The 576,716-nt window shown below is 44.8% G+C and overlaps 3 protein-coding genes, 1 long non-coding RNA gene and 1 pseudogene across 7 annotated transcripts; 4 read left to right on the top strand and 1 right to left on the bottom strand.

The window, feature by feature from the left end:
- The first annotated feature begins 32,609 nt into the window (after positions 1–32,609).
- Positions 32,610–51,466, top strand: ZC4H2 (zinc finger C4H2-type containing). The gene is made up of 5 exons (XM_040088996.2): positions 32,610–32,836; positions 44,808–44,979; positions 46,210–46,382; positions 47,466–47,628; positions 49,022–51,466. The coding sequence occupies exons 1-5, from the start codon at positions 32,784–32,786 to the stop codon at positions 49,133–49,135; spliced, it is 675 nt and encodes a 224-aa protein (XP_039944930.1). The 5' UTR covers positions 32,610–32,783; the 3' UTR covers positions 49,136–51,466.
- An 84,343-nt stretch (positions 51,467–135,809) lies between these two features.
- Positions 135,810–482,402, bottom strand: LOC120764905 (zinc finger SWIM domain-containing protein 6-like). 3 transcript variants are annotated; one of them, XM_040089033.2, is made up of 14 exons: positions 481,860–482,402; positions 285,905–286,261; positions 261,457–261,605; positions 260,777–260,927; positions 215,145–215,324; positions 210,098–210,274; positions 209,659–209,805; positions 207,307–207,453; positions 204,867–205,127; positions 201,555–201,690; positions 193,306–193,463; positions 192,225–192,388; positions 142,980–143,061; positions 135,810–138,378 (listed from the first exon to the last, which is right to left on the bottom strand). In XM_040089033.2, the coding sequence occupies exons 1-14, from the start codon at positions 482,371–482,373 to the stop codon at positions 137,516–137,518; spliced, it is 3,486 nt and encodes a 1,161-aa protein (XP_039944967.1). In that variant the 5' UTR covers positions 482,374–482,402; the 3' UTR covers positions 135,810–137,515. The 3 variants fall into 3 exon arrangements, with proteins under 3 accessions (XP_039944967.1, XP_039944970.1, XP_039944969.1); XM_040089036.2 differs by lacking the exon at positions 481,860–482,402 and adding an exon at positions 330,547–330,704; XM_040089035.2 differs by lacking the exon at positions 215,145–215,324.
- LOC131378744 (MLV-related proviral Env polyprotein-like) lies at positions 443,839–450,388 on the top strand. Its single transcript, XM_058423913.1, has 2 exons — positions 443,839–444,052; positions 447,613–450,388. The coding sequence occupies exon 2, from the start codon at positions 448,067–448,069 to the stop codon at positions 450,281–450,283; it is 2,217 nt and encodes a 738-aa protein (XP_058279896.1). The 5' UTR covers positions 443,839–444,052; positions 447,613–448,066; the 3' UTR covers positions 450,284–450,388.
- Positions 482,403–482,564: 162 nt separating the features above from the next.
- Positions 482,565–492,858, top strand: LOC120764985 (uncharacterized). Of its 2 annotated transcripts, XR_005704338.2 has the most exons (4): positions 482,565–482,703; positions 482,849–482,967; positions 483,342–483,396; positions 492,308–492,858. It is a non-coding gene; the product is annotated as an uncharacterized LOC120764985 (long non-coding RNA). The 2 variants fall into 2 exon arrangements; XR_005704337.2 differs by having other exon boundaries at positions 482,585–482,967.
- Positions 492,859–535,221: 42,363 nt separating this feature from the next.
- On the top strand, positions 535,222–536,278 carry LOC120764941 (choline/ethanolaminephosphotransferase 1-like; annotated as a pseudogene).
- Positions 536,279–576,716: the final 40,438 nt, after the last annotated feature.

The following is a 576,716-nucleotide window of genomic DNA, read 5'->3' as shown; positions in this document are numbered from 1 at the left end:
ACCAATTTGTCCTTTAATTTTTTAAAGCTTTGCTCTCCCTCTGGTGTCCATACCACGACATTAGGACTGTCTTGGGTTAAAAGGTCATATAAAGGTCTGGCCACAACAGAAAAATCTTCAATCCATACTCTACAGTACCCCACTGTAATAAACTCGATAAGCCAAATTCAGTGAATCCAAATTTAGAATTTTATTGTGAGACTCAAACACAGTCTCCGGTAGCCACAATTAAAAGGGACAGCGTCGAATCCCGGAACTTCGTCACTGGGTGAACACGGTAACCGGCTCTGCCAGCCTGTTACCCCCTCCGTTCACAAATTGGGTCCCCATACTGCGGATTTTTATACAGTCTCTCGCTGAGGGCCAACTGAGACCGTGAGACTCGTGCCTCATGGTAGCTTCATTAGATATTCATGTCCGTGTCCGGGGTCCGTTGAATAGCCGAACAATGTCCTGATTGCTGCGTCCGGAGAAGTTTTGGAAATGGTAACATCGGGCCAGAACAGATAAGATAGTGATCTGATACAATCAGGAGATCGTCAGGGCCCATATCTCCCTTTTCCGTTCCTTTATGCTGTCTTTGCAACGATTCCCGGCAGAGATTCCCCATGCCCCACCGTGCAGCTTTCGTCTCAGTTAACCCTGTATGCACCTTTTAGTTTATTGATCTTAAACCCAATTTAAAGTAGATTAATGCTATATGATACATTATTACATTCTGCCGCGAACGAATTACATATTTTATTGCTTAACACAAATTAACTTTAGGACATATATCACAATCCCTCCCCTTCTATATACCTTATTTAATTCGTGTTCTGGTTATTGCCTTTTTTCTCATTCTGATAAAAAAGCCTCTTAACTAACCATCCCCCAAAAAAGTGTTTTCATTATTTCTAATAGTTTCTATTCTGCGGGTTCACCCCAATATGTTCTTTCTTTTCTTCCTCCTTGTATTTGAGCTTCAAAGTTTGCCAGCACTTCCGCTGCTCTGCTCTTTTTCTCATTCAATTTCATGATTTTTGGTATTGTATTATTTCTGCTAAGACCCCCTGATGCCAATTCCGGATCTGTTGGCAATGATGCTATTTGCATCCCTTGAACTACTGTGTGAATTAGTCGGATGAAGCAAGGAATTTGACATGGTAAAAAGATAACCCCAGCCACTGAACATAAGATGAAAAACCCCACTTTCTTCCACCAGGCTCCTGTCCCAAACAATTGATCCCACCAGGAGGCCTGGAGGATTGAGTTCCATTTTTGGACAGGTACATGAGCTACCTTCTTTATTTCAGCTGCTAGTCCCTTAATAGTCTCCCCGTAATCGTTTATTTCAATGCAACACTCAGATTCATTGAATTTTACACACACACCTCCCTCTTCTGCTAACAGGTAGTCCAGAGTGATCCTATTCTGGTACACAAAAGCCCTCATCTACGAGTGCTGCTGTGCCAGCAGCTCCAAAGCATCTGAGGTGTGATTTGAGACAATTTCTACTACGGCCTGCAGTCTGATTAATCTGTTGAGTAAATAGACTGGAGTTCTGTAACCCCAACTCCCATCCTGAGCCCATGTTGCGGGACCATAGTATTCTATTATTCGTTCTGCGGGCCATTCTTCACTACCCCATTTCTGATTTCCCCTGGCATTCGGGAGTTCCCTTTTTGCTTCCCTTATTTTTCTGCTAAGGGTTTCATATAATGGAGCTCCTAACAAGTTACTATCTGATCGGGGTAGTGTGAAGAATGAAGGTCTGATCATTCCCAGAGTACAGGATCCTTTCCATTTGTGAGGTAGCTCACTATAGGCTTTTTTCCCACAGACCCAGTATATTCCATTTGGGGCTTTCCACTTATTTTCTATGCTTTCTGGCCATTCCCAGAATCCCTTTAAATTAGCTAGTGACTGGTAGGGGTTTGCCCCTGTCAAGCTATTCCAACACAGTTCAATCTCGCTTACCCATTTACATCCTTCCTCTTTTTCTCTGCTCCAGAATCCAGCTGGTGGCTCTGGTTGCCAGATCTTTGTTCTATTATTCGAGTTAACAGCCAAAGTGGATAAACAAGGGGTATATCCCACGATCTCAGTGTATGTATTTCCTTCTCTGCTAATGCAGGTGGTTCCTATTATTCGTTTATCTAAGGTCCACCCCTCTGGTCGTGACATTGTTTTTATTATTTGGTTATCCCATCTCAAAAGTTGTTCTGGTGCTAGGCTCTCTCCCTTCCAGGGCCATCTCTCAGCTGATTTTAATCCCCCACAAATCCAGCAATTCGACAGCCCCAATTCAGTGGCAATTTCTTGCACTAGGTCTACAAAAAGGTTTTTGCTAGAGGCTGGCAGGCTCCAATCACTAGACTGTTTCTCTAATTGTTCGTACTGTTCACTAAGTGACCTCATCCTTTCCTGCTCCATCTTTTTCCTTTTTGCCTCTAGCTCCTGCCTTTTTAATTCCTGAGCAACTCTCTGTATCTTGCTTTCTGGGTCCATCCCCTCCTCATTGTGAGAGAAACAGAAGGTTCTCTCTAACTTCAGACAGACCCTTTCATCGTTTTCACTTAACATATCGAGAATGATGGGCCCGCTATTTAAAGCAGCTGTCTGGAGTTTTGTATTTTGCCCCACCCAATAAGTTTTTCCGTTCAGGGTGCACATTCCTAAATTATTCTGCTTGTAGCACAGCTTGTTTACCCACAAATAGGCTACAAAGGTGGACTCTTTCTTACCCCCAACCCACACAGTTTTGTTACATTGTTCACATATAGGAATTACAGGTATACTACCCAGCTCCCTCCTCTTCCTAGACATTGCCACTGGGTTGTGGTATATCGTATTTTCTTTTAATTCACATATTTTAAAACAACTTTCGTTGTGAGAACAAATTCCCCTTTTTTGGATTTTTGGACAGTCAAAATGTGCCTTGAAAATTCCTTTTTGGCTCCTGGTGGGCTCTTGCTGAGTCTCCTTTAGGCATTCTTTTTCCTGCCCCATTTGCCCCTCAGGGTTGGGGAGGCTATTCGTGGGGTACATGGCTAGACTCAGGATCACCAGGATTGCCCATAGGTGTACCCCTCTGCCTTCACCTCTGCCCACCGGGTTGCCACCGGCGGCGAGGTAAACCATCTTCTTGGCAGCAAGGATATTCTTCAGGGTCTCCATGGTTAGTCCTTTGAGCATATCGCCTTTTGTACTGTTCCCACCTGGCCAATTTTATTTGGTCCGCTATGCAAGGTACCTTTACTGTCCTTCTACACTCAATTACCAGGGGTTCAGCCCTTTTATTTAGATTACCTCTTAACCCGTTTATGAATAAATGGAACCACTCTGGGGAGTCTAATTCTAATATACCTGCTTCAGTGGCAACGTATAGAAAGCAGTCTGTGAGCTCCCTTTCCTCCTCTTTACAATTCTCACACAGGCTCCAAGGTTTGGTTCCCCTGTAACAATGAGCTACCCAAATCTGTTTACAATGAACACACTTAAAATGAGCAAAAGGATAGCAGGGACACCCTGCTTGGATACAACTTATCAAGCAGTCACTGGTCATCGGGTCTGTCGATGAATCCTCAGCTTCAAATCCCCTGGTGCAGAGGTAACTTTCCACTGCGGAGGGTTGTCTCTTGGCTCGATTCTTTTTACCCGAGAAGAATGTGTCCAACCTTTTTCTGCGGTTCTTACTGCGGTGTCAGTGGTCAGGAGGACGAGGAAGGGTCCTTCCCAATGAGGAGTCAGCGGTGCTTCTTTCCATGTCTTGACTAACACCTTATCACCCGGTTGGATCTTGTGGATTGCAAATCCCAGGGGAGTGCTCTGTGACACCAGACCACATTTTCGAAGCTCCTGTAAATTTTTATTAATTGAAACAAGACTGTATTTGGCAATCCTCAATTCGAGGATGTCCCACTGGCATTCCGTGTTCATATGGCATTCCATATAGCATCTCAAAAGGAGATAGCCCAGATCCTGAGTGTGGTTGGATCCTGATGTTCAGAAGGGCTAAGGGGAGGCATTTCACCCATGACATCCTGGTTTCCAGCATAAGTTTCGATATTTGTGCCTTCAATGTTTGGTTCATCCGTTCCACCTGTCCTGAGCTTTGGGGGTGCCATGGTGTATGGTACTCCCATCAAATTCCTAGGGCATCCGCTAAGTGCTTTATGATTTTGGAAGTGAAGTGTGTCCCCTGGTCCGAATCTATGGAGTCTGGAATCCCATATCTAGGTGCTATTTACTCCAATAATTTTTTTGCTACTACTTGGGCAGTTGCCCGGGGACCTGGGAATGCTTCTACCCAGTGGGTTAATTGATCCACTAATACCAACAGGTACCTATGCCTCCCCACTTTAGGTAACTCAGTGAAATCCACCTGGATCCTCCCAAAGGGGCGGTAGGCTAAAGGACGTCCTCCCGGTGAGGCTTGCCTGATTCTAGATTTATTTATCTTTTGGCATATAATACATCCCTGGACTTCTTGTTTTGCTAATTCGTAGATACCTTTGCATCTAAAGAATTTCAGAAATTGCTCAGCTAGGGCCTGAGTTCCCCAGTGGGTCTGTAGGTGTAACCTTATCAGTATTTTCCTGGCATAGGCCTTGGGTATTAGTTCTCGCCCATCAGGTAGTTTCCACTTCCCATCGTCTAGTGTTCCCCCTATCTTCCTGAATTCCTCCATCTCCTTTTCAGTGGGGCAAGGGGGAAACTCTTGGGGCTCACTTCTGGGGTCTTCCGGGGCATTAAGGGTAAGAAGTGCAGCCCTTCTTGCTTCCTGATCTGCTAAGTTGTTTCCCCTAGTTCTGAACTGTATTCCCACTTGATGCCCTTTTACATATACTACAGCAATAGCCTTTGGTTCCCTGATAGCTTCTAGGATTTGTCGTATTAAATTTTCATGCACTAGATTTTTTCCTCGAGTGTTTATTAATCCCCTTTCTTCCCAAATTTTTCCAAAAGTGTGTACCACTCCAAAAGCATATTTTGAATCTGTGTAAATGGTCCCAGTTTTTCCCTTTAGTCCTTTTAGAGCTTGTAGGACTGCATATAGTTCACATGCTTGGGCTGACCAGGATGCACTTAGAGGGCCTGATTCGATTACCTCCCCTGTTTTCCCATCTATGATGGCATAACCTGATTTTCTTTTTCCTTCTACCACTTGGGCGGATCCATCCACAAACCATTTCTCCCCCTCCTCCAGTTCCTCATCTTCTAGATCTGCCCTTACCTTTGTTTGGAGTTCTATTAAGTCTGAGCAATTATGTATGGGCCCTTCTAATGCTTCCCCAAAAAGGAATTCAGCTGGATTTTTGGCTTTTGTTGTTTTCAACTCCAATTCAGGTGCATGTATGAGTATGGCCTCGTATTTTAAAAGTCTAGCATCTGTAAGCCACTTATCTGCTTTTTGCTGCAAGATAGTCCTTACATTATGGGGGGTATAGACTATTAAAGGGGCCCCAAAGGTAATCTTTTTAGCTTCTTCTACCAGTAGGGCTACAGCCACAATTGCCTGTAAGCATGTGGGCCATCCCCTGCTCACTGGATCTAGCAATTACGAGATATAACCCACAGGTTTTTTGTCCCCTGCCCAATCTTGTGTTAGAACCCCATGGGCTGTGTGGTTGCTAACATCAATGAATAACTAGAACTGTTTGTTTACATCGGGGAGGCTCAGGACAGGGGCTGCTATTAGGGCTTCCTTTAGCTGCTTCAGCTCCCTCTCATCATGCTCAGTCCACTTTACTTTTTCTGTGGTTAGCTTTTCATATAAGAACTTTACCTTTTCACTGTATCCTTCTATCCATTGCCGGCAGTACCCCAGGAGCCCCAGTAGCTGTCTCACTTGTCTTTTGTTCCTCGGGGGAGGCAGCTCTATTATGCCAGCTACCCTCTTGGGGTCTAATTTCCTTTTCCCCTTTTTAATCCAATGTCCTAAGTACTTCACCTCAGGCTCTGTGAATTGGAGTTTTGACTTGGATACCTTGAGTCCCTTTTCTCCTAAGAAGTTTAATAATGATATAGTGCAATCTCTGACCTCTTTCTCTTTTGGTCCAGCAATCAACAGATCATCTACATATTGCAGGATTTTTGTTCCTTCCCCAGGGGAAAACTTACTCAATAGTTGTTCTAAGGCTTGCCCGAACAAATTAGGGGAATCTACGAATCCTTGGGGAAGAGAAGCCCATCTTAGCTGTTGTTTTCTATTAGTGTCTGGGTCCTCCCATTGGAAAGCAAAATAGTCTCGACTCCCTTCTGCTAATGGGCATGTCCAGAAGGCATCTTTTAGATCTATTACACTATAGCATACATCCCCTGGGGAGACCCGGTTCAAGAGGGTGTATGGGTTGGCCACTACAGGGAACCGGGTCTTAGTTCTCTCATTAACTGCTCTTAGGTCTTGCACTAAACGATAACTTCCATCCGTTTTTCTGATTGCTAAAATAGGAGTGTTATGCCTAGACATACATGGTTCCAAAATTCCCTTTTTTATTAGATCATCTATTATAGGTTTTAGTCCCTGCCTCCCTTCCAGGGAGATAGGGTATTGTTTTACCCTTATAGGGTCCTCAGGTTTCTCAATTTCAATTGAAATTGGTTCCATGTCCAGTTTCCCCGCTTCCCTTCCCATATGCCATACCTCTTGATTAATTTTTTTCTCATCCTCTGCGGTCAGCTTATATAAGCTGACCATTAATTTTGAATCCCTGACTATTAAGCTAATGCCTAATGCAACCGTTAGATCCCGGCCCAATAAATTATAATCTGCTTCCTCAACTAATAGCATGTCCTGTAGAAATAGCTTCCTCCTGCTGCTGAGGACTCCAGGACGGTGTAGATAAATGTAGACGAGAGATCTCTGAAGTTAGGTTTTAGAAGATGAGGTTTATTGTAAGGGATGTGGAGGCCTTGCTCTGAGCTGCCAGGCTGCAGCTCGTGGCAAGGCCTAGGAAGGTGGGGGAAGGGAGAAGTAGGGAGAGGAAATTCCAAGAGAGGAAAGTCCTCAGGGAAGGGTGCAAGCAAAAAGAGAGCGTCCAGCCCCCCTGGGACCCCTTATCAGGGGTCTTCAAGGTGGGCTGGAACAAGCCTTGGGCCAATGGGGTTACAGATACCTGATACTTCAGGGGAGGGTTACAGGTGTGGGATGAACCATACATTGAGGGGTGAGACAGAACATTCCATTGGACCTCTGGGTCTGGCTGCAGGTAACTTTCAGATGGTCACATAACTGTTTTCCCAGAGATCCAGTATCTAATACATCTCAAACATCAAAACTTACTTTCAACTCTATCTCACTTACAGGTTTCTCATTCTCAGAATAGAGGCAATCATATTTATAGGGTTTTTTGGCTTCTTCCTCCCCAACAATGTCCCCTAAACAAGTTTTATTCTCGGATTCTATTTCTACATTTTTTACTACGGGGACCTTAAAGGGTTCCCCCTTTGCTCCTATAACCATCATAGAATCCCTGCTGATTTGACACCCCGGGGGCAATTGTTTAAATGTACTTTTCTCGGCCCCAGAATCCACTAGGAACTCCATCTCCTTTCCCTCGGGTCCTATTTTAAGTTTTACCACGGGCTCTTTAGATGTTATGGACCCCAAAATAAAAAGCCCTTGATGCCCCTAATCTTCCTGGAATATTTTCTCATCCCTTATTCTTTTCTTGCAGTCCCTTTTTAAGTGGCCTTTCTTCTTACAATAAAATCATTCGGGTCCCTCATTCTGATTACCATGGGTCCTTTTTTGGGGAAAAACTGGCTTTTTCAGAGGGGCCCTTTTTAGTGTTCTCCCCAAATCTTGGGGATGTTCCTGCTTCTGGGCTTCCCTTACAGCTGCCACTAATACCTTCGCCTGTATTTTCTATTTTTCCTCATCCCTCCTCATATATACCTTTTGAGCTTCCCTTAGTAGCTCCTGTAGCCCCTTTTCCTGCCAATTTTCAATTTTTTCCAATTTCCTCCGTATGTCTTCCCATGACTTTGCTACAAATTGTGTTTTTAATAAAACTTCTCCCACGGGAGAATCGGGATCAGTTCCAGAATACACTTGCAGGCTCTTTCTCAATCTCTCTAACCATTCAGTAAGGGTTTCCTCCTTCCCTTGGCATTCACAGAATACCTTGCTTAGGTTCTGTCCCCTGGGTACCGCCTCCCTGATGCCTTCAATTACTATATTTCTCATATCAATCATACTTCTTCTACCCTCCTCTGTTTGAGCATTCCACCGGGGATCCTGGCTTGGCCATTTCTGATCCCCGGGGGTGCTTTGGGGGTTCCTGCGTTCCCACTCCCTCATCCCGGCTTGTCTTATCATTTCCCTTTCTTCCGTATTAAATAATGACCTCAAAATTGCAGTAAGGTCCTCATATGAATAGATACTAGTTCCCAGAAATTCATCCAGTCTTTCTGACACCCCCAACGGATCATCCATAAGCTTTCCCATTTCCCTTTTAAAGGCTCTCACATTGCTAATATTGATCGCTACGTTTACATATCCGATGATTCCTGGGGCCGTGGGCACCTCCCTCAGGGGGAAGAGGTTACCTCTTTCCCCTTCATTCTCACTTTCCGCTTAATTCAACCTTTTTAACTGTCTCCTAGTTCGCCTAGCAGGGGGAGTGTTCTGCGGAGCCGGGACAGCGGGGTTGAGAAACGGGGCCAAGTCCAATTCGGGTGTTGGGAAATCAAGGAGCGGGGTCTGGGGTTTGGAAAGCAGTGTGCCCTGCCAGGACAATTGAGGAGCTGGCGTGGGTTCTAGCGGGGGAGGGAGTCCTGACGGCGGGGGCATAGCAACCGCCTGTGAGAGCTGTAGCTCCGGTGGCGGAGCTGACGCAATCGGCGGAGGGGAGGGGGCCCCTTGCCCAGGGGGAAGCCCGGACCCTGGGAGGTTCTGAGGAATTCCTGGGTTTGGTGGAGGTGGAGGCAAGAGGTATGGTGGGGGAAGATTATCTAAAGGTTCCCAGTTATCACCCGAGGTTCCTGCGGGACCTTTAAGTTTTACCGGTAAAAGTTTGGTATCGGTTCTTTCCCAAACGTGAGCATACTCATATTCTTCTTTGTTCTTTCCCCTCCTCATGTAATTCACTAAAGCAGTACAGATCCACCCCTCAAAGGTCCCGAACACGGGCCAGGTTACGTGGTCTTGTACTTCAACCCCCCCCCCATGCCTCTATGCAATAATATATCATTTTCTCTTTAGACTTTTTCTTCTGTATAGGACACTCCTCCCAATGTTCTAACATCCATCCCAAAGGACTTTTAAGTGGGATTTCGGGAATCTCCTTAGTGGTTCCCTTCTTGGATTTCCCTGTGACCCTCTCCTGGGGTTTAATTTTCCTTTGTCCCATGATATAGAGTCACCTGCTACTGGCCCTTAAGGGTGATCGATCCCTCCCGGGGTTTTCCCTGGTGATTTTTGAGCTCTCTTTTCCCTGTTTTTTTTCTCTCCTGGACCCTTCCCTGGTCCTAGGCTGAAAGGTTTACCAATCCCCGGAACTCTTGAGGACGTACCCTTCCCTTCCAGCCTTCCTGTGACTGACCCCCAAAACTCCCCGAGTTTATGGGCTTTACGTGTGAGGTGCGTTTTACTCCCGAAACTTTCGCTTCCCCCGCGACTGACCACACCCCTCACAGGGAAGTGGAACTGCAATCTTGGGGTCCCCTCTCACTTCATGATAAAATCACGTCTCACTCACATGCTCGGTCACCCTCACTCAACCACGCAATACATACGATCCTTTTCCTGCGTGGATTCTTCATGCATGTAGATTTTTACGAGTTGTTTCTTCGCCGCGGCTTTGGAAGCCCTGTATCTTGGACCTCCCCGAGTTCCCCGAGAGCTCTGACCTCGCCTAAACCCCTTTTAAGTGTGGCTTCTGCTTAAGTTCATCGTGTGGTTTGATCGGTTCCACAAGGTCTCCCGGCTCTGCCAGGCTGCTGAATTCAGCAGGGTGCCTCCTGGCCAGAGACAGGGGTCCGAGGGTCCCACTATCAGACCATCACGTTGGGGTCACCAACTTGTAATAAACTCGATAAGCCAAATTCAGTGAATCCAAATTTAGAATTTTATTGTGAGACTCAAACACAGTCTCCGGTAGCCACAATTAAAAGGGACAGCGTCGAATCCCGGAACTTCGTCACTGGGTGAACACGGTAACCGGCTCTGCCAGCCTGTTACCCCCTCCGTTCACAAATTGGGTCCCCATACTGCGGATTTTTATACAGTCTCTCGCTGAGGGCCGACTGAGACCGTGAGACTCGTGCCTCATGGTAGCTTCATTAGATATTCATGTCCGTGTCCGGGGTCCGTTGAATAGCCGAACAATGTCCTGATTGCTGCGTCCGGAGAAGTTTTGGAAATGGTAACATCGGGCCAGAACAGATAAGATAGTGATCTGATACAATCAGGAGATCGTCAGGGCCCATATCTCCCTTTTCCGTTCCTTTATGCTGTCTTTGCAACGATTCCCGGCAGAGATTCCCCATGCCCCACCGTGCAGCTTTCGTCTCAGTTAACCCTGTATGCACCTTTTAGTTTATTGATCTTAAACCCAATTTAAAGTAGATTAATGCTATATGATACATTATTACATTCTGCCGCGAACGAATTACATATTTTATTGCTTAACACAAATTAACTTTAGGACATATATCACACCCACCAACCCTAAAAACTGCTGTAACTCCTTTTTTGTCTTGGGTAATGGTACTTGTAAAATCCCTTGTATTCTTTCCAGATCAATACACCACAACCCCCCCAATCAAAATATGTCCCAAATATTTGACGTTTTTTCTACCAACTGCGCCTTTTTTCAGGCACTCTAAGTCCTTTCTTAGCAAGAAAATTAAGCAGCTGTACAGTAGCCTCCTCAACCACCTTTTCCTGTTCCCCTGATAAAAGCAAGTCATCAACATATTGCAACAACCTAACTCCTGAGGGTGGAGTAAATTCTCTTAATATTTTCTGCAACGCTTGCCCAAACAGAACCGGCGACTCAGTGTAACCTGGAGGTAAAACTGCCCATGTCAATTGTTGTTTTACCATTTTCCCTCCTTCCTCATGTTTCCACTCAAAGGCAAAATACTGTTTACTATCTTCTGTAATTGGACACCCCCAGAAAGCACCCTTTAAGTCCAGTACTGAATAATACTGGTGTGAAGAAGGGATCTGATTCAGGATTGTATAGGGATCCGGAACTGTGGGATGCCTTGCTTTGACAATTTCATTTATTATTCTTAAATCCTGCACCATTCTGTAGGTTCCATCTGGTTTCTTAACTGGCAGGATAGGGGTGTTATAGGGAGAAATACATGGCTCCGAAAGACCTGCTTTTAGCAGGGACTCAATGACAGGCTGTAACCCCTTCTTTCCCTCTCTTGAAAGAGGGTATTACTTTTTAGACACCGCTTGTCCTGGTTGTTTCAAAGTAATTTGGAGAGGCTCTATGTCTAGTTTTCCGCATTTTCCTGGGGCTGCCCACACTTCCGGATTTATTTCAGCATAAGCCTTCTCAGACATTTTGCATAAAGATATCACAGTGTTGGACTCTGTGTCATTTTTTACAATACTAATTTGCATTCTCACTTTAGCCATCAAATCCCTTCCCAGTAAATTACAATCACAATTAGAAACAAACAGGAATTCATGTATTTTAAACCTGTCCCCCACATCTATTAATAGCGGTTGAATAAAATACACTGGCTCATCCTTTCCACTCACTCCTTGAATGACTGATGATCTTTTTGTTAAATCCCCCCCCCCCCCCCCCCCAGGTATAAAATTTAAAGTGGATCAAGATGTTGGGGAGGAGGAAGCCAAAAAACCCTATAAATATGATTGCCTATATTCTGAGAATGAGAAACCTGTAGGTGAGATGGAATTGAAAGTAAGTTTTGATGTTTGAGATGTATTAGATACTGGATGTCTGGGAAAAGAGTTATGTGACCATCTGAAGGTTACCTGCAGCCAGACCCAGAGGTCAAATGGAATGTCCTGTCTCACCCCTCAATGTATGGTTCATCCCACACCTGTACCCCTCCTCTGAAGTATCAGGTATCTGTAACCTCATTGGCCCAAGGCTTGTTCCAGCCCACCTTGAAGACCCCTGATAAGGGGTCCCAGGGGGGCTGGACGCTCTCTTTGCTTGCACCCTTCCCCGAGGACTTTCCTCTCTTGGAATCTCCTCTCCCTACTTCTCCCTTCCCCCACTTTCCTAGGCCTTGCCACGAGCTGCAGCCTGGCAGCTCAGAGCAAGGCCCCCACATCCCTTACAATAAACCTCATCTTCTAAAACCTAACTTCAGAGATCTCTCGTCTACATTTATCTACACCGTCCTGGAGTCCTCAGCAGCAGGAGGAAGCAATTTCTACATCAAGAGGCCCCTGTATCTACCAGAAAACACACCTCCTCTCGATCTGGACCCACCTTAAAAGTTATCAAGGGCTCCTGAGTGGTGGGTCCTTGATATAATGGGAGCCCCTGACACCCCTAACAATCCATTTCCATTATCCTCTGGACTTCCTCCTCCTGAGGGTCCAGCTGTTTCTGTGGACACTCCCTTTTCCAATGCCCTTCTGCCCGGCAGATAGCACACTGGTTCCTTCCCAACCGCTGTTTGGATCGGCTCTCCCCTGCTGAGGAGGGAATGCCTCTGCCACTTCCCTGTGGCTGACCCCGTCCCCTCTGTCCTGGGGGACCCCTTGGACCCTGCGGTTTATTTTTCCGTGGCTGCAAAACTCTGCCATCATCTTTGCCTTAGCCTTTACCTTTTCCTCATCCTTCCTTACATATATCTGCTGTGTTTTTTCTAACTAGTTCCTCTAGAGGCTTGTTCTGCCACTCTTCATCTTTCTGTACTCCTTTCCGTATGTCAGGCCAGGACTTTGTAACAAATTGTACCGTCAACAGTGTGTCAAAGGCTGGTCCCTCTGGATCCATCCCCCCGTGTTTCTGCAAGGCCTCTCTAATCCTCTCTAACCAATGAGAGGGTCTTTCATGTTTCTCCTGTTCTAAGGACATAGCCTTAGCTATGTTGTTAGTTCTGGGAACTGCTGATTTAATTGCCTTAATCAAATAAACATGGTAATCGCAGAGGCGAGCCAAACTGGTCTCCTCATTTGGGTTGCACTGGGGATCCACCTGGGGGATGGCATCATCCACTGTAGGTACATTAGGTCCAGCCCCCCCTGCTGCTTGTGGATGTTCATCCTCCCACAGCTGCCGAGCTTTCTGCAGAATCATTAGTTTCTCTGATGACCCAAATAAAATCCCCAGGAGAAAATCCCAATCCTTCCATGTATAATCCGCATTTCCTAAATATTCTTCTATCTTTTCCCCCACCCCTATGGGATCATCTAAATATGAGGGTAATTCTTTTTTCAACCCCCTTATATCCTGGGTAGTAAGTGGTACAATTACAAACCCAAACCCTCCCCCCTGACCCCCCAAAGGAACTTGGCGGAGTGGCATCTGATGTACCCCTGTGTCTTGGGTCCGGGGGGCTTCTGATGTGCTCAATTGATTTCCTCTTCTAGTTCTACATGGGGGTATGATAGGCTGCTCCCTTCCCCCTACACCATTATTATTCTCAGGTGGGGCCGTAGGAACAACATTACCCTGATCCCTTTGCCCTGGGAGTTGAGGATACAGGGGACCTGCAGCTGGTCCTGGTTCAGCTGGCAACATTGCAGGACAAGACAGGGGAAGGTACTGAAGAACATCCCAATTCTCACCAGTTCCCCTTCTTCCCTTTTTTTTCCTCTTCTCCCTTTTTCTTTAACACATAGATTTCTTTTGTTGCTTGTCTAAACCATATTAATCCACATTCCCTTTCAATCCATCCTTTCCAATTCTCCTCTAAATACTTCAACAAAATTCTACACAAACGAATCCTATCTGTTCCATAAGGTGGCCACATAAACCTCTTTGGCAACTTATACTCCGGCCACACAAAATAACAATATTTTACCATCATCTCCATAGTTACCTCTGTGTGAATGCATAGTCTGTCCCAAGACCTCAGCATTCTCCCCAAGGGACTCTCCAGGGGTATTATGGGATCGTCATCCCTTTTGCCGGGACCCCTTCCCGGCTTTACCCTTGCAACGCTCCATGGGTGCTGTGTTTCACCTGTGCTACCCTCCATGGGTGCCCTCTCAGGTTTGCTCCCCGAAGATCCCATTTTACTCACCGGTGAGATTTTCAGTGGTCCTTCCCTGAGGACTCTTCACGGACCCCCCTGGTCCGTCACTCGTCTGTCTCCTGGACAGTCTCGGGAACCCAATCGATCACCCGGTGCCGGCCGCCACCAAGGGGAGCTGATCACCGAAACTGGGTGAGGCGCGCCTTCAGCTCTGCTCGCTGCCCGCCGCCCCAGACGGTGGAAATATTCCGGACAAGAGCCCCCAAATTGTTAGGAAAATTAATCCACGAACACCAGAGGTTTATGTCCAAAAAGGAGACAGAGGAGTCCTTTTACTTTATTCGAATAAAGGGAGAGGCCATGGGGCATTTCCCCTGGGGTCTCTCAGTTTTTTGGAGGACGCAGCCTCCTTTTTATCCTAATTTCCCGGCCACATTTCCCTCTCTCTTTCCCCATTGGCTGAGGTACTTGAGAGGTACAGACTTCCCAAAGTGCCTAAGATTCCCCTTTTAATGTATAACCCCCCAAATTGTTAATTTTTATGGGATTTATGGGTTTTCCCTATTGTTGCTTTCATCTTTTGTGATATGTAATATAAAGTTAATTCGCATTCAGTCTGAATTAAACTTTGTAAAATATAAAATGTACTTGGGATTTGAGAAACGGAATGTGAGGGGGACACAAAGGATTGAGAAACCAGTGGTTTCTGCCAGGAAACCATCAGAACACTCATTTACTCAGTGAATAGAAGGAGTAACCAGATGAGACATGTCCCCCCTGGAGATGAACCTGCTAACGATGCAGCAATCAACACCAGATGGGTATCTTATCTGCTCCAGCTGAATTCTACATCTCTAAACCCCACTCCGTAGAAAGCAATCAAGACGTTGTTCCACCCCAGGAAATCTATTCATCTGACCGGAGACATGGACATGAATATCTGATGAAGCAGAGGGGATACTATGAGTGAAGCAACTCCTCATCCTTAGCGAAAGATTGTATAAAAACCAGCAGCTTGGGGCACACTTTGTGAACAGGGTAGATTCAGAGCGATAGGGTCCGTTTCTGTGTTCACCCAGTGCCGAAACCCGAGGTTTGATGCTGTTCCTTTTAATTGTGGCTGTTAGAGACTGAGTTTAAGTCTTGAAATAAAACTCTATATTTTGATTCACGAAATTGGGCTTGATCATTTATTACATCTTTCAATAATCAATTTCATTTTCAAACAAACTTATGGTTTGTTTGTGAAGGCAAGTATCTTCTTTTCCATTCATCAATCAGTAGAATCCTTCCCATTGTTTCTCTTATCTCTCAGCGCTAGTTTTATCTACTAGCAGACTCAGGGCTTGTTTGTAAAGACAAATCTCATTCCTCTCAGTGGTCTCAAATTGGGTCAGTGGTCTCAAAGGATGAAGTCAGGAGAGTCTTCATCAGGTCTCTGTGGCCCTCTGGCATGATCCAAGGTCCCCTGCTTTGTGATTGATTGATATGAAGTCCAGGTGCTGGCCATTGTTCTTAGTGGTTTCAATCTGTTCTTATGACGGTTCACTTACTCCACTTTTTCTATAAACAAGCTCATAATATAACAGTTAGCTCTAGCTTGGACATCTAATAATCATTAACCTACCATTTACTAATCTAACTTACATCTTGATCGTTACCCTGGTTTTTCTGAGTTTTTTATAGCCTTTTGAATTTTCATAAATGGAGTCAGATTTTTAGTTACTGCACGATATTAAGAGCAGTTTTCTAACTTTTCCCACAGATGTAACATAAACAAATCCTTTGTTTTTCATTCTCTGTCCTTTGTTTGCATATTTCTAACCTGAAAACAATTGTAACTGACAGTTGGTTTAGCCACTTGGCTGAAAGGTGAAAAACCCCAGAAGCCAATCTTCTGCTAGACCCACAAATGTATAAAAAGTAAGAAATAAAACAAAGAGGCTCTCTCTCGGCCTGGACTCAGCTTTTGAGCCGGATCGGAGGAACCTCTGGTCTGCGAAACCTCTTGTCTGCGTGTGGCTGCTTTGTGTGTCTCGGTGACACTTGATCAATATAAATTGCTTCTAACCCTTAGCTAAAATCTTAACTCTTTAAAATCATGATTCACTCAGGGCTAGCATATAGTTGATTCCTATCAGTTTCAGTGTTGCTGTACCTTCAGCTTCCCAAAGCATTCTGAAACCAATACCAGCTTTCCCTTAACATATGAAATAACCAGTGCAACTGGGGTGACCCACTCATAGGAAAAAATCTGGCAAATGTGAAGAGCATATTTGGAAAGCTTAAAACTCCAACAGGATACAGAAAGAATCTATTTCCATTTAAGAAACTCAGTAATTTAAAGCAAATTTCATAACTTAGTGTTGGGGGTTAAATTGCTTCCTTTTTTACTTATGGATTTTTTTTCCCATAAGTTGCTATGAGACTAACTGCTGGGTACTTGTGGGTGCTTGACCAAAACAAAGAGTTGGCCAAAATTCAGGAGAGGAGTGTAGCATTGGGCTACACTTCTTTTGTCTCTGGGAGTTTATCTCGGCGAAGGGGGGTGGGGGCAGCTGCTCTCTCTCACTCACGGCAAAAGGAGGAAGGTCGAGGTGTGGCTTTACTGCAGGGAGGATTCACTGCCACCACCGAGGTCCAGTCCTACTTAGGGATCTACCACCATCTGATTTTTATACAGTCTTTCGCTGAGAGTGGACGGCGACCGTAGCGCTCTTGCTTCGTGGTAGCTTCATTAGGTATTCATGTTCAGGTCCCAGGTCGGTTGAATAGGTTCTCGGAGTAGAACAATGCCATGATTGCCGGGTCCGGAAAAGGTTTGGAAATGTTAAATCGGGCCAGAACAGATAAGATATCAATCTCCTCTTAATCACTTGGTCGTTAACAGGCCCAGCTCTGGGGGAGACACGGCCAATCTCCCCATTTTTCCCATTCTTTTAGTTTTGTTGGTTGTCCTGAGGCTTTTCCCGGCAGGGACCCTCCTTGTCTTTCAATCCTCGTGTCCTCTTCTTACAGTTTAGCTTTTATTTTCTTTAACCCTAAACACACTTTAGGTTCTACAGATCTTAAATCTGACCAAACTCAGATTAACTTTATATTACATATCACCATATTTAACGTGAATTAATTACATATCACAATACTTAACATGAATTAACTTTAGGTCACATATCACAATCCCTCCCCTTCTATATAAACACATGTAATTCGTGTTCCTGTTATTGCCTTTTTTTTCTTTGACAAAAAAGCCTCTTAACAAGAATTTTACCAAACACAAAAAGACCTCTTGTACTTTAAACATCATCTTTATAGTCATCCCACTCTTCTTCGGGTTCATCTCAATATGTCTTACACTCTTCTCCTTCCTGTACTCGGGCCTCGAATCTTGCCAGAACTTTTGCTGCCTTGCTTCTTTCTTCATTTAATTTCATGATTTTTGATACTTTACTGTTCTTGCTAAAGCCCCCTGAGGCTATTTCGGGATCTGTGGGTAATGCTGCGATTTGCATTCCTTGTACTACCGTGTGTATGAGACGAATGAAACACGGTATCAGGCATGGTAGGAAGATAACTCCTGCTACTGAACATAGAATGAAGAACCCCACTTTCTTCCACCAAGCCCCAGTCCCAAACAATTGATTCCACCAGGAGGCTTGGAGGATCGAGTTCCATTTCTGAACTGGTACATGTGCCACCTTCTTTATTTCAGCTGCTAGGCCTCTGATGGTTTCTCCGTAGTCATTTATCTCTATGCAACATTCTGATTTGTTGAATTTCCTGCATACTCCTCCCTCTTCTGCTAACAGGTAGTCTAAAGCAATTCTATTTTGATACACGAAAGCCCTCATTTGTGAGTGCTGCTGGGCTAATAGCTCTAAGGCATCTGAGGTGTGGTTTGAGACTATTTCCACTACGGCCTGCAATCTGATCAACCTGTTTAGTAAGTAGACCGGGGTTCTGTAACCCCAACTACCATCCTGGGCCCAAGTTGCAGGACAGTAATACTCTATTATTCGTTCCGCCGGCCATTCCTTGCTTCCCCATTTCTGGTTTCCCCCTGCATTTGGGAGTTCTCTTTTTATCTCCCTTTTTTGCCTGTTTAGGGTTTCATATAACGGAGCACCTAGTAGATTGCTTTCTGATTGGGGTAGCATGAAAAAGGAGGATCTGGTCATCCCCAGAGTGCAGGATCCTTTCCACCTGCGGGGTAGCTCACTATAGGCTTTTTTCCTACATATCCAATAGATTCCACTTGGGGCTTTCCATTTAATTTCTGTGCTTTCCGGCATTTCCCAAAACTCTTTTAAGTTCCCTAACGATTGGTAAGGGTTGGCCCCAGCTAGTTCATTCCAACATAGCTCAATTTCATTAATCCAGTCACATTCTTTTTCTTTCTTTCTGCTCTAGTATCTTGCAGGTGGCTCAGGCTGCCAGACTTTAGTCTTATTATTAGAATTGACAGCCAGAGTGGATATACAAGGGGTATATCCCACTATCTCAGTATACTTATTCCCTTCTCTACTAATGCATATGGTCCCTATTATTCTTTGGTCCAAGGTCCACCCCTCAGGTCATGACATGGTTTTTATTATTTGATTGTCCCATTTTAGAAATTGTTCTGGAGCCAAACTCTCACCTTTCCAGGGCTATTTCTCAGCTGATTTCAGTCCCCCGCAAATCCAACAGTTTGACAGTCCCAATTCAGTGGCAATTTCCTGCATAAATTCTATAAAGAGGTTCTTACTGGAGGCTGGCAAACCCTAATCACTATATTGTCTTTCTAATTGCTCGTATTGTTCGCTGAGTGACCTCATCCTTTCTTGCTCCATCCTCTTTCTTTTTGCTTCCACCTCCTGTCTCTTTAATTCTTGGACCACTTTCTGTATTTTGCTCTCTGGGTCCATCCCCTCCTCATTTTTGAAGAAGCAGAAGGTTCCTTCTAACTTCAAGCAAACTCTTTCATCATTTTTGTTTAACAGATCTAGGATGATGGGCCCGTTGCCTAGGGAAGCTGTCTTAAGTTTTTCATTCTGCCCTACCCAATAGGTTTTTCCGTTCATCATACACATCCCCAATTTATTCTGGTCATAACATTGTTCACCTGGAAGTATGCCACAAAGGTGGATTCCTTCTTACCCTTAACCCACACTGTTTTATTACACTTCTCACATATGGGGATTATGGGCATGCTACTTATATTCCGCCTTTTTCTAGACATTGCCACTGGGTCATGGTATATGGTCTTTTATTTTAATTCACATATTCTAAACCAACTTCCGCTGTGGTTACAAAGCCCTCTTTGTTGAATTCCTGGGCAATTAAAATGTACTCGGAAAGCTACATTCTGGCCCCAGGTAGGCTCTTGCTGAGTCTCTTTCAGGCACTTTCTTTCCTGCCCCATTTGTCCTTTAGGGTTGGGGAGGCCATTCGTGCGGCACACGACTAGGCTCAGGATCACTAGGATTACCCATAGATGTACCCCTCTGCCTTTGCCTCCGCCCACCGGGTTGCCACCAGCGGTGAGGTAATCCATCTTCTCGGCAGCAAGGGTATTTTTCCGGGCCTCCATAGTCTGTCCAGTTAGCATATCGCCTTTTATAAGTGCCTCACCTGGCCAATTTTATTTGGTCTGCTATACAGGGTACTTTTACTGCCCTCCTACACTCAATTGCCAAAGGTTCGGCTTTTGTATTTAGTTTCCCCCTCAACCCATTTGTGTATAAATGGAACTACCCTGGGGAATCTAATTCCGATATACCTCCCTCAGTGGCAACAAATAGAAAAAGGTCTGTGAGCTGCCTTTCCTCCTCTAAACAAGTTTCACACAGGCTCTAAGGTCTGATCCTTCTGAAACAATGGGCTACCCAAATCTCTTTACAATAACCACACTTAAAATGAACAAAAGGATAACAGGTACACCCGACTTGAAGACAACTTATCGAATACCGGTTGGTCATTGAGTCTGTCGGTGGATTTTCAGCTTCAGGTCTCCCGGTGAGGAGGTTATTCTTCACTCCGGAGTGTTGTCTCGCAGCTCGACCTTTTTTACTCAGGAAGAGTGTGTCCAGCCTTTTTCCGCGGTTCTGACTGCAGTGTCCGTGGTCAAGAGGATGAGGAAAGGTCCCTCCCAGTGAGGAGTTAGCGGTGCTTCTCTCCACGTCTTGATTAACACCTTGTCTCCCGGTTGGATCTTATGGATGGCAAATCCTAAGGGTGTACTCTGTAATATTAGTCCACGCTTTTGAAGTTCCTGTAAATTTTTATTAATTGATACAATATAAGATTGTATCTGACAATCCTCAACTCGAGGGTGTCCCACTGGCATTCCATGTTCATATGGCATTCCATAAAGCATCTCAAAAGGGGACAACCCTGATCCGGAGTGGGGTTGAGTCCTGATGTTTAAAAGTGCAAGGGGGAGGCACTTCACTCATGACATTTTGGTCTCAAGCATAATTTTTGATAATTGAGCTTTTAATGTTTGATTCATCCTTTCTACCTGTCCCGAACTCTGGGGGTGCCAGGGTGTATGGTATTCCCACCGGATTCCTAAGGCATTTGCCAAATGTTTTATGATTTTGGAGGTGAAGTGCGTCCCCTGATCTGAATCTATGGAGTCTGGGATTCCATATCTTGGTATTATTTCCTCCAGTAGTTTCTTAGCAACCACTTGGGCTGTGGCCCGAGGACTAGGGAATGCTTCTACCCAGTGAGTTAATTGATCCACTATCACTAGCAGGTATCTATGCCTCCCAATTTTTGGTAACTCAGTAAAATCCACCTGGATCCTCCCGAATGGGCGATATGCTAAAGGACGTCCCCCTGGGGATACCTGCCTGGTCCTAGATCTATTTATCCTTTGACATGTCATACATCCCTGGACCTCCTGTTTTGCTGGTTCATAGATTCCTTTGCACCTAAAGAACTTCAAAAATTGTTCAGCCAGAGCTTGGGTTCCCCAGTGGGTCTGCAAATGTAGCCTTTTTAAGATTTTTCTAGCATAGTCCTTTGGTATCAATTCTCTGCCATCTGGTAATTTCCACTTCCTGTCTTCTAGTATCCCTCCTATCTTTTTGAATTCCTCTATCTCTTTTTCAGAAGGACAGGGAGGAAATTCCTGGGTTTCACCCTCTCAGGTTTCTGGAGCATTTAGGGTAAGGAGCGCTGCCCTTTTTGCCTCCTGATCTGCTAGATTGTTTCCTCTTGTTCTGAACTGCATTCCCATTTGATGCCCTTTTACATATACTACTGTGATAGCTTTTGGTTCTCTTATAGCCTCCAAAATTTGTTTTATTAAATTTTCATGTACTAGACTTTTCCCCCGGGTATTTATTAATCCTCTTTCTTCCCAAATTTTTCCAAATGTGTGTACCACTCCAAAAGCATATTTTGAATCTGTGTAAATGGTCCCTGCTTTTCCTTTTAGTCCTCTTAGAGCCTGCAGGACTGCATATAGTTCACACACTTGTGCTGACCAGGATGCGCTCAAGGGGCCAGATTCTTCTACTTTTCCTGTTTTTCCATCTATGACAGCATAACCTGACTTCCTTTTCCTTTCCAAAACTCAGGCTGATCTATCCACAAACCATTTTTCCCTTTCCTCCAGTTCCTCTTCCTCTAAATCTGCCCTAATCTTTGTTTGGAGTTCTATCATATCAGAGCAGTTGTGGGTGGGCCCTTCTGATGCTTCTCCAAAGAGGAATTCAGCTGGGTTTTTGGCTGTGGTTGTTCTTAGTTCTAATTCAGGTGCGTGGATGAGTATGGCCTCGTATTTTAAAAGTCTAGCATCTGTAAGCCACTTATCTGCCTTTTGCTGCAAGATAGCCCTTACACTATGGGGAGTATATACTACTAACGGAGCCCCAAAGGTTATTTTCTTAGCTTCTTCCACTAGCAGGGCTACTGCCACAATTGCCTGTAGGCATGTGGGCCATCCCCTGCTTACTGGATCTAGCAATTTAGAGATATAACCTACAGGTTTTTTGTCCCCTGCCCAATCTTGGGTTAGGACCCCATGGGCTGTGTGGTTGCTCACATCTATGAACAACTGGAACTTCTTTTTCACATCTGGGAGGCTTAGGACAGGGGCTGCGATTAAAGCTTCCTTTACATACTTAAACTCTCTTTCGTTTTGCTCAGTCCACTTCAGCTTATCTGTGGTTAATTTCTCATACAAGAACTTCACCTTCTCGCTATAGCCCTCTATCCACTGTCGGCAATATCCGAGGAGCCCCAGCAGCTGTCTCACTTGTCTCTTGTTTCTCGGGGTAGGTAATTCTATTATGCCGGCTACCCTCTCTGGGTCTAATCTTTTTTTTCCTTTTGTAATCCAATGTCCTACATACTTTACCTCAGGCGCTGCAAACTGTAGTTTAGACTTTGAGACTTTCAGTCCCTTCTCTCCTAAAAAGTTTAGCAACGATATGGTGCAGGCTTTCACATTCCCCTCCTCTTGTCCCGCAATTAGCAGGTCATCTACGTATTGCAGGATCTTGGTCCCCTCCCTTGGGGAAAATTGGCTCAGTAGTTGTTCTAGGGCTTGTCCAAACAAATTAGGTGAGTCGACAAACCCCTGGGGAAGGGATGCCCATCTTAGCTGCTGTTTTCTATTTGTGTCTGGGTCCTCCCACTGAAAAGCGAAGTAGTCTCGACTTCCTTCTACTAATGGGCAAGTCCAAAAAGCATCCTTTAGGTCTATTATGCTTTACCATATATCCTCTGGGGAAACCCAGTTCAAAAGAGTGTATGGGTTTGCTACCACGGGGAACCGTGTCTTTGTTCTCTCATTAACCGCTCTTAAGTCCTGAACTAATCGATAGCGCCCATCCGTTTTCCTTATTGCTAGGATAGGCATGTTATGTTGGGACATGCAGGGTTCTAGGATCCCCTTAGCTATTAAATCTTCTATTATAGGCTTTAATCCTCGCCTCCCTTCCAGGGAGATAGGGTATTGTTTCACCCTTATGGGGTCCTCTGGTCTTTCGATTTCGATCGAAATAGGTTCCATTTCCAGTCTCCCTGCCTCCCTTCCAGTGTGCCACACCTTGGGGTTAATTTCCCTCTCATCCTCGAGGGTCAATTTATATAAACTCACTATCAATTTGGAATTTTTCACTATTAAATTAATGCCTAATGCAACCATCAGATCTCAGCCTAATAGGTTATAATCGGCTTCTTCAACTAATAGCATATCTCCTAAGCAAATCTTATTTTCAGATTCAATTTCTACATCTTTGACTACGGGAACTTTAAAGGGTTCCCCTTTGGCCCCTATGACCACGATAGAATCCTTACTTATTTTACACCCTGGGGGCAATTGTTTAAATGTACTTTTTTCGGCCCCAGAGTCCACCAGGAAGTCCATCTCTTTCCTCTCGGGTCCTATTTTAGGTTTTACCACAGGCTCTTTAGATGTTATGGACCCTAAAATAAAAAGCCCTCGACATCCCTAGTCTTCTTGAAACATTTTCTCATCCCTCATTCTTTTTTTGCAATCCCTTTTCTGGTGACCCTTCTTTTTACAATAGAAACATTCGGGTCCTTCCCCTTGGTTGTTAGGGGTCCTCCTCTGAGGGGATGCTGGCTTTTTCGGTGGGGCCCTTTTCATTGTCTTTCCTAAATTTTGAGGACGGTCCTGTTTTTGGGCTTCTCTTACTGCTGCTACCAATACCTTTGCCTGCATTTTCTGTTTCTCTTTATCTCTTCTCATATATACTTTCTGGGCTTCCCTCAACAATTCCTGCAAACCCTTTTCCTACCAACCCTCGATTTTTTCTAGTTTCCTCTGTATATCGTCCCATGATTTTGCCACAAATTGGGCAATTAATAATACTTCCCCCACAAGGGAATCAGGGTCCGTCCCGGAGTATACCTGAAGGCTTCTTCTCAGTCTTTCTAACCATTCAGTGGGGGTTTCATCCTTCCCTTGACATTCCCCAAATACTTTACTCAGGTTTTGTCCCCTAGGCACCACTTCCCCGATGCCTTGGATTATTATGTTCCTCATATCAATCATACTTCTCCTACCTTCTTCTTTCTGAGTGTTCCACCGGGGATCCTGGCTTGGCCATTTTTGGTCCCCTGGGGTGCTTTGGGGGTTTCGACGTTCCCACTCCCTTATTCCTGCTTGCCTTATCATTTCCCTTTCCTTGGTGTTAAACAGTGACCTTAATATTGCAGTAAGGTCCTCATACGAGTATATGCTAGTGCCTAAAAACTCGTCCAATCTTTCTGATACCCCTAAGGGATCATCCATAAGTTTACCCATTTCCTTTTTGAAAGCCCTAACATCGCCTGTGTTAATCAGTACGTTTACGTATCCGATAATTCCTGGAGCAGTGGGCACTTCCCATAATAGGAAAAGGTTATTTCTTTCGCCCTCATTTTCACTTTCCACTTCATTTAACCTTTTTAGCTGTCTCCTGGTTCTCCTGGCGGGTGGGGTATACCTGGCTTCTTGTGGGTTCTGAGGAGCCTGTGCAGCGGGGCTGAGGAAGGAGGCCAATTCTAATTCAGGTGATGAGGGATCGAGAAGTGGGGCTTGGGGCATGGGAGGCTGGGCACCCTGCCAGAAAGGCTGGGGAACCGGCGTGGGTTCCAGTGGGGGAGGGAGCCCAGAGGGCAGGGGCTGAACCACTGTTTGCGGGAGCTGCAGTCCCGGAGGAGGTGCTGAAGCCATCAGTGGTGGTGCGGGGACCCCCTGCAAAGGTGGGAGCCCGGACCCTGGGGGTTCTGGAGGGGCAACCGGGTTCTGTGCAGGTTTGTGGGGGTGTCATGAGGTATGGCGGGGGAAGATTATCTAAAGGTTCCCATTTATTACTCGAGGTTCCAGCAGGATTATTAAGTCTCACTGGAAAAAGTTTAGTATCTGTTCTTTCCCAAATTCTAGCATATTCATACTCTTCCTTATTCTTTTTTACTTTCACGTAGCTGACCAAAGCATTACAAATCCACCTCTCAAATGTTCCGAAGACGGGCCATATTACATGATCCTGTACTTCAACCCCTCCCCAAATCTCCACACAATAATGTATCATTTTCTCCTTGGATTTCTTTCTCCGTGCAGGGCATTCCTCCCAATGTTCTAATATCCATACCAAAGGACTTTCAAACGGAATCTCTGGAAAGTCCCTTGCTATTCCCTTTGCAGATTTCTCCGCAGATTTCTCCTGGGCTTTACTCTTCTTTTGCCCCATTCTATGGTATCACCGGCTACTAACCCTAAGGGTGATCGGCCCCTCCTAGGTTTTCCCCTGGTGACGAGCTCTCCCTTTTCCCTGTTTTTTTCTCCCGGACCCTTTCCTGGTCCTAGGCTGAAAGGTTTACCAGTCCCGGAACTCCTGAGGATGTACCCTTCCCTTTCAGCCTTCCTGTGACCGACCCCCGAACTCCCCGAGTTTTGGGTTTTACGTGTGAGGTGCGTCTGTTACTCCCGTAACTTTCGCTTCCTCCGCGACCGACCACACCCCTCACGGGGAAGTGGAACTGCGATCTTGGGGTCCCACTTGCTTCGTGATAAAATCACATCTCACTCACACGCTCAGTCACTCCCACTCAACCACGCAATACTTACGATCCTTTTCTTGTGTGGATTCTTCGTGCACGTAGAGTTTTACGAGTTGTATCTTCGCCACGGCTGTGGAAGCCCTGTATCTTGGACCTCCCCAAGTTCCCCGAGAGCTCTGATCTCGCCTATTCTCCTTTTAAGCGTGGCTTTTTGGCTTAAGTTCGTCGTGTGGTTTGTTTGGTTCCACAGGGTCCTCCAGCTCTGCCAGGCTGCTGAAATCAGCGGGGCGCCTCCTGGCCAGAGACAGGGATCCGAGGGTCCCGAAATCAGACCATCACGTCGGGGTCACCAGATTGTAATGAATTAACAAGCCCAATTCCGTAAATCAAAATTTAGAATTTTATTTCGAGACTTAAATTCAGTCTCTAACAGCCACAATTAAAAGGAACAGCGTCGAACCCCGAGGTTTCGGCACTGGGTGAGCGCAGAAACAGACTCTATCGCTCCGTATCCACTCTGTTCACAAAGTGTGCCCAGAGCCGCTGATTTTTATACAGTCTTTCGCTGAGAGTGGACGGCGACCGTAGCGCTCTTGCTTCGTGGTAGCTTCATTAGGTATTCATGTTCAGGTCCCAGGTCGGTTGAATAGGTTCTCGGAGTAGAATAATGCCATGATTGCTGGGTCCGGAGAAGGTTTGGAAATGTTAAATCGGGCCGGAACAGATAAGATATCAATCTCCTCTTAATCACTTGGTCGTTAACAGGCCCAGCTCTGGGGGAGACATGGCCAATCTCCCCATTTTTCCCATTCTTTTAGTTTTGTTGGTTGTCCTGAGGCTTTTCCCGGCAGGGACCCTCCTTGTCTTTCAATCCTCGTGTCCTCTTCTTACAGTTTAGCTTTTATTTTCTTTAACCCTAAACACACTTTAGGTTCTACAGATCTTAAATCTGACCAAACTCAGATTAACTTTATATTACATATCACCATATTTAACGTGAATTAATTACATATCACAATACTTAACACAAATTAACTTTAGGTCACATATCACAGCTTTCAAGGTTTCCTGGTTCTGTTTTGCTGTTAATGCTGTAGTTGTTGTTTTGTTTGCCTGGTTATACATACTAGTGTTATAAATAAAGTAGCCAAATTAATAGTTAAAACAGATTTTATTACATAACCAAAATCGGTCTCGGAAAGCCACAATCAAAAGAAACAGCGTCGAGCCTGGGTTCGGCACTGGGTGACCACAGATTCGGACTCTATCACTCCAAAATTCCCTCTGTTCACAAAGTCTGCCTCTGCCAGGCCAGTTTTATACAGTTTTTTGACTAAGGCAGAGTTTTTTCTATTCTTTTCTGTCGCTCTTGCTTACTTCACATATTCATGCAGTCTCTTTTCTTTGCTGTTGGCTTGACAAAACAGTTTCTGGGAAGAGATGAATGCTTATCTCGGTTTATGGGAACTTATTGAGATGCAGATTGTCCTTATCATAGATGCATATTGGGTACTCATTGTCGGGGTGTCGCCTGACTCATCCCTGGTAAAGGCCCATCTCCTTCGAAGCCACTCTTTTCTATTGCAAATCAGGTCCTTCCTTTTGGGCTGCCCGACTTCACAATTGCAAATCAGTCTCTTTCCCTGCTGTTGCTTTTTCAATTTTTTTTGAATCTTTATTTGACAAGCATTAATTATTTTATATCATATATTACACTAGTAAAGAACTGTTATTCCTACACCCATAGCTTTGACTGAGCACCCCTTAATTTCAAAATGATAGTAATTCGGAGGGACGGGGTTTACATTCTCCATTCCAAGGGAGGCTCTGGCCTTACCTGGCAGGCACCTGTGATAGGCGGAAAGACTAAAACCAAAAGACAAAGTGAGTTATAAGGTAGGTATGTAGTTTATTTGGCTGGAAGCTCCTTTTTATCCTCTAAAATGTTACATATACATGGGGGTTTGCAATACATCTATGCATATTCATTTCATATGCTAATTCACTTATCAGTCTCTTGCACTTGTGTACTTGTCTCTGGTGGTTGTCTTGGGGTCACAGAGGATGAAGTGGTCTTCATCAAAGTTGACCTTTTCACCCCATCTCCTTGCACATGCTTACTGATCCTTTGGTCACAGTCCAAACCATGAGGCCGGTCTAATCTGATTCCAGGGGTCCAAGGAGCCTTGTTATCTCATTAGCCTTGTAGGTTTAGCGTACTTTGTCCTGTTTTTGGTGAACATCATCCTTCCCTTATCACACATCCTTGCATTCTTTCATATTGCTGCGCATACACCCTATCTCCCATGTACATCCTGTCTTCTCTTTACAGGCAGTTAGCACAGTAAAATGCAGCAAATATTAAGCAATATACATCATCTAAATATCTATTTCTATTCAATAACCCTCTAATTCCTAACCCCGTGTCTTACCTGTCTTTCGAACTAAGACACTTGGGATGCACCACTTTGACTCATCCATTTTCTGATACTTAGGTTTTACAAAATTGCTTCACATTCTGCTTATGGTGGTGACTTGTACCTAATCCAGCAGTATATTAACCCAAGTTCAGTTCTGTTGTGTGTTTTACTGAGGACACTTCTCCACTATTTCTTTAAATGCTATTTATTTCATAAACCACATTACACTTCAAAAAAAAATGCAGTTAGAATAATAATATTTAATAGTTCAGTTATAAGGGCTCTACATTGCATCACTACATCCGGGCTTGTAGAATTAATTGCTGTAGCTGGAATGATTATGTAGGGAGAAAAAAAAAAAAATTCTTCCAGTTGGAATTGTTCTGAACTAGATTTGTTGTCATAATGCTAAAGTGTGTGGACTGATGTTAGACTGTTAAATGGAAGCAGCTGGGGATTTTTGCACAAAAATTCAGTCATGTGCTCAATGAAGTAGGGGAGTATTTTAGCCTTGATTTCATTCTGCATAATACTGCAACTTGTTTTGAAATCTATTTGCCTGTTAGCTTTTAGATCAAATAACAAGGCTGAATTTTTCAGGATCAGTTGAAGTATTTTTTCAGTGTCAGTTTAATCTTAAGTCCCTTAGCTTTCTTTGAAAAATCTAGTCCACATGCTAGAAAAACTGATCGCTATTTGGATCCCACATATCAAAGTTTATAAATAGCACCAAAATAAATAATACATATCACTGCGGTGATTTCAGATCATATAAAGAACTGTCAGACCCACTTTGTCTAGGAGAAAAATTGAAACACAGGCATTAAAACACTTGACCAAAGCCGTGAAGCACAAGTCGAATGCTACCAAGTTGTATGTGCTGGGATTTGCAAGTGTCAAACTTGACCATTTTGAATTGCTTTGAAATGTGGAGATGTAATATTTTATCTCCTTTTTTTAAATGTGGAGAGAAAAATAACTGCTAAGGCTTGTGGGTGGGTTTACTTCCTAAGAACTTCCAACTGATTTAGAAGAGTTTGTGAAGTGGTTTTCTTAGTGTCATTCAAAGCAGAATAAAGGAACAAGTTGAACTTGCATTTTCATTTTCTGCCGTCAACCTTTTAGCTTAACCTGTAAAACCAGGAATCAAAAAGTAGGATAAACAGTGCAAAAGTAGGCTGGGATTCTCATCGCTCCTGTTCAAGGGCATTTTCCTTCTCTCCCTCTTGTCCTCACCCTGCCTGCTCTCACTCCCTCACTGTCTTAGCAACATGATTCACTGGCTGACTGTAGCTAACTTGTCTTCTACCCTGTTATAGATACATATTATAAACTTGGTTTTTCACAAATATTAAATGCTATATGTATATTATGGGAAGGTTTTTGTGATATGTAACCTAAAGTTAATTCGTGTTCGGTCTTGTGATATGTAATATAAACTTAGTTCGCGTTCAGTCTGAATTAAGCTCTGTAAAATATAAAATGTATTTCGGGTTTAAAAGTTAAACTGTGAGAGGGGGACACGAGGGTTGAGAGACAGGGAGGGTCTCTGCCAGGAAGCCATCAGAACAACCATTCACTCAGTGAATAGAAGAGATGATAAGATAAACCGTGTCTCCCCTGGAGATGGACCTGCTAATGACACAGCAATCAACACCAGATAGGTATCTTATCTGTTCCAGCCAAGTTTAACATTTCTAAACACCACTCCGGAGTAAGCAATCACGACATTGTTCTACCTCAAGAACCTATTCAACCGACCGGAGACATGGACATGAATACCTGATGAAGCAACAGAGGGACAAGAGTAATACGGTAGCCCTCCACTCTCAGCAAAAGACTGTATAAAAGCCAGCAGCTCAAGACACACTTTGTGAACAGGGCAGATTCAGAGTGATAGGGTCCGTTTCTGTGTTCACCCAGTGCCAAAACCCGGGGTTTGATGCTGTTCCTTTTAATTGTGGCTGTTAGACTCTGAATTTAAGTCTCGAAATAAAATTCTATATTTTAATTTACGAAATTGGGCTTGACCATTTATTGCAGTTTTGCTGTAATTTTTACTTCTGCTATTAATGAAACTTAGAAATAAGTAGTGTGATGAATGTATATATTTCTTAGGCTATAACATGATATTAAAGACTGTTTTTGTAACATCTAAACTTGCTAAACCAGAAGGATGGAGAAAATCCCCCGCATTCCTGAATTATCTTATGAAGATTACTGACCAAAACTTCAGGAAAGGAATTTATTGAACCTGTTATCAGTATCTGTAATAAATCGCCAAGCCAAATTCAGTAAATCAAAATTTAGAATTTTATTTTGAGACTTAAACACAGTCTCCGGTAGCCACAATTAAAAGGGACAGCGTCGAATCCTGGGGTTTCGGCACTGGGTGAACGCGTTAACAGACTGTCAGCCTGTCACCCCCTCTGTTCACAAATTGGGTCCAATACTGCTGGTTTTTATACAGTCTTCCGCTGAGAGTGGACCGAGACTGTAAGACTCCCCCTCCGTGGTAGCTTCATTAGATATTCATGTTCAGGTCCGGGGTCCGTTGAATGGATTCTCAAGGTGGAACAATGCCGTGATTGCCGTGTCCGGAGGAGGTTTGGAAATGTTAAATCGGGCCGGAACAGATAAGATAGTGATCTGATCTAATCATTCGATCGTTAGCGCGCCCATCTCCCACTTTCCGCTAGTGGTGCCTTTCTGTAGGTTCGTCCGGAAGCGATTCCTGGCAGAAATTCCTTCTTTCTCTCGACCCTCATGTCCCTCCATGCTGTTTTAGTCTTAGTTAACCCTAAACATACCTTTAGGTTTACCGATCTCAACTTAGACTGAAAGCAGGTCAATTTTACATTGCATATTATTACATTTCATCATAGAGTAATTACACTTCACAACACGAATTAACTTTAGGTCATATATCACAGTATCTTATCCAGATGAAGATGACCAAAAACTCCAGGAGAGGAATTTATTGAACCTGTGCTATCAGACAGAATGGAGCCACTTGCAGATGGATCTACCAAATAAAATGGTTGGGGGGGGAGTTGAAATTGAACAGAGAAATTCACACTCAAGAGTGAGAGGAATGACAAGATTTGTCTTTACAAACAAGCCCTGGGTCTGCTGGTAGATAAAACTAGCACTGAGAGATAAGTGAAACAATGGGAAGGATTCTATTGATTGATGAATGGAAAAGAAGATATTTGCCTTTACAAACAAACCATAGTTTGTTTGGTTTTTTTTTTTGTAAATGAAATTGAATATTGAAAGATGAAAGCAACAATGGGGAAAAACCCATAAATCCCATAAAAATTAAAAATTAGGGAGGGTTATACATTAAAAGGGGAATCTTAGGCATTTTGAGAAGTCTGTACCTCTCAAGTACCTCAGCCAATGGGGAAAGAGAGAGGGAAATATGGCTGGGAAATTAGGATAGAAAGGAGGCTGCGTCCTCCGAAAAACTCAGAGACCCCAGGGGAAATGCCCCATGGCCTCTCCCTTTATTCGAATTAAGTAAAAGGACTCCTCTGTCTCCTTTTTGGATATAAACCTCTGGTGTTCATGGATTAATTTTCCTAACAAAAGGAATGTTTGAATCATGCATGTGAATTTATAAATATGCAATAGGCTGGTACTTTTAAGAAGTGAGCCTTTTGAACCTTTTTGTAAGCAGGTATGCTCTTGGCTGAATACCAAGTCACCCAGCCGTATAATATTTTGCTTTATTTCTGTCTTCTAATTGTCTTTTTATTAAACTTTTTAAATTTCATCAAGAAAGTGACGCTCGTTTTTCACATACCCCCCTCAAACCAATTAGTTCACCTATTTAAATCATGCATCGAAGAAGCCTGCTCCCTTTGAGCACACAGCTCACTTAAGGCTCAATCCTACAATCTTAAATTTTTAAGGCAGCGAGAGTTTGCAATTGACTCAAATTACATGAGGACAGGACCTTTTATATTCTAATTTCTTTACAAAAGCTGTATCATGGTGAAGAGGCTGCTGGTGCTATCACTGTTTTCCTTCATCTGCCTTTTTCTGTGAAGAACACAACAATATAGGGAAAAGTCCTTAAATAATGGAGAAAGTAAATAAAACATCTTCTATTTACAGAACATCTATTCACAACTGCTTATTCATTATCTGTTTCAGAAAATTGCAAAAATTTGATTTGGTGAGCAATTAGAACATTCAGTAGAAAACTCAGAGCATCCGGGAGAAAACAGCATTGTAGTAGTAATGACTACAGCATGCCTTTTTGTCAAAGCTTTTAATCAAAATCATGAAGCCATCAACAGTCTTTTAGTGCATATTTTAATGAAATGCTAAATATTGCACAGATCTCAGAAGGAAGCCTTCTGCTCTTTTTGCACTACTAACAACCTTTGGCATAATGAGGTGTGACTGATTTAAAATGTAGTTGCAGGAAGAAGGGCAGGCGAGCTTTGCTCTGCCTTGTGGGTGTTGTAGTCGTTTCGCAGCCTCTCTGCCTGGGCAGTAATAGGAACCTGGACTCTAAGTCCCACAGCTCCCACTAGAGTCTGCCGCACAGGCTCAGAGCCCATATACGAGGAGGGGGTGACTACATTGTGTTTATTGTATGTGTTTTTTTTTGTTTTGGTTTGGTTTCAATTTTTTTTGTTGTTGTGTTTGGGTTTTTTTTCCCCGGCATTTTGCACGTTTCACGGGAGGTGTAAATCGGGAGTAAAAAGCATGGCAGATGAACAAGAAATAATGTGCAAACTCGAGAGCATCAAGGAGATCAGGTATGTCTGCTTTGTGCCCCATCGGTTACATGAAGCAGCTTTTTCCTCGGGAGAGCGGAGGAGTTGCATGGATCTGAAAGTAGCTAATGTGCTACTGAGGGAAAGAAAACTACGGCTGGGTTTACGATGAGAGCTCAAAATGCATTTTTCTAAGCAGGGAGGGAGCATCTGCTGCTGGCAATCGCTGGAATGCGTAGTGGAGGGCGGTAATGGTCGTGCATTTCCAGAGCACCAGCCCTGAGTGATAACACGAGAAGGCGGAGTGCGCGGGTGGGAAGGACTGAGCAGTCCTAGCGCAGCTGGGGGGAGTGGTGTCGGGCCGCGGGTGTCGTAGGGTTTTGTTTGCTTTGTTTTTTTCTTTTAAAGGTACTTTGAATTAGTATTTCATATTCATGAGGCTCTGAGTCTGTTATTTTGCCCCACTCACTCCTGGGCAGGAGCCTTGTCGGACTGAGAAGGAAGGGGGGATGGTAAGGAAAGCAGAGTCACAAATCCGAAGGCGGACGTACCCTCGGGCAGGACAGGGCTGGGCAGCGCTGCAGACACTGGCAGAGCCCCACCAGGGTGCAGGACAGCCATCCATCCATCCATCCATCCATCCATCCATCCATCCATCCATCCATCCAGTCCCTGCGGAGGGCGGCGTTATAGGGCCCGCCGGGCAGCAGTGGATCCGTGCGGGTGACCAGAGGGGAGCGGCTGAGCCTTAGCGGCTTCTCTGCCCTGCCCTTCCCTTCGGCCGAAGGCGGGGAGCGACCGAGGGAACTCCTTGGAGATCTCCCACCCTGCTGCTTCTGGCGCCGCCCGGGGCGCCTGGGGATGGGGACACACCGGACCGGGGCTGCCGTCCCCTCCTGCCACAAGGCCGGAGCTGTCTCGGGCTGCGGTGCACGCAGTGCAAAACACCAGGAATTTGTATAAAGCGTCCTTTATAGGGTGAGTTGCAGGATGCTTTGGAAGAGCCATAAAAAGCCAGGCAGGGTACAGCACGTGCCCGCATCGGGAACGTTTTTCATAACTTTAGGTAGGGCATTTCCACCCCTTGGTTTAGGGCACCGATTTTCAGGATTAGGCCTGAGCTGCCTGTTTAGTTGGAAGCGGTGCAGCCAAAAGCCAAAACACGTTAGAGAGGACGGTGATTTTGAATGCAGCTGGGAGGTGGAAGGCATGCTGACTGGGAAACCCCAGAGCGATGAGAAGTGTTTTGGGACATGACAGCCAGAGACGGGCTATCAGAGAGGAGAGAGGGCTGGTGAGGAATCACAGTTCCCAGAGGATTACAGAGTCTTCTGGCTGGTTACAGCATCTCTAAGAAGCACATTTAACCATGGAGCAAGGGAATTAGGCAACAGTGTGAGAAATCAGATTGTGATTCGTGCCAATCAAATAGCACCCACCTATGCATGTGTGTTTGTGAGCAATGTGGACAGAGACTATGGGATTATTATTATAAAAAAAAAGAGTTTTAAAAATTACCTAAGTAAAGCATGAAAGTGGGGTTTAACAAAGCAACTATAAAACAGTAGGCTTTTAGCAAACAGTTTGTTTTAACAATAAAATTATAATTGTTTGCAAGTAATTAATATAAGCTTTAAACTACCTTGTAATATAAGTTTTAAACTATTCTTTATATAAGTTATAAATTGGGGTTTTTTGAGTATGGAAAAATTTGTAATCACTTAACAAGGGGAGGTAAAACAAATATGAGCTGAAAAGGCTTCTACAAAGACATTTTTAACATGCTGACTTTGGGTTTTGTAATACCTGAGGAAAGGACCCTACAAAAGACATTTATTGAGACATGCTAGGAAATTTGCAAAATGTATGCTGTGACTTATTAAAGAAATATAGGTATTGATCTAGTATCAATACCCCACTGTGACAGACAAAAACTCTCCAACAGTTTAAAGTCAGAAAGTGTATGTTTATTACGGCCGGGCAGCACAGCGGGATAGTTCCCTAATTTGCACTGCCAAATTCACAGGTAATTACAAAGCCTTTTATTTACAAAAGTGTTGAATACCCAAAATACAAATGCATATTCATACCCCTGTCACCTCCCATTCCTCGCTTGGTATGCTAATTGGCAAAAAGGCTATTAAGCATGCGTACTTTGTCTCCTAAAATGAGTCGGGGGTCTATTCTGGGGAGGGGTCACCCAAAATGAGGAAGTAAGATGAGTCTTCCTCATCCTGACCTTTCTACCTTTTCAATGCATTCGTGACAAATGAATCCTTGGTAGAACTTACAGTTTCCTGTGTTCAATGGGTCCTTTAAGCAGGAAATCTGCAGCTATCTTATGTCCTATTTACTACATTTTGTTTTTCATTACAAGCACAGCTACATAAAGCTGACAAGCAATGATTTACTAAATCCGGGATATCTTATCTAAGATCCGGCTTCTGTTAACTGTGAACAAAGCTTGCCTATCTGCTTCAGCTATTTCAGTAACTATTATCTTAACTTTCCTAAAATCCCTAATTCTTCAAATTTAATGTCTCATTCCCCACTTCTTCTTTGAAATGAGTAAATTCTTTTACTCAGTATACAGTCTTCCTCATCTAATAAAGCTGTGCAGCTAGTGTCTCTCAAGACCAAGCCATACGCCTTTGACAGTGATGTTAAAGCTGCCACTTGTCGCAGCATCTTCTAATTCTAAACAAGTATTACCACAGATAACACTAAACTTATGCTGACCAAAATAAGCGACACAACTATAGGGTGGATTAAGGCATTCAGTATACTGGTTGCTGTTGGTGACCACTTAAAAGGCACATCCCCCTAATGAGACAAGTGCTCCTCAAGCCTTTAAAAAACCCTTTTGATGGTCTCTGTGTCATGGTGTATCGTAATTAATGTCTTTTCCCCCTCTGTCTCTAATTTCTCTTAAGATTTCTCTCAATTTGTGATGTTTCAACAATTGAGCAACTAAAGTCAGATTCATTCCTATGGGCACAGGCAGTATCTTATTGATGTGATATTACAGGTTCCCGATAGGAAAAATCACATCCCTTAATTCTAACAAAATTGCAAACACACAAATTGAATTGAGTCTCATAAACAATTTGGTTGTCTATCTTTATGATGGGGCATGCTGTCCAAAGACAGACACAACCTTATCCTATATACACAAGTGAAGTTGTCTGTTTGCCTGGATGCATTTACTACAATAGTTACAACTTTCCACATAATGTCCATAATAACTATTAGTCTATTTATTTGTTGTTCCGAGTGAGCTTCAGCTTCAGTTCGTTATCGCCTGGTGTGACCTTCAAAATTCTCTTTGGGGCTTTCTTCACTTGGGAGTGATGGATCCAGGCCTTCTGTTCTTTGATCTTGATTGCAGTGAAGGTAGTGAGGAGCACCTGGAATGGTCCTTCCCACTGTGGTTCCAAGTTTTTTTCTGCAAAAGACTTGACATACACCTAATCCCCAGGTTGCACATCATGTACTGGCCCATCTAGTTCTCTGTTTTGAGTTCCAGCTGCATATTTGCAACAGCGCTTTGGTCACCTCTCAGGCCTCAGCTGTCCTGGCAGGAAAGGCTTCTGGCCATCCTGAAAAGGTATCAGTTAACACCAATAGGTAACGATACCCTCCCTTCCTGGGCAGTTCAGTAAAATCAATTTGCCATTGTTGCCCAGGTCCACAACCTTTCCCAATTTGTCCCACTTTAGGCTTTGGGGTATTTTTAGGGTTAGTTCGGAGGCAAAGACTACACTGACGAGTTACTTGTATCACTGTGCCCTGCAATTTCCTGGCCATGATTCTTTCTTTCAAATGGTTATACAGGGCATCTATTCCCCAGTGTGTTTTCTCATGTTCCCTCTGTACTAATGACCACAACAAATAGGAGGGTACTACAAGTTTCCCTTCTTCTGTTACAGCCCATCCTTCTTGGTTATAACTTGCTTTTTCTACTTTGATAAGTTTCTTATCTCTCTTATTGTACATTGCGTTACCTTCAATAGAAATTTTTTCATCTGGAATCAATGCTGCCTCAACAGCCTTATCAGGTACCTCAACTTTTGCTGCATCTTTTGCCTCTCTGTCCATCAGCATATTCCTTTTTTCCAATTCAGAGCTCACTTTTTTTTTTTTTTTGGTGTGCCTTTATGTGCATTATGGCTACTCTCTCAGGTAGCTGTACGGCATCTAATAGCCTCAGTATCTCTTGTGCATGTTTAATACTCTTGCCTTGTGAATTCAGCAGTCCTCCTTCCTTCCAGATGGCTCCATGAGCATGAACCACTCTGAATGCATACCTTGAGTCCATGTAGATGTTAATAGTCCAGACTCTATTACCTCCTTGCTTGTGGTAACTGCATACCCAGTATGTCTTCTTCCACTGATGACATAGCTGCTTCCATCAGTAAACCAGGTCTCAGCATTCCCAAGCGGGGTGCCCTTCAGATCCGGGTGGCTGGAGTAGGTGGCTTCAATGATCTCCAGGCACTCATGGATCACTGGTTCTCCCATACTCCCTCTGAGGAAGGAAGCTGGATTCACAATGTTAGTTACCACAATTTCAACATCATCTTGTTCAGAAATCTCTGTGGGGAGAGCCAATGTCCCCCTTTTGTCTCAAGGACTGCAGACATTGTGTGAGATACTAGCACAGTCATCTTCTGGCCTAGGGTGAATTTGTGTGCTACTGCTCTGAGGCACCCAGGCCATCCTGTGGCTGCTGTGTCCAGCTGTTTGGAAAGATAGGCCACTGCCCTCCAGTATGGGCCTAAGTTCTGTGCTAATATTCCCAAGGCAATCCCTTGCTTCTTGTGGGAAAACAGGAAAAATGGTTTACTCACGTCTGGAAGTCCCAGGGCTGGAGCTGACATAAGGGCCTTCTTTAGTGGGTTGAAGGCTCAAGTTGCTTCTTTTGTCCACTGAAGATCTCTGCTCCCTTCTGTGATCAAGGCATACAGAGGTTTAACAAGCAACCCATAGTTATAAATCCACAGTCTGCACCACCCTGTCATGCCTAAAAGGTTCTTAATTCTTTCACTGTCGGAGGTTTTGGGGTCTGGCATATTGCTTCCTTGTGATCTTGCCCCAAAGTCCTTTGTCCAGCACTCACTTTTGTAACCCAGGTAAATGACTGTTTGCCTCACCATTTGAGCTTTCTTCTGGGATACTCGATACCCTTGAAGGCCTAGAAAGTTTAGGAGGCTTACCATCCAGTCCATGCATGTCTCCTGGGTCTGGGTGGCTATTAAGAGATCATCCACATACTGGAGTAACTGTCCTTCACCTGGTGGAGGTTCCCAGGACTCTAAATCCTTGGCAAGCTGTTCCCCAAATATAGTGGGGGAGTTCTTGTACCCCTGCGGTAATACACACCATGTGAGCTGAGTTTTTCTTCCAGTCTTAGGGCTTTCCCACTCGAATGCAAAAATTTTCTGGCTGGCTTCATGGAGAGAGAGGCAAAAGAAAGCATCCTTTAGATCTAGAACAGTAAACCAAGTTAGTTCAGGTGTTAAACGGGTTAACAAGGTGTAGGGATTGGCAACCACTGGATACAAGTCTTCAGTTACCTTGTTAACAGCCCTTAAATCTTGTACTAATCAGTATGACCCATCAGGTTTCTTTACTGGCAGAATAGGAGTATTAAAATCAGATTGACACTCTCTCAGTAGTCCTAGCTGCAGAAAGTTCTCAATAATTGGGCTAACCCCTTCTATATCTTCTTTCTTTAGGGGGTATTGTTTAACCTTTACTGGCTGTCCTCCTTCTTTAAGCCTGATTTGCACTGGTAGTGCATTCTTTGCTCTTCCTGGTATATTGGAGGCCCCTACCCCTGGAAATACTTGATCCATTATTTTCCTAAAATTTTCCTTTTCACTTGCCACTTCAATTTCTTTGGTTATTAGCATTAAGCTTAACAGTTCTACAGATTGTTGATCCTTTACCTCCAAACTAATTTCCCTTTTTTTTGAATATAATTCTTGCTTCCAGCTGCTCTAGCAAATCTCTGCCCAAAAGTGCAGCTGGAGCATTAGGCATGTATAAAAATCGATGGATGCCCCACTGCTTTCCCAATTTATACTTCAATGGTTTGCAAAAATAAGCTCTTTCAGATTGGCCAGTTGCCCCCTTTACCATAACATAGTCATTGGTTACAGGTATTAGGGCCTTATTCAACACTGAAAATGTTGCCCTTGTGTCTATCAAAAATTTCACGTCTTTTTTTTTGTTCCCCAGTTTGACTATAACCAGAAGGTCTCCTAGGGTAGGGCCCTCTGGTCCCCCTGAGTCCTTCTTTACATGAGCAACTAATTTTTTCTTTTTCTGATCACTTTTTCATTATGTTTATCACTCTTTCTTAATTCTGGGCACTGTTTTTTTCTAGTGACCAAATTTCTTGCAAAATGCACATTGATCTTTTCCTAGTCGGGATGGTCCTTGCTTTGGTGGACTTTGCCCATGTTTTCTCTTTTCTCCTTTTTTACTACTGCTACTAATTTCTTCATCCCTTGTTTATATCCTTCTTTCTGGTTACTAAAAACTTTTTATGCTCTATTTAGTAAAGTTTCTAAATTCCGGCTGTTTGGACCCCGAATCTTTTGGAGTTTCCGCCTGATGTCTCCTGTGGATTGTCCTAAAAATAAATTTATTAATTGCTGTTTTCCTTCATCAGATCCAGGGTGGTGTGTCGGCGCATTGCGTCTCGCAGGTGATCTAGAAATTCAGGTGTTTGAGAGGGGCCCTGTTTGATAGCATATAAGGCTGACCAGTTTATGGTTTTGGGGATTGCTCTTTCTAGCCCTTTTACTATCAATTCTTGGTATCTCTTTAACTGTCCTAACCCCTCATCATCATTAGGATCCCAACCTGGGTCTTGAAGGGGAAATACATCTTGAACATCCTCCTGTGTTGTCCCACAATCATCCCCAGCCAGATCCCCAGCCACTTTCAAAACTAATTGCTTCTCAGTTTCTGTTAAAGCATCAAGTAGCAGTTGCAGATCTGCTCAATCAGGTGAATGCTGCTTAATCATATCTCAGCACCAAAAATTTCTCGGCTATTTCTGCCAGCTCTGGGCGTAAGTTCTGGGCTCTCTGCTTTCTGCACACAATCAAAGCCTTTCCTCAGAGAGACCCAACTCCAAACACCAACTGTTTTAGGCTCGCAAAGAAAATAGCCAGGGGTCCCTCACGACCCCAAACACACTCCACCAGAAGTTTCAACAAGGTCTCGCCGAAAAATCCTACGGATTTCGGCCGAGACACCACACACAAATCCCTCCGTGAGAAGGAGGTGGGGGGGGGGGGGGTAACCCTGATCCCACGCTGCCTCTCCACTCTTCTGTGGTTAGGGACTACACCACCAGGACTTTAAAATATTAGCACACACTAGCAACTGCAAGCCTCACAAACAAGCCATAACTTTTTTTTTTTTTTTTTTTTTTTTTTTTTTTTTTTTTTCTTTAACTAAAACACTCACTCGCCAAAAAAAACTTCTTAGGGTTTTACAGGGAGTTTAGAGACGCGGCCCGAGGCTGCAGAGCATGGACCCCTGCGGTTACCAGGGTAACAAATCACACACACACCCCCACACACACACACACACACACACACACCCACACACCCACGATTGCTGGGGCTGGCTCAGGTTTCAAACCTCCTTAGCCGCTTGCTCCTTTTAGCTCAAAAAATAAACAATTTAAACTTACACAAATGCTTTTTTCACCTAACAAAACGTCAGCAAAATCTTGTTGCCAAAGCACACGCTGTCTTAAGCTCACACACAGTCTAATTCCCCCTCCAGCACACAATCTGGCTACAATACACACACTTTAAATCCTTCCGCTCTCTCAAACAGAGGGATCCCTCCGCTGCTCAGGCGGGGAATTCAAAAGGCTTTTACAACTTCAAGCTTGCAAAACTCCTAAAAACACTTACACAGGTTACTAACACACTCTAAAATCACACAAATCAAAACGCTTACAATACAAACTCTCACAGACCACGATACATACGGTGCACCAATAATTCTTCCACACCTGAACACACAAACACACAAAACCGCGAGACCACAAAACACGGATCCGTTCACACACACACCCGGCGCGCGCGGGGCCGCAATATGGATTTTCCGCGACCCACAACGGGACCCTTCGCGTCCCAAAAACGGGCTAGCCACTTGGATTATGGATTCTCAAGGTACCTTTAAACCACAAACTGTAACCGGAGCCACCACTGCTCCTAATACACAACAACAAAACCAGTTATTTCACTGCCGCCGCTGCCCCCTCATGGGACACGGGTTACCAAGGCATCTTTAAACTGCAAGATGACACAACAAAGACAGGTTGCCGCTGTCCCCACTACGGGACACGGACTACCAAACCACTGATACCAAGCTCCGCAGAGCTGTCACAACTTTTACAAACAAACCCAAGAGGCGTATGTTGTGCACGAGACGTCTCTCAGTGTCTTACCAACCACCTATAGCAAGGTACCTCTTTTCACATATAAACATACCTTTTGTCCGTAGTTCCAGCAGGTTTTGGTCTTTCCCCAGGTAGTCAGCGGGACCGCAGGAGCCCCCTTCCCAGAAAATTCCGGGTGGGCACCCAGAGGGGTCCTGGACCCCGCTGGCCCCATGGCCAGAGAGAGCAGTCTCCTACCTGGCTAGTCAAAATGACTTATTAAAGAAATATAGGTATTGATCTAGTATCGATGCCCAACTGTGACGGACAAAAACTCTCCAACAGTTTAAAGTCAGAAAGTGTATGTTTATTACGGCCGGGCAGCACAGCGGGATAGTTCCCTAATTTGCACTGCCAAATTCACAGGTAATTACAAAGCCTTTTATTTACAAAAGTGTTGAATACCCAAAATACAAATGCATATTCATACCCCTGTCACCTCCCATTCCTCGCTTGGTATGCTAATTGGCAAAAAGGCTATTAAGCATGCGTACTTTGTCTCCTAAAATGAGTCGGGGGTCTATTCTGGGGAGGGGTCACCCAAAATGAGGAAGTAAGATGAGTCTTCCTCATCCTGACCTTTCTACCTTTTCAATGCATTCGTGACAAATGAATCCTTGGTAGAACTTACAGTTTCCTGTGTTCAATGGGTCCTTTAAGCAGGAAATCTGCAGCTATCTTATGTCCTATTTACTACATTTCGTTTTTCATTACAAGCACAGCTACATAAACATAAAGTTGACAAGCAATGATTTACTAAATCCGGGATATCTTATCTAAGATCCGGCTTCTGTTAACTGTGAACAAAGCTTGCCTATCTACTTCAGCTGTTTCAGCAACTTCTTATCTTAACTTTCCTAAAATCCCTAATTCTTCAAATTTAATGTCTCAGCTGACTAACAAAATATATATGCTTGTTTAAGCAAACTGTATAGCCAAAAATAATGTTAATGGGAAAAAAAAAAAGTAAACAAAAAAGAATAGGAGGCTGGAGAGACATCAGAAGACCATCTCAGACCACCTCCCCAACAGATCTTTGAAAACCACAACTGCTGATTATGAAAAAAAAAAGCAAATAATAATAATAAAAAAAATTTTGGGAAGTGAAGTGCCTAAAATGGTATAAAAGACTACTGCTTGAGAACTGAATTTGTACATGTTGGTGGAGCGCAGACTCCCCACATACCCCAGTGCTGGCTTGCCCACTTTTTGCTGAACACAAAATTAATAAATTGCTTAATTTGAAAATGGAATAAAGGAGTAAGTCGCCTCATTTATAACAAGAGTATGGGCCTCAGCCTTCTTCACACAATACCACAAAGGTGAACAAAGGTCAAGCAAAAATATTTCTTTGTCTAGTATCCCCAAACTATTTGTAGAAAGAGATGTGACAGTGTAAGAACAATGATTTTCTACTCAACTGGTACACAGGCTCTGTTTCAGAAAACAAATTGAAGTATGGCTTACTACAGTGTGTGGTCCAATTACTGTAACACTTAATTTAAATGATTTTTTTTCAGTGAGAGTGGTAGCCTGTATTTGGAAATTTACAGTGCATTCAGTTTTCTGATCACATATTCAGAGGTGATATATAAACTGCACTTGATGGATTTTTGCTATTATTTTGTGGCATAAGGTAGAGCTAAGGTGATGTTTAGCTTTAGTGTACAATGAAGTATTGTCTTGGTTTTGAAAAGACAGGTGTCTGCTAAGGAGAGGCAGGCCTCTCTAGGAAATGAGGAATTTGAATCCTTCCCTCCGTGTTATTATAATTTGGAAGATTAAAAAATAAAACTTTTCAGTCAGAGCTATGGGGAAAAGGAATAACAGTCTTTTACTAGTAAATATAACAGGACATACAAAAAACAACAGCAATTATAACAATAGTAGAACAGAACTAGGAACCCCGAGGACAAACGGTGGAAGCTCCGGCGCTGATGGCTGGAAGCCGGGCGCGGTGGACTGTCCTCCGCAGGCAGGGGGTGTCCTCGGCAGGCAGAGGTGGCAGTGCTGGAGAAGCCGCAGCGGCGGGACCCGGTCTCACCCAAAATCTAGCAGGATAGCGAAGAAACTCCGAATTCCTGGATACTCCAACAGATGGTAGAATTCCCAGGACCAGACTCCTTCGTTACCCGTGGACTGCAGCAGCCAGCCGTGGCCCGCAGCAGCCAGCCGTGGCCCGATCCGTGCTCCCCCCCGGAAGAAGAAAAGAAAAGCCGCGAGATCCCCCCACCCTCCGCTCTCTCCGGGAGCTTTTTTTCCCTCCCCCAAAACTAAGTTATCAGTCCTTTTGTCTACGTTAAGCACTCAGCACTTAGTCTCTTAGCAACTTGGGAGGGGGGAAAAAATTCTCCAGGAGACTTAAACCCCAACAAGTATCAAAATTTGCTTGAATGTATTTTAAATAAAAAAATATCAGTGTCAAAAATCCAGTCCTACTTGCAACACTGATGTCCATTTTGAGTCACCTTTAACAAAATCTGATCAAATAAACCTATTTATTCATTCCCAAATCTTTTAAAAGAAGCTTGCATTCTATGAAGAATTTCCTTCAAAATAAACATGAGATTTCCCTATGTTTACAGATTCACCATTGATAGATTTAGCAGACTACTTTAATCTGCACTGTATGTATTCTACAGACGGGGGGAAAGAAGTCTTCATGAACAAAATCAAAGAACTTGCCCATTTGTGTAGTTGATCTCTATCATGTATTAAAGGCAGCTTAGCTGGGTTTTGAAGGGATGTGGGAATCTGATTTTGAATCTGGAATCTGATATCCATATCTGTATCTATAGATAAATACATATAATTTGTAGTCAAGGGAATACTGCTTTCAGTAAATCCACTGTATGCCCACAATCCAAACATATATGCACATGATGATTTATATGCATTAAATACTTCCACAGAAATAACCCAGTCATAAAATTAAGTAAATACCTAAAGACTCAGTGTTCTGACTGGGAGGAGATAAAAGAGAATGAGAGTGAATTTACTGATGAGAGATGCAGACACATGTCATAAATACAAGAGAGGAAACAGGAATTTTTTAACTGTTCTGTTTTAAATCTCCTTCATTCATATTATCCCTGCTGAGACCGCCTGCTTCTGAATGCATATTATAGAAGTTATGATATTGTTTTTATCTCTTGCAGCTTTATAAACTCCTGAAGTGAGAGAGGGGAGAACCCAGGTCATATTACTAGCTATGACATTTGGAATATGTAACCATAATTAATTGTCCAAGTGACTGATCCTGCTTTCTGCCATGCTCTGTTAAAACCTGGCAACATTCTATTGATTTCATAATTCAGTACAAGAATTCTCTTACCACTGAAAAGCTCAGCAGAAGAGCTGGCATTAGAATTCAGTATTCTCCTTGTACCTCACCTTCTCTCAGACACATTTAGTCTCATTCTTGTCTATTGCTGCTATTGCCTTCTTTCATCTATCTAATCCCATATAAACTGACACCTCACAAAAATAAGTTTCAGTGACTTACTGTTGTCTCTCTTTTTAATTATCACTGGGATTCAGGAATAAGACTTTGCAGATGGAAAAAATAAAGGCACGACTGAAAGCAGAATTTGAAGCCCTGGAGTCTGAGGAGAGGCACCTGAAAGAATATAAACAGGAAATGGACCTGCTGCTGCAAGAGAAGATGGCCCACGTGGAGGAGCTGCGACTGATCCACGCTGACATTAATGTGGTATGTGACAGCCCAGCTCAGACAGTCTGACTAAGACACAGCTGGATATGAATCATTCCACAGGTTGTGGAATTGTGCACAAGTGAACCGTCACTGGTTCAATAATGTGGACTTTACAACACTATCCTAGGATCCTACAGAGAGTGAAAAGTAAATTTACCTCAGGATAATTGTTTTTTTTTTTCCCTTTGTAGGGCAGGATATGTTGTTATAATAAGCTGTTGCATCGACAGGATAGATAGATAACCAAGCCTATTGTGGCTATGACTTTTCCAGTAGCCAGTGATACCACTCCAGCTGTCCCATAGAAAACAGTTCTTCCTGTTAGTCTTTTCTCATTTGGCACCAAGAAACAGAAACTTTGGCAGCTAGGTGAGACTAAGAGATTTTGAGAAAATACATAGTGTTTGTTAAGTTCACAGTAAGAGCTGACCTTCATCACAGAGTGGAATCACCAAACATCAAGAAGCACCAGCCTGAAGGGAATTAATTCAAATAAGGAAAAAAAAACCAATTTATAAACAGCTAAGATTAGCCAGTTAGAGGGGCTAAATAGGGAATATATTTTTAAATACATTTTTTATGTCATATTAGGGCACTTACATGGGGTTTTTAGCTCTGAAGGTATCTCTGTGTTGCACCAGAAGAAAAAAGCTCCAGCAAGTAAAAATGTACAAGCTATTACTGAATGTGAAGACTGCATTTATTTATGACTTCAAATGTCTGCTATCCAGCTGCATAACCTCAGCCTCTGTTTCATCCTCCTCTCTTTTCCCGGTCAGATTGTCTTTCTCTGCTGCTTTTCCCACTTGCTGCAGTAAGAGAAGCAGAAACCTTTCCTTCACTTATTTGTTAACTTCTGCCAGTCAGTGTTCTGAACTCAGAAACACATAAAATTAGTTTATGCTACTTTAAGCTCTTTTTTAATGTCTCTTGAGAGTTTTCCATAGCTCCTCACATGCCAACTTTATTTGTAGCCTGTCTCTCTTTTCTATTGTTCAGAAGGTCCTATAGGTTGAGTGCACCTTTTTAAAATGAAAATGCATCTCATATGTCACTTTCTGTTGCTTCTTCTTTTTTCATCCTCCCAATACCTTATCTTTGCTTTACTATTGCATTGTCTCAAATCTCTTCTGACTTGAGTGAGAAAAATCTCTTCTTTCTGATACAATCTGTTGCTCAGTCAGAGAGGAACAGTTCTTTAAAAACATGCCCAAACTCCTGTTTCAGATGGAGAACACTATCAAGCAGTCTGAGAACGATCTTAACAAGCTCTTGGAATCTACTCGCCGGCTCCATGAGGAGTACAAGCCCCTAAAGGAGCATGTAGATGCCCTGAGAATGACTCTGGGGTTGCAGAGGCTGCCAGACCTATGTGAAGAGGAAGAGAAACTGTCCCTTGAGTAAGTCTCCAAAGCAAATATTATCTGGCTTTATACTTTCTTTTAATTCTACTGGTCATTTTCTCATTTTAATTTTGTTGGTAGGTGGAAAAAAACAAACCCAAGAAGTAAGCATGAAAAACAAAAGTTAACAAAAAAGAGATGTGGAGTACATGTATTTGATAACATTCAGTCTGAATTTGTTCCAAGTTAAATTTAGGTTATTCCAAGCTGCAAACTCTACATACCACATGTAAACATTCAAGGGTGGTTGGCTTTCTAGGTTTTATACTTTTTCTAGGTTTTTCTTTTTCTCTGAAAATTACTTGTTTAGCAAGCAATTGTAGGAGGCAATACATGAGAGGGATACAAACCAAGTATTCTTCAGCTGGATTGTGCTGCTGCTAGTCAGAGTTTTACTTTTTGCTGCCTGCACATGGCAGTGGCTTTTAGCCAAATACCTGTGACTGTCAACAAGTTTCCATTAGATGTGGAATAGATTTGGATAATAAATCAGAGTCTCATTTTTACATATAACCTAAGCAGGGGAGAGTGACAGAATTAGCTACTATTCAAAGAACAGTGTCTTTTGTTTAACAGATCAGTTTTAAATGGAAGGGATGTTTTAATAAACATATATTTCTCTTATTGCCCAGCACAATTAGCACAGTTTTCACAGGCACATAGTTTTCAAGATTTCCTTTATATTTCTATAGAAATGTTGTTTTACATTCCAAACACCTTGACACTACAAATAATGTATTAATCTGTTTATTAATCTGTTGTGTACAAAAATTATTAATTTTAACAGAATAAAATAGAAAAACTGTTTGACAGAGGTGCATCTGAAACTGTTGTCTATTTTTCATCTTACTTGATTTATATCCAGTCTGGAATCTGGCTGAAGTGTAGAAATGCAGAAGAAAACACCACATATTCTATTTATGAACTAGTCAATGTGTAGGCAATTTGGCAGTTTGACTCTAATGGAGGAACATGATAGGGAAATGTGATCCACTGTATTTTAACACCAAATATCCTTTACAGACTAATGAAATACTCCAGAAGGTAGCTGCATTTTTTGTTTGTCATTCTTTTGTCTAGCTACTTTGAAAAACAAAAAGCAGAATGGCAGACAGAACCACAGGAGCCTCCCATCCCAGAGTCTTTGGCTGCAGCTGCAGCAGCTGCCCAACAGCTGCAAGTGGCCAGGAAGCAAGATACCAGACAGACAGCAACTTTCAGACAGCAGCCACCTCCAATGAAGGTCAGGAGATGGAATGTGCTGGGTTTTCTCTTTTGTTATTGGAATGCATTATGTTTAGAAAGTGATCAATATTTGTGAAAAGGAAAAATGTGTCCTGATTCTGATTTTCCTTGCAGTGGTTTAAAACAAGAGCAAGCACTAGACTAAAGTAGTAGCACCAGTCATCAAGGGTTAAGGATAAGAAGCTTTTAGGACTTAAGAGTCACCCTCAGCAGAGATGTAGGCAATTCCCACTCCTCTTGTGTTTCACGTGGGAGCAAGGCATGTAAGAAAGAGAAAAAAATCTTGGCAAAAGAAAAAGTAGTGGCTCTTAGTTAATGCCATATGGAGTCATATTAAAAGCAATGCACATATGTTATGAGGGAAATTACTGATGGTATAAATTACCAGGGAAGGTGATTATAGCATCGCATAGCTACAAAGTTCATTGTGTCCAGGGAGGTTACAGCTGCTGGCATGGGAACACACGGGACGAGTCTCTGTTTAGTTAAGCTTGAGAATCCATTTATTTCCCCCAGGGCCGGGGAGGGGGATGAAGATGAAAAGCCCCAGCAAAGGCGGGGTCATGGGGTTTTATAGGGCATACCAGGGGTGGAGTTTTAGGGTTTGGGTCAAGGGAGGGGTTAACACAAAAGGGAGTTACATCAGGTTCCCACCTCCTCAGAACAGAAGCGCTCCACAGGTGATTGCTTCTGCACTTGGGATCTTCAAGAGTAACATGTGGATTAGTGTGACATAACCACAGGCACTTAAGTGGCAGTTTTACTCAGCTCCTTATGTAGTGAGAAGAGTTAAGTAGTTGCATAGGGGCATTCATACCCCCCAGGTTCCAAAGAGTCACTAAGAAGGCAAACTGATGTAGGTACACCCCAAAGTAATACACTTACTATCTGTAGTTAGGCAATTGAAAAGCCTTTCTGCAAGTAATAAGCTTCAGTCAAACAAATTAAAGGGCTTAGTCTGGAGCAAAAGGGCAGAGTTCTGTACCTTGTGTTAAATATGTGGAATTCATCCAATCATCTGCTCCTGCCTTCAATTCTATGACATTGCAGTTGGCCATCACTGTAACTTCTCTGACTCAGTGAGCTATTAGATAGGTAAACACCTTTAAAACATCACTGTAACATTTAACACAAAATAGAATTTAAAGTTACTGATACATTTATGAACCACATGTCTGTGGAAATGTAATTTTAATTCAATGAGATGCTCCTGTTTTTCAGTTGGCCTGAAATTACAATCCACATACCTAGATTGTACAGAATGTAGCATCAGTTTGCCTTTGAAGGCAAGGAGACTTTTGTCTGTACTGTAACTTAGAGTGTGATACTCAATAATCCATGTACCAATGCCACTTTGATGTTTGTAACAAGAGGCTGCAATTGCATTTCAGGCATGTTTGTCATGTCACCAACAAATCCATCGGAATGCACCCATATGTCCACTCTGCAAAGCAAAGAGCAGATCTCGGAATCCCAAAAAGCCGAAGAGGAAACAGGATGAATGAAATCCAGAAGGTTGACAAGCTATGTGACCTGTCCCAGTACTCTTCCAGTAGAACAGCAAATTTGCCCAGACTTTATTGAATTGCAGTCTCAAGTGTGACCATCTCATTGTTTTCTATTTAAATGCAATGTAAGCACAATGTTCCTGCTCTAAGTTCCTTCCAGTCTTTAGGATTTGGTTTTAGGAAAGTAAATATTACTGGTGCTACAGTTTAACATTTCAATTGTTCCATCTTTTGTACTCCTAAACAAACTGGAATTCTTTGTGCAAGTATCCTAAACGTCAGGCTATTTCTATTGACATGTGATTACCTATCGACGATTGAGAGAGAGATGGGAAGACTGACTGGTAGTCAGAATTTGTTCTTTACTGTGAGCTACAAATGTTTATATATCATTCTAGGAAGGGTAGTAATTTTTACTACAATTATTAGGTTAAACATCACACAAACAAACATACATTTTACATCTTTTGCTTGCAGAGATTGATTCAATCTTCTTTTCCTGTTGCCAGTCTTGATCCAATCTTCCTGTAATCTTCAAAGCTCTGTTCTTGCCAAGGCATCTTGGTTATCAAACTGGCTATGCTAATTAAATCCACATCCTATGTCCACAATTACCACAAATGCTTTTATGTTCTCTTTTTTAAAAAAGCTGTTACTAAAAGATTAATCTGTTTTCTCCTGATAACAGGAGACTATTTGAAGTGCTGAAAGAGCAGACTGTCTGTTTCACTGAAGAACAATTTGTTTTTCCAATCTCGTAAGACTGGGTAGATTTGGGTATCCAGTGGAACTCTTTTTAAACAGGAAACGTTCAGGGAAAATGAGATTTGTTATACAGAAAATCAATGCATTAAGGACACATATGAGTTTTGATTCCTGAAGCTGATTGTACCATTCCCTCAAACTTGACTTAAAACTTGGAAAGGTGCTGGCTGTGTATGAATTTCTAAAAGTGATGTAATTTGCCATGCTTTAACATCTTAACAGGTTATTATTTTTGGCAGTCAAAAGACTGATTGACTTAAGAACAAGGATGAAATGAGCCGTATTAGTGGTCCTCCTAGGCTCTATGGCTGACCAGCACACTGTGGCTCTCTAGGAAACATGCATGATATATCCCAGATCTCTATGTGCACAGACTGCACATCAGCCATTCTGCATGTCTTCTGTTCCTGGTTTCTACAGCCAAAATCTGGCAGACATATCCTCCACTGGAGCATAGGAAAGTTCAGGAACATGCATGAGGAACAGTGTCAACTAAAAATTATATATTTCACCAGAACCAACGAGCTTTGGTGTCATTGTCCTCCTGTTGGAATTCTGGAAACTGAGAATTTCAGGCTTTCTGTGCTAAAAGACACTGACCCTCAAGCAAGCACTACATTTGACCTGAGGCTGTGGAAGAGGCTTCTGAAGTTGAGTGATGGCACTGGGGTTGTGGGTGTGTAGTTTGAATGGTATTGTGTGATCTCATAGGGTGAAAAACTTAGAATTTAAGGTTTTAGTATATAGTAATATATATGGGGCAATATGGAGGATTTAAGGCATTGTCTATGTCCTTCTTCTTCACCTTTTTCACCTTCTTCTTGGTTTCAGGTGGTTTTTTATAACTGGGTGAAAAAGGTCTGCATTGTAGACTTTGGGTGGTCAGTTATTGGATTAAAAGTAAAAATAATATAGGTGTCATCTCGTTATTGGGCAATTAGTGCTTAAAAGACCTTGGAAGGAGCTAGAGACGGCTCCATTTTCTACCTTGTTAGTTAGAGCGCACGACTCGTGAGGCTGTACTACAGATAAGAATTAAACACTGAGTCCGCACATAAAACTGCTACTCCCGTGTATTAATCCCGGCTCTAGCACAAAGAAAAGAAGATAACAACCTGTCCTGGTTTGGAGACAAATTTGGGGGAAAACCCCTGTATAGGATCCCTCTGGGAAGCAAACCCAAGTGGCCCCTCCCTCCAACCAGTCCGAAAAAAAAAACCTCTTTGGAGAAAAGTGGAAAAAGCTATTTTACTAAACAAATAAAGTGCATACAAGTATAAAGAATGAATAATATGAAACAATAAAACCTCTCCTTCTGAAGTGAGATGGCAAATTGACAAAGTCCTTGCCGTGGGTGTAGCTCGGCTCTCTCTCTCAGTCTCTCATCAGTCCCAGTCCCTCTGGCGCTGCTGGAAAATGCCGAGGTCCAGGCCCCAGTGGGCTGCAGGTGCAGCCCCCAGTGCTCCCCTGGGTTTTCAGTCCAGAGCAGGTTTAAACAGTTCCAAGAAAAAGGAAAAAAACCAGTCCAGGGAACTTCTCTGCCCTAGCTAGCTGAAACTAACTAAAAGCAAAAAAAATCTCTGTCCTGAAGTCTCTCCAAGCCTCTGCCGAACACACCGTCTAGAGCAGAAGAATGTGGAGGAGTCAGGCAGTTTTCTCAAAACAAACTCCGCGCTTCTCCTTGCTCTTAGAACCAGTCTTAAAGGCACAGGACTCAATATACAGCACAAACAGAACAGACGATTGGGGATACAAGCATCATAAAGTTACCCTAGGACATTCCAGCCCTTATCCCCATATCGTCAATTTACTAAAACTAATGTATACTCCAGCTCTACACACACATACATCTATATAAAAACAATATGCAATATACAGCTACATACAGTGGCAGTACCATTCAGCACACAGCAATAATTACACACGGTTCTCACCCAACAATCAAATCTCCTTGGGGTACACATCGTGTGGTTCCATCTTTCTGCATTACCCACCATGTGCAGCCTGGTCCCTGAGCAAAGACAATCCCACGGATGGGATCCTCTGTACTTGAAGCAGAATTGATCCAAACTGTCTTCCCTAACAAACCTCGTACATGTACTACTGGGACTTTCTCTCCATCTACTGTATGTAGGGGCTCAGATTGGGCAGGGCCTGCTTGGTTGGTGGAACCTCGGGTGTTAACTAACCAGGTGGCCTTTGCTAGATGGTGCTCCCAATTTTTGAATGATCCCCCACCCAGTGCTTTCAGGGTGGTTTTTAGCAGTCCATTGTATCTTTCTACTTTCCCTGAAGCTGGTGCATGATAGGGGATATGGTACACCCACTCAATGCCATGTTCCCTAGCCCAGTTGTTGATGAGGCTGTTCTTGAAATGAGTTCCATTGTCTGACTCAGTCCTCTCAGGGGTACCATGCCTCCAAAGAACTTGTTTTTCAAGGCCTAGAATGGTGTTATGGGCCGTAGCGTGAGGTACAGGGTAGGTCTCCAGCCATCCTGTGGTGGCCTCTACCATTGTGAGCACGTAGCACTTGCCTTGGCGGGTTTGGGGAAGGGTGATGTAGTCAATCTGCCAGGCTTCCCCATACTTATACTTGGACCATCGCCCGCCATACCATAGGGGCTTCACCCGCTTGGCCTGCTTGATGGCAGCACACGTCTCACAGTCATGGATAACCTGAGAAATACTGTCCATAGTTAGATCCACCCCTCGGTCTTGTGCCCACTTATAGGTGGCATCTCTGCCCTGATGGCCTGAGGCATCATGGGCCCAGTGAGCTAGGAACAACTCTCCCTTGTGTTGCCAATCTAAGTCAATCTTTGACACCTCTATCTTTGCAGCCTGATCTACCTGCTCATTGTTTCGGTGTTCCTCATTAGCCCGACTCTTGGGGACATGGGCATCTACATGACGGACTTTGACAGGTAGCTTCTCTACCCGAGTGGCAATGTCTTTCCACTCATCAACAGCCCAGATTGGTTTTCCCCTACGCTGCCAATTGGCCTTTTTCCACTTCTCCAGCCATCCCCACAGAGCATTGGCTACCATCCACGAATCAGTGTAGAGGTAGAGCTTTGGCCACTTCTCTCTTTCAGCAATGTCCAGGGCCAATTGAACAGCTTTGAGTTCAGCAAGCTGGCTTGACCCACCTTCTCCTTCAGTGGCTTGTGCAACCTGTCATGTGGGGCTCCATACGGCTGCTTTCCACTTTCGTTTCATCCCAATGATGCGGCAGGAACCGTCAGTGAAAAGAGCATAGCCTGTTTCTTCTGCTGGCAGTTGGTTGTATGGTGGAGCTTCTTCGGCACATGTCACTTGTTCCTGCTCCTCTTCATCCATGAGACCAAAGTTTTCACCTTCCGGCCAGTTTGTAATTATTTCCAAAATCCCAGGGCGATTTGGGTTTCCAATGCGGGTGCGCTGAGTGATGAGGGCAATCCATTTGCTCCATGTGGCATTGGTGGCATGGTGGGTAGAGGGAACTTCTGCTTTGAACATCCATCCCAGCACTGGTAGTCGAGGTGCCAGCAGGAGTTGTGTTTCAGTGCCTACTACTTCTGAGGCAGCTTGAACTCCTTCATTGGCGGCCAAGATTTCCTTCTCTGTTGGAGTGTAGTTGGCTTCGGATCCTCTGTAGCTTCGGCTCCAGAATCCCAGTGGTCAGCCCCAAGTCTCCCCAGGCACCTTCTGCCAAAGGCTCCAGGACAGGCCATTGTTCCCGGCTGCTGAGTAGAGCACGTTCTTCACATCTGGTCCCGTCCTGACTGGGCCAAGGGCTACTGCATGAGCGATCTCTTGCTTGATCTGGGTAAAGGCTTGTTGCTGTTCAGGGCCCCAGTGGAAATTGTTCTTCTTGTGGGTGACCAGGTAGAGAGGGCTCACAATCTGGCTGTACTCAGGAATGTGCATCCTCCAGAAACCTATGGCGCCTTGGAAAGCTTGTATTTCCCTTTTGTTGGTTGGTGGACACATTGCTGTGATCTTGTTGATGACTTCAGTGGGAATCTGACGCCTTCCATCATGCCACTTTACTCCTAGAAACTGGATCTCTCGAGCAGGTCCCTTAACTTTGCTCTTCTTGATAGCAAAGCCAGCCTTCAGGAGAATCTGGATGATCTTCTCTCCCTTCTCAAACACTTCCATTGCTGTGTTTCCCCACACAATGATGTCATCAATGTGCTGTAGATGTTCCGGAGCCTCACTCTTTTCCAGTGCAGCCTGGATCAGTCCATGGCAGATGGTGGGGCTGTGTTTCCACCCCGGAGCAGAAGAATGTGGAGGAGTCAGGCAGTTTTCTCAAAACAAACTCCGCGCTTCTCCTTGCTCTTAGAACCAGTCTTAAAGGCACAGGACTCAATATACAGCACAAACAGAACAGACGATTGGGGATACAAGCATCATAAAGTTACCCTAGGACACAACCCCACATCCTCCCTCAACCAAAACTTTCTAATATTTTGTCTTTTAATAGGTAATTTTCAAATAAACTTTACTTCAGACCGGTTTGTTTTCTTGTTCCCTGTGTGCCAAAAGAACCCTGACTAAAGCATCTGGAGTAGATCACTCCCTGTATGTCTTCCCTTTGTTTCATGTAATGCAACAACAGTTCTTGCAATGGGGAGGATGGCAGTGATCCACTTACAGAACTGGGACTTGAAATTTACTCATCTCTAATCCCAGTTTTGTGACCACCTTTGTTGCCTAAATTGATCTCAAGTGTTATATATTCTTTTCACTAACTCCAGGATGCAGGAACTGCTTGTTCACATTCTTCTCTCTTTAGCCCAGGTTTCTCTCTACTATTATGTTAGAGTGGTTTTATTGAGAATTTGGCTTGTTAGATAGGAAGAAGAGGGAAGCTCCAAGTCTCTGCTCCAAGAACTTTGCCAAATACTAGCAACTGTAATAAATCCACATGATGCAATTTTGCTGGCCAAATCACATGTCACCATTAATTTCCTAAGTCTGCCACAAAGTACACGAGTGATTTACTGAATATAGTCCTAAAACTTAAGCCAGGTTCAGGAGATATTCCCCCATTTTAATGTTACATAGTCAAATTAACATCTGTCAACAGCAGACAGAATGTGGACCACCTGCCCCTGAAATTATGTGAAGAGCAGATTCTGCTAGCTGAATTACAGGGATTTGGTCTCTGAGATAGCAATAATGGAAGAAAGTCTGACTCCATGCTTCAAATGGCAATAGTGCATTATGCATGCTTTGTACCACAAATACTGGAATCTGCTGTTTTAAATGTCTCAGTGGTCACATGCTGTGTGCCCTGTTCAGAGCAATTTCTGTGGAGTTAAAGGGAAAATGCACAGAGTTAAAAGACAGTATGTGGACTTCCCCGAAGTGCATACTAGAAAGCAGCATACTTTGATGGTAGTTGTACATAAATTTAAGAAGTAGTGACAATGGAGTGGGCGAATGGTCTACAATGAAGTAGTGTGAACAGAAGAATTGATTTGTAGAGACTTCAACTTACAGTTCTGAAATAGGTAGGGTTAGTCATAGTTGTTCTCACTTCACTGTTACTTTGCCAGGTTCTTTCTTTCTTGGGAGATCCCTGAACTGAAGTATACTTAAGGATGCATCATTTACTAATTTAGTACAACAGTTTTCTATTTTTACTTTTTTAAACTAGTCTTGTGTTCTTGTCTTTTACAAGGTTAGGGTTTTTTTTGTTTTGTTTTGTTTTGTTTTTTTTTTTTTTAAAGTGAATGACGTACTGTGTTTACATCAATTGCACTAGTATTTGCAAATTTTCACATTCTTTATGAAGTTCTGCCATATAAATAGCATGCATTGCTGAGAGTGAGTGTAACTGGAGATAAGTCACCAGGGTGCCCTGGCTGCCAAAAGGACCAACCACAACCTGGGGTACATCAAGCACAGCATTGCCAGCTGATTGTCTCACTCTACACTGCACTGGTGAGGCCTTGAGCACTGGGGGCAGTTTGGGATGCCACAATGCAAGAAGGACATCAGACTATTACAGTGTTCTAGAGGAGTTGTGTGACCAAGATTGCAAAAGGTCTCAAGGACAAGACCTCTGAGGAGCAGCTGAGGACACTTGGCTTGTTCAGTTTGGAGAAAAGAGGGCTGAGGGGTGTCCTCATCACAGCCTACAACTTCCTTGAGAGGGAAGCAGAGGAGGAGGTGCTGATCACCCTCTGATGAGCAGCAACAGGATATGAGGAAATAGAATGAAGCTGCATTGAGGGAAGTTGAGATTGGACACCAGGAAAAGGTTCTCTGAGAAAGTAGTCTGTCACTGGTCCAGTGACCCAGGGAAGTGGCCAAGGCACCAAGCCTGTCAGGGTTTGAGGAGCACCCAGATGACATTCTTAGCCATACAGTTTAATGTTAGGTAATCCTGTGAGGAGCAAGGAGTTGGACTTGATGATCCTTATGGGTCCCTTCATACTTGAGATATTCTATGATTCATGACATTTCAAGGAGATAAAATATGTATTATATACTAGGGGATGTCATGGGTTGGCACAGGTTTTTAGTTATGGAGGAATGTCGAGTATTTTTTCCCAGTCAGGACCTTGGAATTGCTTTAGAAAGGACAGGGACCTATCGGGAGGCTAGTTTGGGATATTGGCATCTATTTTGACCACTGAGAATGTCAAATACGACTTTGGGAAGTACCCATATAAACCCTGATTCCCTGCAGGTCACTCTCTGGCTTCCGGGCTGGTCACCAGGTAACATCGTGGGCAGCAGAGGAGGGCTTGGCTCAGGCCCCACTGCCCAGCCAGGCCTCCAGGAGCCGCTGCCCGCACAGGGAACGGCTCAGGCCGGCTAAGCCCCCTTTCCCCCGGCTGCCAGCAGGGGAGAGAGGAGGCTGTAGCTCGGCAGTCCTGGCCACGTGCCCGGGGCCATGGTGTAACGAGTTAATGCTTTGTTCATTGAACTTGCAAACACAGGATGACTCATGATTTTTAAGAGAGCCTTTAAACTTGCAAACACAGCATGACTCATGATTTTTTAGACACATATGCTATTGCTTAACAAGGCTTTTGAGCTCCAGGAAGGGGAAATGTGGCTGTTTTCGGAAGATAGAAGACGGTCTCCTAGCAACAAGATAACATTGATATGATAACAGAAGAAAAGGACTGCATAAAACGGAACTGGAAGACCGTAACCGCGCGGCAGTCGGTGGAGTGCAGACTCTCCCTGTCGCCCAGCGCTGCATTTGCTTATGCCCCGCTTGCTGTAATTAATAAAATTCTAATTGGGACTAAATCTTGAGTCATGCAATTTATAACAATTTGGTGCCGTGACTCGGATGAGAATGTTCCGGTAGAATAGGAATACTGGGGAGGCGCCCCACCTCCAGGTGGCCCCAGGATCTCTGTAACCTACCCCGCTCTCACCGACGAACCTAAAACTCGGGACATAAGCAAAGGAGACCGGTCGACCCTATAAACTTTGTGCACAAAGGTCCAGACGAAGATGCAGGACGCGTAAGTATTGCGTGGAATTACACGTGGGGAGCTGTTTGGTCGGGGTCGGGTATCCTGGAGTGTGCTGAGTGTGCTGTGTGAGAGGGGAGCCGGCAGCCGGACACCCCAAGTGAGTGTGGACCCTCAGTAGTGCGGTTCCCATTGCCCGCGAGGGCGTGGGCCACGAACAAGGGGAAGCGATTGATTGCACACGTGTGATAGAAGGCATTCCAGAAGATGGGACAGGGGAAGAGCAAACCCCCTCCACCCATGAAACTCCCACCTGTGCCTAAAGACAGTCCGTTAGGATTCATGCTAGCTGAATGGAAGCAGTATCCTGGGACTAGAAATAAGGATAAGGCCAAAATGATACACTATTGTGTAGAAGTATGGGGTGGGAAAGAAATATCTGGAAATGTTTTTTGGCCTGTATTTGGATCATCAGAAGATTGGGTTAGGCAGAAACTCAACTTATGGGTAAACACTAAGACCCCCTTTAGTCAGGAGGAGAGTGACTATGCAAGTATATGGGTTGAGACCCCGGGAGTGTTCTTATTCAACCTAAAAGAAAAACCTGACTCTCGTGAAGATAAGAAAAGAGGGAAATGAGAGGAAGAAGTTCCCTTAGTTCCACCACCGTATGTACCACCACAAGCCCCTCCACTCCCGGATAATGAAAATGCACAGGAACAGGCTGAGGCTCCACCTAGAGGTCCGATGACTAGACAAAGGGCGAGGCAACAGAATTTATACCCTTTAAGGGAAATGCCCATGGGGGGACCTCAGGCTGGGATAGGGTTTATCTCTGTCCCACTAAGCTCAGGGGACGTACGGGACTTCAAAAAGGAAATGGGGAACTTGTTAGAAGACCCACTAGGAGTATCAGAAAGAGTGGACCAATTCCTAGGTCCCAACATTTATACTTGGGACGAATTACAATCCATATTGGGCATCCTTTTCACATCTGAAGAGAAAAACATGATTAGACGTGCAGGAATGCGCATTTGGGATGCCCAGCATGCACAAGAGCCACAAGCAGACCTTAAATGGCCATTACAAAATCCCAACTAGAATCATCAGAACCCAGAACACCGGGGACACATGCAGGATTTAAGAACAATAATCATCCAGGGCATCCGTGAGGCAGTTCCAAGAGGGCAGAATATTAACAAAGCATTTAACGAAAGGCAAAAGAAGGAAGAAACCCCAACTGAGTGGCTAGAAAGATTAAGGAAGAATTTGCAATTATATTCGGGGATAGACCCTGAAGCCCCAGTGGGGCAAGTCCTGCTCAAAACACAGTTTGTTGCAAAATCATGGGAGGATATTAGGAAGAAATTAGAAAAGTTGGACAATTGGCAGGAGAGGGGATTGGACGAGTTATTGAGGGAAGCTCAGAAGGTATATGTGCGGAGAGAGGAAGAAAGCCACAAAAGACAAGTAAGAATGATGGTCACTGCAGTACGGGAAAGCAGAAGACAAGAAACACCCCGAAGGGACAGGTTAGACAGGCCTTCTCATCAGAAGTGGGAAGAAGTGTCGCCGAAGAATAGAGAGACACAAGCTTGTTTTTATTGTGGAGGAAAAGGACATCTAAGAAAGGATTGCAGAAAGAGAATGAAGGATGAGAGAATGTTTAAGGAAGACTAGGGAAGTCAGGGGCTCTATTTGCTGGGGACCAGGACACACCAGGAGCCCTTGATAAAAATAAAAATAGGTCCCCAGCGCCAGGAATTCGAGTTCCTGGTAGACACAGGGGCTGAAAGATCAACCATTCAAAAACTGCCCCTTGGGTGCACCTTTGCCCGAGAAACTGCCCTGGTAGTTGGGGCAAAGGGGAAGCCTTTTGAAGTAAAATCAGTAAAGGATGTAGTAATTGAAACAGACAAAAAGATTAAATTGGGTAACTTCTTAATAGTGCCAGAGGCAGAATATAATCTATTAGGAAGAGACTTAATAATAGAATTGGGGATTAATTTAGAAATAGTAGATAAGGAGTTAAAGATTAAGCTATGCCCCCTTAGAGTGGAGGATGAGCAGAGAATAAACCCTGAAGTATGGTATACACCTGAAAGTGTGGGACAAATGGATATACCACCTTTTACAGTTACCCTTAAAAATCCAGATATCCCTGTTAGGATAAGGCAATATCCCATATCCTTAGAGGGACGAATGGGACTTAAACCTGAAATTGATAGACTAGTTAGCAAAGGACTACTGGAATCTTGCATGTCACCATTCAACACACCAATACTCCCCATCAAGAAGCCAGATGGAACTTATAGGCTAGTCCATGACTTAAGGGAAATTAACAAAAGGACTGTAGCTCGCTTCCCAGTAGTAGCTAATCCATATACCTTATTAAGTAACTTGGGGCCTAATAATTGTTGGTATAGTGTAATAGACTTAAAAGATGCCTTTTGGGCCTGCCCCCTTGCAGAAAGTAGCCGGGATTATTTTGCCTTTGAATGGGAAGATCCAGAGACCCATAGGAGACAGCAATTGAGGTGGACCGTATTACCTCAAGGGTTTATGGAATCCCCTAACTTATTTGGACAAGCACTAGAACAAATCCTCCAAGATTACAAGACCAGGCCAGGAGTAACTTTGGTACAGTATGTAGATGATTTACTACTAGCAGGGGAAAGAGAGGACGACGTTCAAAAAGAGAGCATAAAGCTACTAAACTTTTTGGGACTTAAAGGCTTAAAGGTATCAAAGGCCAAGTTGCAATTTGTGGAAGAAGAAGTTAAATATTTAGGCCACTACCTTAGTAAGGGTGAAAAAAGAATTGACCCCGAGAGAGTGAAAGGTATATTAGCCTTGCCACCCCCAAAGAACAAGAGGCAAATTAGGCAGCTTTTGGGACTAGTAGGATATTGCAGACAATAGATTGAAAACTATAGTAGCAAGGTTAAATTCTTATATCAAAAACTTAGTCAAGAGGGTTTAATGAAATGGACCCAGGAAGATGAGGAAAGTTTAAAAAGAATACAACAGGACTTAATCCAAGCCCCCGTACTCAGTCTACCTGACTTAAAAAGACCCTTTTATTTATTCATAAACACAGATAATGGAACAGCCTACGGGGTATTGACTCAGGATTGGGCAGGGAAGAAGAAACCTGTGGGGTACCTATCCAAACTGTTAGATCCAGTTAGTAAAGGATGGCCTACTTGCTTACAAGCAGTTGTAGCCTGTGCGCTCCTGACGGAAGAGGCACACAAAATAACATTTAACAGCGAATTAAAGGTGTTATCTCCTCATAATATTAGGGGAATTTTACAACAAAAAGCAGATAAGTGGATTACAGACTCCAGACTTTTAAAATATGAAGGCATCCTCCTAGACTCCCCTAAACTGACCCTAGAAGTGACGGGCTTGCAAAATCCGGCCCAGTTTTTATATGGGGAGCCAGATGAAAAGGAATTAGCTCATAACTGCATGACAACTATTGAAGAGCAAACTAAAATAAGACCAGACTTAGAGGAGGAAGAATTAGAAACAGGGGAAAGGCTATTTGTAGATGGATCATCACGGGTTATAGAAGGAAAAAGAGTGTCAGGCTATGCAATTATAGGGGGACCGGAACTAGAGGTTATAGAATCAGGCCCCCTGAATAAAACTTGGTCTGCACAAGCCTGTGAATTGTATGCTGTATTAAGAGCATTAGAAAGATTAAAAGATAAAGAAGGGACAATTTATACAGACTCTAAATATGCATTTGGGGTAGTGCACACCTTTGGGAAAATATGGGAAGAAAGGGGATTAATGAACTCCCAGGGAAAGGATTTAATACATCAGGAATTAATCAAAAGGGTATTAATAGCATTGAGAAAACCTAAGAAAATTGCGGTGGTACATTTGAGAGGACATCAGAGAGGAATAGATTTTAGAAGTAGAGGAAACAATGCAGCAGATCAGGAAGCCAAGAAAGCCGCTCTAATGATAATACGACAAAAAGAAAAAGGGGGGTCCGGGACAGAGTCATTGGATGAGGAGAAAGCAGAATACAGATTTACTAAAACAGAAGAGCAGAAGTTATCTCAAATGGGAATATGTAAAGACCAGGATGGAAAATGGAAACTCTCTGATGGATGAGAAGTATTGCCAAAAGCAATAGCGCTGGAAATTTTGCATAGAATACACGAGAAAACTCACTGGGGAACCCAAGCTATAGTAGATCAATTTGGAATTAAATATATGTGTATTGGAATTCATAACCTGGCCAAACAAGTAGTAGCGGGATGCACAACGTGTTTGCAAGTGAACAAGGCCAGCTTTAGAAAACAACCTCTGGGAGGACGACCATTAGCCCAAAGGCCGTTTGCAAACATACAAGTAGATTTTACAGAATTACCCAAGGTCGGGAGAGTGAAGTATTTATTAGTTATAATAGATCACTTAACTCATTATGTGGAGGCATTTCCCACCACCAGAGCTACCACGCAAGCTGTGGTAAAAGTGCTGCTAGAAAATATAATCCCCAGGTATGGGGCACCTGAAACAATAGACTCCGACAGAGGCCCCCATTTTGTGTCCAAAATCCTTAATGAAACAATGGAGTCCCTGGGAATTAAGTGGGAACACCATACTCCATGGCACCCTCAGAGTTCAGGACGGGTGGAAAGGATGAATGGGGAAATTAAAAAACAGTTAACTAAATTAATGATTGAAACCAAACTATCATGGACAAAATGTTTACCGCTTGCGTTGCTGAATATAAAAACCCAGCCAAGAACAGACATAGGTCTATCTCCTTTCGAAATGTTGTACGGGATGCCTTATCATGTAGAGAAGCCTTTAACCCATCCCAGTGTAAGAGACCAAGACATCAATCAATACATCACTGCCTTAATGACATATCGAGAAGAAATGTGGAAGAAGGGTCTTATAGTACAACGACCCCCATTAGACATTGCACTGCATCAAATAAAACCAGGGGACTGGGTATTAATCAAAACATGGAAAGACACTACCCTAGCGCCCCGATGGGAAGGACCTTACCTTGTATTACTCACAACAGAAACAGCAATAAGAACAGCTGAGAAGGGATGGACTCACGCTAGCAGGATCAAGGGCCCTGTAAGAGAACCAACTACCGAGTGGAAAGTTGTCAGCTCACCAGGAAGCCTGAAATTAAGACTGAAGAGATAAGTAAAAGACTGAATGAACAGATTTACAATTGAATATTTACCCAATCCATATTTAGTAAGGATGATGTTAAAATAAGATAAAGCGAACTGTAACTGTTACCCATTTGTATGTTATAACTGTAAAGTGTGCGGAGAAGGGTGGTGGACTCACTGCTATAGGGGAAGACCCCTAAAGGGGTTCGCACCCCTTGCTGGAAATTACAAAGAAATATTACTGATTGGCTACTAAACCTAAAAGTATCTCTTGGAGAATTAACTGTAGAATCCAGCGAATGGTGGGAAATATTTGCCAAAGGAGCAAATCCAGACTCATATTATCTAAACATGCCCAGCCCATTCGTAGCAGAAATAGTTGAAGGGCGTTGTCGAAAGGAGCTACAGGAGCTCAGGTGCAACTCTCCACAAGTTAAAAGAGCGAACTGGTATTCTCATGTTGTCCGAAGTCGTAGAGCAGGGCAATCCCTCCTGAAGAATTCCCCTGCTGCCGAGAAGATGATACCCCTCGTGGCTCGACGCACCCAAGTCGACGAGCGAGGCAGAGGGAGAAAAACTGGTGGAGGAAAGAGCCTTGCTTATGGGACAACAAGGCGATGTTCGCTGAACTGCCAAAAGAATGGGACTGATAGCATTACTGAATTATGGCATTGTCACCACCAGAGAGAGCTTTCAGAAAAGAAAGAATACAAAATAGCCAGTGAGACCAAGCACCCGAATCTGCACACCATAATATGGATGCTATCATTATTAATATGTTGTACTACCGCAGAGCACGATAACCCCCATCAACCCTTTAAGTGGTCCTTGATCCGATGGGAAGACCATAAAGTATTGTCCTCCATGATTACCCCAGGGAATCCCTCTTTTCAGTGTGAATTGAAAGATCTTTTTCCAGTTTGACCACCTGTATTCCTTGGGGCCTTTTATTTTTGTCCTGCCTCAAATCCGGGAAAACCATATTGTAACTATCCTGGGCATTATTATTGTGCATACTGGGGATGCGAAACAGTATCCTATGGATTCCCCCCCGGAGGAGGAAAAGATCAATTCATATCCGTAAAATGGTATCCCTATGGATGTAAAGAACCCCAAATATGGCAAGACGGAGGGCTAGGACAGCGGGGGAATTGTAAAGGAATTTGGATAAATGTTACTAAAGGAGAAGATCAAGCTTGGGTAACAGGAAAACTGTGGGGGGCACGATTATGGGAACCTAGTACAGACAGAGGGGGACACTTTTTTATCAAAAAGGAACTAGCACCACAAGACTCAGAACTTATTGGGCCAAATTCTGTGCTGCAGAAAGAACAGGAATTAGAACAACAATATAAGGGCCAAAGAGACGAGATAAAGAATAGTAACGTAGCCCCGACTGTTAAAGGAGTTGTAAAAACAGGACTAGAGTATAGTGCATTGTGGAAAATAATGCAAGCTAGTTACCAATTATTAAATATAACACATCCGAATTTGACCCGAGAATGCTGGCTATGTTATAGCATTAGGCCTCCCTTTTATGAAGGTATAGGTAGTACACAAAAAGTACGACGTATCAATGGAACCAATCCAGCGCAATGCCTTTGGAAACAGAATAAAACCGAAACACAAGGGGTAACCTTATCCCAAGTAACGGGTAAAGGGAGGTGTATAGGAAAAATACCACCAGAAAAAGAATACTTATGTGGAGTAATTATGACACAAAGAGAAGAGGATAAACCTGCAGGATGGCTCCTCCCTGCAGCGAATACAAAGTGGGTATGCAACAATATAGGCGTCACCCCCTGTTTATCATTAAAGGTTTTTAATTATGCTCGAGATTACTGTATCCAGGTAACCATTGTCCCCAGAATAATTTACCACTCAACTGATTATATTTACCAGCAACATACTACTGCAGAGCATCATCTAGTAAAAAGGGAACCCTTTACGGCCCTGACCATTGCAACCCTGCTGACTATAGGAGGAATAGGAGCAGGGACAGGAGTAGCCTCCTTGATAAATCAGCAAAAAGAAATGAAGACATTGCGAATGTCAGTAGATGAGGATTTAGGAAGAATTGAGCAAGCCATCGATGGGTTAGTAAAGTCAGTAAGATCTTTATCTGAAGTAGTGTTACAAAATTGCAGGGGTCTAGATCTTTTGTTCTTGCAACAAGGTGGCCTGTGTGTAGCCCTAAAAGAAGAATGTTGCGCATATGCTGACCACACGGGAGTAGTAATAGATACCATGACAGAATTAAGAAACCGACTAGAGCAAAGGAAGCGAGAAAGAGAGGCAAACCAAAACTGGTATGAATCTTGGTTTGATTATTCCCCTTGGCTGACTACCCTGCTATCCACGATTGCGGGACCACTGATTTTATTGACACTTGGATTAACCTTTGGACCACGTATTTTTAATAAATTGATAACAATTGTGAAGGGACGCTTAGAAGCAGCACATTTAATGCTTATTAGAGCAAAATATGAATCGCTACCTAAAGACTCAGAAGATGAGAAATTAGAATGGGCCAGACAAGAATTAAAAAGATTCAATGAACAAATTTAGGCTGAAAGAAAAAGGGGGGATTGTAACGAGTTAATGCTTTATTCATTGAACTTGCAAACACAGGATGACTCATGATTTTTAAGAGAGCCTTTAAACTTGCAAACACAGGATGACTCATGACTTTTTAAACTTGCAAACACAGGATGACTCGTCATTTTTAAGAGAACCTTTAAACTTGCAAACACAGCATGACTCATGATTTTTTAGACACATATGCTATTGCTTAACAAGGCTTTTTGAGCTCCAGGAAGGGGAACTGTGGCTGTTTTCAGAAGATAGAAGACGGTGTCCTAGCAACAAGATAACATCGATATGATAACAGAAGAAAAGGACTGCATAAAACGGAACTGGAAGACCGTAACCGCGTGGCAGTCGGCGGAGTGCAGACTCTCCCTGTCGCCCAGCGCTGCATTTGCTTATGCCCCGCTCGCTGTAATTAATAAAATTCTAATTGGGACTAAATCTTGAGTCGTGCAATTTATAACAATGGCAGAGGGGGCCAAGCCATGGCCCGGCTTAATAGCCACTGGCAGCAGAGAAAGAGAAAGCCTTCAGCTTTATAACAACTCCGAGCTGAGCCACCCTGAATAAGATCGAGGGGTGGAAAGGAGGACATCCACCAGCCTCCCCCATCAGCACGCCTGCAGCCCGGGGCAGACAATCACATGGCCACTGCAGACCTGGGCAGATTTAACCCTTTCCAGCCAACATGAAGCTTCCAAGGCCTAACTCTTCCCTGAGAGAAGAAAGAGACAGAGTGTACGTAGAAAAGACACCGCATGAAGTCAGTGGATCAGAAGTGAAAGAACTGATAATATTATTGGACAGAGGGATTGAAGAAGTCGACATTTTTAACTGGACTTCTCTGGGGTAAACTATGGAGAAATGGACTGTTCCTTGTAACATCTTAATGTTGTTTGGGGGAATGCTGGTTCTAATCAAAATTGGGGACTGATATGATTGAGATTTAAGTGAGAATCTCAAAGCCCTCGCTCCTGGGTTAAAAGGAGGTCTCAGCCTTTGAGACAAAGATGATTTTAGATAGAAAGTGATTTGAAGCCCTTGGCTCCTGGGGTAAAAGGAGATCTTTATTTCTTTTGAGATAGAAACAATTTTAGAGATAGAAGAAGAGAATCCTTGTTTTGTACTGGAAGAAGCATTCTTAAACAGTACCCCAAATTCACTGAGAGGCCCATGAGTAGCCAGGGGAAAGGCTGCTAATGAGTGGGACTGCACAATCTGCAAAAATTCCGGGCAGTTGCAGATTTGTGACATTGGGAGCCACTAGACTGTTGTAGTCTTGTGGCAAATGTCTCCATGGGACTCTAGAGAGACTCTTCTCCCAAAGTGATGAAAGATTATGTTTAAATGGTAAAACTGACTGAAAATTACAGGTTGTGTCTCTCTATGTTGTTTTGTAGAAAAGTTAACAGTTTGCAGGGGGAGAGAAGAGTGTTTTGAAATTTCATTCTGTTTTGGTTTAATTTTTATTTTTTCCCTACTTTTCTTTTCCCTTCTTTTAGTGTGTGTTAATAAAACTATTTGTTTATTTTTTTTTAAGCTTGAGCCTGCTTTGCTTTCTCTCCTAATCTTTCTCCCACACAAAAATCAAGTAAACACTAGGACCACTACACTAAATTTGGCAACCAGAATTTAGCGAACGTGAAACCATTACATTAAATTAAAACCATTACAGGGGACCATAGGTTTGGGGCAGGGAGGGAAGCAGTATCTCTCATAGGGAAAGAGTATTCTTTTCTCTCACAGAATAATCACAGAAGTTTAACTGAAGAACACTTCTTGTGACAGCCCCAGGCTCTTTTCTCCCAGGCAACTCTCTCAAGAGACTGGAGGAATAATTATGAAATAATGATTTCTTGGTGTTAAGACAGATAAGGAAGCTGTCTGAAGTACAGTTCTTAACACAAGTCTACTGCATTTTTGCTTCATGGAGCAACAATGGCTTCTTCCTTTGTATCTAAAGTCTTTGTGGATACTTCTTCACTTCACTTAAATTTATTCTTATTTGGGTGAAATTCTCTGAATAGCCACAATGAGATCCTCCTCAAAGCTTAGGAGACTTTTATATTACTGTCATTGTAGAGATGGCCATGGCACTCAAGAGTGCTTCTTTAAAAACTCCAGACTCAATGCCTCAACTCTTCTTCCCTCTTCCTTCTGCAGTTCCAGCTCACTCCTTCCTGTCCCTAGCACAACCACCTATCCCTTCCCCCTCACAGCACAGCTAGCAGACTCCAACTGACTCCTCTCCCAGCTAATTCACTCTTTTATCACACCCATAGCTGTGAGGGCAAGGCTGTTCCTACTCTCTGATAATTAACACAGCTACAATGTATGGGGGGAAAGATTGCCTTTAGCACTATCTCTATCTGTCTTCCCACATTATTGAAGTCTGGTTTAACCCTGTCTTTGTCATTCTGTTTTTAAAAGGATATCCAAGTGACAACAAAATAACTGGATTCTCTTGGTATAGATGGTTTCCAGGGTCTTTTCCTGTTTCATCACTCGCCTCAAAGGATAGTCCTATTGTTCTGCAACCATACAGAAAAAAAACCCAAATAAAATTCCAAGCCTTTCACACTGCCATCAACCCTAAGCTCATAAGTAAAAGGATGTAAACACTGTACTGTATCTAAATGCTTTGCTATAGAAATTTTCATACCCAAGCTGGGGTGGATCAATTGTCCAAACTTTAGTGCCACGGACGCCATTAACTACAGAGAAAATGTAATGCAAATTTAATACTTGCACTTCTTGAATTCAACCTTAGCCTTATAAACAGGACCCTGACTGAACCTGACAGTGGCTTCAATCTACATAATCTAAATTTGAAAGAATAGACATTGATGTGTTATTTTAATTAGCATACTATTCAAGAAATTGACTTCACTAGCACTTTAAATAAATAAAAAAATGCTTTATTCATTTATTTTACAGTTTTCTAATTCCTCCAGCATATGTTTTCATTTTAGTATTTAGGTATTCTAGCAACATCTGGTGTTTTCACTGGCTTCTGTTTTAAGTATTTTACTCCTGTGCCTAATAGGAGTAACACTGTGAGATCTGTTTAATTTGTCTGTACAGTCCTTTTTAATAAATGTTTGTTTCATGTCATGCTTTTCTCCTGCAGAGTATTTTCACATCTGTTATTTGCTTATGCTACTAAGAAGCCCAGGTGGTAAAACTCAGCTCTCTGATTATACAGGATACACTTAGCCACAGTTCTATTATACCTTTATAGAAACTGTCCTAGGGTGACTTTATGATGCTTGTATCCCCAATTGTCTTTTCTGTTTGTGCTGTATATTGTGTTCTGTACATTTAAGACTGGTTTTGAGAGTGAAGCGGGGAAAGAAGACCCACCGAGTTTGTTTTGAGAAAAACTGCCTGACTCCTACACATTCCTTCTCTGGGACTGTGGTTCGTCTGAGGCACGGATAGCAGCAGGACAGAGATCTTTTTGCTTTTAGTTAGTTTTAGCTAGCTAGGGAAGAGAAGTTCCCTGGACTGTTTTTTGTTTTGTTTTTTTTCCTTTTTCTTGGGACTGTTTAAACCTGCTCCAGACTGAAAAACCCAGAGGAGCACCAAGAGCTCACACCTGGGTCCCACCATGGCCTGGACCTCCAGAGGGACTGATAAAAGACTGAATGAGCTGAGCTAACCCACAGCAAGGACTTTCTGAATTTACCATCTCATTTCAGAACAATGAAAGGTTTTATTGTTTCATATTATTCATTCTTTATACTTGTGGGCACTTTGTATGTTAAATAAATAGTTTTTTCCACTTTTCTCTGAGGAAGTTCTTTCCTGGACCAGTTGGGGGTAGGGGCCATTTGGGTTTGCTCCCCAGAGGGACCCTATTCAGGGGTTTTCTCCCAAATTTGCCCTAAACCAGGACAAAACTTTATGTAAATAAATATGGGGCAAGAAAGATCCCTTCTAATGAGCTTTAGAAAATAGAAAGGAAAAGGAGATAGCACGACAGGTTTTAACCTAGCCAGATTTCTCAATTTTGCATTCTGAAGTTAAATTTGAAAGTGGCAAGAGACACATTTCCTTCTCCAACTTAAGGTACAGGATAGCTGTTTTTTCAGAAGCCCTGCTTTGCCATTAGGAGATTATATCTACCAGTGCTTGGTAGAAGTTACTTGTCTCATCAGACCTGGAGACTGAGGAGTTTATGGAAGTACTCCCTAACCCAAGTCTGTCAGGAAAGCCCATATATGCTGCATACTGCTAGTAAAGGAGGTAACCTAGTGCATGGTAATGAAAACATTTCTGAGAAACAGCATAATCCATTGGCATAGCTGGATTCAGAATGTCCATCCCAGACCTTACAGAGCCTGGAACCTGAGTTTGGTTAAATATAAGAGGCTTTTTTTTTTTACATAGGTACTGTCTTCAAACACACATAAACCACAAAATCAAACAAGTACCCCAATCTTCCTTTGTAACATAACTAATTCAAGACAAAATAAATAATTCTGATATCTGTTCATTTTGTTTAGCAATATGAATTGCTCAGACTTTGAAACAACCTGCCCTAATTTCTGTTCATCCTGCTGCTTTTTTCAGTTCCTTAATCCTAATCTCAGCTGTAACATTACTTGTAACAGTAGTCACAAAGCTAATATACATTCATACCTTCCTAAGAACTAACCCTGAAATATTCCCTGTAACTAACATCAGCTTCCATCACATTTTCCTGAGCTTAGCAAGATTCTGCAGTAAAATGAGCTTCAAACCCCTGGATCTTCCTAAATCTAATATTAAAGTGTAGCATTAAAAATCATTGACTATATTTCAAGGAAAAAAAAACCCCAAAACAAAGCGCCAAGTTGGCTGAAAATCCTGCCTCCAGCAATCGCCTGAGAAAAGACAAGGCTCCAGCCCTGGTAGGCTGATCAGGTTGTCATACTAAGAAGAAGAATCAGTATTGCTGGTGGAAAGCCTGCACGTCATGCTCAGCCCTGCTAAGGCACTGGCTGCTCCTTTCTTTTTCATTTCCTGTAGCAGAAGAAGCTTCAAAGGTCTCCTGCGACAGCCACTGGCTTTGATCCAAGGTAAAACACCTTGGAGGTGGGAATCTCGGATACCAAAGCAGGTGCTGCATCGCTATAGTTAGTCAAAGGAGAATCTCCAGGGCACTTTAAACTTCTCTCCATTTTTCTTCTTCACTGAACAAACCATTCAACCTCAACAACATGCTTACAGCACAGTTTATGCACACATGCGTATCATCACACAGTGCTCACAGCTATTTATACCAGGCCACTCACCACAGGATTTCAAACCACTCAGGGCTCACCACTGCTGACTTGAGACAGAAACCTTCACATATGAAAGCCGAAGTTGTGGCAAAGAAACCAGTGGAAACTCTATTAGCAATGCTATGGCCTGCTGATTAGCAGTCATACTGAAAGCCATTAACTCCCAGAAAACAAGAGACCTAGAGGTTTCTGCTTGCTGAATGTGAGTTGGAGAGTACCAAGACTGAAGGGTTTGCCTTGAAAAGCTCATAGAGCATGTGCTCTATGGTGTTCAGGTGGTTGGTGGCCGCTGTGCCTGATTCACTGTGCAGGGGTATGGAAGATAATTACCCTCTGGAGGGCTCTTCTAGATATGATATAAATTATCACCCAGCATTACCACAAAATGTATCTGAAGGATTCCTACATGCTATACTATGTCTCATTTATTTCAGAAATATTTGAATGTTTTGCTAGTTTGGCCCTTAAATTTCTAGAAGGAAAAAAATCTGTGTCCTTGCCAAAGATGTAAATAAATATAGATCTAGAAGACACCAGACTGGACAGAGTGGATTTCATGGGGGGCTACAATCCTTCATGTTGCTGCCCACAGCCTCAATTTACTCATCATGAGGAACTTACCTATTATTTTACACTCACAGTGCTTCAAGAACTGAGCCAGTGCTCATTACTGACAGCTACACTGGGGGCCTAATTGCAGAGCACATCCCTGATTGCTTTGGAGGATCTGGATAACTGGCTCTGCAAGCAGAGTGCCACTGCCAGACATTTAGCATCTGCATGATTTGTGTCTCTGACTTCCAAAACTCCAGATACTACAGAAAGGACTCACACAGATAGATGGCCTCACATCCATCACCTTCTCAGTCCATGCAGGGACCTCTTGTTACCTGCCTGTTAAAAACTGATAATTTTACAATAGTAATTTTGATTCATTAAATTTCTTTTTCTTAAGTGGAGAACATGTCCCTTTTCTCTGGTGTAAAGCCTAATTTTTTTGCATAGCAATTTGAAATGTCTTCTGCTAGGAAAGCTAGAAAATGCTTTCTTAGATTTCAATCTTGAAGACTTCACATCACTGACATTAAATAAAAACATGAAGCCAAAGGAACCATGGAATAGTTAACTTTTGAGGGAGACACAATCAGAAAATTCTCAAGGAGAAACATCTGGCCTTTCTCTTCCTGGTCCATGCCACCAGTGTCCTAGGTTGCAATGAAAAATGTGCCCAAAGTATGTATTCTATCACCATCTACATGAGCTGTTGAAACTAGGTTAGGCAGTATTTCCCTTGCCCCCTCCCTCCAGACTATCTTCTGTTAATAGCCCATCAATGCCCTGCTGCATGACTCATAGATACATCCCTCTGGGATCTATCTCTTTAATGGGCAATCAAGGACCCATTGCAAGACTCATAGAATGATATCAGCCCATTGTGAGATGCTCCGCCCAGGGGGAGGAGCCAAGCATTCCCACCTGGATATAACCTGGGATTTGGGACAGCACAGGCAGCCTTACCTACTGGATTTCCAGAGAACAAGAGCTACCAGACCTTTCTAGGGGATCACTGCTTCAACAAGACCACTTCATCTGGACTGCTACCACCACCACAGGGTATCAGGTTGTATTCTGACTCTGTCAGTGATCTTTTGTACTATTGCATTTGCTTTATTTTATTTTACCTTTTTTTTCCTCTCCTATTAAATTGGTTTTTTCTGACTTGGAGTCTCTCGCTGGTTTTGCCTTCAAGCCAGCACACACCAGTCAGAGCTTTTTATGAAGAGTAACCCTAATGGGAAACCTGCTTGTGACACATGCAAGTGATTTGTTAGGGCTGTCCCTGCAATGCAATCCACAGTGTCAAGAATAAATGGCACTGCTGTGATTCTGTAGTAACAACTTCACAAAACAACCCACCAGGCAGGGAAACTGGCCACAGATGGGCTGATGCTTGCGTTTTAAGGCTCTCAGCTCCAAATCTGGCCAGTTATCACTCCTTCTGGAGTCTGAGGTCCTCAGTAGCACAGCTCTTGTTGAGCTAGTGTTTATGAAGAGCTGCCTAGTGGGTCCAAAAGTGATTTATGGGTGGAATTCAGAAAATATAAAAGTGCAAAAAGAGAGTTTTGTGTGTTTCATGTGTAAAATGAGCAGAAGTCTGATCAGAATCTGACCCTGCATCTCTCACTGTGTGTGCATGGATGTGTAGGAGCAGGGTGGCAGAGGAAATATGTGAGAGAAGCCATAAAAGCTCCCAGATAATGCTTCCAAAGTATTTCTAAGCTATTGCACAAGGAACAATATACAGAGACTTAAATTCAGACACAAAGGATCTATTTACATGGCTAGAAGAATCCTCATGTGGAATACACTTCCAAAGAACCTTCTCTAGGCAAAACAAACAAACAAACACTGGACTCATTTATCTCCTTGCCCTCTTTCTGTGCTGGAATACAGGAGTTTCACAGTGTTACAGTCCCAAACCGTGGCGGGGGCCTCCCCCTCTCCCTGCAGAATCCCACTTCAGTTCATTCAGCTGGGCAGGAGCAGAGGGAGCTTCATGGGAAGACAAGGTAGGATCTATGGTGAAGCAGCCTGTGAGACCAGCGGCTTTCCAAGCCATGTAAGGAGCCCATGGGAATTGCCAAGGCAGCAAACTCCAAGCCAAAGCAGGAAGGAACACTGCAGAGTTCAGTAACAACCACACTGCTAAAGCTCTTCTTCAAATATATTTTCTTACAGAAAGAAACACTGCTGTTTGCCTAAACATTATTTCAGTATGCAATTGGTCTTGTAAAACTGATTAAGTAATCCAAGAGCTGAAAATTTTTCTTGATGCTGCTGAATAGGACCTATAGACTTTACTCCATATTGAACTTTGCTGTGTCTCTCTCTCTCCCAGAGCCCTGGCTCTGTTTTTGCCTCTGCTAGCTTGAGAGAGAAACCATGGCTGGGAGGATTTTTTCCTCAGGGCTTTAAAGATCCCAGAGGCTACAAACCTTTTCCTTTAGAGAGAGCAGGTGTCCGTCGATGGCAAAAGGAAAGAGTCTGCGCTTGGTCCAGGGGGAAATCACGGCTTTATTCTGGGGTCCTGCCCCCACAGGGTCCAGAGCTCAGTCCAATCTCTGTCCCCATCCCAAGAGCCCAGAGAGATTTTCCCACGTGATCCCCTGGCTTTTATCCAGGGGGAAGGGGCTAGAGGCAGGGACAAGCCCCTACCCAATCAGGGATAAGGTGGGAGTGGAACAGAGTTGGGTTACATTCCAGTGTGGGAGAATGGGAGGGGAGAAGGAGCAGGGACAAATCTTGTGATGCATTTTCCATGTGAACAGGGGTTACAGAAGAAACCATTACAAAACCCAATATAAAATGAAATACAATATAAACCCAAATAATGCACAACAACAGAACTTGGTAAGACTGAATTAACTGAAGAGTGGAGAGGCAAATTCAGCAGCAGAATTAATAGGTTGTTACTCCCAGGTGAGAAATGGAACCACAGCTTCTTAGCACAGTGACTGCAGAAACTACTTCCCTGTGCCATACTCACATATAGGCCTTTATGGTGCAGCCCCAACAGCATCCATCCAAGACCATCTTTGATCCTGGGGAGAGAGGAAAGCAAACTGGAGGAAGTCATCCTAAAACACTTGTTAGTGCCCACTCCCTCTACAAGCTGCTTGGAACAGCAGCTAGAAGTCATTGGGATAAAGGATGGATTTTCAGGTAGGTAAATGCCAAAATACTGCAGAATGTTAAAATTTGGCTTAAATTAGCTCCAGCTATCAAGTGCATTCATAAAATCAATATTAGATTTTTGGTGGATTTTTGCTGCTCCTGCTGAAAAGCCATTTCTTTGTCCTCTCTTCCTTTGTGAGCAGGACAGTGTAACCATCATTTCCAGGGTTCTCCTTGGCTCGAGTTTACTTTCCTTTGGAATGGGAACAGCTGGCCAAAGGCAGCACATTGCCTGTACCAAACCTCTGCAGGGAATCCAGACAATGTAACGAGGCTGTTAAACCCAGGCCTGCCAGTAAATGTAGGGAGAGCAGGTGGTAGTCTGAAGCAAAAAGTCTACATACAGTCTGGGAAAGGGGAACTATTCCAGACAAATCTTGCTCTTACTGCAGGCAGAGCCACTCTTCAAACCCCAAGCAAACATCTTATATCAACTTAGGGAAGCAAATACTTCAGACCAAGTTTCTTTCTGTCCTTGTGCTGAGAACCTTCTCAGTCATCACTACAACCCGCTCTTTATTCTTGCTTTGTCCAAAGGCAGTGAGGCAGTTACCAGGGTCTCTCCTGTTCTCTGCCAGGGACCTCTGCACAGAATAAAATTTGCATGACTGGCTTTTCTTCTATTTTGTCCAAGGAGACTTCCTGGACAACTGATCTTTCAAAAGCAGCGGCCTTCAAACTGTTACAAAGAAAAATGTCTAAGCACTGCTAAGTTACTTAGAAATATTTTCATGCTCAAACAACTGAAAAATTATTCTGTATTCTCATATTTCCCATAAGTGCTCACTTCTAGGCAGGAATCAGACAGATTTTTAGATCATTACATAGATTTGAGAAGTCATTTAAGAGTCTTCAAAAAATGTCCTCTCAGTCAGATGCATAGCACTGCTAACAAAATACTGTAACTCAGATCAGTGATTTATCTCAACACCACTTGGAATAATAAAATATTCATAAAAAGCCATACTGAAATATATTATCTCATCAGCACATGGTGATAAGATTAAATTGTTTGGCGTTAGAAGTGATAAGGATTACCATATCAGTGTTAAGCTTGTTGAAATCATATCACCTAGTACCATTGATGGTAATCACATCGAAATTCTGAATAATTTCAAATGATTCAGTAATAATTACCAGACTGTGCTGTAGGCAAAGGGAGATGCTGGAATCTGCGTAGCCAGTGATGAATTTGTTCAATGATTCAATGCGATGGGATTTGTACCTTAAGAAAATTGACTGAGCTGATTCCCCTTAGTCTTTCCTTTGGGGAATGTACTGCTCCCAGTCAGCTGAGGACAGGAGGGAAACAAGTATGGAAATTATTTTAAAAGTTATCCAGCTGCTCTACAGTTCCTGTAGCAAATTCAGGACCAGGTTTGGGCTCTTTGGGGTAGGGAGCAGCCTACTGTGGTCTGTGTTTACCCATTATTCCTGCAGGTTCCCAGACCATGTGACAACACAAATAAATAGCCAGTGATGACATGCATTGAGAACCTGATCACAGAGCATCTCAGTTGGGTTGAACAGATGCAGGTTTGACACACACTGTTAGGCAGCCACTTTCACAAGAAGTGGCCTAAGAGCTTAACTTTTATAATTTACTATTATTTGTTTATTGTCTTCAGTGTGCTCAACCTCCCTGACACACCCATACACAATACAGCAACTGCCAACCTCAGAGAGAGCTTATGCTTAATGGAAAGCCACAGAATAAATAAGTAGATACATAAACACTGAAAAGACAAGAGGTGGTGGGAACAGACTTACTTATCCCTATTTTGACCCCTGAAAGAACTAAAATTTGTATGGGAATATGTTTCCTAAGACAAGACAGAGGTGGAATCCCATGAAGTGAGAACTGGTGGGCAGGCACAGGATGGCAGATAGGAAAAGAGTGGATCTGTTTCCATGTTACATGTGCATGTTCTTTCTCAATTCCCTTCTGTGTAAGTTGGTCTCCTGCCCTTACTAAACTATTATACAGAAAGGATGATCTGAGACAGAATTGGTGTCAGGCACTGAAGCATCAAACCCTTTCTGCCAGCCAACCAAGCAGCCACATGACCACCATGTCTTCCCTTGAACTCATTTATCTTTTGTCAGTGCTTAGAACACTGCCTAATTTTAGAAAGCAGTTCTGCAACCCTTGCAGTGAATAATACTTGTTCTGGTCAATAGTCCCAAAACGCACAAGTAGGAGTGCCAGAATGACAGAAACACAGAGCTGAGACAGAGCTCAAGAGGTCATGGGATCCCTCTGATCAGACCTGTCTTTCTGGGCTGACACTCACCCAGACACAGAATCCCCATGCTGCAGCTTTACTTCTCCCCAGCAATCTATCCCACTATTATTTCCCTACCCCTACCTGACAATATTTTCATTGAAATCAAATAATCTTCCCTGATTAAAATCATGTCAGTCATCTTTTATTACCTGTTTCAAAGAAAGCAGATTATCACCCTTCATTTACCTCTTCATTAGACTGAAAAAAAATTCCAATTCTTTAACTTTCTGCATTCATGCTCTCATTATTTCTTCTGACTTGCTCTAGATGTTCCCCAGGTGGCTTGTACCTTCTCAGGCAGCATCTTCTCAGGCTGATCCCCAGCACTGCTGAGCAGAGGGGGGCTGTGTGTCCCAGAACCCACCCTCTGTCCCTGCTCTCAGGCACTTCTTTTTTCACACCAGGCCACTGTTGACTCATGCTCAGCTTGTGACATCTTCTCTTAGATATTATAACCTAAAAATGTGTATTCTTTTTAATCTGTTAAAAACTGTTTTTTGGGAGATGCTTTATCCTTCTCTCAGCCTTCTGGGGGAGAGGGGGGCAGATGACTTCTGATAATGGCCCAGCCATTAAAACCAGGTGGGGCAGTGTTTCTTATATCTTTCACCACCCTTCCATCCTCCAGGGGGACATCTTCTGATAATGGGCCATTAGGGCCCACCAATGACATGACACATTCCATTATCCCATTGTGAAATGCTCCACCCAGTAGAGGAGGAGCCAGCTGTTCCTAGCTAGATAAAAACTGGGACTGAAAACCACAAAGTATCCAGTTTTTTCCACTGGATTCCCAGAGGAAGACCAAACCCATCTCGTCACCACTGGACTTTCTACGGGACCATCTCTACTCCACAGAAGCACATCTGTTATTCCAGGAGGACTTATTTGGACTGCTTCCAACACCCTGACCACCAGGATGCCAGGTCATATCCCTGACTCTGTCAGGGTTTTTTCCCAGTATTTTTTGTTTGCTTCCTTGCTTGTATTGCTTGTATTTTTGCTCTACTACATTCGTATTTTCCTTTTTTTTTTTTTTTTTTAATATTCCTAGTAAAGAACTGTTAGTACTATTCCCATATCTTTGCCTGAGCGCCCCTAATTGCAAAATTATAATAATTTGGGGGGAAGGGGGTTTACATTCTCCATTCCAAGGGAGGGTCTAGCTTTCCTTAGCAGACAACTGTCTTTCAAAACCAAGACAGAATTTGGTGCCCAATGTGCGGCACGAGGGCATTAAGAGAAAAAGGAATAACAGTTCTTAAGTGTCTACATTTTTGTGTACTGGATACCATGTGGTCTGGCTTACCCTGGTTCGGGTGGCATGTGGGTGTGGCGGTATTTCTCCCATTTGTGGGCCCTTATCTAAACATGGGCCCTATTACTAATGCTACTGTGGCTGTCATCCAGTTTGCTATATAGGTTAACAAGGTGAGATATTAGTGGATTTTTAATTTCCTCTGGAAGGCAGGCACAGGGATTCAGGGCTATCATACACTAACTGTGTGGTTTTGGGGCTACTTTAACAATGGTACCTATTGTGAAGAAATGACACTGGGGGAAATTTTTTCCCAGCCCTTCACCCAGCTCTTTGGGTCTCCCCCACCAGTTTTTGAAGGGTTCAAATCTCTGAATGTGAATGATATCATACAGTAGCTGGTGTTGCTGGTATGCCTGTTCTGTTTAGCATTTAGAGATAAGGGGAGATTGACCTGGATAACCACCCTAATACCTACCCCAGAGAATAAGGATACTGCCCCACAGCCTGACCCTGCCCCACAGCCTGCCTCAGAAATAAACCACCCAGATTGGGTGAAGGAGATATGTGAGGTGGGCCAGACGCTGAGGGAGTACATTTCCCCTGTAGTAGCCTCACTAGCCCCAGCTGGTGGGAAACCCTCCCCCTGCCCTGACAAAGGAGAGTCTGATGGAGCAGCAATGGAACCCACAGATGTTACAACCGCCCAGGTTCCAGCTGAACCACAGGGACAATCACAGCCAGCAGCAGTTGCCCCGTGGAAACAAAGAAATCTAAGGTGAAATCAGCATGTCCAGGTAATAAGGATAAGAAAAGAAGGCCTTCACAACCCGTGGGGGAGCCACAGATTATCACCAAGTCCCTGTCGTATGAAAGTCTGTGTAATCTGCAAAAAAGATATTGTACGACAGGGACGTGAGGCTTATACAACCTGGTTACTTCGGGTCTGTGACCTTATAGGTACAGGTGGGCAACTAGATAGTAGTGAGGCAAGGAATTTGGGACCCTTGACCCAGGACTCAGGTGTGAATCAGGTATTCGTAAGGGAGCCAGGGCCCCTTTCCCCTTTGGAGCGGCTTTTAATGAGTGTAAGGGAGAGGTTTGTCCACAGAGGCAGAATGCAAGAGCACCATCATAGAATGCGCTGGAAGACCCTTGAGGAAGGGATCCAAAAGCTGAGGGAAGTGGCAGTATTGGAGGTACTCTTTGGGAGGGGTGGACAGCATGATAATGACCCTGACAAAGTCAGGTGCACAGGGCAAATGTTGTGTAATCTGGCAACTCTAGGACCATCTCGATACGCCACGTTCATTGCAACAATTAATGCTGAGGACAACTGAGAGACAGTGGGTTCTGTAGCCAAAAAACTCAGAAATTATGAGAGTATGATCAATGGCCCAATGCAGGCTCATGTCTCTGCCGTAAAGAACTCAAAGAAGAAATGAGGGAGATGAGGGAAGAAATGAGGAGGAACAGTTCCCACGTGGCACTAGTGCGAGTTACAGGCCCCAAAGTCAGAGTTCAACGTCCCCCAGCTAGAGAGAGAGGGTACACCCCACGAGGTGACCCGTGGTTCTTTTGGCGTGACCATGGGGAGGACATGGGAAGGTAGAATGGAAAACCCACTTCTGTCCTGGCAGCACGGGTGCATGAGCTCAAAGAGAAAAACACTAACTGAGGGGGTTCCACTAAGATGAAAGTAGCCTCAGCCTCCCATCACCAAGCTCCCAGGTATTATAGAAGTGAGGAGGCTCTGACAGACCCCCTTAAAGGATCCCCTACTATGTATTCCCAGGTAGGGAATAATGACCAGTGCTAGAGGGGTCCTGCCTCTAGCCAGGAAAAGGCACGGGAAAACCAAGTCTTTTGGACTTTGTAGATCCGATAGCCTGGCACATCAGAGCCACAGGAATAAAAAGCTTTGGTTGATACTGGTGCACAGTGTACCCTGATACCATCGGGACATGTGGGGACAGAACCTATTTCCATTGCCAGGGTGACGGGGCGATCACAGCAATTGACTCTGTTGGAAGCCAAGGTGAGCCTGACAGGGGAGGAGTGGCAGAAACATCCAATTGTGACCGGCCCAGATGCCCTGTGTATTCTGGGCATAGACTTCCTCCGGAACAGCTATTACAGAGACCCTAAGGGACTCAGGTGGGGTTTTGGAATAGCTGCTGTGGAGGCAGAAGGCATTAAGAAATTGAATACCTTGCTTGGACTGTCAGAGAACCCATCTGTAGTAGGACTCCTGAAGGCAGAAGAGTAACAAGTACCAGTTGCCACTTCGACAGTGCACCACCGGCAGTATCGGACAAATTGAGATGCCATGATCCCCATCCAAAAGATGATCTGTGAGCTGGAGACCCAAGGGGTGGTCAGCAAAACCCACTCACCCTTCAACAGCCCCATCTGGCCTGTGCACAAGTCTGACGAAGAATTGAGATTGACTGTAGACTACCGTGCCTTGAATGAAGGGACTCCACCATTGAGCGCTGCTGTACCGGACATGCTGGAACTCCAGTACAAGCTGGATGTTGGAGTCCAGGGCATTCCTTTAGTTGCCCTGGAGGGTCAGGGACCTGGGCAGGGGGGTCTGGGACCCCAGCCCAGAGCCCAGGGCTCAGAGAGACACTGGATTTGATTTCAGTCCATGGGAGAGGCTTCTTGCACTGCAGGAAGCATTGCAGGCCACAAGAGTGTGAAAAATAGTAGTTTGGAATATCACAGGGTGAAAAAACAGTGGGTTTGGGATTCTTGGCATTGAAGTGAATGGGGCAAGATGGAGAATTTAGGGCGTTGTCCCTTTCTTCTTCCTTCTTGTTCCCTCACTCCATTTCTGCAGTGACGTTAGCACAAAGTAGTTAGTGAGGATTGGGTCAGAGTAAAGATGACCTTTTTAGTAATAGTGATAGACATTGGTAATAAATAGTAAATAAAGAATACGTAGCAATTAGTATAAAAGATAAGGACAGCCCAGAGACAGGAGGAGTCACCAGATGTCCGAGCCACGGCAAACATCTTTTGGACACTGAGAAAATTGTAGGATAAGAACTAATAAACGAAGCATGTAACCTTGAAGACTCCGTCTTTTCCTGCGTTTGGCACAGAGCTTTGCAGAGGGCCAGAACTCTAAAACCACCTGAATGCCGAGGAATTTAAGCTCCTGAAAAGGAGCCCCCGACAGCTGGAGTCCAAGGCAGCAAAATGGTATGCCACAATTGACATTGCCAATGCATTTTTCTCCATTCCTCTGGCTGCAGAATGCAGGCCTCAGTTTGCTTTCACCTGGAGGGGCGTGCAGTACACCTGGAACCGATTGCCCCAGGGGTGGAAACACAGCCCCACCATCTGCCATGGACTGATCCAGGCTGCACTGGAAAAGGGTGAGGCTCTGGAACATCTACAGAACATCGATGACATCATTGTGTGGGGGAACACGGCAATGGAAGTGTTTGAGAAAAGATCATCCAAATTCTCCAGGAAGCCAGTTTTGCCATCAAGAAGAGCAAAGTCAAGGGACCTGCCCGAGAGATCCAGTTTCTAGGAGTAAAATGGCAAGATGGAAGGTGTCAGATTCCCACTGAAGTCATCAACAAGATCACAGCAATGTCTCCACCAACCAACAAAAAGGAAACACAAGCTTTCCTAGGCGCCATAGATTTCTGGAGAATGCTCATTCCTGAGTACAGTCAGATTATGAGCCCTCTCTACCTGGTTACCCGCAAGAAGAACGATTTCCACTGGGGCCCTGAACAGCGACAAGCCTTTGCCCAGATCAAGCAGGAGATCGCTCATGCGGTAGCCCTTGGCCCAGTCAAGACGAAATCAGAGGTGAAGAATGTGCTCTACTCAGCAGCCAGAAACAATGGTTTGTCCTGAAGCCTTTGGCAGAAGGTGCCTGGGGAGGCTCGGGGCTGACCACTGGGATTCTGGAGCCAAAGTTACGGAGGGTCCGAAGCCAACTACACTCCAACAGAGAAGGAAATCTTGGCCGCCTATGAAGGAGTTCAAGCCATCTCGGAGGTGATTGGCACAAAAGCACAACTCCTGCTGGCACCCTGACTACCATTGCTGGGGTCGATGTTTAAAGAAAAGTTTCCCTCTACCCATCACACCTCTGATGCCACATGGAGCAAATAGATTGCTGTCATCACTGAGCACGCCTGTACTGGAAACCTGAATCGCCCTGAGATTTTAGAAGTAATTACCAACTGGTCAGAAGGTGAAAACTTTAGTCTCATGGATGAAGAGGAGCAGGAGCGCGTAACATGTGCTGAAGAAGCTCCACCATATAACCAACTGCCAGCAGAAGAAACACGCTACAGTCTTTTCACTGAGAGTTCCTGTTGCATCGTAAGAATGAACCGGAAGTAGAAAGCAGCCGTATGGAGACCCACATGACAAGGAGAAGGTGGATCGAGCCAACTTGCTGAATTCAAAGCTGTTGAACTGGCCCTAGACATTGCTGAAAAAGAGAAGTGGCCAAAGCTCTACCTCTACACTGATTCGTGGATGGTGGCCAATGCTCTGTGGGGGTGGCTGGAAAGGTGGAAAAAGGTCAACTGGCAGCGTAGGGGAAAACCCGTCTAGGCTGCCGATGTGTCACGATCTACTCGTACAAGCAGGGGTCATGATGGTTCATTTACTGATCTCAGTGCAAAAACACAACACAGAGGGGATTTCAGTATTAAAACAAATGCACCTTTTATTGATTGACCATAGCAAATGCGATAGGAGGATTAAGAGTGAGAGAAAGAGATAGAGAAAGAGAGAGATGAAAGAGGGGATATAGCTACCAAATATGGAAACGGAGTCCTCGCGGTCCGGTCGATGGGTCCGCCTGTCACATCAGGGAGAGTCTCTCAAAATCTCTGGTTAACTCAGGGATTTTTATTATAGTCCTCAATCATGGCGGGAACAGGTAAGTCTATTGAAGCCATCGAGGGGGAACAGGTAGTCCATGCTCTCAGAAGTAAGTGAGAGCCACTGTCTTCTTGGTCCAATGACCACACCTGCGGGCAAAAAATCTCACTTTGATTAAGTCAGCCCCCACCTGCGGTAGTGGCACGCAAAGCGATAACACAGAGACAAGAGGTCTGCAGTGCAGATTTGCTCCCCAAGCAGAGACGAGCCTGTTTATTTCTTTCATTTTTATACATTTGTGGGTCTGGTTGTGGACTGGCTTCTGGGGATACTACCCCTTCACCCCACTGGCCAGACTAGCTGTCAACCAACATTATTTTCAGGCTAGAAATATGTAAACAAAGGACAGGTGTCTTGGTTTGAAAAGACAGGTGTCTGCTAAGGAAAGGCAGGCCTCTCTAGGAAATGAGGAATTTAAATCCTTCCCTCTGTGTTATTATAATTTGGAAGATTACAAAAACTTTTCAGTCAGAGCTATGGGGAAAAGGAATAACAGTCCTTTACTAGTAAATATAACAGGACAGACAAAAAAAACAACAGCAATTATAATAATAGTAAAACAGGACTAAGAACCCTGAGGGCAAATGGTGGAAGCTCCGGCGCTGATGGCTGGAACCCGGGCACGGTGGACTGTCCTCCGCAGGCAGGGGGTGTCCTGGCAGGCAAAGTTGGCAGTGCCGGAGAACCCGCAGCGGCGGGACCCGGGCTGACTTAAAATCCAGCAGGACAGCGAAGAAACTCTGAATTCCTGGGCACTCTAACAGATGGTAGAATTCCCAGGACCAGACTCTTCTGTTAACCGTGGACTCCAGGCAGCCAGCAGTCGCCTGATCCGTGCTCCCCTGGAAGACTGAGAGCCGTGACCACCACCCTCAGCTCTCTCCGGAGCTTTCTCCCTCCCCCAAAACTAAGTGATCAGCTTCTTTTGTCCAGGTTAAGCACTGTATAACTATCAGTATTTAGTCTCCTAGCAACTTGGGGGGGGGGGGGGAAATTCTACAGGAAACTTAACCCTCAACAACAGGGAATGAAAACAAAAGGTTTGTTTACATTCCCATGCATAAGAAAAGTGAAACACCACTCCTAATATTGTGCAGAAACTAAAGAAACTGACTACATCTTATGAACAAGTAGAAGGCTTTAAAAAAAACTCAGAAAAAACAGGGTGACATCTCACCCTTTTAACTTTACAAAAAAGAAATCAGAAAAAGAAAAATTAACTAATTAACAAAAGGAATATATACAAATTCAATCACTGTCTGTGGAGGAATTGTCAGAGTGATCACTCGCTTCATCAGCATCTGAGTCATCACTTGAGGATTCATCCACTTGGCAACCTTCAAGTTGATCACGGCTTCCACCTCACTTGTTGGCCGTATTCTGCCTCTGCGGTCGCAGGTCAGGACAGACACACTTTGAAGGTAGCCAGCGTGTCCCAGTATCTGTGGACACACACGCATACCCACGCCCCATAGCGATAAGGTCATAGGGTCCTTCCCATTGCTTGGTGACTAAATTTCTGACCCGAACCTTCGCTCAAGGCTGATGTGTGTCATACAAAGCCTGCAATGAGAGGTGATGGTTCAAAATGACAGGATTGAGTTCTGCAGCACCGTAAGGTGATTGATGGTGTACAAAGCCTTTGCCAACCGACTGTGCGGGGTTTCACCCTGCATTCCCCGTTTTTGTTTATGAAGAACACACCTGAGTGTACCCTGAGCGCGTTCTACAATCGCCTGTCCCGTCGGAGAATGAGGGATGCCAAAGTTATGTGACACACCCCATGACTGTAGGAACTGCCGCACCTGCTGCGAGGCATAAGCAGGACCATTGTCGGTTTTCACAGCAGAAGGTATGCCAAGAACAGCAAAGGCCTGCCTCCAGTAGGCAATGACATCACGGGCTTTCTCTCCAGTGTGAGCCGAAACCCATATCGCAGAGGAGTACGTGTCCACCGTGACATGCACATACTTGAGCCGGCCAGACTCGGTGACCTGGGTGACAGCGGTCTGCCAAAGCTCCAAGGCTTTAAGGACCCTGGGGTTAACCCCCGCCGGCAATGGCGCACCAAGGGCGTGACAGTCGTCACACGACTTGACAATCTCACGAGCCTCAGTGGCCGTCAGTTGGAACTGCTTCTGCAGCGTATGCGCATTTTGGTGGAAAAACCCATGCGATGCCTTGGCCTGCACGAGCACATCAGGCTGAGGGGCTACCCACGCTGGGTTAGCCAACTTGTCAGCCCTTGCATTACCTTCTGCTACAAACCCTGGCAAGTTAGTGTGACACCGTACATGCAGAACCTAGTATGGATGAACCCTGGCCTGAATTGCATACCACAGGGTCTTCAGTAAATCAAACAAGGCAGGGTTACTGACCTCCTTCAAAACTGAATAACCCAATCACTGTGCGATGTCTGCAACATAGGCGGAGTCCGTGATCAAATTGAAAGGTTCCTGGGAAAATGTCTCAAATGCCATGACAGCAGCCCTTAGTTCAACCAGTTGGGCTGACCCATCCTCACGGCCTTCCAAAACCTGCCACTTAGATCCATCCTGCCAGGTAACAATGGCTTTTCCTGTTTTGCCCGAACCATCAGTGAAGGCAGTGGGTCCTTGCACTGGCTCTTGGCTATTTTTGGGTCATAGAGAAAATTGAGTATTTTTTGCCACTTGCAATAGCTTGTGGCTAGGCAGATGATAAGTGATCTGCCCTAGAAAACCCTCGAGAGCACTTTGCAGCGAAACATTGTTCGCATAGCTCCAATCAAATTCCTCCCTCTGAACCGGGAGTATGATCTTTGAGGGATCTGCACCCATCAATTGCAAACAGCGTTGCCGGCACTTGATTATCAAGCGCGCAATCAATTCAAACAATGCAGTCGCCATCTTATGCGGCTGATGAGGCAGGAAGACCCATTCCAAGACGTGCAGAGGATCAGTCCAATCATCATTCCATTGGCAGATGATACCTGTAGGATGTAAATCAGGAGTGGTGATGAACACAGTGACATCAATGGAAGGTTCAGTGTGGTACACCTGGCGAGCCAAAGCAGCTTGCTGAACCTCCTCCAGCACTTTTCGTGCCTCAGGGGTCAATTCATGAGGTGACTTTAAATCAGTGTCCCCTTTCAACAATTCAAACAAGGGAGACAGTTGTGCCGTGGGCAGTCCCAAGTAAGGACGTAACCAAGTGATGACACCTACCAGCTTCTGAGCATCATTCAGTGCCTTCACCGATTGCACAAATTGCACCTCCTGGTGACGGATTGTCCATTCCAGAATTTTGACCCCCAAATATTTCCAGGGAGGTTGTTGTACCTTTTCTGGAGCCACCTGCAGTCCACGTGAATGCAGAGCATCCAACAACTGAGGCTGTATCCTCAGCAGCTCATCCTGGGTGGGTGCAGCCACCAAAATGTTGTCCATATAATGATAGACGTGAGCATTAGGAAACTGCTTGCGAACTCCAGACAAGGCACGGGCCACATACCATTGGCATAACACTGGGGAATTTTGCATGCCCTGAGGCAAAAATTTCTATTGATATCACTGCGCAGGCTCGGCATTATTTATTGTTAGTACCGTGAAGGCAAATTTTGGTCTGTCATCGGGGTGCAGAGGGATCGTAAAAAACCAATCCTTCAGATCCACAATGAGGACTGGCCAGTCTGCGAGAAGCATGGTAGGCGATGGCATGCCCGTCTGCAATGTCCCCATGCCTTCCATCACGGCATTGATCTTTCAGAGGTCTTGTAGCAACCTCCATTTCCCAGACTTCTTTTTGATACAAAAGACAGGAGTGTTCCAGGGACTGGTAGGTGGCTCCAGATGCCCCTGGTCTGACTGTTCCTGTACAAGTTCACGAAGGGCAACTAGTTTGTCATGAGGGAGGGGCCACTGGTTCTCCCAGATGGGTCTGTCCACCAGCCACCGTAAAGGAGGTGTGGGACACTCTGCGCCCTTCATCACAGTGGCCCCAATCAAAAATCCGTTCCCAATCGCACCCCCCATGCGGCCAAAACATCCCTCCCCAGAGGTTCCAAGCAATCTCAGTAACATGAGGCCAAATTATGGCCATCTGTCCCTCCGGGTTCATGATAACCATGGCATTCTGGGTCACGTAGCATTGATTTGTTCCTCCTAAGCCCACGATTGATGTCTATGCCAGGCTCAAAGGCCACTGCGGGGGCCAAGCAGCCAGGGTGAGAATGCTCACGTTGGTCCCGGTATCTAGGAGGCTGCGAAGGCAAATCTCCAATGGTGTGGCACCAGCCATGCACACTGTACACAGCGTCTCAGGACGGTCTTTAGTCAGGACAGCAGTCCAGTGCACTTGAGGCGGCCCAGTAGAGCCGAAGCCACCGTCACCTCACGACCAGTCCTCAGTCCTGGAAACAGAAGACTTAAAAGGAACAAGTTGAGCAATTCGTGTGCCTTTTGGGATAGTCAGAGGGGGGGTGGGTGTGGAGACCATTGCGTGAATCTGCCCTGAAAAATCCGCATCAATCAGTCCCAGGTGCACCATGATACCCTGAATGGTGGCACTGGACCTCCCCATCAGGAAGGCGCTCATGCCATCACCCAAGGGACCAAAGGCATCCAGGGGAACCTTGTGTATTTTGTCCAAATCAATCACGACACTCAGCTGTGCAGACATCAACACCTGCTGAACCGCGGGTGCTGGCTGCAAGCCTGCTGAGCAGATCTCCATTGGCTGGGGCTAAGGCAGAGACATTTGTGTCGGCACGCGTCTCGCCTTCGCGCTCCGTGTTGCGTTTCCCGAACTGACCAACGAATGACCATTCATGTGCACCGTTGCCTTACACGCGTCCGCAACATGATTCAGCCTTCCACATCGTGCACAATGAAACGACAGCCATAGTCTTCTGTGCCTTTCTGCCCTGTTTCTTCCTGTCCCAAGCACCCCCTTGCTGCTGTTGCACACCCTGGGGAACAATCCAGGCGGGCTGCACAGCAGCAGTGACAGCTGGCTGCATGGCTGTACACATGTCTGGTTGGACTGCCGTAGCCACCGTTGGTTGGACAACCATAGCCACAGCTGGCTGTACAGCTGTAGCTATGGCAACCATCTGTTGGTTGGAAGGGGTTACCCTTGCACAGGCCTCTACCATCTGCGACATGGGCGGATCCCCAGGAAGCGCCTCAGTGATCCCCTTGCAAACAGCATTGCAGTTGCTTCGGGCAAGGGACTGAAGCATGAGCTTCCTTGCCGCAGGATCACTCACCTGCTTCTCAACCGCAGTAGTCAGCCGTCCTGCAAAGCACAGGAAGGGCTCATCAACTCCCTGGACGACCGTTACAAAGGACTCCTGTGGAGTAGCCAGCTGTATGATCTGAACCAGGGCTGCCACGCCTGTCTGCTGTTACCTCTGCTGAGGCGTAGCGACCTGGTTCAGGAACGACACGGCAGCCACACCCAGGCTGCTTGGACCACCAGCTCACAGACACCAGTGTGGTGGACGGCTAATGGCGTTTATTAACTGGTTACATGGAGTTATAAAACCTCTGTTTGCTACATCACTTCTGTCTGCTTACGTTACAAGTTAGGTATTGCTTACCTTATCAAGGACACTAACCAACTAAGAATTGAGGGAGGGGTTCTGTCTGCCCGTACAACGCGATATCTTCCGACCGCCTGTCCCTAATCTCCCACATTTCCCCCCCCTCCCATGACTAAGTAAAAAAGTATAAAAGTATAAATGTTATAAAAGTATAAATGTCATAAAAATGCAAAAGCTGTTAAAGTTAGTATAATAGGATACAAAAGTGGTATAAAATGTTAGTAACAAGCGCACTTCACGGTAATTGCATGCGTTCGACAAATAGGATGTCGACTTTGTCTAACCGGCTTCTAACAAACGACACTAACTTGTTCAAAATGCAAGGCCCAAAAATCAATGTCAGGAGTATCATGGTGAGAGGGCCTATTAATGTGGGAACAAGGGTGGCTAGCCATGGGGACTGATTGAACCATGACTCGAACCATCCTTGTTGGGCCTCTCTCTCTCTCTTTCTCTGGGCCAGTCTTCCTCTCAGTTCGGCCATGGAGTCTCGCACGACTCTGGTATGGTCTGCATAAAAACAGCATTCTTCTCTCAAGGCGGCACACAGGCCTCCTTGCTGCATGAGCAAGAGGTCCAGTCCTCGCTTGTTCTGCAGGACGACTTCCGAAAGCGAGGAGATAGATCTTTCCAGAGAGGAGATGGATTTTTCAATTCTCAGTAAGTCTTCGTCAATTGTCATTTGCAGCTGAGAAAGTCTTTGATGTTGGGTCACGAGAGCTGAAACACCTGTGGCTGTGCCAGTGGCTCCTAGGCCAAGGAGCATTGCAATGGTTATACCTGTCATTACTTCTCTTTTGCGGAGCAGGATGGTTTCTTCTAAAAAGCGATACATTTCTTCTTCTTGGTGATATAGGACTGTAGGAACAATCAGAACTTGGACACAAAAGTCAGCAAGGTTATTGAGTTTGCTAAGGTACACACAGGGGGTTATTCCGATTTGTTGACAGACCCACATTCCTGATAGGAACGGAACTGCCCACTTATCAGTCTTTTGACTAGGTTGGATGAACTCAGTACAGATATTTCCCATCTGCTTTGCTACGGTTACACTGCCAAAGCATTTGCCTCGGCCTGTGACTTGACTCAGGGTAATTTCTCTCCGGGGGGTGTCCCACTTACAGTTGTGTGGATTGTTTGCTGCAGAATATTCGAAAGGAGCATCAAGAGCGACACCCTCATAAAAAGGAGGTTCTGCATTATAACATAACCAGCATGATTTTGTAAAGTTCAGATTGGATTGGTTCAATGACAAAAAGGTAGCATTTAACACACTGAGAAACAGATTGTAAGGATCTGACTTAGGTTTTTGGTAGATAGCTAAAGGACTGAATGAGGAGGAGGTGCCAGATGTGGCTTCCCTCTTGTGTCTGCGTGCTGCGAGATTCTGATAGGGTTTGAATGACTGGGGCACTGAAGGTGGGAGTCTGATAATTTGCACGTTTGCCCAATTTAAATGCCTGGCTGCATTTAAAGCATGCCATTTTTATCTTCTTCCAGTCTGTGAGGGGGGTTCGTTCTGACTTCCCCTCAGCCCAAGTAGAAACATTGTTGTTACTGATTTTATATACTGTTACTTCTTTGTCAGAGCCGGAGTCAGAGCCAGCAGCAGAGGACTGGCTGTCCCAGTCCCAGCTAGAGTCCGGTTCAGAGCCGGAAGTCGACTGACTGGCTGCTTCCGGGCTCTGGACCCTTTTGGTCGGGCTCCGACCCCACCCCTTTCCCTCAGGGCTGGGCCGTCCTTTCCCTCTTGGCCCCCGCCCCTTTCCCTCAGGTCTGAGCCACTCCTTCCCTCTTAGCCCCCGCCCCTTTCCCTCAGGGCTGGGCCACTCTTTCTCCCTTGGCCCCCGCCCCTTTCTCTCGGGGCTGAGCCGCCCCCTGCACCTGCGCTCCCCCCGCCTCCTGCTGTGGGAGCTTCTTGCCTTAGAAAAACGTACTTTTTGGCAAAGATTAGCTTCAGCTCTCTCTTTGCGCTCTCCTCCCTTTTTCTGCTCGCGCGCCCCCGCGTTAGCAAACGAGCTCTCTTTGTTTTCAGCGCTATCAGTGAGCGACCTTGAGCTTGGAGGCTTTGAAGCGAGCTCTTGATTTTCTGAGCCTGAGCCTATGCATTCGGCTGAACTGACTTCATCAACACTCTGAGCATTATCACTAACATTCAGACTACATTCTTTTACACTCTGAAAATTCTCAACAACAGTTCCCTCTGAGAAAGTTTGCGTCGCTGCTGCAATACCTAATTGGGGGGAAACCTTTCAACAATTTCGGGTAGCTCTCCAGGTGTCCTGTTCCTGCAAAGCCTTCTGTAAAGATTTTACGACCCTTCCCCATGCTTTAAGATTTTTCCCCGAGCCGGAAGACATTGTGTCTTCGGCAAGAGCCTTAGTACATTGATCCCAAACATCTGGGTGGAGGATATCCACCGGTCTATCAATAATACTAAGTTGCAAAAGCCTCGTCACTGCGAGGGTAAAATCTTTTGCTTTACAATCAATTCCCCACTGCTTATGAATCTGAGAAACGACCTTCACGAGAGCTTCCATCCTCTGCGTGGGTCCGGAGGCGTCCCTCCCGCCGAGCTGGACCCGCCGCTCGGCCGTCGTTCACCCGTCCAGGCGACTCCCATTCTCCCGGGCAACTCCCGGGGTTTTGGCACCACTTGTTACCTCCGCTGAGGCGTAGCGACCTGGTTCAGGAACGACATGGCAGCCACACCCAGGCTGCTCGGACCACCAGCTCACAGACACCAGTGTGGTGGACGGCTAATGGCGTTTATTAACTGGTTACATGGAGTTATAAAACCTCTGTTTGCTACATCACTTCCGTCTGCTTACGTTACAAGTTAGGTATTGCTTACCTTATCAAGGACACTAACCAACTAAGAATTGAGGGAGGGGTTCTGTCTGCCCGTACAACGCGATATCTTCCAACCGCCTGTCCCTAATCTCCCACAGTCTGCTGGCACTGCTCCTGGACCAAGGGCTCAAAACCAACCTGCCTGTCGGCCCTGGCATAACTGCCTGTTCCCAGTAGCATATCAGTATTAATCGTACGTCTAGGATCGCCTGGACCTAGCGTCGTATTCCGTTCCACAGCTCTGATTGCCAGCTGAGTCCATTTATACTCAAAGAAGTCATATTCAACTGGTGGAAAAAGGGTCCGAGCCAAGCTCCGAATGTCAAAGGGCGTCAAAAGGCTGGCATTAAAATAATGGAGGATTTGCATCACCTCAGCCAACCCCAGACCATACTTCCGGCCTGCCAAGCCAAGGGTTGATAGGTGTTATGAGTAGCACCCTGAAGGACAGGGAAGGCCTGAAGACCCTCAGATGAAGCAGCAGCACCTGCCATAGCCTGCCCTGTGGGCCCCACAGGGTCAGAGGCAGGCACTCGGCTGGGGACCGGCTGAACACCAGACACTGCAGGTCCAGCAACAGCATCAGCACAATCGCTCAGTCCTTCAGCCTTAGCTTTCAGCTCCCCCCAGAATCGCCCGCAGTCTCTCGGGCGTACGGTCACCTGACGGGGGGGCGTGTCCACCAGGCTGTGGAGGAAGAGCCAACAGCGCGGGGCCCTTTACTCCTGTCAAGGACCGGCCGCATCCCGGCAGTGTCCCCATTCGCGTTGAATGTAAACACCCCGGTGCCCGCAGCCGCCGTAGCGCTCGTAGCGAGAAGCGGAGGCGGAGCCGGGCCAGCCGCTGCTGCCGGGGCTGCCCCAACCGCAGTGGGGCTGGAGCCCGCCAGCAGCACCGCGGCACCAGCTGCCGGAGACTGGTCAAAGGGCTCCGCGGCAGGCACACATTCCGATGCAGCTGGGTAGCCCGGGCTGCATTCAGGCGGAGATGGCGGCAGCAGCTCGGCTGCCACCGGGGTTGCGCCGGCTCCCGCCTGCAACCCATCAGAGCTGGCCGCACCGGAGTCTCTCCCCACCCCGCGAGCACCACCCCCCGCCGTGGCCCACGGGGCAGGCGCAGGGAGAGGAGTGTCCGGGACCACCCTAAGAAGAGTCCCAGTGGGGGGGGTGGAGGCCCACAGCAGGCACCGTCACCCCCGAGCGGAGCAGAGCTGTCCGCCCACGGGGGCAGGGTCCAGCGAAAAACAGGCGGCGCGGTCGCAGAAGCGGCCAACGCACCCCCCCTCCGGGCCTGGCCTAGATGGCAGGGCGGAGTGCACCGCTCCAACCGGCCCCATCGGATAGGTGATGGACACCACACAGTGACCAAATCCCACTCAAACAGTGGGGGCCGCGCCCTCTGGTCGCCCTCCTCCACCAACGCCAGAATGGCATGGAGGGAAGGTGGCCCCGCCCTGTTCCGGCAGCGCCGCGGCGCGGGGGCCGGGGGACCGGCCCCTCGCTGCACGAGCAGCGCCGACGGGCTCGGGATGCGCTCCCTCCCCCGGAGACCAGCGCCGGAGCCTGACAGGGAAAGATCCCCCTACACTGCGACCGGGGAGGGAGGGGGAGAGTCTGTCTCACAAGGGAGCTGAAGTTCGGGCTCAGACAATACTTCCGGGTCTGATATAATGACCCCACCCTCCTCCAGCCCCCTGTCCATCTTCGAAACGGGGGAGGCAGCCCGCGAGGTCTGCGAGCTGCAGGGGGGTCGACCTCAACACAGCCCCCCCAAATAATTTCCTCTGTACCAACAAGCGTGCAACCTCCACATCATACTCTGTTTCGAGGGCATCCATCAGACATTCCCTCAGGAGGAACCACACCTCCTGACTGAGCACATCATCTGGCGTGGGAAAGAATCCACGCCCTCTGCCCCACGCGAACAGACGCTGAGACCCCTCCTGAGAGACCTGAGCGTGTTTCCGCTCCAAGAGGTCCCCCCAAAGCTCCAGCACAAGAGCGTCCTGCACAGCAGGCACACAACGGGGAAAGAGGGGAAGGAAAACCTCACCAGACTGTTATCTCACACAGACGGGTCACCAATTGTGGTAGCGGCACGCAAAACGATAACACAGAGACAAGAGGTCTGCAGTGCAGAGTTGCTCCCCAAGGAGAGAGAGAGCCTGTTTATTTCTTTCATTTTTATACATTTGTGGGTCTGGTTGTGGATTACTACCCCTTCACCCCACTGGCCAGACCTGGTGTCAACCAGCATTATTTTCAGGCTAGAAATATGTAAACAAAGGACAGGGAATGAAAACAAAAGGTTTGTTTATGTTCCCATGTGTGAGAAAAGCAATACACTGCTCCTAATATTGTGCAGAAACTACAGAAACTGACTGCATCTTATGAACAAGTAGAAGGCTTTAAAAAAACTAAGAAAAACCAGGGTGATATACCTCACACCATATTGAGTTTGTCCCTCCCAATGGCTTTTTTGGGGCAAACCTCAGGGTGTTTGTTCCTCGTGTTGTCTTTTTCAGGGAACGGGTCAGGTGCTGAAATTGCCTGAGCTATTATCTGCCCCTTAGGCAGAAACGAGGGTGGGGGGACACAGCGCAGCCAGAGAACTAGTTGTTCAAGGGTTTGATGAGACAAGACCCGGAAGGATCTCGATCTCTCTCGGTGTGTACTTGGTGTGCCCAAGGATGACATACTTACTGCCAACGTGTTGCCAAGGGCCTGGCACCTGCAGATCCATTGAACCTAAATGCCAGTCTGTGTCACTTAGGTGCAAGGACTCTCAGTTTTAACCTGAAAGGCTTTTGGAGACATTCAGTGGTTAGATTGGGTCTGCTCATGTCATGATCTGAAAGGGTCGTATCTGGTGACTTCTGCTGAACAGCAGAACTGGTTAAGGAAGGATTAGTTGGGTTAACATTTGCATTTTCTAGTTTTTTCTCCCCCCTCCTCAGACTTGCCCCTTTTATGTTGGTACGCTGGGCAAGCCGGCGCTCATCCTTTAGTTTTTTGAAAGATTCCCTTTGGGCCCCTGAGACCCCCCGCCCCCATTGTCCTGAAAGTCCACAAATTGTCTCTTTAAAGGGCATTGAGATGCCCAATGTCCAGCCTGATCGCATAGGAGACACATTGTTCTTCTCTTGGGCGGTGGTCGTGGCACAGGCACAGGAGGCACGGTGTCTACAGCAGTGGCTCTTTGCGGTGGCTTGATTGCATCTCTGGAACTGTGGCTTTGGTGAGCTGTTATGAAGGGAACCTTCCTGGCACACACCTGGAGCACGTCATCTAAGGTTGGCGCCGGTTCCATGGGCAGGCTGAGGATGGCTGCCTTGCACTGTCTGTTTGCATTGGCCAGAGCCATTTCCTCCAGGACCTGTTCCTGGGCTTCTTCCTTTTTAACCTGTAACTTGATAGCTCTGGTTAATTGCTCCACAAATTTTATGAAAAGTTCTGATGGAAGCTGCTTTATTTTACTGTATGGTTAGAAAGGCCCATCGGGCTGGATTGAAAAGAATGCGTTGGAAGCAGCATCTTTAATGTGCTCCAAAACAGCTAAAGGAATTTCCTGAGCCTGCTTGAGTGCTGAGACCCATTCACCATCACCACATAGATGTTCTAATCGAATTGGCAAGTTGTTATTATCAACAGCCATTTCAGGATTTTGCCAAAGCTCAGGAAGTAAATCTCTTAACTCTTTTCTCCATGTAGATTCCCAAAGTCTAAATTCTGTGGACAAAAGGAGGGACGAGAAAAGCTGCCAGATGTCAAAAGGAACTATAGGATTCCCTGCTAAATTTGCTTTTAAAAGGTTGCGAAAGTATTCACTTTTGCATCCAAAATCTATATGAGCTTTGCCTAAATCCTGAATCGCTTGCTGGGGGAAGGGGTCCCAATCACCATGGACAACACCCCCTCTTTTTGACCGTTGATATGTGACAGGAGTGACAGAAAAGCCGGGATCGGTCCCTGCTTCCAGGTTGCCAGCTCCTCCTCCCCCCCTCCGGTGCATGGGAACTGGGATTGTGGGTGGGGAAACTGTGGGAACCAGGAGCAGGGAGGGGCTGGAGGCTTGACTCACAAGGGGCAGAGTTGGAGGGTGGAGGTTTGAGGGTCAGGGGCGGAGTCAGAGGAGAGGGCGGTGCTGGGGAGGGCACTGAAGGGAAGGAGGGGTTTGGGGAAAGGAAGGGGTTGCTCAGGTTATGAAAGGGATTGTGGGAAGAAGGAGGGTGAGACAAAGAGAGACGCTCCTCAGGTTTTGGGAGCACGTGGCTTCTGCCATTTTGGGGAACAAGGGAAAAAAATGCAGCATGGTCACGTCCATCTTTTAACTTCCTCACAGAACTGAAACTAGCTTGGGGATCACTAAGATGGGGATTTTGGGCACCCGAACTGTTTGCAAAAGTAAACCGAACACGGGCTTTACAAACTGGGAAAGAAGGGAGGTTTGGAGAAAGTTTAGGGGTTTCTCAAGCAATCTGGCCAGGATTCCCTGAGCAGGGGAACTCAGGAATTCGGGGAAAGCCAGTGGAGCTGCAGCTTCCCTGCCCTGTCTGGTGGGCTGCTTTCCTCATGTGAAAAGTGCATATTATATGGCTCTACGCAAGATATTTACTATATGTGTTATGTTGTGCTAATTGTTAATGTGGTATTAATATTTTGATAGTATGGTAAATGTAGTTTTGTAGTTAAAATGTAGTTTTTATGTACCAACCACGGGAAAATGTAAATCTTTCAAAGAAGAAAGAATTTACTACTTTCTTATCAGAAGAGACCAGCTCCTCCTGCTTCTCTCAGCCTGGTGGACGCCATAGAGATTAAAGGAAAAAAGTGATACTAACCAGAGACAATTCTTAGTTAGAATGGAATTTATGCATTATGTATGAATTGTATGAATATTCAACAGGCTATTGCTTTTAAGAGATAATTCTTTGTTAACAGGGGTCCTTCTTCAGAGCTTGTGGCTCGGGAGAGGCACCCAGACGTCTGTAACTTTGTTTTTATTGTCTTGTATTGTCCTAACTCTAAAACTGTTCAATTTTTTTACTCTAATTCTATTTTTATAACCATCTTATTTACTATTAAACTTTTAAAATTTTAAAACAAGTGATTGGCGTTTATCACACTCAGAATACCCAAGCTTGGGGAAGGGATTTTGGGGTTGGGAGAGGGAGAAACTCAGGGAACTGGGGAAAATTCACTAGGAACTGGCTGTTTTTTCACTTCATTTCGCTTTTGCAATGCAAGCCAAATTTGCAAGTTCCAGAGAGCAAAATTTGCAGTTTCTGCGTCCTTAGGAGTGCCTGATTCAGCCAATATATTTGCAACAGCCACCCAAAATTCTGGGAAGCTTATTTCTTCTGAGGACACATGGGGAAATTGAAAAAACAACCAGTGAATAAATTTTTTCAACTGTTTCTTTGAACAATGGATCCCACCATCATCCAAGGCACTAAAAATTTGGTACAAGATCATTTTCTGTCACACAAACAGCCTAGCACCCATTTTTTGGCTCAGATTTTAAGTTTCTGCGTCCCTTTTGACTGCAACTGGGAAACCAAAAGGAAAAAAAAAACAAAAGAAAACCTCGCTGGAGAGAAAGAAAAAAAAAAAACCCGGGAGGAGAAACTGTTACTTTTTCCACCCCGGGGCTGCGCAGCCTAAACCGAATTGCTTTTAAAAGCACCCTCAAGGTTTGCCCTGAAGGTGAGAACCTTCCCCCAAAGGAAAAAAACCCTTCCCGAGGTTTGAAACCTCTGTGTCATGGGTTAGTACAGTTTGGTTTTTTAGTTATAGAAGAATGCAGAATAATGCTCCAGGTCAGGACCTGGGAATTGCTTTAGAAAAGACAGGGACCTATTAGAGGGTTAGTTGGAATATTGGCATCTATTCTAACCACTGAAAATTGTTAGCTACGACTTTGGGAAGTACCATATAAAACCCCATGATTTCCTGTAGGTGGGTCTTTTTTCTTCTTTCCTTTGGCCAGAAAGAGATAGGTAACTTCGAGCCGGGCCTGCTGCTCCCCCCTTTTTTAGGGGGAGTTGGCCTGAGGCCTGGCTGGATTCTATTGGCTCCCAGGTTGGGGGGGGGGAAGGAGAGGTTGCTGTTTTTTAACAGCTACTTTCTTCGGACTTCTCTGGAGCAGGAAGAGATCTCTGCCGGGCCTCTGATAAGAGCTATGGGCACCATTTAGGCTGAGGCAACCCCGATTTACACCGAAGGGTGGGCTGAGAAGGCATTTATGATCCTGCCTGGTTTTTTTGTGATTCCGGACTGCCCAGGTGCTCCGATCTCTGATGTTTCTGTGAGTTCTTCCTCCCTCACCAGTGCGGCCTTGAACATCTAATACCACAAGCTACAGAGGGAGAGACAAAGACTCCGAGCAGATTTAACTCTTTCTTAGCAACATGAAGCTTCTAGAGCTTAGCCCTTCTCTGAGAGAGTAAGAAAGGACAGAGTGAACATAAAGAACAACAGCATGATGTCAGTAGAGCAAGAATGAAAAGACTATTGGGACAGAGGGTTGAAGAGCTGGTTGTTCCCTTCTTACTTGAGCCATGGAAATGAACTCTATATTTAGATCATTCCTTTAAATCATGGGAAAGATATGCATTTGGGGAGATGATTGTTTAGATTTGTGTGTGGATTTGAGCAAAGGTGTTTGTGATAGACTAAGTAATATTAATCCTATAAGATGCTTGAACAGAGATAAAGATGAGAAGCCCCCTGTGCCAGTGAAGAAGTGAGAAGATATCTCTGTACCTTGAGGTGAAGAATCCTTTGCTTTAGAGTTATTCATCTTTAAAAAGTGACACCCCAGTATGCAAAAGTCTAAGACCCATGACCCATAAGCAGCCTAGGAAACTGCTCCTGGGAGGGTCACAAAGGCAGGTTTCTCCGGGCGGTTGTTTTTGTGACAGTTTAAAACCCACAGGAGAACTGTTTTAAGTTGTCAGTGGGATCCATGACTCTAAGAGAAACTCTTCCCCTAAAGAATTGATGAAAGACTATTGTCAGATAGTGAAACTGACTGAAAATTACAAGTTTTGTCTCTTTATGTTGTTTTGTAAGAAAGTGAACAGTTTGTAAGGGGAGGGAAGAGTGTTTTTGAAGTTTCATTCTGTTTTAGTTTTTTTCCAACTTTCTTTTTCCTATTCTTTTAGTGTATGTTAATAAACTATTTGTTCATTTTTAAGGTTGAGCCTGCTTTGTTTTTCTCCTAGTCTCTCTCCCACAGAAAGAGTAAGTACTAAGACCAGAATTTAGTGAACGTGAAACCACTACACTCTGAAAGATTTTTTCCTAAGTTTCCCGAGTTGGGTATACTTGCCAAAATGCAGCCTGGAGACGAAAAAACTTCCCAGTCGCTCCCCTTTGCCTTAAACTGACCCTTTTGGTGCAAAAAGAGCTTCTAGTTTCGGTTCCCAGGGTCGGCTGTCCACGAACACGTGATTGCCTTCTCTGGGATCAGCCTGTCATTCAGGGGGCTTCTTCGGAGCAGTCGAATGGGTTTTTTAAGTCCAAAGGGAAACCACAGCCTCTCTCTGTGGAGTCCGGTGTTTTGGGGACTCCACACTGAACGCCAAGCCTGACAGGTCTGTCTCTCTGCGAGGATGGGCCACATTTTTGGACTCACGTGCCTGCATGAGGTTCCTTGGACATGTGCCCCCCGCATGGTTCTTCGAGCCTTCTCCTGGGAGCCCCTTGTGGCTTCGGGCACTGTGGTGGTGTGAAAATTGTTTTTATTAAGTTATTAAGTTATTTTTGTAATATTTTTAAGTTATTTTTATAATGGTTACTGTATACCCCTGTGTTCTGCATTGGTTGTTTTGTCTACTGTAAAACCAGATGTTTTCTGTCATTCATCCCTTCCCTGCACCTGTCGCTGTCAATCCCCCCCTCTCTCCTCGTGGTCGCCCTGTCTGTCACTTGGAGACCCTTCCCTGGCTTCTAGAAAACTCCGGGAGGGGTGTCGAGTGATAGGCTGGGGCCCGGGAGACCCCCTCCCATCATTTTGTGGTTGGTCCCCAGTTCTATGGTTCACACCCCCGGTTAACCCCCCGATTCCTGTGACTGGCTGACCGGTTGTCGCCACCCCCGTTTCCACCCCCCCCCCCTTAAAAACTGCCGCGCGCCTGGCCTCAGGGTCTCTCCTGGGCAGCAGGTGCAGCATGCAGAGCCCCGCGCTTCCTCTGCCTCAATAAACCTATGTTACATCCTGCTCGGGAGAGTCCGCCTTTCATTAGCTGCCGGGGTTGCTTACGTCATCTACGCGCCCGTCGCTGACGGTGGGATCCAAGTTCCCACAGGGAGGAAGCGGCGCGCTTAGCCTGTCGCTCCGACCTTACCACGTTGCCACTGTGAGACTCTGAGCTAGCCTGTGGTCATGCGGGTCAGCGCGAATTGGACACTGTGACAGGGCACCACGCTTGTGCATCACCTGCGGTGTCTCTCTCTCTCTCTCGGAGCCCCCCTGGCTCCCTTTTTGCCTTGGCTAGCTTGAGAGACAAACCACAGCTGGAAGGAATTTTCCCTTCAGGGCCCTAAAGATCCCAGAGTGGCTGTGAACCTTTTCCTTTAGAGAGAGCAAGTACCTGCTGATGGCAAAAGAAAGGGTCTGCACTTTAACCGGGGGGAATCAGGGCTTTATTCAGTCTTTCTCCTGTAGTCCTGCCCCTGCCTGGGTCAGGAGCCTGGTCCCTGTCCCCAGCCAAGAGGATTTTTTCCACATGCTTTCCTGGCTTTTATCCAGGGGGAAGGGGCTAGAGGCAGGGACAAGCCACTACGCAATCAGGGATAAGGTGGGAGTGAAACAGAGTTGGATTACATTCCAGTGTGGGAGAATGGGCGGGGAAAAGGAGCAGGGACAAACTTCGGGATGATACAATTTCCAGGGGAACAGGGGAGTACAGAAGAAACCATTACAAAACTCAATATAAAAATGAAATACAATATAAACCCAAATAATATACAACAAAAGAGGTGGATGATCTACCTATAAGCAAGGCATGGTAACCAGGTAGCAAAGGTCCATAAATTCCTGTGGGGAGATAAAAAACTGAGCAATCAATGTTACTGTCTTATTGGTTGAAATGTCCAATCCTGCACTTCCTGGGGTGACTGCGCGTAGGTTGGCGAGGGTTCAGTGGGTGGGGGCTGGGCCGGCTGGAAGCTGAAAGTTGCTCCTGGTTGCTGTACCAGCTGCTGCACTGGCTGTGGGATTTGTGTCTTCGCTCATTGCCATCCCGCACTGGGAGATGAGTTTCCCTGTAAAGGCTGGCCATTTTTGTGAAATTTAGAGTGACAAAAATTAGCAAAGTGAGGACCTTTCTGGCAGCAAGGGCATATACCCAGGGCTTTGGATTTTTTTTAATGTGCTCAGGTTCCCCACAGTCAAAGCAAACCAACTGCTTTCCAGGTACTAGTTTCAAAGCAGCAAAAGTGTCAGCTATGCCTTGACCCACGGCTTGATAGGTTATTGCTGCAGTGTGTTGCAATGTCCCCAGATGATTGCAGGCTTCTATCATTTGAAGCAACGTGGGGTCGGGGGCGGCGGGGGGGGGGGGGGGGCAGGATTTTTAAGAGGTGCTTACAATCATCATTAGCATTTTCTATAGCCAGTTTGAGGAGTACAACTTCCCTTGCTTGATCATTATCATTTTGTGTCTCCAGTGTTTGTTTTAATCTGTCCACAAACTGCATGTAGGGTTCCTGGGGAGCCTGCTTAATATTTATGAAGGACTGTTGCAGGGTTTGGGGTTTTGGCATCATGTACTTTAAGAAATGCAAAATGAGCTGCCTCCGTGATCCCTTCCAGGGCTTCTCTCAGTAAGGCAGCTTGCCCATTAGGATCGGTATGCACCCACTCCCCCGCTAGGTGGTTCAATAGTTAAGGCAACCAGGGCTTGGTTTGCATGCCCAGCATATGTTACAATTAAATTCTCCAGTCATTTTTTCCATTGTGCCATGAATATTGTATATTGTGTCAGGGTGAGCAAAAGATTTGGCAAAGATTTAACATCATGAGGAGTCATGAGGTGAGTGGTGAAAGTTGCTCTTAATAAATTAGTGAAGTTAGGGGCCCCTAGACCATATTCTGCTGTAGTATGGTGCAGTTCCTTTATTTCTGAGTGGCCTAAGGTCTCCTATTGTGGATTCCCCCCCTCGGGCCGAGTTGCACGGGGGCTACAAAAATTTCTGCTGCAGTATCAAAGTCTGTGACCTTAAGGGCTTTCTTTTTTATCCATAACCAATTACTATGTGTATGAGAAAGGAATAAGTACAGATCTTTTGAGGGGCCAGGGTCAAAAGACCCTCTGTCACTGCTAGTGTCAGTGTCTGCATAAGCGATAAGCGTTCAGCGGCTCTGGGGTCGCTGGTGGGATATCGGTAGGGCTGTAGGTGGCAATGGGGCTTGTCCTAGGGTAACTTTATGATGCTTGTATCCCCAATCGTCTGTTCTGTTTGTGTTGTATATTGAGTTCTGTGCCTTTAAGACTGGCTCTAAGAGCAAGGAGAAGCGCGGAGTTTGTTTTGAGAAAACTGCCTGACTCCTCCACATTCTTCTGCAGACAGCGTGTTCGGCGGAGGCTTGGAGAGACTGCAAGACCGAGATTTTTTTTTTTTTGCTTTTAGTTAGTTTCAGCTAGCTAGGGCAGAGAAGTTCCCTGGTCTGTTTTTTTTCCTTTTTCTTGGGACTGTTTAAACATGCGCTGGACTGAAAACCCAGGGGAGCACCGGGGCTTGCAACTGCGGCCCACTGGGGCCTGGACCTCGGCATTTTCCAGCAGCGCCGGAGGGACTGGCACTGATGAGAGACTGAGAGAGAGCCGAGCTAAATCCACAGCAAGAACTTTCTCAATTTGCCATCTCACTTCAGAAGAAGAGGTTTTATTGTTTCATATTATTCATTCTTTATACTTGTATGCACTTTGTTTGTTTTTTTACCGGACCGGTTGGGGGGAGGGGCCACTTGGGTTTGCTTCCTGGAGGGATCCTATTCAGGGGTTTTCTCCCAAATTTGTCCCTAAACCAGGACAATACTTTTTATTGGCACCCACTGCAGGGCTCGAGAGAGTGGAAAAAACTTGTATTGGTTATTAACTGCATTTTTGGTTGTCTTTTGTGTGGGGATAAAACAATCAGTAAGCCATGTTGCTTCTTGAATTCCTAATGTCTCTTAGAATGGAGTAATTTCTGTGTTTCTGTTCCCTAGGCTTTTTTTGAGGTTTTAATACCTTTCTGGTCCCTAGGCTTGTTTTCTTATCCAGAAATAGCTCCAATATTGTCCCTAACATACAGCTTTTACACTAGGGATGCACAAATTAGAATAGCTATTTTGTTGGGCTCGGTGATTATGGTTTACAGGAAGCTTATAAAGGTACTGGAGTTTGTTCTGGGTATGTTTGGTTTATGGTTTTTTCATCCTACCCTGCGTCCTAGTTCCAGCAGCATGTTTTGGGGATTTATCAACAATTGCACCCAGTTTGTTTGAGGAGGAGTAGGGGATGAGGCATTTCAGCCTCTCCTTTCCTTCTTTTCTTTTGAGTCGGTTACATCACTTTTGGGGAATGTTCAGGGTCTCCTGAATGTTAAAGGCCCCACCTCCCTGGTATTTCACCTGGTGACCTTCCTCTATATGGTTTGTAGCTTTTCCAGAATGAGGCACACACTGCTAAACACTGTAGGGCAGCAGATAGAGGCAAGGGAGCAGGGAGATAAATCAGTCACTCAGGCTGCAGCCAACCCCACAGCTACTCAGGCTGCAGATAAACCAGACAGTGAGGCTAAGACACCAGCAGTTGCTGCAGTAAAGAAGGGAAAGAAGCACATGGACAAAACCGATCGACCAGTAGACGATGATTCAGGTGAAGGATCCTCAATGCCTCCTGACACCCAATCAGGAGCCGAACCAACTGACACACAATCAGAAGCTGAAGCAACTGGCACAAGATCGGGAGTCCAACCAACTAGCACAGGATCAGAAGCCCAACCAACTGCTACAAGATCAGGAGATATATTGAGTCCTTTCCCCTGAAGGACCTTCGTGGCCTAAGAAAGGATTACACTCAACGACCTGATGAATCTATAATTAGTTGGTCAGTCCATCTTTGGGATGCTGCAGGCGAGGCTACAATGCTGGATGGCAATGAAGCAAGGCATTTAGGATCCTTGTCACATGATCCAGTTATCAACCAAGAAATTATGAGGGAGGCTCACTCTTGCAGTCTCTGGGAACGGGTCCTGGGAATTGTGGCACAAAGATATCTGTGTGCCGACGATCTCTATATGCAGCAAACTCACTGGAAAACCATTGAACAAGGGATTCAGCACTTGAGAGAAATGGCAGTGGCAGAGATTGTCTTCTCAGATGACCTAAACGCTAGGAACCCCGACTTGGTACCATGTACACCTGTGATGTGGCGAAAACTTGTACGACTTGGGCCACAAGAATACTCCTCTGCTTTAGCAATAATGAAGCGGGATGACACAGAGGAGACTGTGCTTGATATGGCGAAGAAGCTCCGAGCATATGCAGATGCCGTGCATGGTCCAACACATGTAAGAATCTCAGCTCTGGAAACACATATGAGGAAATTAGGAGACAAGATAGAGGAGAATCACAAAAAACTCAGGGAGGACATTCTCCAAATCTCTGCAGTACAGGTCAGAGGTTCTGGCACCACACGCAAATGTTCCCCAGATAGAGATGGAAAAGGCATCCCATGGGCTAAGCTGTGGGTGCTCCTGTGTGAATGTGGAGAAAACATGAAAAGATGGGATGGAGAATCTACTGATGCTATGGCACAACGGCTGCATGAATTGTTGGATGGCAAGACTATGAGAGGAAGTTCTACCAAGAAGGAACCAGCTCCGGTTACCCAGGGAAATAAGGATAATCAGGCTTAGAGGGGCCCTGCCTCTAGCCAGGTAGAGGCTAGGGAAAACCGTGTTTTTTGGACTGTGTGGATTCGTTGGCCCGGCACATCAGAACCACAAACATATGAGGCCTTGGTTGACACTGGTGCACAGTGCACATTACTCCCATCAAGACATGTGGGGGAAGAATCGGTTTCCATTGCTGGCATGACAGGGGGTTCACAAGATTTTACTTTGGTGGAGGTTGATGTGAGCCTGACTGGAAATGAGTGGAAGAGACACCCTATTGTGACTGGCCCAGAGGCTCCATGCATTTTGGGCATAGACTTCCTCCGAAATGGGTATTTCAAAGACCCAAAGGGATTTAGGTGGGCATTCGGGATAGCAGCTGTAGAGACAGGGGGTGTTAAGGAGTTCAATATCTTGCCTGGACTATCAAAGAACCCATCTGCTGTAGGTCTTCTGAAGGTGGAAGAGCAACAAGTGCCAATTGCCACTTCAACAGTGCATCGCTGACAGTACAGAACAACTCGAGATGCCATGATTCCCATCCAAAAGATGATCTGTGAGCTGGAGACCCAAGGGGTGGTCAGCAAAACCCATTCACCCTTCAGCAGCCCCATCTGGCCTGTGTGCAAGTCTGATGGAGAATGGAGATTGACTGTGGACTACCGTGCCTTAAACGAAGTGACTCCACCATTGAGTGCTGCTGTGCCAGACATGCTGGGACTCCAGTATGAGCTGGAGTCCAAGGCAGCAAAGTGGTACGCCACTATTGACATTGCTAACACATTTTTCTCCATTCCTCTGTCAGTAGAATGCAGGCCACAGTTTGCCTTCACATGGAGAGGAGTGCAGTACACTTGGAACCAATTACTCCAGGGGTGGAAACACAGCCCCACCATCTGCCATGAACGGATCCAGGCTGCACTGGAAAAGGGTGAGGCTCCGGAACATCTACAGTACATCGATGACATCATTGTGTGGGGGAACACGGCAATGGAAGTGTTTGAGAAAGGAGAGAAGATCATCCACATTCTCCTGAAGGCTGGCTTTGCTATCAAGAAGAGCAAAGTTAAGGGACCTGCTCGAGAGATCCAGTTTCTAGGAGTAAAGTGGCAAGATGGAAGGTGTCAGATTCCCACTGAAGTCATCAACAAGATCACAGCAATGTCTCCACCAACCAACAAAAAGGAAACACAAGCTTTCCTAGGCGCCATAGATTTCTGGAGAATGCTCATTCCTGAGTACAGTCAGATTATGAGCCCTCTCTACCTGGTCGCCCGCAAGAAGAACAATTTCCACTGGGGCCCTGAACAGCAACAAGCCTTTACCCAGATCAAGCAGGAGATCGCTCATGCGGTAGCCCTTGGCCCAGTCAGGACGGGACCAGATGTGAAGAACGTGCTCTACTCTGCAGCCGGGAACAATGGTCTGTCCTGGAGCCTTTGGCAGAAAGTGCCTGGTGGGACTCGAGGCCGACCACTGGGATTCTGGAGTCGAAGCTACCAAGGGTCTGAAGCCAACTACACTCCAACAGAGAAGGAAATCTTGGCCACCTATGAAGGAGTCGAAGCCTCCTCAGAGGTAATAGGCTCTGAAAAACAACTCCTGCTGGCACCTCGACTACCAGTGCTGGGATGGATGTTCAAAGCAGAAGTTCCCTCTACCCACCACGCCACCAATGCCACATGGAGCAAATGGATTGCCCTCATTACACAGTGTGCCTGTATTGGAAACCCAAATTGCCCTGGGATTTTGGAAATAATTACAAACTGGCCAGAAGGTGAAAACTTTGGTCTCACGGATGAAAAGGAACAAGAGCAAGTGACACTTGCTGAAGAAGCTCCATCGTACAACCAATTTCCAGCAGAAGAAACAGGCTATGCTCTTTTCACTGATGGTTCCTGCTGCATCATTGGGATGAAACGAAAGTGGAAAGCAGCCGTATGGAGCCCCACATGACAGGTTGCACAAGCCACTGAAGGAGAAGGTGGGTCAAGCCAACTGGCTGAGCTCAAAGCTGTTCAATTGGCCCTGGACATTGCTGAAAGAGGCAAGTGGCCAAAGCTCTACCTCTACACTGATTCGTGAATGGTAGCCAATGCTCTGTGGCGATGGCTGGAGAAGTGGAAAAAGGCCAATTGGCAGGGTAGGGGAAAACCAATCTGGGCTGCTGATGAGTGGAAAGACATTGTCACTCGGGTGGAGAGGCTACCTGTGAAAGTCCATCATGTAGATGCCCATGTCCCCAAGAGTTGGGCTACTGAGGAGCACAGAAACAATGAGGAGGTAGATCAGGCTGCAAAGATAGAGGTGTCAAAGAGACTTAGACTGGCAACACAAGGGAGAGTTGTTCCTAGCTCGATGGGCCCATGATGCCTCAGGTCATCAGGGAAGAGATGCCACTTATAAGTGGGCATGAGACCGAGGGGTGGATCTAACCATGGACAGTATTTCTCAGGTTATCCATGACTGTGAGATGTGTGCAGCAGTCAAGCAGGCCAAGTGGGTGAAGACCCTATGGTATGGCAGGCAATGGTCCAAGTATAAGTATGGGGAAGCCTGGCAGATTGATTATATTACACTGCCCCAGACACGCCAAGGTAAGCACTATGTACTCACAATGGTAGAGGCCACCACAGAATGGCTGGAGACCTACCCTGTACTGTTGGAGTCCAGGGCATTCCTTTGGTTGCCCTGGAGGGTCAGGGACCTGGGCAGGGGGGTCTGGGACCCCAGCCCAGAGCCCAGAGCTCAGAGAGACACTGGATTTGATTTCAGTCCATGGGAGAGGCTTCTTGCACTGCAGGAAGCATTGCAGGCCACAAGAGTGTAAAAATAGTAGTTTAGTATATCACAGGGTGAAAAAACAGTGAGTTTGGGATTCTTGGCATTGAAGTGAATGGGGCAAGATGGAGAATTTAGGGCGTTGTCTCTTTCTTCTTCCTTCTTGTTCCCTCACTCCATTTCTGCAGTGACGTTGGCACAAAGTAGTTAGTGAGGATTGGGTCAGAGTAAAGATGACCTTTTTAGTAATAGTGATAGACATTGGTAAGAAATAGTAAATAAAGAATACGTGGCAATTAGTATAAAAGATAAGGACAACCCAGAGACGGGGGGAGTCACCAGATGTCCGAGCCGCGGCAAACATCTTTTGGACACTGAGAAAATTGTAAGATAAGAACTAATAAACGAAGCATGTAACCTTGAAGACTCCGTCTTTTCCTGCGTTTGGCACAGAGCTTTGCAGAGGGCCAGAACTCTAAGACCACCTGAATGCCGGGGAATTTAAGCTCCTAAAAAGGAGCCCCCGACACTGTACCTCACGCTATGGCCCGTAACACCATTCTAGGCCTTGAAAAGTAAGTTCTTTGGAGGTATGGTACCCCTGAGAGGACTGAGTCAGACAATGGAACTCATTTCAAGAACAGCCTCATCAACAACTGGGCTATGGAACATGGCATTGAGTGGGTGTACCATATCCCCTATCATGCACCAGCTTCAGGGAAAGTGGAAAGATACAATGGACTGCTAAAAACCACCCTGAAAGCACTGGGTGGGGGATCATTCAAAAACTGGGAGCAGCATCTAGCAAAGGCCACCTGGTTAGTTAACACCCGAGGTTCCACCAACAGAGCAGGCCCTACCCAATCCGAGGCCCTACATACAGTAGATGGAGAGAAAGTCCCAGTAGTACATGTAAGAGGTTTGTTTGGGAAGACAGTTTGGATCAATTCTGATTCAAGCACAGACAAACCCATCCGTGGGATTGTCTTTGCTCAGGGACCAGGCTGCATATGGTGGGTAATGCAGAAAGATGGAACCACACGATGTGTACCCCAGGGAGATCTGACTGTTGGGTGAGAACCGTGTGTAACTATCACTGTGTGCTGAATGGTACTGCCACTGTATGTAGCTGTATATTGCATATTGTTTTTATATAGATATATGTGTGTGTAGAGCTAGAGTATATGTTAGTTCCCTGGGCTGTTTTTTTTTTTTTTTTTCTTTTTCGTGGAACTGTTTAAACCTGCTCTGGACTGAAAACCCAGGGGATCACTGGGGGCTTGCACCTGCGGCCCACTGGGGCCTGGACCTCGGCATTTTCCAGCAGCGCCGGAGGGACTGGCACTGATGAGAGACTGAGAGAGAGCCGAGCTAAATCCACAGCAAGAACTTTCTCAATTTGCCATCTCACTCCAGAGCGAGAGGTTTTATTGTTTCATATTATTCATTCTTTATACTTGTATGCACTTTGTTTGTTAAGTAAAATAGTTTTTTCCACTTTTCTCCTAAGAGGTTTTTTTTACTGGACCGGTTGGAGGGAGGGGCCACTTGGGTTTGCTTCCTGGTGGGATCCTATTTGGGGATTTTCTCCCAAATTTGTCCCTAAACCAGGACCTTGCCCTTACATCTTGTATTAATCAACAACTCTTACCATCTGCTTTCTTAACAGCTAAAAGTGGGGTGTTGAATTTGGACTCACATTGCACTAATAAACCATGTTGCAGGAATTTTTCAATTACAGGTGCCAATCCCTTACGGTTTTCTAATTTCAAAGGGTATTGGTTTTGCCTCACCTGTTGTGGCTCCTGGTTTCAGTGCAGTAGTCACTGGTTCTGCTCATTTGTATCTTCTTGGGATATCACTGGCCCATACTACTGGATTTGCCACATTTTCAACTTCAGCATGGATTTCACCAAAGTTTCTTAAGGCTGAGGTTAAAGAATGTGGGGGGGCTGTCACCCCAGGGGAACAGGTTGTGGTCCCACCCCTGTTCCTTCAAGAAATAGCACCTTGAGAGCATGAAAGTACCCACTGGGGAACAGAAAGTCTTTTAAAAGGACTGAGGAAGGTAGCAATAGGAAGGGGAATGACTGCTATTGTACAATCTATAACAACTCTGACACGAGCAAAAGGTTATGTTAGCGATAACAAAAACAGATCTCCTGGGAGATTGTTGGCAAATGGATTTTGCCGAGATGCTACTTAAAGAGTAATACAGGTATGTATTTTTATTGGTTGACACCTTCAGTAGATGGCCTGAGGCTTACCCCTGTTGCACCAACACAGCAAAGAAGGTAGTGAAAGCTTTGCTCAATCATCTAATTCCAAGGTTTGGGGTTCCTTTGGGGATGTCATCAGATAGCGGACCACATTTTGTGTCAACAGTTGTTGGGGAATTTTGCAGGATTCTGGGAACTACTTGGGACCTGCACTCACCATACAGGCCCCAACCAGGTGGCAAAGTTGAATGTATGAATGAAACCCTTAAAACCTAGATTAGTAAGATCTGTCAAGAAACATCCATGACATGTTCAGGCCTTGCCTATAGCCTGACTGAGAATCTGCATACATCCAAGGCAGAGACAAGTCCCTATGAAATATTATATAGCAGGCCATATCAGGTTCCACATATCCCGGGAGAAATTCATATGAAGGGTAGAAATGATTTACAGAAGTACTTAGTGGCTTTAAGTTCCACTTTGCAGAAACTCCAGAGATTCATCATGTTATTCAGGCCAATAGGACTGGCCGCACCTGCTGATCCATTCCAGCCTTGAGACTGGGTCTATGTTAAATGGTGGAACAGTGACCCCTTGCAAGCCAAGTGGAAGGGACCATTCCAAGTTTTGCTGACTACCCTTACTGCGGTCAAGGTTGCTGGCAAGTGACTGGATCCACTACTCCAGAGTTAAGAAGGCTTCTGCTCCTGAAACCATCAGGAAAACAGACTGATGCACATCAGGATGATGTGGTTTAAACTGTTCTTTTCATGTCTGCTATCTGCACAATTGGTAACCATGACTCAGGGTTGGTCCCACAATTTGCATGGGACCTTCATTCAAAATGTATCCAAAGCTCTTAATAAGAACAGTTGTTGGATTTGTACTCAATTGCCATCTATAGATGGGAGTAGTAACTGGCCAGTGACTGGCATTTTAATGAAAGTGAAGTGTAACAAAAGGTGGGAACAAATCAGTAAGACCCTTCAGCCTCCTATACCCCTGAACAGTCTAATCGGTGATGGGAATGATACAGTTCCCTGCGTAATTGTAAATGCCATAGGAAAGGCCATTCTTCCTTCATATTGCCATATGACCAAATTCATGGAAAGAATAAGCCCAAGAACTGTGAGAAAGTTGTAATTGACATCATGGAGACTAGCTCTACCATATGGGACAGGGTATTATTGGATACGTGACAATAAGTCCAGGAAAAAACTGGCCGTAGATAAAGATCAGGCCTGTGCCCTTGGGGCTTTAATTCCAAACATAACAATATTTGAGCATATTGAACATCCAAATGGGAGGATGAAAAGATCTCTTAATCCCCTCGTTGAACGTCTCACACTTTTTAATGGTATAATCAGAGCTCTCATTCCCTCTTTCAGAAGAGTCCAGCTGGAGAGGGCAGTTGCAAACATCTCAGCCATTATCAAACATATTGAACAGCATACTGCAGATGCAATTTCGGCCTTACAGGAGGAAGTCCATGGTCTGTCTCTCTCGAGTGTTTCTTTCGAGATTCTGGTGGTTTTAAAGTCCTTCGCCTTCTGAAAAGCCCTGAGCCAGATGCAAGAATGAAATGGAGTCTTCAAGTTCTGATTTCTCAAGTTTTCGTGTTTTGTTTATTATTTCTTATCTTACAATTCTTTCTGTGCCCAGCCAAAGTCTGTGCAGCTGCTCGGGCACCAGGCGACTCCCCCTCGATCTGGGAGGTCATTGCCTCTTATACTAATTATTACGTGTTCTTTATTTACAGTTACTTGCCAATACCTACTACCTATACTAAACAGGTCATCTCTACTCTGACCCAATCTCCTTAAATCATTTTGTGCCACCGTCACTGCAGAAAATGGAGTGAATGAAGAAGAAAGAAGAAGCATGGGGCAATGCCCAAAGTCCTCCATCTTGCTCCCATCCACTTCCATACTAAAGAACCCAAAATTATGATTTCACCCTGAGATAAGCTAAACTACAATCTTCCACACTCTTGTGGTCTGTAATTCATCTCTCAGTGTTGGAAGCCTTTCCCATGGACTGGGATCAAAGCCAGTGTCTTCCTGGGCTCTGTGCCAGGGTCTCAGAATATTGAACCTATGAGTACAAGTCAGTTTCTTGGGAAATTTCATAATACAGAAGTAATATAATATCTTTTAGGATTTCACTCAGCTCACCAAAAGAATGAAGATTCAATAGCAGCCTATGATATGGAAGAATCATGCTCAGTTCCCTTCACTACTGAACAGCAATCTTGGATTTTGAAAGTTTTCATTTAAAGGAGTGTTGAAAAGCACTATAACATTTTGCAATGATAGCAGAGGTGTTCAGCTGCATAGCTCAAATATAGAGCTCTGAAAAGAAGATAAAGTATATGAGACATATTTTGACTAGGCTTCCTTATGCTTCAAAATTAATTCAAATCTGCAGTTTTAGAAATATTTGTTCAGTTTTTGCTAAGAGAGTCCTTAGACCGATTTTCCATGAAATGTATTTCCTGTGCTCTTCCTATCTCCACAAAACAGAAGCAGTACATATCTAGACATGTTTGTTAGAAACACAGGACAATCATCTGTTGGTCCATAAGAGTTTTTAACAGGGTGTTGATGCATCTCTCTCTCCCTCTCAGAACCCCAGCTCTGTGTTTGCCTCAGCTAGCTTGAGAGAGAAACCACAGCTGGAGGGATTTTTTTTCCTCAGGGCCTTAAAGATCCCAGAGAGGCTGGAACCTTTTCCTTTAGAGAGAGCAGGCATCTGTCGATGGCAAAAGGAAAGAGGCTGCCCTTGGTCCGGGGGGAAATCACGGCTTTATTCTGGGGTCCTGCCCCCACAGGGTCCAGAGCTCAGTCCAGTCCCCGTCCCTGTCCCTGTCCCAAGAGCCCAGACAGACTTTTCCACGTGGTCCCCTGGCTTTTATCCAGGGGGAAGGGGCTAGAGGCAGGGACAAGCCCCTACCCAATCAGGGATAAGGTGGGAGTGGAACAGAGTTGGATCACATTCCAGTGTGGGAGAATGGGTGGGGAAAAGGAGCAGGGACAAACTTCAGGATGATATAATTTCCAGGGGAACATGGGAAGTACAGAAGAAACCATTATAAAACCCAATATAAAAATGAAATACAATATAAACCCAAATAATGCACAACAACATCTCCCCCTTTCTTATCAAACTGAGAAGGAGGAAGGCTCAGTCCATGGGAGATGCTCAGAGTTCAGATCTTGAGAACCTTTAAGCTGAAAAATAAAAAATGACATCTAGTGCAAACAAACTGTTCAGAAAAAACACTGTTGAGGAAAAAGGATAATTAGGAGAGGATTCGGTGCTTTCTCCTTCTCCAGGCAGCACTGGCCGCTTGTGGGGCCTCTGCAGGTGGCTTTGTACTTCTAGGGATGAAAGGTTTCACCCATTTGGCTGGCACCCACTTGAGACCTAAGGGAGTGGACTCGCAGGCGTACCCACGATCCCAGGTGACCAGATCATGAGGACTTTTTGTTTCTCTGGTTGCTGGATCCTTTACTATTACATCCGGTGACTTCTGTTGAAAAGCAGAACTGGTTAAAGCATGATTAGTTAATTTAACATTTGCATTTTTTAGTTTTTTCTCCCCCCTCCTCGGACTTGCCCCATTTATGTCAGCACGCTGGGCAAGCCGGGGCTCATCTTTTAGTTTTTTGAAAGATTCCCTTTGGGCCCCTGAGACCCCCCGCCCCCATCATCCTGAAAGTCCAAAAATTGTCTCTTTAAAGGGCATTGAGATGCCCAATGTCCAGCCTGATCACATAGGAGACACATTGTTCTTCTCTTGGGTGGTGGCCATGGCACAGGCACAGGAGGCACGGTGTCTACAGCAGTGGCTCTTTGCGGTGGCTTGATTGCATCTCTGGAACTGTGGCTTTGGTGAGCTGTTATGAAGTGAACCTTCCTGCCACACACCTGGAGCGTGTCATCTAAGGTTGGAGCCAGTTCCATGGGCAGGCTGAGGATTGGATGCCTTGCACTGTTCGTTTGCATTGGCCAGTGCTATTTCCTCCAGGACCTGTTCCTGGGCTTCTTCCTTTTTAACCTGTAACTCGATAGCTCTGGTTAATTGCTCCACAAATTTTATGAAAAGTTCTGATGGAAGCTGCTTTATTTTACTGTAAGGTTGGAAAGGCCCAGCGGGCTGGATTGAAAAGAATGCTTTGGAAGCAGCATCTTTAATGTGCTCCAAAACAGCTAAAGGAATTTCCTGAGCCTGCTTGAGTGCTGAGACCCATTCACCATCACCACATAGATGTTCTAATTGAATTGGCAAGTTGTTATTATCAACAGCCATTTCAGGATTTTGCCAAAGCTCGGGAAGTAAATCTCTTAACTCTTTTCCATGTAGATTCCCAAAGTCTAAATTCTGTGGACAAAAGGAGGGACGAGAAAAGCTGCCAGATGTCAAAAGGAACTATAGGATTCCCTGCTAAATTTGCTTTTAAAAGGTTGCGAAAGTATTCACTTTTGCATCCAAAATCTATATGAGCTTTGCCTAAATCCTGAATCGCTTGCTGGGGGAAGGGGTCCCAATCACCATGGACAACACCCCCTCTTTTTGACCGTTGATATGTGACAGGAGTGGCAGAAAAGCTGGGATCGGTTCCTGCTTCCAGGTTCCTGGCTCCTCCCCCCCCAGGCCATGGGAACTGGGATTGTGGGAGGGGAAACTGTGGGAACCAGGAGCAGGGAGGGGCTGGAGGCTTGACTCACAAGAGGCAGAGTTGGAGGGTGGAGGTTTGAGGGTAGGGGGTGGAGTTGAAGGAGAGGGCGGTGCCGGGGGCAGCCCCAAAGGGAAGGAGGGGTCTGGGGAGAGGAAGAGGTTATGAAAGGGATTGTGGGAAGAAGGAGGGACAGACAAAGAAAGAGGCTCCTCTTGGCTTCTGCCATTTTGAGGAACAAAGGACTCTCCACCATCTTGTGACCGCCCCACAAAACTGAAACTAGCTTAGGGATCACTAAAATGGGGGGTTTAAGCACCCAAAATGTTTGCAAAAGTAAACTGAACACAGGATTTAAAAACTGGGGAAGAAGGGAGATTTGGGGAAAGTTTAGGGGTTTCTCGAGGAATCTGGCCATGACTTATTAAAGAAATATGGGTATTGATCTAGTATCGATACCCAACTGTGACGGACAAAAACTCTCTAACAGTTTAAAGTTAGAAAGTGTATGTTTATTACAGCCGGGCAGCACGCGGGATAGTTCCCTAATTTGCACTGCGAAATTCACAGGTAATTACAATGTCTTTTATTTACAAAAGTGTTGAATATCCAAAATACAAATGCATATTCATACCCCTGTCACCTCCCATTCCTCGCTTCATATGCTAATTGGCAAAAAGGCTATTAAGCATGCGTATTTTGTTTCTTAAAATGAGTCGGGGGTCTATTTTGGGGAGGGGTCACCCAAAATGAGCAAGTAAGATGAGTCTTCCTCGTCCTGACCTTTCTACCTTTTCAATGCATTCGTGACAAATGATTCCTTGGTAGAACTTACAGTTTCCTGTGTTCAATGGGTCCTTTAAGCAGGAAATCTGCAGCTATCTTATGTCCTATTTACCACATTTTGTTTTTCATTACAAGGACAACTACATAAACATAAACCTGACAAGAAATGAGTTACAAGATCAGGGGTAGCTTATCTAAGATCCGGCTTCTGTTAACTGCGAACAAAGATTACCTATCTACTTCAGCTAATTCAGCAACTTATTATCTTACCTTTCCTAAAAAATCCTTAGTTCCTCAAAATTAACGTCTCATTCCCCACTTCTTCTTTGAAATGAGTAAATTCTTTTACTCAGTATACAGAGTCTTCCTCATCTATCCAAGCTGTACAGCTAGTGTCTCTCAAGACCAAGCCATACGCCTTTGACAGTGATGTTAAAGCTGCCACTCGTCGTAGCATCCTCCAATTCCAAACAAGTATTACAATGGATAACACTAAACTTATGCTGACCAAAATAAGCAACACAACTATAGGGTGGATTAAGGTATTCAATATTCCGGTTGCTGTTGGTGACCACCCAAAAAGCACATCCCACCAATGATGAGACAAATGTTCCTCAAGCCTTTTAAAAACCCCTTTGATGGTCTCTGTGTCATGGTGTATAGTAATTAATGTCTTTTTCCCTTCATCTCTAATTTCTTTTAAGATTTCTCTCAATTCATGATGCTTCAGTAATTGAGCAACTAAAGTCAAATTCATTCCTATGGGCACAGGCAGTATCTTCTGCACAGTGGCTAGGTTGGCCTTGATATATTGATGTGATATTACAGGTACTCGATAGGAAAAATCACATCCCTTAATTCTAACAAAATTGCAAACACACAAATTGAATTGAGTCTCATTCACAATTTGGTTGTCTGTCTTTATGATGGGGCATGCTGTCCTAAGACAGACACAACCTTGTCCTATATACACAAGTGAAGTTGTCTGTTTGCCTGGATGTGTTTCAAAGTGACAAATACTTTGGTCTGTGTCTAAATAAGTGTCTTTGTCACCCTCTAATGTCCCTTCACATATGTATCCTAATTGTCTCCTCACAGTACAGGGCTCTAGATTAATAGTTTGCCACTTTCCTTTAATTTCTCGTGCCCACATTCTATGTTCAGAAGGGTACAATACAGTTCCCTCATGGTTTAATCCTAAGGGGACTATTGGGTGTATTACGTCCACTGAGGCATCGTGTATAGTTAAAACAAAGGCTGTCACTACACTAGTCACAGGGTTATAGGTGAAACTGACCAACACCCACCAGGACTGAAGTTCCCTCTCCATATCAGAGGCATTATCCCAGACAATTTTGCACATTTCAGCAGGGAATATTCCTTCTCCACCTTCCCTGATAACCGCGGCAGCCACTGATTGCATCCACAGTTGTGCCTGAGTACACCCTAGGGCCAATGAGATGTTTTCACTAGCTGTGCCTAGTGCATTAATTATTACTTCATGATCTCGCTCCTCTGTGTCTTCCCATTCTGGTAATATCTTGGTCAATTTCCAGTGATTGTTACCTAGTGCTAGTAGAGAGGATTGCAAAGGTTGTTGTGGTTTGACTAAATAGCTCCCTATTGTGGTTAATTTATTCAGTAACACTTCTGAATCTATTGTGTTCAGCACTCCCAGTCCTGTTCCTAGCAATCCAGTGAGATCCCTCTTGTTCCTAAAATTGGGAGGCATACTTTTTTGAAGCCAAGTAGTCCAGTCCATAAAGGAGTTCCTGGGAAATGGGGCACATTCTGGCCGAACGTGTGAAGCATTTACCTGTACTCCCATTTCTACTCGTTTTAAAGACCACTTTGGGTTAACTATCAGCTTCTGAACTCCTGTCTTCTTAATAGCATATGGCCCAATTTTGGTAACTACAGGAGTTATTTGTTCCTCCACTTCTGGAATAGCTGGCATCTTGGTGATCACAGCCTTTCTTGCCAGCGGTGGAGTAATTTTGGTCTGGTTCTTATGGTACTCAGTACATACCTGAGTGATGTTAAAGTCAATGTCATACCCTCTTAACGCACACCCTTCTATTTTGAGCCTAAACTCTAGACATGTACTCAAGCATTTATCACAGCATTCAGGAATAACCCTGATGAGTTTCATGGGTGGATGGTAAGCCTCGTGGGACCCATCCTGTACGAATGCATACTTACATCCCCAAACATTTCTTCCCTCCCACAAGCTTGCATTTGTGACTTTTACTATCTTGTTTAAAGCCTTACGAGAGTAAGGATCATAGGCTCTTCCTTGGCACTGGTATATCCCAGTCACATTATACCTTGGTGGTATTGCATTGACTCATGTTATGGATAAGGTAATTACTACAATAGTTACAACTTTCCACATAATGTCCAAAATAACTCTTAGTCCATTTATTCGTTGTTCCGAGTGAGCTTCAGCTTCAGTTCGTTATCGCCTGGTGTGGCTTTCCAAATTCCTTCTGGGGCTTTCTTCATTTGGGAGTGATGGATCCAGGCCTTCTGTTCTTTGATCTTGATTGCAGTGAAGGTAGTGAGGAGCACCTGGAATGGTCCTTCCCACTGTGGTTCTAAGGTTTTTTCTGCAAAAGACTTAACATACACATAATCCCCAGGTTGTACATCATGTACTGTCCCATCTAGTTCTCTGTTTTGAGTTCCAGCCACATACTTCTCAATTTCTCTAAGTTGTTTATTTAGGGCCACCATATATCCATGTAGGGTTTCTTCCCCTACTTGAATGGATGCTGTTCCCTCTTGAACTGCATATGGCCTTCCATACAATATTTCAAAAGGGCTTAGTTTCTCTTTTGCCCTTGGTTTTGTCCGAATTCGCAACAAGGCCAATGGGAGAGCCTGAGGCCAGGGCAAATTTGCTTCTTGCCCCAATCTCACAATTTGTTGTTTAATCAAATGGTTCATCTTTTCCACCTGGCCACTAGATTGAGGGTGGTATGGGGTGTGCAATTCCCAGTCTATTCCCAGGTGGTGACTTATTTGCTGCACAATTTTCGAAATAAAGTGTGATCCCCTATCTGAGGATATGGTGGCTGGAACTCCAAATCGTGGTATTATTTCTTGCAAGAGCGCTTTGGTCACCTCTCGGGCCTTAGCTGTCCTGGCAGGAAAGGCTTCTGGCCATCCTGAAAAGGTATCAGTTAACACCAATAGGTAACGATACCCTCCCTTCCTGGGCAGTTCTGTAAAATCAATTTGCCATTGTTGCCCAGGTCCACAACCTTTCCCAATTTGTCCCACTTTAGGCTTTGGGGTATTTTTAGGGTTAGTTCAGAGGCAAAGACTACACTGACGAGTTACTTGTATCACTGTGCCCTGCAATTTCCTGGCCATGATTCTTTCTTTCAAATGGTTATACAGGGCATCTATTCCCCAGTGTGTTTTCTCATGTTCCCTCTGTACTAATGACCACAACAAATAGGAGGGTACTACAAGTTTCCCTTCTTCTGTTACAGCCCATCCCTCCTGATTATAACTTGCCTTTTCTACCTTGATAAGTTTCTTATCTTTCTTATTGTACACTGGCTTACCTTCAATAGAAACTTTTCCATCTGGAATCAATGCTGCCTCAACAGCCTTATCAGGTACCTCACCTTTTGCTGCTTCTTTTGCCTCTCTGTCCGCCAGCATATTCCCTTCTTCCAATTCAGAGCTCACTTTTTGGTGTGCCTTTATGTGCATTATGGCTACTTTCTCAGGTAGTTGTATGACATCTAATAGCCTCAGTATCTCTTGTGCATGTTTAATACTCTTGCCTTGTGAATTCAGCAGTCCTCTTTCCTTCCAGATGGCTCCGTGAGCATGAACCACTCCGAATGCATACCTTGAGTCCGTGTAGATGTTGATCTCTTTTCCTTTTGCCAGCTCTAGGGCTCGGATTAAGGCAATTATTTCAGCCTTCTGTGCAGATGTATTAGTTGGTAATGGTCCAGACTCTATTACCTTTTTGCTTGTGGTAACTGCATACCCAGCATGCCTTCTTCCACTGACAACATAGCTGCTTCCATCAGTAAACCAGGTCTCAGCATCCTCAAGCGGGGTCTTTCAGATCTGGGCGGCTCGAGTAGGTGGCTTCTCCCATACTCCCGCTGAGGAAGGAAGCTGGGTTCACAATGTTAGTTACCACAATTTCAACATCATCTTGTTCTACCAGTATGGCTTGGTACTTCAGAAATCTCTGTGGGGAGAGCCAGTGTCCCCCTTTTGCCTCAAGGACTGCAGACATCGTGTGAGATACTAGCACAGTCATCTTTTGGCCCAGGGTGAATTTGTGTGCCTCTTGGATGTTTATTACTACTGCAGCAACTGCTCTGAGGCGCCCTGGCCATCCTTTAGCTGCTGTGTCCAGTTGCTTGGAAAGATAGGCCACTGCCCTCCGGTACGGGCCTAAGTTCTGTGCTAATATTCCCAAGGCAATCCCCTGCTTCTCATGAGAAAACAGGAAAAATGGTTTACTCACGTTTGGAAGTCCCAGGGCTGGAAGTGACATAAGGGCTTTCTTTAGTTGCTCGAAGGCTCGGGTTGCATCTTTCGTCCACTGAAGATCTCTGCTCCCTTCTGTGATCAAGGCATACAGAGGTTTAACAAGCAACCCATAGTTATAAATCCACAGTCTGCACCACCCTGTCATGCCTAAAAAGGTTCTTAGTTCTTTCACTGTCTGAGGTTTTGAGGTCTGGCATATTGCTTCCTTGCGATCCTGCCCCAGAGTCCTTTGTCCAGCACTTACTTTGTAACCCAGGTAAATAACTGCCTCACCATTTGGGCTTTCTTTTGGGATACTCCATACCCTTGCAGACCCAGAAAGTTTAGGAGGCTTACTGTCCAGTCCACGCATGTCTCCTGGGTCCGGGTGGCTATTAAGAGATCATCCACATACTGGAGTAACGTCCTTCCCCTGGTGGAGGTTCCCAGGACTCTAAATCCTTGGCAAGCTGTTCCCCAAATATAGTGGGGGAGTTCTTGTACCCCTGCGGTAATACACACCATGTGAGCTGAGTTTTTCTTCCAGTCTTAGGGCTTTCCCACTCGAATGCAAAAATTTTCTGGCTGGCTTCATGGAGAGGGAGGCAAAAGAAAGCATCCTTTAGATCTAGAACAGTAAACCAAGTTAGTTCAGGTGTTAAACGGGTTAACAAGGTATAGGGATTGGCAACCACTGGATACAAGTCTTCAGTTACCTTGTTAACAGCCCTTAAATCTTGTACTAATCAGTATGACCCATCAGGTTTCTTTACTGGCAGAATAGGAGTATTAAAATCAGATTGACACTCTCTCAGTAGTCCTAGCTGCAGAAAGTTCTCAATAATTGGGCTAACCTCTGCTATATCTTCTTTCTTTAGGGGGTATTGTTTAACCCTTACTGGCTGTCCTCCTTCTTTAAGCCTGATTTGCACTGGTAGTGCATTCTTTGCTCTTCCTGGTATATTGGAGGCCCACACTCCTGGAAATACTTGGTCCATTATTTTCCTAAAATTTTCCTTTTCACTTGCCACTTCAATTTCTTTGGTTATTAGCATTAAGCTTAACAGTTCTACATATTGTTGATCCTTTACCTCCAAACTAATTTCTCCATTTTTGAATAATATTCTTGCTTCCAGCTGCTCTAGCAAATCTCTGCCCAAAAGTGCAGCTGGAGCATTAGGCATGTATAAAAATCGATGGATGCCCCACTGCTTTCCCAATTTATACTTCAATGGTTTGCAAAAATAAGCTCTTTCAGATTGGCCAGTTGCCCCCTTTACCATAACATAGTCATTGGTTACAGGTATTAGGGCCTTATTCAACACTGAAAATGTTGCCCCTGTGTCTATCAAAATTTCACTTCTTTTTCTTTGTTCCCCAGTTTAACTATAACCAGAGGGTCCCCTAGGGTAGGGCCCTCCGGTCCCCTTCAGTCCTCTTTTACATGAGCAACTACATTTTCCTTTTTCTGATTACCTTTTCTATGTTCATTACTCTTTCTTAATTCTGGGCACTGGTTTTTCCAGTGACCAAATTTCTTGCAAAATGCACATTGATCTTTTCCTAGTCAGGGTGATCCTTGATTTGGTGGACCTTGCCCATGTTTTCCTTTTTCTCCTTCTTTTACTACTGCTGCTAGTTTCTTCATCCCTTGTTTATACCCTTCTTCCCAGTTACTAGAAACTCTCCAGGCCTCATCGAATAAAGTTTCTAAATTCCGGCTGTTTGGACCCCGGATCTTCTGGAGTTTCCGCCTGATATCTCCTGTGGATTGTCCTAAAAATAAATTTATTAATTGCTGCATTCCTTCATCAGATCCAGGATCCAGGGTGGTGTGTCGGTGCATTGCGTCTTGTAGGTGATCTAGAAATTCAGAAGGTGTTTGAGAGGGGCCCTGTTTGATAGCATATAAGGCTGACCAGTTTATGGTTTTGGGGATTGCCCTTTCTAGCCCTTTTACTATTAGTTTTTGGTATCTCTTTAACCATCCTAACTCCTCATCATCATTAGGATCCCAACCTTGGTCTTGAAGGGGAAATACATCTTTAACATCCTCCTGTGTTGTCCTACAATCATCTTCAGCCAGATCCCCAGCTACTTTCAAAACTAATTGCTTCTCAGTTTCTGTTAAGGCATCAAGTAGCAGTTGCAGATCTGCCCAATCAGGTGAATGCTGCTTAATCATAAACTTCATTTTCTTAGCAACCCCTATTGGATCACTTCGATAGCCCTTAGCAATCCTTTCCCAAATTTCTAAATCAATTGAGGAAAAGGGAACTTTAATCAGTTTTGTTTCCCCATCAGAGGTTATTGCTTGTCTTAGAGGTGCTTGTACGACCTCTCTGGTTTGTTTTCGGGTCCTTGATGCTATAGGTCCTCGTGAGGGAATCTTAGGACCTGGTGGGAGGGGTTCAGGTTCATCCCACTCACTGTCACTGCTAGGCAGTGGTGGATCCCGGGATTTAGGAGTGGGTGGAGAAACCCCTACCTCAGTTGCTGTCCTCCCAAAGGAAGATGAAGCTAAAGATGAAGTGGGGGGGGTTGGAGTCAATGATGGTTCTGAATTTGCATCCCCCACCACCCTCCTCCTTTCCTGCCTCCTAGGGGGTGGCTTAAGTATGTCTTCTGTCTCTTGTTCCAAAGCCTCTGCTTGGTATACTTTGTCAGGATGGGTGCACCTCTGATTTATCGAGCAGGTACTACAACACCGTTTGGGCTTCCCTTTAGTAGCTTTATTATCCTTTTCAAGAGCCAATACTAAAGGATCAGATGGTGACCTCATTCCACAATCCCTTTGCCACTCGGAATGATTCCTGAGAGTGAAAATCATATCAGCATAAGCTACTTCTTGCCACTTTTGTTCACGCCGAAGGAAAAGCATCAATTGTAATAATGTCTCATAGTCCAGTGTACCGTTTACTGGCCACTTCACACCTTCATCAAGTTTATATAATGGCCACCATTGTGTACAAAGCTTAGCAAGCTCCCTCTTAGTTTCGGTACCACCACAGCCCACCAGTTCTTTCCAGTGTGTTAAGATACACCCTAAAGGGCTTCCTCTGGGAATCTCTTTGCTCTCATTTGCCCCCATGTTTAGAATCCCTTTTGGTCCAAGATGTTACAAAACACAAAGTAGACTACTTCAATTGCGCTTCTCAGCACCAAAAATTTCTCGGCTATTTCTGCTAGCTCTGGGCATAAGTTCTGGGTTCTCTGCTTTCTGCACACAATCAAAGCCTTTCCTCAGAGAGACCCAACTCCAAACACCAACCGTTTTAGGTTCACAAAGAAAATAGCCAGGGGTCCCGCACGACCCCAAACACACTTCATCAGAAGTTTCAACAAGGACTCGCCGAAAAATCCTACCGATTTCGGCCGGGACACCACACACAAATCCCTCCGTGAGGAGGAGGTGGGGGGGGGGGGGGGTAACCCTGATCCCACGCTGCCTCTCCACTCCTCTGTGGTAAGGGACTGCATCACCAGGACTTTAAAATATTACCACACACTCTAGCAACTGCAAGCCTCACAAACAAGCAAAAACGTGGGGTTTTTTCTTTAACTAAAACACTCACTCGCCAAAAGAACTTCTTAGGGTTTTACAGGGAGTTTAGAGACGCAGCCCGAGGCTGCAGAGGCTGGATTCCCCTGCGGTTACCAGGGAAACAAACCACCCCCCCACGATTGCCGGGGCTGGCTCAGGTTTCAAACCTCCTTACGCCGCTTGCTCCTTTTAATTCAAAAATAAACAATTTAAACTTACACAAATGCTTTTTTCACCTAACAAAACGTCAGCAAAATCTTGTTGCCAAAAGCACACGCTGTTCAAGCTCACACACAGTCTAATTCCCCCTCCAGCACACAATCTGGCTACAATACAAACTCTTTAAATCCTTCCGCTTTTGCAAACAGAGGGATCCCTCCGCTGCTCAGGCGGGGAATTCAAAAGGCTTTTACAACTTCAAGCTTGCAAAACTCCTAAAAACACTTACACAGGTTACTAACACACTCCAAAATCACACAAATCAAAACGCTTACACAAACTCCCACAGACCACGATACATACGGTGCACCAATAATTCTTCCACACCTGAAGACACAAACACACAAAACTACGAGACCACAGAACACGGATCCGTTCACACACACACATCCAGTGCACTCGGGGCCCCAATCAGGATTTTCCGCGACCCACAACGGGACCCTTCGCGTCCCAGAACGGGCTCGCCACACGGATTACGGATTGTCAAGGTACCTTTGAACCACAAACTGTAACCGGAGCCACCGCTGCTCCTAATACACAACAACAACACCGGTTATTTTACTGCCGCCGCTGCCCCCTCACGGGACACGGACTACCAAGGCACCTTTAAACTGGAAGATGACATAACAAAAACACCGGTTGCCGCTGTCCCCACTACGGGACAGGGACTACCAAACCACTGATACCAAGCTCCGCAGAGCTGTCACAACTTTTACAAACAAACCCAAGAGGCATATGTTGTGCACGAGACGTCTCTCAGTGTCTTACCAACCGCCTATACCAAGGTACCTCTTTTCAAATATAAACATACAATTTGTCCGTAGTTCCAGCAGGTTCTGGTCTTTCCCCGGGTGGTCAGCAGGACCGCAGGAGCCCTCTTCCCAGAAAATTCCGGGTGGGCGCCCAGAGGGGTCCTGGACCCCGCTGGCCCCATGGCCAGAGAGAGCAGTCTCCTGGCTGGCTCACCAAAATGACTTATTAAAGAAATATGGGTATTGAACTAGTATCGATACCCAACTGTGACGGACAAAAACTCTCTAACAGTTTAGAGTTAGAAAGTGTATGTTTATTACGGCCGGGCAGCACGCGGGATAGTTCCCTAATTCGCACTGCGAAATTCACAGGTAATTACAAAGTCTTTTATTTACAAAAGTGTTGAATATCCAAAATACAAATGCATATTCATACCCCTGTCACCTCCCATTCCTCGCTTCATGTGCTAATTGGCAAAAAGGCTATTAAGCATGCGTATTTTGTTTCTTAAAATGAGTCGGGGGTCTATTCTGGGGAGGGGTCACCCAAAATGAGCAAGTAAGATGAGTCTTCCTCGTCCTGACCTTTCTACCTTTTCAATGCATTCATGACAAATGATTCCTTGGTAGAACTTACAGTTTCCTGTGTTCAATGGGTCCTTTAAGCAGGAAATCTGCAGCTATCTTATGTCCTATTTACCACATTTTGTTTTTCATTACAAGGACAACTACATAAACATAAACCTGACAAGAAATGAGTTACAAGATCTGGGGTAGCTTATCTAAGATCCGGCTTCTGTTAACTGTGGTGGTGTGAGAATTGTTTTTATTAAGTTATTAAGTTATTTTTGTAAGATTTTTTATTTTTATAATGGTTGAGTCCACTGTATACCCCTGTATTCTGCATTAGTTTTCCCCTTATGAGTTAGGACGTTTTCTGTCATTCATTCCTTCCCTGCACCTGTCGCTGTCAATCCCCCCCCCTCTCTCCTCGTGGTCGCCCTGTCTGTCACTCGGAGACCCTTCCCTGGCTTCTAGAAAACTCCGGGAGGGGTGTCGAGTGATAGGCTGGGGCCCGGGAGACCCCCTCCCATCATTTTGTGGTTAGTCCCCAGTTCTATGGTTCACACCCCCGGTTAACCCCCCAATTCCTGTGACTGGCTGACCGGTTGTCGCCACCCCCGTTTCCACCCCCCCTTAAAAACTGCCGTGCACCTGCCCTCAGGGTCTCTCCTGGGCAGCAGATGCAGAGTGCAGAGCCCCGCGCTCCCCCTGCCTCAATAAACCTACGTTACATCCTGCTCGGGAGAGTCCGCCTTTCACTTAGCTGCCGGGGTCGCTTACGTCATCTACGTGCCCACCGCTGGCGGTGGGATCCAAGTTCCCACAGGAAGGAAGCGGCGCGCTTTGCCTGCCGCTCCGACCATACCACGTTGCTGCAGTGAGACATTGAGCTAGCCTGTGGCTGCGCTGGTCAGCGCGATTTCTGGACACTGCAACAGCAGTCTGGCGCCCAACGTGGGGCCACAGGGTGGACCCCGCGGCACGGATTTGGCGGTGTCGAACAGCCAAAGAAATCCTTGGACGCCCCGCTACCCCTGCTGGAGCGGCTCTCACCACGCTCCCGGGGGAGAAGTGGTCAACCCGGAGCACCCACCGGGTCCACTTCAGGCAGCTGATACCAACAACCCCAGGTTTCGTCTCGTTCCAGAAGGGGGTAAGTTGCTCTTCGTGAGGGCACTTTCTTTTTGGGAAGGGTGCTTCGGGAAGAAGACCCTGTTTCGGAAAGGGATTCCCCAGAGCAGGAGATTCCAAGCCGCGCGGCTCGGGGGGGTGGTGGTTTGCCTCATTCTCCTGTGGAAACTCTCCTCGGAACTCTTTTAGTTTCTCTTTCGTTTTTTAAATTTTAAGTTAAAAGCAGTAGTCGGGCGGGCGGCGATTCCCGAGAGTTTTAGGACACTGCATTTTAATTTCATCGCGGCTCCCCGGGACTGGTTTTGGGAAAAAATTACCCGGTTTTAGGAGGTTTAACCCGCAGTTCGTTTTAAGTTTCATTTTGATTTTGCCTGGGTGTTAGTCGGTGAGCAGCAGAAACTAATTGTGAGAGACATGGGTGGTAACCTCTCAGCTGCTCAGAAAGGATTGTATTATAGTTTAAATTCCCTGGTTGAGCTCGCCAATCTAAAGGTTTCTAAAGGCGAGCTGAAAAAGTTGGTCAGGTGGCTATTTCTGCATTTTCCTCAAACGTCTCCGGAGCAAGTCTACAGCCTTAAATTTTGGAGGGCTGTAAATAATAAAATACATAATCTGGCTCTCTCTGGAGACAAAAAAGCGTCAGAATTTTTTAATCTGGCCACGCAGCTTTCAGCTGCATCAGTAAAAATACAGAAAGGGGTGCAGAAACAGCCAGCACAGAGACAACCTTCCCCCTGTTCTCCCCAATCCCAATCCCTCTCATCATGTCCCCAGAAGGGAACCCTGAAGGGAGCAGCAGGACCTCTGCCTGCTGGCTCAGGCTCCCCCAGGATTCCCCGATCCCCCCGCCCGGGCAGTCCTAGCCAGACTGCTCAGGGCTTCTCAGGCAGCCCTGGCCGGGCTGCTCGAGAATTCCACCCTTCCCCATTTTTCCCAGTTAACAGACCCCGAGTTCGATTTAGTTTAGCTGAGGATTCCACACCACAAAATGGTGTCCCCAGCCCTTATCCCCAAGATGGAGGAGACCGCATGGCACAGTCCTCCCCATCCCCCTATCCTCCTTCCTTCAATCCCTTTCTTCCCGCCCTTGATAAGCCCAACCCCTTCCTCTCCTCGGCCCCTCCTATCCCCCAAAAGACTCTGCCCATGCCTCCTCCCTCTTCAAGGACTCCACCCTCAGCTCCTCCCAGTTACTCCTCCCACAGGAACGCCCACATGACATCATCGAGTTCCCAAACCACGCCCCCTGCCGGAAGACCTGCCTCCTGGGCTTCCGGTTCCCACACTCCCCCTCCTGGTTCCCACACTCCCCCTTCCGGTTCCCACAGTCTGGGCCCGGAGGGGGTGGGGCCAGGGCCTGAGCCTGCAGAAATGCATCAGCCTTCCCCTATTCCCTCAGTGTCCCCAGTTGCCTACAAGGGCTCCCGAGGAGGGCACAATGTTCGAGCAGTCCACCACCCATTTTCTCAGGCCACCATCAGAGACCTCTGCAAGGCACATTGGGATTATGGGCGGGACAGCCCCTATTTTAGGGGCCTGCTCCGTTCTGATCTCAAAGCTGCTGTTGTCATCCCAGCTGACCTTAGGCAGCTGTTCTCCTGCCTCCTGGACTCCACTGAATTCAAGCTATGGGAGGCAGCATGGAGACAGCTGCTTAGGGAGGCCTTGCCGAGTCTCCTCACAGATCCAGAGACTGCAATTGATGAAAATGGGAATGCCCTCACCCTGGAACACCTCATGGGTGAGGGAAGGTGGATGGATCCGACAGACCAGGCGTCGGGCATCCCAATCAAAGCCCTCCAGACCATCAGGGAGCATGCGGTCACAGCCTTTTTCAGCATGGTGCCAGATGGCCCAGTCATTCCATATTATAAGATCGTGCAGGGGACCAAAGAGGCTTTTACTAAGTTTGTGGAGCGGCTCACCCGAGCAATTGAAGTACAGGTTGTTGAAGTGGCGGTAAGGGAGGGGATCCTTAGGGAGATGGCTTTCGCTAACGCTAATGGCTTGTGCAGGAATGCAATTCTTAGTCTCCCCTTGGACCCTCCTCCGACCCTTCAAGACATGCTTCGGGTGTGCCAACTCAAGGTCCCCTACATGCAAGGTAATGACTGGGACGCTAAATCAACAACACCAAGGGTAGCTGCAATATCTGGCACCCAGCAACAACATATTCGCAGGCCGTATGCTCCCCAAAGAAACAAGTGCATCATCTGTCAGGAGTCGGGACACTGGGCCAATAATTGCCCACTGAGGGACGACATTGAACTCTTGAAAAAGAAAAAAGGGGGAGGCGGGGGAAGTGGGAGAATGGGAGGGACGGGAGATAACTCCCGTCAGTTAAACTGAGGGAGGAGCGCAGGTCCGCCCGGCGCGGTGACACAAATAGGGCGGACCAGGCAGTGGGGGAGGGGAAAGGAGGACAGAGCGCCGATGAAACACTGCCAAATACAGACATTTCCACTGGACGTGACTTACCGGACGAGACAATTCAAACTGACCATGACCTGTCCAAACATATTCTAATAACATCTTCAAATGAGGAACCTTTCAGGTTGGAGCTCACCAAAGCCTTGCACCTAAAGAGGGTGGATTGGACCTTCCTGTCGGTAAACCTAAAGGAACAAAGCACCTGGCCAGTCCAAGGGAAGGAACTTGTCATCATTGGGGATTGTAAGTACACCCCGCAAGAGATCGAGATTCTCCCGGGGATTTTAGTCAACAACCCTGAGAATCTCGTTCTCTGGCTGCGATGCACCCATCCACCGACCTTTCTCCCAAAAGGTCAAGTAATTGCACAGATCATCACTACCCGGGGACAAAGGAACACATCAATGGTCCCGGTGGCTTGCCCTGTGCAAGCCATCACTGAAGAAAGGCCCCGGGTAGAATGCGAGTTCACGGTGGGCGGGGAGACACTTAACATCACAGCTCTTTTGGACACTGGGGCAGATGTGACAATCGTGCCAGCCCAGGATTGGCCATCACATTGGGCTTTGCAGGACGTGGCTGGACACGTCCAGGGTGTTAGAGGGCTTCAATTGGCAAGACAGTCAAAGAGCGTGGTACAAATTAAGGGGCCAAAAGGGCAATTGGCAAATATTCACCCTTTTGTTTTAGATTATAAGGAACCCTTGCTTGGAAGGGATCTCATGGCTCAATGGGGGGTCAAGATTGACATACCTGACCCCTCAGTGGACATTTCCACAGCGACCATTGAAGAGCGTCCCACCAAAAAACTAAATTGGCTCACTGATAATCCAGTTTGGGTGGAGCAATGGCCGCTTTCTAAACAGAAATTAAAAGCACTCGAGGAGCTCGTGGAGGAGAAGTTAAGAAAAGGACACATAGTAGAAACTGATAGCCCTTGGAATTCTCCGGTTTTTGTGATCCAGAAACCGGGGAAAGACAAGTGGCGCCTCCTCCAGGACCTCCATCAAATTAACAATGTGATTGAGGACATGGGATCTCTCCAACCGGGAATGCCTTCCCCAACTATGCTCCCCGAAAATTGGAAATTGGCTATCATTGACATCAAGGATTGCTTTTTCCAAATTCCTCTTCACCTGGATGATGCCCCACATTTTGCATTCTCGGTCCCCACCATCAACCGAGAAGCCCCAAGGAAGCGCTATCACTGGCGGGTACTCCCTCAGGGGATGAAAAACAGCCCAGTCATCTGCCAGTGGGATGTTGCCTCCTTGTTGTCCCCTGTCCGCACAGCCGCGGAACAGGCCATCATCCATCATTATATGGATGATGTCCTGGTGTGCGCCCCGACTGACGATGTGCTCACACATGCGCTTGACCTGACAATCAATGCATTGATTGCTGCAGGGTTTGAGCTGCAGGAGGAGAAAGTTCAGAGGATGCCACCCTGGAAGTACCTCGGGCTGGAAATCGGCAAGCGGACCATTGTTCCGCAGAAATTGGCCATCAAAACAAAGGTAAGTTCCCTCGCGGATGTCCACCAGCTGTGTGGGGCTTTGAATTGGGTAAGGCCCTGGCTAGGTTTGACCACCAAAGACTTAGCCCCCCTTTTCAATTTATTGAAAGGGGGAGAGGAGCTCAGTTCTCCTAGGGCCCTTACCCCAGAAGCGAAAAAGGCTCTGGAAAGGATACAGGACGCTATGTCCTCAAGGCAAGCTCATCGATTTGACCCCGAGCTGCCTTTCAAATTTATCATACTGGGAAAGTTGCCGCACCTCCACGGGATGATCTTTCAGTGGAAAGACATCCCGAAAAAGGACCGAGACGGGAAAGATCCACTCTCCATCATAGAGTGGGTCTTCCTGAGCCATCAGAGGTCCAAAAGGATGACCCGGCCGCAGGAGTTGGTGGCTGAGCTGATCCGGAAAGCAAGGTTCCGGATCAGAGAATTGGCCGGTTGTGACTTTGTGTGTATTCACATCCCAATCGGGTTAAGATCGGGCCAAATTTCGAAGTCAATGTTGGAGCACCTGCTTCAAGAGAATGAAGCTTTACAGTTCGCTCTGGATTCCTTTACTGGGCAAATTTCAATTCATCGGCCTGCCCACAAAATCTTTAATCAGGATGTCAAATTTGTATTATCATTAAAAGAGGTTTGCAGCAGAAGGCCACTCAAAGCCTTAACCGTTTTCACCGACGCGTCCGGAAGGTCCCACAAGTCAGTTTTGACTTGGAAGGACCCTCAAACTCAGCAGTGGGAGGCTGATGTAGCTGAGGTGGAAGGATCACCTCAAGTTGCTGAGTTGGCCGCAGTCGTTAGGGCCTTTGAGAGGTTTCCCGAACCTTTCAATTTGGTTACAGACTCCGCATATGTAGCGGGGGTGGTGTCCAGAGCGGAACAGGCCATCCTTCAAGAGGTGTCCAACATTGCATTGTATGATTTGCTCTCGAAATTAGTTAAGTTAGTCTCCCACCGAGAGCAACCTTTCTTTGTGATGCACACTAGGTCACACACCGAATTGCCGGGGTTCATCGCGGAGGGGAACAGGAAGGCAGATGCCCTCGCTGCCCCTACCGAGATGGCCCCCCTGCCGAACATCTTTGAGCAGGCAAAACTCAGTCATCAGCTTTTCCATCAGAATGCGCCTGGCCTTGTTCGCCGTTTCCACCTAACACGGGAACAGGCCAAGGCAATTGTGGCCGCGTGTCCGTCCTGCTCCCAGCATGCAGTGCCAACCTTGCATGCGGGGGTTAACCCCCGGGGGCTGAGAAGCTGTGAGGTGTGGCAAACCGATGTCACCCATTTCCCACAATTCGGCCGCCAAAAGTATGTACATGTGTCTGTAGACACATTTTCCGGGGCTGTATTTGCTTCTGCCCACACAGGGGAGAAGGCAGGGGATGCCATCAAACACCTTATCCACGCCTTCTCCTTCTTGGGCGTCCCAAAGGAACTCAAAACAGACAACGGCCCGGCGTACAAGTCCAGGGAGCTCTGCAGCTTCCTGCAGCAATGGGGGGTGGAGCACAAGACCGGCATCCCCCACTCCCCCACAGGTCAAGCCATGGTTGAGAGGACCCATGGTACCATCAAAAGAGTTCTACATCAACAGCAGAGGGTCCTCAAAGTAGAAACACCAGCAGTCAGACTGGCCAGGGCACTCTTCACTATCAACTTTTTGAACTGTTCCTTTGAAGGTCTCAATCCACCAATCATAAGGCACTTCGGGGCAAGCTCCTTGTTCTCCATCCGAGAAAGGCCCCCGGTCATGGTCAGGGATCCTGAGTCCGGAAGGACGGAAGGGCCACATGACCTGGTCACGTGGGGACGTGGATACGCTTGCGTGTCCACCCCCACGGGAACAAGGTGGATTCCATCCAAGTGGGTGAGGCCCTACGTCCCTAAGGGCTCAGGATCCAAAACAGTCATCAGTCCGCAGGTGGCAGACGCAGCGTGGAGGCGGAAGAGGAAACAGGGGCAACATCCTTGGGTGGAGTTTCCTTTCCCCTACTGTTCATACCCTGAATAACTTTGTGTTTAGTGTTTTTTAGTTTTAACATAGCAACCACCCAGACCGGATTCCCCGCTCCAAGGAAATTCCACCTAACCCTCGGAGCCCTGATATCGCTCAGCCTGAGTCTCTCAGTCGTCGGATGGCTGGTCCCGCAACCAAAAGTAAATGTGTGGGCCACCCTGGCGAACTTGTCATCGAAAGCCGAGGACGTCCACACTGCCATCCGACAGATGCGAGAGATGGTGACAGACGACTGGCTGAGCGGACTCTTTACTAACTGGGGAATCTCCAGCTGGGCTTCATCCATCATAAAGACTGTGTTGCTGTGTTTGTTTATTTTGTTATTAATTATGCTTGCATTCGGTTTACTTAAAAAGATGTTGTATAATTTAATTTCTGCCACCACACACTCCCCCTCAGTCAACCATATCATCGCGCCGACTGAGGAGAGCCCTGAGGAGGAAGGACTGGAGTTGGAGGAGGTGCTGGAAGAGGCCCCGGAAGATGAGGGAGAAGATCCGGATGAAGAAGAACATGGACTGGGGTACCCAACGCAGCATCACTGACCTCCCTCCTCCGTTCCAGTCCCACTCCTCTTGAAAAAAAAAAAACAACAAAAAAGGGGGAGATGTGGTGGTGTGAGAATTGTTTTTATTAAGTTATTAAGTTATTTTTGTAAGATTTTTAAGTTATTTTTATAATGGTTGAGTCCACTGTATACCCCTGTATTCTGCATTAGTTTTCCCCTTATGAGTTAGGACGTTTTCTGTCATTCATTCCTTCCCTGCACCTGTCGCTGTCAATCCCCCCTTCTCTCCTCGTGGTCGCCCTGTCTGTCACTCGGAGACCCTTTCCTGGCTTCTAGAAAACTCCGGGAGGGGTGTCGAGTGATAGGCTGGGGCCCGGGAGACCCCCTCCCATCATTTTGTGGTTAGTCCCCAGTTCTATGGTTCACACCCCCGGTTAACCCCCCAATTCCTGTGACTGGCTGACCGGTTGTCGCCACCCCCGTTTCCACCCCCCCTTAAAAACTGCCGCGCACCTGCCCTCAGGGTCTCTCCTGGGCAGCAGGTGCAGAGTGCAGAGCCCCGCGCTCCCCCTGCCTCAATAAACCTACGTTACATCCTGCTCGGGAGAGTCCGCCTTTCACTTAGCTGCCGGGGTCGCTTACGTCATCTACGTGCCCGTCACTGGCGGTGGGATCCAAGTTCCCACAGGAAGGAAGCGGTGTGCTTTGCCTGCCGCTCCGACCATACCACGTTGCCGCAGTGAGACACTGAGCTAGCCTGTGGCTTCGCTGGTCAGCACGATTTCTGGACACTGCGACAGTTAACTGCGAACAAAGATTACCTATCTACTTCAGCTAATTCAGCAACTTATTATCTTAACTTTCCTAAAAATCCTTAGTTCCTCAAAATTAACGTCTCAGCCAGGATTACTCGAGCAGGGACGTCACCCTGGTTTTTCTGAGTTTTTTAAAGCCTTCTGATTGTTCATAAGATGGAGTCAGTCTCTTTAGCTTCTGTACAATATTAGGAGCAGTCTTCGCTTTTTTTCTCACACATGTAACATAAACAAATCCTTTGTTTTCATTCCCTGTCCTTTGTTTACATATTTCTAACCTGAAAACAACTGTAACTGACAGTTGGTCTGGCCACTTGGCTGGGAGGTGATAACCCCAGAAGCCTATCCACAACCAGACCCACAAATGTATAAAAAGTAAGAAATAAACAGGCAGAGATGCTCTCGGCCTTGGCTCGGCCTTGGGCTCTCTCACTGAGGAACATCTCTGCCCTGCAAATCTCTGGTCTTCGTGTGATTCCTTTGCGTGTCTCGATCACACAGGGAGACTCAGGAATTTGGGGAAAGCCAGGGGAGCTGCAGCTTCCCTGCCCTGTCTGGTGGGCTGCTTTCCTCAGAATACCCGAGCTTGGGGAAGGGATTTTGGAGTCAGGAAAGGGAGAAACTTAGGAAAGTGGGGAAAATCCACAAAGAACTGGGGTTTTTTTCCCTTTCATTTCGCTTTTGCAATGCAAACCGAATTTGCAAGCTCCAAAGAGTAAAATTTGCAGTTTCTGTGTCCTTAGGAGTGCCTGATTCAGACAATTTATTTGCAACAGACTCCCAAAATTCTGGGAAGCTTATTTGTTCTAATGATACATGTGGAAAATGAGAAAAAACCCAGCAAATAATTTTTTTCAACTGTTTCATTGAACAATGGGTCCCACCATCATCCAAGTCACTAAAAATTTGGTAAAAGACTCTTTTTTTAGACACAGACAGCCTAGCACCCATTTTTGGCTCAGATTTTAAGTTTCTGTGTCCCCTTTAACTGCAACTGTGAAACCAAAAGGAAAAAAAAAAAAAGCAAACAAAAAAAAGCTCGCTGGAGAGAAAAAAAGCCGGGAGGAGAAACTGTTACTTTTTCCACCCAGGGGCTGCGCAGCCGAAACTGAATTGCTTTTAAAAGTACCCTGAAGGTTTGCCCTGAAGGCGAGAACCTTCCCCCAAAGGAAAAACTCCTCCCTGAGGTTTAAAGCCTCTGAAAGATTTTTCCCTAAGATTCCCGAGTTGGGAATACTTACCAAAATGCAGCCTGGAGACTAAAAACTTCCCAGTCGCTCCCCTTTGCCTGAAACTGACCCTTTTGGTGCAAAAAGAGCTTCTAGTTTTGGTTCCCAGGTTCGGATGTCCACAAACACATGGTTGCCTTCTCTGGGAGCAGCCTGCCATTGGGGGAGCTTCTTCGCAGCACTCCAATGGGTTTTTTAAGTCCAAAGTAAAACCGCAGCCTCTCTCTGTGGAGTCCGGTGTTTCGGAGACTCCACAGCAAACGCCAAGCCTGACAGGTCTGTCTCTCTACGTGGATGGGCCACGTTTTTGGACTCACGTGCCTGCATGAGGTTCCTTGGTCACATGCTCCACACGTGGTTCTTCGAGCCTTCTGGGAGCCCCTTGTGGCTTCGGGCACCACACTTGGGCACCACTTGCGGTGTCTCTCTCTCTCCCAGAGCCCCAGCTCCCTTTTTGCCTCAGCTAGCTTGAGAGAGAAACCACAGCTGGAGGGATTTTCCCTTCAGGGACTTAAACATCTCAGAGAGGCTGGAACCTTTTCCTTTAGGGAGAGCAGGCCCCTGTAGATGGCAAAAGGAAAGAGGCTGCCATTGGTCCAGAGGGAAATCACGGCTTTATTCAGTCTGTGGTCCTGCCCCCGCAGGATCAGGAGCCCAGTCCAGTCCCCGTCCCAAGAGCCCAGAGCGATTTTTCCATGTGGTCCCCTGGCTTTTATCCAGGGGGAAGGGGCTAAAGGCAGGGACAAGCCCCTACCCAATCAGGGACAAGGTGGGAGTGGAATGTTGTTGGATTGCATTCCATTGTGGGAGGATGGGCGGGGAAAAGGAGCAGGGACAAACTTCAGGATGATACATTTTCCATGGGAACAGGGTGGTACAGAAGAAACCATTATAAAACCCAATATAAAAATGAAATACAATATAAACCCAAATAATGCACAACAACATGGTGTGAACTGCACTGCAGAGCACCACTGAGGATATAAAGAGATTTCATTCAGTCGTGAAAACAAATCAAATAAACTTTGATCAGTTCTGGAAGAAGAATAAGCCATTGTGCTTGTCAAAAGCTGGTGGCAACTATCAAGATCTCGTTTCATTGTAAAGCCTTTGTCTTCAAATAGGCTTCAGTTTTTCAATCTATATAATCCACAATATCCATAATGCTGAATTATTTGTAAGAGGTAAAAAAGCCCCAACACCCACACAAATCCTTTTACAGAATGGAGCATCCTTCTCATTGCTTATTGTCTGTAGCAGAGAATTATTCTAAGACAAAGTAATGAAGCAAACATCATGGAAATTCAATACTTGGAAGGCATAGGAGTTACAGAAACTGCAGAATGTTAGTACTACCAGGTCAGGACAATTCAGCTGTTAGCAAGGCTTGGTAAAGACTCATATATTTACATGACAAGTTGTACAAAGATTCAGGTATTTTCTTCATTAATCTTCCAGTGACACAAGTCTCACTGTCAGAATTCATGGGTACATTGGCATCTCTGATAGTTGCTTGATGCATGCTAATTCTGTTTTCAGCTGAAGATACAAAAAAACCCCAAAGTAAAGGTGTTCAGACCATGTAGTCAAATATGGCATCATATAACATACCTAAGATGATAAAGATCTTGGTAAAGCAGAACACTCTTCAACTTTCAACCATTCTGTATTGCATGATTCACTGAGGACTGGAAAACTTGCACACATCTTACAGAGCAATGACTCCAAAAATGCAGAAATGTTGTCTGTTAGTTGGTGAGCAAGAACTCCATTCTTGGTGGAGTGAGATGCACAGTTCAGAATACACAAAATGCTTTATAAAATCCAAACAGCATGAACTGTCCTCATATATATCTGCATCACATCTCAACTCTCATGGTCACCCATATAATCCACTGAGTGGAAACATGCTCCCACACACTCTTCCATCCTACCAGGGTAATATATCAAGGCTTATAGTTCATTGTATAGACCACATATCTTCAACTGCAGGCAGCATTTGGTCCCTCTGACACACCTAGTCTTCCTCCATGAGCAAAGGAACTGTCGTAATTGTGAACACTACTGTTCCTCAGCAGATTTTTGAGGAACAAAACATTTCTTTCTTGGTCGTATTGCTTATCACCATAATGCACCAAAGTTGCAAGCTGGCTTTTAAGATCTATGAACTATCCATACATAAATTAACTCCAGAAACAGACACCATAAAGGAGGCAGAATCAACTTTCAAAAAACTAATTTTAATCAAAACAAAAAAAAAAATTGTTATCAGTAACAAGTTTATAAAACAGTGATTTAGTTACATAAATAACTTGACATCATTGTATCAAATCTTAATTTCAACTTCATAAGCATGTTTACATGGGTAATGAAGTACAGAAGTACAACCTTTTAACCTATTATAATAAATAAAATGGAGAGCATGAAATAGTTTTTCTAAACAAAAATACCTACAAACATACCTCTAGCATGTTCTCTAATGAAGGGAACAAGAGACACTGGACAACTTTTGCACCAAAACAAAAGCTGTTTTAAAACGCACAAGGATACAGAATCATCAGCTAAAGCAAAGACACGATACTGCAATCAAAGTTGGTATTTAATAATATAATGAATGGTTTGGTAGTTAGATTTCCAGTTTGGTTAATTTAAAGCATTAAGACAAGGCAAGATAGAAGGCTGCTTTTGTTTGAGTAATTCTAGAGAAAATAAAATATATTAGAAAAATGAACAGAAAAGTAGAACAGTCATACCTACACAACTTTGTCCTGCACAAAGTCAAAATACCTATGCAGAATATATATAATATATATATATATTTGTGCACAAAGGTTAGCTTATTATTAGCTCACTGCAAAGATGTAATGTATCAAGTCAATCATTTTGCATTTTGTGTCAAAAAATGATATTTCTTTACATTTCCTAGGCTAGGAGGCACAAACCCCAATTCTGGCATACTGTATTCTTAATGCTAAGGCTTGCTGCTCTGGTTGTATATTTTTTTTGTTGTCCCTCTTTACTATAGTGCCTGTTATAAGCATGTGTTTATGTGTATACATATATATGCATGCATACATACATATATATATACATACATACATATATATAAAAACTTCCCCAGTAGGTATCATTCCAACCATGCAATCCAAAAGATGGTGCTGAAGAGATGCCCAGCATATAGTTCACCACGTGAGCCAACCCTGAAGCAAGGCGCACTTTAGTCCTTCAGATAGTTTTTCTTTAAAACCAAGCTACTGCAGCTTCAAGTATTTTGTATTACATAGAGTTGATTTTTTTTATAAATTAATGTTAGATTTTTCAATATTCAGACATCTAATATAATATATATACAGTACAATAAATGCTCTCATACTTTAAAAAATTTATTTTGATAAATCCCTGAGAATGTATGTTGACAGTCGCTAAGTTTCCACATGCACAAGCATTGTGTGCCATGCTTCTGGATGAACAGCACTGCAAAGCCACATGGTCAGCCTTTTAACTACTAGTATTTAATTTGTCGATTTGTTTAAATATGTTGAAATATAATGATGAGTTAAAAAGGAGTAAAGCTGAATCCATTTGAGGTACTTATCACAGGATGGAGGTGTTTTGTTTGCTTTTTTAAGCCATTGCAATATATGTTTTGTTTTTGAGGCTGCGAACATATACAGAAAGAACAGGAGAGTGATGTGGGCTTTTGCCACTTGACAACATATACTCAGTGTAAACCAAACCTTTTTTTAACCTCTCTCACACAAAACAGAAAAAAGGAAAAAAATTTAAACACACAAACTTTCACATGACAGTTTAGTTTTCAAACTCAGTATATCTATACACATATAATACCAGTGTGGCTTTGTTTCAAAAGGATACAAAGACAGGCTCAAGTAAAAACAAACCACCTCCTCCCTTCACTCATTTTCATCAACCAAACCGCTCACGAACCAACATCATCAGTTTCTTTTTGCCTTTGTATATTTGTTTTAGGTTATCAATAAACTGTGTAAACTGTATATGTCCATCATGAGCCATTAAGAAGGTCTCTCGGGCCTTGCTGAGGAACTCTATAAACTCACTATAGTGTCGTGGGCTGATGTGAGTGAGACGTGAATGAGTTGTATTAATGTAAGCTCCGATCGTGGCATCCAAGAGTTGTCTTAAAGGGGCTTTGTCCAATGACATGAGCTTACCAGAATTCCTCCTTCCATGGAGTCCCACCATGCCAGGAGTGGTCAAAGTACACCTGCGCAAAATATCTGACAATACTGTTGCACACTTGACGCTTTTGACCACCAGAGGTATTACAGCTGCTAGCTCATTTTTCCCAAGAGAGTGGCTGAGTGCACATGCCCAGAGAACATCATTAATGGCAGGGTGTGTGTCCTGATTGTAACTCAGGTTGAGATGCGTTATGGCCAAAGTGGCCAGCTTATAGGCCCGCATAGGGTAACCACGGTGTTCCATGTATCGTGCTATAGTAAAAAGCTGTGAGTAGCTCATGCTGGTTGTAGCAGCATCTAGAACAATTTGGTAAGCGGTCTCAAAAGAAATGTGATCCTTTTCACATAGGGTCAGAGCAGAGAGGGCACAGTTTTGAGGATCCTTCATGGCACACTGTAGAGCAAGTGTTCTAGCACTGCTGGCCAGTTTCTCCTGCTGATGACAGTCCAGATGCAGACGGACAATGGTGCTGTTGGACATCACTGTTGTAGCAACAATACTAGTGGCTTCTGTTGGAGTGAAAAGTGTAAACCAGTTTTGCACTATACTATCCAACGCATAAACACCTGGGGAGAGAAAGAAAGGATTAAGCACAACTGACAAAACCTAGCAGATATAGATTTCAGCAAAAGATTTTATTCAAAGAGGTTGCCAGTACACTGAAGGAGACAAGCTTCAGCAAGAAAAGCTAAACCAGATAATATGTGAGCAAAAGGACATTAAAACAAAGGCTAACTGTACACTCTGTAGCAATGACTAAAATGCAGATAACAAAAAAAGTCTGCAAGATAAGCTTTTATATCACAGTGAGACAACTGAGCTGTTTTACTTGTTATCTAAGACAATTGGGATAACAAGTTCTGGCTCATTTGTTTTTATTGTATCACTCAAAAGCAGCCCTCACACCAAACACTCAAAAGGCAATTTTAACTTCTTTTCTTAATGTGCATCTCACAGTACAGCCCATGCACAAAAGAATATGAAAGCATGCCAAATGTCTCATTTAATAGAACACCATGATATTTAATACTAAGCACAGTTTTAAAAGAAGTAAAATAAAAAATCCTAACCTCTACCCTCTCCCAACAGGCTTTTCAGATACATCTTGTATTGAATTGATATGCGCTTGAACATAAAGATTTTTATTAGGGAAATACTATGAGCAATATTGTAGAAAGGCTTGGGTTACATTAGTGTTTGGTTTGCTTTCCAGTGCAGACAAGAGGCCTGCACAATGCCATAGCCACTAATAAATAAGCCTTACACTCTAAGCTTGGATTTACAAAGGGGCTTAAAAAAATGAAACCAAGAAAACAAACAACAATGAGAACACCATCATGAGATCTTGTCTGCCACACAGTGGGATGCAAACTCAGCATTTCAGTCACCTGTTTTCAAGTTCATCTTCCCCACAGCTGACAAGACTGCTCGCACCACTCTTTTTGAGCCTCACCCTTCAGAGCAAGAAACGTTGTAGCATACTGTAACAACCAATAACCACTACCATTTTCTCTGCTTCAGCCTCAAACCCAAACCCAGCATGGAGTGAAGAAGGGGAAATCTGGGTTATGGATGTCCCTACCTTGAAGGGGAAAGAAGTTACACTGCATTAATCAAGTATTGTCTCACTTGGCCTTTGCCTATTCTACTAACTGATTCACCAGTCTGGGTAGAGCAGTGGCCGCTCAGTAAAGAAAAATTGAAGGTGCTTCAGGAGCTAGTGGATGAACAGCTAGCTAAAGGCCACATTGTGGAAACCACGTCTCCGTGGAATTCCCCAGTCTTTGTTATAAAAAAGGCAAACAAAGGCAAGTGGCGGCTCCTCCACGATCTCTGTGAAATTAATAATGTCATTGAGGACGTGGGTTCTCTCCAGCCAGGGATGCCATCCCCAGCAATGCTCCCCCTAAATTGGAATTTGGTAATTATTGATATCAAAGACTGGTTATTCCAGATTCCTCTGCACCCTGACGATGCCCCAAGTTTCGCCTTCTTGGTCCCTACCCTCAACCGAGAAGCTCCGAGGAAAAGATACCACTGGAAATTCCTTCCCCAGGGGGCAAGGAATTCACTACTTATTCGTCAGCGGTACCTCTCTTCCTTGCTGTCCTAAGTGCGCGCAGCTGAGGGAGAAGCCATCATCCTGCACTACATGGATGATGTGCTCGTGTGTGCCCCCAATGATGACTTACTGTCCCACATGCTTGACCTGACAATCAATTCTTTGGTTGCTGCAGGGTTCGAGCTTCAGGAGGAAAAGATTCAAAGGATGCCACCTTGGAAGTACCTGGGTCTGGAGATTGGTAAGCAGACCATTGAGCCGCAAAAATTGGTTGTCAAAAATAACATCAGGACCTTAGCAGATGTCCAGCAGTTGTGTGGGTCCTTAAATTGGGTAAGACCTTGGCTAGGTCTGACCACTGAAGACCTAGACCCCCTCTTATATCTGTTGAAAGGGGGAGAGAAGCTAAGTTCTCCTAGGACCCTCTCCCAAGAGGCAAGAGCAGCCCTAGAAAAGGTACAGGACTGTATGGCCACCAGACAGGCCAACAGGTGCAAATCAGACTTGCCATTTAAATTCATCATTTTAGGCAAATTGCCACACTTACAAGGGATGATTTTTTCAGTGGGAAAGAGTGGAAAAATCAAAAAAGGACAAAGACTGTAAGGACCCCCTCTTAATCATAGAGTGGGTTTTCCTCAGTCACCACCGGTCCAAAAGAATGACCAGGCCACAGGAACTGGTAGCAGAATTGATTCGGAAAGCCAGGACACGGATCAAGGAGTTGGCAGGATGTGATTTTGAGTGCATTCACATCCCAGTTGAGGTAAACTCGGGCCAAATCACAAAAGCAATTTTGGGGTACCTGCTTCATGACAATGAAGCTCTGCAGCTTGCTCTGGATAGTTACACAGGTCAAATTTCAATTCATCGGCCTGCTCACAAATCATTCAGAGAACAAATTCAGTTCAAATTGTCATTAAAAAGTGTTGAGAGCAGGAGGCCTTTAAAGGCTCTAACCATTTTTACAGATGCATCCGGAGCATCCCACAAGTCAGTAATAACTTGGAAGAATCCTCAAACTCAGCAGTGGGAGAAAGATATTGTCAAGGTGGAAGGATCACCTCAGGTAGCTGAGTTGGTTGCAGTTGTTAGAGCTTTTGAAAGGTTTCCTGAACCATTCAATTTGGTCACAGATTCGGCCTATGTAGCAGGTGTAGTATCCAAAGCTGAGCAAGCTGTACTGAGTGAGGTCTCCAACACTTCACTTTTCAACTTGCTCTCAAAACTAGTAAATCTAGTCTCCCATCGAGAGCAACAATTTTATGTGATGCACATCAGATCACACACCGACTTACCAGGGTTCATAGCCAAGGGCAACAGAAGGCCTGATGCTCCTGCTGCACCTGTGGAGATGGCCCCACTCCCAAACATCTTTGAACAAGCCAAAATCAGCCATCAGCTTTTTCACCAGAATGCATCAGGCCTAGTCCGCCAGTTCCACCTAACTCAGGAGCAGGCTCATGCGATTGTGGCAACATGCCCCTCATGTCAACAACACATACTCCCAGCCCTGAGTGCAGGAGCAAACCCCAGGGGATTGAACAGCTGTGAGGTATGGCAGACAGATGTGACACACATCATGTCCTTTGGTAGGCAAAGGTATGTCCACGTATCTGTGGACACCTCTTCTGGAGCTGTCTGGGCCTCTGCCCACACAGGGGAGAAGTCTAGTGATGCCATGAAACACCTAATACAGGCTTTCTCCTTCTTGGGCATCCCCAAATCAATAAAAACTGATAATGGACCCATGTACACATCCAAGGAGTTCAGAAGCTTCCTGCAGCAATGGGGAGTAGAGCACAAAACAGGCATCCCCTACTCCCCGACAGATCAGGCCATCGTGGAAAGGACCCACCAAAATCTCAAAAGGGTCCTCAGCCAACAACATCAGTCTCTAAAAATAGAAACACCCCAAATCCGGTTATCCAAAGCCTTGTTCACTCTGAACTTTTTAAATTGCACGTTTGAAAATCTTAACCCACCGATTGTGCACCATTTCAGAGAGAACTGCCAACTGCAGCTGAAAGCAAAGCCACCGGTAATAGTAAAGGATCCAGCAACCAGGGAAACAGAGGGTCCTCATGATCTGATCACCTGGGGTCGTGGGTATGCCTATGTGTCCACTCCCTCAGGTCCCAAGTGGGTGCCAGCCAAGTGGGTGAAACCTTTCATCCCTAAAAGTGCAAAGCCACCTGCAGAGGCCCCACAAGCGGCCAGTGCTGCCTGGAGAAGGAGAAAGTGCCAAACCCTCTCCTTCTAATTATCCTTTTTTCCTTAACAGTGTTTTTCTGAACAGTTTGTTTGCACTAGATGTCATTTTTTATTTTTCAGCTTTAAAGGTACTCAAGATCCAAACTCTGAGCATCTCCCACGGAGTGAGCCTTCCTCCTTCTCAATTTGATAAGAAAGGGGGAGATTTTGATGTGCATTATTTGGGTTTATATTGTATTTCATTTTTATATTGGGTTTTGTAATGGTTTCTTCTGTACTCCCCTGTTCCCCTGGAAATTGTATCATCCCAAAGTTTGTCCCTGCTCCTTTTCCCTGCCCATTCTCCCACACTGGAATGTAATCCAACTCTGTTCCACTCCCACCTTATCCCTGATTGTGTAGTGGCTTGTCCCCGCCTCTAGCCCCTTCCCCCTGGATAAAAGCCAGGAAAAGCCCGTGGATCGCTCTCTTGGCTCGGGGACAGGGACCAGGCTCTTGACCCAGGCAGGGGCAGGACCACAGGAGAAAGACTGAACAAATCCCTGATTCCCATCGGTTCAGGTGCAGACCCTTCCTTTTGCCATCAGCAGGCACCTGCTCACTCTAAAGGAAAAGGTTCATAGCCACTCTGGGTTCTTTAGGGCCCTGAGGAAAATTCCTTCCAACTGTGGTTTGTCTCTCAAGCTAGCTGAGGCAAAAATGGGACTGGGGCTCCGAGAGAGCGAGAAAGAGCCACAATTGACATAATTACAGTTTTCTAAAAAGGGGATTTTAAAGAGGAACAGAAGGTAGGACATATTTGCAGAGCCTGAGTGTTGACAAGCAAGATCAAGCCCTCTAAGATTAGCTGACAAAAAGGCAGGAGCCCTTGAGAAGCATCTCAGAACATACCTATTTCTGTTGCACATGTTACCAACCACCTCACCATTTCCCGTCTTCGCCAATTCAATGTTGACAGTGTCATCCGCATCACCTATTAAAACAACACAAAGTACTAATTCATCCTATTGTAAAACCAAGACAATATACCAACAATCAGGGATTTAAGTTACTCAGATACACTGAGGTTCAAAATGGCAGCCTGTTGCCTTCTCTGCTCTGTTACCTCTTTTTAGCTGATATGTTAAAAGACTTGATAAATACTAATCAGCTATCTTAGAAGAGCATACAGAGAGTAATTCCAACTGCAGGTCCTTGGGGAGAAGAAAAAAAACAAACCCCCACCACCCCATAAAAAAGCCTTCTTGCCCCCAACCAACGACAAAGCCCAATTATTCAATTATTCAAATTAAACTATCCTGTGTCTGTCACTGTGAAACACAAAGAAATCACACGAAGACAAGAGATTTCTGCAGAGGTTCTTCTGATCCAGCTTCCAGCTGAAAGGGCGGAGAGAAGAGACCCCTTTGTTTATTCTTTTACTTTTATACATTTGTGGGTCTAGCAGAAGATTGGCTTTTTGGGGTTTCCACCCCTCAGCCTCAGTGGCCAGACGAATTGTCAGTTACAATTGTTTTCAGGTTAGAAATATGCAAACAAAGGACAAAGAATGAAAAACAAAGGATTTGTTTATATTACTTCTGTGGGAAAGGTAGAAAAACTGCTCTAATATTCTACAGTAACTAAAAGATCTGACTCCATTTATGAAAATCAAAAGGCTAATAAAGAAACTCAGAAAAACCAGGGTAACACTGTGTCTCCTCCCTCTATGTATATAAATCTTTAAAGAGGAAACATGTCAACTCCTGTTGGGCAATCCAACCAATCAGTTTTTTCCCCATCTGCATTTTTTGGTCATTGACTTCAACAATACAGATAGGAGTCAGTGTACTGTGATTTGACTGGCTGTCTATGCTGCCAAGATACATATATACACAGTTCCAGATATATCCCAGTATTCTGGGGCACAAGTTATATTCTCCTCTAAACTTCCAGTTGAAGGTAGCAGCACTGGAAGAAGCAGACAGGTCCAGTCTATTAATATGTGGCTGCGCAGCTGTTGTCACCACCATAATTTGGGGGGTTTTGACAATGGAATGGGCTATGCAGCACTGGACATGCTGACATCAGACAGAACTCACCTTTCTCAGCGAAGGAGGAGAGTTTTTGCTCAGGAACTAGTGGGGCTCATTGGCAGGGCTTTAAACTAGATGTGAGAGGGAAGGGGAACTACATCAGGTTTGTACCTGTGAAGCTTTGGGATGAAAGACCAAGGTTAGAGGGATGGAATGCAAGTGAGGGTCCTCTGGTGGTGACTGAAATGTGCTGGCCACACTGGAGCACACTTGCAGTCTTATGGAGATGAGCCAGGAACTCCTGAAGTAACAGAAGCCAACAGGGAAACACCAGGGAAATATCTCAAAGGAATTAAGGAATGTTGTTCTAGGAAGGATACATGGCAAACAGCCCAGCTGAGGTGCCTTTACACCAATGCATGCAGCATGGGCCACAAACAGGAATTGGAAGCCACTGTGCTGCTAGAAAGTTATGACCTCGTTGCCATTACTGAAACTTGGTGAGATGAATTCCATGACTGGAGTGTGACTATCAATGGCTACAGGCCGTTCAGAAAAGACAGGGGAGGAAGGAGAGGCAGAGGGGTTTCTCTCTGAATCAAGAGGCGGATTTGTGAAGTGTGGGAACAGTGCCAGACACCCGGCATCCTAACCAGGATTAGAACAAGAGAATATTAACCCTAAAGGCTCTGCTAATTTTTGTATTTGCTGAGCATGCTGTGAAAAAATTACTTCAGTGGAAGACCATCATATGAGTGTGTAACTTACTGTGATTGAAAACAATCACATGCATGGAATGCTTGAGATGTGTTTTGTGTGTTACAAAATTAGCAGAGGGGACAAGGACCAATCAGAAGGCAGTTGTTTATCTATAACAAAATTAAAATAAAAGGGAGCTTGAATAGGAAAGAAACAGACAAGAAGAAGAGAAAAGCAACACCTAAAGCAAAGCTCAAAGCTATAACTGCATCAGTGTGTTTTATCATCACTGCTATCTTGATATTGACATTTTGATTTTTTATATTTAGATTATTTCTTACATTTAGATTTTTCTTTGCATTTGATGTCATCACCTACAGTGAAGAGCTGTCTCTGAAGAACAGCCATGAGCAGGTCAAAAGCCTTTGGGTAAGGACCAGAGATCAAGGCAAAAAAGGGAACCTTGGGGTTGGTGTCTAGTACAGGCCACCTGATCAAGGGGAGCCCATTAACAAAGCCTTCTTGCTCCAGCTACAGGAGACATTGCATTTGCAAGCTCTCATCCTGCTTCGTGACTTCAACCACCCCAACGTCAGCTGGGAAAGTAGCACAAGAAGCTGTAGGCAATCCAGAAGACTCCTGGAATGTATGGATGACAACTTCTTGAACCAGGTAATAGCCCTACCAGAGGGGATGTGTTACTGGATCTGTTGGTCACCAACACAAGTGAGTTAATCAGGGTGTTGGGGGTTAGGTTTGTTCCTTTTTTTTTCTTATAGAATTTTTCCCCATAAGTTGCTAAGAGACTAAGTACTGGTGCTTAGATGGTGCTTGACCAACACAAAGGAGGTGGCCGAAAGTCGGGAGGGGGAAGATCACGTGAGTTTTGGGGGAGGAAAAAGGACAGGGCTGGGGGAGCTGAGGGTTCTTCCTGCTCTCAACATTGGAGAGGACGGTCAGGCTGCTGTTTGCTAGAGGAGGAGTCCACTGTCAACAGAAAGTCCGGTCCTGGGAAATCTACCATCATCTGCTTTGTGTGCCCAGGAATTCTGAACCCCTTTGCCTGCCCTGCTGGAGCTGGGCCAGCCCTGTCCAGCCGTCGCTGCTTCTTCAGCACTGCTCACTTTGCTGGGACACCTCCCTGCCTGCCAGGACATTCCTCCCTGCCTGCCAGAGATATCCTGCTGTCCCAGACACCAGCCCGGGAGTTTCCACCGTTCCAGCTTAGTGCTCTTGGAGTCCCAAGAGATCAGACTGCCTCGGGCTTTGTGAAACAAAGCCTCTCGAGGTTCTTGGTTCTGTTTATTATTAATGCTGTAGTTGTTGGTTTTTTGCCTTGTTATACATACTAGTAAAGAGCTGTTATTCTTTTCCCCATAGCCCTGCCTGAAAAGCCTCTTTAATCTTCTAAATTATAATAACTTGGAGGGAGGGGATTGGAATTCCTCATTCCTAGAGAGGCCCCGCCCCTCCCTAGCAGATACCTGTCTTTCAAACCAAGACACAGGGACATCAAGATTGGAGACAGCCTGGGCTGCAGTGATCACACATTGGTGGAGTTTGCAATCCTGAGGGATATGGGTCAGGTAAGGAGTAAAATCAGGCCCCTGAACTTTAGGAAAGCAAACTTCCAGCTCTTAAGGGAGATAGTCAGTGGGATCCCCTGGAAGACTGCCCTCAGGGACAAGGGAATGGAACAGAACTGGCAGAACTTTAAGGAAATCTTCCATAAAGCACAAGAGCTAACAATCCACAGGATCAAGAAATCAGGCAAAGAAGACAGGAGACTGGTATGTCTGACCTGCTGGTCGAAGTAAAGGGAAAGAAGCAAATGAACAGGCAGTGGAAACTAGGACAGGTATCCTGGGAAGAGTATAGGGATGAACTTCAGTTGTGTAGGGATGGGGTGAGGAAGGTAAAGGTAAAACTGGAACTGAACCTGGGTAGGGATGCAAAAAAAAAACCAGGAAGGGCTTCTAAAGATCTGTGACCCAGTGTCCTAGGTTACAATGTAAGAGGTGCCCAAAGTATGTATTCTATCACCATCTACATGAGCTGTTGAAACTAGGTTGGGCAGTGTTTCCCTTGCCCCCTCCCTCCAGACTATCTTCTGTTAATGGCCCATCAATGCCTTCCTGCATGACTCATAGATAACTCCCTCCAGGAGCTATCTCTGTTTAATGGACAATCAAGGACCCATTACAAAACTGATAAAATTATATCAGCCCATTGTGAGATGCTCTGCCCAGGGGGAGGAGCCAAGCATTCCCACCTGGATATAATCTGGGATTTGGGACAGCACAGGCAGCCTTACCCACTGGATTTCCAGAGGACAAGACCTACCAGACCTTTCTAGGGGATCACTGCTTCAACAAGACCACTTCATCTGGACTGCTACCACCATGGTTTCAGGTTGTATTCTGACTCTGTCAGTGATCTTTTGTACCATTGCATGTTTTATTTTATTTTACCTTTTTTTTCTCTCCTATTAAATTGTTTTTTCTGACTTGGAGTCTCTCCCTGGTTTTGCCTTCAAGCCAGCACACCCAGAAAAGGAAGGTCAAAGGAGGTGTACTTCCCTCAATAAACAGTGCTGGAAAACTGGTAACAACAGATGAAGAGGAGGAGGCTGAGGTACTCAAAAACATTTTGCCTCAGTCTTCAATACCTCTCAAGTGGATGGACAGCAGGAAAGGGACTGGGGGAGCAAAGTCCCTCCCACTGTAAGTAAAGATCAGGTTTGCGACCACCTGAGGAATCTGAATGTGCAAAAGTACATGGGACCCAATGAAATTCATCCCAGAGTCTAGAGAAATTTGGCTGATGTAGTTGCCAAGCCACTCTCCATGATATTTGAAAAGTTGTGACAGTCAGGTGAAGTCCCAGGTGACTGGAAAAAGGGAAATATTGCACCCATCTTTAAAAAGGGTAGAAAGGAGGACCCTGGGAACTACTGCCCTGTCAGCCTCATCTCTGTGCCTGGGAAGATCCAGGAACAGATCCTCCTAGAAGCTGTGCTAAAGCACATGGAGGACAGAGAGGTGATTCAAGACAGCCAGCACAGCTTCACCAAGGATAAGTCCTGCCTGACCAACCCAGTGGCCTTCTATGATGGAGTGTCTATATCTGTGGATGTAGTGGTTTCAAGTTCGCCTATTTTTGTTTTCCAAAAATAGTGTAGTGGTTTGAGTGTCTCCTAGAATTATTTATTCTTTTTCTGCTGTGAGATAGGATTAGGAGAGAAGCAAAGCAGGCTCAAAACTTAAAAAGGTATAAAGACAGGTTTATTAACAAAATTACAAGAGAAAGAAAAAATTAATAAGAATCAAAATGAAACCTTCAAAACACTTCCCCTCCCCCACAACATTCTTTTCCCTTCTCACGGACAGTGTATAGAGACAAAATTTAGAACCCTTGGTCAGTTTACTACTTATAAAATAGTCTTTCATCAGTTCATTTAGAGAAAGAAGTCTCTTTTGGTCTGCTATGGAAACTTCCCACAAGACAGACAGTCTTCTTGTAGCTTTTAATTTTCACAAAAGCAGGTGCTCGTGAATCTGCAGTTGTGACATCCTTCCCATATTATGCAGCCTTCCCACAGCTGCATTATGGGCCATGATACTCATGGGGTACTATTTTAAAGATGAACATTTTAAAAGCAAAGGGTTTTTTTTATCTTTAGGAACTAAGATCTTTTCTCTTTCTGGGGGCAAATTTTTGTCTCTCTTTCTCTGTTCAAGCTTCTCATAAGATTACAGCTACTTCAATATTTACTTAGTTCACTACAAATACCTTTGCTCAGATTTATAATTTGAATACTCTAATCTCCCCTATGCATATTTTCTATGATTTAAAGGGATATTCTAGCATATTACAGTCTATTACTATGGCTTACAAAAGAATTTCAGTTTAAAACTAAGGCATCTTTTCATTCTCTTCCATCTAGGCTTCAACTCTTCCTTCACTGATTGTGATGTCTTCATATTATCTCTCTACATGTCTCTACTCTGTCCCTTTTCTCTCCTGAGACATTAATTTTGGAGAATTAAGGATTTTTAGGAAAGTTAAGATAATAAGTTGCTGAAATAGCTGAAGTAGATAGGTAAGCTTTGTTCACAGTTAACAGAAGCCAGATCTTAGATAAGATATCCCGGATTTAGTAACTCATTGCTTGTCAGCTTTATGTAGCTGTGCTTGTAATGAAAACCAAAATGTGGTAAATAGGACATAAGATAGCTGCAGATTTCCTGCTTAAAGGACCCATTGAACACAGGAAACTATAAGTTCTACCAAGGATTCATTTGTCATGAATGCATTAAAAAGGTAGAAAGGTCAGGACGAGGAAGACTCATCTTACTTCCTCATTTTGGGTGACCCCTCCCCAGAATAGACCCCCGACTCATTTTAGGAGACAAAGTACGCATGCTTAATAGCCTTTTTGCCAATTAGCATATGAAGCGAGGAATGGGAGGTGACAGGGGTATGAATATGTATTTGTATTTTGGATATTCAACACTTTTGTAAATAAAAGGCTTTGTAATTACCTGTGAATTTCGCAGTGCGAATTAGGGAAATATCCCGCGTGCTGCCCGGCCGTAATAAACATACACTTTCCAACTTTAAACTGTTGGAGAGTTTTTGTTCATCACAGTTGGGTATCGATACTAGATCAATACCCTTATTTCTTTAATAAGTCATTCCCTCAAAGAAAATTTGATATTTTGCAAGTTTCATCTGCGTAAAAAAAGAGTTAAATCTCTCCCAGGTCTGCAGAAGGTGTAATAGTTCTTCTGGGGTGTGACCAAAAGTAGTAAATTCAGGCCATACTGGGTCTGAGCCAGCATCTGTTGCGCAGCTGAGCCCCTCCCTCTGCAAAGGGTCTTGGTAGCAGTGACTAGAGTGTGCTAGGGGGAGAGACAGCTAAGATCTCACAGCAGCATGCCCACAGCTGGGGCTTCCCCACCCTTCCTCCACCTGGAAGCTGCTGGGGGAGAGAGGGGGAAAGGGGGCCCAGCCCAGCCCTGCCAGGCCTCCCAGGGCTGCCATAGAAGAGCCAATTTAGTGGCAAGATATTAACAGCTGCTGAGCCTGATCTGGCCGGGATGGGGCTTTCTTTCCTCCCCTCCCCCTGCCTGGCAGCCACCAGGCCTGGCCCTGCCAGAGCTACAATAGCGGCAGGGCCCGTCCAGACCACACCAAGCCCAGGGGCCATGCGGCAGAGCAGGGCTAGCCCCACCGGCCCCTGTTTCCTCTTGCCAAACCAAAAAGAAAGAGAGCTTCCCGAGATTTTCCCCGATTTTTAACCTGTGTTTTCACAGAAGCGGGTCACCTTTCTAGTGGCTTCACCAAATATCAAAATTCAAACCTAGTCACTAACTAGTTTTGCTATAGCTCTTCCCAGAAAAATCACTTCTGTGCAAAACTAGCACAGTGGACAATGGAAGGGCTGCAGATGTCATTTATCTGGACTTCTGTAAAGCCTTTGACACAATCCCCCACATTGTGGGGAGACAGATAGAGATAGTGCTAAAGGCAATCTTGTCCCCCATACATTACAGTTGTGTTAATTATCAAAGAATGGGAACAGCCTTGCCCTCACAGCTATGGGTGTGATAAAAGAGTGAATTAGGTGGGATAAGAGTCAGTTGGAGTCTGCTGGCTGTGCTGTGAGAAGGAAGGGACAGGAGGTTGTGTGAGGGACAGAAAGGGTACAACATTGTACAGGGAAAGACAGGGTAAGGTGGCCATACTAGGGACAGGAAGCAGCGAGCTGGAAATGCAGAAGGAAGATAGAAGAAGGAGAGAGAGCCAGAGCTGTGTGGAGCTACTCATGGGAGTGCAACATAGAAAAGGTATGAAAGACTTTTAGGTAACATGGGACTGATACTTGGAGCCCTCTGAAGTTTTTAAAGGAGCACTCTTGAGTGCTGTGGCCATCTCAATGATGACACCACATCATCTTTCTCTCAAGTTGGGGAGAGATGGATTTGATGGGTGGACTGTTTGATAGATAAAAAAGTAATTGGACAGTCTTATCCAGAGGGTAGTGGTCAACGGTTCAGAGTCCCAATGGACATCAATGACAACTGGTGTTCCTCCGGGGATCTGTATTGTGACCAGTGTTAATTAATATCTTCTATATTGACATAGACAAAGGGATCAAATGCACCCTGAGAAATTTGCAGATGACACCAAGCTGAATGGTGCAGTTGACACACCTGAGGGGTGGGATCCAATGATTTATATCTCTGGCCAAGGCGTATCTGCAGAGAAGTTCTCTCATAAAGCCAGCAGAATCATTGAAAAAGGACTATAAACTTATTGCTGTGCCCATATTTTATATCTCTTGTAGTCATTGCCTGGGCAATCACCAACTGTATTAAGTTTAAAAAAGACAACTGCCAGATTCTGCACCAGAGACTAGGTAACCCTGGATCTATGGATAGACTGGGGAACAAGAGGCCGGAGACCAGCACTGTGGAAAGGGACCTGGGGATCCCGGTTGATGGCAACTTGAATGAGTCAGCAGTATGTCCTGTCAGTCAGGAGGTCCAACTGGAATGTTGCAGGAAAACAGGAAGATTGAATGTTATAGTGGGTTGATGCTGACCAAACACCAGATACCCACCAAGGCCACTCACTCACTCCCCCCCTCAGCTGGACAGGGGAGAGAAAGTTTAACAAAGGGTTCATGGGTTGAGATAAGGACTGGGAGAAATCACTCATCAAATACCATCATGGGCAAAACAGGCTCAACCTAGAGATATGCATTGAATTTATTACACTAACAAAATCAGAGCAGGATAATGAGAAGTAAAATAAAACCTTAAAAACACCTTCCCTACACCCCTCCTTCCTTCCAGCTCTGCCTCCTACCCTAGCAGCACAAGGAGACAGGGAATGGTGGTTATGGTCAGTTCATCACCTGTGGCTTCTGCTGCTCAGGGAGAGTTGTTCCCCTGCTCCACTGTGGGGTCCCTCCCATGGGAGACAGTTCTCCTCAAACTTCTCTGATGTGAGTCCATCTCACGAGCAACAGTTCTCTGCAAACTGCTGCAGTGAGTCCATCCCATAGACAGCAGTCATCCCCAAACTGCTACAGCATGGGTCATTCTTCCACAGGGTGCAGTTCTCCAAGGTCAGGCTGCTCCAGCATGGGAGCAGGGCCCCTGTCTCCATGGGTCGCCCTCGGGGTCGCAGCCTCCTCTCAGGCATCTACCTGCTCTGGTATGGGGGTCCTCCGTGGGCTGTGGATGGATCTCTGCATCCCCATGTACCTCCATGGGCTGCTGGGGAACAGCCTGCTTCACCATGTTCTTCACCACGGGCTGCAGAGGAATCCCAGCTCCAATGCCTGGAGCACCTCCTCTGCCTCCTTCTTCACTGACCTTGGTGTCTGCAGAGTTGTTCTGCTCTCATGTTCTCACCCCCCTCTTCTCTGACTGAAATTGCAACTGCACCACATTTTTTTTGTTTTTCTTTTTTCTTAAATCTGTTATCACAGAGGTGTTACCACCCTTTCTAATTGTCCTAACCTTGACCAGTGGCACATCCATCTTTGGAGCAAAGAGGGACTGGCTCTGCTGGACATAAAAGAAGCTTCTAGCAGCTTCTCACAAAAGCCACCCCTGTAGCCCTCCCTTCCTCCCAGTACCAAAACCAGGCCATGCAAAACCAATACACTGGACTTCCTGTATCAATGCACACACAAATTGAAGGCTAACACTCTTCCAATGTCCAAGAAGAATTTTCAGCTTTCCCGTGTGTCCTAGGTTACAATGTAAAATGTGCCCAAAGTATGTATTCTATCACCATCTACATGAAATGTTGTTGTGCACCACTGTTTCCCGTGCCCCCTCCCTCCAGACTATCTTCTGTTAATGGCCCATCAATACCGTCCTGCATGACTCATAGATAACTCTCCCCAGGAGCTATCTCTGTTTAATAGGCAATCAAGGACCCATTGCAAAACTGATAAAATGATATCAGTCCATTGTGAGATGCTCCGCCCAGGGGGAGGAGCCAAGCATTCCCACCTGGATATAATCGGGGCCTTGGGACAGCAGAGGCAGCCTTACCCACTGGACTCCCAGAGGACAAGAGCTACCAGACCTTTCTGCAAGAACACTGCTTCAACAAGACCACTTCATCTGGACTGCCACCACCACGGTTTCAGGTTGTATTCTGACTCTGTCAGTGATCTTTTGTACCATTGCATGTGTTTTATTTTATTTTACTTTTTTTTCCTCTCCTATTAAATTGTTTTTTTCTGACTTGGAGTCTCTCGCTGGTTTTGCCTTCAAGCCAGCACATATATTTTGGCGCCCAACGTGGGGCAGGAGGTACTGAGAAAAGTCAGAATTACAATTTTGTAGTGAGGAAAAAAGAAACAGCTGTCCGCTATGATGCTCAACATGCTTTCATATATCTTATACCTAGCTCTCTACATTTTCCCACACATGGGGCAGTATTTGCCGGTCTTAATGCTCATGTGTAGACCAGGGTATGGTACCAGAATTGCTGTATTGGTCTATTATGTTTATTGTATGATAACCTCTGAGGCAATGAGCATCATTCGGAATATATACTCTATTTTGTGTTCTTGTCCTGGTCCAGAATGCTACATCTGGGCTCTCAATAATCGCACCCAGCCCCTGTGGGGAGGGGTAAAGAATGATTTTTTCCAGTCTTTTAGGTATGGCACAGCAGTTTTCAAAAGTATTGAGTTCTCTCTAGGTGCCAAGGACAGCATAATATTGTTGTTAGTTCTGCTTTGCCTTCTCTGCACGGCCTGCACCATGTTTAGAAATCAAACACTACATGGGGTGGTGCAGCGTCTCCTTGAGGAGGAGGGAAAAAGAAACAAATGCAAAACAACGGCATCCGTGTCTACACAAACTGTCGTAGAGGAAACAGGAACCGCATCTATGCAGACTGTCACAGAAGAGAAAAGAACCAAAAACAAGGCAACAGTTTCTGCATCTACTCAGACCATCACAGAAGAGAAAGGAACCAAAAACAAAGCAACAGTTTCTGCATCTACTCAGACCATCACAGAGGAGAAAGGAACCAAAAACAAAGCAACACTGTCAGTGTCTACACAAGCTGTCACAGAGGAGAAAGAAACCAAAAGTGCCATCAGCATCTCCACACAAACTGTCACCGAAGCAGAACAAGCTAAACCAGTGGCAGTTGCCCCTGTTCAGAAGAAGAAATCAAAGAGCAAATCAGTCCGCATAATGACTGATGAGGATGTGGCAGGACCTTCGCACCCAGCAGAAGAGACAGAGCCAGAGATCATCACCCGCTCTCTATCCCTGGGTGAACTGCGTGACCTGCGGAGGGAATTCACCCGCCAGACAAACGAGTCCATCCTAACCTGGCTGCTCCGCATCTGGGACGCTGCAGCCAATGACACCATTCTGGATGGAAGTGAGGCCAGGCAACTGGGATCGCTGTCTCGGGATGTGGTCATTGACCAGGGGATCGGGAGAACCCAACAAACTCTCAGCCTCTGGCGGCGACTGCTAACAAGTGTGAGGGACAGATACCTTTGTAAAGAAGACCTCCAGGTGCACCAAGGAAAATGGAGCACAATGGAACAAGGTACCCGATGCCTGAGGGAATTGGCTGTGCTGGAGATCATTTTCTCAGAAGACGAGAGATTTCCTAAAAGCCCAGATGATGTCCAGTGCACATCGCAGATGTGGTTGAGATTTGCACGGCTTGGACCCGAGATGTACTCCCGTTACCTGGCAACGCTGCAATGGAGGGAAGGTGAGGACAAGGTGGGCGTCTTGGTCAATAAACTAAGAATTTACGAGGATACTGTCACCGCCCCATTTCGTACCCATGTCTCATCCGTGGAAACAAGGCTGGCTGAGCAAGTCCGGAGCTTGATTGAAGAGGGCCATCAGAAACTAAAAAAGGAACTTAAGGAAGAAATTTACCACATCTCGCCAGAACCAACAAGAGTCTCTGCCATTAGGAGCAGGTACCCACCAGCCAGGGAGAGAGCATACACTCCACGGGGTAACCTCTGGTCTTTTCTTCGGGAACATGGAGAAGACATGAGGAATTGGGATGGAAAACCCACCTCCTCCTTAGCAGCCCGGGTACGTGAACTAAAGAGAGAGACACCTACCACGAAGAGCTCATCTAGAGCCAACATTGCTCCAGTCTCAAAGGCACAGAACCCCAGACAGTATAAGAAGAATGATATGACTGATCCACTTGAAGGGACCTCAGGAACATATTTACAGGAAGAAAGCAACGTGTACCATGACCAGGAATAGGGGGGCCCTGCCTCTAGCCAGGTAGAGGAAAGGGACAATCGGATCTATTGGACTGTGTGGATCCGATGGCCTGGCACATCTGACCCACAAAAATATACGGCTTTAGTTGACACTGGTGCCCAATGTACCCTGATGCCATCAAGGTATGTAGGAACAGAATCCATTTCTATTTCTGGAGTGACAGGAGGGTCCCAGCAGCTGACTGTATTGGAGGCCGAAGTGAGTTTAACCGGGAATGGATGGCAAAAACACCCCATCGTGACTGGCCCAGAGGCCCCATGCATCCTTGGCATAGACTACCTCAGAAATGGATACTTCAAAGATCCAAAAGGATATCGCTGGGCTTTTGGGATAGCTGCTGTAGAGACAGAAGACATCAGACAACTGAGTACCTTGCCTGGTCTCTCAGATGACTCCTGTGCTGTGGGACTACTAAGAGTTGAAGAACAACAGGTACCAATCGCCATAACAACAGTACACCGACGGCAATACCGCACTGACAGAGACTCTGTGATTCCTATCCATGAGATGATTCGGAAACTGGAGAGCCAAGGGGTGGTCAGCAAGGCTCGTTCACCTTTCAACAGCCCTATATGGCCAGTGCGTAAGTCCAGTGGAGAATGGAGACTGACTGTGGATTACCGTGCTCTGAATGAAGTCACCCCACCACTAAGTGCTGCTGTGCCAGACATGTTGGAGCTTCAGTACGAGCTAGAGTCCAAGGCAGCAAAGTAGTATGCGACCATTGATATTGCCAATGCCTTCTTCTCCATTCCTTTGGCAGCAGAGTGCAGGGCCCAGTTTGCCTTCACCTGGAAGGGCGTACAGTACACCTGGAACCGACTACCCCAGGGGTGGAAACACAGCCCCACCATCTGCCATGGACTGATCCAGACTGCACTGGAAAAAGGTGAGGCTCCTGAACATTTACAGTACATTAATGACATCATTGTATGGGGGAACACAGCAGGGGAAGTCTTTGAGAAAGGAGAAAAGATCATCCAGATTCTGCTGAAAGCTGGTTTTGCCATTAAGCGAAGTAAAGTGAAGGGACCGGCCCAAGAAATCCAGTTCCTGGGAGTAAAGTGGCAAGATGGACGGCGGCAGATTCCCACTGAGGTCATCAATAAGATCATCGCCATGTCCCCACCGACCAGCAAGAAGGAGACACAAGCTTTCCTAGGCGCCATAGGTTTCTGGAGGATGCACATTCCTGAGTACAGCCAGATTGTGAGCCCTCTCTACCTGGTCACCCGCAAGAAGAACGATTTCCACTGGGGCCCTGAACAGCAGCAAGCCTTTGCCCAGATCAAGCAGGAGATCGCTCATGCGGTAGCCCTTGGCCCAGTGAGGACGGGACCAGAGGTGAAGAACGTGCTCTACTCAGCAGCCGGGAACAATGGCCTGTCTTGGAGTCTTTGGCAGAAGGTGCCTGGGGAGACTCGGGGCCGACCACTGGGATTCTGGAGCCGAAGCTACAGAGGATCTGAAGCCAACTACACTCCCACAGAGAAGGAAATCTTAGCCGCCTATGAAGGACTTCAAGCTGCCTCAGAAGTAATTGGCACTGAAACGCAGCTGCTTTTGGCACCTCGACTACCAGTGCTGGGATGGATGTTCAAGGGAAAGGTTCCTTCCACGCATCATGCCACTGACACCACATGGAGCAAATGGATTGCCCTCATCACACAGCGCGCCCGTATTGGAAACCCGAATCGCCCTGGGATTCTAGAAATTATAACTAACTGGCCTGAAGGTGAGACTTTTGGACTATCTTTTGAAGAAGAGGAAGAACAAGTGACACGTGCCGAGGAAGCCCCACCGTATAACGAGCTACCGGAAACTGAAAGACAATATGCCCTTTTCACTGACGGTTCCTGTCGAATTGTAGGCGCTAACCGGAAATGGAAGGCTGCAGTATGGAGCCCCACACGACGAGTTGCACAAGCTACTGAAGGACAAGGTGGATCAAGTCAAATTGCAGAACTTAAAGCCATCCAGCTAGCTTTAGATATTGCCGAACGAGAGAAGTGGCCAAGACTCTATCTCTACACCGACTCGTGGATGGTAGCTAATGCTCTGTGGGGATGGCTGAACCGCTGGAAAAAGGCCAATTGGCAGCGCAGAGGGAAACCCATCTGGGCTGCTGAGATTTGGCAAGACATCGCCGCCCGAGTAGAGAAGCTGACCGTTAAGGTTCGACACGTGGACGCACATGTGTCCAAGAGTCAGGCTAATGAAGAACATCACAACAACGAGCAGGTGGACAAAGCCGCCAAGGTGAAAGTATCACAGGTGGATCTAGACTGGCAACACAAGGGAGAAGTATTCTTAGCCCGTTGGGCCCATGATGCGTCTGGTCATCAGGGGAGAGATGCAACATACCGATGGGCCCGTGACCGAGGGGTGGACCTTACTATGGACAACATCTCACAGGTCATCCACAACTGTGAGACCTGCGCTGCAATCAAACAGGCCAAGCGGGTAAAGCCTCTGTGGTACGGTGGACGATGGTTGAAGTACAGGTATGGGGAGGCCTGGCAGATTGACTACATCACCCTTCCCCAAACCCGCCAAGGCAAGCGCTATGTGCTAACTATGGTGGAAGCCACCACTGGATGGTTAGAGACCTACCCTGTACCTCATGCTACTGCTCGGAATACTATCTTAGGCCTTGAAAAGCAGGTCTTGTGGAGACATGGCACTCCTGAGAGAATCGAGTCAGACAATGGGACCCATTTCAAGAACGGCCTTATAAACACCTGGGCTAGAGAACATGGCATTGAATGGATATATCACATCCCTTATCATGCTCCAGCTGCCGGGAAAGTTGAACGGTGCAATGGGTTACTTAAGACTACCCTGAAGGCGCTCGGTGGAGGGACTTTCAAAAATTGAGAACTGAACTTAGCAAAGGCCACCTGGATGGTCAACACTCGAGGGTCAATCAATCGAGCTGGTCCTGCCCAGTCTGAACCCTTGCACACAGTGGATGGAGATAAAGTCCCTGTGGTACACATGAAAGGCATCTTAGGAAAAACTGTTTGGATTAATCCCACATCAAGCAAAGGCAGACCCATCCGTGGGATTGTTTTTGCTCAAGGACCTGGTTCCACTTGGTGGGTAATGCAGAAAGATGAGGAAACCCGTTGTGTACCACAGGGAGACCTAATTTTAAGTGAGAACTGAGTGTAGGGTTTCATTCTGTATATGTGTATATTTATCTATCTAGCTGTAAGAATGTATTAATTTAGGTATAATGTAGATGGTCATAGAATAAGGGGTGGATTATGTCCTAGGTTACAATGTAAAATGTGCCCAAAGTATGTATTCTATCACCATCTACATGAAATGTTGTTGTGCACCACTGTTTCCCGTGCCCCCTCCCTCCAGACTATCTTCTGTTAATGGCCCATCAATACCGTCCTGCATGACTCATAGATAACTCTCCCCAGGAGCTATCTCTGTTTAATAGGCAATCAAGGACCCATTGCAAAACTGATAAAATGATATCAGTCCATTGTGAGATGCTCCGCCCAGGGAGAGGAGCCAAGCATTCCCACCTAGATATAATCAGGGCCTTGGGACAGCAGAGGCAGCCTTACCCACTGGACTCCCAGAGGACAAGAGCTACCAGACCTTTCTGCAAGAACACTGCTTCAACAAGACCACTTCATCTGGACTGCCACCACCACGGTTTCAGGTTGTATTCTGACTCTGTCAGTGATCTTTTGTACCATTGCATGTGTTTTATTTTATTTTACTTTTTTTTCCTCTCCTATTAAATTGTTTTTTCTGACTTGGAGTCTCTCGCTGGTTTTGCCTTCAAGCCAGCACACCGTGTGAGACAGTGGACTGTTAATGGCTCTAACAATCTGCAGGATGCTTTGTTGATGAGCAAAGTAACCAATAGTTGCAAAGGGCACGCCTACCACCTCAGGCAACAAGCTGGGTGTTGAACAAGATAAGGGAAGAGGCTGATAGGAGGCAAATCCTGCCAGGTGGAATAGTGCTTTTTATCATGCCAATGTCCTTACACAAGTGGCTCAGGTGTGAAAATTCCCTTCCAGAGAAGCACTGGGACATTCACACATAGACCTGAAGGTATTCATCCCTTCTGATGGCCCATAATTGACTCAATTATGCTGACCTGAGAGGCAGCTGTAATGTCTTAGAAGGTGTCATAAACCATCAAAGACTCCCAAAGTTCCCAGTGATCCACAGCATTACAACATTTAGTGTGAAACTCCCTGCTGAGCCTGAGCATGTATTATCCCACTGAACTCTGAACTTCGAACTTTGTTTTTCTTGGGCTTTCCCCATCCCTGATGGATCAAGACTGCAACCATCACTTCAACCAATGGACATTGCAATTGCAACAACCAGATCTCACCACTGGACTCATGGGTGGTGACTTTATACCTTTCTACTCTTATCCTTTCTTTCTCTTTCTTTTCCTTAATATATTTCCTTATGTGTTATGCTTTTATGTTGCTATATTGCAATAGATAATTGTGAGAGAATAGATTATGGGACATTAGGAATGGGGCTGCAGCTGAGCCTCATCCCTAATGGGGTGCAGCTGTGTAAGACAGGTGACCAGCATTGAAGGAAAAGAGGCATGGAATGCTGATGTGTATTGACCAATCACAAAAGAGTAAAAGGGCACACAGGTGTTATGCATGTGAGAATAAAGGTATAAAAAGTTGTACTGGGGAATAATAAAGTGCTGATGCTTGCTACCATTTTCAGCATCAGTTGTGTGTCCTCTGTCAGATAATAACCAAGTTACTACAGACCTGCTTTCCATTGCACCCAAATTGTTCTAAAATAAACCCTACATATATATTTACAAACACCAACCATTCAGTGTCATTTCACTCTAATCCACCCCAAGGGATCTATTAGCAAGAACCTGGGTTATCCTTGCCTTTTGAAGTCTATCATAACACGTGTCATAACACCTCGAAGTAGACTGACTTCAAGAGAAAAGAGAGGGTGTGGAAAGATGGCTGGGGGTAAAATTAGAGGAAACTGAGAAGTTATATTCACATCCTAACAGAAGTTATAATGGTACAGAAATTATAAGGTAAAATGCAGCTGCTTCTCCCTGGATGGAATGTGGTTGGCATGCTGGAAACCTATTCCATGATGATTCCCCACTCATGGGTTAGTACAGTTTAGTTTTTAGTCATAGAGGAATGTGGAATGATTTTCCACGTCAGGACTTAGGAATTGCTTTAGAAAGGACAGGGACCTATCAGAAGGTTGGTTAGAATATTGACATCTAGTTTGACCACTAAAAATGTCAGTTGCAACTTTGGGAGTATCCATATAAAAACCTTTGATTTCCTGCAGTTCACCCTTTTTTCCCTTTGGCCAGAGAGAGAGACAGGTAACATCGAGTTGGGCCTGCTTCCCCCCCTTTGGGGGCCTAGCCTAACCAGATTCCATCGGCTCCTTGGCGGGGGGGGAGGGCAACAACTACTTTCTCCAAACTTCCCCGGAGCAGGGAAGGATCTCTGCCAGGCCCCTGATAAGAGCTATGGGCCCCATTTAGGCTGAGGCCGCCCTGATTTACACTGAGGGGTGGGCCAAAAAGGCATTTATGATCCTGCCTGTTTTTTTTATTCCAGACTGCCTGGGTGCTCTGATCTCTGATCTTTCTGCATGAGTTCTTCCTCCCCTCACCAGCATGGCCTTGAAAAATCTTAACGCCATGAGCTGCCACGAAAGAGGAAAAATACTCTGGGCAGATTTAACCCTTTCCTGGTAACATGAAGCCTCCAAAACCTAACCCTTCCCTGAGAGAGAAAAGGGACAGAGTAAGCATAAAGAAAAACAGCATGAAGTCAGTGGAATGAGAGTGAAAAGACTATTGGGACAGAGGGTTGAAGAGTTGGTTGTTCCATTCTTATTTGAGCCATGGAAATGAACTCTATATTTAGATTATCCCTTTAAATCATGAGGAAGATATGCATTTGGGGAGATGATTGTTTAGATTTGTGTGTGGATTTGAGCAAAGGTGTTTGTGATGGACTAAGTGATATTAATCCTATGAGATGCTTGAACAGAGATAGAGATGAGAAGCCCTCTGCGCCAGTGAAGAAGTGAGAAGATATCTCTGTACCTTGAGATGAAAAATCCTTTACTTTGGAGTTATTCATCTTTAAAAGGTGACACCCCAGTATGCAAAAGTCTAAGACCCATGACCCATGAGCACCTTGGGAAACTGCTAATGGGAGGGGTCACAAAAGCAGGTTTCCCCGGGGAAGCTGTTTTTGTGACAGTTAAAAAACCCACAAGAGAACTGTTCTAGGTTGTCAGTGGGATCCATCACTCTAAGAGAGACTCCTCTCCTAAAGATTGTTGAAAGACTATTTTCAGATGATGAAACTGACTGAAAATTACAAGTTTTGTCTCTTTATGTTGTTTTGTAGGAAAGTTAACAATTTTTAGGGGGAGGGAAGAGTGTTTTTAGAGTTTCATTCTGTTTTGTTTTAGTTTTTTTCCCAACTTTCTTATTCTGTTCTTTTAGTGTGTGTTAATAAAACTATTTGTTCATTTTTAAGGTTTAGCCTGCTTTGCTTTTCTCCTAGTCTCTCTCCCACAGAAACAAAAGTGGACACTAAGGCCACTACACTAAATTTAGCAACCAGAATTTAGCGAACGTGAAACCACTACATTAATTGGTGTTTCTACCTGGTTATCAAAATTAAAACCATTACATTCATCCCCACCGTCTGCGGCCACAGCACCTGCTAAGGGGGATGGAATGGAGGGTGGAGCAGAGTGAAGATACCATGGCCACTCTCTGTAGAAATCCTTGCAGGGAGGGGAACTCAATAGTACTTTGCAGCTGTTAAAACCCATAGCACCTGTCACCCAAGGGAGAGAGATGTCTTGCTGTTGAGCCAACAACTGTGGTGAAATCATTCTTCTTGGATGAACTTGGTTCCTTATAGCCTAATTGTGATATTAACACACACTTCCATTCTAAAGTTATCTCCCTCCAAGTTATGACCGCCTCCCACCAGGCATGCACTCTAGATTTTATTGACTATATCTTTAAGACTGAAGCGAGACAATTTTACAACAATTAGTAACAAAGGTATACATGACTAGAGTCACTCAAGCTCTAGCTAAACATAATGAAATAGTATAAAAGTAAGTTGAGAATGGGAGAAAAGTTAGGGAAGACTCCATCATAACTACTGGAATCAATTGATGGGCTGAAACTGTCTTCTCTTCCATAGGGTCACCTATTGGGTAAGAACCATATGCTATATGCACTGAATATTTTATTGAGGATTAGACCTTGTCTCTGTATTGCTTTGAATACATTTTTGTAGTCAGATACTATCACCAACACTCCTCAAATCTTAACCTGTCACAATTTTATATTAATAAAGTGTTATTCTATAAACTGTTAGTGTGACTCCTTCACAGGCATTAGTAGTCGCCAGCAGCGGGTAACATAGTCGAATAAAGTGGAAGACCTGCTGAGGGGTCTCCCTTATGATGTGTTGAGGGTTAAGTTCCCTGTAGAATTTTTCCCCCCCCAAGTTGCTAGGAGACTAAATGCCGAGTGCTTAACCTGGACAAAAAGAAGCTGATCACTTAGTTTGGGGGAGGGAAAAAAAGCTCCTGGAGAGAGCTGGGGGTGGGGGGGTCGCGCAGGGCTCGGCTTTCGTTTTCGGGGAAGCACGGATCAGAGATGGCTGGCTGCCTGGAGTCCACGGGTAGCGGAGAAGTCTGGCCCTGGGAATTCTACCATCTGTTGGAGCACCCAGGAATTCGGAGTTTCTTCGCTGTCCTGCTGGATTTTGGGTGAGCCCGGGTCCCGCCGCTGCGGCTTCTCCGGCACTGCCAACCCTGCCTGCGGAGGACACCCCCTGCCTGCGGAGGACAGTCCACCGCGCCCGGCTTCCAGCCATCAGCGCCGGAGCTTCCACCGTTTGCCCTCGGGGTTCTTGGTTCTGTTCTACTATTGTTATAATTGCTGTTGTTTTTTTTGTCTGTCCTGTTATATTTACTAGTAAAGGACTGTTATTCCTTTTTCCCCATAGCTCTGACTGAAAAGTTTTTGTAATCTTCCAAATTATAATAACACGGAGGGAAGGATTTGAATTCCTCATTTCCTGGAGAGGCCTGCCTCTCCTTAGCAGACACCTGTCTTTTCAAACCGAGACATGATGTTAGCATGTGTCCCTGAATAAGCAATTCAATCCAGTGGGACTCTTCAGTGAAGGATTCCCCTAATGGAACTCTGACAGACTAGTCCAGCACAAGGGTCTTGACTTTCCAGGGGTGCTGACAGACAAATCAAACACTAAGGGTGGAGGAAATCTCCCCTTTTCACATGACACAGGGTTATGGACTGAATTTTGCTATTGGTGAAGGAGGAAAGAATAAAAATAAATAAATAAATAAATAAATAAAAATGTGTTAATGACTACTTCTACATAGAATCATAGAATATCCTGAGTTGGAAGGGACCCACAAGAATCACTGAGTCCCACTCCTGGCCCTGCACAGGACAACCCCAAGAATCCCATCATGTGCCCGAGAGTGTTGTCCATTTGTTGTCCAAATGTTTCTTGAACTGTGACAGGCTTGGTGCTGTGACCACTTCCCTGGGGAGCCTGTTCCAGTGCCCAGCCACCCTCTGAGTGAAGAACTTTTCTCTAATATCCAACCTAACCCTCCCCTGACAGAGTGTCATGCCATTCCCTCAGGTTCTGTCACTGGTCACCACAGAGATCAGTGTCCACCCCTCCTCTTCCCCTCATGAGGAAGTTGTAGACTGCCATGAGGTCTCCCCTCAATCTCCTCCGGGCTGAACAAGCCAAGGAACCTCAGACACTCCTCGTATGACTTCCCCTCTTGACCCTTCACCCTTTTTATAGTCCTCCTTTGGATTCTTTCTAATAGCTTTACATCCTTCTTATATTGTGGCACCCAAAACTGCACACAGGACTTGATGTGAGGCTGCATCAGCACAGAGTAAAAGCAAGACAATCACCTCCCTTGACCATCTGGCAATGCTGCGCCTGATGTACCCCAGGTCACAGTTGGCCCTCCTGACTGCCAGGGCACACTGCTGACTCATATTCAACTTGCCATCGCCCAGGACCCCCAGGTCCTGGTCTCATATGAGTAGACACTGCAGAAGCTGGGCCTGTTTGGTCTAGAAAGAGAAGACTGAGAGGGGATGTCATCAATACATACAAATATCTCAAAGGTGGGTGTCAAGTGGATGATGACAGACTCATTTCAGTGGTGCCCAGTGACAGGTTAAGGAGCAGTGGACATAAACTAAAACATAAGATGTTCCACCTCAACATGAGGAAGAACTTCTTTCCATTGAGGGTGGCAGAGCATTGGAACAGGCTGCCCAGGGAAGGCGTGGAGTCTCCTTCTCCGGAGACATTCCAAACCCATCTTTATACATTCCTTTGTAACCTGTTCTAGGTGACCCTGCTTGGTAGGGGAATTGAACTAGATAATCTCAAAAGGTCCCTTCCAACCCCAACTGTTCTTTAATTCTGATTGTGTCCCTTGCCGCAGCTCTGCTTTCCAGCCTCTCGCCCAGATTGTTCACACATCCAGGGTTGCCCCATCCCAGGTGCAGAATCTGGCACTTGTCTTTGTTAAACTTCATATGGTTGATGATTGTCCAGCCCTCTAATCTGTCCAGGTCTCTCTACAGGGTCTCTCTATAGGGAGTCAGCAATTTCTCTCAGTTTAGTATCCTCGGCAAACTTACTTAGTATCCCTTTGAGTCTTGCTTCCAAGTAGTTTATGGAGATATTTGATATGCTAAGGCCTGAACAGCAGGCTATGTTGGTTTTGCAAGGCCTGGTTTTTGGTAGGGGAGTAAGGGGGACAAACGGAGGTGCCTTCTGTGAGAAGCTGCTAGAAGTTTCCACCATGTCTGGAAGAGCCAATCACTGATGGCTCTGAAGATGGGCATGCTGCTGGCCAAGCCTGGGCCAATGAGACATGATGGTAATGCCTCTGTGATAACATAATTAAGAAGAAAATCAAAATAAAATGGGGGTGCAATTTGAATTCCAGGTAGAGAAGAGGAGGAGGTGAGGACATGTGAGGGAAACAACATGGAGACACCAAGGTCAGTGAAGAAGGAGAGGGAGGAAGCGCTCCAGGCACCAGAGCTGAGATTACTCTGCAGGCCATGGTGCAGACCATGACGAAGCAGGCTGTCCCCCTGCAGCCCATGGAGGTCCATGGATGATGCAGAGATCCACTCACAGCCCGTGGGAGAGGTGCTCATGCCAGAGAGGATGGATGCCTGGAAGAGGCTGTGATCCAGTGGGAGACCTGGTGGAGAGAGGGGGACCCTGTTTCCAAGCTGGAACAGCCTGTCCTTGGAGGACTGCACCCCATGGAAGAGTGACCCAGGCCGCAGCAGTTTTGGGAGGATTGTTTGCCCATGAGAGGGACTCATGTTGCAGCAGTTTTGGGAGGACTGGTGCTTGTGAGATTGGTACCACATTGGAGAAGTTCACTGAGAAGTGTCTCCTGTGGGAAGGGACCCCACAGCATAGCAGGGGAAGGACTTGTTTCCCTGAGCAGTGGAAGAACATCTCAGGTGATGAACTGACCAAAACTCCCATGCCCTGTCTCTATGCACTGTTGGTGAGAAGGAGGGAGGGGTTGGAGGAAAAAAGGTGTTTTTAAGGGCCTATTTTATGTCTCATTATCCTCCTCTGATTTTGTTAGTAATAAATTCACTTTGTACTTCTAAGCCAAGCCCGTTATGCCCTTGGAGTGTTTTCTCCCAGTCATTTCTCTCAACTCATGAACCCTTCATTAAATTTTTCTCTCCTCTGCCCAGCTGTGGCAGGGGAGGGTGAGCGAGCAACTTTCATGGGTGTCTGGCATTTGGCCAGTGTCAAACCATGACACAGGCCTAGACCTGAGTTGACTTACAAGATGAATCTTGAGCATGATGCTATTAATACCATCAAGGTTTTTTAGTTAAAAATAGATTATTAAAACGTTTATATTAGTTGTTCTTAATGCCAAAGCAGCTGGTGTAGAGATGTTTGTATAACCCTGTGTAGGATATATAAAGAAATGCTTTCAACAGATATCCCTAAAGACTTGTGAGTAGAATATTTTAGGGTTTAGTCTCTGGCCAAGCCCTGGCCCCAGCTGGTTGGGAAGTGGGCCATCAGAACCAGATGTTTTCTGCACAAAAAGGTAAACAAGTCATTTGGACTTGTCAATTTGGGCCTATAAAAGCTGGACTCCTTTTTTGGGTGAACTGGAGACCTCACCTATGGGTGGACGCACTGCATAGGATTTTCCCAATTGCCCGAAAGGGTTCTCCAGGTCCTCACTGCAAAATGGGGCTCCCCAGCAACTGCAAACTCTGGATGATGGTAAAGTATTTAGGCAATTGGTAATGTATCTTTCTCAATCACTATTCTCTCATATAGTAAAGATGAGATGCATTACCTTGCTTATTTTTACTTGTTGCTAAAGCCAAGTGAGTAATAAGTTTATTGTTTTACTAAATGGATCCTTCTACCTTTGTTTTGCCTCAATATAATAGTAAAATAAGATCATTCTTCCTATTGGTGTCTGTGTCCATTCGATTGCCCCCGGTGATTGGCAAAACAATGCTGAAGAGCACTAGCCCTAAGATGGATCCCTGCGGAACCCCACCAGCAATCTGCTGCCAGCCTGATGTCACCCCATTCACTATAACCCTTTGCGCCTGACGCATGAGCCAGTTGCTCACCCTTTGCATGGTGTGTTTATACAGCTGTGTGCTAGATGTTTTGTCCAGAAGGATCTTGGGAGACAGTATCAAAAGTTCTGCTGAAGTCCCAAAAGACTACAGCAACAGGATCCCCTTGATCACTAAATGGGTAACCTTGTTTTAAAAGATAATTAAGTTTGTCAAGCAGGACTTCCCCCTCATGAAACCACACTCACTGCGATCAATGATGGCATTGTCCTTCAGGTGTTTTTCAATGCTTTCCAGAATAATCTTCTCCATAATTTTACTACACACTGAAATGAGACTGGTGATGCTTTAAGCTTTAGCTTTCATATTTTCAGATTCTGTGCTGCCTAGGGATGTAGCTCTGAGCCTCATATTAAGTGCCAGTAAGCTCTCTTCACAGAGTAGGTTGACAAAACAAATCCTTTTCCTGCTGGAGACTAAGGACAACTTGCAGTCCAAAAGCACAAACAACGGTGGACTGAAGGGAGGAACAAGAAGGATGGGACCTCACAACCTGAAACTGTAATTGGATAGTTGAACCCCAGTATGCAAATAGACCAAAACTTATAAAAATGTAAGATCTTGTGACCGGGATGCCATCTTTCTTTGGTGGCCACCCTGGATGCAGCCTTGGTTAGGCTCCTGTCTTGCCCCATGTGGATCCTGGAGGCTTTTCAATAAATATCTTATTTTCTAGCTCTGTCCAGTCTCTGTTTCAGGTCAGCCTTCCTAAGACATCAGCTTCTGGCGACCCAGATAGGACAGTGAGGCATCTGAAAAACACCCCGGACCAGAGGAACATCCAGTGCCTGCTGGCACTCTGAGAGGGGAGCAGCCCCAGCTGTGGCCCAGGGGGTATCAGAACCCAAGAATCCAAAGCTCCATGGACCTGACAGAGGCACGTAAGTAATTGAATAAAAAGATATCCTGTTTAGCACCTGAGTTAGGCCTTAGTGAAAGGGCCTGAGGGAGTGAGTCCCTGCCCTGGGGTTACATTGCAGGGCTGTTGGCATGAAACCAGCAGTGGTGCAGGGAGTGAGTCCCTGCCCTGTGGCTCTGAAGGGTTGGATTTCAAATCCCGTCCTTGCTCACTTTTCCTCTCTCCCCCTAATTACTTTCTTACTCATAACTGTTGAGGTATGGGGTGTGTATTTTCTTGTGAATATTGTAATGATAACATGCCCTGGGATAGTCCCCGACTCTAGTTTTGAGAAATTTGACCAGTTTAACTGGGGGGGATTCCATGTTTGTTAAGTCTAAGCTTACTAAACTCTCAAAACAAAACTGGCCGACTTACGAACTACATAACAGCCAGATGTGGCCTGAATTCGGGAGTCTTGATAAGGAGTTAATATCAAGTTTAATCACCTGCATACGCAAAGACTGATATTTAGATGAGTTAGTATATGCCAGGCTATTTATGGTGTTGGCCAGAGCCAGAGAAAAAGGAGCATATACTGGTCTTAAAGAAAAAAATAGGGGAAAAGTAAGGAAAATTATAAGCTGACGGAGTAGTGAATATAAGAAGGAGGAGGAGGAGGAGGAGTTTGACCTTAAAGCCCCTGGTCTAAAGGGAGGCCCAAGCCTGGGTGTGGGTGGGGCCCCTCCACCCCCAGTCCCGCCAGTGCCACCCGGGATGGTGTTATTAGTCCCTCTGGCTCCCCTCCTGCCAGTGCCGCCCCTGATAATGCCCCAGGCTCCCCCACCCCTGGCTCTACCCCCACCCCTGTTGCAGCCCTCAGTTAAACCGCCCCCCCCTCCGTTATCCCCGGCCAGGTCACTCCCACTGCCATCTGAGAAAGGGGAGGGGGGGGGGGGGGGGGCATGTCCCTGGCAGGCTCCCAGCTGGTGAAGGAGGAGGGGACAGCTAGCATGTGCAGCCCATGGGACTGCCCCTAGAGGAGTAGCCAAGGGTGCTTGCTGCAACCACCTTGCCTAACACTGTTGAACAAGCCAAACTGAGTCATGCATTTTTTCACCAAAATGCACAGGCAATCAAACAAGATTTTCACATTACCCTAGAACAAGCACAAAATATTGTACGGGCTTGCCCAAACTGTCAGCAGGTTCAACCTCTCCCCTCTTCAGGAGCCACCAACCCAAGGGGTTTGGAAAGTTTACAGAAATGGCAAACAGATGTTACTAAGTACCCCTCTTTTGGGAAACTTAAAAATATCCATGTCTCTATTGATACATTTTCAAATGCAGTTTTTGCTTCTGTACATGCAGGAGAAACAGCTAAGCATGTTTGCCAACATTTTTCACAAGCTTTCTCCTATTTAGGTGTCCCCCAAGAAATTAAAACTGATAATGGTCCTTCATATACCTCACAAGAATTAGCTGCATTCCTAAATGACTGGGGTGTTCGCCATACATTTGGCATTCCTTACTCTCCCACGAGTCAAGGAATGATAGAAAGAACACATCAAACTCTAAAACGCATTTTAGATCAACAGAAAGGGGGAGAAGACCAGGCTGCACCTCAAAAGAGGTTGAATAAAGCCCTGTATGTTTATAATTTTCTGAACAGCTCTGCAGAAGAGCCAGACCCCCCCATTTACAGACATTTCTTAAACAATAAGAAAGCAAAACTGAAGGAGCACCCCCCAGTTTTAATTAAAAACTTAGATTCAGGACAAATTGATGGACCGTACAATCTTATAACATGGGGGAAGGGGTTTGCGTGTGTCTCCACAGAAAAAGGACTCCAGTGGATTCCAGCAAAGAACGTGAAACCGTATCACGCATCAAAGCCCGCTGAGACCTCCACATCAGCCAGTACTGCTGCAAACCAAGAAGCAAGCACCCAGACCTGAGCTGCGCAGAATCATCAGGAGAAGATGATCCGCCAAAAGCAGCCCAAGAAAAGACTGAAGTTTTATCATTTGCGCGCGTGCATGTTACTTTTGTTCTTTTGTTTTAGTTCTTGTAGTCAAGCTTTACCTGTAAGTCAACCAAAGACAAATGTCTGGGTTGCTTTAGCCAAGTCTGCAGGCTCTGACACCATCTGTCTATCCGACACAAGCCCTGACAAACCTTTTTCGACCTGTTTAGTTGGAGTGCCTCTTCCAGAAGGTTTTGACAATGTTACTTTTGACAAATACTGGCCATATGATGATCATCACATATCCCCAACTCCCAGCCAAAACCACCAAACTTATATTGATAATTCTAAAGTTGATAAATCTGACCTCCAAGAGCTAGAAATCCTAGGCTCACTAACTATGAGCACCTGTTACTTCTTTCATTTCCGAGGAGAAAATGGCCCTCATTTAAACGTTACCCCTTATCACCCAGTTTATAGCAACATGACTTCTTGGTGCAATCAAACTAAGCTTCTCGTGTATGATGAGCCCCACGCAGATCGCTTTAACAAACTTCCTATTCGATTTCCTAAAGGGCTTTGGCTCATCTGTGGAGACAGGGCCTGGCAAGGTATACCTTCAAAAATAGATGGTGGTCCTTGCGCCATGGGACAACTTACAATAATTGCTCCCAGTGTCAAAAAAGTAGTCAAAAAGAAAAGCAGGAGGATTAGATCCTCCTGGGGACATGAATATGAGAGCAACTGTGATAGTAATTTCCATCCTTGGAACTCAGGGGAGTCAATTGCTGCTAGCATTTTCCTGCCTCAGCTGAGCTCCTCAATTGCCCTAAAACAACTAAACAAGTTAGGATGCTGGCTCAGCAAAGAAGTAAATGCCACCTCTACTATGATCAGTGACTTGCTAACAGATGAAGAAGCAATCAGACATGCCACTTTACAAAACAAAGCTGCCATTGACTACCTTCTTCTAGCACATGGACATGGTTGTGAGGATTTTGAAGGTTTGTGCTGCATGAATTTATCCGATCACTCTGTTTCCATTCACAAACAATTGCAAGAATTGAGAGGTTTAGCTGGCCAAATTACAATAGATGACCCATCTTGGCTAGACAATTTTTTTGATGGTATGAGCTTTGCACCTTGGCTAAAGGAACTTTGTAAGATAGGTCTGATTGTTTTAATAGTAGTAATTGTAGTTTTAGTAGCGGTTCCCTGCATACTTCAGTGTGTGCAAAAAGTAATGAGTAAGACAGTATCTAGCGTTTTAGTTGTTAATAAGAACGGGGGAGATGTTGGGAAGGATGAAGCCAGAAAGCCCTATAAATATGATTGCGTAGATTCTGAGAATGTGAAACCTGTAACTGAGATAGAATTGAAAGTAAGTTTTGATGTTTGAGATGTCCTAGCTGCTGGATGCCTAGGAAAACAACCCCCAATGTATGATTTATCCCACACTTGTAACACCCCCCTGAAGTATCAAGTATCTGTAACCCCATTGGCACAACCCTGTTACAGCCCACCTCGAGACCCCTTATCAGGGGGCTGCGAGAGTGGGCCTTCCTTCTTCTGTTTCTTCTGTTTCTTCTGTCTCTTCTGTCTCTTCTCTCCTCTTATCTCTTTGTTTACCTCTTGCATCTTGCTCTTGGAATTTCCTTATCTCTCACTACCCCCACCTTCCAAGGCCATGCTTCAGCTGCGCCTGGCGGCTCTGAGCAAGGCCTCCCATCTTATACAATAAACCCCTTCTTCTAAAACCCAACTTCAGAGATCTCTCGTCTACATTCATCTACACCGTCCTGGAGTCCTCAGCAGCAAGAGGCATATTTTCTACAGGTGGGATGTGCTTTTTGGGTGGTCACCAACAGCAACCGGAATATTGAATACCTTAATCCACCCTATAGTTGTGTTGCTTATTTTGGTCAGCATAAGTTTAGTGTTATCCATTGTAATACTTGTTTGGAATTGGAGGATGCTACGACGAGTAGCAGCTTTAACATCACTGTCAAAGGCATATGGCTTGGTCTTGAGAGGCACTAGCTGTACAGCTTGGATAGATGAGGAAGACTCTGTATACTGAGTAAAAGAATTTACTCATTTCAAAGAAGAAGTGGGGAATGAGACATTAATTTTGAGGAACTAAGGATTTTTAGGAAAGTTAAGATAATAAGTTGCTGAATTAGCTGAAGTAGATAGGTAATCTTTGTTCGCAGTTAACAGAAGCCAGATCTTAGATAAGCTACCCCGGATCTTGTAACTCATTTCTTGTCAGGTTTATGTTTATGTAGTTGTCCTTGTAATGAAAAACAAAATGTGGTAAATAGGACATAAGATAGCTGCAGATTTCCTGCTTAAAGGACCCATTGAACACAGGAAACTGTAAGTTCTACCAAGGAATCATTTGTCATGAATGCATTGAAAAGGTAGAAAGGTCAGGACGAGGAAGACTCATCTTACTTCCTCATTTTGGGTGACCCCTCCCCAAAATAGACCCCCGACTCATTTTAAGAAACAAAGTACGCATGCTTAATAGCCTTTTTGCCAATTAGCATATGAAGCGAGGAATGGGAGGTGACAGGGGTATGAATATGCATTTGTATTTTGGGTATATAACACTTTTGTAAATAAAAGGCTTTGTAATTACCTGTGAATTTCGCAGTGCGAATTAGGGAACTATCCCACGTGCTTCCTGGCCGTAATAAACATACACGTTCTAACTTTAAACTGTTAGAGAGTTTTTGTTCGTCACAGTTGGGTATCTGTGATATATGTCCTAAAGTTAATTCGTGTTAAAAGATATAAAATGTAATACCATCCCTATAAGTATAAGTTTTGTTTTAATCCAATATGCTATGAGTTAACTCAGAAGAAAGTAGCTCAGTAAAGGTACAGGAATTTCTCTTGCCTGAAAAGACAGGGGAGGGACACGAGACAAAACATGATTAGAATTACCAGAAAGGGAGACACAAACATGCCTCTGCTGGGAATCATTAAAAAGGAATGTAATATATGTCCTAAAGTTAATTTGTGTTAATAGAATATAAAATGTAATACAAACTATATAAGTATAAGTTCTGTATAAACTAGCATGTCGCAAGTTAAGTTTTGTTTAAAGTAGCATTTTGTGAGTTAACTCAGGGGAAGGTGGCTTAATAAAATACAAGAATTTCTCTAGCCTGAAAAGGCATGGGAGGGACACGAAGAAAGCTTGATTGGAATTACCAGAAAGGAGGACAGAAAACTGTCACTGCCAGGAATCGTTGAAAAGAAACAAAAGGCAACGGAAAACGGGGATGATAGCCCGGAGGACCCGATGATTGTATCAGATCCGTATCTAGATGGTCTCCGTCTAGAATTAACATCTCCACACCACACCTGGACCCAACCATTAACAGCATTGTCCTCCTCTGGTGATCCATTCAGACTCTTAGAACTGAAACCTGCATGTTTAATGAAGATGCCTCGGAGGGAGGACCATCGACATCCCGAGCCTCTCTCCGCGATCCAGTGTATAAAAAGAGACTGCTGCAAACCAAAAATGTGAACTTGGGGGGTAACAAACTGACAGAGTGTGTTACCATTGTTCACCCGGCGCCGACCCCGGGCTCGACGCTGTCCTTTTAATTGTGGCTGTCCGAGACTGTTATTCTGTCTCACAATAAAAATTCCAAATTTTGATTTATCTAATTTGGTCCATTTTATTTATAACAGTATCGATACTAGATCAATACCCATATTTCTTTAATAAGTCATATGGGCCCTCTTTTTATGTAAACGGGGGATAAAATATGATGAACAAGCTCTGCAAACCTTACTGTTGTGGTGCAAGAGCCATGGACTAGACGCAACCGCAGAAGCCTCTTTTAACATTCAAACATGGGAGCGGGCTGGTGAATTGATATTTGAGTCGCCTTCCGGAGGCGATAAAACCTCTAAAAATATCATGACGACCTAGTGGCGGGTGTTGGACACATTAAAACTGATAAAAGTCGAGCAGAATGCAAAAGCCGCAGCACACACGCCGCAGGGCTGCCCTCCGAAATATCCCAAAATGGCGGACCGCGGAGGGGAAGCGGTTACGGGAATAGGTGTCACATCGAGTTTGCAAGCGGGAAAGATGGACGGGAAACGAGAAAGGGAGCGGCTTTCATCTGAGCTCCCTATCCCCTCCCAGCTCTGCGCGTGGCCCTGCCACACGCAGAGTCACCAGCGCTTGGGGCTGCAGGATGCTGCGCCAAAGCTTTTGTGTCCTGGAGGACTGTGTACAAGGTGCTCATGGTGCATGCGACCCCTGCAAATCAAACAAAGGACGCTTGTGCCACGCGGCAGCCATGCCAACCCCTCCTACACTGCCAGTGAATGACCGTAAGTCTGTCGGGGCTGTGGGAGGAGAGCCAGAAGATGGTCCCTGGTCTCCCAATCCGTTTAATCCTGGAGGGGACCCTGAACTAATCACAAAGGAGCTCATGCTGTACCGAGCCATGCACAGCATCAGCTGGAGCAGTGTCGCAGTGAGTGGCTGGAGCCGGGAGAGCCCTTTCCGATAGCATGTTTCCTCTCCGCTTGTCCTCTGTGAGAGTGGAGTGGCAGTGACAGAGGTAGTGGGGGGTGTGAATGCAAAGCCGCAGGGACGCAGCGCCATAGCAGTAGCAGCGGCAGTAAACATGTGGTACCGAGCACATGGCAAAGCCACGCCACGCCGCCGAGCACGTGGCACAGCCGGGGGACGGGGGCGAGCGGTGAGCCACCTTCCTAGCGGGTCCGACAAGACACCACCCCCACCCCCCCCCCCCCCACCCCACCCCCCCGCAGCTCTCTGCATGTGGACAGTGAGGAAGCAACCTAGGAAGCCCGGCGGCACCGGCACGGGCAGGGCAGCACCGGCAGGAGCAGCGCCGCGTCCCTGCTCACTACACACCGCAGGCTTTGCCCGGTGAGGCACGGCCACTATCTTGTGCACCGGCGGAGCCCTGCAAGCTGCCTTAGCCCGGCCCCTGACCCATGCCGCTCCTGCTGCAGCCAGGGCTCCTGTCTGCTGCAGACCCTCGTGAGCTGACACTGTGCTGGACCCTTACTATAAGATTGCCTTTTTTACCATACCACCTTGTGACCCTCTGCATTGCTCTGATTGCTTTTTCTGATAGATGCTCCTGTAATAATTCTAAATTTTAAACTATCCTTTCAAATGGAAATAACCTGATATATTTTTTCAAGGTAGCCTTTTAATTAAACTGAGTTGCAGAAATTTTGTCCCACTTGAAGAAATTGGAAGAACAACTCCCACCTTGCTGCTTCCCCGATGCGGAAAAGGTTACCACTGGAATAAAATACCATAACCCTCTCATCCTGCAGCAACTTCTGATTTAGGGCTTCTTATCTTCTGAAACCACTTAGGAGTTAATATAATTGTAATGTCCCAAGCCTAGATTTATATACCTTATGTGACAGAAAATTAGCAAATTTAAGTATTGTTAAGTAATTTTTTACTTTTGTTAAAAACTAACTTTATATTTTCACTAAATGACTGTTTATCCTTTAGTTATATTAATAAAAGTTTGCTTCTAGGTATTTTAGGGAAACCCTCTCAGTCAAGGCTTGAGGCTCTGGCCAAGCCCTAGCCCTGGCTGACTGGGGATTATATTGTCAGACCCAGGTGTTTCTGCACTGGAAGTGTAATCAAGTCATTTTGACTTGCTAATTTGATCTTACAAAAGCTGGTCCCCCTTTTTGAAGTAAGCTTGGAAACCTTGTCTGGAAAAGGTTCTCCAAGTCCTTGCTGTAAAATGGGGCTCACCAGCGATGGCAGACTCTAGTTAATGGTAAAGTATTTAGGCAATTATAAGTATTACCTTGCTGATTTTTACTCAGTAGTGCTTGTTGTTTTATTAGATGTATTGTTTTACTGTTCATGGTAAGAAAAGTGCATGTTATGTTAAACAGTCTCCTGAATTTAATAGGTTGAAATATGTTCATGTTATAGTTGTTAAAACAAAAAAGAGCGAGTGCGGGGATGGTATATATCCCCCACAAAAGCCTAATGTTGGGAGTTATAGATGCAGACTACATGGGAAAAATATGTGCCATGGTATCAACACCTACTCCTCCTGTGACCATCCCAGCTAAAAGTTACATTGCTCAACTTATACCTTTTAAGTCTTGTGTCCCTAAAACAGATTCAAAGCTGCAAGGAGACCAAGGCTTTGGATCAATGGGAGAACCACAAGTATACTGAACTCAGATCGTGTCTAATCGAAGACCCAACTATGACACCTGCTACCTAGGACATTTTGATCATAGATTTGGAAGACTGTTTCTTTACCATTCCTTTACACCCTGATGATATTCCAAAGTTTGCATTTGCAGTGTCCTCTATCGGTCGTGCAGAACCAGTCAAGCGGTGTCCGTGGAAAGTGCTGCCAGAAGATGTGAAAAATAGCCCAACAATTTGTCAATGGTATGTTGCACAGGCACTATCAATAGTGAGAAAACAATTCCCAGGAGCATGCTGTTATCATTATATGGATGGCACCTTGATAGCAACCCCAACCAAAGAAGGCCTTGTGCAGATTCGGCCGAGTATGATGCTGTAAGAGTTGGTCTGAAGTTCCCCTCATTTGCCTCACGATCGTCGCGAGGACCCCACTGCAGTTCTGGCCTGCTCCAGGTGGATGCTTGCCAATCGTCTGCAGGTGCATTTTCCTGTGTCACCACGCCACGGTACACTGGCTTTGAGCAGTGTAATGGCAGTTCTGTACCTGAAGTTTGCACCTGCTTCATGGTCCCTGCTTCACGACAATAGCCTATGAATTTCCCCACCTCTTGGCCAAGTGGACTTTCTGGGGTAACTTTGGTGGTTCCCCACTGAAAATCCCCCATCTGCTTCGCAACCACCATGACAGACGGAGACCGAAGCTCCCCTCCCAAGGACTGAGATTGAGACCTTTATACAAAGCCCCTCTCAAGGACTGAGACATGAGACCCCTACAACCCTAGTACGGGGGAGTGTGGGCTGACTTAACTGAAGCGAGATGTTTGCCTGCAGGTGTGATTGTTGAATCAAGAAGACAATGGCTCTCACTTACTGCTGAGAACATGGACTACCTGTTCCCCCTCAGTGGCTTCAGTCGACTTATTCTTATGACCTGTTCCCCCCGAGATGAAGGAATATAATAAAAACCCCTGAGATAACCAGAGATTTTGAGAGACTCCCTGATGTGACAGGCGGATCCATCGACCGAACCACAAGGACTTCGTCTCCACATTTGGTAGCTATATCCCCTCTTTCGTCTCTCTCTTTCTCTGTCTCTCACTCTTAATCCCTCTATCGCATTTGCTGTGGTCAATCAATAAAAGGAACATTTCTTTTGATTAATACTGAAATCCCCTCTGTGTTGTGTTTTGCACTCTGAGATCAGTAAACAAACCATCACGACCTCCGCTTGTACGAATGGATCATGACAGATGCGAGCACTGCAAGAGTTTGGGTTGCAAATTGCACCAGAAAAGGTGCAACAGCAACCCCCATGGAAATACCTGGGAGTTAATATATTAGATCAAACAATACAACCACAAACATTTCAATTTTCAATCTAAGTTCAAACCTTAAACGATGCACAAAAACTTTTGGGTAATATCAACTGGGTAAGACCTTATTAGGGTTAACCACCCCACAATTATCACCCTTGTTTAATATCCTCAAAGGTGACCCTGAATTAACCTCTCCAAGGAAATTAACTCTAGAGGCAAAAACCACACTTGAAACAGTAGAGCGGGCCATAACAAACAGACAAGTTTATCGGATATATCCTGAAGTTTGTAATACAGTGCTTGTTGTTATTGTTGATTTACACCCTACAGGTATCATTGGCCAGTGGAACACTCCGTGGTCTGACCCACTACACATTGTGGAATGGATCTTTTTGCCCTATCAACCTAAAAAGACAGCACCTACTATTTTTGAATTGATTGCACAATTGATTATCAAATGCTGTCAAAGGTGTTTGCAGCTGCATGCTTAAGATCCCTCAAAAATTATTACTAGAATATTTTGAACGGTGCATTGCAAATAGTACAGCATTACAAAGTGCTTTATAAAATTTTACAGGGCAAATTACCTATCACTTACCCAGCTACAAACTGTTGCAATTAAGTGAGACCACTGTGTTACCTCTGAAACCACTAAACCATTGCACACCCCTGAAAGGTCTCATGGTTTTTACTGATGGGTCTGGGAAAACAGGAAAAGCTGTGGTGACCTGTAAAGATGACAATGGATGGCAAACACTAGAGGGTCGCAATAGTGGATCACTTCAGCTACTTGAATTAGCCATGGCTTTTCAACATTTTCCTTATGTTCCTTTAAATATTGTAACTGATTCTGCTTATGTTGCAGACATCACACAATGATTGGACCAAGCACTGTTAAAAGAAATTGATAATGCTGCACTATTTGAATTGCTAAAAACTTTGTGGCATATAATCCAAGCCAGAACATATCCCTATTATATATTGCATATTCAGAATCATACAAATTTGGCAGGCTTTATAATGGAAGTTAATGCTCGAGCTGATTGGCTAGCTAGCCCTGCCTGGACAGCGCCACAACCAGATATGTTAGCACAAGCAAGAGCATCACATGCCTTTTTCCACAAAGGTGTTTGAGCCCTACAATGACAATTTTTAATAACAAATACAGTGGCATGCAATATTGTTAATACTTGTGCTGACTGTCAAGGCCACACTGCACCACTGCAAGAGGGGGTTAATTTCATGGGTTGGCACAGTTTGGTTTTTAGTTAGGGAGGAATGTGGAGTGTTTTCCCTGTCAGGACCTTGGAATTGTTTTAGAAAGGACAGGGACCTATCAGAAGTCTAGTTTGGGATATTGGCATCTGTTTTGACCACTGAGAATGTTAAATGCAACTTTGGGAAGTACCCATATAAACCCTGATTTTGTGCAGGTCAGCTCCTTTTTTTCCTCCTGGTCAGCTAAACAGGTAACATCGAGTTGGGCTTGCTGTTCCCCCGCCCTTTGGGGGTGGAAGCTGGCCCCGAGGCCTGGCTGGGCTCCATTGGCTCCTGGCGGGGGAGGAGAGGCTGCAGCTTAACATCAACTACTTTTTTCAACTTCCCCAGAGCCCCGGAGCATGGAGGGATCTCTGCCGGGCCCCTGATAACAGCTATGGACCCATTTTGGCCGAGGCCGCCCTGATTGTCACAGAGGGGTGGGCCTGGCTCCTCCCCCCCCCCCTCCTCCCCCCCCCTCCTCCCCTCCTCCGGTGATTCCAGACAGAGAAAGAAAAGAGTGGAGAGAGGAAACCTGGGCTGATCTGAAGTGTAGCAGGGGGAGAGACTGCTGCCGGCAGAGGTCACATGTCCATTGCAGGCCTGGGCATATTTAACCCTTTCCTGCAACATGAAGCTTCCAAGGCCTAACCCTTCCCTGAGAGAGAAAAGAAAGAGACAGCGTGGATGTAGAAATGACACCGCATGAAGTCAGTGGAACAAGAGTGAAAGAACTGATAAAGATTATTAGAAGAGGGATTGAGGATGTGGACATTTTTAACCAGACTTCTCTGGGGTAAACTATAGAGAAATGGACTGTTTCTTGTAACATCTTAATGTTGTTTGGGGGAATGCTGGTTCTAATCAAATTAGGGATTGATATAATTGAGATTTAAGTGAGAATCTCAAAGCCCCTCACTCCTGGGGTAAAAGGAGGTCTCAGCCTTTCAGACAAAGATGATTTTAAAGACAAAGTGATTTGAAGCCCTCAGCTCCTGGGGTAAAAGGAGGTCTCTATGTTTTTTGACATAGGGACAATTTTAGAGATAGAAGAAGAGAATCCTTGTTTTGTACTAGAAGAAGCATTCCTAAACAGTACCCCAAATACACTGAGAGGCCCATGAGTAGCCAGGGGAAAGGCTGCTAATGGGTGGGACTGTGCAATCTGCAAAAATTCCGGGCGGTTGCAGATTTCTGACATTTGGAGCCACTAGACTGTTGTAGTCTGGTGGCAAGTGTTTCCATGGTACTCTAGAGAGGCTCCTCTTCCAAAGTGATGAAAGATTATGTTTAAATGGTGAAACTGACCATCACAGCTTGTGTCTCTCTATGTTGTTTTGTAGGAAAGTTAACAGTTAGTAGGGGGAGGGAAGAGTGTTTTAAAGTTTCATTTTGTTTTGTTTTTTTTAAACTTTTCCCTTCTTTTAGTGTGTGTTAATAAAACTATTTGTTCATTTTTAAGCTTAGGCCTGCTTTGCTTTTCTCCTGATCTTTCCCCCACAAAAAGAGAATAAACCCTAAGACCACTACACTAAATTTGGCAACCAGAATTTAGTGAACGTGAAACCACTACAGTTAATCCCCATGGTCTTCGAGCCTTACAAGTTTGGCAGACAGATGTCACGCACATCTTGGAATTTGGTTGCCTAAAATGCATGTTTCAATTGACACCTTCTCATCTGCTATATGGACCTCAATTCACACTGGAGAAAGAAGCCGTGATGTCATCGAACATTGACCATTAGCCTTTGCTGCCCTAGGCATTCCCCATGCTATAAAAACTGACAATGGCCCTGCATGCATCTCACAGAACACTCGACAATTTCTACAACACTGGGGTATGTCACACCACACTGGCATTCCTCATTCCCCTACAAGACAAGCCATTGTTAAGCATGCCCATGGCACTTTAAAGTGTGTCCTTGAAAAACAAAAAGGGAGACTGTGTGGTGAAACCCCAGAGAGTAGGATGGCCAAAGTTCTGTACACTTTAAATCATGTAACAATACTGACAAATTCCCAAAATGCTGTGATTTTAAACCATTTTTTATCATTACAGTCCTCTAGTGACATCCAGATGCCCAAACCTAAGGTACTGGTACTGGTATGGGACCTCATTACTAACAAATGGGAAGGTCCTTGGGACCTTGTCACTTGGAGGTGTGGGTATGTCTATATTTCCACAGATGCTGGCATTCGATGGGTACCTGCTCAGTGTGTGCATCCTCTGCTCTGGATCACAAGCAGCAGTGCCTCCCTGATGGCCCCACAGCAGACGCCATAGAACAGTAACCAGAAGAACCTTTTTGCCCCTGCTGTATGGAAATATGGAACCTTTGGAATGACAATTTACTTATGACTTCACTTAAACCTCAAGAGTCAAACAATTTAAAGACATTACTAGCAGAAGGACATGTAACTTTTAATTATACACCCAGACATGACCTGTAAGACCAAACTGAAACAAGAAAGCAAAATGTTTCCTCTGATAGCTTCTGAATTGAATTGTTTGTAACAAAAAGGTAAATTAAACTTCCTCAAGTTTGAGTGATTCAGTTATAGATATAAATAGCCTGCAGCATGCCACCCGGTGAAATTCTGCTGTTATTGATCTTTTTTCATTAGCTTCTGGACATGGTTGTAGAAAATTTGATGATGTGTGTTGTGTGAGAGACTTTAGATCAATGGCTGGAAAGGTTAGGCTTGTCAAGTCAGGTGAAGAAGCTCATTTGAACTGAACCTTTGTGTTTTCATAATTGTTTCACTCATTGTATTGTGTTTGTCATCCTGTCTACGAAGGGCCCTGCAGAGGATGACAAAGACTGCCTTTGTAGTTGAAAAACAAAAAGGGGGAACTGTGACAGCTAACAAATGACCTGAAAGCCTCACAGCCACAAGTAACCCTGACCTTAACTTGATCAGTCCATACCTATGATAGAAAGGAAACATCTTTGGGAGAGAGGGCATTGAGAGGAAGAGGGACTTAGCTGCAGACAACGGACGCCAGCCAATCCCTGACGAGCATGTACGCAGGCAGCGATTGGTCAGTGAACTGGGTAGCACCAAGATTCTAGACAGTCAGGGTCAACCGTATAAAAGCAAGTGATGAACAAGAAAGTATTGCTATTGCCACATGAACCTCAGCGTCATGTCGTGTCCATCTCAACTTTGACACTTAGCCCTGTACCAAGCCATGAAAGTTTTAGCCCCATAGCAGGGTAGACAAGGGGCTCCACGTGGGTTGCACAAGCCCCTTGCAGCAGGCAGTCAGAGCCAAGGGACCAGTAACTCCTGAAGTGCCACTTTTGGTGTTGGATTTACAAGCTTGGAAGGAGTTGTCAGGGACTTACTGGGAGGATCCATAAAAGGTTTCTAAGGTTGTGGAAACAACCATTAGGACACAAGATCCTTATTGGAATTATTTGCAGGAGATACTGGCTGCTTTAATAACTCATGAGGAAAAAGGCCTGGTGACCACTAAGGCTAGGGAAGAAGCAGAAAGAATTCATGCTCAGGGTGTGCATCAGGGGGTCAACAGAGGATCATCTACCCTCTGTGGCTCCAAAGTGGGATCCAAATAATCAAGTCCGGCAAGATTTGTTAATCAAATACCAGCATTTGGGTTTTTTTGGAATGAAACATGCTATCCCAAAAAACTAAAAACTTGTCTAAATTATACCAGACTGTACAATGAAAAGAGGAGCCCCTTACTGATTTTTTTAATAGACTCATGGAAACTGATCAAAAATATACTGATTTGGACCTTGAGAAAAAAGAGGATGCTGCACAATTAGCACATATATTTATCGGACAATCAAATGCTGATATTAAATGGAAATGGCAAAACCTACAGGCAAAGAGTCCAGAACCCCTAGCAAACTGTCGCAAGTGGCTTGGAGTGTGTATACCAGTAAACAGGAAGTAGAAAGGAAAAGAGAAAAGTAAAGACTATAAATGTTTGGCATTGGCAATAGCTGAAAGAATAGAGGGGGAAACTGACTGGGGACAAAGACCAGGACAAAATCCTTGAAGGCCAGGGTGAAATCTTTGAATGAGGCTACATAAGAACCGATGTGCAATTTGTAAACAAATGAGGCACTGGAAAATAGAGGGTCCAAGGAATAGAAACAGGAATCAGGGAAACTGTCAAGTGCCAAGAGAAGCCATGGAGATGGTAAATAGGAGTGAGGACTGAAAGGGATGGGGGGAGGATTTGAAATATTCCCCAACAGATCCCCTGGTTACAATAAAGTTGGGGAATGAGGAAATAGAATGTCTTGTAGATACTGGAACTACTTGCTCTGTTTTAAATACTTGACAAGGACAATTAAGCAAACACATTGTCTCAGTTGTTGGTGCAATAGGGCAAAAGGAAAATTGGCCTTTCTTTCAACCATTAAAATTTGGAATTAGTAAATGAATGTTAGCCCATCAATTTCTTTATATACCTGAATGTCCTGTACCAGTACTAGAAAGAGATGTATTGAATGAATTAAATGCATAAATTTCATTTGAAAAAGAAAAAAATCCAAGTTCCTATTCCTGAAGAAAAGGTCTTGGAGAATCCTGAATCCTGAATCTGAAACAGAAATACCAAGGAAGTGGGCAACACAGTCATCCCATTGGTATGGGCCACCTGAATTCCAAGAGAGCTAGAAATGCAAAACCGGTAAAGATCCTTTTGAAGCCAAATGCCAGACTTGTAAGACAATACCCTTTGAAACTGCAAACTAGGAAAGGACTGGAATCATTAATAGAAGCATTTCTTGAACACAAACTGCTTGTGGAATGCCAGTCCCATTTTAACACTCCTATTTTGTCAGTAAAGAAAGCACACTCAAGTGAATATTGGCTGGTACAAGATCTTGGGGCTATCCATCAGATAGTCCAGGATGTGCACCTGGTGGTAGCTAATCCCTATACTTTATTGACAGCATTGAAGATTTCAGATCAATGGTTCACAGTGTTAGACATAAAGGATGCCTTCTTTTGCATCCATTTAGTAAGTGAAAGCCAAGAGCTGTTTGTCTTTGAGTGGAAAAGTCCAAGGACTGGGAGAAAGACTCAATTGATGTGAACTGTGTTACTGCAAGGATTCAAAAATAGTCCAATTATTTTTGGTAACCAGCTAGCTAAGGAATTGAAGGATGGCAGAAAGAACATGAGGGTGTAACATTGCTGCAGTATGTGGACGGCATCTTAATAGCTTCCTTGACTGAAAGTGAATATATGGCACTGTCCATTAGTCTGTTAAATTTCTTAGGACAATCTGAATACAAAGTTTCTAAGAAAAAGGCTCAAATTGTAAAACAAGAGGTATTGTATTTGGGATTTACTATTTCACAAGGACAAAAAAGTCTGGGCCAGGAAAGAAAAAAGATCTATCAAACTCCTGAGTCCCTTTCTAAAAGAGAACTGAGAGCATTTCTGGGAATGCTCCCAGGTGGAGTCGCCTATGGATACTCAACTTTGAGTTGATTGCTAAACCTCTATATGAGGCAGTTAATGAAAAGGATGAAGTCCTCATCTGGACTCCTGAATGCAGGAAAGCCTTTCAGGAATTGAAACATGCTTTAATGACTGCCCCTGCATTGGGACTACCAGTCTTAGAAAAACCTTTTGAACTGTTTGTGCATGAAAGTTCTCATTTGGCATTGGGGGTATTGACACAATGGCTGGGATCCTGGAAGAGACCTGTTGCATACTTTTCTTAATAACTTGATGTCAGCAAAGGATGGCCATCCTGTTTTAGGTCAGTAGTGACAACAGTCCTCCTAATCCAGGAAGCAAAAAAATTAACCATGGGACAGCAGTTAACTGGTTTTGTGCCCCATAGTTACAGCAGCATTGGAACAAAAAGGAGGACACTGGTTATCACCAAACAGGATGTTAAAATATCAGTCAGTGTTGCATACAGGTAAAGTCTTATAAAATAAGGGCCTTGTTACCCTTGTAAAATCATGGCTCAGGCCTTCTACTTAGGCTAAGTAGAAGGGAACTATGGGAGAGTGACTTAGCTGGAATAAGGGTAGAGACGTGAGAGACGTGCTGCGTGACTGCTGTATGTCCACATTGTGGTGTATGGTGGTTGGTTGACTTGGGCTTGTTGTGCCTTAAAACTATGTAAACTGATAATCAGCTAAATGCTTAAAAAGGCCTGGTTTTTGCAATAAAGGGGCTCTCCTTTGCACCTGCCTGGGGACTCTGTGTCGCTTTGTTTCGTACAAGTCAGTATTGTTAAAATAAGATGATGTGTAGTTAGAAGTAACTAACCTTCCGAATCTAGCAGTGTTCTTAGAAGTTGACCTGGAAAAAGGGGAACCAACACATGATTGCTTGCAGACCATTGAATTGGTGTACTCCGGTTGTGATGACATACAGAACACTCCCTTGGAAAAAGGGGATTGGGAACTCGTTGTGAATGGGAGCAGCTTTGTGAAAAATGGAATCCAAAAAGCAGGATATGCAGTGGTAATTCAGCATGAGGTAATAGAAGCCAAAGCCCAAACCCCTAACACATTGGCTCAGAAAGCAGAACTGATTGAACTGATTAGAGTAATGGAGCTCGCACAGGATAAGATGCTAAATATTTGGACTGACTTGAAATTTGCTTTTGGAATGGTGCATGCCCATGTAGCCATTTGGAAAGAGAGGGCTGTTAACCTTTCAGAGAACCCTAGTGAAACATGGACAAATAATACAGAGATTGTTAGAGGGAGTGCAGTAACCTTGAAAGGCGGCAATAATGCATTGCAAAGCTCATCAATTTGGAGAGACCCCAGTAAATACTGGAAATTGTCTGGCTGATAAAGTGGCCAAGGAGGCTGCTGATGGGAAGACCCTATTAGCCTTACCTGAGAAATATCAGCATTTGGACAAGGAGGTTGTTGGTTATCAGGCTGAAGAAGAGAAATTGGCAAATTTGTTAAATGCTGAAGAGTCCTGAAGGACAGTGGATAACATCCAGCAAACAGGAAATAATTCCCCAACATCTTATAAGGAAAATCACAGAGGAACAACATAAGGTAACTCATTGGGGAACAGAGTCTATGGTGGAAGCAGGGAAGCCTCAGGTGTTGAGCATACGAATCATGAAAAGCACTGTTAAAAAGTGCCAGACCTGTTTAAAGAACAATACACCTCGAATTAGATGGCCTACACCTAGGACTGCTAAGCAAGGAAATTGTCCAGGAGATTATTGGCAAATAGACTTTGCAGAGCTTCCACATCAAAACGGGTGCAGGTATTTATTGGCACTGGTAGATACCTTTTCAGGGTGGCCAGAAGCTTTCCCTTGTCACACCAACAAAGACAGGGAGGTGGTAAAGGTTTTGTTGAAGGAAATTATCCCAGGGTTTGGAATGCCAGTGGGAATGTCACCAGACAGAGGTTGACAGAGGTTTGCACTTCATTGCTAATAGTGCAAATCCCCAGCTAAAACATTAGGGGTGAAATGGAACTTACACACCCCATGAAGACCTCAGTCAAGCAGGAAAGTAGAAAGGATGAATCAGAGTATAAAAAGACAAATTAGCAAGATTTGACGGGAATCATATCTAAAAAGGCCAGACACCCTTCCCTTGGCCTTACTGAGGGTATGAATTAGAACTACATCCAAGGAAAAGGTGAATCTATAGGAAATACTGTACAGGCGACCATATGAGGTTAGAGAAAGCAAAGGGAATATCCAAATCAGTGGGGATCAGAGTCTAACAGAATACATTATATCCTGTGGGAAGGTGTTGTTTTCTCTCTACAGATACGCTGTGCTGGCAGCACCCAAGATGTTGGACATCGCAGCCCATCCTTACCAACCTGGAGACTGGGTGTACCTCAAAACCTGAAGAACCTCTCCAGCAAAAGTGGAAGGAAACATATCAAGTGCTGCTAATTGCTGTGAAGATGCAAGGAGTAGATTTGTGGATCTACTACAGCCAAATAAAGCCATCACCAGCACCAGAAAGGACTGCTGAAGCCACAGTACCCACATACCTCAAGTTAACCAGACATAAATTTTGTTGATTGTAGTTTTGTGGACTGGAATAACAAGGGTTAATGCCGATGGTCTTCAGCCCATGTTACCTCAGTGAGAGGAAGACAGAAACATCTGGGCATTATTGGCAAGGAAAGTGATTAATCCATCCTCCTGCATAAGTGCAGGGGATTCAGTAGGATCAATGTGTAACTCCTGCTTGGTGGGATTTTCAACTCCTTTAGAAGTACTGAAAAATATCACCATTTACAAAACTTTAAAACAGAAGTTTTACAAAACTCTCACCAAAAACTAGGAAATAAACTCTCCAACCAATTTGTTTGGTTAGAAAACTGACATTACTTTATTAACAGCACTGTATGCATGGGGATTTCTCCTCAAAGCATGCATAAGCAGCAACCTAACAGAGCTGGTTATATAATGAAACAAATACATATTCATCACATTTCTATTACATATTCATTACATTTCCTGAATACATGCATATATGTTAGTTATTTTTGTGAACTTATTTGGCTATGAGTAGGGGTCTTTGGAGAGTCTTTGGTGGTCATCTGGGAACATCCTATTCCTCAAAATCCCTTTAGTGGTCCTGGATCTTTCTGATGAATCTTCTTTTCTTGAGAGTATCTCAAATATGTGGTCAGGTTATGATGCACTTCTCTTATCCTTCTTTGCTCTGGCACTCTATTTCTGTTCTCAAAACTAAGACATCTGCTAGTACATATTAATCACTAATATAAGTAAACAAGGAAGCATTAGCTAGCACAAGACTATTAGTCACAAATGTAAGGAGTTAACACAAGGCCACATAATCTCTGGCATTTGTACTAAGCACTGCATGGTACCAAACTAAGCATTAACCATGGATAGAGGGATCATACACGATTGTGCTTGTAGAGGGTTGACAAGGCTCGGTGCCAGGTGCCCACTAAGTCACTCTATCACTCCCTTTTCCAATGGGAGAGGGGAGAGAATAAGATGGAGAACAACCATCAGGGTGAGATAACGCAGTTTTATTACAGTGAAAGAAAGAAAGAGGCAAGATTCTGTGCATGCATAAACTAAAGGAAAAAAAGTCAATCTCTCCCATTAGCAGCAATGTTTGGACACTTCCTGGGAAGCAGGGCTTCAGCACACATAATGGTTTCTTTGGAAGTCAAACATTGAGGAATCACAAATGCCCCCCTTTCCTCCTCTCTCCCTTAGCTTTATATAGCTGAGCTGATGTCATATGTTATGGAATGTCCCTTTTGCTAATTTGGGTCAGATGACCTGGTTGTGCTGAAACATGATTTTAAAGAGTTAAGATTTTAGCTAAGGGTTAGAAGCAATTTATATTGATCAAAATGTAAGTTAGATTAGTAAATGGTAGGTTAATGATTATTAGATGCCCAAGCTAGAGTTAACTGTTATATTATGAGCTTGTTTATAGAAAAAGTGGAGTAAGTGAACTGTCATAAGAACAGATTCAAGCCACTAAGAACAATGGCCTGCACCTGGACTTGGTATCAATCAATCACGAAGCAGGGGACCTTGGATCATTCCAGAGGGTCACAGAGACCTGATGAAGACTCTCCTGACTTCATCCTTTGAGACCACTGACTCAATTTGAGACCACCGACCCATTTCAAGAGAAGAATTGCGCACGCATGAAGGACTAATAGCCTCATTTTAATACAGAGCGGGGATGGGAGGTGCTGGGGTTATGCATATGTATTGTATGTAAGATCTTGGAAAATAAATAGAGAGCAAAGAGCCTTGTTCGGGGCGGCCACGCCTTTTGGAGATGACTCCCGTGCCACCCGCCGTTGAATAAACATACCACTTTCTAGCTTCAATTAGTTAGAGGGTTTTTGTCTGTGACTATATCGGTTTTCAATGACTCAGTGCCCCCTCCCAGGATCTTGCCCACTCCCATCCCTTTGATGGGAGAAGGAATGTCAGAGGGACAGCGCTGCTCAGCAGTAGCCAAAACACTGGTCTGTTATCAACACCCATCCAGCTACCAATGCAAAGCACAGCACTGTAAGGGCTGTGAACTTTACCTCAGTCAGACACAATATTGTGCTATAGCTAAAAGAATTTTCCAACATCTTCCCCCACTGCTGCATAGACTCCTTAAAGAAATATAACTTGTTCAGCAGCAATAGCAACCAAAGTGAATAATATTTTTGTTCTCAAACTTGAAAAGAAAGTTACTGACCTGAATTGAGGCCAGGATGGAAAATTACTATGATCAAAGGCCACTGTCTTGTGGGCTTATAAACAGCAGTCTAAAGTGAGAGCCTTTGAGCTTTCCCAGACTGCAGTGGGCTGCAACTAGCAACCTCCCACTGAGTGGAGCCTTTCTGAGTCAGCAAACTCAAATTTGTTATACTCAGAGGCTTGCCAAATGATGACAGTGGATCCTGGGCTGATACTCCCACTCTTCAAGGCTCAATCCTTTGCCTGCTGAGAAGATGCAAAGGCATCTGAAGTGAGTATTTCACTGAATTAGATGGGAATTTTTCACAGGTATCTTGTACAGACTCTTTATGTCTGTGTGCATGAGAGTGTGAATATGCTATAGCAAATGTACCAGGAATGTTGCTCTCCTAGATTCTCAAGTACATTAGATTTGTAAGTTAGGTCTGTGAGTTACTGTTGTGATATAGTAAATTCTATATGAATCCTTTGCTAAATTATTTGACTTAAGTAATTGGTTAAGTTAAATGATGTTAAGTGCTGCTAAGTTTAAGTTAAATTAAGTGCTGTTGGGCCTTTAGACCATATTCCTTTTTATCTTTACCCTCTCCTATCCTTTTGTCTACCCTTCCCCCCCAGCCTCCACATAGATCGCTTCGGGTTTATTTTTGGTTTTGATTGGTTGGTTTTGGTTTTTTGTTTGATTTTTTCTCTGTGTGTTTTATCCATCTAGTAAGTAGTAGAGTGAACCTTGCCACAGACTTTGTCATGCTGTTGTTTTTATATGAAACTTGTTTTTGTTGATACCTTTGCCAGTGGTTGTTTAAGTGGCCTTAAAACACTCATTCACAACAGCTCTGTACACTCCCTCACCTCCATTACACAGTCAGTCACCTCCCCCCCACCTTTCCTGCCCTGCCTATCCCTCCTAAGGAGCCTGTAACCTCCCAACATGGCAATGAACACCTTTTTGTAGGTAAAACACCTTCTCTTTTTGTATACTTTTGCTATCAATATTGCTGTTTTTATTGTATATGTCTAATTCCATCATGTTGTGCCTTCAGTAAATTGTTATCTCAAACAATAGTCTCTGCTTTTGTCCCTCCCTTACTGGGTGGGGTGAGGGAAGGGGAGTGGCTTATTTTAAATTTAACTTCTGGCTGGTGTTAAAACCAGCACACTTGCCAAATAAGCATCAAGTGATCATCTGCACTAACTTGCTCAGCAGTTCTGCCAGCAGTACCTGTCTGCATGTGTGTGGTAATACTGACATTGATGTAGCATGCAGCAGGAAAATGGAGAAACGGGAGCCTCTCCTGTACCTACAGATTTCAGTGTCTGCGCCAGTAAGGTTCTGAAGGACAGAATATACCTGAGATGCTCCATGTCCATTTGGCCACATTTTCCACAGCTAGTTTAAATGCTTTCCCTCTGCTGAGTCACAACACATGCTGCCATTAGAAATAGGGAGAAAGAACCCAGAAGTTCAAATATTACTCCCAAATCTAGACTAATATGAGGCTTTTCTGTCACGGGAATCTCAGTGACAGAGTTTTGAAATTGTTGTTACTACCTCCTCAGCCCAACAATGACAAGTTGGCCTGGTGAGGACACTGCTGTTCAGTTTGTTATGTGAGGGGAGAAATAGAGTTTTATAGGGCAGATGTCATAAGCAGTCAGTTACTAGATAGCAAACATAGACAATCTAACTGCCATTAGGTCAGAAGGCAGCAGAGGGGAAAGCATCTGTAGGCCACTGAAGACATTGCTGACACTGTAAGACTTCTACAGGAAAAATGTTACTGTAGAAATCTACACAGCTGTGAGTTACTACCAGAAAACTGATATGCATCTTCCTTCTGGAAAGCAAACTACCTTTAAGATTTTTAAAACACCTTAGTAAGCTTGAGACTGACAGTGGACATGTTCTACACCAGTTTATTCCAAACATTGGATTTACGAGAAAGTACAGGTTCATATTTCTTTCACTAGATCTTACTGAAGACATTCTGATTACACCATCACCACACAGGGGTATCCATGAACACAGTGATATCAAAAGTGTGCTGCTACCACTGAATGATACTTGGTAAATGCTTGAGGTGACCTTCAAGTCAATCATAAGGATCTTTCTCAAATAAACAAACATTTAAGCCAGAAACATGATGTGAAGGGGAAAAAAAGAGAGCAGATTTCCACAGCTATGTTCAGAATAGGAAAGGCTAACAAAGCAACCAGTCTCAGCTTTCTGACCTTAGCTTCTGAAAATCTAGAATAGTCAAATAGTAGCTTTCTTTGGCATGAGAAGCAACCAGGATAATATCCTTTCCCCAGAAGTCTTATCTGTTTACTCAAGCAGAATAATAAATGGTTTTCTGATCTTTGAATTTTTTGAGTTTTTGTTTTTTCTTGTTTCTAAGAACTCCCTGAAGAGGGATGAAGAGATTCATTTTTGTTGAAATGAACTGTGCAAACCCCAAGATTCATCAGTGTAAGGCAATATTACTCCAGATACCTAATATGTGAAGTCTCTCATAAGAACCCAAAAACTGATCTGAGGTTCTTGCACACATCAAGCTGAGACTGATACAGATGACCATCTCACAGCTTGTGGAGTGCAGGATTTGATGAAAGAAATGACAGGGCTGCTGTTGGTACAGTCTGCCTTGAAACAGGTCATTATGATTGACCTTGGCTTCCTCTAGTAATTCATCAAGCACCAAGTGCCATTTGAGGTAAAGGAAGGGAAAATGGGAGGAATGACAAGAATCATCTCAAGGTCATGGAAAAGATCTGCAAAAGCAAGTCCAGAGGAGGGCCATATAGATGATTAGAGGGATGAAACACCTCTCCTATCAGGAAATGCTGAGAGAGTTGGGGCTGTTGAGCCTAGAGAAGAAAAGGCTCTGGGGAGACCTCATGGCTGCCTTTCAGTACTTAAAGTGGGCCTATAAGAAGGATGGGGACAGACTTTTTAGTAGGGCCTGTAACAATAGGATAAGGGCTGATGGTTTTAACCTGAAAGTGAGTAGATTCAGACTAGATACCAGGAAGAAATTTTTTAAAATGAAGGTGGCAAAACACTGGCAGAGGTTGCCCAGAGAGGTGGTGATGCCCCGTCCCCAGAAATATCCAAGGTAAGGTTGGATAGGGCTCTGAGCAACCTGATCTAGTTGAAGATGTCCCTGCTCATTGGACTAGATGACCTTTAAAGGTCCCTTGCAACCCAAGCTATTCTATGATACTATTATTTCTGGCAAGCAGAATAATTTTGCTCTCAAGCCATCCCTACATATATTCCCAAACCCATTGCACTGGTCCTTTCTTACCCCTGAACAGAGGAATGCCCTGCAGCCAGCTGCTCCAAGCTCTTTCTTCCACTCAAATGGCACAAAGGGACTGCACAGATCCTTGCTCTGTATTTTCCAGTTAACTGTGCTTTACATCAGAAAACAGAATCAAAAAATTCCAGACAAAGCCCAAAGAGGGTCTTTGAGAGGCTCCTCAGTGACTTAAAGAGCTGCACACAGGGTCAAATTCCTGTCTTCTACTGTAGTAATAATGAATGAAGGAAATACCTGAAGGCCCAACTCCAGAGAAACTTTCAGAAGAGTGATGTCTGGCAAGCTGTCCATGAGTGTTGCTATTTTAAATGCATCCTGGGCAAGTTTGAAGATGTGTGATGAGGAGTGGATATTTTTCTGAATGGATTCTAACACTGTTTCCAGCCTCTGAACATCACCTGCAAGGTGTAAACAGAATCACCAAAACAGAACAAGCTTCCAAAACATACAGAAATGCATTATAATTGACCTTGCCTTTGCTACGAAATAGTATGTTTCAGTTATGCACATTTTGATTTTATAAACCTTCCATAATGAAATTACATGAACAAAAGACACAAGACCAAAAATTCCTCTAGTGCCTGATGGTGTTAGTGTAGTGCATGGCCAAAAGTCATCCCAATTTGTGAATTTTAGAAGTGATTTGTCTACTCCTAGTTTTCACAGTCTATATTGTGTCAGAAGAACAAAAAGCTGTCTCAACAGCCTCAAATTAAGCCCATTTGGCTACTGTCACCCTGGTTTTTCTGAGTTTTTTAAAAGCCTTCTGATTGCTTGTAAGATGGAGTCAGTCTCTTTAGCTTCTGCACAATATTAGGAGCAGTTTTCGCTTTTTCTAACACATGCTAACATAAACAAACCTTTTGTTTTTCATTCCCTGTCCTTTGTTTACATATTTCTAACCTGAAAACAATTGTAACTGACAGCTGGTCTGGCCATTCAGCTGGGAGGTGATAACCCCAGAAGCCAATCCACAACCAGACCCACAAATGTATAAAAAGTAAGAAATAAACAGGCAGGAGGCTCTCGGCCTTGGCTCAGCCTTGGGCTCTCTCGGAGGAACATCTCTGCCCTGCAAATCTCTGGTCTTTGTGTGATTGCTTTGCATGCCACGATCACAGGCTACTATCTAGCTAGTTTAACCACTTTTCTAGAAAATTAAGTGACAGGTTTAAGTCAGTTCAGTTTGTTTTTCCCATTTCAAGCTCCTGTCAGACTGCAATTTGAATTCCTAAACACAAGTTTTATAATCTGTTTATTTCATGAAATATTAAAAGCGTACACTTAGTCGAGTACATAATTGACAGCAATGTACCTTTGGCTGCTGTCAGCATGGTAGATGCCAGCTCACACTGCTGGGACTCGATGTGGCTTAGGGTGAACCAGCGGGGATACCGGTTTGGAACAACTGATACGATGTGGTGTGGATGGGACGTATCTCCCAAAGGAGCCATAGATTCCAATACTAGCAACCTGGAATAAGAAAGAAATACTCTTTCATCAAATCATTATTATATTAGGTTACTCATAAGCAAAACTAAAGCTGCAAGAACACTTGACCTTGTTTATTAAATGTGCAGTTTTGGGTATAAAGATATTGGAAAACCACTTATTTTCTTGGGGAATCTTAAAAGTCCATTTGCCAAACTTGCCTACATCAGTGAGCATCTGTAAGAATTCACAGGACAATTAAGCCATTGTGCTGATTTTGGCTGAGGTAGGGTGAATTTTCTTCATGGTGGCTAGTATGGGGCTATGTTTTGGATTTGTGGCCTTTGCTGCTTTTCGCACTGCCAAACTGGCGAGGAGGCTGAGGGTACATGGGAGGTTGGGAAGACACAAACGACTGGGACAGGTGACTCAAACTGACCAAAGGGATATTTCTGACTGTGTGGCCTCATGCTCATTATATAAAGTGAGGGGAAGAAGGAGGAAGGGGAGGACATGTTTGGAGTGATGGCATTTGTCTTCCCAAGTCACAGTTGTGCATGATGGGCCCTGCTTTCCTGGAGATGGCTGAACAGCTGACTACCCATAGAAAACAGTGAATCAATCTCTTGCTTTGCTTTGCTTGTGTTCATGTGTTTTGTTTTACCTGTTACACTGTCTTTATCTTAACCCAGGAATTATTTTGCTTTTACCCTTTGGATTCTCTCCCTGATCCTGCTGATGGGGGAATGAGCAAGCGACTGTGTGGGGCTTGGTGGCTGGCTGGGGTTAAACCATGACAGACATTCACTAGAGAAGGGAGCAAATACTTTCTGCATCATCCATAGAGTTGAAGCTTTTTTCCCCCTGCCTTGTTTCAGTCTTTGAACCACAGTCCTCAGGAGGGAAAGTGGAGTAGTTCTCCATCATACTGAGAACATGTATTTTCCAATATTTGGAATATATTTTCTTCACTTGCATATGCTCAAAGTAAGGGAGAAGGATATTCAACAAGTCATAAGGTTTTTGACCTTGCAATAAATTCAGACATACCAAAAAAGACATTTTGCTGTTCAAGTATGAAGTAATTTAAAAAGTCCTTAAACTGTAGTCTACCAATAATAATGTGCATGTTAATATGAAAAAGATATTTCCCTTTTGTTTTGTATCAAGAGTCAAAAATCTTCCCTAGTACTACTGAGACACCTCTATATAGCTTTATATATGTAAAAATAAAATACATATAAATTCCCCAGCTGATTTTTTCCAAGCATAGAGGGGGGGGACAAAAAATTGCATTATTAAATTGTTTCAACAAACAGGAAAAATCCTAACTAACATAATGCAAAAAGGATTATTAGGTTATGAGTAACAACAAATAGACAAAGATCATGAAAGTAAAATCTACCACTGAATTTCATTGCCCGCTTCTATGTTCCTTTGCTATGAAAAGAAATGCTGTTGTGAGTTGATGGCTTTCATGCAATTTTGGCAAGATTAAGGAACATTATAACAAGCACAAGAAGATTTAGCATTCTTCACTTTTCTGCCCTTTGAAACACCAATTTAGCTAGGTTTTAGCAAAGCTACTTTGTGATTAAACACCACCATTAAAGGCTGACTCACAAAGCCTGGGTTGAAATTCAGACTTAACAGGGAATCAGCCAAACAAAGCCAAACATTGAGAGTTCACATTTCAAGTGAACAGTCAGCTAGGTCACTGCAGATCCACATTCTCCAAAGCTGTACTCCATATGTTTCAGAGCTGCAAGCAGAGAACTGTAGACAAAAGTGACCATCAAGGATAGCACACCCTGTCCTTGCAGCCCTGAGGTGCATGCATGAAAGGCCTTACAGTCTCAGATTCTATTGATTTCACACTGAGTGTTCCACACACTAAAAGATTAAAAAAAAAAAAAAAAAAAAGGAAATAGCAACAGATGATGTTGAATGATGAGAGGCAAAATACTCCAGAGTTGCCATCATGGGTCAATGACCTGTGTAGACTGACACTAAATACTTATGTCTGGAGAGCAACTAGCTGTTGTCTTGGGAAGTTAGCTTCTTTCATAAATGTTCAAGTGAAGAACGCCTCTAAAAGCATGAGCAACCATGCAGATTTCTATGTGGAAACATTTTAGCCATGCCATAAAGGAAGAAATGGTTAAATTTCCCTCTTCTGATCCATTCCACCTCACAAACATGAGACATACATTTGTATTGGGTTTGCACAGCCAGGTTTTGGTAGTTGGGGGGTGTTGAGGGTTAAGTCTCCTGTAGAATTTCCCCCCCCCCCCAAGTTGCTAGGAGACTAAATGCTGAGTACTTAACCTGGACAAAAGAACTGATAACTTAGTTTTGGGGGAGGGAAAAAAGCTCCCGGAGAGAGCTGAGGGTGGGGGGATCTCACGGCTCTTTTTCTTCCGGGGGGAGCACCGATCGGGCCACGGCTGGCTGCTGGAGTCCACGGGTAACGGAGGGGTCTGGCCCTGGGAATTCTACCATCTGTTGGAGCACCCAGCAATTTGGAGTTTTCTTCGCTGTCCTGCTGGATTTTGGGTGAGCCTGGGTCCTGCGGCTGCGGCTTCTCCGGCACTGCCACCTCTGCCTGCCGAGGACACCCCCTGCCTGCTGAGGACAGTCCACCGCGCCCGGCTTCCAGCCATCAGCGCCAGAGCTTCCACCGTTTGCCCTCGGGGTTCTTGGTTCTGTTCTACTATTGTTATAATTGCTGTTGGTTTTTTTGTCTGTCCTGTTATATTTACTAGTAAAAGACTGTTATTCCTTTTCCCCATAGCTCTGACTGAAAAGTTTTATTTTTAATTTTCCAAATTATAATAACACGGAGGGAAGGATTCAAATTCCTCATTTCCTAGAGAGGCCTGCCTCTCCATAGCAAACACCTGTCTTTTCAAAACCAAGACAGGGGGCTACAGAGGTGGCTTCTGTGACAAGCTGCTAGAAGCTTCCATAATGTCTGGCAAAGCCAATCCCTGGTTGTTCCAAAGATGGACATTCCACTGACCAAGGTTGAGTCATTTAGAAATGGTGGTAACATATTTAAGGAAGAAAACCAGAAATTGTTGTGTATTTGTAATTTCAGCCAGAGAAGAGGGAGATGAGAACATGTGAGAACAACTCCACAGACACCAAGGTCAGTGAAGAAGGAGGCAGAGGAGGTGCTCCAGGCATTGGAGCTGGGATTCCTCTGCAGCCCGTGGTGAAGAACATGGTGAAGCAGGCTGTTCCCCAGCAGCCCATGGAGGTACATGGGGATGCAGAGATCCATCCACAGCCCACGGAGGACCCCCATACCAGAGCAGGTAGATGCCTGAGAGGAGGCTGCGACCCCGAGGGCGACCCATGGAGACAGGGGCCCTGCTCCCATGCTGGAGCAGCCTGACCTTGGAGAACTGCACCCTGTGGAAGAATGACCCATGCTGTAGCAGTTTGGGGATGACTGCTGTCTATGGGATGGACTCACTGCAGCAGTTTGCAGAGAACTGTTGCTCGTGAGATGGACTCACATCAGAGAAGTTTGAGGAGAACTGTCTCCCATGGGAGGGACCCCACAGTGGAGCAGGGGAACAACTCTCCCTGAGCAGCAGAAGCCACAGGTGATGAACTGACCATAACCACCATTCCCTGTCTCCTTGTGCTGCTGGGGTAGGAGACAGAGCTGGAAGGAAGGAGGGGTGTGGGGAAGGTGTTTTTAGTTTTATTTTACTTCTCATTATCCTGCTCTGATTTTGTTAGTGTAATAAATTCAATGCATATCTCTAGGTTGAGCCTGTTTTGCCCATGATGGTATTTGATGAGTGATTTCTCCCAGTCCTTATCTCAACCCATGAACCCTTTGTTAAACTTTCTCTCCCCTGTCCAGCTGTGGAAGGGAGTGAGTGAGTGGCCTTGATGGGTTCCTGGTGTTTGGTCAGCATCAACCCACTACAACTTCAATCTTCCTGTTTTCTTTCTTCCTTCCCCTCCCCCAAAACAACATTTAGGTTTAGTTAGTTATTAATTTGGTTTGTATCAGGAGTGCTTTGTATACTGAAGTATCACTTTGGTATGAATGGAAAAAGTAAACAAAGTTCTTTAAAAGAATTTTTGAGAAGTTTCAAGGAACACAGACAGACATGGAATAGAAAGTGTCTGCATCTTCTGTCGCTGCAGTTCAAGATAGCAGTCCACATTTCTTAAGAGGGCCAAATATATTAAAAAAAATTAAAAATGCATCAGTAAATAATATTAAAAATCTGAATTCCCATCTGCCTTAAAAGTGATGCCAAGAGAGCAATAGAGAACAGCCCTGATTATGCTGATGTCTCCTGTGATGTTACCACATAGAAACTAACAGACAGCTCTTTCTTATACTGGTCTTTGAGAAGCAACTTCTTTGGCTGAGATGGCACCTTCATGCCAAAAGATGGCTGAAGCTCCCCATAATCAACTAGAGATTTGGATTTTTCAGTGCCTTGCTTGTTTTTCCAGCTGAGAAAGGAAATTTCCAGAAAAGAAGTTATCAGTTATGATTTGTTTCTGGGGAAAACCCAAATACTTCTTAAAGAGGAATGGCATGCTTCCATAACATTCGCTGAAGCATTCAGTGCACTGTGCAAAGCTACTCATAGATGTCTATTCTAGCCTTTCAATGTGGTCTCGGTAGTTTAGTTTAAGGAGGAAAACTCCCCACAATATCTGAGAAACACTTTAAGGTAGTGACTGAAACTGAATACAAGGACACAAGTGTACTTTACAAAATTGATCTTTTTAAAATTCTAATTCTAAAACTTCTAATTCAAAAATTCTAATTGTAAGCAGCAAGTATGCAAAGTTGCTTCTCATATTTCTTACATTCCTTCCCTAACACCCACTATTAGACACTCTTGGAGGCAAAAAAACCCAAACAGGCTAAGCAGACCTTTGGCCTGACTTGATGGTAGCTATGTTTTGTTCTTATGCATGCCCTCCCATTTAGTCCTTTGAACCTGGGACTATTTTCTCCTCATTTGGCTTTCTAGAGTGTGCTAGTTTGATAGGTTGGCAGCAGGTTGATAATATAGAGATGTTTTCATTATTGCTGAGAAGGGCTTACACAGATGCAAGGCCTTTGCTGCTTTTCGTACTGCCACACTGGGGAGGGGCTGGGGGTGCATGGGAAGTTAAGAGGAGACTCAGCCGGGACAGGTGATTCAAACTGACCAAAGGGATATTTCAGACCATATGATATCATGATCAGTATATAAAGTAGGGGGAAGCAACTAAGCAGCAGATGATTCTAAGACTGTTGGTGAGGTGCCTCTTTCCTCATTTCCTTGCCACTAGCATCATATATACGCAACCACATCAGTAAAAGAACACACACATGTGCTAAAGCTGTTGTTCAATACAAAACCACAAGTCCCAGTAGTGAAATTCTAGAAGGATTTGTAACATAGAATGCTGTTTTATAATTGTATATGTGATATATGTCCTAAAGTTAATTCGTGTTAAGCAATATGATATGTAATTGATTCACTGTAAAATGGAATAATATACCATGTAAAATTGATCTACTTTAAGTTTGGTTTAAGATCAGTAAACCTAAAGGTGTGTATAGGGTTAACTGAGACTAAAACTGCACGGAGGGACACAAGGAATTCCTGCCGGGAACCGCTTTGGAAGACACAAAAGGACGGAAAAGGGAGATGGGTGCCCTGACTACCGAATGATTAAATCAGATCGATATCTTATCTGTTCCGGCCCGATGTTAACATTTCCAAACCTTCTCCGGACACGGCAATCATGACATTGTTCTGCTTTGAGAATCCATTCAACGGACCCGGACATGATCATGAATATCTAATAAAACTACCACGAAGCAAGAGTCTTACGGTCTCGGCTCGCTCTCAGCGGAAGACTGTATAAAAACCAGCGGTATTGGACCCAATTTGTGAACAGAGGGGGTAACAGGCTGACAGAGTCGGTTACCGTGTTCACCCAGTGCCAAAATCCCGGGATTCAACGCTGTCCCTTTTAATTGTGGCTACCAGAGACTGTGTTTAAGTCTCAAAATAAAATTCTAAATTTTGATTTACTGAATTTGGCTTGGCGATTTATTACATATATAAACACTAATTGTACATTTATAAATTATACTGTAGTTAGTACAGACATCGATTGCTTTTACAGATGACAGAACCAAAGTGTTGTGGTTTAACGGATTGGTTTTTAGTTGGGGAGGGGAGTCCACAGAGTGCAGGGGTGGTTCCCTGTGGGGACCTGGCAGAACCAATCAACTGGCTAGTTTTGAAGAACCAATCAGCTGGCTATTTTTTGAAGATTGACACCCAGTTAAACCACTTAGAAGAGTTGAACACTCCTCTCTGGAAAAACACATTTAAAAACAAACAAAGCCTGGGAAAAACTCTCTTGCTTCCGGCCTTTGAACAGGTAACTGGCCAGGCTGGTGCCATGCAGCCAGCACGGCCGGGCCAGGCCAGGCCAAACTTTGCTGTGGCACTGACCCCTTCCTGGTAAGCCCGCCTGGCCCCATCCCGGCAGGGCGGCTGGGGCCCCTTCCCAGCAGGGTCAGGCCCCTTCCAGGCTGAGTCTGCCAGTCCATGTTACCAGGGGGCCATCCCAATGCCAGTAGCAACCATGCAGCTGAGACCAGCACCAGGAGTGGCCCCGTGGTCAGCCCTGGGGGCGGCCCTGAGGCCAGGAGTGGGCAGGGCCAGGAGTGGCTGCTGCCATCCTAGACCAGGAGTGGCCACGGGGACGGGACTGCGCGGCCGAAATCGGCACGACTGGGACAGCATGGCTGCCTAGGCATGGCTCGCAATGAACTTTGTTTAGCCACTTTTAGCCAGCCATGCTGTGGACAGAAGGACAAAAACGGCAGCAGCAGCTTTTCTTGTTTTCAGCACTCCGCATGAAGAAAAGCGCTGAGTAGAGCCAGTATGGCTCACACAGTGTCAGTGGAGACCACGTGACCAGCAGCGAGGCATGGCGAGCAATCTCCCAATGTAGAGCCTAGATGAGATCAACCTTTCAGCAGTGCAGAACTCTTTGAAAACTGTTTCAGTTGATAAAGCTTGAGAACAAATGAACCTACAAACACCAATTCTCTCCTGAATCAGGAAAAGGAAAGGGTGAAGACACGTAGAGAAAACAACATGGGACACTGAGGTCAGTGAAGGAGTCAACTTCTAGATGGGAGGGGATTGAGGAGATGCCTTAGTCTTGGGCTGGAATTCTTTTGTAAGGCTATGGTGAAGATATATTTGATATATTGGACTTTGGGTTTTTTTCCTGTAATTCATGGAATGCATTGGGGGGATGTAGCATCCTAACTACAGCCATGAGCAGAAACATCAGTGTTGAAATAAGCAGATGTTGCAGTAGCTTTGATCCAATGAGAAGTTTGAACAGAGAGAAATGAGAGAGATGAGAAACCTTGCCTCAGGAATAGAAGAAGAATACCTTTGTTTCCCAGAGATGGACGAAGAGAACTTTTGCATTTATGTTAGAACAGCTCATCCTTAAAATAGTACCCCATAAGTTGACATGGCCCATGAAAGTAGCTGTGGGAAAGCTGCAAGGCATGGGAGGGACTTTACACTGCAAACAGATTTTCCTTTCCCAGGCAGCTGATTCGCTATGACACCGAAGCCTCAAGAGAACTGTTTCTTCTGGAGAAGTTTCCATAGCATGGCAAGAGAGATTCCTCTCCCTAAGAGAACTGAAGAAAGACTATTCTAGAGGTGGTAAACTGACTGAAAGTCCCAGGTTTTGTCTCTTTATGTTGCCAGTGGGAAAGAAAAGAGGGTGTGGGGGGAGATGTGTTCTGAAGGTTTTATTCTGATTTCTTATTATTTTTATTTTAATTCTGTTAACAAAGTTTTCTTAATACCCTTTAAAGTTTTGAGTCTGTTTTGCCTTCCTCCTTCTAATGCTTATCTCACAGCAGGAAATGAGTAAATAATTCTAGTGGGTGCACTGGTGTTTGGCCAGCACTAAACCCAATACACAAAGTAATTTCTCCTTAAACAGAACAATGCTTTTAGAAAAAAAGGCTAGGTCTTGACTACCAAGCTTTTTCCCATTTTTCAAAATGCTACTGGTGTTCTTTCTAGATGACTTGTGAATACATACCGCATGGCTCTCAGTGCACTTTTGTATGCCAATTCAGCATCATGAGGTAGGAGACAGGTGAAAAGATACTTGGCAAATGTGTGCATTGGAACACTCTCTCGATGGATGACTTCACCTAAACCACTATATGGTCCAGCTGTGGGAAAGAAAAAGAGATTATCAGTCTTTATAGACTGTTAAAACTCAACTTCTGGACCTTTAGAACCCATTCATTACACCTTGAGTTAGAGTTGGTATTCAGAGACAGCTTGCTGTACAAAAGGTAAAGGTCTATTGATATGTCTGTAAAATACATTGCAAGTATATTAAATACCATCTATTCTTTGAGACAACAAGATACATTGCAAATGATATAGTACTAAGCACACTGCCAATGCACATACAAATGACAAAATGGTCCCAGGGCTCCATGGGGCTCCTTCAGTAAATCTATGGTATGCAAAAGTAGAAGGTGATAATCCTAGCTTTGCCTCTGTGTAGTTATATTGTGTACATTAATTCCTATGTACCCTCTGTTGGTGTATAACTCTGTTATCACAAATCCACAGAAAAAAAAAGTGGCTACAGTGGAAAACCAGGTATCTTTAATTGAACTTACATGACTAATCAGTCCAGCAGCACCTGATCCTTATTAATGTCTCACTTGACATTAGTAATTTGAATAACCCTTTGGTTTAAACTTGGTCTCCAGAGAAGACTAGGTCAGATCTTGCATCAAAGCTGCTTTTGCTAGTCTATTATAGCCACACAATCTTAAAAGTCATATTTGTTGTGGGGAAACTATTCCCATTGTTGGGGCAATAGATTTTGCTCACACTCAGTGCAGTACTTCATAGCAGTAGTGTTAAGACTGACAACAGAAATGACAATTTTAAAAAATTGCATGAAACTGCTTGCTGAGTTCTGAGTATTCATAGTGCATAGGAATTCCATTTTTGCATTTTTTTCTGCAGCCTTAAGACTGTTATTCTTATTAATAGGAATATTGTGTCAAGCAGTTTTTTTACTTCAGTGGCTACAGGTTCAGATGTTAAACATCACAAGATACAGAATAAGAATCTTACATTAGGTATTATTGGACAATTATTGCACAAATAGCAGCCAGCAGTCCTAGAGATTCTAACCCACCACACTTGGATGGATGAATGACTCTGTGAGCACACTTCTTCATTGTAGTCACATGAGTCATAGTTTCCAGCAGTAGTTCAAACTAACATGACTGACCCTTCACTGAAGCAGATGAATACTCACAAAATTTATTCAACCACTTCTGCTGCATGGGATGATGAACTCGACAAGTGAGAGATGTTAACAACTTAGACCAGCACAGCTGTTTCAGCAGTGTTTTTTACTGGTGCCTTAGCACAAAATGCAAAGATAAAAATCACTAGGCATGAAAAAAATCTGAGCTCCATAGGTGGGCATTTCTGAAGGCTGGAACTGATCACAGTGGAAACATCAATGATGATTAAGTAGGTGACAGTGTGTCTCAATCATTTTAAATTGAAAGCCATTCAAAACTAGCTGGCACTGCTTGTATGAAAGAAGCCTTTTCATGTCTGTTTGCCAGTTGGTGGTCCATTCAGAAACTCAGTTAGAAGACAAAGAATAAATGGCAAAGCATTTATATGAAAATGGATTCTGCCATTAACTTAGCAGTCAAAAAAAAAAAAATAGAACAGTTCTTGCAACAGTCTTATGTTCTGCTTTCCCATGCATTCAAATGGTAGCTACACACAGCATGCATTAATCTGCATTAACTCGCATTAACAGCATAGAAATCAACCTAATACTGGATTAAACTTTCTTTACTATATCTACAAAACCTCAACTATAAAGCCACAATTGATATGATCAGAATCTTAAATCACTGCATACTTTTTCCTCCATGAGATCTGGCAGTTTCTGCATAACTTAAACTGAAGTTATTGCAGAAAAGCCAGATTTCTCAACACACAGTAACGCAAGACCATTGTTGCATGCTGCTCACCACAGTAATTTTGTAGGTAGCTATTTTAGCAGGTTTCCTGCTATGATCACTTGTTTACTACTCTAAGAAAAAAGTATATCACTGATCACAGTTGTAAAATAGAAGTATCAGAGAATACTTGAGATAAATCCTGCCTTTTCCTCATACAGCATCCTGACCAGTAAACAGATGCAACGGTGATTTTATAATCCATATGATCCCTCTATGGTGGTGAATAGCTGGATCCAGCAAGAAGCTATTCTTGTCCAAAGGCCATAAAGCAGCAACTCTCCTTATGGTGCAGCTTCTCTACAGTTTCAAATGGTACCACCAGTAGGTAGGTACCAAAGTCTTTAAGGATCTGGGCAGTAATAGTGACTCAAAGCTGAGAACCCTAAAAAACATACTGCATCTCCTCTATTAAAGAAATAGTTTTAAAAGACAAATGTCTTACAGAAAGAAGGCAAAACCTGACTGCTGTGTAACAATCTTCACAACTTACCTAGAGCAGTATCAATCTCCCCACCATCCCTTGAGAAAGCACTCAAAACTTGGACCATGCCTTTAGATGGTTCCTTTAAAGTTTTTCCTCCAGTTAAAAACCCCCAAAAACTAGAATAGCAATCTTAGAACCTACAAGACTACTCTTTGAAAATAAGGCTTAAGTGTTATATGTCAAGCCTTTTTAAAAGCTTAGGCAAAAACATGCACTTTTTGTACAGATTTTATTGCAATACACAACTGCAATTCCCAAACACAAGTTATTTTTCTTAATCAAAATTTAGTCACAAGACCAGGCCATAAGCCTTAGTATTTGTCCATATACTTAAATTTTCAGGTATGATACAAACTTCAGCAGCAACTCATATTCCTAATTTCTACAAAGGAAATGTTATATTTCTGTCCCAGCAAATTTAAGTTAATTTTCTGAGCTCTTCACTGGGGAATAGAGGTAAAAATCTTCATACATTTAGAAAGCTGCCAGTCCTTTTTCAGGATACAAATGACATTTTGAAATTTACTACCCAAGAACTGTTGATGATAACTGATGTCTATATTATTCAATTGTGAGCCTGGATTGCATAATTAGGATACTGAACAAATCTAAAGAAGAAAATGCAATAAAAATTAAAGGCTTATAGGTTAGTAGATGCCTTATCTCTACAGTCATGTGTTAGCTGATGTTTGATTTTTGTAAGAGATTGGAAATAAAATTTTGCTGGAGTTCTGCATCAAAAAACATCTTAAGAGTATATAAGGCAGTTTCCACTGTAATACTAACTCCGTGGGCCTGTGTAAGTGAAGACAGTTTTAAAAAGCAGTTAGCATCTACGTTGAGCTACCTTCTAATAGGAAGACTGCTTGTTTTCGAAAAATCTTCACCAGAGTATCATCCAATTCAACTTCCTGTAGCTTAGAAATGAGTTGCTCCTCATTTCGACAAACCTTCTCTTGTGCATACAAGCCATCTGGCATTATTCGTTGCTGTCCCAGCCCTATCAATGCTACTTCCACAGCCAGCGTTAAATAAGATTCCCCTTCTTCTAAAAACTTGTGTGCAGGCAGGTGCTGGTACTCCAGAGATTTGCATTGCCCCATGTTCTCTGTAAAGGGTGACACAAAGAACAACACATCAGGAAATCATTAAAATCCATAATCTGCCTATAATGCCACATTTTCAAATGCTTCCTCTGTCAGTATTAATTTTTTTAAAATATTTTAATTATGAGTGCAATCTCAATATCCAATCATCCAATATAAACTGCCTGATGCAATTTCACATCACAAAAATACACAAAACAATTAGGTTTTTAAAAATCCACTCTAGTAAAAATAAAAGTTTTCATTTTAAACTGCATGATTTGGAGAAAGGCAGTTTCTCCAGCTTTGTGTTAATAAGGCCAACACTGGATGATCTATTTCAATTTTTCCCCCCACCTCTTTCTGTATCTCCTTAAAGCTTTGTTGTTGTATAAGTGGAAAGGGAAGGTGATTATATACCTGCATAGATTTCAGTTGAAGCTATTAGGATTATGCAAATACAGTAGGCCTGGGAACTCCACAATTTTAAAGCATTGTTTGCTAAAGCTCTCTTCATGCTTTTTTATTTGTTAGTTGAATTTATGATAAACATGCATACTGTTTCTGACTTTTATTAATACTAGAAATGCTACTTTTAGTAAAGATTACTTGTAAATTCCACACAGACCAAACCATAATTGCTTTAAGGAGTACTACTGAATGATTTGGCACTTCACTGATACATCATATGACAAAATGCTATATCAACCTCTAGCAGTTTACAGTCAGTTTGGGGACAAAAAGTTGTAATGTACAGATGTAAGGAGATGGACAGCTGCAGCAAATGAGATGGCAAAATGCATTTAGTAGATTGTATATATGAGTGTAGGGGGAATTTACATTTCAACACACACAACTTTTATTTCATGGTGTTGTTTTGGATTCTTTTTTCTAATTGCAAAGAATCTGATTTCTTTTAATTAAAGTTCTTCCAGAATTGGTGGATATAGGATTAGAAGTTTATTGAAGAAAATCTAATTGAATAAAATAAGTTTTAAGGAAAAGCCCCAAGGAGATTTGGGATGTACATATAAAGGATCTATAGGTAGAGGAATGACTCAAGTTTCTGGCCACACATAAGGTGATAAGAAACTACCACAGAGGTGGAAAGAGACTAAGGAACAAATCAGTTGAGCTCCCGAAAAGCAAATACTGAAGTTAGAATGGGCATATACATCCTGTCCGAAATCATGTATCAATACTACAATGCTATTTTTTAATTCATAACCTTTATAAACTATGTACTTTATAGACCATGTGAGTTATAAATTTTAAGTGCTTTGTCATCACTTTGAAGTATTATGTACACTTGTAACTAAGAAGTCAAATAATATCCTGGACCGCATAAGAGGATCAGAGGTGATGATCCTTCCCCTCTTCTCAGTACTGGTGAGCCCACACTTGGAGTGCCATGTTCAGTACTGGGCTCCCCATGGATGTACTGGAGCAGATCCAATAAGGGGCCACAAAGATGATTAAAGGACTGGAGCATCTCCCATATGAGATACTGAGACAGCTGGGATTGTTTATCCTGGAAAAGAAAAGGCTGAGGAGGATCTTACCAAAATATACAAATATCTATTGGGAGAATGTAAAGAAAACAGAGCCAGACTCTTCTCAGTGGGATCCTGTGACAGGACAAGAGGCAATGGGCACAAACTGAAATACAGGAAATTCCATCTGAGTATAAGAAAACACTTTTTTACTGTGAGGATGGTTAAACACTAAGACATTGCCCAGAAAGCTTGTATGGTGTTCATTCTCGTGACTATTCAAAACTCAGCTGGACACAGTCCTGGGCAACTTGCTATAGGTGACCCTGCTCTGATCAGAGTAGGTGGACTAGATGATCTCCAGAGAAGCCTTCCAACCTCAACAATTCTGTGATTTCCTGTAATTTCTCCAAAAGAGGATAGAGCAATGTATGTAAAGAGGGTTGCTGCTATAAACTCTTATTCAGTTTTATTTCAAGTGTAAAATACTGAATTGCCTTCAAGAATGAGTTACTGGTAATTTTTGAAGGCTTCTTATAACAGTTTTACTTTAAACATTTTCTCTACCTTGTGTTTTCTTAGGGAATGCAAATGTGAGTTCTTATACTGTAAAGACACTGGCTTTGAAGTTAATTGGGAAAGGTAAGGTAGAAAAATGTCTCTGGTTACTGAAGACTTAGAGAAGACTGCTCCCTTTGCATGGCCTTACCCGTGAAGTCTGAGAATCCATGGAAGCTCTCATCATCCACCCTGCAAGCTTCAATCAGGCTACTGAAGAGGGTGCCAATTGGATCCAAAGGATGTCCCACCCAACCTTCAAGATTTGTTATTGAGGTTACTCCTATTTGAAGAAGTTCTGTGACAGAAAAGATGAAGGGAGAAGGGAGGGAAAGAGAGTGTGTATTATCTCCTCAAAACATATATAGAAGTAAAATGGATTAAAATGCTCTTCTGCTTAGAAAGAAAAAATATCTCTCAGTGTGAATTCATTGCCCTTTGTAAGTATGTTAAAAGAGGAAAAAAAGAAAATGGACAAAGGTCAAACATTTTGAGCATTAGCAAAGTACATTATGGGTCAAAAATTTCAATTGCAGTATCTTTTGAAATCTCTAACTTGATACCAGTAACTTCTGAAATGTCTGCTGAAAAATTATAGTAAAGACTTCTTTGGTAAAATATTCACCAGTTTCCTTACTCAAAAGATGCAGTACCATTTTCACATTTTAAGTGAAGCTGATGGCACTGAAATAAAATATTCTGAAATGTTCAGTTTTAATAAATAAAATATGAACTTATTGCATCTGAATATTTGTTGAAGTAATAAACTCACAATGACAGTTCCTAATAAAAAAAAAGGAAGAAAAAAAAATGATAATGTGTTTAAATGAGGTATAAAATTTAAAAATTGTCCTTTAAGTGCATTTTTTGTAATTTTAAAGTTTCAGTCAACAAATACCTTCATGGATACTTTGTTTTGTAGCCCTCATCCATCAATCAGTTACAACATGAAAAAAATTGTTTAGCACAATGAATTGAAGGAAGTGCCGCTGTGGTAAAAGATGCTAGAGATGACTCAAATCCCTTTTTTAACTAAGAAACTTATGTCAGTAGTTCCCCTTCAACTCCCCACCTTTTTCTCCTAGACTCATACACAACTGAACTATGAGAGATCAGGTGTTTTATGGGTGACCATTTAAAAATTGTATACAAGCCATTCATATAGAGATTTAACTTTAAATCATGCAGCTGATTCCATGAATGTCAGATCAGTCATATGAATGAAAGCTAAGTAGAAGCATGTGGTAGTTGCTGAACTGAAACTGTAGCTGCAGAATTATTCTCCTTGTAAAGAAGACAAGTATATTTTGACCTATTAAAACAAAATTGTTTAAATTTCAAACATAAGAGTGAAAAAACTGAAACAAAACAGTGAGTAACAACACAGAAATTACAGACTTTATGTTAAGGAAAGATATATTACATGATAAAAAGACTAAGAAAAAAATCTCCTAATTAATAATGCAAAGTGCTTTTAAGTTTTGTTGAAATCTAGGATCCACAATAGTGCTCAAAATTTCTTCCTTGGGTGTTGTGAAATGAAGGCACATAGGAACTGCCAAATTTTTTTTTTTTTTTTTTTTTTTTTTTTTTTTTTTTTTTCAATCAGGTATCTACCTTGTCTTCAATTTCTAAATGAACATTTCTGGGAAAACACCTGCACATACAGTTAAAAAATTTACACATGTGACTTCACACTGGTATTTTTGCCTACAATGCATGAGGATGCACATAGTTAAAAGTAGCAACAAAAATCTAAAATAAAATTTGAATTAAAAGTTTTCTTGTAGTAGCTGAGAATGTTATTCTAATTTTTCCGTATGCATTTTTAACTACAGTCACCTTTTTCTTCTTCCACTACCTCTCCAAACCTATGACAAAGTTCAGTGAAGGATTATTTTTGGAAGAATGTTCCTTCAGAAAATAGGGGTAGTGTTTAGAGGAACACCACAGAACATTTTATAAAGCCAGTGTTTCAAAAATTTGATTTCCAATGATGTGAATCCACTAAAGTTTTAAGCATCATCAGAGACTTTTGGAAGAAAATGCCAAACTGGATAAATTTCTGTAGTGCAGACTTTGCCTTGTCAAATTTAGGCTTCCACCTCAGAAATACATAGGTCTGCTAAATTACACATCAGAAGAGAAAAATTATTTTAAATACCTGACATTCCAAATGCAAATCTCTGTTTAAAAGCCTATAAATTACACAGGATGAATATTTACACTGTGTAATCAAAACCTCTGATTGGAATAAAGGCCCCATCATGTTAGACATTTTGCAGAAGGCAGAACAGAGCCCTTGCTCTGCATAGCTCACAATCTAGCTTAAAAAAACCCCTTCAACATCCAGAATGTGACACTACCACTATGACTGTTTGGACTGAAGAATTAGTCACCTCTTTTGCTTTAGTTTCAAAAGCAGTTTTCTCATGCAAAGTTCCAGTCTGGTGTTATTGTCACCTTGTCATGTCCTTTGCCCTTCTCTCTTCCCCGCATTTACCTTTCTTCTGAGCCTGGAACATTTCCAGCTGCTTCTGCTGCTGCCTTCTTAGTGTATTAACAATAGCTATTGCTAGCCTCAGTGCTTCTTGTGGGTATCCATGAGATCGTAATGCATCCACTCTTGCACAGGCTGTAGGAACATGTTCTAAAATGGAGACAATAATTGAAGAATAGCAATGCTTCCATGTCTGAAATAGCCTGTTTTGTTAAGTTAATCAAAAGGGCTTTTTTGTTTCCTTCAATTTGTTTTTAAAACTTTGCAAGAGAGAGTTAAAGGACTATTTCTGAGCCAGCATTTCAAGGGAGCCTCTGTTCTTTTTGCCAGGCTTTTCATTTAGCTCCCTCCCTCCCCCAAAAAAAGAAAAAAGAAAAAAAATAATGCTATAGAAACTGAACAAAGCAAGTCATGGAAACATCTTTCCAGTTTAGCCACTTACCATGCCAGAGGGGCCACCCTCGAGAGTCAAAGAGTGAGTTTTCAGTGTGTTCATGGTAACAGTAGTTGGTGTATAGGTCACTGCTGATAATGTGCTGTAAGTGGCTGTCCTGCCAGTGCAGTTCGCATGCCTCTATGGCTCTAGTGAACACCGTCCGATGTGGCCTGTTTGATGAATCTGTCATTTTCAGAAATTCAGAAAGCTGCATCAGCTTTTATTCATTCATATGTGAAACAGTCATTCACAGTATTCTTGTCTTCTGCCTATTCACCAACCTTTAACTGATGGCAGTCTACCTTCACCCACTCTGCAAGGAGCAGACCACAGACAACATTTTACATCCTGTTACCCAACAGCTCAGGCAAAGTGTGTGCCATTCCCTTTGCATTCAGAGAGATATACAAACCATCATGGCTAATGCTAAATAGGACATTGCAAAGGGAACAGCTAGACATGAAGGACATTAAACACGCACAGAATCCCCCTAAAAACAGACTAGAAAGTATATGGCACACAGCTTCTCAAGCATCCCCAGTTTCTCTCCTTCTCAGACTTGGAGCCACTAGGATGAGTGACAGATAAACATCACATAAAATATTTTTAGTTGTTCTCTTTGAGAACTGATTAACTTTGAGCACTTGTATAAATTTTTGTCATAAACAAATACAAATACTGCAAAGGAAGCAAGGTACTGAGGCCATGGTACTGACAATCCTTTACTGGATATCTTCCTATGGCAAAAGTGCTCTGTCGACATGGCACTGTGCCTATGAATGTCAAAATGTCATGTCAGAAATTGCTACTAGCATGCCCAGGTTGGTCTGAACATCACGAGATCCAGAAAGCCAAACACCTCTGTAGGAAGTTAGATGTTGCATGAACTTCTGTCCGCAGCTAGCTGCAAGATTTAAACATGAACCAAGTCTATTTCCTTCAGAGGTAAACTTCCAAGAGAAAGAAACAAGGAAAAATCCATCTAAGTCTAATTCTACCACCTTTCACAAGCATTTAATTTTAACTTTTATTAAATATGTATCAAAATATTGAGAGGTTTGATGATTATGAGGTTTTTTTTCCCCAGGTAAATAACCTGCATCTTCCTCAGTTATTAGCAAAGTAGCAATCTTTGCTTGAAGATGACTGGAGAAGGCTTCTGTCAAGTTTGATAATTGTTGTAATGCATTAATTGGGTTTATATTTCATTGGATTTGTAATGTTTTTTCTATGTATCATGTGATCTGTCCTTGCCCAGCAGTGCCCATCCCCCCACACTGAAATGTAACCTCTGTTCCCCTCCTGCTTCTCCCTTATTGGGTCCTGCCTCTGGGCCCTGCCCCCTGGGGGAAAAAGCCATGGCAGGGGAGGGGCCAGGTCTCTCTGGCATTGGTGAGTCATCAGGAAAGGTCTCCAGCAAGCAGAGCAGGACTTGAGAATAAAAGCTGTAATACCCAATCCAGTGCCAGAGAGCAGATTCTTTTACTTTTGCCATCGGCGGCCATCTAATCTCATGGGGTAAACTACAACTGGCACCTTAACATGGGGCTTTAAGCCACAAAAGGTTCCCAAAAAGCTGGAAGAACCACTCGGGGAGCACGTGGCCAAGGAATCTCACGCAGGTACGTGAGTCACGAAATGTAGCCCACCCATGCAGAGACAGACCTGTCAGGCTTGGTGTTCGCTGTGGAGTCTCCGAAACACAGGACTCTACAGGCCAGGGCTGCAGTTTTCTCCCTTGGACTCAAAAACCCCATCGGAGCGCTGCAAAGAAGCCCCCCGAATGGCAAGTTGTTCCAGGGAAGGTGACCACATGTTCGTAAAAATATGACCCTGGGATCAGAGACTGGAAGCTCTTTTTGCACCAAAAAGGGTCAGTCTCAGGCAAAAGGAGTGATTGGGAAAGAAAGGAAAGGAACGCTGGATTTTTGGTGAGTACCACTTTCAGTTTTCTAAGGGAAAATCTTTTTCAGGGGCAATGTTCCTCAAGGAAAAGGGGTTTTTTTGCTTTTTCAGGGAAGGTTTTGCTTTCAGAGGAAACCTTCAAAGTGCTTTAATAGCATGCTTCTTTTGGCAGCCTTGGGGGGGTGGAAAAGGAAACTGTTTCCCCTTTTGGCTTTTTTTTTCTCTCCAGCGAGTTTTTTTTTCTTTTCAGTTTCTCAGTCACAATAAAGAGGACACAGAAACTCAAAATCTGAGCCAAAAATGGGTGCAAGGCTGTCTGTGCCTCACAAAAGAGTCTATTATTACATTTTATATACCTTGAATAATGACGAGACCCATTATTCAAAGAAACAGCTGAAAAAATTAACTCTGTGGTTGTTTTCTCAGTTTCCACACTTATCATTAGAGCAAATAAGCTCCCCAGAATTTTGGGAGGCTATAACAAAAAAAATAGTTGAATCTGGCTCCTCTAATAATAAAGAAGATGCAAATTTTGTTTTTTATAGCTTAAAAATTAGGTTTGCATTGCAAAAGCAAAATAAAAAAGAAAAAAAAGCCAGTTCTTTGTGAATTTTCCCCAGTTTGTACTTTTGCAGGCAGTCTGAGTGCTCAAACCTCCCATCTTAGTAGTCCCCAGGTGGTGGGGTCACAAGATGGAGGGGATTCCTTTGTCCAAAATGGACGAAGCCATGTGCTCTCGAGCCATGAAGAGTCTCTCCCTTTGTTTGTCCCTCCTTCCCGCAATTCCTTCTTCTCCCCAGACCCCTCCTTCCCTTCAGTGCCGCCCCTGGCACCGCCCTCTACTCTGACTCTGCCCCCTACCCTCAAACCTCCGCCCTCCGACTCCTCCCCATGTAACTCAAGCCTCCAGCCCCTCCCTGCCCCTGGTTCCCACGGTTTCCCCGCCCACAGTCCCAGTTCCCATGCCCCGGAGGGGGGGAGCCAGGAACCCAGAAGCAGGAAGCGATCCCGGCTTTTCTGCCACCCCTTTCACATATCAACAGTCAAAAAGACGGGATGCTGTCCACAGTAATTGGGACCCCTTCCCCCAACAAGCGATTCATGGTTTATGCAAAGCTCAGGCCAAATTCAAATATGAAAGAGAATACTTTTGCAACCATTTAAAAACAAATTTAGCAAGAAATACTACCGTTCCCTTTGACCTCCAAAAAGATTTGCTTTCGGAGCTTTGGCAAAATCCTGAAACAGCTGTTGGTAATAAGAATCTGCCAATTCATTTAGCAACCCAGCCCAATAAGTCTTTCCAACCTTATAGTACAATAGAGCAGCTTCCATCAGAACCTTTAGTAACATTTGTGGAGCAATTAACCCGAGCTATCGAGTTACAGGTTAAGAATAAGGGAGCCCAGGAACATGTCCTGGAGGAGATGGCTCTGGCCGAGGCAGACGAACAGTGCAAGGCAGCTATCCTCAGCCTGTCTATAGAACCAGCTCCAACTTTACATGACATGCTCCAGGTGTGTGCCAGGAAGATTCCCTTCATAAAAGCTCATCAAAACCACAATTCCAGAGTCAAGCCACCACAAAAAGCTGCTGCTGCAGACACCGTGCTGCCTGTACCTGTGCCACGGCCACCGCCCAAGAGAAGAACAACGTGTCTCCTGTGTGATCAGGCTGTACATTGGGCATCTCAATGCCCTTTAAAGAAGCAATTTTTTGACTTTCGGGACAATGGGGGCGGGAGGTCTCAAAGGTCCAAAGGAAATTTTTCAAAGAAACTAGAAAATGTAAATGTTAAACTAAATAATCCTGCTTTAACCAGTTCTGCCTTTCAGCAAAAGTCACCGGATATGATAGTAAAGGATCCAGCGACCAGAGAAACAAAAAGTCCTCATGATCTGGTCACCTGGGGTCGTGGGTACACCTATGTGTCCACTCCCCCAGGTCTCAAGTGGGTGCCAGATGAGTGGGTGAAACCTTTCATCCCTAAAACTGCAAAACCCCCTGCAGAGGCCCCACAAGTGGCCAGTGCTGCCTGGAGGAGGAGAAAGCGCCAAACCTTCTCCTTCTAATTATCATTATTCCGTGACAGTGTCTTTCTAAACAGTTTGCACTAAAGGTCATTTTTCTTTTGCAACTTTAAAGGTACTCAAAGTCCGAACTCTGAGCATCTCCCACGAACCGAGCCTTCCTCCTTCTTAATTTAATAAGAAAAGGGGAAATGTTGTAATGCATTAATTGGGTTTATATTTCATTGGATTTGTAATGTTTTTTCTATGTATCATGTGATCTGTCCTTGCCCAGCAGTGCCCATCCCCCACACTGAAATGTAACCTCTGTTCCCCTCCTGCTTCTCCCTTATTGGGTCCTGCCTCTGGGCCCTGCCTCTGGGCCCTGCCCCCTGGGGGAAAAAGCCATGGTGGGGGAGGGGCCAGGTCTCTCTGGCATTGACGAGTCATCAGGAAAGGTCTCCAGCAAGCAGAGCAGGACTTGAGAATAAAAGCTGTAATACCCAACCCGGTGCCAGAGAGCAGATTCTTTTACTTTTGCCATCGGCGGCCATCTAATCTCATGGGGAAAACTACAGATTATCACATTTTAGATTAGAAAGCATGATATTGAGTAAGAGACACCTGCTCCAAGAAGGCAGTGTTGCCTCTGCACCCTCCCACACCTGTCAACGCCGACTGTGCAACACATAGCACATCCCACAAATAGCTGTTTCAGTTTCTCACATACTCAGTTTAATGCAGTCACAACAGATCTCCCTTTAAGTAAGTATCGAAGGCTTTGTGACCGCAAAAAATAAAACCCCCAACACCAGAAGGGATATAAGATTATAGTCAAGCAAAGAAACAACAGGCTTTTTCATGACATACTTCAGGGACATTTAATTTTTATGCAACAAGTATTTAGAAGGACAGAGTGAAAAGTTAGAAGACCTAACTTGCTTTAAAAACATTGTAGCCCCAGCACAAAAGAAAACCCTATTTATCCTTTTTGTGAAGACAGTATCAATGAAAATAAATTTGGCTGGTCAGTCCTCAACAAGAACGTTACTTGTCCTGGGAAAGACTGCTGAAAGGCTCAGGTGTATAAGATAGAGGCTATATTATGTGTTGCAGTCAGTGCATATATTTAGGCTCACCTTGGTTAGCATTTGCACCCGGAGGCAAAGCATTGGTTAAATTGGGCAGCTCATTTCCATGGTTTCCATCTTCCCAGGGACAAACATCTACGCCATTCCATTTTTTCAGCTGTGTTAGCCAACTGACCTTCTGCTCCAACTTGCAGTGGGGATTTAAGACTATACACATCCACAGAGCACCTGATTTTAAAGAAAATTGCTAAATTAGGTTTTTTATTAAAAATTAAGCAGCCAATGGCTAATTGCAAACTTTTATTCTATAACACTTTTCCTCCCCTCTAAGGCTACACTGCTTGTTTCCCAGCTATGCCTGACACCAGGCAGACTGAATTCGTGATGCAGAATCTTGGAGATGGTGTGGCCCATCCAAAGCAGTTTAAAGACTGTATCAAGCCAATCTTCTCAATTAAAATGCATTAAATGGGTCTTTTTTATTAGGAAATCCATCGTTCACAATGTATGGTCCATCAGACAAAAGCAAACAAAAATTCACATAAAGTTACAGCGGGAAATTACCCATTTTGCTTCTAATTTTTGTACAAAAACTGTTTCTTTCAGCTTCATATTACTGGAACCAAATAAGTGTATTAGTAAGACATGCATTTGTAATGGTTTCATGTTCACCTGTTTCTGTTTGCCAAATTTAGTGCACTGGTCTGAGTGTTTACTCTTTTCCCTCTGTGAGATAGGATCAGGAGAAAAGCAAAGCAGGCCCAAACTTGAAAGGTATAAAGATGGATTTGTTAACACACACTAAAAGAAGAAAATGAGAATCAAAATGAAACTTTCAAAACACTCCTCCTCCTCCCCTCAAGTGTTCACTTTCCCGCAAACAACGTAAAGAGACAGAACTCTTTGTCAGTTACCACCCATAAAATACTCTTTCATCAGTTCATTTGGAGAGAGAAGTCTCTTTAGTTTGCCATGGAATTTCCCACTGACAACATAGAACAGTTCTCTTGAAGGTCTTAACTGTCACAAAAACAGCCACCCAGGAACCTGCTTTTGTGAAGTCCCTCCCATAGACAGCTTTCCCTAGCTGCATATGATTCATGGACATAACTGGGGTGTTGTCATGAGTTAGTATAGTTTGGTTTTTTAGTTATAAAAGAATGTAGAATAATTCTCCAGGTCAGGACCTGGGAATTGCTTTGGAAGAGACAGAGACCTATCAAAGAGTTAGTTGGAATATTGGCATCTATTCTGACTACTGAAATTGTTAGCTGCGACTTTGGGAAGTACCATATAAAACCCGGTGAATTTCCTGTAGGTGGGTCCTTTTTCTTCTTCCTTTGGCCAGAAAGAGACAGGTAACATCGAGCTAGGCCTGCTGCTCCCCCCTTTTGGGGGGGAAGCTGGCCTGAGGCCTGGCCGGATTCCATTGGCTCCCGGGTGAAGGGGGGGAAAGGAGAGGTTGCTGTTTTACAACAGCTACTTTCTTCAGACTTCTCTGGAGCAGGGAGAAATCTCTACTGGGCCCCTGATAAGAGCTATAGGCACCATTTGGGCTGAAGCCACCCCGATTTACACCGAGGGGTGGGCTGAGAAGGCACTTATGATCCTGCCTGTTTTGTTTTTTTTTTTTTGTGATTCCGGACTGCCTGAGTGCTCCAATCTCTGATGTTTCTGTGAGTTCTTCCTCCCTCACCAGTGCGGCCTTGAAACATCTAACACCACGAGCTACAGAGAGAGAGACAAAGACTCCGAGCAGATTTAACTCTTTCTTAGCAACATGAAGCTTCCAGAGCTTAGCCCTTCTCTGAGAGAGTAAGAAAGGACAGAGTGAACATAAAGAACAACAAGATGAAGTCAGTAAAGCAAGAGTGAAAAGACTATTGGGACAGAGGGTTGAAGAGTTGGTTGTTCCCTTCTTACTTGAGCCATGGAAATGAACTCTATAGTTAGATCATTCCTTCAAATCATGGAAAAGATATGCATTTGGGGAGATGATTGTTTTAATTTGTGTGTAGATTTAAGCAAAGGTGTTTGTGATGAACTAAGTAATATCCTATAAGATGCTTGAACAGAGATAAAGATGAGAAGCCCTCTGTGCCAGTGAAGAAGTGAGAAGATATCTCTGTGCCTTGAGATGAAGAATCCTTTGCTTTGGAGTTATTCATCTTTAAAAGGTGACACCCCAGTATGCAAAAGTCTAAGACCCATGACTCATAAGCAGCTTGGGAAACTGCTCCTGGGAGGGTCACAAAAGCAGGTTTTCTCCGGGCGGTTGTTTTTGTGACAGTTTAAAACCCACAAGAGAACTGTTCTAAGTTGCCAGTGGGATCCATGACTTTAAAAGATACTCTTCCCGTAATGAATTGATGAAAGACTATTGTCAGATAGTGAAACTGACTGAAAATTACAAGTTTTGTCTCTTTATGTTGTTTTGTAAGAAAGTGAACAGTTTGCAAGGGGAGAGGAGAGTGGTTTTGAAGTTTCATTCCGGTTTAGGGTTTTTTTCCAACTTTCTTTTTTTCCTATTCTTTTAGTGTATGTTAATAAACGATTTGTTAATTTTAAGGTTAAGCCTGCTTTGTTTTTCTCCTAGTCTCTCTCCCACAGAAAGAGTAGGTACCAAGACCAAAATTTAGTGAACGTGAAACCACTACATTAATTAGTGTTTCTGCCCAGTTTGAAATTAAAACTATGACAGGTGTCATTTTAAAATGGACAGTTCAAATGCAAAGGATTTTCTTCATCTCTTTGAACAGAGATCTCTTTTCGCTTCTTCACTCGCGCAGAGGGCTTCTTATCTCATCTCTCTCTGTTCAAACATCTTATGGGATCACAGGATCACAGCTACTAATTCAATATTCACTTAGTCCATCACAAATACCTTTGCCTATCCACAATCTGAACAATCATTTTCCCCAATCCATATTTCCATGATTTAAAAAGATATTCCAGCATATTACAGTCTGTTACCATGGCTCACAAAAGACTTTCAGCCAAGGCATCTTCTCATCTCTTCCATCTAAGGGGTAACTCTTCTTTCACTGACTTTGATATCTTCATATTGTCCCTTTACATGTCCCAAGTCTGTTTTTTTCCTCTCACTCAGACAGGATTCGATGTTTTGTAAGTTTCATCTGTGCAAGGAAAGGGTTACCATCTCACCCAGGTCTCCCTCTCTCTTGGGCTGTGGCTCACAGTGTTAGATTTCAAAGCCGTGCTGATGGGGGGAGGGGGGGGAACTCATGCCGAAAGATTGAAGTGGCCTGGCTGGTGGATGCCTCCTGCCCACCCCTTGGTGACAATCAGGGTGGGCCCAGCATAGCCCAAGCCCGGAGCTGCTATCAGGGGCCCAGCAGACATCTCCCCTGGCCTGGCCGGTGGCAGAGCAAGCTTTAAAGTTGGCTAGATGTTAGTAGCCGTGGCTTTCCCCTCCCCCGCTGGCAGCTGCTACCAGGGCTCGGCCAGGCCCGCCTGGCTGCCGCATGGCTGGTGTTACCTGCTGGCAAGCTGGAAGGAAGAGAGATTTTCCTGGAGTTCTTCTGATTTTTAAGCCTGGGTGTTCCCAGAGGCGTGTCATCTTTCTAATTGGTCAATCAAGCTGTCAACTTCAAAGCCAGTCACTAATTGGTTTTTGCTATAACTTTCTTGAAAAAAATCCCTTCTGTGCTAAACTAGCACAGCATTTTTTAAACATATTCTTCCACACATGAAACCCAGCAGAAGTAGAGATCCAGTAAACACTAGATTTGTGCAGTGTAATAGCAATAAGACATTTTTGCTGCTCCTACTTCAGTTATTTGGTTTCACAAGAAAATTTGTCTTACATTTTTTGTATTCAGAGCTCAAAGGGAAAGCTAATTTGCACTGGCATTTCACATGTACCATCACTTTAGAACCTGCTTCCTGATACTATAGAGCAGGGCAGGCAGAAATATATCGGGGTCTTTAGCAACAATTTTCAAATGGAAATATTTTTCTCTAAATCAGCTGCTTCTTCATCAGGGGGAACTTTGACACAAGCATGAAGACATCTGAAAGTATTGTTCATTTACTCATTAAGAAAATGCCTTGTACACTACAAGAGAATTCACAGAATCACAGAATTTTCTGAATTGGAAGGGACTCACTAGGAACATCAAAGTTCAACTCCTGGCCCTGCACAGGATGGCCCCAAGAATAAAATTAAAAGAATATGTTTAATATATGTAATCATATGACTTCCATTAGACACACTGTTCAACATACTTCACTCCCCAGTCAAATTATAGAATAGAATCATAAAATGGTTTGGGTTGGAAAGGACCTTTAAAGGTCATCTAGTCCAACCTTCCAGCAATGAGTAGGGACATCTTCAAACTAGATCAGGTTGCTCAGAGCCCCATCCAACCTTACCTTGAATATTTCCAGGGATGGGACATCTACCACCTCTCTGGGCAACCTATGCCAGTGTTTTATCACCCTCATTGTAAAAAACCTCCTTATATCTACCCTCTTTCAATTTAAAATCATTACCACTTGTCATATTATTAAAGGCCCTACTAAAAAGTTTGTCCCCATCTTTCTTGTAAGCCCCCTTTAAGTACTGGAAGGCTGCTACAAGGTCTCCTCGAAGCCCTCTCTTCTCCAGGCTGAACAGCCCCAACTCTCAGTCTGTCTTCATAGATGTGCTCCAGCCCTCTGATCATCTTTGTGACTCTCCTCTAGACCTGCTCTAACAGGTCGATGTCCTTCCTGTACTGGGGACTCTGACAGGACCTTTCACCCCTGATACAGCAAAAGCTTATCTCCTTGTAACATATGGCTAGGTTAGGCCAGAATGATGTGTCGTGATGAATTATCTCAGCTGAGAACCTCCTTAGCCAGAAATACACATCCTGGCTTGAATGGTGAAAAAGGAAAATCTAAAATTAGTGACTGCAAAGCACAAGCATTTTTACAACTATAAAAGACCACTGATTTTCATGAAATCAGAAATCTCTTATACACTCTGACTGTGTAGAGTTCTCGATGATAAGATGACGGAATTGACTTACTTCCCTGGGACTGAGAGAAATTGGGAGATTCCCTGCACACCACGATCATTCGTTGGTAAGCAACATTGATTCCTAATCTATACTATTTCTTCGCTAGCTGTAACATAAGGTACCTTTATTATTATTATTGTGCACTGTATTTTTATCTACTAGTAGTTCTTTGTGCTATCCTGTGTAGTAAGTAATCTGTTTAAGTCTTATGTCTGTTTTCCTTGGCCTGTTCAAATAAATAATTCATGTTGTAATAGGCCTGATCAGTCATTATTAGGAACTTGCGACCAAGAGTGGGTTTTGGGGTGTTGGCCACCTCAATAAAGCTACTGCCTACTACCAGAAACCTGGAAAGGCAGGGATTTGTCTAAACTCCCCTCTCCATTCGTAACAGAGACCCCAGAGTTGGAGGCAGCACTGCAGGTGAGGTTTCACCAGAGCAGAGTAGAGGGGGAGAATCACCTCCCTTGCCCTGCTGCCCACACCGGTTTGGATGCAGCCCAGGATATGACTGGCATTCTGGGCTGCAAGCGCACATTGCTGGCTCATGTCCAGCCTCTCATCCACCAGCACCCCCAAGTCCTTCTCTGCAGGGCTGCTCTCAATCCTTTCATCCCTCAGCCTATATTGATACCAGGGGTTTCCCCGACCCAGGTGCAGAACCTCACGCTTGGCCTTGTTGAACCTCATGAGGTTCTTGTGGGCCCACTTCATGAGCTTGTCCAAGTCATTCTGAATGGCATTACAACTGGTTCTTCTTATTAAGCATCAATGTATTCAGTACTGCCCTAGACAAAGGACTATATTTCTTGCAACATAAAAAACAAAACAGAAGATGAGGCGCATTGGAAAGCCTTGTAGAATAGTTATCTCAGGCTTATTTATTTTATAAATGAATGATTACTTTAGGGCACTGAGGAGTCACTGTACCTCTCAGCATCTAAAAAAAAAATTAAAAGCCAATTTAATACTTTGTAACCAGATTCCCAGTGATTTCAGACTGAAACAAAAGCAAAGTAGAATATCTTAACCACATGCAGCAAGTATTTCAATCGTCCAGCAAGGTGGAGTGCACACTACTGATTACAGTGTGCCCCTAAAAAATAAGTGGCTTTTTTCTGAATCTCAGAAACACCACTAGAAGCAAAGGAATTCTCTTGCCTTCTTCAGAGGCTTCACTATGCATGTGGTACATCTAAGAGGCAGAAAAGGGAAAAGACACTCCAAAAAAACAAAATCCCTTAAAAACTTCTTTGGTTTAAAGAGGAAGCCTCAGAAATCCATGCTATTTTTATGCAAATTAACACAATGACAAGCATATTTCTAATAAACCCCACACAAACCACTTAAGGAAGGAGCCTGGAGGATATTCTTCCTATTTCACTCTGATGCTGCTCTATAGAAGCCATCACCACCAGCCTGAAAGCTTACAGTGCGCTTAAAGGATTCTCTGTTTTCTGCCTAATGGCTCCTATATGGGGAAACTACTGATCATACTTACCATACTTGTCATGGGTTAACACAGTTTTGTTTCTAGTTATGGAGAAATGTAGAATGTATTTCTGGGTCAGGATCTGGGAATTGCTTTAGAAAGGACAGGGATCTATCAGAAGGTTAGTTAGAATACTGGCATCTAGTTTGATCACTAAAAATGTCAGTTGTGACTTTGGGAGTATACATATAAAAACCCCCTGAATTCCTGCAGGTCAGCCTCTTTTCCTTTGGCCATAGAAAGAAAGGTAACATTGTGCGGTAGCCGGGGGTCGGCCGGGCCCCTCCGCCCTGGCCGGGCGGCCTGGGCTGGGCTGACCCGGGCCCAGACGAGCAGCCCTGGCCGGGCTATGCCGCAAGGCTCCATCTGCTGCCAGAGAGGGGGGGCTGGGCAGGCCCGCCAGCCAGGCCCCTGATAAGAGCTATGGGCCCCGTTTAGGCCAAGGCCAAGGCCGCCCCGATTTACACAGAGAGGTGGGTCAAAAAGGCATTCATGATCCAGCCTGTTTTTTTGTTTTTTTTGTTTTTTTTTTTTTGATTCCGGACTGCCCAGTGAGAGGAATGACAAGATTTGTCTTTACAAACAAGCCCTGGGTCTGCTGGTAGATAAAACTAGCACTGAGAGATAAGAGAAACAATGGGAAGGACTCTATTGATTGATGAATGGAAAAGAAGATACTTGCCTTTACAAACAAACCATAGGTTTGTTTGTAAATGAAATTGAATATTGAAAGATGAAAGCAACAATGGGGAAAACCCCATAAATCCCATAAAAATTAAAAATTAAGGGGGGTTATACATTAAAAAGGGAATCTTAGGCATTTTGGGAAGTCTGTACCTCTCAAGTACCTCAGCCAATGGGGAAAGAGAGAGGGAAATGCGGCAGGGAAATTAGGATAAAACGGAGGATGCGTCCTCTGAAAAACTGAGAGACTCCAGGGGAAATGCCCCATGGCCTCTCCCTTTATTCGAATAAAGTAAAAGGACTCCTCTGTCTCCTTTTTTGAACATAAACCTCTGGTGTTCGTGGATTAATTTTCCTAACAATTTGGGGGCTCTTGTCCGGGATATTTCCACCGTCTGGGGCAGTGGGCAGCGAGCGGAGCTGAAGGCATGCCTCACCCAGTTTCAGTGATCAGCTCCCCTTGGTGGCGGCCAGCACTGGGCGATCGATTGGGTTCCCGAGACTGTCCAGGAGACAGACGAGTGGCGGACCAGGGGGGTCCGTGAAGAGTCCGCAGGGAAGGACCACTGAAAATCTCACCGGTGAGTAAAATGGGATCTTCGGGGAGCAAACCTGGGAGGGCGCCCATGGAGGGCAGCACAGGTAAACCTGAGACGGCACCCATGGAGGGTAGCACAGGTGAAACACAGCACCCATGGAGGGTTGCAAGGGTAAAGCCGGGAAGGGGTCCCGGCAAAAGGGATGACGATCCCATAATACCCCTGGAGAGTCCCTTGGGGAGAATGCTGAGGTCTTGGGACAGACTATGCATTCACACAGAGGTAACTATGGAGATGATGGTAAAATATTGTTATTTTGTGTGGCCGGAGTATAAGTTGCCAAAGAGGTTTATGTGGCCACCTTATGGAACAGATAGGATTCGTTTGTGTAGAATTTTGTTGAAGTATTTAGAGGAGAATTGGAAAGGATGGATTGAAAGGGAATGTGGATTAATATGGTTTAGACAAGCAACAAAAGAAATCTATGTGTTAAAGAAAAAGGGAGAAGAGGAAAAAAAAGGGAAGAAGGGGAACTGGTGAGAATTGGGATGTTCTTCAGTACCTTCCCCTGTCTTGTCCTCCAGTGTTGCCAGCTGAACCAGGACCAGCTGCAGGTCCCCTGTATCCTCAACTCCCAGGGCAAAGGGATCAGGGGAATGTTGTTCCTACGGCCCCACCTGAGAATAATAATGGTGTAGGGGGAAGGGAGCAGCCTATCATACCCCCATGTAGAACTAAAGAGGAAATCAATTGAGCACATCAGAAGCCCCCCGGACCCAAGACACAGGGGTACATCAGATGCCACTCCGCCAAGTTCCTTTGGGGGGTCAGGGGGGAGGGTTTGGGTTTGTAATTGTACCACTTACTACCCAGGATATAAGGGGGTTGAAAAAAGAATTACCCTCATATTTAGATGATCCCATAGGGGTGGGGGAAAAGATAGAAGAATATTTAGGAAATGCGGATTATACATGGAAGGATTGGGATTTTCTCCTGGGGATTTTATTTGGGTCATCAGAGAAACTAATGATTCTGCAGAAAGCTCGGCAGCTGTGGGAGGATGAACATCCACAAGCAGCAGGGGGGGCTGGACCTAATGTACCTACAGTGGATGATGCCATCCCCCAGGTGGATCCCCAGTGCAACCCAAATGAGGAGACCAGTTTGGCTCGCCTCTGCGATTACCATGTTTATTTGATTAAGGCAATTAAATCAGCAGTTCCCAGAACTAACAACATAGCTAAGGCTATGTCCTTAGAACAGGAGAAACATGAAAGACCCTCTCATTGGTTAGAGAGGATTAGAGAGGCCTTGCAGAAACACGGGGGGATGGATCCAGAGGGACCAGCCTTTGACACACTGTTGACGGTACAATTTGTTACAAAGTCCTGGCCTGACATACGGAAAGGAGTACAGAAAGATGAAGAGTAGCAGAACAAGCCTCTAGAAGAACGAGTTAGAAAAACACAGCAGATATATGTAAGGAAGGATGAGGAAAAGGTAAAGGCTAAGGCAAAGATGATGGCAGAGTTTTGCAGCCACGGAAAAATAAACCGCAGGGTCCAAGGGGTCCCCCAGGACAGAGCGGACGGGGTCAGCCACAGGGAAGTGGCAGAGGCATTCCCTCCTCAGCAGGGGAGAGCCGATCCAAACAGCGGTTGGGAAGGAACCAGTGTGCTATCTGCCGGGCAGAAGGGCATTGGAAAAGGGAGTGTCCACAGAAACAGCTGGACCCTCAGGAGGAGGAAGTCCAGAGGATAATGGAAATGGATTGTTAGGGGTGTCAGGGGCTCCCATTATATCAAGGACCCACCACTCAGGAGCCCTTGATAACTTTTAAGGTGGGTCCAGATCGAGAGGAGGTGTGTTTTCTGGTAGATACAGGGGCCTCTTGATGTAGAAATTGCTTCCTCCTGCTGCTGAGGACTCCAGGACGGTGTAGATAAATGTAGACGAGAGATCTCTGAAGTTAGGTTTTAGAAGATGAGGTTTATTGTAAGGGATGTGGGGGCCTTGCTCTGAGCTGCCAGGCTGCAGCTCGTGGCAAGGCCTAGGAAAGTGGGGGAAGGGAGAAGTAGGGAGAGGAGATTCCAAGAGAGGAAAGTCCTCAGGGAAGGGTGCAAGCAAAGAGAGCGTCCAGCCCCCCTGGGACCCCTTATCAGGGGTCTTCAAGGTGGGCTGGAACAAGCCTTGGGCCAATGAGGTTACAGATACCTGATACTTCAGAGGAGGGGTACAGGTGTGGGATGAACCATACATTGAGGGGTGAGACAGGACATTCCATTTGACCTCTGGGTCTGGCTGCAGGTAACCTTCAGATGGTCACATAACTCTTTTCCCAGACATCCAGTATCTAATACATCTCAAACATCAAAACTTACTTTCAATTCCATCTCACCTACAGGTTTCTCATTCTCAGAATATAGGCAATCATATTTATAGGGTTTTTTGGCTTCCTCCTCCCCAACATCTTGATCCACTTTAAATTTTATACCTGGGGGGGGGGGGGGGATTTATCAAAAAGATCATCAGTCATTCAAGGAGTGAGTGGAAAGGATGAGCCAGTGTATTTTATTCAACCGCTATTAATAGATGTGGGGGACAGGTTTAAAATACATGAATTCCTGTTTGTTTCTAATTGTGATTGTAATTTACTGGGAAGGGATTTGATGGCTAAAGTGAGAATGCAAATTAGTATTGTAAAAAATGACACAGAGTCCAACACTGTGATATCTTTATGCAAAATGTCTGAGAAGGCTTATGCTGAAATAAATCCGGAAGTGTGGGCAGCCCCAGGAAAATGCGGAAAACTAGACATAGAGCCTCTCCAAATTACTTTGAAACAACCAGGACAAGCGGTGTCTAAAAAGTAATACCCTCTTTCAAGAGAGGGAAAGAAGGGGTTACAGCCTGTCATTGAGTCCCTGCTAAAAGCAGGTCTTTCGGAGCCATGTATTTCTCCCTATAACACCCCTATCCTGCCAGTTAAGAAACCAGATGGAACCTACAGAATGGTGCAGGATTTAAGAATAATAAATGAAATTGTCAAAGCAAGGCATCCCACAGTTCCGGATCCCTATACAATCCTGAATCAGATCCCTTCTTCACACCAGTATTATTCAGTACTGGACTTAAAGGGTGCTTTCTGGGGGTGTCCAATTACAGAAGATAGTAAACAGTATTTTGCCTTTGAGTGGAAACATGAGGAAGGAGGGAAAATGGTAAAACAACAATTGACATGGGCAGTTTTACCTCCAGGTTACACTGAGTCGCCGGTTCTGTTTGGGCAAGCGTTGCAGAAAATATTAAGAGAATTTACTCCACCCTCAGGAGTTAGGTTGTTGCAATATGTTGATGACTTGCTTTTATCAGGGGAACAGGAAAAGGTGGTTGAGGAGGCTACTGTACAGCTGCTTAATTTTCTTGCTAAGAAAGGACTTAGAGTGCCTGAAAAAAGGCGCAGTTGGTAGAAAAAACGTCAAATATTTGGGACATATTTTGATTGGGGGGGTTGTGGTGTATTGATCTGGAAAGAATACAAGGGATTTTACAAGTACCATTACCCAAGACAAAAAAGGAGTTACAGCAGTTTTTAGGGTTGGTGGGTGTGATATATGTCCTAAAGTTAATTTGTGTTAAGCAATAAAATATGTAATTCGTTCGCGGCAGAATGTAATAATGTATCATATAGCATTAATCTACTTTAAATTGGGTTTAAGATCAATAAACTAAAAGGTGCATACAGGGTTAACTGAGACGAAAGCTGCACGGTGGGGCATGGGGAATCTCTGCCGGGAATCGTTGCAAAGACAGCATAAAGGAACGGAAAAGGGAGATATGGGCCCTGACGATCTCCTGATTGTATCAGATCACTATCTTATCTGTTCTGGCCCGATGTTACCATTTCCAAAACTTCTCCGGACGCAGCAATCAGGACATTGTTCGGCTATTCAACGGACCCCGGACACGGACATGAATATCTAATGAAGCTACCATGAGGCACGAGTCTCACGGTCTCAGTCGGCCCTCAGCGAGAGACTGTAAAAAAATCCGCAGTATGGGGACCCAATTTGTGAACGGAGGGGGTAACAGGCTGGCAGAGCCGGTTACCGTGTTCACCCAGTGACGAAGTTCCGGGATTCGACGCTGTCCCTTTTAATTGTGGCTACCGGAGACTGTGTTTGAGTCTCACAATAAAATTCTAAATTTGGATTCACTGAATTTGGCTTATCGAGTTTATTACAAGTTGGTGACCCCAACGTGATGGTCTGATAGTGGGACCCTCGGACCCCTGTCTCTGGCCAGGAGGCACCCTGCTGAATTCAGCAGCCTGGCAGAGCCGGGAGACCTTGTGGAACCGATCAAACCACACGATGAACTTAAGCAGAAGCCACACTTAAAAGGGGTTTAGGCGAGGTCAGAGCTCTCGGGGAACTCGGGGAGGTCCAAGATACAGGGCTTCCAAAGCCGCGGCGAAGAAACAACTCGTAAAAATCTACATGCATGAAGAATCCACGCAGGAAAAGGATCGTATGTATTGCGTGGTTGAGTGAGGGTGACCGAGCATGTGAGTGAGACGTGATTTTATCATGAAGTGAGAGGGGACCCCAAGATTGCAGTTCCACTTCCCTGTGAGGGGTGTGGTCGGTCGCGGGGGAAGCGAAAGTTTCGGGAGTAAAACGCACCTCACACGTAAAGCCCATAAACTCGGGGAGTTTTGGGGGTCAGTCACAGGAAGGCTGGAAGGGAAGGGTACGTCCTCAAGAGTTTCGGGGATTGGTAAACCTTTCAGCCTAGGACCAGGGAAGGGTCCAGGAGAGAAAAAAAACAGGGAAAAGAGAGCTCAAAAATCACCAGGGAAAACCCCGGGAGGGATCGATCACCCTTAAGGGCCAGTAGCAGGTGACTCTATATCATGGGACAAAGGAAAATTAAACCCCAGGAGAGGGTCACAGGGAAATCCAAGAAGGGAACCACTAAGGAGATTCCCGAAATCCCACTTAAAAGTCCTTTGGGATGGATGTTAGAACATTGGGAGGAGTGTCCTATACAGAAGAAAAAGTCTAAAGAGAAAATGATATATTATTGCATAGAGGCATGGGGGGGGGGTTGAAGTACAAGACCACGTAACCTAGCCCGTGTTCGGGACCTTTGAGGGGTGGATCTGTACTGCTTTAGTGAATTACATGAGGAGGGGAAAGAACAAAGAAGAATATGAGTATGCTCACGTTTGGGAAAGAACCGATACCAAACTTTTACCGGTAAAACTTAAAGGTCCCGCAGGAACCTCGGGTGATAACTGGGAACCTTTAGATAATCTTCCCCCACCATACCTCTTGCCTCCGCCTCCACCAAACCCAGGAATTCCTCAGAACCTCCCAGGGTCCGGGCTTCCCCCTGGGCAAGGGGCCCCCTCCCCTCCGCCGATTGCGTCAGCTCCGCCACCGGAGCTACAGCTCTCACAGGCGGTTGCTATGCCCCCGCCGTCAGGACTCCCTCCCCCGCTAGAACCCACGCCAGCTCCTCAATTGTCCTGGCAGGGCACACTGCTTTCCAAACCCCAGACCCCGCTCCTTGATTTCCCAACACCCGAATTGGACTTGGCCCCGTTTCTCAACCCCGCTGTCCCGGCTCCGCAGAACACTCCCCCTGCTAGGCGAACTAGGAGACAGTTAAAAAGGTTGAATTAAGCGGAAAGTGAGAATGAAGGGGAAAGAGGTAACCTCTTCCCCCTGAGGGAGGTGCCCACGGCCCCAGGAATCATCGGATATGTAAACGTAGCGATCAATATTAGCAATGTGAGAGCCTTTAAAAGGGAAATGGGAAAGCTTATGGATGATCCGTTGGGGGTGTCAGAAAGACTGGATGAATTTCTGGGAACTAGTATCTATTCATATGAGGACCTTACTGCAATTTTGAGGTCATTATTTAATACGGAAGAAAGGGAAATGATAAGACAAGCCGGGATGAGGGAGTGGGAACGCAGGAACCCCCAAAGCACCCCCGGGGATCAGAAATGGCCAAGCCAGGATCCCCGGTGGAATGCTCAAACAGAGGAGGGTAGAAGAAGTATGATTGATATGAGAAATATAGTAATTGAAGGCATCAGGGAGGCGGTACCCAGGGGACAGAACCTAAGCAAGGTATTCTGTGAATGCCAAGGGAAGGAGGAAACCCTTACTGAATGGTTAGAGAGATTGAGAAAGAGCCTGCAAGTGTATTCTGGAACTGATCCCGATTCTCCCGTGGGAGAAGTTTTATTAAAAACACAATTTGTAGCAAAGTCATGGGAAGACATACGGAGGAAATTGGAAAAAATTGAAAATTGGCAGGAAAAGGGGCTACAGGAGCTACTAAGGGAAGCTCAAAAGGTATATATGAGGAGGGATGAGGAAAAATAGAAAATACAGGCGAAGGTATTAGTGGCAGCTGTAAGGGAAGCCCAGAAGCAGGAACATCCCCAAGATTTGGGGAGAACACTAAAAAGGGCCCCTCTGAAAAAGCCAGTTTTTCCCCAAAAAAGGACCCATGGTAATCAGAATGAGGGACCCGAATGATTTTATTGTAAGAAGAAAGGCCACTTAAAAAGGGACTGCAAGAAAAGAATAAGGGATGAGAAAATATTCCAGGAAGATTAGGGGCATCAAGGGCTTTTTATTTTGGGGTTCATAACATCTAAAGAGCCCGTGGTAAAACTTAAAATAGGACCCGAGGGAAAGGAGATGGAGTTCCTAGTGGATTCTGGGGCCGAGAAAAGTACATTTAAACAATTGCCCCCGGGGTGTCAAATCAGCAGGGATTCTATGATGGTTATAGGAGCAAAGGGGGAACCCTTTAAGGTCCCCGTAGTAAAAAATGTAGAAATAGAATCCGAGAATAAAACTTGTTTAGGGGACATTGTTGGGGAGGAAGAAGCCAAAAAACCCTATAAATATGATTGCCTCTATTCTGAGAATGAGAAACCTGTAAGTGAGATAGAATTGAAAGTAAGTTTTGATGTTTGAGATGTATTAGATACTGGATCTCTGGGAAAACAGTTATGTGACCATCTGAAAGTTACCTGCAGCCAGACCCAGAGGTCCAATGGAATGTTCTGTCTCACCCCTCAATGTATGGTTCATCCCACACCTGTAACCCTCCCCTGAAGTATCAGGTATCTGTAACCCCATTGGCCCAAGGCTTGTTCCAGCCCACCTTGAAGACCCCTGATAAGGGGTCCCAGGGGGGCTGGACGCTCTCTTTTTGCTTGCACCCTTCCCTGAGGACTTTCCTCTCTTGGAATTTCCTCTCCCTACTTCTCCCTTCCCCCACCTTCCTAGGCCTTGCCACGAGCTGCAGCCTGGCAGCTCAGAGCAAGGCCTCCACATCCCTTACAATAAACCTCATCTTCTAAAACCTAACTTCAGAGATCTCTCGTCTACATTTATCTACACCGTCCTGGAGTCCTCAGCAGCAGGAGGAAGCTATTTCTACAGGACATGCTATTAGTTGAGGAAGCAGATTATAATTTATTGGGCCAGGATCTAACGGTTGCATTAGGCATTAGCTTAATAGTCAGGGATTCAAAATTAATGGTCAGCTTATATAAGCTGACCGCAGAGGATGAGAAAAAAATTAATCAAGAGGTATGGCATATGGGAAGGGAAGCGGGGAAACTGGACATGGAACCAATTTCAATTGAAATTGAGAAACCTGAGGACCCTATAAGGGTAAAACAATACCCTATCTCCCTGGAAGGGAGGCAGGGACTAAAACCTATAATAGATGATCTAATAAAAAAGGGAATTTTGGAACCATGTATGTCTAGGCATAACACTCCTATTTTAGCAATCAGAAAAACGGATGGAAGTTATCGTTTAGTGCAAGACCTAAGAGCAGTTAATGAGAGAACTAAGACCCGGTTCCCTGTAGTGGCCAACCCATACACCCTCTTGAACCGGGTCTCCCCAGGGGATGTATGCTATAGTGTAATAGATCTAAAAGATGCCTTCTGGACATGCCCATTAGCAGAAGGGAGTCGAGACTATTTTGCTTTCCAATGGGAGGACCCAGACACTAATAGAAAACAACAGCTAAGATGGGCTTCTCTTCCCCAAGGATTCGTAGATTCCCCTAATTTGTTCGGGCAAGCCTTAGAACAACTATTGAGTAAGTTTTCCCCTGGGGAAGGAACAAAAATCCTGCAATATGTAGATGATCTGTTGATTGCTGGACCAAAAGAGAAAGAGGTCAGAGATTGCACTATATCATTATTAAACTTCTTAGGAGAAAAGGGACTCAAGGTATCCAAGTCAAAACTCCAATTCACAGAGCCTGAGGTGAAGTACTTAGGACATTGGATTAAAAAGGGGAAAAGGAAATTAGACCCCAAGAGGGTAGCTGGCATAATAGAGCTGCCTCCCCCGAGGAACAAAAGACAAGTGAGACAGCTACTGGGGCTCCTGGGGTACTGCCGGCAATGGATAGAAGGATACAGTGAAAAGGTAAAGTTCTTATATGAAAAGCTAACCACAGAAAAAGTAAAGTGGACTGAGCATGATGAGAGGGAGCTGAAGCAGCTAAAGGAAGCCCTAATAGCAGCCCCTGTCCTGAGCCTCCCCGATGTAAACAAACAGTTCTAGTTATTCATTGATGTTAGCAACCACACAGCCCATGGGGTTCTAACACAAGATTGGGCAGGGGACAAAAAACCTGTGGGTTATATCTCGTAATTGCTAGATCCAGTGAGCAGGGGATGGCCCACATGCTTACAGGCAATTGTGGCTGTAGCCCTACTGGTAGAAGAAGCTAAAAAGATTACCTTTGGGGCCCCTTTAATAGTCTATACCCCCCATAATGTAAGGACTATCTTGCAGCAAAAAGCAGATAAGTGGCTTACAGATGCTAGACTTTTAAAATACGAGGCCATACTCATACATGCACCTGAATTGGAGTTGAAAACAACAAAAGCCAAAAATCCAGCTGAATTCCTTTTTGGGGAAGCATTAGAAGGGCCCATACATAATTGCTCAGACTTAATAGAACTCCAAACAAAGGTAAGGGCAGATCTAGAAGATGAGGAACTGGAGGAGGGGGAGAAATGGTTTGTGGATGGATCCGCCCAAGTGGTAGAAGGAAAAAGAAAATCAGGTTATGCCATCATAGATGGGAAAACAGGGGAGGTAATCGAATCAGGCCCTCTAAGTGCATCCTGGTCAGCCCAAGCATGTGAACTATATGCAGTCCTACAAGCTCTAAAAGGACTAAAGGGAAAAACTGGGACCATTTACACAGATTCAAAATATGCTTTTGGAGTGGTACACACTTTTGGAAAAATTTGGGAAGAAAGGGGATTAATAAACACTCGAGGAAAAAATCTAGTGCATGAAAATTTAATACGACAAATCCTAGAAGCTATCAGGGAACCAAAGGCTATTGCTGTAGTATATGTAAAAGGGCATCAAGTGGGAATACAGTTCAGAACTAGGGGAAACAACTTAGCAGATCAGGAAGCAAGAAGGGCTGCACTTCTTACCCTTAATGCCCCGGAAGACCCCAGAAGTGAGCCCCAAGAGTTTCCCCCTTGCCCCACTGAAAAGGAGATGGAGGAATTCAGGAAGATAGGGGGAACACTAGACGATGGGAAGTGGAAACTACCTGATGGGCGAGAACTAATACCCAAGGCCTATGCCAGGAAAATACTGATAAGGTTACACCTACAGACCCACTGGGGAACTCAGGCCCTAGCTGAGCAATTTCTGAAATTCTTTAGATGCAAAGGTATCTACGAATTAGCAAAACAAGAAGTCCAGGGATGTATTATATGCCAAAAGATAAATAAATCTAGAATCAGGCAAGCCTCACCGGGAGGACGTCCTTTAGCCTACCGCCCCTTTGGGAGGATCCAGGTGGATTTCACTGAGTTACCTAAAGTGGGGAGGCATAGGTACCTGTTGGTATTAGTGGATCAATTAACCCACTGGGTAGAAGCATTCCCAGGTCCCCGGGCAACTGCCCAAGTAGTAGCAAAAAAATTATTGGAGTAAATAGCACCTAGATATGGGATTCCAGACTCCATAGATTCGGACCAGGGGACACACTTCACTTCCAAAATCATAAAGCACTTAGCGGATGCCCTAGGAATTTGATGGGAGTACCATACACCATGGCACCCCCAAAGCTCAGGACAGGTGGAACGGATGAACCAAACATTGAAGGCACAAATATCGAAACTTATGCTGGAAACCAGGATGTCATGGGTGAAATGCCTCCCCTTAGCCCTTCTGAACATCAGGATCCAACCACACTCAGGATCTGGGCTATCCCCTTTTGAGATGCTATATGGAATGCCATATGAACACGGAATGCCAGTGGGACATCCTCGAATTGAGGATTGCCAAATACAGTCTTGTTTCAATTAATAAAAATTTACAGGAGCTTCGAAAATGTGGTCTGGTGTCACAGAGCACTCCCCTGGGATTTGCAATCCACAAGATCCAACCGGGTGATAAGGTGTTAGTCAAGACATGGAAAGAAGCACCGCTGACTCCTCATTGGGAAGGACCCTTCCTCGTCCTCCTGACCACTGACACCGCAGTAAGAACCGCAGAAAAAGGTTGGACACATTCTTCTCGGGTAAAAAGAATCGAGCCAAGAGACAACCCTCCGCAGTGGAAAGTTACCTCTGCACCAGGGGATTTGAAGCTGAGGATTCATCGACAGACCCGATGACCAGTGACTGCTTGATAAGTTGTATCCAAGCAGGGTGTCCCTGCTATCCTTTTGCTCATTTTAAGTGTGTTCATTGTAAACAGATTTGGGTAGCTCATTGTTACAGGGGAACCAAACCTTGGAGCCTGTGTGAGAATTGTAAAGAGGAGGAAAGGGAGCTCACAGACTGCTTTCTATACGTTGCCACTGAAGCAGGTATATTAGAATTAGACTCCCCAGAGTGGTTCCATTTATTCATAAACGGGTTAAGAGGTAATCTAAATAAAAGGGCTGAACCCCTGGTAATTGAGTGTAGAAGGACAGTAAAGGTACCTTGCATAGCGGACCAAATAAAATTGGCCAGGTGGGAACAGTACAAAAGGCGATATGCTCAAAGGACTAACCATGGAGACCCTGAAGAATATCCTTGCTGCCAAGAAGATGGTTTACCTCGCCGCCGGTGGCAACCCGGTGGGCAGAGGTGAAGGCAGAGGGGTACACCTATGGGCAATCCTGGTGATCCTGAGTCTAGCCATGTACCCCACGAATAGCCTCCCCAACCCTGAGGGGCAAATGGGGCAGGAAAAAGAATGCCTAAAGGAGACTCAGCAAGAGCCCACCAGGAGCCAAAAAGGAATTTTCAAGGCACATTTTGACTGTCCAAAAATCCAAAAAAGGGGAATTTGTTCTCACAACGAAAGTTGTTTTAAAATATGTGAATTAAAAGAAAATACGATATACCACAACCCAGTGGCAATGTCTAGGAAGAGGAGGGAGCTGGGTAGTATACCTGTAATTCCTATATGTGAACAATGTAACAAAACTGTGTGGGTTGGGGGTAAGAAAGAGTCCACCTTTGTAGCCTATTTGTGGGTAAACAAGCTGTGCTACAAGCAGAATAATTTAGGAATGTGCACCCTGAACGGAAAAACTTATTGGGTGGGGCAAAATACAAAACTCCAGACAGCTGCTTTAAATAGCGGGCCCATCATTCTCGATATGTTAAGTGAAAACGATGAAAGGGTCTGTCTGAAGTTAGAGAGAACCTTCTGTTTCTCTCACAATGAGGAGGGGATGGACCCAGAAAGCAAGATACAGAGAGTTGCTCAGGAATTAAAAAGGCAGGAGCTAGAGGCAAAAAGGAAAAAGATGGAGCAGGAAAGGATGAGGTCACTTAGTGAACAGTACGAACAATTAGAGAAACAGTCTAGTGATTGGAGCCTGCCAGCCTCTAGCAAAAACCTTTTTGTAGACCTAGTGCAAGAAATTGCCACTGAATTGGGGCTGTCGAATTGCTGGATTTGTGGGGGATTAAAATCAGCTGAGAGATGGCCCTGGAAGGGAGAGAGCCTAGCACCAGAACAACTTTTGAGATGGGATAACCAAATAATAAAAACAATGTCACGACCAGAGGGGTGGACCTTAGATAAACGAATAATAGGAACCACCTGCATTAGCAGAGAAGGAAATACATACACTGAGATCGTGGGATATACCCCTTGTTTATCCACTTTGGCTGTTAACTCGAATAATAGAACAAAGATCTGGCAACCAGAGCCACCAGCTGGATTCTGGAGCAGAGAAAAAGAGGAAGGATGTAAATGGGTAAGCGAGATTGAACTGTGTTGGAATAGCTTGACAGGGGCAAACCCCTACCAGTCACTAGCTAATTTAAAGGGATTCTGGGAATGGCCAGAAAGCATAGAAAATAAGTGGAAAGCCCCAAATGGAATATACTGGGTCTGTGGGAAAAAAGCCTATAGTGAGCTACCTCACAAATGGAAAGGATCCTGTACTCTGGGAATGATCAGACCTTCATTCTTCACACTACCCCGATCAGATAGTAACTTGTTAGGAGCTCCATTATATGAAACCCTTAGCAGAAAAATAAGGGAAGCAAAAAGGGAACTCCCGAATGCCAGGGGAAATCAGAAATGGGGTAGTGAAGAATGGCCCGCAGAACGAATAATAGAATACTATGGTCCCGCAACATGGGCTCAGGATGGGAGTTGGGGTTACAGAACTCCAGTCTATTTACTCAACAGATTAATCAGACTGCAGGCCGTAGTAGAAATTGTCTCAAATCACACCTCAGATGCTTTGGAGCTGCTGGCACAGCAGCACTCACAGATGAGGGCTTTTGTGTACCAGAATAGGATCACTCTGGACTACCTGTTAGCAGAAGAGGGAGGTGTGTGTGTAAAATTCAATGAATCTGAGTGTTGCATTGAAATAAACGATTACGGGGAGACTATTAAGGGACTAGCAGCTGAAATAAAGAAGGTAGCTCATGTACCTGTCCAAAAATGGAACTCAATCCTCCAGGCCTCCTGGTGGGATCAATTGTTTGGGACAGGAGCCTGGTGGAAGAAAGTGGGGTTTTTCATCTTATGTTCAGTGGCTGGGGTTATCTTTTTACCATGTCAAATTCCTTGCTTCATCCGACTAATTCACACAGTAGTTCAAGGGATGCAAATAGCATCATTGCCAACAGATCCGGAATTGGCATCAGGGGGTCTTAGCAGAAATAATACAATACCAAAAATAATGAAATTGAATGAGAAAAAGAGCAGAGCAGCGGAAGTGCTGGCAAACTTTGAAGCTCAAATACAAGGAGGAAGAAAAGAAAGAACATATTGGGGTGAACCCGCAGAATAGAAACTATTAGAAATAATGAAAACACTTTTTTGGGGGATGGTTAGTTAAGAGGCTTTTTTATCAGAATGAGAAAAAAGGCAATAACCAGAACACGAATTAAATAAGGTATATAGAAGGGGAGGGATTGTGATATATGTCCTAAAGTTAATTTGTGTTAAGCAATAAAATATGTAATTCGTTCGCGGCAGAATGTAATAATGTATCATATAGCATTAATCTACTTTAAATTGGGTTTAAGATCAATAAACTAAAAGGTGCATACAGGGTTAACTGAGACGAAAGCTGCACGGTGGGGCATGGGGAATCTCTGCTGGGAATCGTTGCAAAGACAGCATAAAGGAATGGAAAAGGGAGATATGGGCCCTGACGATCTCCTGATTGTATCAGATCACTATCTTATCTGTTCTGGTCCGATGTTACCATTTCCAAAACTTCTCCGGACGCAGCAATCAGGACATTGTTCGGCTATTCAACGGACCCCGGACACGGACATGAATATCTAATGAAGCTACCATGAGGCACGAGTCTCACGGTCTCAGTCGGCCCTCAGCGAGAGACTGTAAAAAAATCCACAGTATGGGGACCCAATTTGTGAACGGAGGGGGTAACAGGCTGGCAGAGCCGGTTACCGTGTTCACCCAGTGACGAAGTTCCGGGATTCGACGCTGTCCCTTTTAATTGTGGCTACCGGAGACTGTGTTTGAGTCTCACAATAAAATTCTAAATTTGGATTCACTGAATTTGGCTTATCGAGTTTATTACAGTGGGGTACTGTACAGTATGGATTGAAGATTTTTCTGTTGTGGCCAGACCTTTATATGACCTTTTAACCCAAGACAGTCCTAATGTCGTGGTATGGACACCAGAGGGAGAGCAAAGCTTTAAAAAATTAAAGGACAAATTGGTTAATGCCCCAGTCTTAGCTCTTCCATACACAGAAAAGGAATTTGAACTATATGTGGATGTTAAACAGGGTCATTGTAAAGGAATTCTAGTGCAAGAGCATGGGGGGACACGGAGGCCTGTTGCTTATTTTTCAAAACTCTTAGACCCGGTGGCCAGGGGTTGGCCCCATTGTCTGCAAAACTGTGCAGCTACAGCTCTGATGGTGGCTGAGGCTCAAAAGCTGACAAGGAGAGGTTATCTGATTGTTAAAGTTTCACACCAGATTAAAGCTTTGTTAACTGAGAGAGCCTCTAAACGGATGGCCAACACTCGGTTATTACAGTATGAATCCTGCTTAATGGAACAGGAGGATTTAGAATTTAAAAGTGGGGGAGTGTTTAACCCAGCCTCCTGTTTGAACGGCCCTGAAGAAGAGGGGGAGGGAGAAACCCATGACTGCATTCAGGTATTAGATCTCCAGACCCCGGCTAGAAAAGATTTACGAGATACTCCATGGCCTGAGGGAGAAAATGTGTTTATTGATGGATCTTCAAAGGTGGTAGAAGGGAAACGATTTACAGGATACTCTATCGTGAATGGAAAGCAACTAAAGGAAGGGGGGAGGTTACCACCCACCTGGTCAGCTCAGAAAGCAGAGCTGTATGCGCTTGTGAGAGCCTGTGAATTATACCGGGATAAGACAGTGAATGTTTTTACTGACTCTAAATATGCATATAAGGTAATACATGTGTGAAATATGTCCTAAAGTTAATTTGTGTTAAAAGATGTAAAATGTAATACAACCTATATAAGTAGAAGTTTCGTTTCTAATTCAGTATGCTAAGAGTTAACTCAGATGAAACCAGCCCAGAGAAGGGTACAAGAATTTCTTTTGCCTGAAAAGACATGGGAGGGACACGAAGAAACCATGATTGGAATTACCAGAAGAGGGGACACGGGGATGCCTCTGCCGGGAATCGTTAAGGGGAGAACAAAGACAACGGAAAAAGGAAATGAGAGCCCGGAGAACCAGATGATTACACCAGATCGATATCTCATCCGTCTCCTCCTGAAATTAACATCTTCACGCCACACCTGGACTCAACCATTAACAGCATTGTTCCCTCCAGCTGCCCTATTCAGAATCCCAGAACTGGAACATGAATGTCTAATGAGGCTGCCTCGGAAGGAGGATCCTCGATGTCCCGGGTTTCTCTCAGCGATCCAGTGTATAAAAAGAGACTGCTCCAAGCCAGAAATGTGAACTTGGGGGGTAACATACTAGCTAAGTGTGTTGCCGTGTTCACCCAGCACCGACCCCGGGCTCGACGCTGTCCTTTTAATTGTGGCTGTCCGAGACTGTCATTCTGTCTCTCAATAAAATTCCAAAATTTTGATTTATCGAATTTAGTCGATCGTATTTATTACACATGCATTCGGGAAACTGTGGGAAGAAAGAGGTTTATTAACCTGCAGGGGAAAGAAGTTAGTTCATGAGAACTTAATCTCTCGCCTATTAGAGGTGGTGAACTTACCAAAAAAAGTAGCAATAATACACATTAAAGGGCACCAAACAGAGTACTCAGAGGAGGCAATAGGAAACCGATTGGCTGATGAAGAAGCTCAAAAAGCTGCACTGTCGCCAGAAATCTCTAAGATCCTCCCCTTGCTCCCAGTAACTGCATCACTGCCAGAGAAACTGTCTTTTTCACCAGAAGAACTTGAGATGATTAAAAAGAATGGGGCAGAGGAAAAACGGGGTAATTGGTTTACAAGGGATGGTAAACAGTGGATACCAAAAGCTCTGGCCTTATAGTTATTAAAACAACTCCATGAAGGGAGCCATTGGGGCTCTCGAGGACTGGCAGAAGCTTTCCTCAAAATGTATGCTGCTGTGGGTCTTTTTACCCTGGCAAAGTGAGCTATTGAAAGTTGTTTGATTTGTGCTAAAACCAATAACAGAGTTACAAAGAAACTTGCCAGGGGAGGGAGGCCTTAGGCTATACGTCCCTTCCAGAGATGCCAGGTGGATTTTACCAAAATGCCACAAGTGGCAAGGTTTAAATACCTTCTGGTAATAGTATGTCAGTTAGCAGGGTGGCCAGAAGCATTTCCTGCCATTTCAGCAACTACAGGATCAGTTATTAAAGTATTTTTGGAACAAATAATTCCAAGATATGGGATTGTAGAAGCAATAGACTCAGATAGGGGATCTCATTTTACAGGAAAAATTCTTCAAGGAGTTATGACTGCTCTATGAGATGTTAATTTTGAGGAACTAAGGATTTTTAGGAAAGTTAAGATAATAAGTTGCTGAATTAGCTGAAGTAGATAGGTAATCTTTGTTCGCAGTTAACAGAAGCCAGATCTTAGATAAGCTACCCCGGATCTTGTAACTCATTTCTTGTCAGGTTTATGTTTATGTAGTTGTCCTTGTAATGAAAAACAAAATGTGGTAAATAGGACATAAGATAGCTGCAGATTTCCTGCTTAAAGGACCCGTTGAACACAGGAAACTGTAAGTTCTACCAAAGATTCATTTGTCATGAATGCATTGAAAAGGTAGAAAGATCAGAACGAGGAAGACTCATCTTACTTCCTCATTTTGGGTGACCCCTCCCCAAAACAGACCCCCGACTCATTTTAAGAAACAAAGTACACATGCTTAATAGCCTTATTTGCCAATTAGCATATGAAGGGAGGAATGGGAGGTGACAGGGGTATGAATATGCATTTGTATTTTGGGTATTCAACACTTTTGTAAATAAAAGGCTTTGTAATTACCTGTGAATTTCGCAGTGTGAATTAGGGAAATATCCCGCATGCTGCCCGGCCGTAATAAACATACACTTTCTGACTTTAAACTGTTAGAGAGTTTTTGTCTGTCACAGTTGGGTATCGATACTAGATCAATACCCATATTTCTTTAATAAGTCATTTAGGGATAAGATGGAATCTCCACACCCCCTGGCATCCCCAGAGTTCTGGCAGGGTGGAGAGGATGAATGGAGAAATAAAGAAACACCTTTTGAAGCTAGTAATAGAAACTAAGATGCCATGGGTATGGTTCTTGCCACTGGCTTTAGCAAGGATAAAGGATAGACCCAGGGGAGATATTCAATTATCTCCTTTTGAATTGATGTTTGGAATTCCTGACCCTTATAATTGCCAGCCTAGTGGGGGTGTAGAGATAAGTGATGTATATTTAAAACAATATGCGGCCAGGATACTGTCTCTTGTGAAATCTCTTCGACAGGAAGCTCAGCTGGCACAGACCCTACCTTTGGATTTTGCTGTTCACAACATCCAACCAGGAGATTGGGTCCTAGTTAAGGAGTGGAAGGAAGCACCACTAGTGGCTAAGTGGCATGGACCTTTCCAAGTGTTGCTGACCACAGAAACAGCTGTCAAGACAGCAGAACACAGGTGGACCCACCCCGTTTGGGTCATGGTCTCTGAGGCCCTGGAGATTTGGACATCTCAGCTAGAAGAGAAGGACAGGAAGCCACGACTGACACTCCGCAGGAGTGGACTGGAGCAGTAGCCAGTGTGTCGACATCGGGGGAAGCCTCGTGTGCCTACCCACAGACTGCTTGCTGAAATGGTTTGTGTGGGCATCCCTCCTTTCAGATCTCCAGTAACTGGGGGCCAATCCTCACTGTCATTGTTTTCTTTATGTTAAGCTGTTTCTGTGCCTTCACTCACCACAGGTAGTGTAGAGGACAACATGAAAGTAAAAATTAAGAGATTAGATTACACCATTAGAATGTTTCTCTTAATAATCTTACCTTTATATTGTCAGTTAAGTTAAGGCCAAAAGTGGAAAATAGGAGAAGAAGTAGCAAAAACCTTTAACCTTAGCAATTGTTAGGTCTGCAGAGTCAGGGGGATCTAAAGACTGGCCATGGGTGGCTGTTGGGGGTTAAGTTTTCCTGTGGAATTTTTTTTTTTCTTTCCCCCCCCATAAGTTGCTAGGAGACTAAATACTGATAGTTAAAGGGTGCTCAACCAGGAGAAAGGAAGTTGATCACTTAGTTTTTGGGGGAGGGAAAAGGCTCCCGGGAGCTGAGGGTGGTGGGCTGGCTGCTCTCGTTTTTTTCCGGGGAGGACGGTCAGGTGACGGGTAGCTGCGTGGAGTCCACAGTTAATGGAGGAGTCTGGTCCTGGGAATTCTATCATCTGTTGGAGCGCCCAGGAATTTGGAGTTCCTTTGCTGCCCTGCTGGATTTTGCGTCAGCCCGGGTCCAGCCGCTGCGGGTTCTCTGGCATTGCTCGCTTCGCCTGCCAGGACACCTCCCTGCCTGCCGAGGACAATCCACCGCTTCCAGCCATCAGTGCCGGAGTTTCCACCGTTTGCCCCTCGGGGTTCTTAGTTCTGTTTTACTATTATTATAATTGCTGTTGTTGTCTGTCTGTCCTGTTATAGTTACTAGTAAAGGACTGTTATTCCTTTCCCCATAGCTCTGACTGAAAAGTTTTTGTTTTTTTTAATCTTCCAAATTATAATAACACGGAGGGAAGGATTTGAATTCCCCATTCCTAGAGAGGCCTGCCTCTCCTTAGCAGACACCTGTCTTTTCAAACCAGGACAGAATTTGGTGCCCAACATGGGGCACGAGGGCATTAAGAGAAAAAGGAATAACAGTTCTTAAGTGCCTATATTGTTGTGTACTGGATATCATGTGGTCTGGCTTAACCTGGTTTGGGTGGCATGTGGTGGTGACCGTATTTCTCCCATTTGCAGGCCCTTATCTAAACATGGGCCCTGTAACTAAGGTTACTGTGGCTGTCATCCAGTTTGCTATATGGGTTAACGAAGTGAGGAAATCGTGGATTTTTAATTTCCTCTGGAAGGCAGGCACATGGATTCAGGGCTATCATACACTAACTGTGTGTTTCTGGGGTTACTTTAACAATAGGACCTACTGTGAAGAAATGACAGCGGGGGAAAATTTTCACAACCCTTCACCCAGCTCTTTGGGCCTACCCCACCAGTCTTTGAAGGGTTCAAATCTCTGAATGTTAATGACATCATACAGTGGCTGGTGTTGCTGGTATGCCTGTTCTGTTTAGCATTTAGAGATAAGGGGAGACTGACCTGGATAACCACCCTGATACCTACCCTAGAGAATAAGGATACTGCCCCACAGCCTGAGCCCGTCCCACAGCCTAACCCCGTCCCACAGCCTGACCCCATCCCATAGCCTGACCCCGTCCCACAGCCTGACACTGTCCCACAGCCTGCCTCAGGAATAAACCACCCAGATTGGGTGAAGGAGATCCGTGAGGTGGGCCAGATGCTGAGGGAGTACCTTTCCCCTGTAGTAGCCTCATTAGCCCCAGCTGGTAGGAAACCCTCCCCCTGCCCTGACAAAGGAGAGCCTGATGGTGCAGCAGCAGAACACACAGACGTTACAACCGTCCAGGTTCCAGCTGAACCACAGGGGCAGCCACAGCCAGCAGCAGTTGCCCCTGTGGAAACAAAGAAGTATAAGGTGAAATCAGAGCACCCAGGCAACAAGGATAAGAAAGGAGGGCCCTCACAACCCACAGGGGAGTCAGAGGTTGAGATCATCACTGAGTCCCTGACATATGAAAGTCTCCATAATCTGCAAAAAGATCTTGCACGACAGGGACGTGAGGCTTATGCAACCTGGTTACTTCAGGTCTGGGACCTTATAGGTACAGGCGTGCAACTAGATAGTGGTGAGGCAAGGAATTTGGGACCCTTGACCCAGGACTCAGGTGTGAATCAGGTATTCGTAAGGGAGCCAGGGCCCCTTTCCCTTTGGGAGCGGCTTTTAATGAGTGTACGGGAGAGGTTTGTCCACAGAGACAGAATGCAGGAGCACCATCATAGAATGCGCTGGAAGACCCTTGAGGAAGGGATCCAACAGCTGAGAGAAGTGGCAGTATTGGAGGTACTCTTTGGGAGGGGCGGACAGCATGATAATGACCCCGACAAAGTCAGGTGCACAGGGCAAATGCTGTGGAATCTGGCAACTCTAGGACCATCTCAATACGCCACATACATTGCAACAATTAATCCTGATAACAACCAAGAGACAGTGGGTTCTGTAGCCAACAAGCTCCGAAATTACGAGAGTATCATCAGTGGCCCAATGCAGGCTCAGGTCTCTGCCGTGGCTAAGGAACTCAGAGAAGAGATGAGGGAGAAGATGGAGGAGGTGACAGAGAAGATGGAGGAGATGATGAGGAGGAACAGTTCCCATGTGGCACCGGTGCGAGTTACAGGCCCCAGAGTCAGAGCTCAACAGCCCCCAGCTAGAGAGAGAGGGTACACCCCACGAGCTGACCTGTGGTTCTTTCTGCGTGACCATGGGGAAGACATGGGAAGGTGGGATGGGAAACCCACTTCTGCCCTGGCAGCACGGGTGCGTGAGCTCAAGGAGAGAAACACTAACCGAGGGGGTTCCACTAAGATGAAGGTAGCCTCGACATCGCATGACCAGGCTGCCAGGTATTATAGAAGTGAGGATATGTCAGATCCCTGTGAAGGAACCTCTATCATGTATGCCCAGGAAGGGAATAATGACCGGTGCTAGAGGGGCCCTGCCTCTAGCCAGGGAGAGGCACGGGAAAACCGGGTCTATTGGACGGTGTGGATCCGATAGCCTGGCACATCAGAGCCACAGAAATATGAAGCTTTAGTTGATACTGGTTCTCAGTGTACCCTGATACCATCGGAATATGTGGGGACAGAACCTATTTCTGTTGCTGGGGTGACGGGGGGATCACAGGAATTGTCTCTGTTGGAAGCTGAGGTGAGCCTGACTGGGAAGGAGTGGCAGAAACATCCAATTGTGACTGACCCAGGGGCCCCGCATATTTTAGGCATAGACTTCCTCCGGAATGGCTATTACAAAGACTCTAAGGGACTCAGGTGGGCTTTTGGAATAGCAGCTGTGGAGGCAGAAGGCATTAAGAAATTGAATAGCTTGCCTGGACTGTCGGAGAACCCATCTGCAGTAGGACTTCTAAAGGTAGAAGAGCAACGAGTTCCAGTTGCCACCTCGACGGTGCACCGCCGACAGTATCGGACAAATCGAGATGCCGTGATCCCCATCCACAAGATGATCCGTGAGCTGGAGAGCCAAGGGGTGGTCAGCAAAACCCACTCACCCTTCAACAGCCCCATCTGGCCTGTGCGCAAGCCTGACAGAGAATGGAGATTGACTGTGGACTACCGTGCCTTGAACGAAGTGACTCCACCATTGAGCACTGCTGTGCTGGACATTCTGGAACTCCAGTACGAGCTGGAGTCCAAGGCAGCAAAATGGTATGCTACAACTGACATTGCTAATGCATTTTTCTCCATTCCTCTGGCTGCAGAATGCAGGCCTCAGTTTGCTTTCACCTAGAAGGGTGTGCAGTACACCTGGAACCGATTGCCCCAGGGGTGGAAACACAGCCCCACCATCTGCCATGGACTGATCCAGGCTGCACTGGAAAAGGGTGAGGCTCCGGAACATCTACAGTACATTGATGACATCATTGTGTGGGGGAACACGGCAATGGAAGTGTTTGAGAAAAGATCATCCAAATTCTCCAGGAAGCCGGTTTTGCCATCAAGAAGAGCAAAGTCAAGGGACCTGCCCGAGAGATCCAGTTCCTGGGAGTAAAGTGGCAAGATGGACGGCGGCAGATCCCCATTGAGGTCATCAATAAGATCACTGCAATATCTCCACTGACCAGCAAGAAGGAAACACAAGCTTTTCTAGGCGCTATAGGATTCTGGAGGATGCACATTCCTGAGTACAGCCAGATTGTGAGCCCTCTTTACCTGGTCACCCGCAAGAAGAATGATTTCCACTGGGGCCCTGAACAGCAACAAGCCTTTGCCCAGATCAAACAGGAGATCGCTCATGCGGTAGCCTTTGGCCCAGTCAGGACGGGACCAGATGTGAAGAACATGCTCTACTCTGCAGCCGGGAACAATGGCCTGTCCTGGAGCCTTTGGCAGAAAGTGCCTGGGGAGACTCGGGGCCGACCACTGGGATTCTAGAGCCGAAGCTACAGAGGGTCTGAAGCCAACTACACTCCAACAGAGAAGGAAATCTTAGCCGCTTATAAAGGAGTTCAAGCTGCCTCAGAAGTGATTGGCACAGAAGCACAACTCCTGCTGGCACCTCGACTACCGGTGCTGGGGTGGATGTTTAAAGGAAAGGTTCCCTCTACCCACCACGCCACTGACACCACATGGAGCAAATGGATTGCCCTCATCACTCAGCGCGCCCGCATTAGAAACCCAAATCGCCCTGGGATTTTGGAGATAATTACAAACTGGCCGAAAGGTGAGAACTTTGGTCTCACAGATGAAGAAGAGCAGGAACAAGTGACACGTGCTGAAGAAGCTCCACCATACAACCAACTGCCAGCAGAAGAAACACGCTATGCTCTTTTCACTGACGGTTCCTGCTGCATCGTAGGGATGAACCAGAAGTAGAAAGCAGCCATATGGAGCCCCACATGACAGGTTGCACAAGCCACTGAAGAAGAAGGTGGGTCAAGCCAACTTGCTGAGCTCAAAGCTGTTCAACTGGCTCTGGACATTGCTGAAAGAGAGAAATGGCCAAAGCTCTACCTCTACACTGATTCGTGGATGGTGGCCAATGCTCTGTGGGGATGGCTGGAGAAGTGGAAAAAGGCCAACTGGCAGCGTAGGGGAAAGCCAATCTGGGCTGCAGATGAGTGGAAGGACATTGCCACTTGGGTAGAGAAGCTACCTGTCAAAGTCCGTCATGTAGATGCCCATGTCCCCAAGAGTCGGGCTAATGAGGAGCACCGAAACAATGAGCAGGTAGATCAAGCTGCAAAGATAGAGGTGTCAAAGATAGACTTAGATTGGCAACACAAGGGAGAGTTGTTCCTAGCTCGATGGGCCCATGATGCCTCAGGTCATCAGGGCAGAGATGCCACCTATAAGTGGGCACGAGACCAAGGGGTGGATCTAACCATGGACAGTATTTCTCAGGTTATCCATGATTGTGAGACGTGTGCTGCCATCAAGCAGACCAAATGGGTGAAGCCCCTATGGTATGGCGGGCGATGGTCCAAGTATAAGTATGGGGAAGCCTGGCAGATTGACTACATCACCCTTCCCCAAACCCGCCAAGGCAAGTGCTATGTGCTGACCATGGTGGAAGCCACCACTGGATAGTTGGAGACCTACCCTGTGCCTCATGCTACTGCCTGGAACACCATCCTGGGCCTTGAAAAGCAAATCCTGTGGAGACATGAGAGGATCCCTGAGAGGATTGAGTCTGACAACCGGATTCATTTCAAGAATAGCCTTATAAACACCTGGGCTAGAGAACATGGCATTGAGTGGGTGTACCATATTCCTTATCATGCATCAGCAGCTGGGAAAGTTGAACGATGCAATGGCCTGCTTAAAACCACCTTGAAGGCACTGGGTGGGGGGACTTTCAAGAACTGGGAGATTAATTTAGCAAAGGCCACCTAGTTAGTGAACACTCGAGGTTCCACCAACCTAGCAGGCCCCGCCCAATCTGAGCCCCTGAGAACAAGAGAGGGAGATAAGGTTCCAGTGGTACACATGAGAGGAATACTGGGAAAAACTGTTTGGATTAATTCTGCCTCCAGCAAAGACAATCCCGCTCCTGGGGTTGTTTTTGCTCAGGGACCTGGCTGCACATAGTGGGTGATGCAAAAGGATGGAGAGACCCGCTGCATACCTCAAGGGGACCTTGTTTTCCAGTGAACACTGTGACTGTGTCTGTATTTATATTCACATGTATATATATGTATATTATTTAATGGTTTAAATTCAATATAGTATGTTGGTATGGGAAAAAAAAAAATTCGGGGTGGATAATGTTAGGGGTTAAGTTTTCCTGTGGAATTTTTTTTTTCTTTCCCCCCCCATAAGTTGCTAGGAGACTAAATACTGATAGTTAAAGGGTGCTCAACCAGGACAAAGGAAGTTGATCACTTAGTTTTTGGGGGAGGGAAAAGGCTCCCGGGAGCTGAGGGTGGTGGACTGGCTGCTCTCGGTTTTTTCCGGGGAGGACGGTCAAGCGACGAGTAGCTGCATGGAGTCCACGGTTAATGGAGGAGTCTGGTCCTGGGAATTCTATCATCTGTTGGAGCGCCCAGGAATTTGGAGTTTCTTCGCTGCCCTGCTGGATTTTGGGTCAGCCCGGGTCCAGCTGCTGCGGGTTCTCTGGCATTGCTCGCTTCGCCTGCCAGGACACCTCCCTGCCTGCCGAGGACAATCCACCGCTTCCAGCCATCAGTGCCGGAGTTTCCACCGTTTGCCCCTCGGGGTTCTTAGTTCTGTTTTACTATTATTATAATTGCTGTTGTTGTCTGTCTGTCCTGTTATAGTTACTAGTAAAGGACTGTTATTCCTTTCCCCATAGCTCTGACTGAAAAGTTTTTTTTTTTAATCTTCCAAATTATAATAACACAGAGGGAAGGATTTGAATTCCCCATTCCTAGAGAGGCCTGCCTTTCCCTAGCAGACACCTGTCTTTTCAAACCAGGACAGTGGCCAGCCCAGTCAAAGCCAAATAGTGGGTTAGCACCCTAAGTGAGGTCCATAATGGAACAGGATTTTAAGATGAGGAAGGAAGTCCATGGCAGCTTCATTCTTCTAAAAGAGGCATTTATTGTCTAAATAGAACAAGAAGCATATATGTGGGGAAAAGTGTTTGTAACTAGACTTTAAGTTTAGATTGTTAGCCCCCCAACTGCCCTCCTTATGATTGTTCCAGATATCAAGGCAGATGGAATCAAACACATGTTAAGCTCACTAATGGTAGCTGGGTAAGGTGTTCCTTCCATAATCACCAAAAGGATTTTGAAGGCTGTAAAGCAGTGGGAAAGGATAGGTTTTTTGACCCTGTATTTTTAAGCTGCCCCCGAGATAATTCCACAAGTAGGACACATGTTGTTCATGATTATCAGTGGAAGCGGCAGCACCGGAATGGAACTCGGACTCTTTTTAATAGGTTCTGGTCTGGATCCAATAAAACAGATCTGGGATGTAATTGCAAGTGGAAACCTCATGTGAGAGCTTGGAAGTGCAAATACTGTGATGCTTATAGCAGGGCAACTATTGTTGGGGGACCACTAGGCCCAGGACGCAAGCTTTACTTTGACCCACCAATTGATGATAAAAATTGGAAAGGTCCCTTTGCCAACGGGACCTGGGCTTTAAGAGGGCGTTACTGGATTTGTGGCCAATATGCTTACCGCAGGTTACCCTCAGACTGGTCAGGGATATGTTATGTGGGGTATATTAGACCATTGTTCTTTTTACTACCACAAGTTCAGGGAAATCAATTAGGAATCAAAGTTGATGATGATCTAATTAGAGAAAAGCGGTCAATTGATACATCCCTGGTGGGAGGGAGCACCCAGAAGTGGGGAAAGGATGAATGGCCACCTGAACGAATCATACAACACTATGGACCAGCCACATGGAATCCTAATGAAATCATATCAGGTGCCAGAGAACCCATTTATAATTTAAATGGGATAATTAGGTTACAAGCTGTCTTTGAAGCAATAATGAACCAGACAGTTACAGCTCTTGACCTTCTTGCCGATCAATCTACTCAGATGAGAAATGCAATATTTCAACATCGGATGGTATTAGATTATTTATTAGCAGAAGAAGGAGGAGTGTGTGGCAAATTAAATGACTCAAACTGCTGTTTGCAAATAGATGACAATGGAAAAGTGGTGAAACAAATAACAAAAGGAATAAGAAAGTTAGCTCATGTACCGGTCCAAACATGGAAAGGATGGGAATGGGACATGTTTTCGTGGTTACCTGGTGGACTGTGGGTTAAACAAATGCTTTTCTTCCTCTTATGTGTGGTAGCAACTCTTATCTTTTTACCATGCATGATTCCTTGCTTAGTACAACTTATTCAACATGTGATCAAAGGGATGCAGTTAGTAGCCATGCCTACTGATCCAGAGATGGCTACAAAAGGACAGAAATTGATGTCACTGCAAATAATTGCAAAACCAAAAAAGACCCAAGAAGAAAAAATTAAGTCAATGATAACTAAAGTTTGTAAAGACAATTATTAAAAATAAAAGAGGAGGGATTGAGAGGAATGACAAGATTTGTCTTTACAAACAAGCCCTGGGTCTGCTGGTTGATAAAACCATCACTGAGAGATAAGAGAAACAATGGGAAGGATTCTACTGATTGATGAATGGAAAAGAAGATACTTGCCTTTACAAACAAACCATAGGTTTGTTTGTAAATGAAATTGAATATTGGAAGATGAAAGCAACAATGGGGAAAAACCCATAAATCCCATAAAAATTAAAAATTAGGGGGGTTATACATTAAAAGGGGAATCTTAGGCATTTTGGGAAGTCTGTACCTCTCAAGTACCTCAGCCAATGGGGAAAGAGCGATGGAAATGCGGCTGGGAAATTAGGATAAAAAGGAGGCTGCGTCCTCTGAAAAACTGAGAGACTCCAGGGGAAATGCCGCATGGCCTCTCCCTTTATTCGAATAAAGTAAAAGGACTCCTCTGTCTCCTTTTTGGACATAAACCTCCGGTGTTCGTGGATTAATTTTCCTAACACTCGGTGCTCTGATCTCTGATGTTTCTGCACCAGTTCGTTCCGTCCCCCCAGTGTGGCCTTGTAAAACCTTAACACCATAAGCTGCATCGAGAGAGAAAAGACTCTGGGCAGATTTGCAGATTTAACCCTTTATTGGCAACATGAAGCTTCCAAAGCCTAACCCTTCCCTGAGAGAGAAAAGAAAGGGACAGAGTGAACATAAAGAACAAACAGTATGAAGTCAGTGGAGCGAGAGTGAAAAGACTATTGGGACAGGGGGTTGAGGAGTTTGTCATTCCATCTTTATTGAGCCATGGAAATGAACTCTATATTTAGATTATCCTTTTAAATCATGGGAAAGAGATGCATGTGGGGAGACGATTGTTTAGATTTGTGTGTGGATTTGAGCAAAGGTCTTTGTGATGGACTAAGTGATATTAATCCTATAAGATGCTTGAACAGAGATAGAGATGAGAAGCCCTCTGCACCAGTGAAGAAGTGAGAAGATATCTCTGTACCTTGAGATGAAGAATCCTTTGCCTTTGGAATTATTCATCTTTAAAAGCTGACACCCCAGCATGCAAAAGTCTAAGACCCATGACCCATGAGCACCTTGGGAAACTGCTAATGGGAGGGGTCACAAAAGCAGGTTTCCCCGGGGAAGCTGTTTTTGTGACAGTTAAAAAACCCACAAGAGAACTGTTCTAGGTTGTCAGTGGGATCCATGACTAAGAGAGACTCCTCTCCTAAAGATTGTTGAAAGACTATTTTCAAATGGTAAAACTGACTGAAAATTACAAGTTTTGTCTCTTTATGTTGTTTTGTAGGAAAGTTAACAATTTTTAGGGGGAGGGAAGAGTGTTTTTAGAGTTTCATTCTGTTTTGTTTTAGTTTTTTTTCCCAACTATATTTTTCCATTCTTTTAGTGTGTGTTAATAAAAATATTTGTTCATTTTTAAGGTTAAACCTGCTTTGTTTTTCTTCTAGTCTCTCTCCCACAGAAAAAGAATAAACACTAAGACCACTACACTAAATTTGGCAACCAGAATTTGGCGAACGTGAAACCACTACACCTATACTATAGATAAGGCTTATGAAAAAATCAGCAGCAGCTAGTTGTAATTAATTTGTGGGGAACATATCTAAATCCCTTTCTTGTGACCTCAGCCTAGAAACTGCTGTTGGCAACAGCCTATACTCAAAAGAAGTTCGCCAAAATACATTCCTGGCATTCTCGAGTTTACCTGTTTAACTAGGTTTAATGATGTCACCCACAATATGAACAAATGCCTCATTAAATGAAAAAAAAAAGAAAAGAAAAACAAAACAAAACAAAACAAAACAAAAAACCAAACCCAGAGGATATGTTTGTTTTTACATATTCTGGTTTTATAACACAGCTCACATTTTTGTTTCTTTTTCCCCAGGCACCAAATATCTTTTTGTACCAGATCTCAGAAAGCTGACACATCCCCTTGTCTTTCTCTCCCCCCTCCCCAAACTAAACCAAAAGTAGGGTTTTGATTTGGATCCATTGACTGTGGCCCATGTCTTTCCAATGTGAAGCTCCTCATGGCACAGTGGCAAAATATCACAAACCACTATACAATATTTCCCTCCCCAGAAGATAACTGGAAGACAAGTCATGCTGTGACTGCAATTTGATATTAATTTCACAAGGGAATGAATATTAGAACCATCATAATGGAATGAGGAATTGCCTATTTTGGTTCAAAAACCACTAATCCTTTTGACCTGGAAAAAGTCAGCTTTGCGAAAACAGACCTTTTGTTCAAATAGCCCTCTTTGAAAATGCATGATTGTCATTCATCTTTAGTGGACCTCACACTAAAAAGAAATAGGTTACATTACTACTTTTCACAATGAATGCATGCCTTGTACATACAGAGGGAACATCAGTACTTTTGTATTTCTCAGTAGACATCCATACCTCTGAATTCATGAGGGAGAAAGGAACAGCATGCCTTTACACTGGTCAGGATTTAAACATGCAAATTGAAAAACATTAAGAAGAATTTAGTCACTGTAAAAGTAGGTGTTGCAATAATTATACATCTTGTGCATGCATGAATTCATGAAGTCAAAGAAAGTGCAAAGAATGTATACAGACTCTCCAAGGAGATTAAGCATTGCTCACTTTTCATATCTTGCTCTTATCCCAGTAAATGGGAGGGTGGTGGTGGAAACAATTTTAGTGGGGGTTAGGACACTGAGCATGACTGAAGATCCAGCATACAACTCAGACTGATTGCAGTCTTCTCAAGAAATAGGCTTTTCCAAGAAATCTTATGCTATCTTGTAAGGGGTACTGTAATAGCCCTGGTTTGGGTCAGCATTTCCTCATTTATAATACCTGTGTAATTAGTGGCTGAAACTTGGCCTTGGCCTTAGAATTTTGCTGTATACTTTATTTGCAAAATTAAAATATGCAAGAAACTGATGCATGTTTGACATGCCTTTGCTCTTCCCATTAATCATAGAATCAAAGTCACAGAATGGTTTGCATGTTAATGCATATCTCTTAAAAAAACTAAAAGCTATGAGGTTGGTAATATTTGATTATTTCAAAGAAAGTGGAGCCAGGTAAACAAGATCATTCCCTTTGTGCAACAGACAAATTGGCTTCAGCACTCACTGCAAACTTGCCATGTGCCTCATTTGAGCCTAATCAATTCTATTACAAAAGCATCATTTTTCAGCACTGGAAGTGCCAGAAAACAAACAATAATAGCAGACAGAAATTATGATTCCTGTAAAAAAGAAGTGTCAGCAAAGGATTTTAAAGTGAGAGCCTCTTAAAGCGCCACAGCCACTTGGAAACCTCAAGGAAGTAGTGTATGACATTTATTCCTTCTTGAAGAGAAGGAAAAATGCCTTCAGAATGACTGGCAAATCCACCTCCCTTCTCCAGGAATGGAGAGATCTCCAATAGAACAAAGCATACTGAGAAGTCCCACTGGAAAATGCTCCAACTGAACAGTTGATTTTATGAAGTATCCAAGATAGGCAAAGCATTTAAGTGCTGATCTCAACAAGAATCACAGAATCATTTAGGTTGGAAAAGACCTCCAAGATCAAGCCCAACTTTTGACCAATCTCTACCATACCAACTAGACCATAGCACTAAGTGCCACGTCCAGTTGTTTCTTGAACACCTCTAGGGATGGTGACTCCACAACCTCCCTGGGCAGCCCATTCCAATGCTTGACACTCTTTCAGTGAAGAAATTATTCCCGATGTCCAACCTGAACCCCCCCCTGGCAACAGCCATTCCCTGTTGTCCTGTCACTATGGCTGCCTGGGAGAAAAGGCCTACCCCCACCTGGCTACAACCTCCATTCAGGTAGTTTTAAAGAGTGAGACAATCTGCACTGAGCCTCCTTTTCTACAGGATAAACACCCTCAGCTGTTCCTCAAAAGACTTACTCCCTAGACCCTTCACCAGCTTCATTGCCCTTCTCTGGACATACTTCAGTACCTCAATGTCTGTCTTGTAGTGAGAGGCCCAGAACTGGACACAGTACTTGATGTGTGGCCTCACTAGTGCAGAGGGGACAATCACTTCCCTGGTCCTGCTGGCCACAGTCTTTCTGATACAGGCCAGTGTTGCTGTGTGTAATTTTGTGTTTTAATACCCTATGGTTTATTCCTTTTCCCCCCTCGGGGTGATGATTTAGCCCGGGTTGTCTGTCTTCTCTGATACCTACCCCTATTCCTGAATGTTCCCTGCCAATCCTTCCTGGTGCCAGCCCCTGTCTGGACTGCCCCTTGGGGAATGCCCTATTCCCCAAAGTTCCATTGGTCTGCTTATACAAATCTCATCACATTAGCCTTTCCATTGGGTTTATGTTTTGTAAACTTCCCCTTGTGTCCCTCCTTGTTCTTCTCCCTTTTGGCCCCTTGACCCCCAAACTCCACCCTGATTCTGTCCCTTAAAACCCATGGTCCAGCCTTTGTTCCCGGTCTTCACCTCAGCACTGTATTCACGCTATGTAACGTTAATAAAGGAATCTTGGACTGCATATGAAGCCCACTTGGCTCCTTTTTACACTGACCAGTGGTGACCGCTTAGGACTCTAGGATCCTGGGGGTTGTGTCGTGCCTTCACAAAGTGCCTTATCACCAGGCATGAGATGACAGGCTAGGGTGTCATTGGCCTTCTTGGCCACCTAGGCACACATTGGCTCATGTTCAGCCAGCTGTCAACCAGCACCCCCAGGTCCTTTTCCAACTGGCTTCTTTGCAGCCAATCTGCCTCTAGCCTCTAGCACTGCATGGCATTGTTGTGACCCAAGTACAGGACCTGGTACTTTGCCTGTTTGAACCTCATACTGTTGTTCTCAACTCATCCATCCAGCCTGTCCAGATCCTTCTGCAGACCCTTCCTACCCTCCAGCAGGTCAATGCTCCCACCCAATTTAGTGTTGTTTGCAAACTTACTGAGGGTGCACTTGAGCCCCTCATCCAGATCATCAATAGAGCTATTAAACAGGGCTGGCTGCAATACTGAGCCCTGGGGAACCCCACTAGTGCCCGGCCACCAACTGAATGTGGCGCCATTTGCCACCACTCTCTGGGCCTGGCCATCTAGCCAGTTTTTAACCCAGCAAGGAGTGCTCCTGTCCAAGCCGTGGGCTGCCAGCTTGTTAAGGAGAATACTGTGGGAGATAGTATGAAGGGCTTTACTGAAGTCCAGGTAGACACATCCATAGCCTTCCCCTCATTCAGTAGGCAGGTCACCTGGTCATGAAAGGAGATCAGGTTGGTCAAACAGGGCCTGCCTTTCCCTAAACCCTGGCTGGGCCTGATCCCCTGGTTGTCCTGTACATGTTGTATGATTACATTCAAGATGATCAGTTCCATAACCTTCCTGGCTACCAAGGTCAGGCTGAAAGGCCCCAAATCCTCGTTCTGACCCTTCTTGTAGATGGGCACCACATTGGCCAGCCTCCAGTCACCTTGAACCTCCATGGTTAGCCAGGACTGATGATAAATGATGAAGAGCATCTTAGCAAGCTCTTCCGCCAGTTCCCTCAGCACCCTTGGATGAATCCTATCTGACCCTATAGACTTGTGAGTGTTTAAGTGCCTCAGCAGGTCATTAACTACCTCCCCCTGGATTGTAGAGGGTCTATTCTGCTCCCTGTCCCTGTCCACCAGCTAAGAGGTCTGGCTGCCCTGAGGATAACCAGTCTTACTGTTAAAGACTGAGGCAAAGAAGGCATTAAGTAACAGCCTTTTTCTCATCCTTGGTGACAATGTTCCCCCTTGTGACCAACAGGGGATGGAGATTTTCCTTGGCCCTCCTTTTGTTGCTGACGTATTTATAAAAACACTTTTTACTATCTTTCATAACAGTGGCCAGATTGAGTTCTAGTTGAGCTTTTGCCTTTCTAATTTTCTATCTACATGACCTAACGACATCCTTAAACATTTCCTGAGTTGCCTTCCCCTTCTTCCAGAGGTCATAAACCCTCTTTATTTTTTCCCGGAGTTCCTGCAAAAGCTCCCTGTTCAGACAGGTCAGTCTTCTGCCCCTCAGGCTTGTCTTTTTGACACAGAGGGACAGCCTGCACCTTCAAGATTTCCTTCTTAAAGAATGTCCAGCTTTCCTGGGCCCCTTTGTTATTAAGGACTCTTTCCCAGGGTACTCTCTGAACCAGTGTCCTGCACATGCCAAAGTCTGCCCTCCGTAAATCCAAGGTCAAAGTTTTGTTGATCCCCTTCCTTACTTCACCAATAATCAAAATCATTTCATGGTCACTGTGCCCAAGACCACCACATCTTCCACCAGCCCTTCTCTGTTTGCAAACAGCAGGTCTAGCAGGGCCCCACCCCTGGTAGGCTGGCTCACCAGCTGCGTGAGGAAGTTCTCTTCCAAACACTCCAGGAACCTCCTAGACTTCTTCTTCTCCGCTGTGTTGAGTTTCCAACAGACATCCAGCAGGTTAAAATCTTCCACAAGAACAAGGGCTGATGATCATGAAACATCAACCAGTTGCTTCTAGAATAGTTCATCCACCTCTTCATCCTGGTTGGGTGGTCTATCCCACCAGGATCTCTGCCTTGTTGGCCTTCCCCCTGATTCTCGCCCATAGGCACTCGACCTTACCATCACTACCCTTGAGCTCTACACAGTTAAAATACTCCTTAATGTTCAGAACCATCCCACCACCTCTCCTTCCTCTCCTGTCCATTCTGAAGAACTTGGAGCCATCCATTGCAGTATTAAGGAAACTTCCCTGTCTGACAATCCAGGAGCCACTCTGATACTCACCCTCACACCACCTGAACTGGAACCAAAGCCTCTTCACAGCTACACCTCTCATACTCACACAGTCAGATGAGGTTTCCTTACTGGCTTGACCCCAGGTTTCCCATAGCAGACTTTCAGACATCCAGATCCTTCAAATAGTTTAATCTTGGTGCAATAATTAAATAAAAAAATAACAGCTGTGTGCCTTCAAGGAGGGACCTCAAACAAAGGAACCCTTTGGCTTTTATACCCTCATGGTCTAAGTGCAGGAAAGTCTGGGGGTCCTCAGCTCCTTGTTGTGTCTCTGTCCAGTCCTCTGGCTTAGCCACAGGTCCTCATGTCTTTTGTTATACAAAGCAAAGCTGGCTGATTAATGCAATAGACTACCTGCAGCACTGATGGCAAGAGGGAATCATTGCCCTTCTGCACACTAAAATTCAAATGTGCATTAGGAGTGATGGTGTAAACCAGGAACAAAAACACTGTGTAATTCCTTAAATTTCTCTTCCTTGCTGCCTACCATCTACTCCAAGGGTTAAAGGCACTTTTGTATTCAGCTGAAAGAAAACAGGTATTTACATTTTGAGATTCTATTCTAAATGATCATTAACTACTTGTTCCATCTGTGTGTATGAAGTAATGAAAAACTCCTGCTCCCATCTTCCTGAATTTTCAGCATTCAGCACAATGAAAAAAGGAACTAACAAAGCACTTCTGATATTTTGCATGAACTCATTGTTCTGGGTTATGCCTTTTGCAGTTTGCTTTAAAAATAGCTGCATCTTTGTGGACACTGCCATTTGACTAAAGGGTTTCTTAGAAGAGAAATTTGCTTGAAAGGTGTAGTTTACAGTATTATAGCCTGAGACTACAATCCCCTAAGGGAGCATTTAGGTATCTGTCATATGTCCATTAGATGCCCCTCTATGCACTTATAATACCCTATAACCTAATCACCATAGCAAGGCATGGGCTATTAGTCTATAAAGCTAGGGTAAAGTATAAAGCACCTGCAAATGAATCTCACTGATTAACTTCCCTAATATCCACAAAACCATTTATTTGCTCATAAACAGTCAATTGAAGATGAAAACACTGCTAATACTAGCACAAATAGTACAGAAACACTCCTCTATGAATAACGACAAAATTCTTCACAATTTTAAGTAGTTGCCAGCACTTACAGCTAGGCAATGAACACAAAGTATGCTCCTGCTCAAAACAGAGACTAGATACTTTATCAAATATTTTAACTGGTAATACGCAGTCTATTTATAGAATAAAAGTTAATGTCACTACTAAGTATAAATACACTACTCTAAATCTATCATAGAGATTAATGAATTACTCAGTTAATCCTTTTAGGAAGATGCAAAATTGGACAAGTTTGAGAAGTTTGTCAAACAAAACAAAATATTCATAAATAAAGGGATTAAAGTACATCTCATTTTTTAAGAGTGGAGCAAGTGCAAACACTCCCTTGTATGGTGGAAAAGGTCAGGAAAATTGTACGATTGCCACAACTATGTTGACAGAAAGTAAATAATCCACTATAAATGGCCAGAAGAACACATTCTGATTGTCTAGTTGTCATGATAGGTAAAAGAATGATAAAAGAAAGGCCTCATAAAATCCGGCCTGCCCTGCTAAATTGCCAAAGTTAGCCTGTCACTTCTAAGTAATTTTCAAGTTCCCATGCGAAAACAATCTTGGTATGAGAACTCGTTAGCATAACAACCTATTCCAGGGTTGAAAAACAAATGCACCTGCAATAATAAGGGATTTGTCCCATGAGAATCAGTAAAGAAAATATGTAAACAATCCAAGAATAGAGAGATTTGATGTACAAGTAGCATACCTTTTACTAACCAATAGAGTAATTGGCAAGAAAGCTCTCAACCAATTTAAGTTGCACACAAGGTCTGTAAAAACTGTATAAAATGAGTTGCAATAATAAACAACTTTTCCGGCATGAAGATAATGGAGTTTTGGCTGACTTATTACAATATCTAGTATGAATTCCTTCATACTCTAAGATTTCTTGAGTTAATTTTACCTTCAAGTCCAAAAGTGATGGACAAGTTTTTACAAAAAACAGCATACTCAAAAATTTAGGATTTCCAATGTGATAAACTAGCACAGCTGGTTAGCTGATCTACTGCCTGGCTACCATGACTTCAAAATTCTAAGCTTATTTCTAGTTTTCTAGCTAAATTTGTCCATCTCCAATTATAATATTCAATTGCCTTTTGTTTGAATGGTAGAAGGGTCTTCATTATCAAGTTTTAGTGTATGTAGGTCTTAAATCATGAAGGAGATCATCCTCCTTTGTCTTGCATGACAGGCCCGAGCAGATCAAGATTCCTGCAATTCTCAATTTAGATTACTTTTTCAATTCTTCAGTTATTTTTCCAGTATCCATTCAAGACAGAAAACTGAAAAATTCCAGATTGCTGGAATGCAGAAATTAGTGAAGATTCAGTAATTCCTCTCCATCAAGCTATTACTTCTCCTTAGCTCTGGTATTTACTAGAAGTGATATAAAAAAATTAAATAGCAGCTTAATGTTATTGAAGTATTAAAAATAGAGGAAGTGAAAAAAAAAAAGCTAAGTACCAGTTTGGGCTCACAGTAAAACTCTGACCTTAAAGTTGTAAGTCACAACTACAGTTAGGGCCACAATAAGTTTTATACCAGCTCCAATGCAGAACAATTTTTAGAACATTTTAGAACATTTATAAGTAAATCAGTTCAACAGGGAATAAAAACTCCAAAAATTGTTTTAATGTGGGTACCTCGAAAAAATTTGGCTCCTACTGTCGAAGTACTTTCCATCCAACTGAATTAAATGGAAACCCAAGCTTTCTGCATGGCATTAAAAATAACCTCCTAAACCCTAACCCCCCCCAATCTATGCTTATAGACCAAAGTTAATTACTTTCACCATTATTCCTCATAGCAAATAAAAGCAGTTTAACTACAGGAAAGAATACCATCTTTGAAAACAGCTCCCACATTCTGTCATATTCCAACCTCATATACACTCAATTTCAAATACCATTATGACATATACCAATAATCTTCTACTGTTTGTAATGAAGGAGGAAGGAAATGATCCTCAAAAAATAGAAAAGAGGACAGAACCCATCTTTACACAATGGCAGCCTGGCCTCATTCACTGGCTCTGTAGGGACAAATCAAAAGGGAATCACAAAACCAATGGCAACACCGGATACCTGGGACTGTGGTGGGATGGGTACTGGAGTCAATTTTCACACCCCAGTTGACAGCATTCCAGAATTGAATGATGTTATATAATTGAACTAGACAAATATAAACATTGGCTAATGCAACTCATGGAGGACAAAAGAAATGAAATCTACAAGGAACTTTTAATCAGAAACTAAGCCCAGCTGCACCCAGTCCTTCTAAGGACCAGCTGGAACACAAGGGGCTTTCTTTTCTGTTAAATTTTTATATCCTTAATGCAACATTTAGCTTGATTTTGGACTTTTAAAATGTACCAATAACGTTATGGGTTTGGCTTTGTTCTCTGCAGTGTTTACATATTGTCCCAAGGGGCATCTTCAGTAAGTTTTGAGTTGCTTGGAGATTTTTTTTGTTGGGTTTTGTTTCTTTGTTTTGGGTTCTTTGTTTTGTTGATTTGCTTTTGTATGTATATATATTTATTTTAATATTTCATGCCACATAAGTCAGGAAAAGCAATATTGACCAGAACACATCTCAAGACAGATTCCTGTAAGTCGAAACTTGAAGTGTCTTTGCAGATTGAATGACAGCACAGGTAACTACTCCAAGATCCATGAATCACAAGGCAATTCCATTTAGGCTGCATCTTTTCAATTTGCTTTGAGAAAGCCTCCAATACAGCATCCAGAACTTTACTACAGCTAAGATATACACATTAATTCCTTCACTCATATACTAAGTGAGTTATCTTTTAGGGAAACAAATTAGATTTACTACTGTATTGAAAATAATTGCTTTTATCTTCTATATGCTTACATACCAACTGGTTAGTGGTTTGTTCCAGTACCTTACATCTAAGAAAACAATGCTGGTGGTTACTTAATATTATTCTTTCCACTCACCTACTCACCTTTAAAATATTGGTGACATTTACCTTCAAGTTGTTTTTAACGTCCCTTTCCTACCATGAATTGCTATGGATTTTGAGAACTTCTGAAGCAGCAGTTCAAAACTGTCTCAGTGAGTTTCTTGAACACTTTAAAGCAAGTGTCTTCAGACTTAAACAGTTTAAATAATTCCTTCCCCATTTCAGCATGTGTTCTTCTCTCCATAGTACATGCTATATCGGGTCACAACTGATCTTTCCTGTAAAGCAGTGTTAGTTGTAATAGCCCTCTGTTACTTGATCTCCTTTCCTACTCAGTAAGGGACTTCTGCTTTCCTTTGTTGCTATCTTCTCATACTCTTTATGAATCTTTTCTTTTTGCCTTCTATTTCTCTCTAGTTGTTAATTGATTTCTTCCTTAAGCTTTCCAGTTTAGCTCTAGGGGCTTCTATACTTACCCTCAGTTGTGTAGCTACATTTCCACTTTTTGTTTTATTCTTTTTGTAGTTCCTCAAGTACTTACAACCTGTTGCAATCATACTTGTTTCATAGTATGCTTTCTCTCCTCCAACTCTAATTGTCTCATATTGTAGATCAGAAATTCAATTTCATCCAACCTTAACTGAACAAACAAACCTGAAGAAAATTCTAACTTGCTTTACCTAGTACTACAATAAGTTTACACCCCAAATATGTAATTGTTTCTTCATTATATACATGAACACCTAAATGATTTTGAAGTCTATGCATTTACCCAGTTCATCCCAGAGTTGCCTATACTTGTCAGTCATTGCAGTTCCTTGTTGTGTCCAAAGCGACAGACGAGGGTCAGCCATGAACTGTTCTGTTATCAACGTCAACATGCGAGCTCCATTTGAATCTCTCATCTTTAGCATCTCTCGCACCTAGGAAATGAGTATTTTAATATAAACTTGAAAAAACCCCAAAACAAGCCGCAGCACAGACAATATGCTGGTGTTAAACGTTCCATCTCTGTTAAATAAGACATATAATTTATATATGATGTGAATTTTTTAAGTAGAAAAAAATAATATGCCTTTCCAATTTAAACAAATTTTAGTTTCAGTATCCCATTGCAATTTTGCAAACACTTCTTCCACAAGTAATCCACAGGTGTATTATGCAAGCTGCTGCAAGACCATAATTTCTACAGGTCTTTCCAACATTTTGAAGGTAGGAAGGAAGAGAACAGCAAAGCTGTAGACAGTTGAAACGCTACTTCATATCCTTAAACTAATCTCAAGGCACACCAGATTGCATCCCATTGCATTATTAACTTGCTATCATCTTCCCAGGGCTTTGTCTTGTTTTAGAACAACAGGACTTCGAGTAAGACCTGAACAAGTACACACTGGATGGGGGAGTGGGGGGGGGGGGGGGGGGGGAAGAGGGAAGTTTGAGTGCTCAACATACCTTTGCAAAAAGCAAATTGAGTTGCTTCCCTGATCCATGGTATCCACCCTGGGAGAGGAAGACTTTAACCTGTTCTTGGACCTGTTCCTCATCCAAATGCCAGCAGTTGTCATCATCTATGCTAGCACCTGCTGTTGGGTCAGGAGCACCTGCAAACAGCAAGAAGACAAATCATTACGTTCTATGTAAAGAAAAGAGGTTTGTGGGTCCAGGGCAAATGAGTACTGCAAAGGGTTTTGGATTTGTGTATTGTCCCATTTTGGATGTCCTGACTTTAAAGGTTCTTTAAAATAGACATAAATTTCTCCTAAGTAGTCTTAAGCACTTAGAAATGACAGCCTATGAAAAGGTATTTAAACAAACAATATTTTATAGTAAAACATTAAAATCAAAATTAGTTTCTTCCTCCCACCTCAACAGTTATTCTGGAATGCTTTTACAGAATTACACTTAACATAATATTTTCAACAACTGCAATGTTAAAACCACTCTCCGCAGAACACCTGTGTGATTTCTGTACTTTCAGCAATCTTGCTCAGGTTTAAGTTACTGCTAATGAGCACTGCTATTGATGAACATGAGGAAAATCATCACTTCAATGCCTTTGAGCTGTGATGGCTCTGCAAAGCTAAACAAAGAATAAAGAATAAAAAATAATCCCCAAGAAAATCCAAAGTCTTTAATCACTAAAGGCATTAACATAAATAAGTTACAGCTGTGTAAGATTGTGGTGCTTCTGAAGGAGCATTTTTACAATAGGCAATGTCATCAGCACACAGTCAATTTAAAGCAACACTACCTGAATTAGCTTAGTGCCAACTGAAGTAACTGGATTTACATCAGGCAGTGCTTTGGCCATAGGTTGCTCTAACTAAAATTTTGTACTTGAGATCAGTGATTTTCCCCTTATGGCCTTTTTTAAAGTCTGACAAAAATAAAACAAGTTCTTGTAGTATCGAACAATCTACATATTTCTGAAGAAACCTGCACCTTCACTGGATATTTTTAACAGGTATTCTAACTGAAAAGGTTGAAAAGCACTTATCTAGACTGTCAGGGGAAAAAATGGTAGTGCATCACCATACTCAGATACAAGGCATTTTAATCATGCCCAAGACTGAAGTTAACTTGACATTTTGTTTTTGGGCTTGTCACAACTGTGTAATCTCTATGTCTATTAGGTTTTGAGAAGATGTTAGAAATTGAACTGCATCACACTATCACTTAAATCCCAGATCATGTTACCTTTGTAGCCAATACTAAAAGGATACTGGCAGGGAAGGAAAATTACATGGTCAGATTTGTAAAAATCTGCTTTCAAAGAAGTCCTGAGAACACGAAAAGCAAAGATAGCTACAAGTCTTTAGATGTATAGAAACATTGATTCTATTGATTTAAGCCTTTATTTCACAATTGCATCCCTGCCATGTAAGTGAATCTTTTAAGTGATCGCAGAGAATTCTAGAATCTTTATTCAATGAAAATACAACCAGATTTAGAGGGTCAGAGTGATGTCTTGTCTACTAGTTGCTGAGAGAGTAAAAGTCCTTCAGCTCAGCAACTTCCTAAACTGCCTCCAACATCAGAGCCTATAGCTGTGAACATTGCACTATTGTCCATATATATATATATATATATATTTTTTTATTAATAAGAAATTGTCTTTGAAGATGTGAAAGAACTCTTCTGCATTCCATAGGGACCATAAGACTATTTCAGAAGACAGGAATCAAGTCCAAGACAGTATAAAAGCCAAGGAATGAGAAACTTGCCCTTCTGTGAGCGCTTCCCTCTTTACTATGTTAGTTTTAAAGGGTTTGAAATTCAGTCAGCTACATGTAACACATGCTGATGTCTTCAGCTGCAAAAAAAAAGATTAAAAGGGAAATCAAGCCACATGACATCAAGCAGTACATTTGTTGAACAGACCCAGATTTGCAGTATCACCTTGCAAATAGTTTAAATATTTCATTGACTGAAAACAAAGGAAAGACCTGTGAAAAGGAAATATATAAAAGCACCAATATACAAAACACACATATTTATCCTCCACTTTAAAGGAGATTTATCTTTAAATAATCTTGGTATTGTTACTGAACAAGTTATATTTCTTTAAAAAGGAGCCTATGCAGTAGTGGGGGAAAATGTTGGGACCTAATCAACAAGAGGGGAGATTTAATCTGTGAAACAGTGGCTGATGGACAAGCTGTGGGTGATGTCCATGTATTAGAAAAACAATTAAAGTTAGCACTTGACATGCTTTGGTGCTCTCAGACTTGGGCGAGGAATTTAAAGCCTGGAAGAAAGATACATTGCTGAGAACTGGACACCAGGAATGCAGAATTTATAGACTACAAGGACATTTTGCAGAAACCAGAGATAAGGAAGAAACTAACAAAGACAATTCAGCAACTCTACTGAAACTCTCCCTATATGAGAAAAAGATAATAAAAAGCCTAAAAATGTGGACTAATTGGCATGAGAAGTAAGAAATCATTAATCAGTAGAGGATAGAATTCTAATTAGTAGAACTATGTAACTTGTAACCAATGAACACTAACTCCTTTGTTTGCTAAAATGTATAAAAAGTTAGAAGTTTTTATAATTGGTGTATATTATAGGTGGATTGATCCCCCATGTACCTCAGTGCTGAATAAAGCATTGCCAACTTTCTAACCTAAAAAAAACTGGTTGGAGAGTTTATTGCCTGGTTTTCAGTGACAGTATGACTACTTTTAACTTGTATTTAAAAAAGCCTAAGATTTCTCAGCTACACTTCCCTATTTAGGGAAAATACCCAAATTCTTTCCATAACTGTTTACATTTTATAAAAAAAACCTCATCATGATGCCATTTGGGTTTTGCCTTTTTTCTTTCATATGTTCTCTGTGAGAGGAATGACAAGATTTGTCTTTACAAACAAGCCCTGGGTCTGCTGGTAGATAAAACTAGCACTGAGAGATAAGAGAAACAATGGGAAGGACTCTATTGATTGATGAATGGAAAAGAAGATACCTGCCTTTACAAACAAACCATAGGTTTGTTTGTAAATGAAATTGAATATTGAAAGATGAAAGCAACAATGGGGAAAAACCCATAAATCCCATAAAAATTAAAAATTAAGGGGGGTTATACATTAAAAAGGGAATCTTAGGCATTTTGGGAAGTCTGTACCTCTCAAGTACCTCAGCCAATGGGGAAAGAGAGAGGGAAATGCGGCAGGGAAATTAGGATAAAACGGAGGATGCGTCCTCTGAAAAACTGAGAGACTCCAGGGGAAATGCCCCATGGCCTCTCCCTTTATTCGAATAAAGTAAAAGGACTCCTCTGTCTCCTTTTTGGACATAAACCTCCGGTGTTCGTGGATTAATTTTCCTAACAATTTGGGGGCTCTTGTCCGGGATATTTCCACCGTCTGGGGCAGTGGGCAGCGAGCGGAGCTGAAGGCGTGCCTCACCCAGTTTCAGTGATCAGCTCCCCTTGGTGGCGGCCAGCACCGGGCGATCGATTGGGTTCCCGAGACTGTCCAGCAGACAGACGAGTGGCGGACCAGGGGGGTCCGTGAAGAGTCCGCAGGGAAGGACCACTGAAAATCTCACCGGTGAGTAAAATGGGATCTTCGGGGAGCAAACCTGGGAGGGCGCCCATGGAGGGCAGCACAGGTAAACCTGAGACGGCACCCATGGAGGGTAGCACAGGTGAAACACAGCACCCATGGAGGGTTGCAAGGGTAAAGCCGGGAAGGGGTCCCGGCAAAAGGGATGACGATCCCATAATACCCCTGGAGAGTCCCTTGGGGAGAATGCTGAGGTCTTGGGACAGACTATGCATTCACACAGAGGTAACTATGGAGATGATGGTAAAATATTGTTATTTTGTGTGGCCGGAGTATGTTTCCAAAGGGGCTTATGTGGCCACCTTATGGAACAGATAGGATTCATTTGTGTAGAATTTTGTTTAAGTATTTAGAGGGGAATTGGAAAGGATGGATTGAAAGGGAATGTGGATTAATATGGTTTAGACAAGCAACAAAAGAAATCTATGTGTTAAAGAAAAAGGGAGAAGAGGGAAAAAGGGAGGAAGGGGGAACTGGTGAGAATTGGGATGTTCTTCAGTACCTTCCCCTGTCTTGTCCTGCAATGTTGCCAGCTGAACCAGGACCAGCTGCAGGTCCCCTGTATCCTCAACTCCCAGAGCAAAGGGATCAGGGGAATGTTGTTCCTACAGCCCCTCCTGAGAATAATAATGGTGTAGGGGGAAGGGAGCAGCCTATCATACTACCATGTAGAACTAGAAGAGGAAATCAATTGAGCACATCAGAAGCCCCCCGGACCCAAGACACAGGGGTACATCAGATGCCACTCCACCAAGTTCCTTTGGGGGGTCAGGGGGGAGGCTCTGGGTTTGTAATTGTACCACTTACTACCCAGGATATAAGGGGGTTGAAAAAAGAATTACCCCCATATTTGGATGATCCCATAGGAGTGGGGGAAAAGATAGAAGAATATTTAGGAAATGTGGATTATACATGGAAGGATTGGGATTTTCTCCTGGGGATTTTATTTGGGTCATCAGAGAAATGAATGATTTTGCAGAAAGCTCGGCAGCTGTGGGAGGATGAACATCCACAAGCAGCAGGGGGGGGCTGGACCTAATGTACCTACAGTGGATGATGCCATCCCCCAGGTGGACCCCCAGTGCAACCCAAATGACAAGACCAGTCTGGCTCGCCTCTGTGATTACCCGATTACCGTGCTTATTTGATTAGGGCAATTAAATCAGCAGTTCCCAGAACTAACAACATAGCTAAGGCTATGTCCTTAGAACAGGAGAAACATGAAAGCCCCTCTCATTAGAGAGGATTAGAGAGGCCTTGTAGAAATACGGGGGGATGGATCCGGAGGGACCAGCCTTTGACACACTGTTGAAGGTACAATTTGTTACAAAGTCCTGGCCTGACATACGGAAAGGGGTACAGAAAGATGAAGAGTGGCAGAACAAGCCTCTAGAAGAACGAGTTAGAAAAACACAGCAGATATATGTAAGGAAGGATGAGGAAAAGGTAAAGGCTAAGGCAAAGCTGATGGCAGAGTTTTGCAGCCATGGAAAAATAAACAACAGGGTCCAAGGGGTCCCCCGGGACAGAGGGGACAGGGTCAGCCACAGGGAAGTGGCAGAGGCATTCCCTCCTCAGCAGGGGAGAGCCTATCCAAACAGCGGTTGGGAAGGAACCAGTGTGCTATCTGCCGGGCAGAAGGGCATTGGAAAAGGGAGTGTCCGCAGAAACAGCTGGACCCTCAGGAGGAGGAAGTCCAGAGGATAGTGGAAATGGATTGTTAGGGGTGTCAGGGGCTCCCATTATATCAAGGACCCACCACTCAGGAGCCCTTGATAACTTTTAAGGTGGGTCCAGATCGAGAGGAGGTGTGTTTTCTGGTAGATACAGGGGCCTCTCGATCCACTTTAAATTTTATACCTAAGTGGGGGGGAATTATCAAAAAGATCATTAGTCATTCAAGGAATGAGTGGAAAGGATGAGCGAGTGTATTTTATTCAACCTCTATTAATAGATGTGGGGGACAGGTTTGAAATACATGAATTCCTGTTTGTTTCTAATTGTGATTGTAAATTACTGGGGAGGGATTTGATGGCTAAACTGAGAAAGTAAATTAGTATTGTAAAAAAATGACACAGAGTCCAACACTGTGATATCTTTGTGTAAAATGTCTGAGAAGGCTTATGCTGAAATAAATCCGGAAGTGTGGGCAGCCCCAGGAAAATGCGGAAAACTAGACGTAGAGCCTCTGCAAATTACTTTGAAACAACCAGGACAAGCGGTGTCTAAAAAGTAATACCCTCTTTCAAGAGAGGGAAAGAAGGGGTTACAGCCTGTCATTGAGTCCCTGCTAAAAGCAGGTCTTTTGGAGCCCTGTATGTCTCCCTATAACACCCCTATCCTGCCAGTTAAGAAACGAGATGGAACCTACAGAATGGTGCAAGATTTAAGAATAATAAATGAAATTGTCAAAGCAAGGCATCCCAAGGTTCCGGATCCCTATACAATCTTGAATCAGATCCCTTCTTCACACCAGTATTATTCAGTACTGGACTTAAAGGGTGCTTTCTGCGGGTGTCCAATTACAGAAGATAGTAAACAGTATTTTGCCTTTGAGTAAGAACAAGAGGAAGAAAAAATGTGTTTATTGATGGGTCTTCAAAGGTGGTAGAAGGGAAACGATTTACAGGATACTCTATCATTAATAAAATGCAATTAAATGAAGGGGGGAGGTTACATCCCACCTGGTCAGCTCAGACAGCAGAGCTGTATGTGCTTGTGAGAGCCTGTGAATTATACCGGGATAAGACAGTGAATGTTTTTACTGACTCTAAATATGCATATAAGGTAATACATGCATTCGGGAAACTATGGGGAGAAAGAGGTTTATTAACCTGCAGGGGAAAGAAGTTAGTTCATGAGAACTTAATCTCTCGCCTATTAGAGGTGGTGAATTTAACCAACGAGAGTAGTAATAATACACGTTATGGGACAACAGGCAGAGTGCTCAGAAGAGGCAATAGGAAACCGACTGACTGATGAAGAAGCTCGAAAAGCTGCATTGTTGCCAGAAATCTCTAAGATCCTCCCCTTGCTCCCAGTAACTGCATCACTGCCAGAGAAACTGTCTTTTTCACCAGAAGAACTTGAGATAATTAAAAAGGGTGGGGCAGAAGAAAAAGGCGGATAATTAGTTTACAAGAGATAGTAAGCAGTGGACACCAAAAGCTCTGGCCTTACAGTTGTTAAAACAACTTAATGAAGAGAGCCATTGGGGCTCCTGAGGACTGGAAGAAGCTTTCCTCAAAATGTATGCTGCTCTGAGTCTTTTTACTCTAGGAAAGCGAATTATCGAAGGTTGTTTAATTTGTGTTAAAACCAGTAACAGTTGCAAAGAAACTTGCCAGGGGACAGAGGCCTCGGGCTGTACGTCCCTTCCAGAGATGCCAAATAGATTTTACTAAAATGCCACGAGTGACAAGGTTTAAATACTTTCTGGTAAAAGTATGTCAGTTATCAAGGTGGCCAGAGGCATTTCCAGCTGTTTCAGCAACTACAGGATCAGTTATTAAAATATTTTTGGAACAAATAGTTCCAAGATATGGGATTGTAGAAGCAATAGACTCAGATAGGGGATCTCATTTTACAAGAAAAATTCTTCAAGGAGTTATGACTGCTTTAGGAATACAATGGAACCTCCACACCCCCTCTCACCCCCAGAGTTCGGGCGGGGTGGAGAAGATGAATAGAGAAATAAAGAAACACCTTTTAAAGCTGGTAATAGAAACTAAGATGCCGTAGGTACGGCTCTTGCCACTGGCTTTAGCAAGGATAAAGGCTAGACCCAGGGGAGATATTCAATTATCTCCCTTTGAACTGATGTTTGGAATTCCTGACCCTTATAATTGCCAGCCTAGTGGGGGCGTAGAGATAAGTGATGTATATTTAAAACAATATGCGGCCAGGATACTGTCTCTTGTGGAATCTCTTTAACAGGAAGCTCAGCTGGCACAGACCCTACCTTTGGACTTTGCTGTTCACAACATCCAACCAGGAGATTGGGTCCTAGTTAAGGAGTGGAAAGAAGCACCACTAGTGGCTAAGTGGCATGGATCTTTCCAAGTGTTGCTGACCACAGAAACAGCTGTCAAGACAGCAGAACACAGGTGGACCCACCCCACTTGGGTCATGGTCTCTGAGGCCCCGGAGATTTGGACATCTCAGCTAGAAGAGAAGGACGGGAAGCCACAACTGACACTCCGCAGGAGTGGACTGGAGCAGTAGCCAGTGCGCCGACATCAGGGGAAGCCTCGTGTGCCTACCCACAGACTGCTTGCTGAAATGGTTTGTGTGGGCATCCCTCCTTTCAGATCTCCAGTCACTGGGGGCCAATCCTCGCTGTCATTGTTTTCTTTATGTTAAGCTGTTTCTGTGCCTTCGCTCGCCACAGGTGGTGTGGAGACAACATGAAAGTAAAAATTAAGAGATTAGATTACACCATTAGAATGTTTCTCTTAATAATCTTACCTTTATATTGTCAGTTAAGTTAAGGCCAAAAGTGGAAAATAGGAGAAGAAGTAGCAAAAACCTTTAACCTTAGCAATTGTTAGGTCTGCAGAGAGTCAGGGGGATCTAAAGACTGGCCATGGGTGGCCAGCCCAGTCGAACCCAAATAATGGGTTAGCACCCTAAGTGAGGTCCATAATGGAACAGGATTTTAAGATGAGGAAGGAAGTCCATGGTGGCTTCATTCTTCTAAAAGAGGCATTTATTGTCTAAATAGAACAAGAAGCATATATGTGGGGAAAAGTGTTTGTAACTAGACTTTAAGTTTAGATTGTTAGCCCCCCAACAGCCCTCCTTATGATTGTTCCAGATATCAAGGCAAATGGAATCAAACACATGTTAAGCTCACTAATAGTAGCTGGGTAAGGTTTTCGTTCCATAATTACCAAAAATTTTTTGAATGCTGTAAAGCAGTGGGGAGGGATACGGGTTTTTTTTGACCCTTTATTTTTTATCTACCCCCGAGATAATTCCACAAGTAGGACACATGTTGTCTGTGACTATCAGTCAAAATGGCAACACCGGAATAGAACTCGGACCCTTTTTAATAGGTTCTCGTTCAGATCCAACAAAACAGATCTGGGATGTAACTGCAAGTAGAAACCTTATGTGAGAGCTTAGAAATGCAATATTCCAACATCAGATAGTATTAGATTATTTATTAGCAGAAGAAAGAGGAGTGTGTGGAAAATTAAATGACTCAAACTGCTGTTTGCAAATAGATGACAATAGAAAAGTAGTAAAACAAATAACAAAAAGAATAAAAAAGTTAGCTCATGTGCCAGTCCAAACATAAAAAAACAGAATAGGACAAGTTTTCATAGTTACCCTGTGTACTATGAGTTAAACAAATGTTTTTCTTTCCTCTTATGTGTTGTAGTATCTCTTATCTTTTTACCATGCATGATCCCTTGCTTAGTACAACTTATTCAACATGTGATCAAAGGGATGCAGGTAGTAGTCATGCCTACTGATCTATAGATGGCTACAAAAAGACAGGAATTGATGTCACTGCAAATAATTGCAAAACCAAAAAAAGACCCAAGAACAGAAAATTAAGTCAATGATAACTAAAATTTGTATAGACAATTATTAAAAATAAAAGAGGAGGGATTGAGAGGAATGACAAGATTTGTCTTTACAAACAAGCCCTGGGTCTGCTGGTTGATAAAACTAGCACTGAGAGATAAGAGGAACAATAGGAATGATTCTATTGATTGATGAATGGAAAATGTGAGATGTAATATAAAGTTAATTCGCGTTCGGTCTGAATTAATCTTTGTAAAATATAAAATGTACTTGGGGTTTGAAAAGCAGAATGTGAGAGGGGGACACGGAGGATTGAGAAACAGGGAGGGTTTCTGCCGGGAAACCATCAGAACACTCGTTTACCCAGTGAATGGAAGGAGTGACCAGATACAACGTGTCCCCCCCGGAGATGAACCTGCTAATGACGCAGCAATCAACACCAGATAGGTATCTTATCTGCTCCATCGGAGTTTTACATCTCTAAACACCACTCCGGAGAAAGCAATCAAGATATTGTTCTACCACAGGAGATCTATTCAACTGACCGGAGACATGGACATGAATACCTGATGAAGCAAAAAAGGGACACGAGAAGCAAGGTAGCTCTCCATCCTCAGCGAAAGACTGTATAAAAGCCAGAAGCTCGAGACACACTTTGTGAACAGGGTAGATTCAGAGCGATCCGAGTCCGTTTCTGCGTTCACCCAGTGCCGAAACCTGGGGTTCGACGCTGTTCCTTTTAATTGTGGCTGTTAGAAACTGAATTTAAGTCTTGAAATAAAACTCTATATTTTGATTCACGAAATTGGGCTTGATCATTTATTACAGAAAAAAAGATACTTGCCTTTACAAACAAAGGTTTGTAAATGGAATTGAATATTGGAAGATGAAAGCAACAATGGGGAAAAACCCATAAATCCCATAAAAATTAAAAATTAGGGGGGTTATACATTAAAAGGGGAATCTTAGGCATTTCGGGAAGTCTGTACCTCTCAAGTACCTCAGCCAATGGGGAAAGAGAGATGGAAATGCGGCTGGGAAATTAGGATAAAAAGGAGGCTGCATCCTCTGAAAAACTGAGAGACTCCAGGGGAAATGCCCCATGGCCTCTCCCTTTATTCGAATAAAGTAAGAGGACTCCTCTGTCTCCTTTTTTGAACATAAACCTCTGGTGTTCGTGGATTAATTTTCCTAACATCTGTATTCTTCACACATATATTTGTAGCTTTGTAGCCTATTGTATTAGTGGCTAGCTTTCCCAGTACTTTTCCATGGCCTTTCCCTAGGCAGAAAGACAAAACAAATTCCAGAGCTCCAAGCCCCAGGAGTACAAGGCTCCAGTGCTATCTTGATTCTTCCTGGAAACCAAGGCCGAGAACAACTCTTCAAGATACATTTCATGGACAAAGTATAGCTAGTGCCAAAAGAAGGAGGATAAAAAGCACCAATTAGGAGGACAAGTGGTGATGCAATTCCCCCCCAGTCAGACCAGGTTTCCTCACTGGCTCCACCCCAGGTTTCCCATAGTAGTCTCAGACCTCTGCTACCTTAAAATAATTTAATCGTGGTGCAGTGTCACAATAACAGCTGGCGCTGGTGCCTCTGGAGAGGGACCCCAAACAAAAGAATCCCTAGACTTGTACTACGGTCTGTGCACCTATTCTAATGGTGATTTTGGATCTGGAGTCTTCTTGTTGTTCATTAGCTTCTGCAGGGTCTCTGGGTGATTGACTGGCCAGCACCACAGGTCTGCTTGCCCTTAGGCAAAGGCTCAGTGCCTGATCACAGCTCATTTCCTGGGGCTCCAACCATTTCCCTCACCTAGGGCACACCTTGCAGCTTGCACTGCACCTACACAAGGACCTATCAGCCCTAGGTGTATTCCTCACCAAGGTGAACACGGTTTGATCTAGTCTGCTTCCTCTCCCTCTAGCACACCCATCATTCTTGAGCAACAGATAGGATTTCTACACTGCTGCTTTTCTTCTGAAGACCCTGGAGAGAACTATCTTGATGGGAAAGATGGATGCTAATGTCTTTACAAATGACCCGATGAGTGAGGGTCTTTGGGAAAAATGGGTGTTAATGTCTTTGAAATGGGTCTTAATGTCTCTACAAACATCAAATTGCACAAGTTTGTTACAGAACCCAGACAGTTTGACCAGATAGTTTGAACTCCTGAACTTTAGACTAATAGGACAAATAGGTCTGCAAAGTCTATTGCAGAACTCAGATAGCCTGAACTTCTGAATTTTAGGGGAAAATGAGGATACATGTTCAAGAGGGAAAATGTGGTAGGTGGTTTGGGAAGGCTGTAGCTTCCTAGTACCTCAGCCAATGGGGAAACAGAGGGCGACATGCAGCCAGGAGTTTAGGATAAAAGGAGACTGCACCCTCCAAAACCTTGAGAAAGACCCCACGGGATATGCCCTAGTGGAATCTGTCCCTTTATTGGAATAAAGTTGCACAATTCCTCTGTCTCCTTTGTGGACACTGGCTTTTCATAGTGTGACTTTTCCACACAATCTGAACAAGCAACAGGACCGCAAAAGGGAGCTGCCTTAGGAGCTGTGAAATTAAGTCCTAGCAATAGCTGGCAAGTAGCTCTGAAGGGTCAACCCAAAGGCAGTGACCTTGCTTGGGGTGCAATGCAGCCCCGAGCAAGCACAAGGCCTCAGGAGATGGACAGTTTGGCTGAGGAGAGGAACATGGGCAGCCCTGAATTTAATCACTGCAATGCATTTTGGTACCGAGACCAAATCCCTTTCCCCAATTCTAAACTGAGGATAAGTGTTACTTAGGTGCTTTAAAGGGATGTTATGAGGATAAATTAGTACCCAATTGAACTATGAAAGAGAAAAGTATTTTATACTAAATATTAAAACTTGCAATTAAACTGTGTCACTTTATAGACACTAACAAATTAATCTCCCTTCTTTTGACCTCTGGCTTTGTCAACTTCTGTCATGACTGGTTTTTGAAATAAGTTTAACATCATGTATTTACAATTAAATAAAATAAGTAAAGTATTTACACTCAGTATATAGATACAGTCATACATACATACTCCCGCTGTTTTACTAAAATTGCTAAATTGCAATCTTAGTAATCAAAGCAGGAATACCATGCACATTTTTTTTGTAACACTGAACACCAAGATACATTTTGAAAATGGGGTAAAAGCCTTTTATATTTATGGTCATACCAGGTTACATCTTAAATATAATCATCTCCCAAGTTATAAGAAGCAGCAGCATCTAAAAAAAAATTAAGGACTTTGATCATTACATTAGGAATTTTAAAAGCAACTACTTTCAAACTGAGCAACCCCATTCAAGAGCTAGTGTCATATATAAAGAACTTAATCTTGAAAAGTAAATAGAAGCAAAGAGGGGGTTTGACTAAAATAGGCAAAGAATAACCTATATCACAAATTACTCAGGGTACAATACTAAACTCGATAAATCAAAATAAGATTCAATAAGGTGAAGTGCTGGGTCTTGCACTTGGGTCACAACAACCCTATGCAGTGCTACAGGCTGGGGGAAGAGTGGCTGGACTTAGGGGTGCTGATCAACAGCTAGATGAACATGAGCTAGCAGTGTGTCCATGTGGCCAAGAAGGCCAATGGCATCCTGGCCTGTATCAGCAATAGTGCGGCCAGAAGGACCAGGGAAGTGATTGTCCCTCTGTACTTGGCACTGGTGAGGCCGCACATCAGATCCTGTGTTCAGTTCTGGACCCCTCACTACAAGGAAGATATTGAGGTGCTGGAGTGTGTCCAGAGAAGGGCAACGGGGCTGTGGAAGGGTCCAGAGAGTAAGTCCTATCAGGAGTGGCTGAGGGAACTGGGGGTTCTTAGTCAGAGAAAAGGAGGTTTGGGGGGACCTTCTCACTCTCTACCTGACAGGAGGTCCTAGCAAGGTGGGGGTACGTGTCTTTACCCAGGCAAGTAGCAACAGGACAAGAGGACATGGCCTCAAGTTGTGCCTAGGGATGTTCAGTTTGGACATCAGAAGGAATTTCTTCATAGAAAGGGTTGTCAAGCATTGGAATGGGCTGCCCAGGGAGGTTGTGGAGTCACCATCACTGTAGGTGTTCAAGAAACAAGTGGACTTGGCACTTAGTGCTGTGGTCTAGTTGACAAGGTTGAGATCATTCAAAGGTTGGACTCGATCTCAGCAGTCTTTGCTAACCTTAATGATTCTATGATTCTAAATTTTTCTTAATATAATGGCAGAACATAGTGTCTTCAAAGTAAACTGCTTCCCTGGTCCTTATTTCTGAAGTATTACAAGAGTTGTTTTAATCTTCAAATGAAATGATGCCACATTATTTACTCAGCCATGCTGAATTTTTTGAACTTAATTTTATAAAAATCTTATGAATTTAAGTATACAAGTAAAATGTAGATTAAAAAAAATTTATTAAATATAATCTCATGGCAGAATCAAGAAGATATGGGAAAACAATTACAACTAAAAGCATGAGTACTATGCAAAGATTGAATGGTCCAAGCTAGAAACCAATAATGTTGTATGTTGATTCACAACAGAATAGTAACTGATTTTATAAACTTAGTGTGTTCAGAATTATTCTAAATAGTAGTTATATAGAAACAAAGCTGATAAAATTACTTATTGCAAAATATTATGCCTTAGATTCCCCAAATGATTCAAAGTTTAGACATAAGTAATTTCATCTTGTGTTTCATTTCATAACTCTTGGATAAAATACAACAACTGTTCAGTAGTACATAGCATTAAAGAAAAACAGGAACTACTGTGAAGCAGACAGTGCTAATAAGAGAAAATATAAAGAAAGGACTGGTATGATAGTTTTGACTGAGTTGGTGTTATTTTTTTCCACAGTAGCTTCTATGGGTATATTGGGTTTGCATGACCAGGTTTTGGTAGTGGGGAAGCTACAAGGGTGTCTGTTGCTGTGTGTTATTTGTTTTCATATTGTATTTCATTTTTATATTGGGTTTTATGTTATAATGGTTTGTTCTGTACTCCCCTGTTCTCCTGGAAAATGTTATATCCTGAGGATTGTCCCTGCTCCCCTTACCTGTCCATCCTCCTACACTCCTCCCAGTCCCTTCCTGCAAGCCCTGTCTGTCATTCAGCTCTTCCACCCAGCTTCTGGAGAGTTCAGGTAAAGGACATCGAATGATAGGGCAAGAGCCGAGGAGGTTCCCCCCTTTATGTTCCCCATTGGTTTCCTTGAATGTCCCTCCAACCCTGTTCCACTCCCACTTTATCCTTCATTGGGTATTGGCTTGACCCCTCCTTTAGCCCCTCCCCTGCATATAAGCCCAAGACACAAGGTCAGCTGGTGACTTAATTCGGGCTGCGGTCTGGGGCAGAAGCCCAAACGGGACGGGACAAAGACTGAAATAAAGCCTTGGATTTGGCCCCGAATCAAGTCTGACTCCTTTCCTCCACCGCCAATGGGATCTCTCTCTCGTAATAAGGGGAAAAACCCTCCGCCGCCTCCTGGGTTTTTAGGACCCAGGGGAGTTTTTCTGTCTTGTTGCTGTCTCAAGCTAGCCCGGGCGAAACGGAGCCGGTTGCTCCGATAGAGTCGAGTGACAGGTGTCTTCTGTGAGGAGCTGCCAGAAGCTTCCCCCATGTCCATCAGAACCAGTTCCAGTCAGCTCCACGATAAATCCCCTGCTGCCCAAGGCCGAGCCCATCAGTGAAAGCAGTAGCACCTCTGTGATAACATATTTAAGAAAGGGAAAGAAATTACAGCACAGAAGAAATTTGGGCCGGCATAGAGAGGAATGAGAATATGTGGGAGGAAAAACTATGCAGACACCAGGGTCAGTGAAGAAGGAGGGGGACGAGGTGGTCCAGGTGCCAGAGCTGAGATTCCCCTGCAGCCCACAGTGAAGTCCATGGTAAGGCACCTGTGTCCCTGCAGCCCATGGAAGCCCACAGGAGTGCAGAGATCCACCTGCAGCCCATGGAGGAGCCCCATGCTGGAGGAGGTGGATATGCCTAAAGGAGGCTGTGATCCTGTGGGAGGCCCCTGCTGGAGCAGGGTCCTGGCAGAACCTGTGACCCTGTGGAGAGTGGAACCCATGCTGGAGCAGGTTTGGTGGCAGATGTGACCCTGTGAGGAACCTACACTGGAGCAGCCTGTTCCTGAAGGACTGCATCACGTTGAAGGGTCCTACACTGCGGCAGTTGGTGAAGAACTGTACCTTATCAGGAGTCACATTGGAGAAGGTTATGGAGAACTGTTTCCTGTAAGAGTGTGTGCTGGTATGAAAGTAAACTGGTGGGAGAAATGAACCTCACTTGTGGTGGTGCAAAAGTTATTCTATTAGGTTTTAAGTGTTTTATATAATTAATTTACAGTTTTTTATAAGAAGTTTTGAAAAATGGTTTGTTCTCTGTACCCCCGCTCTTCCCAATGGTTCTTACCCCTTATGTTTGTTATATATTGCTGTCAATCCCCTGTCTCTCTCCTTGGGCGCCCTGTCTGTCACTTCGGGACCCTTCCCCAGGCTCTGGAAAGTTCCAGGGAGGGTGTCAAGTGATAGGCTGGTGCCTGGGAAATCCCCTTTCCCCCATTGCAGAGTGGTCCCCCTGTTGGATGTTCACACCCCTAGTTCCACCCTGAGTTAGCCTGGTTGGTTAATCTGTTGTTACCACCTCTTGATCTTCCCCCGTTTAAAAGTTACTGCACAACCATTGTTCAGGGTCTCTCCTGAGTAGCAGTGGTCAGGCGTGGAGCTCCCGTTTGGTCTCCCCCTCAAAAAAACCCTGTTAACCCTGCTCAGAGAGTCGCCTTTCTATCCATCACCGTGGTCGTGACTACCAACAAGTCCGTCGCAGGGTGTGGGGAACCAAGATCCCACAGGGAGGAGGGAGCTAGTCGAACTAGTGACTCCGACCTAAAAGCACGTGTGCTGCGGTGTGGAACTGAGCTAGCCCGTGGGCCTGCACTTCCATGCGCACAGTGGACACTGTGACACCCACTCAATTACCTTAAAGAGAGATTTCAGGATGGAGTTACAATTTAATAGAGATTACAATAAATGCAATGATACACAGAAAAATGGCTTAAACCCACAAAGAGTACAGCCTGGCACGCTGTTGGTCAGGGTGATGGTCGCAGTCCTAGCAAATGTTGATTACAGTTGAAAGCAGTGGCCCTGTGGAAGTTTTGGTCCTCCTCTGGATCTGTCAAGTGGTGGTGGTGGTGTCCCAAATCCCCAAAACCAGAGATTATATATGCTAAGGTTCACGTGGTAATGCTCAGTACTTCCCTCAGGGCAGGGACTTTCACAATGGAATGATGTAATACTGTGAATCGTTGCAGTTGCCTATTTTGCTGGTGCCATTGAATCCATTATGGCCCATTAGTAGAAGTGACCACCTCAGGATGGGTGTAACTGTGCTGGTGCTTCCCCAGAGGGAGTAATCACAGCTGAGTCATTGGTGTGAAGAAAAAGAAACACTAACCTGTTGTTACAGTGCGTTAATTTGGTTAATACTGTGTTTCATTTGGTTTGTAATGTTTTCCCCTGTTCCCCTTGGAAACTGTATCACATGGTTTGTCCCTGCTCGGCTGTGCCCATCCCTCACACTGGAATGTAACCCAACTCTGTTCCACTCCCACCTTGTCCCTGATTGGGGAGTGGCTTGTCCCTGCCTCTAGGCCCTTCCCCCCAGGGAAAAAGCCCCGGGACGGGCAGGGCCTCGCTCTCTCTGGCACCGGCGGGGACGGGAAAGGAGCTAAAGGCGCTTCAGCCAGTGGGGGCAGGACCCCAGAATAAGGCTGTGATATCTCCCCGGCGAGGAAGCAGGCTCTGTGCCCTATGCCAACCAGGGTTGTCTGGGTCTCTCTAAAGAACCACCACATCTGGCACCTAAACGTGGGGCTCGAAGCCACAAGGGGCTCCCAGAAAGCTAGAAGAACCATGCATGGAGCACGTGGTCGAGGAATCTCATGCAGGCACGTGTGTCATGAAATGTAGCCCACCCACACAGAGACAGACCCGTCAGGCTTGGCGTTCACTGTGGAGACTCCGAAACACAGGATTCCACAGGCCAGGGCTGTAGTTTTTTCCTTTGGACTTAAAAAAACCCATTGGAGTGCTGCAAAGAAGCTCCCCAAACGGCAGGCTGCTCCCAGAGAAGGTGACCACATGTTCGTGGAAAGCTAACCCTGGGAATTGAGACTGGAAGCTCTTTTTGCACCAGAAGGGTCAGTCTCAGACAAAAGGAGTGATTGGGGGAGAAAGGAAAGATTTGTCTGAACGCTAGATTTTTGGTAAGTATTATCACTTTGGGATCTAAGGGAAAATCTTTTTCAGAGGCGGTGTTCCTCAGGGAAAAGGGTTTTTTCCTTTCGGGGAAGGTTTTTGCTTTCAGAGTAAACTTTCAGAGTGATTTAATAGCACATTTTGTTTCGGCTGTGTGGGGGGGTGGAAAAGGAAACTGTTTCCCCTTCAGCTTTTTTTTTCTCTCCAGTGAGGGTTTTTTAACTTTCGGTTTCCCAGTCACAGTTAAAGGGGACACAGAAACTTAAAATCTGAGCAAAAAATGGGTGCTAGGCTGTCTGTGTCTCAAAAAAGAGTCTATTATCAAATTTTAAGTGCCTTGGATGAAGGTGGGACCCATTGTTCAAAGAAACAGTTGAAAAAATTCATTCGCTGGTTGTTTTCTCAGTTTCCTCATGTATCATTAGAGCAAATAAGCTCCCCAGAATTTTGGGAGGCTGTTGCAAATAAAATAGCTGAATCTGGCTCCTCTAATAATAAAGAAAATGCAAATTTTGCTTTTTATAGCTTAAAAATTAAGTTTGCATTGCAAAAGCAAAATGAAAAGGGAAAAAAGCCAGTTCTTTGTGGATTTTCCCCAGTTTGTACTTTTGCAGACGGTTCAAGTGCTCAAAAGCCCTATCTTAGTGATCCCCAGGCTGGTCTCAGTTCTGTGGGGGGGTCACAAGATGGAGGGGACTCCTTTGTTCAAAATGGCTGAAGCCATGTGCTCTCGAACCACGAGGAGCCTCTCTCTTTGTCTGTCCCTCCTTCCCACAATCCCTTTCTCAATCCCTTCCTCTCCCCAGACCCCTCCTTCCCTTCGGTGCTGCCCCTGGCACCTTCCTCTCCTCTGTCTCCGCCCCCTATCCTCAAACCTCTGCCCTCTGACTCCTCCCCATGTGACTTAAGCCTCCAGCCCCTCCCTGCCCCTAGTTCCCACAGTCTCCCCGCCCACAGTCCCGGTTCCCATGCCCCGGAGGGGAGGGGGGGAGGAGCCGGGAGCCCGGAAGCAGGAAGTGATCCCGACTTTTCTGCTACCCCTTTCACATACCGACAGTCAAAAAGGGGGGGTGTTGTCCATGGTTATTGGGACCCCTTCCCCCAACAAGCGATTCAGGATTTATGCAAAGCTCAGATTGATTTTGGATATGAAAGTGAATACTTTTACAACCTTTTAAAAGCAAATTTAGCAGGGAATCCTACAGTTTCCTTTGACCTCCAAAGAGATTTACTTCTGGAGCTTTGGCAAAATCCTGAAACAGCTGTTGATAATAATAATTTCTGAATTCAATTAGAACATCTATGTGGTGATAGTGAATGGGTCTCAGCCCTCAAGCAGGCTCAGGAAATTCCTTTGCTTCCATCAGAACCTTTAGTAGCATTTGTGGAGCAATTAACCCCAGCTACCGAGTTACAGGTTAAGGAAGAAGGAGCCCAGGAACAGGTCCTGGAGGAAATGGCGCTGACCAATGCAAACGAACAGTGCAAGGCAGCCATCCTCAGCCTGCCCATGGAACCAGCTACAACCTTAGATGACATGCTCCAGGTGTGTGCCAGGAAGGTTCCCTTCATAACAGCTCACCAAAGCCACAGTTCCAGAGTCAAGCCACCACAAAAAGCCGCTGCTGTAGACACCGTGCCTCCTGTGCCTGTGCCACGACTACCGCCCAAGAGAAGAACAATGTGTCTCCTGTGCGATCAGGCTGTACATTGGGCATCTCAATGCCCTTTAAAGAAGCAATTACTAGACTTTCGAGACAATGGGGGCGGGAGGTCCTGGGGGCTCAAAAGGAATTTTTCAAAAAACTAAAAGCTGAGCGCCGGCTTGCCCAGCGTGCTGACATAAATGGGGCAAGTCCGAGGAGGGGGGAGAAAAAACTGGAAAATGTAAATGTTGACTTAACTAATCCTGCTTTAACCAGTTCTGCCTTTCAGCAAAAGTCACCGGATGTGATAGTAAAGGATCCAGCGACCAGAGAAACAAAAAGTCCTCATGATCTAGTCACCTGGGGTCATTGGTACGCCTATGTGTCCATTCCCGCAGGTCTCAAGTGGGTGACAGCCAAATGGGTGAAACCTTTCATCCCTAAAACTGCAAAGCCACCTGCAGAGGCCCCACAAGTGGCCAGTGCTGCCTGGAGGAGGAGAAAGCGCCGAACCCTCTCCTAATTATCCCTTAACAGTGTTTTTCTAGACAGTTTGTTTGCACTAAAGGTCATTTTTTCTTCTGCAACTTTAAGGGTACTCAAGGTCCGAACTCTGAACATCTCCCACAGACTGAGCCTTCCTCCTTCTCAATTTAATAAGAAAGAGGGAGATGTTACAGTGTGTTAATTTGGTTGATATTGTGTTTCATTTGGTTTGTAATGTTTTCCCCCGTTCCCCTTGGAAACTGTATCACGTGGTTTGTCCCTGCTCGTCCGCGCCCATCCCCCACACTGGAATGTAACCCAACTCTGTTCCACTCCCACCTTGTCCCTGATTGGGTAGTGGCTTGTCCCTGCCTCTAGGCCCTTCCCCCCAGGGAAAAAGCCCTGGGACGGGCAGGGCCTCACTCTCTCTGGCACCGGCGGGGACGGGGTAGGAGCTAAAGGAGCTCTGGACCAAATAAAGCCATAAATCCCGCCCCGGAAAAAGAGCAGGCTCTTTCCTTTTGCCATCGGCGGTCATCTGGCTCTCTCTAAAGAACTACCACATCCCCCCCACCCCTCTCTCCTTTCAGGGTTTAACTTTATTTATGATTTTCTACCTCCTCCCTGCTGCAGCACAGTGGGACAAGAAATGGGGGTTGTGGTCAGGTAATCACATTTCTACCACTACTTCTTCTCCAGGGAGAAGCATCCTTCCCCTGCTCCAATGCTGTGTTCTTCCAATGGGAAGCAGTTCTCTGTGAACTTTTCCAATGTGAGTCCTTCCCACAGGGTACAGTTCTTCATTAACTGCTCCACCATAGGTCCCTTCCACGGGGTCACAGTTCCTGCCAGGAGCTTGCTCCATCATGGGCTTCCAATGGGTCACATATACCTTCAGGCATCCACCAGCTTCACCATTAACCTCCATGGGCTGCAGGGGCACATCTGCCTCACCATGGTCTTCACCATAGGCTGCAGGAGAAATTCGGCTCTGGTGCCTGGAGCACCTCCTTCTGCACTGGCCTTGGTGTCTGCAGTTGTTGCTCTCACAAATTCTCACTCCTCTCTTCTCTGGCGGCAATTGTTTCTGTGCAGTAACTTTTTTCTTTGCAAATATGTTTATCACAGAGGTGCCACCACCATTGCTGATTGTCTTGGCCTTGCCCAGCAGTGGGTCAGTCTTGAAACCAGCTGGCATTGGCTCTATCAGGCATAAGGAAAGCTTCTAGCAACTTCTCACAAAAGCCACTCTTCTGGCTTCCCTGCTTCCAAAACCTGGTGATGCAAATCCAATACACCAAGTTCAGCTCCAGCTGCACCCTGGCCTTCCTTACCTTGTCCTTACACAACCAGACAGCATTCCTGTAGTCTTCCTGGGATACCTGCCCTGCTTCCACTGCTTGTGCATTTCTGTCTTTCCTTTTAGTTTGCCCAGCAGGTCTTGGTTTAGCCATGCTGGTCTGTTGCCTTCCTTGCCCCATTTCTTGCACCTTCCACTTATTCCACCACTTCATCCCATTATTCATTTCCAACAGATAAAGAACACAGTATCTTTACAGTAACTATTCTGGAGAGGGTCCAGGAAAGCAGAATATGGAGCATGTTGATACCAGTATCTAGCCAAAGGGAACCCAAAATGCCTTGCTGAGCTCAAGTAATCCTACTCTACATAATCTAGAAGGTACCTTCAATAGCTGACAAAGAACGTGCCACAAGCAATATTAAAAAAAGTGTCAAGTCTACAATAGAGATGGGTCATTTTGGCTTGATGGGGCAGACAGAATGTTTGCCATCCATGATCTTTGTATGTCAGTCAGCTAAACTTTCTCTCTAATACAGAAGACCATTTTGAATTGTATAATCCACTCTATCCTTTAGCGTTAAGAAAGCTGTGCTTTAATAGCTCTATGACATGCTCTGGTCAGATCTGTCACCTCCCTCTGGAGGGGCCTCTGGCTGGCGACCCTGTGTCCAATGCACCCCAGGACATGGCTGGCCCTCCTGGCTGCCAGGGCACTGCTGACTCATATTCAACTTGCCATCAATCAGGATCCCCAGGTCCCTTTCCATGGTGCTACTCTCCAACTTGTGATTCCTCAGTCTGTCTGCACATCCAGGGTTGTCCTATCCCAGGTACAGAATCTGGCACTCTTGTTAAACTCTAAATAGCTGGTAATTGCCCAGCCCTTTAATCTGTCTAGGTCTCTCTTCAGGGCCTCTGCTTCTGGAGTCAGCAGTTCCAATTTAGTATTGTCGGCAAACTTACTTAGTATCTGTTTTGCTTGTTAACGTGATTAGCGATGGGATTGGAACAAAACAATGACTTATTTAGAGATAAGCTTATTACATAGATGATAGGCAAATAACAGAAATAAGCTCCATGGATAATAAGCAGATAACAGAAATAAGCATAGAAAGACAATGCATCAAATCATTACTACAGACCTCAGCTAGTGATTAGGAAAAGATACATCACCATTAACCCTAATAGGTTACCATCATCCTGGTCCATACTTCAGCTGGGGAACCCTGTTGCAGTGAAGGGCTGGAGAAACCCTCCCAGTAATTGGGAAATCCTATGCAGACCATTTGCTCGTAGGTGAGGCTTCCAATCCTGCTACAAAGGGGTCTCACTTTTATACTGTTACTTGTATAAGGGTATGTGACCAGATGTTTCTTTTGGAACTTTGTGGTCGGGCATACCCATCTGCTGGCCAGGTACCTGGGCATGTTGAGCACAAAGCCAGTCTTCCTAAAATTGCATATGTTGTTTTGAAAAGGTACATATGTTTGAAAGTTCATACAGTGGTCAATTTTGGTTCAGGCTCCACATAGGGCCTACCACATCAGTATCCCTTCCAGTCTTGCCTCCAAGTTGTTTATGAAGATGTTGAAGAGCACTGTACCTAAGATGGAGCCCCGTGGAACCCCACCAGTGACTGGTTGCAAGCCTGATGTCACCCCATTTACTATATAACCCTTTGAGCCTGACCTGTGAGCTGTTGATAATAATAATTTCCGAATTCAATTAGAACATTTATGTGGTGATAGTGAATGGGTCTCAGCCCTCAAGCAGGCTCAGGAAATTCCTTTGCTTCCATCAGAACCTTTAGTAGCATTTGTGGAGCAATTAACCCCAGCTATCGAGTTACAGGTTAAGGAAGAAGGAGCCCAGGAACAGGTCCTGGAGGAAATGGCGCTGACCAATGCAAACGAACAGTGCAAGGCAGCCATCCTCAGCCTGCCCATGGAACCAGCTACAACCTTAGATGACATGCTCCAGGTGTGTGCCAGGAAGGTTCCCTTCATGACAGCTCACCAAAGCCACAGTTCCAGAGTCAAGCCACCACAAAAAGCCGCTGCTGCAGACACCGTGCCTCCTGTGCCTGTGCCATGGCCACCGCCCAAGTGAAGAACAATGTGTCTCCTGTGCGATCAGGCTGGACATTGGGCATCTCAATGCCCTTTAAAGAGAAAATTACTAGACTTTCGGGACGATGGGAGTGGGAGGTCTTGGGAGCCCAAAATGAATTTTTCAAAAAACTAAAAGCTGAGCGCCAGCTAGCCCAGCGTGCTGACATAAATGGGGCAAGTCCAAGGAAGGGGGAGAAAAAACTAGAAAATGCAAATGTTGAATTAACTAATCCTGCTTTAACCAGTTCTGCCTTTCAGCAAAAGTCACCAGATGTGATAGTAAAGGATCCAGTGACCAGAGAAACAAAAAGTCCTCATGATCTGGTCACCTGGGGTCATGGGTACGCCTATGTGTACACTCCCTCAGGTCCCAAGTGGGTGCCAGCCAAGTGGGTGAACCCTTTCATCCCTAAAACTGCAAAGCCACCTGCAGAGGCCCCACAAGTGGCCAGTGCTGCCTGGAGGAGGAGAAAGCGCCGAACCCTCTCCTAATTATCCCTTAACAGCATTTTTCTGGACAGTTTGTTTGCACTCGATGTCATTTTTTTCTTCTGCAACTTTAAAGGTACTCAAGGTCTGAACTCTGAGCATCTCCCACTAACTGAGCCTTCCTCGTTCTCAATTCAATAAGAAAGAGGGAGATGTTACAGTGTGTTAATTTGGTTGATATTGTGTTTCATTTGGTTTGTAATGTTATCCCCCGTTCCCCTTGGAAACTGTATCACATGGTTTGTCCCTGCTCGGCTGTGCCCATCCCCCACACTGGAATGTAACCCAACTCTGTTCCACTCCCACCTTGTCCCTGATCGGGGAGTGGCTTGTCCCTGCCTCTAGGCCCTTCCCCCCAGGGAAAAAGCCCCGGGATGGGTGGGGCCTCACTCTCTCTGGCACCGGCGGGGATGGGGTAGGAGCTAAAGGAGCTCCGGCCGGCGGGGGCAGGACCCCAGAATAAAGGTGTGATATCCCCCCAGCAAGGGAGCAGGCTCTGTGCCCTATGCCAACCAGGGTCGTCTGGGTCTCTCTAAAGAACCACCACACCCTGCCTTTCAGGGTTGCCTCTTTTTTCCTTATCTCATTTAACATCCATGTTGTAGCCTGAGGTGTTAAGTGTGCACTGGGCAGCCACTTTAAACGACCCATCATTAACAGTGTGTCAGAAATGAGGTAGAGAGGAGTTGAATATAGAATTTGTTACACCCACATACTGCTAAACTGACACTCTACTCCTGTAACCAGGACAGAGGGAACCCACACTGGAGCAGGGGAAGAGTGTGAGGAGTCCTCCCCCTGAGGAGAAAGCAGCGGCAGAAGCAACATGTGATGAACTGACCGCAACACCATAATGTAAACACCATAAAATTACAATTAGGTTGAAAGGGACTTCAGGAGGTCACACTTCTGAGTGCCACAAAAAATAATATAAAAAAAACCAGAGAGGGAATGAAACAGAAGAACAAGCATCAAACTTACCATGGACTTGATTGATTTCTGAATTCTGAGAAAGAATTTCATCTGCTAATTTCTGAGCAGTCGGCAAAACTTCTGTGTGGTGCACTGTGATCAAATACTGAACAAATTTTTGTAGTTGGTCTCTGTTCATTTGAAACAGTGTCTCTGAAATGGGAAGATGCAGTTTGACCTCATCTGGCTTGCGGATCCGGTATAAAGAGAGTGCCACAACGTGGGCACAGTAAAATATGTCCTTGTTTCCACAGCTACAGGTCACTGAGGTAATCTTGCAACGATCAAAGCTGATAGCTACATTGCAAACAGTTTCTGGTTCTGATTGCATTGCAGGGTCTGTCACAGTGCCACTCAAGTGGAAACCTGTGAAGGGAAAAAAAGGAGGGTTTACATTCTTAAATAAAATACCATATCTCATTTTTAATAACCTTTAATTAATCAAGCAAAGGTCATAATGCATTTCTGAGAAAGAATATATCTCATAGAACTTGCTTTAATTACAAGTATGATGAACCCTGTCTTTCTGTCATACCCTTTTAATATCAAATAAAATCAAAAGGAGCTCGTTTACGAGCCCTCTGCCATTCCATCACAACATTCATAAAAGTTTGATAGTAAGAAAAAGTTACTTGGTAAATGATAGCTGCAGAAGCAGAGTTGCATCCAATTAAGACCAATGTGAAACTCCCGGTAGTTCAGCAAGCTGGCAGCAATTTTTCAAACCTCACACCAGCCTGCACCAACCAGCAAATTTACCCATTCTCTCAATAAGTAAGAGGAAAAAGTAGTGCACTCTAGTGGCACAAACCCTGGTCCTAATCTCATCTCTGCGACTGATTCACTGACACAAGTCACTTAACCTCATTGCTTTCACCTCTCCCACCACTGAGCTGATGCTAAAGCTCATCATCAACCCAAGCAATCTGGTAGGGCACCTATGTTGGTGTAGCTCTTGGGAAATGGAAACTGCTGCAGTTACCAATACACAGGATGTCAGATTAATAAGTCAATGAGACATGTACACACTGTTTCAGAAGTGTGCATCTCCACTTGGCATGATAAAGCACAAGGCAAAGAACTGTTTTTTCTTATATTTTAGGAAGATATGGTATACCATAAGAAAGATCTTCACTTCGGCCACTACTCCACAGAGCACCCTGTTGAACCAAGGTCTCAAATGCTGTTCTTTGAAGGTCAGACCTGAACCCATCTATGTTTTCCCAACATTAAGGCCCAGCTTTGGCTCTCAATACTTTATCACTGCAGAATTTGGGTGTTTCTTTTGGATTTTATGTAAACATGACATTGATTTTTGGTTCAAGCATTACATCAGATGTATAGCTACAAAGCAATACAAACAAATTACATATTATCAGTATTAAACTTGAACAGACTGCATATATAAAATCTGGAATGAATATTACAAGTAGGGTGTTATACATTAGCTATTTATAACAGAAATAATATAAAGCTACACTCCCTCAAAGTCCAAAACTGATTCAGTATTCTTGTATTTCAAGAAAAGTGTGTTGTAGGAAGAAGTATCACTTGAAAATTAGCTGGTAAAAAAGAAATGCATGCATAGCTATAGTCCAAAATATTGCATCTCAAATTGTTTTTCAGAAACTCTTCAATCTACTGGAAATAAAGAAGAAAATCTAATTTTTTCCATTTGTTAATGCTGTGCATTTCAGAGCAGATTGTGCAGTCAGTATCACTGTATGGATTTCATTCAGCTACAGAAATTTGATACTCTACCCAGAAGTCAGACACAGACTCTTGATTTTTGCAAGGTAATGTTTATCAGTTAAAGTAGTTAGAGCTGAAGAGGCAGTAAGCTATAAAGTGCACAGAGACGAAGAGGGGAGGATGAAGAAGCCCAGGCATACTTGGCATTCTTGCTCTTGGCTCCACTAAACACTTAAACAGAGAAGGGGAAGGGAATTGCCCCCTGAATCATGAGCTCCTCCCTCTGACTTTCCCTTTGGTTTTTAAGTAATCATAGCACACTCCTGTGAGTGCCCTCTCTCAAAACAGAGGTATTGTTAAAACTTATCCAGCTCTACTTTTCAGGGTAATTTCCAGTAAAGAAGAGATGTACTGGTGGTCTCAAGGAAATTGTATAGGAGATATCTTTTTTTAATACCACTTTCCGATGAAGTATATATCAAAGTCTCTCATCTATGACCCGAGGAAAAGTGTAACACTTGAACACTCAAAAGGGTCCTAATCCTACTCCTTCCTGCTCTCAGTAAGTAGCTGAATTGGGTCTGGTTGAGCTGGAGTTCATTTTCCCATAGCAGCCCTCCCAGTGCTGTCCTTTGCATTGATAGCCAGAAAGGTGTTAATAACACACCAGTGTTTTGGCTACTGCTGACCAGTGCTGGCACAGCATCAGTGCTGTCTCTCCAACATTCCATCCCATCAATAGGATGGGGGTGGGCAAGATCCTTGGAGGGCACACAAGTAGGCCAGCTGATCCAAATTAACCAAAGGGATGTTCCATACCATATGCAATCAGTTCAGATATAAAAGTTAAGGGAAGGAGGAGGAAGGGGGTTATTTATTATTAACAATGTTTGCCTTCCAGAGGAACTGCTATGCATGCTGAAACCCTGCTTCCCAGGAAGTGTCTGGACATTGCTTGCTGATGGGAAATAGGGGATTTTTTTTTTCCTTTGCTTGTGTGCATGCAGCCTTTCACTTTCGCTTTAGCAAACTGCTTTATCTCAATGTACTAGTAAAAACTCCCCCTCTCATGGCCATCAGTGATGATGACTGAGGGGGACTGGAGGATTCTTCCCTGGCAGAACTGCTTACAGCTAAGATGGGAAATGAGGAGGTAAATGAGGAGGTAAAATTTTTAGTAGATCTGGGAGCTAGTTTCTTGGTGCTAAATACAGTAAAAGGAAACTTGAGTAATGATTCTATAACAATCATTGGTGCAACAGGGAATCACGAAACTTAGCCATTTTTCAAACCCATTGATTTAAAACTGGGAAAACAGTGGATGACTCACCAGTTTTTGTATCCACCCAATTTGCCAAAGCCTCTCCCTAGGAGAGATTTATTGGAAAAACTAGATGCTGAAATCAAATTTAAAAATGGAAAAATAAAGGTTATTATTCCAGAACCTAATTATGTGGAAGCCTCTATTTTTGCACTACAGTCTCTGAAATTGGGCACGATCCATCTGCCAATATCACTTGAGGATGCAGTAATTCTGATAGTCTGGGCTGGAGAGGTGCCCAGGACAGCCAAAAGAGCAGAGCCTGTAAGGATTAAATTGAAACCTGGAGCAGGACCAGTAAAGCAAAAGTAATACCCTTTGAAAATAGAAAGTTGTAAGGGGTTATTATCCCTTGTGGAAAAATTTATAAAATACGGCCTATTGAAGGAATGCAAATACAAATTTAATAAACCTATTTTGCCAGTTAAGAAGGCAAATGGAAAGGATTACTGGCTGGTACAGGACCTTAGAGCCATAATTAAGATAGAAGAAGATATATACTTGGTAGTAACAAAGCCTTATACCTTGCTAACAACCTTGAGTGAAAAATTAAAATGGTTTACAGTATTAGATTTGAAAGATGCCTTTTTCTGTATCCCTTTGAGTACTGAAAGTCAAGAGCTTTTTGCTTTTGAATGGGAAAATCCTAACACAGGGAGAAGAACCTGACTAACTTGGACAGTTCTACTGCAGGGGTTAAAAAATAGCCCTACCATAATCAGAAATCAATTGGCAAAATAACTGGAGGGATGGAAAAATCATAACCTTTTTGGAGTCTTGTTATAGTATGTAGATGACATTCTGATAGTCACTGAAACTGAACAGCAATGTTGGGATCAGATTGTGGCATTGTTGAATTTTCTGGGACTAAGTGGATAAAGAGTATCCAAAGACAAAGCAAAAATAGTCCAGACCACAGTAACCTACTTGGGATTTGAAATCCTCCAAGGACAAAGGAGGCTGGGACAGGAAGAAAAAGAAGCAATTTGCCAACTTCCACAGCCACAAACAGTAAGAGAGTTGTGTGCCTTTCTCAGGATGATCGGATGGTGTTGCCTGTGGATCAGCAATTATGGGATGCTGGTAAAGCCACTATATGAGCTCTTGAAGAAAGCTCAGGACTTTATAGTCTGGATTGATGATCCACAGGCTACCTTTTTCCAACTCAAGTGAGCTGTTATGCGAGCCCCTGCTTTGAAGCTCCCAGATCCCATGTGCCCATTTGAACTATTTACTGATGAAAGACAAAACATAGCACTGGGAGTGCTGTCACAGTTCCTCAGGGACCAGAGGTGGGCCATGGCCTACTTTTCAAAGCAACTACATAATGTCAGCCAAAGCTGGCCTAGTTATCTGAGGGCAGTAGTAGCTACTGTTGTCTTGATCTAGGAAGCTCAAAAACTAAAACTGACTTTGGGACAAAACGTTGTTTATGTATCACATATGGTGTAGTCAGTACTTGAGCAAAAAGGGGGCCACTGGCTATCTCCTAGCCAGATGCTAAAATATCACGTAGTCTTGCTGGAGCAAGACGATGTGACACTCAAAACAACTTCTGTCATTAACCCTGCTATGTTCTTATTTGCCCAACAAGAAGAAGGAACCCCAGAGTATGTTTGCTTACAGACTATAGAAGTGTGTTCCAGCAGACCTGACTTAGGAGACTGACTCTTGGAAAGACCTGATTGGGAATTGTTTACTGATGGGAGCAGCTTCGACCGAAATGGAATACAATTATGTGGATATGCAGTGACTACACACCATGAAGTAAAGGAATAGGGGGCACTCCATGCCAATGTTTTGGCCCAGAAAGCAGAACTAATTGGAACTGAGTAAAGGAAAACGAGTTAACATTTGGACTGATTCAAAATATGCCTTTGGAGTGGTACATGCACATACTGGGCCATCTGGAAAGAAAGAGGCCTTTTGACATCTCCAGGCACATTGATCAAAAATGGAAAACATATCTTGGATTTACTTGAAAGTATCCGGAAACCAGAAGTTGCCATCATGCATTGCAGACCACTCCAAGCAAATAAGACCAAACTGGAATTGGGGAATCATTTTGCAGATAAGGCTGCCAAAGAGGCTGCAGAAAAAGGCACATTAGAAAACAAAGTTTTATCGTTAATACCCCTGTCAGAGATACCTCTCCCAGTAGAGAAACCAAAGTATAGTGCTAGGGACTGTCAATTAATTGAAACCTTAGAAGCAAAATTTGATCCACAAAGCTGGGCAGTTACCTCAACCAGGCAAATAGTAGTCCCTGAACAGATCTTGTGTGAAATAGTGGATCATGAACACAAAGCCACTCATTGGAGTACTGAAAAACCTTTCAAACATTTGCAAAAATCTATAATTAGGTCTAAAATGGCTCAGATTGTACAATCAAGAATCCAACAATGTATACTTTGTAAAAGAAACAACCCTAACACAGCTATCAAAGTAGTGCTAGGAGCCATAAAATCTGTAAATGTTAGGGGCGAATACTGGCAGATTGATTTTACTGAATTGCCCAGAAAAAGGGGATATAAATCCCTCCTAGTTCTGGTGGATACCTTTTTTTGTGTAGCCAGAAGCCTTCTTTTATCACACCAACCAGGCTAAGGAAGTGACTAAAATACTGTTGAATCAGATACCTACATTCGGGCTATCTTTGGGAACATCATCTGAAAGAGGTTCCCACTTTATTGCAGAAGTGGTACAACAGGTTCAGAAAGCCTTGGGAATAGCTTGGGATCTTCATACTCCTTTATAGGCCCATAGCTAGTGGCAAAGTAGAGCAAATGAACTATGCAATCAAATTGCAGTTGGGTAAAGTATGTCAGGAAACCTCCTTGACATGGATCCAAGCCTTACCTGTTGCTCTACTTCAAATTAGAATTCAGCCACAGGGCACCAGCAGAATAAGCCCCTATGATCTGCTATGTGGTAAACCCTACCAAGTACCACACATTCCAGGAAACACACACATAAAAGGAGGTGTGATTTTGAATAATTACCTTATTTCTCTTTGTAAAACTTTACAGTATTTGCAGAGAGCAGTGATCTCCAAACTGATGGGATTGGACAAACCAGTGCATGAGTTCCCACCAGGAGATTGTTTCTACTTGAAAGACTGGGGAACTGTTCTGCTCTAGCCAAAGTAGAAGGGACCTTTCCAAGTACTATTGACTTTTACTACATTGAAACTGGATAGAGTAAAATCATGGATACATTGTTCCAGAATTAAAAGGGATGAAGCCCCCTGGTTAATCGAACAGTTGTCTGAGAAAAAACAAGATGTTTAAATCTTGTTTTGCTATCCTGATAATAGTTAATTCAGCCTTGATTTGGGAGAAAAATTTCCATCTAGTTTTATTGATGCCATTTTGGGTTTTGCCTTTTGTTCCTTTTATATGTTCGCTGTATTCTTCACACATATATTTGTAGCTCTGTAGCCTATTGAATTAGTGGCTAATTTAACCAGTATTTTTCCATGGCCTTTCCCTAGGCAGAAAGACAAAACAAATTTCAGAGCTCTAAGCCCCGGGGGGTACAAGGCCCCAGTGCTATCTTAGTTCTTCCTGGCTACCAAGGTTAGGAACAACTCTTCAAGATACTTTTTCATGGACAAAGTACAGCTAGTGCCAAGGGGGGGTGCTCCAGAAAAGGGGCTTGACCTGAAGGAGAATTGCATCACCACTTGTCCTCCTAATTGGTGCTTTTTATCAATTACGCTAATTTCCTAAAACCTATAAAAATGTACTCACCCCTGAAGAAGGTGGGCTTTTGTGGACATCTTTCCATAACTGCCCCTGAAGGTCTTCAAATAAAGATCTTATGTTACCCTGGTTTTTCTGAGTTTTTTATAGCCTTTTGATTTTCATAAAATGGAGTCAGATCTTTTTAATTACTGTACAATATTAAGAGCAGTTCTACCTTTTTCCCACAGATGTAACATAAACAAATCCTTTGTTTTTCATTCTCTGTCCTTTGTTTGCATATTTCTAACCTGAAAACAATTGTAACTGACAGCTGGTCTGGCCAGTTGGCTTGAGAGGTGAAAACTCTAAAAGCCAATCTTCTGCTAGACCCACAAATGTATAAAAAGTAAGAAATAAAACAAAGAGGCTCTCTCTCCACCCTGGATTCAGCCTTGAGCTGGACGGAGAAACCTCTGCTCTGCGAAACCTCTTGTCTGCGTGTGGCTGCTTTGTGTGTCTCGGTGACAATCTTATATTACCTGCTGTCCTGGTTTGGGACAAATTTGGGAGAAAACCCCTGTAGAGGATCCCTCTAAGGAAGCAAGCCCAAGTGGCCCCTCCCTCTAACCGGTCCGGAAAAAAAAAACCTCTTTGGAGAAAAGTGGAAAAAACTATTTTACTAAACAAATGAAGTGCATACAAGTATAAAGAATGAATAATATGAAAACAATAAAACCTTTCCTTCTGAAGTGAGATGGCAAATTGAGAAAGTCCTTGCCGTGGGTGTAGCTCGGATCTCTCTCGGACTCTCCTCAGTCCCAGTCTCTCTGGCGCTGCTGGAAAATGCCGAGGTCCAGGCCCCGGTGGGCCGCAGGTGCAGCCCCTAGTGCTCCCCTGGGTTTTCAGTCCAGAGCAGGTTTAAACAGTTCCAAGAAAAAGGAAAAAAAAACAATCCAGGGAAATTCTCTGCCCTAGCTAGCTGAAACTAACTAAAAGCAAAAAAAAAAAAAAAAAAAATCTCTGTCCTGCAGTATCTCCAAGCCTCTGCCGAACACGCTGTCTGCAGAAGAATGTGGAGGAGTCAGGCAGTTTTCTCAAAACAAACTCCGCGCTTCTCCTTGCTCTTAGAACCAGTCTTAAAGGCACAGGACTCAATATACAGCACAAACAGAACAGATGATTGGGGATACAAGCATCATAAAGTTACCCTAGGACACCTGCTTACTAAAATTATCTCGAGTTTCATTTCCAGGTTGAGAAAAAGGCAAAAATATTGCTAAATGTGATCCAAGTGTTGCACAAAAATGGGAGAAATTAATACTAGTAGAACAGAACAGAGTAGCCTTGGGAGAAGTAGATAAAGGATGTAACTTAGGCAAACAGAAGTCATGCAAAACGCAAGCAGGATGCCAGCTCAGCTCTGCAAGGCTGACAAAGCAGAAGTTATGTAAAGCAATGATATTGCACTTATTCAAAAGTGGAGGTCGAGGAACAGCCACCTAGAAAGAACATCAAACATTGAAGATCACCTAAGACCCCAAAGAACCATATAAGAACTTCTGATAAGAAGTATGACTATGTAAAATAAAGTAATACATATAAATCAAGAAAGTGGAGATAGCTGAGATGAATATGTAATCAGTGTGTGTGATAAAAACTCTGTTTACCTGATGCTCGGGGCACTCAGAGGAAGGATCTTCTGAGTAACCAGCATGCTGCAGTAAAGAATGCCTGCTTTCTAATACTTAAAACGGTGTTAGAAAATTTCTATCTGGCTGATTTTGGTATAAAAACATCAGGACATCTAGGAAGAGATACAACATACAGATGGGCTTGTGATCAAGGGGTGGACCTGACCATGGAAGCTATCACACAGGTTATTCATGAATGTGAAATGTGCTGCAAAATTAAGAGCTACTCAAGTGAAATCTCCCTGGAATAGAGGGCAGTGGATGGGTTTCTGATATGGTGAGGCCTGGCAAATTGACTACATTGGAACACTGCCATGAACATGCCATGGCAAGAGCTGCATAGTCACCATGCAACTATTGGTTGGCTGGAAATATACCCAGTAAACCATGCTACTGCTCGAAACACTGTCTTAGGCCTTAAGAGACATTTTGTGGTGACATGGTACCCCAGAGAGAACTGAGTCAGACAATGGGACTCATTTTCAAAATAACCTTATAAACTCTTGGGCAAAGAAACATGGCATTGAGTGGATATATCACATCCCTTATCACCCACGAGCCTCTGGAAAGATTGGGAGGTATAATGGATTGCTGAAGACTATGTTAAGAGCCTTAGGCAATGGGGCATGGAAGCATTGGGATGCAAATTTAGCAGAAGCCACTTGGCTGCTTAAGACCAGAGGATCTGCTAACTGCCCTGGTCCTGCCCAAACAAACCCCCAACACACTGTGAGAGAAGATAAGGTCCCCATACTACACATAGGGAAGTGGCTGGAGAAGTCAGTGTGGATTTCTCCTCCCATGAGAAAAGGCAAACCTATTTGTTGGATTGTGCTTGCCCAAGGACCAGGGTGTACTTGGTGGGTAACACGGAAGGATGGGGAGATCTGGTGTGTGCCTTGAGAAGATTTAACCTTGCGGGAAAATAATCTGTGGTGTGAGATGTATGTTGCACAAAGTAAAGTAGCAGAAATTACATGAACTGAGAAAGAGTGGATTTAGTGAGGAGCAAGGAGTGCAACAATGACTTGAGCTGGGTTGGTGTCAGTGCCCAATGATTGAGTGTGCTGTTTCTCCTGTCCTGTCTCTCCAATATTCTCCCCGACCCCATCAATAGGCTGGGGGTAGGCAAGATCCCGGGAGGGAATACAACTAGGCAAGCTGATCCAAATTAACCAAAAAGATATTCCATACCATATGATGTCAGCTCAGATATAAAAGCTAAGAAAAGGAGGAAGAAGGGGGGGCATTTGTTATTTACAATGTTTGCCTTCTGGAGCAACCACATGAGCTAAGGTCCTGCTTCCTGGGAAGTTACCTGTTGTGGTGCATCCCCCCCTCTTTTTCAGGCTGCACTGCGATCTGAGAAATGCTTGTTAGGCCTCGGCCTTGACAAACAGCACCTGGGCTCAGCTCCTCTTGAGCTTATCAGAAACAGTCTGCTCCCAGGAACTGCTGATGTCTAATGAGCTCCTGTTTTCTTTGTGAACAGCCTTGGAAACTATTTTTCTTGTCTGAACGGCATGACATCCTTGTTCTCACACTTTCAAAGAAACTGTCCTCACCCAAAGTGTGGCCAGAATAAAATACTGTTCTGGCCAAAGCCCATTCTCTTGCAGCCCTTTCAACAGTGGTCCAAAATTAGACCCTTTGAGCTCTTCTGGACCACAGTGGGCTGCGACCAGCAACCTCCCTCTGAGTTGGACACCTCTCAGAGCCAGTGAACTCTCAAGTTTGCTAAACTTGGAGGATCACTGAACAACGAGTCCTAGGCCAATGCCCCCACTCCCTAAGGTTCAACCCTTTGCCTGCTGAGGAGATGCAAAAGCATCTGAAGTGAGTATTTCACTACCTTTGCGGGGAATTTTTCTCAGGTACCTTGCACTGACTCTTTATGTCTGTGTGCATACATGAGTGCATATGCTATAGCAAATATAGGAGAAATGCTTCTCTCATCTATTGTTAGGGTAACAGGTGTTGGTGTAAGGAAAGAGTTAGAGAGCAACAGCAGCAGCGCCAGCAGCAGCAGCATCTCTCTGACACAGCCTGTATCTGAGAGAACTGGATGAACGAGTTTCTACTTCTATGTAAACGTAGAACTGTACACTCTTCGCTCCTTTACCAAGGCTTTGGAGAGAACAATGGAAAACATCAAGAGCACAGATTTATTGTAGAACTGTGATTATGGCTGTAAGCTGTAACAAAAAAAAAGCTCTTAGGAGTAAAGCTATATATACTGATGCTTCTGAATAAAATCTCAGATTCACTCTCTCTCTGCTGGCGGGTCTCATCCCTTCATGTATCACAAGATGTTTAAGTACCTTAGATATCTAAGTAAGTTAGGCCTTTAAGTAAGTTTAATATAAGTTAGGTTAAATGCTGTTAAATGTTATTCCTCTGTTAAATTGTTAAGGTTGAGTTATAGGTTAAGGTGTAAGTTAAGTGCTGTTGAGTGCTGTTACGATTTTAGGCCGTATTCCTTTTTATCCTTGCCCTTTCTATCCATTGTCACATGCACCTAAAAACACACATACACACCACTCCTCTCCCAGATAGTTCTTGGATAATTTCTGTTTTGATTGACTGGATTTTGTTGGTTTGTTTTTTTTTTTTTTTTTTTTTTTTCTTTTTTTCGTTGGTGTGTTTGGTGTGTTTCAACTGTCTGGTAAGTAGTAGAGTGAACCTTGCCAATGAACTTTGTCATGCTGTCACTTAATATTAAATCTGGTTTCTATTGATAGCCTTGCCAGTGATTTTTTAAGCAATCTTAAACCCTCGTTCATAACAATTTGGCCTAGTTGTGGCAGGATGGCAAGTAATAAGTCCAAGCCCTAAGTTCTCAGACAAATGGGCTCAGGAAAATTTGTATGACCAGCAAGCTGTGAAGGAACATTTAAAAGTTGCTAGATGCTGTTCAAAGAATGGTAAAGATAAAGAAATTATGTGCAAAATGTTAGGCATCTGTCTAGAAGCTGCTTGCCAATATTGTAAAGATAATATTAAAGAGAAACAAGAACTGAAAACTAAAGTGAAAACTAGGAAAACAAATGAGTTATTGTTGTCCTTGCAAATAGAACAGATGAGACTGTTACAGGAGGAACAGAAAGAGAAACAAAAGCTGGGAGAAAAAGTTGAGCTGATGCTTATTCAGGCTCCAAAACCTCCTGACATTGTGAAAACTGGAAAATTAATTGCATCTCCTGAAGATTGGGATGGTAACATATGGGGTGATCCCAGTGATAATGAACCAGGGGAAGATGATTTTTTACCTCCTTACAATTCTGTGTATGAAGCCAGACCCATTATAAAAACTGAGATAAACACTGGACCTCAGGGTGGATGGGGAAATCATACTGGAAAAACAACCCTGTTTGATCCAGTTCAGATGGCTAATTTACAAGAATGCTATGGCCATAAGCCAGATGAAACTGAGTATTTGTGGCATTTGTTTAACTGAAGGAGACTGAATCCTACTGAATGGTGAAGATGCCAATAGGTTCTTGGGTCCTGGTGTTATTTTGTCTTCTGGTTGGTCCTCTTCCCCCAAATGATGCCCATTCAATAACAAGCAGGGTGGCATACTGGGCTGGCAGAATGGATGTGCAGGAGAGAGGAGAGCCTCTGGTAATGTCTATTTCTCTGGTAATGTCTAATTCTTTGACTGAGCTCTCCCCTGCTATTACAAAAGCTGCCTGCATCCAAGCCGTGCATAAGCATCAATTTACTGATGCTCCTATTACTGCAGCCGAGGCCTTTAGTATGTTAAAGCCACTAATTAAGGGGGCCCCTGCCTTACTCAAATCCTATCTTATTGCAAAATGATGAAGAGATGCAGCCTTTAATGCACAATTGGTTAGAGGGGTGGCAGCAGCCTTAAACCCTAGGGGAATCCCCACCACACAGCACTAATGCATAATATCATAAATCACGTCTGAGAGACGGGGTGAAATGATCTACCCAGTGATACCAAACACTGGCTGTAATATCAGACAAACTATTCACCGGAACTTACAGATCATCCGCCTAGGTGTAAATCAGAGGTGTAAAGAGTTATATAATTAAGCATTGCCACCAGGCATTCCAAAAGCTGCACTTCAGAGACAGTCTTAGCACTATTCAGAGACTAATCAATGCATTTCTGAGATGACATGACAAAAATCAGGGAGAAAATACTCTAAACACACAGACACCAACACTGGTATGACCATCAACTCCCAGAAGGAATATTAACCCTTTTTCTTCCTGAAATCAGGACTCAAAAACCATTTAAAATCTAGATGGCATCTGGGCCTGCCAGTCCGGCAAGTAGAAGCTTATCAATAGATAGATAACAATAGCCCATATATTCTGATTCCAGTTGGTCCCTGTTGTCAATTAACCAAATTTCTAATAGATACAGGAGCACAATTTCAATATTAACACAGCATGATGACAAAAAGTGGGGTGTGCGACAGATGGCAAACAGTAAAAATCACTGGAGTTAACAGAGCAAGTGCTGTGTGTAAAACTGCTAAGATTAATTTATGGCTACTGGGCAAGAAGCGTATATCTTCTACTCACTTTGCAATTAAAGATCACAATGAAAATATTCTGGGCTTTGATGTTGTCGTGGTTTCACACTGGCCCAACACCAGGCACCCACGAGAGTCACTCGCTCACCCTCCCTGCCACAGCTGGGCAGAGGAGGGGAAAAAAAATATTAACAAATGCTGCATGAGTGAGATAAGGATCGGGAGCAATATTTCAGGGCCAAAGCAGGCTCAACTTAAATTGCAAAGTGAATTTATTACTAACAGAATCAGAGGAGGATAATAAGAAGTGAAATAAGCCCTTAAAACACCTTTCCCCCCCAGCCCCTCACTCCTTCCGACCGACAGCGCAGGAAGACAGGGCATGGAGGTTTTGGTCAGTTCATCACTGAGATTTTCTTTCACTGCTCTGGGAGAGGAGTCCTTCCCCTGTGAGACCGTGGGGTCCCTCCCACAGGAGACAGTTCTCTGTGAACTTCTTCGGTGTGGGTCCACTCTCACAAGCAGCAGCCACACCACACCTGCTGCAACGTGAACTCCCTCCACAGACAGACAGTCCTCCCAAAACTGCTGTGGTGTGGGTCTCTCTTTCCATGGGGTGCAATCCTCCAAGGACAGGCTGCTCCAGCCTGGAAGTAGGGGCCCCCTCTCTCCAACGGGTCTTCCACTGAATCACAGCCTCCTCCAGGCATTCACCTGCTCCAGCATGAGCACCTCCCCCAGGGGCTGTGGGTGGATCTCTACATTCCCTACAGACCCATGGGCTGCAGGGGGACAGCCTGCTTCACCATGGTCTTCACCATGGTCTTCACCATGGCCTGCAGAGGAATGTCGGCTCTGGTGCCTGGAGCACCTCCTTCGTGTCCTTCTCCACTGACCTTGGTGTCACCATGTTGTTTCCCTCACATGTTCTCACCTCCTCTTCCTATTCTATGACTAGGAGCAAATACCTTGTGACTTTGTTTTGATTTTCTTCTTAAACATGTCATCACAGAGGCATTACCAACCTCTCTCACTGGCCTAGTTTTGGCCAGCAGCATGTCCGTCTTCAGGGCCATCAGGGATTGGCTCTGCCGGACATGGTGGGAAGTTTCCAGCAGCTTCTCACAAGAGCCGTCTTTGTGCCCCCCCTGCTGCCAAAAACCAGGCCATGCCAAACCAATACAGATGCTTAGATTGGTTGAACCTGGCATCTGCCGGACAGCAGCATGTGGTCCTTCGGTTCTAATATCAACCTTTACCTGGTCGAGAATTCAGAATTTATGCTGGGTGTATTCTGCACAGCATCTGCACTCCCCAATTCAAAAATTATTTATGTACCACAATACCCAATTCCTGCTGCAGCACAAAAAGTAGTTTCTGAGGCTATAGAATATTTAGAGAAACAGCAAGTGAGCTCCTGAGTGCATTCTCCATATAATTCACTGCTGTGGCCAGTGAAAAAGCTATTGAGGCAGTGGCATTTCACAGTTGATTACCAGCATTTAAATCCCAACACAGACCCACTAACATCAGCAATCCCTAATATTACAAATGTGACAGTTACACTGCAAGCAGCTGCATACCCATGGATGGCAGTATTAGATATAAAAAATATGGTTTCTATGGGTCCCTTAAAAGAGGAAGATAAAGAGAAATTTGCATTCAGCTGGGAAGGTATGCAGTATATCTTTAACAGGCTCCCTCAGAAGTATAAACATTCACCTATGATTGCTAATGCTGCACTTGATGAATTGCAAAAGCATCTGAAGTGAGTATTTCACTACCTTCGAGGGGAATTTTTCACAGGTACCTTGCAATGACTCTTTATGTCTGTGTGCATACCTGTCTTGGTTTGGGGACAAATTTGGGAGAAAACCCCTGTATAGGATCCGTCTGGGAAGCAAACCCCAGTGGCCCCTCCCTCCAACCAGTCCGGTAAAAAAAAAAAAAACCTCCTTGGAGAAAAGTGGAAAAAACCACTTTACTAAACAAACGAAGTGCATACAAGTATAAACAATTAATAATATGAAACAATAAAACCTCTCGTTCTGGAGTGAGATGGCAAATTGAGAAAGTCCTTGCCGTGGGTGTAGCTCGGCTTTCTCTCAGTCTCTCCTCAGTCCCAGTCCCTCTGGCGCTGCTGGAAAATGCCGAGGTCCAGGCCCCGGTGGGCCGCAGGTGCAGCCCCCAGTGCTCCCCTGGGTTTTTAGTCCAGAGCAGGTTTAAACAGTTCCAAGAAAAAGGGAAAAAAACAGTCCAGGGAACTTCTCTGCCCTAGCTAGCTGAAACTAACTAAAAGCAAAAGAAATCTCTGTCCTGCAGTCTCTCCAAGCTTCTGCCGAACACCACGTCTGCAGAAGAATGTGGAGGAGTCAGGCAGTTTTCTCAAAACAAACTCTGCGCTTCTCCTTGCTCTTAGAACCAGTCTTAAAGGCACAGGACTCAATATACAGCACAAACAAAACAGACGATTGGGGATACAAGCATCATAAAGTTACTCTAGGACAATACCTCAGTGCATATGCTACAGCAAATATAGGAGAAATGCTGCTCTCTTAGATGTTTAAGTACCTTAGATATCTAAGTAAGTTAGGCCTGTAAGTAAGTTTAATATAAGTTAGGTTAAATGCTGTTAAGTGTTATTCCTTTGTTAAATTGTTATGATTTCTCGGTTTTTGTTCTGAGATTCAGGTGGTTTTAGAGTCTTTTTGCCTTCTGCAAAGCTCTGAGCCAGACGTAAAAAAGAGACGGAGTCTTCTGGTTCTGATTTTTCAAGGTTGCATGCTTTGTTTATTGTTTCTTATCTTACAATTTTCTTAGTGCCCAACAAAGGTCTGTGCAGCTGCTCGGGCATCTGGTGACTCCTCCCAGACTGGGCTGTCGCTGTCTTTTATACTAATTGCTATGTGTTCTTTATTTATCATTATTTGCCAATACCTATCACTTATACTAAAAAGGTCATCCCTACTTTGACCCAATCTCTTGAAACTACTTTGTGCCACCGTCACTGCAGAAAATGGAGTGAGGGAAGAAGAAAGAAGAAGCAGGAGACAACGCCCCAAATCCTCCATCTTGCTCCCATTCACTTCCATACTAAAAACCCAAACCTACTGTTTTCTCACCCTGTGATAAGCTAAACTACTATCTTTCACACTCTTGTGGCTTGCAATCCGTCCCGCAGTGCAGGAAGCCTTTCCCATGGACTGAGATCAAAGCCAGTGTCCCTCTGGGCTCTGGGCCAGGGTCCCAGACCCCCCTGTCCAGGTCTCTGACCCTCCAGGGCAGCCAAAGGAATGCCCTGGACTCCAACAATGGTTAAGTTATAACTTAAGTTTGAGTGCTGTTAATCCTTTTTATCCTTGTCCTTTCTATCATTTGTTGCACACCCTCTCCCCCCCCCCCTTCTTCCCCCAGATAGTTCTTGGATCATTTCTGTTTTGATTGACTGGATTTTGGGGTTTTTTTTTTGGTTTTTATTTTCCACTTCATTTTTTTTTTTTTTTTTTTTTTTTTTTTTCTTTTTTCCTTGGTGTGTTTTAACTGTCTGGTAAGTAGTAGAGTGAACCTTGCCAACAAACTTTGTCATGCTGTAGCTTAATATTAAATCTGGTTTCTATTGATAGCCTTGCCAGTGACTTTTTAAGCAATCTTAAACACTCGTTCATAACATGGCCAGACATTGCTTGCTGATGGGAAGTAGAGAATATCTTTGTTTCCCCCTTTGCTTGTGCATGCGCAGCCTTTCACTTTTGCTTTAGTAAACTGACATACAAGTTCTTTTCCATCTTATTTTCTCTCCCCTGTCCAGCTTAGAAGAGGGAGTGATAGAGCAGCTTGATGGGCACTGGGCATCCAGCCAAAGTCAATCCACCACAGTATCTAAACTCTTATTAATTCTGATAGAAAAAAAAAGATATTTTAAAACTTGCCCAATGATCTACTCCAACAATATTGTCACTTAATTTATTGTCACTTAATTTGTCAGCAAACAATTGAAGCATCCACAAGGCTAAAATTTTCCTGAACAGATGAGTGTCTCCAGAAATATTTAGTTAGCAGCGGACCTGCCTTTAATTTCCTACTCACATTCAGACACAAATGCAGCTCCCACTTTCTCCTCCCTCTCCACTGACATTTTTTGAGAATTCATTTTACAATCAGCAACATTTATAAACAGAGATGTTAATCAAAACAATGACAGCACTAAAGTAGACAAGTTACCCGGTGAGTTCACTGTGGTATTGTCCTGGTTCTGGCCAGGACAGGGTTAATTTTTTCAGTAGTCAGAAGAGGACATGGCTATGACCTGGAGGTTATCCTATACCACCTCACATTGCCAGGGGAAGGGAGCCTCTTCTGAGGAGAGGGGGTTCCCTCCAGTCAATTAAGCGTGATGGAGGGAGCAGTGGAGTGGCCCCAGTTCCGAGCTGGAGGGAGCAGTGGGAATAGCATGGCAGGGGATTTCCACGGTGAGCAATAACATTTCTTTTCTTGTACCCTCTGCCATTAATATTGTTGTTTCTGATCTCATTACTGCTTCCATTATATTATTCTTATCTCAACCCATTATCTTTACCTTTTGTGCCTCCAATTCTCCTCTCCAGCCCACTGCAGGGGGAAGGGGAAGGGGGGAGCAAGTAAACAGCAATGTGGTTTGGAGTTCCAGTGGGAACATCAAATTAGGCAGTACCATTACTAAACCACAAGAGGTATGTTGATCCTGACTGCACACCAGGTGCCCATCAAAGCTGCTCTATGACTCTTCCACTGGAGATGGTGGTGTTGAATATAACAAAAGCTCATGGATCAAGATAAGAACAGGGAGAGATTACTCACCAGTTACCATCATGGGAAAAACAGACTCGACTTGGGGAAATCAGTTTTATTTATTACCAATCAAATCAGAATAGCATAATGAAAAATAAGACCAAATCTTAAAAACACCTCCCCACCCCTCCCATCTTCCTGGACTCAACTTCACTCTTGATTTTCTCTGCCTCCTCCCTGTTGTAATGCATTAATTAGGGTTATATTTCATTGGATTTGTAATGGTTTTTCTATGTATCTGTCCTATGATCTGCCCATCCCCCACACTGAAATGTAACCCAGCCCTGTTCCCTCCCACTTATCCCTGATTGGGTGGTGCCTCTGGGCCCTGCCTCTGGGCCCTGCCCCCTGGGGGAAAAAGCCCCGATGGAGGAGGGGCCAGGGATCTCTGGCATCGGCGAGCCATTGGGACAGTCCAGCTAAGCAGAGCAGGACTTGAGAATAAAAGCTGTAAAATACCATCTGAAGCCAGAGAGCAGACTCTGTTACTTTTGCCATCAGCGGCCGTCTAGTCTCTTGGGGAAAACTACAACTGGCACACTAACGTGCGGCTCAAAGCCACAAAAGGTTCCCAAAAAGCTGGAAGAACCACTTGGGGAGCACGTGGCCGAGGAATCCCATGCAGAGACAGACCTGTTAGGCTTGGCGTTCGCTGTGGAGTCTCCGAAACACAGGACTCTACAGGCCAGGGCTGCAGTTTTCTCCCTTGGACTCAAAAATCCCATTGGAGTGCTGCAAAGAAGACCCCCGAATGGCAAGCTGCCCCAGAGAGTGACCACGTGTTCGTGGAAAACTGATCCTGGGGACCGAGACTGGAAGCTCTTTTTACACCAAAAAGGGTCAGTCTCAGGCAAAAGGAATGATTGGGAAAGAAAGGAAAGGAACCCTGGATTTTCGGTGAGTACCACTTTCGGTTTTCTAAGGGAAAATTTTTCAGAGGCAATGTTCCTCAGGGAAAAGGGGTTTTTTCTTTTTCGGGGAAGGTTTTGCTTTCAGAGGAAACCTTCAAAGTGCTTTAATAGCACGCTTCTTTTGGCAGCCTTGGGGGGATGGAAAAGGAAACTGTTTCCCCTTTTGGCTTTTTTTCTCTCCAGCGAGGGTTTTTTTTTCTTCCTTCCTTTCAGTTTCTCAGTCACAATAAAGAGGACACAGAAACTCAAAATCTGAGCCAAAAATGGGTGCAAAATTGTCTGTGTCTCAAAAGAGGGTCTATTACCATATTTTAAATGCCTTCGATGATGGGGAAAACCCATTTTTCCAAGAAGCAATTAAAAAATTTCCTTCAGTGGTTATTTGCTCAATTTCCAGATGCATCATCTGAGCAAATAAGCTCCCCAGAATTTTGGGAAACTGTTGTGAAGGAATTGTCTCAATCAAGCTCCCCTAATGATAAAGAAAAAGCAAATTTTGCTCTTTGGAGCCTGCAGATTCTATTTGCAATGCAAAAACAAAATAAAAATAATAAAAAGCTGGTTCCTTGTAGACTTTCCCCAGTTTCCTCAGTTTCTCCCGATCCTGACCCCAAAATCTCTTCCCCAAAATCGGATATTCCTCGAGAAACCTCTAAGCTTTTCTCAAAACTCCCTTCTCCCCCAGTTTGTAAACCCCGGGTTAGGTTTACTTTTGCAGGCAGTTCGAGTGCACAAAACCCCCATCTTAGTGAATCCCAAGCTAGTCTCAGTTCGGAAGGGGGGTCACAAGATGGAGGGGACTCCTTTGTTCCCCAAAATGGCCAAAACCATGTGCTCCCGAGTCACGAGGTGCTCCTCTCTTTGTTTGTCCCTGTTTCCCGCAATCCCTTTCGCAATCCCTTCCTCCCCCCAGACCCCCCCTTCCCTACAGTGCTGCCCCCGGCACCGCCCTCTCCTCTGACTCCGCCCCCTACCCTCAAACCTCCACCCTCCAACTCCTCCCTGTGTGACTCAAGCCTCCAGCCCCTCCCTGCCCCTGGTTCCCACGGTTTCCCAGTTCCCACGCCCCAGGGAAAGGGCGGGGGGGGGGGGGAGCCAGGAACCTGGAAGCAGGAAATTATCCTGGCTTCTCTGCCACCCCTGTAACATACCGACGGTCAAAAAGAGGGGGTGCTGTCCACAGTAATTGGGACCCCTTCCCCCAACAAGCGATTCAGGATTTGTGTAAAGCTCAGGCCAAATTTGGACGGGAAAGTGAATACTTTCGCAGCCTTTTAAAAGCAAATTTAGCAGGGAATCCTATTGTTCCCTTTGACCTCCGGCAGCTTTTTTTCTGCCCTCCTTTCATCCACACAGTTTAGGCTTTGGGACTTGTCCTAGGGTAACTTTATGATGCCTGTATCCCCAATCGTCTGTTCTGTTTGTGCTGTATATTGAGTTCTGTGCCTTTAAGACTGGTTCTAAGAGCAAGGAGAAGCGCGGAGTTTGTTTTGAGAAAACTGCCTGACTCCTCCACATTCTTCTGAGGACGGGGTGTTCGGCGGAGGCTTGGAGAGACTGCAGGACAGAGATTTTTTTTTCTTTGCTTTTAGTTAGTTTCAGCTAGCTAGGGCAGAGAATTTCCCTGGACTGGTTTTTTTTTTCCTTTTTCTTGGAACTGTTTAAACCTGCTCTGGACTGAAAACCCAGGGGAGCACTGGGGGCTGCACCTGCGGCCCACCGGGGCCTGGACCTCGGCATTTTCCAGCAGCGCCGGAGGGACTGGGACTGAGGAGACGCTGAGAGAGAGAGCTGAGCTCCACCCACGGCAAGGACTTTCTCAATTTGCCATCTCGCTTCAGAAGGAGAGGTTTTATTGTTTCATATTATTCATTCTTTATACTTGTATGCACTTTATTTGTTTAGTAAAATAGTTTTTTCCACTTTTCTCCAAAAGAGGGTTTTGGTTTTTTTCCGGACCGGTTGGAGGGAGGGGCCACGTGGGTTTGCTTCCTTAGAGGGATCCTATACAGGGGTTTTCTCCCAAATTTGTCCCAAACCAGGACATATTTCTAACTGGCGCCCACTGCGGGGCACGAGAGAGTGGAAAAAACTTGTATTGATTATTATTAACTGCATTTTTTGGTTGTCCTTTGGGTGGGGATTAAACAGTCAGTGGCCATGTTGCTTCTTGAATTCCTAATGTCTCTTAGAATGGAGTCTTTTCTGCATTTCTGTTCCCTAGGCTTTTTTGAGGTTTTAATGCCTTTCTGGTCCCTAGGTTTGTTTTCTTACCCAGAAATAGCTCCAATATTGTCCCTAACATACAGCTTTTACACTAGGGATGCACAAATTAGAATAGTTATTTTGCTGGGTTCGGTGATTATGGTTTACAAGAAGCTTGTAAAGATACTGGAGTTTGTTCTGGGTATGTTCAGTTTATGGTTTTTTCGTCCTACCCTGCGTCCTAGTTCCAGCAGCATGTTTTGGGGATTTATCAACAATTGCACCCAGTTTGTTAGAGGAGGAGTAGGGGATGAGGCTCTTCAGCCTCTTCTTTCCTTCTTCTCTTTTGAGTCAGTTACATCACTTTTGGAGAAGGTTCAGGGTCTCCTGAACGTTAAAGACACCACCTTCCTGGTATTTCACCTGGTGACTTTCCTCTATATGGTTTATAGCTTTTCTAGAATGAGTCACACACTGCTAAACACTGTAGGGCAACAAGATCACAGCAATGTGCCCACCAACTAACAAAAAGGAAACACAAGCTTTCCTAGGCGCCATAGGTTTCTGGAGGATGCACATTCCTGAGTACAGCCAGATTGTGAGCCCTCTCTACCTGGTCACCCGCAAGAAGAATGATTTCTACTGGGGCCCTGAACAGCAACAAGCCTTTGCCCAGATCAAGCAGGAGATCGCTCATGCAGTGGCCCTTGGCCCAGTGAGGACGGGACCAGATGTGAAGAACGTGCTGTACTCAGCAGTCGGGAACAATGGCCTGTCTTGGAGTCTTTGGCAGAAGGTGCCTGGGGAGACTCGGGGCCGACCACTGGGATTCTGGAGCCGAAGCTACAGAGGATCTGAAGCCAACTACACTCCAACAGAGAAGGAAATCTTGGCTGCCTATGAAGGAGTTCAAGCTGCCTCAGAAGTAGTAGGGACTGAAACACAACTCCTGCTGGCACCTCGACTACCAGTGCTGGGATGGATGTTCAAAGCAGAAGTTCCCTCTACCCACCATGCCACCAATGCCACATGGAGCAAATGGATTGCCCTCATCACTCAGCGCGCCCGCATTGGAAACCCAAATCGCCCTGGGATTTTGGAAATAATTACAAACTGGCCGGAAGGTGAAAACTTTGGTCTCATGGATGAAGAGGAGCAGGAACAAGTGACACGTGCTGAAGAAGCTCCACCATACAACCAACTGCCAGCAGAAGAAACACGCTATGCTCTTTTCACTGACGGTTCCTGCCGCATCATTGGGATGAAACGAAAGTGGAAAGCAGCTGTATGGAGTCCCACAAGACAGGTTGCACAAGCCACTGAAGGAGAAGGTGGGTCAAGCCAACTCGCTGAGCTCAAAGCTGTTCAACTGGCTCTGGACATTGCTGAAAGAGAGAAATGGCCAAAGCTCTACCTCTACACTGATTCGTGGATGGTGGCCAATGCTCTGTGGGGATGGCTGGAGAAGTGGAAAAAGGCCAACTGGCAGCGTAGGGGAAAGCCAATCTGGGCTGCAGATGAGTGGAAGGACATTGCCACTCGGGTAGAGAAGCTACCTGTCAAAGTCCGTCATGTAGATGCCCATGTCCCCAAGAGTCGGGCTAATGAAGAGCACCGAAACAACGAGCAGGTAGATCAGGCTGCAAAGATAGAGGTGTCCAAGATAGACTTAGATTGGCAACACAAGGGAGAGTTGTTTCTAGCTCGATGGGCCCATGATGCCTCAGGTCACCAGGGTAGAGATGCCACCTATAAGTGGGCCCGAGACCGAGGGGTGGATCTAACCATGGACAGTATTTCTCAAGGTATCCATGACTGTGAGACGTGTGCTGCCATCAAGCAGGCCAAGCGGGTGAAGCCGCTATGGTATGGCGGGCGATGGTCCAAGTATAAGTACGGGGAAGCCTGGCAGATTGACTACATCACCCTTCCCCAAACCCGCCAAGGCAAGCGCTACGTGCTCACAATGGTAGAGGCCACGACAGGATGGCTGGAGACCTACCCTGTGCCTCACGCTACGGCCCGTAACACCATTCTAGGCCTTGAAAAACAAGTTCTTTGGAGGCATGGTACCCCCGAGAGAATTGAGTCAGACAATGGAACTCATTTTAAGAACAGCCTCATCAACAACTGGGCTAGGGAACATGGCATTGAGTGGGTGTACCATATCCCCTATCATGCACCAGCTTCAGGGAAAATAGAAAGATATAATGGACTGCTAAAAACCACCCTGAAAGCACTGGGTGGGGGATCATTCAAAAACTGGGAGCAGCATCTAGCAAAGGCCACCTGGTTAGTTAACACCCGAGGTTCCACCAACAGAGCAGGCCCTGCCCAATCTGAGTCCCTACATACAGTAGATGGAGAGAAAGTCCCAGTAGTACATGTAAGAGGTTTGTTAGGGAAGACAGTTTGGATCAATTCTGCTTCAAGTACAGAGGATCCCATCAGTGGGATTGTCTTTGCTCAGGGACCAGGCTGCACATGGTGAGTAATGCAGAAAGATGGAACCACACGATGTGTACCCCAGGGAGATTTGATTGTTGGGTGAGAACCGTGTGTAATTATCACTGTGTGCTAAATGGTACTGCCACTATATGTAGCTGTATATTGCATATAGTTTTTATATAGATGTATGTGTGTGTAGAGCTGGAATATATATTAGTTTTAGTAAATTGACGATATGGGGATACAAGGGGTGGAATGTCCTAGGGTAACTTTATGATGCCTGTATCCCCAATCGTCTGTTCTGTTTGTGCTGTATATTGAGTTCTGTGCCTTTAAGACTGGTTCTAAGAGCAAGGAGAAGCGCGGAGTTTGTTTTGAGAAAACTACCTGACTCCTCCACATTCTTCTGCAGACGGGGTGTTCGGCGGAGGCTTGGAGAGACTGCAGGACAGAGATTTTTTTTTCTTTACTTTTAGTTAGTTTCAGCTAGCTAGGGCAGAGAATTTCCCTGGACTGGTTTTTTTTTCCTTTTTCTTGGAACTGTTTAAACCTGCTCTGGACTGAAATCCCAGGGGAGCACTGGGGGCTGCACCTGCGGCCCACCGGGGCCTGGACCTCGGCATTTTCCAGCAGCGCCGGAGGGACTGGGACTGAGGAGACACTGAGAGAGAGAGCCGAGCTCCACCCACGGCAAGGACTTTCTCAATTTGCCATCTCGCTTCAGAAGGAGAGGTTTTATTGTTTCATATTATTCATTCTTTATACTTGTATGCACTTCATTTGTTTAGTAAAATAGTTTTTTCCACTTTTCTCCAAAAGAGGGTTTTGGTTTTTTTCCGGACCGGTTGGAGGGAGGGGCCACGTGGGTTTGCTTCCTTAGAGGGATCCTATACAGGGGTTTTCTCCCAAATTTGTCCCAAACCAGGACAGGACTCCACATGGAAAAAAAGATAAGGAGATTTACTCCCAGAGCTTTGGCAAAATCCTAAAACGGCTGTTGATAATAATAATTTGCCAATTCGGTTAGAACATCTATGTGGTGATGGTGAATGGGTTGCAGCACTAAAACAAGCTCAAGAAATTCCTTTAGCTGTTTTAGAACGCATTAAAGAGACTGCTTTCAAAACATTCATTTCAACCCAGCCCGATGGGCCTTTCCAGCCTTACAGTAAAATAAAGCAGCTTCCATCAGAACCTTTTCTAACGTTTGTTGAGCGATTAACCCGAGCTATCAAGTTACAGGTTAAGAATGAAGGAGCCCAGGAACAGGTCCTGGAGGAGATGGCGCTGACCAATGCAAACGAACAGTGCAAGGCAGCCATCCTCAGCCTGCCCTTGGAACCGGCTCCAGCCTTAGATGATATGCTGCATGTTTGTACTCAGAAAGTTCCTTTCATGACAGCACACCTTAATCACAGTTCCAGAGATGCATTCAGACCACCGCAAAGAGCTGCCGCAGCAGACACCATGCCCCCTGTGCCTGTGCCACAGCCACCACCCAAGAGAAGAACAACGTGTCTCCTGTGTGCTCAGGCTGGACATTGGGCATCTCAATGCCCTTTAAAGAAGCAATTTCTGGACTTTTGGGACAATGGGGGTGGGAGGTATCAAGAGTTCAAAGGGAATTTTTCAAAAAACTAAAATGTCAGCGCTTACTTGCCCAGCGTGCCGACATAAATAGGGCAAATCCGAGGGGGGGGGGAGAAAAAACTAAAAAATGCAAATGTTAAATCAAATAATCCTGTTATAATCAATTCTACCTTTCAGCAGAAGTCACCAGATATGACCCTTTCAGATCATGATGTAAGCAGACCCTGTCTAACCACAGAATGTCTCCAAGAGCCTTTTAGGTTGCAACCGACAGAATCCTTGCACCTAAGTGACACAGACTGGCATTTAGGTTCATTGGATCTACAAGTGCCAGGCTCCTGGCAACATGTTGGCAGTAAGTATGTCATCCTTGGGGACACCAAGTACACACCGAGAGAGATCGAGATCCTTCCGGGTCTCGTCTCATCAAACCGTAAACAACTAGTTCTCTGGCTGTGCTGTGTCCGCCCACCTTTGTTTCTGCCTAAGGGGCAGATAATAGCTCAGGCAATTCCAGCACCTGACCCATTCCCTGGAAAAAACAGCACAAGGAACAAACACCTTGATGTTTGCCCCACACGAGTTATTGGGAGGGACAAACTCATAATAGGGTGTGAGGTCCGTCACAGTGGGGAAGTAATAAACCTCAAAGGAGTTTTGGACACAGGCATGGATATAACAATTGTACCAGAAAGGATGTGGCCCTCACATTGGGAACTGCAAAATGTGGCCGGGCACGTGCAAGGTGTGGGGGGTATGAAATGGGCAAAACAATCAAAAAGTGTTGTGCAAATTAAGGGGCCAAATGAACAATTGGCTACACTGCATCCATTTGTTTTAGATTATTCAGAGCCCTTGTGGGGGAGACACCTGATGGCCCAGTGGGGGGTCACAATTGGCATTCCAGATGCCCCCCTGGTTTTTCAGGCTGTGGCCACTGAAGAGCACCCTACCCAGAAACTCAATTGGAAAACTGATTCACCAGTCTGGGTAGAGCAGTGGCCGCTCAGTAAAGAAAAATTGAAGGCACTTCAGGAGCTAGTGGATGAACAGCTAGCTAAAGGCCACATTGTGGAAACCACGTCTCTGTGGAATTCCCCAGTCTTTGTTATAAAAACGGCAAACAAAGGCAAGTGGCGGCTCCTCCACGATCTCTGTCAAATTAATGTTATTGAGGACATGGGTTCCCTCCAACCAGGGATGCCATCCCCAGCGAAGCTCCCCTAAAATTGGAATTTGGCAATTATTGATATCAAAGATTGTTTCTTCCAGATTCCTCTGCACCCTGACGATGCCCCACGTTTCGCCTTCTCAGTTCCTACCCTCAACCGAGAAGCCCCAAGGAAAAGATACCACTGGAAATTTCTTCCCCAAGGGATGAAAAACTCGCCATCCATTTGTCAGAGGTATCTCTCTTCCCTGCTGTCCCCAGTGCGTGCAGCTGTAGGAGAAGCCATCATCCTGCACTACATGGATGATGTGCTCGTGTGTGCCCCCAATGATGACTTACTGTCCCACGCGCTTGACCTGACAATCAATTCTTTGGTTGCTGCAGGGTTCGAGCTTCAGGAGGAAAAGATTCAAAGGATGCTGCCTTGGAAGTACCTGGGTCTGGAGATTGGTAAGCAGACCATTGAGCCGCAAAAATTAGTTGTCAAAAATAACATCAGGACCTTAGCAGATGTCCAGCAGTTGTGTGGGTCCTTAAATTGGGTAAGACCTTGGCTAGGTCTGACCACTGAAGACCTAGACCCCCTCTTTAACCTTTTAAAAGGGGGAGAGGAGCTAAGTTCACTGAGGACCCTCACCCACGAGGCAAGAGCAGCCCTAGAAAAGGTACAGGACTGTATGGCCACCAGACAGGCCAACAAGTGCAAATCAGACTTGCCATTTAAATTCATCATTTTAGGCAAATTGCCACACTTACAAGGGATGATTTTTTCAGTGGGAAAGAGTGGAAAAATCAAAAAAGGACAAAGACTGTAGGGATCCCCTCTTAATCACAGAGTGGCTTTTCCTCAGTCACTACCGATCCAAAAGAATGACCAGGCCACAGGAACTGGTAGCAGAACTGATGCGGAAAGCCAGGACCTGGATCAGGGAGTTGGCAGGATGTGATTTTGAATGCATTCACATCCCAATTGAGATAAACTCGGGCCAAATCACAAAAGCAATGTTGGAGCACCTGATTCATGAAAATGAAGCTGTGCAGTTTGCTCTGGATAAATACACAGGTCAAATTTCAATTCATTGGCCTGCCCACAAATTATTTAGAGAACAAATTCAGTTCAAATTGTCATTAAAAAGTGTTCAGAGCAGGAGGTCTTTAAAGGCTTTAACCATTTTTAGATGCATCTGGAACATCTCATAAATCAGTAATAACATGGAAAAATCCTCAAATTCAGCAGTGGGAAAAAGATATTGTCGAGGTAGAAGGATCACCTCAGGTAGCTGAGTTGGCTGCAGTTGTTAGAGCTTTTGAAAAGTTTCCTGAAACATTCAATTTGGTCACAGATTCGGCCTATGTAGCAGGTGTAGTATCCAGAGCCAAGCAGGCTGTACTGAGTGAGGTCTCCAACACTGCACTTTTCAACTTGCTCTCAAAACTAGTAAATCTGATCTCCCACCGAGAGCAACAATTTTATGTGATGCACATCAGATCACACACCGATTTACCAGGATCCATAGCCAAGGGCAACAGAAAGGCTGATGCTCTTGCTGTGCCTGTGGAGATGGCCCCACTCCCAAACATCTTTGGACAAGCCAAAATCAGCCATCAGCTTTTTCACCAGAATGCATCAGGCCTAGTCCGCCAGTTCCACCTAACTCGGAAACAGGCTCGGGCAATTGTGTCAATGTGTCCCTCGTGCCAGCAACACACACTGTCAGCCCTAAGTGCAGGAGCAAACCCCAGGGGATTGAACAGCTGTGACGTATGGCAGATGGATGTGACACACATCATGTCATTTGGTAGGCAAAGGTATGTCCATGTATCTGTGTACACCTTTTCTGGAGCTGTCTATGCCTCTGCCCACACAGGGGAGAAGTCTAGTGATGCCATGAAACACCTAATACAGGCTTTCTCCTTCCTGGGCATTCCCAAATCAATAAAAACTGATAATGGACCCACGTACACATCCAAGGAGTTCAGAAGCTTCCTGCAGCAATGGGGAGTAGAGCACAAAACAGGCATCCCCTACTCCCCGACAGGTCAGGCCATCATGGAAAGGACCCACCAAAATCTCAAAAGGGTCCTCAACCAACATCAGTCTCTAAAACTAGAAACACCCCAAATCCAGTTGTCCAAGGCCCTGTTCACTCTGAACTGTTTAAATTGCACGTTTGAAAATCTTAATCCACCAATTGTGCGCCATTTCAGAGAGAACTGCCAACTGCAGCTGAAAGCAAAGCCACCAGTAATAGTTAAGGATCCAGCAACCAGGGAAACAGAGGGTCCTCATGATCTGATCACCTGGGGTCGTGGGTATGCCTATGTGTCCACTCCCTCAGGTCCCAAGTGGGTGCCAGCCAAGTGGGTGAAACCTTTCATCCCTAAAACCGCAAAACCACCTGCAGAGGCCCCACAAGTGGCCAGTGCTGCCTGGAGGAGGAGAAATCGCCAAACCTTCTCCTTATAATTATCATTATTCCTTAACAGTGTTTTTCTAGATAGTTTTGTTTGTACTAAAGGTCATTTTTCTTTTGCAACTTTAAAGTACTCAAGGTCCAAACTCTGAGCATCTCCCATGAACCGAGCCTTCCTTCTTTTTAATTTAATAAGAAAAAGGGAAATGTTGTAATGCATTAATTAGGTTTATATTTCATTGGATTTGTAATGGTTTTTCTATGTATCTGTCCTATGATCTGCCCATCCCCCACACTGAAATGTAACCCAGCCCAGTTCCCTCCCACTTATCCCTGATTGGGTGGTGCCTCTGGGCCCTGCCTCTGGGCCCTGCCCCCTGGGGGAAAAGCCCCGATGGAGGAGGGGCCAGGGATCTCTGGCATCGGCGAGCCATTGGGACAGTCCAGCTAAGCAGAGCAGGACTTGAGAATAAAAGCTGTAAAATACCATCTGAAGCCAGAGAGCAGACTCTGTTACTTTTGCCATCGGCAGCCGTCTAGTCTCGTGGGGAAAACTATACCTCCCCAATAGTGGTGCAATGGGATGGGGAATGAAGGTTGCATTCAGTTCAACACATGTCATTTCTGCCACTGTTTTCTCCTTGGGGAGGACTCCTCACACATCTCTCCTGCTCCTGCATGGGGTCCCTCTCATGGTAGACAGACCACTATAAAGTGCTCCAGTGTGGGTCCCCCACAGGTTCACAGTTCCAGACACCGAACCTGCTCCAGCATGGGCTCCTCTCTCCATAGGGTCCACAAGTCCTGCCAGGAGCCTCCTCCAGAGTGGGGTCTCCATGGAGTCAGAGCTGCCTTCAAGTGCATCCACAAGCTCCAGCATAGAAGCCTCCATGTGCTGCAGGTTGATATCTGCTCTACTATGGACCTCCATGGGCTGCAGGGGCACAGCTGTCTTACCATGGTCTTCACTGTGGGCTGCAGGGGAATCTCAGCTCTGGCACCTGGAGCACCTCCTTGGTGTCTGCAGTTGTTACATATTCTTACTCCTCTCTTTGGCTGCAATTGCTTCTCCACAATAACTTCTTTCCCCTTCTTAAATACATTATCCCAGAGGTGCTACCACTGTTGCTGATGAGTCTGGGCTTGGCCAGAAGCAGGTCCATCTTGGAGCTGGCTGGCATTGGCTCTGTGGAATGTAAGGGAAGCTTCTGGCAGCTATTCACAGAAGCCAACTCTGTAGCTCCCCTGTTATCAAAACCTGGACACACAAACCCAGTACACCCACACTGCTAAAGTTACAGAGGATTTAAATAAAAAAATTTGCTCCCCTTGCAGGTAAAATGTAGAAGTTCTGTATTAACAACTGTGCAACGATGTGCTATGCCTGGTAATTATGCTGAAATACTTTCCTCTTCTTTTTCTGTTTGTGTATTTAAAGAAAGAAAATGTTGCTACTAAATATGATCTTTAAAAATATTTCAACATGTGTGTACTGGTTTTGGCTGGGATAGAGTTAATTTTCTTCTCGGTGGTTGGTATGGGGCTATATTTTAGATTTGTGCTGAACACAGGGTTTATAATATAGAGATGCTTTTGTTATTGCTGAGCAGGGCTTACACAGAGCCAAAACTACTTCTGCTTTTCACACTGCCATGCTGGTGAGGAGGCTAGAGGTGCATGGGAATTTGGAAAGAGACAGCCAAAACAGATGACCCCAACTGACCAAAGGGCTATTTCAGACCAAATGAAGTCATGCTCAGTATATAAAGCTGGAGGGAAGAAGAAGGAACGGGGGGGACGTTCAGAGAGATTGTGTTTGTCTTCCTAAGTAGCCATTACATGTGATGGGGCCTTGCTCTCCTGGAGATGACTGAATACCTGCCTGCCCATGGGAAGCAGTTAATTAATTACTTGTTTTGCTTTGCTTGCATGCACAGCTTTTGCTTTCCCTATTAAACTGTTTTTATCTCAACCCATGAGTTCTTTCATTTTTGCTTTTCTGATTCTCTCCCCCATCCCCCCAGGGGCTGTGAGTGAGCAGCTTTGTGGTGCTTAGTTGCTGTTGGGGATTAAACCACAGCAGTCCTTTTTTGTATTTAATGTGGGGCTCAAAGGGTTCGAAATAACAACAGATTTGGTTGGGATGTGCCAGATTGAATTTATAGCTGTTATGAGACAAGGGGTTAGAAATTAGAGGGGATTGATTAGAAATAGATACTTAGATGATGCATATTGGTTAATATTTGCTGTGTTTGTGAATTTACTGTGCTGGCTGCTTGCAAAGAGAAGACAGGATGTACGTGGGAAAGCAACATGAAAGAATGCAAAGATGTGTGATAAGTAGAAGGACTGCTTGCAGAAGCAGGACAAAGATTGCTAAACTTGCAAGGCTACCAAGATAACAAGGCTACTTGGAACCCTAGAAATGGATTAGACCAACCTTATGGTTTGGACTGTGACCAGGGGATCAGAGAGCATGTGCAAGGAGGCAAGGTAAAAAGTTCAACCTTGATGAAGACAACTTACTTCACCCCATACGACCATGACCACCGACCACCGACATGACCACCAGACATAACTGCACAAGCCAAGAAAGACTGATAAGATAACTAGCATACTAAGCAGGGCTAGGCAGAACTAGGAAATGAATATGCATAGATGCATATGTAACATTTTAGAGAATAAGAGAACATGAGTGAGCTGGTGTTTGCACATGCCTTTGGGAGCTATCCTGCATATGCCCAGCACTGATTAAATACATACCAACTCTCTAACTCTTAATTAGTTGCGGAGGTTTTTTTGCCATGAAAAAGTTAATGCTGTTTAGTAATCGGCAGGTTCCTGTGCTTGCCATGGGCTCACTTGCGTGACTGTCTATTAGAGTCTTGTGCTCATTAGTGGCCACTTTTTGCTTTCACTGCTTGCTGTAGTGCTGTGCTGCTCATCACCTTACTCTGCTGTGTCTGGGAAAGTTTTGAGAACAGCCATGGAGATGTGCCTGGGCTGACAAATGGCCGGGGCATTGCTGTTGTGTGTGTGTTGCTGTGATGGACAGGCTGGAACTCCAGTGTGAAATCCCGTTGAAGGGACTGTGACCTGTGGATGAGTCCATGTGGGAGCAAATATCCACCTGCAGCCTGTGGAGGACTCCACATCGGAGCAGGTAGATGCCTTAAGGCTGCTGTGATGCCCATGATGGGGCAGGTTTCCTGGCACGACTCATGACCCCATGGGAGACCTATGCTAGAGCAGCCTGGTTCTAAAGGATTGCACCATGTAGAAAGGACTCACGCTGGAGCAGTTTGTGAAGAACTGCAGCCTATAGGAAGGACCCACATCAGAGAAGTTCAAGGAGGTGTCTTGGATTATGTAACCTAAAAATGTATATTCTATTTCATCTGTTAAAAGCTATTTTTTGGGAGATGTTTTATCCTTCTCTTGCAACTCCAGAGGGGAGGAGGGGTGGATGACTCCTGATAATGGCCCAGCCATTAAAACCAGGTGGGGTAGTGTTTCTTATCTTTTTCTCCACCCCTCCATCCTCCAGGGAGACATGTTCTGATAATGGGCCATTAGGGCCCACCAATGACATGACATATTACATCATCCCATTGTGAGATGCTCCACCCAGTGGGGGAGGAGCCAGCTGTTCCTAGCTAGATAAAAACTGGGACTGAAGACCACTAGATATCAGTTTTTTTGACTGGATGCCTGGAGGAAGACCAGACCCATCTCGTTGCCACTGAACTTTCTACAAGACCATCTCTGCTCCACAGAACCACATCTGTTACTCCAGGAGGACTTATTTGGACTGCTTCCAACACCCTGACCAACAGGGTGCCAGGTCATATCCCTGACTCTGTCAGGGTTTTTTCCAGGATTTTTGTTTGTTTCCTTGCTTGTTTTTTTTTGTACTACTACATTTGTAATTTTTTTAAAATATTCCTAGTAAAGAACTGTTACTCCTATTCCTATATCTTTGCCTGAGAGCTCCTAATTGCAAAATTATAATAATTTGGAGGGAAGGGGGTTTACATTCTCCATTCCAAGGGAGGCTCTAGCTTTCCTTGGCAGACGACTGTCTTTCAAAACCAAGATAGAGGACTGTCTTGTGTGGGTGGGAAGAGACACAGCTGGGACAGGTGACCCCAACTGACCAAAGGGATGTTCCAGACCATATGACATCATGGTCAGTGTATAAAGTGGGGGGAAGAAGGAGGAATAGGGGGACATTTGGAGTCATGGTATTTGTCTTCCCAAGTTACCATTATGCCTGATGGGGCCCTGCTCTCCTGGAGATGGCTGAACACCTGGCTGTTTATGGGAAGGGGTGAATCAATTCCTTGTTTTGTGTTGCTGTGTGTAATTTTGTGTTTTAATACCCTATGGTTTATTCCTTTTCCACCCTCGGGGTGGTCATTTAGCCTGGGTTGTCTGTCTTCTCTGATACCTACCCCTATTCCTGAATTTTCCCTGCCAATCCTTCCAGCCCCTGTCTGGACTGCCCCTTGGGGAATGCCCTATTCCCCGAAGTTCCATTGGTCTGCGTATACAAATCTCATCACATTAGCCTTCCCATTGGGTTTATGTTCTGTAAACTTTCCCTTGTGTCCTTCTTTGGTCTTTTTCCCTATAGGCCCCTTGACCCCCAAAATCCACCCTGCTTTTTTCCTTTAAAACCCATGGTCCAGGTTTGTCCTGTCTTCACCTCTGCACTGTATTCGAGTTATGTGACATTAACAAAGGAATCTTGGGATGTATGTGAAGCCCACTTTGCTCCTTTTTACACTGACCAGTGGCAACCGCTTAGGAGTCTAGGACCCCAGGGGTTGTGTCGTGCGTCCGCAAAGTGCCTTATCACCAGGCACAAGACGACAGTTTTGCTTGTGTGCTCAGCTTTTGCTTTACCTGTTAAACTGTCTTTATCTCAACCCATGAGTTTTATAGCTTTTTACTCTTAAAATTCTCTCCTCAATCCTGCTGATGAGGGATTGAGTGAGCATCTGTGTGGGGCTTAGTGGCTGGCTGAGGTTAAACCACAACAGTGTAATTAAACAATTCAGGTAGTTTCGGCTCTGAAGCCATATTAGGGCTGTTAAAATTTAACCTACCAGACATCAATTCTCCCCCTCTACTCTGTCCTTGTGAGACCTCACCTGAAATGCTGCATCCAAGTCTAGGACCCCCAGCACAAGAAAGACATGGACGTGTTGGAGTAGGTTCAGAGGAGAGTCATGAAGATGATCTGAGGGCTGGAGCACATCTCCTATCAAGACAAGCTGAGAGAATTAGGGCTGTTTAGCCTGGAAAAGAGAAGGCTCCAAGGAGACCTCATTGCAGCCTTCCAGTAATGAAAGGGGACTGTGGGAATGCATCCCCCACACCCGAGCAGGTGTTCCTATTAAAGGGAAAAAGTTTCAGCTTACCTTAAACATATAAGGAAACCAAAGTAGAAATTCTATGCCCTTTTCGTCAGTATTGGCTCAGTGCCAGCACAGGAGCAGTGATTGGGTTTTGAAAGCGTACCTCAAAGCCTCTTGCCAATTTCATTGAGCAAAGCTGCCAAATAGCCCACCGAGACCATTGGGTACTAAAGAGACTGCACCAAGAACTCAAAGGGCTTTTTTGGACTGCCTTACCAGTGTGAGAATGCTCTCTACACTGTGTTCAACTTAGATTTCTTTGTTTATGTTTATTTCCTTTGTTTATTACAACCATTTATTTTACAAAGCATGTCCAGAGAAGTTGTCTTCCTATTATTTTAAGTTATTCTGAGAAGTGCTGGACACCCTCAGAGACTTGATAAATCTTCATGTGTCTCATTCTACTCTGGACATGTGCCAAGATTTTATCAAATGGCACCTGAACAGGGGCCTGTCATATTGACAAGACCTGCTCAGGTTTAGGTTTTTTTGTAGACGTGCCCTCAGTCTACATAGGCCCTTTTTGCCCTTGGTTTTCGTATTTTCAAAGCAAGTTCGTAGGTGGTTTTTGGTCGTGAAAAAACCACATTGTGGGTCTGAAAGCCAAAGAGGGTGTTTCCAGACCGAATCCTCATACCTGTGAGAGAGGATTGTAGCCAGGAAGCACCGATCCTGGAATGCAGAGTAGAAAAGTCCTGAAGGACCAGACTTCTCCACAGAGGAGAGAACCTGCACAGAAGCCAGAGCCCTAGTCGGCAGGCAGAGAAACGCTGCATGTCCGCAGAGGAGGACACGTCAAGGAGCTGGGGAAAGTCGGAAAGCTGAACTCGGAGAGTGAAAAAAATCCCCAGCAGTTAGAAGCAGAGCAGGACATTTTTATTTTGATTATAATTTAACAATTTAATACCTTAATTTGAGAAGAAACAGCTCAAAAGACTTGTTAAAATGAGTCCATTGTGAAAAGTGCATATTATATGGCTCTATGCAAGATATTTACTATATGCATTATGTTGTATTAATTAGTAATGCTGTATTAATATTTTGATAGTATGGTAAATGTAGTTTTGTAGTTAAAATGTAGTTTTTGTAGTTAAAATAGAAATTATGTATTTTTTTAAGAGAGGAAGGAGATACTTGCAAAGAGATAGTAGCCACAGGAAAACGTAAATCTTTCAGAGAAAAAGAATTTATTACTTCCTTATCAGAAGAGACCAACTTCTCCTGCCTCGTTCAGCCCTGAAGATGCCATAGGAAAAAAGTGACACGGACCAGAGAGAATTCTTTGTTTGAATGGAATTTATGCATCACGTATGAGATGTATGAATATTCAACAGGCTATTGCTTTTAAGAGATAATCCTCTGTTAGCAGGGTCCTTTTTCGGAGTTTATTTGCCCAAAAAGGCACCCAGACGTCTGTTACTTTGTTTTTATTGTCTCGTATTGTCCTAACCCTAATTTTTCAATTTTTTATTACTCTAATTCTATTTTTATAACCATTTTATTACTATTAAACTTTTATATTTTTAAAACAAGTGATTGACGTTTTTCATATCCATAAAAAAACCAAAAAACAAAACAAAAAAAAAACCAACAAAAAAACCCGAGAGTAAAACCAGGACTTTTAAGACAGAGTGGGGTAAAAGATGTGCAGTCTGGAGAAAAAAAAATACTTTGTAACATCAGAGAGAGAAAAACCCTGTGGGAGGAATTGCAGCATACCTTCAATAACAGCAAGAAAAAAAAATTGAGCAAAGCAGATTAAAAAGTAAAAAAAACCGCAGCTCCAACCAAGTACAAGAAAAAAGCATGCTTTGATTCTGTAATCCCAAAAAGCAGTCTATTTCTTACACTGACCCTGAAGGGCAGGAGCGGAGCAGTCTGGATGGCTTCACCCTGCCCCCACACCTCCTTCCCCCCACACAGAAAGAGAACAAGCACTGGCCATGCAAGTTAACTTTCTGAATCCTATAACCATTTATCCTTCGGTTTCTGTTGTTCCCCTTCTACCAAAAATGCTAAAAAGAAAAGCAAATTCAAAGAGTGCCACGCAGAAATTTAAAAAAATGCGCCAAAAAAAGAATCCTTTTGTGAGCAGGCGCATGGCTAACAGCCATATTGCTAAAGCATAGGATTTTCCGCTTCCTGGGCAGATCCCATCTAGTCGTGTCTGGAAGCATGCCCACTCCGACACATCACAGAGTCCTTCCAATCAGCAGCAAGACACACCCCTTCTGTGGGCTGTGCTCACAGTCCCAGCCCTTGTCACCACCCTAGTCACCACCCCCAGAACAAGCAGGCACGCCCCCAGCTCAGATGACCGTGGGAAAACCAAAGCAGGCATCTCAGGAAACTACCCCACCTCCCCCCCCCTCCCCCCCCCCCCCCCGCCCCCCGCCACCACCAGCAGGGTGGCTGTCGTTCAACCAGAAGTATAACAAAAAAGCCCTTTGAATTCTTGGTGCAGTCTCTTCAGTACCCGATGGTCTAGGTGGGCTATTTGGCACCTTTGCTCAATGAAATTGGCAAGAGGCTTTGAGGTACACTTCCAAAGCCCAATCACTGCTCCTGTGCTGACACTGAGCCAATACTGATGAAAAAGGCACAGAACTTTCTACTTTGGTTTCCTTATATGTTTAAGGTAAGATGAAACTTTTTCCTTTTTATAGGAACACCTGCTCGGGTGTGGGGGGTGCATCCCCACAGGGGACTTATAAAAAAGAGGGTGAGCAATGGGCATATAGGGACAGGAGATTCAGATTAGATGTTAAGAAGAAATTCTTTATTCAGAGGGTAGTGAGGCACTGGAACAGGTTGCCCAGAGAAGTTGTGGATGTCCCATCCCTGGAAGTGTTCAAGGCTGGGTTAGATAGGCCCCTGAGCAACCTGATCTGGTGGGTGGCATCCCTACCCATGGCAGGCGGGGTTGGAACTAGATGATCTATGAAGTCCTTTCCAAACCAAACCTTTCCATGATCCTATGATCAAAGGCTGCCTTCCCCAGTAGCTCACAACACTGTAGAGTACTGAACAGGAAGGGCTATTCCTATCCTACAAACATAGCCTTAATCTTTCTGAACCTATCTCAGGGTCACAGATCACAGTATATTCTGAAAGGGACCCACAAGTTCAAGTTTGACTCTTAAATGAATGGCCCATATGGGAATTGAACCTACAACCTTGTTGTTAACACCATGCTCTAACTAACTGAGCTAATCTCAGGGTCTAATCTTCAAACAAAATATCAAAATCTTGTAGCATGAAAACCAAAAGATGCACTGTGCTTTGCTAGAAAGCTTTCACCAGCAGTAAGTTATAGCCTGCCAAAGAGAGATGTTACATAGCTCTGGAAGAAGGCAAAAGGAATCACTTGCATTGGGCCCCAACAATAATGACATTTCACTAAGATCCAAAGAGACAAAAAAGGTCTCTTCAGCTAAAAGCTGCAAGCCCTCATTCAAAATATGTATTTCCCTTCAAAAGGAAAATTCCTCTCTTATTCAGTTACAAACCTTCATTGGCAGTATTTCTCCACACAAAAAAAACCACACCCAAGAATTCTAGTGTTTCAGCCTTTAAAATAAAAAGCTTGCTTGTTATTATCTAAGGACAATAAAAGATTTGCATGCAGAAAAACATTTGTTTATTACTATTTATGGAGCAGGCATGTTTCACCTTTGCCCTTCAGCTGCTGCAGTTCAAAATATTTTACTGTTTTCAAACCATCACATGACCAGTAATTCAATCTCTGCTGACATTTTCAATGCATAGAAGCTTCGCATTATACAAAAATGCATGTAGAAAAGCAGTTAGAACATTAAGACAACATAACAAACATTCATGCAAAGTTATTTTGTTTCTGCTGAATATTCACCTCAGAAACAAAAATCTCCCAAAATTTATTAAAGGGTAAAATATAGCTTCTTCAGCTGATCTACTTTTGTAAGGAAACTGCCAAAGTGCCATCAGGAGGAAAGCATTTAGCCACTGCAAACTAAGTTTGCCAAAATATGTTTGATAGCATCCTATCTATGGATTAATGGAAATGAAAATTCATAGAATCACAGAATGATTTGGGTTGGAAGGGACCTCTGGAGATCATATGGTCTAACCCTCCACTAAAGCTGGTTCACCTAGAACACATGGTACGGGATTGCATCCAGGTAGGTTTTGAATATCTCCAGTGAGGAAGACTCCACAACCTCTCTGGGCAATCTGTTCTAGTGTGCGGCCACTCACACAGTAAAGTTCTTCTGCATGTTCAGGTGGAACTTCATATTATTACAATGTTGTATTTGCCAGCACAAGTACATACACTTCAGACATCCTTTCAAGTTTTGTCACAGAAAACAAATACTTTAAAACAAAAGAACCTTTAAACTGGAAGGCACTAAGGAGGAGAAATGACAGTGGAATGCAGGGAAACAGCAACAGGTTAGCTTTCAGTTACTCAAGTCAAAAGCAAGTTTTGAAATAGAAAGTTCTACTAATTCAACAGCATAAGCAGCAAATCTACTGCACTAAATAAGCGTCATCAATAGCATCTCACAAATTTAATTCATTTCTACTGTCATCCTATGTTAAAAAGCATCTTCCTCGATCTACCCAAGTCTGAAGCTGTACTATCAAAGACAATGACCAAAATGAGAAAAACCTAATCAGAACAAGCAGCCATGTAAAGTGCTGGGGAGGGGCAGAGAAGAGAAAATTTACATGGAAATTACACATTGCTGTGACTCAAGAAAATTAAAAAATGATTCAAAATTCTAAAGTGTAAAAGCAAAGGAAAAAACCTCTCATTCAAAGGGAGTTGCATCCATTTCTTATTCAGTCAAAAGCACAGCAAGCTACTATGAAGTGAACTTTAACTGAAAACATACTTTGAATGATTCTGTCTCATTAAACTTTTTAACTACGTCATTGTCCTTGTTGCAGTTGGGATAGAGGTAATTTTCTTCTCAGTAACTGGTACTGCACTGTGTTTTGGATTCAGTGTGAGAATAATGCTGATAACACACTGATGGTTTGGTTGCTGCTGAGCAGTGCTTACCTCGAGTCAAGGGCTTTTCAGTGTCTCATGCTCTGCTAGGGAGGAGCTGCACAAGAAGCTGGGAGGGAGCACAGCTGGGACAGCTGTTCTAAACTGGCCAAAGGGATATTCCATACCATAGAATGTTGTGCTCAGTATATAAACTGAGGGGAGTTGGCCAAGAGCCACTGCTGCTCGGGGACAGGCTGGGCATTGGTCAGCAGGTGGTGAGCAACTTTATTGTGCATCACTTGTTTCTCTTGAGTTTTATTCCTCTCCCTCTCTTCTTTCAATTACAATTACAATTACAATTACAATTACAATTACTATTACTATTATTATATTTGGTTGAAATTATGAAACTATTCTTCTCTCAAACCACAAGATTTACTTTTCCCCGATTCTCCTCCTCACCAGGGGGTGGGGATGTGTGGGGATGTGTGTGTGAGCAGCTGTGTGGTACTTAGCTGCTAATTGGAGTTAAACCTCAACAGTCATTTTTGGCATCCAACATGAAGCAGGAAGCATTGAGATAATGACAGATCTGACCAGAGTGTGTTAAAACTGTTATAAGCATTTATTCTATGTTTAATAGTCGCTGGTCACAATTTTGTTTTGTTTGCTCTCCGTGTTCCTGTGCGTGTTCCTGCATGTGTGCTCACAGGCGTTCTTGGTGTATGTCTGTATTGGATTATGTAACCTAAAAATGTGTATTCTATTTCATCTGTTGAAGGCTGGTTTTTTGGGAGATGTTTTGTCCTTCTTTTGCCCCTCCTGGGGGGGGGGGGGGAAGGAGGAGGATGCCTCCTGATAATGGCCCAGCCATTAAAACCAGGTGGGGCAGTGTTTCTTATCTCTTTCACCACCCCTCCATCCTTCAGGGGGACATGTTCTGATAATGGGCCATTAGGGCCCACCAGTGACATGACATATTACATCATCCCATTGTGAGATGCTCCACCCAGTGGGGGAGGAGCCAGCTGTTCCCAGCTAGATAAAAACTGGAAACTGGGACTGAAGGACACAGGGTATCTTGTTTTTCCACTGGATGCATGGAAGAAGACTGGACCTATCTTGCCACCACTGGATTTTCTACAGGACCATCTCTACTCCACAGAATCACATCTGTTACTCCAAGAGGACTTATTTGGACTGCTTCCAACACCCTGACCAACAGGGTGCCAGGTCATATCCCTGACTCTGTCAGGGTTTTTTCCAGGATTTTTGTTTGTTTCCTTGCTTGTTTTTTTTGTACTACTACATTTGTATTTTCCTTTTTATTTTTAATATTCCTAGTAAAGAACTGTTACTCCTATTCCTATATCTTTGCCTGAGAGCCCCTAATTGCAAAATTATAATAATTTGGAGGGAAGGGGGTTTACATTCTCCCTTCCAAGGGATGCTCTAGTTTTCCCTGGCAGACAACTGTCTTTCAAAACCAAGACAATGTCTTCTCTGTGTTGATGTTTATCCTCCATGGGGCCTAGGCTAAGGTTATCATTGTCTTGTTCTTTACAATAAGTGACTTATGATATGATAGATTCACTGGTCATGAACCTAATCTGATATGTGTACTCAGCACTGCTGTTGCCTCTGTGCTTCAGGAACTATTTAGTGGGAACTATTAATAATTACACTTTTTATCTTTTTTTTCCTTGGAGACCAAACTTATGGGAGAAACATCTCATTCTCTCTCTCGTTCTCTCTCTCTCGTTCTCTATATTCTTTACACATATATTTGTAGCTCTGTAGCCTATTATTGTATTTGTAGCTAGTCCTAGTACTTCCTGATAGGCAGAAAGACAAAACACATTCCAGATGCTCCAAGCCCTGGGGGGGGGGGGGGGTGTTACAAAGCTCCTATCCTATCTTGGTTCTTCCTGGGAAACAAGGCTGAAAACAGCTCTTTAAGACACATTTATATAAACAAAATTTAGTCTCTATCTAAAGGGGGGGGCAGGATTCAGAGACAGTTGAACTGGGAAGAATTACTTTATCACTTGTGCTCCTAATGGGAGATTTTTTGTCAAATATGCTTATTTACTAAACTTATAAAACTGTATGCACCCTATGTAGGGGTAGGCATTTTGGGTGTTTTCCATATCTGCCCCTTGGAGGCCTCCAATAAAGACCAATCTTTATATTACCTCCTATACCAGTATTATCTTGAAAGTGTGTTGTTTCATTTCTAGATTCTTTAAGGCCTTCCTTCCTTCCTTCCTTCCTTTTCCCCCAGGCTGATTACAGTAGTGTTTGAGAATTTTAAAGGTTTTGCATATCTTTTGAATACCCTTGAAACCATCCTATCCCTTTTGGTGGGAATCAGCACGTTGCTGCATGTGGTTCAGGTCCTGGTTAGGGTTAAGGAACCATCTGTAGTCACCACAACCCCCATGACAAGAACTGCAGCTCGAAGGAAGAGAAGGACTCAAACTCCAGCAACAGGCACTGCAGCTACTAAAACACCAGCAACAATGGCCACTCAAACTCTGGAGACAGATGCTGCAGCTACTTTCATCCACACTAAAAGCACTGTGGCAACTCAAATTACAGCGTCAAGCACTGTGGCTGCTCAAATTCCAGCTACTTCAATCCCTGCAACAAGCATTGCAGCTACTCAAACCCTGGTGACAAGCACTAAAAACACTCAGACCCTGCCAATGGGTAATGGAACTGAACCAGTGCACAAACTCATGCTGGTATCAGTCTCCCCTACAGACAAGAAGAAATGGACAACAAAAGTCATCTTGTTTAGTAAAGGGGGATGAAGCAAGGCCATCACAGGAATAGGAGGAAGAAGCAGAACAAGACCAAGATGTAACCACTTGATCCTTATCTTTGATCAAGCTGCAGGAGATACAAAAATATTTCAGCCATCATACAGGTGAGCCCATTATTATCTGGTTGCTCCAGTGCTCGGGTAACAGGGCTAGCAGTTTAGAATTAGAGGATAGGGAAGCCAAGCACCTGGGATCAGTTTCTAGGGAAGCAGACATTGAAAAGGCAATTGGAAGAGGGACACGAGTCCTTAACCTCTGGAGGTGACTCCTGTCAAGTATGAAGGAAAGGTATTTGTTCAAGGAAGATGCTTTATGTCACCCAGAAAAGTGGACTGCAGTAGAGAAAGGTATCCAGTACCTGAGGGAATTAGCTGTGCTAGAGATGATTCTTTTTGACTGGAACAACAGCAGTAGCCCACAGATACAGACAAACTCCAATGCCTACTACCCATGTGGCATAAAGTTGTACAGAGTCAGCTATTGTCACACGCACCCACTGGCATTAATAAAATGAGAAGACAATGCACCACCAAGAATGGATGAAGTGGCTCACCAACTCTGGGAATATGAAGGCAATCTCTCTGACTGTCTTATCTCAGCTGTGGGGAAACTGTCCAAGGAGTTCAAGCAATTCAAAGAGGATATGTGCTACTCCCCACCTGTACAGACCCACATCTCAGCTATTAACAGAAAGCATACTTTCACTCAAGAGGAAGAATATAGAAGGTAAACACATTGGGGTACCCTGTGGTTTTACTTGCAGGACCATGGACAAGACATGAGGAAGTGGGATGGAAAACATACCTCAACCCTAGAGGCAGAGATACATGAATTGCAAGGAAAAACAATCAGAAATGGGGGTTCTTCCAGGAAAATTCCCATTCCAGTCTCCAGTGAGCAGTTTCCCAGGCAGAGCGGAAGGGATGATTTTACTTCCAATTCTATGGAAAGGAATTCTAATCTGTTTCTACAAGAAGTAAGTGGAGATTCATATGACCAAGACTAGAGGGGTCCTGTCACCAGCCAGATGGAGAAAAGGGACAACTGGGTCTACTGGACTATGTGGATCTGATGGCCTGGCACAGCAGCACCACAGGAGTACCAGGCTTTAGTAGACACTGGTGCACAGTGTACCCATATGCCATCAAGCTATGCAAGAGCAGAACCCATTTGTCTTCCTGGAGTAACAGTGAGAACCCAATGGCTGACTGTATTGGAGGCTGAGATTAGCCTGACTGGGAATGAGCAGCAAAAACAGCCAATTGTGACTGGCCCAGAGGCTCTTTGCATCCTTGGCATAGACTATCTCAGGAGAGGGTATTTCGAGGACCCAAAAGAGTATTGGTGAGCTTTTGGTGTAGTTGCCCTGGAGACAGAGGAAATTAAACAGTTGTCTACCTTGCCTTGTCTCTCGGATGACCCTTCTGCTGTGGGGTTGCTGAAGGTTGAAGAACAGTGATGCCTTAATTTTTAGCTTTCATGTTTTTCAGATTCTGTGCTGCTTAGGTGTGTAGTTCTTGGCCTCATATTAAGTGTTAGTAAGCTCTCTTCACAGAGTAGGTAGACAAAACAATCCTTTTCCAGCTTGAGACCAAGGACAACAAAGTTTTCAGGCCCAAAAAAGCATAAACAACGGAGGGCTGAGGGGAGAGAACAAGGAGGATGGAACTTCATAAGCTGAAGCAATAATTGGACAATTAACCCCAATATGCAAATGGACCAAAACTTATAAAAGTGTGAGACCTTGTGACTGGTCATCCATTTTGTGACCATTTTGGGTCCATCTTGGCTGTAGCCCTGGCCAGGCTCTTGTTCTGCCCAAGGTGTATCCTTTTAAGGCCTTTTAATAAATACCTACTTTATTCTCTTAGCTCTGTCTAGTCTCTGTTCCAGGTCAGTCTGGTGCCAATTGCTACCATTATGGTGCAGCAATGGCAATATCACACCAACCAAGGCTCCATGATGCCCATTCATAAGTTGATTTGCCAACTGGAGAGCCAAGGAGTGATGATTAGCACCCACTCACCCTTTACTAGTCCCATATGGCCAGTGCAAAAGTCCTAACAGAGAATGAAGGCTGACAGTACATTATCGTGGCCTGAATGAAGTCCTGCTGCCTCTGAGTGCTGCCATAACAGACATGCTAGAACTTCAATTCAAGTCAAAGGCAGCCGAGTGGTGCCACAAGTGATATTGCCAGTGTGCTTTTCTAAATCCATCTGGCACAAGAGAGTAGGTCTCAGTTCACTTTCACTTGGAATCAACTGCCCCAGGAGCAGAAACACAGCCCCATTATTTTCCATGGACTAATCCAGATCACACTGGAACAGGGTGAAGCTTCAGAAAACCTGCAATACATTGATGACATTATGTGCGGCATTACAGCAGAAGAACTTTTTGAAAGAGGGAAGAAAATAGTCCAAATCCTTCTGAAAATCATTTTTTTTCCATAAAACAAAGTAATAAAGTCAATGGATCTGCGTAGGAGATACAGTTTTTAAGAATAAAAAGGCAAGATGGACATTGTCAGATACCAATGGATGTGGTTAATAAGATAACAGTGGTATCTCCACCAATTAGTAATAAAGAACCACAAAGTTTCTTCAGTGTTGTGGGATTTTGGAGAATGCACATTCCAAATTACAGTCTGATTATAAGCCCTCACTATCAAGTGACCTGGAAGAAGAATGATTTCCAATGGGGTCCTGAACTTTGAAAAAATCATGCAGGAAGTAGTTCATACAGTAGCCCTCAGGCCAGCCAGTCAGTTCCCAATCCACCTCACGGTCCACTCATCCAACCCACACTTCCTGAGTTTGCCTATGAGGATGTTGCGAGGGACAGTGTTAAAAGCCTTGATGAAGTCCAGGTAGACAATATCCACTGCTCTCCTCTCATCCATCCAGGCAGTTGTTACATCACAGAAGACAATCAGGTTGGTCAAAAACTACTTACCTTCAGTGAACCCATGCTGACTATACCTGATCACCTTCTTGTCCTCCATGTGGGTAGAGATGGCTTCCAGAATGAAGTCCACCATCACCTTTCTAGGGATTGAGGTGAGGCTTACTGGCCAGTAGATCCCTGGGTCCTCCTTCTTGCCCTTTTTGAAGACTGGGATGACGTGCTTTCTTCCAGTCCTCAGGCACTTCTGATCACCACAGGCTTTCAAAGATGATCATGAGCAGCTTCACTATGAGCACTATGCCAGTGCTCTCAGCACTCATGGATACATCCCATCAGGGCCCACAGACTTGTGGATGTCAAGTTTGCTAAGGTGTTGTCTGACCCTCCTTGACCAAGGTAAAAATCTTCCTTTCTAACATACCTGTACCCTGTTCTCCTGGGTCAGAGATCCCTGAGGACTGGTCTTATCAGTGATGACCAATGTAAAGAAGGCATTCAGTAACTCTGCCTTCTCTGTGTTCTCCAGGGTTACACCAGGGTCTCCCTTCCATTTACTAATGGGCCCACATTATCCTGTTCTTTTGTTATTGATATATTTGAAACAGCCTTCCTTCTTGTCCTTGACATCCTTGGCCAGGTTTAATTCTAGACGTGTCTTTGTGTTTCTCATCTCATTTCTTCTTTGACAACCTCTATATTCATTCCAAGTGATCTGACCCTGCTTCTACCTCCTGTGTGTTTCCTACTTGTGCTTGAGTAATGACAGGAGTTCTTTATTCATCCATGCAGGTCTCTTGCCCCCTGTGCCCAATTTCTTGCTCATCCTCGGGATGCATTGTTCTTGAGCCTGGAGGAAGCGATCCTTGAATATCAACCCCAGCTCTTGGACCCCTCTTCCCTGTGGGGTCTTTTCCCATGGGATTCTTCCAAGAAGATCCCTGAAGAGGCTAAAGTTACCTCTCAAGAAGCCCAGGGTTGTAATCTTACTTGCTGTCCTGCTTCCTCCTTGCTTGATAGTGAACTCCACAATCTCATGGTCAATAGAGCCAAGGCTGCCCCCAACCTTCACATCTCTAATAAGGCCTTCTCTGTTTGTTAGTTTAAGGTCAAGCAGCACACCATTCCTTGTGGGATCCTCCATTACCTGTGACAGGAAGTTGTCATCAATGCTTTCCAGGAACCTCATGGACTGTTTGTGCTTTGCTGTGTTGCTTCTCCAGCAGATGTCAGGGTAGTTCAAGTCCCCCCACAAGAACCAGGGCATGAAACTGTGTGGCTGCTTCTAGTTGCCTGTAGAAGGCCTCATCCACTTTCTCCTCCTGCTCAGGCAGCCTGTAGCACACACCCACAACAGTGTCACCCTTTACTAGTCTGCCCTTTTAGCCTAACCCATTAACTCTCGACCTGCTTGTCATCCACCCCAAGACAGAGCTCCATACATTCCAAGTGTAGCCTCACAGAGAGGGCAACTTCACCACCGCACCTTCCTGATCTGTCTCTCCTGAACAGCATGTAGCCCTTCATGACAACATTCCAGTCATGAGAGCTATTTCACCATGTCTCTGTAATTACAATGAGATCAAAGCCCTGTGACTGCACACAGATCTCTAGTTCTTCCTGTTTCCTCCCCATCCTGTGTGCATTGGCGTACAGGCACTTCATAGAGGTATTTTAATGTGTGTTCATATCCTAGTGGGAGTGCAAGGGGATGCTTCATAGTCCTGTCTTGTAGTCGCTGCTTTTACTTGTTGGTGATATTCCCTCTTAAGCCTCCTTTTGCTACTTGAATGGTCACTATAGCTCTCCCCTTCCCACACCTTATCTCTGTCAAGCCTGCCTTTGTCCCTGTCCCCCTTCCTATCTGGTTTAAAACTCTCTCAAGGAGCCCTGTTAACTCCTGAGCCAAAATCCTTTTCTTCCTTTGAGACAGGTGGACTCAATCTGTTCCCAGCAGGCTCAGTGTCATGTCAACTGACCCATGACCAAAATTCACAAAATTCAGCTGGTATCACCAGTCCTGAAGCTAAGTATTCATCTGCATGATCTTCTTTTTTCTTGCCCCATCATTCCTTGAAACTGGCAGGACAGAAGAGAACATAACTTGTGTTCCAGATCCCTTGACCACTTGTTCCAAGGCCTTGACATCCTTCTTGATTGTCCACAGCCTTCTTGTTGGAACCTCATTGCTTCCAATCTGGAAAACCAGTAGCAGGTAATAGTCAGTGGGCTGTACCAGTCTGGGAAGTTTCTTGGTCATGTCCCTTATTTGGGCCCCAGGGAAGCAACATACCTCCCTATGGGTTGGGTCTGGTCAGCATATCATACTCTCTGTTTCTCTTAAAAGAGAGTTTCTAATGACAACTATCCTTCTTTTTTTCTTAACTGAGGAGGTTATGGTGCAGGGGGTAGGCTGCTTTGCCCTGGACAACACCTCCATCCCAGAAGAACTTTCATCCACATTCTAATTTCCCTGGTCCTCAGATTCCAGGGCCTCACACTTATTGTATAAGGGCACCTGGAAAGGTGAGGTAGGTCGGGAGGGGATTGGCCTGCCACAAAGCCATTTCTACTCCTCTCTGTCTCTAAGGTCCTATCCTTCTGCCTGGTGGTGAGAGGCTAGGGGATCCATTGCTTCCTGGAAAGTGGATGGCAGGTGTAGTTGTCTAAGACATGGATTATGGCTATACCAGTCAGTCTCCTCCTCAGAGTCCCTAATACTTCTTAGTCTTTCTACTTCATCTCTCATCTTTGCCACCAGGCTGACCAGATTGTCCACCTGATCACAACTCACACAGCTGTTCTCCCTGCTGTCCTCTGAGAGCAGCACCAAGCTCTGGCAATCCCTGAAGCCTGAGACCTGGACCCCTGCATACTTTCATGGGTGCTCCGTCTGGGTTGCCGCATCCTTTCTGGTGTGCACATAGGAAGCGACTTTTGTCCAAGTGGACACCATACCTGAGCTCCCTCGGCAAGAGCAATGACCAGCAACTGAGCTAACTGCTTGAGCTGCAGCACCTCAGTACCCTTCCTGCGCAAATTGCTGCAGGATGAGCGTAGTCAATGAATTAAATCTTACAATGTTAATTGCTATATAATATTTCATATTATCACTTCTATGGGACCTATATGTCCATCATGACACTGGACACCTTGCAATGCTTGTGTCCACCACTCTGGGTTTGGGGATCTGAACCCAACTTCTTTTCAATCACTACTTTAATTAGGATGAACTTTGATGAAAATGGACAAGCACATCAGTGATGGAATCAGAACTGCTTTCAATGTGCAACAATACCACACACCATATTTCCTACCTGAAGGTCTGTTATGAGCAATGGAATCCAAGATCATGGACTAAATGGACTCAACAGACTTTTATAGGGATGGTCCAAAGACTAAAGGAATGTTATCTGTGGGTTTATCTTTGAAAAGACAGGAAAGGTGATGAGGCATTGGAAAGTGTGGACCTGACATGACATGAATGGTACGGAATAAGGGGTGGATAATGTCCTGGTTTCAGCTGGGATAGAATTAATTTTCTTCTCAGTAACTGGTACAGTGCTGTGTTTTGGATTCAGTGTGAGAATAATGCTGATAACTCACTTATGTTTTGGTTGTTGTTGAGCAGTGCTTACCCTGAGTCAAGGGCTTTTCAGTGTCTCATGCTCTGCCAGGGAGGAGCTGCACGAGAAGCTGGGAGGGAGCACAGCTGGGACAGCTGATCTAAAATGGCCAAAGGGATATTCTAGACCATACAATGTCATTCCCAGTATATAAACTGGGAGGGGAACTGGCTGGGACAGAGTGGACATCAGACAGCAAGTGGTGAGCAATTGTATTGAGCATCACTTGTTTCTCTTGGGTTGTATTCCTCTCCCTCTCTCTCTTTTTCTCTCTCCTTTTGATTACAATTATTATCATTATTATTTTTTACTTTGTTTCAATTATAAAACTGTTCTTATCTCAACTGATGAGGTTTACTTTTTTACTGGATTTCCTCCCCATCAGGAGGTAGGTTGTGAGCAATCAGCTGCAGGGTACTTGGGTGTTGGCTGGGGTTAAACCATGACACTATTCAAAAATGTCAATAACATGACATCAAAACAAATACATTACCAGCTCAAAAAAATAGCAGACTATTCTTACTGTTGAGGAATACACCTAGGGCAGATAGGTCAGTGTGTAGGTGCAGTGCAAGCTGCAAGGTGTGCCCTGGGTGAGGGAAATGGTTGGAGCCCCAGGCAATGAGCTGTGATCAGGCATTGAGCCTTTGCCTAAGGGCAAGCAGACCTGTGGCACTGGCCAGTCAATCACCCAGAGTCCCTGCAGAAGCCAGTGAACAACAAGAAGACTCCAGATCCAAAATCACCATTAGAATAGGTGCACAGACCGTAGTACAAGTCTAGGGATTCTTTTGTTTGGGGTCCCTCTCCAAAGGCACCAGCGCCAGCTGTTATTGTGACACTGCACCACGATTAAATTATTTTAAGGAAGCAGAGGTTTGAGACTGCTATGGGAAACCCGGGGTGGAGACAGTGAGGAAACCTGGTCAGACTGTGTGTGGTGTGTGTAGGGAGTCAGGTGGGGCACCTATCAGTTCACTGGAATAAGCTGCTGTGAAGCGGCTTCAGTCCCAGCAGTGAAAGTCTCAAGTGGTGTGAGTGTGACTGCCAGAGTTGCTCCTGAATGGTCAGAGTGGGAAGTTTCCTTAATACTTATGAACATATGATAATAATACTTTTTAAACAAAAATTCTTAATAGAAATCCAAACCTCAAAATGTATCTTTGCTGTCAAGAATTCTAATGGTAATAAAAATAAACAGTTTAAGTTCACTCTTGCAATTGAAATCTTTGATTGAAATGCAACCACAGTTCAACACTTGGTATTGTTTATTCTCTATAGAAAATACAAAAAAGATTAGAACAGGATTAGAGAAATATGTTAAAGCTTAAAAAAAACAGTGCCTTTGAATAGCTTTCTGCCATCTACCTTTTGGGAGCACCATGCATTCCCCATCTGCTGTGCATCTTAAAACTAGGAAAAGTGTTACCAACTGTATTTGGAAAACATAAGTGTTGTAGTACATTAATTGGGTTTATATTGTTTCATTTTTATATTGGATTTGTAATGTTTTCTTCCCTGTTCCCCTTGGAAACTGTATCACATGGTTTGTCCCTGCTCGGCCGTGCCCATCCCCCACACTGGAATGTAACCCAACTCTGTTCCACTCCCACCTTGTCCCTGATTGGGTAGTGGCTTGTCCCTGCCTCTGGGCCCGTCCCCCCTGGGAAAAAGGCCCGGGACGAGCGGGGCCAGGCTCTCTCTGGCACCAGCGGGGACAGGGAAGGAGCTAAAATAGCTCTGGACCAAATAAAACTATAATTTCCCCCCCCGGACAAAGAGCAGGCTCTGTGCCTTTTGCCATCAACAGTCGTCTGGGTCTCTCTAAAGAACCACAACACATAAGTGTTCTTTAATATTGATCCACTGACCTTTTTTCAAGTAGTTTACAAGAATCATCTTTATATTCCTATTTTAAAAACAAACAAACAAACAAACAAGCTGTCTTATGTTCCCAGAAGAAAAAGACCAGCTGATGAGGTGACTTATAGGAAAAAAAAAAAAAAAAAAGAGCTTGTTTCAAGAGCTGCAGAGTATTCAGTGAGCAAGACCTATGTTACCCTGGTTTTTTTGATTTTTTTATAGCCTTTTGATTTTCATAAATGGAGTCAGATTTTTAGTTGCTGCATGATATTAAGAGCAGTTTTCTAACTTTCCCACATATGTAACATAAACAAATCCTTTGTTTTTCATTCTCTGTCCTTTGTTTGCATATTTCTAACCTGAAAACAATTGTAACTGACAGCTGGTCTGGCCAGTTGGCTTGAGAGGTGAAAACTCTAAAAGCCAATCTTCTGCTAGACCCACAAATGTATAAAAAGTAAGAAATAAAACAAAGAGGCTCTCTCTCTGCCTGGACTCAGCTTTTGAGCCGGATTGGAGGAACCTCTGCTCTGCGAAACCTCTTGTCTGCGTGTGGCTGCTTTGTGTGTCTCAGTGACAGACCTATGTGGGTTACTTCCTCCTATGTAACTTTAAGTTGGCAATCAGAATCATACCCTCTATTTTTAACAGTCATTTAAATTAACTTGCAGACCTGCCAGCTAAGATTTAAGACTACTATATACAATATTACTTGACAAACACATACTATGTGAAGTGAAAAACACCTCTGCTTCATCTTGTCTACTAATCAACAAGTAATGCTTATGCAAGTACTTCCCAATTGTGACCATTAACTATATTTTCATAACTTAGATCAGTGGTTGCATTCCTTCCTCCCCCCCAACAAGGAAAAGTCTAAACCATGTTTACCTAATTCAAATTTTGTCTTTTAAGAAGTGATTTTCTTTAAGATGGCAAAGAGGTATTCTACATTCAATTCTTCTGAACATTGGAACACTCTAAAAAGAGATCAACCACATACTTTGAAATGATTATGAAGTCAAAGCTTTGCATGCCACCACTTAGCCTGAAGCTAATATTAACAGCCTATTTATAGACCAGAAAAAACACTGATCTAAAATGGAAAATAGTTACCCTTAGTGTGTTAAATATGCTGGCAAAAGGTAATAAGGATGGGGTTAAGGAAGATTAATTAACACAAGCAGCATATAAGATTTTGACTGTATGTAATGAACACACAGGGTATAAAACAGCTTATACTTTGAGAACACTGCCATGTAGAATAAATTTGTCATTACCACTGCACCCAAACAATAACAGAAAACCAGTCACAAACAAATGTCCATATTCCACAACTCACGTTCATAAGGGCAATTGGCAGGATTGAATATTCCAAGACTTTTGCAAGCAAGAGAGAACTTGAAAGTTCACTACTGCTAGCACACATCCAAGAACATGCATGCTGTAATGGTACCAGCAGCAGTGACTTGAACCATGAAATTTATTTGTCCCAACACTATGAACTGAACAGTCCAATTTAAAGAAAAAATTCTTCCAGGACTTCCTTCAGCAAACTATACCTTGAAGTCCAAGAACTGCTCAACTAATCATGTTCATTAGACAAAGGCCTCCACTAATTCCTCAAGGCAAACTATATGATGGGCCTGTATCACATCTGCTGTTCAAAAGCAATCACTTAATGTAGTGGTGTGGGATTTGTTTTTAGTTTTATTGTTATGTGCTGTTAATTTATGGTTCGTTCTATGTACCCCGGTTTATTCCCCCTAATGGTCTTTCCCTGCTTTTCTCCCTTCCAACCATTATATGTCAATCCCCCACTTCCCCCTCCTCTGGGGTCTGCCTGTCATCTTGGGGCCTTCCCCTGGAGCTAGAAAGTTCTTCCAAGGGCATCGAGTGATAGGTCAGATCCAGAGGGGGTCCCTCCCCATCAGTTATGTATGGTTTATGAAAATATCATCCATCCGTGTGACCCCTCCCTGGTGATCCCTGATTTGCTCACCCCCAAATAAAAGCTGCCGGCAAGCAGCCTGGGGGGCTCTGCCTGGGCAGTTACCTGGAGGTCAGGAGGTCCTGTGCCAGGGCCCCAATAAACTCTTGTGACTCGCTCAGCAGAGCCCGCCTTTCTATCTCCGCCATCATTGCATTGAACTGCCTGTGCTTACTGCCGAGGTCGCGTGGGAGCCAAGGCCCCACCAGATCGGATTAGCTGGCGCGGCCAGCTGTCCATACCTTTCCACGCTGCAGTGCCTGAGCTAGCCCGGGCATGTGTGGAGACCACGCATAAGGCACTGCAACAACTTAACATTATGGTCCAAGCAGGGACCATGGATGACCATGGATGGGATATATCCATCCAGACTAGTCTTTCCTGAAGAGAAGGAAAGGCCATTCAATCAGCAAATAACACAGCAAAATACCTTCCCCTTTCCAACAGACATATGAGATCTGAACTATTTAAAGACGTGCAAACTGCAGCAGCTCCTGCTGTCTGCAAGTGGAGACATTGAACAAAACATGCTCCCCATGAGCATGGCCTTGGGGTCCCTCCAAATTTAACTGCTATCCCTGTAACTAAACAACTTCCAACATACTTTATAGAAACCCCATACAAACTACAGAATGATGTTCTCACCAGCATTGCTCAGAGCCGTAGATCACATCTCTGAAAAACCTGAAAGTTGTCTGCACTCCAACTCCTTCAATATGGATATAATCAACTCTATGTTAGGTGTTGTTGTGATACCTTAAATTTTAGCTTTCATGTTTTTCAGATTCTGTGCTGCTCAGGTGTGTAGTTCTCAGCCTCATATTAAGTGTTAGTAAGCTCTCTTCACAGAGTAGGTAGACAAAACAATCCTTTTCCAGCTTGAGACCAAGGACAACAAAGTTTTCAGGCCCAAAAAAGCATAAACAATGGAGGGCTGAGGGGAGAGAACAAGGAGGATGGAACTTCATAAGCTGAAGCAATAATTGGACAATTAACCCCAATATGCAAATGGACCAAAACTTATAAAAGTGTGAGACCTTGTGACTGGTCATCCATTTTGTGACCATTTTGGGTCCATCTTGGCTGTAGCCCTGGCCAGGCTCTTGTTCTGCCCAAGGTGTATCCTTTTAAGGCCTTTTAATAAATACCTACTTTATTCTCTTAGCTCTGTCTAGTCTCTGTTCCAGGTCAGCCTTCTCAAGGCATTAGTGGCAGGACTGTCTTCCCCCTCTCTACCATAGATAGTTGGCGCATATATGAAAGAGAGAACCTAGGGGCTGATAGGCCCAACAAGGGGTCATCTCTGGCACCAAAAGGACTCAGGCCTCAGCTAAGAATCAACATCTTAGTATAGTGAGCACATATGGGAAGAGATAAAAGAAATATTCTTGACTGAGAGACACTGTTTTACAAACTATAAAAGACACCCGAGTTATCACAGAGGCAGAAGCCTTCTACACACACACCCTGAAAGTGTTCGAGACTTCTCCCCAGAGTTTTGATGCAAATTCCATGGTTACTTCCCTGGGGATTGAGGGAAAGGATCTCGATATGTGCCCCACCAACAACTGGATGATAAGATACATTGAATCCTAAGTTATATTATTTCTTTGCTAGCTGTAACATTAATAGGTACCTTTAACCTCTGGCTGTATATAGCTACTATTAGTTTCTTTTTTTTGTCCTATTCCAGTGTAGTATTAGTTTGTTTTAAGTCTTATGTCTGATAGTTTTCTGTCTATTAAATAAATAATTCATTCTATGATAGACCGAATAAGCCATTATTAAAGAACTTGTGAACGAAAGTGGGTTTTGGGGTGCTGGCTGCCTGAATAAAGCTACTACCTGCTGCCAGAGGCCTGGGCAAAAGGCAAGGGACTTATCTAGACCCCCACATACCTCCATTCATAACAGGTGTTTGCACCATTACCTTTGTGGGCAAAGCAAAAAAAAAAAAAAAAAAAAAGTAACCCCAAATCCACCCACCATTCAGACAGCAGTAACATAGAACTCTACCTCTAGAAAAGTGATCTTCAAATTGTGATCTAGGATGCTATGGCAAATGATACTTATGCAGAAGCAAAAATCTCTTCAGTTAAAGGCTTAACATAGTGCTAAGCATTTGCTAGAAGTGTGAATGCTGATCAACTCCCATCAGGTCAAGAAGACAAGCAATCCATGGCTGCAGGCCATGCTTTATCAGGTTTAAAATTGGATTGTATGTATGTAGTAATGTACAGCTGGTCTACAGATGGACATAATGAGTCTGATCATAACAGATCCAATTTTGCTGACCTGGTTTGTTCTAGAAGTCCCTAGGGGAACATCCAATCCCATCCAAGCCCTGGATGCAGACACCACTGGCCAGAGATCTGGGCAATGCAGAGATTCCCAACCAATTGGCTTTCCAAGCCTGGGAAATTCAAACTCGCTATAAAAAGGAAGCTTGGAACAATAAATGAGGCTGTTTGCTGAGGACTCTGGAGGTTATTGTGTCATGCGTCTGTCTCCAACCCACGACCCTCATATTACATATGTGTTTTTCAAAGGATATAAATTGTCCTGGTTTGGGGACAAATTTGGGAGAAAACCCCTGTATAGGATCCTTCTAAGGAAGCAAACCCAAGTGGCCCCTCTTTCCAACCGGTCCGGTAAAAAAACCTCTTCGGAGAAAAGTGGAAAAAACTATTTTACTAAACAAATGAAGTGCATACAAGTATAAAGAATGAATAATATGAAACAATAAAACCTCTCCTTCTGAAGTGAGATGGCAAATTGAGAAAGTCCTTGCTGTGGGTGTAGCTCGGCTCTCTCTCAGTCTCTCATCAGTCCCAGTCCCTCTGGCGCTGCTGGAAAATGCCGAGGTCCAGGCCCCGGTGGGCCGCAGGTGCAGCCCCCAGTGCTCCCCTGGGTTTTCAGTCCGGAGCAGGTTTAAACAGTTCCAAGAAAAAGGAAAAAAAACTAGTCCAGGGAACTACTCTGCCCTAGCTAGCTGAAACTAACTAAAAGCAAAAAAATCTCTGTCCTGCAGTCTCTCCAAGCCTCTGCCGAACACCCCGTCCGCAGAAGAATGTGGAGGAGTCAGGCAGTTTTCTCAAAACAAACTCTGCGCTTCTCCTTGCTCTTAGAACCAGTCTTAAAGGCACAGGACTCAATATACAGCACAAACAGAACAGACGATTGGGGATACAAGCATCATAAAGTTACCCTAGGACATAAATTTAAAACAAACTTTGTTCCTTTATGCTAAGAGTTTAACAGCTCCTCTCTTAGTACAATGTATCATAAGAGCAGCAATAAACAAAATACAGAATAGGCAGAGAAATCATGAGTGAAGATGTGCCCAGGAAGAAGGGAGGGGAAAACATATTTTAAGATTTGGTTTAATTTCTCATTATCCTACCCTGATTTTGATTGGTAATAAATTAAATAAATTTTGCCTGTGATATGTAATATAAAGTTAATTCACGTTCAGTCTGAATTAATCTTTGTAAAATATAATGTACTTGGGATTTGAAAAGGGGGACACAGAGGATTGAGAAACGGGGGGGGGGTTTCTGCCAGGAAACCATCAGAACACTCGTTTACCCAGTGAATGGAAAGAGTGACCAGATAAGACGTGTCCCCCCCGGAGATGAACCTGCTAACGACGCAGCAATCAACACCAGATAGGTATCTTATCTGCTCCATCGGAGTTTTGATACATGACTATTAAGAGTTAAGATTTTAGCTAAGGGTTAGAAGCAATTTTGTCAGCGTGAAACACAAAAAAATCACACGCAGACAAGAGATTTCTGCAGAGGTTCTTCTGATCCAGCTTCCAGCTGAAAGGGCGGAGAGAAGAGACCCCTTTGTTTATCCTTTTACTTTTATACATTTGTGGGTCTAGCAGAAGATTGGCTTTTTGGGGTTTCCACCCCTCAGCCTCAGTGGCCAGACAAATTGTCAGTTACAATTGTTTTCAGGTTAGAAATATGCAAACAAAAGACAAAGAATGAAAAACAAGGATTTGTTTATATTACTTCTGTGGGAAAGGTAGAAAAACTGCTCTAATATTCTACAGTAACTAAAAGATCTGACTCCATTTATGAAAATCAAAAGGCTAATAAAGAATCTCAGAAAAACCAGGGTAACAGCAATTTATATTGCTCAAGATGTAAGTTAGATTAGTAAATTGTAGGTTAATGATTATTAGATGCCCAAGCTAGAGCTAACTGTTGTATTATGAGCTTGTTTATAGAAAAAGTGGAGTAAGTGAACCGTCATAAGAACAGACTGAAACCACTAAGAACAATGGCCAGCACCTGAACTTGGTATCAATCAATCACGAAGCAGGGGACCTTGGACAGTGCCAGAGGGTCACAGAGACCTGATGAAGACTCTCCTGACTTCATCCTTTGAGACCACTGACCCAATTCGAGGCCACCGACCCAATTCGAGAGAAGAACTGCGCACGCGTGAAGGACTGATAGCCTCATTTTAATACAGAGTGGGAATGGGAGGTGCTGGGGTTATACATATGTATTGTATGTAAGATCTTGGAAAATAAATAGAGAGCAAAGAGCCTTGTTCAGGGCGGCCACGCCTTTTGGAGATGACTCCCGTGCCACCCGCTGGTGAATAAACATACCACTTTCTAACTTTAATTAGTTAGAGGGTCTTTGTCCGTGACTATATCGGTTTTCAATGACTCAGTTTTACATCTCTAAACACCACTCTGGAGAAAGCAATCAAGATATTGTTCTACCACAGGAAATCTATTCAACTGACTGGAGACAGGGACATGAATATCTGATGAAGCAAAAAAGGGACACGAGAAGCAAGGTAGCTCTCCATCCTCAGCGAAAGACTGTATAAAAGCCAGAAGCTCAAGACACACTTTGTGAACAGGGTAGATTCGGAGCGATCAGAGTCCATTTCTGCGTTCACCCAGTGCCGAAACCCGGGGTTCGATGCTGTTCCTTTTTAATTGTGGCTGTTAGAGACTGAGTTTAAGTCTCGAAATAAAACTCTATATTTTGATTCACGAAATTGGGCTTGATCATTTATTACATTGCCCAAGTCAAGCCTGTTTTGTCCATGACAGTAATCAGTGAGTGATCTCTCCTTGCCCTTATCTCGACCCATGAGCCTTTTGTTATATTTTTCTCCCCCTGTCCAGTTGAGGAGGATAGAGTGACTTGGTGGGCACCTTGTAGCCAGCCAAGGTCAACCCACCACAGGTATGGAATATGGTAAGCCTCAAACTTTTGAGGGAGTCTTAATAGGTTATATGAGCTGAGGGAAACCAGGTGGAACACTCATACAGCATCTCAGTGCAGTAAAAGTATGAAGTGGCAATCAAGTCTAAAATGCCACTAAAGAGAAACTAGAAGTAAATTCAAAATGAAAGGTAAGGAAAAAAGGGCAATAAATACTCAAGAAAGTTGGTAGAGGTGGAGCTACTCCCAAATAATTAAGCTTTTAACTAACCATGCTGCTAAGACAGTCCAGATGGTATAGACTAAAATGTTTAGAATATAATATAAATGCAGGCAGGATTCACACTCAAGCTTACATTCAGCCATAACAAAGGCTGGAAACAAAAGGTTAAGACATATCTAATAAACAAACCTTCACTTCTGGTGAACTTCACAATCACATCACAACATTTATGGGGAGAAATTAGGCTTAGTTGCTACAGCACAAGTATAACTATAACAGAAAGTGACTGCAAATGAGGAAGAGCAACAAAACCACTCGGATTAAACCTCCTGCTTTCATTAAAATATCCTTAAAGCAATACAGCAAGAAATAGGCTGCTCTTACATTCACAAAAGCAAATACTTAGCGACTATCAGTTATTTTAAGCAACTTAAAAGATTATTTGAGTGTCAAACAGATAAAATATGGGAATTTGTCAAAATTGCTATTTACATTCTTATTGCTAAGAGGTAAAATTTTCCGTATTACATGTCTCCAGTTAACAGCTTACCCTTAACTAAGAATCATCTGGCTCCACCAAAAGGAGATAACAGTAATTAAATCATCTGAGACTCAAGAAAACCTCCAGCCTGCTCCTTTCACCTTCAACTGGCTTAATGCATGCACTTTCCCCATTTATTGTGATTTAAGCCCAGCTGGCAACTAAGCACCAGGCAGCCACTTGCTTACTCCCTGCCCCCCACCCTGGTGGAATGGGGAGGAGAATCAAATGTAAAACTTGTAGGTTGAAATAAGAACAGTATAATAGCTGAAAAAAATTACATTATAATATTATAATTATAGTAACTAAAAATGAGAGATATAAAACACAAGAAAAGCAAGTAATGCACAATAACCATTACTTGTCACCTGCTGACCAATTTCCAGCCAGTCCCCAAACCGCAATCAGCCCCTTCTATGTAAATCTCCCCAGTTTATATACTGGGAATGACATTGTAGGATATGGAATATCCCTTCAGCTGTCCTGGCTGTGCTCCCTCTCAGCTTCTTGTGCAGCTCCTCCCTGGCAGAACATGAGACACTGAAAAGCCTTTGATACAGGGTAAGCACTGCTCCGCAGCAACCAAAACATCAGTGTTTTAACAGCATTATTCTCACACTGAATCCAAAACACAGCACTGTACCAGCTACTGAGAAAAAATTAACTCTATTCAAGTTGAAACCAGGACACCATTTAATGGGAAGTGGAAAAAATCCCATAAAGGAAGAAGAGAGTAATCACTGATATAAACTTGGGAAGATATTTAAAAGTATTAGAAAATAACTACTTCCTGAAAAGAGTGTGTTTGGATTTCCAAAGCCATATTTACAGTTAGAGAAAACCCAGCACAGAATGTCTGAAACACAGGGAATCGTGAAATAAAATATATTTAGGCCATTCCAACAACATAAAATATTTAACTGATTGCATAATTTAAGATTGCACTCAAAGATTTAAAGTTTAAGCTATGCAAAAGCACCAGCCAGTATAGTTTTGAAATGAAACTGACATTCCATCAGGAAGCATTACACTTGCCCTAAAAGAGGAAATTACCACTCCCATTTCCATTAATAGCTGTGAAATAAATAATTTTCTTTGTTTAAAAGGGGAAAAAAAAATCAAACTGCACTTGTACCAAATGAAAACCATCATTAAAACTCCTAGAAAGGGAGACCCTTTCTTTTTGGCCATGATTCTATTCTTTCACTTATATACTAAGTGTTCAGAAAGACTTAATTCTTCACATTTACAAAATTATTTTACTGCTTTAGTTTTATTTATAACAAATGTTTGTGTATTACTGCAAGAGTCAGGATGGTTACTGAAGTTTTTTTATTCATAATCAAAATGGAAGTAAAAGGAGGAAAATATGTTTTTTAAGTGCAGAAACGGTAACAATGTAGTTAATTTTGGACTGTAAAATTTACAAGATAAGTGTTTTCAGCAACTTTCTCTGGTCACTAGAGCATTACAAGAGACTCCAGCAAAAATAATGACATATGATGTAGTATTTCCAGACAAAGCAGTGGAGAAAAAGCCACTAAAACCATAGGGTTGAAAGAGTTCCAGGATCAAAGTCTAAAAACACACCATCATAGATGAGTCACCCTTGCATGGCTGCAGCCAACATCAGGGAGAAACATCTTTGTTTTTCTAGATGTCCAGGGCCAACCACATTAGAGCATCAAATGCAGACTAGAATCGTGTGGAACTACTGTAATAAAAATAAAATCTTGAGGAAAAAACCCCACAACCAAACAAAACAGGTACATGCAAAGGTTACTGAAAGGAATGAGAAGGAGGTGTGGGTCTGATGGTAGATAAGGCTAGATACAGCAAGGTGAAAGAAGCAATGGGGAGAACCATAAATTCCATAAGAATTCCACTAACTGACACAGACTGTTACTCACTCAAGACTGTGCTACATCTCTGGATTTAGAACAGAGACACAAAGAAAAAGAAAAATGGGGGGGGGGTTATACATTAGAAGGGGTCTTAGGCGTTTCAGGAAGTCTGTACCTCTCAAGTACCTCAGCCAATGAGGAAAGAGAGAGAGAAATGTGGCCAGGAAATTAGGATAAAAAGGAGGCTGCGTCCCCTAAAAATTTGAGCGACCTGAAGGGAAATGCCCCATGGCCTCTCCCTTTATTCAAATAAAGTTGCAAGACACCTCTGTCTCCTTTTTGGATGTGAACCTCTGGTGTTTGTGGATTAATTTTCCTGACAGTTACCTATATTATTGTTTTGGACTGATTTATGATTATAGTATATTCCATGATCTTCTGCTTTGTGCACAAAAATGGTTATTGTATCTTTAAGACTCGGCCGCCCAGGATCGGTGTGTGTGGGGTTGGAGGTAGGGAGAGTTTGTGGGGGTTTTTTTGCTTTGCGGCAGGCATTTTAAAAGCTCCCAGTGTGGGTATTTTATGGCTTTGTGCAGCGTGAATTTTGCTTGGCTGGCTTGGTTTTTTTTGTCCCAGGCAAAAAAGCTTTTCTTTTCCTTGGCTTAGAGAAAGTGAAGTAGTTATCTTTGGGCTGCCTTAGGGCGAATTGAGCAGCTGCTTGTCCGAGGCCAGAGATCATGCCGGCAGAAGCAGAGCAGCCCCGCTCCAGCCCAAGCTTCTGTGAGCCAAGCTGAGCCAAGCCAGGGAGAAAACACACCAAAGAGACTCCAGCCCAGCTGCTTTGCCTGCTGTGACCATTCCATTGAGCTCTGCCATGAGGAGGAAGTCAACGCTGGATGAGCCACCGGGCCTTTATCTGCTTCTGGAACTGCTCCATGAAAGCTCCTGTTTTTCCCTGAGAGGAAAGCCAGCGCCATCTTGTATCATGTGTTGAGAGTGGGTATTTCTCTGGCATTTTGGGTTTTTGTTCCAGTGGAAGGGAGTGAGGTCTGACAGTTTAATACCTAGCAGTTATTTACTTCTTTCCCCTTGCTTTGTGGGCATTCTGTTTGTTAATAAAACAGTGGGGTTTTTTCACTTACATCTATTAGTATTCATTTCCTACTGGTGGAAAGGGATTGTTGGAACCCTTTAGAGGAGATGACTCATTCCAGAGTGTCCTCTTTTAAATTGTCTCAGACTGAGACAATTATAAATCACAGCATCCTTAATAGCACTGCCACAGTCTAAACCCACACAAAGGGACATATTGTATGAAGACAGCTTCTTGTGGTTCACAGGTTTTCCATACTGTTGTTAAGGTAGACCATAATTTGCTTCTCTGTTCGAATTAGTAGTTGATGAAATCAAATCAATATGCAGAAGTCCTGGCTAGTGCACCCCATCATCAAACCTCTCTGAAAAGACTTGTTATACTCCTCTATATTAGGCATGCATCACCTCTTTCCAGACATACAATGCTACAAGTAGGCTTCACATAAGAAAAACAGATTTCCAAAAGCACAGAAAATTGAGTGCTAGTCACTTGTATATCTTTTTGAATTTATAAAATACAAACATCTGGTAATTTGAATTAAAAAATACATATGTGTACCCTAATTTCTAGGAGTTGCATGCTGTATAGCACTTAGAATAGGTAAAGGGTAGGTGTGTGTGAGTGGGGGGAGCCTGATGTATGTTCTACTAAACCAATTCTAGCATATTCAGAGCACATGGATGCTCCTCAAACAATGCAGGTAAGATTAATGTGATATATTTTTTGAGATAAATTCATGTTTTATATGTTATAACCTATAAACTGTATTACAAGCAGAAGGTTTCCACAAAAACTGAGGAAACTTTTCTGCTTGATGAGACTCATTTGCAATTTTCGAGATTCCAGACAATGGCAGGGCGAAGTCCAAATTAACAACCAAAAGGAATGGCCAAACAGGAGATGTCCCATCCATCAAGAGAGGGTCCATTGCCTTCTCCGGTGATTAACACATGATACCAGTCTAGAAGTGGAAGACCCAGAGATGTCCTATCAGCATCCCAATGCCGACTTCTGGAAACCCCATTCAAGCACTCGATTCTGCCGGGAAGAAGCATTCTCTGCCGGGAAGAAGCATTCTCGGAGCCAAGCGGCCAGAGAAAGAAAGCACATGAATATAAAACTGCCTCAGGGAAGAAAAACTGTATAAAACCTGCCCACTGAATCTAGGTGATTGTGAACGGGGGAAGACTGGTTCAGTTGTGACCGTCTCTATGTTCACCCAACTTCGATAACCCAGGATCGAGGTTGTCTCTTTTATTGTGGCTGTTTCAGATTGTTATTTTTAAAATGGCAAAATAAAATTACTTTATATTAAATTGGCTATTGATTGTCCATAACAATTAACATGCACTTTTCTTAGAGGTAGTGTAAGAATCCACTCATTCCTCTAAAGCCACACACTAATGCTCCTTGAATGAGCAAGGCATATATCCTAGTTGACCCAAAATCGTGTATTCCATATCTTCTCTGTCAACCCGTGCAAGGTAGTTTACTGTCTCTTTAAGACCCGGAGTCAGAAGCAAAAACCTGTGTTTTACCCCGGGTTTACAGAAGGGGGAGATGCTGGGTCCCTTTAAAAACAGGGAGCAGTCTAGTCTCTTTTGTTCTCTCTGGATTTTTGAGCCTCAGGAGGATGGGGGACTCCAATGGGCTGATTGCCCCAGTTGCTACAGCAACCACTGCTTTTTGGAGCTGGGGAAGATGTTTCTTTGGACTTTTCGGTGCTGCCTCTAGGGATAAGTGCCCATCACCAGGGGTTGGAGCCTCTCCATGAGTTTCCAGCTGCTGAGGGGAGTCAGCCCTGCAACTGCTGGAAAGTTTCTTCCAGTGTTTCAGCAGCGTTGGAGCCTTTTGGACAAAAATTGTTTTTCCAGGTTTTGTTTTTCCCTGCTCCCATAGTTGGTTGGGGCAGGGGAAGGGGAGGGAATTTTGGAACTGCGAAGGCTCATTTACCATGTGTTTTCCTTTGTTCTCTCTACCGTGTGGCTCAGAGAGGGGACTCTGCCATTTTTGCCTGTGTTCCCCGGGACAATTAGGAGGACCTCCTTCACATTTGTGGATAAGGGTTGAACCAGTTGCCTTTGTATTTCTTGGTTATTGCTGTTTTCTTTTAGCAAACTGTCATTTTTTCACTTATATCTCTTTGCATTTGTTTTTCCTAATTGGTAGAGGGGAGAAGTTGAAAACTAAGGGGAGGTAACTTCTTTCAAAGTCTCCACCCAGTAAAATTGTCTTAAACTAAGCACACCATTCTTTCTTGCCAGAGCCAAGGAGTTCTTAGGAATATTTATCTGTAATCTGCAGCACCCTGACCTTTAACAGGCTAGTTATTCTGACTATTCAAGAGATTCTAGATAGTGTTTTAGCATGTAGTATGTTATCCAAACCTCTATGAACATGCATAGAGTTTAACAATAAAATGGAATATGAGACTTTTCTATCTTTAGTGTCTCACACAGAACATCAAAATTTTTCAGATAACAGACTGAGACAGCTGAAACTTTGGAAAGGCAGGAAGAAACAGGAAAAAACCAGAACTGAACAATCAAGGCAGCAAATGCAATCTAAGGAAGGAGGACAAATTATACAACTAGGCATAATTTAATTTGTCATTTAGATTTATTAAGCAAGTTACTGGAATTCAACATGCTGTGGGGTTTGGCCTCCAAGGGTCTTACAGTACCTAAGCTATTAGACTGAGGACCCCTCCCCACCCCAAAAAAGGCAGCACTTTTAGTAACATATAACTTGTAATTTTCATTGTCAAGCCAACAAACACAACTATCCTTTGACAGAGGAAAAGCAAACAGTTACAAAAACACCACCATGTACTTAATTTTTGCAGTGCACTGCAAGCAGTTAAAGAAAAAACCAAGGGGATGGAAGACAAAAACCTCAGGGATAGCTGGTCTCTTGCTTCCAGTGAGCCAAACATGTTGCTTAAATGCAATGAAGTAATTCTCTCTCCCTTCCAGATCTCTGCATTCTCTTGCCACTTAAGGTTATCAGAAGCTGAAGCCCAAAACTATCTTCACTACAAATATTAGCATTTGTGATAAGCTGGTAGGTGTTATAATTGTGGAAGTGTGCTTAACGCTTCATTTTGTTAGCTTTGGTTGCCTATTAAAATACTCAGGGGTTAGGATTGCTGATTAACATGAAACCAAACCCCTAAGGACATTGCTGACTAATTTTATGTTGCAGACAGGTAGAGATATTATAAAAGAAAGTTCTTATAAAATATGGTTTAGGCCCTGCTACTCTAGCTAAGCTAGCAGTAGCTTGTAAGTTCCCATAAGAAAGAATCAGAGGAATGAAAAGTCCATTAACACAGCAACCTATTCCTGGAGAGAAAAATAAGTTTGCACCTGCATTAACAATGAATCTGTGCCATGAGAATCAGTGAAGAAAATATGTAAACAATCCAAGAATAGAGAGATTTGATGGAAAGGTAAAATACCAGTTACTAACCAATGAATTGAATAGCAAGAAAACTACAAGCCAATTGGATTTCAACATGAGGTCTGTGAAAACTGTATAAAAATTAGTTATGTGAATACAGAATTGGCTTTTCCTGCATGAAGAAACTGAGTCCTGTCTGTTTAATAATGCAATACATGGTGACCCCACATGATTGCGGAAGACTACGGCCAAGTCTGCAGCAAAAAAGGACACGAGCCGAACCAGCCGCAGGACCGGGCAGTGAGATGGAACTTAGAGACTGAATACACAAAGTTGCAAAAGGAGATGGCCACAGCCCAGGCTGCAGGAGAAACGCGAAAAGAAACACGCGAACACAACCACTGACAAGAACGCTGGCCGCAGGAAATGAAACTCAAGCTGGCTGGACCACGGATGGCATAACACAAACACGATCCCAAATTGTGGGGGAGCACGACCAAGCGAGTCATGGGGACAGTGGTCTTGAGAACCGTGGAACACAGAGAATGGTCACGAACCGGAGAATACATCATGTCCACTGAGACATGGGGGCACGATCATGAATCGTGGAGAAAACATGCCGCAGAGCAAAAATCGCAGTACAGAACGCACTCACGTGGGAAGGTGCACGTGTGGAAAGGCACGGCCGCGAGAAAACATGCTATAGAGTAAAATCACGGTACGGAACGTGACTTTAAAGATCATCTTGTTCCAATAGACCTGGTTGCTCAAAGGTCCATCCAACCTGGCCATGAACATTTCCAGGGATGGGGCATCCACGACTTCTCTGGGCAACCTGTGCCAGTGCCTCACCACCCTCACAGTAAAGAACTTCTTCCTGACATCTAATCTAAACCTACTCTCAGTTTGAAGCCATTCCCCCTTGTCCTGTCACTATCTGCCTGTATAAAAAGTCCCTCCCTCCTTTTTATAAGCCCCCTTTAAGTACTGGAAGGCTGCAATGAGGTCATCCTGGAGCCTTCATTTTAGGATGAACAACCCCAGTTCTCTCAATCTGTCTTCATAGGAGAGGTGCTCCAGCCCTCGGAGCATCTTCATGGCCCTCTCTGGACCTGCTCTAACAGGTTCACATATTTCTTGTGCTGAGGACCCCAGAGCTAGATGCAGTACTCCAGGTGGGGTCTCATGAGGGGAAAGGGGAACAATCACCTCCCTTGGCCTGCTGGCCACATGTTTTGATGCAGCCCGGGATGCGGTTGGCCTTATGTGCTGCAAGCGCACACTGTTGGCTCATGTCCAGCTTTTCATTCACCAGAACTCTCAAGTCCTTCTCTACAGGACTACTCTTAATGAGTTCTTTTCCCAGTCTGTACTCATATCTGGGATTGCCCTGACCCAGGTGCAGGATCTCACACTTGGCCTTGTTGAACTTCATGACGTTCTCATGGATCCATTTCTTGAGCTTGTCCATGTCCACCTGGATGGCATCCTGTCCTTCTGTTCTGTCAACTGCCCTGCTTAGTTTTGTGTCATCTGCAAACTTGCTGAGGGTGCACTTGGTCTCACTGTCTATGTCATTGATAAAGATATTAAAGAGCACCAGTCCCAAGACAGGGCCCTGAGGGACACCACTCATCACCAGCCTCCACCTGGACATAGAGCTTGTTAGCCAATACTTTTGAGTCTACATAGTGGGCTGGTTGCTGGAGTTAAGGCAACTATACAATAAAAGCATGGGAGTTCCCCGTGGACTAGTGTCCTTTGATCAGCCTGATGAGAATTTATAACAAACATCATGCCCCTACCAAGTGGGTTGTGACAATGTCATCAGGCCTCATAGCCTTGGGCCTATTCAGCTTCATCAAGTGGCCCCAAAGCTGGTCCTCACTTATAGTAGGATGGACTTCACTCCCTCTACACTCACCCAGAGGATCAGGTGTTTATGTGAACTCAAACAGATGCACATAAAGATAGAAGAGTGTTTGTCCTTTGCTGGTAGATAAGTTGAAATAGAATCATTCACCATAGTTGTTGATGTTATTACTAATGGTTAGAAATTGTTTTCTGGATCAGATTAAGATGAAATTCAGCAACATACTGAATTATTACATTATATTGTTGTCACCTGCCTACCGTTGTGTTATCACAGTGCCCTTAAATGTCAAGAAAGAGGCAAGATTACATATAAATTAGTTTCAGTGTTGGCCAAGATACACAAATTAAGAGACTTGCTAGTATTTGAAGTAATTCTCTGTATCACAATAAGAAAGGCACAAACAGAACAGAGTTCAATTGTAGAATCTAGCTTCTGTTATGATAACAAAGATATATAAACTAGAAACTGAGATATGAACTTTTACCACTGTCAATATCCCAGCTCTCATCAAAATAAATTTGGAATACTTCAGTCAGGGCCCTTACATAGAGGTCTATTGATTTCCTTTATATTTTAAATGGTTCAAAAGAAATTTAAAGTATCTAAAAAGAATGCCTTTCGTCTTGTGCCCTGCAACAACATCCTCATCCCTTTCTGCAAATCTCCCCTGCTCTGTCACTTAGCAGCAGCTGGGTACTGTACCAGAATTGTCCACTTTTTAAATAAAAATTAAAAAAAAAAATAATATCCATCCGTACCCTCCTCAGACAAAAGGGAAGGAAAAGAACCATTTAACTAGTATCATGCTTCCAGAAGGTTGACCACTCTTGATTTGGTTATTTGTATCAGTTGAGAAAGGGTTTAAATAGTTCATTCACTATACCAAGTATCATGGGTTGGCACAGTTTGGTTTTTAGTTAGGGAGGAATATGGAGTGTTTTTCCCTGTCAGGACCTTGGAATCACTTTAGAAAGGACAGGGACCTATCAGAAGACTAGTTTGGGATATTGGCATCTGTTTTGACCACTGAGGGTGTCGAATGCAACTTTGGGAAGTACCCATAGATAAACCCTGACTTCCTGCAGGTCAGCCCTCTTTCCTCCTGGTCATCTGAACAGGTAACATTGAGTTGGGCCTACTGCTCCCCCCCCTTCGGAGGGGAACTGGCCCAAGGCCTAGCCAGATTCCACTGGCTCCCAGCAGGGGAGGAGAGGTTGCAGCTTTACATCAACTATTTTTTTCTACTTCCCCAGAGCAGGGAGAGATCTCTGCCGGGCCCCTGATAACAGCTATGGGCCCTGTTTAGGCTGAGGCCGACCCGCTTGTCACTGAGGGGTGGGCAGAGCTCTCCACCCCCTCCCCTCCTCCGGTGATTCCAAATGGAGAATGAAAAGAGTGGAAAGAAGAAACCTGGCCTATCAGGGAGAGAGATAGACTGCTGCTGGCAGAGGTCATGTGGTCACTGCAGGCCTGGGCAGATTTAACCTTTTCCTGGCAACATGAAGCTTCCAAGGCTTAACCTTTCCCTGAGAGAGAGAAGAAAGGGACAGAGTGAACACAGAGAAGACATAGCATGAAGTCAGTGGAGTGAGAGTGCAAGGACTATTGGGACAAGGGATTGAGGAGTTTGCCATTCCATTTTAGGCTGGACTTCTTATTGAGCCATGGAAATGAACTCTATATTTAGATTATCCCTTTAAATCATCGGAAAGATATGCATTTAGGGAGATGATTGTTTAGATTTGTGTGTGGATTTGAGCAAAGGTGTTTGTGATAAACTAAGTGATATTAATCCCATAAGATGCTTGAACAGAGATAGAGATGAGAAGCCCTGCACCAGTAAAGAAGTGAGAAGATATCTCTGTTCCTTGAGATGAAGAATCCTTTGCCTTTGGAGTTATTCACCTTTAAAAGGTGACACCTCAGTATGCAAGAATCTAAGACCCATGACCCCTGAGCAGCTTGGGAAACTGCTAATGGGAGGGGTCACAAAAGCAGGTGTCATGGGTTAGTACAGTTTGGTTTTTAGTTATAGAAGAATGTAGAATAATTCCCCAGGTCAGGACCTGGGAATTGCTTTGGAAGAGACAGAGACCTATCAGAGAGTTAGTTGGAATATTGGCATCTATTCTGACCAATGAAATTGTTAGCTGCGACTTTGGGAAGTACCATATAAAACCCCAGGAATTTCCTGTAAGTGGGTCCTTTTTCTTCTTTCCTTTAGCCAGAGAGAGACAGGTAACATCGAGCTAGGCCTGCTGCTCCCTCCTTTTGGGGGGGGAGCTGGCCTGAGGCCTGGCCAGATTCCATCGGCTCCCGGGTGAAGGGGGGGAAAGGAGAGGTTGCTGTTTTGCAACAGCTACTTTCTTCAGACTTCCCAGGAGCAGGGAGAAATCTCTGCTGGGCCCCTGATAAGAGCTATAGGCACCATTTGGGCCGAAGCCACCCCGGTTTGCACCGAGGGGTGGGCTGAGAAGGCATTTATGATCCTGCTTGGGTTTTTTTGTGATTCCAGACTGCCTGAGTGCTCCAATCTCTGATGTTTCTGTGAGTTCTTCCTCCCTCATCAGTTCGGCCTTGAACATCTAATACCAGGAGCTACAGAGAGAGAGAGAAAGACTCCGAGCAGATTTAACTCTTTCTTAGCAACATGAAGCTTCCAGAGCTTAGCCCTTCTCTGAGAGAGTAAGAAAAGACAGAGTAAACATAAAGAACAACAAGATGAAGTCAGTAAAGCAAGAGTGAAAAGACTATTGGGACAGAGGGTTGAAGAGTTGGTTGTTCTATTCTTACTTGAGCCATGGAAATGAACTCTATAGTTAGATCATTCCTTCAAATCATGGGAAAGATATGAATTTAGGGAGATGATTGTTTTAATTTGTGTGTAGATTTAAGCAAAGGTGTTTGTGATGAACTAAGTAATATCCTATAAGATGCTTGAACAGAGATAAAGATGAGAAGCCCTCTGTGCCAGTGAAGAAGTGAGAAGATATCTCTGTGCCTTGAGATGAAGAATCCTTTGCTTTGGAGTTATTCATCTTTAAAAGGTGACACCCCAGTATGCAAAAGTCTAAGACCCATGACCCATAAGCAGCTTGGGAAACTGCTCCTGGGAGGGTCACAAAGGCAGGTTTCTCCAGGCGGTTGTTTTTGTGACAGTTTAAAACCCACAAGAGAACTGTTCTAAGTTGCCAGTGGGATCCATGACTTTAAAAGATACTCTTCTCTTAATGAATTGATGAAAGACTATTGTCAGATAGTAAAACTGATTGAAAATTACAAGTTTTGTCTCTTTATGTTGTTTTGTAAGAAAGTGAACAGTTTGTAAGAGGAGGGAAAAGTGTTTTTGAAGTTTCATTCTATTTTAGGGTTTTTTTCCAACTTTCTGTTTTTCTATTCTTTTAGTGTATGTTAATAAACTATTTGTTAATTTTAAGGTTGAGCCTGCTTTGTTTTTCTCCTAGTCTCTCTCCCACAAAAAGAGTAAGTACCAAGACCAAAATTTAGTGAATGTGAAACCACTACATTAATTGGTGTTTCCACCCAGTTTGAAATTAAAACTATGACAGCAGGTTTCCCCGGGTGGCTGTTTTTGTGACAGTTAAAAAACCCACAAGATAACTATTCTAGGTTGTCAGTGGGATCCATGACTCTAAGAGAGACTCCTCTCCTAAAGAACTGATGAAAGACTATTTTCAAATGGTGAAACTAACTGAAAATCACAGGTTTTGTCTCTTTATGTTGTTTGTGGGAAAGTGAACAGTTTGTAGGGGGAGGGAAGAGCGTTTTTGGAGTTTCATTCTCTTTTGCTGTTTTGTTTTAGTTTTTTCCCAACTTTTCTTTTCCATTCTTTTAGTGTGTGTTAATAAAACTATTTGTTTATTTTTAAGCTTGAGCCTGCTTTGCCTTTCTCCTAATCTTTCTCTCACAAAAAGAGAATAAACACTAAGACCACTACACTGATTTTAGCAACTAGAATTTAGCAAACGTGAAACCACTACACCAAGGTAGATTAGACTATGTAGAAAGGATTACTATTCCCTACATCCAGTTTTTCCTGTTTACTTATCCAAACAGGAGGCTTCCTCCTCTGATAAAGAGTGAGACAAATATGAGGAGCTGCAAACATTATCAACCATTTCCATAGAAATCCTTCTTCTCTGCAATCTGAATCTCAGGATGAGAGTTGTGACAGACATCCATAAGATTGATCACCTTTTTAGTGCCAATTCCCATGTATGCTTTCAGTTGTTTTTATTTCACTGTTTGGTTACACAAAAAAGGAAAATACAAGACATCTACCACTTCAGAAGGGGCACAGAAACCTATTATTGTCTCAGCCTTGAAATGTGTCTGCTTGTCCATTTGCAGCAATAATTAGTCAATTTGAATACAAAGTAACAGATGAATATCCCTTTTTATGAATTTACCTCCAAGAGCTCTGAAATGTTGCTTTATTAAAAGCATATCTTGGCACATCCTGCTGTTTTTGGTTGCTAGAACACTACCCCCTCCTTGATCTCATCTGGTCTCTCATGGACTATTGAGCTGAAATGAGTAATTTATTATGTATGAAGGTGTAATGGTTTCACGTTCGCCAATTTTTGTTTCTCAAATTTAGTGCAATGGTTTGAGTGTCTCCCAGAATCACCCACTCTTTCTCTCTAGTTTGAGATAGGAGTAGGAGAAAAGCAAAGCAGGCTCAAACTTAAAGGGTATAAAGATAGATTTATTAACACACACTAAAAGAAGAATGAGAATTAAAATGAAAGCTTCCAAACACTTCTCCTTCCCCACAAACGGTTCACTTTCCCACTGACAACATGGAGACAAAATCTGTGATTTTCAGTGAGTTTCGCCACCCATAAAATAGTCTTTCATCAGTTCTTAGGGAGAGGAGTCTCTCTTAGAAAGCCCATGGAGACATCGCCACAAGAAAATAGTCCTCTGGTGGCTTCCATGTCACGAATCTGCAGCCGCCCGGGGGAATTCTGCAAACTGTGAAATCCCTCCCATTTGGCAACTTTCCTGTTAGCTGCACTCATGGGCATCAACTTATTTTAGGGTACCATGTAAGGATGCCTCTTCTAGCATAAAATGAAGATTATCTTCATCTATCTCCAAAATCATCTTCATCTCAAGGAACAGAGGTCTTCTTTTCCCTTGGGGCAGAGGGCATCTCTTTATCTTCCTCTGTTCAAAATTCTCCATTGGATCACAGCTATATCAGTCCACAGCTATGACTAGAACTTTGCATCCCCCTAAAAAGCATTCTCTATTTTACAGGGAAATTTTAGTCCATTCTCCATGGCCTCATAAGAGAAGTCCAGTACAAATTAGGCCACTCCTCAATCTTCCTCCAACTTAAGACTTTTACTCTCCCTCAGCCCGGCCAGTGGCGGGGTAGGCTTTAGGGTCGTTTGGATGTTAATAAGCCACGGCTTCCCCTTCCCTGCCAGCAGCCAAGAGGGGGCCCCTGTGGCAAAGCGGGACCGGCCCTGTTACATGTTCCAAGGCAGGGAGGAAAAGGGAAGTTTCCCGGGATTCCTCCGATATTTAACCCTGTGTGTTTGCAGAGATGTATCACCTCTCTAATGGCTCTATTAGCTGTCAGTTTTCATGCCTAGTCACTGATTGGTTTTACTATAACTTTCTTGAAAAAATCACTTCCTTCACAAACGACCAAAGAAGGAGTCTAACATAAGGCAGTACCTTTCTGTTAAAGACCGCTATTTTACATGGCAGTTTCAGAACTACAGCATCTGCTCCCTTACTGATACATATATTTAATGCTGCTGTATAATGTACAGAATTATATGCTTTTCATTGCCTGTTTGTTCAGATATTATGTACTCTTAAGTAGCATTGCTCTCTTTGAAAAACATATGTTTTATTAGGCCTTCTCCCTAGTGTTCTTTTTGACAGAACCCCAAATGAACAGCTTGTAGACTATTCTAGACCAAAAACCCCAGGACTTTATGTGGGGTAACCAAAAGTCACAAGCATCTGGTCTGCAACTAATAACATAGTTTATTTCCTGGGTTTCATGCCCCAATCTATAGTTTTACATTGTTTTGATATGAAAGGAAGTGGAAAGGGAATCATATCTGTACAACTGGTGGAAAACCTATTTCAGGTTACTCCTGCCACTGGAAATATGAATACTTGCATTACAGCAGTGGCCTTTATAACAAATTTTATTTTTTCTGCTAGAGGACACTAAGTAGCAATAAACTCCTACTACATAATTATTAATCATTTCATTCAAATAGCAGATGACTTCAGAGGAAAGAAAACAGAGTTTTAAACTAGCGAAAAAAGGGTTTTTTGAGTCACGTGTTGGACCAATGTATGCAAAATGTTTCACGTCCTTCAGAAAATACTTTAAAATGTGCTCCTATGTCAAAGTCTTAAGACTGTCACCAATTCTCCCCATACCTAACTCAGAAAAAAAAAAAAATTAATACGGTTATTCCAAGTGACAAAATGACTGGTCATTTAGTCTAGAAGGCAGTAAGTACTAGCATGTATGCTTCACAGCTCACATTTTGACTTTAATTACATACTTCCTGTCTTAGGTTATGTAACCAAAAATGTGTATTCTATTTCATCTGTTAAAAGCTGTTGGGAAGATGTTTGTACCTTATCTCTTGTAACACCAGTGGGGAGGGGGGGTGGATGGTTTTGATAATGGCCCAGCCTTTAAAACCAGGTGGGGCAGTGTTTCTTATCTCTTTCATCACCTATCCATCCTCCGGGGGGACATCTTCTGATATTGGGCCATTAAGGCTCACCAATGACATGACACATTCCATCATCCCATTGTGAGATTCTCCACCCAGTGGGGGGGAGCCAATTGTTCCTAGTGAGATAAAAACTGAGACTCAAGACCAGCAGGTATCCAGTTTTTCCACTGGATGCCTGGAGAAAGACTGGACCCATCTTGCCACCACTGGACGTTCTACGGGATCATCTCTACTCCACAGAACTACATCTGTTACTCCAGGAGGATTTATTTGGACTGCTTGAACACCCTGACCAACAAGGTGTCAGGTCGTATCCCTGACTCCGTCAGGGTTTTTCCAGGATTTTTGTTTGCTTGCTTGCTTGGTTTTTTTTGTACTACTACATTTGTATATTTGTATTTTCTTTTTTTTTTCTTTTTTTTTTTTTTTTTTTTTTTTTAATATTCCTAGTAAAGAACTGTTACTCCTATTCCCACATCTTTGCCTGAAAGCCCCTAATTGCAAAATTATAATAATTTGGAGGGAAGGGGGTTTACAGTCTCCATTCCAAGGGAAGCTCTAGCTTTCCCTGGCAGACAACTGTCTTTCAAAACCAAGACACTTCCAAAGCAGACCAAGTAAAAGGCAATGAATCTACTCTGCATTACTTCAGTGATACCCTCTGGAAACACTACTTTGAACCTCCTTTGGAGCAAGTGATAATCTGCTTTGTTGAAGGGCAAGTGCAAGGTAAGGCAAAGGATATTTCAATATACTTAGCTAGAACTAGCTTTATCTCAACTAGACATTCAGAATTATGCAGGCAGACATTTGCTCTAGAATTAGGTTTCAGATCATTTTGATGTTAGGAAGATTTGGGGGCTATGACAACACAGAAGTACCTCTACAGACTGCTTTAGGATGTTAGGAACAAAATTCCAACTGGTACATTTTCCTTGTTCGAAACTTAAAATAGATCTAAATACAAAAAAACAGAGACACCCTTGCTGTCCAGACAGAGCCTTAATGTAGTCTTCTCTTATCTGCTATGAGTACAGACTCACATAGCCCACTGTCTTGATATGAAAGGATGCCCAAGGGTTTCCTATCCCTTTTTTTTTTAATTTACACAGTAGACAACTATCATTCTGAAAGACCAAGAGACTCCATTGGATTGGGCCTTTCTGCTCATCCAACACACATGCAGGCAGCTCTGATGTGCAACCCAAACATTACCCTGAGAATTTTTACTTCCTGCCCCAGGGGAGTAACAGGGTGTTCCCACCTGAGCATATTTAACTCATGAAATAGTTGAGCTTCATGGGCTTCCTCCACCCCTGATGGACCAAGATCATCACTTCAACAGGACTGTGGCCTTCACTTTGACCAATGAACATTGAAATTGCAACAACCAAGTCTCGTTACTGGATCCAATGGGTGGTGACTATGTATCTTTCTACATTTATCCTTTCTTTTTCTTTCTTTTCCTTATACATTTTCTTAAGTGTTAATTTTTTATACTTTAATATTGCTATAGATAAGAACAACCAAAATGGCTACATACTTGTTTTCCTTTGCAACCAAATTGGTCTAAAATAAACCCTACATATATATACACACACATTCACAAACACTGATTATTCAGTGTTATTTCACTCTAATATGCCTTGAGGGATCTATTTGCAAGAACCTGGGTTACCTGGCTTTCTGGAGCTGGTTGTAACATGGGGAATATGCTCAATTACAAAATACCAGGGGTCCCAATGGGTAGGATGTTGCTGCACCTACACTATATCAATGGTTGTGTGCAGCAGTTTTAACAACATATGCAGATACTGCCAAATTGCTGTTGATACTCGGAAACTGGTGTACAATGGAAGGAGGTATTAGTTTCCTGAAGCAGATGGGGATGGCTCAATGTGCTTATTACAGGATCTAGTCTAAATGGGTCAGCAGGAACAAAAGGTGACAAAATGTGGCTTTTGAGACAGGCGCCTGTTTCAGGGAAACCCATAATTGCACCAGTACTGATAAGTGCTACTGATAATATAGGTGTCCTAGCAAATACCTTGAGGGAAATTAGGGCTGCAAGTTTAGAACCACATGTGCGGGTGGTGAATGAAAATAAGCCAGCAAAACCAAAGCATTATCTTAGGTGTGATGAGGAAACAAATGTACTTGCTGGTGTCCCAGGATAAGAAATAAATGGGACATGACATCAGAAACATTTCATTGTTGGCAAAAGTTAGTGCCTATACAAAAAAATTCTTCTCCGTCTACCCCACCTGCCCCCTCACTGCAAGGCACTACCTGGTAAATGCCAAAGCAGCAGAAATGGACTGGGAAGAAAGTTGTTTGACAATGGACTAAGCAAGAACAAGAAGCCTCTGGTGCATGCCAAAATGCTTTGATTGAGCATGCCCAGTTATACACTCCCAGGCAAGGAAATCCATTTGAATTTGAAGTAACAATTCTAGATGCTATAGTCTTGTGGCAGCTGTGGCAGATGACTAGGCTGAAAAGTAAAACTGTAGGATTTTGGTGCAAGGCATTACGAGGCTTCACTATACATTATATCCTAATGAAAAAAATGGATTCAAGCTGTAGTTTGAGCATTGCACGAAATGGGAAGAACCACAGGCCAAAATAGTGTGACTGTACACCTCCAATACAAAACATTGTGAGAATTGAATTTCTTCCAGGTAGTGTCTCTCCCAAAACATTAGCCACAGAGGAAATGGGATTGTTTACACCAATGGATTGCATAGTGGCACCACGACCTATTAATGTGACCATTCATAATAACCCTTGATGATGCAGTATGGTTCTGTACTCTGACTTTTCCCCTTGTTCTACATCCTCTGTTAATACCATATTCTTGAGTTCTTGTATTTCAGGTATTTTTGATGGTTTCATGTGACTTATCTAGGGCAGAGAGTGCTGGAACTATGCTATTGGCATCACAAACCTAACACCAAATTGAAGTTGAATCTGAAAAAACGCAAGCCACAGCTCTTCAATCTGTGTGGGCAATTATCCCATCTCGAGTTACCAAGCCTGGAGTAATATTTGCTGAAGGAGCTGGAGCAGCAGCATATGTAATACTGGAAGATGACACTTTTATTTTCCTTTCTTATCAAAGGTTGGCTCATCAGGCTTTGTGGCCTTGTACTATCAGCACGTACCTTTGATCCGTTTCTGCAAGATCAATATGCAAATACTTGTGTGTGGTTGGTTTTTAATGTAACTTTTTGAGTAGCAAATTAAGAGAGCCTGACGCATGCCCTCGTGAAACGTTTAATGGGATATTCAAGGCAATTGTTGATGTAAATTTGGAAGTAACTGCTGTACACAGAGGAACCTTACAACATTGATTACTGATGAACTACCTCTCTCTTCAACAACATAAACGCTGTTCCCATATTGAAGGCATGTGCTGCTTTGACCTGACTGCAGAATCAGCTGGGATGGAGGACAATATTCCAATATCTTAGGAACTAATACATCAACTCACACAACCTATCAGTGGTGCCTGGATGACTGAATGGCTTAATTTCCTGAGAAGAGGGGTGGGACACTTAGCTCATAGAATCATTGAGGTTGGAAAAGACCAAGATCATTGAGTCCAAACTTTGACTGAACACCACCATGCAAGCTAAATCATAGCATTAAGTACCACGTCTAGTTGTTTCTTGAGCGTTTCCAGGGATGGCAACTACCATCTCCCTGGGCAGCCCATTCCAAGGCTCAACCACCCTTTCAGTGAAGGAATTCTTCCTGATGTCAAACCTGAACCTCCCCTGGCCAGCTTGAGGCCATGTTCTCTTGTCCTGTCACTAATTGCCTGTGAGAAGAGACTGATTCCCACCTTGCTAAAATTTCCTTTCAGGTAGTTGTAGAAAGTGGTAAGATCTCTCCTGAGTCTTCTTTTCTTCAGGTTAAACCTCCCCAGCTCCCTCAGCTGCTCCTCATATGACTTATTCTCAAGACCCTTCTCCATTTCTGTTGCCTTTCTCTGGACACACTACAGCCTCTCGATCTCTTTCCTGCTGTGAGGGGTCCAGAAGTAACCACAGCACTTGAGGTGTGGCCTTGCTAGTGCCAAGTACAGAGGGACAATCACTTCCCTGGTCCTGCTGGCCACACTATTGCTGATACAGGTAAGGATGCCATTGACCCTTTGGCCACCTGGGCACACTGTTGGCTCATGTTCAGCTGCCTTTCAATGAGCACCCCCAGGTCTTTTTCTGCTGGACTGCTTTCCAGCCACTGTTCCCCCAGCCTGTAGTGCTGCATGGGGTTGTTGTGACCCAAGTGCAGGACCCAACACTTGGTCTTGTTGAATCTCATACAATTCGCATCAGCCCATTGATCCAACCTGTCCAGATCCCTCTGCAGACCCTTCCTACCCTCCAGCAGATCAACAATCCCACCCAACTTCGTGTTGTCTGTAAACTTACTGAGGGTGCACTTGATCCCCTCATCTAAATCATTGATAAAGGTATTAAACAGATCTGGCCCCAGTCCTGAGCCTGGCCTGGTGGGGCCAGGCTGGGCCCTGCCTCTGCTGCACCATTGGCCAGGCTTCCCTTCCAGTGCAGCCAAACCGGCCTGAGGCTCAGCTGAAATTCTGCCACTGCTGAGTTTCACCAGAAATCGCTGGGCATGGGGAGGGGAAGCCATCAGCCCTCAGCTAAACTTAAACAAAACAGGAGCCAGAGACCAGCTATGCGGGCAGAGGGGCTGCTGCTGTTCTGGCCGGGCCCTCTGAGATCTTGGCAAAGCCCCCAGCCCAGCCTGAATCTATCACCGTGACTGCTTCAGCCACTGCCTGGCAGAAACCATCATGACCATCTGCAGGCTCCAGGTGAGATATTAACTCTTTCCTTGCACAGATGAAACTAGCAGAACATTGAATTCTCTCTGAGTGAGAGAAAAGGACAGAGTGAAAACACATAGAGAGACAACATGAAGACACCAAGGTCAGTGAAGAAGGAGTCAAGTCCCAGATGGGAGGAGAATGAGGAGATGCCTTAGTCTTAGGCTGAAATTCTTTTGTAAGGCCGTGGTGATAGACTGTGATACACTAGAATATCCCTTTCATTCCTGAAAAAAGTATGGGGAGATGGAGTGTTTAAATTGCAGACACAACCAAAGACATTTGTGCTGAAGCAAGTAAATGTTCAAGTAGCTGTGATCTCATGAGAAGCTTGAACAGAGAGAGAGAGAGATGAGAGTGATGAAGACCCTTTGCCCCCAGGGAAAGAAGAAGAAGACCTTTGTTCTTAGAGATGAAGATGATCTCAAAAATAAATGAAGAGAACCATTGCTTTTGAACAGCTAGCTCATGCTTAAAATAGTACCCCATAAGTTGGACAGGGCCCATGAATGCAGCTCTGGGAAGGCTGTGTGAGATGGGAGGGACTTCATGAATGCAGATTCCCCGGTGGCTGCTATTTGTGGAAAATTGAAGCCACAAGAGAACTGTTTTCTTGTGGAGAAGCCTCCATGACATGGCAAGAGAGACTCCTCTCCCTAAGAGAACTGATGAAAGACTATTTTAGAGGTGGTAAACTGACCTGAGTCCTAAAATTTTGTCTCTGTACATTGTCAGTGGAAAAGAAAATAAGCTTGTGAGGGGGAAGAGAAGTGTTCTGAAATTTTATTCTGATTCTTATTATTTTTTTCTTCTTCTAGTTTAGTTTAAATAAAGTTTTCTTTATACCCTTTTAAGTTTTGAGCCTGCTTCACTCTCCTAATCCTATCTTGCAGCAGAAAAAAGAGTTAGTAATTCTAGTGGGTGCCCTAGCGTTTAGCCAGGGCTAAACCCCCCACATTATTTGGTGCATTTGTCGGGAAAACTCAAATTGGCAAATCAAAACCACTACACTAAATTAGTGTTTCTGCCAATTTTCAACCTGAAATTGCCACACACAAGTACCAAACTATGATATGAGAATTAGTCATCTACTGCAAAAGAGCTCTACAATATATTTCCAAGAACAAGGGTACATCATATTTAATGGAAAAGAATCTTGCATACATGACCCATCAGAAATAGTTACAAAGGAATGCAAAATCTCTTTAACCAAATTCTAACTGAGCAGCATCCAATTTTTCTTTAACTTTGGGCCTCCTACTAGCACAGGCAGACACATCCAAACCATGTCTTGCTTTCAGGATACAGACAAAAGATACACTCAGCACAATGAGCTGTGCCATTTACATACTAAAATTAATAAAAAACAGTTTATATTTTGTAGAATAGGGTAAAAGAGTTTAATACTGTCAGCATCAACAAAAGGTTCAAATCAAAAAAATACAAGAGTTCAAAGTTAATAAAATTTTGATAGACTGAAAAGTCATTTTAACAAAAGTTTAGGAAAACATTCCACTTGCTCGTTTAGCTCCAGCCCCTTGTGGATACAGTTATTTTACTGTTATTAGACACATGAAGAGAAAATAACTGTTATGATGGAAAAGTCAGCTACCTGCAGTCAAGTCTGTCTTGAAGAAGAGCCACACTGCATTTGGTGTGGGGTTCCTCCTGCTGCTGCTCAGCTGAGACTCCTGCAGTCCCACAAGATCTCCTGATAAAGACCCTCATTTACACTGTCACTATAGTTCACATCCTGAGGTAGACACAATATGGGATGCTGGGCAGACAGACTTACAGCAAAAGCTGACAAGTATCTGTGGAAGAAGAGATGGAGAAGTGATCTGCACCAAATGGGATGGGACAGAAAGGGTCCCCCTTGTCATCCCTACTGTGTCCAAATATCATCAAAACAAGCATCAAAAGAGATATTTTTATTCTCTTGATTCACCAAACCGGAGGAGAGAAAGACAAGAAGAAAAAAATTAAAAGCAAACAACCAAACAACCTCTGCCTTTTTAAAGCTAGAGGAAGGGGTATCTCCATCCTGAACCTATAAAAATAAGGAAGCAGCTGCAAAACAAAGGCATTTATTTGCCATGGCATATTAAAAAGCAGAGGGGAAGACACTTGGTAGACTTTCACATTCAACTTCTACAAAAAAGTTATACTCAGAGCCACTACAAATGCCTTTTGCTGCACTTAAATTAGTTTTGGCTAGTAATAATATTCAGGCAACTAGTTCTGTTAAGTGTTATTTTCTTACCTAATTAAAAAGCTACCTAATGTATTATTCGTCATTTATATACCAGATGTGACAGTACTCTACTCTCAGTTCTCTGGCAGTATGAGTTCACCATATGAGCACTCCCCAAAGATAGACCTAGGAGGGGAAACGAGAGGAAGAAAAAGGGGAGTGGTTTTGGTTCGCCAATTTTTCGTTTCCTGGCCAATGCACCAATTAATGTGGTGGGTTGAGTGCCCACTGGAATCATTTACTCTTTTTCTACTGTGAGATAGGATTAGGAGAAAAGAAAAGCAGGCTCAAAACTTAAAAGGGTATAAAGAAACCTTTATTAACAAAACTACAAGAAGGAAAAAAATTAATAAGAATCAGAATAAAACCTTCAAAACACTTCTCTCCCCACAAGCTTATTTTCTTTCTCACTGAAAATGTACAGAGACAAAATTTAGAACTTCAGTCAGTTTACCACCTCTAAAAATAGTATTTCATCAGTTCTTTTAGGGAGAGGAGTCTCTCTTGCCATGTCATGGAGACTTCTCCACAAGAAAACAGTTCTCTTGTGGCTTCAATTTTCCACAAATAGCAGCCACCGGGGAATCTGCATTCATGAAGTCCCTCCCATCTCACGCAGCCTTCCCACAGCTGCATTCATGGGCCCTGTCCAACTTATGGGGTACCATTTTAAGCATGAGCTAGCTGTTCAAAAGCAATGGTTCTCTTCATTTATTTTTGAAATCATCTTCATCTCTAAGAACAAAGGTCTTCTTCTTCTTTCCCTGGGGGCAAAGGGTCTTCATCACTCTCACCTCTCTCTCTCTCTCTGTTCAAGCTTCTCATGAGATCACAGCTACTTGAACATTTACTTGCTTTAGCACAAATGTCTTTGGTTGTGTCTGCAATTTAAACACTCCATCTCCCCATACTTTTTTCAGGAATGAAAGGGATATTCTAGTGTATCACAGTCTATCACCACGGCCTTACAAAAGAATTTCAGCCTAAGACTAAGGCATCTCCTCATTCTCCTCCCATCTGGGACTTGACTCCTTCTTCACTGACCTTGGTGTCTTCATGTTGTCTCTCTATGTGTTTTCACTCTGTCCTTTTCTCTCACTCAGAGAGAATTCAATGTTCTGCTAGTTTCATCTGTGCAAGGAAAGAGTTAATATCTCACCTGGAGCCTGCAGATGGTCATGATGGTTTCTGCCTGGCAGTGGCTGAAGGTGTTAGATTCAGGCTGTGCTGGGGCTGTGCCAGGATCTCGGGGCCTCTTGCTGCATTCAATTCCAGCTGCAGGGCCACTCTGCACAGCTGCAGAGCCACCCCTGGTCTCAGCTGTATGATCTCTCACAGCGCTGGGACAACCCCTTGGCAAATCGGAGGCTGTGCTAGGGGGGAGAAGTGGCTAGGATCTCAGCAGCACAGCTGCACAGCTGGGGCCTCCCCTCCCCCTGCCCAGCGGTTTCTGATGAAACACAGCAGCGGCAGAATTTCAGCTGAGTTGTCTGGTCTGGCCGTGCTGGAGGGGGCTCGGGGGGCTTGGCCCAACCTGGCCGATGCCCGGCAGCCTCCCCAGGAAGGGGCCTGGCCCGTTACATGTTCCCAGGCCTGAAGAAAAGAGAACTTTCCTGTTTTTGTTTTTTTTAATTTTTAACATGTGTGTTCACAGAGACATGTTCAGCTTTCTAGTGTTTTAACAAGGTGTCAGTATTCAAAACCAGTCACTGATTGGTTTTGTCACAGCTTTTCTTAGAAAAATCACTTCCGTTAGTGGCTTCTCTCCTCACCAAATGTCAATCAATGCAAAACCAGCACAATGTCTTAATCAGAGCCCTTGCTATAGTACTTTCCATACAAGCTGTTTATAAAGTTATCTTTTAGTTAATGCTTCTAGAAAAGAAGTGAGGCAAAGGCACATGTGTTGTAATGCATTAATTTGGTTTATATTTAATCAGATTTGTAATGTTTTTTCTATGTATCTGTCCTATGATCTGTCCTTGCCCCGCAGTGCCCATCCCCCCTACTGAAATGTAACCCAGCCCTGTTCCCTCCCACTTCTTCCTTATTGGGTGATGTCTTTTCCCTGCCTCTGGGCCCTGCCCCCTGGGGGAAAAAGCCCCGACGGGGGAGGGGCGAGGTCTCTCTGGCACCGGCGAGTCATCGGGACAGCTCCAACCAAGCAGGGCAGGACTTGAGAATAAAAGCTGTAATATCCCACCCGAAGCCAGAGAGCAGACTCTTTTACTTTTGCCATCAGCGGTCGTCTAGTCTCGTGGTGAGTTACCACACACGTGTTTCAAAATTCTTTAGTTATTGAAACTCAAGACAAGGACGCAAATTTTATACAAGTACTCCTTTACCCAAATAACTAATACAAGAAAAAACCCACAACAACATGGCACTTAATACCCTGTCAGGCAAAGGAGGATCACCCAGGGAAAGTCACTAGTATTCACATGGCATTCATTAGGAGTTTGAATCTCTGTGCCTATTACTCTATTATTAGCATTTCAGAAGCATTCTGGTGTTTTATTCCTGCATACTTACACTGACATGCTATTAAATTGCTAATACTGCATCATGCAGATGGAAAAGACCTCTACGAGACAGGACCATCAACTGGTAGAGCACAAAGGGAAAACAACATGCCAATTGGGTTACTTGCACTGAAGCATTGCTCCATACTTATTTTTAATAAATGCTATTCTGCACAGGACTTGTCAATGGATATGTTACTGGGTACATTTCCCTTCAGTTTACAGGGGGAAGGCCTCTCTTTCTGAACTGCTTCTAGGTTTCTTTCATTATGAGTCACCATGATGAGGGATTTTAAGGTACAAGAGCAAGGAGCACTGTACCTTGAAAAACCAGGCTCCAAAAAAAAGAGAAGTGAAACAGCAAATATGAAGAACACTATCTACTGTAACACCAATGAAAAATCAAGTACACGATTGCTTCTGACATCTTAATTCATAGATTTAATCAACAAAGAGAACATCCCCCCACATGTTTACTTGGATAATTTACTAAAATCCATAGCCTTGACATTTAATCTACCTCCACACATCAAATTAAACCTCTGACAGTGAATTTCAGAAGCAGACAATGTGTTTAGCTTTATGTTGTGACTACGGCTTTGTGGAAATGCAAAACTTCAACGAGTCAACTCAAATCCAGCATACTCTATTCCATACACAGCAACACTTGGCTTGCTTGAAAGCAACAAAGTCCTGTTTCATTATGGTCTGTGCTGCATCTAACTTAGTAATTTTATAGCTCAAGAGGAAATCCCAGATTGTGTTCACTGGAACGAGAGGTGTAAAACTAGCCTGATTGGCCCAGGAAACCCAGAGACTTCCTTATAGTCACTACTATATTACTACTGCCCAGATGCCCCAGACAGAACTTGAGGCACCACTGTGGTGTGCATTGTCTAGCAGTAGTCACGAAATTTAATAATAATCTCCAAAATATAAGACAGGAGAAACCAACACATACAAGCAGAGTGACTCACCCAGAGTCATGCAGCACCTCAGTAGTACAGAAAAAAATCACCTCTTTTGACTCCTAAAGCTCCAACTACTGACTAGGTTATGTCTCAAATTTCAAAAGGTGTTTTGGTTACACTTAAAGACTTGGCCACAATACCATCTGTGGTAAATGGTAAGATTTGTACAGTGTTGCTTTAAGACAGTGAAGAATTGATGAGGCTGGTTGAGAAAATTATGAGCTGGGCCACTTGCTAATCTTGCACCTGACTCAAGCAAGGCCTAAGGACTGAAGGATGTCTGTAGTGAAGTGGAGGCCTCACCCCCGATGTTCTCTCAGTGCGACACAGAAAAGCACCCACATCTCTGTAGTAGCCAATAGTCGCACTCCCTTCACTGCAAAAAAACAGCCTCCTTGTAAATCTGGTCTATTAAAGAGATAAGGATGCACACAAAGACCCTCTGATGAAGGTCAGGCAGCCTTCACTGCTTCCTCAGCATGAGGAGGAGGAGGACCAAAGTGTTTATTGTACCTCTTTTGCCAGCTATAAATTCTGACCAAAGGTAACCAAGACCCTCATTAAGCCTCATTTACATATTATCTTCTACACCCCTATGAATGCAAATGAGGAACAGCATGAGACATGTAATACATGTATGACTGATGTTACCAAACACCACCTATAACATGCGATTGTTCTACCCCATTGGGACAGGCTAAAATTTGTAGTATAAAAGGGGGGCTCTGGGGAGGAAAGAGTCAGAGGGGGAAAACACCTCTGCTTGCTCAGGATTAGTCAATAGACTGTGTCTCTCCTCCTCTCCCAAAGGGATGCCTTTAGATGACCTTTGTGCCTCCAACAGGAAATGAAGTCTTATTAGAAAAATTCACAGATGACACGTAGTTGGGTTGGAGTATCAATCTTCTGGAGGGAAGGATGTTGGGAAGGATGAAACTAGAAAGCCTTATAAATATGACTGCTTAGATTTTGAGAATATGAAACCTATAAGTGAGATAGAATTGAAAGCAAGTTTTGATGTCTGAGATGTCCTAGTTACTGAATGTCTGGAAAACAATGGTATGGCCAGCTGAAGGTAATCCTCCCTTGATTTAACAGTGCCCTTCTCTTTACCGAAAGTCCAAGGGTCAGAGCAGACCCTGCTAGCTTGGCATGAGGGGTTGGAAGAGCAACTCTTAGAGTTTAAAGTGTAACACATAGGGTAATGTAATGATTCTTATAGGCTGTATGTAAATGCTATAGGATTTGTATCTTGGACTAGATTGGTTAGTGTAAATTAGAATATTCAGTATGGAAAAGGATTTAATGTACTGTAACGGGAACTTCGCTCTCTTCGCTCTGCCTCTTCACTCTTCTCTTCCTCTCTGCTCTCTACTACACTATTAGCTCTTCTTCTTCACTCCTGGACTTCGCCCCCCTTTTGTTCTCTCCTAGCTCTCTTTCTCTCTCTCATGGGCCTGCTCTGAGCTGCGGCTGGCAGTTCTCAGCAGGGCCCCTTCACTCACAATCTATGCAATAAAACACATACTCTAAGACCAGCCTTGAATCCAGAGATCTCTCATCACCACCTGTCCCATCTGGCCACACACCCCAGGAGACTCCTACAAAGGAAAGCTCTGCAGAGGGATCTAGATAGGCTGTATCGATGGGCCAAGGCCAATTGTATGAGAGTCAACAAGGCCAAGTGCCAGGTTCTGCAATTTGGCCATGACAACCTGTGTTGAATTGGCACAGCCTGGTTTTTGGCTGCGGGGGAAGGCCACAGAAGTGGCTTCTGTGAGTTGCTAGATGCTTCCACCATGTCCAACAGAGCTAATTTCTAATGGCTCTGAAGATGGACATGCTACTGTGTTGTGTTCCTCTGAGGAATGGTTTTTCCCCTCAGAGTCCCCCTGAAACCTGTGCTATGTAGTTCAACCCTTTTTCCCTATCATACCTACTCCTGACCCTATTGGCTCAGGGCCAATATCTTTCCTTGGTCCAAAACTAGATATACCCCTGTTTCTTCCTGGTTCGCTCTCTCTCCTCGGCCTCCTGGAACATCACATCAAGAATAAAGCTTGGACAGAAGCTGGGGGTGAGAGCCACTCTTTTGAAATCTCTATTCTGTCTCTCTGAAATATGTTTCCCTAAAACCCCTGAATAACTGAGCTAGCGAGAGCCGGGGGGTGGCTAGAGGGAAGTATAGTTTCAGTTGGTGCCCAACGTCGGTTTGTTATGAAATATTAATAAGCCCACGCATGAAGAGGGACTCCCTATTTAAGGGGTTAACAAAGCTCTTTGGGAGGTGCAACTACCTGGCCACTATTGGCTGCTTTCGAGCAGCTCGGGGTGCCAGGACAGGGTCGGGAGTTCGCTTTTACTACAAAAGTGAGTCGACCTTTAGACAGAAAACCCTGACGTTGCAACATGTACTGCGGGGTCCGCTAGAAGATCCCTATAGTTTAATAGTGAGAGGGCATTAGGACCCTGCGCCGCAGTGTGTTTGCGTAACGCGGTTAGAGATTTTTTTCTCTGCGGAACGGCTGGAGTTCCATGTACTGGGGAAAACCGCGCGGTTTTGGGGTGGGCTAGCTACGGGAGGGTCCCGGGACAGAAGCCGGCACCGGGACACCCCCCTGCCCGTGTCCCCGCAGTCGGGAAAAGCGGCCAGAGACGGCCGCCCCGAGCTGCGACCAGCCCGCCTTGCCTCTTATCTCGGGAGCGAGCGGGACGCAGCGGCGTCTTTAGTTTTTCACGTCAGAGGTTAAGATTTTTCGAACAGTTTGCCTTTTAAAACATCAGAAACATGGGCATACGTTTATCGAGAAATCAAAAGAGTGCTTTTAATCAACTTAGAAACATTTCAACAGATCTAAAATTTCCTGATAAGCTCTTAATCAAATTTATTTCCTGGCTGTCAGCTGAGATTCCAGACAGTACTCTACAAGATATAAATTCTGTTTCATTTTGGGATGATGTGGGAAAATTAATAACTTTAAAAAGTTGAAAATGGGGAAAACAAAATTTCTTTATTTATTCCAATATTCTTACAAGTACGCAAGAAGCTGTTAGAAGCAGAAAACAGCAGACAGCCATGCAAAACCTCTCAGCAATTCCCTGTTCCCGAGAAGCAGGGATTCCCTGATTCCGTACTGGATTCTGCTCCTCAAACCCACCCATCGTCCTTATACCCTCCTCTCCTACCTGTTTTCCCTCAGCAAGATGCACTTTTTTCCTCTCGGGGATCTGGCCACGTGGATGAGACCCTGGGGGGCTCGCACCATGCAATCATCCCTGATGGCGGACGGCATTGCATTCCACCTCCTCCCCACTATCCCTTCTTCCCCCCAACCCCCGCCCCGACCCCATATCTCTCACCCAATCCCCCACCCCACCCTTCTCCTCAGTGCCTCCCCCTCCCTCCCAGCAGCCGCGCCAAGGGGGAGGGTGCCTTACAACCACTACTCCCAGCGCGGATGGGGGGATAGATAATGAAGAGCGGCTGCCAGCCCGCAGCAGCGGAGTCGGGGGGAGTGGCCCCCCTGCTGCAAGGGCTAAGGAGCAGCCTAGCCTGGGGCCCCAGGGGAGGAGGGAAGAGCTGCCTGTTGCTGGACCCCAGGGAGGGGGTGGGACAACACCCTCTGGCTGCCTGGGCAATAGAGAAGCAGCAGGATTTTTAGCAACTCAGAATAATGATCAAGAAAGCATACCATCTGTGGTTCCTGTAGTATATGTAGTATTTGCCTTTTTCATACCAAGATAAAAAAGAGCTGTGTAAAATGCAGAAACAATTTGGGAGATCCAGTGAAATATTTAAGGGCATGATGAAAGCTACCTTCAATTCAAATGAGATGGTACCCAGTGACATTAAAGATTTATTCAGATGCCTATTAACTCCCTCAGAGTATGACCTATGGGAAGGATTATGGGAAAAAGCTTTGAAAACAGTATTGCAGGAAATTCAGCAAACTCCTGATGCTCAGGACAGCGATTACAATGACATCACACACGATCATTTGTGCGGTGAAGGTGAAGGTGATTTATCTAATGCGAATGAGCAAATTCGGTTGTTATCCAAGTCAGTTTTAGATAAGATCTGTAATGCTGCAGAAAAGACTTTTTATCAGATTCCATCACCTGAGATAAAGACCAGTTATGTTAACATTAAACAGTTTCCTTCAGAGAATTTCTTGCAGTTTGTGGATCATCTTAGGAGTCAAGTGGAAAGACAAGTGCAAGACCCAGTGGTACAGGCAGAATTGATTAAGGAGATGGCTCAGAGGAATGCTAATGAGACCTGTCGTAGAAGCATTCTTAGCCTTCCCCTTGACTCATTGCCTAGTCTTGCACAGATGATAGAAGCCTGTACCAGGAGAGCAGAACTTTTCAGTGCATCTGAAAGGAATCCAGGACTGACACACCCAAAGCCTGTGGCAGCTGCAGCACCAGGAGCAAGGAGGCCACCGATGTCATCAGACCAGCTGCAGCACATCATCTGCCAGCGCTGCAAAAGGCCAGGACACTTCGCCAAGGCCTGCCCAGAAAACCAGAAACGCAAGTCCAAAAATCAAAAAAAACTGAATTCACAGCGTGGCCCAGATTTTATCTCCTTGACGCGCCGAGAAAGAAATTTACAAGGCCATACTGTGGCAAATGTCTCTCTCTTAACAAAAAAGGGGGAGGGCAGGTTGCAGGGTGTGGGGGTACAGAAAAATAAAAATGTCAAATGTTCAACTAACAAGGTATGGCAGCCACGAGGCCGATATAGGCTCGTGACTACCAAAGGTTTTCATTTCAGATCTATTGATTGGACAGTAATTCCAGTGGACCTGCAAAACATTTTACAGGACATGAAGGTTAACCACATGGAACCGAACAGTGAATATTTTGTTATTGGGGACACAGCACACACACCCTTGGAGGTGGAGGTAGCTCCCATGACCATTAAGGGAAAGATAACAGGCCTCATGCTGTTGGCACGCTGCATGCACCCACCATTCTACCTGGTAGAGGGGCAAGTCCTTGCCCAGGCCATTCCTATTCCGGCACAGGTCCTAGTGGATGGAAAATCACCGGAAGTCTACTGGGCAGAGGTGGTGGGGGACAAACCTTCTCTGGCATGTAACTTTAGCCCATGGGTCAGACCGCCTCCATGTGGAGGGGGTGCTCGACTCCGGTGCAGACGTTACCGTTATACCTGAGAGGATGTGGCCATCACATTGGGAGTTGCAACCTGTGGCAGGCAAACTTCAGGGCATAGGAGGAATCACAATGGCAAAAATCTCAAAAAACATAGTGCAAATTGAGGGACCTGACGGGAAATTGGCAAATGTCCATCCATTCGTTGCTGAATATAAGGCTCCCTTATGGGGGAGAGACACCATGTCACAGTGGGGAGTCCAACTGGTCATTCCTAAGACACCCCAGGATTTTTAGAAATAGCCACTGTGGAGCGCCCTACCCACAAACTAAAGTGGTTGGACAATAACCCAAGATGGGTAGCACAGTGGCCATTGAGTAAAGAGAAGCTCAAGGCACTTGAGGAGCTCATGGAGGAGCAGGTGGCTCAAGGTCACCTAGAAGAGACAACAAGCCCTTGGAATTTCCCAGTCTTTGTAATAAAGAAACCGGGAAAGGACAAGTGGAGGTTGCTCCATGACCTCCGAGAAATAAACAGAATTATCGAGGACATGGGACCACTCCAACCAGGGATGCCTTCTCCAACAATGCTCCCTCCAGACTGGCAATTGGCTGTTTTAGATATCAAAGACTGTTTCTTCCAAATTCCTCTGCACCCAGAAGATGCCCCACAGTTTGCATTCTCGGTTCCTACCATTAATCGAGAAGCCCCAATGAAGAGATATCACTGGAAAGTACTTCCCCAAGGTCTGAAATCTAGTCCTTTCATATGCCAACAGTACGTAGCCTCACTACTGTCACCAGTACGTGCCAAGAGAAAGGATGCCATCATCCTTCACTACATGGATGATCTATTCGTGTGTGCCCCCAATGACTCTATACTCCAACACACGCTTGACCTAGTGGTTAAGGTATTAACCTCTGCTGGATTTCAATTGCAGGAAGATAAAGTTCAAAGGATGCCACCTTGGAAGTACCTGGGTCTACAAATAGCTGCAAGGACCATTGTTCCACAGAAATTGGAAATTGAGTGTAATCCCAAAACCCTAGCAGATCTCCACTGCTTGTGTGGGTCTTTGAATTGGGTAAGACCTTGGCTAGGCCTCACAAATGAAGATTTGGACCCTCTTTTCAATTTCTTGAAGGGGGAGAGGGAGCTGGTTTCTCCCAGGGAACTGACCCCAGAGGCAAAGACAGCAATCGAAAAGGTACAGAAGGCCTTATCAGAGAGGCAGGCTCATTGATGTGAGCCAAAAATACCTTTCCAATTCATTGTTTTAGGAAAACTGCCACATTTGCATGGTTTGATTTTCCAGTGGATCGAGGGGCAGAGAGATTTACTCTTGATCATAGAGTGGGTCTTCCTCTCTCACCAAAGATCCAAGACCATCACTGAGCCACAAGAGTTGATAGCTCAACTGATTCGGAAGGCAAGGGTGAGATTGTGTGAACTGGCTGGTTGTGACTTTACATGTATTCACCTTCCAGTCAAACTTTCTAAGGAGGGAAGGAACTCTCCCAAGAGATTGACCAAAGAGATGTTTGAGCATTTGCTCCAGAGCAATGCCAGTCTCCAATTATCTCTGGACAGCTACAGGGGACAAATATCAGTCCATGCCCCATCTCACAAGTTGCTCACTGAGGAATTCCACCTCATTCCTCGTGAGAAGAGGAGTCGGAGACCACTCAAGGCTCTCACTGTGTTCACGGACGCATCCGGGGCTTCCCACAAGTCAGTGATGACTTGGAGTAATCCTCAGACTCAGCGTTGGGAAGCTGATGTGGAGTTTGTGGAGGGATCCCCCCAAGTGGCTGAACTAGCTGCAGTGGTAAGAGCCTTTGAGAAGTTCTCGGAACCAATTAATTTGGTAACAGACTCTGCTTACGTGGCGGGGGTAGTGTCCAGAGCGGAGCAGGCTGTGCTCAAAGAAATTGACAATGAACATCTCTTCAGATTGCTTTCAAAGCTAATTTATTTAATTTCTCATCTAGAACATCTGTTCTATGTGATGCATGTAAGATCACACACTGATTTGCCAGGTGAAATTGCAGAGGGGAATCGTCAGGCAGATTCCCTTGCTGCACCAGTTGAAAATGCACGTCTCCCTGATATCTTCCAACAGGCAAAGCTGAGTCACCAACAATACCATCAGAATGTGCCAGGCTTGATCTGTCAGTTCCAGCTAACACGGAGCCAGGCTCGAGCCATTGTGGCCACCTGTCCCAACTGCCAGGTCCAAGTGATGCCATCGATGGGTATGGGAGTTAACCCCCGGGGCCTTGGCAGTTGTGAGGTATGGCAGACAGACATCACACACATTCCTAGTTTTGGACACCTCAAATATGTTCATGTAAGCATTGACACACATTCAGGTGCAGTGTATGCCTCTGCCCATGCAGGGGAAAAGACTGAACATGCCAAGAAACACCTAGTGCAAGCTTTTTCAGTGTTGGGGATTCCAAAAGAAATCAAAACTGATAATGGCCCAGCGTACACGTCCAAGGGGTTCCTGGAGTTTGTCCAGCAGTGGGGAGTGGAACATAAAACTGGCATCCCTCACTCCCCCACAGGTCAAGCTGTGGGTGAGCGAGCACATCAGACACTCAAACAGGTCCTGGCTAGACAGAGTAGCACGACTGTGTGGATGTCTCCACATGAGAAACTCTGCAAAGCCATGTTTACCATCAATTTTCTGAACTGTTCATTTGAAAACATGAGTCCACCAGTGGTACGCCATTTTAACAGTGGCAATCAGTTCAAATTGTCTCAGCGTCCACCGGTCATGATTAGGGATCCAGAAACTTGGGAAACCAAAGGTCCCTATGAGCTCGTGACCTGGGGTCGTGGCTATGCATGCGTGGCCACTCCCTCAGGCCCTTGGTGGATTCCCCAGAAGTGGGTGAAACCTTTTGTCCCTAAAAATCCAGCTCCAGCAGAAGGGGATAAGAGGCAAGTAGCCATTGCATCCAAAAGAAGACGCCGCCAGATGGAAGAAAAAGAATCTTCCTATATGTAGACTCCTTCTGGCAGAAACAGAAACTTTTAACATGTTTTAAAATGTTTGTTTTTCTTTTTAGAGAAAACCTACCTCACACTCAACCCTGTGATGAACCCCATACAAGTTGTCATCTTATTGTTGCTGAACAGTCTGGCAGCTGCATAGATCATCCCTCAGCTGCATCAAAATGTCTGGGTGACCCTGGCACAGACACTTCCACAGGAAAACATATGTTTGTCCACTTCATCAACAGAGAATCCTATGTCCACCTGTCTGGTAGGAATTCCATTATGGGCAGGAATTCCATCTCGGCTTTTAGGAGGGCCATGTACCATAGGGCGGTTGTCCGTATTGACACCCAACCAAACTTTAATTGGTGAATGGACTCACAAAAACAAATCGGCAAACAAAATTCAAAAGAGAAGTGCTGACCAATTGGATCCAAATTGTAATTCAGAAAATTTTTATTGTGCCAAGTCAAAAAGAGTCGCTGTGTCCCTGTTCCTTCCGTGGGTCGCAGCAGCCAAAGCTCTAGGTGAATTGGGCCATCTAGAGTGCTGGGTAGTCAAACAGGCAAATTTAACATCCACCGCCATCAGCTCTCTTCTAGAAGATGAGGAAATTACCAGACAGGCCACTCTCCAGAACCGTGCTGCTATAGATTATCTCTTGTTACTTCATGGACATGAATGCCAGGAATTTGAAGGACTGTGTTGCCTAAACCTGACCTCGAAGGCTCCAAACATCCATGCTGCCCTTCGAAGCATGAACAGCTTGATCGGACAAGTGAAGCAAGAATCTGAGGATTGGATCAAAGAACTGTTCAAAGGCTGGGGACTTACAGGATGGTGGACTTCTATAGTTAAAACAATTTTGTTATGTCTTGTTATTCTTTTCCTTGTAACAATAGTGTTCGGGATCCTACGCTGTTTGATTTTCAAGGCTATCAATAGTCTCATACCTTCTACCTCAGAAGTCAACCACATAGAGTTGGCAAACCTAAAGCAGGTTGACTCCCCCACCAACTGTAATTGGTGGGAAAACCCACATTCCGTGTAACCTAATGTTCTTCTTCTAATGTTCCTAAACAAAAAAGGGGGAGATGTTGTGTTCCTCTGAGGAATGGTTTTTCCCCTCAGAGTCCCCCTGAAACCTGTGCTATGTAGTTCAACCCTTTTTCCCTATCATACCTACTCCTGACCCTATTGGCTCAGGGCCAATATCTTTCCTTGGCCCAAAACTAGATATACCCCTGTTTCTTCCTGGTTCGCTCTCTCTCCTCGGCCTCCTGGAACATCACATCGAGAATAAAGCTTGGACGGAAGCTGGGGGTGAGAGCCACTCTTTTGAAATCTCTATTCTGTCTCTCTGAAATATATTTCCCTAAAACCCCTGAATAACTGAGCTAGCGAGAGCTGGGGGGTGGCTAGAGGGAAGTATATTTTCACTACTGGGCCGATTAGATAGGTTGGTAATGCCTCTGTGATGACATATTTAAGAAGAAAATCAAAATTTTTCCGGGGTTGCAGGGCGCAGCCACCGGGGCCATCCCGGCAGTCGGTGGTGATGCACTGCTGGCAGACCTTGCCTGCCTGGCCTCTCCTAGCTAGCAGCACTGACGGCACAAGGGCAGGGGCAGTGGCTTCTCATTCCTGTCACCCCACATGAAGAAAGGCATTTAATAGCGCCAGCGCTGTGGCAGCTGCCACTGACCGCTCAGTGGTGGCAGGGCTGCCTGGCCAGCAGCAGAAACATGGCAAACAATTCTCCGGCGTGGAACCTAGATGAGATAGACCTCTCGATGCTGCAGGATCCTGTAGGAATCTTTGAATTGGTAGAACTTGTTAGCAATGATACTTAGGAGCAGCACTTTTTCTTCTAGTCAGAGGAGGAAGTAAGGACATGTGAGGGTGTTGGGGGTTAGGTTTGGTTTTGTTGGGTTTTTTTTTCCCTATAGAATTTTTCCCCCTATAAGTTGCTAAGAGACTAAATATTGATGCTTAGAGGGTGCTTGACCCGCACAAAAGAAGTGGCCAGGGTGGGGGAAGATCACTTAAGTTTGGGGGAGGGAAAGGCACAGTGCTCCGGGAGCTGAGTGTGTTTTCCTCCTGCTCTTGGCATTGGAGATGACGGTCAGGCAGCTGATGCTGTGTGAAGAGTCCACTGTTAATGGAGGGTCTGGTCCTGGGAATTCTACCACCATCCATCATCTGCTGGAGCACCCAGGAATTTGGAGCTCCTTCGCCTGCCCTGCTGGAGCTGGGCCAGCCCTGTCCAGCCGTCGCGGCTTCTTCAGCACTGCTCACTTTGCCTGCCGGGACATTCCCCCCGCCTGCTGGGGACAATCCACCGTTTCCAGCCGTCAGCCCCAGAGTGTCCCACCGTTTCAGCTTGGTGCTCTTGGGAAAGGGGCCCAAGAGATCAGACTGCCCCGGGCTTGTAAAACAAAGCCCCTCGAGGTTCTTGGTTGTTTATTATTATTATTATTGCTGTAGTTGTTGTTGGTTGTTTGTCCTGTTATATTTACTAGTAAAGAACTGTTATTCCTTTCCCCATAGCTCTGGCTGAAAAGCCTCTTTAATCTTCTAAATAATAATAACTTGGAGGGAAGGGATTGGAATTCCCCATTCCTAGAGAGGCCCCGCCCCTCCCTAGAAGATACCTGTCTTTCAAACCAAGACAGAGGGAAAGCAACATGGCGGCACAAAGGTCAGTGGAAAAAAGAGGGGGAAGAAGTGTTCCAAGCATTGGAGCTGAGATTCCTCTGCAAGCTGTAGTGATGACTATAGTGAAACAAAATGTCCCCTGGTAATGCATGAAGTCCACTGGGGATGCAGAGATCGACTCACAGCCTGTGGGAAAAGTGCTCATGCCGGAGCGAGTGGATGCCAGAGAAAGCTGTGATCCAGTGAGAGACCCAAATAGAGAGAGAGGGGCCCTGTTTCTAGAGATAGAGAAAGAAAGCCCTTGCTCCCAAACTAGAGCAGCCTGTCCTTAAAAATCTGCACCCCGTGGACGACTGATCCACGCCGCAACAGTTTTAGGAAGACTGACTGTGGGAGGGACCCCATGGCATAGAAGAGAAAAGACTCCTCTCCCTGAGCAAACAGAAGATCTTGAGTGACGAACTGACCAAGACCAAGACGATTGTACCTGTAATATATGACCTAAAGTTAATTTGTGTTAGGAAATGTGATATGTAATTAATTCACAGTGAAATGTAGTGATATGCAATATAAAATTGATCTGCGTTCAGTCTAATTTAAGATCTGTAAACCTAAAGTGTGTTTAGGGTTAACTAAGACTAAAACTGCATGAAAGGGACATGGGGGTTGGGGAAGGAACGAATTTCTGCTGGGAACAGCTTTGGGACAACCAAAAAAACTAAAAGAATGGAAAATGGGGAGAGTGGTCGTACCTTCCCCGGAGATGGGCGTGCTAATGATCGAACGATTTGGAGGAGATTAGTATCTTAACTGTTCCGGCCCGATTTAACATTTCCAAACCTTCTCCTGACCCGGCAATCATAGCATTGTTCCACTCTGAGAATCTATTCAACTGACCCAAGACCTGAACATGAATACCTAATGAAGCTACCATGAAGCAAGAGCTCTACAGTTGCCGTCCACTCTCAGTGAAAGACTGTATAAAAACCAGCAGTGCTAGGCACAAAATGTGAACAGAGGGGGTTACGGAGCAATAGGGTCCGTTACCACGTTCACCCAATGCCAAAACCCCGGGGTTCGACGCTGTTCCTTTTAATTGTGGCTATTGGAGACTAAATTTAAGTCTCAAAATAAAATTCTAAATTTTGATTTACCGAATTTGGCTTGTCGATTTATTACAGTACCTAATAATTTTTGTAAGCCATTCAATGTTTGTATAGAGTGCTGAACAGTCACCGTCTGAGATTTAAGTTTGCTCCAAGATTTTTATCCCTAAATACTTCTAGGGAGCTTGCTATTGTACTTTCCCAGGAGTAACACACAAACTATAACTTGTTAAAGCCTCTTGCATTACAGGCATTGCCACAGTGAGCTGTTCTACAGTTGATCCAGCAACTGACATCATCCATATACTATACTGAGTTCCAAGACACTATAAGTTGCTTTTTCACCATTCAGTGTTCCCTAGCTCTGCATTAGTTTTAAGGCTATGTATACAAATATGTATATGTCAAAGTTAGGGAAAGACAAATATAGCAAAATGCACTGTACCACACTGTCCTATCTAGAAGTAATCATACACCAAGTTCTTATTTTGTTTAACTGCAGTAAATGTTACAGTCTAGTGTTACTGATTTTCCTTTTGAGAAGGCTGCCTACTATATGAGTAAACTACATATGAAATACAATATTCTCAACCAAAAAGACAATACAAGGTGCACAAAACAGCAGTTTTGCAAATACGACTGACTTGAAAACTTAATTTTCATATGCTCATTGGGAGAAAGCTAAGCTTCAATCAAATTAGTTTATTATCTTATAAAATTTCAAACAGTTAAATATTGTCAACATGCTATACCTCAAGTCACAAGTATCCCTTTTATTATTATTCAAAAGAAAATTCTTTCCTTACTCAGCCCAGTAATACTGTAGGAGGAAGCAAGTAATGAGAAAGAAAAGCCCTCTCACTTGCTACTCTTGGAAGCAACCCCATTTGATTCAGACCATGGCCAGCAGTCTTGTCCTTTTGTGGTTTTCCTTGTCTATGATGGAGGCCAATATCAGATACTGCCCTGTCCCAGGTTCTTTCACTACATTATACATTGTTGGTACCCAGAGACTTCACATCATGCAGACCTTTAATTGCCTCCCCTTCCTTTCTTCACACAAAGGCATCTGCAATGTTTATCTCTAGCATGTCTTAGTGGGGAATAGATTAGGTTGTAAAATAGAGCAGGATTACAAAGAAAATCACTGAATATATATAATGCCTTAACATAACCTTTTCCAAGTAACCTTATTGTGCCATACTCCACTCTGTCTTAGCACATATTTATTAATTTGCAATATAGGTCACACTTAGAGCTTTGAAGAAGACACAAGTGACCTATAACAGCTTCCTCAATGAGATTGTTCTCTGCAAGATCGAGCACTCTATTCCTTTTCCTTTTTCTAATTCCAAGTTATCCTTTCTCAAACAGACAGCAAACATTTATGGAACAAATTCACATCACTCTGAACACAGCCTTAATACTAAGTAAATTATAGCATGTTGTTGTAATGCATTAATTGGGTTTATATTGTTTCCTTGGATTTGTAATGTTTTCCCCTGTTCCCCTTGGAAACTGTATCATGTGGTTTGTCCCTGCTCGGCTGCGCCCATCCCCCACACTGGAATGTAACCCAACTCTGTTCCACTCCCACCTTGTCCCTGATTGGGTAGTGGCTTGTCCCTGCCTCTAGGCCCTGCCCCCCAGGGAAAAAGCCCCGGGATGGGCGGGGCCTCACGCTCTCTGGCACCGGCGAGGACAGGAAAGGAGCTAAACTAGCTCTGGACCAAATAAAACTATAATTTCCCCTCCTGGATAAAGAGCAGGCTCTTTCCTTTTGCCATCGGCGGTCATCTGGGTCTCTCTAAAGAAATACCACAGCATGTCATATAAACCTTTATCTGAAGATCATATTATTTATCCTCAATGACAAACAAAATAAACTTCTGTTCTTTAATCTCTATAGTATATCAGGAAAACTCCCATTCATCCATTGCTTTTATCTACACCCTTTTTTCTTTAGGATAAAACTCAGATCAGGTGTCTGTTGTTTCTCTGGAATATAATATGATCACCCTATCCAACCATAAGTTTTGAGGCACTATCAAATTGAATGTAATCTGTTCATCTTTGCAAACAATTTTCTCAAGTGTGCCAGAACATGTCTGGACAACATTAGGATACCAAAAGCATCTCTGACCCACCACACGTTGGAAGAGCAGCATGTTTCTGGTCAGAAGCTTGGGATAACTAAAAATATGGTAAACAAGGAGCTAATAAATAGACTTTAAACTTATGTCCTGCCTTATTCCAGGTAAGCTTTCTGTTTCAGGTTATCCCTGCAGAGCTGCTGCCATCTGCAAATTATCATTTCTCTTCCAGCAATACTTTAGACCAACTTGCTCTGAATGTCTTGTGAACAAAGTGAAGTTGCTTAACAAAAGGTATTCATGCCAAGATTTATAGTGTCTGAAAAAGCAGTGAAAAAGGTTACCACTTAAATTCTCTTGTTCCTTTTTTTTCAGTTTTTGTTGCATTAGTTGCTTACTCCGCCTCTCAGAGCTCCACGCTGGTTTTGTTCTAGCGCTCGACTCAGTAAACCTCCCCCCGCACTTCTCAGGGGCCATGCCACTCCTACGGCGCCAGTCACCACTGCACACACTGGCAGTCGGGGGAACCTGGCACTGTCCCAGGACCTAGCTGGACTGCGGCTGCTGCTGGGTGGGGGACGCAGGGCTTCTTCCACCACGCCTGCAGGGAGCAGTAGGCAGCAGCACGGGCCAAGCTGCGGCCAGTACTTGCCCACATTTTGATGAAAAAGGCAGTTTGTATGTCTGCTCCCAAGCCACCTCCTTTGCACCAAATAAGCACACTGCACAGCTTTGCTCCTTCATACGAAATAAGCAAAGTTCGTAGCCTCGCTCTGTTTCTTTTGTATCAAACAGGGAAAGTGCGTTGCACCACTCTATTTCTTTTGTACCAGATAAGCAGAGTGCATAGCGCCTGCTCCCCAGGATCCAGCACCCTTCTTCTGTGAAATTAGTGACAAAAAAATTAATAACAAAATGTCCAAAATGAATTTTCCTTCTCCTAATGTTTGAGTCCTCATTATTATGTTTCCCAGTTGCTTAACTCTTCTATACCAAATAAGCAAGGCACGTAGTGCCCGCTCTTCACACTTAATACCTTTCCTTTGTAATATTTGCAGCAGGATGTCCAGTATGGACTCTGCTGATATCTGAGCCCCCATTCCTAAGTTACCAGCCACTCATCTGGGGGTGGTGCATTTGTTTGAAAGTGGTCCAGACTTTCAGGCTTTCAGTCCCGCTTGTTCAATTCTTCAGGCTCCTGCCTGGCTCAGTTCTACAGGCTCTCTGTCCATCTGGCTCAGTTTGGCTGGGCTCCCCCGTCTTACTGCTCTTAGGTCCACAGTTGTCTGCCCAAATCACCTCAGGGTGACACAGCTTATTGCATCGGTAATCACATCAGGGTCACCAGATGGCAGAGGAGGTACAACTGACACCAAAGAAGGCTTCAAGCATCAGCATTTTATTACTCTCCAGTACAGCCTTTTATACCCTTTATCTTACATGCATTCCACCAGTGCACCCTATCTACACTTCTGTGATTGGTCAGGTACACCTCAGCATTCCATGTTTCTTTACCTTCAATATTGTTCACCTGTCCTACATAGTTGTAGCCTATTAGGGATGAGGCTCAGCCGCAGCCCCATTCTCAAACACCACAACTTTGTGCCTACAAATGAACAAATGACTTTCATGGGTGCTTGGCATTTGGCCAGTATTAAACCATAACAACCCCATGTAGCACTGTAGGCTGGGGGCAGAGTGTCTGGGAAGCTGCCCAGCAGAAAAGGACCTAGGGTGCTGGTCGACAGAGGCTGAACATGAGCCAGTGTGTGCCCAGGTGGCCATGAAGGCCAATGGCATCCTGGCTTGTATCAGCAATAGTGTGGCCAGCAGGACCAGGGAAGTGATTCTTCCACTATACTCATCACTGTTGAGGCTACACCTCAGTTACTAAGTTCAGTTCTGGGCCCCTCAGTTCAGGAAGGACACTGAGGTGCTAGAGACAGTACAGAGAGGGGAAACTGTTAGTCAAGGGTCTGTTAAAGATGAAGGCTGGAAGCAGGTCACTGCACATACAAAGAATAAGATTCCTCCTCCTCAGAATTTGACAAGTAGGACGGGTACCTTCTACAACAGGTATGAGACTCTGGAACTAGAAGGCCAGACAACCAATGAGGTGGGCGAAGGTCCTTCTGGGATAGTGAGGTGCCCTAAGACAACACCACCTATACACCACATAAGAACCTCCTCTGTTAAAAGGAATAGTTGTAATAGGAGACTCCCTTCTAAAGGGAACAGATGAGCCAATATGCAGACCGGACCCAACTCACAGGGAAGTTGTCTGTCTCCTAGGGGTTCAGATGACGGACATTACTGGAAAACTTTCCAGTCTAGTATGGGCCTCTGATTACTATCTGCTATTGGCTGTTCAAACTGGCAGCAACAAAATAAGAAAGAGAAGTCTGAGAGCAATCAAAACACACTTCAGTGCCCTGGGATGATTGGTAGAGGGATCTGGAGCACAGGTAATGATTTCCTTGACACTTCTGGTAACAAATAACAAATAATATTGGAAGGAATAGGCAGATCCATCAAGTCAATGCATGGTTCCGATACTGGTGTAATCAGAAAAATACTGGGGTTTTTGACCATGGGGTGATCTACTCAACACCTGGTCTACTGACACCTAATGGGATGCACCTTTCTCAGAGGGGAAAAGGGATTCTAGCACAGGAGCTAGTGGGGCTCATTGATGGAGCTTTAAACTAGACTGGAAGGGGAAAAAGGACAAAACCAGGCTTGCCAGTGATGACCAATGGGATGCTGTGACAAAACTTGAGGAAATGAGCACTAATGAGATCCCTCAATCTGCTTTACGCAGTGTTGGCTATAATGTACCACACCTGAAATATTTCTACACTAATGCACACAGCATGAAGATTGAACAAGAGGAGCTCAAGGCTTTGGCCCAGTCCCAGAGATTTTACATCACTGGTATAAATGAAACCTCGTGGGATGAGTCCTGTGACTGGAGTGCCATGTTGGGTGGTTACAGGCTCTTCAGGAGGGGTAAGTAGGGCAGAAGAAGCAGAGGGGTGGCATTGTATGTAATAGAAGGGTTACAATGTGTAGAGCTCCTAGTTGGCAATGGCACAATTGAGACCCTCTAAATAAGAATCAAGGGGCAGACAAATAATGTGGATGTAATTGTCAGAGTCTACTATAGACCGCCAAGACAGGACAGTGATGCTGATGAATTATTCTTTAAGGAACTAAGAGATGCTTCCAAGGCAACAGTCCTTATGGGGAACTTCAACTTGCCATAAATTAACTGGGAGAATCACACAGACAGTATGAAATGGGCCAGGAGATTCCTCAAACACCTGGATGACAACTTTATGGAAGAGAAACTAAAGGAGCTTACCTACTGCTTGTCAACAGAATGGATCTCATGAGTGAAGAGGAGATTGGCAGCCATCTTAGCCACCAAGGGACCACAAAGCAATCAAGTTTAAAATCCCTGGCAACAGGAGGAAAAGTGCCAGAAAACCTCAACTCTGGACATGAGGAGAGCTGAATTTGGGCTGCTCAGGGAACTAGTAAGGTCCCCATGGAAAATGTTACTGCAGGCGCTGGAGTCCATCAGTGTTGGTCACTTTTTGAATATCACCTCCTAAAGGGCACCGGAGCAGGCAATTCCCAAATGTCAAAAGTCAACCAGAAGCAAAAGGTTGGATTGACTGAGCAGGGATCTCCTTTTGGAAATAAGGCCAAAAAGGAAGGTGTATGGCCAGTGGAAGCAGTCAACTGACATGGCTAAGAATACAGAGATACTGCTTGCCACTTGTCCTAGGGTGACTTTATGATGCTTGTATCCTCAATTGTCTGTTCTGTTTATGCTGGATATTAAGTTCTGCACCTTTAAGACTGGTTCTGAGAGGAAAGGCAGAAAAAAAAGCATGCAGTTTGTTTTTAGAAACTGCGCTTGCTTCCCCCACATTCCTTCTCACAGACTGTGTTGTCTGCAGCATGGACAGGGGGAGAGAGCTCTCCTCTGCTCTTTAGTTAGGGGTTTTTTAGCTAGCTGAGATAGAGTAGTTCCCTGGACAGTGGCTTTTCTTTTTCTTGGAACTGTTTGGCCTAGGTCTGGACTGAAAACCCAGAAAAATAATGGGAGTTCATGCCTGTGTCCCACTGGGGCCCAGGATGTGGCATTTTCCAGTGCAGGAGGGACTGATAAGAGACTGAGCGAGCTAAGCTACACCCAACGACAAGGACTTTCTGAATTTGCCATCTCTTCAGAACAGCAAGAGGTTTTATGGTTTAATATTACTCATTTTTTATGCTTGTGAATACTTTGCTTGTTAAATAAACAGGTTTTTTTTCCACTTTTCTGCAAGGAAATCTTTTCCCAAACCAGTAGGGGGAGGGGCTGCTTAAATCTGCTTTCTAGAGGGACCTCTTTGGAAGTTTCTACCCAACTTTGCCCTAAATCAGGACACCACTGTAGGGAGAAAATTCATGTGGCCAAAGCTCAGTTTGAGTTCAAGCTGCCAGAAGTGTGGGGGACAACAAAAAGAGCTTTTTCAAATATATTAGTGGCAAAAGGCAGTGTAAAAATAACATCAACTTGTTACAGGATGAGGATGGTCACCTCACAAACAGGGACATGGACAAGGCAGAGGTGTTTAATGCATTCTTTGCTTCTATCTTCATCATGGATGATGGACCAAGGGAGTCTCAATGCCCTGAGCTGGAGGACCATGACTGCCAGCATGATCAAATCCCAGTCAACCCTGAACTTGTGCAGGATCTGCTGCTCCAGTTGGATCCTTACAAATCTATGGGGCCTAATGGGATTCATACGAGAATCCTCAAAGAGCTGGCTGATGTCATTGCAAAACCTCTCTCAATGAATTTTGAGCAGTCATGGGAATCCAAAAGGCTCCCAGCTGACTGGAAGCTGGCTAACACTGTCCCAGTTTTCAAAAAAAGCAAGAAGAATGACCCTGAAAACTAAAGGCCTGTTAGTCTCACTTCAGTGACTAGTAAAGTTATGGAGAAGATTATTCTGGGAGCTATTGAAAAACACCTGAAAGACAATACAGTCATTGGTCACAGCCAGCATGGCTTCATTAGAGGAAAGTCCTGCTTATCAAACATAATTTCTTCAAATGACAAGGTAACCCACATAGTTGACCAAGGGAAGCGATTTGATGAAATCTTTTTGAATTTCAGTAAAGCTTTTGATATTGTCCCTAATAGTAACCTTCTGGACAAAATGTCCAGCACACAGCTGGATAAACACATCACGCCAGGTGAGTATCTGGCCCATGGGTTGAGCACAAAGAGTTCTAGTGAAGGGGGTTACATCAGACTGGCAATCTGTCTCTAGTGGGGTTCTGCAGAACACTATCTTAGGTCAAGTTTGTTGCTGTGTATTATTTGGTTTCATATTGTATTTCATTTTTATATTGGGTTTTGTAATGGTTTCTTCTGTACCCTCCTGTTCCCCTGGAAAATGTAACATCTCGAAGTTTGTCCCTGCTCCTTTTCCCCACCCATTCTCCCACATTGTCCCCTTCCTGGAATGTAATCCAACCCTATTCCACTCCCACCTTATCCCTGATTAGGTAGTGGCTTGTCCCCGCCTTTAGCCCCATCCCTGGATATAAACCAGAGTAACACGTGGAAAACTCTGTTGTCTCGGGGACTGGGAAGGGGCTACTGACCCAGGCTGGGGCAGGATCACAGAAGAAAGACTGAATAAAGCCCTGATTTCCCCCTGGATCAAGTGCAGACCTTCCTTTGCCATCAACGGGGATTTGCTCTCTCTCTAAAGGAAAAGGTTCACAGCCGCTCCTGGGTTTTGGGACCCTGAGGAAAAATCCTTCCAACTGTGGTTTGTCTCCTGAGCTAGCCGGGGTGAAAACAGAGCCAGAGCTCTGTGAGGGAGACTAGCCACACCAGTTCTCTTTAACATTTGCATAAATGACTTGGAGGCAGGACTGGAAGATATACTAAGAAAGTTTGCAGACAATACAAAACTGGGAGGAGCTGTTTACTCCTTTGAAGGCAGGGAGGCCCTGCAGAGAGATCTCAACAAGTTAGAGGACTGGGCAATCACCAACCATATGAAGTTTGACAAAGGAAAGTGCCAGATTCTGCACCTGGGATGGGGCAACCCAGACAGATTGGGGAATGAGAAGCTGGAAAGCAGTGGTGCCGAATAGGACCTGGGGATTCTAGTCAGCAGAAAGTTGAATTCAAGTCAGCAGTGCCCTGGCAGCCAGGATGGCCAACCATGTCCTAGGGTTCAAGCAAAGCATTGCCAGCTGGTCAAGGGAGGCAATTGTCCCTCTCTGCTCTACATTGGTGTGGCCTCATCTTAAAATGTGTGCAATTCTGGTCACTGCAGTATAAGAAAGATATTGAGATGTTAGAAAGTGTCCAGAGGAGGTGTGATGGTGCATTCCTCTCCCTTTCCAGGCTGCAGTGTGATCTGAGAAATGCTTGTTAGACCTTGGCCTTGAAAACATCACCTGGGCTCAGCTCTTTCTGAGCTTATCAGAAATACTGTCTGCTTCCAGGAACTGCTAATAGGCTGTTGTTTTCCTTATGATCAGCCTTGGAAAATATTCCTCTTGCTTGAATGGCATAACATTCCCGTTCTCACACTTTCAAAGAAAGTGCCAACCCAAACTGTGGCCAGGATGAAACGTTATGACTAAAGCCCACTCTCTTGCAACCCTTTAAACAGCGGTCCAAAAGGAGACCCTTTGAGCTTTCCTGGACGGCAGTGGATTGCTAACAGCAATCTCACTCTGAGTGGGACGCCTCTCAGAGCCAGCAAACACTCAGGGTTGGTATACCTGGAGGACTGACGAAACACGACGTGTCCTGGGCTGATACCTCACTCCTTGAGGACCGATCCTTTGCCTGTCAGGAGATGCAAAAGCATCCAAAGTGAGTATTTCACTGATCTCAGAGAGGAATTTTCCACAGGTACCTTACTTGCACTGACTATTTCTGTTTGTGTGGATTCCCCTGTGCATATGCTATAGCAAATCTGAGAGAAATACTGCCTTCTTAGATATTTAAGTACCTCAGATATCTATGTATCCAGGCCTGGAAGTAAGGTTAAGCTATAGTTATAAGCTTACTTAAATGCTGCTAAGTGTTGTTCTTTTGCTAAGTTGTTAAACATAAGCTAAGTGTTGCTAAGTGTCCTTTCGTTAAGTTGCTTAGTTTGACGTTGAAGTTATAAGTTAGGTTAACTGCTGTTAAGTGTTATTCCTCTGTTAAATTGCTACAGTTCAGCTATTAATTGTTATAAGTTAAGCTGGTGTAGTGGGTTTGACATTGGCTATACGCCAGTGCACCTATGAAAAGTCATATATTTATTCTTCTCTGTTATAGTTAAGCATAGGAGATGGAAAGAAAATTCATGGGATGACATAAGAATTAGGAGAAAACACTTTAAGGGCAAAACAGGCTCAAAATTTTAAAAGGTATAAAGAAAAATTTATCAACAGAATTAAAAGAGGATAATGAGAACTAGAATAAACTTTTAGAACACCTTTTTCCCCTCCCAGCCTATTCTTTTTAGCCAATAGTATAAAGAGAGAAAATATGGGACTTCTTAGTCAGTTAGTGTAGTGAGTTTGGTTTACTATCTGAGTCATGGTACCAATTAATGTAGTGGGTTGAGCGCTGGCCAAACGCCAGTGCCCCTACTAAAATTATTTATTCATTTTCTGATAGTAAACCAAACCCCATTCAGAAGTTTCCTCCCAAAATTTCCCCTAAACAAAGACAGTTGGGTATAAGTTGTTTTCCCTATGTTAAATTGCTAGACTTAAGGTATAGGTTAAATTAAAGTACTGTTAAGCTTGAGTGTTGTTAAGCTTTTAGGCCGTATTCCTTTTTATCCTTGTCTGCACTGTCTTTTCACACTCACACATGCACCACACACTCCCCTAGGTAGTTTTCAATTAATTTCTGTTTTGATTGTCTAAATTTTCTTTGGTTTTGTTGTTGCTTGCTTTCCCTTATGCCTTAGCTGTCCTTTGTAAGTAGAGTGAGTCTTGCCAACGAATCTGTTGTCCTTTGTCGCTTAATATTAGATCTGACTTTTGCTCATACCCTTGTAAATGATATTTTTTAAGTGATCTCAAACACACTCGTTCATGACAGGAGGGGAATCAAAGATGGTGAAAAGCCTTGAGGGGAAGCTGTCTTAGGTTACAATGTAAGATGTAACCAAAAGTATGTATTCTATTACCATCTTCATAAGCTGTTAAAACAGGTGGGGCAGTGTTTTTTATCTCCTCCATGATACATCCCTGAAAACTCCCTCCTGGGGACTATCTTCTGCTAAGGGGCCATCAAGTCTCACCGCATGACTCATAAAATTACATCATCCCATTGGGAGGTGCTCCACCCAGAGGAAGGAACCAAGCATTCCTACCTGTATATAATCTGAGCATTGGAACACCACAGTCAGCCCTACCTATTGAATTCCCAGAGGACAAGAGCTACATAACCACCACTGGACCTTTAGAGGAAGACCAGACCCTTCTTAAGGATCACCGCTTCAACAGAACCACATCTATCACTCCAACAGGACTGCAGCCACCATTTAATCAGATTGCTACCACCACCCTGACCAACAAGGTGTCAGGCTGTATCCCGACTCTGTCCATTTAAGACAGTGTTTCCTGCCTTTTATTTTCCTATTAAATTGTAGTTCTGACTTGGAATGTCCCGCTGGTTTGCTTTCAAAGTAGTACAGAAACCATATGAGGAGCAGCTGAGGTCACTTGGTCTGTTCAGTCTGGAAGAGACTGAGGGGAGACTCATTACAATCTACAACTTCCTTGTGATGGGAAGAGGAGGGGCAGACACTGATCTCCTCTCTGGTTACCAGTGACAGGACCCGAGGGAATGGCCTAAAGTTGTGTCAGGGGAGGTTTATATTAGCCTGACAGAGTTCAATACTAGCAGGCACGTGGTGTGACTCTTAAGGATGGTCCCCCGTGGGGTGGGGAGTTGTACTCAATACTTGTGGGTCCCTTCCAACTCAGGAGATTCTGTGATTCTGTAAACCAAGCTGGTGAAGGGTCTGGAGAGCATGGCCTATGAGGAGTGGCAACAGGAGCTTGGGTTGTTTAGCCTGGAGAAGAGGAGGTTCAGGGGTGAATTTCTCACTCTTCACAGATACCTGAAAGAGTTATAGCCAGCTGGGGTGTCAGAGACCGGCCTGGTTAATGACTCAAACAAACGACCACTTAACTGCCCAGGTGCTGAGGGCATGCACACTGGCCACCTGTAAGTCTGATAATAGGAGAAAGGCTTCAAAAAGTGCTTTGTCATGATATCTGCTTATCATAATCACTTGAGCACCTGAAAACTATGTGCTGAATAGACTGAGTAGCCCATCTTGAGGCCCATAAAAAGGAAGGCAAAACTGGTGCAAAATGTGGAGGAGAGACTGAGGGGTAGAATCCCTGACCTTTGCCTTCATCGCTACCATTGCCTGCTGCAAGATACCCTGAGGCCTCTTGAAGCCGATGCCACTTGGTTAAAAAGCACCACCCCCTGATTCTTAAACCTGTGGACTGAAGTCATGAGTGAGTTGTGGAACCCCCTACCCCTGCTCCTGTGTTCCATGGTGAGAACACAGCTAGTGGACTGAGGTTCGGCTGCAGCAGTTGGGCACTGTGCCTGCATTTTGGAGAACAGGCCACCACATTCCAGCCAAACTGCCCCAAGATTGGAGAAGGAAGATAAGATGTTTCAAATGGCAGAAAAAAAAAAAGGCAAAAACTGCTCTGGTCCCCCCACCCTGCCTCAGCAGCAACAGTGTGGTGGTAACCTATCCTATGCTTTTTAAAGCTACCTTAGCTTTTTCTGCCCTTTCTCTACTTTTATCTTTCTTTCTCTTTGCCTCTCTTCCTAGTAAATAAAAATATATAATTTTTTTTGGCATCAACATTTAATTTAATTTGGTTTTTATCTCAGTTTTTTTGGGGAAATGTTTTGAACCTTCAAAGTTCTTTCCATTTTATTCAGAGACTTAGTTTTCTTTGCTCTTCTGTGTTTAAACCAGTTCATAACACCAGCTCAGGCTACAACCTGGGTGTTGAACAAAGGAAAGAGGCAAACTCTTTGAGGCAGGATACTGTTTCTTTGTCTTTACACAAGTCAACTCAGCTGTGATTTACCCCTCATCATGGAAGTACCTGGACATTCACACTTAACCTGAAGGTATCCATCTCTGCTGATGGGCCATAATGGGCCACAAGTAACTTGAGTGCTGACTTAATAGGCAGTTGTAAACACCTTAGAAGGTGTCAAAGACTCCTGAAGGCTGCCTGTGATCTATAGTATTACATCACTCAGTGTGAAACTCCTGGCCCCAGGGTAGGTACCAGGAGGTTCCTACCTGAACCTAAGTGAATATAAACCAAATGAACTGTGTTTTGAGGGTTTCCCTTGTACCTGACAGATACAGTCTGTGGTCAGTACTTTTACATATTGCAACAACAGTCTTGTTGCAAGGTCCACTGGTGATGAGATCTTTTCTAATCTTATCCTTTTTTTCTCTTTTCTTTCATTTTCTTATGTTTTCTTAGGTGTTACTTTTATGCTTTTATATTGCTATATTACTATAGATAATAATAACCAAAATGGCTACATACCTATTTTCCATTAAAACCAAATTGTTCTAAAATAAACCCTATACTTATATATTTAAAACCACTGATCATTCAGTGTTGTTTCACTCTAATCCACCACAAAGGATCCATTATCAAGAACCTGGGTTACTCTCACCTACCTGGGGGGGGGGTTGTATCATGGGAGTTGCTCTCTTCTCCCAGGCAACAAGCAACAGGACAAGAGGACACAGTCTTAAGTTGTGCCGGGGAGGTTTAGGTTGGACATCACAAAGAAGTTCTTCATAGAAAAACTGGTTAGACATTGGAACAGGCTGCCCAGGGAGGTTGTGGAGTCACTGTCCCTGGAGGTGTTTAAGGAAAGACTGCATGGGGCACTTAGTGCCACGGTGTGGTTGACATGGTGGTATTGGGTCATAGGTTGGACTCAATGACCTCAGAGATATTTTCCATCCTAATAAATTCTGTGATTCTGTCAACTGCATTGGAACAGACCCAGGAATATTCATATCTATCTACCTGTCTATCAATCTCACTAATAGATCTCTCTTCCTATACCTTCTGTAGTGACACACATTAACACTCTGTAGCTAGTGCATTTATCACCTATAACCTGCTTTCCTGTTGCTTCTGTGAATCTGGATTGTGTAAGTCTTTATTGAATGTGACCAGACCTATAGTACTGAACTGGTAAAATGCATTATTTGTGCATCTGTGCGCATGCAAGTTTCTATTGAACTCAACCAGACTTACAGTGCTAAATTGGTTCAAATGAGAAATTAAGCCCAGCTGCACCCAGCCCCTCTGATCTCTCAGTATCAGCTGGAATGCAAGGGGCTTTATTTACTGCTAAATTCCTATACTCTTAATGCAACACCATTTGAAAATTATTTTCATGAACTACTCTTGCCTCAAAAAAGTTTCTTTTCAATGGTGTGTTGGTTTTGCACAGCTGTCTTAGGGTGAATTTATGACACTGTATCCCCTATTGTCTGCTTTATGCCCAGACATGGGTCCTGTAACTTTAAGCTAGGTCTGAGGGGGGGAAGCTGATGGAATTTTTTTGGTGCAGTTTTCCCATATCCTCCCCCAGGTTCGCTGAGCTGTGTTATCAGCACGGACAGAAGGAGTACATCTTTGCTTTCATCTAGCTTCTGTTTTGTTAGCTGAGGCAAGATGTTTTTCCTGGGACTGTGGCTTCTTCTTCTGGAACTGTTCAGCTTTGCTCCAGTACAAAACACCAGACCATCGCTGGGAGCACCACGCCACGGCCTGGAGGGGAGGTCCCGGGATGCTGCATTCTGACTCTGGACCTCGGGAGGAGTTGAGCCACACCTACAGAAAGAACTCTGAATCCACCAGCTTTCTCCGCAGTGAGAAGGTTTTAATATCTAATATTATTAATTCTTTTTTCCCTCTGCTTGTTAAATAAACTGGTTTTTCCTTTCCTCCAAGAAATTCCTTTTGAACTTGTGGGGGAAGAACTGCCAAAACCTACCTTTCTTCAGAGGAGACGCTCTTTCAGGACATTTCCTCCTAACTTGTCTCAAACCAAGACAACGGCCTCGTTTTTGGTAGTGGGGAGGCCATGGAGATGGTTTCTGTGAGAAGATGCCAAAAGCTTTTACCATGGTCAGCAGAGCCAATCCCTGATGGCTCTGAAGATGGACATGCTGCTGGCCAAAACTGGGCCAATGAGAGAGGTTGGTAACGCTTCTGTGATAACATATTTAAGAAGAAAATCAAAACAAAGTGCACACAGTTTTTTCTACCCAGAGTAGAGGAGGAGGTGAGAACATGCAAGGGAAACAAAATGTAGACACCGAGGTCAGTGGAGAAGGAGAGGCAGGAGGTGCTCCAGGCACCAGAACCAAGATTCCTCTGCAGGCCATGGTGAAGACCATGGTGAAGCAGGTTGTCCCCCTGCAGCCCATGGGGATCCACAGGGAATGCAGAGATCCACCCACAGCCCATGAGGGAGGTGCTCACGCTGGAGTGGGTGGATGCCTGGAGGAGGCTGTGGTCCAGTGGAAGACCTGATGGAGAGAGGGGACCCCTGCTTCCAGACTGGAGCAGCCTGACCTTGAAGGACTGCACCCCATGGAAGAGTGAACCACACCGCAGCAGTTCTGGGAGGACTGTGTGCCTGTGGGAGGGACTCACATTACAGCAGTTTTGGGAGGACTGCTGCTCATGAGATTTGGACCCACACTGGAGAAGTTTACAGAGAACTGTCTCCTGTGGGAAGGGACCCCATGGTCTCACAGGGGAAGGATTCCTCTCCCTGAGCAGTGAAAAATATTGGGTGATGAACTGACCAAGTCCCCCATGCCCTGTCTCCCTGCACTGTTGGTAGCAAGGAGGGAGGGGTTTGGGGAAAAAAGGTATTTTTAAGGGCTTATTTTACTTCTCATTATCCTCCTCTGATTTTGTTAGTAATAACTCCACTTTGTACTTCTAAGGTGAACCTGTTTTGCCCTTGGAGTGTGTACTGTTTTTCATGTTCACCAAATTTTGTTTATGAAATTTAGTGTAGTGGTCTTAGTGTTTATTCTCTTTTCTTTTTTTTTTTTTTCTGGTGGAAGAGGATTAGGAGAAGCAAAGCAGGCACAAGCTTAAAAATAAACAAATAGTTTTATTAACACACACTAAAAGAATGGAAAATAAAAAAAGTTGGAAAAAAAAAAAAATGAAACTTCACAACACTCTTACCTCCCCTTACAAACTTAACTCTCTTACAAACAACATCATGAGACACAACCTGTGATTTTCAGTCAGTTTCACCATTTAAACATAGTCTTTCATCACTTTAGGAGAGGAGTCTCTCTAGAGACCTATGGAGACACTCACCATAAGACAAAAGCAGTCTGGTGGCTCCCAATGCCACAAATCTGCAACTGCCTGGAGTTTTTGCAGATTGTGCAGTCCCACCCATTAGCAGCCTTTCCCCTGGCTACTCATGGGCCTCTCAGTGTATTTGGGGTACTGTTTAAGAATGCTTCTTCTAGTACAAAACAAGGATTCTCTCCTATCTCTAAAATCATCTCTATCTCAAAAAACATAGAGACCTCCTTTTACCCCAGGAGCCAAGGGCTTCAAATCACTTTCTCTCTAAAATCATCTTTGTCTCAAAGGCTGAGACCTCCTTTTACCCCAGGAGCGAGGGGCTTACTCTGTTCTAGATTCTCACTTAAATCTTAATTATATCAATCCCTAATTTGATTAGAACCAGCATTCCCCCAAACAACATTAAGATATTAAAATAAATAGTCCATTTCTCCATAGTTTACTCTAGAGAAGTCTGGTTAAAAAATGTCCACTTCCTCAATCCCTCTTCTAATAATCTTTATCAGTTCTTTCACTCTTGCTCCACTGACTTCATGCTGTGCCCTTTCTACGTCCACTCTGTCTCTTCTCTCTCTCAAGGAAGGGTTAGGCCTTGGAAGCTTCATTTTGCCAGGAAAGGGTTAAATCTGCCCAGGCCTGCAGTGGTCACGCGATCTCTGCTGGGCAGCAGTCTCTCTGCAGCTGCAGCTCAGATTGGACAGGGTTCCCCCCCCCCCCCCCACTCTTTTCCTGTCCGACCGGCAATCACCAGAGAAGGGATGGGGGGGAGCTCTGCCCACCCTTCAGTGACAATTGGGCCAGCCTCGGCCCAACCAGGCCCATAGCTGTTATCAGGGGCCCGGCAGAGATCTCTCCTGGCTCCGGGGAGGTTTTAAAAGTAGCTGATGTTAACCTGCAGCTTCTCTTCCCCGCCGGGAGCCGATAGAGCCCAGCTAGGCCTCGGGGCCGGCTCCCCCCAAGGGGGGGAGCAGCAGGCCCAGCCAGCCAACAGGACGTTCCGACTCGATGTTACCTGTTCAACTGGCTGGGAGGAAAAGGGCTGGCTCAAACAAAAAATCAGGATTTATATGGGTACTTCCTAAAGTCATACTCAACATTCTCAGTGGCCAAAGCAGATGTCAATATCCAAAACTAGCCTCTGACAGGTCCCTGTCCTTTCCAAAACAATTCCAAGGTCCTGACAGGGCAACACTCCACATTCCTCCCCAACTAAAAACCAAACTGTGCCAACTCATGACAGAGTGTTTTCTCCCGGTCCTTAGTTCAACTCATGAAGCCTTTGTTAATTTTTTCTCTCCTCTGCCCAGCTGTGGCAGGGGAGGGTGAGAGAGCGGCTTTCGTGGGTGCCTGGCATTTTGCCAGTGTCAAACCACAACAAACAGCTTCAAAGTTTGTTATCTCTGGTCTGTTGATTATTATCTCATTTGTCTCTGTTATAAGGAACAGGTAACTATACTGATGTCACCTACATCTGAAAAAATCACAGAATAGGAAGTGGAAAAAAAAAAAAAGAGAAGAGGGCTTCTCTTGAGTTTTTCTCCATCTCCCCTCTCCTTCATAAAATTCTTGGAAAACTTAGAAAACAAGTTCCAGCATGTATTTGTATTTATATTTAAACTCTAAATGGAATCCTGCAACCTGTATTCCTAATTTAGAACAGTATTTGACTGCTTTATACAAGACAATTGCACACTGACCAGAGACACCTGAGATGAGAAACACTGCCCCAGGAGTTTTGCAGATTTCCTGAATACTAGAAGCAGTAAGACTGGTTAAAGGAGGAAAGGTAGTTAAAAAAAAATATTTATGAAATCCAAGGGAACAGCTTCAAAGAAGCTGCCTAGACCTGCTTAGCAAGTGTCAGACAGCCCAGAAGCCTCGGCAATAAGTAGTTCTCTCAAAATCACAGAATCACAGAATAAACTAGGATGGAAAAGACCTTTGAGATCAAGTCCAACCTATGCCCTAACATCACCTTGTCAACTAGACCATGGCACTAAGTGCCACATGCAGTCTTTTCTTAAACACCTCCAGGGACGGTGACTTCACCACCTCCCTGGGCAGCCCATTCCAATGCCCAATCACTCATTCTGTGAAGAACTTCTTCCTAATGTCCAACTTAAATGACCCCTGGCACAGCTTAAGACTGTGTCCTCTTGTCCTGTTGCTTGTTGCCGGGAAGAAGAGAGCAACCCCCACCTGGCTACAACCTTATTTCAGGTAGTTGTAGAGAGTGATATGGTCTCCCCTGAGCCTCCCTTTCGCCAGGCTAAACAACCCCAGCTCCCTCAGCTGCTTCTCATAGAGCTTGTGTTCCATGCCCTTCACCAGCCTTGTTGCCTTTCTCTGGACACGTTTGAGCATATCAACATCCTTAAATTGAGTGGCCCAAAACTAGACACAGTACTCGAGGTATGGCCTCATCAGTGCCAAATACATAGAAAAAATTACTTCCGTAGTCCTTCTGGCCACACTATTCCTGATACAGGCCAGGATGCCATTGGCCTTCTTGGCCACCTGGACACACTGCTGCCTCATGTTCAGTCTGCCGTCAATCAGTACCCCCATTTCCCTTTCTGCCTCGCTGCTGTCCAGCCACTCTGTCGCCAAACTGTAGTGTTGCAGGGGGTTGTTCTGACCAAACTGCAGGATCTGGCACTCAGTCTTGTTAAACCTCTGTCTTGGTTTGAAAGACAGGTATCTGCTAGGGAGAGACGGGGCCTCTCTAGGAATGGGTAATTCCAATCCCTTCCCTCCAAGTTATAATTTAGAAGATTAAAGAGGCTTTTCAGTCAGAACTATGGGGAAAGGAATAACAGTTCTTTACTAGTAAATATAACAGGACAAACAAACAACAACAACAACTGTGATCATGGCATGCAAAGGAGTCACACGGAGACAAAAGATTTGCAGGGCAGAGATGCTCCTCAGCGAGAGAGCCCAAGGCCAAACCAAGGCCGAGAGCCTCTCTGCCTGTTTATTTCTTACTTTTTATACATTTGCGGGTTTGGTTGTGGATTGGCTTTCTGGGGTTATCACCTCCCAGCTGAATGGCCAGACTAGTTGTCAGTTACAATTGTTTTCAGGTTAGAAATATGCAAACAAGGACAGGGAATGAAAAACAAAGGGTTTGTTTATGTTACTGTGTTAGAAAAGCGAAAACTGCTCCTAATATTGTACAGAAGCTAAAAAGACTGACTCCATCTTATGAACAATCAGAAGGCTTTAAAAAACCTCAAAAAAACCAGGGTGACAAACAACAGCAATAATATTAATAGGAAACAGAACCAAGAACAAAGAACCCCGAGGGGCTTTGTCTTACAATCCCCAGGCCGTCTGATCTCTTGGGACCCCGAGAGCACCAAGCCGAAATGGTGGAAACTCCGGAGCTGATGACTGGAAACGATGGGTTGTCCCAGCAGGCAAAGTGAGCAGTGCTGAAGAAGCCACGACGGCTGGATGAGGCTGACCCAGCTCCAGCAGGGCAGGTGAGCAGCTCCAAAATTCCCTTGGGGACATCACTGGTGACTGGCCGCCAGCTGGATGCAACACCATTCACCACCACTCTCTGGGCCCAGCCATCCAGCCAGTTCTTAACCCAGCAAAGGGTGCACCTGTCCAAGCCGTGGGCTGCCATCTTGTTGAGGAGTATGCTGTGGGAGACAGTGTCAAAGGCTTTGCTGAAGTCCAGGTAGACAACATCTACAGCCTTTCTCGCATCTACCAGGCGGGTCACCTAGTCATAAAGGAGATCAGGTTGGTCAAGCAAGACCTGCCTTTCTTAAATCCATGCTGCCTGGGTCTGATCCTCTGGCTGTCCTGTAGGTGAAGTGTGATTGCACTCAAGATGATCTGTTCCATAACCTTGCCAGACACTGAGGTGAGGCTGACAGGCCTGTAGTTTCCAGATCCTTCTTTCAGTAGAAAATACTGGGTGTCACAGTGGCCAGCTTCCAGTCATCTGGGATCTCCCTGGTTAGCCAGGACTGATGATAAATGATGGAGAGAAGCTTGGCAAGCTTATCTGCCAGCTCCCCCATCACCCTAGGATGGATCCCATGTGGTCCCATAGATTTGTGAGCATCTAAGTAGCTTAGCAGGTCACTAACTGCTTCCTCCTGGATTACAGGGGAATAGTCTTCTTGTCCCCACCTGTTAGCTGAGAAGGCCAGTTGTCTTGAGGAGGACCTGTCTTAATGTTGAAAACATAGGCAAAGGTGTTAAGTACCTCAGCCATTTCCTCATCTTTAGTAACTATATTCCCCTCTGTGTCCAATAAAGAATGGAGGTTTTTCTTGCCCTTCCTTTTGCCATTAATGTATTTATAAAAACATTTTTACTGTCCTTCACAGAAGTGGCCAGATTAAGTTCTAATTGAGCTTTTCCCTCTAATTTTCTTCTTACATGACCTAGCGACATTCTTAAACATTTCTTCAGTTGCCTGCCCCTCTTTCCAAAGGTGATACAACCTCTTTTTTCCCCTTAGTCCCTTCAAAAGTTCACTGCCTATCCAGGCTGGTCATCTTCCCTGTCAGCTCTTCTTTAGGCACACAGGGAAAGCCTGCTCCTGCACCTTTAAGATCTCTTTTTTGAAATATGTTCATCTTTCCTGGACCCTTTTGTTTATAAAGGCTGTTTCCCAAGGAACTCTCCAAATCAGTCTCCAGAATAGGCCAAAGCCTGCCCTCCGGAAGTCCCGTGTAGAAGTTTTGTTGGTGCCCCTCCTTGTTTCACTGAATATTAAAAACTCTATTATGTCATGGTCACTATACCCCAGACAGCCTCTGACCATCACATCTCCCACCAGCCCTTCTCCATTTCTAAACAGCAGGTGTCCTAGGTTACAATGTAAGAGGTGCCCAAAGTATGTATTCTATCACCATCTACATGAGCTGTTGAAACTAGGTTAGGCAGTGTTTCCCTTGCCCCCTCCCTCCAGACTATCTTCTGTTAATAGCCCATCAATGCCCTGCTGCATGACTCATAGATAACTCCCTCCAGGAGCTATCTCTGTTTAATGGGCAATCAAGGACCCATTACAAGACTCATAAAATGATATCAGCCCATTGTGAGATGCTCTGCCCAGGGGGAGGAGCCAAGCATTCCCACCTGGATATAATTTGGGATTTGGGACAGCACAGGCAGCCTTACCCACTGGATTCCCAGAGGACAAGGGCTACCAGACCTTTCTGCAGGAAGACTGCTTCAACAAGACCACTTCATCTGGACTGCTACCACCACGGTGCCAGGTTGTATTCTAACTCTGTCAGTGATCTTTTGTACTATTGCATGTGTTTTATTTTATTTTATTTTACCTTTTTTTTTCTCCTATTAAATTGTTTTTTCTGACTTGGAGTCTCTCCCTGGTTTTGCCTTCAAGCCAGCACAGCAGGTCTAGCAGAGCCCCACCCCTGGTAGGCTCACTCACCAGCTGTGACATGAAGCTATTCTCCATACACTCTAAGAACCTCCTAGACTGCCTCTTGTCCATTGTGTTTTCAGCAGACATCTAGCAGATTAAAGTCTCCTACAAGAACAAAAGCTGGCAATTTTGAAACATGCTCCACCTGCTTGTAGAATAAGTTGTCCACTTCTTCATCCTGGTTGGGTGGTCTATAACAGACTCCCACCAGGATGTCAGCCTTGTTGGCCTTACCCCTGATTCTTAACCATAGGAACCCGACCTTATTGTCATTAACCTCAAGTTCTATAGCATCAAGAGACTCCCTAATATACAGAGCCACTCCTCCACCTCTCCTACCACACCTGCCTCTTCTGAAGAGCTTGTAGCCATCCATTGCAGCACTACAGTCATGTGAGTCATCCCACCAGATTTCTGTGATGGCGACCATGTCATAGCTTTCCTGATGCACAATGGCCTTCAGCTCCTCATGTTTGTTATTCATGCTGTGTGCAGTAGTGTACACGCACTTCAGCTGAGCTGCTGATTTTACCCCTTGACTGTGGCTTACCACCCTTAGGCTCATCTCTGGAGAGGCTAGTCTCATCCCTTTCCCCCTTCAAACCTAATTTAAAGCCATCTCAATCAGCCCTGCCAACTCATGGGCTAGAATCCTATTGCCCTTGTTAGACAGATAAAGCCTATCTGACTCTAGGAGGCCTGGTGTTGTAAAAGTTGTCCCATCATCAAAAAAACCAAAAATTGCACTAATGGCACCAGCCCTTAAGCCACTAATTGATAACATGGTATTGGGGGTTAGGTTTGTTCCTTTTTGTCTTAAAAATTTTTTCACCATAAGTTGCTAAGAGGCTAAGCACTGGTGCTTAGATGGTGCTTGACCAACACAAAGGAAGGGGAAGATCACGCGAGTTTTGGGGCAGGAAAAGGACAGGGTTGGGGGAGCTGGGGGACCTGCTTGCTCTGGGCATTGGAGAGGACAGCCAGGCTGCTGCTTGCTGTGGGAGAAGTCCACTGTCAACAGAAAGTACGGTCCTGGGAGATCTACCATCATCTGCTCATGTGCCCAGGAATTCTAAGCTCCTTCACCTACCCTGCTGGAGCTGGGCCAGCCCTGCCCAGGAGTCGCCGCTTCTACAGCACTGCCCTTTGTGCTACACTGTAGCCCCGCACCCCCTTGCCTTCTGGGACACGCCCTGCCTGCTGGGGACATCCTGCTGTTCCAGCCACCAGCCCGAGAGTTTCCCCCATTCCAGTGTAGTGCTCTCAGAGTCCTGAGTCATGATTTTAAAGAGTTTTGTCTGTTATAATACTTTTTTGGAATTGGAGAATGCTATAGCAACTAGCAGCTTTAATATTAAGAGCATATAGTACAGTTTTAAAGGACCCCTACCGCACAGTTTTGCTAGATGGAGAAGAATTTACATATTAGTAAAAGAATTTACTAACTTTGAGGAAGGAGTGGGGAATGAATCATGATTTTAAAGAGTAAAGATTTTAGCTAAGGATTAGAAGCAATTTATATTGATCAAGATGGAAGTTACATTAGTAAATGGTAGGTTAATGATTATTAGATGCCTAAGCTAGAGCTAACTGTTATATTATGAGCTTGTTTATAGAAAAAGTGGAGTAAGTGAAACATCATAAGTACAGACTGAAACCAGTAAGAAAAATGGTCAGTACCTTGACTTCATATCAATCAATCACTAAGCAGGAGATCTTAGATTGTGCCAGAGGGTCACAGAGATCTGATGAAGATTCTCCTGACTTCCTCCTTTGAGACCACTGACCCAGTTTGAGGCCACCAACCCAATTCAAGAGAAGAACTGTGCATACGTGAAGGACAAATAGCCTCATTTTAATACAGAGCGGGGATGGGAGGTGCTGGGGTTATGCATATGTATTGTATGTAAGATCTTGGAAAATAAATAGAGAGCAAAGAGCCTTGTTCAGAGTGGCCACGCCTTTCGGAGATGACTCCCGTGACACCCACTGGTGAATAAACATACCACGTTCTAACTTTAATTAGTTAGAGGGTCTTTGTCTGTGATTGTATTGGTTTTCAATGACTCAGTCCCAAGAGATCAGACTGCCTCGGACTTTGTGAAACAAAGCCCCTCGAGGTTCCTGGTTCTGTTTATTATTAACACTGTAGTTGTTGTTTGTTTGCCTTGTTATACTTACTAGTAAAGAACGGTTATTCCTTTCCCCATAGCTCTGCCTGAAAAAGCCCCTTTAATTTTCTAAATTATAATAACTTGGAGGGAGGGGATTGGAATTCCCCATTCCTAGAGAGGCCCTGTCCCTCCCTAGAAGATACCTGTCTTCCAAAGCAAGAGACATGAGTTTTCCTGTTCCTTTCATTATTCATCTCTGCTACTAAAGGAACTGAGAAGAACACCATCTGTGCTCCTGTCCCAATCTTTAAAAAAGAAACATTTAAGAAAAGCTCCATTTACCTATATTGCCAGTAAGGCTGATGTTGAAACATGCTTTGTCACTCTCCCACAGCCTGTATATTTTCCAGATACTGTAATATTTTGTATTTGCTCCATAATCACAAAATCACAAAATGAGTATGGTCGGAAGGGGCCACAGTGGGTCATCTGGTCAAATCTCCCTGCTCAAGTAAGGTCATGCTAGAGCACATTGCACAGAATTGTGTCCAGATGGTTCTTGAATGTCTCCAGTCAGGCATACTCCACACCCTATCTGGGCAATCTGTTCCTGTCCTCAATCACCTGCACAGTAAATAAGTTCTTCCTTGTTGCATATAGGTAAAACCTTACAAAGGGAAGGCCTTGTAAAATCATGGCTCAGGCCTGCTACTTCGGCTAAGCAGAAAAAGGACTGTGGGAAAATGACTCAGCTGAATTAGAGGTAGAAAAACAAGCTACATAACCATTGCGTGTTCACATTGTGGTGGTGGTGGTTAATTGAATTATATTTGTTATGATTTAAAAGTATGTAACTGATAACCAGCTGCTTTAAAAGGCTGGGTTTTTACAATAAAGGGCTCTCCTTTGCATCTGTCTGGGGACCCTGCTTCACTTCGGACCCTCACCTCACACTTCCTCATGTTCAGGTGGAACCTTCTGTGCATATTCTTGCCCAGTGCCTCTTGTCCTATTGCTTGGCACCACAGAGAAGAGCCTGGCTCCATCCTTTTGTCACCCTCCCTTCAGATACTTTATATACATTGTTAAGATCTCCTCTGTCTTCTCAAGGCTGAACAGGCCAAACTCTCTCAGCCTATCCTAATAAGAGAGGTGCTCCAGTCCCTTAATCATCTTTTTTGCCCTCCAATGGACCAGCATCAGGAGCTCCTTGTCTCTCTTGCACTGAGGAGCTCAGAACTGGGCACAGCACTCCAAGTGAGGCCTCGCCAGGGGTGAGTAGAGGGGCAGGATCACCTTCCTTAACCTGCTGGCAATGATCTTCCTAATACACCCAAGGATACCCATGACATTCTTGGCAACAAAGGCACTACTTTTTCATGGACAGGTTGTTGTCCACCAGGACCCCATGGTCCTTCTCTGCAGAGCTGCTTTCCAGAAGGTCGTCCCCCAGCCTGTACTGGTGCCCAGGGTTATTCCCTAGGTGCAGGACTCTGCATTTGCCATTGTGTAATTTCAGACGGTTCCTCTCTGCCTGTCTCTCCAACCTGTCAAGGTCCTTCTGAATGCCTGCACAACATTCTTGGATATTGGCCACTCCTCCAGATTTGTGTCATCAGCTAATTTGCTGAGAAGATATCTACCCCTTCAGCCAAGTCATTGATGAACAAGATAAACAATACCAGGCCCAGTATTGAATCTTGGGGGACACCACTAGTGACAGGCCTACAACTAGACCTTGTGCTGCTGAACATGACCCTCTGGGATCTGCCATTCAGCCAGTGCTCAATCCACCTCACTGTCCACTCATCCAACCCACACTTTCTGAGTTTGCCTATGAGGATGTTGCGAGGGACAGTGTTAAAAGCCTTGATGAAGTCCAGGTAGACAATATCCACTGCTCTCCTCTCATCCATCCAGGCAGTTGTTACATCACAGAAGACAATCAGGTTGGTCAAAAACTACTTACCTTCAGTGAACCCATGCTGACTATACCTGATCACCTTCTTGTCCTCCATGTGGGTAGAGATGGCTTCCAGAATGAAGTCCACCATCACCTTTCTAGGGATTGAGGTGAGGCTTACTGGCCAGTAGATCCCTGGGTCCTCCTTCTTGCCCTTTTTGAAGACTGGGATGACGTGCTTTCTTCCAGTCCTCAGGCACTTCTGATCACCACAGGCTTTCAAAGATGATCATGAGCAGCTTCACTATGAGCACTATGCCAGTGCTCTCAGCACTCATGGATACATCCCATCAGGGCCCACAGACTTGTGGATGTCAAGTTTGCTAAGGTGTTGTCTGACCCTCCTTGACCAAGGTAAAAATCTTCCTTTCTAACATACCTGTACCCTGTTCTCCTGGGTCAGAGATCCCTGAGGACTGGTCTTATCAGTGATGACCAATGTAAAGAAGGCATTCAGTAACTCTGCCTTCTCTGTGTTCTCCAGGGTTACACCAGGGTCTCCCTTCCATTTACTAATGGGCCCACATTATCCTGTTCTTTTGTTATTGATATATTTGAAACAGCCTTCCTTCTTGTCCTTGACATCCTTGGCCAGGTTTAATTCTAGACGTGTCTTTGTGTTTCTCATCTCATTTCTTCTTTGACAACCTCTATATTCATTCCAAGTGATCTGACCCTGCTTCTACCTCCTGTGTGTTTCCTACTTGTGCTTGAGTAATGACAGGAGTTCTTTATTCATCCATGCAGGTCTCTTGCCCCCTGTGCCCAATTTCTTGCTCATCCTCGGGATGCATTGTTCTTGAGCCTGGAGGAAGCGATCCTTGAATATCAACCCCAGCTCTTGGACCCCTCTTCCCTGTGGGGTCTTTTCCCATGGGATTCTTCCAAGAAGATCCCTGAAGAGGCTAAAGTTACCTCTCAAGAAGCCCAGGGTTGTAATCTTACTTGCTGTCCTGCTTCCTCCTTGCTTGATAGTGAACTCCACAATCTCATGGTCAATAGAGCCAAGGCTGCCCCCAACCTTCACATCTCTAATAAGGCCTTCTCTGTTTGTTAGTTTAAGGTCAAGCAGCACACCATTCCTTGTGGGATCCTCCATTACCTGTGACAGGAAGTTGTCATCAATGCTTTCCAGGAACCTCATGGACTGTTTGTGCTTTGCTGTGTTGCTTCTCCAGCAGATGTCAGGGTAGTTCAAGTCCCCCCACAAGAACCAGGGCATGAAACTGTGTGGCTGCTTCTAGTTGCCTGTAGAAGGCCTCATCCACTTTCTCCTCCTGCTCAGGCAGCCTGTAGCACACACCCACAACAGTGTCACCCTTTACTAGTCTGCCCTTTTAGCCTAACCCATTAACTCTCGACCTGCTTGTCATCCACCCCAAGACAGAGCTCCATACATTCCAAGTGTAGCCTCACAGAGAGGGCAACTTCACCACCGCACCTTCCTGATCTGTCTCTCCTGAACAGCATGTAGCCCTTCATGACAACATTCCAGTCATGAGAGCTATTTCACCATGTCTCTGTAATTACAATGAGATCAAAGCCCTGTGACTGCACACAGATCTCTAGTTCTTCCTGTTTCCTCCCCATCCTGTGTGCATTGGCGTACAGGCACTTCATAGAGGTATTTTAATGTGTGTTCATATCCTAGTGGGAGTGCAAGGGGATGCTTCATAGTCCTGTCTTGTAGTCGCTGCTTTTACTTGTTGGTGATATTCCCTCTTAAGCTTCCTTTTGCTACTTGAATGGTCACTATAGCTCTCCCCTTCCCCCCACCTTTTCTAGTTTAAAACTTGCCTTACCAGGTTGGCCATTCTATTGGCAAAGTCATGTATATCCCAGAACCATAAATTCACACTGAATCTGAAGAGAATATAACCCAGAAAGCAGTTAAATTTAAAAAGAGGATATTTTTATTCATTTAGGACGAAAAGATTAATAACTTGTCACCCTTAAAAGATATTTTTATGGAAGCTTTCCCTGTTTTGTTTTTTTTTTTTTTTTTTTTAATTTTTTATTTAAAGGATCTGTGATGGCATCATGGCATCCTTACAGCTCTGGTGCTTCTGGTTGTACCTGATACCTGCATGTCACCTCCATATGGGGCAGACAAGTCACAATCATCTCCTTCAGAATCTGACTGGGCTTAAAACAAGTAGGATGGGCAGGAGCTCTGATGGTGGAAGACATACCACTTTCCAAAATCCTCCAACCTCAAAAGTTCAAAATCTAAAGGCTACTTTTTTGCACCCTCTACACCAGCTCATTCACAGTGCTGAAAGCAAAATGCAAAAGCAGATTTTGCACTGTTGCAGGGAGACATTATTTTTCAGTTAAATGACAGCTTTGCCTTTATACTGTAGGCCCTGGTATGATGGATGAAGATGAAGAAGGGGATAGAAGAGGCAGGGAGGCTACAGGACCTTGGCAGGGTGGGGGGCGTGGGGAGAAGAGAGTATTTCAAGGCAGCCTGCTTGCCTGGCACTGACCTGAATTGCCCACCCTGATGTCAGCTAGCAGCAGAAGCAGCATTTCTGAACAGTTCAGACAAACTGACTGGTGGGAAAATTAGAAAGCCCTCAGATGTACTGAAGAAAGTAAAGGCTTGGCCAGGAGCCAGACTGTAGTGCACTTTCTTTTTACTTAGCAGCTTGCATAATGCCTCAGCCCCTTCTACCTTTAACCCTTTAGTCACAAACACCCCCATGTACACATTGAAATTTGGCTAACAGCTGCAGCACTTTCTTGTTACCCACTCCCACAATGCTGGGCTGGAAACTCTCCATTAGAAGCACCAAAAAACAAAGTCATAGACTCCAGCAACCAGGGAAGTTACTGTCACATTTACTTAAAAACTGTGTTGGAAAAAGAGGAACTAACCTTAAGTACTGCAAAGTAGATACAAATTCAGCAGTAATATTCACAGTCAAAAAAAAAATTACTGTAATTTCCTCTGGTTCTGCGTGAGTATATGTGTTGAGAGACAGTTGGATGAAGATACTGCATTTTCAGCAGCTCTGATTTTAATCAAATTTGTATGTGGTTTTTAAACATGAATCCTGAAAGTGCCACTAGTCACAGATTCATCCATACAAGCCTAAGAGCTGTAATTTCATCTGGGACAGAGTTCATTTTCTTCTTTTGATTCTCCTCCCTATTCCACCAGGGTAGGGGTGGTGAGAAAGCAGCTGCGTGATGTTTCGTTGCCACTTGGGCTTAAACCATGACACTGCTTGGGCTGACAGTGCCTCAGTGCCCTGCCTGACTGAACTACCTTGCCATGGTTACTTGCACTCCTTGGGGGCAGTTTATCAACAGGTGGGGGTGGGCACTGTCCTTTCTGGCACCGCCCATGCTGAGTCAGAGTTGCCTCTGAGTCATAACTTCATGGCTTCCTGCTCAGGAGAGGGGGCTGGGGCACCTCTCCCTGTTCTGGTATGGAGGTTTTGCCAGATAGGAAAGCTTGCCTCACTCCCTCAGTGTGATTCTCAGCTCCAGAGCACATCTCTCCATGCAGTTTGCCTTGGAGTCTACATGTCTCTTTAGTCTGTAAAATCACACATCCACATCTTTGCTGTCTTTCACCCTTCCTCTTAATATTTTTTTGGCTACACCCTTTTGCATAATTTAATAAATTTAAGAATAATCTTTTCAGAGCAAGGACTGACTGGTAACATGAATTTGCACAGAATCTAGCACTAATAGAATAAATTAATGAGTACAGGTGGGTAAGGGCAGAAGTGATGAGGAAATACTGGAGTGACAGTGTACATAAGCTCTGAATAAATCCTTCAGTCATCTATGGATATATCTATCAAATTAACCAAACAGAAAAAAGAGAGGAAATCCTTGTTAGAGAAATGAGGGAAGGGAACCAAAAGGACAATTCAGCATAAAATCACACAGTTAAAATTTCCCTTTCAAGAGAAAAGCTACGGTGGCTCTTATAACCTCTAAGTATCTTTATTTTTATTACAGTTAAATATACATTACTAGCTTTGCAACTATTCCTAAAGACAAACTCCAGTGCTAAACTGCAACTCTTAAAGGTGGCATCACTTCAAAAATTCTATTTAAGAACAAACTGAACTCTCTACATTTCATTTATGCAGGCTAAGACGGTTTTCACCTGTGACCTCTGCACTTCCAAAATATCTCATTCTTGGTTATCTCTACAAACCCATATTGCATTCATAAGACACCTAAAAAAACATATTTTCAAATGACCATACCTCATCCCTTATCTAATGTATTTGGTTTGCATGGCCAGGTTTTGGTAGTGGGGGGGCTACAGGGGTGGCTTCTGTGAGAAGCTGCTAAAAGCTTCCTCCATACCCGGCAGAGCAAATCCCTGGTGGCTCCAGGACAGAGGGGCTACTGGCCAAAGCTGGGCCAAGTTGAAATGGAGGTAATGCCTCTGTGATAACATATTTAAGAAGGAAAAAAAGTTATTGCACAGATGTAATTGTGGCCAGAGAAGAGTGGGGTGAGAATATGTGAGAGGAACAACTCTACAGACACCAAGGTCAGTGCAGGAGGTGCTCCAGGTGCCAGAGCAGCAATTCTCCTGCAGCACATGGTGCAGACCATGGTGAAGCAGCTGTGTCCCTGCAGCCCATGGAAGACCATGGGGGTGCAGAGTTCCACTTGCAGCTCATGGAGGAGCCCCACACCAGAGCAGGTGGATGCCCGAGAGATGTGACCCCGTGGGAAACCCATGCTGGACCTGCAGACCCCTGGAGGAGCCCATGCTGGAGCAAGTTTCCTGGCAGGACTTGTGACCCTGTGGGGGTCCCATGCTGGAGCAGGCTGTTCCTGAAGGACGGCACCCCATGGAAGAGTGACCCATGGGCAGCAGTTTGTGGAGAACTGTTGCCTATGGGATGGATTCACATTGGAAGAGTTTGTGAAGAACTCTCCCATGAGAGGTACCCTACACTGGAGCATGGAAAGGACTCTTCTCCCTGAGCAGCAGCAGAAACAACATGTGATGAGGGGTGGGGGGAAAGTGTTTTAAAGATTTATTTTACTTCTCATTATCCTGCTCCGATTTTGTTAGCAATAAATTCAATTAATATCCCTAACTTGAGTCTGCTTTGCCCACGACTATTTGGCGAGTGATCTCTCTCTGTCCTTAACTGATGAACCCTTTGTTATATTTTCTCTCCCTTGTCCAGTTGCAGAGGGGAGTGACAGACCGACTCTGCTGGGTGACTGGCATCAAGCCAGGGTCAACCCACTACACTTAACTTTACAGTTTGTATTGTAGCAAACAGTTAAGTGCACAAATACCAAGTATTTTCAAGCATCTGTTACTGTGCTGCATTGCAGTGTATCGCCTGCTTTCTCACAGCTAAAGATGAAGTGCTGAGTATCAGGCTATTTCATGAACAGCAAAGACCTAAGGAACAACAAATGCTGCAAAAGGAAAAACTCTCCAATTTTTTAGCCAACCTAAATACATATTGGGAAGCAGACTTTTTTTTTACAACCAGCGTATACGGAAGTATGAAGAAACTTGTCAAATGAGGCTAAATTATGTGGATTTTTATACATGTAGAACTACATCAGACAAAACAAACCGTTGAAAGAGCCACCTGAAGGAAAAGACATTTTTGTCAGGTAATTTTCTTCCTCCTCTTAGTTTTGGGTGGCAGAGAATGGTTATTCTTTTCCCCTTCCATCTTGTTTTTCAGAAAATATTCAGCAGCCAGGTCTAAAATGTAATCTAAGAGCTGGCTAGGAAAAATCACGAGCCACATAAAAAGGAGACTCTGCCCCTACTGCTCGAAGAGAAATTTCTTGCCTTATCACAAGCAAAGATTAGAATAAAGGTAATAAACTGTTCCATTATTGCTTATGTAAGACCACCTGTCTGTGGTAGTTCCAACCTCCCTGTCATGGGCAGAGACACCTTCCACTAGATCAGGTTGTTCAGGGTCCCATCCAACCTGGCCTTGAACACTTCCAGGGATAGGGATTCCACAACTTCCCTGGGCAACCTGTGCCAGTGCCTCACCACCCTCACAGTAAAGAATTTCTTCCTGATATCTAATGTAAATCTTTTTGTTTAAAAATGTTGCCCCTTGTCCTATCACTATCTGCCCGTGTTGATCTCCCTCTTTTTTATAATCCCCCTTCAAGTACTGGAAGGCCACGATGAGATCTCCCTGGAGTCTTCTCCAGGCTGAACAACCCCATCCCTCTCAGCCTGTCTTTGTAGGAGAGGTGCCCCAGCCCTTTCATCATCTTCATGGCCCTCCTGTAGACCTGCTCTAACAGGTCCACATCTTTCTTGTGCTGAGGACCCCAGAGCTGGATGCAGTACTCCAGGTGGGGTCTCATGAGGGCAGAGTAGAGGGGAACAATCACCTCCCTTGACCTACTGGCCACACTTCTCTTTATACAGCCAAGGATGCAGTTGCCCATATGGGCTGTGAACACACACTGTTGGCTCTTGCCCAGCTTTTCATCCACTAGAACTCTCAAGTCCTTCTTGGCAGGGCCACTCTCAATAAGTTCATATCCCAGTCTGTACTCATGTCTGGGATTGCTCTGACCCATGTTCAACACCTTGCATTTGGACTTGTTGAACCTCATGAGATTCTCATGGATCCACTTCTCCAGCTTGTCCAGGTCCCTCTGCATGGCATCCTGTCTTTCACGAGTGTCATCTGCAAACTTGCTGAGGGTGTACTCAGTCCCACTCTATATCATTGATAAAGACATTAAACAGTACTGGTCCCAATACAGACCTCTAAAGTACACAATTTGTCACTGTCTTGGTTTAGAAATGGTATTCCCCAATTTCATGCTCCCCTTGAAACACTCCAAACTATACACTGCTCACTCCCTCCTTATCCCCTCTGCAGTAGACTGGAGAGGAGAATTAGAAGCACAAAATGTAAAGATCATGGGTTGAGATAAGAACAACTTACTAGAAAGAGCAATGAAATAAGAATAATAGTAACAGCAACAATATTAATAAGAGGGTACAAGAGAGGTGAATGATCACACACCTGCTCACCACATGGAAACTGGCAATATGTGAATCGCCACCATGCAACCCTGACCTGGAAGGGACCCCTTCCCCCATCCCCAGAAAATTACATAAGGTGGTATAAAATGGTTCTAGCCATGCCCTCTCTTGCCCACTGCAAAAATTAACCCCATCCTGGATGGAACCACGACAGTCACCGATGTCCATTGGGACTCTGAGCCATTGACCATTACCTTCTGAATGCAACTCTCCAACCACTTCCGCATCCATCAAACAATCTACCCATTGAATCTATCTCTCTACAATTTAGAGAAAAGGATGTTGTGGGGGACCATGTCAAAGGCCTTACAGAAGTCCAGATAAATGACATCTGTAGCCCTTCCCTTGTCCACTGATAGAGTTGCTCCATTAGAGAAGGCCACTGGGTTGATCAGGCAGGACTTGCCCTTGGTGAAGCTGTGCTGGCTGTCTTGAATCATTGCCCTGTCCTCCATGTGCTTTAGCACAGCTTCAGGAAGATCTGCTCCATGATCTTCAGGCACAGAGATGAGGCTGACAGGGCGGTAGTTCCCAGGTGTCTCTTTTCCACCCTTTTTAAAGATGGATACAATATTTCCCTTTTTCCGGTCACCTGGGACTTCATGTGACTGCCATGACTTTTCAAATATCATGGAGAGTGGCTTGGCAACTACATCAGCCAAATTTCTCTGGACTCTGGGATGCATCTTGCCTAGTCCTACGTACTTTTGTACATTCAAGTTGCTAAGGTGGTCACAAAGCTGATCTTCTCTTACAATGGGAGAGAATTTGCTCCCCTAGTCCCTGTCTTGTAGTCCAACCACTCGAGAGGTGTGGGAAGAAAGACTGCTGGTAAAGGCTGAGGAAAAGAAGTTGCTGAATATTTCAGCCTTCTACTCATCTGTTGCTACCAGTTTGTTAGTCTTGTTTATTGGGGGATATAACTTTGACATTCTTTTTCTGGCTGACAGAAGCCCTTCCTGTTATTCTTTTCATACCTTCCCAAGTGAAGTGGGTTGACCTTGGCTGGATGTCAGGTACATACCAAAGCCAATCTATTATTCCCCCTGCTCAACTAACTGGATAAGAAAATGTAACAAAAAGCTCATGAGTTGAGATAAGGACAGGGAGAAAGCACTCACTGATTACCAAAAGAGACTCAACTTGGGAAAATTAATTGAATTTATTACCAATAAAATCAGAGCAGGGTAATAAGAAATAAAAACAAATCTTAAAAGCACCTTTCCCGCTGTTACAGTGTGTTAATTTGGTTAATATTGTGTTTCATTTGGTTTGTAATGTTTTCCCCTGTTCCCCTTGGAAACTGTATCACGTGGTTTGTCCCTGCTCAGCCGTACCCATCCCCCACACTGGAATGTAACCCAACTCTGTTCCACTCCCACCTTGTCCCTGATTGGGTAGGGGTTTGTCCCTGCCTCTAGCCCCTTCCCTCCTGGGAAAAAGCCCAGGGAGTGGGAGGGGTGGTCTCTTTTGCTTGGAAACGGGGACAAGGAACCAGCTAGCTACTGGCTCGGGACTTGCTAAGGGGCTGGAACCCAAATAAAGCCTTGATTCTCCCCTGGAAAGAGCAGACTCTCTTTCCTTTTGCCATCGACGGTCGTCTGGGTCTCTCTAAAGAACCACCACATCTGGCGCCTAAACTTGGGGCTCAAAGCCACAAGGGGCTCCCAGAAAGCTGGAAGAACCATGCATGGAACATGTGGCTGAGGAATCTCACACAGGCAGGCACGTGAGTTCAGAAACAGAGCCCACCCATGCAGAGAGACAGACCCGTCAGGCTTGGCATTCGCTGTGGAGTCTCCGAAACACAGGATTCCACAGGCCTGGGCTGTAGTGTGCTCCTTTGGACTTAAAAACCCCATCAGAGTGCTGCGAAGAAGCCCCCCGAATGGCAGGCTGCTCCCAGAAAAGGTGACCACATGTTCGTGGAAAGCTGACCCTGGGAACTGAGACTGGAAGCTCATTTTGCACCAAAAGGGTCAGTCTCAAGCAAAAGGAGTGATTGGGAAAGAAAGGAAAGATTCGTCTGAAAGCTCGATTTTTGGTGAGTATTATCTAAGGAAAAAACTTTCAGAGGCGTTGTTCCTCAGGGAAAAGGGTTTTTTCCTTTTTGGGGAAGGTTTTTGCTTTCAGAGTAAACCTTCAGGGTGCTTTAATAGCACATTTTGTTTTGGCTGGGGGGGGGGGGGTTGCAAAAGGTAACTGTTTCCCCTTCAGCTTTTTTTTTTTTTCTCTCCAGCAAGTTTTTTCCTTTCAGTTTCCCAGTCACAGTTAAAGGGGGCACAGAAACTTAAAAACTGAGCAAAAAAATGGGTGCTAGGCTGTCTGTGTCTCAAAAAAGAATCTATTATCAAATTTTAAGTGCCTTGGATGATGGTGGGACCCATTGTTCAAAGAAACAGTTGAAAAAATTAACTCGCTGGTTGTTTTCTCAGTTTCCACATGTATCATTAGAGTAAATAAGCTCGCCAGAATTTTGGGAGGCTGTTGCAAATAAAATAGCTGAATCTGGCTCCTCTAATAATAAAGAAAATGCAAATTTTGCTTTTTATAGCTTAAAAATTAAGTTTGCATTGCAAAAGCAAAATGAAAAGGGAAAAAAGGCAGTTCTTTGTGGATTTTCCCCAGTTTGTACTTTTGTAGACGGTTCGAGTGCTCAAAAGCCCCATCTTAGTGATCCCCAGGCTGGTCTCAGTTCTGTGGGGGGGTCACAAGATGGAGGGGATTCCTTTGTCCAAAATGGCCGAAGCCATGTGCTCTCGAACCACGAGGAGCCTCTCTCTTTGTCTCTCCCCCCTTCCCACAATCCCTTTCGCAATCCCTTCCTCTCCCCAGATCCATCCTTCCCTTCGGTGCTGCCCCTGGCACCGTCCTCTCCTCTGACTCTGCCCCCTACCCTCAAACCTCTGCCCTCTGACTCCTCCCCATGTGACTAAATTTGAGGGCCTCCAGCCCCTCCCTGCCCCTAGTTCCCACAGTCTCCCCGCCCACAGTCCCGGTTCCCATGCCCCGGAGGGGAGGGGGGGAGGAGCTGGGAACCCGGAAGCAGAAAGCGATCCCGACTTTTCTGCTACCCCTTTCACATACCGACAGTCAAAAAGGGGGGGTGTTGTCCATGGTTATTGGGACCCCTTCCCCCAACAAGCGATTCAGGATTTATGCAAAGCTCAGATTGATTTTGGATATGAAAGTGAATACTTTTACAACCTTTTAAAAGCAAATTTAGCAGGGAATCCTACAGTTTCCTTTGACCTCCAAAGAGATTTACTTCTGGAGCTTTGGCAAAATCCTGAAACAGCTGTTGATAATAATAATTTCCGAATTCAATTAGAACATCTATGTGGTGATAGTGAATGGGTCTCAGCCCTCAAGCAGGCTCAGGAAATTCCTTTGCTTCCATCAGAACCTTTAGTAGCATTTGTGGAGCGATTAACCCCAGCTATCGAGTTACAGGTTAAGGAAGAAGGAGCCCAGGAACAGGTCCTGGAGGAAATGGCGCTGACCAATGCAAACGAACAGTGCAAGGCAGCTATCCTCAGCCTGTCCATGGAACCGGATCCAACTTTACATGACATGCTCCAGGTGTGTGCCAGGAAGGTTCCCTTCATAACAGCTCACCAAAGCCACAGTTCCAGAGTCAAGCCACCACAAAAAGCCACTGCTGTAGACACCGTGCCTCCTGTGCCTGTGCCACGACTACCGCCCAAGAGAAGAACAATGTGTCTCCTGTGCAATCAGGCTGTACATTGGGCATCTCAATGCCCTTTAAAGAGAAAATTACTGGACTTTTGGGACAATGGGGGTGGGAGGTCTTGGGGGCCCAAAAGGAATTTTTCAAAAAACTAAAAGCTGAGCACCGGCTTGCCCAGCGTGCTGACATAAATGGGGCAAGTCCGAGGAGGGGGGAGAAAAAACTGGAAAATGTAAATGTTGACTTAACTAATCCTGCTTTAACCAGTTCTGCCTTTCAGCAAAAGTCACCGGATGTGATAGTAAAGGATCCAGCGACCAGAGAAACAAAAAGTCCTCATGATCTAGTCACCTGGGGTCATTGGTACGCCTATGTGTCCATTCCCGCAGGTCTCAAGTGGGTGACAGCCAAATGGGTGAAACCTTTCATCCCTAAAACTGCAAAGCCACCTGCAGAGGCCCCACAAGTGGCCAGTGCTGCCTGGAGGAGGAGAAAGCGCCGAACCCTCTCCTAATTATCCCTTAACAGTGTTTTTCTAGACAGTTTGTTTGCACTAAAGGTCATTTTTTCTTCTGCAACTTTAAGGGTACTCAAGGTCCGAACTCTGAACATCTCCCACAGACTGAGCCTTCCTCCTTCTCAATTTAATAAGAAAGAGGGAGATGTTACAGTGTGTTAATTTGGTTGATATTGTGTTTCATTTGGTTTGTAATGTTTTCCCCCGTTCCCCTTGGAAACTGTATCACGTGGTTTGTCCCTGCTCGTCCGCGCCCATCCCCCACACTGGAATGTAACCCAACTCTGTTCCACTCCCACCTTGTCCCTGATTGGGTAGTGGCTTGTCCCTGCCTCTAGGCCCTTCCCCCCAGGGAAAAAGCCCTGGGACGGGCAGGGCCTCACTCTCTCTGGCACCGGCGGGGACGGGGTAGGAGCTAAAGGAGCTCTGGACCAAATAAAGCCATAAATCCCGCCCCGGAAAAAGAGCAGGCTCTTTCCTTTTGCCATCGGCGGTCATCTGGCTCTCTCTAAAGAACTACCACATCCCCCCCACCCCTCTCTCCTTTCAGGGTTTAACTTTATTTATGATTTTCTACCTCCTCCCTGCTGCAGCACAGTGGGACAAGAAATGGGGGTTGTGGTCAGGTAATCACATTTCTACCACTACTTCTTCTCCAGGGAGAAGCATCCTTCCCCTGCTCCAATGCTGTGTTCTTCCAATGGGAAGCAGTTCTCTGTGAACTTTTCCAATGTGAGTCCTTCCCACAGGGTACAGTTCTTCATTAACTGCTCCACCATAGGTCCCTTCCACGGGGTCACAGTTCCTGCCAGGAGCTTGCTCCATCATGGGCTTCCAATGGGTCACATATACCTTCAGGCATCCACCAGCTTCACCATTAACCTCCATGGGCTGCAGGGGCACATCTGCCTCACCATGGTCTTCACCATAGGCTGCAGGAGAAATTCGGCTCTGGTGCCTGGAGCACCTCCTTCTGCACTGGCCTTGGTGTCTGCAGTTGTTGCTCTCACAAATTCTCACTCCTCTCTTCTCTGGCGGCAATTGTTTCTGTGCAGTAACTTTTTTCTTTGCAAATATGTTTATCACAGAGGTGCCACCACCATTGCTGATTGTCTTGGCCTTGCCCAGCAGTGGGTCAGTCTTGAAACCAGCTGGCATTGGCTCTATCAGGCATAAGGAAAGCTTCTAGCAACTTCTCACAAAAGCCACTCTTCTGGCTTCCCTGCTTCCAAAACCTGGTGATGCAAATCCAATACACCAAGTTCAGCTCCAGCTGCACCCTGGCCTTCCTTACCTTGTCCTTACACAACCAGACAGCATTCCTGTAGTCTTCCTGGGATACCTGCCCTGCTTCCACTGCTTGTGCATTTCTGTCTTTCCTTTTAGTTTGCCCAGCAGGTCTTGGTTTAGCCATGCTGGTCTGTTGCCTTCCTTGCCCCATTTCTTGCACCTTCCACTTATTCCACCACTTCATCCCATTATTCATTTCCAACAGATAAAGAACACAGTATCTTTACAGTAACTATTCTGGAGAGGGTCCAGGAAAGCAGAATATGGAGCATGTTGATACCAGTATCTAGCCAAAGGGAACCCAAAATGCCTTGCTGAGCTCAAGTAATCCTACTCTACATAATCTAGAAGGTACCTTCAATAGCTGACAAAGAACGTGCCACAAGCAATATTAAAAAAAGTGTCAAGTCTACAATAGAGATGGGTCATTTTGGCTTGATGGGGCAGACAGAATGTTTGCCATCCATGATCTTTGTATGTCAGTCAGCTAAACTTTCTCTCTAATACAGAAGACCATTTTGAATTGTATAATCCACTCTATCCTTTAGCGTTAAGAAAGCTGTGCTTTAATAGCTCTATGACATGCTCTGGTCAGATCTGTCACCTCCCTCTGGAGGGGCCTCTGGCTGGCGACCCTGTGTCCAACGCACCCCAGGACATGGCTGGCCCTCCTGGCTGCCAGGGCACTGCTGACTCATATTCAACTTGCCATCAATCAGGATCCCCAGGTCCCTTTCCATGGTGCTACTCTCCAACTTGTGATTCCTCAGTCTGTCTGCACATCCAGGGTTGTCCTATCCCAGGTACAGAATCTGGCACTCTTGTTAAACTCTAAATAGCTGGTAATTGCCCAGCCCTTTAATCTGTCTAGGTCTCTCTTCAGGGCCTCTGCTTCTGGAGTCAGCAGTTCCAATTTAGTATTGTCGGCAAACTTACTTAGTATCTGTTTTGCTTGTTAACGTGATTAGCGATGGGATTGGAACAAAACAATGACTTATTTAGAGATAAGCTTATTACATAGATGATAGGCAAATAACAGAAATAAGCTCCATGGATAATAAGCAGATAACAGAAATAAGCATAGAAAGACAATGCATCAAATCATTACTACAGACCTCAGCTAGTGATTAGGAAAAGATACATCACCATTAACCCTAATAGGTTACCATCATCCTGGTCCATACTTCAGCTGGGGAACCCTGTTGCAGTGAAGGGCTGGAGAAACCCTCCCAGTAATTGGGAAATCCTATGCAGACCATTTGCTCGTAGGTGAGGCTTCCAATCCTGCTACAAAGGGGTCTCACTTTTATACTGTTACTTGTATAAGGGTATGTGACCAGATGTTTCTTTTGGAACTTTGTGGTCAGGCATACCCATCTGCTGGCCAGGTACCTGGGCATGTTGAGCACAAAGCCAGTCTTCCTAAAATTGCATATGTTGTTTTGAAAAGGTACATATGTTTGAAAGTTCATACAGAGGTCAATTTTGGTTCAGGCTCCACATAGGGCCTACCACATCAGTATCCCTTCCAGTCTTGCCTCCAAGTTGTTTATGAAGATGTTGAAGAGCACTGTACCTAAGATGGAGCCCCGTGGAACCCCACCAGTGACTGGTTGCAAGCCTGATGTCACCCCATTTACTATATAACCCTTTGAGCCTGACCTGTGAGCCAGTTGCTCACCCATTGTATGGTGTTTATCCAGTTGTGTGTTAAACAATTTGTCCAGGGAGATACTATGAGAGACAGCATCAAAAGCTTTACTGAAATACAAAAATATGTACATCAATTGGCATCCCTTGATCCACTAGGTAGGTAACCGTGTTGCAAAAGGAAATTAAGTTTGACAAGCAGGACTGTTACCATATTATGTGAGCTTTTGTGAGATGTTTACAGCTCTGTAGCTGAATTCTCATGGTGTGTACTGTAAGCATCATGTTTTCCACATTCCTTTCTGATGAGAGTCAACTGATGGACTTCTAGCCTGGCCAGTGTGATGGAGAGGTGGTAACCTTGTTCTCCAATCCCTGGTCATCGTTCAGAACCTATAAAAGCGAGGTCTTTGTAAATAATAGAATATTCAGCCTTCTTCTTGGAGTCAGAGAGCGCGTATCATTTTCTCTTCGTGTCCTCTAATGACACAGGACTTTGCCCTCATGAAGCCATGAACAGTCCCAGAATAATCTTCTCCACAATTTTATCAGTCACTAAAATGAGACTGACAGGCCTGTAGTTTCCAGGGTCATCCTTGAAAACTAGGACAACATTTGCCAGCTTTCAGTCAACTGAGATCTTTCTAGATTCCCAAGACTGTTGAAAAATGATTAAGAGAGGCCTAGTGGTGACATCAGCCAGCATTTTAGTATTCTTGGATTAATCCCATCAGGCCCCATAGATTTGTAGGGATCCAGCTAGAGCAGAAGATCCTGCACAAGTTCAAGGTCAAGTGGGAGTTTATCATTCTCACAGCCATGGTCGTCCAGCTCAGGGCACTGGGACCCTCTTGGTCCATCATCAGTGTTGAAGATAGAAGCAAAGAATGCATTAAACACCTCTGCCTTGTCCATGTTCTTGTTTGTGAGATGACCATCCTCATCCTGTAATGGGCTGATGTTATTTCTGAACTTCCTTTTGCTATTGCCATACTTTAAAAAACTCTTTTTATCGTCCCCCACAGTTCTGGCAGCTTCAACTCCAATTGAGCTTTGGCTGCATGAATTTTTCCCTACAGTGGTGATAAGCATCCTTGTATTTCTTCCATGTCAGCTGACCTTGCTTCCACTGGGCATATACCTTCCTTTTTGGCCTTAGCTCCAAAAAAAGATCCCTGCTCAACCAAGCCAGCCTTCTACCTCACCTGTTTGACTTCTGACATTTGAGAATTGCCTGTTCCTGTGCTCTTAGGAAGTGGTGCTTAAAAAGTGACCAGCCCTGATGGACCCCAGCACCTTCAACAGCATTTTTCCAGGGGACCTTGCTAGCTAGTTCCCTGAGCAGTCTGAAGTCTGCTCTCCTCATGTTTTGCTAGCACTTTTCCTTCTGTCACCAGACATTTTAGACACCACTGTTTCATAGTTGCTGTGACCAAGATAGCTGCCAATCACCACTTCACTCATGGGCCCCTCTCTGTTTACAAGCAAAAAATCAAGGAAAGCACCTTTCATAGTTGGCTCCCTTAGTACCTATACCATGATATTGTCATCCAGCTGCTTTAGGAATCTTCTGGACCTGTTTATGCCAAGAGTGTGGTGTTCCCAGTTAACATCTAGCAAGTTGAGTCCCCCATAAGGACATGGGTGGTTGATTTAGAGGTTCCCCTTGGTTCCTTAAAGAATAGTTCTTGGTTATTGTCATCATCATTGGCTGGGCGGTCTGTAGTAGGCTCCCACGATGACATCCAATAATTATACACAGATAATTATTTCTTCCTTAATCCTTACCCAGAGAATCTCAACCATGCCATCGCTAATTGCAAGCTCCGTTCACTCCAGCCCCTTCATTACACAGTATGTCATCTCCCCACCTTGTCTGCCCTGCCTATCCCTCCTGAAAAGCCTGTAACTATCCAACATGGGACTCCAATCACAGGACTCATCCCACCAGGTTTCAGTTATGCCAAAATGTCATGTCTCTGGGACCAGGCCAAAACTTTGAGCTCATCTTGTTTGTTCCTCATGATGTGTGCATTAGTGTAGAAATATTTCAGGTGTGGTGCATTGTAACCAAGACTTCATGGAGCAGATTGAAGGATGTCACTAGCACTCAGTCCCTCAAGTTTTGGTGTGCCATCCCATTGCTTATCAATAGCCAGCCTGGTTTTGTCCCTTTCCCCCTTCCAGTCTAGTTTAAAGCTCTATCTATCAGCACTGCTAATTCCTGTGCAAAAACACTTTTTTCCCCTCTGAGAAAGATGCATCCCCTCAGGTGTCAGTAGATCTGCTGTTTTACAAACCATTCCATGGTCAAAACCCCTAAAATTCTGCCTATGACACCAGCCTTGGAGTCACATGTCGATCTGATGGGTCTGCCTGTTCCTTTCATTATCCTTCTCTGACACTGGAAGGACCAAGGAAAACATTACCTTTCATCCCTATTCTTCAAGAAATTACCCTAATGCCCTGAAATCCCTTTTGATTGCCCTTGGATTTTTTTTTTTTTTTTGCTATCTTATCACTGCTGAAATGAAGAATCAATAGCAGATGATAATCAGAGGGCCATACTAGACTAGAGATCTTTCTAGTAATGTCCTTTACCCAGGCCTGAGGAAGGAAGCAGACTCTCCTATGGGTTCGGTCCATTTAGCATATCAGGCCCTCTACTCCTCTTAGAAGGGAGTCACCAATGACAACTACCCTTCTTTTTTTCTTAACAGAAGTGGTCATGATGCAGGGGGTAGGCTGTCTTGCCCTAGGCAAACCCTCTGTCCACCACATCAGTTGTCTGTCCTTCCAGTTCCAGGGCCTCATTCCTGTTGTATAAGGTACTAAACTGTCCTGGGAAACACAAAACATTATTGTATTCTGTATCTATCAGTGCCCAAAATTGTTACTGTCTCTTTAAGACCCTGCAGCCAGAAATGCAATCGCAGGGTCAGTGGATGCCAGGCTTTTTTAAGTCGGAGTCACCTTGATGCCTTAAGCTTTAGCTTTCCTATTTTCAGATTCTGTGCTGCCTAGAGATGTAGCTCTGAGCCTCATATTAAGGGCCAGTAAACTCTCTTCACAGAGTAAGTAGCCAAAACAAATCCTTTTCCTGCTGAAGACTAAGGACAACTTTCAGTCCAAAAGCACAAACAACGGTGGACTGAAGGGAGGAACAAGAAGGATGGGACCTCACAACCTGAAGCTATAATTGGACAATTAAACCCCAATATACAAATGGACCAAAACTTATAAAAATGTAAGATCTTGTGACCGTCAGCCATCTTTCTTTTGTGACTGTTGGGGATTAGGTTTGCTTTTGTTTTCTTTTTTTTTCCTATAGAATTTTTCCCCCCCATAAGTTGCTAAGAGACTAAATACTGATGCTTAGAGGGTGCTTGACCCACACAAAAGAAGTGGCTGAGGGTGGGAGAAGATCACTTAAGTTTGCGGGAGGGAAAAGCACAGTGCTGCTGGAGCTGAGGGTGCTTTTCCAGCTCACGGTATTTTTTCGGGGGAGGACAGTCAGGCTGCTGCTTGTTGCGGGAGGTGTCCACTGTCAACAGAAAGTCCGATCCTGGGATTTCTACCACCATCCATCATCTGCTGGGGTGCCCAGGAATCCGGAGCCCCCTTTCGCCTGCCCTGCTGGAGCTGGGCCAGCCCTGTCTAGCCGTCGCTGCTTCTTCAGCACTGCTCACTTTGCCAGGACACCCCCCCCCCGCCTGCTGGGGACAACCCACCGTTCCAGCCATCAGCCCCGGAGTGTTCCACCGTTCCAGCTTGGTGCTCTTGGGAGGGGGGGGGGCCCCAAGAGATCAGACTGCCCCGGGCTTGTGAAACAAAGCCCCTCGAGGTTCTTGTTTCTGTTTATTATTATTGCTGTAGAAGTTGTTGTTTGTTTGTCCTGTTATATTTACTAGTAAAGAACTGTTATTCCTTTCCCCATAGCTCTGACTGAAAAAACTCCTTTAATTTTCTAAATTATAATAACTTGGAGGGAAGGGATTGGAATTCCCCATTCCTAGAGAGGCCCCGCCCCTCCCTAGCAGATACCTGTCTTTCAAACCAAGACAGTGACCACCCTGGGTGCAGCCTTGGTTAGGCTCCTGTCTTGCCCAAGGTGGATCCTGGAGGCCTTCCAATAAATATTTTATTCTCTAGCTCTGTCCAGTCTCTGTTTCAGGTCAGCCTTCCTAAGACATCAGCTTCTGGCAACCCAGATAGGACAGTGAGGCATCTGAAAAACCCCCCTGGACCAGAGGAATACCCAGCTCCTGCCGGCACTCCAAGAGAGAGGTGCCTCCAGCTGTGGCCCAGGAGGTATCAGGGCCCAAGAATCCAAAGTTCTGTGGACCTGACAGAGACACCTGAGTAATTGAATAAAAAGGTATTCTGTTTAGCTCCTGAGTTGGGTGTTAGTGTAAGGGTCTGAGGGTCAGGCAGAGTACTCTCCGTCTCCCCGTTGGTAGTGAGAGGACGCTCTCTGAAAAATGGGGTTACATTGCAGTGCTGTTAGCGTGAAGCCAGCAGTGGGGCAGGGAGTGAGTCCCTGCCCTGTGGCTCCGAACAGTGGGAGTTCCAGTCCCGTCCTTGCTTGCATTCTCTCTCTCTCCTCCCCTAATTATTTTCTTACTCATAACTGCTGAGGTATGGGGTGTATATTTTCTTGTGAATATTGTAATAATAACATCCCAAGAGATAGTCCCCTGGCATTAGTTTTGAAAAACTGGACTGATTTAACTGTGGGGGATTCCTTATTTAAATCTAAACTTACTAGGCTCTCAGAAAAAATCTGGCCAACTTATGAACTAGGTAACTACCAGATGTGGCCTGAATTTGGGAGTCTTGATAAGAAGTTAATATCAAGTTTAATCTCCTGCATACATGAAGACCGATATTTCGAGGAGCTAGAATATGCTAAACTCTTTATGGTGTTGGCTTGTCGCCAAGAGCCAGAGAAAAAGGAGCATATATTGGTCTTAAAGAAAAAAAAGGGGAAAAGTAAGAAAAATGATGAGTTGGTATGGAACAGTGAATGTAAAAACGACCTCGTAGCCCCTGATCTGAGGGGGGCCCGCGCCTGGGTCCAGGTGGGGCCCCTCCACCCCCAGCCCCGCCCCTGCCAGTGCCGCCCCAGATGGCACTGCAGACTTCTCCACCCCCAGCCCTGTCCCCACCGACATCAAAGCAGGCGGCAGGTGGGGAGGGCTTCGGCAACCATCACCGCCACCCCTGATGGGGATGGGCATCCTGCTCCTGTCACAGCCCTGGGTCGGAGTGGCGGGGCCGCTGCTGCCCCCGGTTGGGCCAATTCCCCTGCCCCTATCCCCAGCCAGGCCGCTCCCACTGCCATCCGAGAAAGGGGGAGTGGGGGGAGCAGGCCCCTGGCGGGCTCCCAGCCAGTGAAGGAGAAGGGGACAGAGGGAAGAGGCAGCCAGCATGTGCAGCTCACAGCACCACCCATAGAGGAGGAGCTGGGGGGCAAAGCCTTCTATACCTTAGAAAGGAAACTGAGTCATGATACTGTACATGGAGTTGGGGATACTGGGGAAACTAGAACATGGCCTTTCTTCCACCCTTTAAAATTTAAGCTAGGGAAGCACTGGGTAACCCATCAATTCCTTTATATGCTTAACTCCCCATACCCATTGCTGGGGAGGGACTTGCCAGACAAATTGGAAGCAGAAATTAAATTTGAAAAGGAAAAGAGTGTGCAAGTTGTAATTCCTGAATCTAAATTTGTCCAAGTTGCTGCACTATTTATACAGGAAAAACTTGATGAAATCCCCGCTGAAGTTGGAAATGTGGTAAATCCAATAGTATGAGCCAGTGACATCCCTGGAAGATCCAAACAAGCAGAACCAGTGAGTATTGCACTCAAACCAAGAGCCACACCACTAGGGCAAAAACAATACCCTTTGAAACCAGAGAACTGCCAGGGATTGGCACCTGTAACTGAAAAATTCCTGCAACATGGTTTATTAGTGCAATGTGAGTCCAAATTCAACACCCCAAGTTTAGCTTTTAAGAAAGCACATGATAAGTTATAGGTTAGTACAAGATTTAAGAGCAATTAAAAAAATTACCGAGGACACACACCTAGTGGTAGCCAATCCCTATACCCTTTTGACCACACTGACAGCCGAATTAGGATGGTTTACTGTTGTAGACCTAAAGGATGCCTTTTTCTGCATTCCTGTGTATAAAAACAGCCCCGTAATATTTGGAAACCAGCTAGCAAAGGAATTAAAGGACTGGAGAAGACAAGAGCCAGGAGTTATTCTTCAATATGTGGATGACATCCTGATTTCAACCAAAACTAGAGATGATTGCATACGACTTACTCTAAGTTTATTATACTTCTTGGGACTGAATGGGTACAGAGTTTCTAAAGACAAAGCACAGATTGCCAAAGAAGCAGTAGTTTACTTGGGGCTTGAGATTTTCCGTAGACACTGACAGCTCAGCAAAGAACAGAAAGAGGACATCTGTCAACTCCCAGATCCCCATACTGTAAGAGATGCAAGCTTTGCTGGGAATGGTAGGTTGGTGTCGCTTGTGGATAGCAAATTATAGACTGCTGGTAAAACCCCTATATGGAGCATTAAAAGCAGCCAAAAAAGGAATTATCATATGGACTGAAAACACTAGAGCAGCATTTAAACAGCTCAAACACTCTCTAATGTCAGCCCTGGCACCGGGGCTACCAGACTTAACTAAGCCTTTTGAACTTTTTATATATGAGAAACTAAATATGCCTTTGGGGGTACTAGCACAGCACCTCAGAAATCAATGGAGGGCTGTGGCCTACTTTTCCAAACAGCTAAACAGTGTTGCCCAGGGCTGGCCAGGATGCCTGAAGGCTGTGGCAGCCACTGTCCTCCTGATCCAGGAAGCCCGAAAACTCACCCTTGGGCAACACATTGTAGTATATGTACCCCATGCCATAGCAGCGATACTGGAACAAAAAGAGGGACATTGGCTATCTAGTAACTGAATGCTTAAATATCAAGCACTGTTATTAGAACAGGATGCTGTTACCCTGAAAACAACTGTTGTTAACCCTGCCATGTTTTTGTCCTCGACCTTAATTGACAATGAGCCTGAACATAACTGTTTACAGACAATTGAAGAGGTCTATTCCAGTTGATCTGACCTGAAAAACATGCCCCTGGAAAATCCAGATTGGGAGCTTTTTACAGATGGGATCAGCTTTATGAAGAATGGCAAAAAAGATGACAGGCTATGCAGTAACCACACAGGAAAAAGTGATCGAGGCAAAGGCCCTGCCAGCAGATGTGTCATCACAGAAAGCCAAACTGATTGCACTAATGAGAGCCCTAGTCCTGAACGAAGAGAAAAAGGTAAATATATGGACGGACTCTATGCATTTAGTGTTGTCCTCACCCATGGAGCCATCCGGGAAGAAAGAGGACTTCTGAATGCTCAAGGTAATCAAATCAAACACACTGACCAAATACATGCATGCCCTCTTAGAGAGCATTAAAAAACCTCCGAAAATAGCTATCATGCATTGTAGAGGTCACCAAAAAGGGAAAACCACTCCAGAATTAGGAAACAGCTTTGCTGATAAAACAGGAAGAAAGATTGCAGAAAAAGATATTCTCACTGTAATTCCACAAAAGGAGATTGATTTGTTGGGGTTCACCCAAAATATGACCAAGCAGACCACAAAGTAATCAAGTTCCTTAAAGCTGAGATCACAGAAAGAGGGTGGGCTGTTACACCAGCAAATCAGGCTGTAGTCCCACCCCTCATCCTGTGAGAGCTATCTCAAAGAGAACACAAAAACACATTTCAGGGTTGACAGCCTTCTGAAACATCTAAAAAAAGTAGTAATAGGAAAGGAAATGACTGACATTATACAATCAGTAGTTAACAAATGTGAAATCTGCTGTAAAAACAAACCTGACACGAAGAAAAGAGTTGTATTAGGAGTAACAAAAGCAGAGGATCTTCCTGGAGATTACTGGCAAATAGATTTTGTGGAGTTACCACGTAAAGAGGGATACCGTTACATACTGGTGTTAGTTGACACCTTCAGTGGATGGCCGGAGGCTTACCCCTGTTGCACTAATACAGCCAAGGAAGTGGTGAAAGTTTTGCTCAGTCATATAATTCTAAGGGTTCCCTTGGGGATGTCATCAGATAGGGGACCACACTTTGTTGCAACAGTAAATGAAGTTAGCTGGATTTTAGAAATTACTTGGGATCTGCATACACCTTATAGACCCCACATATTCCAGGTGACATTCACATGAAGGAGAAACTTGATCTACAGAGATATCTAATGGCTTTAGGTTCCACTTTGCAGAAGCTCCAGACTTACATTGTGCTATCCAGGCCCATAGGACTCGACATCCCTTCCAACCTGGAGACTGGGTCCATTTTAAGTGGTGGGACAATGATCCTCTACAAGCCAGGTAGAGAGGACCATTCCAAATTCTGCTGATCACCCTCACCACAGTCAAAATTGCTGTCAAAGGGCCCAGGATTCACTATTCCAGAGTTAAGAGAGCTTCTGCTCCTGAAACGACTGTAAATACAGAGACTGATGCAGACAAAAACATGCTTTAAATAATTTCTCCTCTGTACTTGAAGAACTGCACACAATAATCATTATTCTTCTTTGCCTGATACCTAACTATACAAGACATTACTACTGCTAAATGTTTCTACTGTTGTCTATTATTTTATTGTTACTAGATATTTACTAGTGTTAGATGCTTACTATTATTAGATGTTTATCGATGGTTAGATGTTTATCGATGGTTAGATGTTTATTATTGTTTGATATGTATCTGTTATTGAATACCTATTCTTAGTAGATATTTAGAATAGAGACTTGACAAGGAAGAGGCCTTGTCAAGCCTCTAAAGGGGGGAAATTATGTCTTAAGCTTTAGCTTTCATATTTTCAGATTCTGTGCTGCCTAGGGATGTAGCTCTGAGCCTCATATTAAGGGCCAGTAAGCTCTCTTCACAGAGTAGGTTGACAAAACAAATCCTTTTCCTGCTGGAGACCAAGGACAACTTGCAGTCCAAAAGCACAAACAACGGTGGACTGAAGGGAGGAACAAGAAGGACGGGACCTCACAACCTGAAGCTATAATTGGACAATTAAACCCCAATATAGAAATGGATCAAAACATATAAAAATTTAAGATCTTGTGACCGGGATGCCATCTTTCTTTTGTGACCACCCTGGGTGCAGCCTTGGTTAGGCTCCTGTCTTGCCCCAGGTGGATCCTGGAGGCCTTTCAATAAATATTTTATTTTCTAGCTCTGTCCAGTCTCTGTTTCAGGTCAGCCTTCCTAAGGCATCAACCCAAGCAGAGGTCTCTTGGCTTTCTTGCTTCTTGACTCTTGGATTTTGCCACACCACTGAGGTGGCACAGGTGAAGGCTTTACTTTTGGGTTTTCTTTTGTTTCTTTTCCCAGGGGGTTGCTCTGGGCATTTGTTCCCCCCCCAGGTGCCTGTCATCTTCTGCTGAGAGGAAGGCAAAGTCAAGTTTTAGCCCATGATGAAATACCAGCTACTGGAGTTTGCCAGCTGCCTTTCTTGACAGAGCTGCTGCTGCCAGAGAAATAAGAAGGGGGAAGAAAGGGCTGCCACCATTTTCCCTTTGTCTCCCTACACACAGTCATCCATGGAGAGCACCATCCTGGGGTGAGTATTCCACTATATTTTGAGTTTCTCTTTGTTTCTGGGGAGTCCATGAGATTTCAGCAACTTTGTAACTAGTGACTATTACTGTTATTTTTTGCCTGCTGCTTTTTTTTTTTTTTTTTGTAAACTGTTATTTTTCCACTTCTATCTGTTTCTATTGGTGGAAAGGGATTGGTTAAAAGTATAAGGGGAGGTAACTAATTTTAGACTGTCCACCTCTTTATATTGTCTTAAACCAAGACATATTTTGCACCCAGCTAAAGGGGCACAAGAGACAAAGGGAAAACATAACAATTTTGACTAAAACATTTGTGTGTTGGGTACAGAACTCACTGATCGTCATACTGCTCAGTCTAATCATGGATCTGTGGCACCTAAGCTTGTATACTTTTCCATATATATGGTACAATTTCCCCAAGATAAAGTTCTTTTTTGGATCAGGGACACAAACCAAGATTGTTTTCTTGATAATCTCTGTGCTATTAGCTTATGGTAAAGATAACATCAGAGGCAATGAAGATCATTTGGGATGTGTATTTGTTGTTGTTTGCCTGTCCTGGTCTCAGCTGCTACTTCTGGGGGCTTATTAATAATTGCACCCAGCCTCATGGGAGAAAAGTAGGGAATTATTTTTCCCAAACTTTCACCTCCTTCTCCTCCTTCAGGTCTGACACATTGTTGTATTGCATTAATTTGGTTTATGTTGTATTTCATTTTTATATTGGGTTTTGTAATATTCCTTCTGTATCCCCTGTTCCCCTGGAAACTGTATCACGTGGTTTGCCCCTGCTCCTCTGCCCTGCCCATCCTCCCACACTGGAATGTAACCCAACTCTGTTCCACTCCCACCTTGTCCCTGATTGGGTAGTGGCTTGTCCCTGCCTCTAGGCCCATCCCCCTGGGAAAAAGCCCTGGGACGGCCGGGGGCTTCCTCTCTTCAACTGGGATGGGACAGGGACTGGACTGAGCTCAGGACTCTGCAGGGGCAGGACCCCTGAATAAAGCCGTGATCCCCCCTCAGACAAAGAGCAGACTCTTTCCTTTTGCCATTGACGGACACCTGCTCACTCTAAAGAAAAAAGGTTTGCCTCTGGGTAGCTTTTAGGACCCTGGAAGGAAGACTCCTGAAGTGGTTTCTCTCTCAAGCTAGCCGAAACGGAGCACGGGCTCCGAAGGGAGAGAGAGAGCCACTTCAACACGTCACCTTTTGAGAATGTTCAGTTCCCTCTGGATGTTAAAGACACCATATTTTTGTTGCTAATTCTGCTGTGTCTCCTCTGTATGGTCTACAACACATTTAGAATCAGACTGAGATTTCCATGGAGGTTGCCCAGAGATCTGCCCCAGTGGTGGAAAATCCTGAATGGCATGGGATGTGAAGGAAATGGGCCAGATTTTGAAGAAATATTCTGCCCCAATAGTTTGGAAGTTTCCCCCTGAACAAATACTGAACCCAGCTAAGGTAGCAGAATATCTGAAAGAAAATTGCAGTGGCAGCTCCAAAGAGAGGCAGCTTATTGCACTGTGCTGGGCCCTGGCTAATGCTTATTGTGTGCTGCTCATTATTGTACAGCATCAACTACAGCCAGAGGAAAGGGAGAACAAATCAGCAGACACCCCAGTCACTCAGACTGCAGTTAAACCAGGGCAGCCTAAGCCAATAGCAGTTGCCTCTGTCCAGAGGAGAAAATACAAAACCATTTGCCTGGTAGATGATGATGGGGAGGCAGGACCCTCACAGCCAGCAGAGGAATCAGGACCAGAAGTAATCACTGAATCTTTGTCCTTAGAAAGTCTCTGCAATCTGAGGAAAGACCTCACCCAATGACCCAATGAGTCTATATTGAGCTGGTTGATTGGAGTCTGGGACACTGCAGGCGATGGTATAATTTTGGACAGTACTGAAGTGAGGCACTTGGAATCTCTGTCACATGATGTGGGTATTGGCTAGGGGATTGCGAGGAGGCCAGAACCTCTCAGCCTCTAGATGTGACTCTTAACAAGTGTGAAGGAGAGATACCTTTCCCAGATCTCCAGCTGCAGCAAAGCCCTTGGAAAACCATGGAGCAAGGAATTCAATGCTTGTGAGAACTGGCTGTGATAACTATCCTTTTCTCAAACGATGACCAACCCACTAACAGTCCAGACCTGGGAAAATGTACAACACTGATGTGGCTCAAACTTGCACGACTTGGGACACAAGTGTACTCTCAGTTCCTAGCGATGCTGCAATGGAATGAGGGAGACGAGAGGGTGGGCAAGAAGACTCCGGAAATACAAAGATTCTGTCCACACCCCAACACGAGCCCAAGTCTCCGCAGTGTAAACAGACTTGACTGAGCGTATATGGAAACTGGAAGAGAGGATTGCAGAAAGCCATTGGAAACTCAGGAAGGAGCTTAAAGAGGACTTTCTCCAAGTTTTGTCAGTACAGACCAGAGCCACTGCTATCAGAAGCAAATGTCCCCTGGTTAGGGAGAGGGGGTACACTCCACGAGGCAATCTGTGGTTTCTCCTGTGTGAGCATGGGGAAGACATGTGAAGATGGGATGGAAAACCCACCTCTGTCCTAGCAGCACAGGTGCGTAAGCTAAAGGAGGAAACTATTAATGGAGGGAGTTCCACCAGAATGAATGTAGCTCCAAGTTCCCACGACCGAGCTACTAGGTATAACAGAAGGGAGGATGACATATCTGATCCCCTTGAAGGGACCTCCAGAATGTATGCCCAGAGAGGGAACAATAGCCAGAACTAGAGGGGCCCTGCCTCTAGCCAGGTAGAGGCCAGGGAAAATCATGTCTATTAGACTGAATGGCTACAACAGCCTGGCACATAAGAACCACAAAAATACAAGGCTTAGGTTGACACTGGCACAAAATGTATTCTTATACCATTGGGACATGTGGGGGCACAACCTGTTTCCATTGCTGGAGTGACAGGGGATTCTCAGCAGTTAACTCTGTTGGAAGCAGATGTGAGCTTGACCAGGAAGGAGGGGGACAAATACCCCATCGTGACTGGTCCAGATGCACCATGTATTTTTGGCATGGGCCAGACCACGTCTCCGGGCCCCAGATACCAGCTGCGGGCCTGGCCCCACCCCGATTTAAACTGAAGGGTAGGCAAAAAAGGCATTTATGATCCTGCCTGTTTTGTTTTTTTTTTTTTTTTTTTATTCTGGGCTGCCAGGGTGCTCCAATCTCTGATCTCTCAGCATGAGTTCCCCCCCCCATCACCAGCGCGGCCTTGAAAATCTAACACCGTGAGCTGCAGCGAGAGAGAAAAAGACTCTGGGCAGATTTAACCCTTTCCTAGCAAAATGAAGCTTCCAAAGCCTAACCCTCCCCTAAGAGAGAGAAGAAAGAGACAGAGTGGATGTAGAAAAGACACAGCAGGACGTCAGTGGAGCAAGAGTGACAGAACTGATAAAGATTAATAAAGAAGGGATTGACGAAGTAGTCATTTTTAACTGGACTTCTCTGGTGTAAACTATGGAGAAATGGACTATTTCTTGTAATGTCTTAATGCTGTTTAGGGGAATGACAGTTCTAGTCAAAAGTTAGGGATTGATATAATTGAGATTTAGGTGAGAATCTAGAACAGAGTAAGCCCCTCCCTCCTGGGGTAAAAGGAGGTCTCAGCCTTTGAGATGAAGATGATTTTAGAGAGAAAGTGATTTGAAGCCCTCGGCTCCTAGGGTAAAAGGAGGTCTCTATGTTTTTTGAGACAGAGACAATTTTAGAGACAGGAGAAGAAAATCCTTGTTTTGTACTAGAAGAAGCATTCTTAAACAGTACCCCAAATACGCTGAGAGGCCCATGAGTAGCCAGGGGAAAGGCTGATAATGGGTGGGTATAATGGTTTTAATTTCAAACTGGGCAGAAACACTAATCTATGTAGTGGTTTAATGTTTGTTAAATTCAGTGTAGTGGTCTTAATGTTTATTCTTTTTCTGTGGGAGAGAGATTAGGAGAAAAGCAAAGCAGGCTCAAGCTTAAAAATGAACAAATAGTTTTATTAACACACACTAAAAGAATGGAAAAAGAAACTTGGGGAAAAAAACTAAAACAAAACAGAAAGAAACTCCAAAATCACTTTTCCCTCCCCTTACAAACTGTTAACTTTCTTACAAAACAACATAAAGAGAAAAAAACTGTGATTTTCAGTCAGTTTCACCATTTGAAAATAGTCTTTCACTAATCTTTAGGAGAGGAGTCTCTCTTAGAGTGATGGATCCCACTGATAACCTAGGACAGTTCTCTTGTGGGTTTTTTAACTGTCACAAAAACAGCCTCCCGGGGAAACCTGCTTTTGTAACCCCTCCCATTAGCAGTTTCCCAAGCTGCTTACGGGTCATGGGTCTTAGACTCTTGCATACTGGGGTGTCACCTTTTAAAGATGAATAACTCCAAAGGCAAAGGGTTCATCTCAAGGCACAGTGTGTTGCCATATTATGTGAGCTTTTGTGAGATGTTTACAGCTCTGTAACTGAATTTCCCACAGCTTGTACTGTAAACATCATATTTTCCATATTCCTTTCTGATGATAGTCAACTGATGGACTTCTAGCCTGGCCAGTGGGATGGAAAGGTGGTAACCTTGTTCTCCAATCCCTGGTCATTCTTCAAAACCTATAAAAGCGAGGTCTTTGTAAATAATAAAGTTCTTCTTCAGCCTTCATCTTGTGGAGTCAGATCTGTGAGTATTCATTTGTGTCCTCTAGTGACATTTGGTGATCCTGTGTTTGGAATTGCAGTCTGTGTTTCTTGGAGGTATGGTAAGCCCCCCCGTGAGGGTAAACCCCCCCGCTTTACAGCTACAGAGATGGCAGCCCCTGCGTCTTCTGCAGAAGATACGGTGGTTTTTGAATTTTGGCTAAACTCAATTGAAAAAAAGCATGTTATCATTTCAGAAAATGAATTTCAGAGATTGTATTTTTATGGAAAGTATCACGGTTTCTTCGGTAGCCCTGAGAAAGCAATCTCTACAGAGATTTGGGGCAAGTTGGGTGAATATATGATCCTGATTCTGTCTGCAGGATTCAATGCAGACGTGGCCGAATTGATGCTGTTTTGGAGATGCTGCTATTCTCTAATAGAAGGTTGTGCATCATCCTCTCCTAGCTCAGCAGGGAATCTGTCTGGCTTGGACAGTGAAGGTGAGGGGGAGGAGCTGCCTCTCTCGGAAGCTGAGACGGAGCTCTCCCTTCACCCCCAGGCCACTGCGAGGGGGAAGGTTCCCCTCCCTGATCATGTGATTGGTTTCCCGAGGGTGGATGTGGCACCTGGCGAACTGGTTTCAGCCGACCAGCAGATGGGCAGGGACTTGCGGGTCTCTGACGGTCCCATGGAGATGGCTGCGCCGACTCTGCCCCTCCCCGAGCCCGGGAGGTGGGAGAGCGGGAGGCAGCCGTACTCTCCCTGCGCCTTCCCGGCACTGGGGGTAGGTGGGGGATCGCGGGCGCTGCCCGCAGCTCTGCTGGACATGAATTCTGTGACGGCGCAATGTCTGAGTTGTGGCATTGTTACGAAATATTGCCTTGCGGCTCCGGCGGAGAAAAATGGCATTTTAATAGACCTGTCAGACCCAGTCCCAGTGGGCAGGGCACTCGCATTGCTCCATCTGGAGGGGGCGGGGCCCACTATGGGTTTCTGTGCCACAGGCGGGACTCTATTGGGGGTGGTCCCATCTGCTCCCCTCCCTGTCCCGGCCCCGCTGGGAGTGGTGGGTGGTGCTGCTTGTGGCGCAGGTACCAGCCTGGACTCGGCTGGCCCAGCGCTGAGTCCCACCCCTCTTGCGGCTTCTTCCCCTGCCGAGCTGCCCGTGCGGCTGGTCTCGCCAGCAGCGGAGCCTTTGACAGCAGTGCGGGGCTGTGCCGCGCCTCCATCTGCGCTCAGTCCCACCAGCCCCGAGGCTTCCTCCACTCCCTCATTATCCCCCCCCGGTCGCCCAAGCCTTCGGCGGCAGTGAAAGACAGAGCCACGGCTTCACAGGCCATGCCCCTCCCCGCATCCCACTCCCTCCTCATCCTGGGGGAGGGAGGCCCCAAGCCGTGCCTGCTCCACTCCACGTCAGAATTGCATGCCCCCCCAGCGAGGAGGGCAGCAACAGTGAGTGCAAGCCCTGCGGCGTTCACCTTTGGCACAGGTGGAGACATGGCCGTTATGAGGCCGGTGTCTTCCTGAACTGGTGTAATGCATTAATTGGGTTTATATTGTGTTTCATCAGATTTGTAATCTGTATCACGTGGTCTGTCCTTGCTCAGCTGTAACCCAACTCTGTTCCACTCCCATTTTATCCCTGATTGGATAGTGGCTTGTCCCTGCCTCTAGGCCCTGCCCCCTGGGGAAAAAGCCCCGGCACGGGCGGGGCCTCGCTATCTCTGGCACCGATGAGCCACCGGGAAAGAGCTCTAGCCAGGCAGGGCAGGACTTGAGAATAAAGCTGTTATATCCCACCTGGTGAGAGAGAACAGACTCTTTCCTTTTGCCATTGGCGGTCGTCTGGTCTCATAAAGAAATACCACATCTGGCTCCCTAATGTGCGGCTCAAAGCCACAAGAGGTTCCCAGAAAGCTGGAAGAACCACTCGGGGAGCACGTGGCCGAGGAATCTCACGCACGTATGTGAGTCACGAAACGTAGTCCACATACACAGAGACACAGACCCGTCAGGCTTGGCATTCGCTGTGGAGTCTCCGAAGCACAGGATTCCACAGGCAGGGCTGTAGTTTTCTCCTTTGGACTTAAAAAATACATCGGAGTGCTACGAAGAAGCCCTTGACCGGCAGGCTGCTCCCAGGGAAGGTGACCACATGTTCATGGAAAGATGACCCTGGGATCCGGGACTGGAAGCCCTTTTTGCACCAAAAGGGTCAGTCTCAGGCAAAAGGAGTGATTGGGAAAGAAAGGAAAGGAATGCTGGATTTTTGGTTAGTACCACTTTGGGTTTTCAAAGGGAAAATCTTTTTAAGAGGCATTGATCCTCAGGGAAAAGGGTTTTTTCCTTTCAGGGAAGGTTTTTGCTTTCAAAATAAACCTTCAAGGTGCTTTAATAGCATGTTTCTATCGGCAGCCGGGGGGGGGGGAGGGGTGGGGTGGAAAAGGAAACTGTTTCCCCTTTTTGGCTGTTTTTCTCTCCAGCGAGGGTTTTTTAATTTTCAGTTTCCCAGTCACAGTTAAAGGGGACACAGAAACTTAAAATCTGAGCCAAAAATGGGTGCTAGGCTGTCTTTGTCTCAAAAAAGAGTCTATTATCAAATTTTAAGTGCCTTGGAAAATGGCAGGACCCATTGTCCAAAGAGACAGTTGAAAAAAATAATTCGATATATATTTTCTCAATTTTCAGATGTATCATTAGAGCAAATAAGCTTCCCAGAATTTTGGGACAATGTTGCAGATAAAGTAGTTGAATCCGGCTCCTCTAATAATAAAGAAAATGCAAATTTTGCTTTTTATAGCTTAAAAATTAAGTTTGCATTGCAAAAGCAAAATGAAAAGGGAAAAAAGCCAGTTCTTTGTGAATTTTCCCCAGCTTGTACCTTTGCAGGCAGTCCGAGTGCTCAGACCTCCCATCTCAGTGATCCCCAGGTGGGGGGGTCACAAGATGGAGGGGATTCCTTTGTCCAAAATGGCCGAAGCCATGTGCTCTCGAGCCACGAGGAGTCTCTCTCTTTGTCTGTCCCTTCTTCCCGCAATCCCTTCTTCTCCCCAGACCCCTCTTTCTCTTCAGTGCCACCCCTGGCACTGCCCTCTCCTCTGACTCTGCCCCCTACCCTCAAACCTCCGCCCTCCGACTCCTCCCTGTGTCACTCAAGCCTCCAGCCCCTCCCTGCCCCTGGTTCCCATGGTTTCCCCGCCCACAGTCCCAGTTCCCACGCCCCGGAGGGGAGGGGGGGAGCCAGGAACCCGGAAGCAGGAAGTGATCCCAGCTTTTCTGCCACCCCTTTCACATATCAACAGTCAAAAAGAGGGGGTGCTGTCCACAGTAATTGGGACCCCTTCCCCCAACAAGCGATTCAGGGGTTATGCAAAGCTCAGGCCAAATTTGGATATGAAAGAGAATACTTTTGCAACCGTTTAAAAGCAAATTTAGCAAGGAATACTACAGTTCATTTTGACCTCCAAAAAGATTTGCTTCCGGAGCTTTGGCAAAATCCCGAAACGGCTGTTGATAATAAGAATTTGCCAATTCGATTAGCAATCCAGCCCAATGGGTCTTTCCAACCTTACAGTAAAATAAAGCAGCTTCCATCAGAACATTTTGTAACACTTGTGGAGCGATTAACCCAAGGTATCGAGTTACAGGTTAAGAAAGAAGGAGCCCAAGAACAGGTCCTGGAGGAAATAGCTCTGGCCAATGCAAACAAATGGTGCAAGGCAGCTATCCTCAGCCTGTCCATAGAACCAGCTCCAACTTTACATGACATGCTCCAGGTGTGTGCCAGAAAGATTCTCTTCATAACACCTCATCAAAGCCACAGTTCCAGAGTCAAGCCACCACAAAAAGCTGCTGCTGCAGACACCGTGCCTCCTGTGCCTGTGCCACAGCCACCGTCCAAGAGAGGAACAATGTGTCTCCTGTGCGATCAGGCTGGACATTGGGTATCTCAATGCCCTTCAAAGAAGCAATTTCTGGACTTTCGGGACAATGGGGGCGGGAGGTCTCAAAGGTCCAAAGGGAATTTTTCAAAAAAAATAGAAAATGTAAATGTTAAACTAAATAATCCTGCTTTAACCAGCTCTGCCTTTCAGCAAAAGTCACCAGATGTGATAGTAAAGGATCCAGTGACCAGAGAAACAAAAAGTCCTCATGATCAGGTTACTGGGGTCGTGGGTACACCTATGTGTCCACTCCTCCAGGTGTCAAGTGGGTGCCAGCTGAGTGGGTGAAACCCTTCATCCCTAAAACTGCAAAGCCACCTGCAGAGGCCCCACAAGTGACCAGTGCTGCCTGGAGGAGGAGAAAGCACCGAACCTTCTCCTTATAATTATCATTATTCCTTAACAGTGTTTTTCTAGACAGTTTGTTTGCACTAAAGGTCATTTTTCTTCTGCAACTTTAAAGGTACTCAAGGTTCGAACTCTGAGCATCTCCCACGAACCGAGCCTTCCTCCTTCTTAATTTAATAAGAAAAGGGGAAATGTTGTAATACATTAATTGGGTTTATACCGTGTTTCATCGGATATGTAATCTGTATCACGTGGTTTGTCCTTCCTCATCTGTAACCCAACTCTGTTCCACTCCCATTTTATCCCTGATTGGGTAGTGGCTTGTCCCTGCCTCTGGGCCCTGCCCCCTGGGGAAAAAGCCCCGGCATGGGCGGGGCCTCGCTATCTCTGGCACTGATGAGCCACTGGGAAAGAGCTCTAGCCAGGCAGGGCAGGACTTGAGAATAAAGCTGTTATATCCCACCTGGTGAGAGATAGCAGACTCTTTCCTTTTGCCATCGGCGGTCGTCTGGTCTCATAAAGAAATACCACACTGAACCAGGGGGTCCTGGGCTGTTGGGTCTTCCTCAGCCGGCTTGTGGACTTTACCCCCATGTCAGGTGACTGTGCGTCCGAGGGACCACACGCAGTTTTGGGATGATGTAAAGAACAAGGTCGAGGAGATGGTCGATTGTGGCTCTGCACATCGCCCCCTGGAGGGCGGAGATGAACTCTCTAGCCTTGTTGCTGCTGTAGAGACCACTGTGATATCGGGTGATGTTGAGGTGCCCGCCAGTCAGGCATCTGGCCCTCTTCCTGTGGAGTCCATGGGACAAGATTTAGCAGATGCAGCAGCCTCCCCAGGACATCAGGCTTTCCCTATACTTCGGGGAGCAAATCATAACACCCATCAACCTTTATCGTGGAAAGCCATGAGCAAGCCTCGGGATAACGTTGGAAAATATGGGCTGGGGTCTGCTGAAGTCATGCGGGTGTTTCGAGCTCTTGATGGTGATGCATTGCCACCCTATGATATCTAGTGCTTGGCTCATGTTCTTTTATGGCCTGTCAAATACAAGATCTTTGAATACAAAGGGACTCAGTTGGCAGGCAGAGTCATAGCGCAGAATACTGTGTTGAGTCAGCAGGATCTCAGGCGTGTGATTGGATATGATGTGCTGCTGGGTGTGGGTAATTTTGCTGATCTTCAAAGGCAGGTTGCCCTTGACCCTCTGGTGCTCGACCAGTGCCACAGAACGGGCATGGCAGCACTGGTTCAAACCATAGAAATGGCTGTTCCAAAGGAGTCCTTTGTGACTGTTGTCCAGGGAACTCAGGAACCCTTTCTGCAATTTGCAGAGAGGTTGACTGCCTCTGTTGAGAGGCAGGTGGAATATCTGAATGTAAGGCAGCTTGTGCTCAAAAACCTTGCGAGAACTAACTGCAATGCCGAATGCAGAAGGATCATTGAGGCCCTTCCTGGGGATCCTTCTCTACTGCAAATGGCACAGGCCTGTGCAAAGGTAAGCGCCACAGGTTATAAGGTGGCTGCCGTGGCTAGTGGTCTGCGGCCGGCCTAGACCGGGCTGCAGGGCAGACAGCGAAAGCAGTGGAATGCTCAGGCCAGCAAGAAACAGGGAAAGAAAGTACAGAGGGGGACAAATGCCGCCTGTTTCTGCAGTCGGTGTGGAGGACCGAATCATATCGCGAATGTCTGTAGGGCGACAGCTCGTGTTAATGGTCAGCCTTTGTCGAGCTCGGGAAATGGGAAGTGGAGCGCGAAGGGAAGACGCGCTCAGACACAAAACTCTTTCCAGGGCCCGGAGCCGATGGAGGTCTGCTTGGCCAGCTTACAGCCAGCACCTGCGGCTCCACAGGTCTCGATGTCTGCACAACAGCAACAGTCATCTTAGACTCTTGCGGAGTGCACAAAATTCCCTTGGATGCCTTTGGTCCTGTGGGTGGAGGCATGAATGCTTTCCTCATGGGGAGGTCTAGTGTCACCACCCAAGGTATCATGGTGCATCTGGGACTCATTGATGAAGACTTTATGGGACAAATTTATGCCATGGTTTCCACACCCACCCCCCTGTCATTATCCCTGAAAAGACAAGAATTGCTCAACTTGTGCCTTTTAAGTCTTCTGTTCACAGAGCAGAGAACCAGTTACAAGGAAACGGTGGCTTCGGATCCACTGGACCGCTGTCCTGACCAAAGACCGTCCTGAGAAAGTGTGTACCCTGTCCATCCCTGGTGCAACACCATCAGAGATCCGCCTTCGCGGGCTCCTTGACACCGGTGTGGAAATCACGATTCTCTCCCTTGCCGCTTGGCTCGCAGAGTGGCCATTGGATTCAGTGCAGATGTCTGTCATGGGGTTGGCAGGAACGGCGCAATGCTATGTGAGCCAGAGGCCTGTGATGATTACGAACCCAGAGGGACAGACAGCCATGATTTGGCCTCATGTCACAGCCGAAACTCGTGTCAGTCTCTGGGGAGGGATGTTCTGGCCGTGTGGGGAGTGCGCATCAGGACGGATTTTTGATGAGGGTCACTGCAATGAAAGGTGCAGAGTGTCCCACGCCTCCTATACAGTGGCTGGTGGACAAACCTGTCTGGGAGAACCAGTGGCCCCTTCCTCAAGATAAACTAGTAGCCCTTCATGATTTAGTTCAGGAACAGTTGGACCAGGGTCATCTGGAGTCTTCTACCAGTCCCTGGAACACTCCTGTCTTCTGCATCAAAAAGAAATCTGGGAAATGGAGGTTGTTACAAGACCTCCAGAAAGTTAATGCCATGATGAAAAGCATGGGGACGTTGCAGGCTGCTATGCCATCGCCCACCATGCTTCCCGCAGATTGGCCAGTCCTCATTGTGGATCTGAAGGATTGTTTCTTTACAATTCCTTTGCATCCCAATGACAGACCGAAATTTGCCTTCTCAGTGCCAGCTATCAACAATGCTGAGCCTACACAACGATATCAATGGAGGGTTCTTCCCCAGGGTTGTCACAACTCGCCAGCCATATGCCAATGGTATGTGGCTCGAGTCTTGTCTGGAGTTCGCAAGCAGTTTCCTGATGCTCGATTTTATCACTATATGGATGACATATTGGTGGCTGCGTCCACCCAGGATGAATTGCTGAGGGTACAACCTCAGCTGATCCATGCTTTGCATTCTCATCGGCTGCAGGTAGCTCCAGAAAAGGTTCAACAACAACCTCCTTGGAAATATTTGGGAGTCAAAATTTTGGAACGAACGATCCAACACCAAGAGGTGCAATTTGTACATTTGGTGAAGACACTGAATGATGCCCAGAAATTGGTGGGTGTCATCAATTGGTTACGTCCGTATCTGGGACTGACCACGACACAACTGTCTCCTCTGTTTGATTTGTTAAAGGGAGACTCTGATTTGAAGTCACCTCGCACATTGACCCCTGAGGCACGTCAGGTGCTGGAGGAGGTTCAGCGAGCTGTTTCTGCTCGCCAAGTTTATCGCATTGACCCCTCCGTTGATGTCACTGTTTTCATTACCACTCCAGATTTGCATCCCACAGGCATCATTGGCCAATGGAATGAAAAATGGTCCGATTTCTTGCATGTTTTAGAATGGGTCTTCTTGCCCCATCAGCCGCAGAAGACGGTAACTGCATTGTTTGAGCTGATCACTTGTTTGATAATCAAATGCCGACAACGGTGTTTGCAATTAATGGGTGCGGATCCCGCAAAGATCATACTCCCGGTACAGCAGGAGGACTTTGACTGGAGCTTTGCAAACAGTATTTCTCTGCAAAGTGCTCTGGAAAACTTTTCCGGACAGATCGCTTATCATCTCTAGATAGATTGCTTATCATCTGCCCAGCCACAAGCTATTGCATGTGGCAAAATTCACAGAAATTTCTTTGCGGCCCAAAATTAGTCAGGAGCCTGTCCAAGGACCCACCGTCTTTACTGACGGTTCAGGAAGGACAGGCAAGGCCATTGTTACTTGGAGGGATGGATCTGAGTGGAAGTTCTGGAAGGTCATGAGGATGGATCAGCCCAATTGGTCGAATTGAAGGCTGCGGTCATGGCATTTCAAAGATTTTCCCAGCAACCTTTCAATTTAGTCATGGATTCCGCCTATGCAGCCGACATGGCACAGCGGTTGGATCATTCAGTTTTGAAGGTGTAACGAGTTAATGCTTTGTTCATTGAACTTGCAAACACAGGATGACTCATGATTTTTAAGAGAGCCTTTAAACTTGCAAACACAGGATGACTCGTCATTTTAAGAGAACCTTTAAACTTGCAAACACAGCATGACTCATGATTTTTTTGACACATATGCTATTGCTTAACAAGGCTTTTTGAGCTCCAGGAAGGAGAACTGTGGCTGTTTTCGGAAGATAGAAGACGGTCTCCTAGCAACAAGATAACATCGATATGATAACAGAAGAAAAGAAATGCATAAAACGGAACTGGAAGACCGTAACGGCGCGGCAGTCGGCGGAGTGCAGACTCTCCCTGTTGCCCAGCGCTGCATTTGCTTATGCCCCGCTTGCTGTAATTAATAAAAATTTAATTGGGACTAAATCTTGAGTCGTGCAATTTATAACAATTTGGTGCCGTGACTCGGATGAGAATGTTCCGGTAGAATAGGAATACTGGGGAGGCGCCCCACCTCCAGGTGGCCCCAGGATCTCTGTAACCTACCCCGCTCTCACCGACGAACCTAAAACTCGGGACATAAGCAAAGGAGACCGGTCGACCCTATAAACTTTGTGCACAAAGGTCCGGACGAAGACGCAGGACGCGTAAGTATTGCGTGGAATTACACGTGGGGAGCCATTCGGTCGGGGTCGGGTATCCTGGAGTGTGCTGAGTGTGCTGTGTGAGAGGGGAGCCGGCAGCCGGACACCCCAAGTGAGTGTGGACCCTCAGTAGTGCGGTTCCCATTGCCCGCGAGGGCGTGGGCCACGAACAAGGGGAAGCGATTGGTTGCACACCTGTGATAGAAGGCACTCCAGAAGATGGGACAGGGGAAGACCAAGCCCCCTCCACCCATGAAACTCCCACCTGTGCCTAAAGACAGTCCGTTAGGATTCATGCTAGCTGAATGGAAGCAGTATCCTGGGACTAGAGATAAGGATAAGGCCAAAATGATACACTATTGTGTAGAAGTATGGGGTGGGAAAGAAATATCTGGAAATGTTTTTTGGCCTGTATTTGGATCATCAGAAGATTGGGTTAGGCAGAAACTCAACTTATGGGTAAACACTAAGACCCCCTTTAGTCAGGAGGAGAGTGACTATGCAAGTATATGGGTTGAGACCCCAGGTGTGTTCCTATTCAACCTAAAAGAAAAACCTGACTCTCGTGAAGATAAGAAAAGAGGGAAACGAGAGGAAGAAGTTCCCTTAGTTCCACCACCGTATGTACCACCACAAGCCCCTCCACTCCCGGATAATGAAAATGCTCAGGAACAGGCTGAGGCTCCACCTAGAGGTCCGATGACTAGACAAAGGGCGAGACAACAGAATTTATACCCTTTAAGGGAAATGCCCATGGGGGGACCTCAGGCTGGGATAGGGTTTATCTCTGTCCCACTAAGCTCAGGGGACGTACGGGACTTCAAAAAGGAAATGGGGAACTTGTTAGAAGACCCACTAGGAGTATCAGAAAGAGTGGACCAATTCCTAGGTCCCAACATTTATACTTGGGACGAATTACAATCCATATTGGGCATCCTTTTCACATCTGAAGAGAAAAACATGATTAGACGTGCAGGAATGCGCATTTGGGATGCCCAGCATGCACAAGGGCCACAAGCAGACCTTAAATGGCCATTACAAAATCCCAACTGGAATCATCAGAACCCAGAACACCGGGGACACATGCAGGATTTAAGAACAATAATCATCCAGGGCATCCGTGAGGCAGTTCCAAGAGGGCAGAATATTAACAAAGCATTTAACGAAAGGCAAAAGAAGGAAGAAACCCCAACTGAGTGGCTAGAAAGATTAAGGAAGAATTTGCAATTATATTCGGGGATAGACCCTGAAGCCCCAGTGGGGCAAGCCCTGCTCAAAACACAGTTTGTTGCAAAATCATGGGAGGATATTAGGAAGAAATTAGAAAAGTTGGACAACTGGCAGGAGAGGGGATTGGACGAGTTATTGAGGGAAGCTCAGAAGGTATATGTGCGGAGAGAGGAAGAAAGCTACAAAAGACAAGTAAGAATGATGGTCACTGCAGTACGGGAAAGCAGAAGACAAGAAACACCCCGAAGGGACAGGTTAGACAGGCCTTCTCATCAGAAGTGGGAAGAAGTGTCGCCGAAGAATAGAGAGACACGAGCTTGTTTTTATTGTGGAGGAAAAGGACATCTAAGAAAGGATTGCAGAAAGAGAATGAAGGATGAGAGAATGTTTAAGGAAGACTAGGGAAGTCAGGGGCTCTATTTGCTGGGGACCAGGACACACCAGGAGCCCTTGATAAAAATAAAAATAGGTCCCCAGTGCCAGGAATTTGAGTTCCTGGTAGACACAGGGGCTGAAAGATCAACCATTCAAAAACTGCCCCTTGGGTGCACCTTTGCCCGAGAAACTGCCCTGGTAGTTGGGGCAAAGGGGAAGCCTTTTGAAGTAAAATCAGTAAAGGATGTAGTAATTGAAACAGACAAAAAGATTAAATTGGGTAACTTCTTAATAGTGCCAGAGGCAGAATATAATCTATTAGGAAGAGACTTAATAATAGAATTGGGGATTAATTTAGAAATAGTAGATAAGGAGTTAAAGATTAAGCTATGCCCCCTTAGAGTGGAGGATGAGCAGAGAATAAACCCTGAAGTATGGTATACACCTGAAAGTGTGGGACAAATGGATATACCACCTTTTACAGTTACCCTTAAAAATCCAGATATCCCTGTTAGAATAAGGCAATACCCCATATCCTTAGAGGGACGAATGGGACTTAAACCTGAAATTGATAGACTGGTTAGCAAAGGACTACTGGAATCTTGCATGTCACCATTCAACACACCAATACTCCCCGTCAAGAAGCCAGATGGAACTTACAGGCTAGTCCATGACTTAAGGGAAATTAACAAAAGGACTGTAGCTCGCTTCCCAGTAGTAGCTAATCCATATACCTTATTAAGTAACTTGGGGCCTAATAATTGTTGGTATAGTGTAATAGACTTAAAAGATGCCTTTTGGGCCTGCCCCCTTGCAGAAAGTAGCCGGGATTATTTTGCCTTTGAATGGGAAGATCCAGAGACCCATAGGAGACAGCAATTGAGGTGGACCGTGTTACCTCAAGGGTTTACGGAATCCCCTAACTTATTTGGACAAGCACTAGAACAAATCCTCCAAGACTACAAGACCAGGCCAGGAGTAACTTTGGTACAGTATGTAGATGATTTACTACTAGCAGGGGAAAGAGAGGACGACGTTCGAAAAGAGAGCATAAAGCTACTAAACTTTTTGGGACTTAAAGGCTTAAAGGTATCAAAGGCCAAGTTGCAATTTGTGGAAGAAGAAGTTAAAATATATGTGTATTGGAATTCATAACCTGGCCAAACAAATAGTAGCGGGATGCACAACATGTTTGCAAGTGAACAAGGCCAGCTTTAGAAAACAACCTCTGGGAGGACGACCATTAGCCCAAAGGCCGTTTGCAAACATACAAGTAGATTTTACAGAATTACCCAAAGTCGGGAGAGTGAAGTATTTATTAGTTATAATAGATCACTTAACTCATTATGTGGAGGCATTTCCCACCACCAGAGCTACCACGCAAGCTGTGGTAAAAGTGCTGCTAGAAAATATAATCCCCAGGTATGGGGCACCTGAAACAATAGACTCCGACAGAGGCCCCCATTTTGTGTCCAAAATCCTTAATGAAACAATGGAGTCCCTGGGAATTAAATGGGAACACCATACTCCATGGCACCCTCAGAGTTCAGGACGGGTGGAAAGGATGAATGGGGAAATTAAAAAACAGTTAACTAAATTAATGATTGAAACCAAACTATCATGGACAAAATGTTTACCGCTTGCGTTGCTGAATATAAAAACCCAGCCAAGAACAGACATAGGTCTATCTCCTTTCGAAATGTTGTACGGGATGCCTTATCATGTAGAGAAGCCTTTAACCCATCCCAGTGTAAGAGACCAAGACATCAATCAATACATCACTGCCTTAATGACATACCGAGAAGAAATGTGGAAGAAGGGTCTTATAGTACAACGACCCCCATTAGACATTGCACTGCATCAAATAAAACCAGGGGACTGGGTATTAATCAAAACATGGAAAGACACTACCCTAGCGCCCCGATGGGAAGGACCTTACCTTGTATTACTCACAACAGAAACAGCAATAAGAACAGCTGAGAAGGGATGGACTCACGCTAGCAGGATCAAGGGCCCTGTTAGAGAACCAACTACCGAGTGGAAAGTTGTCAGCTCACCAGGAAGCCTGAAATTAAGACTGAAGAGATAAGTAAAAGACTGAATGAACGGATTTACAATTGAATATTTACCCAATCCATATTTAGTAATGATGATGTTAGAATAAGATAAAGCGAACTGTAACTGTTACCCATTTGTATGTTATAACTGTAAAGTGTGTGGAGAAGGGTAGTGGACTCACTGCTATAGGGGAAGACCCCTAAAGGGGTTTGCACCCCTTGCTAGAAATTACAAAGAAATATTACTGATTGGCTACTAAACCTAAAAGTATCTCTTGGAGAATTAACTGTAGAATCCAGCGAATGGTGGGAGATATTTGCCAAAGGAGCAAATCCAGACTCATATTATCTAAACATGCCCAGTCCATTCATAGCAGAAATAGCTGAAGGGCGTTGCCAAAAGGAGCTACAGGAGCTCAGGTGCAACTCTCCACAAGTTAAAAAAGCGAACTGGTATTCTCATGTTGTCCAAAGTCGTAAAGCAGGGCAATCCCTCCTGAAGAATTCCCCTGCTGCCGAGAAGATGATACCCCTCGTGGCTCGATGCACCCGAGTCGACGAGCGAGGCAGAGGGAGAAAAACTGGTGGAGGAAAGAGCCTCGCTTATAGGACAACAAGGCAATGTTCGCTGAACTGCCAAAAGAATGGGACTGATAGTATCACTGAGTTTTGGCATTGTTACCACCAGAGAGAGCTTTCAGAAAAGAAAGAATACAAAATAGCCAGTGAGACCAAGCACCCGAATCTGCACACCATAATATGGATGCTATCATTATTAGTATGTTGTACTACCGCAGAGCACGATAACCCCCATCAACCCTTTAAGTGGTCCTTGATCCGATGGGAAGACCATAAAGTATTGTCCTCCATGATTACCCCAGGGAATCCCTCTTTTCAGTGTGAATTGAAAGATCTTTTTCCAGTTTGGCCACCTGTATTCCTTGGGGCCTTTTATTTTTGTCCTGCCTCAAATCCGGGAAAACCATATTGTAACTATCCTGGGCATTATTATTGTGCATACTGGGGATGCGAAACAGTATCCTATGGATTCCCCCCCGGAGGAGGAAAAGATCAATTCATATCCGTAAAATGGTATCCCTATGGATGTAAAGAACCCCAAATATGGCGAGATGGAGGGCTAGGACGGCGGGGGAATTGTAAAGGAATTTGGATAAATGTTACTAAAGGAGAAGATCAAGCTTGGGTAACAGGAAAACTGTGGGGAGCACGATTATGGGAACCTGGTACAGACAGAGGGGGACACTTCTTTATCAAAAAGGAACCAGCACCACAAGACTCAGAACTTATTGGGCCAAATTCTGTGCTGCAGAAAGAACCGGAATTAGAACAACAATATAAGGACCAAAGAGACGAGATAAAGAATAGTAACGTAGCCCCGACTGTTAAAGGAGTTGTAAAAACAGGACTAGAGTATAGTGCATTGTGGAAAATAATGCAAGCTAGTTACCAATTATTAAATATAACACATCCGAATTTGACCCAAGAATGCTGGCTGTGTTATAGCATTAGGCCTCCCTTTTATGAAGGTATAGGTAGTACACAAAAAGTACGACGTATCAATGGAACCAATCCAGCGCAATGCCTTTGGAAACAGAATAAAACCGAAACACAAGGGGTAACCTTATCCCAAGTAACGGGTAAAGGGAGGTGTATAGGAAAAATACCACCAGAAAAGGAATACTTATGTGGAGTAATTATGACACAAAGAGAAGAGGATAAACCTGCAGAATGGCTCCTCCCTGCAGCAAATACAAAGTGGGTATGCAACAATATAGGCGTTACCCCCTGTTTATCATTAAAGGTTTTTAATTATGCTCGAGATTACTGTATCCAAGTAACCATTGTCCCCAGAATAATTTACCACTCAACTGATTATATTTACCAGCAACATACTACTGCAGAGCATCATCTAGTAAAAAGGGAACCCTTTACGGCCCTGACCATTGCAACCCTGCTGACTATAGGAGGAATAGGAGCAGGGACAGGAGTAGCCTCCTTGATAAATCAGCAAAAAGAAATGAAGACATTGCGAATGTCAGTAGATGAAGATTTAGGAAGAATTGAGCAAGCCATCGATGGGTTAGTAAAGTCAGTAAGATCTTTATCTGAAGTAGTGTTACAAAATCGCAGGGGTCTAGATCTTTTGTTCTTGCAACAAGGTGGCCTGTGTGTAGCCCTAAAAGAAGAATGTTGCGCATATGCTGACCACACGGGAGTAGTAATAGATACCATGACAGAATTAAGAAACCGACTAGAGCAAAGGAAGCGAGAAAGAGAGGCAAACCAAAACTGGTATGAATCTTGGTTTGATTATTCCCCTTGGCTGACTACCCTGCTATCCACGATTGCGGGACCACTGATTTTATTGATACTTGGATTAACCTTTGGACCATGTATTTTTAATAAATTGATAACAATTGTGAAGGGACGCTTAGAAGCAGCACATTTAATGCTTATTAGAGCAAAATATGAATCGCTACCTAAAGACTCAGAAGATGAGAAATTAGAATGGGCCCGACAGGAATTAGAAAGATTCAATGAACAAATTTAGGCTGAAAAGAAAAAGGGGGGATTGTAACGAGTTAATGCTTTGTTCATTGAACTTGCAAACACAGGATGACTCATGATTTTTAAGAGAGCCTTTAAACTTGCAAACACAGGATGACTCGTCATTTTAAGAGAACCTTTAAACTTGCAAACACAGCATGACTCATGATTTTTTAGACACATATGCTATTGCTTAACAAGGCTTTTTGAGCTCCAGGAAGGAGAACTGTGGCTGTTTTCGGAAGATAGAAGACGGTCTCCTAGCAACAAGATAACATCGATATGATAACAGAAGAAAAGAAATGCATAAAACGGAACTGGAAGACCGTAACGGCGTGGCAGTCGGCGGAGTGCAGACTCTCCCTGTCGCCCAGCGCTGCATTTGCTTATGCCCCGCTTGCTGTAATTAATAAAAATTTAATTGGGACTAAATCTTGAGTCGTGCAATTTATAACAAAGGAAGTCAGCTGTTGGGGAGGATGAAACTAGAAAGCCTTATAAATATGACTGCTTAGATTCTGAGAATATGAAACCCATAAATGAGATAGAATTGAAAGCAAGTTTCGATGTCTGAGATGTCCTAGTTACTGAATGTCTGGAAAACAATGGTATGGCCAGCTGAAGGTAATCCCCCCTTGATTAAACCATGTCCCTTACCTAGAGATAGGCCCAAAGGTCAAATGGAATGTTCTGTCTCACCCCCCAATGTATAGTTCATCCCACACCTGTAACCCTCCCCTGAAGTATCAGGTATCTGTAACCCCATTGGCCCGAGTCTTGTTCCAGCCCACCTTGAAGCCCCCTGATAAGGGGTACCCGAAGGGCTGGACCCTCTCTTGCAACTTCTTCCCAGGGACCTTCCTCTTGGGATTTCCTCTCCCTACCTCTCCCTTCCCCCACTCCCTGAGGGCTGCCACGAGTTGCACCTGGCAACTCCAAGCTAGGCCCCACACCCTTTATAATCAACCATATCTTCTAAAACCTAACTTCAGAGATCTCTCGTCTACATCCATCCAAACCGTCCTGGAGTCCGGCAGAGCCTTATCTACAGTCAGCAATGCTGCTTTGTTTCATTTGCTGAAGTCCATGTGGTGTGCCATTCAGGCCCAAGTTCATCCATACTACATTCTGCACGTAAGGAGTCATACCAATTTGCCAGGGTTTGTAGCAGAAGGTAACGCGAGGACTGACAAGTTGGCTAACCCAGCGTGAGTAGCACCTCAGCCTGATACACTTGCGCAGGCCAAGGTCGCATGGGTTTTTCCATCAGAACGCACATACCTTGCAGAAGCAGTTTCAGTTGACGCCAACTGAGGCTCGTGAGATTGTCATGTGACGACTGTCACGTGCTTGCTGTGCCTTTGCCGGCAGGGGTAAACCCCAGAGGCCTTAGGGCCTTGGATATTTGGCAGACTGATGTCACTCAAATTGCCGAGTTCGTCCGGCTCAAGTATGTGCATGTCACTGTTGACACTTTCTCCTCTGTGATGTGGGCTTCTGCTCACACTGGAGAAAAGACCCGCGATGTCATTGCCCATTGGAGGCAGGCCTTTGCCGTTCTAGGCATACCTTCTGCTGTGAAGACCGACAGTGGTCCTGCTTACGCCTCGCAGAAGGTGGGGCAGTTCCTGCAGTTGTGGGGTGGGTGTGTCACACAACTTTGGTATCCCTCATTCTCCGACTGGTCAAGCTATTGTAGAACATGCTCATGGTACTCTAAAGCAGGTTCTTCAAAAACAAAAATGGGGAATGCAGGGTGAGAGCCCACACAGTCGGTTGGCAAAAGCTTTGTATACCATCAATCACCTCACAGTGCCGTAGAGTTCAAATAATCCTGTCATTTTGAACCATCATCTTTCGTTACAGGCTTCAGACAAGATGCATCAACCTCGAGCGAAGGTTCAGGTGCGGAATTTAGTCACCAAACAGTAGGAAGGTCCCTATGACCTTATTGCTTCGGGGTGCGGGTATGCGTGTGTATCCACAGACACTGGTGTACACTGGGTACCTGAGAAGTGTGTTCGTCCTGACCTGCGACCGCAAAGGGAAAATCTGGCCGACAGGCAAGCTGGAGACCGTGACCAAAATGAAAGTCATCAAGTGGATGAACCATCGAGTGATGACTCAGATGCAGACGACGCGAGTGATCACTCCAATGTGGTCCCTCCACAAACAGAAACTGAACGTTGTTCATATTTCTTTTTTCTTTTTCTTTTTGTAACGGAAAAAGAGTGAGATGTTGCCATATTATGTGAGCTTTTGTGAGATGTTTATAGCTCTGTAACTGAATTTCCCACAGCTTGTACTGTAAACATCATGTTTTCCACATTCCTTTCTGATAATAGTCAACTGATGGACTTCTAGCCTGGCCAGTAGGAGGGAGAGGTGGTAACCTTGTTCTCCAATCCCTGGTCATTCTTCAAAACCTATAAAAGTGAGGTCTTTGTAAATAATAAAGTTCTTCTTCAGCCTTCATCTTGTGGAGTCAGATCTGTGAGTATTCATTTGTGTCCTCTAGTGACAACAGAGATATCTTCTCACTTCTTCACTGGCGCAGGCTTCTCATCTTTATCTCTGTTCAAGCATCTTATAGGATTAATATCACTTAGTCCATCACAAACACCTTGGTTCAAATCCACACACAAATCTAAACAATCATCTCCCTAAATGCATATCTTTCCCATGATTTAAAGGGATAATCTAAAGTTCATTTCTATGGCTTAATAAGGATGGAATGACAAACTCCTCAACCTCCTGTCCCAAAAGTCTTTTCACTCTCGCTCCACTGACTTCATGCTGTTTCTTCTTTATGTTCACTCTGTCTCTTTCTTTTCTCTCTCAGGGAAAGGTTAGGCTTTGGAAGCTTCATGTAGCCAGTAAAGGGTTAAATCTGCCCAGAGTCTTTTCTCTCTCGTTGCAGCTCATGGTGTTAAGATTTTTCAAGGCCGCCCTGGTGAGGGAGGGAAGAACTCACGCAGAAACATCAGAGATCCGAGTACCCGGGCAGCCCGGAACCAGGAAAAAGAAAACAGGCAGGATCATAAATGCCTTTTTGGCCCACCCCTCAGTGTAAATTGGGATGGCCTCGGCCTAAATGGGGCCCATAGCTCTTATCAGGGGCCCAGCAGAGATCCCTCCCTGCTCTTGGGAAGTTTGGAGAAAGTAGTTGTTGTAAAGCTGCAACCTCTCCCCCCCTACCCGGGAGCCGATAGAATCCAGCTAGGCCTTGGGCGAGCTCCCCCCCAAAAGGGGGGGGAAGCTGCAGGCCCGACTCGATGTTACCTGTCTCTCTCTCTGGCCAAAGGGAAAAGGGCTGACCTGCAGGAAATCAAGGGTTTTTTATATGTATACTCCCAAAGTCGCAACTGACATTTTTAGTGGTCAAACTAGATGCCAATATTCTAACTAACCTTCTGATAGGTCCCTGTCCTTTCTAAAGCAATTCCCAGGTCCTGACCCAGAAACACATTCTACATTTCTCCATAACTAGAAACAAAACTGTGCTAACCCATGACAGTGGGACTGCACAATCTTCAGAAACTCCAGGCAGTTGCAGATTTGTGACATTGGGAGCCACTAGATGTTTTTGTCTGGTGGCAAATGTCTCCATGTTACTCTAGAGAGACTCCTCTTCTAAAGTGATGAAAGATTATGTTTAAATGGTGAAACTGACTGAGAATCACAGGTTGTGTCTCTCTATGTTGTTTGCAAGAAAGTTAACAGTTTGTAAGGGGAGGGAGGAGTGTTTTAAAGTTTCAATATTTTTTCAACTTTTTTTCCTTTTCCATTCTTTTATAGTGTGTGTTTGTCGGGGGCTTACCCCGGCATTCAGGTGGTTTTAGAGTATTTTGCTCTCTGCACAGCTCTGTGCTAAACTGAAGGAAGAGACGGAGTCTTCAGGTTTAGATTTTTCAAGGTTGCATACTTCGTTTATTGTTTCTTATCTTACAATTTTCTCAGTGTCTAACAAGATGTTTGCTGTGGCTTGGACTTCTGATGACTCTCCTCGAACTGGGGCTGTCTTTATTTTTTATACTAATTGCTATGTATTCTTTATTTACTATTTCTTACTAATGTTTATTACTAATACTAAAAAGGTCATTTCTACTCCAACTTAATCTTCACTAACTACTTTGTGCCTACATCACTGCTGAAATGGAGTGAGGGAAGAAGAAAGAAGAAGAAGGCGACAACACTCCAAATTCTCCATCTTGCCCCTATTCACTTTAATGCTAGAAACTTAAATATACTGTTTTTTCACTCTGTGATAAGCTAAACTACTATTTTTCACACTCTTGTGGCCTGTAAACCTTCTCGCAGTGAAGGAAGTTTTTCCCATGGACTGAGATCAAAGCCAGTGTTTCTCTGAGCTCTGGGCTGGGGTCCCAGACCCCCCTGCCCAGGTTTCTGACCCTCCAGGGCAACCAAAGGAATGCCCTGGACTCCAACATCTCCCCCTCCTGTTTGAACTAAGAACACCTCCTTGGCAACTCTGTCTATGGCTTGCTGTATACACAGAAACAAACACAGCAAAATCATGAAAAGGATTACAAGCTTCACTAAAATATATACAACTATTTTTAAAATTTCCTTCCACAATGGTGAAAGGTCAAACAAATTGAACAAACTATCTATTTATGACTCAGTTACCTCTCCAAGTTTGTTCACACTCTCCGGCAATTGCCTGATGTTATGAATGGATTTGGAATGATCTGACAAATTCATGCAGCACATTCCTTCAAACTCCTCACACCCATGCCCATGAGTCAGCAAAAGATAATCAATCGCTGCCCTGTTTTGGAGACTTGCTCGTCTTACACTGTCAATGTCTAACAACATGTCACTCAGTGCAAGAGAGGTGGCTTGGGCATGTTTGCTTAGCCAACAACCCACATGATCCAATTGTGTCAAGGCTTCTCTTGATGCTGCCTGTGGTGAGAAAATTGCAACTCCGATTCTCTGAGCCTTGCCCTATGTGTAAACTTCATCATCACAATTTGGATCATACATTTGAACAGATCTTTTCCCTCTAAATTTTCGTTCTCTCATCAGTGTCATGTTGGGTGTTAGCAATGAAAGCACTCCAATGCTGCATGGACCACCTGTGGCATTTGCGGGGATTGCGGGCCAAATTTTGTCTTCACAAATGAAAAAATTCCCCTTCGGCAACTGAGCTGGAAAATGATTGGATGGTTTTTCCAGCATCTTAGTGTAATTACACTAAGACGATGAATTTCTATAAAAATTGAGGTTTGGAGTGACGTCTATAGTTTCATTTTGTGCCACTCCAGAAAGGCTGAATTTTACACAAAATTGCATTTGGACTGATCCAAGAATTTCCAGTTCCTGGGGTTCAAAAGGAGCTACAGGAAGAAATTTCGTCCAAACATCCCATTGGTCTACCAGATTTACAATGGATTTTGAAATTTCTGGAGGGATGTTTTCTGGAATCAGCCATTTGCTCACTGGCAACCCCACTAAACATGTTGAGAAGGGTTTCCCTGGCTTTGAGTGTGTCAGGCAGATGGTATCTAAACTTGATGCATTGGCTAGAGTTTCTCAAACATTCTCTTTTGGTTGAGCCATGGGCAAAACTCCCGCATTGCTCAAGGCAACTAAGGAGAGAATGAGGCACAAGGATAGTTCTTTCATTTTCGATGGAAAGGATGGAAAGGATTTTCCTTCAGTTTTGCTTTTGTGCTGTTTGAGAAATGATTGACATGGTCAATTTGTCTGCGTGTGCACTGCCTTTTGCTAAAAATCCTAAAAGAAATAAATGTGCTTTGATGTGAGAGGCAAAGTACTTACATTTTCTGTTGTTACAACAATGTTCTCATGCACTGCAAGCATGAGCACCGCACTTTGGACAAACTTGAGCCTGCTTTGCTTCTCCTAATCCTATTCCATAGAGAAAAAAGAGAGTAAACACTAAGACTACTACACTAAATTTAACAAAGAGAATTCAGCAAACGTGAAACCACTACAGATGGGCAGTGATCAGCTTCCAGCTTGCATGTTCAACAGACCTTTGCCTTAGTGCTTGACATGGTTCTGAGCCCACCTGCCTCTCCACTGCAATGGAGGTTTGAGACTCCTGAGACTAGTGTCTCTGAGAGTACTGTATCAATCTCTTGCTCATTCTCACAAATGCTGCACAGCTAGTTTTACCTCATCATGAAACTCCTTGACCTGGAGACACAGCTCATCAACAACACACATTCTGCAGGAGGGATGACTGTCAGCCCCAGCCTCATGGCATCAGGTACTCCTGACAACCTGAGACCATCAGGTGGTCTCTCTGGGTAGAAGCTTCTGACACAACTAGTGCAGTGACTCCAGCAGCTACAGGGGAATGAGTGTTGTGATGTGTCAAAACCACACTTGAGGGAGCGTATGCTAGTGAGACTGGGGATGATGGGGACTCTGTGCCCTTCTGTGCCAACTATTGCGTCTGTCTGCTGCCTCTGCTAGCTTCTCCCAGACAGTCACAGACTGGTGCCAAGTTGCTGGGTTGTGTGTACTTCAAATTTCCAAATCAGCCACCAGTGGAAGGGCCTTCTACTGCTGGGCCATGCCCTGGTCGCTCCTGCTTCCTAGGAGCTCCTTATGAGACTGAGAGCAGTCACTCCTGGCCCCACCCATGCTGAGGCACAAGGACAAGCTGCCCGCTCCACATGGGTCTCAGTGTTTCCTGGGGTTCCCCCACCTCTAGAATGTTGCCCTGTTTGTGTTGATCCCCTGCAATAGAGCTGTTTGCCTTGGCAAATTAAGGGGGAGATTAGTAGCATTCCTTTTAATTTATCTAAGTAATAACACATAAAAAATAAGAGGTACTATGGGTGTGGAAGGAGTATTACAAAAGCAAGCACATCACGATACTGGTTTACTAAGAGCAGGGGTCACTTATTTGAATGAGTATTTCCATAACAATACCACATAATGCCAAATTCAGGAAAAGTCTAGAGCTCCAGGGTTTAATTCATCTAGTTTAACCCTAGTGACCTCTCCATTCCTCAACAAAACAAATCACATAATTTGTCCTTCCCTCTATTTTAACAGAATTATTCTCTGTGCATTACAATATTTTTTACAACCCCAAAAGCAGCAACATACAGTTTTATTTGCTAAATGTCAACATCCTTAAAGACAATAAGGTAAAAATAAATTCTTGCTTTTCAGTAATACCACAATCAGGGCAATTAAGTTTACAAATGTGTTTCTGATTTGAGCTCATGTTGCCTGCTGCCTTTACACTTGTGCTTCTGGGGGAAAAATAATCTCATACCTTTTTCATCCTACTGAATGTCTTTGTTCCACCCAGAGGCCAGCTCACTTTACCTCTGGAAAGCCTGAGCTTTTGTAAGCTGTTCACACAATAAACAGCTGTAGATGTATGGAAAATCTATTACTACATGCAGAAAATGGAAGCCGGCAAGTAGAAAGCCTCCAAAACACATAAGAATTTCAATATACTCAGAAAGATTCTTTTTTCCTTCCCACACTTATTTGGTGATAGCCTTCAAATTTAGTCTGTGTAAACAGCATGATAAATGTAATTAACCTCAGAGTGCCAAAAATAGGCTATCCTCCAGCTAAGTGCTATTGTGCTATTGTGAAATGCAAGAGCATTAGCAAGAGGAGCAGCAAAATCACCACTGGCACATAGGGTTAATGAAGGTTCTCTTGCAGATCCTGTTCCTGCTTTAAGTGATACACTAGGTAGGCCGATATGTCTAAACAGGGTAGATGTATATCAATTTTGAATGCTGTCAACAGCTCGAGAACAACATAACTTTCATTGAACTGATTAAAAGCCACAGATTCTCTTCACCAGCTATATTTTTCACTCTAAAAACCCCTGCCAATTATGGTACAATTCCAAGTTTCATATTTTATTTCAGGTATAGCAAACTTCAAATGATGACCAAGATATAGCACATGCATACTTCATTCCATTTTCTGAGGGAACACATTTTTTCCTAAAGGACCAAGTTAACTGAAGTTAGGACAACTTTCATATGCCTTTTTCACCTCTGAGTTCCTTTCACTCTCCCCACATGCATCAAATTAAAGCAGGCTTAATCAGGATGCACCAAATTGTATTCAGAATAACCAGAATGCAAAAAGATATTAAAAATCTTACAATCATCAGGAATGTATTTCAAGTTTATAGCAATTAAAAGTTGAAGGATTTCAAAAAGTTCACAACCACTGCATCTAATGAGGTGAATGTCACATTTTGCTTACAAATATAAGGTCTAAATCTCAACTGTCTGTGGCATCTTCATAATAAACAGCACAGGGTTCAGTTTTGCTTTTACCTTTGTTGCTCCAGGCTAAACAGCCCCAGGTCCCTCAGGCTTTCCTCATAAGTGAGGTGCTCCAGCCCATGAGAGAAGTACTCACGCCGGAGCAGGTGGATGCCAGAGAAAGCTGTGATCCAGTAGAAGACCCAAATGGAGAGAGGGCCCCTGCTTCCAGAGACTTCCAAGCTAGAGCAGCCTATCCTTAAGAGGACTGCACCCCATGGATGAGTGACACACGCCACAGCAGTTTCGGAAAGACTGTTTTCCCATGGGAGGGGGAGTCATGTTGCAGCAGTTTTGGTGGAACTGCTACTTGTGAGATTGGAGCCATGCTGGAGAAGTTCACAGAGAAGTGTCTCCCATGGGAGGGACCCCACAGCATAGCAGAGAAAAGACTCCTCTCCCTGAGCAAACAGAAAAAGATCTTGGGTGACAAACTGACCAAAGCCCCCACGCTCTGTCTCCCTGCGCTGTGGTGGGAAAGAGGGAGGGGCTGCGGGGGAAAAAGGTGTTTTAAAGGCTTATTTTACTTCTCATTATCCTCTTCTGACTCTGTTAATAATAAATTTACTTTATACCTTTAAATTTGAACCTGTTTTGTCCTTAGATTGGTTTTTTCCCAGTCCTCAACTCAGTTTATGAGCCCTTCATTAATTTTTTTTCCCTCTTCTTTGCCCAGCTGAGAGCAAGAGAGGGTGAGTGAACGGCTTTTGTGGGTGCCTGGCGTTTGGCCAGTGTCAAACCACAACAACCTGGTAACAGTGTTAATTCATGGGAAGATACTATTAAAGGGTATCTCTTAAAGATTCAGACTAGTCAGTTTTGTGCCTGTTGTTTCTGCCCAAGTATTCTGAGCTAAAACAAACCCAATATTCACATTCCAACTCTGTAACAGATTCAACTTAATGGAAGTCTATCAAAGCACTTGATGCACTCTAAGATCTTCTGGGGTGCATTTAGCAGAAAATGTGTAGTGAAAGTAATTTCATGAGCCACATCTCCTAGTCTGCACACAATTTTATCTTTAAAGATGGATACATTTAAAGATACTGCTGGATGATCTGAATCTGCCACCTGCACAGCATAACCCTGTATTTGGATTTTTGTGGCAAGGTTTTGGTAAAATAGAGGGCTACAAGGGTGGCTTCTGTGAGAAGATGCCAGAAGCTTCACCCATATTCAACAGAGCTAGTGCCAGCCAGCTCCTAGACAGACCCACTGCTGGCCAGAGCCAAGCCAATCAGCAATGGTGGTAGCACCTCTGTGATAATATATTTAAGAAGGGGGAAAAACTGCTGCAAAACAACAGCTGGGAGAGAGGAGTGAATATATGAGAGGAACAACTCTGCAGACACCAAGGTCAGTGGAGAAGGAGGGGTAGGAGGTACTCCAGGTGCTAGAACAGAGATTCCCCTGCAGCCCATGGTGAAGACCATGGTTAGGCAGGATGTCCCCCTGTAGCCCATGGTGGAGCAGAGATCCACTCTGCAGCCCATGGAGGGTCCCATGCCAGAGCAGGTGGATGTGTCCTGAAGGAACCTGTGACCCCATGGGAGAGCCCATGCTGGAGCAGGCTCCTGGCAGGACCTGTGACCCCCATGGGGGACCCAAACTGGAACAGTCTGTTCCTGAAGGACTGCACCCTATGGAAAAGACCTGTACTGGAGAAGTTTGTGAAGGACTGTCTCCCATGGGAGGGACCCCATTCTGGAGTAGGGAAAGAGCATGAGAAGAAAGGAACAGCAGGGACAATGTGTGGTTAACTGACCATAATCCCCATTCCCCATCCCTCTGTGCTGCTCAGGAGAAAGAGGTAGAGAACTTGGGAGTGAAGATGAGCATGGGAAAAAGGGGTTGGTGAGGTTGGGTATTTTAGCATTTGTTTTTTATATCTCATTATCCTGCTCTGATTTGATTAGTAATAAATTAAACTAATATCCCCAAGTCAAGCCTGTTTTGCCTGTGACAGTAATTGGTGAGTGATCTCTCCCTGCCCTTGAACCTTTCATTATATTTTCTCTCTCCTGTCCAGCTGCTGAGGGGAGTAATAGAGGCTTTGGTGGACACCTGGAAGCCAGCCAAGGTCAACCCACCAGAAACTGACAGGAACTCACAGACCTGAATTCAAATAACACCAAAATGGATAAAACCAAACAATTATAATAGTAGTAGTAATCTGAATCCAGTAGGACCTCTTCCTCATATCTTCAAAATTAAAAACCTGAGTGTTGTCTTAGACTTCTCAACTAGGTCAGACAACTTTGTATAACTTCACACCTATTGCAGCAACAAAAACTATGCAAAGGCACAGCTAGTGGCACATTTATCACTCTACAAAATTGCTCCAACAACAAAATTGTCTCCCAACAGAGACTGGAAAGTAAACCATAGGACTTAACCTGCTGTCTTTTGGGAAGGTGTGAGTTGAAGGTCCAAAGAGGAAATTACAGCAAGCAGCTTCTGGCCATGCACCCAGAAACAGCATTCTCACCTTAAACTAGTGTGAAGGTATTTACATAATGTTTCTGGAGGACTTTGGAAAGGGTGGCAAGTACAAGTCAGGATTCCTTAACCAGTTCTGCAAAATTCTGAACTCGTGAGCAAGTTGGTAAGCAAAGAACTAGGTAAGTTCTGTTTTATGGTGATAGACTGTTTTTCACTCAACCCCAGGGTTGCGATGAGAACATCCACTGTGAACTGTCTGTTCCACTAAAAAGCATCAATCCCACTGCGTTTTGTTTGGCAGATTTGAGGAAGCTCGCTCAGCTGTAGGACACAAAATACCCAGGCTCTTAAATGCCTTTCCAATAAAAATGCTTTTTGATACGGGCAAAAAAAAAGTTTTTCCCCAGATTAAAGACAAAACATACTTGGTTACAAATAAAATGTAACTGAAAATATATTTTTTAGACTAACATGAATCTGTGTCACAATCTTGGATTTGTGTAAGCACAATAATTAAAGTACATGCATCCACCAATAGCAGATGAAATAATTTAAGAATTTCATTAAGATAAAAGAAGCTTACAAGTACTGCTACTCTCCTCTTCTCTTATTCAGGTCCTATTACCCTTCAGCCTTCCTGGGATAGTACTTCTTACACTGAATATAGCTTAGCTGAGCTTCAAAACAAAATGCCTTTGTTTTATTTGACTGTGTTTAAAGAACCTCTTGCATTACTCATGGGGATTGTTCTTTTTCCTAATTGTTAGCTTCATGTGAGTGACAAAACTGCACATAGCTCAGTATGCTGCTCTGAACAGCCAATTTCTCTAATTGTATGCCTTCAAAATAGCAAAGAGGAAGTAGAGGTAGAAGTGAAGGGGTTAAAAGGAAGATAGCCATGAAAAATGAATTGGTATAAAAACTAAAGGACTGACATACCTGACTGTTCTTCATTCACTAAGGGGACAAGAGTTCAAGCTGGTACTTCTTTAATAAACCTAGCTTGCAGAAATCATGGACAGTTCACAAAAGTATCACATTAAACACCTGTGATCAGCCTAAAATATAATTTGACAGAAAGGAGGCATTTAATTTTAGAAGACTTAGCAGCACAGCAATGGAGCAGGAAAGATAACAGACTAAGAAATTTCCTCATTTCAGGAAGGTAAAGTATTTAGTTTAAAAGTCTGGATAAACATGTACAATAAACACTACCAGCAGAAGTTAGGAAAGAAACTAGATGCTTTAATTAATGTTGGAGGTCATGCAGGATCCTCTCTAGCAGGAGACAACCAAGAGGTAAAGTACCCTGCTATGTACAGCTTAAGGACTCAGTCTCTCACTCATGCATATCCTAAGAGTCTGACAGCCAAAATCCTCTAGGCAGGCCTGTAGGAGGACTCTAGGAAGTGAGCAACCCAAATCAATCCTTCCACATCAAAAAGGCTACTGTTGAAAGCAAGCCTTGTTGATAAGCTTTAATCTCCCCCAGTGCAAGCAGTTGAGAAAGCCAAAGCATTCTATCCCAGACAGGCCCACATAAAACTCCATTAAATGTCTCTTTACCATAAAGGGAAGTAATTTTTGTCCTGAAAATTGACTCATTTGCACTGTGCAGTCTTCAACAGGGCTTCCAATGCACCTCTTTCCTCCTCCAGCTTTGCGCAAGCTTAGTGCTGCTTTTAACCACTGGGGTAACATGGTAGGGGAACTTGTCCCTTGGTCAATGTGTTATAACAAGAAAAAACACTATGGATGAAGAAATGTGGAAAATGGCTAACTCATGCAGACCCAACACACATCACAGCTCAAGAAAGGCCTATGCTGCCATCTCTGGAATGATTAGGCCACCACCTTTTGCCAATAGTGAACTTCCAAGCACAGCAGCTTGGTCTCCTTTCCCCAGGCAGCAGTCAGAGCTTCATGATAACTAAGTTAGTCTAAGTGTGACTGAGAGAAATGAGTCCTGCACTTCTCAGTACCCTCCTCTTGTAATATACTCTCCATTGAATCAACAGTAGCATTTTTGGGGGGGGGCAATAAACCACTTCATAAAAAACAGAGGGGGGAGAGTGATAACATTGCTGAATTATAACTGGAAATACAATTTCAACTTCTCTCAAATTAAAGGTTTATGGCTTTTACCACTTATAATTGTTGTCAGGCAACCTAAGCTTACCAGCCTTAGAAAGAAGATCAGGTTTATATTTTAGCTTTAAATTTGTATTTACAAAGACCATAGACTATTGGTCTCAGCCTTTGATCAGCACACCACCTTTATAACACAATCTGGGGTTTATAGGCCAGCACAAGTCTCTGAACAGCTGACACACACAGCTCAAGTTAATGGAGGCCCTTTCATCATACTACCAACTCCTAGTACCTGTATCACTGCACCAGCATGCCCATGTCAGGGCTAATGAGCTGTAATCACCACACTGGACACTGCAATTAGACATCTAGACCACATATTGCTAGCAAACCTTACAACAGCCTCCTGGTCACAAGTATATTCATTTTCACAGGAAAGCAAACTGAACAAAGGCCTGGTAGTGCTTTTGCCCATATAAGAGGAGCCACTCAGTGCTGAGAGCAGGGTGTAAATGGTACTGAGCTCTGCAGGGGATGAGCCTGTCAAAAGTCCCTCCAACCTATGCTGAACGTGTTGCTGGCAACTTACACTACTTATACCCAGTTACTGATGGAAGATTAAATTGCATGCTACCTTAGCAGCAGACCCACCACTAGCCCACACTGCAAACATACCCTTCCCATTGCACGTCAAACCAGCATAAGATGGCAGGAACTGCATTATAGGTAGATTTGCTTATTGCATTATACCACACTCCCCCATCCCCAGGTTCAGAACATTCATTTCCTTACCAAGGCCACATTCAATGCTACCCCTTCCAAGCTACCTGGCCCAAAACACAGCTACAGATAACACCCCACCCACCAATAAAACTACATGTATGCAAGGCTAATATACAGACTTCTTTTTACACTCATGCTGCTGATTCCTCCACCTCATTCACACATATAACTTCTGCCTGAGGTGTTTGTGTTACATCATAACATCACCTGCCCCACCTCTGTGGGCCTGACATTTCTAAGTCTGAAGAGATTTTAGCTTGCTAGCAGTGCTGTTTCCCAAGGGAAAAGTTCTCGAGAAAGCTTCTTCTCAAAACAATCTTGGCAAAACAACTATCTTTCCCAAAACAATCTTTCTCCAAGTGGTGGTTTGCTGTTTCTCTAGTTTCACCAATGAGATTAGAGAGGTGTCATTCCTAGTCACCAATCATGTTAAGTCTGTATTGGAACACCTTATAAAAGGTGGTAAGAATTAGACAATAAAGCCTTCTATACTCTTTGCCTTCTGAAATACTTGGAGTCTTTCATCTTTCTTTCCTGTCCAACAGCAACACACCTCATCTTCTCACTCACTTTGCCAAATAATTGAGTACACTGAGGTCCTTGCCTGGAATGCTATTCTACCATTGAGCCTTTGCTGGTTCTAGTGCAGTGCATCACACTGGGATGGTTCTCACCAAGGTCCCTGGTGGAAAGCTTTTCTGGGAGTGCTTCAGGATTGATATTCCTTTACCTTTCAGTGCTTTTATAAATTCCTCTCGCAGAACTTTTGACCTTTACTGTCTTTTGTGACTCTCCTTTTACTTCCTTAAAATCACAGCTCAGTGTCTTACTGCCCATCCTCCTACATTTCCTCTTTTCAGTAAATGCTTCTCAACACTTCATCTCAATTTTTTTGTTATTCAAGGAGGGAGGAGTTGGACCTCATAACAGGCATGATTCACTGAAGTGCATGCTCATGATTCACACCTCTTTCTGCTTATCCAGGCTAACATTGCATTCCCCATCCTTATTCCCAGACCAGCACAACTTATAGCCTTGGGGGAAAAAAAAAGGAAAAAAAAAACCACCTCAGTTTTTCTCAGGTCTGGGTATCACAGATATTCACTACTATGAAGGGGGGAAAAAAGACAGAAAACACGTACCTGGTCTTTTTAAAATTAAGCCATTTATTGCCTGTTGATGAGAATTAAAACACAATTTGACTATACCTTATAATAAAAGAAATTCTGTTATATTCTATGATCTTATCAACGCACATTTAACTTTATGAATAAATCTGTTTCAACAGTTGTACAAAATGAAGTCACTAGCTCTGTTTTACCACTGTAATGATGGAGTCTCCACCATGATCCAACACAAAAAGGTTCTGCTTCTGATAAAGTACAGTTCAAGAAACACCATTTACATAGAAAGTCAGCGTTTTCTGAGAAACAGGGTGTATCTGACACACAAAGGAAATATTTCTAAAATTTAAATTGGGGTGTGTGATATATGTCCTAAAGTTAATTCGTGTTAATAGATAAAAGTGTAATATTATCCCTATAAATATAAGTTTTGTTTTAATCCAATAAACTATGAGTTAACTCAGAAGAAAGCAGCTCAGTAAAAGTGCAGGAATTTCTCTCGCTTGAAAAGACAAGGGAGGGGGAGGCACGAGACATAACATGATTAAGAATTACCAGGAGGGAGACACAAACATGCATTGGCTACCAGGAGAGAGACACAAACATGCCTTGGCTACAAATCGTTAAAAAGGAATGTAACATCTGCTCTGAAGTTACTTCATGTTAATAGAATATAAAATGTAATACCGAATGTATAACTATAAGTCCTGTATAAACTAGCATGTTAGAAGTTAAGTTTTGGTTTAGCATTTTGTGGGTTAACTCGGGAAGAAGGGGATTTAATAGAATACAAAAATGTCCCTAGCCTGAAAATGTTTGGGAGGGACACGGAGAGAGCTTGATTGGAATTACCAGAAAGGAGGACAGAAGACTGTCACTGCCAGGAATCGCTGAAAGGAAACAAAAGGCAACGGAAAACAGAGATGATAGCCCGGAGAACCCGATGATAGTTTCAGATCCGTATCTAGATTGTCTCCGGCTAAAATTAACATGTCTACAGCACACCTGGAACCGACCATTAACAGCATTGTCCTCCTCCGCTGATCCATTCAGACTCTTAGAACTGAAACCTGCATGTTTAATGAAGCTGCCTCGGAGGGAGGACTTTTGACATCTCAGGCCTCTCTCCGCGATCCAGTGTATAAAAAGAGACTGCTACAAACCACAGATGTGAACTTGGGGATAACAGACTGGCAGAGTATGTTATCATTGTTCACCCGGCGCCGACCCCGGGCTCGACGCTGTCCTTTTAATTGTGGCTGTCCGAGACTGTTATTTTGTCTCTCAATAAAATTCCAAATTTTGATTTATCGAATTTGGTCTTCTCATTTATAACAGGGTGTAAGGTTAAAAAAAGTTGTCCTAGGGTAACTTTATGATGCTTGTATCCCCAATCGTCTGTTCTGTTTGTGCTGTATATTGAGTCCTGTGCCTTTAAGACTGGTTCTAAGAGCAAGGAGAAGCGCGGAGTTTGTTTTGAGAAAACTGCCTGACTCCTCCACATTCTTCTGCAGACAGCGTGTTCGGCGGAGGCTTGGAGAGACTGCAGGACAGAGATCTTGTTTTGCTTTTAGTTAGTTTCAGCTAGCTAGGGCAGAGAAGTTCCCTAGACTGTTTTTTTTCCCCTTTTTCTTGGAACTGTTTAAACCTGCTCTGGACTGAAAACCCAGGGGAGCACTGGGGGCTGCACCTGCGGCCCACCGGGGCCTGGACCTCGGCATTTTCCAGCAGCGCCGGAGGGACTGGGACTGAGGAGAGGCACTGAGAGAGAGAGCCGAGCTACACCCACGGCAAGGACTTTCTCAATTTGCCATCTCACTTCAGAAGGAGAGGTTTTATTGCTTCATATTATTCATTCTTTATACTTGTATGCACTTCATTTGTTTAGTAAAATAGTTTTTTCCACTTTTCTCCAAAGGGGTTTTTTTTTTTTTTTTTTTACCGGACCGGTTGGAGGGAGGGGCCACTTGGGTTTGCTTCCTTAGAGGGATCCTATACAGGGGTTTTCTCCCAAATTTGTCCCAAACCAGGACATACTTCTAACTGGCGCTCAACGTGGGGCTTGAACTCACGATACTGAGATTAAGAGTCTCATGCTTTACCGACTGAGCTAGCCAGGCTTCATGGATGAAGAAGAGCAGGAACAAGTGACACGTGCCAAAGAAGCTCCACCATACAACCAACTGCCAGCAGAAGAAACACGCTATGCGCTTTTCACTGATAGTTCTTGCCGCATCGTAAAGATAAACCAGAAGTAAAAAGCAGCTGTATAGAGCCCCACAGGACAGGTTGCACAAGCCACTAAAAAAAAAAGTGAATCAAGCCAACTCGCTGAGCTCAAAGCTGTTCAACTAGCCCTAGACATTGCTGAAAGAGAGAAGTGGCCAAAGCCCTACCTCTACACTGATTCGTAAATAGTAGCCAATGCTCTGTGGGGATGGCTGGAGAAATAGAAAAAAAGCAACTGGCAGCGTAAAGGAAAACCAATCTAGACTACAGATAAGTAGAAAGACATTGCCACTCGAGTAGAGAAGCTACCTGTCAAAGTCCGTCATGTAGATGCCCATGTCCCCAAAAGTTGAGCTAATGAAGAGCACCGAAACAACAAGCAAGTAGATCAAGCTGCAAAGATAAAAGTATCAAAGATAGACTTAGACTATTTTTAGTAAAATAGTTTTTTCCACTTTTCTCCAAAGGGTTTTTTTTTTTTTTTTTTTTACCAGACCGGTTGGAGGGAAGGGCCACTTAGGTTTGCTTCCTTAGAGGGATCCTATACAGGGGTTTTCTCCCAAATTTGTCCCAAACCAGGACAAAAGTGAGCAAGAAAACACCAACTTCATAACTTTAAATGTATTTTACAATTTCAAAAGCTACAGACAGCTAAATTACAGTTTGGCAACCTGCTTTCCATTTTGAAAGCTTAGATTCTTTCCTACAAAATGAAACAATTGGCTTCCATGCCTCCACTAATACCTATTGAAAGCAGACCATGTAAGGGGGGCAGTCATTCAGACTATAGCCTCCTTAAATACATCTCAGGGATCTACTGAGCTCTTTGACCTCTACCTTATCTCAGGCATCACAACTTACCTATTTCTTTTCCTAGCCTGTCATCTATAAACTCAGCATTTTACTCTCTCTCTTCTCTTCAAATATATCTTATTTGTTGGCTCTCTCACATTATTCTATGAGCCAAACTCTTGTTTAATCCTAAACACTTCTTCACTCCAAACAGCCACTTACATGTATCATCTACATAACTACCTAGAAATTAAGCCTTTAAATTATTGACAGAATACATGACAATGTAAAGTTTGATCACTGAAAACTGTCAGTAAAGCTAAGTGGTATGCTGCTTCTAGAAGTAGAACTAATCAAGTTATTCTCAGCTTCCTCATCCCATCAGACAACCAAAGCATCTGTTACATCAAGTCCCATTGATAGTCACTGCCTACTATTCACGCATTAGTAGCCCACTTAGCTGAAGCCACCTCTATAAATTCACGCATTTAGATTTGACCAAGAAAGCCACATGATGGCTCTCTCACATAACAGTTTCAACAACAGAGCTAAAAAACAGTTACATATTTTGTCATCCTTGTCCCTCTGCTCTAGAAGAAGCAAAAGGGAAGTTTCATGCTTCAATATAATATAGCTACACTAAATCCAGATACAAAATACAATGGATTGATATTTTATCCCCAAGAAACTAATTGTAGTCAGTTTGCCAGGTTTCAGTTTACAACCTAAACCAGTGAAGCAACTGAGACTCATTTTGCATGTACAGCAGCAGCAGTACAGCCAGTTATCACTGGTCATAGCACAGTATTTCAGAATAAAAGCATTCCAGGTTTCCTTCCTTTAACTAATATAATAAACAAGTCATTTAGACTATTGATTTTTCCTTGTTCTTGTACTTTTAAAAATCGTCGACTCAGCAGCACTGTTTTGAAAAAGTGCAAGCCATACTAAATGTGGTCACAGAGGGCACCCTTGTAAATGTGCAAATGAGTTTCACTAAAACTACTTTGTCATCCTCTCAAAGCAGTGTACTGTATTCCTCAAATATCAGAGGAAAAATAAGTACTTCATTGAAGCAACTGCTGTGCAAGTAATCAATAGGTTACTGTAAAAGCTCTTCACACAATTTGGCTGACCAGCAACCCAAGAAACTGCATTTTCCAAGAAAAAAATGTTTCAGAGTGAATTTTGCAACATCTATCAGCAGCACAGAGCCAGTCTGGGGTCAGGCCACTCCTCATTGGTGTTCAAGAGTCTGTCTTCTTCTCCCCCATTGGAGCAAGGGCCTAAGACAGCAGCACTAACACCAGCAGAGTCCAGTGGGTGGCAGGAGGTGGCAGCGAGTGGCAGTGCTGACCCCACACATGCCAGTGGTTCCCATCTGCCACTAAAACTGCTTTGTAAGCTCCTACCTTCCCATTTTTTTTTGTTCCAAGGGGAAAGTTGAGCTGAGTAGGATTTGTCTACTACCTCTTTTTTGTCTCCTAGACTGCAGTCTTCTGTGGAAGCACCATCTTTGGAGGAGCATTTGTCTGCCATTTTCCCTTTGACTTCCAAAACAGTCACCTGCAGAGGGCACCATCTTGACGGGGGGGGGGGGAAGTCTGCCATTTTCCCTTTATCTCCCTACATGCAGTTGTCTGGAGGGTGCCATCTTGGGGGTGGTTTACTCCAGCATTTTGAGTTTCTCTGTTCCCTGGGAGTCTGCAAGATTTCAGCAATTTTGTAATTAGTGACTATTGCTGTTATTTTTTGCCTGTTGCTATTTTGATTTTTTAATGAAACTGCTATTTTTTTTCACTTATATCTACTCGTATTTGTTTCTCCTTATTGGTGGAAAGGGATTGGTTAAACTAAAGGGGAGGTAACTCCTTTTAGTGTCCACCTCATAAAATTGTCTTAAACCAAGATAAATAGATAAATTTTAAAAATTAAGCTCTCCTTTTTAAAGTGCGATGGTACACATCACAATTACCTTAAAATATATTTCAAATGCAGTTAAAGTTTCCCCTAATTTACACTTTATTTTTCATTTTTCAGAAGGGTTTAAAAAAGCATTGGTTAAAAAGCCCACATTAGGAGACACTTCAGTCTATTTCTGATTTGACCCAATTCATTAAAGTATCCTGTACAACTGCTCAGTTCCTACAGGAGGGCTCTTACCAGTTCCAACTTGACCACAAAAGAATTCTCTACACTTTAGTTACTATTAAAAGGCTACACTTCTCTGGTCTGTTTATACATTTGCAGAATTAAGTCAGAAAAAAAACTGTTTTAAGATAGTGACATCACAAGTTTACTAGACCTTGTCTTCAGTAGTGAGGCTAAGGTAACAAAGACTGGATGCATATTGCTACCTCATCAGGGAGAGCATGGTAATGCATTGCAAGGGCATCACAACATTTAGAACAGCCATATAAAACGTCTTATACTGGATGCTCTTGCATTCACTTCAGACTCTGAAGTTTAAGACGTCTGGTTCACAGATGCCTCGGTCAAACGCATTGATGGTAAATGGAAGTACAGAGCAGTTGCTCTTAATATTCAGACAGGAATGGAAGTAGTAGAAGAAGGAACAGGAAGTGCACAGGTGAGAGAGTTAAAAGCTGTATTACTGGCACTAAAGGAAAAAGCAAGGACAATATATGTTGATTCTTATTCAGTCTGGGCTGGTGTCACACAGTGGTTGTGTCAGTGTGAAGCATTAGATTGGCAAGTGAATGGAAAAGAGGTTTGGCAGAAGGCAGATTTGAAGTGGTTGTTGTTACAGGCTCAATCCCAACAAATCCACATATGATGTGCCAGCTCATGGCAGCGATCGAGCCTTATAGACTTATTGGAATAACAAAGTGGATCATCTGACAAAAATTAAAAAGATAAAAATTGATCAGTTGAAAGATCCACAACATTGGTATTGATTGGTTGAATGAGTACATTGTGAATTAGGGCATACTGGACAGGAAGCTCTATTTTTTTGCAGCACGAAGTAGAGGTTGGCCATTGACCAGGAAGATGTGTAAAGGCCTTCTCTCACAATATCCCTAGTGCCAATTGAGACTTGGACAAAATTATCCAGACCTGGCATCACCTTTACATATCAAAAGTGACAAAACACTCTGGTCCACCTGGCAAATAAGATTATATTGGACCTCTGAAGACATCTAGTGGTTACAAATACATACTAACAGGTATGGAAGTGGTATCTGAATTGTTAGTTGCCACTAAAAGCAGACATGCTGATGCCAAAGCTACTATTTCAGGACTCAGTAACTGGTTTTCCAGTCTCCCTGTCCCAGACTCTATACAGTGTGACAATGGATCACACTTCACCAGTGTGATGGTGCAAGACTGGGACAAAAGGGAAGGTATCAAATGGGTTTTTCATACACCTTATTATCTCCAAGCAAATGGGATTGTGGAGCGCGACAATGGTTTGTTGAAACGCTACCTTAGGCCAAATGAACCTGGATGGGATAAAAGGTTACCCTCTGTTAGATAAATAGCTGATATGGACCAATGAGTAGTCCTGTTTCAAGAGCTTTCTTGAGTTCAATGTCCCTTGAATCAGCTCCAAATGATAAAATTTAAGCCCTTCAGGACAACCTAAAGGTGGGCCAACCAGTCATGGTCAAACTACCCCAAACCAGGATTGTACCTATTACTCTAATGGACACTAATGGACCATTAGCCTGAGTGGCTACTGACTCTAATGGCCATCAACACAGAATCAGTTCCTGATGAATATTTCCCACATTCTGAACTAAGGAAGTTAACCTATCTCACCCAGTGCACCTATCAAGATAGATAGATATTTTACAGAACAATGTCTGTCTGCTCTTATCACTGTATAAGTTTGTTGGTTTAGCCTCTCTAATAACCTTGAACATTCAAGTATATCCTCACGAACCAGAAGACTGTGTGTACATTTGGACATGAAATAAAAATCCGCTTAAGCAGAAGTAGAAAGGACTTTTGACTACTCATACCACTGTGAAAATTACAGCTGAAGACTTCTAAATCCCCTATATAAAAATGAAGCCAGCTCTGGAAACAAAAGAACTACTGGACCCTACAGTAAACAGTAAATCCACTGCAAATAGATCTGCAACAGAATCAAATACTCTAAAATGAAATACATTAAATGTTTCTTTTAGTGCATGTTTTCAGAGAAATGTTTCCAATATCACGGCATGGTTATTTGTTCCTGGATAAGTCAACCATGCTAGCCGATGCTTGCACCCAACGATTGTAATAGCAAGTATGGCTACATTAAAGGTTGGTTTATAGATTTTATTCCAAATTTGCAATATAGGGTGTAACAGAATGTGCAAACCTGACAAAAAAACATTTTATCTAAAACCGAAAAGGTCTCAAAAGGATGGCTGCCTACTCTAGCTTCAGTTGGTCTACATGGTGTTAAGAATCTTGATCAGTATTATTAAGGTACTAGATAATTTAAATAGGTTTTACCAAATAAGTTTATGAATAGTGATGATTGCATTTTAGTGTCCAATAAGTTCCTTTCAAAGACTGGTACTGTTAGTTTGATTATTAGATATGCATCTAAGTTTTCCGCAAGCACTGCTTTGAGATGTTTGCACCTTCTCTTGTTACCACAGATTTTGGAAAAGACTCCTCCCTGAATTTAGCTTGGGAGCCCACACAGAACTTCATGATTGAGAAAACAGATTTGTATTCTATACAGAAGGAAATTGATGACCAATCTGCTGAACTCTTCCAATCATTACAGAATCACTAGGTTGGAAGAGACCTTCAAGATCATTGAGCCCAACCCATGCCCTAACACCTCAACTAGATCATGGCATCGAGTGCCACATCCAGTCTTTTTTTAAACACGTCCAGGGATGGTGATCCTACCACCTCCCCAAGAAGACGATTCCAGTACTTTATCACCCTTTCCGTAAAAGAGTTTTTCCTAACGTACAATCTAAACTTCCCTTGGTGCAGCTTAAGACTGTCCTCTCATTCTATCAGTTGCTGCTTGGAAAAAGAGACCAACCCCCACCTGACTACAATCACCCTTCAGGAAGTTGTAGAGAGTGATAAGGTCACCTCTGAGTCTCCTTTTCTCCAGGATAAACAAACCCAGCTCCCTCAGTCGTTCTTCATATGGCTTGTGTTCCAAGCCCTTCACCAGCCTTGTTGCCCTCCTCTGGATGCGCTCAAGCATCTCAAAATCGTTCCCAAACTGAGGGGCCCAGAACTGGACACAATACTCAAGGTGCGGCCTCATCAGTGCCAAGTACAGGGGAAGAATTACTTCCCTGGTCCTGCTGGCCACATTATTCCTGATACAGGTCAGGAGGCCGTTGGCCTTCTGGGCCACCAGGGCACACTGCTGGCTCACATTCAGTTGGCTGTAGACCAGTACCCCCAGGTGCTTTTCTGCCTGGCCAGTGTCCAACCACACCGCCCCCAGTCTACAGCATTGCAGGGGGTTATTGTGGACAAAATGCAGGACTTGGCACTTGGACTTACTAAACTTCATCTTATTGGACTCTGCCCATTCATCCAACTGTTCCAGCTCTCTCTGCAGAGCCCTCCTACCTTCCAATAGATTGATACAAGCTCCCAGCTTAGTGTCATCTGCAAATTTACTAATGAAAGACTCAATACCTTCATCCATGTCATCAATAAAAATATTAAACAGAACTGGCCTCAGCACAGATCCCTGGGGGACACCACTAGTGACTGGCCACCAGCTGGATGCAGCACCATTCACCACCACTCTCTGGGCCCAGCCATCCAGCCAGTTCTTAACCCAGCAAAGAGTGCTCTTGTCCAAGCCACGGGCTGCCAGCTTTTCCAGGAGTATGCTGTGGGAGACTGTCAAAGGCCTTACTGAAGTCCAAATAGACAACATCCACAGCCTTCCCTGCATCTACCAGGCGGGTCACCTGGTCATAAAAGGAGATCAGGTTGGTGAAACACGACCTACCCCTCCTAAACCCATGCTGGCTGGGTCTGATACCCTGGCCATCCTGTAAGTGCTGTGTGATGACACTGAATACAAACTGTTCCATTACCTTACCGGGTACCGAGGTCAGACTAACTGGCCTATAATTTCAAGGATCCTCCTTCAAATCTTTCTTGTGAATGGGCCTCATATTGGCCAGCTTCCAGTCAACTGGAACCTCACCAGTGAGCTAGGACTGTTGGTAAATGATGGAGACCAGCTTTGCAAGCTCATCTGCCAGCTCTCTCATCACCCTGGGATGGATCTCATCTGGGCTCATAGATTTATAAACATCCAAGTGGCTCAGCAGTTCTCTGACTGCCTCCTCCTAGATAACAGGGGGACCATTTTGCTCCCTGACACCATCGACCAGTCCAGGAGGAGTTGTCCTGAGGACAAGCCATCTTCCCACTAAAGACTGAATCAAAGAAGGCATTAAACACCTCCAACTTCTCCCCATCTGCAGTTACTAAGTTCCCTCCCACATCCAATAAAGAGCAAAGGTTGGTCTTACCCTTCCTTTTACCATTAATATATTTATAAAAACATTTTTTATTATCCTTTACAAAAGTTGCCAAATTAACTTCAAACTGAGCTTTGGCCTCTCTAATTTTTTTTTTTTACATGCCCGAGCAAGCCCCTTAAACACTTCCTGAGACACCTGACCCTCCTTCCAAAGATAATACATCCTCTTTTTATTCCTAAATTCTTCCAAAACCTCCTTGCCTATCCAGGCTAGATGTTTGTCTCATCAACTCATCTTTCAGCACACAGGGACAGTCTGTTTCTGTGCCCTCAAAATCTGTTTTGAAGCATGCCCACCTTTCCTGAACTCCTTTGTTTTTAAGGGCTGCTTCCTAAGGAACTCTCTGAATAATTCTCCTAAATAGGCCAAAGTCTACCCTCTGGAAATCCAATGTAAGAGTCTTATTGGTGCTCCTCCTGACTTCACCAAATATCGAGAACTCTATAATTTCATGATCACTCTGCCCCAAGCGGCATCCAACCACCACATCTCCCATCAACCCATCTCTATTTGTAAACAACAGGTCCAGAATAGTCCCTCCCCTGGTGGGCTCACCCACCAGCTGTGACAAAAACTTGCCCTCCACACACTCTAAAAACCTCCTGGACTGCCTTTTATCTGCTGTATTAAGTTCCCAGCAGATGTCTGGTAGGTTGAAGTTGCCTACAAGAACAAGGGCTGGTGATCCTGAAACATCCTCCAGCTGCTTGTAGAATAAGTTGTCCACCTCTTCCTCCTGATTGGGTGGACAATAACAGACTCCCAGCAGGATGTCAGCCTTGTTGGCCTTCCCCTTAATTCTTACCTATAGGCATTCAACTCCATCATCCATAGTTTCAATACCTATGGCATCAAAAGCCTCCCTAATATAAAGGGCAACCCCTCCACTTCCTCTCCCTTTCCTGTCTCTTCGGAAGAGCTTGTAGCCATCCAGTGCATCACTCGTTATGCGAGTCGTCCCATCACATTTCCATGATGGCAACTACATCATAGCTTTGCTGTTGCACCATGGCTTCCAGCTCTTCTTGTTTGTTACCCAAAGACATTGTAACCTAAAGACGTGTTGGAATGCTAGAAATTTAGATTTAAAATTTTAGTATATAGCAATATGTATGAGTCAAGATGGAGGATTTTGGGTGTTGTCTTTGTCCTTCTTCTTCACCTTCTTATTCCTTCTTCTTCATATGTTTGAGTGTTTTTCTGTAATTAAGTGAAAAAGGTCCACATTGCAGGCCTTAGGTGGTCATTATTGGGTCAAAAGTATAAATAATATAGGTGTCATCTCATTATTAGGGGATTATCACTTGAATAACCTTGGAAAGAGTTAGATGCTCTCCATTTTACCTTGTTTTCCTGGCATACTAGTTAGAGCTCACAGTACATGAGTCTGTAAATACTGAAAATAGATAAGATACAATAAACATTCAAAGTCCAAACTTGAGCTTGGCGTTTCCCAAGTATTATTCATCCTGACCTTGGCAGAGAAGAAAAGAAGCCAAAACCCTAACAAAGACTGGTTTCATGAACTCTTCTGCCTGGATCCTGGTTTGTATCACATTTTTCTTGCAATTTTTGAGACTTGAGAGGTAGGGAATATTCTGATCTACACAAACTGGTAACATCATTGGTAGGATGACTTGTTTGGATTGTCCCCAATCGCAACAGACATTCTGAATTTAATGTTATACCCTGTTGTTGCAATATTATTATTATTATTAGCTAAATTCTAACTGATTTCTATAATAACTTTGTATGTTAATGTGTAATGTATAACTCAGCTAACACTTTCAAACTACATGAATTAAGAAAAATAGTAAAACTGAGGAGATTGACCTATCTCAACATATTTGACAATAATGTACATATATGCAGTGGATGCTTTTATAGTTTGGAGGCAAGAGTCACCTGCACTTCCACTTCATGAAGTAAGGATGATTGACTGAAGTCAAAGGGGTAGAGTGTAGCAGGCCATCCTGCCCTGGATGCTCTGTCTTGGAATGCGGTCAAGTAGAGGCTGTCACATGCTGGTTTTGGTGATGAATTATGCTAAAACCAGTCTGGCTCAGCAACCAAATCAACATCCTGATAGTGAGGCAAAGATTTAGCAGAAAAGCTGCTAAGATGACCTCGTGACATATGACTGGCAGTCATATTACTTCACACTAGAAAAGTCCAGTCCACTTTCACATGGTCAGATTCTAACATATTCCTCCTTGGAGTGTGTGTATGAAATTTTCTCCCTTGGGAAGGGGATGTCCCCCAAGGATACTCCTTGAGGTAAAGAGAAAGAGACCTGCCCACAACTGTTGGTATGGGTGAGTTAAATCAATCTCTACTTAATAATTACTTCTTTTTGCTAGCTTTAATATAATTGCTTTGATATAGTACACTATACTATACACTACTAGTAGTTTTAGATTTATACTGCATAGTATATAATTCTAAGATCTTTTGTCTAATCATTTGTCATAATAAAGAATTCATTTTATATAAATATATCTGATTTACCATCTTTAATCCTGAGGAAAAAAAGTTATTTAAACCACTGATAAAGTCTAGGGCTAAGACTGGATTCAGCCACACCCTGATTCCTCTCTAAGGAGTTTAGAAAGCAAGGAGGTCCTCTCTGCACCTTGTGGTTCAACAGCAGGGCTTCTCCAGTAAACTTCATCTCCACCCACGACAACCTCCTAAAGTTAGAGTGCAGAGAGCACACAAACATTGGTTGTTGGCATGGCAATTCTCCCAAATTCAAGAATTGCTACGTACCAAAATATTGGATCATATACAGATGTGTTAGTTTTGTACAGCCTGGTTTTTGGTAGCGGGGGGCCACAGAAGTGGCTTCCATAAGAAGTTGCTGGAAGCTTCCACCATGTCCAGCAGAGCCAATCCCTGATGGCTCTGAAGATGGCCATGCTGCTGGCCAAAGCTGGGACAATTAGAGAGTTTGGTAATGCCTCTGTGATAACATATTTAAGAAGAAAATCAAAACAATGGGGGCATAGTTTTAATTCCAGCTAGAAAAGAGGAGGAGGTGAGAACATGTGAGGGAAACAACATGGAAACACCAAAGTCAATGGAGAAGGGGGGGAAGATGTGCTCCAGGTACCAGAGCAAAGATTTCTCTGCACTCCACAGTGAAGCAGGCTGTCTCCCTGCAGTCCATGGGGGTCGCAGTGATCCACCCACAGCCCATGGAGGAGGTGTGTCACCGTGAAACACAAAGAAATCACACGAAGACAAGAGATTTCTGCAGAGGTTCTTCTGATCCAGCTTCCAGCTGAAAGGGTGGAGAGAAGACACCCCTTTGTTTATCCTTTTACTTTTATACATTTGTGGGTCTAGCAGAAGATTGGCTTTTTGGGGTTTCCACCCCTCAGCCTCAGTGGCCAGACGAATTGTCAGTTACAATTGTTTTCAGGTTAGAAATATGCAAACAAAGGACAAAGAATGAAAAACAAAGGGTTTGTTTATATTACTTCTGTGGGAAAGGTAGAAAAACTGCTCTAATATTCTACAGTAACTAAAAGATCTGACTCCATTTATGAAAATCCAAAGGCTAATAAAAAACTCAGAAAAACCAGGGTAACATCGGTGCTCATGCCAGAGCAGGTGGATGCCTGGAGGAAGCTGTGATCCAGTGGGAGACCTGGTAGAGAGAGGGGCCCCTGCTTGCAGGCTGGAGCAGCCTGTCCTTGGAGGACTGCACCAAAGACTGTGGGAAGAGTGACCCACACCATAGCAGTTCTGGGAGGACTGCTGCTCGTGAGATTGGAACCATGTTGGAAAAGTTCACAGAGAAACTTCTCCTGTGGGAAAGGACCCCACAGTCTCACAGGGGAATGACTACTCTCCCTGAGCAGCGAACGAAGATATTGGGCGATGAACTGACCAAACCCCCCCATGCCCTGTCTCCCTGCGCTGTTGGTGGGAAGGAGGCTGGGGTTAGGGGAAGAAAAGGTGTTTTTAAGGGCTTATTTTACTTCTCATTGTCCTCCTCTGATTTTGTTAGTAATAAACTCACTTTGTACTTCTAAGTTTAGTATGTTTTGCCCTTGGAGTGTTTTCTCCCAGTCTTTAACTCATGAAGCCTTCATTAAATTTTTGCTCTCCTCTGTCCAGCTGTGGCAGGGGAGGGTGAGTGAGCGACTTTCGTGGGTGCCTAGTATTTGGCCAGTGTCAGTCCATGATGGAATACCTTTCCTAAACTGAAAGTAAACTTTGAAACTGATTTCTTGGGAGCAAGGAAAGCCTTGAATTTAAGGGAAAAATTAAATGAGAGAAGCATGAAAACTGATCTAAAGCAAATTATGAAGAATTTTGTTAGGTCAACCCAATTTAAACTTTTCTATAAAAGAAGACTCCTTGTTTTAAAAACTATGATAGGAAGAGATTTACAATTCATTTTCTCCTTAAAATAACTTTAAAAATTCTAGTGCTGACCAAAAATTAAGGCATGTTATTAAGGGCATTGTCCAAATGCCTTTTAAACAGTGACAAGCTTGAGGCATCAACCACCTCTGTAGGAAGCCTGTCCCAGTGTTTGACCACCCTCTCAGTAAAGAAATGCTTCCTTGGGTCGAGTCTGAACTTCCCCTGGCACAGCTGTGAACCATTCCCATGAATACCATCACTGGATCCCAGGGAGAAGAGGTCAATACTTCCCTCTCCACTTCCCCTCCTCAGGAAGCTGTAGAGAGCCATGAAGTCACCACCCCTCAGCCTCCTTTTCTCCAAACTAGACAAAATGAGAGCTGTCAGATGCTCCTTATAGGACATTCCTTCCAGCCCTTTCACCAGCTTTGTTGCCCTCCTCCAGGGGCAATTTCAGGACTTTCACATCCTTCTTAAATTATGTGGCCCAGAACAGTACCAGAAGGAAAACTGCACCAATGCTAAATATAGCAGGAAGAATGTCCCATGTCTGTTTGAAGCATTTCAGTAATGTCCTTAACAATACAACCGACATGTTTCATATCACCAGATTCCACTATTTTTGTGCAGCCTTCCAAAATAGGCCCATATAAGGTAAACAAGCAAAAAATTTTCAAACCCAAACCAAACGAAAATATTTTCAGGAGTAGGTATAGCATTTTAGAATGCAGTTAAGGAATACAGAAGCAGCAGTCAATATTTCAGTTGTATTTACGCATATTTTTTTCTTCACATTGACCCTTCCCAACATTACTTCCTTTTGAAGCTATAAAAAAACACACTTTTTTTTTCATTTACAGCTATTCATTGAGGCCTATTCCACTGCTTGAAAGCAAAGCCAAGCCCACACCAGGTGTCCTAGAAAAGATTGCATCCATTTTTATCACCCCTTGGCTTCATTTTCAGTGAATTCATAGTTTATACGTAATCAACTAAGAAATACCTCCCTATGTGCACTTTTGCCATTCCTCATTGCTTGCTAAGAGTATCAAGTGCAAACAAAAGGAAAAAAAAAAGTCTCAGCACTGCCAATCAAACTAAAAAGGTCCTACTTCTGGTTTTGCCAGTCCTGAGAAACCACCAATGCACCTCAGACCTTTGGAAAAAAGGAGAGAAAGCCAAAACATTAAATTTATTTAAAAAGTTAATTTAAAAATTAAATCCTTAAGAATAAAAAAAAAAATGTTAGAAAAAAAAAAAAAAAAACAACAAAAAACCCCACAAAAAACCCACTCATATCTAAAGCTCAAGTCCACCTAGGCAGAAGGGAAGGGCGCTTAATCCAGGAACAGCAAGAGCTTCCCTTCAGAAAGTAGAAGGCAAGTTTGCAGGCTGCCTGCGAAGTGAAATCCGTTGCGGACAAGGCCAACGGAGAGCCCAGCACCCTCCGACCCCAAGCCGCAGCACCGAGACTAAGGATGCCGCTATAACTCGGCACGGCTCAGCCTCACACGGCGCCGCGAATAAAGGGCGAGCAGCTGCCGCAGTCAATGCACCGCCAGAAGACGATCCGGCCCAGCACAGGGCGAGATAGAAGGACCAGCCGCGCGGAGCCGCCGTCCCGCCCTGCCCCAATTGTCGAGCCGGCAGTGAGAAGCGATGAAGTCTTTTGTCCGGTTTCCCCTTTCGGTGAGGGGCAGAAAACCGATGAGAACATAAACGTTAAAATGAGAACAAAGTGTCCAGTCGCCGTCTCCAGCAATGCGCATAGCGGTGCGCCCAGGCCGTACAAAGTGCAAGAGGAGCACCGTCAGCGAAAGTTTCCTGAGGAAGCCATAAACCCCTTCCCCACAGAGCCGCCACAACCACCTCAATGGGGCCTGCTTGCGGGTGGGAGTAGTAGCTCACACACCAAGGCAAAACCGCCCCCCCCCCCGTCGGAGCGGAGAATACAAACCTCCAGTGCCCTTTAAAGAGAGGTAGGAAGGAATTAACCAGGAGCACCAGCTCGCAGAGGAGGAAAAACAGTGGAAGGCGGCGGTCGCTTCGTGAGCGAGCAACAGCGAAAAGTGGAGGGAAGTATTGCTCCAGAAGAAGAAATAGCAGCGATTTTTCTCCTCACCTCGCCGTTGTCACGCAGGGCCTCAACCTAAAGTAATCCGTGAGCCCCTTCGCGCCCAAGCTGCAGCAGCTCCCTGCCGTCACATCCACTTCCCCCCCCCCCCCCCCGCTCCCCCCAGTGGTGGGGCCTGAGCAAATCGCGCCTCCACCCTGTGGCTCGCCGCCGCCCTAGAAATGTCTTTGTTTGTAGCTTTCCCCGCACCGCACACCCACTCCTGGGGGCCCGCACCCTCTTTTAATTCTTTATTTTGGATCGAGGCGCCTCCCGCCCTCTTCCCCCGTCGTTCCCCTTCTGCTGGTTCATTTCAACCAGCGGTTCTGAAGGGGGAGGAAGCGGAGCCATCTCCTTGCTACTGTGGCTCGGGGTACGGTGATGACCCAGACTGCCAAATGTGGGGATCTGGAAGGAAGCAAAGCCAAACGGGGATCACACACTCTGGATTACATGGAGCGGGCACAACGCGTCGGGAAAGTTAAAGGGACAGGCAAAGGGCAGCGTGCCCAACCCTCCTGTCAGAGTTATTCCGTGTTCTGGATCTGAGGAGGAGGAGACTAGTAGAGGAAGTTGCCCGGCCCGAATTACAGCCTAAGAGTGAAGGCCGTACCGCGGGGAGAGCGGGGGAGGGAGGGAGTCGCACGCGCCAAGGAGGTGGGGTGGCTCCGGCCGCCGGGCCGCGCAGCAAGAGGCAACTCCCCGGATAATAGGCGGGTGACGCGTCAGGGGGAGACCCACGTCTGAGGAGACCAGCAGCGCCCTATCCAGGTGGCCGTGGCCCGGCTCCGCAACGCGGTCCCGGCCGGTAACTCACCAACTTGCAGGACATTATCGACATAGCCGCCATCTAGCAGAACGATGCCCCGGCGAAAGGGCAGGCGGTGTTCGTCGACGGCGGCGGTGTCCGCGCCCCCGCCGGGCGTGGTACCGGGGGCGGTGGTGAGATCCTCGGCGCCGGTATTGAAGGAGGAGTACATGCAGATTTCCCTCTCGCTGCGGGGGAAAGACCAGTAGACAATTCTGCGTTGCACCGGCTCTGGGATCCGTTCGAACCGCTCTTCCACCTGCTGGAAAGGCCACTTCTCCGCCACCTTGCGAGCCGCGATGTCCAGCAGGGACTCGGGGCTCTGGGTCCTGCCGAGCGGTAGCAGCCCCAGAGCGGCAGCGGCAGCAGATACAGTAGGAGTTGCGGAGGAGGGTCCAGCGCAGAGCGCCCCATTGCTGAGGCCAGTGCCGCCCACCCGTTGGCCTGGCCTGCTGGCCGAGCCATAGCCAGGTCTGCAGCAGAGGCGCTTAGCGGGGAAAGGGAGTTGACCACGCTCCGCCATGATCGCACCGCTTCTAAGTAGATAGCGGAAGTGGGTATACCCTATAAACGGCACCAGGAAGGCCGCGAGCTGCCCCTGGGTCACGCCCCCTCCTTTACATGGCCGCAGGGGGCGGTACCGGCTGTTCGGCCACGATGGGGGGCGGAGCCCCGAGGAAAGCTTGATCCCTGCGTGGGTGGGGGGTGGTGCGCGCGCTCCTGGCGCAGAGACGTTATGCCGCTGTGTCGGTTGCTTTCTTTTCTCCTGACGTCACGTGTGCAAGTCTGAGAGCACCTTACATTCCTGGTGGGGAAGGGGAGCGTGGCTGGTGGCGTCCCTCTCTGACACCATGTAAGGAATGGAATGCAGGGGTAGGGCCGTCGCGGTCTCAACCCGGTCACCTCCGCCAGGAAAACCGGCGGGACTAGGTTAGAACTCTGCCCCGCAGCCGGAAAGTACAGTAACGGCTGAGACAGCCACTCTCGTCCACATAAAGGTGGGGGCTGGCCTACCTCAAGCGCCTTTCCTGGGGGAAGAGAGCGACGTTCGTCTTTCGCTGGAGCTCCGCGGGAGTTGAGGGGTGCTGGGAGGCAGCAGAGGCGCCTCAGAGGGCAGGTAAAAGGTGCTTATGGGCCACTCCATGTGGGGTCGAGTGGCCTGGCCTGGGCTCCTAGCTCAGAGGCGGGCTGAAATGGGCAAAGCTGGGGTGTTGCTGTTGGGGTGCTGCTCTTCTGGGGCAAGATCTGGCGTGGCTGAACCCACGCGTTCCTGCAACAAGTCATTGAGGTAGCTCAGTAAGGTGAGACCTAAATTTCCCTTTTATTGGAAATACTACAGTATCTACGGCCGTTGGGCCACTGGGTTGGGCTCCCGTTCCATGGGGTGCCTGACGTGTGCTGGTTCGCTGGTCGCGCGCGCGCTGTAGACGTGTTTGTGTGTGGGCTGGTTGTAACCTGGTGCGAACTCCACGCAGCCGACTCGCTTCACAGGTCCGGCTTGAAACCGCTCTGGTAGCCCAAGATGGATTTCGTGACATGACCCGCGGTGAGTAAATTGAATGCTGCTAACGCGTTGTGTTTGCCCTGGTGTTAAAAAGGACTGTAAAAAAGTTGGTGTTGGCCAGCTGTCCCGGTTAATTTTTTTTGCAAGTGGTGCGGTGCATAATGCTCGCAGTTGCTGCAGAGCATGAAGTGACAAGTATTCTTTTTATTTTTCCGGATTCATTAAAAAACATAGCAATATATGGGATCATACCGACTCCTTAAATCAAATGGCCTTCCTGAGGAAAAAAAGCTGATTACCCACAGAAGCGGGCTGAGAATAGAAGGCTCCTGCATAGCAACTTGCAGTTGAAAACACTTATTCATCTTGCTTGAATTTAACTATGAACAGCACTTGATAGTATACGATGCAGAAGCTGTGATTTGAGTGCCTAGTTGCTTCATTCACATAGACTAGTTTACCCAGGTAATTATGTAATGCAAGTGTTCATCTGGAAAATGCATAGTTGGGAGATGGCTCCATCAGGGAAATAAGTGAAAGAATGTCAAGTGTGTCAGCTGTAAGATCTAAGAAGTACAAATAACATCAAGTTGACTTCAAACTTGATATCTACTTTTTGCTTTCACCAAAACCTGAGACGACACCAATAGTTTATTCTTTTAAAAGGTGATTAAAGAGCTTTGCAGAAACTGTGTTTTCCATTAAAACTGGATGGGAAATTCAGCGAACTGTATAAGATTTGCAGACTGGTTTTTAAAAAAAAGATCAACAGAAAACCTGAAGATGGTTTAAAATATGCAAGTATTTGCTTTTTTACATACTGCTAAGCTCATAGACAGTAGCATTGATTTGTCATTTCATAGGTAGAGAATCTTTTTACATCTAGGTAAAGAACTTATTTTTCTGATGTCAGTTGCTTATTCTAAGAAAATGGCTAATGGTTTTTAATCAAGGAGTTTAATTTGCAGACTACATACAGGGACTCAACTGTGTTCTGTAGAGTTCATTTTCTGTATATGGTATAAGGTGTTTTTTCTTTGGGATCATGAGCTCTGCCTCCTGAACAGGAAATGAGTATAAACTGATGCTTGTGCTTCTGGGTATAGATGGTACAAAACAGTTACTCTTGAGCTACCAGTTTTGTAAGTTCACAGATACCTTGCTGTGGTATTAACTTGCATTTTCATAATTTTATGTATATACTTTAGAAGTGATCTACTGGATTTATAACTTAATTACTACTAAATTTTGAAGGTATTTGGGAGACTGAAGGCTACAGAAAAGAGATAAGGATGAAGCACTTCATTTTACTATTAATATGGTATTGATTTCAGTATTTCTAAGAGCAGATAAATGGAATATATAGCAAGTAAAAAGGAAGAAATTCATGATTGCATGTGTACAAGAACAGACAAACTTTAATTTTCACCCGATTGCTCTCTGTTAATAATTGTTCACATCTTAAAGTATTTTTTCTTCTATGTTATTCTTGCACTATTTCTGTTTTAGACAAGTGTCTAGTAAGTCAGTAAAAATGCTCTTCTAAATTGGGTAATGACTTTTCTTTACCCGGTCTTAACCACCTGCTGAAATAAAAATAACATACTAATGCCACTGGAAGAATTCTTCCTGTCATAATAAAGAAGCTTTATAGTGAAAATTGAGATCCATGTTTTTCATCCATCTACTACTCAGCGGGAATGTCTACTTCCCGTTAAGTAAGAATATTAATAGCTACACAGGGTGCTCTTGAAGCATTTTTCATTTCTGGGCTAGGGAGTACATGAAGAAATAATGGCATCTTTGATCTTTAAATTCTGCCATAAGCACCAGTTATGCTTCTCCTTGGGCTCTCTCTGCATTGGTGTAGCTCCATAATTACTTGCAAATTATAATCTGAGTCTGAAGTTCTGAGTCTGACCTGGAACAAAGGCTAGACAGAGTTAAAGGAATAAAGTAGGTATTTATTGAAAGGCCTTCAAAGGATGCACCTTGGGCAGTACAAGAGCCCAGCCGTGGCTACACCCAAGATGGACACAAAATGGATGACCGGTCATGAGTCTTCACACTTTTATAAGTTCTGGTCCATTTACATATTGGGGTTAATTGTCCAATTACATCTTCAGGTTATGAAGTCCCATCCTTCCGGTTTGCTCTCTTTGTTGTTGTTTATACTTTTGGACCTGAGGCTGTAACAGCTGTCCTTGGTTCTCAAGCTGGAAAAGGATTGTTTTGTCAAACTACCCTATGAAGAGAACTTGCTAACACTTTATATGAAGTTCAGAGTCACACACTAAGGCAGTATGGAACCTAAAAAATATGAAAGCTAAAACTTAAGGCATCATTTCCCCCCTTAGAGGCTTGACAAGGCCTTTGCCTTGTTGAGTCTCTATTTTAACTACTAATAATAGGTATTCAATAAATATCTAATAATAGTAAATAACTAACAATAATAAACATCTAAAACCACTAAACATCTAACAACAGATAAATATCTAATAACAGTAAATATTGAAGAGTAAATATCTAATAATAGATAAGTAGTTAACAACAGTAAATAACTAACAATAATAAACAGCAATAAACTAATAAATATCTAACAGTAGTAGTGTCTTGCACAGTTGGGTATCATGCAAAGAAGAATAATGATTATTATGAAGAGTTCTTTAGGCACAGAAGAGGAATCATTTAAAACACAGTTTTGTCTGCATCAGTCTGTTTCTCCAGTTGTTTCAGGAGCAGAAGCCTTCTTAACTCTGGAGAAGTGAATCCAGGGTCCTTTGCCAGTGACTTTGACTGCAGTGAGGGTAGTCAGCAGGACTTGGAATGGTCCTCAACTTGGCTTTGCTTGTAGAGAATCACTGTCCCACCACTTAACATAGACCCAGTCTCCAGGTTGGAAGGGACATGCAGGTGTGTCCAGTCCTATGGGTCTGGATAACACGGTGGAATTCTGGATCTTCTGCAAAGTGGAACCTAAAGCCATTAGGTATCTATGTAAATCAAGTTTCTGCCTCATATGAATTTCACCTGGAACATGCAGAATCTTATATGGCCTGCAATGCAATATTTCATAGGGACTGATATTATCCCTCTGCCTTGGTTGTATGCAGATCCTCAGTAAAGCTATAGACAAGGCCTGAACCCATTTCATGGATGTTTCCTGACAAATTTTTCTGATTTGTGTTTTAAGGTTTCCATTCATACGTTCAACTTTACCACATGCTTGGGGTCTATAAGGTATATGCAGATCCCGAGTAATTCCCAAAATCCGGCTAACTTCTTTAACCACTGTTGCAAGAAAGTGTGGTCCCCTATCTGATGACATCCCCAAGGGAATCCCGAACCTTGGAATTATATGATTTAGCAAAACTTTCACCACCTCCTTGGCTGTGTTAGTGCAACAGGGATAAGCTTCTGGCTATCCACTGAAGGTGTCAACTAACACCAGTATGTAACGGTATCCCCCTTTGCATGGTAACTCAGCAAAATCTATTTGCCAGTAATCTCCAGGAAGATCCCCTGCCTTTGTCACTCTTAACACAACTCTTTTCCTCATATCAGGGTTGTTTTTACAGCAGATTTCACATTTGCTTAATACTGATTGTACAATGTCAGTCATTCCCTTTCCTATTACTACCTTTTTTAGCTGTTTCTAAAGATTTTCAACCCTGGAAATGTGTGCTTTCATGCTATCTCTGAGCTAGCTCCCAAAGGATCAGTGGTGGGACTACAACCTGATTTGCTGGTGTAACCGCCCATCCACTTTCTGTGATCTTAGCCTTAAGGAGCTTAAAGGTAACTTTAGGATGCTTGTATCCCCAATTGTCTGTTCTGTTTGTGCTGTATATTGTGTTCTGTACCTTTAAGACTGGTTTTGAGAGTGAAGCGGGGGTGCCAAGTTTGTTTCGAAAAACAACTGCCTGACTCCTACACATTCATTCTCCGGATGGCAGTTCGTCTGAGGCACAGACAGCAGCAAGGCAGAGATCTTTTTGCTTTTAGTTGGTTTTAGCTAGCTAGGGCAGAGAAGTTCCCTGGACTGTTTTTTTTTTTTTTTCCTTTTTCTTGGGACTGTTTAAACCTGCTCTAGACTGAAAAACCCAGAGGAGCACCGGGAGCTTGCACCTGGGGCCCACCAGGGCCTGGACTTCTGGAGGGACTGATAGGAGACTCAAAGAGCTGAGCTACCCAGGGCAAGGACTTTCTGAATTTACTATCTCACTTCAAAACAACAAAAGGTTTTATTGCTTCCTATTATTCATTCTTTGTGCTTGTGAGCACTTTGTTTGCTAAATAGTTTTTTCCACTTTTCTCCAAGGAAGTTCTTTCCCAGACCAGTTGGGGGAGTGCCGTTTGGGTTTGCTCCCCAGAGGGACCCTATTCAGGGGTTTTTCTCCCAAATTTGCCCTAAACCAGGACAGGAACTTAATTAGCTTGTGGTCTGCCTGATCATACTTTGGGGTGAACCCTAAAAGATCAATCTCTTTTTGTGGAATTACTGCGAGAATACCTTTTTCTGCAATTCCTCTCACTGTTTCAGCAGCAAATCAAATCCCCAATTCTGGAGTGGTTTTCCCTTTCTGATGACTCCTAAATGCATGATAGCTACTTCTGTGGGCTTTCTGATGCCCTCCAAGAGGGCAAGTATTTGTTCAGCATGTTTGATTTGATTGCCTTGAGTGTTCAAAAGTCCTCTCTCCTTCCAAATGGCTCCATGGGTGTGGACAACACTAAATGCATATTTAGTTAGTCCATATATTTACCTTCTTTCCTTCGCTCAGGTCTAGGGCACTCGTCAGTGCAATCAGATCAGCTTTCTGCGATTACACATCTGCAGGCAGAGCCTTCACCTTGATCACCTTGTCCTGGGTGGTCACTACATAGCCTGTCATTCGCTTACCATTTCTCATGAAGCTGCTCCCATCTGTAAAAAGCTCCCAATCTGGATTTTCTAGGGACACGTCCTTCTGGTCTGGTCTGCTGGAATAGACCTCTTCAACTCTCTTCAAGCAGTCATGCTCAGGCACATTGTCAATTAAGGTAGAGGACAGAAACATGGCAGGGTAAACAAGAGAAGTTGTTTTCAAGGTAACATCATCTTGTTCTAACAACAGTGATTCATATTTAATCATCTGGTTCCCAGACAACCAATGTCCTCCCTTTTCTTCAAGTACAGCTGCTACGACATGGGGTACATACACTACAATGTGTCGCACAAGGGTGAGTTTTCGGGCCCCTGAATTAAGATGACAGTAGCTGCCACAGCCTTCAAGCACCATGGCCAGCCTTGAGCAACATTGTCTAGATGTTTGGAAAAGTAGGCCACAGCCCTCTCGTTAGTTCCTGAGGCGCTGTGCTAGTACCCCCAAAGCCACATTCAGTCTCTCATATGTAAAGAGTTCAAAAGATTTAGTTAAATCTGGCAGTTCCAGTGCTGGATCTGACATTAGAGAGCGTTTCATCTGTTACAAAGCAGCTCTTGTGTTTTCAGTCCATATGATAATTTCCTTTTCAGGTGCTTTTAGTGCTCCATATAGGGGTTTTACCAGTAGTCCATAATTTGCTATCCACAAACAACACCAACCTACCATTCCCAGGAAAGCTTGCATCTCTCTCACGGTGTGGGGCTCTGGAAGTCAGCAGATGGTTCCTTTCCGTTCTTTGCTGAGCTGTTGATGTCTATGTATGATCTCAAGCCCTAAATAAACTACTGCTTCCTTGGCAATCTGTGCCTTGTCTTTGGAAACTCCGTACCCACTCAGTCCCAAAAAGTTTAATAAACTTATGGTAAGTTGTATACAGGAATCTCTGCTTTTAGCCACAATCAAGATGTTGTCAACATATTGAAGAATAATCCCTCCTGGCTCTTGTCTCCTCCAATCTTCCAATTCCTTTGCTAGCTGGTTTTGGGCTATTCTTCAAACCCTGGGGTAAGACTGTCCAAGTAAGCTGGCTTTTCCTCCCTGTCTCGGGATTCTCCCTCTCAAAAGCAAAAAGCTCTTTGCTATTTATGTGTACAGGAATGCAGAAAAAGGCATCTTTCAGGTCTACAACAGTAAAGCACCCTAATTTGTCTGTCAGGGTGGTCAAAAGGGTGTAGGGATTGGCTACCACTGGGTGTATGTCCTCTGTAATTTTGTTAATTGCTTTTAAATGTTGCCCTAATCAATAACTCTTACTATCCACCTTTTTAACAGCAAGTATGAGGGTGTTGTATCTGGACTCACATTGCACTAATAACCCATGTTGGAGGAATTTTTCAGTTACAGATGACAATCCTTTATAACTTTCTAGTTCTAAATGGTATTGGTTTTATCTTACTGCTGTGGCTCCTGGTTTGAGTGCAATACTCACTGATTCTGCCCATTTGGATCTTCCTGGGATATCACTGCCCCACATTATTGGGTTGACAGCATTTTCAACTTCAGCAGGGTGTTACCCTGGTTTTTCTGAGCCTTTTGATTTTCTTAAATGGAGTCAGATCTTTTTAGTTATTGTACAATATTAAGAGCAGTTTTCTACCTTTCCCACAGATGTAACATAAACAAATCCTTTGTTTTTCATTCTCTGTCCTTTGTTTGCATATTTCTAACCTGAAAGCAATTGTAACTGACAATTGGTCTGGCCACTGAGGCTGAGGGGTGGAAATCCCAAAAAGCCAATCTTCTGCTAGACCCACAAATGTATAAAAAGTAAGAAATAAACAAAGGGGCTCTCTTCTCTCCGCTCTCTTAGCTGGGAGCTGGTTCGGAAGGACCTCTGCCTTGCGAAATCTCTTGTCTGCGTGTGACTGCTTTGTGTGTCTCGGTGACAGCAGGGATTTTACCACATTTGTCCTGTATGAAAAGTGCAGCAACTTGGACAAATTTAGATTCAGGAATTACAACTCATACACCCTTCCCCTTTTTAAATTCAATCTCTGCTTCCAATTTCTCTAGTAGGTCTCTCCCCAGCAATGGTTTGGGGGAGTTAGGCATTTAAAGGAATTGGTGGGTTACCCAGTGCTTCCCCAGTTTGAATTTTAAAGGTTGGAAGAAAGGCTGTGTTTCGCTTACCCCTGTCGCCTCAACAACACGAACAGTATCTTGACTGAGTTTCCCTTCCAAAGTATTTAACATAGAATACTCTGCTCTGGTATCTACCAAAAATTTGATGTTGTCTTTCCCCAGCTCAGCTATAACCAAAGGCTCTGCTAGGGGAGAAGCCTTTGGTCCCCATCATTCTGAGCATGAGTCTTGTCCCACTGTGAGTTGGGAAACCGGGGATTTTTGTTTCAACATTGGGCAGTCATTTTTCCAATGTCCCCTTTTTTTACAATAGGCACATTGATCTTTGTCTGTAGGGGAAGTTTTCTTGGATGACTTCTCCTGAGTTGCCTTCTTACTAGGTTGGTGTCTTGTTACTTGGGCCTCTGTCCCAATACACCTTCCAGGCCACTTCTAGAAATTTATCTGTCTTGAACCCCATCTCACTCTTGCAGCTTTCTCCTTATATCATTTGTGGCTTGACCAATGAACAAGAAAATTAGATGGGTTTTTCCATCAGCTGAATTAGTATCTAGGTTTGTATATTTAATTGCAGCTTCTCTTGTTTAAAAAATCAGTGGGTGAGTCATCATAATTTTTCTTTACTTTGTAAAGCTTTGACCAGTTTAGAGCTTTAGGGACATCATGTTTTAACCCATTACCATGAGATTTTGATATTGCTTTAGTTTTGCCATCTGTTCTGGCACATTTAGGTCTCATTTTGGGTCATCTGATGGAAAAACCTCTGCAACAGTACCCTGGATCAACCCACTTGCTATATTTGCCTCTACCAAAGTTGTAATAGCTTGACTAACCATCTGTCTCTCAGTGGGATCAAGCAATGTGTCCATCATAGATTTCAAATCAGTCCAGTCAGGGTTTTGTGTGTTAATTGCCCTTTTTACTAAATTGGCTACTTTTTCTGGATTTTCTTTATATTTTCCAACTGTTCTTCCACTGTTCTAACTCCACAAGGGAGTATGGAACCTTTACATATATTGGCCTGATTGCCAAGTGCTTGCCATAACGGGGCTTGCAGAACCAGTTCTTCCCTTTTTTCCCTTTTTAACCAAGTAGGTTTGGCTATTGGACTACATTTCCCTTATGGCTCTTCTTGCTATCTTTCCCCTCCTTTGCCTGTTCAGGGCAACTGTGATCTCATCTTACTCTTCAGAAGAGCTACCTGTACAAGAGCTGTCTCATTCTGTTGAATTTGCTGTGTTAGGTCTACCTCGACCAATCCCAGTAGTAGGGATTGCTGTCCAGGATTTGCTCCGATGTAGGGAGCAGGCAGCGGGCCTGCTGGCTTTGATTACGTCATCTCCTGAGCCAGGTCCCCAGCGCACAATGTTGCTATAGAAACTCACGGGCCTTAGAGTGGGAGGGGCACCACTCCCCCTATAGGAGGTCCCCTCTCCACCCCCTCAGTAAAAAGCTCCCCCTCCTCGGCTCCACCCCTAGGGGCGGTGCTGTTGGCTGCACACCTCTCCCCCCACCCCTGCCCACCCAGGAGCGAGCAGGGATGCAAGGTGGAGCACAGGTGGGGGATGTCCATGCTGGCGGTGCAGGTGGCGGATAAACAACCGGAGCTGTCGCCTTTGAAGTTGTGACCGCCAGGGGCTGGGGAAGAGCAACCAAAACTGCAGCTGGAGGACGAGGAAGAGCACAGGTGTGGGAGGCATCCAGCCGGAAGTCAACAAAGGTGCCTGTGCCATTTCTGGCTGCCAAAGCTGGCCTCCCTCTTCCTTTACTGGCAGGGATCCTGCCAGAGCTGTGTTCCCCCCTCCAGCCACCTTCCCCCATAGCTGTAGCGGTGGAGTGGAGGCTGGGGCCGTGGCAGCTAAAGCTGTGGCTGGTGGAGGAAGGTGTTAAAAGTGAACCTATAATATTGGCTTTCGCATTTATGTATTAACTTTTTGTCCTAGGGTAACTTTATGATGCCTGTATCCCCAGTTGTCTGTTCTGTTTGTGCTGTATATTGAGTCCTGTGCCTTTAAGACTGGTTCTAAGAGCAAGGAGAAGCGCGGAGTTTGTTTTGAGAAAACTACCTGACTCCTCCACATTCTTCTGTGGACAGCGTGTTCGGCGGAGGCTTGGAGAGACTGCAGGACAGAGATCTTGTTTTGCTTTTAGTTAGTTTCAGCTAGCTAGGGCAGAGAAGTTCCCTAGACTGTTTTTTTTCCCCTTTTTCTTGGAACTGTTTAAACCTGCTCTAAACTGAAAACCCAGGGGAGCACTGGGGGCTGCACCTGCGGCCCACCGGGGCCTGGACCTCGGCATTTTCCAGCAGCGCCAGAGAGACTGGGACTGAGGAAAAGCACTGAGAGAGAGATCCGAGCTACACCCACGGCAAGGACTTTCTCAATTTGCCATCTCACTTCAGAAGGAGAAGTTTTATTGTTTCATATTATTCATTCTTTATACTTGTATGCACTTCATTTGTTTAGTAAAATAGTTTTTTCCACTTTTCTCCAAAGGTTGTTTTTTTTTACCAGACCAGTTGGAGGGAGGGGCCACTTAGGTTTGCTTCCTTAGAAGGATCCTATACAGGGGTTTTCTCCCAAATTTGTCCCAAACCAGGACACTTTTATATATCTTTATTGATTGTAAGTATTCAAATATAGCACAATATATAACCCCTTTTAGTTGCTTGCTAATATAACCTAATTTCTCATTCTAAGTATGCACTGTACAGCCCACAGAAATAGTAGTGTGATGAATATATTATATCTATGTATACACCTTATAGCTTATAGAAAGAACGGTGTGATGAATGTATTGTACTGCAAGCCTTCACAAAATATAAAATGTTAAAATACTTATATGTAACCGAGAGAACTGTATACAGCAATTAGGTTGTTTCTATCTGCTGACTGACCTCTCCAAGTGATAACAGTGGCACAAACCAGAGCACCATAGGAGAACTAGAGAAGAACTTGTTAACTCCTCGTTATCAGGGAAGTGTGAAACAACTGGATGAAGCCACAAGGAATAAAATATACTGACCTGATCTGCAGGATGTCATGCAGATAAGTCAGAGTGAAAGACCAAAACAAAAGAAAGTTCCTACATCAAAAGCTCCCAAGAATGTTTGAATAATGCATAAAAGTTATGCATATGTATGTACCTTAATAAAGTAACAGTATATAGATAATACTGCCTTAATGTACCAGTGTGTTCATTGGCTGATAGCCAGGAACACCCCAGCGCTGGACATTTTCCTTTTTTATTCCCTTATTAAACTTTTGAAAAATATTCTGAGTGAACTTCTGTTTTTCACAAAGGGGAAGTAGAGATGGCGCTGTGGGAGGCAGCATGGGTGGGGCTGTGAGTGGTGCCACAGGAGGAAGTGCAGCTGCTGGCAGCATGGGCAGCAGCGTGGGTGGGGCCATGCCCTGAGCCCTGGATGGCCCAGGTCTCAGAGTGAGGGCTACTAGGTCTGCCTCCACCTCTTCCCTGCCCCCACACTCAGGATTTAATATGGGCTGTCTCTTTTAATTCTTTTTCTCTTTTTTCCTTAAATGCAGTATACACTCTTTCTTAGGTTTTTGTAGATGTAGATATATCTTGTGATGTAACTAAAAAAAGCCTCTTATATTCAAGTTCTATAAAACAGTAGTGTTGACACAGGCAAGACATCAAATTGGTTATTAATTATTCATCTAAGCTTCCAAACTTAGGCCACTTCTGTTATCCAATTTATAAATTGGCCAGATTAGTCTAGACAGCCTAATAAGCTCAGATTTTGTAAGGAGTCGGTATTCACCTGTTTCTGCCCACTCAGGGACGGCAGTTGTTTCTGCCCATCCAGGGACAGCAGTTGTCGGGGGCTCCTTTTGCAGGAGTTTAAATTCCCCGGCATTCAGGTGGTTTTAGAGTCTTTTTTGCCCTCTGCAAAGCTCTGTGCCAAACCGAAGGAAGAGACGGAGTCTTCAGGTTTAGATTTTTCAAGGTTGCATACTTCGTTTATTGTTTCTTATCTTACAATTTTCTCAGTCCAACAAGATGTTTGCCGCGGCTTGGACTTCTCACGTCTCCCCCCGAGCTGGGTTGTCCTTATCTTTTATACTAATTGCTACATATTTCTTATTTACTATTTCTTACCAATGTCTATCACTATTACTAAAAAGGTCATCTTTACTCTGACCCAATCCTCACTAACTACTTTGTGCCAACGTCACTGCAGAAATGGAGTGAGGGAACAAGAAGGAAGAAGAAGGAGACAACGCCCCAAAAATCTCCATCTTGCCCCATTCACTTCAATGCCAAAAATCCCAAACCCACTGTTTTTTCACCCTGTGATATACTAAACTACTGTTTTTCACACTGTTGTGGCCTGTAAACCTTCTTGCAGTGCAAGAAGCCTTTCCCATGGACTGAAATCAAAGCCAGTGTCTCTCTGAGCCCTGGGCTCTGGGCTGGGGTCCCAGACCCCCCTGCCCAGGTCCCTGACCCTCCAGGGCAACCAAAGGAATGCCCTGGACTCCAACATTCACCAACTAATTCTTGACAGTTTTCTAACACTAAACCCAAAGGTGAATTCTTGGATATTTGGGTGTCATTGGAGCAAGAAAAATTACAGCCCATCGTCTATATTTATAAACAGAATGATCACAGAAATTAAGCAAAGCAACGTAAATTCACACTAACAAGCTAAGAGAAAGAGAAGAAGGAAACAGGATTCAAATCCACAACCTTGGAGTCAGCAAGCAGCAGCTTAAACCACTACACCACCACTGGCTTCATGCTAAATCATAGGTACTGCAGCACTTTGCTCTCACGAGGTAACAACAAAGGGAGAAGCAACAAACAAGCTAGAACTCCCTTGGACCCTTTCTTGGGTCCCAGAGATACCAAACAAAGCTATGAGATCTTTTAACACTCAACCCAGGTGCTAAAATGAAATGCCACCTTTATTCACCTACTCACGTGCCTCTGTGTTGGATCTGAGGATTCTTGGGCTCTGATACCATCTGGACTGCAGCTACAGCCCCCCCCCCAGATGCTTTCCTGTCCCGGCAAGGTCCGGCAAAAACTGATGCCTGGAGAGGCTACCTAGAACAGAGACTTGACAGAGTTAGAGGATAAAGGTAGGTATTTACTGAAAGGCCTTTAAAAGGTACACCTTGGGCAGTACAGGAGTCTCGCAGAGACTACATCCAAGATGGATGATGGTCACAAGTTTTTCAGACAGATATAAGTTTGGTCTATTTGCATATCAGAGGTTAATTGTCCAAGTACAGCTTCAGGTAATGAAATCACTCCAAGTTTGCCCTCCCCAATTCACTGTTGTTTACATTTTTTGGGGCCTGAGACAGTAAGGTACCCTTGATTTTTCAGGCCTAGAGAGAAATTGTTTTGTCTGAGTAAAATGGGAGAACAGTAGCATACAGACTATGGAGTTTTAGTTATACACTAAAGTAATACTGATCTAAAAAATATAAAAGCTAAAACTTAAGGCATCAATCCGAGACAGCCAGAATGGCTTCACAAAGGGAAAATCATGCCTGACCAATCTGGTGACCTTCTATGATGGAGTGGCTACAAGGGTCAGTGAGGGAAGATTGACTAATGTCATCTACCCAGACTTCTGTTAGTCCTTCGACATGGCCCCACACAGCATTCTTATCTCTAAATTGCAGAGATATGAATTTGAAGGGTAGACTACTCAGCGGATAAGGAATTTTCTGGATGCATACAGCCAGAGTTGTGGTCAATGGCTCTATATCCAGGTGGAGGCTGGTGATGAGTGGTGTCCCTCAGGGCTCTGTCTTGGGACCGGTGCTCTTTAATATCTTTATCAATGACGTAGACAGTGAGACCAAGTGCACCCTCAGCCACAAAGCTGATCAGGGCAGTTGACAGAACAGAAGGACAGGATGCAATCCAGGTGGACATGGACAAGCTCAAGAAGTGGATCCATGAAAATCTCATGAAGTTTAACAAGGCCAAGTGTGAGGTGCTGTACCTGGGTCAGGACAATCCCAGATATAAGTACAGACTAGGAGAAGAACTCATTGAGAGTAGCCCTGTAGAGAAGGACTTGAGAGTTCTTTTCGCTGTGTCCCCTCACGCCTGGCAGGTTTGATAGACAAACTGATAGGATCTCTCTTGACCCTGAGGGGGGGTAAACATAAAATGAACACAAAAAGAAGCATTTGAAGAACCCAAAATTTCCAATTCATTGAGGGGAAAACTTAAGGTGGAAAGGGTGGATATTTATTTTTTCCACAACAAAAACGGATTTCTAATGGGGAACGTAATTTCAACATCTAGAAGGGAATCAGGTGGGGATAGCTGGGATATGGATTGACCCTTAGAAGCACCCTCTCTATTGGTCTGCTCTGTGATCTCTAAGAGCTTGGCGGGTAACTCCTTGGGCCCATTTGGGATCCTCACAAGGCAGGTCATAAGTGGGTTGTCTGCCGATGTGGCTGAGAGGCAAATGTGGTCCTACCCCATTGCCCTGGCGAGAGTCGCCCAAACGTTGGCTTTGGGCTGGGGCACCAGCCATCCGGAGACTGAAGCAGCGAGACTGGCGAGCAGGAGGATGCTGAGAAGCAGGTGGAATTTCCTCAGCACTGGGGACTGGTGCTGGACAGGTTCCATCGTAACTAAAATGACTGAAACAAACAATTATCGTTTGAACAGAGGGTTTAGGAAAAGGAGCCCATCCCGGAAAAACTTTCCCTTCTTCTCCGCCTAAATGCTGCCTGTGTCACTTGAGGTAGTTTTTTCTTCTCCCCCGAGACCTTCGGGACATAGGGCCTCACCCATTTAGATGGTAACCATTTCAGCCCCGTGGGGGTGGACACGCAAGCGTATCCACGACCCCACATGACCAAATCGTGAGGTCCCTCTGTCCTTCCAGTCTCAGGGTCCTGGACCATGACCGACGGCCTCTCCTTGATGTTTAATTGTGGGTTTGCCCCAAAATGGCGAACGATTGGAGGGTTTAAGAATTCAAAAGTACAATTTAAAAAATTAATGGTGAACAGTGCCCTGGCCAATCGGGTCTGCGGTGTTTCCATTTTTAAAACCTGTTGTTGTTGGTTGAGGACCCTTTTGATTTCCCTGTGGGTCCTCTCCACTACGGCTTGGCCAGTCGGGAAATGGGGGATGCCGGTCTTATGTCCCACTCCCCATTGTTGCAGGAAGCTGCTGAACTCCCTGGAGTGGTACGCTGGGCCATTATCAGTATTTAACTCCCTCGGGATGCCCATGAAGGAGAAAGCCTGGATGAGGTGTTTTATTACATCCGAGGTCTTCTCCCCTGTGTGGATGGAAGCGAAGACTGCGCTGGAGAAGGTGTCCACTGAGACATGCACATACTTAGATCGGCCGAATTGGGGGATATGTGTCACATCAGTCTGCCACACCTCACAGCTTTTTAGGCCTCTGGGGTTCACTCCTGCACTCAAGGTGGGAAGTGCATGCTGATTGGAGGAGGGACACGTAGCCACAATTGCCTTAGCCTGTTCCCGGGTGATGTGAAACCGGCGAACAAGGACAGGCGCGTTTTGATGGAAGAGTTGGTGGCTGAGCTTTGCCTGTTCAAAGATGTTAGGCAATGGGGCCATTGCAGCAGGGGCAGCAAGAGCATCAGCCTTCCTGTTTCCCTCAGCAATGAAACCTGGCAAATCAGTATGCGATCTTGTATGCATCACAAAGAATGGCTGCTCCCTATGGGAGACAAGTTTGACAAGCTTAGAGAGCAGCTCAAACAGTGCAGTGTTAGACACTTCCTGCAGTATGGCCTGATCTGCTCTGGACACCACTCCCGCCACATAAGCGGAATCCGTTACTAAATTGAAAGGTTCGGGGAACCTTTTGAAAGCCCTGACAACAGCGGCCAACTCAGCAACTTGAGGTGATCCCTCCACCTCAGCAACATCTGCCTCCCACTGCTGAGTCTGAGGGTCCTTCCAAGTCATGACTGACTTGTGGGACCTTCTGGACGCGTCAGTGAAAACTGTCAAGGCCTCTAAAGGCTTCCTACTCCAAACACTTTTCAAACTCAATGTGAATTTGGCATCCTGATTGAAAATTTTGTGGGCTGGCCGATGAATAGAAATTTGTCCGGTGAAGGAATCCAGAGCAAACTGCAGTGCTTCGTTCTCCTGAAGCAGGTGTTCTAACATTGCCTTTGTAATTTGGCCCGATCTTAATCCAATTGGAATGTGAATGCATTCAAAATCACATCCGGCCAATTCCCTGATCCGGACTCTTGCCTTCCGGATCAGTTCAGCCACCAGTTCTTGTGGACAGGTCATCCTTTTGGACCTCTGATGACTGAGAAAGACCCATTCTATGATTAAGAGCGGGTCCTCTCTGCCCTGGTCCTTTTTGATGTTTTTTCTCCATTGGAAAATGACCCCATGGAGGTGTGGCAATTTCCCCATTATTATAAATTTGAAAGGCAGGTCAGGATCACACCAGTGAGCCTGCCGAGTGGACATGAGATGCTGCACCTTTCCGAGCGTATCCTTTGCTTCTGGGGTGAGTTCCCTAGGAGAACTCAGCTCCTCTCCCCCTTTCAATAAATTGAAAAGAGGGGCCAGGTCTTCGGTGGTCAGACCTAGCCAGGGTCTCACCCAGTTCAATGCCCCACACAGTTGGTGGACATCTGTGAGGGTCTCGATCCTTGCCTTAATTTCTAATTTTTGCGGCACAATGGTCCGCTTGTCAATTTCCAGCCCAAGGTACCTCCAAGGTGGCATCTTTTGAACTTTTTCTTCTTGCAGCTCGAACCCTGCAACAACCAATGCATTGATTGTCAGGTCAAGACATCATCGGTGGGGGCACACACAAGCACATCATCCATATAATGATGGATGATTGTTTTCTCTGCGGCTACGCGGACTGGGGACAGCAAGGAAGCCACATACCACTGGCAGATTACTGGCAAAACTTTCAACCCTTGGGGTAAAACTTGCCAGTGGTAGCGTTTCCTCGGGGCCTCTCGGTTGATGGTGGGAACCGAGAATGCAAAACGTGGTACGTCATCAGGATGTAGGGGAATATGGAAGAAGCAATCTTTTATGTCTATTACTGCCAATCTCCAATTTTGTGGGAGCATGGTAGGGGAAGGCATACCAGGTTGGAGAGAGCCCATGTCTTCAATGACGTTATTAATTTGCCTGAGGTCCTGGAGGAGCCTCCACCTGTCCTTCCCCGGCTTCTGGATGACGAAAACCGGGGAGTTCCAAGGGCTGGTTGTCTCTACAATGTGGCCTTTGGCCAACTGCTCCTCCACGAGCTCTTCAAGCGCCTTTAATTTTTGCTTTGAAAGCGGCCACTGTTCTACCCACGCTGGTGCATCCGTTTTCCAATTCAGCTTGTGGGTAGGGCGCTCCTCAGTGGTCGCCGCCCAAAAATCCGGTGAGGGGTCTGGGATGTCAATTGTGACCCCCCACTGGGCCATCAGGTCTCTCCCCAACAAGGGTTCCTTATAATCTAAAACAAAAGGGCGTAAACTGGCCAATTGCCCTTTTGGCCCCTTAATTTGCACCACGCTCTTTGATTTCTTAGCCAATTGCATTCCCCCTATACCTTGCACGTGTCCAGCCACGTTTTCCAAGGCCCAATGTGACGGCCAATGCTTGGCTGGGACTATTGTCAAGTCTGCCCCCATGTCTAGGAGGCCTGTGATGTTAATGGCCTCCCCACCCACACTCCACTCACACGCCACCTGGGGCTTTGCCTCTGTGATGTTGTACACTGGAAAAGCTGTTGGTATGCTGTCTTCTGGGCGCTCCCAGGCGGGTATGATTTGGGCAACTATTTGTCCTTTTGGTAAGAATGTTGGTGGGTGGGTGCATCGTAGCCAGAGAACGAACCTCCCGGGATTGTTGTCAAGTGTTCCCAGGAGGATTTCGATCTCTTGTGGAGTGTGTTTGCAATCCCCCACAACGATGAGCTTACCTTCACCCCTTGGCCAATTGCCCTGCTCACCGTTGTTGACTGACACCAATTTCCAATCATCGTCTTTCAGGTGCAAACCCTCTGTGAGCCGTAACCTGTAAGGTGTATAGTTAGAATCCATTGTCAAAATTGGTTTTGCAATGTCATGGTCCGTGTGAGTCATTTCCAGTAAATTTTTTGTGTTGTTACCCCGAATGGCAGCTTTTCCTCCTTTTTCCCTTGGCTCCCTCCCCCTTCCCCCTCTGCTCGGTCCACCCCATTTTTGTCATAACGCAGGGTGGACCTGCATTCCCCCTTTAGTTTTTTTGCGAGGGTTTAAACGCTCTCCCTTTTTCCCCTTCTCCTCCCCCCTTTTTGTTTTTAAAATCTTCAAATTCTTTCTTAAGGGGGCATAGGGAGGACCAGTGCCCCAATTTCCCACATAGAAAACATTTTTGGGAGCCTTGAACCGAAGGCTTCTTCCTGGTGTCTGATGTTTCTCGGGAGCCTTCAGCTTCGATGGTCGCAGCATGGTGTAATTTGGGCCGCTGTCCTGTGGAGGCACTCATAAATGGGACCTTTACTTGACATACTTGGAGCATGTCTTGTAAGGTCGGTGCAGGATCTAATGGAAGACTTAAAATTGCAGCACGACACAGATCATTTGCATTTGAAAATGCAATTTCCCTTAAAATGCATTCACGTGCCCCTTCACTTTTAACTTGGACCTCAATGGCCCTGGAGAGCCTCTCCACAAAATCTGTAAAAGATTCACTTTGGCCCTGTCTTATTTTTGAATATGGGACCACTGGACCATGAGGCTGCATTGTAAAAAATGCGGTTAAGGCTGCTTCTTTCACCACATGGAGGCACTTCTGGGGTATGGCAACCTGATCAGTTGCCTCCATCCAATGCCCCTCACCAGCGAGATGTTCAAAAGTGAGGGGGTTCCCATGACCATCCACCATAGTCTCTATGTTGTCCAGGAGACCTGGCAGGGCACTGCTGAGCAGCTGCTTCCATGCTCCCTCCCAAAGCCTATATTCTGTGGAGTTGAGCAGGCAGGAAAACAGCTGCTTCAAATCAGCAGGGAGTGTTTCAGCCTCTGAGAGATCTGCCTTCAAAAGACCCCAGAAGTATGGACTATCCTTTCCATATCCCTTCTGGGCTTTACACAGATCTCTGATGGTGGCCTGTGGGAACGGGTGGTAAATGGCTCTGATGTTTTGGCCTCCACAGGAATTTCGATAAGTAACAGGGGCTAGGGTAGGGATGAGGGGGGAGGGCGGAAGCCCCATGGAGTCTGGCTCCGGCTCACTAACTTCTGGGTTTGGACCATGGGAACCAGAAGGAGGAGCGTGGGAATCGGGACTCCATGACGCTTGCCCTCCGGGGTGGGGGGGGCGGTTTGGTCAGGAGATGCTGTCATCCAGGAGAAGGGCTGATGGGGGGGACCTGGGGAAGCAAGCGAGGCGGGGCGGGGCCGCGGCAAAGGGGTCCCGGGCGGCGCCGCCGCAGACGGGTCGGCAGCAGCGGTTCGTGCTGCCGCGGGCGGGCCAGCGCCGGCCCGCGGGGACGCCGGCGGGGCGGGGAAAGCGACGTCACTGAGATCGGGCGGGACGGGCGGCGCGGAGTGGGGAGCCGGGGCTGCGGGCACCGCGCAGGCGCGGCGGCTCCCGCGGCTGTCCCGGCACGGCACAGCCGCGGCATCACAGGGATAAGGAGGAGCCAGCAGCGTGGAGCGGGGGGGCAGGGTGGCGCGGTGCCACAGGGACGCCGCGTCACCAGGATAGGGGGGAAAGAGGGGCTGGGAGGGGTTAAGGGCGGGATCAAAGGAACCGCGGGAAGGACTGGGAGATGGAGACAGCTTTGCCACGTGGCCTCCGCCATGTTGTGGCAGGGGAAACGGGGACCCATGTTCTGTTTCCCCATTAACTGAAAACTGAACTCGGGGTTTTTGAACTGGGAAACGCGGGGACGGGGAAGGCTCTCAGGCAGCTTGGCCGGGGCCGCCTGAGAGGTCCCGCGCAGCTTGTTGCGAACCATGCAGACCGTGCCGGCTGTGCGGGCTGGGGGATCAGAAAATTCTGAAGAAGCTTGAGCTAGCAGGCTGATCTCCTGCCTCGTCTTTCAGAATACTTTTCCGGGGATAAGAGTGAGAGAAATGAGAGATCCCAAGGTGCTACCTTTATGAGTCTAGTCTGTTTATTGTCAATTATTGGTTGCTTGGATCCTGTGTATTGATGTTATATGTATAAGTTACCAGTTCGATGTATTGATGTTAACTGTTCTCTGTACCCCAGACCCCAGTTCTGTGTATTTCCACAATTGCTTCCCAGTTCCAGACAGTCCTAACACCCCTTTACATTATTATAAGTTGAGCCCCATTACTCCCTAAGTAGCCTAAGCCACCGCTGCCTCGCCTGCTACTTTGTATCAGCTCCTCCCCGCCTGCCTGTCGACCTAGAGGCTTCGCCCCCTCCTCGCCTTCGTCTAGCACCGCCCATTATGGAGATCAGGCAGGACGGAAGTGCTGCAGACACCAACAACCCCTGAGAACGACGAGCCAACTCAAGCCTCGGGAAAACAAAAAGCAGCGTCAGGTGAGGAAAGAGCTCAGGTACCCTCTGACATCCTCTAACCACTTTCGGGAATCTCGCCATAACTTAGGAGACCCTCGCGGAGAGACACCCCCTAGACCCAAGGAGCTTGATATGAGACCTATGGACTCCCGTGAGGTGAGGCTCCCGACTCTGCGGCTGCGTGGCAAAGTCGATGAGGATCTCCTTCTCTGCGGTGTCTGGTCAGAGCAGCGGTGGTGTAGGCATCCCTGAGCCCTCCCTCGCCAAAAAGAGCTGGAAATAAAGGCATTGAAGGAGTTAACTCAGTCTCCTACCCAGTTCATTTCCAACAAGAGGATGGGGGCAAAGGGGCAGGGGAACCAGGGGGGGGCTTTTCGCATTCTGGCGGTTTTTGCATTCCTTTCTGAGACTTTATTGCAGAATACAGCTGTGCTGCTAAATTAAAGTATTTTAAAGCATCTCTGTCTCCTGACCCAGCCAATTGGGTCATTTTCCTTCTCACAGCGCTCCAAAATTCGGCGCTGCCAAACTGGTCAGGGGACACCCGCGGAAAATGCGAATAAAGCCAGGGAACGAAATGTTTTAAATCGCTTTTTGCAACTTTTAACTGAGCATTCTGTGAAACTGAAATAAACGTATAATACATACTCTTTTGAACGACAGAGAGGTTTACACCCATCTCTCCCAATATGTGTCGCTTCCAACCAACAGCCAGGCAAACTGAAACTGAAAGTAAAACTTAACTGTGGGTTTTATCTCCCTAAAACTGAGTCATGGTCTCTTCTCCGCCCGCTCAGGGGAACCGCAAAAGCAAGCCGGTGGCTACAAAAACCCGGAATGCCACCGTGCGAATCCGATTCGCGCCGAACTAAAAGATTAAATAACAAAAGTAACTAAAGATGGTTCTCAGGAGGGTTTCCAACAGAGGTCTGGGGCAAACCCCAAGCCTCCAGGCTGTGCAGCCAAAATCCTTTATCAGGATCCCTGAGGAATATTCCTCCATATTGGGTCTCCCCCCCAGGGGAACCCCACCAAAAGCAAGTACCGCTTGTGGGCGATACTTACCCCCACCGGGGAACCTGGAAAGCCTGGAGTTGTCAGTCCGTCACCCGAAAGAAGACTCTGGGGGTGCTCCAGAGCTGCCTTCTTCTTCCCCTGGTAGTGAGTACCGCTCTTACCAAAGGTAGCACGACGTCCAAGGACTGCTTCGGGCTCTTCAAAGCCCCACTCCGTCTGGGGGGCCGCGCGGTGGGCGCTGACACTGTCGCTGTGGGTCCGGGCCCCACGTGGGTCCAAGCTGCTTTGCTGGCGTGGGGTGCCCCACGTTGGGCACCAACTCTCTTTCGCTGTGTCCCCTGATGCCTGGCAGGCACGCAGGCAAGCTCAGTTCTACACTGTGAAAGCGTGGATCGGTCGGGGTTACAGGCAGGGCGAGTAACCTCCTCCCGGTGGGTTCTTGGTTCCCCACACAGGCGAGTGGACCTGATGGAGTTGCGACTGCGGCGATGGAAAAAGGGTCGACTCTCTTTAGGCAGGGTAGAAGGTAGTTTATTAAGGGGAGTCCGGCAAGGAGCTCCGCCTCAGACCACTGCTGCCCAGAGAGAGCAGAGATCAAAGCCTTGCGGCCACTTATAAACGGGGGAGGATCCAGGGGTGGTGACAACGAGTCAGCCAACCAGGGAACACAGGGGTGTAACATGGGGTGTCAACTTCTGAACCATTAACAAATCACAAGAGGGGAGGAGGGGATTCCCCGGGCACCAGCCTATCAACTCGACGCCTCTCCTGGATCTTTCCAGAATCCAGGGAAGGGTCTCAAAGTGACAGACAGGGCGACCAAGAGGAGAGAGGGGGGATTGACAGGGACAGGTGCAGGGGAGGAATGATTGGCATAAAACGTCTGGTTATATAACCAACTCATAAGGGGGAAACTATTACAGAACACAGGGGGGTACAGTGGACTGAACCCTTACAAAAATAACTTAATAAAACAACTCTCGCACCACTACAAGTTCTGGTAGATGAAAAGCTGAACATGAGCCAACAGTGTGCACTTGCAGCACATAAGGCCAACCACATCCTGGGCTGCATCAAGACGTGGCCAGCAGGTCAAGGGAGGTGATTGTTCCCCTTTCCCCTCATGAGACCCCACCTGGAGTACTGCATCTAGCTCTCGGGTCCTCAGCACAAGAAAGATATGGACCTGTTAGGGTGGGTCCAGAGGAGAGCCATGAAGATCATTAGAGGACTGGAACACTACACTAAATTTGGCAACCAGAATTTAGCGAATGTGAAACCACTACACCAGAAAAGTTGTGGATGCCCTGGCCCTGTAATTGTTCATGGCCAAGTTTGATGAGGCTTTGAGCAGTGGAAAGTGTCCCTACCTACGGCAGGGGCAGTTGGAATGAGATGATCGTAAAAGTTCCTTCCAACCCAAGCTATTCTATGATATTCCATACCATAGAATGTCATGCTGAGTATATACACTGGGGCGAGCTGGCCAGGATGGGCTGATTGCCACTCAGAGACTGGCTGGGCCTTGATCAGCGAGTGGTGAGCAACCATACTGTGCATCATTTGTTCTTGGGTTTTAGTCCTCTCTTTCTCTTTCCTTTCTATTACAATTATTATTGTTGCTACTATTATCATTACTATGATTAAATTTTACTTTTTTTCAGTTATTAAAGTTCTTACCTTAACCCACAAGATTTACTTTTTTTCTGATTCTCCTCCCCAATGCAGGGAGGGGGTCTGGGTGATGCCTCACTGTCCTTTCGTGGTCACCAGAAACTGATGCCTTGGGAAGGCTGATCTGAAACAGAGACTGAACAGAGCTAGAGAATAAAGTAGATATTTATTGAAAGGCCTTTAAGGGTACACCTTGGGCAGTACAAAAGCCTGACTAGGGTTATATTTAAGGTGGACTTTAAATGGTCACAAAAATGGATGACCGGTCACGAGGTCTTACACTTTTATAAGTTTTGGTCCATTTGCATATTGGGGTTTAATTGTCTAATTGCAGCCTCAGGTTGTGAGGTCTCATCCTTCTTGTTTCTCTCTTCAGTCCACCGTTGTTTATGCTTTTGGGCCTGAAAGTTGTATTTGTTGCTCTTGGTCTTCAGCAGGAAAAGTATTTGTTTTGTCTACCTAATCTGTGAAGAAAGTTCACTAGCACTTAATATGAGCCTCAGAACTACACCCCTAGGCAGCACAGAATCTGAAAAACATGAAAGCTAAAATTTAAGGCATCATGGGGAATGAGAGAGCAGCTGCATGGACTTAGTGTCTGGATGGCATTAAATCACAACATGTATTTGGTGTTCCAACAAAGTCATAAAATGAGACTTTGGTGCACTCAGTCCTCTCATCCAGATCATAAAAAATATAACAGAACTGGGCCCAATACTGATTCTTGGGGAACCAAGAAGTGACTGTCCGCCCACTGGATTATCTCCATTTGTTATGGTTTTAATTCAATTACCGGGCAGAAACACCAATTAATGTAGTGGTTTCGCGTTCGCTAAATTCTGGTTGCCAAATTTAGTGTAGTGGTCTTAGGGTTTATTCTCTTTTTGTGGGAGAAGATCAGGAGAAGCAAAGCAGGCTTAAGCTTAAAAATAAAAAAAATAGTTTTATTAACACACACTAAAAGAATGGAAAAGTTGGAAAAAAAGTAAAACAAAACAGAATGAAACTTCACAACACTCTTCCCTCCCCCTACAAACTGTTAACTTTCCTACAAAACAACATAGACACAACCTGTGATTTTCAGTCAGTTTCACCATTTAAACATAATCTTTCATCACTTTGGGAGAGGAGTCTCTCTAGAGTACCATGGGGACAATTGCCACCAGACAAAAACAGTCTAGTGGCTCCCAATGTCACAAATCTGCAACCGCCCAGAATTTTTGCAGATTGTGCAGTCCCACCCATTAGCAGCCTTTCCCCTGGCTACTCATGGGCCTCTCAGTGTATTTGGGGTACTGTTTAAGAATGCTTCTTCTAGTACAAAACAAGGATTCTCTCCTATCTCTAAAATTGTCTCTATCTCAAAAAACATAGAGACCTCCTTTTACCCCAGGAGCCAAGGGCTTCAAATCACTTTCTCTCTAAAATCATCTTTGTCTCAAAGGCTGAGACCTCCTTTTAACCCAGGAGCGAGGGCTTTGAGATTCTCACTTAAATCTTAATTATATCAATCCCTAATTTGATTAGAACCAGCATTCCCCCAAACAACATTAAGATGTTACAAGAAACAGTCCATTTCTCCATAGTTTACTCTAGAGAAGTCCAGTTAAAAATGTCCACATCCACAATCCCTCTTCTAATAATCTTTATCAGTTCTTTCACTCTTGCTCCACTGACTTCATGCAGTGTCTTTCCTACATTTACTCTGTCTCTTTCTTTTCTCTCTCAGGGAAGGGTTTGGCCTTGGAAGCTTCATGTTGCCTGGAAAGGGTTAAATCTGCCCATGCCTGCAGTGGCCATGTGACCTCTGCCTGCAGCAGTCTCTCTCTCTCTCTGTCCTGTCCTGCACCTCAGATCAGCTCGGGTTTCCTCACTCTTTTCTTTCTATGTCTGGAATCACCGGAGGAGATGGGGGTGAGCTTGAGCTCTGCCCATCCCTTGGTGACAGTTGGGGCGGCCTCGGCCCAAATGGGCCTGTAGCTCTTATCAGGGGCCTGGCAGAGATCCCTCCCTGCTCCGGGGGCTCTGGGGCTCCCGGGGAGTTGAAAAAAGTAGTTGATGTTAAGCTGCAGCCTCTCCTCCCCTACCGGGAGCCGATGGAGCCCAGCCAGGCCTCGGGGCCAGCTTCCCCCCCCCAGGAGCAGCAGACCCCAACTCGGTGTTACCTGTTCAGCTGACCAGGAGGGAAAGGGCTGCCATGCACGAAATCAGGGTTTATATGGGTACTTCCCAAAGTCTCATTTAACATTCTCAGTGGTCAAAACAGATGCTAATATCCCAAACTAGTCTTCTGATAGGTCCCTGTCCTTTCTAAAACAATTCCTAGGTCCTGACAGGAATAAACACTCCACATTCTTCTCTTAACTAAAACCAAACTGTGCCAACCCATGACACCATTCCTCACCACTGTCTTGGCCTGACCATCCAGCTAGTTTTAAACTAAGAAAAGAGTGCACCTGTCCAAGTCATGGGCTGCCAGCTTTTCCAGGAGTATGCTGTGGCAGACTGTTATAGATACATATTATAAAGTTCACTTTTCACAAATATTAAAATTAATGCTATATGTATAATGTGGGAAGGTTTTGCTGTATTAATACCGTTTCTTTTATTTTCTGCTCTTAACAGGGCTTAGTGATGTGATGAATGTATATATATTTCTAGGTTGTAGCATAATATTAAAATAGAAACTATGTGATGTAAGATGCCTTTTGTAACTAACCCAGAAGAATAAGAAAGATAATCAGGAAATTCCCTACATTCTTGGATTATCTGGATGAAGATAACGAGGTCAGACCCCAAAGCTCCAATGGAAGAATTTATTGAATGTATGCTAGCAGATGGAATGGAGCCACTTGCAGATGGATCTACAAGATAAAATGGTGGGGGGGGAGTTGAAACTGAACAGAGAAATTCGAACTCAAGAGGAATGTTTGAATCATGCATGTGAATTTGTGAATATGCAACAAGCTGGTACTTTTAAGGAGCGAGCCTTTTTGTTAGCAGGTGTGCTTTCTGGCTGCATGCCAGGCACCCAGCCGTTAACTATTTTTGCTTTTCTGTCTCCTAATTGTCTCTTTTTTTTTACTTTTATTACACTTACAAATTTTACTAAGAAAGCAAACTTCATTTTTTGCAACTGGGGAAGCGTCCAGCATATACACCTCACCTCCAAGACCCCGGGGGGAGGGGGGGGGGCAGAGCGGGGGGGGGGGGCGCCCTGCCAATTTCAGTGGCTTTGCTTTGTTTCTTCTGACATGGCTTGGGGGAGGTTTGCAGGTCAAATACCCAGAGGGCAAGAAAAGAGACAGTAAAGCAAAAAGAAAGAAGGGAAGAAAAGGCTCCCTGAGACACCAGTATTTAGCTCTGTAAAATCTTGTGCACAAAGTCCTGAGAAAGCAAAAAAGGAGTGTAAGTGTTTCTCAGGGGAGCAGGTTAGGGGGGGTGGGAGATGTGTGTTTGAGATGTGGACTGGGTACCCCCAGATCTGCAAAGTGAGTGTGGTAGTCTCCGAAGCTGCGTTTCTGTTCTTTCGCAAGAAAAACGGCCAGTAAAGAGAAGCGAAAGATGAGTGAGGGAGACCCCCCCCAAGATGGTTGGGATGGGGTTCCAGGGAAGGGTTGGACCCCTTTTTGAAGAAAGGGACCTAAAGGGTTTTCCAGTACAATCCACTGGGAAACAGGATAAAAAGGAGGGAAAGGGACCCCTTATACATTTTTTTGCTAGATTGAGGAAAAAACACAAAAAGCTCTGAGGTGTAAGGCTAGAGAGCATCTGGGCTTTAAAAAGCTGCCAAGTTGAGAGTAAGAAACAGTAGAGGCCTAAAAGTGTGATAATCCAAGACATCTGGTATTGGCCAAATACCTATGGGTAAATATTAAAGAAAAAAGGTACCATTTTCTTTTGTTGTCCGGTTGTGTGTGGGGATGAGAGTGAGAAAGGCATATTGAAGAAATAAAATTGAGTAAGTGGGGATGAATGAATGTATATATGATATAGACTGTTGAGTTTTAAATTTTTATTTTCTGGAAGGAGATTTATTGTATTGTTGAGAGAAAGTTTTCTGTGCCTTTGGGGGGGAATGGGGAAGGTGGTGTTTGGGTTGTTAGGGAAAGTGGGAAACCGAGGGCAGGGACAAATAGATAAAATCCTGAGAAATGGGACAGAAAGCCAGTAAGTTGGGTTCAGGGGAAAAGGGGAATAAAAGGGTGCCAGCAGAGATACCCCAAGATAGCCCTCTGAGAGTTAAGTTAGCTAACTGGGATAGTGATCCTTGTACAAGAAAAAAGGACAAAGTAAAGATGGTCCAGTAGTGTATGACAGAATGAGCAAAAAACGAAATAAGATCTGACCACGTTTATTGGCCTAGATATGGCTCTTCTGGTGTGAATTTGTCAGGCTTTAAGCATATTTGTGAATTCAAAAGAACCATTTAATCCGGAAGAAAAAGAGTATGCTGCATGCTGGATAGGAGACACAGACCCTATGGGGATAAGAGTTTTCAAAATATCAGAAACCCCAGAGACAGAGCAAGAAGAGAAAAAGAAAGAAAAGGGCTGGGATCCCCTAGATATATTGTCTGCCCTGCTCTTGCCAGCTGCCTCGCCTGCCCTAGCCCCCATGTCAGCTTCTCCCCTATTTGCAGCCACTCCGCCTGCCCTGCCCCCTGTGCTGGCTTCTGCCCCACCATTCCCGGATGCCTCACTTCCCCCAGTCCCAGAATTGTGGTCTGCGATCACCCGCCCCAGTCCCAGCTGTGTGGCCTGTGGCAGCTCTGCCGGCTCCACCAGAGATCCCACCTGTTCCAACTGTTATAAATAAGGAGACGCACTCCTTCATTCCATTTTCAAATTACACAATTTATTAATTTTGTGCTCGGCAAAAAGCAGGCAAGACAGTGCTGGGTGCATGGGGAGTCACTGCTCTACCAACATGCACACCAACTGTTAATTTCGCAGGTATTTTTACATGTTCATGTTAGTAGTTCCCTCCCAGTTTCTATTCCCTGTTAGGAGGTTTAGTTTCTATTCTTCGTTGTTTCTGGTGGTCGCTGGGGGGTTCAGAGTCTTTATTCTTTACCCTTCGCTGACCTCTGGCTCTTTTTCATGCCAGTTTTGCTTTGCTTGCATCATTATACATATTTTTATTTGACATGAGTCATAGCTTAATTTCTCACACAGCCATGGCCGCTTCGGCCTCCCCACCCCCAACCACTTCCCCCGTGGCTGCTCCACCTGTCCCCACCCCAGTTGCTCTGTCCATGCTGGCTCCGACCATGATGGGTGCAGCCGCCATGGACCATGTGCAGACTGTCCGTGGCCTGATATGGTTTCCGCTGGAAGACTGCAGCCCTTCAGCGGTTCCGGCAGCAGTCCATCATCGTCGTCATCGTCCCCATTCCTGGAGGACTCAGCTTCGTGGCAGACACTTGTCTCCACCCTTCCTTCTCTGACAATCCCATCAACCCCTGCCTTTGCCATCGTTCCCTTGGTAATGACAGTGCCTGCTGATCAGTGAAATTCTCTTCTTAAAGGAGAAATAACATACCAACATACAGGAAGCTCAGTTAAAAACAAGGATAAAGAACAGAAAAGCTGGGATAAAGAGATTAATTTATTCCCATTCCGAGACGTTCCAGTGGGAGGTAGAGGCACAGGATTTGTGAACGCCCCTTTGACATCTTCAGAAGTCAGAAATTTTAAAAAATAAATTAAAGGATTATTAGAAGATCCCATAGGTAAAGCTGAACAATTAGATCAGTTTTTTGGTCCAAACATTTTTACTTGTGAGGAGATGCAACCGATATTGAAAATTATTTTTTCTCAGGAAAAAAGGCATATTATCAGACTTGCTGGAATAAGAATTTGGGAAAGGGAAAACCCGCAAGGGAGATCCAGGAGATCAGAAAATGCCAATAGCACCTCCTGATTGGAACCAAAATGATGAGGGAGGGCAGAGACATATAAATAATTATTGTAATTTGATAATCAGAGGAATAAAAGAGGCAGCATCCGGAGGGCAAAATGTCAAAAAGGCCTCTGAAGGACAACAAGGAAAAGAAGAAACACCAACAGAATGGCTAAAAAGGCTTAGGAGAAATATGAAACAATATTCTGGAATAGACCCTGAGACAACCACCAGATAGGCTTTATTATGAGTTAATTTTGTTACTCAAGCCTGGCCAGATATTAGAAAAAAGCTGGAAAAAAATGGAAGATTAGCATGATAGATCACTAAATGATTTATTAAAGGAGGCTCAAAAAGTCTATGCCAAAGAGATGAAGAAAAAGCCAAGGTGAAAGCCACTATGTGAGAAGGAAACTTCCAAAAACATCCGAAGCTCCCAGGTACCACTCCTCGACATTCAGGTCTTAGAGACAGGGAAAACGAGAAAAACAGAGCCCCAGTACAAACAAAATCCCAGGAGCACCCTAAGAATGTGTCCTAGGGTAACTTTATGATGCCTGTATCCCCAATCGTCTGTTCTGTTTGTGCTGTATATTGAGTCCTGTGCCTTTAAGACTGGTTCTAAGAGCAAGGAGAAGCGCGGAGTTTATTTTGAGAAAACTGCCTGACTCCTCCACATTCTTCTGTGGATGGGGTGTTCGGCGGAGGCTTGGAGAGACTGCAGGACAGAGATCTTGTTTTGCTTTTAGTTAGTTTCAGCTAGCTAGGGCAGAGAAGTTCCCTAGACTGTTTTTTTTCCCCTTTTTCTTGGAACTGTTTAAACCTGCTCTGGACTGAAAACCCAGGGGAGCACTGGGGGCTGCACCTGCGGCCCACCGGGGCCTGGACCTCGGCATTTTCCAGCAGCGCCGGAGGGACTGGGACTGAGGAGAGACACTGAGAGAGAGAGCCGAGCTACACCCACGGCAAGGACTTTCTCAATTTGCCATCTCACTTCAGAAGGAGAGGTTTTATTGTTTCATATTATTCATTCTTTATACTTGTATGCACTTCATTTGTTTAGTAAAATAGTTTTTTCCACTTTTCTCCAAAGGGTTTTTTTTTTTTTTTTTTTACCGGACCGGTTGGAGGGAGGGGCCACTTGGGTTTGCTTCCTTAGAGGGATCCTATACAGGGGTTTTCTCCCAAATTTGTCCCAAACCAGGACAGAATGCCTGTTTCTTTTGCTGGAAGGAGGGACATTACAAGTGTGAGTGCCCTCACCGAAAAAAAGAACCTGAAAATCTTCCGAAAGACAGACCCAGAAGAAGAATAAGGAAGTCATAGGCTCTGTTTTCTAGGGGACAAATACCATCTGGAGCCTGTGATAACCTTAAAAGTGGGTCCCCAGGAGGAGGAATTCGAATTTGTGGTCGACACAGGGGCAGAAAGAACCTGCCTGTTAAACACTCTAAGAGGTTGTAGTGTAATAAAGACACTGTAAAGGTAACATGGGCAAAAGGAGAAGGTTTTACAGTTCCTGTCATTGAAGATGTGGTGATTGAAGGAGAAACTAGACTTCAGATGGGAGATGTCTTATTGGTTCCTGGGGCAGGTAGCAACTTATTAGGGAGGGACCTATAGGTAAAGCTGGGGATAGGGACTATACCAGAAGAAGGGAAAATGACAGCCAAAGTTTTAAAACTTGACCAAGAGGATGAGGATAAAATTGACAAAAATTTTAGGCTAAGGGAGGACTGGACATTGACCCCATAAGGGTCACAATTAAAAGAGAAGAGTGTTCTATACATGTACATCAGTACTCTATATCCTTGGATGGACGAGAAGGCTTGAAGCCAGTAATAGAAGGGCTAATAAAGGATGGGACATTAGAACCTTGCATGTCTCCTCATAATACCCCTATTCTGCCAGTAAAGAAGCCTGATGGGAATTACAGATTAGTACAAGACTTATGGGAGGTTAACAAGAGAACTCAGACCTGTTACCCAGTGGTGCCCAATCCTTATACTCTTCTAAGTAAGGTCCCATCCCAGCATCAGTGGTTTAGTGTAATGAATCTAAAAGATGCTTTTTGGGATCTGCAAAAGATTCTTAGCTCATGAACTGGCAGAACTTGTTGAGAGGGCCTTAAACTAGGTTTGAAGGGGGAAGAGGATGCAGCTGGACTGTCTGGAAGCAGACCCAAGGGTTGCAAGGCTGAGTTAGGGGCGAAGTCAGTAGCCCAGCTGAGGTGCATGTATACCAATGCATCCTGCTGGGAGTCTGTTATCATCCACCCAACCAGGAAGAAGAATTAGATAACTTATTCTATAAGCAGCTAGGTAATGTTTCAAGATCATCAGCCCTTGTTCTTGTGGGTGACTTCAACCTACCAGACATCTGCTGGGAACTTAATACAGCAGAAAAGAGGCAGTCCAGGAAATTTTTAGAGTGCATGGAGGACAACTTTTTGTTGCAGCTGGTGAGTGAGCCCACCAGGGGAGGGACTATGTTAGATCTGCTGTTTGCAAATAGAGGTGGACTGGTGGGAGATGTGGTGGTTGGATGCCGCTTGGGGCAGAGTGATCATGAAATAATAGAGTTCTCAATATTTGGTGAAGTCAGGAGGAGCACCAGCAAAACTCTTGCATTGGACTTCCGGAGGGCAGACTTTGGCCTGTTTAGGAGACTTATTCAGAGCATCCCTTGGGAAGCAGCCCTTAAAAACAAAAGAGTTCAGGAAAGGTGGGCATGCTTCAAAACAGAGATCATGAGGGCACAGGAACAGACTGTCCCTGTGCGCCGAAAGGTAAGTCGACCGGGTAAACATCCAGCCTGGATGAGCAAGGAGGTTTTGGAGGAACTTAGGAATAAAAAGAGGATGTATCAGCTTTGGAAGGGGGGGTCAGGTCTCTCAGGAAGTATTTAAGGGAGCTGCTAAAGCATGTAGGAAAAAAATTAGGGAGGCCAAAGCTCAGTTTGAACTTAGAATGGCAACTTTTGTAAAGGATAATAAAAAATGTTTCTACAAATATATTAATGCTAAAAGGAAGGGTAAAACCAACCTTTGTTCTTTACTGGACAAGGGAGAGAACTTAATATCTGCAGATGAGGAGAAGGCAGAAGTGCTTAATGCCTACTTTGCCTCAGTTTTTAGTGAGGAGACGACTTGCCTTCAAGACAACTGCCCTCCTGGGCTGGAAGATGGTGTCAGGGAGCAGAATGGTCCCCTCATTATCGAAGAGGTGGCAGTCAGAGAATTGCTGAAATGCCTGGATATCCATAAATCTATGGGACCAGACGGGATCCATGCCAGGGTGATGAGAGAGCTGGCAGATGAGCTTGCTAAGCCACTCTCCATCATCTACCATCAGTCTTGGCTCACTGGTGAGGTTCCAGATGACTGGAAGCTGGCCAATGTGACACCCATTCACAAAAAGGATGGGAAGGAGGATCCTGGTAATTATAGACCAGTCAGCCTGACCTCAGTACCTGGCAAAATAATGGAACAGTTTATATTAAGTACCATCACACAGAACTTACAGGATGGCCAGGGTATCAGACCCAGCCAGCATGGGTTTAGGAGGGGTAGGTCATGTTTCACCAACCTGATCTCCTTTTATGACCAGGTGACCCGCCTGGTGGATGCAGGGAAGGCTGTGGATGTTGTCTATTTGGACTTCAGTAAGGCCTTTGTCAGTGTCTCCCACAGCATACTCCTAAATAAGCTGGCAGCTCGTGGCTTGGACAAGAGCACTCTTTGCTGGGTTAGGAGCTGGCTGGATGGCTGGGCCCAGAGAGTGGTGGTGAATGGTGCTGCATCCAGCTGGTGGCCAGTCACCAGTGGTGTCCCTCAGGCGTCTGTGCAGGGACCAGTTCTGTTCAATATTTTTATTGATGACATGGATGAAGGCATGGCGTCTTTCATTAGTAAATTTGCAGATGACACTAAGCTGGGAGCATGTGTCGACCTGTTGGAAGGACGAAGGGCTTCGCAGAAAGACCTGGAACGGTTGGACAGATGGGCAGAGTCCAATAGGATGAGGTTTAATAAGTCCAAGTGCCGAGTCCTGCACTTTGGCCGCAATAACCCCCTGCAACGTTATAGGCTGGGGACAGTGTGGCTGCACAGTGCCCAGGAGGAAAGGGACCTGGAGGTACTGGTCGACAGCCAGCTGAACATAAGCCAGCAGTGTGCCCTGGTGGCCAAGAGGGCCAATGGCATCCTGGCCTGTATCAGGAATGGGGTGGCCAGCAGGAGCAGAGAGGTCATTCTTCCCCTGTACTCTGCACTGGTGAGGCCACACCTTGAGTATTGTGTCCAGTTCTGGGCCCCTCAGTTTAGGAAGGACGTTGAGATGCTTGAGTGCGTCCAGAGAAGGGCAACGAGGCTGGTGAAGGGCTTGGAGCACAAGCCGTATGAAGAACGACTGAGGGAACTGGGGTTGTTTAGCCTGGAGAAAAGGAGACTCAGAGGTGACCTTATCACTCTCTACAACTTCCTGAAGGGTGGCTGTGGTCAGCTGGGGGTTGGTCTCTTTCTCCAGGCAGCAACAGACAGAACGAGAGGACACAGTCTCAAGCTGCGACAAGGGAGATATAGGCTGGGTATTAGGAAAAAGTTTTTCACTGAAAGAGTGATAAAGTACTGGAACGGCTTGCCTGTGGAGGTGGTGGAGTCACCATCCCTAGAAGTGTTTAAAAAAAGACTGGATGTGGCACTTGGTGTCACGGTCTAGTTGAGGTATTAGAGATGGGTTGGACTCGATGATCTTGAAGGTCTCTTCCAACCAAAAAAATTATGTGATTCTGTGATTCTGTGATTCTGTGGGCTTGCCCATTAGCCTAGGAAAGCTGAAATATCTTTGCCTTTGAATGGAAAGATCCTAATATTGGGAGAAAGCAGCAACTAAGATGGACAAAATTACCACAGGGGTTTACTGAATCTCCAAACCTATTTGGACAGGTTTTAGAAACATTATTGCAAACTTTCCCCACTCCTGGAATACAAATTATCCAGTAAGCTGATGGCCTTTTATTATCAGGAGAAGCTGAAATTGAAGTTAGGGAGGCTACTATAAAACTTTTGGATTTTCTCAGGGAAAAAGGATTAAGAGTATCAAAAGGGAAACTGCAATTTGCAGAATCTGAAGTAAAATATCTTGGACACAATAAGCAAGGGCAGCTGAAAGCTAAACCCCAAGAGGATTGCAGGAATTTTATTTCTCCCCCCTCCCTCTTCAGAAAAGGAAATTAGAAAGCTTCTTGGATTATTGGGATATTGAAGGCTATGGATTGAAGGGTATATACAGGCAGAAAAATTTTTATATGGAAAATTGACAGAGGGAGATGATATAAAGTGGACCAAGGAAGATGATGATAAATTAGAAGAATTGAAGTTAGAACTAGCCTCAGTACCAGCTTTAAGCTTACCCTCATTAGAAAAACCTTTTCACCTGTATGTGAATGTGGAAAGTGGAGTAGCTCATGGAGTTCTGGTTCAGGAGTGGGGAGGAGTGAAGAGACCAGTAGCTTATTTGTCAAAAATGTTGAACCCAGTGACCCATGGCTGGCCAGTATGTATTCAAGCTATAGCAGCGTCTGTAGTTCTGGTGGAAGAGAGCCATAAGCTTACGTTTGGAAGTAAACTAATTGCGTGTACAACTCATGCAGTCTGAAATGTGTTAAACCAGAAAGCTGAAAAATGGTTAACAGACTCTAGGATGTTAAAATGTGAAGCAATCCTGATAGACAGTGATGACTTGGCACTAGAAGTAAACAAAGGTTTAAATCTGTCTCAATTCTTATATGGAGAACCAAAAAGTAACCTAACACATAATTGTTCAGAAATTATCCAATACCAAACTAAAGTTCCAGAATATCTCGAAGAGCAATCCTGTCACTGAAACACACAAAGCAGCCACACGCAGACAAGCGGTTTTGCAGAGCAGAGGTTTCTCCGTCCAGCCCAAAAGCTGAATCCAGGCGGAGAGAGCCTCTTTGTTTTATTTTTTACTTTTTATACATTTATGGGTCTAGCAGGAGATTGGCTTCTGGGGTTTTTCACCCCTCAGCCAAGTGGCTAAACCAACTGTCAGTTACAATTGTTTTCAGGTTAGAAATATGCAAACAAAGGACAGAGAATGAAAAACAAAGGATTTGTTTATGTTACATCTGTGGGAAAAGGTAGAAAACTGCTCTTAATATTGTACAATAACTAAAAAGATCTGACTCCATTTATGAAAATCAAAAAGGCTATAAAAACTCAGAAAAACCAGGGTAACACAATCCCTCTCAGGAGGGGAAACAATATATGTGGATGGTTCTTCCAGATGTTTACAAGGAAAAAAGAATGTCAGGGTATGCTTTGGTTGATGGGAAAACTATGCAAACCACTGAAAAAGGAAAATTACCTTCACACTGGTCCACTCAAACTTGTGAATTACATTCTCTAAAAAGAGCACTGGAATATTTAGCACACAAGAAAGGAACCATATATACTGATTCAAGGTATCCTTTGGGGTAGTACACACTTTTGGAAAAATTTGGGGAGAAAAGGGTTTACTCAATTCAAAAGGAAAGGGATTAATACATGAGGGGTTTATTTTGGAGGTTTTAGAGGCATTAAAATTGCCTGAGGAGATAGCTGTAGAACATATCAGAGGACATCTGTAAGAGTTGGTCTGAAGTTCCCTTCATTTGCCTCACGATCGTCTCAAGGACCCCGAGGACCCCACTGCAGTTCTGGCCGGCTCGAGGTGGATGCTTGCCAATCATCCACAGGTGCATTTTCCTGTGTTACCATGCCATGGTACACTGGCTTTGAGCAGTGTAATGGCAGTTCTGTACCTGAAGTTTGCATCTGCTTCATGGTCTCTGCTTCACGACAGTAGCCTATGAATTTCCCCATCTCTTGGCCAAGTGGACTTTCTGGGGTAATTTTGGTGGTCCCCCACGGAAAATCCCTCATCTGCTTCACAACCACCGTGACAGACGGAGACCGAAGCTCCCCTCCCAAGGACTGAGACTGAGACCTCTATACGAAGCCCCTCTCAAGGACTGAGACATGAGGCCCTGTCCTGGGGTGACTGTGTATCCCCAATCGTCTGTTGGGTGCAGGGGGGAGGGCAAGCGTGGTTTGTTTTTCCCCAGGAAAACTCTGCTCATTGGAGTGACCTTGAAGTGGGGGAGTTGGAACACGGCAAGACGAAAGAAGCTCTGTTGTTTTTTCCCCGGCAGTTAGTTAGTTTAGTGCTAGCGTAGTTAGACACTGTAGAATAGCTGAAGCTTTTTGCCTTTTTTTTTTCTTTTTCTTTTTTTGTCCTTTTTTTTTCCTTCCTTTTTGCTTTTTTGCCCTCTCCTCAGAACTGTTCCAACCTCTCCGGACTAAGGACCTGGGGAAGCACCGGGGGCCTCCACAGGGGACCCACCCCACCAAGACCAGCCCTGCACATCTCCTTTTCTCCCAATGTCAGCGGAGACGGAGCGGTGGAGCACAGTGACGACCCTCAAGAGGAGACTTTCTTTAAGTTTGTTATGCCTCCGTAAGCGTCACGAAGCTCTTGTCATCGGGTATTGTGCTGGGAGTGCTTTGCCTGTTTAATAAACAGGTTTTTTCCACTTCTCTCTGAGGAAGTCTTTTCCCGAACCGGTTGGGGGAGGGGAGGGGGGCCCCTTGGGAGGATTTCTCCCAAAATCTGCCTGAAACCACCACAGGCCCCTACAACCCTAATACGGGGGGGGGGGGGGGGGGGCCTGACTTATCCAAAGCGAGATGTTTGCCTGCAGGCATGGTCGTTGGACCAAGAAGACAATGGCTCTCGCTTACTGCTGAGAGCATGGACTACCTGTTCCCCCTCGATGGCTTCAATAGACTTACCTGTTCCCCCCACAATTGAGGACTATAATAAAACCCCCTGAGTTAAACAGAGATTTTGAGAGACTCTCCCCGACGTGACAGGTGGATCCATTGACCAGACCACAAGGACTTCATCTCCACGTTTGGTAGCTATACACCCTCTTTCGTCTCTCTCTTTCTCTATCTCGTTCTCTCACTCTTAATCCCTCTATTGCATTTGCTGTGGTCAATCAATAAAAGGAATATTTCTTTTGATTAATACTGAAATCCCCTCTGTGTTGTGTTTTGCACTCTGAGATCGGTAAACGAACCATCACGACTCCTGCTTGTACAAGCAGATCATGACAACATCAAAAGAGAATGACCTCAGAAATAAGGGAAAATAATTTGGCAGATCAAGAAGCTAAAGATGCAGCAGAGAATGGGATCCAAAGGTTGCATTAATTTTGGCCACAAATAAGGAAGAATTGGAAACTCCAGAGTTCAGTAAAGCAGAAGAAAAGGAATTAAGTAAGAGAGGGGGAAAGCCAGATGAATCAGGGAGATGGAAACTTCCTGATGGGAGACAGTTACTTAATAAGCCACTCACTAGGAAAATATTAGAAAACATGCATCAAAAAACTCATTGGGGTACGAAAGCTTTGTGTGATCATTTTCTAAAGAACTATGGGAGTATTGTTATTTTTGGGTTGGCAAAACAAGTAACTGAAATATGTATAATTTGCTAAAAGGTAAATACAAAGGTAATGAGAAAAACAACATTCGGAGGTCGGGAGTTAGCTCTTCGACCATTTCAGAGTATTCAAGTGGACTTTACTGAACTTCCCCAAGTACAGAGGTGGAAAATTTTATTAGTAATAACAGACCAGCTAACTCATTGGGTGTAAGCTGTTCCCACTGTCAAAGCCACAGTCAATGTAGTATGTAAAACCCTTTTGGAAGAAATAATTCCCAGGTATGGAATGGCTAATAGGATAGACTCAGACAGAGGAAGACATTTTACATCAAAAGTCTTACAACAAATAACTCAAGTGTAGCAGGATTTTTGGAGACAGACACAGAGAGGCCTGACAGTGCTGGCAAAGTTCTGTTGTTTTAGCACTGTCAAGGACGTTGAGCCTGAGAACCAGGACACTGAGCCTGAGAACCAGCTTTTCCCTCAACAAAGTGTAAACAGGGAACTGCAAAGGAATGCTTATGCAGATAAAACTAGCCAATAGCGAGTAGTAAAATGCCATGTGAACAGCTTGTGCACAAGAATGATATATGTATAAAAGAACCCTGTGTACCCTCAATAAATGGAGCATTCACCACTACTTTTGTGAAGAAGGTGTTTGACTCTGGCTGTTCCCCGTGTTTTTGTTTTCGTTTTGTTTTTCTTTCTTTTCAAAAATCACCTTCAATTGGCGCCTGAACAGGGACCTTGGGGTGACGACCTGGAGGAGAAATTAGCGGTGGGACGCTGAGCGGTTGGACGCTGAACTCGCCGACAGATGCAGCTGCATTGAGGTGAGACCCTCCGGAAAATAGCGGTCAGACGCTGATCTGCCGAGAGATGCATCAGCATTGAGGCAGAAGCTCGCCGTTCTTACAAAGAGTGCGAGGCTGAGCTGGTAAGGGGAACAGGGGGCAGTTTCTTGAAAAAAGATGGAAGGCTCTGAGTACTCACTTCCCTGCCCCATTGACAAGGCAAGTATGGAATGCGAATTTGCTGCCGCATTGAAGTTATTATTATACTCTCTGAGAGAGGAAAAACAGTAACAGAAAAAGTACTGCAAAAACTGATTAACTGGGTGCGGGGAAATGGACATTTAACAACTCCGCGGCACTGCGAAGTCGGGGAAGCGCCGCGGGGCCCCTGCCATGCCCTCTGGCCGCCTCCGGCGCCCCGGCACCGTCGCTGGCCGATGCCCGCTCGCCGCTCCCAGCCCGCGGACCGCCCCCGTCTCTCCGCGGCAGTGGCTCCATCGTGCCCGTCGCCCTCGCCGCCCCGCAGCAACAGGCAGGACGAGGAGGAAGCAGCTCCCGGGAGTCCACACCACCCCCCTGCCGCCGCCGCCACCATGGGCCGGGGCCGGGGCCGCCGCCGCTCCCAGCGCCGCCGCTCCCACAATGCATGCGCAAAGTTCCCCCCCCTTTCTCGGCTGTGCCCGAAGAGACACCGGTCGACCAAGAGAGGGGAACCCGTGACCCCTGCTGTCAACCACCTTCCCCCAACAATGTTCCGCTGCTGGACGAATTAGAGGAGGACCCCAATGATGGGGGAGAACCCACGGCAGAACCCACGATTGGTTTAAAAGAACTGACTGATCAAATTCAGGCAGTGATGCAACGCCTGGATGAGCAAGGGCAAGCAGCAACTAAGCTGCTGCTGGAAAAAGCCCAAGAACTACCTACAATAAATGCTAAAAATCAGGAGGAGCCAACATCATTCAGCTCCCAGTTAACTCCAATGCAACAATTGCTAGAACAAACTGCAGAAAGCAGTAGTTCCCAGGCAACACCTTTGCCTGCCCCTCCCCCCCGCCCCCCGTGACTGGATGGTCCAAAATTATAGGTGATGCTATACTAGAAGGACAGTGGGAACCCGCAGGACACATGGCATGTCCTGTAGCGTGTCCTGTCGTGTTCAGAGATGGCAATCCTGTGTGTGAGCAGCATGAATGGAAAATCTTGCAACAGTGTCCTAGGGTAACTTTATGATGCTTGTATCCCCAATCGTCTGTTCTGTTTGTGCTGTATATTGAGTCTTGTGCCTTTAAGACTGGTTCTAAGAGCAAGGAGAAGCGCGGAGTTTGTTTTGAGAAAACTACCTGACTCCTCCACATTCTTCTGCGGATGGGGTGTTCGGCAGAGGCTTGGAGAGACTGCAGGACAGAGATCTTTTTTTTGCTTTTACTTAGTTTCAGCTAGCTAGGGCAGAGAAGTTCCCTGGACAGGTTTTTTTTTCCTTTTTCTTGGAACTGTTTAAACCTGCTCTGGACTGAAAACCCAGAGGAGCACTGGGGGCTGCACCTGCGGCCCACCGGGGCCTGGACCTCGGCATTTTCCAGCAGCGCCGGAGGGACTGGGACTGAGGAGAGACACAGAGAGAGAGCCGAGCTACACCCACAGCAAGGACTTTCTCAATTTGCCATCTCACTTCAGAAGGAGAGGTTTTATTGTTTCATATTATTCATTCTTTATACTTGTATGCACTTCATTTGTTTAGTAAAATAGTTTTTTCCACTTTTCTCCAAAGGGTTTTTCTTTTTTTTTACCGGACCAGTTGGAGGGAGGGGCCACTTGGGTTTGCTTCCTTAGAGGGATCCTCTACAGGGGTTTTCTCCCAAATTTGTCCCAAACCACGACATACTTCTAACTGGTGCCCACTGTGGGGCTCGAGAGAGTGGAAAAAACTTGTATTGATTATTATTAACTGCATTTTTTTGGTTGTCCTTTGGGTGGGGATTAAACAGTCAGTGGCCATGTTGCTTCTTGAATTCCTAATGTCTCTTAGAATGGAGTCTTTTCTGCATTTCTGTTCCCTAGGCTTTTTTGAGGTCTTAATACCTTTCTGGCCCCTAGGTTTGTTTTCTTACCCAGAAATAGCTCCAATATTGTCCCTAACATACAGCTTTTACACTAGGAATGCACAAATTAGAATAGTTATTTTGCTGGGTTCGGTGATTATGGTTTACAAGAAGCTTATAAAGATACTGGAGTTTGTTCTAGGTATGTTCGGTTTATGGTTTTTTTCGTCCTACCCTGCGTCCTAGTTCCAGCAGCATGTTTTGGGGATTTATCAACAATTGCACCCAGTTTGTTAGAGGAGGAGTAGGGGATGAGGCCCTTCAGCCTCTTCTTTCCTTCTTTTTTGAGTCAGTTACATCACTTTTGGAGAATGTTCAGGGTCTCCTGAATGTTAAAGACCCCGCCTCCCTGGTATTTCACCTGGTGACTTTCCTCTATATGGTTTATAGCTTTTCTAGAATGAGTCACACACTGCTAAACACTGTAGGGCAGCAGATAGAGGCAAGGGAGCAGGGAGATAAATCAGTCACTCAGGCTGCAGCCAACCCCACAGCTATTCAGGCTGCAGCTAAACCAGACAGTGAGGCTAAGACACCGGCAGTTGCTGCAGTAAAGAAGGGAAAGAAGCACACGGACAAAACCGATCGACCAGTAGACGATGATTCAGGTGAAGGATCCTCAATGCCTCCTGACACCCAGTCAGGAGTCAAACCAACTGACACACAATCAGAAGCTGAAGCAACTGATGATACACAGTCAGAAACCGAACCAACTGATACAAAATCGGAAGCCAAATCAACTGGCACAAGATTGGAAGTCCAACCAACTAGCACATGATCAGAAGCCCGACCAACTGCTACAAGATCAGGAGCCTGACCAACTGCTGCAAGAGCAGGAGATACTATTGAGTCCTTTTCCCTGAAGGACCTTTGTGGCCTAAGAAAGGATTACACTCGACGACCTGATGAATCTATAATTAGTTGGTTAGTCCGTCTTTGGGATGCTGCAGGCGAGGCTACAATACTGGATGGCACTGAAGCGAGACATCTTGGGTCCCTATCACATGATCCAGTTATTGACCAAGAAATGATGAGGGAGGCTAGTCCTTGCAGTCTCTGGGAACGGGTCCTGGGAAGTGTGGCACAAAGATATCTGTGTGCCGACGATCTCTATATGCAGCAAACCCAGTGGAAAACCATTGAACAAGGGATCCAGCGCTTGAGGGAAATGGCAGTGGTGGAGATTGTCTTCTCAGATGACATAAACACTAGGAACTCCGACTTGGTACCATGTACACCTGTGATGTGGTGAAAACTTGTACGACTTGGGCCACAAGAATACTCCTCTGCTTTAGCAATAATGAAGCGGGATGAGACAGAGGAGACCGTGCTTGATATGGCGAAGAAGCTCCGAACATATGCAGATGCCGTGCATGGTCCAACACATGCAAGAATTGCAGCTCTGGAAACACAGGTGCGGGGATTAGCAGACAAGATAGAGGAGAATCACAAAGAACTCAAGTAGGACATTCTCCAGATCTCTGCAGTACAGGTTAGAGGCTCTGGCACCACACGCAAACGTTCCCTAGATAGAGAGGGAAAAGGCATCCCACGGGCTAAGCTGTGGGTCCTCCTGCGTGAATGTGGAGAAAACCTGGAAAGATGGGATGGAGAATCTACTGAAGCTATGACACAAAGGCTGCATGAATTGTTGGATGGCAAGACTATGAGAGGAAGTTCCAGCAAGAAGGAAGCAGCTCCTGTTACCCAGGGAAATAAGGATAATCAGGCTTAGAGGGGCCCTGCCTCTAGCCAGGTAGAGGCTAGGGAAAACCGTGTTTTTTGGACTGTGTGGATTCGTTGGCCTGGCACATCAGAACCACAAAAATACGAGGCCTTAGTTGACACTGGTGCACACTGCACATTACTCCCATCAAGACATGTGGGAGAAGAATCTGTTTCCATTGCTGGGGTGACAGGGGGTTCACAAGATTTTACTTTGGTGGAGGCTGATGTGACCCTGACTGGAAATGAGTGGAAGAGACACCCTATTGTGACTGGCCCAGAGGCTCCATGCATTTTGGGCATAGACTTCCTCCGAAATGGGTATTTCAAAGACCCAAAGGGATTTAGGTGGGCATTCGGGATAGCAGCTGTAGAGACAGAGGGTGTTAAGCAGTTGAATACCTTGCCTGGACTATCAGAGAACCCATCTGCTGTAGGTCTTCTGAAGGTGGAAGAGCAACAAGTGCCAATTGCCACTTCAATAGTGCATCACCGACAGTACAGAACAACTTGAGATGCTGTGATTCCCATCCACAAGATGATCCGTGAGCTGGAGACTCAAGGTGTGGTCAGCAAAGCCCGCTCACCCTTCAACAGCCCCATCTGGCCTGTGCGCAAGTCTGACGGAGAATGGAGATTGACTGTGGACTACCGTGCCTTGAACGAAGTGACTCCACCATTGAGCGCTGCTGTGCCGGACATGCTGGAACTCCAGTACGAGCTGGAGTCCAAGGCAGCAAAGTGGTACGCCACAATTGACATTGCCAATGCATTTTTCTCCATTCCTCTGGCTGCAGAATGCAGGCCTCAGTTTGCTTTCACCTGGAGGGGCGTGCAGTACACCTGGAACCGACTACCCCAGGGATGGAAACACAGCCCCACCATCTGCCATGGACTGATCCAGGCTGCACTGGAAAAGGGTGAGGCTCCAGAACATCTACAGTACATCGATGACATCATTGTGTGGGGAAATACAACAGGGGAAGTCTTCGAGAAAGGAGAGAAGATCATCCACATTCTCCTGAAGGCTGGCTTCGCTATCAAGAAGAGCAAAGTTAAGGGACCTGCTCGAGAGATCCAGTTTCTAAGAGTAAAGTGGCACGATGGAAGGTGTCAGATTCCCACTGAAGTCATCAACAAGATCACAGCAATGTGCCCACCAACTAACAAAAAGGAAACACAAGCTTTCCTAGGCGCCATAGGTTTCTGGAGGATGCACATTCCTGAGTACAGCCAGATTGTGAGCCCTCTCTACCTGGTCACCCGCAAGAAGAATGATTTCTACTGGGGCCCTGAACAGCAACAAGCCTTTGCCCAGATCAAGCAGGAGATCGCTCATGCAGTGGCCCTTGGCCCAGTCAGGACGGGACCAGATGTGAAGAACGTGCTCTACTCAGCAGCCGGGAACAATGGCCGGTCCTGGAGCCTTTGGCAAAAGGGGCCTGGGGAGACTCGGGGCCGACCACTGGGATTCTGGAGCCAAAGCTACAGAGGGTCTGAAGCCAACTACACTCCAACAGAGAAGGAAATCTTGGCTGCCTATGAAGGAGTTCAAGCCGCCTCAGAAGTAGTAGGGACAGAAACACAACTCCTGCTGGCACCTCGACTACCAGTGCTGGGATGGATGTTCAAAGCAGAAGTTCCCTCTACCCACCATGCCACCAATGCCACATGGAGCAAATGGATTGCCCTCATCACTCAGCGCACCCGCATTGGAAACCCAAATCGCCCTGGGATTTTGGAAATAATTACAAACTGGCCGGAAGGTGAAAACTTTGGTCTCATGGATGAAGAGGAGCAGTAACAAATGACACGTGCTGAAGAAGCTCCACCATACAACCAACTGCCAGCAGAAGAAACACGCTATGCTCTTTTCACTGACGGTTCCTGCCGCATCGTTGGGATGAAACGAAAGTGGAAAGCAGCTGTATGGAGTCCCACAAGACAGGTTGCACAAGCCACTGAAGGAGAAGGTGGGTCAAGCCAACTCGCTGAGCTCAAAGCTGTTCAACTGGCCCTGGACATTGCTGAAAGAGAGAAGTGGCCAAAGCTCTACCTCTACACTGATTCGTGGATGGTAGCCAATGCTCTGTGGGGATGGCTGGAGAAGTGGAAAAAGGCCAACTGGCAGCATAGGGGAAAACCAATCTGTGCTGCAGATGAGTGGAAGGACATTGCCACTCGGTTAGAGAAGCTACCTGTCAAAGTCTGTCATGTAGATGCCCATGTCCCCAAGAGTCGGGCTAATGAGGAGCACCAAAACAACAAGCAGGTAGATCAGGCTGCAAAGATAGAGGTGTCCAAGATAGACTTAGATTGGCAACACAAGGGAGAGTTGTTTCTAGCTCGATGGGCCCATGATGCCTCAGGTCATCAGGGCAGAGATGCCACCTATAAGTGGACACGAGACCAAGGGGTGGATCTAACCATGGACAGTATTTCTCAGGTTATCCATGACTGTGAGACGTGTGCTGCCATCAAGCAGGCCAAGCAGGTGAAGCCCCTATGGTATGGCGGGCGATGGTCCAAGTATAAGTATGGGGAAGCCTGGCAGATTGACTACATCACCCTTCCCCAAACCCGCCAAGGCAAGCGCTATGTGCTGACCATGGTGGAAGCCACCACTGGATGGCTGGAGACCTACCCTGTGCCCCATGCTACGGCCCGTAACACCATTCTAGGCCTTGAAAAGCAAGTTCTTTGGAGGCATGGTACCCCGGAGAGGATTGAGTCAGACAATGGAACTCATTTCAAGAACAGCCTCATCAACAACTGGGCTAGGGAACATGGCATTGAGTGGGTGTACCATATCCCCTATCATGCACCAGCTTCAGGGAAAATAGAAAGATACAATGGACTGCTAAAAACCACCCTGAAAGCACTGGGTGGGGGATCATTCAGAAACTGGGAGCAGCATCTAGCAAAGGCCACCTGGTTAGTTAACACCCGAGGTTCCTCCAGCCGAGCAGGCCCTGCCCAATCTGAGCCCCTACATACAGTAGATGGAGAGAAAGTCCCAGTAGTACATGTAAGAGGTTTGTTAGGGAAGACAGTTTGGATCAATTCTGCTTCAAGTACAGAGGATCCCATCAGTGGGATTGTCTTTGCTCAGGGACCAGGCTGCACATGGTGAGTAATGCAGAAAGATGGAACCACACGATGTGTACCCCAGGGAGATTTGATTGTTGGGTGAGAACCGTGTGTAATTATCACTGTGTGCTGAATGGTACTGCCACTGTATGTTGCTGTATATTGCATATTGTTTTTTATATAGATGTATGTGTGTGTAGAGCTGGAGTATATTAGTTTTAGTAAATTGACGATATGGGGATACAAGGGGTGGAATGTCCTAGGGTAACTTTATGATGCTTGTATCCCCAATCGTCTGTTCTGTTTGTGTGCTGTATATTGAGTCCTGTGCCTTTAAGTCTGGTTCTAAGAGCAAGGAGAAGCGCGGAGTTTGTTTTGAGAAAACTACCTGACTCCTCCACATTCTTCTGCGGATGGGGTGTTCGGCGGAGGCTTGGAGAGACTGCAGGACAGAGATGTTTTTTTGCTTTTAGTTAGTTTCAGCTAGCTAGGGCAGAGAAGTTCCCTGGACTGTTTTTTTTTCCTTTTTCTTGGAACTGTTTAAACCTGCTCTGGACTGAAAACCCAGAGGAGCACTGGGGGCTGCACCTGCGGCCCACCGGGGCCTGGACCTTGGCATTTTCCAGCAGCGCCGGAGGGACTGGGACTGAGGAGAGACACTGAGAGAGAGAGCCGAGCTACACCCACAGCAAGGACTTTCTCAATTTGCCATCTCACTTCAGAAGGAGAGGTTTTATTGTTTCATATTATTCATTCTTTATACTTGTATGCACTTCATTTGTTTAGTAAAATAGTTTTTTCCACTTTTCTCCAAAGGGTTGTGTTTTTTTTTTTTACCGGACTGGTTGGAGGGAGGGGCCACTTGGGTTTGCTTCCTTAGAGGGATCCTATACAGGGGTTTTCTCCCAAATTTGTCCCAAACCAGGACAAACAGGCAAAAAAAACCACAGTAAAAGAGCACAGCTTGAAATCTGAAAAGTGCTTGTCCTAGGGTAACTTTATGATGCCTGTATCCCCAATCGTCTGTTCTGTTTGTGCTGTACATTGAGTCCTGTGCCTTTAAGACTGGTTCTAAGAGCAAGGAGAAGCGCGGAGTTTGTTTTGAGAAAACTGCCTTACTCCTCCACATTCTTCTGTGGACAGCGTGTTCGGCGGAGGCTTGGAGAGACTGCAGGACAGAGATCTTTTCTTTTTGCTTTTAGTTAGTTTCAGCTAGCTAGGGCAGACAAGTTCCCTGGACTGGTTTTTTTTCCTTTTTCTTGGAACTGTTTAAACCTGCTCTGGACTGAAAACCCAGGGGAGCACTGGGGGCTGCACCTGCGGCCCACCGGGGCCTGGACCTCGGCATTTTCCAGCAGCGCCAGAGGGACTGGGACTGAGGAGACGCTGAGAGAGAGAGCCGAGCTACACCCACGGCAAGGACTTTCTCAATTTGCCATCTCACTTCAGAAGGAGAGGTTTTATTGTTTCATATTATTCATTCTTTATACTTGTATGCACTTCATTTGTTTAGTAAAATAGTTTTTTCCACTTTTCTCCAAAGAGGGTTTTGGGTTTTTTTCCGGACCGGTTGGAGGGAGGGGCCACGTGGGTTTGCTTCCTTGGAGGGATCCTATACAGGGGTTTTCTCCCAAATTTGTCCCAAACCAGGACATATTTCTAACTGGCGCCCACTGCAGGGCTCGAGAGAGTGGAAAAAACTTGTATTGATTATTATTAACTGCATTTTTTGGTTGTCCTTTGGGTGGGGATTAAACAGTCAGTGGCCATGTTGCTTCTTGAATTCCTAATGTCTCTTAGAATGGAGTCTTTTCTGCATTTCTGTTCCCTAGGCTTTTTTGAGGTTTTAATACCTTCCTGGTACCTAGGTTTGTTTTCTTACCCAGAAATCGCTCCAATATTGTCCCTAACATACAGCTTTTACATTAGGGATGCACAAATTAGAATAGCTATTTTGCTGGGTTCGGTGATTATGGTTTACAAGAAGCTTATAAAGATACTGGAGTTTTTTCTGGGTATGTTTGGTTTATGGTTTTTTCGTCCTACCCTGCGTTCTAGTTCCAGCAGCATGTTTTGGGGATTTATCAACAATTGCACCCAGTTTGTTAGAGGAGGAGTAGGGGATGAGGCTCTTCAGCCTCTTCTTTCCTTCTTCTCTTTTGAGTCAGTTACATCACTTTTGGAGAAGGTTCAGCGTCTCCTGAATGTTAAAGACACCACCTTCCTGGTATTTCACCTGGTGACTTTCCTCTATATGGTTTATAGCTTTTCTAGAATGAGTCACACAATGCTAAACACTGTAGGGCAGCAGATAGAGGCAAGGGAGCAGGGAGATAAATCAGTCACTCAGGCTGCAGCCAACCCCACAGCTATTCAGGCTGCAGCTAAACCAGACAGTGAGGCTAAGACACCGGCAGTTGCTGCAGTAAAGAAGGGAAAGAAGCACACGGACAAAACCGATCGACCAGTAGACGATGATTCAGGTGAAGGATCCTCAATGCCTCCTGACACCCAGTCAGGAGTCAAACCACCTGACACACAATCAGAAGCTGAAGCAACTGATGATACACAGTCAGAAGCCGAACCAACTGATACAAAATCGGAAGCCAAATCAACTGGCACACGATCAGGAGCCCAACCAGCTGCTACAACATCAGGAGCCCAACCAACTGCTGCAAGAGCAGGAGCCCGACCAACTGCTGCAAGAGCAGGAGATACTATTGAGTCCTTTTCCCTGAAGGACCTTCGTGGCCTAAGAAAGGATTATACTCGACGACCTGATGAATCTATAATTAGTTGGTTAGTCCGTCTTTGGGATGCTGCAGGCGAGGCTACAATACTGGATGGCACTGAAGCGAGACATCTGGGATCCCTGTCACATGATCCAGTTATTGACCAAGAAATGATGAGGGAGGCTAGTCCTTGCAGTCTCTGGGAACGGGTCCTGGGAAGTGTGGCACAAAGGTATCTCTGTGCCGACGATCTCTATATGCAGCAAACCCAGTGGAAAGCCATTGAACAAGGGATCCAGCGCTTGAGGGAAATGGCAGTGGCGGAGATTGTCTTCTCAGATGACATAAACACTAGGAACCCCGACTTGGTACCATGTACACCTGTGATGTGGCGAAAACTTGTACGACTTGGGCCACAAGAATACTCCTCTGCTTTAGCAATAATGAAGCGGGATGAGACAGAGGAGACCGTGCTTGATATGGCGAAGAAACTACGAACATATGCAGATGCTGTGCATGGTCCAACACATGCAAGAATTGCAGCTCTGGAAACACAGGTGCGGGGATTAGCAGACAAGATAGAGGAGAATCACAAAGAACTCAAGTAGGACATTCTCCAGATCTCTGCAGTACAGGTTAGAGGCTCTGGCACCACACGCAAACGTTCCCTAGATAGAGAGGGAAAAGGCATCCCACGGGCTAAGCTGTGGGTCCTCCTGCGTGAATGTGGAGAAAACATGAAAAGATGGGATGGAGAATCTACTGAAGCTATGACACAAAGGCTGCATGAATTGTTGGATGGCAAGACTATGAGAGGAAGTTCCAGCAAGAAGGAAGCAGCTCCGGTTACCCAGGGAAATAAGGATAATCAGGCTTAGAGGGGCCCTGCCTCTAGCCAGGTAGAGGCTAGGGAAAACCGTGTTTTTTGGACTGTGTGGATTCGTTGGCCTGGCACATCAGAACCACAAAAATACGAGGCCTTAGTTGACACTGGTGCACAGTGCACATTACTTCCATCAAGACATGTGGGGGAAGAATCTGTTTCCATTGCTGGGGTGACAGGGGGTTCACAAGATTTTACTTTGGTGGAGGCTGATGTGAGCCTGACTGGAAATGAGTGGAAGAGACACCCTATTGTGACTGGCCCAGAGGCTCCATGCATTTTGGGCATAGACTTCCTCCGAAATGGGTATTTTAAAGACCCAAAGGGATTTAGGTGGGCATTCGGGATAGCAGCTGTAGAGACAGAGGGTGTTAAGCAGTTGAATACCTTGCCTGGACTATCAGAGAACCCATCTGCTGTAGGTCTTCTGAGGGTGGAAGAGCAACAAGTGCCAATTGCCACTTCAATAGTGCATCGCCGACAGTACAGAACAACTCAAGATGCTGTGATCCCCATCCACAAGATGATCCGTGAGCTGGAGAGCCAAGGGGTGGTCAGCAAAACCCACTCACCCTTCAACAGCCCCATCTGGCCTGTGCGCAAGTCTGACGGAGAATGGAGATTGACTGTGGACTACCGTGCCTTGAACGAAGTGACTCCACCATTGAGCGCTGCTGTGCCGGACATGCTGGAACTCCAGTACGAGCTGGAGTCCAAGGCAGCAAAGTGGTACGCCACAATTGACATTGCTAATGCATTTTTCTCCATTCCTCTGGCTGCAGAATGCAGGCCTCAGTTTGCTTTCACCTGGAGGGGCGTGCAGTACACCTGGAACCGACTGCCCCAGGGGTGGAAACACAGCCCCACCATCTGCCATGGACTGATCCAGGCTGCACTGGAAAAGGGTGAGGCTCCGGAACATCTACAGTACATCGATGACATCATTGTGTGGGGAAATACAACAGGGGAAGTCTTCGAGAAAGGAGAGAAGATCATCCACATTCTCCTGAAGGCTGGCTTCGCTATCAAGAAGAGTAAAGTTAAGGGACCTGCTCGAGAGATCCAGTTTCTGGGAGTAAAGTGGCACGATGGAAGGCGTCAGATTCCCACTGAAGTCATCAACAAGATCACAGCAATGTGCCCACCAACTAACAAAAAGGAAACACAAGCTTTCCTAGGCGCCATAGGTTTCTGGAGGATGCACATTCCTGAGTACAGCCAGATTGTGAGCCCTCTCTACCTGGTCACCCGCAAGAAGAATGATTTCTACTGGGGCCCTGAACAGCAACAAGCCTTTGCCCAGATCAAGCAGGAGATCGCTCATGCAGTGGCCCTTGGCCCAGTCAGGACGGGACCAGATGTGAAGAACGTGCTCTACTCAGCAGCCGGGAACAATGGCCGGTCCTGGAGCCTTTGGCAAAAGGGGCCTGGGGAGACTCGGGGCCGACCACTGGGATTCTGGAGCCGAAGCTACAGAGGGTCTGAAGCCAACTACACTCCAACAGAGAAGGAAATCTTGGCTGCCTATGAAGGAGTTCAAGCTGCCTCAGAAGTAGTAGGGACTGAAACACAACTCCTGCTGGCACCTCGACTACCAGTGCTGGGATGGATGTTCAAAGCAGAAGTTCCCTCTACCCACCATGCCACCAATGCCACATGGAGCAAATGGATTGCCCTCATCACTCAGCGCACCCGCATTGGAAACCCAAATCGCCCTGGGATTTTGGAGATAATTACAAACTGGCCGGAAGTTGAAAACTTTGGCCTCATGGATGAAGAGGAGCAGGAACAAGTGACACGTGCTGAAGAAGCTCCACCATACAACCAACTGCCAGCAGAAGAAACACGCTATGCTCTTTTCACTGACGGTTCCTGCCGCGTCGTAGGGATGAAACGAAAGTGGAAAGCAGCTGTATGGAGTCCCACAAGACAGGTTGCACAAGCCACTGAAGGAGAAGGTGGGTCAAGCCAACTCGCTGAGCTCAAAGCTGTTCAACTGGCCCTGGACATTGCTGAAAGAGAGAAGTGGCCAAAGCTCTACCTCTACACTGATTCGTGGATGGTAGCCAATGCTCTGTGGGGATGGCTGGAGAAGTGGAAAAAGGCCAACTGGCAGCATAGGGGAAAACCAATCTGTGCTGCAGATGAGTGGAAGGACATTGCCACTCGGGTAGAGAAGCTACCTGTCAAAGTCTGTCATGTAGATGCCCATGTCCCCAAGAGTCGGGCTAATGAGGAGCACCAAAACAACGAGCAGGTAGATCAGGCTGCCAAGATAGAGGTGTCAAAGATAGACTTAGATTGGCAACACAAGGGAGAGTTGTTTCTAGCTCGATGGGCCCATGATGCCTCAGGCCATCAGGGCAGAGATGCTACCTATAAGTGGGCCCGAGACCGAGGGGTGGATCTAACCATGGACAGTATTTCTCAGGTTATCCATGACTGTGAGACGTGTGCTGCCATCAAGCAGGCCAAGCGGGTGAAGCCCCTATGGTATGGCGGGCGATGGTCCAAGTATAAGTACGGGGAACCCTGGCAGATTGACTACATCACCCTTCCCCAAACCCGCCAAGGCAAGCGCTACGTGCTCACAATGGTAGAGGCCTCCACAGGATGGCTGGAGACCTACCCGGTGCCTCATGCTACGGCCCGTAACACCATTCTAGGCCTTGAAAAACAAGTTCTTTGGAGGCATGGTACCCCCGAGAGAATTGAGTCAGACAATGGAACTCATTTCAAGAACAGCCTCATCAACAACTGGGCTAGGGAACATGGCATTGAGTGGGTGTACCATATCCCCTATCATGCACCAGCTTCAGGGAAAATAGAAAGATACAATGGACTGCTAAAAACCACCCTGAAAGCACTGGGTGGGGGATCATTCAAAAACTTGGAGCAGCATCTAGCAAAGGCCACCTGGTTAGTTAACACCCGAGGTTCCACCAACAGAGCAGGCCCTGCCCAATCTGAGTCCCTACATACAGTAGATGGAGAGAAAGTCCCAGTAGTACATGTAAGAGGTTTGTTAGGGAAGACAGTTTGGATCAATTCTGCTTCAAGTACAGAGGATCCCATCCGTGGGATTGTCTTTGCTCAGGGACCAGGCTGCACATGGTGAGTAATGCAGAAAGATGGAACCACACGATGTGTACCCCAGGGAGATTTGATTGTTGGGTGAGAACCGTGTGTAATTATCACTGTGTGCTGAATGGTACTGCCACTGTATGTAGCTGTATATTGCATATTGTTTTTATATAGATGTATGTGTGTGTAGAGCTGGAATATATATTAGTTTTAGTAAATTGACAATATGGGGATACAAGGGGTGGAATGTCCTAGGGTAACTTTATGATGCCTGTATCCCCAATCGTCTGTTCTGTTTGTGCTGTACATTGAGTCCTGTGCCTTTAAGACTGATTCTAAGAGCAAGGAGAAGCGCGGAGTTTGTTTTGAGAAAACTGCCTTACTCCTCCACATTCTTCTGTGGACAGCGTGTTCGGCGGAGGCTTGGAGAGACTGCAGGACAGAGATCTTTTTTTTTTGCTTTTAGTTAGTTTCAGCTAGCTAGGGCAGAGAAGTTCCCTGGACTGTTTTTTTTCCTTTTTCTTGGAACTGTTTAAACCTGCTCTGGACTGAAAACCCAGGGGAGCACTGGGGGCTGCACCTGCGGCCCACCGGGGCCTGGACCTCGGCATTTTCCAGCAGCGCCAGAGGGACTGGGACTGAGGAGACGCTGAGAGAGAGCCGAGCTACACCCACGGCAAGGACTTTCTCAATTTGCCATCTCACTTCAGAAGGAGAGGTTTTATTGTTTCATACTATTCATTCTTTATACTTGTATGCACTTCATTTGTTTAGTAAAATAGTTTTTTCCACTTTTCTCCAAAGAGGGTTTTGGGTTTTTTTCCGGACCGGTTGGAGGGAGGGGCCACGTGGGTTTGCTTCCTTGGAGGGATCCTATACAGGGGTTTTCTCCCAAATTTGTCCCAAACCAGGACAGTGCTCGAACAATGTTAGATTGGATTCATACTGCAGATATCCATTCTCCAGCCTGGACTGCCCCCAATCTGATCACCATCATCAAACTGTTAATAAATATATTTACAACTCTGTTATTAGTATGTTACTGCTCAACAGCTTCAAAGGCAGGCACCTTCCTGGACATTCATTGCTTGTGCCTGTGGCATTCCAGTCCCTGAATGCTACAGATGGAAAACAAGCAAGAAGGACAAATAGCAGCACTCCGTTAGGAGAGCTTTTTGATCATAGCTGTGATTCATTGTCCACAGTCTTTGTGGTTTTGGAAACTTGTATTGTTGTGCAGCTGGACACCAACCCTGATTGGATATTCTTCTGTTGTTTTGCTGTGACATTCATGTTTTACTGCGCACACTGGCAGACGTATGTCTCGGGAATGCTGTGCTTCGGCATGATTGATGTGTCTGAAATACAAATCTTCATAATAATCATGAATTTACTGGCAGTGATTGGAGGACCATCTTTTTAGCAATCTCTGATTCCAAGACTGAATATTCAGGTGCAGTTGGCAAAAAATGGATCCACTTTAGCAGGAACAAGTGTCCTCTCACCTTTTCTTCATATTGGCTCTGTGATTGCCTTGGCCGCAATGATCTACAAGAAATCTGCTGTGCAGCTCTTTGAGAGGCATCTCTGCCTCTACATCCTGACTTTTAGCTTTGTGGCTGCCAAGATCACAAATCAACTGGTGGTTGCCCACATGACCAAGAGTGAAATGTATTTATATAACACAGCATTCATAGGCCCAGCATTGCTGTTCCTTGACCAAGCATTTTAACAGCTTTATTGATAAGTATATTGTCCTCTGGATTGCCCTGATCCTGTCCCTGTTTGACCTGCTCCGATACTGTGTCAGCGTGTGCAGCCAGAATTGCTGCCCACCTGCACATCCACATGTTCCACATCAAGGGCTGCCCCATGCACTCAAACCATCACTAGGGATGGGAGCTGCCACAGGGGAATGGAAAAAGACTTAGGTTTCTACAGGAATGGATGACGACTTGTAAGAGACAAATGCTAAAAGCAGACGAGAACAAAGTAATTTATAATAATCAATGTTGTAAAACTTTTCTTCTTTGTTATCAGTAACACTTCTTAACTAGTCTCCTGCCTGAGAGAGTTCATCCTAGTCAACTTTCCATGTAGTCAACTCTGTTGATTCCAAGCCTGGAAAAGCATGCAGGAAACAAATGATCTGTCTTTGTCATTACCTTGATTACTAATTTCTCTCTATATAGTGAATAGATCCCCACCAACTGGAGTTTCTAATGTAGTATAATTACAGCTGCAATCTGACTTACTTTTAATTTTAACATTTCATCATCTCTTAGTGAAATACTTGTTTAGTGTCCACTTGGAATTTATTTACTAAAGACTTGAGTTGGTGAAAACCCAGAGATATCTTACTAAGTTGTGTGGCTGCAGCAGCTGCCAAGTAAGAGCCAAGCTGGGGTGGTTTTTACATGTGCATTGCTGACAAAGCAGTTTCATGCTGAACAGGGTCACTGTAAGCCTTCTGCATGCAGTGAACACCACAAGCCCTCTGAAGATAAAAAGCCAGATGGTCAGCTCTGGAGAAGATAAGAGGAACACTTCTGGCCAGAGCAGCTGATCTCAAATTCATCCCAGACTAACAGATCTCCAAGGGCCCTGGAATCTGTCACTCTGAAACCTGCTGGTCAGCAATCAGGACACCTCTGAGGCGAATTCGACAACAGCTGCACCCAAGCCTTTGAGCTTTGCATCTGGACCACAATGGATGCCGAGTAAATGGGCTCGGCCAGCAAGGAAGGAAAAGAAGGAAGAAGGATCATCAAGTCCTTGCTGAGACAGGTGGTGGTTGAGGCCGCTGATGAACAATGCCCTCCTGACCCAGACTGGATTGTAGCATGCATTTTTGATCGCCAAGGCCCCTTGGGATCGTTGGAACTTTCCCAGGACTTGCATGAGTGGCAAGAAAAAGAGTGTCCTCAGTGTCAGGAAGTAATAGTTATAGAAGTGAGCTGTGGAGTTTGTGGTGCACAATTTGAGAGAGAGACACCAAAGCTTTGGCGTGAGGGTGGTTTGTGTGACTATTGCTATAGTGGTACCCTTGGTGCCTTTTATCAAGCAGCACAGGTAGTGTTGAGAATATCTAACCCTGTTCCTGATGATTTTGGTGGAGTAGCAGATTGGAGATTTGCGCAGACAGCGTGGGGCATTAAGAGAGAGATATAGTAGGTCCACATGGTAAGACGTTCTTGCATGTTGCGTGCCTTTGCTCATGGTGTCAACAAGTGTTGCAGGATCTTCTCAACTAGCTCATCAATTTTCTAAGAGAACTAATGTATGGGTGACATTTACCAAAATGACTGGACAGGATTCTATTTGCCTTAGCCTGGCCAATCCCCAAGACCCATTCAGAACTTGTTTGATAGGAACACACTTTTGGAGCCCTCACAATTTTAAAGGTTATGTGAAAAATGAGACAATGCTGAATTTTACTGTGGCAAACACCACGGTGTGGACATCAGATTTCACAGTCGCCCAGGCTGATGGAGGCTGGCAGTGTAAAATTATAGAGCAACTTGATGATACGCTTACTTCACCACCTGAAGAATTAGACCTCCTTGAATGTATGAATGCCAGTTCTACGAATAGAAGTGAGGGAGGTTGGGTGTCCTTTGAGCACCCACAGAGCAGAGTTTAAATATACATAGCCAGAAATGGGCTGCAATAAATGCAGCTTGACTATCTAGTAGCAGTGTACACCAACAACTCTATTCCAAATGTAATTTGACTGGCAAACCAGTGCGATGCCTTCCACCAGGAACATTTTTAATATGTGGAGACCACGCTTGGAATGGAGTCCCAGCCAGCCCACATAAAGCCCATGCTATTTAGGGAAGCTTGCCCTGTTTCACCCTAACATAACCACATTGATGACTTTAGCAAAAGTTACTCGGAGAAAACATGCCATACATGAGTTGGAATGTACAGACAAAAAAAATCCTAAATTCTAGTCCCAAGCTAGGACAGTGTTAACATCCATGTTTATACCAGGAGCAACAGCCGCCAGAGCAATGACCACATTAAAGCAGATGGCATGCTGGACCAAATCAGAATTGAATTTAACCAGTCAAATTTTAGATGAGCTATCAGCGGATGTTACCAGTGTTAATCATGCTGTTTTGCAAAACCGTGCTGTGATTGATTTTTGCTTTTAGTACATAACCAGAGGTGTGAAGAGTTTGAAGGAATGTGTTGAATGAACCTGTCCAACCATTCTGGATCAATTCACAAAAACTGCAATTAATGAAGAACAAATTACATGATGTAAAAGAAAGTGAGAATGTATTTAGAGATTAGTTAAGTAGCCTTAGGATTACAAGATAGCTGAAGTATGTTATTAAGCAAGTGTTTGTTATATTATTACTTATAGTGGTAAGATTATTAGTACTAAGTTGTGTAATGTCATGTATTAAGAATATGTTGTGTAAGACAATATCTAATGCTTAGCTTGTGCAAAAGAAAAAGGGGGAATTGTAGCAGGATTTTTGGAGACAGACACAGAGAGGCCTGACAGTGCTGGCAAAGTTCTGTTGTTTTAGCACTGTCAAGGACGTTGAGCCTGAGAACCAGGACACTGAGCCTGAGAACCAGCTTTTCCCTCAACAAAGTGTAAACAGGGAACTGCAAAGGAATGCTTATGCAGATAACACTAGCCAATAGCTAGTAGTAAAATGCCATGTGAACAGCTTGTGCACAAGAATGATATATGTATAAAAGAACCCTGTGTACCCTCAATAAATGGAGCATTCACCACTACTTTTGTGAAGAAGGTGTTTGACTCTGGCTGTTCCCCGTGTTTTTGTTTTTGTTTTCGTTTTGTTTTTCTTTCTTTTCAAAAATCACCTTCACTCAAGCCTTAAGAATAAAGTGGGAATTACATACCCCACTGCATCCACAGAGTTCAGGCTGGGTAGAGAGGATGAATCAGACTTTAAAGAGAACCTTAACAAAATTAACAATTGAAACCCATATGTCGTGGGTAAAATGCCGACGTTTGGCTTTATTGAGGGTTCGAACACAACCCAGGTCAGACCTGGGAGTGTGACCTTATGAGATGATGCTTGGGTTACCCTTTCTGACCACCCAACATGAAACCGCTGCCTATGAAGAAGGGGAAATGAGTGTTAAAGAATATGTCAACACAACTGCAAAAACCCTTGGAAATTTACAATTAAAAGGTATAATCCCTAAAACCACACCTTTAGACTTTAAAATCCATAAAATCCATCGAGGGGAGTGGGTACTAGTTAAAACATGGAAAGAACAATCTTTAACTCCACAATGGGAAGGTCCTTTTCAGGTACTACTGATGACTGAGGCTGTGATCCAGACCAGGGAACGAGGGTGGATCCACACCAGCAGGATCAAAGGACCTGTGGAAGAACCTAAGGAGTGGACTGTAACATCTAAACTGGGTGATACCAAATTGACTCTCAAGCGGGGACTGGGTGGTAATGAACTGGGAGGACTCAAATGATCCAAGGAATGTACAAAGAATCACATCTGTCACTGTTGTATTAGAGGTGGCTGAATGAGCGACAGACTCTAAATCTTCTCAGAAGGCATATAGCACAGTTTATTAGCAATCACATCTTTTTATAGACTGTTCTGATACAACTGGACATGATTGGTCCTTTAATTAACACCCTTGACCATCATTGGCTAATTAGAAACTACACCCCTTTTTAAACATCTTGCTAATCAACAAGCGCAAAACACCAGGTGCAGAGATTGTTTTAATTCTTTCACTGAGTTTCTCACAGCTCCCCAGACCAGTGTATGGGAAAGTTATTTGACTTTCTCTCTCACAGGCCCTGTTGCTGTCTGATGCTTGAAAATTTCTCTCTGACCAGGCTGTCAGCATCCACACACACCTACTTGAGAAATAAGGCCAAGCTTATATCAGTGGTTTCAAGTGCCGCCTGGACAAGTTCTGAGACACCTCCAATACCCCCCTTGGGGATGAATACTTCCACTTCAAACAGGAGGATCAGGACTGTTTCAATCAGTAAGTCCTCATACTCTAGCCTCAGCCTGTGACTTATACAAAGAGGAGGAGGAATTACCTCATCCATCAGAGACATACCATATACCCTGTCTGATTCATCCAAATACCGGACATGCTAGCTGGGTTAAATGTAAGTGTTTGAATTGTGAAAAACATTGGTATTGTAGTTCACTGAAATGGCACTCTCATTGTATGAAGTGTCGACTGCCAAATGTATTCCCCATCCTGGTAGAACTAAGAACAGCTGAAATAGTAACTTTGCTTTGTGGATGGGAATTACCAGTGCCTGTTGAGTGGGAAATAACTGAGGAACAGTGGGAAACTACAGTTAAGAAGTGTCAAAGACTATTTGCCCCGAAATTAACAAAAAGGAAGTGACAAGGAAATAGAGGGCAAGACCAGGTGAGCACTGCACTTGCCACCAAGAAGATCATATACACCTGCTGTGGGTCGCAACCCCATAGGCATGGGAGGTGGAGGTATAAGCCATACTGGACCTCTGTTATTCCTTTTTCTGTCACTCATTTCTTGTCTTTTCCCGCTTGGGATACTGGCAAAGTCATGTCACAGGTGTTACCGAAAGCTGTATATGGAAAGAAACCAAGGTGCCTTCCTTATTACACACACCTGTGGAGGTTCTTTTGGGAGAACAGGCGACCGTCAATGGCAAAAGGCAAGAGTCTGCTCTTTGTCTGGGGGGGGGGAATGATAGCTTTATTTGGTCCAGAGCCCAGAATGCTCCTTCCTCATCCTGATCCCATGCAAAAGAGCCCGCTCCCCCCTCTTCCCAGGGCTTTTATCCAGGGAGCAGGGCCTAGAGGCAGGTACAAGCCACTACCCAATCAGGGATAAGGTGGGAGTGGAACAGAGTTGGGTTACATTCCAGTGTGGGAGGATGGGAGAGGCGGAGCAGGGACAAACCACATGATACAGTTTCCAGGGAAGAGAAGAAACATTACAAAACCCAATGTAAAAATGAAATACAATATAAACCAAATTAATGCACTACAACATTTCCCTTTTTCTTATTAAATTGAGAAGGAGGAAGGCTCAGTCCGTGGGAGATGCTCAGAGTTCGGACCTTGAGTACCTTTAAAGTTGAAGAAGAAAAAATGACATCTAGTGCAAATAAACGGTTCAGAAAAATACTGTTAAGGGAAAATGATAATTAGAAGGAGAGTGTTCGGCGCTTTCTCCTTCTCCAGGCAGCACTGGCCACTTGTGGGGCCTCTGCAGGTGGCTTTGCACTTTTAGGAATGAAAGGTTCAACCCACTTGGCTGGCACCCACTTGAGACCTAAGGGAGTGGATATACAGGCGTACCCACGACCCCAGGTGACCTGATCATGAGGGCCCTCTGTGTCCTTGGTTGCTGGATCCTTTACCATTACCCGTGGCTTTGCTTTCAGCTGCAGTTGGCAGTTCTCTCTGAAATGGTGGGTTAAGATTTTCAAATGTGCAATTTAAAAAGTTCAGAGTGAACAAGGCTTTGGACAACCGGATTTGGGATGTTTCTAATTTTAGAGACTGATGTTGTTGGCTGAGGACCCTTTTGAGATTCTGGTGGGTCCTTTCCATGATGGCCTGACCTGTCGGGGAGTAGGGGATGCCGGTTTTGTGCTCTACTCCCCATTGCTGCAGGAAGCTTCTGAACTCCTTGGATGTGTACGTGGGTCCATTATCAGTTTTTATTGATTTGGGAATGCCCAGGAAGGAGAAAGTCTGTATTAGGTGTTTCATGGCATCACTAGACTTCTCCCCTGTGTGGTCAGAGGCATAGACAGCTCCAGAAAAGGTGTACACAGATACATGGACATACCTTTGCCTACCAAATGACATGATGTGTGTCACATCCATCTGCCATACGTCACAGCTGTTCAATCCCCTGGGGTTTGCTCCTGCACTCAGGGAGTGCGTGTTGCTGGCACAAGGGACACGTTGCCACAATTGCCCGAGCCTGTTTCCGAGTTAGGTGGAACTGGTGAACTCGGCCTGGTGCATTTTGGTGAAGAAACTGGTGGCTGATCTTCGCTTGTTCAGAGATGTTTGGGAGTGGGGCCATCTCCACAGGCGCAGCAAGAGCATCAGCCTTTCTGTTGCCTTCAGCTATGAACCCTGGTAAGTCGGTGTGTGATCTGATGTGCATCACATAAAATTGTTGCTCTCGGTGGGAGATCAGATTTACTAGTTTTGAGAGCAAGTTGAAGAGTGCAGTGTTGGAGACCTCACTCAGTACAACCTGCTTGGCTCTGGATACTACACCTGCTACATAGGCCGAATCTGTGACCAAATTGAATGGTTCAAGAAACTTTTCAAAAGCTCTAACAACTGCAGCCAACTCAGCTACCTGAGGTGATCCTTCCACCTCGACAATATCTTTTTCCCACTGCTGAGTTTGAGGATCTTTCCAAGTTATCACTGACTTGTGGGATGCTCTGGATGCATCTGTAAAAACAGTTAGAGCCTTTAAGGGCCTCCTGCTCTCAACACTTTTTAATGACAATTTGAACTGAATTTGTTCTCTAAATAATTTGTGGGCAGGCCAATGAATTGAAATTTGACCTGTGTAACTATCCAGAGCAAGCTGCAGAGCTTCATTCTCATGAATCAGGTGCTCCAACATTGCTTCTGTGATTTGGCCTGAGTTTATCTCAATTGGGATGTGAATACACTCAAAATCACATCCTGCCAACTCCCTGATCCGGATCCTGGCCTTCTGGATCAATTCTGCTACCAGTTCCTGTGGCCTGGTCATTCTTTTGGACCAGTGGTGACTGAGGAAAACCCACTCTATGATTAAGAGGGGATCCCTATAGTCTTTGTCCTTTTTTGATTTTTTTTACTTTTTCCCACTGAAAGATCATCCCGTGTAGGTGTGGCAGTTTACCTAAAATGATGAATTTGAATGGCAAGTCTGATTTGCACCTGTTGGCCTGTCTGGTGGCCATACAGTCCTGTACCTTTTCTAGGGCTGCTTGTGCCTCCTGGGTAAGGGTCCTAAGAGAACTTAGCTCCTCTTCCCCTTTCAACAGATATAAGAGGGGGTCTAGGTCCTCAGTGGTCAGACCTAGCCAAGGTCTTACCCAATTAAAAGACCCACACAACTTCTGGACATCTGCTAAGGTTCTGATGTTATTTTTGACCGCCAATTTTTGCAGCACAATGGTCCGCTTACCAGTCTCCAGACCCAGGTACTTCCAAGGCAGCATCCTTTGAATCTTTTCCTCCTGAAGCTCGAACCCTGCAGCAACCAAAGAATCGATTGTCAGGTCAAGTGTGTGGGACAGTAAGTCATCATTGGGGGCACACACGAGCACATCATCCATGTAGTGCAGGATGATGGCTTCTCCTGCAGCTGCGTGCGCTGGAGACAGCAAGGAAGAGAGATACCACTGACAAATAAATAGTGAGTTTTTCATCCCTTGGGGAAGAAATTTCCAGTGGTATCTTTTCCTCAGGGCTTCTCAGTTGATGGTAGGGACCGAGAAGGCGAAACGGGGGGCATCGTCAGGGTGCAGAGGAATCTGGAAGAAACAATCTTTGATATCAATAATTACCAAATTCCAATTTTGGGGGAGCATTGCTGGGGATGGCATCCCTGGCTGGATGGAACCCATGTCCTCAATGACATTTTTAATATGGTGGAGATTGTGGAGGAGCCGCCACTTGCCTTTGTTTGCCTTTTTTATAACAAAAACTGGAGAATTCCAGGGAGACGTGGTTTCCACAATGTGGCCTTTAGCCAGCTGTTAACCCACTAGCTCCTGAAGCACCTTTAATTTTTCTTTACTGAGTGGCCACTGCTCTACCCCAACTGGCAAATCAGTTTTCCACTTGAGTTTCTGGGTAGGGCACTTTTCAGTGGCTGCAGCCTGAAAAACCAGGGGGGGGCATTTGGAATGCCAATCGTGACCCCCCACTGGGTCATCAGGTCTCTCCCCCACAAGAGCTCTGAATAATCCAAAACAAACAGATGCAGTGTAGCCAACTGTCCATTTGGCCCTTAATTTGCACAACACTCTTTGATTGTTTTGCCAATTTCATCCCCCCCACACCTTGCACGTGCCCTGCCACATTTTGCAGTTCCCAATGTGACGGCCACATCCTCTCTGGCACAATCATTACATCTGCCCCTGTGTCCAAAACCCCCTTGATGTTTATGACTTCCCCACCGTGACGGACCTCATACCCTATTATGAGTTTGTCCCTCCCAATAACCCTTGTGGGGCAAACCTCAGGGTGTTTGTTCCTCGTGATGTCTTTCTCAGGGAATGTGTCAGGTGCTGGAATTGCCTGAGCTATTATCTGCCTCTTAGGCAGAAACAAAGGTGGGCGGACACAGCGCAGCCAAAGAACGAGTCGTTCAGGGTTTGATGAGACGAGACCCGGAAGGATCTCGATCTCTCTTGGGGTATATTTGGTGTCCCCAAGGATGACATACTTACTGCCAACTTGTTGCCAAGAGCCTGGCACCTGCAGATCCAATGAACCTAAATGCCAGTCTGTGTCACTTAGGTGCAAGGATTCTGTCAGCTGCAACCTAAAAGGCTTTTGGAGACATTCAGTGGTTAGATTGGGTCTGCTCACATCATGATCTGAAAGGGTCACATCCGGTGACTTCTGCTGAAAAGCAGGACTGGTTAAAGCAGGATTAGTTAGGTTAACATTTGCATTTTCCAGTTTTTTCTCCCCCTCCTCAGACTTGCCCCATTTATGTCAGCATGCTGGGCAAGCTGGCGCTCATCCTTCAGCTTTTTGAAAGATTCCCTTTGGGGCCCCAAGACCCCCTGCCCCCATTGTCCCAAAAGTCAAAAAATTGTCTCTTTAAAGGGCATTGAGATGCCCAGTGTCCAGCCTGCTCGCACTGGAGACACGTTCTTCTCCAGGCACAGGAGGCACGGTGTCTGCAGCAGCGGCTCTTTGCTGTGGCTTGAATGCATCTTTTGAACTGTGGCTTTGGTGAGCTGTCATGAAGGGAACCTTCCTGGTACACACCTGGAGCATGTCATCTAAGGTTGGAGCTGGTTCCATGGGCAGGCTGAGGATGGCTGCCTTGCACTGTTCGTTTGCATTGGTCAGCACCATTTCCTCCAGGACCTGTTCCTGGGCTTCTTCTTTCTTAACCTGTAACTCAATAGCTCTGGTTAATCACTCCACAAATGCTACAAAAGGTTCTGATGGAAGCTGCTTTATTTTACTGTGTGGTTGTAAAGGCCCATCAGGCTGGATTGAAAAGAATGCTTTGGAAGCAGCATCTTTGGTGCACTCCAAAGCAGCTAAAGGAATTTCCTGAGCCTGCTTGTGTGCTGAGACCCATTCACCATCACCACATAGATGTTCTAATAGAATTGGCAAGTTGTTATTATCAACAGCCGTTTCAGGATTTTGCCACAGCTCAGGAAGTAAATATCTTAACTTTTTTTTCATGTTCCTTACTAGAGTCTAAACTCTGTGGATGATAGGAGAGAAAATCTGCCGGAGGTCAAAAGGAACTATAGGATTCCCTGCTAAATTTGCTTTTTAAAGGTTGCGAAAGCATTCGCTTTTGCGTCCAAATTCGATATGAGCTTTGCATAAACCCTGAATCACTTGTTGGGGGAAGGGGTCCCAATCACCATGGACAACACCCCCCCTTTTTGACTGTCGATATGTGACAGGGGTAGCAGAAAAGCTGTGATCGGTTCCTGCTTCCAGGTTCCTGGCTCCCGCCCCCCTTCCCCCCCAGGGCATGGGAACTGGGATTGTCGGTGCGGAAACTGTGGTAACCAGAGGCAAGGAGGGGCTGGAGGCTTTGGAGCACATGGCATCATCCATTTTGGGGAACAAAGGAAAAAAATACCTCGTGGTGCCCTCCATCTTCTGACCCCCCCCACAGAACTGAAACTATCTTGGGGTTCACTAACATGGGGATTTTGGGCACCCGAACTGTCTGCAAAAGTAAACCGAACACGGGATTTACAAACTGGGGAAGAAGGGAGGTTTGGGGAAAGTCTAGGGGTTTCTCTAGCAGTCTGGCTAGGATTCCTCAAGCAGGGGGACTCAGGAATTTGGGGAAAGCCAGGGGAGCTGCAGCTTCCCTGCCCTGTCTGGTGGGCTGTTTTCCTCAGAATACCCAAGCTTGGGGGAGGGAGAAACTGGGGGAACTTGGGAAAATTCAATAGGAACTGGCTGTTTTATAATATCATTTTGTTTTTGCAATGCAAGCCGAATTTGCAAGCTCCAGAGACCAAAATTTGCAGCTTCTGTGTCCTTAGGAGTGCCTGATTCAGCCAATTTATTTGCAACAGCCACCCAAAATTCTGGGAAGCTTATTTGTTCTGAGGAAACATGTGGAAAGTTATAAAACAACCAGTGTATAAGATTTTTCAACTGTTTCTTTGAACAATGGGTCCCCCCATCATCCAAGGCACCTAAAACTTGGTAAAAGACCCTTTTCTGGGACACAGACAGCCTAGCACCCATTTTTGGCTCAGATTTTAAGTTCCTGTGTCCCCTTTAACTGCAACTGGGAAACTGAAAGAAAAAAAACAAAGCAAAACAAAAAAGCCTCTCTGGAGAGAAAAAAGAAAAACTGTGAGGAGAAACTGTTACTTCCCCCATCCCGGGGCTGTGCAGCTGAAACCGATTTGCTTTTAAAAGCAACCTGAAGGTTTGCCCTGAAGGCAACAACATTCCCCCAAAGGAAAAACCTTTCCCTGAGGTTTGAAGCCTCTGAAAGATTTTTTCCTAAGATTCCCAAGTTGGGAATACTTACCAAAATCCAGCATGGGGACGAAGAACTTCCCAGTTTCTCCCCTTTGCCTGAAACTGACCCTTTTGGTGCAAAAAGGGCTTCCAGTTTCAGTTCCCAGGGTAGGCTGTCCACGAACATGTGGTCGTTTTTTTCTGGGATCAGCCCGCCATTCAGGGGGCTTCTTTGCAGCACTCTGATGGGTTTTTTAAGTCCAAAGGAAAACCACAGCCTCTCTCTGGGGAGTCCGGTGTTTCGGGGACTCCACAGTGAACTCCAAGCCTGACGGGTCTGTCTCTGTGTGGATGGGCCACATTTTTGGACTCACATGCCTGCGTGAAGTTCCTCGGCCACGTGCTCCACGCCTGGTTCTTCGAGCCTTCTGGGAGCCACACCAGTGGCTTCGAGCACCACCCTTGGGCGTCACTTGTGGCAGTCTATCTCTCGGAGACGTGGCTCCATTTTTGCCTCGGCTAGCTTGAGAGAGAAACCACAGTTGGAAGGATTTTTCCTCCGGGCCCTAAAGATCCCAGAGTGGCTGTGAACCTTTTCCTTTAGAGAGATCAGGTCTCCGTCAATGGCAAAGGAAGGGCCTGCACTTGATCTGAGGAGAAATCAAAGTTTTATTCAGTCTTTCTCCTGTGGTCCTGTCCCCACCTGGGTCAGGAGCCCGGTCCCAGTCCCCCAACAAAGAGGGATTCCACATGCTTCTTCTGGCTTTTATCCAGGGGAAGGAGCTAAAGGTGGGGACAAGCCACTACCCAATCAGGAATAAGGTGGGAGTGGAACAAAGTTGGATTACATTCCAGTGTGGGAGAATGGGCGGTGAAAAGGAGCAGGGACAAACCTCGGGATGATACATTTTGCAGGGGAACAGGGGAGTACAGAAGAAACCATTACAAAACCCAATATAAAAATGAAATCCAATATAAACCCAAATAATACACAACAACAAAAAGTGTTTTGAAAGTTTCATTTTGATTCTCATTTTCTTCTTTTAGTGTGTGTTAATAAATCTGTCTTTATACCCTTTAAGTTTGGCCTGCTTTGCTTTTGTCCTAATCCTATCTCACAGCAGAAAAAGACACTCAAACCATTCCACAAATCCAGATTCTCATGAAAAACTGTTTCTCTATCAAGGAGAGAAGAGTTAAGGGACCTGCTCGAGAGATCCAGTTCATGGGAGTAAAGTGGCAAGATGGACATCTCCAGATCCCCACAGAGGTAATCAACAAGATCACTGCAATGTCTCCACCAACCAACAAAAAGGAGACACAAGCTTTCCTAGGCGCCATAGGCTTTTGGAGAATGCACATTCCTGAGTACAGACAGATTGTGAGCCCTCTCTACCTGGTTACCCGCAAGAAGAACGATTTCCACTGGGGCCCTGAACAGCAACAAGCCTTTGCCCAGATCAAGCAGGAGATCGCTCATGCGGTCGCCCTTGGCCCAGTCAGGATGGGACAAGATGTGAAGAACGTGGTCTACTCAGCAACCGGGAACAATGGCTTGTCCTGGAGCTTTTGACAGAAGGTGCCTGGTGGGACTCGAGGCCGACCACTGGGATTCTGGAGTCGAAGCTACAGAGGGTCTGAAGCCAACTATACTCCAACAGAGAAGGAAATCTTGGCCACCTATGAAGGGGTCCAAGCCACCTTAGAGGTAACAGACACTGAAACACAACTCCTGCTGGAAACTCGACTACCAGTGCTGGGGTGGATGTTCAAAGCAGAAGTTCCCTCTACCCACCACGCCACCAATGCCACATGAAGCAAATGGATTGCCCTCATTACACAGTGTGCCCGTATTGGAAACCCAAATTGCCCTGGGATTTTGGAGGTAATTATAAATTGTCCTGAAGGAGAAAACTTTAGTTTCACCAATGAAGGGGAACAAGGGCAAGTGACACGTGCTGAAGAAGCTCCACCATATAACCAACTGCCAGCAGAAGAAACACGCTACGCTGTCACTGAGACACACAAAGCAATCACATGCAGACAAGAGATTTTCGCAGAGGTTCTTCTGATCCAGCTCTTAGCTGAGAGAGCGGAGAGAAGAGAGCCCCTTTGTTTATTTCTTACTTTTTATACATTTGTGGGTCTAGCAGAAGATTGGCTTTTTGGGGTTTCCACCCCTCAGCCTCAGTGGCCAGACGAATTGTCAGTTACAATTGTTTTCAGGTTAGAAATATGCAAACAAAGGACAGAGAATGAAAAACAAAGGATTTGTTTATATTACTTCTGTGGGAAAGGTAGAAAACTGCTCTTAATATTGTACAATAACTAAAAAGATCTGACTCCATTTAAGAAAATCAAAAGGCTCAGAAAAACCAGGGTAACACTACGCTCTTTTCGCTGATGATTTCTGTTGCATTGTAGGGATGAAATGAAAGTGGAAAGCAGCTGTATGGAGCCCCACACAACAGGTTGCACAAGCTACTGAAGGAGAAGGTAGGTCAAGCCAACTGGCTGAGCTCAAAGCCATTCAACTGGCCTTGGACATTGCTGAAAGAGACAGGTGGCCAACGCTCTACCTCTACGCTGATTCATGTATGGTAGCCAGTGCTCTGTGCGGATGGCTGGAGAAGTGGAAAAAGGCTAATTGGCAGCATAGGGGAAAACCAGTCTGGGCTGCTGCAGAATGGAAAGACATCGTTACCAGGGTAGAGGAACTACTTGTGAAGGTCTGCCATGTAGATGCCCATGTCCCCTAGAGTAGGGCTAATGAGGAGCACCGAAACAATGAGCAGGTAGATCAGGCTGCAAAGATAGAGGTGTCAAAGATAGACTTAGATTGGCAACACAAGGGAGAGTTGTTCCTAGCTCAATGGGCCCATGATGCCTCAGGTCATCAGGGAAGAGATGCCACCTATAAGTGGGCACGAGACCGAGGGGTGGATCTAACAAAGGACAGTATTTCTCAGGTCATCCATGACTGTGAGATGTGTGTTGTGATCAAGCAGGCCAAGCGGGTGAAGCCCCTATGATATGGTGAGCGGCGGTCCAAGTATAAGTATGGGGAGGCCTGGCAGATTGATTATATTACACTGCCCCAGACACGCCAAGGTAAGCACTATGTACTCACAATGGTAGAAGCCACCACGGGATGGCTGGAGACCTACCCTGTGCCTCACGCTATGGCCCATAACACCATTCTAGGCCTTGAAAAGCAAGTTCTTTGGAGTCATGGTACCCCTAAGAGGATTGAGTCAGACAATGGGACTCATTTCAAGAACAGCCTTATAAACACCTGGGCTGGGGAACATGGCATTGAGTGGGTGTACCATATTCCTTATCATGCACCAGCAGCCAGGAAAGTGTAGCGGTACAGCGGACTGTTAAAAACCACCTTGAAAGCACTGGGTGGGGGATCATTCAAAAATTGGGAGCAGCATCTAGGAAAGGCCACCTGGTTAGTTAACACCCGAGGTTCCACCAACCAAGCAGGCCCTGCCCAGTCTGAGCCCCTGCAAATAGTAGGCAAAGTCCCAGTGGTGCATGTCACAGGTTTGTGACGGAAGACAGTTTGGATCAATTCTGCTTCAAGTACAGATAAACCCATCCATGGGATTGTCTTTGCTCAGGGACCAGGTTGCACATGGTGGATAATGCAGAAAGATGGAATAACACAATGTGTACCACAGGGAGATCTGATTGTTGGGTGAAAACTATGTGTAAATATCATTGTTTCCTGAATGCCACTGCCATTGTCTGTATATAACTGTATAATATATATATATATATATACATAATGTATGTGTATGTCTGTGTAGAGTTAGGATATATATTAGTTTTGGTAGTAAGTTGATGATATGAGGATAAGGGGTGGAATGTCCTAGGGTGACTTTATGATGCTTGTTTCCCCAATTGTCTGTTCTGTTTATGTTGGCTATTATGTTCTGTACCTTTAAGACTGGTTCCAAGAGTGAAGGGGGAGAAAGAGAAGCGTGCAGTTTGTTTTCAGAAACTGCGCTCACTCCTCCACATTCTGCTCCTAGACTGTGTTATCTGCAGCATGGACAGACAGCGGGACAGAGATCTCCTTTTCTTTTAGGAGTTTTAGCTAGTTGAGACAGAGAACTTCCCTGGACTGATTTTTTTTCTTTTTCTTGGGACTGTTTAAACCTGCTCTGGACTGAAAACCCAGAAGAACGCTGGGAGCTCACACCTGTGACCCACCGGGGCCTGGACCTCGGTGTTTTCCAGTGCTGGAGGGACTGATAAAAGACTGAACGAGCTGAGCTACACTCCACGACAAAGACTTTCTGGATTTGCCATCTCTTCAGACAGCGAGAGGTTTTATTGTTTCATTTTTTTTTTTTGTGCTTGTGGATACTTTGATTGTTAAATAAATAGAGTTTTCTGCTTTTCCCTGAGGAAATGTCTTTCCCGAACCAGTTGGGGGAGGGGCCACTTGGATTTGCTATTCTGGAGGGACCCCATTGGGAGGTTTTCTCCCAAATTTGCCCTAAACCAGGATACCTCATAAGGCAGTCACCCACTACAACTACACTTATTTTTTTCTTAATACCTGTAGTTTTGATCCATCTGCTTGACTGCTGAGCTGGAAGACTCCCCAGATGGCCCTTCATCTCCACTGTCATCTGCCTGACCCTTGAGTTCCAGAGCCTCATATCTATTCTGTAAGGGCACCTGGGAAGGCGAGAGAGGCCAGGAGGAGATTCTTCTATGTCTCTGAGTAGGGGCCTGTTTCCATTTGCCCTCATCTTTTAAGTCCTCTCCTTCTGCATGATGGCAAGAGGGTCAGGGGTCCTCCGATGTAGCAATGGGGAACAAAGGCACGGACCCCCTTGTGCATGCAAAGGGAATCACTTTATTGCAGAAGTGTAGTGGTTTGAGTGTCTTTTCTGCTGTGAGATAGGATTAGGAGAAAAGCAAACAGGCTCAAACTTAAAGGGTATAAAGATAGGTTTATTAATGCACACTAAAAGAAGAAAATGAGAATCAAAATGAAACTTTCAAAACACTTTTTCCTCCTCCTCCCCCCAAATGTTCACTTTCCCACAAACAATGTAAAGAGACAAAACTCAGAACTCTTAGTCAGTTGCCACCCATAAAATACTCTTTCATCAGTTCATTTGGAGAGAGAAGTCTCTTTAGTTTGCCATGGAGACATCCCCACTGACAACATAGAACAGTTCTCTTGTGGGTCTTAACTGTCACAGAAACAGCCACCCAGGAACCTGCTTTTGTGAAGTCTCTCCCATTGGCAGCTTTTCCAAGCTGCATATGGGTCATGGACATAACTGGGGTGTCATTTTAAAATGGACAGTTCAAACACAAAGGATTTTCTTCATCTCTTGGAACAGAGATCTCTTTTCACTTCTTCATGGGCACAGAGGGCTTCTTATCTCATCTCTCTGTTCAAACATCTCATGGGATCACAGGATCACAGCTAATTCAATATTCACTCACAGCTAATTCAATATTCACTCAGTCAATTTGTCATGGGTTAGTACAGTTTAGTTTTTTAGTTATAGAGGAATGTAGAATGATTCTCCAGGTCATGACCTGGGAATTGCTTTAGAAAGGACAGGGACCTATCAGAGGACTAGTTAGATTACTGGCATCTGTTTTGACCACTGAAAATTGTTGGCTATGACTTTGGCAAGTACCATATAAAACCCCTTGTTTTCCTGTAGATGGGTCCTTTTCCTTCTGTCCTTTAGCACGAGAGAGAGACAGGTAACATCGAGTTGGGCCTGCTGCTCCCTCCTTTTTTGGGGGGGAGCTGGCCTGAGGCCTGGCCGGATTCTATTGGCTCCCGGGTGGGGGCGGGGGGGGAAGGAGAGGTTGCTGCTTTACAACAACTACTTTCTCCAAACTTCCCTGGAGCAGGGAGAGATCTCTTCCAGGCCCCTGATAAGATCTATGGGCACCATTTGGGCTGAGGCCGCCCTGATTTACACCGAGGGGTGGGCCAAAAAGGCATTTATGATCCTGCCTGTTTTTTTGTGATTCCAGACTTCCCGGGTGCTCTGATCTCTGATGTTTCTGTGTGAGTTCTTCCTCCCTCACCAGCATGGCCTTGAACATCTAATACCACGAGCTACCACGGGAGACAAAGACTCTGGGCAGATTTAACCCTTTCTTAGCAACATGAAGCTTCCAGAGCTTGGCCCATCTCTGAGAGAGTAAGAAAGGACAGAGTGAACATAAAGAACAACAAGATGAAGTCAGTAAAGCAAGAGTGAAAAGACTATTGGGACAGAGGGTTGAAGAGCTGGATGTTCCATTCTTATTTGAGCCCGTGGAAATGAACTCTAGAATATTCCTTTAAATCATAAGAAAGATATGCATTTGGGGAGATGATTGTTTAGATTTGTGTGTGGATTTAACCAAAGGTATTTGTGATAGACAAAGCGATATTAATCCTATAAGATGCTTGAACAGAGATAGAGATGAGAAGCCCTCTGCGCCAGTGAAGAAGTAAGAAGCTATCTCTGTGCCTTGAGATGAAGAATCCTTTGCCTTTGGAGTTATTCATCTTTGAAAGGTGACACCCCAATATGCAAAAGTCAAAGACCCATGAGCCATAAGCAGCTTGGGAACCTGCTAATGGGAGGGGGTCACAAAGGCAGGTTTCTCTGGGTGGTTGTTTTTGTGACAGTTTAAAAACCCACAAGAGAACTCTTCTAGGTTGTCAGTGGGATCCATGACTCTAGAAGATACTCTTCCCCTAAAGAATTAGTGAAAGACTATTGTCAAATGGTGAAACTGACTGAAAATTACAAGTTTTGTCTCTTTATGCTGTTTTGTAGGAAAGTGAACAGTTTGTAAGGGGAGGGAAGAGTGTTTTTGGAGTTCCATTCTGTTTTGTTTTAGTTTTTTCCCAACTTTTCCATTCTTTTAGTGTGTGTTAATAAAACTATTTGTTTAATTTTTAAGCTTGAGCCTGCTTTGTTTTTCTCCTAGTCTCTCTCCCATAGAAAAAGAGTGAGTACTAAGACCAGAATTTAGTGAACGTGAAACCACTACATTAATTGGCGTTTCTGCCCAGTTGTCGAAATTAAAACCATTACACAATTACAGATACCTTTGCTCAATCCATCTCCCCAATCCATACTGTCCACAATTTAAAGGAATATTCTAGCATATTACAGTCTGTTACCATGTCTCACAAAAGACTTTCAGCCTAAAATGCCAAGGCATCTTCTCTATCTCCTCATCACTTAAGATACAACTTCTCTTTCACTGACCCTGGTATCTTCATACGATCTCTTTAAAAGTCACCCACTCTGAACTTTTCTCGCACTCTAGAAAGGATCAATGTTTTGCAAGTTTCATCTGTACAATGAAAGAGGTATTATCTTGCCCAGGGCCAAGCAGCAGCCGCTAGGATTTCAAAGCTGCAGGGATGGGGGAAGAGAACTCACGCCAAGGGATCTTGGAGCAGCCTGGCTGGTGGATGCCTCCTGCCCACCCCGCGGTGACAAATGGGGTGCGCCCAGCCCAGCCAGGCCCATAGCTGCTATCAGGGGCCTGGCGGACATCCCTTGGTCCCAGCCGGTGGCATGGAGCAGGCCTTAAAGTCAGCTGGATATTAACAGCCATGGCTTCCCCTTCCCTGATGGCAGCTGCAGCCCCGGCCCGGCTCCACCCGGGCTGCGGCAACGGCAGAGCCTGGGGGCATGGCCAGGTCAGGGCTGGCTCCCCCCCAACAGGGAGGAGCGGTGGGACTTGGCTGTCCTGGCCACCTCCATGGAGTGGCCACAGGGGCCGGTTGTTACCTGCTCCTCTGGCCGGAAGGAAAAGGGCCGGCTTGGACACAGTCTCAGCTTTATATGTGTATTCACAAAGTCACATCCAGCTTCCTCAGTGATTAAACAATATGTCAGTATCTAAAAATTGCCCTCTGATAGGTCCCTGTCTTTTCCACAGGAAATTAATAGGTCCTTACAGGGTTACAGGGAACTGTTTCTTCCTTAACTAAAAACCAAGCTGTGTTAATCCATGACAAGGAGTTACCCCTCCTTTTATACCTTTAATCTTAACCAGACAAACCAAAACATAACAGAAGAAAAGCACCCATTGGCTGTCTCAGCTGCAGAGTGCTATCCATGAGTCATAACTATCTCTCACCCTCCAAGTGACCTCCAACTGTCCAGCCTGCAGCTGTGCCTTCTTAGAGGGCTTTCTGGTAAACATGGGCTTTAATAACTTTAAAAATTATAACCCCATATCCTACACTCCAACTCCTGCTGAGCTGAAGTCCAGGTAGACCACATCCACAGCCTTTCCCTCATCCATTAGGTGGGTCACCTGTTCATAGAAGGACCTGACTTTAATAAACCCATGCTGGCTGGGTTTGATCCCCTGGTTGTTCTCCACGTGCCTTGTGATTACACCTAAGGTAATCTGTTCCATAACCTTCCCTGGACCGGAGGTTAGGCTGACAGGCCTGTAATTCCCTGCATCATTCCTCAGACCCTTCTTGTGGATGGGCATCAAACTGGCCAGTTGTTTTGGTTTGGGACAAAGTTGAAAGGGAACTTTTAAAGGGATGACAGGGAGAAGACTGTGGGCCATTGCCATGAGCTCTCAGTGTTTTTTGGGGTTTTCGGTCAAGAGCAAGGTTGATCAGCTTCAAGAAAAAGAAAAGCCACAATCTGGGGAACTTCTCTGACTCAGCTAGCTAAAAAAATTAATTAAAAGTAAAGGAGAGCTTTCTTTAGCTGTCCGTGTTGCCAACAACACAGTTCAGGAGAGAGGAAGCATACCAGATAAAATACCAGGAAAGTGATCTCTAACATTCAGGGGAAACTGAACATTCTCAAAAAGTGTCCTAGGTTACAATGTAAGATGTGCCCAAAGTATGTATTCTATCACCATCTACATGAGCTGTTGAAACTAGGTTGGGCAGTGTTTCCCTTGCCCCCTCCCTCCAGACTATCTTCTGTTAATGGCCCATCAATGCCCTGCTGCGTGACTCATAGATAACTCCCTCCATGAGCTATCTCTGTTTAATGGGCAATCAAGGACCCATTACAAGACTGATAAAATGATATCAGCCCATTGTGAGATGCTCTGCCCAGGGGGAGGAGCCAAGCATTCCCACCTGGATATAATCTGGGATTTGGGACAGCACAGGCAGCCTTACCCACTGGGTTCCCAGAGGACAAGAGCTACCAGACCTTTCTGCGGGGACACTGCTTCAACAAGACCACTTCATCTGGACTGCTACCACCATGGTTTCAGGTTGTATTCTGACTCTGTCAGTGATCTTTTGTACTATTGCATGTGTTTTATTTTATTTTACCTTTTTTTTTCTTTTCTCTCCTATTAAATTGTATTTTTCTGACTTGGAGTCTCTCGCTGGTTTTGCCTTCAAGCCAACACAATGAGAAAAGGCTTTGATTGTGTGTAGCAAGCAGAAAGCCCAGAACTTATGCCCAGGGCTGGCAGAAATAGCCAAGAAATTTTTGGTGCTGAGATATGATTAAGCAGCATTCACCTGATTGGGCAGATCTGCAACTGCTACTTGATGCTTTTACAGAAACTGAGAAGCAATTAGTTTTGAAAGTGGCTGGGGATCTGGCTGAGGATGATTGCAGGACAACAAAGGAAGATGTTAAAGATGTATTCCCCCTTCAAGACCCAAGCTGGGATCCTAATGATGATGAGGGGTTAGGACAGTTAAAGAGATACCAAGAACTGATAGTAAAAGGGCTAAAAAGAGCAATCCCCAAAACCATAAACTGGTCAGCCTTATATGCTCTCAAACAGGGCCCCTCTCAAACACCTTCTGAATTTCTAGATCACCTGCGAGATGCAATGCGCTGACACACCACCCTGGATCCTGGATCTGATGAAGGAACGCAGCAATTAATAATTTTATTTTTAGGACAATCCACAGGAGATATCAGGTGGAAACTCCAGAAGATCTGGGGTCCAAACAGCTGGAATTTAGAAACTTTACTAGATGAGGGATGGAAAAATTTTATAGTAACTGGGAGGAAGGTTATAAACAAGGGGTGAAGAAACTGGTAGCAATAGTAAAAGATGGAGAAAAGGGAAAACGTGGGCAAGGTCCACCAAAACAAGGACCACCCCGACTAAGACAAAAATCAATGTGCATTTTGCAAGAAATTTGGTCACTGGAAAAAACAGTGCCCAGAATTAAAAAAGGGTGATGAACATAGAAAAGGTAATCAGAAAAAGGAAAAAGTAGTTGCTCATGTAAAGGAGGACTGAGGGGGACGGGAGGACCCTACCCTAGGGGACCCTCTGGTTATAGTCAAACTGGGGAACAAAGAAAAAAAAGTGAAATTTTTGATAGACACAGGGGCAACATTTTCAGTGTTGAATAAGGCTCTAATACCTGTAACCAATGACTATGTTATGGTAAAGGGGGCAACTGGCCAATCTGAAAGAGCTTATTTTTGCAAACCATGGAAGTATAAATTGGGAAAGCAGTGGGGCATCCATTGATTTTTATACATGCCTAATGCTCCATCTGCACTTTTGGGCAGAGATTTTCTAGAGCAGTTGGAAGCAAGAATAATATTCAAAAATGGGGAAATTAGTTTGGAGGTAAAGGATCAACAATCTGTAGAACTGTTAAGCTTAATGCTAATAACCAAAGAAATTGAAGTGGCAAGTAAAAAGGAAAATTTTAGGAAAATAATGGATTAAGTATTTCTGGGAGTATGGGCCTCCAATATACCAGGAAGAGCAAAGAATGCACTACCAGTGCAAATCAGGCTTAAAGAAGGAGGACAGCCAGTAAGGGTTAAACAATAGCCCCTAAAGAAAGAAGATATAGAAGGGGTTAGCCCAATTGTTGAGAACTTTCTGCAACCAGGACTACTGAGAGAGTGTCAATCTGATTTTAATACTCCTATTCTGCCAGTAAAGAAACCTGATGGGTCATACAGATTAGTACAAGATTTAAGGGCTGTTAACAAGGTAGCTGAGGACTTGTATCCAGTGGTTGCCAATCCCTACACCTTGTTAACCTGTTTAACACCTGAACTAACTTGGTTTACAGTTCTAGATCTAAAGGATGCTTTCTTTTGCCTCCCTGTCCATGAAGCCAGCCAGAAAATTTTTGCATTCGAGTGGGAAAGCCCTATAACTGGAAGAAAAACTCAGCTCACATGGTGTGTGTTACCCCACTATATTTGGGGAGCAGCTTGCAAAGGATTTAGAGTCCTGGGAACCTCCACCAGGGGAAGGACAGTTACTCCAGTATGTGGATGATCTCTTAATAGCCACCCGGACCCAGGAGACATGCGTGGACTGGACGGTAAGCCTCCTAAACTTTCTAGGCCTGCAGGGGTATCGAGTATCCAAGAAGAAAGCCCAAATGGTGAGGCAAATAGTTATTTACCTGGGTTACAAAGTGAGTGCTGGACAAAGGACTCTGGGGCATGATCGCAAGGAAGCAATACACCAGACCCCAAAACCTCAGACAGTGAAAGAACTAAGAACCTTTTTAGGCATGACAGGGTGGTGCAGACTGTGGATTTATAACTATGGGTTGCTTGTTAAACCTCTGTATGCCTTGATCACGGAAGGGAGCAGAGATCTTCAGTGGACAAAAGAAGCAACTCGAACCTTCAACCAACTAAAAAAAGCCTTTATGTCAGCTCCAGCCCTGGGACTTCCATACGTGAATAAACCCTTTTTCCTGTTTTCCCACAAGAAGCAAGGGATTGCCTTGGGAATATTAGCACAGAACTTAGGCCCGTACCGGAGGGCAGTGGCCTATCTTTCCAAGCAACTGGACACAGCAGCTAAAAGATGGGCAGGGTGCCTCAGAGCAGTTGCAGCAGTAGCAATAAACATCCAAGAGGCTCGCAAATTCACCCTGGGCCAGAAGATGACTGTGCTAGTATCTCACACAGTGTCTGCAGTCTTTGAGGCAAAAGGGGGACATTGGCTCTCCCCACAGAGGTTTCTGAACAAGATGATGTTGAAATTGTGGTAACTAACATTGTGAACCCAGCTTCCTTCCTCAGCTGGAGTATAGGAGAACCAGTGATCCATGAGTGCCTGGAGACCATTGAAGCCACCTACTCGAGCCGCCCAGATCTGAAGGACACGCCGCTTGAGGATGCTGAGACAGTTTACTGATGGAAGCAGCTATGTCATCAGTGGAAGAAGACATGCTGGGTATACAGTTACCACAAGCAAAGAGGTAATAGACTCTGGACCATTAACATCTACATGGACTCAAGGTATGCATTCAGAGTGGTTCATGCTCACGGAGCCATCTGGAAGGAAACAGGACTGCTGAATTCACAAGGCAAGAGTATTAAACATGCACTAGAGATACTGAGGCTATTAGATGCCATACAACTACCTGAAAAAGTAGCCATAATGCACATCAAGGCACACCAAAAAGTGAGCTCTGAATTGGAAGAAGGGAATATGCTGGCGGACAGAGAGACAAAAGATGCAGCAAAAGGTGAAGTACCTAATAAAGCTTTTGAAGCAGCATTGATTCCAAATGGAAAAATTTCTATTAAAAGTAAGCCAATGTACAATAAGAAAGATAAGAAACTTATCAAGGTAGAAAAGGCAAGTTATAACCAGGAAGGATGGGTTGTAACAGAAGAACGGAAACTTGTAGTACCCTCCTATTTTGTTGTGGTCATTAGTACAGAGGGAACATGAGAAAACACACTGGGGAATAGATGCCCTGTATAACCATTTGAAAGAAAGAATCATGGCCAGGAAATTGCAGGGCACAGTGATACAAGTAACTCGTCAGTGTAGTCTTTGCCTCTGAACTAACCCTAAAAATACCCCAAAGCCTAAAGTGGGACAAATTGGGAAAGGTTGTGGACCTGGGCAACAATGGCAAATTGATTTTACAGAACTGCCCAGGAAGGGAGGGTATCGTTACCTATTGGTGTTAACTGATACCTTTTCAGGATGGCCAGAAGCCTTACCTGCCAGGACAGCTAAGGCCCGAGAGGTGACCAAAGCGCTGTTGCAAGAAATAATACCACGATTTGGAGTTCCAGCCACCATATCCTCAGGTAGGGGACCACACTTTATTTCAAAAACTGTGCAGCAAATAAGTCACCACCTGGGAATAGACTGGGAATTGCACACCCCATACCATCCTCAATCTAGTGGCCAGGTGGAAAAGATGAACCATTTGATAAACAACAGATTGTGAGATTAGGGCAAGAAGAAAATTTGCCCTGGCCCCAGGCTCTCCCATCGGCCTTTTTGCGCATTTGGACAAAACCAAGGGCAAAAGAGAAACTAAGCCCTTTTGAAATATTGTATGGAAGGCCGTATGCAGTTCAAGGGGGAACAGCACCCATTAAAGTAGGGGAAGAAACCCTACATGGATATATGGTGGCCCTAAATAAACAACTTAGAGAAATTGAGAAATATGTGGCTGGAACTCAAAACAGACAACTAGATGGGCCAGTACATGATGTACAACCTGGAGATTATGTGTATGTTAAGTCTTTTGCAGAAAAAACCTTAGAACCACAGTGGGAAGGACCATTCCAGGTGCTCCTCACTACCTTCACTGCAATCGAGATCAAAGAACAGAAGGCCTGGATCCATCACTCCCAAGTGAAGAAAGCCCCAGAAGGAATTTAGAAGGTCACACCAGGCGATAACAAACTGAAGCTGAAGCTCCCTCGGAACAACAAATAAATAGACTAATAGTTATTAGAATTAGAAGATGCTACAAGTGGCAGCTTTAGCATCACTGTCAAAGGCGTATGGCTTGGTCTTGAGAGACACTAGCTGTACAGCTTGGATAGATGAGGAAGACTCTGTATACTGAGTAAAAGAATTTACTCATTCCAAAGAAGAAGTGGGAAATGAGACGCTAATTTTGAGGAACTAAGGATTTTTAGGAAAGTTAAGATAATAAGTTGCTGAAATAGCTGAAGTAGATAGGCAAGCTTTGTTCACAGTTAACAGAAGCCAGATCTTAGATAAGCCATCCCAGATTCAGTAACTCATTGCTTGTCAGCTTTATGTTTATGTAGTTGTGCTTGTAACGAAAACCAAAATGTGGTAAATAGGACATAAGATAGCTGCAGACTTCCCACGTAAAGAACCCATTGAACACAGGAAACTATAAGTTCTACCAAGGATTCATTTGTCACAAATGCATTGAAAAGGTAGAAAGGTCAGGACGAGGAAAACTCATCTTAATTCCTCATTTTGAGTGACCCCTCCCCAGAATAGACCCCCGACTCATTTTAGGAAACAAACTACACATCCTTAATAGCCTTTTTTGCCAATTAGCATACGAAGCGGGGAATGGGAGGTGACAGGGGTATGAATATGTATTTGTATTTTGGGTATTCAACACTTCTGTAAATAAAAGGCTTTGTAATTCCCTGTGAATTTCGAAGTGCGTATTAGGGAACTATCCCGCCCGTGCTGCCCGGCCGTAATAAACATACACTTTCTAACTTTAAACTGTTAGAGAGTTTTTGTCCGTCACAGCTGGGTATCAATACTAGATCAATACCCATATTTCTTTAGTAAGTCAAAGACCAGGTTAAAAACCATTTCAGGAAACTGAAGGTGCACAAGTCCAGTGGACCTGATGAGATACATCTACCGTTCCAGAAGGAACTGGCAAAGGAAGGGGCTAAGCCACTATCCATCATATTTAAGAAGTCATGGCAGTCCAGTGAAGTTCCTACTGAGTGGAAAATGGGAAACATAACCCCCATTTTCAAAAAGAGAAATAAGGAAGATCCAGGAAGTACAGGCCAGTCAGACTCAGCACCTGAGAAGATCATGGAGCAGATATTCCTGAAAACTATGCTAAGGCACATGGGAAATAAGGAGGGGATTGGTGAACAACCAACATGGCTTCACTAAGGGCACATCATGCTTGACAAATTTGGTGGTCTTCTATAATGGGCTGTGCTGGCTTGAAAAACAAAACCAATGAGAGACTCTAAGTCAGAAAAAACCAATTTAATAGGAGGGAAAAAAAAAAAGGTGCAATAAAATAAAATAAAATAAAATAAATGCAATACTACAAAAGATCACAGACAGAGTCAGAATACAACCTGATACCCTGTGGTGGTAACAGTCCAGATGAAGTGGTCTTGTTGAAGCAGTGTCCCCGCAGAAAGGTCTGGTAGCTCTTGTCCTCTGGGAGTCCAGTGGGTAAGGCTGCCTGTGCTGTCCCAAATCCCAGATTATATCCAGGTGGGAATGCTTGGGTCCTCCCCCTGGGCAGAGCATTCACAATGGGATGATATCATTCTATGAGTCATGCAATGGGTCCTTGATTGCCCATTAAACAGAGATAGCTCCCGGAGGGAATTACCTATGAGTCATGTGGCAAGGCAGTGATGGCCCATTAACAGAAGATAGTCTGGAGGAAGGGGGCAAGGGAAGCACTGCCCAACCTAGTTTCAACAGCTCATGTAGATGGTGATAGAATATGTGCTTTGAGCACATTGTAACCTAGGACATAATCCACCCCTTATTCTCTTACCAGCTACATCATACCCAAATTAACACGCTTTCAGATAGATAGATAGATGATAGATAGATAGATAGATATACACATACTTATACATACACATATACATACATACAGAATGAAACCTTACACCCATTTCTCACTTAAAATTAGGTCTCCTTGTGGTACACAATGGGCTTACCCATCTTTCTGCATTACCCACCAAGTGGAACCAGGTCCTTGAGCAAAAACAATCCCATGGATGAGTCTGCCTTTGCCTGAGGTGGGATTAATCCAAACAGTTTTTCCTAAAATGCCTTTCATGTGTACCACAGGGACTTTATCTCCATCCACTGTGTGCAAGGGTTCAGACTGGGCAGGACCAGCTCGATTGATTGACCCTTGAGTGTGGACCATCCAGGTTGCCTTTGCTAAGTTCACTTCCCAATTTTTGAAGGCTCCCCCGCCAAGTGCCTTCAGGGTAGTCTTAAGTAGCCCATTGTACCATTCAACTTTCCCAGCAGCTGGTGCATGATAAGGGATGTGATATATCCATTCAATGCCATGTTCTCCAGCCCAGGTGTTTATAAGGCTGTTCTTGAAATGTGTCCCATTGTCGGACTCGATTCTTTCAGGTGTGCCATGTCTCCACAGGATCTGCTTTTCTAGGCCCAAGATGGTATTCCAGGCAGTAGCATGAGGCATAGGATAGGTCTCCAACCATCCAGTGGTGGCTTCCACCCTGGTCAGCACGTAGCCCTTGCCTTGGCGGGTTTGGGAAAGGGTGATGTAGTCAATTTGCCAGGCTTCCCCGTACCTGTACTTCAACCATCATCCACTGTACCACAGAAGCTTCACCTGCTTGGCCTGTTTGATTGCAGCGCAGGTCTCACAGTTGTGGATGACCTGTGAGATGTTGTCCATAGTAAGGTCCACACCTTGATCACGGGCCCATCGGTATGTTGCATCTCTCCCCTGATGACCAGATGCATCATGGGCCCAACGGGCTAGGAATACTTCTCCCTTGTGCTGCCAGTCTAGATCCACCTGTGATACTTTCACTTTGGCAGCTTTGTCCACCTGCTCATTGTTGTGATGCTCTTCATTAGTCCAACTCTTGGACACATGTGCGTCCACGTGTCGAACCTTCACGGCCAGCTTTTCTACTCGGGCGGCGATGTCCTGCCAAATCTCAGCAGCCCAGATGTGTTTCCCTCTGCGCTGCCAGTTGGCTTTTTTCCAGAGATTCAGCCATCCCCACAGAGCATTAGCTACCATCCATGAGTCGTAGAGATAGAGCCTCGGCCACTTCTCTTGTTCAGCAATATCCAAAGCCAGCTGCATGGCTTTAAGCTCTGCAACCTGGCTCGATCCACCTTGTCCCTCGTTAGCTTATGCGACTCGTTGTGTGGCGCTCCATACTGCAACTTTCCATTTCTGGTTAGTGCCTACAATTCGGCAGGAACCATCAGTGAGGAGGGCATATTGTCTTTCAGTCTCCGGTAGCTCGTTATACGGTGGGGCTTCCTCGGCACGTGTCACTTGTTCCTCCTCTTCTTCAGAAGATAATCCAAAAGTCTCACCTTTAGGCCAGTTTGTTATAATTTCCAGAATCCCAGGGCGATTTGGGTTTCTGATACAGGCGCGCTGTGTGATGAGGGCAATCCATTTGCTCCATGAGGTGTCAGTGGCGTGATGCATGGAAGGAACCTTTCCCTTGAACATCCACCCCAGCACCAGTAGTTGGGGTGCCAAAAGCAGCTGTGTTTCAGTGCCAGTTACTTCTGAGGTGGCTTGAACTCCTTCATAAGCAGCCAAAATTTCTTCCTCTGTGAGAGTGTAGTTGGCTTCGGACCCTCTGTAGCTTCGGCTCCAGAATCCCAGTGGTCGGCCCCGAGTCTCCCCAGGCACTTTCTGCCAAAGGCTCCTGTGATCATGGCACGCAAAGCAATCACATGGAGACAAAAGTTTTGCAGGGCAGATGTAGTGGTTTCATGTTCACTAAATTTTGGTCTTGGTACTTACTCTTTCTGTGGGAGAGAGACTAGGAGAAAAACAAAGCAGGCTCAACCTTAAAATTAACAAATAGTTTTATTAACATACACTAAAAGAATAGGAAAAAAAGAAAGTTGGAAAAAAACCCTAAACCGGAATGAAACTTCAAAACCACTCTCCTCTCCCCTTGCAAACTGTTCACTTTTTTACAAAACAACATAAAGAGACAAAACTTGTAATTTTCGGTCAGTTTTACTATCTGACAATAGTCTTTCATCAATTCATTAGGGGAAGAGTCTCTCTTAGAGTCATGGATCCCACTGACAACTTAGAAGAGTTCTCTTGTGGGTTTTAAACTGTCACAAAAACAACCGCCCGGAGAAACCTGCCTTTGTGACCCTCCCAGGAGCAGTTTCCCAAGCTGCTTATGGGTCATGGGTCTTAGACTTTTGCATACTGGGGTGTCACCTTTTAAAGATTAATAACTCCAAAAGCAAGGGATTCTTCACCTCAAGGCACAGAGATATCTTCTCACTTCTTCACTGGCACAGGGGGCTTCTCATCTTTACCTCTGTTCAAGCATCTTATAGGATTAATATTACTTAGTCCATCACAAACACCTTTGCTCAAATCCACACACAAATCTAAATAATCATCTCCCCAAATGCATATCTTTATTATGATTTAAAGGAATGATCTAGAGTTCATTTCCATGGCTCAGGTAAGAATAGAACAACCAACTCTTCAACCCTCTGTCCCAATAGTCTTTTCACTTTCGCTCTACTGACTTCATCTTGTTGTTCTTTATGTTCACTCTGTCCTTTCTTACTCTCTCAGAGAAGGGCCAAGCTCTGGAAGCTTTATGTTGCTAAGAAAGAGTTAAATCAGCTCAGAGTTTTTGTCTCTCTGTAGCTCGTGATGTCAGATGTTCAAGGCCACACTGGTGAGGGAGGAAGTACTCACAGAAACATCAGAGATCGGAGCACTCGGGCAGTCTGAAATCACAAAAAAACCAGGCAGGATCATAAATGCCTTCTCAGCCCACCCCTCCATGTAAATTGGGGTGGCTTTGGCCCAAATGGTGCCCATAGCTCTTATCAAGGGCCCAGCAGAGATCGCTCCTTGCTCTAGAGAAGTCTGAAAAAAGTAGCTGCTGCAAAACAGCAACCTCTCCTTCCCTACCCCCGCCAGGAGCCACCCAGGAGCCAATGGAATCTGGCCAGGCCTCAGGCCAGCTCCCAAAAGGGGGGAGCAGCAGGCCCAACTCGATGTTACCTGTATCTCTCTGGCTAAAGGAAAGAAGAAAAAGGACCCACCTACAGGAAATTCATGGGGTTTTATATGGTATTTCCCAAAGTCGCAGCTAGGAATTTTCAGTGGTTAGAACAGATGCCAATATTCCAACTAACTCTCTGATAGGTTCCTGTCTCTTCCAAAGCAATTCCCAGGTCCTGACCTGGAGAATTATTCTACATTCTTCTATACCTAAAAAAGCAAACTGTACTAACCCATGACAGCAGAGTTGCTCCTCAGAGAGAGAGAGCAGGGCCAAGAGCCCCCGCCTGTTTGTTTCTTACATTTTTATACATTTGTGAGTCTGGTTGTGGATTGGCTTCTGGGGTTACTACAAAGGTCAGGGAATGAAAAGCAAAAGGTTTGTTTATGTTACATGTGTGAGAAAAGGCAAAAACTGCTCCTAATATTGTACAGAAGCTAAAAAGACTGACTCCATCTTATGAACAATCAAAAGGCTTTAAAAAATTCAAAAAAACCAGGGTGACATCTCACCCTTTTAACTTTACAAAAAAGAAAAACTAACAAATTTACAAAAGGAATATATACAAATTCAATCACTGTCTGTGGAGGAATCATCAGAGTGATCACTCGAGGATTCATCCACTTGGTGACTTTCAAGTTGATCACGGCTTCCACCTCGCCTGTCGGCCGAATTCTGCCTTTGTGGTCGCAGGTCAGGACGGACACACTTTGAAGGTAGCCAGCGTGTCCCAGTATCTGTGGACACGCACACATACCCACGCCCCAAAGCGATAAGGTCATAGGGTCCTTCCCATTGCTTGGTGACTAAATTTCGGACCCAAACCTTCGCTCGAGGCTGATGTGCATCGTCCGAAGCCTGCAATGAGAGGTGATGGTTCAAAATGACAGGATTATTTGAGTTCTGCAGCACCGTAAGGTGATTGATGGTGTACAAAGCCTTTGCCAACCGACTGTGCGGGGTTTCACCCTGCATTCCCCGTTTTTGTTTTTGAAGAACATGCTTGAGTGTACCATGAGCGCATTCTACAATTGCCTGTCCCGTCAGAGAATGAGGGATGCCAAAGTTATGTGACACACCCCATGCCCTGAGGCAAAAATTTCCATTGATATCGCTGCGTGGGCTCGGCATTATTCATTGTTGGTACCGTGAAGGCAAATTTTGGTCTGTCATCGGGATGCAGAGGGATCGTAAAAAACAATCCTTTCAATCCACAATGAGGACCGGCCAGTCCGCGGGAAGCATGGTAGGCAATGGCATGCCCGCCTGCAATGTCCCCATGCCTTCCATCACGGCACTGATTTTTCGGAGGTCTTGTAGCAACCTCCATTTCCCAGACTTCTTTTTGATACAAAAGACAGGAGTGTTCCAGGGACTGGTAGATGGTTCCAGATGCCCCTGGTCCAACTGCTCCTGTACAAGTTCATGAAGGGTGACTAGCTTGTCATGAGGGAGGGGCCACTGGTTCTCCCAGATGGGTCTGTCCACCAGCCACTGTAAAGAAGACATGGGACACTCTGCGCCCTTCATCACAGTGGCCCCCATCAAAAATCCGTTCCCATTCGCACCCCCCACGTGGCCAAAACATCCCTCCCCCAAAGGTTCTGAGCAATCTCAGCAACATGAGGCCAAATTATGGCCGTCTGTCCCTCCAGGTTTGTGATGGCCACAGGATTCTGGCTCACGTAGCACTGCTTCATTCCTCCTACGCCCACGATCGACGTCTGTGGCAGGCTCAAAGGCCACTGTGGGGGCTGAGCAGCCAGGGAGAGAATGCTCACGTCGGCACCGGTATCTAGGAGGCCGCAAAGGTGAATCTCCGATGGTGTGGAACCAGCCATGGACACGGTACACAGCATCTCAGGACAGTCTTCGGTCAGGACAGCAGTCCAGCGCACTTGAGGTGGCCCAGTAGAGCCAAAGCCGCCATCACCTCACGACCGGTCCTTGGTCCTGGAAACAGAAGACTTAAAAGGAACAAGTTGAGCAATTCGTGTGCCTTTTGGGATAGTCAGAGGGCGGGTGGGTGTGGAGACCATTGCATGAATCTGCCCTGAAAAATCTGCATCCATCAGTCCCAGGTGCACCATGATACCCTGAATGGTGGCACTGGACCTCCCCATCAGGAAGGCGCTCATGCCATCACCCAAGGGACCAAAGGCATCCAGGAGAACCTTGTGTATTTTTTCCGAATCAATCACGACAGACTCGGCTGTGCAGACGTCAACACCTGCTGAACCGCGGGTGCTGGCTGCAAGCCTGCTGAGAAGATCTCCATTGGCTGGGGCTGAGGCAGAGACATTTGTGTCGGCACGGGCCACGCCTTCGCACTCCGCGTTGTGTTTCCCGAACTGACCAACGAATGACCATTCAGGTGCACTGTTGCCTTACACGCATTCGCAGCGTGATTCGGCCTTCCACATCGTGCACAATGAAACAAGACAGCCGTAGTCTTCTGTGCCTTTCTGCCCTGTTTTTTCCTGGCCCGAGCATCCCATTGCTGCTGGTGCATGCCCTGGGGAACAATCCAGGCGGGCTGCACAGCAGCAGCCACAGCTGGCTGCATGGCTGTAGGCACGGCTGGTTGGACTACCGTGGCCACTGTCGGTTGGACAACCGTAGCCACGTCTGGCTATACAGCTGTAGCTATGGCAACCATCTGTTGGCTGGAAGGGGTTACCCTTGCACAGGCCTCAACCATCTGCGACATGGATGGTTCCCCAGGAAGCACCTCAATTATCCTCTTGCAAACAGCATTGCAATTGCTTCGAGCAAGGAACTGAAGCATGAGCTTCCTTGCCGCAGGATCACTTACCTGCTTCTAAACCGCAGCGGTTAGCCATCCTGCAAAGCGCAGGAAGGGCTCATCAACTCCCTGGACGATCGTTACAAAGGACTCCTGTGGAGTAGCCAGCTGTATGGTCTGAACCAGGGCTGCCACACCTGTCTGCTGGCACTGCTCCTGGACCAAGGGCTCAAAACCAGCCTGCCCATTTGCCATGGTATAATTGCCTGTTCCCAGTAGCATATTGGTATTAATCATTCATCTAGGATCACCTGGACCCAGGGTCGCATTCCGTTCCACCGCTCTGACTGCCAGCTGAGTCCATTTATGCTCAAAGAAGTCATATTCAACTGGTGGGAAAAGGGCCCGAGCCAAGCTCCGAATGTCAAAGGGCATCAAAAGACTGGCATTAGAATAACAGAGGACTTGCATCACCTCGGCCGACCCCAGACCATACTTCCTGACTGCATCACGCAGCTCTGCCAAGCCAAGGGTTGATAGGTGTTATGAGTAGTATCCCGAAGAACAGGGAAGGCCTGAAGACCCCCAGATGAAGCAGCAGCACCTGCCATATCCTGCCCTGTGGGCCCCACAGGGTCAGAGGCAGGCACTCGGCTGGGGACCGGCAGAGTACCAGACACTGCAAGTCCAGGAACAGCATCAGCACCATCGCTCAGTCCTTCAACCTTAGCTTTCACATCCCCCCAGAATCGCCTGTGGTCTTTTGCGCGTACGGTCACCTGATGGGGGGAAGTGTCCACCAGGCTGTGGAGGAAGACCCAACAGGGCGGGGCCCTTTACTCTTGTCAAAGACCGGCCTCATTCTGGCTCTGTCCCCATTCGCACTGAACTTAAACCCCCCGGTGCCCACAGCTGCCGTAACACTCACAGGCTGAAGTGGAGGTAGGACCGGACCAGCCGCTGCTGCTGGGCCTGCCGCATCCGCAGCGGGGCTGGAGCCCGCCAGCAGCGCCCCAGCACCAGCCACCGGAGACCAGTCAAAGGGCTCTGCGGCAGGCGCACCTCCCGGCGCAGCTGGGAAGCCTGGGCTGCAGTCAGGCGGAGACGGCAGCAGCACCTCGGCCATCTCACAAGGCAGCCATAGTTCAGGCTCAGACAATACTTCTGGGTCTGATATAATGACCCCACCCCCCTCCAGCCCCCCATCCAGCTTCGAAACGGGGCAGGCAGCCCGCGAGGTCTGTGAGCTGGGGGGGGGTCGACCTCAACACAGCCCTCTCAAATAATTTCCACTGCACCAACAATCATGCAACCTCCTCATCATACTGTTTTGAGGGCCTCCATCAGACATTCCCTCAGGAGGAACCACACCACCTGACTGAGCACATCATCTGTCATGGGAAAGAACCCACGCTCTCTGCCCCACGCAAACAGACGCTGAAGCCCCTCCCGAGAGACCTGAGCGTGTCTCCGCTCCAAGAGGTCTCCCCAGAGCTCCAACACCAGAGTGTCTTGCATAGCAGGCACACAACAGGGAAACAAGGGAAGGAAAACCTCACCAGACTCTTCTAACACACGTCGAAGGGTCACCAATTGTGATCGCGGTACGCAAAGCAATCACATGGAGACAACACATTTGCAGGGCAGAGTTGTTCCTCAGAGAGAGAGCAGGGCCGAGAGCCCCCGCCTGTTTGTTTCTTACATTTTTATACTTTTGTGGGTCTGGTTGTGGATTGGCTTCTGGGGTTACTACCTTTCACCCCAGTGGCCAAACCAGCGTTCAGTTACAATTAGGCTAGAAATATGTAAACAAAGGACAGGGAATTAAAAACAAAGGGTTTGTTTATGTTACATGTGTGAGAAAAGCGAAAACTGCTCCTAATATTGTGCAGAAACTAAAGAAACTGACTCCATCTAATGAACAAGTAGAAGGCTTTAAAAAACTCAGTAAAAGCAGGGTGACATGTTCCATGACAGACCATGGCTCCTGGCTGCAGAGTAGAGCACATTCTTCACCTTTGGTCTTGTCCTGACTGAGCCAAGGGCTACCGCATGAGCGATCTCCTGCTTGATCTGGGCAAAGGCTTGTTGCTGTTCAGGGCCACAGTGGAAATCCTTCTTCCTGCGGGTGACCAGGTAGAGAGGGCTCACAATGTGGCTGTACTTGGGAATGTGCATTCTCCAAAAGCTTATGGCACGTAGGAAAGCTTGTGTCTCCTTCTTGTTGGTAGGTGGAGACATTGCAGTGATCTTGTTGATTACCTCTGTGGGGATCTGGCGACGTCCATCTTGCCACTTTACTCCCAGAAACTGGATTTCTTGAGCTGGTCCCTTAACTTTACTTTGCTTAATGGCAAAACCAGCTTTCAGCAGAATCTGGATAATCTTCTCTCCTTTCTCGAAGACTTCCCCTGTTGTGTTCCCCCATACAATGATGTCATCAATGTACTGTAGATGTTCCGGAGCCTCACCCTTTTCCAGTGCAGTCTGGATCAGTCCATGGCAGATGGTGGGACTGTGCTTCCACCACTGGGGCAATCGGTTCCAGGTGTACTGCACGCCCTTCCAGGTGAAGGCAAACTGGGCCCTGCACTCTGTTGCCAAAGGAATGGAGAACAAGGCATTGGCAATATCAGTGGTCGCATACCACTTTGCTGCCTTGGACTCCAGCTAGTACTGAAGCTCCAACATGTCTGGCACAGCAGCGCTTAGTGGTGGCATGACTTCATTCAGACCACAGAAATCTACCGTCAGTCTCCATTCTCCACTGGACTTACGCACTGGCCATATAGTGAGACAGAGAATTGTTCCTTAAAAGCACCAGTGTGTTACATATTAGTTTCAAAATCCCCCAGCAAATCAATCTTCTCTCTCTGGCCCCAGTGAGTCTCCTAAATTCCTTCTTTGGGGCTCTGGTCACTTATCCTCACCTGCTACTGTTTATCCTCTCATTCTTCCAGACTCAAAACCGGGAAGCATGATATCAAACTTTGGAAGATGGCCAAAAGAACAAAAGAGCATGCGCAAGGAGACGAGGTGAAAAGTTCAACTCAGAGGATGACTATGTGCTTCATCCCCAAAGACCCCCGACGACCACCAGAGTGATCAATAAGGAGCAGTGCGCAGCCGCAAATAGGCATGGAACATACCACATCCCAGGACAGTGACCCCAGTTGCCTGGCTTCACTTCCATCCAAAATGGTGTCATTGGCTGCAGCGTCCCAGATGCGGAAGAGCCAGGTCAGGATGGACGCGTTTGTCTGGTGGGTGAATTCCCTCCGCAGGTCACGTAGTTCACCCAGAGATAGAGAGCGAGTGCTGATTTCTGGCTCCGTCTCTTCTGCTGGGTGCAAAGGTCCTGCCACATCCTCGTCAGTCACTATGCGGACTGATTTGCTCTTTGATTTCTTCTTCTAAACAGGGGCAACTGCTACTGGTTTAGGCTGTTCTGCTTCAGTGACTGTGTGGAGATGCTGACGGCACCTTCAGTTCCTTTCTCCTCTGTGACAGTCTGCGTAGATGCGGTTCCTGTTTCCTCTGTGACAGTCTGTGTAGACACAGACACTGTTGCTTTGCATTTCATTTTTCCCTCTTCCTCAAGAAGACGCTGCACCACACAATGTAGTGTTTGATTTCTAGGCATGGTGCAGGCCATGCAGAGAAGACAAAGCAACAATATTATGCTGTCCTTGGCACCCAGAGAGAACTCAATATTTTTGAAAACTGCTGTGCCAGGCCTGAAAGGCAGGAAAAAATCTTTCTTTACCCCTCTCTACAGGGGCTGGGTGTGATTGTTGAGGCCTCAGACGTAGCATCCTAGAGCGGGACAAGCAAACTAAATTGAGTATATATTTCAAATTACGTTCATTGCCTCTGAGGTTATCATACAATAGACATAATAGACCAGTAAAGCAATTTTGGTACCATACTCTGGTCTAAACATGAGCATTAAGACCGGCAGATATTTCCTCATGTGCAGGAAAATGTAGACAGCTAGGTATAGGACATATGTAAACATGTTGAGCATTGTAGCGAACAGGTGGGTTTTTTTTCCTCAATACAGAACTGTAATTCTGACTTTTCTCAGTACCTCGTGCCCCACATTGGGTACCAAAAATATGTGCTGGCTTGAAAGCAAAACCAGGAAGAGACTCCAAGTCAGAAAAAACAATTTAATAGGAGGGAAAAAAAAGGTAAAATAAAATAAAAGCAATAGTACAAAAGATCACTGACAGAGTCAGAATACAACCTGATACCCTGTGGTGGTGGTGGTGGTAACAGTCCAGATGAAGTGGTCTTGTGAAGGTGATTTTTGAAAAGAAAGAAAAACAAAACGAAAACAAAAACACGGGGAACAGCCAGAGTCAAACATCTTCTTCACAGAAGTAGTGGTGAATGCTCCATTTATTGAGGGTACACAGGGTTCTTTTATAAATATATCATTCTTGTGCACAAGCTGTTCACATGGCATTTTACTACTCGCTATTGGCTAGTGTTATCTGCATAAGCATTCCTTTGCAGTTCCCTGTTTACACTTTGTTGAGGGAAAAGCTGGTTCTCAGGCTCAGTGTCCTGGTTCTCAGGCTCAACGTCCTTGACAGTGCTAAAACAACAGAACTTTGCCAGCACTGTCAGGCCTCTCTGTGTCTGTCTCCAAAAATCCTGCTAGAGTCTTGTTGAAGCAGAGATCCCGTAGAAAGGTCTGGTAGCTCTTGTCCTCTGGGAACCCAGTGGGTAAGGCTGCCTGTGCTGTCCCAAATCATATCCAGGTGGGAATGCTTGGCTCCTCCCCCTGGGCAGAGCATCTCACAATGGGCTGATATCATTTTATGAGTCTTGTCCTTGATTGCCTGTTAAACAGAGATAGCTCCCGGAGGGAGTTATCTATGAGTCATGCAGGAGGGCATTGATGGGCCATTAACAGAAGATAGTCTGGAGGGAGGGGGCAAGGGAAACACTGCACAACCTAGTTTCAACATTTCATGTAGATGGTGATAGAATACATACTTTGGGCACATCTTACATTGTTACCTAGGACACACGCTCACTCCAAATATCCCCCCATTTCTCCTTCTTCCCCCACTTTATATACTGAGCATGATGTCATATGGTCTGGAATATCCCTTTGGTCAGTTGGGGTGACTTGTCCTGGATGTGTCTTCTCCCAAGCTCCCATGCACCTCTAGCCCCTTCCCCAGTGTGGCAGTGTGAAAAGCAGAAAAGGCCTCAGCTTTGTGCAAGCCCTTCTCAGCAATAACAAAAACATCTCTATATTATCAACCCTGTGTTCAGCACAAATCCAAAACACAGCCCCATATCAGCCACTGGGAAGAAAATGAACTCTACCCTGGCCAAAACCAGCACAGTTGCTGACAGGAGTTAAACCATGGCAGTCCTTTTTGGTGCTCAACTAGGAGCCCAAAGGGTTGAGATAGCAATCGATCTGACCAGAGTGTGTTAAAACAAATTTGTTGTAAGCATTCATTGTTTTGGTTTAATAGTTGTTGGTCACAATGCTGATTTATTTGGTCTTAGAGTTGTCTCACTTGTTCTCAGGGTTGTGTTATGTAATACCTTACTTGCTGCATGCACTCCCTGTGCTGATGTTTATCCTCTGTAGCAGGGCATCTTATCCCCCATAAAATCTTTTCTATTGTTTGTTAACCATTCAAATAAACTGGACAAGCTGTCTTGTAATGAGTTATTTTGGCACCATAGTGTGCTGGTTTCGCATTGACTGACATTCAGTGAGCAGGGAAGAAGCCACCCATGGAAATGATTTTTTTAAGAGAAGCTGCTATGAGTCTCCTCTGTGCCTGATAAAACCAGTGACTAGTTTTCAATATTGGCACCTTGTTAAACCACTAGAAAGCTGAACATGCCACTGTGAACACACATGTTAAAAACTAACAAACCCTGGGAAAAGCCTCTTCTTCTTCTGGCCTAGAAACAGGCAACAGGCCGGCCCGGCCCCCTCCGTGCGGCTGGGCCAGGCTGGGTGGGCCTTGCCGAGGAGCCGGACCCCTTCCCAGGGAGCATGCCAGGCCCCATCCTGGCCAGGCCAGGCCCCAGCAGCTGCTGGGCAGGGGAAGGAGAGACCATCAGCCCTGTGGCGTGCTGCTGCTGAGATCCTAGCCCCTTCCCCCCCCCCCAGAACGGCCTCCAAAGAATCGTCCACCCTAAACAGTTCTGGCCGCCACCACTGAGTCATCTTGCTGAGGGGCTGTCCCAGCACCAGGAGAGATCATGCAGCTGAGACCAGGGGCAGCTCTGCAGCCCATGCAGAGGGCGGCCCCACACCTGGAATTGTACACAGCAGGGGCTGGAGACCAGCCATATGGCCAGAGTGGCCGCCATCATTCTGGCCCAGCCCCCAGCATGGCCTAAATCTATCACCATGACTGCTTCGGCCACCGCCCAGCAGAAAACATCATGACCTCTGCAGGCCCCGGGTAAAATATTAACTCTTTCATAGCACAGATGAATCTTGCAAAGCAGTGATCTTCTCTCGAGTGAGAAAAAAGGACAGAGTGAAGACATGTAGAGAAACAACATGAAGACACCAAGGTCAGTAAAGAAGGAGTCAAGTCCAAGATGAGAGGAGAACAAGGAGATGCCTTAGTCTTAGGCTGAAATTCTTTTATAAGACCATTGTGATGGACTGTGATATACTAGAATGTTGCCCTAAGATTTTTAGCCTTCTGATTGTTTGCATTTTTGTAGTGGAGTCCATCACGGACTGTGACATAAACAAAGTGATTGTTTTCGCATTCCTCCTTGGAGGAGGGACAATTGATGGACTTCTAGCTTGACCAGTGGGGTCGGAGAGGTGGAAACCTCATTTTCCAGTCCCTGGTCATTGTTCAGAATCTATATAATCGAGGTCAGAGAAATAAACTTCCTTTTGCCGTGACTACAGACTGTGAGGTTGTTCTTTTGGTGTCCTCTAGCGACAACTAGAATATCCCTTTAATTCATGGAAACAGTATGGGGAGGTGGAGCGTTCAAATTGCAGACATGAGCAAAGGCATTCATGCTGAAGCAAGTAAATGTTGAAGTAGCTGTGATCTTATGAGAAGCTTGAACAGAGAGAGAGATGAGAGTGAAGACCCTTTGCTCCCAGGGAAAGAAGAAGACCTCTGTTCCTAGAGATGAAGATGATCTCAGAGCTAGATGAAGAGAACCTTTGCTTTTGAACAGCTCATCCTTAAAATAGGACCCCATAAGTTGGACATGGCCCATGAACACAGCTGTGGGAAGGCTGCATGAGATGGGAAGGACTTCATGATTGCAGATATCTGGGCTGTTGTTGTGTATTATTTGGGTTTATACTGTATTCCATTTTTATATTGGGTTTTGTAATGGTTTCTTCTGTACCACCCTGTTCCCCTGGAAAATCTATCATCCCGAGGTTTGTCCCTGCCTCTTTTCCCCACCCATTCTCCCACACTGGAATGTAATCCAACTCTGTTCCACCTTATCCCTGATTGGGTAGTAGCTTGTCCCCTCCTTTAGCCCCTTCCCCTGGATATAAGCCAGAAAAAGCATGTGGAATCCCTTTTAGCTGGGGGACAGGGACCAGGCTCCTAACCCGGGCGGGGGCAGGACCACAGGAGAAAGACCGAATAAAGCCCTGATTTCCCCCAGATCAAGTGCAGACCTTCCTTTGCCATCGACGGAGACCTGATCTCTCTAAAGGAAAAGGTTCACAGCTACTCCTGGGATTTTTGAGGCCCTGAGGAAAAAATCCTTCCAACTGTGGTTTGTCTCTCAAGCTAGCCAGGGCTCTGAGAGAGAGACTAGCCAAACTGGGCAGCTGCTATTCGTGGAAAATTGAAGCCATGAGAGAATTGTTTTCTTGTGGAGAAGTCTCCATGACATGGCAAAAGAGACTCCTCTCCCTAAGTGAACTAATGAAAGACTATTTTAGAGGTGGCAAACTGACCTAAGTCCCAGGTTTTGTCTCTGTTGTCAGTGGGAAAGAAAAGCATGTTGTGGGCTGAGAAGTGTTCTGAAGGTTTTATTCTGACTTATTTTTTTTTCTTTTCTTTTAGTTCTGTTAATAAAGTGTTATTTATACCCTTTAAAGTTTTGAGCATGCTCTGCTCTTCTCCTAATCCTATCTCACAGCAAAAAG

Source organism: Hirundo rustica, chromosome W, assembly GCF_015227805.2.
Source record: "Hirundo rustica isolate bHirRus1 chromosome W, bHirRus1.pri.v3, whole genome shotgun sequence".
NCBI lineage: Eukaryota > Metazoa > Chordata > Aves > Passeriformes > Hirundinidae > Hirundo > Hirundo rustica.
The sequence above is the reverse complement of the archived record's forward strand: the minus strand, read 5'-3'. Positions and strand labels throughout refer to the sequence as shown.

Coding starts and splice junctions, on each gene's coding strand:
- ZC4H2 (XM_040088996.2), top strand. CDS start 32,784: ATGGCAGATGAACAAGAAATAATGTGCAAACTCGAGAGCATCAAGGAG. Junction 46,383..47,465: donor GAAGAGAAACTGTCCCTTGA/GTAAGTCTCCAA, acceptor TCTTTTGTCTAG/CTACTTTGAAAAACAAAAAG. Junction 47,629..49,021: donor AGCAGCCACCTCCAATGAAG/GTCAGGAGATGG, acceptor ATTGCATTTCAG/GCATGTTTGTCATGTCACCA.
- LOC131378744 (XM_058423913.1), top strand. CDS start 448,067: ATGCCCAGTCCATTCATAGCAGAAATAGCTGAAGGGCGTTGCCAAAAG.
- LOC120764905 (XM_040089033.2), bottom strand. CDS start 482,373: ATGGCGGAGCGTGGTCAACTCCCTTTCCCCGCTAAGCGCCTCTGCTGC. Junction 205,128..207,306: donor TGGATTCTCAGACTTCACGG/GTAAGGCCATGC, acceptor CACCCTTTACAG/AGAACATGGGGCAATGCAAA. Junction 201,691..204,866: donor AGCAGTCTTCCTATTAGAAG/GTAGCTCAACGT, acceptor TCTTTCCCACAG/CTGGACCATATAGTGGTTTA.